This window comes from Myripristis murdjan, chromosome 11 (assembly GCF_902150065.1).
Source record: "Myripristis murdjan chromosome 11, fMyrMur1.1, whole genome shotgun sequence".
NCBI lineage: Eukaryota > Metazoa > Chordata > Actinopteri > Holocentriformes > Holocentridae > Myripristis > Myripristis murdjan.
The window spans coordinates 26,028,183-26,604,898 of NC_043990.1; the positions used below are offsets into that span (position 1 = coordinate 26,028,183).

At 40.9% G+C, this 576,716-nt stretch overlaps 16 protein-coding genes across 25 annotated transcripts; 7 read left to right on the plus strand and 9 right to left on the minus strand.

The window, feature by feature from the left end:
• Nucleotides 1–6,693: 6,693 nt before the first annotated feature.
• Nucleotides 6,694–28,308, plus strand: col9a1c (collagen, type IX, alpha 1c). The gene is made up of 37 exons (XM_030062983.1): nucleotides 6,694–6,817; nucleotides 8,495–8,566; nucleotides 9,857–9,986; nucleotides 11,743–12,139; nucleotides 12,537–12,617; nucleotides 14,046–14,063; nucleotides 15,127–15,216; nucleotides 15,364–15,399; nucleotides 15,945–16,016; nucleotides 16,305–16,349; nucleotides 16,464–16,499; nucleotides 16,788–16,811; nucleotides 16,935–16,988; nucleotides 17,390–17,461; nucleotides 18,266–18,304; nucleotides 18,514–18,570; nucleotides 20,217–20,270; nucleotides 20,526–20,579; nucleotides 20,684–20,737; nucleotides 21,254–21,307; nucleotides 21,477–21,530; nucleotides 21,635–21,688; nucleotides 21,862–21,915; nucleotides 22,429–22,482; nucleotides 23,554–23,598; nucleotides 23,785–23,838; nucleotides 23,958–24,011; nucleotides 24,176–24,229; nucleotides 24,852–24,923; nucleotides 25,034–25,069; nucleotides 25,159–25,203; nucleotides 25,328–25,360; nucleotides 25,895–26,041; nucleotides 26,428–26,482; nucleotides 27,083–27,277; nucleotides 27,837–27,923; nucleotides 28,109–28,308. Exons 1-37 carry the CDS (start codon nucleotides 6,694–6,696, stop codon nucleotides 28,306–28,308), a joined length of 2,856 nt encoding a protein of 951 aa, XP_029918843.1.
• A 4,920-nt stretch (nucleotides 28,309–33,228) lies between these two features.
• Nucleotides 33,229–78,519, minus strand: col22a1 (collagen, type XXII, alpha 1). Its single transcript, XM_030063941.1, has 64 exons — nucleotides 78,429–78,519; nucleotides 77,751–78,317; nucleotides 73,836–73,916; nucleotides 69,940–70,051; nucleotides 67,433–67,556; nucleotides 66,772–67,047; nucleotides 66,511–66,591; nucleotides 65,735–65,851; nucleotides 65,551–65,595; nucleotides 65,369–65,431; nucleotides 65,055–65,093; nucleotides 61,765–61,818; nucleotides 61,601–61,654; nucleotides 61,459–61,512; nucleotides 59,471–59,524; nucleotides 59,339–59,383; nucleotides 57,594–57,647; nucleotides 57,424–57,477; nucleotides 56,826–56,861; nucleotides 56,325–56,354; nucleotides 56,147–56,200; nucleotides 55,868–55,921; nucleotides 53,960–54,013; nucleotides 52,815–52,868; nucleotides 52,635–52,688; nucleotides 52,454–52,507; nucleotides 51,744–51,797; nucleotides 51,583–51,627; nucleotides 51,426–51,488; nucleotides 50,651–50,704; nucleotides 50,403–50,444; nucleotides 50,222–50,254; nucleotides 49,754–49,807; nucleotides 48,780–48,833; nucleotides 48,592–48,645; nucleotides 48,444–48,497; nucleotides 48,175–48,228; nucleotides 47,427–47,531; nucleotides 46,578–46,622; nucleotides 45,914–45,991; nucleotides 45,795–45,830; nucleotides 45,634–45,687; nucleotides 45,482–45,526; nucleotides 44,539–44,574; nucleotides 44,328–44,441; nucleotides 43,962–44,015; nucleotides 43,075–43,128; nucleotides 42,835–42,888; nucleotides 42,638–42,691; nucleotides 42,404–42,457; nucleotides 42,207–42,260; nucleotides 41,993–42,046; nucleotides 41,858–41,902; nucleotides 40,066–40,119; nucleotides 39,920–39,973; nucleotides 39,642–39,695; nucleotides 36,852–36,923; nucleotides 36,688–36,723; nucleotides 36,551–36,595; nucleotides 36,255–36,434; nucleotides 36,056–36,122; nucleotides 35,752–35,934; nucleotides 33,627–33,704; nucleotides 33,229–33,524 (listed from the first exon to the last, which is right to left on the minus strand). The coding sequence occupies exons 1-64, from the start codon at nucleotides 78,517–78,519 to the stop codon at nucleotides 33,331–33,333; spliced, it is 4,869 nt and encodes a 1,622-aa protein (XP_029919801.1). The 3' UTR covers nucleotides 33,229–33,330.
• Nucleotides 78,520–86,491: 7,972 nt separating this feature from the next.
• On the minus strand, nucleotides 86,492–88,749 carry LOC115368285 (uncharacterized). Of its 2 annotated transcripts, none has more exons than XM_030064341.1 (2): nucleotides 88,643–88,739; nucleotides 86,492–87,907 (listed from the first exon to the last, which is right to left on the minus strand). In XM_030064341.1, exons 1-2 carry the CDS (start codon nucleotides 88,655–88,657, stop codon nucleotides 86,933–86,935), a joined length of 990 nt encoding a protein of 329 aa, XP_029920201.1. In that variant the 5' UTR covers nucleotides 88,658–88,739; the 3' UTR covers nucleotides 86,492–86,932. The 2 variants fall into 2 exon arrangements, with proteins under 2 accessions (XP_029920201.1, XP_029920200.1); XM_030064340.1 differs by having other exon boundaries at nucleotides 86,498–87,910; nucleotides 88,643–88,749.
• An 8,539-nt stretch (nucleotides 88,750–97,288) lies between these two features.
• Nucleotides 97,289–127,928, minus strand: kcnk9 (potassium channel, subfamily K, member 9). Its single transcript, XM_030063143.1, has 2 exons — nucleotides 127,316–127,928; nucleotides 97,289–98,187 (listed from the first exon to the last, which is right to left on the minus strand). Exons 1-2 carry the CDS (start codon nucleotides 127,926–127,928, stop codon nucleotides 97,289–97,291), a joined length of 1,512 nt encoding a protein of 503 aa, XP_029919003.1.
• Nucleotides 125,397–355,160, minus strand: trappc9 (trafficking protein particle complex subunit 9). 5 transcript variants are annotated; one of them, XR_003928912.1, is made up of 26 exons: nucleotides 355,095–355,160; nucleotides 353,032–353,627; nucleotides 352,678–352,707; nucleotides 350,272–350,417; nucleotides 349,711–349,836; nucleotides 348,299–348,325; nucleotides 346,494–346,615; nucleotides 344,294–344,419; nucleotides 343,405–343,621; nucleotides 337,725–337,868; nucleotides 328,535–328,661; nucleotides 326,454–326,599; nucleotides 310,000–310,085; nucleotides 304,886–305,012; nucleotides 302,654–302,786; nucleotides 295,853–296,016; nucleotides 280,027–280,179; nucleotides 267,117–267,235; nucleotides 231,609–231,751; nucleotides 222,189–222,299; nucleotides 205,141–205,294; nucleotides 199,000–199,090; nucleotides 138,494–138,717; nucleotides 137,041–137,461; nucleotides 130,394–130,396; nucleotides 125,397–125,407 (listed from the first exon to the last, which is right to left on the minus strand). XR_003928912.1 is itself a non-coding variant. In XM_030063142.1 (24 exons), exons 2-24 carry the CDS (start codon nucleotides 353,613–353,615, stop codon nucleotides 137,282–137,284), a joined length of 3,480 nt encoding a protein of 1,159 aa, XP_029919002.1. In that variant the 5' UTR covers nucleotides 353,616–353,627; nucleotides 355,095–355,160; the 3' UTR covers nucleotides 136,755–137,281. The 5 variants fall into 5 exon arrangements, 1 of the variants encoding a protein (XP_029919002.1); XR_003928914.1 differs by lacking the exon at nucleotides 352,678–352,707; XR_003928913.1 differs by lacking the exon at nucleotides 348,299–348,325.
• Nucleotides 355,161–363,643: 8,483 nt separating this feature from the next.
• sh3bgrl3 (SH3 domain binding glutamate-rich protein like 3) lies at nucleotides 363,644–368,730 on the minus strand. The gene is made up of 3 exons (XM_030064011.1): nucleotides 368,599–368,730; nucleotides 366,178–366,345; nucleotides 363,644–366,036 (listed from the first exon to the last, which is right to left on the minus strand). The coding sequence occupies exons 1-3, from the start codon at nucleotides 368,641–368,643 to the stop codon at nucleotides 365,971–365,973; spliced, it is 279 nt and encodes a 92-aa protein (XP_029919871.1). The 5' UTR covers nucleotides 368,644–368,730; the 3' UTR covers nucleotides 363,644–365,970.
• Nucleotides 368,731–373,735: 5,005 nt separating this feature from the next.
• Nucleotides 373,736–385,958, minus strand: paqr7a (progestin and adipoQ receptor family member VII, a). 3 transcript variants are annotated; one of them, XM_030063473.1, is made up of 2 exons: nucleotides 385,933–385,958; nucleotides 373,736–378,171 (listed from the first exon to the last, which is right to left on the minus strand). In XM_030063473.1, exon 2 carries the CDS (start codon nucleotides 378,118–378,120, stop codon nucleotides 377,062–377,064), a length of 1,059 nt encoding a protein of 352 aa, XP_029919333.1. In that variant the 5' UTR covers nucleotides 378,121–378,171; nucleotides 385,933–385,958; the 3' UTR covers nucleotides 373,736–377,061. The 3 variants fall into 3 exon arrangements, with proteins under 3 accessions (XP_029919333.1, XP_029919332.1, XP_029919334.1); XM_030063472.1 differs by lacking the exon at nucleotides 385,933–385,958 and adding an exon at nucleotides 381,251–381,320; XM_030063474.1 differs by lacking the exon at nucleotides 385,933–385,958 and adding an exon at nucleotides 381,251–381,306 and having other exon boundaries at nucleotides 373,736–378,151.
• A 2,850-nt stretch (nucleotides 385,959–388,808) lies between these two features.
• tmem222b (transmembrane protein 222b) lies at nucleotides 388,809–399,406 on the plus strand. The gene is made up of 6 exons (XM_030063475.1): nucleotides 388,809–388,974; nucleotides 390,442–390,526; nucleotides 392,637–392,668; nucleotides 392,851–392,947; nucleotides 393,038–393,168; nucleotides 396,483–399,406. Exons 1-6 carry the CDS (start codon nucleotides 388,856–388,858, stop codon nucleotides 396,568–396,570), a joined length of 552 nt encoding a protein of 183 aa, XP_029919335.1. The 5' UTR covers nucleotides 388,809–388,855; the 3' UTR covers nucleotides 396,571–399,406.
• A 3,215-nt stretch (nucleotides 399,407–402,621) lies between these two features.
• tpbg1b (trophoblast glycoprotein 1b) lies at nucleotides 402,622–406,065 on the plus strand. The gene is made up of 2 exons (XM_030063916.1): nucleotides 402,622–403,163; nucleotides 403,875–406,065. Exons 1-2 carry the CDS (start codon nucleotides 402,910–402,912, stop codon nucleotides 404,722–404,724), a joined length of 1,104 nt encoding a protein of 367 aa, XP_029919776.1. The 5' UTR covers nucleotides 402,622–402,909; the 3' UTR covers nucleotides 404,725–406,065.
• Nucleotides 406,066–414,971: 8,906 nt separating this feature from the next.
• LOC115367258 (probable serine/threonine-protein kinase dyrk2) lies at nucleotides 414,972–417,007 on the plus strand. Of its 2 annotated transcripts, none has more exons than XM_030062929.1 (4): nucleotides 414,972–415,129; nucleotides 415,237–415,295; nucleotides 415,398–416,873; nucleotides 416,951–417,007. In XM_030062929.1, exons 1-3 carry the CDS (start codon nucleotides 415,002–415,004, stop codon nucleotides 416,870–416,872), a joined length of 1,662 nt encoding a protein of 553 aa, XP_029918789.1. In that variant the 5' UTR covers nucleotides 414,972–415,001; the 3' UTR covers nucleotide 416,873; nucleotides 416,951–417,007. The 2 variants fall into 2 exon arrangements, with proteins under 2 accessions (XP_029918789.1, XP_029918790.1); XM_030062930.1 differs by having other exon boundaries at nucleotides 415,457–416,873.
• A 17,622-nt stretch (nucleotides 417,008–434,629) lies between these two features.
• arid1ab (AT-rich interactive domain 1Ab) lies at nucleotides 434,630–489,696 on the minus strand. Of its 2 annotated transcripts, none has more exons than XM_030063190.1 (20): nucleotides 488,405–489,696; nucleotides 467,233–467,454; nucleotides 464,930–465,586; nucleotides 464,167–464,283; nucleotides 449,520–449,760; nucleotides 448,585–448,674; nucleotides 447,236–447,406; nucleotides 446,304–446,604; nucleotides 445,426–445,571; nucleotides 445,194–445,297; nucleotides 444,044–444,253; nucleotides 443,670–443,874; nucleotides 440,814–440,946; nucleotides 439,728–439,903; nucleotides 439,491–439,626; nucleotides 439,134–439,253; nucleotides 438,883–438,979; nucleotides 437,867–438,686; nucleotides 437,078–437,208; nucleotides 434,630–436,930 (listed from the first exon to the last, which is right to left on the minus strand). In XM_030063190.1, exons 1-20 carry the CDS (start codon nucleotides 489,317–489,319, stop codon nucleotides 434,996–434,998), a joined length of 6,927 nt encoding a protein of 2,308 aa, XP_029919050.1. In that variant the 5' UTR covers nucleotides 489,320–489,696; the 3' UTR covers nucleotides 434,630–434,995. The 2 variants fall into 2 exon arrangements, with proteins under 2 accessions (XP_029919050.1, XP_029919049.1); XM_030063189.1 differs by having other exon boundaries at nucleotides 445,188–445,297.
• Nucleotides 489,697–524,088: 34,392 nt separating this feature from the next.
• On the plus strand, nucleotides 524,089–527,320 carry tbxta (T-box transcription factor Ta). The gene is made up of 8 exons (XM_030063987.1): nucleotides 524,089–524,273; nucleotides 524,500–524,764; nucleotides 525,249–525,383; nucleotides 525,491–525,552; nucleotides 525,653–525,714; nucleotides 526,159–526,332; nucleotides 526,461–526,584; nucleotides 527,062–527,320. Exons 1-8 carry the CDS (start codon nucleotides 524,089–524,091, stop codon nucleotides 527,318–527,320), a joined length of 1,266 nt encoding a protein of 421 aa, XP_029919847.1.
• Nucleotides 527,321–536,241: 8,921 nt separating this feature from the next.
• Nucleotides 536,242–542,269, minus strand: nudc (nudC nuclear distribution protein). The gene is made up of 9 exons (XM_030064399.1): nucleotides 542,071–542,269; nucleotides 540,795–540,872; nucleotides 540,492–540,695; nucleotides 540,322–540,399; nucleotides 540,118–540,231; nucleotides 538,946–539,140; nucleotides 538,765–538,848; nucleotides 538,504–538,622; nucleotides 536,242–536,638 (listed from the first exon to the last, which is right to left on the minus strand). The coding sequence occupies exons 1-9, from the start codon at nucleotides 542,143–542,145 to the stop codon at nucleotides 536,587–536,589; spliced, it is 999 nt and encodes a 332-aa protein (XP_029920259.1). The 5' UTR covers nucleotides 542,146–542,269; the 3' UTR covers nucleotides 536,242–536,586.
• A 3,546-nt stretch (nucleotides 542,270–545,815) lies between these two features.
• On the plus strand, nucleotides 545,816–546,854 carry nr0b2b (nuclear receptor subfamily 0, group B, member 2b). Its single transcript, XM_030063964.1, has 2 exons — nucleotides 545,816–546,396; nucleotides 546,539–546,854. Exons 1-2 carry the CDS (start codon nucleotides 545,835–545,837, stop codon nucleotides 546,790–546,792), a joined length of 816 nt encoding a protein of 271 aa, XP_029919824.1. The 5' UTR covers nucleotides 545,816–545,834; the 3' UTR covers nucleotides 546,793–546,854.
• A 265-nt stretch (nucleotides 546,855–547,119) lies between these two features.
• Nucleotides 547,120–555,427, minus strand: kdf1b (keratinocyte differentiation factor 1b). Its single transcript, XM_030063507.1, has 4 exons — nucleotides 555,256–555,427; nucleotides 553,172–554,112; nucleotides 552,514–552,600; nucleotides 547,120–549,468 (listed from the first exon to the last, which is right to left on the minus strand). Exons 2-4 carry the CDS (start codon nucleotides 554,091–554,093, stop codon nucleotides 549,380–549,382), a joined length of 1,098 nt encoding a protein of 365 aa, XP_029919367.1. The 5' UTR covers nucleotides 554,094–554,112; nucleotides 555,256–555,427; the 3' UTR covers nucleotides 547,120–549,379.
• A 1,712-nt stretch (nucleotides 555,428–557,139) lies between these two features.
• On the plus strand, nucleotides 557,140–572,646 carry zdhhc18b (zDHHC palmitoyltransferase 18b). The gene is made up of 9 exons (XM_030063506.1): nucleotides 557,140–558,007; nucleotides 559,207–559,367; nucleotides 561,648–561,797; nucleotides 563,362–563,499; nucleotides 563,604–563,655; nucleotides 563,795–563,897; nucleotides 564,228–564,340; nucleotides 565,099–565,201; nucleotides 570,271–572,646. The coding sequence occupies exons 1-9, from the start codon at nucleotides 557,748–557,750 to the stop codon at nucleotides 570,625–570,627; spliced, it is 1,437 nt and encodes a 478-aa protein (XP_029919366.1). The 5' UTR covers nucleotides 557,140–557,747; the 3' UTR covers nucleotides 570,628–572,646.
• The last annotated feature ends 4,070 nt before the right edge of the window (nucleotides 572,647–576,716 follow it).

Genomic DNA, 576,716 nt, shown 5'->3' on the forward strand with positions numbered 1-576,716 from the left:
GGTGTTGCCAATTACATTAATTCAGGTTTTGTTCCATTAAAGTGTAGTAGAGTATCTTCAGTGAGTCAGCATGAACAACAGCAGGACCTTGGCTCTGACAGACATAAATTGAACAGATCCTGCATTGATGGCATTAGTAATACCTGTGTCTTCCCTGCTATTTCATTTCAAAATGTCTGCTGTGCAAAACGTTCTATTGGGAAACAAGTGACTGACATTCTGCACAGCCAATGACAACAACAGTGCAGGAGCGTCACAGTCAACCAAGAAGCTTATTATTATTAGCGGTTGGCAAAATGAGTTCCTTTGCAAAAAACAACCCTTTGGCCATAGTTTAGCTAGCTAACACCCTGTTCAAGATAACTGAGCTGCCTTTTCTCAAGACAAGACATTAGTCTTTGCAGTCTGGTTATTATATTTAGATATTTTTTGCATACAGCAAATTCTCCTCTGGAAGTCCATGTACCAGCCATGGTTTCTAGGAGATTTTGACACTTCCATGCTGCTGTTACAATTACCACAACCTGCCAGAGTCTAGCCTAAACTTCACAGACCTGAAATTCAGTTGAACCACAGCCTGATATTGTGGCTGTTAGAGTATAATATTCCTGTTTTTACTTCTTCACAAGTCAGGGGCCGTGGTGTGTGTGTGACTCTAGGTCACAAGTGTTCCAGTCATGGGGCCTGCCTTGTGGATGAATAATCACAAATTGTTTTCTCTTTCCCCTCTCTGCACAGTCTGGCCCTACGCTCTCATTGAAAGCATGAGATCTCAGTTACCTCGGCCCGACACATGATCTCTCGCCCTGATCCCTGAGAGGACCCACTCACTGTACTGTGTTCCCCTTACAGCTGAGCATTGTTGTGTAGCTACAAAAGCCCAATCGATCGATGTAAAATGATACACACGCAAATATCTTATCCTTGACCTTTACATTATTGGTTGTAGTAAACTGCAGAGTATCAGGTGGCAGTGAGGTTACTGAGCCCTAGTTGCAGCTGATTGTGTTTTATTTGATATGATGCAGTAGGGACAGCTAGACTTCTCAGCACCTACCAGGATCAATAACACCACACACACACACACACACACACACACACACACACACACACACATAAACACACACAGAGTCTTATGAATGCACATGCTGAAATAATACTATAAAGATCTATAGGGTATTGTAAAAGCAGTCACTATGCTTCTGAGTGGTATCACTTTTTTTAGATCATAACTGTTTTTTGTTTAACGCTGTGCGGTGCAGAGATTGTACATTTATTCAGTTGTTCTTTAACAAGTACAAGACATAAATGACATTTGCACAGTGCTTCACACAGAACTGCCCCCACGGGCATAGTAGTTCTTGACTTCAAAATGCCAGTGTGTACTATAGAACCTAGCTAATCTTTTAGGGCATGAGTAAGTAGGAGGCTACACGGAAGAAATTGTCTGTCAGTGTGCCTGTGTAGTCTTGCAAGCATAAAATCTGGACAATGAAAAATTTTGAAGCACATGCTACACATATTGCTGTGTAAAAAACAATCAATACAGCTGAATATTATTATCTTTCACAATACTGTATCGGCCCCTATGAGATACACACACACACACACACACACACACACACACACACACACACACACACACACACACACACACACACACACACACAGATAGATCGATATAGATCTAGATATATATAGATATATAGATATATAGTTTATACTCTTTATTTTCATGTGATGTTATTACATCTACAATTTTGTGTATTTTGCATTGTGCTACTTCTGTGTTAATCATTTGGAATGGTAATTTTGAATTAAACTGTTTTGTCACCTGATTTATCCTTTAATATGTTATATATTTGATTAGTCTGGGTCAGCTCCCTAGTTTTGCAATGAACTGTGATACAAATCACATTGTGGCCCATGTATTGTGACACATGCTGTAACGTGAAACCCATGTTAATGCACAGCCTTAAAATTAAATTGGTTTTCCCAAATGTAATCAGCCTCTCATAGTGTATTTTAGCTGCAGACATCTGATTTTCTAATATGCACCACAAATCTACACTGGCTCCGCTTCAAGAGGAGTTGATTCAGCAGATCAAAAGTCACATCCATCATGCAGTGACATAACGTGCGGGATAAGTAAACAGCATGCCTGCCTGAGGATGTTGAGGTAATAACAAGGCTTTCCTCATGTCAACACTACAGTCTGACACATTCTTCAGTTACAGTGATGCATACACATGATTATGAAATCCACATTTCATCACTCTCCGGCTAGTCCTTCCCTATCCTGACGATAATTATTAAGGGAATTACACACAGCCAACACATGTCATTAGGGGGCACCGTAAAGAAGCGGTAGGAGGGGAAAAGGGGGGTACACATGGAAGGCCCAGAGGCCTCTACATTTTTTTTAAGTGCTGGTAATAAAATTTAGTCACCACCTCCTGAAGAACATCTGGCCAATAGGAGCCCAATGAACAAACTTTTATGTGTCTTCAGAAAAAGTTTGAGCATCCCCTGCACTGCCTCTCCCAGTCAGTCCTCAACATGCACAGGTAGGACTGACATCAAGGGGGAATTTCATGTCTGTGGCTCCTTCTGCTCCTCTCTCTCACCGTTGTGCGTCATTGCCGAGCCCGTCTGCCACCCATCACGGCGCGGAGTGAAACATGGCCTTCCACTGCTCTAGTCTGTCGAGGTAAATTTCTCATGCTGAATAATTTTATCCTCTCATCATTGTCTCCCTCCTTTGTCTCTGAGTCTGTTTTTCTAACACAGAGACCCATTTCCCTACAGGGGGTTCACTGATAATTTCTGTTCAATCTTCTTTGGCTTACACTGCAGATTTATTTTTTTTTATCTTAATTTAGAAAGAGGAAACATCTGCTTATTTGCAGTGTGTAACCCTCTGATGAGTCAGTGATACTGTGTGTGTAATAAGATATTCAGCCCCGCGCAGATTAAAGATGCTGGCCATTTTCCAAGGTTGTGATAAAAGTGCATCCTAATCTGGCCCACTCACACGCATCCACACAGCCAATAAACCTCTTCTGCTGGGCGTTTCAAAAAGCGAGGGAAAAAATACTCTTAAGCTGTGAATTTCATGCTTTCGTTATTTAGCCCTTTGGTGCTTAATTGTGTTTCCGTTAAGTGTGCGTGGACTGACCTCTGGAAATATCCTGTGTGCATTTGTGTCTATTTGAGTGCGCCTAAGGCCTTGCAGCACCAGCACTGATCTTTTGAAGCATGACAAGCGGCGCAAAAACACACACATGTATGCACATCTAAATCCAGAGCTTTTCTGAGATGACGCACTTACAACTTACTGATTACAGCGACTGAAGAGCTTCATTTGTAAGGCTGAGTGTGTTATGTCAAGCAGCTATCCGGTTTGGCTAATTAATAAGAGCACAGAAGTCATGCCAATAGTGCCGGCTCACTCGGGCACTCTGAGGACACCCTAAGGGCCGTCATCATATGGGTGACATTGGGACAAAACCTGCTTTCCTACGTGATCTGGATCACAACAGAGGGTCTTGTCACAGGCATAAAATGTTGATGAATGACAAGGACTGAGGTGGACGACATGTCATTGCCTTGACTTGACTGATTGATTACATGAGTGGAAATGTAAGATTTAATATTAGTTTAGATTTTTTTTTTTTTTTTTTTTTTGTGCCACAGCCTTCATCCACCTTGAGCAAACTGTGATGACAATATACGGATATTGTGCGCCAGGCAACTTGATGTTTTATTGAGAAGACATTGGTAACCAGCTCCTACTTAGCATTGTGGCACAGTTCCATTGATTCCAACAGGACAGACAGTACACTCATTTGCATTTGGATGTTACATATATGCATAGTTTGACAGCAGTGCATGCCAATGTGGAGGCTAGCTTTCTACAAAAATATAACAAGCGTGTCGGCAGCTCAGCAGCTGATGTTAAGACAGCTGTCAAGCTTTCCAGATCCATCCGTCTTTCGATGGTTTTGATGCCATTACTCACAGTGACAATTGACCCCTGTGGATTTCTTTGTCTACTGTGCAAAGGCATTCATGTGGCAATTTTTTCCCCTGGCTTGTAGCTGCATCAGCCTGAATCTGAGCAAAAATGCAGATCGAAAAAGCTGCACAGTAATTTTACTGCCAAAGGAACATAGAAGGCCATTGTTGTTTTTCGATCCCTTTGTTCACCTCCACCCCTCCCTATTCAAATTTTACACACACAACAAGAACAGCGGTTATATAAAGTGAGAAATGCAAGACAAGGTCATTGTACAGTATGAGCTGGAGAATAGCGGAGCGTGAACCCAGCCAAATTCAGTTTACTCATCTTTTTTTATTTATGGCATAGAGTCCTAAGCCTTGTATGGCTGTCTTCATACAGCAGTAGTGCCCCTCATTGGTCACAGTGATCACAGTGATGAAGTTATTTGAAGATAGGGTCTTTAAAAGGACCATACCAGTGATTTTGGATGATAAGTGATATCTTCAAAATGTATATAATCTCTGCTAATCTTTTCCAAAAGTAAGCAGTTGTCTTCTAGAATTCCAATATCATTTTTCCTATATTTTATCCAGCCATTAGTTTCCATTTGTTCCAACTGAACTTTCAGAGACTTCAAACTTTTTTCACAGCAATATTCCATCACCATAATGAAGTCGTCCACATTAGTTTTCCTAAAGCAGCAGCACCGTTGTGTTTTTATGACTTGAAATTGGCCGGAATGATGCGGCCTCCCCACCGGAAAATAGTCCGCAGGGAAACGTTTCCTTCACACAGCCAGTCATCAGTTCAGTGGTTTCTGAATGTTGACGACTTTGTTAGCCACAGAATTGATTTGATTATATGTTGTGAAATCCTTAGTACCCCTGTATGATTCGCAAAATTATTCGTCGACATGGATAATGTGGGTAAACTGTTGTAAAAGGGCAAATATTCAAAATCATTGGTATGGTTCTTAAATGAACAAACCCATAAAATCATGCTTTTGTGAAAACTGCTGGTTGTTCGCCTAAAAGTTATTATTTACAACAGCATCAGTGAATATAAGCACCTGGCTTAAATGACTGTGACGTAGATTTGAGGGATTCAGCAGTGAAAGCTTCCCTGAACATCCTTCATGTCCCACTGGATCCCTGCAGTACTGAGGCATCAGGCTGGGCTGTAGATGGATTGGCATGGAAAATGGACAGCCAGCCTCTGGGGCTCTGGGGATGCTCCTTTAACGTGAAGGGCATAATGTTAGTGCCCGTTGCTTCCTCTGAAGGGACCTTGCTGAGTAAGCCATTAGTCATTCCTCTGACAGCACCACGCACACACCCAACTTTGCAAGCCATGCGAATATGAAATACAAGCTCATGCAAAAGAGATGTTAAGCACTTTTCTCCGCCATGCTACCTAATTTGCCCCAAAAATCCCAGATTTCCGCAATCTTTGCCTTTCCAAATGAGTCTTCCCTATCACCCTATCATCTCAGCCAGTAATCATGTTGATGATGCTTCTAATGGGAACACTGTGGAGAGCAGGCATCACTCAGTGGAGCTAGTCGAGGGAAGTATGTAAGGTACAGCTGTTTTGGCATATGTACTAGTGTGTAATATCACCTGGAGATAACTGCATGGCTATTGCTATTATTTATGTTCTACCAGCTCTCATATTTAAAAGTAAACTTACAGAGACTACTTGTGCAGAGCGGAGAGCCCAGCTTGCATTAGGTTATAGTAATAAAAGGCCTGTGGTGATTTCCATCCTCAAAAGAGCCACATGATGGCCAATTGCAATTCCACATCTTCATACATTTGACCACGGCAGATCTTTTCTTGAAGCAGAAATTATTTTATTGGTTCATAGGTTGAATGTCAATGGGCAGAGTCAAAGAACTACAATTTCTCTGGCTATGTCAACATTTCTTCCATTTTTCCGTGGGTGTTTGCCCAATATGAGGGTTAAGTCGGGGGTGTCATCCTGTTTAGTCTGTTGTAAAGCCCTTTGAGACTGTAAGCAGTGATTTTGGGCTCTAAGTACTTGAAACTTGAAATTCAATATTAGACTGACATCCAATGAAAAAGGCTAAGCAGTGGATAGCTAATAAAGCCTAGTGCTGGCTAATCTTGTTGACCTTCCAAATAGCCTTACCTATATAGCTTAGATCTTGCCTATATAGATAAGCTGAGATCATTTCTGCCTCTAGAATAAACTTGTGTCTATAGAATGAAGGTGAAACTAAACTCCTGTTTGTTCCAGGATGTGTGTGATCTGCACTGATGTCTATCATAAACCCATAAATATGCTTTGGTGCAGAGGCACAGTAACGTTCAAACTTTGCCTGGCCTTTGAGATGCACAAGTTTTTCTTTCCTTATCGCAGTAATAGTTTGCGTGGGTTATTATCGTTCATTTTCATTTGTCAAAGGGATCATTCCACCTCCCTCTGATGCCATAGCTGTGTCTACTCACTTGGCATTTAGTATCCCCGTGATTTGTAATCCTCTTTATCTTCATTGGGGGCAGGGTGGGAATGCAGGGCAACTGCATTTTGAAAGAGTGACTTGCACTTGTTTTCTCATCCCTTGTTCTGAAGATGACCGTAGAAATCAATTGAAAAGTGTCTCCATGATGGCGCTGTCATGTGTTATTGATGCAGACGTAAAGAAACTGTGAAAGTGATTTAGATGTATGACTGAATGCCGACCTTCTCCATCCCTCCTGAGCAGAAAGCAGCCATGGCGTCTACCAGTGTCAACGTACGCTTCTGTCTGCATGGCTGTACTGTCCCTCCTCCTCGCTCCAGCACTTGGACGTAAGTTACCCATAGTGCAATGCACAAGCATTGACACACAATTCTGTGTACCATGTACATGTATGCATTCCACCATTGCTGCAAAGCTGTTTGCTGTAAAAACACTGTCAAACGGAACAACCCACATGTTGACCGCTGCTGTGAGGTCATCCTCTTTATCAAAACTCACAGAGCAAAAGCCAAAAATAGCCGGTGTACTGTGCTGATCTGCTTTGTAAGATTAAATCAGATTAAATCTCCCCTCTGATAATCACAACAAGCCTGTTCTCTACATTCGCTACAATATCAAATCTAAAGTATGACCATTCAGTACAATGCATGCAGAGAAAACGTGAGATGCTTGTACGTGCAAGAGTAAACAAACTATAAACTCTGCGTTCAGTGTTTTAAGAGCCGCATAGGTTCACTGCTTTTTGTGTCACTCTGCACATGCAGCTACATGTGACGTCTTAATTGTGGTTCATCTCTCACTCATTGCACTAATGACTGGCTTTTTGAGCCTATTGCCGCGGCAGGCAGTAACTTTAACAACTTGAAGCCCATATGCGCAGTCAGATAAGTGTTTATTGGTAGTAAATACCGTCTCACTACTGTATCTCATTTCTCAGCAGTTATGTGGGATCAGAGAAAGGCTTCCAGATGTGCTGCGTTCACACTGCTCACTCTAAATGAGCTGACTCAGGTTATTGACTGGGGAGCCCCTCCAGCTGTCCTTTCATGACTTCCAGATCCTCATTTGATGGAGTTTGCTTTGCCCCTTCACAATGGAGAAAAAGAAAGGTTGCAGTGTAGCGGCAGCATAAGGACAGCGCCCTCTTCTGACATACCCCGGCATCGCTCTCTTCCACTGCCACACACTCCTAAATCACTGTGGAGCCTAAGAGCTTTATTTCTGAATTTCTTGGAAACCGTTTGGTGCATGCATAACATACAGCAGCATCTCTCATTGAAGCACTGAGTGATTACTTGTTCTGTCAAGGGTAAACTTTTGTGAATTCACACATAAATTATATTAACCGAATTCCTTAATGGCACCGAAAAACTAGGGCAGCCTTTTTATCTTGTAAATTTACACGACAAAAAACACCAAAACAGCTAAATTGCTCATTCAGCTGAGAATTATGGATGATGAAAGCTGAAACAAAATGGCGCTGTGATGTATTGCGGGTCGCTGCTTCCACCAAAGGAAACTTCCATCTTGATAAATCACTCACGTATAAATAAAAAGGAGAGCAGCTCACCTGCCAGATGGACTCTAAAATCTTTCTGAAGACGTTAGAAATATGGCCTCGACTTTGTGACTCCGCAGTCACGCAACAGTAGCCGCCACATTCATCAACATTATATTCCATCTCTTATGACATATTTGGATCACAGGGGCGCGTCTGAAAGTTCTGCATCGTAAATCCTAAACACTGTGTTGATATTAGCCCATGTTTGTACTTTTGAAACATGTGACATATTAGTGTAGATGTGAGAGAAACGGACATTAAATATGCAGTAATGTGCATTGTGATGTTAAGCAGCTGTGGCATTCAAGGCCTCACTTTTTTCCCCCTTGTATTTGACCTCCATATGAATGGCACTGGATGGTAATTTAATACATGTATCAACTTCTGCAAGAAACACGTGTAACATGATTATTTTTTTTTTGTGCTTGTAATTGTGTTCCATCAGAACTGGATCTCAACAGATTGGATGGTGATACTGTCTGCCCACCAATGAGAAATGGACAAGACGACCTACCAGGTGAGATGGTCCTCAGCAATTTTCTTGCCCTGGGGAATAATGATGTGCTTTTGCGTGTACCCTAACAAAACTAAAAACAGCAGCTGGAGCAGTTGTAAAACCACCAGCCTCAGTTCTGAAAATCCCTTAAAAGAGAAAATAGACTATCCAAAGGAAGGTGGTTACTTTAATTAGTTGAGCAGGGTGGGCTGTGTAATGCCTCAAGACACCTTTAGGTTTCAAATGAGGCAAATAAAATGTTCCACTTGAGGCTGACAGAATTTCAGTCGGGACAATTCAAACTCAGCAAGAATGTAATTGCTCGCCGCTGCTCTTTTTGAAACAATTCACTCCCTCAAAACATCTGCACATGCTCTACTCTGTGGTTTTGAGATCTAATGCATGTTTCAGAAGAAAACTACTATGTCTGTATATTTCTTTCATTGTAATAGCTTGTGTGCTGCCAATATTTACACTGAAGCACACCATCCTTCTTCTGAAAAGGTGGGGGAAAAAAGTTAAAAGTTGCCCCAGCCAACAGTAACAACAAAATAATCCTTGTTATGTGTTATCATTGCTGCAAATTCTTATAATTATGTTAATAATAATGGTAATAATAATAACAACAACAACAACAACAACAACAACAATAATAATAATAATAATAATAATAACAATGTCAGTGTTAAATGTCAGTGCTAATGATGTTAATTGGAGTAGTAGTAGTAATTATAATTCTAACATTATTATTATTATTATCATTATGATTATGATTATTATTATATTAGTGTTAATAGTAGTAGTATAGATGTTGCATTTTATTCTTTTTTCTTGCAATTTTTTTAATACTTAAAGGTTGAAGGTCTGCTATGCAAAATTGAGGACTGTTGAGCTGTAGAGTCAACTAACAAAAAATCTGGAATATGCATGTAATTTATGTTTGAATCAAGCAAATTATGAGGACCATGTACACTCAAGCATCAAATTTAATGCTCTCTCTCTCTGTCCATATATCTATATCTATATATATCTATATGTATAGATAGATAGATAGATAGATAGATAGATAGATACACATACATAAATGCATACATATAGATATATATATATATATATATATATATATATATATATATATATAAAGAGAGAGAGAGAGATAAATGTGTGTGTGTGTGTGTGTGTGTGTGTGTGTGTATGTTTTTGTCAGTTGAATCTAAAGGGTCCCCATCAGTCTAGTGATGAGAATAACGTAGACTAGTTGTAATAACCGTTTGTCACTGACACCCTGTTCGTTTTCTCCTCCCTGATCAGGTTTTGATCTGATCACCCAGTTCCAGCTCGACGTGATCCCTCTGAAAGGTGTGAGGAAGGTGGAGGGCTCCACTTCCCTCCAGGTGGCATACCGGCTCGACAGGGAGGCCAACTTCCAAATTCCAACCAGGTATGTGCTGCGCGATAAAAAGGGGGGAAAAGACACACAAACCGAGAGGAATGGTCTCTTGATGCAGGTGTTGCATTATTACAGGTCCCACAGGTGTTATTCCACAGCAGAAAGCATGTTATTGGTGGAGAAAAACATGCCTGAACCTATTTGGTATCTCGCAGAGACAAGGGTGGGAGTAAGGGGATCGTGTGTGTGTGTGTATGTGTGTGTGTGTGTGTGTGTGTGTGAGGAGGGGCAGGTAGCTTTGGGGAGGTGGGTACCATGTAGACCCCACTTGAAGCCACTTCCAGGCTTTAGGAACGCAGGAAATACTCCAGCCTGTGCTCTCTGTTGATGATGATTTATAATCTAGTATGGACTCATTAAAAGGATTCGAATAAAAAAGACAGGTGCTAACAACTTCAATAGCTTCCTGTAAGGAGTTACCTTTCCTTAAAAAAAAAAAAAAAAAAAAATAGACCTAGTGACTCACATAGTGTGCAGCACATAAAAATGAACCACTTTTAGCTTGGCTCTTTGCACTGTATTTACCATGAGTGCAAGGCTGCTGATTTCAAACAATTGGTTGCAGGAGGGAGTGTGCAGGTTATTAATGGCATTACCTCTTTATATAACTGAAGACACCTCATGGTGTTTCCCAGTGGGCCTGCTCTGGTCTGTTGTGTCTAATCTTTTCCAGCAGGCCAGTTTTCTCAGAAGCTGTTATGTAACTCGCTGGCACCCTGCATTGTGCCACTTGGGCCTGTCACACTGAATGTAAATACATGTTTAATTCCCCAGGAGTCCAGTGGCACAAACTGTGCTTTGAAGTCTGTCATCGGCAGAAAGCTTAAGCCACAGCCCCTCGTTTTTTTCTGCAGGGCAACACTGGTACACACTTAAAAAGCTTGCATAGGAGAGTTTCTCACCCGAGGCAGCATTAGAGAGTGGTTTTTGGTTGTTTTATTGCGTTACAGGAAACTCTTCTTTTATTGCCCCACCTTGATCATTTACAAGATGGTAAAAAAAAAAAAAAAGGCCGGCTGCAGCGCCCATCTATGAACGCACCACCTATGGAGAATCTGGCTCGTTAAAAACACAGGGAGCCCTAGACTGCGGGCAAGCCTGCGTTAACCTGGGCTGCACTGGAGCAGCGTCTTTCGTAGCATCTGATTTGTAACATAAGAGCATCTTTTAAAAGTCCTCTTTGTTCCTTTGAAGTACTTAACCGTGTTTTATTTGGATTCAAATCTAAAGGAAAGTGATAGGGAGGCTTTGGCCATCAAAAGCATTGTTTTTCATTCACGTCTCAGATCAGAGCTGTGGAGAGCCGTGTTTAGGGTGTGATCGTGTATTAGCTTTGACATAAACTGAATTTTCAGAATAGAATCAGACTAGGTTACAGCTGTGTTTGAGCTATTCCTTTTACTGTCATTTGAGACGTATTCAACTATTTTTCTCTTTGAACACACAACAGTCATACATAAGTATGGTCTTAGCCTCGTTTGAAACGTTGCATTAATTAGATAGTTATGGTTCTATTATTTGCCGCTTGATTACCATGTCCATGTCCTACTAAAGATTGTTTATCAAAAATCTCGTGTTTAACAAATTAAGTGTACCAATGGTCATCCTTACAGTATCATCACAATGTTGATATTGAGGTATTTGGTCGATATTTGTTTTTATCCATATACCTCAGCCCTACCCTTGCCTCTCCACCTAATTTTAATCTTTCCCAACCCTTTTCTTCCGTCATCAACTCCCCACTCAGGCTGAATTTTCCCCGTGGCTTCCCTGATGAATACTCCTTCATGGTGACCTTCCGCATGATCAAGAACACAGTCAACAAGGTGTGGAATGTCTGGCAAATCGTGGACGAAGACGGTCGCAAACAAGCCGGTCTGAGGCTGAACGGAGACCAGCAGGCCCTGGAATACTTCCTGATGGGCGCTGACGGCAACCTGCAGACCGTCACCTTCCCTGGTCTGTCCGTGCTCTTCAACACCAAGTGGCACAAGGTGATGATCGGCGTGGAGCGCGACCAGGTCACTCTGTCCGTGGACTGCCAGCCTGTGGATCAGAAACCCATCAAGGGCAAAGGCCCCATCACCACAGAGGGAGACACGCTGATCGGTCGACTGGATGCAGATGCTGATGCCTCAGTAGTGGTGAGTGGCGATGAAAAATTTCCTGTTATATTCAATCATGTTCCCAAACTCTGCTTACAAGCTATGTCATTGAAGTGGTGCTCTCTGCGAACAAACAGTGTTCAGTTTATATGTGTGCTGAGCTCTGCTATAATTCTCAAGTGCTGCTGCCACAGCAAAGCTGCTCAGTTGGGTTCCACTGGAATAAAAGAAAACCTTAATCCCTGCAGAAAATTGCAGCGGTGGAAAATCAAGCTTTTACGCATACAGCCCATAGAGGGCATTGATTTAAAACAATAAAAAATGACTGCACCATGACCGAGCGCTTGCAGATTCTAGCTCAAATGTTACAAATCCAAAATGAAAATGAATTCCATTGTGTTGCTGAATGTGCAGTAACATTAATGTCTCTTTTCAGTTTGAGCTCCAGTGGATGTTGATTCACTGCGACCCAAAGAGAGCCCAGAGAGAGAGCTGCAATGAGCTGCCTGCCACTGAGGTATAGTAATGAGGACTTGGATCTGTTCAGCATCCCATTTGGTTTGGCTGTGTGGTTTTATTCAGGTTGATAGGCCTTCCAGCGAGTGTCTGCACATCTGCATCTGCTGAAAGGGAAGTGCAGAAATGCTAAAATGGAGATGCATAAATGTAAGAAGTAATCTGCCAAGCAATTTCTTTGAGTACACACAAACTGTAGCATGCAGAGGCTGACGTTCATCCAAAACAAATTTGGCAGCTTGTCCCATTTTAAAGACATTTACCGTCAGACTGCAGACTAGAGCTACATTAAAATAAGCAATCCTTGAGGAAATAACACCATTGGTTGGGTTTAACCTCAGTGGGTGGAGCCAAATACCCACAGGTGTTTTGAGGGCAAGTTAGTTAACCAACAGCACAAATAGCAAAGAAGGAACAATGGTCAAATTATGAATATAAAAATAGAAATGGCAGTGACTTCTATTTTTTTCATGATTCATCACCACGATGTCCTCAGCAAGTTAAGTGCCTCCCATAGTGGACCTCTGTACCATGCTAATGTTAGCTATTCATATTGTGGACAACTTAACTCTGGTATTTTACATAAATTCAGTAAGCTGAATTGTTATATGCATGCCATGCATTATTATTAAAAGTAAATCCATCTCTTTTTATAAATGACACAGACAATAATTTTGCACCAAAGCTTGGCCATTAAAACATCGTAAGTCTATGTCATGAAACTGGGCCCAGAAAAGTTTTTTTTTTTAAATGATCTGCAGATTGACGAGTTAAACATGACACAACATCTCTGAGATCCGATATATTTCAAAAGTAGCGCCCTGAAAAATAAGTCTCTTGTCCTTTCACTGGTTGAAGAAAAAATATGTCAATTACGTTTCAGCACAAGGCGTCTTTATACATTTCAGAAATGCTGATGGAAGTAGCCTGTGAGTCGACCAACTTGCTTCCTGTCCGTCTCTACTAACATCATGAGCCAGAAGGTTCTTCTGAGGTTTAACTCAACCAATGAGGTTATTTCTACTCCAGCGTAGCTCAGCCTCAAAGACTAAATCTCCATCCTGCTGTCTGACATCTCACTCTATGTAAAGTCGGTCATGTCATAAACTGAAGAGACAGTGTTTTTATCTGATCACTGTGGTAATGTTGTAAATGTTTCTGTCCACTTAAGAAAGGAGTATTTCCTGGCCTGGTGCGCTTGATTAGATTTAAGGCTAACATTTCTGCTTCAAGCTGTATCTTTTCAGGCCTCCCAGCACTGAGAGGATACATGGGGTTTGTTGGTTCTTTGGGCTCTGTATTGAAATGACAGCATGACTTGCTCACTACTGTGATTTTGAACAGGTGCACTTCTGCTGACACTTTGGATGAGGGTGGTGTTACTATTTTCACTAACTCTCCATTTATCTTATTTCCCTTGCTTCTTCAGATGTATGCCAATGCTGAGGTATTTATTTTTCTTCTCCTTTCTTTTTTTGTTTGTGTCTTTGAGCCAGTAATCTACTTCAGTGCTTTGTTCTCTAATTATCTCACTGCTTTGTTCTGTATCTCATGTACTGTACAGTACGGAGGGGTTTCCATGTGTTTATTTGTTCACTCTCTCAGGGCTGAATGGGTAAATCATTCACAAGTTTCCACAGCAATTAACTGTGCAACCACAGATAATCTGAGAGCATAAATCATATTGATGTTGAGAAACAGAGAATCTAAGTGAAATGGCCCAAATTAGCAGCAGACATGCCTGCCGGCTGTAAAAGGGGAGACCTGCCTACACTGATACAGCTAGATAACATTAGAATTCAGTTCAGATGTTTGCACCAAGCTATCGCCCAGTTGGAGGTCATGACCACACATATTTTCTGTCCTGCTGTTTTCACAGCGCAATCTAAGAAGTGGCCAGACTACTTTTTTTTTTTTTTTTACTAGATAAGAAACATGTAATGATTCCAGCTAAATGGGATGAGGCAAAGTGTCACTGACATGTAAATCTACAAGCCTTTATAAATGTAACCAGAATCACAATTGTCTTTTATATCACTTCTTAAAACCCACTTTATAGAGCTGCTTCTACTGTATGTGATGTCCTGTGTCTGTTTACTTTTAATGTTAATTATTTTTTTTATTTTCTACAGTCTTGTCCTTCTGTGGTGCCTCCTTGTTTGTACTTGTATTAATTTATTCTATGAGTATGATGTTTGCTATTATTTGACTGCTTCGATGAAACTGAAAAATGTTTGTTGTAATAATAACCCTTATATCAGTGTGGTTTTTATTCTATGTACCATTCTGTGTTTTTACTGGGATTCATTACTCTGATGGTCAACAGTTTGTAAATTCAGTTAGGCCAACTAGCTGACGTAAATAACTTAGTTTGGTCAGACTGTTTCTTTTTTTTTTTGTTGTTGTTTTGTTTTGTTTTGTTTTTTCAGTTAATAACAAGTGCACAAGGCTTCATAATATAAGCTTCCACCTCTTTTACCTCTGTGCTGATTAGCTATCTCCCCTCTCAGCCAGAGAAACCAATCCAAGGCCCACCAGGTGCCCCTGGCCCAGAGGGCCCCCGAGGGCCACAGGGAGAGGATGGCAGGGATGGGAGAGATGTGAGTATTTTATATCTGTAATCGACGGAATACTTTTCTACTAATTTCTTCTGTGTTTTGATCATCTGAATAATCATTTCTACATGCAAGAAGTGTACTGCACTCCTCATTTCTATCTTCTCTGACTTGGTTTGTTCTCACCTCCAGGGTCTACCCGGATCACCTGGCAGTCCAGGTGCTCCCGTAAGTATAAACTGCTGAATCGCAACTGGAAAATGCTCATGCACTTTGTTTTCATCATGGTCTATGCATCATTCTCTGCCCGTCTGTACATTCAGTCGTCTGCCCATTTGTCATTCGATACCTCAAGCACTACTGATTGAATTTTGATTAATTCAAGGGGAATTATGCGCCTCATCACTGCGTTTGAGCATTTTAAAAATTTCAAAACTGAATGGCCCAAGGGGAACGCAACAATTCCTGATTTTTCTTTAAACCTATTATCACCCATATGTCCCACTCAGCAAGTGTGAATGTTGATTCCACATGTTGATACGACATGTTCAGTGCCACCTTCTTTATTCACGGTAGCTGTTGCCTTGTTTGACCCATTTGTTATTTAGCCCCGCACGAGAATGGGTTGTTGTTGATCTAAATAACTATGAGAAAGGTCCACCTTTTCATTGATTAAATGTTGACTGTCACTGCCTCGGTGTATCTTAGCAACAGTGTTGGGTGATGCAGGAAGAAGATAAAGCTGTTTTCCTCTTGTTGTGTCTGTTTCCTAGGGCAGCAAAGGGGATCAGGGGGAGATCGGTCTTCCTGGACAGAGAGGTCTGCCCGGCCTTCCAGGACCTGCTGTAGGGATCATCACCTTTTCTACTACTTGACATACACAATTTATAATCTGTGCCTGCAGTGTGTGTGTGTGTGTGTGTGTGTGTGTGTGCGTGCGTTTGTTTGTGTTCTTCTACCTTATGAGGTTCTAATGTCCTCACAAGGATAGATAGATGAAGAAATTCCCCAAAGTGAGGATATTTGGCCATTTTTCTGTTCCTCAAGAGGTTAATTTAAGATTAGGATTTGAGTTTAGGGCTAAAATGGGCAAAAGGTTGCAATATTTGTTTGATTTGGCGTTTTTTCTACAGGGATCTCCTGGCCCAATGGGTCCTAGAGGGCCTGTAGGGGAAAGAGTGAGTAGCCATTGAAACCATTTCAGATTCTTCCTATTTAACAACTGCCATGTGTGCCATGTCTTGCTAGAGGCCATTTGCTGATTTTTTTTTTTTTTTTTAATCTGATCACAGGGACTTCCTGGCTTTCCTGGACCAGCAGGTCCTCCTGTAAGTAACAGATTACTTGTATATTAGGGGCATGGATGTATACACAGTCTATTTCCCAGTGCTAATGGATTCATGGCATGTGTTTATTTTTACACTATGAGAACAAAATTAAGACTTATGATTTTGCTGTGAAAATGACTGAGTAATGGCAAACAAATGATTACGCGTAGTTTTTGGCTGTAGTCTGTATTCATTGAAAATATGACTTCTTCAGATTTACATCTTTATCTCTCTCTCTCTCTCTCTCTCTCTCTCTCTCTCTCTCTCTCTCTCTCTCTCACTTCACAGGGCCCAGCGTCTGAAGGACCCGCTGTATGTGTTTGCTACCGCTGCACTGTCCTGTTCTGTTCTTTTCTGCAAACTGCTTCAAATGAGCTTAGAGATGGATTATCAGTGAATGTGCTGTTCCAGCTGATGTATATCTGTGTCTGACAGGGACCACCAGGGAAACCAGGAATCCCAGGAGATGAGGGAAACATTGGGCCTGAGGTCAGAGTTCAAAGTATATAATACAAAGTGTATAAAATACAAATACAAAAATACAAAAAATCTCTTCTTTTTTTATTCAGTTACATGTAGATATAACAGTTTGTGCAGATGCTGAAAATTCATCTACACAAATAGCACCAGAATTAAAGTTTAGACACCCCTAGACATTGGAAGCTGCTTCCTGAATTCATGATTGACTTCAGAATCTCAATATCATAATATCCTGTTGTGAAAATGTTGCCTCGTCTTGTATATTGCCATTCATCAAATGCTTGCTTGTTTTTTTTTTTGTTTGTTTGTTTGTTTTGTTTTTTTTTGTTACCATGAAATCATATTGTCAAAGTTTTTTCAAAGGACACACCATGTTTTTGATAATATCTCCATCTTTGTGATCCTGACAGGGCCCTCCAGGTCCCAGAGGAGGAATTGGCCTCCCAGGCCCTCCTGGCCCTGCTGGACCACCTGGGCCTGCAGTAAGAATTGGAACTACCCTTCTTTGTTATCATTTAGCAGTTTAGCATTCATATTGTTTATACTAGGGTTTGACCAACATGGAGATTTGAAAGCTGATACGGTTACCGATATTTTCCAGTTCAAACTGCTGCACTGAATTTGCCGATTTCACAGACTTTACAGATTTTTCAGATTTTGTTCTAATATTCTGTTTTTTTTCTGTGTTTTTAATGTGAAGTTTTCCTTCAAAACATGAAATAAGAAATATTCAGTGTTATCAGAATTTAATTAGTGGTGCTGCAAAAAGCCTCCCAACCAGCATCAAAACAGATTTTTTTTTTTTTTTTTTTTTTTTTTTTTCAGATCAGAGGACACTGAAAGTTTTTGTAAATGTTGTTAATTATCTGTTAAGATAATAACATCTTCCCATTCACAACCAGTGTAAACTTGATAAATTGTGCAACAGATGTTTAGTCAATCAAACAAATGCCATTAAAGGTCAGAGGTGAACAACACTGATTGGTCAATGTTGGGCTATTAATAAAAGCATGTATTAGCAAACTGCTGTGTTGGTCTAACCCTAGTTTGTACTGTCATGCAGCCTCCATACTCTATGTTGTGTATGATGTCACTTTGCTACTCTGACACCTTGATGTCTCTGCACGTCAGATCTCTTTTAGAAATTATGAGTGACTGTGTTGCATGCTGTAGTATGTTTTTTATATTTTGCGTTGCCTATCACCCTGGGAATCTCTGCTATAGTGGGATGATGAAGACATCTAAACCCCCGCAGCTGTTTTAGATGTCACTCTGCTGTGTTTTAGGGACCGCCTGGTGCCAACACAGAGGGAAGTGGGGAAGCTGTGAGTGTCTTTTACTGTCTTTTACAGTGCCAAATGTTTCCTGAATGCATGACAGTCGGATTGGCGGCAGCGAATTGCTCCTCAAAACGAGACTCTGAAGTTTTGAGGCTTCACAACAGCCATGCTTTGTTGAAGATGTGACTGACTGTCTGTCTGCCTTGTTTACTCCATCATTCACCCCGATTCCATCTGTCTGTATATGTTTACAGTGTCCTGCCGCCTGCCCTGCTGGGCCACAGGGAAACCATGGGCTGCCAGGAATGAAGGTGAGGAATTTGAATGAACAAGAGCACAGTAAATAAAGTTGGATTGGACTGATATGGAATTTTGAAAGGCCATCCCACTACCAATTATAGACCAAAGCAGTCAAAGCAGTTGCCCATTTAACCATTTTCATCAGTTACAAATTACCTTTGTATTTCCCTTAGAAATTTATTCTTGTCAGACTGAAAAAGCCTTTGAAACAGCATTTAGGCTGTCATGGGCCTTGTTGGTTAACTGACACCACTAAGGGGACTACAGCCATAGACTACAGTGTTAAAAGTTCCCTATAAAAATGCTATTCCAAGAGTAGGATTAATCACATTCACAGCTGGAAATCATCTCAGTGGCTACAATAAATTAGGGTGACCGGACGTCCCCGTTTTCAGGGGACAGTCCCCTAATTCGATGCTATGTCCCTGGTTGGATCTGGGCCTGGAAATGTCCTCAGATTCTCCCTTCTCCAGAGGACACTGGTATTACCAGGGGACGTCTTATGATTTGTAATTATTCTCTCAAGACCACTATAATTCTATCCTGCTGGTAAATGAGGGCATGTTGCTTAAGGAGATTGTGTTATAGGAAAAAGTTCTCCTTTTTGTTTGTTACTGGCTACAGCAAAAGTGGAAGACTCCTCAAATCCTCAATTTGCAGACTTTGAACAAGTTACACATTAGATCAGTGACGCTGCAATTTCACTTGATTTTATTCTAAAACACGGGGGAAAAGGTGGTTAACAAATGAGCAAAAACTTTCCAGGAAAATGAGCAAAAAAATCAGCAAAAATAAAAAGATGATAACCAGAAAAAATTAACAAAAAATCCTGAAAATGAGCATAAAATATTTGAAAAAAATGACAAGAAAACTATTTTTATAATTATGAAAATGATATATTTAAACATCAGGTCGGTGATGCTGATCCACCTCAGAATTTTTGTGTTTGAATGCTTTTGAAAGGCTTTGACAAGCATTTAAGGGGGCGTATAATTTCTTGTCAGTTTCTGAAATATGTCTATTGTGTTAAATATTTGTCAGCATTGTGCCCGCATTCGCTCAAAAACAAATCATACAATAAAACATTTCCCATGGCTAAGTTATGTTTTCTTACCATTGTTTTTTTGCCTTAGAATGAATGAAAGTTGATAAGCGGAGCAGCCTCTTACCTTCATTAGTTTTATATCATGAAAATAACGGTTAAACACTTTGAAGGCTTTGATTTGGGGCTTTGAAATTATGATTTCAGATTTCAGTCAGTGCTACTCTTGAGATAGTATTTATTATTATTATAATTATTGTTTTAACACTGGAGTCTATGTCACTTCCACATCTAATCCACCCAATGACATTTGACATGACATGCTGAATAAGTAGAATTGGCTATGAAAACATGTCTGTGAAATATAAAGGTATCAGGGAAGAACCTCCATTATGTCAGGGTTGGACAACACTGAGTGAGTGATATCCAATATTTAATTTTAAAAAAGCCCAATATATTGGCAAACAAATACATGTGACTAACCCTACCTAGTGACTACCAGCATCAGCGTCTGCAGCATCTTTGTTGTGCACCTCAAGCTGTGATAATTAGTGCCTAGTGCCCATGTCAGCACCTTAAAATAAATGTGTAAGTCAATTGTTTCTCTGCCCTCAGGGACACAAAGGCATGCCTGGTGAACCCGGAAAAGATGGAGAAGCCGGAGAGAAGGTGTGTAAGATGTTTAAACACTGGAAAAATACCCCCCATATCACCCAATGGAAATATGATCTGTTCTTCCTTTGCAGATCATGGACCAAATGAGGTTTCCCTACACCAGCACACTTTCCTGATTTAACGCAAAATTGACTGACACCGAGATCAGCTTGCATGCTGCTGTTTTTTTGTTGCAGCATGTTAACAGCTTAATGTGATTATCCCTGTCTTTGTAACTTAATTAATTTGTTCCTGTTGGTTTATGCGCAGGGGGAAACTGGACCCAAAGGTGCTCAGGGTCCTCCAGGACGCATGGGTGACGATGTAATGGATCCTCTTTTTCCACATTCATAGTCATTATATGCACTTACCATTCTGTATGTGTCTTTGACAGGATGTGATACCAAAACCTTATCATTTCATTTCAGGGGCAAAGAGGGCCCATTGGATTCCCTGGGCCTACAGGAGAGAAAGGAGACAGAGTAAGTTCAACCAAAGCTCCAACACATTTTAAATCAGTTGTATGCACAGTGCATGCAGTATGTAAAATGAACTTTTTGGCTTGTTACACTAAAAAAAAAAAAAAAAAAAAACTCACAAGAATGATTTTTACCAGTCAAAATTATTAATGAATCTGAAAATGATTACAGACACATTTGTCATGCAAATATAACAGCCTACCCATTTTCGGTGGTATTTCATATATTGTGGAATCATGTGTATTCATTTATTCTTTGCTCGCTCACTGCTCATACAAGGAAAAATTCATCATGAAGCGCATTTATAACCACCAGCAACACTAAATCCATTTAACTGATGCATTCAAATGTTTTTGTCCTCAAAGTTACCCTTATTGATTTATCTTATCCAGTAAAGACAAAATTTGCTGACATTTTTTGCTTGGCAATTTCATATGAAACACGTCTTCATAATAACAATGATAAAGACAGACTGACCGTGATTATAAATAAATTTCACTAACCGTCTTGTGTTGCTAGGGTCCTCCTGGTTTCAATGGCATCCCTGGACCCACCGGCCCACCTGGAGCTCCTGTAAGCAATCTTAATTTGATCGGCTCAATATCCTCTGCCCTTTGCAATTTACTCTCAGAGGAGGAGTGGAGGATGTTATTGATAGCTAATTCTCCTCGGCGGAGGGTTGTTGTTCCATAACTGCCAGGCCCATGATGCAATTTTGATGTGCTGTGATTTCTTCTGTCAGGGTGTGGAGGGCATCCGAGGACGCCAAGGTTTGGAGGGGCCTAAGGGTGACGAGGTGATTTCTATGCTTTCAATCAGATGTTCCACGGGAATATAATGCAAAATATGATCCCTTCAGAATCAGTGGTTTGATGTGCACCTTCCCATTGCTTTTGTTAGGGAGCTATGGGACCTCAGGGAGTGCAGGGTCCTCAAGGAGATAAAGGAGAGACTGTAAGTAAACCAATAGGATTGATTGAGTTGATTGATTCAGCGTCACTGTAAATTCTTCTGCAGCTTCTTCAGGCTCCAGTAATCTTCGATTCAAACGTTCCTGTAAGTGCTGTTAAGATCACAGGATTGGTTACCATGCAGCTCCATTATAATTGTGTGGTCTGGCCTTACAGGGAGAGCCTGGCAAAGATGGCCTGGATGGACTTCCCGGGGTTGATGGTGCCAAGGTGAGTTCATGCTTCAACCTCATCAACACATACACACACACACACACACACAGCAGCCAGTGAGACGTATCACTGTCAAGAAAACCTGGCTGCAGGTCTGCATGTGTGTCTGTCCGCTGGTAATGACTACAAGCCAAGATTTGATATGAAATTAACAGCTTGTTGTTACTTGTCCAGCTGACATTCTGTGCCTAACACCATGCATGCCACAGGCCACAGGGACACTCATTATTCTTCATGAAGGCCTGACTAATGGGTTTTTGAAAGCTAGTACAATACAGTATTTTCATGGAACAGCTGTCAATAGTCACTATTTTGTACCAATATTAATTTGCCTATTTTTATGCCAAAATATTCCCTGTATTTAGTGACCTGTCATTAAGACCACCATGTGGATAAAACTCTCCACTGAAACTCAAACAAATGAAATTCTTCCTAGGTTAGATCTAACCATATGCATCAGTATAAATGGTGTTATGCTGCATAATCTCCTAATGTGCATCCTCTCAACAGGGAGAGCCTGGCGTTCCTGGCACCGTGGGCGTCAGGGGGATCGTGGGTATTCCAGTGAGTCCAACTTTATTTTTAGCCATTAACCTTTATGCTTTTGACTTTGAACTTGTGTTTAGCTCCTTGCATGTAGTCAGTAAATTCATTGTGATGCTATAAGAATGGCATAAAATGTACAGTTTGCTACTGACTGGAATTGTATGCCATGACATTAATTATGACTTTAGACTTTGAATTTTTACTGCAAAGCATGCAAAAGCAAGCCACCCAGCAGTTCAAATTAATGAAACATTTAAAGGCAAACAATCAACAAGGAGGAAAATCCAATACCAAAACCACAGCTGCCTTTGCTTGCAAGGTTATGCAGGGTAGAGGCTACGAGTTAGGCCTGAGGCATAGAAAAGATGGAAAGGAAGGCACTATACTTTTTCTTCTTATAACACAGTTTCCACTGAGAAAGGAAATAGTCTGAAGAAAGTAGTCTGACTCATTTTTCCTGGAGAGATATTTTTTGATGAAAATATTGTGGACCATCCTAAACCTGCCATGGTTGACATAACCTGCACAGGTTATGAAGACTCCTCTCAAAGAAATAGGAGAACGATGAAGTATTGTTGCACAAAGTTGGAAAGATGCTATGTTTTCACCCATTTATTTGTTTGGTAGCAAGACATCTCAAAGAAAGAGTGTTTGCATGAAATTTGGTGGACAGATAGCCCTTGGACCAAAGATTTGGTTGACTTTGGTGATGATCCAGAGCTGGGTATTCTGCCAGGAGACGACTGTTGTTTCTCAAAACCTTGAAAACAGAGAACAAGCAAGAATAAACTGTTAGAGAGGCTGCAGCTTTGCAAGTTGGAGAAATGTTCAGAATTGGCACAAGTTTAGTGCTCTACAAAGGGTCTGCAGTTATTCGTGCGGCTGTTTATTTCTTACAGGTATTGGAAATGAACATATGTCTAATGCTGCCTCATTGACCTGTTTTCTTTTTGAATTAAGAATTGGCCCACTGTGCACTAAAAATAAGCAATACTATCCAAGAATGAGGGGTGTAGTGTGGAGGAGTAATACATTAATTGATTTTCTGTTTTCTTTTCGCATGATGCATTGTGTTGTTGTCTCTTCTAGGGGCTGCCAGGGAAGCAGGGATTAGTTGGACCTGCTGGTCCAAAGGTAATTGGAATTGTCCTCAGTTTAATGATGCATGTCCACACTGTATTGCCAGGATTTTATTGCTGCTCAATACTCAACTTCATTAGGTTTCATTCTTGGCAGGTAGACAGTGTTTGAGCATAAAGAAGTGAGCATAGAATTTTAAATGAAGGAAGTGACTCACTGATCCTGCAACTGTGACTTTAGGGTGACGTTGGTGCTGAAGGACCCATCGGGCCTGTTGGACTCCCTGGAAAAACTGTGAGAATTCCCAGCTACAATATTTATTATGTTCTTCTCATATTTATTTGAAAGACCAGTATATTATTTTAATGCATGTGTTGCAAGCCATATCCTCAGAATCTCCTCTTTTTGTGTAGGGTGAGCCTGGAGCAGACGGGGAAGATGGGAAACCAGGAGACAAGGGAGCCACTGTGAGTTTGTCTTTACTGTACTTTCAGTAAAAGTTTTTTTTTATTATTTATTTATTTTTTATTTGTGTTGTCAAATTGATATATCATTACTTTTAGCTACAAAGGGTTAAGCTATATCTGTGCTAATAAGTTAATGTGTACAAAATATTTTCCATAACTTTCAGGGTGAAACAGGGAAGCAGGGACCAGTGGGGCCTGCAGGTCCACCAGGAATCGAGGTAAAAGAAAGAAGAAAACCAACTTCATAAAGGGAGCAAAAGAAGTTACAAAAAAATAAATTTAATAAATGAATAAATGAATAAATAAATGAATATCACTTAATGAAAGACTGAATGCTGAAAACGGTTCTAAATGCATTGAAAATGGTATATAAAAAAAAAAAAACTGTAAATGCAATACATTTGTATGTGGTTGTATGGTTACAGCATCACATTATGACATTAACTTGCAATTATGACATTTAAGAGGTGTGGCATATTTTTACTTGTGTAATTAATTAATTATTTAATAGCTAATTATTAATTAATTATTACATCATCAGTTAAAATATATTATATCCTTTATGAAGTAATACTAATTATAATATTATGAAGCAAGTTAGATAACTAGTGCATATATAATATCATATATTAATATAATATAATATAATATAATATAATATAATATAATATAATATAATCTGTATGTAATAATTTAATTTCTCTTAATCAGGTTTTATTACATTGTTAATCTAATGGGGGTGTTTTGCAGTGTATTGTGATGTTATTGTGTTATCATTTGCCACATGCTGTATCTAATACAGAGCAGGCATGACAGCGTGGGCTTTTGTTGTATTTACAGGGTGAGAAAGGAGACAAAGGAACCACTGGCGCCAAAGGAATGAAAGGTCATACTGGACACAAAGGCGATCAGGTGAAACAAAAAAAAAAAAACAAAAAAAAAAAAATTGACTTTTATCGTGTTGTATGGCTTTGAGGAGATGTAATAAGGTACATGGCGTGTTTTCTTCTGTGTCTGTATAGGGGCCGATGGGGCCAATGGGACCAAAGGGAAGTGAGGTGAGGAACCATTATCATCTGCCAAATTGCCTTTTATAGCCATTTCAATAGTCCTCCTACACACTCAACTATCTTACCTCTGTGAACAGGGAAACCCAGGACTGACAGGAGATCCCGGGGTTAAGGGAGACCAGGTATGAGTTTTGTCCTCAGGGCTTGATTATGTTATTGCACACTACATTTACTGTTCAAATCACACTTCTCTCATGGCAGATTTGAAAGAAGTCAACTCATCTTTGCTCTGTCTGTGTCTTTCAGGGCCCTCCCGGTATTCCTGGAATCAAAGGAGAGGTACAGGGAAAACACTGGCTTCAAACTATATCTCTGTTCTGTTTCAGCATGTAGGATGCCAGAACTCTGCTTCTTGCACTCTAAAATTCACTATTTCCTGTGACTTGCATCATACATGAACAACTTTTGCTACATGCCAAGCAAGATGCGGGCAAGACACTGTAACCAGCTTGGCACATTTTGCATAACATGTTGTGATGAAACCCTCACACTGTCAATAGAAGCAAGTGACATGACTGGCCAGGAAGGGAAAGAAAACTGACTCAAAATGATAGTAATAGTGTCAATTTTCTAAATGACAAATCGTCTCAAGTTGTACGAACTTGGTAGAAGCATTGCATAGCAAGTGTGTTTGAAAATGCAGTCCAGATAAGCCGTCTACAAGCACTGGATTTTTCTATTTTAAAAGTTATATTGGATGATAAAATAATGAGTGAGGAACATCTCGTTCCTGGCTTTTTTTGTGCAGAGCAAGTTCACAACAAACTGCGCCCCATCTGAAAGGTACACAATGTTTTCTTCTCTCACCTGCAGGCTGGAGAGAAAGGCCAGAGAGGCGCCACAGGGGCTGACGGCAGACCAGGCCAGCCGGGCCACGAGGGTTTGTCTGGTCCGATGGGAGCTCGTGGCCTGGAGGGAGAGAGGGGTGTTCCTGGAGCACCAGGCCCCAGAGGTTTACCTGTAAGTTTTACCATCACCAGTGGATATCTACAGGTGTAGTTTTACTTTCTACCATGTAGTTATCCACAAGAGATAGATTAAGCCAGGATACTTCACCATCTTTTTTATGATGACTACATATAACTAGTATTTTAGAATAAAGCACGTTGTTGTATAATCACTTTCTTTTTATGTAATGTGATGTTAGCCATGCTAAATAATGTTCAGTGGCTAGCACAAGACACCAAGCCATGCAGTGTCATTACATGTAGTGTCACTTGAAAAAAAACCCCAAAATCAAGCAGTATTAAGTGCCATTAGGAGTTATTCTTCTAATGAAGGTGGATAGATGATGGATATGTCTTAGAATCAGTTGGCATTATTAATGTTTATTAATAATTTCTTAGGGTCCCAAAGTGTCGGATGCCCAACTTCGAGAAATGTGCTCAGCCATTGTTGAAGGTAGAAAATCTTTACTTTTAATTTCACTTGATCTTTGCTCCTTACTTTAGATAGTGTTGTAATAGTAGTCAATGACTTACAAGGTATTAATAAATATTTAAAAGGCTATCACTCCTACACTTACAAATGTTTATAAACTAGTTACAAATATATTAATAAGATTATAACTATTATAACTTTTTTTTATAAATAAATTAAAAATATATATATGTAAATGATAATTGCTTTGTTTGTAAATTTAAAGTAAAGACAATTTATTGGAATATTTGTACATTTATTAGTTACATTCAAGTGACTATCTCTGTCTCTAACCCTAACCCCTATCTAACCTTGATATATATATATATATATATATATATATATATATATATATATATATATGTATTTTTCTTTTTTTTTTTGTAAATAGTTACATACATTTATAACCACATTTATAACCATCTGTATGTATGTAACAACATGTAACTATTTGTAGGAGTTATAATCTATTAAAGATTTATGGCTACAATATGAACATGATTATAAAGTATCAAAGCAAAACCTTGCTGTGGGTAAAATGATTCTGCTATTTTGTCCTGTGTTCACTCTCTGTCTACCTAGAGCAATTAGCCGAGTTTAAAAAAGAACTTCTCAAGAGGCCAGCACCCATTGGTGCTCCTGGTACCCCTGGACCAGCAGGACCACCTGGCCCCGCTGGACCGGCTGGAGCAGCAGGAGCAGCAGGGGCTCCAGGGCCGATGGGTCTCAAAGGCCACCCAGGCTTCCTTGGACTTCCCGGCATACCGGGCAAGAACGGTCAGATGGGCTTTTCAAATCTATCCTACTCAACACTCACCTCACAAAACATATGCTCAATGCCAGTCCAGTGTTAACCAAAGGTGCAGGGTTCAGCAATCTTTGAGAGCCTTGAATGGGTTTGCAAACAACTTGTGTTTTTAATTTGTGTGGTACATTAAATATACAGGAACGCGATAATAAATAAACTGCAGTGCTGCGATAGCTTTTTGCTTGTCCTTCATTTTTTCTGGAGCGCATCCAAAGCTGATGCCATGAATGCTGTGGCAGCCCACAATTTTTAATAAACCCTTTAGAGAGAACAAGGCTGTCGGCCTGCTGATATGCCTTTGTCTTCACAATGACATAACAACAGAGAAAGAAGTTGTGTAGAGCCTTCTCTGGATGGAAGGGAACCACCCATCCATAACATTATACAATCAATGATTCACGAAACACGGCTGAATCAGAGTGTAGTTGTTGAAAGCTTTCTAATTACATCCCCGTAGCTCTGGAAACAATAGGCCTCTATATCTCCTCTCAGAGTGAATTTGTGGTTATGTGCTGTTCTGTTCTGCAGGTGATGCTGGGCAAAAGGGAGATAAGGGAGACAAAGGAGACGATGGTGTAGGAATCAAGGGAAGCCCAGGCACGCCAGGTGCACCAGGTAACACAAGATTTTCCTCATAGTTGTTTGATGGCCATGGATTTTGTAGGTTTGCCAGTGGGTTATGTGAAGATTTTTGTTCAGTATAGACCAGAACCCCCTCACAGATATGTCTGGGTCATTTGGTGTTATGGGCCAATACAATTCATGCTTATTTACCTTTTAATCTTCTATACCTACCTTAGGTGCACCAGGTCTCCCTGGCATTGGAAAGGATGGCAAAGATGGAGAACGGGGTGAGACAGGAAGTCCCGGTGCACCAGGAGCACCTGGTCCAAGGGGGGCCACAGGGGCCCCAGGCCTTTGTGACCCCTCAACATGTGTAGGCAGAATTCCACCTCTCTATATGGTCAGTGGGAAGAAGTCTGCCAGCTACAAAAACTAATGAGACCAATGAAACTCAGTGACACACTCCAGATCCCAACCTTCAGTGACCTTCAGAAGCTAAAGGGCTTCTCAGGGGTCCAGGCATGGTGATTTTTCAAGAGTTTTCAAAATGTCTCCATTGGACACACAGATCTATGGGAAGCAAAGGGAAACAGAGGCAAGGCACAATTGTAGAATACTGTATAGACATTTTAACTTGTTATGTGATTTTTAGAGAGAGCTTATCTGGTGGTTTGTATTCAAAGATGGCTACTACTGATGCCAAAGCAACTTCTCCTATCTGACAAGAGGCCGCAGGCCCATGACAAACCTAGGTCATTTCAACGGCTAAACCACGGTCTTCCTCCTGAGATTGTAAAGTATTACAAAGGTAAATTGCTCCGACTCCCTTTTGTGCATGTACTTTTTGAATCCTTGAATAAGCTCGCTGAAAACATGATTTCTACTTTTTCCCTTGTAAAGTTGCACAGCAAAACAGCATACTGAGTGTCACTGTGACCTGGCGGCCTCCCTCTATCACCATGAGCAAGCCAGTAACATAATTTGGTAAAATGGGATTCACACTTTCATTCACTTCCTCAGAAATCCAATGTTCACACTGGATCATAATATTTCACTAGCACAGATCTCAGCTGACATCTCCCCCAGTGTGTTTAGAAATTGACTTTCATATGTTTATGTTTTTTTTTGTTTTGTTTTGTTTTTTTTTTGTTGTTTTTTTTGCAAACAGTGTAATAAAGTGATATGTTTTGGAAATGTTGCATGAGTACTTTAAGTTATTGGATATGTGAATACAATCTTGCTGCACTATACTATTGTTCCTGACTTGCAATGAGAAAGTAACATTAAGTAACATTAGAAAGCGACATTTATTCACATCATGCCATTGTATGATATAGAATAGCAGAGTCTAATAGAAGGGTATGCATATGGAGCTGAGACTGATCACAAAATACAAAAGAAATTCTGTAGCCTTTGCAGTAAAATGGCCTTGCAGTGAAAACAGTGTCTCCTGAGTTGCCACCATCAGTTGCCAGTTGTCCAGTCTGTATAGGGATCTTATCTGGGTACAAGAGGGCATTCCACTGTTGCCAGGTTACAAAGGAGAGTCAACATCATCCCTTGCTCTTTCTGCACAGCACAAATACATTCACAGATCAAATATGACCTTTAGCAAGCAGCTGGCTAGACTTAGCATACGCTCCCTCCCAAGGACATCCTTTTGATTTAATAGATCTCATCATGGCCTAGAGCCAAAGGTTTTAAGCTGTTTGCATGAGTGAAATATCCAGCAAGGGGGCGTGAGGTTCATATCAAAATTTGAATCAACACAGACTGATTCACACATTCAGCTCAGATATATAACTAGATGGATTGCACAGAAACCAGGGACCATTCTTCAAATGACCTTAAGTTATTGACATTGTGCCATTATATCATGGAGGTGCTTATTTTCCATCACTACAGTAGATTAATACCTGACATGGATGGTAGAAGGATGTATCTCAAACTCATATGTTGCCAGTGGCACAATGATCACCTGTGAAGTCGCCAGCACACAGAGCTGCTATTACAATTGCAAGTATAGAGAAGAGCTGCCTATTCAAAAAACAAAGAAAAAGCCTGTTCTATAAAATGGATCTGTTCCAGTCTTTATTACAATATACAATACAGTACATGAATCCTTCCAATACTTACAAATAAACTAATTTAGAATATCTTAGCACCAATTCATTCGGAAACGGGGGTTAATTAATACACAACAATAAATGGGTTAAGTACACATCTGTATTGGTTCAAATCGTAAATAATTTAGCACTATAACTTAAAAAAATCAATCAGCAAAATTAGTTTGAATAATGACAGATGTACGGTTCACTACCTGGAAATAATAATAATAAAAAAAAACTAATCAAAGAAATGCGACATGAAATATCATGTTGAGTGGCACGTAGCAGCAAAACATCCCACCTTCTACTGCATGTAGCCTATTGACGAGAGTAAAAGCATTTACAAAATCAAGCAGTTGCAATACTGATATGGTTTGAATGTGCAACAATAAACCAATAACAGCGAAGCAGCTAAAAAGCGTGGTGCTGTGGCTAAAGTGGGTGCAGATTGTAGTTAACTGGAACAGTGACTATCTCCACACATTCTGGACTTTAAATTGGATTATGTGCATAAACTGCACATACATTGCACTTAAAGCTGCTTTGGATCACTCTTGCTTGTATAACCTGAATGAATAATTAGAAAATCTATAACCTTTGCAATCTGGCATTTTAGCTGTGCAACCATTTTTCATAGGCAGAGCTGCTCTAGAGTGAGGCAGCGAGCTAAACATCAGTGGGTGGAGCCAAAGAAAGTTTTTTTTTTGTTTTTTTTTTTCTGTTAAACTGAAATGGAAAAGTGAAAAAGGTAAGAGGTAAGACTGCAGGTGGAAAATTTTATGACACCTAGTGCTCCTGCTACTAACTGAGAAAATACAGTCTTGCCATAGTAAGTTATCTACATCAGCTACTTAGCCTAGCTGTTCCTCTGAGTTCAGATTCGCCACACTTGCTTATAGCTATTGAGGTAAGCTGGTTAGCTAGCCTTTTCAGGATCATGACTCCCATGGTCATGAATGGAAAGGGGTAATTTCCATTTCCATTTTGGCCAGAGTTCCTTCTTCACCATTAAAGGTCAGCAGGTAGTTAACCTGCGCTGCTAAATGCTTTGTTCTTTGGCTCTGCCCAGTGAGGTATAACTCAACCAATGAGATTAGTCCTGCCTGCAGAGTGGCTCTGCCTTTAAGAAGAGTTGATACAGGTAAAACTCCAATCTGCTTTACCTGCTTTCTCAAATCTAAGTTTGTGCAGGAACCACATTTTTTTTTCACATTCATCATGAATGACCTTCAGTTAGGTGACCTGAGTTATAAATGGAAAGCATGTAGTTACTATTTTGTGGTGACTTTTGATCTGCAGATCTTGGCATGCAGAAGCCATGGCAAGCTGAACAAACAAGATCTCATGTTTATGGTAAACCTGCACACCCTAGTGACATTATCAGTTCATGAAAAATGGTCTATCACTTCCCTTGTTGCTCTTTTGGGTATTGATTTGTTTTCTTTACATGCTTTGAAAAGAAGACAAATGCGATACCTTGTGGAGGCTATTTAATAGCCTCTAGATGACTAGCATGTCTGAGTTTTGGGAGAGATGTAATTGGTCCACAAGGGACATAAAGCAAACACCTTTCAAATGGTTAACACAATGGTCTGGTCATCAGAATTCAGGGAAGGAACTCTCCAATTTTAAGCTCCAGGGGGCAAATAAGAAAAGCAATGTCTTTTCAGAGCAGCGCTGGGCTGCCCGGTCCCTGCCACAGGGTAGGTGCTTAATAAGCCGCACAGAGCAGAAAGGAAGTGGCACATTTTGAGAGAGTAGTGTGAAACAAGCAGCTTTTCAAGCAAAGGTGAACAAAGGCTGCAATTATACCGCCTCCTCAAAGCTGTTTACTGCTAAAGTCCATGCGTCGAGGAAAGAGTGACCAGAGCCACTTAATTAAACACCAGAGTACAAATGTAAGAATGACATTTGTTTCTGTCCCGCCTACTTTTATCTTAAAATTACATGCATCTTTGAGACTCAATATCAGGGTAGAATTTGAGTAAAAGACGCACAGCAGGAAAATTTCAACCTTGCACAGATGAATATACACAATGTTATTCGTATTATTCAAAGAAATTGGACAGGTCACTTTAGATTGTGCACACAAACAAATTTAAAGGAGTTGCATTCCATAATAAGTAATCCACCATTAAATGACATCTGCTTTGACCAGAATCATGGCTGACATACAATCAGCCCTCTAAATTGTAGCTGTTTTGTTTGTGTTACCCCCTGATAAAATATTTGTTTATCAAATGCTATACAACATTTATTCCGAAATTGATGTATAGCATTTTGAAATGAAATCCTTTAAATCCCTCCCAAAGCTAGTAATAACATTGCCTCTAATCTTTTGGAAATGGATGAGGGATACTTTATCAAGTCCTGATTCTTTGTTGTCTCAATTTATGCATCTTCACAATCCTACATGAACAGTTCAAAGACAAGAGGAAAAATGTAAGTAAGTTTTGTTATAGCCATTTTTTTTTTTTTCAAATATTCATTTACTAAATGTTACATTATTTGTCCGCCTGTTATAGGCCATTCAGAGCCACACTATCCAAAAGCTGAGCATTCATCTGCAAATGAGACACAAGGCAACATAAGAATACTACTACCATGTTGAAGGCAAGAAACACACAAACATGGCCACTTGGCCCTCTGCATACATACTCATTAACATTCCTGCTACAAAAAATCATTAGTAGTAGTTCAGATTGAGCCTGTTCTCTGTTCTCCCCCTTCCCATCAATGACAATAAAGCAGATAATTCTAATCTTGACTGCTTGATTGCCAGTAGCCTGCAAAGATCCCTAGCAAAAATCAATCCGGTGAGCGGTTACTGATGTACTAAATCCATGGCTAGATTTAGAACACAAGGGTGTGGGCTGTGAGGGGTAACTGATGCAAAACAGTATCAGTTGGCAGGAAAAAAAGACCATGGTGCTGATATATATCCCAGCAAGACAGAAAGGCCTGGCTAGATTTTTGAGATAATTACTCATTAAGTGATACAATATCAAGCTCCCAAATCTCCATTCCCAAGGGGAGAATTAAGAGGGAGTTGTATCACTATTGTTAGTTCCCTACATATTTTACTGGAACCATGCGAGTGAGGAAAAAAATAGGTTAGCTGCCCTCCATACCCCTCAATACGTTTGGGGGAAAAAAATCACCCATTGCTCATTCCCAATCCATCCCAAGCTTCATACCAAAAACAAAACAAAGAAAGAATCTGACCGGCAGCACAAATTGCTTCAGCCCTCCAAATTGAGGTTACTATCATCTTTAAAAAGGAAAAGTTCTTGATTCTGGCGTGTCCAAGTTCATAAATATTGCTGGACTTCAAGCTCTTTGTGTCTGTTTTAAGTCCCCTTGATGTTTTTGGTGTGGGGTCTTTGTGCCAGGCTGGCATAGTAGGCACATTGGGTGGGGTCACACTGGCCAGGAGGTCCTGGAGGTCCGGGTTGACCATGGGGGCCGGGGTTTCCGGGCTCTCCCTGAGCCCCGGCTTGTCCTGGGCTTCCATCTTTTCCATAACCAGGCATACCAGCTGGACCTGTGGGACAAACAGGAACAGTTTAGAAATTCAAGAGGAAGGCACCGCTCTAGAGCTGCTCCAAATGAGGTAAGGACTATAAACACAAAGATTGGACATTACCAATAGGACCAGCAGGGCCTTGCTCTCCTCTTTCACCAATACCAGGATCTCCCTTTTCTCCTTTGGTTCCTTTCTCACCTGGAAGGAACAGAAACCCAATGCATAATTAAGTATTAATCAATATTACTACAGCACATCATTAACCACTCAATCATCTACACTGAACCACCAGGAGCTATATAAGTATGTTACAATTAGTTCATATAAAACATTATAACAGTTATACATTAACAAAAAAAAAAAAAAAAACTGTGATTCATAAGAATTGTACTTTTCTCCATAGGATGTAATGGTAAAAAAGTAACCAAAGCCCAAACCCCAAGCTGAGTAAAGCCTCAGTTCAAATGGTGAAAAGAAGGGTATTGAACTGGCTACCTGCTATTGGCTGATCTTTGGTGCCATGTGATGTCTTTACCTGTTGTTCTCTGTAAAAAGTGATGACATCACCTGGCACCAAAGATCAGCTTGGGTTATGGTTTAGCATCCTCCCCAAAAGACTACATTGTTATCCAGAGGTGGCAAAAGTACTGACATTCTGTACTTAAGTAGAAGTAAAGATACTTGTGTGAGAAAAGACTCTGGTAAAAGTAGAAGTACCACTTCAACTTCTTTACTCAAGTAAAAGTAAGAAAGTAAGGCTCTGAAATGTACTTAAGTACAAAAGTAAAATGATTTTTTTACCATTAATGATACATATACCTTTTCGATAACTTTTTGACGAAAAAAGTTCAGGGCACACAAAACAGGAACTTTTCCTCTTTTATTAACAACCTGCAAAGTGCTGGTACAGTTTTGCTGCAAGCCCACTTTCACACAATAATCAAGACTGAACTGCCCAGAGGTCTTGAATGAGTACCTTGATAATAGCTTTGGTACTCTCAACACTATACCTAACATATATGACTTTTAAGAGATTTTTTCTTGCTTCTCTGACTCTGTTTTGTCGTCGACTAACGTTATCTTCCCTGGCAACTGTCTTCCTTCATGTCTCCAGATTTCTCTTTATGGTTTTCTTTTTCTTAACTGCTCTCACGCCCCGCGCCCTCTCTCCCTTTCCCTCTCTGTGCAGGGTTTCCTCCAGGATTTTTGGAAACTGGGGGGGAGGGCTTCAGCATTAATGTTAATAATTTTTACCACGGATCTTTTGTAGCACAGAGGAGATATGCTGCTCAAACACTCAGTATGTAGTGTTAGTGTATGTTTATGAGTTGTAGAACACAATAAATTATCTTGAAGGAGTAGATGTTTACCAGTAAGCTTGACTCCAATAATTTAACAATATGTTAAATTATTATTTGTTTTAAAAATGTAAATTACTTATCAAACAGACCTAACAATTCAACTACCAGTGAATGAGCAGTAGTATGCATGTGATAACATAGAATGAAAAATAAGCCGAAGTGATAGCTCTTCTATGAATAGACAAGCTAAGCCAGTGTGCTGCTGTTAGCCAGTGAAAATATTTTGGAGTGGCGACTCTTCACTTTGTTACACAATCTATGTCAGTGCGCTGCTGTAGCCTGGAAAGTTTCTCTGCCTTTTGGACTCGTACGGTGCCGGTGCAGTTGTTGTAATGTTTTTCTTGGTGGTAACGAGCCCGCCCGCCCCCACCAAAAAGAGAGAGAGAGGGAGAGAGAAGTAACGAGCCTGTTTTGACAATGTAAGGAGTAAAAAGTACAGATATTTGTGTTCAAATGTAGGGAGTAAAAGTAAAAAGTCGGCAGAAAATTAAATACTCAAGTAAAGTACAGATACCTGAAAAATCTACTTAAGTATGGTAACGAAGTATTTGTACTTCGTTACTTCCCACCTCTGTTGTTATCAGATGCATTACACAAACTGTCAATTGAAATAGATACTTTGTTTGCTCTTCCTTCCTAAATAATATGGGCAAAGAGAAAGTCATGCTGAAATGCTGAGTGAGAAGTGAAAAAAAGTTCTATAAACACAGTGTTGCAAGACATACATTTTAAAAGTTTTAGGAGAAACCAGAAGTTGGTTTGGACTCCACTTTAGGAACTATGACATCTAATACTAATATAGTGACTTCTTAAAGCAAAAGTAACAATCAGTATGGGAACACGGAAAAGGTAGACAAACGTCATAAACAAAAAGACAATTGTACCTTTAGGGCCCATAGGTCCCCTGGCTCCTTCTCCTCCATTCTGTCCAGGCATACCGGGCTCTCCAGGGGGGCCTGGTCGCCCAGGCATGCCATCTTTACCTGGAGGACCAGGAGGTCCTGGACGGCCTGCTGTACTCTTCACATGGGCTGGCTGGATTTGAGCCATGAGGTATGCCATTTTAGCTGGACACACACAAACAGAGAGACTGGCTTAAACTTCAAATAGTTCTATTGTGGTCAATCAGATTAGCCTAGATGAGCTAAACATCTCAATCAGGCCTACAGGCAAGAACTGCAGCCTCACCATCTAATTGTTTTGCCAGCTCCTCCTGGATGAGCCGTCGCATCTGTTCCAGTGATACTGACTCTCCCTGGGGTAATGAAGATAGAGATGTTTAATTCAATTATTAAACACCTAAATCATAATCAACTGTGCATATCAACATTGTTTCAGAATGAAATTAAATGTGATTTTTAGTAATGTTTAGAGAGATATGACCAACCCTTGGGCCTGGCATTCCGGGGTTTCCGGAAGGTCCTTGCGGCCCAGAAGGTCCCATTTCTCCTGGGGGTCCCATCATGCCCATCATCCCTGTGTGGCCCTTCCTGCCTGGGGGTCCAGGGTTTCCTGGCATACCTGGATCTCCCATATGTCCTTTATCTCCCTTCCCACCTGGGTCACCCTTGATTAGATAACAGTGTTTTTAAATTGTGCTTACACCGACAAAATGATTGCAATAGATTTGCTAGTAATGTGTGACGCCATAATAGAAGTACAGTATGTTCTCTATGTATTCACCTTATCTCCTTTGATACCACGATCACCAGCTCTGCCTGGTATCCCCTAGAAAATAAACCAAACACAGGGGGTGTGAACAAGAAATCAGCTTAAATACATTAAAGCTTCACCCATAGATGTTTATATGGAGTGCTTACCTGTTTTCCCTCTGGGCCAATTGGACCAGGTGGACCCTGGATATAGAGATAGAGGTTAACATTTAGGACATTACCTCTAGCTGCTCATATTTTGGAGATGCAGTGCATGTTGGGTACTCTGCTGCTGACATTTTAATCAAAAAGAGGAAAAATCTACCACTTACTGCAGGGCCTTTAGGCCCACTAAAGCCTGGTAATCCTGGGTTGCCGGCCTCTCCTTTGGGTCCCATAAGGCCCTGTATTACACCAGAGACATGGCTGTTTATCACATGGCATGCACGTGGCATACTGTACTTGAATTCTAAAAGCCACACTCATTACTGAGGATTCAGCAAGATTAACATTTAGCCATAGTTCTTATCGACATGCAGCATTGCCCTGGATAAAAAAAAAAAAAAAAAAAAAAAAATCTCATAAAAGAATCTTGCGGTGGGACATACCAGCTGTAACAGATTAATATTCATATTTACAAGGGACATGTGGGATGACAAGTCGGTTATGCCAACCACAAAGTGTAGGAATTTCCAAATGTTCATGGAAATTAAACAATGCTTCAGTGCACTTGCATGACTTAGTTTCAATGTGGGAGTAAATGTTCTCCACGCCCCACAACCCACTTCCACTTACATCTCCCTCCTTAGGATTTTGCCACCTTCCATCTCAAGCTTTTTTAATTTCAAGCCCCTTATTTTAAAAACTTGTTCAGTCCAGCAATGTCTGACAACTTCTTAGGCTCGTTCTCATAATTATCTTCACCCCCTATTCTAATTTCACTCTCCACCTCCTCCTCTAAGCCTTCTTAACATCTCCTGGATATTGTTTCTGCCAGCAAGCCTGTTTCCTGAATACATCCCCTCCTCCCTCCGCCACACTCCCTCCTCCTGGCTGCTGCTGGTGATCTGCTCCCCCTGCTGACTGCTATCATCAGCTCCTCTCTGATATCTCGGTGCATATCATCTGCCCTCAAGTAATATACAGTTACTCCTCTTCCCAAGAAACCAAGCCTCAGACCACAGACTATTAATCGGCTCCTTCTGTTTCCTCCCAAAATACTTGAACATGCTGACTCTAAACAACACACAGATACAGTATAACACAGCTATGGTTCTGGCCCTTGTTGCTGATGATACCAACATGATCATCTCACATAAAACTAATGTTGAATTATATAGTTTCATAGCCAATTATGTAAAGGCACATAAAACGTTTGTAAGATATGGCAATGTTATGGTTTCTTCTGGTTGTTTTCTCCTACCCTACAACCTTGTATCTAGAAAATATTGATATGTAGATATGAAACATCTGTGACATTGACATCACATCCCAATTTATATCACTGCCACTTTTCTACCAGTTTCTACCAAGTCAAATTTTCTTTTCCTTCCTCATACACTCAGTTTGAGTTGCACATCTTGACGTGCCTGGCTGACATCTCCAAGTCAAGCTGAACCTTGACAAGCAGCCTGAGTTGCTCTTTCTCCCTGGCACATCTTGTCCTTTGCACAACCTCTGTCTCCACCATCAACACCACAGTCACTCATTCAGTGGCCATACCACCAAGAATTTCTATGTGGATTCTAGACAGCCGCCAGGAGCGTGAGGCCCACATTGCAGCCATAACCAAATCCTGAATGTTTGCATTCCACAACACCACATGAATCAGACTCCTCCTTGCAAGGGACTGCCCAGGTCTTTGTCCGAGCTTTAGTCATCTCTTGCCTGGACTGTTGCTACTCCCTCCTGGCTGGATGTATGAAGCACACTCCTGTAAACTAAAACTCATCCAGAAACACTGCACACTGTCTCATCCTCAAATTCTACCCAAATGTGCTCACGCTGCCGTCACTGGCTGTTTGTATCAAAGTCAAAAACCTTTCAGGTGGCAGATTTGTCTGCAAATGGAAGTGCACCTCCATACTTCCAGGCCATGGTCCACGCTGCTACTTCTAGACAGTCAGCTTGTCCTTCCCTGCCACAACTTGGCCAACTCTTTCCTATCTTGTCTCAACCCCGGAGGGAAAATGACCCTCCCATCCCAGTTCTGACAGCAGTCATTCTAATCTTCTGCCGTAACCTGAAAGTTAACTCACTTCGTCTAGACAAACTTCACATCCTGCTCTCACCTTGAATCACATCCCCCTCTACCATATCTGCCTGCTCTGCTTGCTCTGAAAGTGCTTGTGCTTTGTTTTTAACCTTCCTGTTATCTTCAAATTTACTTTTTTACTTACATTTATTTTTTATCAGTTGGGGTCAATTTGACCACAGCAATTGAAACCTCCAGAAAATGATTATAATAATAAAAAAAAAAAATTTTACCTAAGTTTGTCTGTCAGGTACTTTATCTTTCCTGTTGACCTAAATGGCCCCTTAAATTAAAAAAGTGTGGTTATGTCTGGTCAGGGCCATACAGCAGAGGGAGATTTTTTGATGATTATAAATGGCATGTTATGGTTTCTCAGTGGCATCCAAAACAACTAAAACAAATGTGTGTAAAATGTTAATATTTGTTATATGTTTTATATGACTAAAACTGCCTGATGTCAAATTGACCCCAATGAAATACCTATGAAATACACTGAAGACATATCATCATGTTTATGTTTACTCCCTTGTCCCCATTAAATTAGGAAAAGTCATTGAGTACAAAGCAATAGTGTATTGTTAATAGAGTATTTAGAGATATAAAACATTGAATGAGGTCAAAGTGAGATAGCTGATAAGATAGATAAGATAATGCCTCTTATTTGTTCATTCATCTTGCATTTTTCTACAAATGTGATAATGCCTAAACAAATATTGGATGTTTATTTTCAGTGAGCTATGGCTGTGACCTTTGTAGACCTTGGTATTGTTTGGTTGCATTGCTGGCGAAGGAGTTTGTTCTGCTGTTGCACTAGCTAAATGGACAAACTGTAAATGTGAATTGCATATGCAGTAAACAGATAACTCACTGGTATTCCAGGGTTGCCTGATTTTCCTGATGGTCCTGGTTCTCCAGGTTTGCCCTGGGAGAGAGAGAGAGAGAGAGAGAGAGAGAGAGAGAGAGAGAGAGAGGGAGTGTCAGAGAGAATGACAAAATAGAAGAAGAAGGATGGAGAGAGAGATTCAATGAGATGTGAGCACCACTTTATGTTCATATCTATCTGCTTGCTTGACATTGTGTTGTGTCTGTCTCCTATTTTGTAATGAGTGTCAGTCCAAGGTCTGCCAGTGATTGGAAATGACTTACCGGCTCTCCTCTTGGACCAATAGGTCCCTCTAGTCCTGGAGATCCCATAGAGCCCTTCAAAAAAATACAACACAGACATTATTATCACATCATTTACATGGCATGCTAAACACTGTGACTTCTGCCTTATTTGTGGTTGATCCTACTTCTTTTCCAGGTTTGCCCTCACGCCCAGGCAACCCAGGCTTTCCATCTTCACCCTGTTTGGTACAAGGGAGGAAAAAAAGGGAGAAACGACTTAAAAAAAGTTTGAGAAAATAATTTTTATCATTGTGGAAATGGCCTCCAGGAACCAAATGATTCCAAGGCAACACGAAGAGAGACTCTTCACTCCTTTGCACATGGGCAAAACAAAACTTAACAACAGTCTAATAAAAAGAATTTTGTACAGTGTGTTTTTTATTCAGCAGTATGTAATTTCTAAAACAAAGTTAAATTTGCACTGTAAAAATGTAGCTTTAACTGTAAACCTCCACCTTAGCTGCTATTTTATTCTCCCACAATCCTCTTCATATGCAATTAGTAGAGATGAGAAGGAGCCAGTGAGTATAGATCGTTTTCAAATAGACTGATAATAGGTCTATATGTCGTTGCTACAGATACACCATGGTAAAGTACAGAATCTGCACTTGTTACTGCATGAATGAAATTGATTTCATGAATAATAGTGAATAGAATTTCAATGTGACTGGCATTCAGTGACACTAATTATAAGCAGAACAGGCTGATTCTGTGTCTGCGGGAGTTTTTTGTGCAGAAACACTGTGCGGTTACTCTAATAAGTTGTCTGCTGTCAGGGTGGCAGAGCAGGCTGCAGGGCTGAGAGGCTGCCTGGCTCATTGTGGCTCAGTCAGAGCTGTCTGTAATGAGCCATGCTATTGGTCACGGCACTGTGGCAGAAACCTTTCCTGGGGGGGTGTGCCGAATGAGAGACAAAGCAGCAGGTGCACGGATTCTCTCGGAGTAGGTGTGTGTAAAAAAGTGCATGTGTCAGGCATTTCATGGTGGGGCAGTTTTCATCTTGACATCGCACTGCGGCATGTCAAATGCTGAGTGTGCCTGTGTGCTATTTCCTGCCCTCATGTATTGAATAATTAGCTCCAGTTGTGGCTGTTAAGGGAAGAGGGGGGCTATCTTAAGACATGCATAATCTAATGTTTTTCATGGGGTTTTCACTCTCATTAGGAGAGCTCCTTGTTTACGTGGCAAAAAGAGAACACTGATTGTTTTGCCAAAGTTAAATTTAGAAATAGCAGGTAATTGTCAAATCCAGGAATGCCGATATTTGCGTCCGTCCAGGGAACGTTTTAACTCCCTCTACTATAGACTGTCGTGCCATTTGGATCTGATGTGTCGTTCTTGCAATGAATCGTGAAGCTCCTTATTCCTTTTGATCAGCCAAGTCGACATCTTCCAACATCTTTCAACACTTCCAGGGTTTTTATCCGTCCTCTGTCCTCAGCATTCTTTGCTTTTGGAATTGTACTTCAGCCCTCTGATGTTAAAGTGACGAAGGATTGTGAGACAAAATGTCTGCTCGGAAATAGTCCTGCACAGTTTTGTCCTTGTAGAGAAAGCTGACTTTACTGGAAACAACCAATCACTTTATTTTTCAGGCAGGAGGAGGTGGAGGTGGAGCGCTTAGTGCTGCCAACCAATCAGAGCAGTGGCTCTTTCTGGCTGCTACAAATGCCCCAAAAAAGGCCTGTTGCTCTTTAGGTATGAGAGGGGCACTACAAAATTACTAAAAAAAAAACCACGCCTATACATAATATAATGGGTAGCACAAGTGTTTTAGGGATAACAGCAGGTGTGCAAGATAGCAACTTTTGCGGGGGAATGCCTCTTACGCAATGCTAAATCCCCAAATAACGGGTTTAGGGACTCTGATGCAAGATAGGGCCCAAAGTATTGATACAAAATTAGAAAAACACTGACCTTAGATCCCGGGACTCCAGGTTCTCCTCTGTGGCCCTTAAAGCCCTATACAGAAAAATATAAAGCAGTGAAAAAAACCCAAACATTTGCACTGGCAACTGTTTCTCTCAAATCAGTTTAGTTGCGGTTACTTACAGGGAGTCCTCTGAGCCCAGGATTGCCTGGTGGTCCAGGTTCTCCCTGCTTGCCCTGAAATCACGACAGAGACAGGAATTCTGTGTATCATATCAAAACACGTTACTGTGCTTTTTTAAAAAAAAAAAAAAAAAAAAAAAAAACCTTGACTGTGTTCAAGCTTTATGAATGCTCTTTGTATCGCTGACAAGGCAAGACATCAGCATCTACTCACAGGTTCTCCTTGTTCACCTGGTCTCCCGTCTTTTCCCATTTTTCCAGGCTGACCCTGAAGGACAATGAAATTCATCATTTAACATCTGCAGTAGGATGGAACTACAGTATTCTTTTTCCACTGAGTCAAGTCAAAATGTCTATATATGGTTTTACAGAAGCCATATGTAATTTCATAACAATCTTTTTTGTTCTTACAATCAAACCAGGAAGACCTGGTGGTCCCTGGATTCCTTTGAGACCCTCTTTGCCCTAGTAAAAACAGACAAACAAACACAAACAGGTCACCATCAGCAGAGAAAAAGAAATGATTAATGGCCACTATTACCACCCAGGCTGGTTGACCTACATGCTATAGGGAGGAGGTTTGTACAATAATGACACATGGGTAATGAGTTCTCTAAGGGTAAAGTACATGAAGTGTAGCCTGACCTTTTCTCCTGGGGCTCCTGGGGGACCGATGGGGCCAGGCTGTCCATCGTTACCCTGAAGAGGGAAAAAAATTTGGTGGGAAATGACAGAGATAGCAAATCTGATCATGAAACATAATCCAAACAGTTGCATTTAAAACTGTAACAGTATTCCTTTCAGCTGCATATACTGTAAAGAATAGAGAAACTGTATCTTACAGGTGTACCCATAATGCCGGCAGGTCCTGGATGGCCAGGGGGTCCTGGGTGTCCCTGTTAATACACCAAAAAAGAGATGAAATTATGACACTATGATTCAGTATTAGCATGCACTCACAGCACTGATATGAACTAAATTGTTAAAAGAGTTCCTTTGGAGGGAGAATAAAGGGAGTTGAAAGAAAAAGGAGGAAAAAGCCGAAGCAAAGAATGAGACTTTTGAATCATAAACATTCATACCTTGTCTCCTTTGTCTCCTGGTGCTCCAGCGGGCCCTCGGTCGCCTTTTATACCCTGTGATAGAAAAAAGCGAAAGAAAGAAAGACTTGTTAAAAAAGTTTCATTCCAAGATGGAAACTTGAGACTCTAAGAGACAGGGCAGAATACCTTTTATATACATTAAATCGAAGCAAGGGATTGTGTGCTAGATGGAGTGTGACATCTCTGCAGTGAGTCAATGATGTGAAACAATTCCCATGCCAGTATTAATGTCCTACAAGTATAAATTGTAGAATTAACAAATGTTTAAATTGAATATTGAATTATTTTGTTGAAAAAAGGTAAGACTATATTAAATTATATGATTATATAATATTGTTTTTCATACTTATCATTAATTGTATATCTATTTTTAAGCTCTTAAAGACTTATTACTTATATGTAAATATCACCTTAAGTTTCATTTCATTGCAGCTACAGCACATTTATATTGATGTAGCTGAGTGAAATATTCAAAGCCAAGGTGCTGCTGTTTTATGGCTGCAGCATTACATCACATAGAAATCTGAATCTGAATGTCTTTTGCATCGTTTCATACACATTTCCTCGTAATTCAGCAGCATATATTTGGGATCTTTAGAAACTTTGGGATTTCCACTAGAATTCCCAACAATATTGTGCAGATTTGAACAAAGCTCAGGCATGCAGCAATGATGAACCCACCAATGGGACTGGTGGAATTGAGGAGGTCGAAGACCCAGTGTTTTGGTGGGTATGGACGCTTTGTGTTTTAACAGCAAACTTCTAAATTCTGAGACTGTTCTTATCCTTGTACATACAATGCAGTTAAGTACCCTTCCATACATATTAAGCTAACGCAAAAGGATTTGGATAAACAGGGGACTTGCCTTGCTTCCTTCAGTTCCGGGAGGCCCCGGAGGTCCGGCTGGACCTGGCTGGCCCTGTAATGACACAGCAGCCCATCAGTCTCTGTCCACACACACAATCAACAGCACTGTCACCGGGTCCTAATCGTTCATGCTGCCCCCAGAGGAGGCCGACCTAATGATGCAGACAGAGCCTCTCCATCCGTCACATCAAGCGTGATCGATGGTAACAGCACTGTAGCTAGTAGCTCATGCCTCACTTAGGACTAATATTTGAGACATATACTTTAGACTGCTACTTAAAAGAGGAGCAAAGTTATCACAGGGGACTTCACATTGCGGAAGCTTTGATGCTATGATGATGGAAGAGCAATGCTCATATCCTACTTGGTAACCATCTTGACCGTTTTTCCCTGGTGGTCCAGGGTGTCCTTTGTCTCCTGGAGTTCCCGGAAGGCCGGGTGGTCCAACTGGGCCGGGCGGACAGTCAGAGCACATATCCTAGAAGACAACAGCGACATGTTCATGATGCAGTCATCATGATCTCAGTGTCATTTGTTGTTTTCCACTGAAGAGGAAGGCAGAAAGAGCTCCTTACCTTCAGATTCAGTTCAGAGAGGTCTGCGGCCTTTCCCTGAGAAACAATGAATGAATGCATGAATGAATTAATAAGAGAGAAAGAGATTAGCGGTTGCTTTTACAGTGGTTCAGAGGGTAGTATATAACACTACCACTTGCAGGGTTAGGACATGCTAAAAATGCACCGTATGTTCTCACTTCAAGTGTAAGGCACTTTTTACTTTTCTTTTTGTATTTCACCTTTGCTTACCCAGGCAAGTCTTTTAAGGACAAATTCTTATTTACAAAGGCAAAAGTTCTCTTGAAGGGAAATTGAGAAGAAAGCAACAAAAAAAACTCCCTTCCCAAACCGAGAGAAAAGACAAAAGGACGAGCAGCCAGCAGAAGGTAACAGAAAACTCAATAAAAATGGTAACTTTGAGAAAGATAGTGAAGTAGCATGGGACTTGGAGATAGCAGGCAGCATAAAAAGAAACGCACTAGCGAAAAGACAGCAGTGCTACAAACGTTAGTGTAGAGATGGAAATAGACATTCTAAGTCTATTTACATGTGCAGCACTCAGTGCATGTATTTCTGTAGTGTAAAGCACTTTGTGATGTATTTCTTGTATGAAAGGTGCTATAAGTTCATTATTATTATTATTATTATTATTATTATTATTGAGTCATACTCAGAGATTGTGAGACAGGCAGTCAGGAGTAATTTGTTTACTGACATGTCCTAGCATCAGTTACAGTAAAACAAATGAGCTTTCTGATTCTCAAGTTCATGTGGTCTTGAGATGATGGTCACATTTATGTCATCTTTACATTATCTTTATATCTCGCTTTGCATTCAAATTACATGGTTAAAAGAACTTCAAGATAAAAAGGAGAATGAAGAGAATTTCCATCATGCTTCAGCAGAACCTGCATTTCACCGTGCAGCAGCACAGAACTAATGACTGGTTGTCACTACTTACAGGCTCTCCAGGTGAACCTTTCTCGCCTGGCCTTCCTGGCAATCCCTGTATTTGGTGCAAGTGCAAAATGTAGATAAAGTTTCTGTATTTAGAGAACATTTTGTTTTTGCAATATATAGCAAAAGGCACAAAAACTTTTTTTTTGAACTCACATTGTGTCCAGGAGGCCCCTGAGGACCAGCAATACCAGGTGGACCCCTCATGCCCTAGCCCAGATATTAAAGTAAAGACATATTAAAAAATATATATGACAGGCATAGTGGTATAAAAGTTTCTTTTTCTTACCAAAAAAAAAAAATTAAAAAATAGTTACCGCAGGCCCAGGTTCTCCATTATTCCCTGGAGGTCCCTGTTAAAAACAAACATTGTTAATTTAGACACATGGATGGAAATGTATTGGAGGAAGATAATTTAAAATGTTAATGTTCATACCATCAGTCCCACTTTGCCTTCTCCTGGGGGACCCCGGTCTCCTGGCAACCCAGGTTGCCCTTGTGTTCCTGGTTGCCCCTAGCAGGAAATTTAAAAAAAAAAAAAAAAAAAGGTTTACCTCACCATCCTGAGCATTGGATAATGTCAGTTCAGTCAAAAACTGTTTGGTTAAGAGTCTTGCTTGGCATTGCTGTTACTGTCACATTCAGCGGTGGCTGCTGATCCCAGAAATACCACTCTGTTTTTAATCTGTAATGAAAAAAATCCAATCTGCCGCTGACATTTTGGTACTCAGAAGAGAAAACGTAAAGGTGATGAGGGTGAGTGATTTAACACCATAAATCCAGCAAATGCCCCTGTCCAGCCTCTCCCATCTTATGCCCTCAATATCAAGCTCCTCACTGCAAAGAGCTGGTTATAATCAGTGCCATGGTCACAGTGCGGTGGACATAGAAATTGCTTTTGCTGCTTTCAACAAAAATGAATTGTTTTCTTCATCCGTGCCAGAAAAAAAGTGTTTTTTTCTCACCAACAAAAGAGCACCTGTGCATGATAAAAAAAAAAGAAAAAAAAAGAAAAAAAGCTCACCTTTGGCAACCTACAAAGCTTAAACACATACACACCCACAGACATACTTTCTTGCAAACTTCAAAAATTATATCACCTTTATCCCTGGAGGTCCTTGAATTCCCTGTGGTCCAGGTTCTCCCTGTAATATTAAAGATGGCATCAATCAAATCACTTGGCATTCAAACACTGGAATTAAGCCTCTTTGGAATTAAAATCAATTAGACTTGAAAGTTTGTAGGAGTTGCGATTCTTTGTGCACATAACCATAGCAATGCCCCAGGGCTGCACCTGGCAGCAGTAAAAAAAAACAACTGCTGTGAGTCAAATCTGTTCTGCTCCTGCATTAGTTTAATGTGATATGTCTTAATAATGTTTTTCCTGTTTGCTCCTGCCTTGTCAGCAGGTTGACCACATGTCTGGGGTGAAAAATGATCAAGACGTGTTGAGCTGAAGCGCCAAAATGTGCCTACTCAGGTAAAATCCTTGGCATGGGCCGCACTCTGGCTTGTATTGTTCCCATGGTGCTAGTCATATGGTGATGCAGCTCAGCATGCATTACAAGGAGCATGATGTATAGAGACAATGCACATGCAGGGTAACAAAAGATGCCTCAGAGACACACTATAGACTGAGGAATCTATTTCTTTAAGAGAATAATTAGAAGTGTGCCAGTAAACACAGGATCCACAGCTTAATTTTAAATCCTTTGATGTATGTGACAAGGAACACAATAACCAGCATTAACAGAAATAAATTATATTTCTGCGTATTGTTCCTTTAAAAAGTTATTTTTTTATTCAGGTTATCGGCTTGACACCGCGTACTATCACTAACATTATGGATTTGGGTCAGAGACATTTATGCAAGCCTTAAAAATTTGGTATGATCTACTCTGCCAGTCAACAATATAACAGCATGAAACCATGATAGAAAATAAATCTACTTTTTCTCCATCTTTCCCCTTTCCTGGTGGTCCAGTTGGTCCAGGCAAACCAGGCTCTCCAGGAGGGCCTGAGGGTCCAGTTTGGCCATCTTTACCTGTATCACCCTAAAACAGACAGCAGTACAAAGTGAAAATGTTACAACAGGTACATCTGCAGGTGCCTGAGGAACTCTTTGATGCGAGCCTTTGCTGATCAGAATTATAAATAGTGTGCAGGTTCCACGGTGCATGCTAATTCTTAGGCTAGTCACTTCATCATATGCTATCTTTAGTAACTGTGTACATGTGATTGGAGCATCTGACTTGAAAAACCTAGCGAGACACCGGCACTGGATAGTTACATTAAGACCTCTTGTCAGTTAAGATCATGTAAAGTAATGAGATATTGGAGGATGAGCCAGGAACAGACCTGATTGTGTAGTAGTATAAGAAGTAAAGAAAGAAAGAAAGAAAGAAAGAAAGAAAGAAAGAAAGAAAACTCAAAAAGGGATGAGATAGAATACAGCAGCACATGTTTTGAAATGTTATTTTGAAGTTCTTACCCATTGCCATGGGACTGAAATGATATCAAAGACGTTCTCTGCTGAAACAATCATGGAGGACATACAAGGTCGCTCACCTCACCTCGCTGCAGTCTTGCTTTGTTTCTCACGCAGCATTTCCCAAAACTATACTGAGTCTGAAACTACTCTTCAGTACCCATTTAACCAAACACACTCATACAGTAAGTTTCAAAAAATTAACTGACCTTCTCTCCTCTCTGTCCAGCTGGACCAGGAGGCCCAATGGTTCCAGGGATGCCCTATATAAGACAAGGAGACTTTAGATCCCAAATGAGTTGCAATAATATTGGACACATAATGAAATTATAGCTAAAGGTATTCCATAGAAATCATGCTTGTCCACTGGACAGTCACATGATATATATGCAGCCGTCCATGAGCTGCACCTTACATGGTTTTCACAAGGTTGCAAGCCAAACTGTTCATTTGATGATCTTTCGTGCAGAACACCTACCACATTTCCTGGTAATCCACGAGGACCTTGAGGACCAGCTATTCCAGGTGGGCCCTGGGACAAACACATCAATCATTATTTTGAGTACAGCACAATACCCTGTGCCATTCAGCACTGAAAGAAAACCAAATCAAATCTGACAACTCACAGGGTCTCCAACACGTCCCATCTCTCCTGTAAGTCCAGTTTCACCTTTTGGACCCTGGTGTAAAAATTGTGCAAATCGAAACACTTAGAAAAAAAAAAACATTTAGAATTGCTGTTATGTTAATAAACGTGTGGTATTGTGACTGATCCAAATGTTGACTGATAAAAGAAGGATTACTAGTGTCTTACCAGTGGTCCAGGCAGTCCCTTAAAGCCTTGTTCACCTGGTAATCCTCTTGGACCCTTCGGAGAAGATGCACAATTTGTTATAACTTGCATAATAATGCAAGTAAGTTAATATTGAAGTGTAGGCCTATATGTCAAAATATGTGAGATCTATTCTTGATATATTCTTGTCAAAGTTATTTCATTATTCTGCTCTCACAGTTCTGTCAGTATTAGTAAGTACTAATGCGAAATTAGTTGTTTTTTTCCCTCCAACTAATATTGGTAATTAGATGGTGAGATTATTGCAGATGATTGAATGAAGGCTGCACATAATAACAATATCAGTGTATGAATAATTAATGTCATGGTGTATGACAAAATAATTAACAGAGCGCCCATTATCCCCATAGTGTGCTGTTACACAGGCAGAAGCAGAGAATGAAATTGTAAAGGAAAGTGACAGAGGCATTTCCAGGTGTGTCTGTGTGTATGCACCCATTTGTGTGCGTATATGTAATGTAATGATAGCTAATTAAATAAAGGACTAAATAAAGGACTTTATTTTGATACATAATTTCTGCTCTAACCTCTGCAATTAACTTCTATAAACTGTAGTGAATAGGGAATCAGGTTATTCACACTGAGTGAACGTCCTCTGAGCTGCCATATGGTTATGTCAAGATAGTAACCATTGATTTGCAAAACTGGGATGTATTCTTTTTTCAGCACTGTAGCGCTTGACTCAGCCCTAACCTTAACCTTAACCCTACCTGCACTCACAAGAGTTTCAACCTAGATTTCCAATCTAGGGCTACAACCTAGACAGAATCCTGCCATATTGTAGCCCATGTGAAGTGCTTGTTTGGCTATTGCTATACTGAATCTCTACTGACATCTAGTGGATTCCTCTGCACATCACCAAATGCAGTCTTAATATTTTAAAGTGAGGCTAAACATACAAGACAGCAACAACAACAACAGCAAGAAATAGTCACCATCTCTCCTGGATTCCCTTGGTCTCCCTTCTCTCCTTTTTCCCCAGGTCCTCCCTGTAGGGGAAAATAAAAATAATGTGATTGCACAATTATGAAAAATAATAGATAATAGGACTGTATGTTTCAAAAGTAGGCACACAATGCTACTAGTAATAACTATGAAAAACATACAAAATAATTCATCATTCAAAAGCACTCAAAAACAGGTATACAGGTTAAAGGCATAATATTTCATAATCTAATGACTGTCAACAATGTCTTTTAAGGACATCGGTCCCTACTTGTCCAAGTGTTTGTAAGGTATAAGTCACTGATGTATCTCACTGACTAATTAACATATGTAAGTATGATGTTTCAAGGTCAATCCACTGACATGAGTAAAAGGTAATTTAATAGCAAGTATTCTCTTCCATTTTATTCATCTTGTTATGAGTTTGGCCTGCTGACTAAAAGAAGGCGACTACTTACAGGTTCACCAGGCTCAGGGATAACACTGGCCACCTATGAGGAAAAACAAACAGTACAGTGGATAATCATTTATCATGTCTACACAGATATTATCTGGAGGATGTTGCCATGCAAAGAGGGTAAAGTGAGCCATATTGTATTATTGGCGTAATATTGCACCACAGAAAAAGGCTTTGCTCACATTTCCTGGAACACCAGGCGGTCCCCGGGCTCCCACTTCACCCTGAAGCAAGAGACAGCGCAAGCTCATTGTTTGTATACTAATTCCCTTGTTACAGCCATCACTGCAGGGTGACCAGCACAACTATCCAACAGTTCTTTTAGCATATGCTTAGAAATTAGTCTTCCATTAAAATGTTGGAAAACCTAATAAAAGGAAGAGTTTTTGACAGGGTTTTTCCAAGGAGTGACAATATTGTTTTTTCTTACCTTGTCGCCCTTTTCACCTTTTGGCCCAATTGGTCCATCTTGTCCTCTTTCTCCCTAGGGAGGCACATCCAAAATTAAAATGAAAACATTTTGCTACACATATATTAGCATATTCTGACATTAACAAGGCTGGAGAGGGAACTATTTTACATGAAAGTGCTTCCTTCGCCACAGCCATGGTCCACAAAGGACCCATGAAGGTCCCAAAACCCTTTGGGACCTTCATGGGTCCTTGAGGGAAATCAAAGGAGATTCTGCAGCAAAATGAGGAGTAGTTAGCTTTACAACAATATATTTTACAAGGAATTTTCCCAATTAAACAATTTGTAAGAATCAGGTTTCTACTGTTACACAATCTCATACCAAATCAACAACAACAAAAACATCTCCATATGGGTCCCTGGCAAACTGTGGCCTTAATTTAGAAGTTAGGTCCAGAGTGGCATATGTCAAAATGTAGCGGGTGGATCACCACAAAATTTGGTGATTTCATGACTTGATGTTCGCTAAAGGATGAAACCTGCCAATTTGGATGACCCCATGGCCTTCGGTCTAGTGCCACCAGCAGGCCTATAAGGACATCTGTGTTCAAAATAACACGCTTGTTTACCAGTCACTTGTGAATAGGAATAGCATAGCATGACCTCAAATACAATAATCTAGATACTGAGGAGTTTTTAACTCATTTTAAACTCCAGACTTCCTCTTAAACTGAAACAGCCTGAAAGTTATTCTGAAAGTTGCAAGGCAAAAAGTTTTACATAACCAAACCCACCGGAACGCCTCTGTCTCCTCTTGGTCCATCAGTGCCTGGTTGTCCAGGTAAACCAGCTTCTCCCTGTCACCAGTAAACATATGATATGATGAAATATGAGATTCTTTATCTCAAGAAACACACAAAACCAAACAAACTGCAGCAGCTGTGAACTCACTCTCTCTCCTGGTGGTCCTCTTGGTCCAGGAGGTCCATCCTCACCCTGGGGACATCGGCATTAAAATGTCAATTTTGCATTAGGAAGATACATGGACTATCTCACATGTTGCATATACAGTGGTGTCCAGTGTGATTCAGGATGAGATTAAATCACAGCACCTTAGGTCCAGGCTTGCCAGGAAACCCATCTGCTCCACGCTCTCCAGGACGCCCCTTCAGAGAGACAAGATTTCTATAAGACGTCATACTCTCTAAATCTATAATTACCAGCTAAGATGAGCCAAAACACATTCTGTCCTAGTAATGGTTCCCTTGGGAAATTCATAGGGGCAGGGAGGGTTATATGCAGATGCACGTGGATATAGAGGAAGATGAACACATCAACACTTTGTCCAACCTTTTTACTACTATAACCATTTTTTAGGGCTCATATGAATCTTTACTGTGTAAATTAAAGTACATCATTGTAAATAGTGTCAAGCTGACTTTAAGCTATATTAAGGTAGCAATTTGTGATCATAGATAATTCATGCTTTTCTGAAAATATTCTTCATTTTCTATTATGTAGGTGGTTGTTTTCCTTATGATGGAGTTTACCTACTCTTTTATTTACCACTACATCACAGCATATACAGTCACACATGTTACAATAGAATTAATGTTTTTAGACATTATACATTATATTTCTGAAGGAGATGTTGGCCATTGTTTTTCCACTCTTCTTTCTCAACGTATTTAATACATTTTAGAAGTTTGCAAAGTGATTGTCCATTGGCAGGCATAGAGATAGAGACTTTAGAGATTCAAAGACAGTCATTCCAAGTCGCCTTTAACAGTATCAGGATACTTATTGTACAGGCCATACTGACCATAGTGCCATCATTTCCAGGAAGACCATCCAGGCCATCTTTACCAGGTAGACCCTTTGAAGAGCAGTGACAGGTGGTTAACATGGTGAAATGACCAGAGAAATGACGGCGAATACTGAAATTCTATGACTGTGACAGTAAAAGGAAATTACATCAAATGGTCTGAGAAGAAAATACTCACAGGTTTTCCAGGCTCTCCAGGTTTGCCTGAAAATCCAATTTCCCCAGGTAGACCCTTTGTAAGGAAACAAAACAAGGTAGGTTTAAACGTTCCTTGTTTGGAAAAGACATTTATGTGTTGTAAAGCTATGAATCAGATATTTGTTTCACTGTTCTATTCTGATTTCTGTTTCTTTCTTACAGGAGGTCCTGTGTGTCCAGGGTTTCCTGCTGGTCCAGCTGGACCTTGAGGACCCTGCGAAAATACAAAATAACACCGGTGAAAATGTGTATGATTCATTTATTAACTCATATTTGAGAAATACATGTGATCATGTATCCATGATTCAGTTGACTTGGGTTTTCTTTAAAAAAAAAAAAAAAAAACAGAAAGAAAGAAAGAAAGAAAGAAAGAAAAAGGAAAAAACATTTTTAATTACACACATTACATACAATTACAAATACTAACTCTTACTTTTAGTAGGGTATCAAAATCTTGGGATGAATAAATTAAATTAGTTAATAAATAATATAGACTGTATATATCCATTATATATGTTGGATGACCCTGATCTGTCAGTATAATAATAATAATAATAATAATAATAATAATAATAATAACAATAAACAATATCAGGGAAGTATTTAAACAAAATGATGTACGTAAACACTGTGAAAACCAAGAGTGGACCTGATGCATATATCTGGCAGTGTCATGGAGATTTGGTACTTGCTTCTCAGGGCAAAGCTGGCAAATCAACCTACATCATATCTGCCCTTGCCAGATCAATTCAGCATCCACTCCATTCTGCTATAATGTGAGTGTAGCTCTGTCTGTTGATGTATATGGAAGGGACCGAATGATGTCATGCCCAGAGGCAGCCATCTATGTGGTCCATTGAGATCAGTCTAGCTCAGCATATGAGCCAGTACAAGCTTCTCACCACTAGGGGAGGATATTGTAAAACTGTTTAGAGCTCAAACAGCTTTATCTTGAAGACAGATGTATTGTTTTTTTTTGTTTGTTTGTTTGTTTTCATAACTTCTCAGTTCAGATCCAGCCAGTTCACATTTCCTCTGAGAAAATACATGATGTGATGGTGTGATGCCTTTTTGAGAGCCGTAATGCTTTGATATGTTTCAAAATAAATATTGAGCATACAATTAAAATGTAAAACCAATTAAAATAGAGACATTTTTAGTTTCAAAGTCAGCTACTTTCCCTTCAAAAGGTCATGGAAATATCAAATGAGGTGCAAAAAAGAATATGGTCACATTGCCAAGACAAGACATTGCATCAAATGTGTGTGTGCATTTTAAATATTCTAAAATTCAAATTGTTCTCACAGGGGGTCCAGGAAGGCCATCCACTCCAGGCAATCCACTTTCACCTTTCTTTCCCTAAAAGACAACAAATATAAATAAAAAGTTATTTCATAGCATTAGGTGACCATGCACATATCTCCATAATACGGCTATTACTTTCGACCTTTTTCTTCCATATCCCTTTTTTTCCTTTCTGGGTAATCTGCTGGAGTCCTCTGCAGCACTTTAGGAACATCCACATTTCAACTCAGAGTGCCCTTAGCTGTCATATCAGGGTAAAGGTGAATAGACAGGCCTCAGCACCGGCACAAATGACTAATGAGAGTCCTGCTGCAGCGGAGGTGAGAGTAGCTCAATCTACAGCAATTCAGCCATACAGCCGGCTCTATCAGTGCTGGCAGCAGAGGAGACCATCCTATTACCAAAGCTTTCAACCTGCCTTTACCCCCCACACACGCACCTTGTTCATCTTCCAGCAAACCCGAAACCTAGAAAAAAATAGGTCAGGCTCTCCTCCCTCTGTGTGTTTTTACTCCTCAACAGACCATGAATCCACTTGGAGAGCCCCATGGGCCTGTAAAATGCTTCACTGTGACCTCCAATGAAATTATAAAATAAAAGAGTGGCTATGTAATGACACTTTTTTCTGTTCTAGGCAATGCCAATGCAATTGCTTTATTTGTGTTTTTAAAAAAACTGTAAAACCCTAAAACCCCAGGGCACATGTCCTGGCTGCTGAGGACAAAGTGTAGCCAGCATGGAGCTACCCAAGGAAAGAATATAAAACAGGCAAGGTGGAACTGAGCTACATAATATTACAAAGAATGGCATATCAGCATTTCATGAACATGAAAAAAATGAAAAATTAATTCTAATTGATCCATTACAAAAAGCTAATAACAGTCATTAAAGTAGCGAATAAGCTTTATTATACCAATTACTGCAGATTGGACTTCTATAACATGTCCTGGAGGCAAAGTGGCTGTGGAGTCGGAAATAATCTCATTGGTTACATTAAATTTCAGTGGGTGGGCTAGAAGTTTGTAAAGTCCGACCAAATTCAGTGTATTCACATGAAACCACGGTCAGCCCTCTCAAATTAGTCACCTCTGATTGTGTCTGCTAATGGTAGCAAGTAGGAGACAATTAAATTTATCTGACCCAAATACACTGATCAAGGAATATCCTTCTGAGAAAAGAATGAGAACGAGACACTTTAACAGCACACAGTGATTACCATGTGCCTCTCAAGCTATCCCATCAACCTTTGCACAATCAACGCCGCTATCACGAAATCTTATCTCCCTTACCTAGTTAGCCTGGCCTACTTACCAAGTTCAAACTAGCCTATACCTTTCTATGTAAACTAGTAGTGCTGACATTCCAACATTGTGAGTGCCATGGGCATTAAAGTCATTAAATCACTTAAATCATTTAAGTTTACCTGATAGCTGCTTTACATGTTAGTTAGCTGCTTTAGGTGTTAATTAGCTGCCTTACCAATTAGATAGATGATTTACATTTTAGTTAGAAGCTTAGCATATTAGCACTGTGCCAAAATAAATAAATAAATAAAACTGCTCTTTGGCTCTTTCTATTTAGGTGGAAGTCAAAGAGATTGTTTCTGCCCCTAGAAGGTCTCTATCTTTGATCAGTGTTTGTAAAATTAGAACTAAAACTCTATTCTTTTTAATACTGCATTGTGTACACTCAGACATCTGTGAGTGGGTTGCTTCAAACACAGCAGTAAGACTTAAGGGCACTTTACTACAGATGTGCATTAAAACTGAGATAGGTCAATTAATACTGTATGCTTTTTTTTTTTTTTTTTTTTTTTTTTTTTTTTTGCTTTGCAGTGACTTAACTGTACAGTGCAGTCATATTTAGAGAAAACATGAAACAATATTTCACAAAAAAGGAGACTCTTACCCTCTGGCCAAACTCTCCAGGCTCACCAGGTAAACCCTGTGGACCAGGGGGGCCCTGGGGAGAGAAATGGTATAATCAACTATAGTTCTCAGGACACATGACTGGGGTTTTCAACAACACATACCTGCTCAGGTCTACATTCATATGAGCAGGTGGCTTTTCAGCAAATCTATAAAACAAAACATCTTTTCTTCTTTTCCCTTACATTTTTTCCCTCTTTTTTCAAGTCACATGCATGCAAAAGGCAGTATGGAGGAAACAATAAATCCTGATCCTTACAGGGGGTCCTGGCAGCCCGTCGGCCCCTGGAGGCCCTGGAGGTCCAGCAGCTCCCTGAAATAGGTTAAATATATAAGCCTTGTACATACACATGCATTATTCATATGTTTTATAAGCAGGCCTAGAAACTTGTTTTAATGAGACATACTACATAGACTATTATTGAAAAGTTTCTTACCGTTTCTCCCTTCAAGCCCTCTTGCTGAAACTAAAATAAAAAGAGAAAATTAATGTATGTTCACACATGTTGCTTTTTTACACATCAATATGCCATTGTCAGACTCACTATGAATAAATATATCATACTCAACATCATTGGTGTTAGTGTTTAATAAAATTAACAGCACATTTCAAGTAATTACTGGAATAACAGTACCCTCCTACAGTTTTGTGCCATAAAGCTATTCAGCAGATTTCCGGTCAAATCCACCTTGGCAGTGAATGACATAAAATAGCGTGTAGAGGCTGGCAGTCTGTGTCATTATTTGTTATTGTCTCAAAATGAATGTGATTTATTGATGTTAGAATTCTACACAGGCCACCTTTATTACACACTCATTTTTAAACAAAAATGTGATATAAACCACAGTTTCTTGCACCCCTACAGCAGATTGTTTATCAGCAACCATACTTGCCAGTGGATTTCATAAAACCTTTCGATTCTATTTTTAGTACTTACCACATCCCCAGGTAATCCAGCAGGGCCGCTCTCCCCCTGTGAGACAGTTCACACAAGAGATCAAAACCTCTCCATTAGAATCAACACACTATGACAGTAAAGCCCCTTGAGCAAAACCTATGATAATGACATGGCAGAGACCATAGTTTCTCTGATGAAAGTGTGTTAAATATGTCTATATTATAGGCCTAAAGGAAAGCATGGAAACAAAAGTATAGCATTAAGGCAGAGTCTGTGTATGAACATGCACATATGTGCGTGTGTGTGCCTTTGTGTGTTTGTGTGCATGTTTGTATATGCACATGGGTGGGGTACATGCATGTCTACACCACTGAAACAATCAAGTCAGTAACAATCAAGTTACTGCAAGTCAGTAATTACAGACAGAGAAATGAATTCTGTAAAAATGTATTTTCACACAAAATGAATGCGCTGAATTTTATTGTAGATGGAGTAGTCTGGGAAATGATGGTATGTCACTCAAATGATTTATACCATTCCAGGTTAATATCAATATGCTTAAGGTAATATCCTCTTTGAATTGCTTCTAATCAAGAGCAGCGGGTGCTTTGCATGCAGCACAGAAGGGAAGTCATACCTTTTCGCCTTTAAATCCTGGGGCACCAGGTGCGCCAGCCAGTCCTGTCAAACCCTAATCAATATCATACAAATTTGCATTCGTAAAAATGCGATAACCGAAATCTGCCACAGATTAATATTTTAGGTCTATTTGAATCTACAAGACCTTGGCAGAGATTCAAAACTTACATCTATCCCAGGAGTACCAGGTTTTCCAGGCAACCCATCTAAGCCTGCAGCTCCCTAAAATTGGAAAGAAGTGTTCAGTAAAGCAGGTATCAATTATTGCAAACTCCAAAGCACAAAGTATGATTCAAAAGCATGCATGGCTTTTTGTTCTATAAATATTATAAATATTAGTCCCTTTTCCTGTGTGCTATTGCTGATGGGAATAATACAATACTGATTCAATTCATAGCCTGTGCATGAACACTTTAACATTTGCTTTTCTGAAAACTCAATGTCTCTAAGGGGAAAAATTTTTTACATTTGTAGTTTGTTTGGAAAGTCTAGTTAACATGAAAAGTGATAGCCACCATGGCTGAGCAGACAAAGAAAACAGTGCCACCTAGAGAAACTCAAGCAACAGTAAGAGCAAATCCAGGGGAAAAAGCATTACACCGAGCATCACACCCACATCATCTCTGGGAACTGCAGTGTGGAAATACCACAGTAATGAACACTTAGCACTGATGATGGGTACAAAAACAACACAAGAAATGTGTGGCCTGCCCCTTAAAACCAATGAATAACTCAAGAGAGTGTGTCATCCAAATCCCATCCATGATGTTTAGAACATAGTCAAATGGTGAATGTCTGGCACATCTGTCCATAATGTCTTCCGGCTTTTCAGTCAGCTAACTTTGCCCTGACCCTAACCCCCAGATGCCTTTTCTAAACCACCACTTCCCTTCATAACTTAAAGTCAGGCAAGTTCTTTCTCAGACATCATCTACAGGAAATTGTGGACTGACTGACAGACTGACAGCTCTAAAACTGAAAGCAGCAGCATCAGCAGGTTTGACCTGAACTTCACTGTTATGCTTAAAGAACGTGCTACACAACTTAGACTCAGCGGTGAAGAGGCACCATATGGCAAATAAATCTATGGACTGTATTTATTGCTTAGTACATTTTGCTCACAGCCTGTGAAGGTCATTTACAATCATTTTGACATTTCTCCAAGATAGATTTCTGGTTCCACTGATTCTTTTATCTGTACCTGGCCATTTACTTGAGCGCATGATAGAAATCATGATCAGAAGAACCTTTTGACACGCAGTAAGATGCATCAACAAATCAAATATTGCCTTTGTTGGAAAGTGCCAGTGTTGCCAGGAGATAAACTTTCACTGATGTATTACTCTGATACCACAGTGCACTTTGAAATGTGTTGTGTTATCATTGAGATGGCGAAGGGAGGAAGCTGTTAGCAACTCAGAGGAAACTTAAGACATCAACAAGGCTTCAGCAACCTTGAATGAGCTGCATTATGGCCAAACGCCCCCGCAGGTTCCCAGACAGGAAGTTTGCAGAGTGAATCAAGGAGGGCACATCTGTTTGCGCGATTAGACCTTTCAGTTCTCTGTTCCTCTGAGATGTGCGGCCTCTCTCAATGAATGAGTTAACCCCATCTTAAGGTTTTGTGAACACTATTCTGTGTCGATTCAGTTCAACATGGCTGTCAGTTCAAATTCCTGAGCCAACTGTGAAAACATGGGTAGGGAAAGTGAATGAGTGACATTCTACCATCCAAACAACTACTATTGAGCAAGGCATTGAACCCCAAGCTGCTCCAGTGGAGCTGGTCACTGGTCACCAATAGCAGACTGTGGTTGTAATAGAAAGTTCCCAGCGGTGGGCTGTTCTTAATGTTTTTATTATTCTTCTTATTCAGCTACCACAGCGGAGGAAAGGTACTGAGTATTGCTTACCTTGCTTCCTGGAGTTCCTTGTTCTCCTCTTAAACCTCTTTCACCCTACGATAAAACACAATAACAGCATTACAAAAGTATTCAGATCATTAAGACTGTAATATAGTAGAAACGTATGACAATTGTACTCACAGCAAGACCTGCAAGTCCACGTGCTCCAGGAGCTCCACGATCCCCTTGGACTCCCTGTATGATGAAAAACAAACAGTAACATATGCTGCATTCCAGGCCACCCGTAACTGGTGATCTACTGGTTAAAAGTGGGCCGGGCTATAGCCAAACCTGTGAATTCACACCTGTGAACTCGATTGTGCTCAACGTACTTGTTCAACGTCACGCAGTTTATGTTTTATACACAAGAATTGCAGTCCAACTGGAGACGGTTGTTCTTAAAGTAAATATTGTATTGGGTAGAGATAAAAAGTATTTTTTTACATTGTAAATACTACATATATCATTACCTGTTAAGTGTATGAAATTAAATAACATAAGCACGCCCACAGCACGTTCCGCCATTGCCAGTTGTAATAAGAATGTTTGTCGGTTTGAAGTTATGACTCGTGACTTTGAAGTTGTGATTCACAGGTACAATTCCCCGCTGGAACGCAACAATATATAATATTAGTGGAAGTCAATATATGTCATTATGTCATTAATACCAAGTGTGTTATGTCAAATAGCTTCTGTGAAAAAGGCCAATTATATCTCTTGTGTTATATGTCACTCAAATAGGACCTCAGCAAAGTTGCATCTGTCACCTACTCTGTATCATGGGCTAACTAAGAACTGCAGTGTCAGGGTTAAATCAACTTAACAGTTTTAACTGACCAATAAAGAAACAAGACACTCCAAAAGAGTAACAACAGCTGTCCGTGATGAGACCCCCACGGGAGAAGCTTGACATCCGACCTCTCCTCTCATTCTCATTCTCCCTTCCCGTACAGGAAGAAGAAAGTCCCTTTGATAATTTATTGCAAGAATGTCTGTGGTTTTTCAAAAAAAATCTAATTTAAGCTAGTTTTCCCAAATATGAATCAGTCCAAATGACAAACAGTGTAGTTGCTGCTCTTGGCTACAACATTCAGGTCACATCGGAGTAACCACTGGCACGTCTTGACATTTAAAAAAGCAACAGCTTGGAACTGTTCATGCGTTTGAACCTATTTGAAGCTTCCTGCTTCCTTTGTTACTCCTGATGGTTTTTTTTCCCACAGTAAGCAAACATACACTGTACTAAGTGACGCATTCCAGGTCATGTTTTACAGCAATTCAGACATTGCATTGTCAAGCTCAAACCAGTTGCTGGATGCCATGAAGTAATAATTACATTTTAACAGTTGTTGTCACAAAATGACTTCATGTATGCAAATCATTTATTTTATAATAAATGACTTGATCATTCCTTACACCTGCCTACAGGTGTTTCCTTGCTGATGGCATTAGGAAGTCAGAGAAATTTGTCCATCTCCAAATCCCTCAACTAATGTTCACCAGTTAAAAATTGAGAAAAAATAATTGTCTTTTTATGTAATGCTTACTTAATCGAATTTGTAGTGAATTCAATTTTAATATTTACTGCTGGACAAATGAGGTTAATTTTTTCTCTACTCTTTTCTTTTCCACCTGAAATCTGAGGTGAATGGTAAGGCAGACGCTTGTATCTACCGTCTTTCCCCTATGACTTGAATACAGCATTTCCCTGGTTTGGTATTTCCTGTGTTCAATCAAAAGGGGGCGATCGTTCCTTCCAGTTCGGGGCAGGGCAGCCTGTCACAGCTCATTGGCCAAACCCAAGCCAGCACCTCTCCTCCTCTGTCTCACTGTTTCTCCAGCTGCTGCTCCAGCTCAGAGAAAGTCAACCAAACTGGTCCCCTTTTTCACAGGAAATCGATAACAAGCTGAGAGGTAATTGTCCAGAAAAATGTATGTACGCCCACTTAACAGAACAAGGGCGTCTCTGACAGCAGCGCAGACAAACAGAATATAACAAACCCTGCCTGAAGTTTTTTTTTATTTTATTTTTTCACATCAAAACTATGTTAAAATCCTCCATCAGTGTGCCAAATTCACATGCATTTACCCTTGAATGGATTTAAAAGTAGAATATATAGTTTACCAACCTTTGCTCCAGCTGGGCCTGGCAACCCTACAACACCAGCCACTCCTGGTTCACCCTATTTGAAAAATATATATATATGAGAACATATATTCATATACTAGCAATTTGTCAAGATATTGCTTTATTTTGAAGTTGTTTCTTACTTTTTCTCCTGAATCACCTGGCAAGCCATCAATCCCTGGCACACCACCGTTTCCCTGTCAGATGGTCGGAAACACACAATTAATACAGATATTTTTAAGATTCTTGAAGATCTTCAAAATATAGGAATGAAGTCCCAACAGGTCCGTCTTCTCAAATGTCGCACCTTCTCTCCTTTTTGTCCGTCAGCACCTGTCAACCCTATGCTGCCTCTATCACCCTGTAAACAGAAAGCAAGTATTTAGTTTGGCTGGGCATTAATACATAAGCATGCAGGGATGCCGGTAATGCAGGCAGTGTGGTGATGACGTGCTGTCACAGTATCAACCTGGTAGCATCACAGAACATGGTTTAGTACACAACTGTCAAAGGATTAACATCAAACAAAGTAACACATGTTAGGGTTGGATTAATGGACTTGATGAATTGAACAAAAACACAACACAACATTCTGAAGCCAACTTGGGACAAAGGCAGAAAATCAAAGACAGACAGAACACAAAGAGTTACATATAAAGAGACACAAAAAGACATACACAAACAAAACTTTTGAGCAATGGTTTCGGAGCCAGAATATGCTAACAGCTGTTAAGACGGTTCACCGAGACCCACTATGGTCAGCGCAGACATCCAAGCAAATACTCAAGGAACAATGGCTTTCCATTGTCTTTCAGACGTTGCATTTTTGGTTTCTACACTGATGTCATCCCCAGTGCCAAGGAATCCCTTGGAGTTTGAAAGCTGGACTGGGCGAAAAAGTAATAGCTGTTAAATTACACGGTACCACGATGTCTTGCCCACCGCAAACTTCGCTCTACTTCATAAAGCCCTTTACAAGTCACAGAAGGCTGGCCTTTAATTATTTTTGGAGCTTATATCATTTTAAACGCACGTCACCTCTTTTATCACCAAGATTAGGAAAAGGTCCTTGATCTACTGAGCCCTATAACGAAAACGACATTATCTATAAAAACCATTGCTACATGGGGAATTGCTTGTTCTAGACTCTTAAAGATGCATTTAGAGGCAATCAGCGTGGGATGAATTCACTTTCACCCCATGCAACTCTTTGACCGGCATTGCCATTTTTACCACAGCATAAGGCCAACTTACGTCATTTTTAAAGTTTAAAAACTTAACAACAAAATTGCATACTTCTCTGGTGGGAGGAGAAGACAGATACCCATGCAGAAAGTTGAAGATACAGCAAAAAAGCAACAGGGATATCTTGCATTAAAGTTTATTTTATGCAGTTTTACCAATAAACTTGAATATAAATCTGTACCATGGAGTGAGCATCACTTTACATGACTGCTTTACTAGGTTTAAAACATTCTTCAGGCCATAAATCTATGAGCTACCTACCAATAAATCTCAATGATGACACACAGCTAGGGGCATGCTTATCCACAGTTATCTGGAGTGTATTTCCTGCTTGTAAATGCCACTAAAACAGAGATGTTAAATGTTGAACAAAGACACAAAAGGTCTCATGTTGTGGATGCCACTTCAATTTTTAAGGATTGTCAAACTAACCAAACTACAGTTGAAAATTTTGGTGATATATCAAACTCAAGTGTTCACTGGGAAAAAGACTTTTGACTCCTCTTTCCAGCCAGACCCTGAGGAAGACCCAGCACAGGTCAAAACCGGTCAGCGTTCTCCTTTACTTTGTATGTTTTTAACTGGGATATACCCTAACAAATAAAGGCATTTTAACTTACATCATTGGCTCAGTGTAAGCCTGAAGTAAGCCCATGGGGCTCCTCTTCTCTATCAAACTCAAGTACTGAAAACCTTCAACATGTCAAAAATACTGAGGGTGTGGGAGGATGTGGGTGATATGATCGAAAATTCGATCACATCACCCATATTTTGACCTCCCCCAACTGACCACAATTCAATCCAGACCTGGCTTTAAAATGCTTCTCCTAATGTATAATTTGTTACGCGGGCCTGTGCCAACATCTCTGTCTGATCCCATCATTCCTCATGAGCTCCCTCATGCCCTCTGATCACAGGACATTGGTTACTTTAATGTTCACAGAATCAAGAAGAAATCAGAGGGCTGCAGAGCATTTTCCTAGCAAGCTCCTTATCTCTGGAACCAGTTCCCTCTTGCTGTTATGGAAGTGAATTATTTGGAAATCTTTGGAAATCCAAACTGAAAACCTGTTTTGTCATTGCTATTAATGAAACCTTAACCTATCCTGACCAGGGACAGCACAGCCTTTTCTCTCATTTTATCTAGACAGCATTAACATGGAAACCCAGTCTAGGTCTGGTATATCAGTATTATTTCTCCAACTGTCTGCAATCTGATTAAGTACATGCCTAAGCATGCCTGAGAAACATTGGGTTGGGCCTATTTTCAGAGATACATGGAGATGCAGGTAACAGTTTTAGACACAGCTGAAAATGGCCTGGAAGTGGGACAGTGATTTACACCAGGCCAAGTACCTTACCCTAACCTTAACCCTAAGCAAACCCACGCCTAAACTTAACTATCTCTAACCAGTTTAAGAGTGCTCGTCGTTGGTCTAAAACTGGATCAGGCAGTCTCCTTCACGGCATCACAAAGACATTGGGTTTTCTTGGGAGATTTTCTTCCTTGACTTCACTGAGGGTCTCAAGTTGTTGGTGCTAGGAAGAGTAGGTGAGGTTATGAAGGCCTGTTACATCCTGCAATATGCTATCGTGTCGTGTGATTGTTAACTGGTTAGCTTAAGATTTTTCTGTTCTTTGTAAAGTCCTTTGAAATGCTTTTGTGATGAAAGGCAGAAATAAACCCTCAGCTGAGATGATTTGTGTGTCCACATGGCCATAATTCAAGGGCGTAACTTGATCTCAGTGCGTTAATGTGATATTTTAAAGTAAGAGCTGTTCTGCATGCGTTATGCTTTTCTACATCCCCTGTATCATACAAAATAATGTACAATACAGGTGCATTCTCATTGCCATCAAATACCATAGCAGATAAGATGAAGCAGAGAAGCGAGAAAAGTTAATGTCCCTTCTTCCAGACCACTTGTGGCCATTTTAAGTATCCCTCTCTGGACAGCTTGTATGATACATGCCTAGGATTTTGTCTGAGGAAATAAATTATACTCTGAGGCTCCCAACTGGCACTGCCAAGCAATACCGAGGCTGTGATTTAAACAGACTGGGTGGGCGTCTGCGTAGGCCTGCCCTCTCTGCTACACATCCTCTGTGGTAACCTGTCCTGTAATTCTGAACACAGCTATAAGCATTTTCCTGGCCACTCCTTAGAAAGTACAGTGATGTTTAATACTATTTCATAGGAACTTTGAGGATTTTTTGCCTACATCTTCGTCACTGTACAATATAAGGCATATGTACATGAAATATGCACGAAGACAACCATGCATTGGTGTCAACAAGCTCATGCAGTGTCAGAATGGAAAGGTTCATTAAGCACAGAAAAGGTTTTCTTACCTTCTCCCCTCTGTCGCCTTTGACAGAGACTACTTTGCCCTGCAAATAATTAATCGATAAGGATCAATTATTATCGAGGCAGGAAGAAATGCAGAGGAGAATATAGGAGGATGGCATGCAATCTGAGATGACTGAAAGGCTTTTTTTTATCTAAATCTACCAACAAAGCTTTTCGTATTGCACAGTATCTTTCTGAGACTCTGATAACAGCATTACGCACACTGATTTTTAATTAATCAGCTATTAGCTAATTATTTTTGTTTTCTCACAAAACCCACTGTTATTAAATGAGCACACTTTTAAATTTTTCATACAGTTTCTCCTTTTTGTCCTCTGAGGCCAGGGGGTCCAATGGCGCCCTGAGGGCCAGTGTCACCCTGAAAAGGCAGGCATGTTCACAGAATGAAAAAGTACATCAAACAGCTCTGAAACAACTGGGAAAAAATGAAATATTTTGTTGCACACGAAATATTGGTAAAAAGGAGCGGAAGATGACCTTTTCACCCTTGGGACCTGCAACACCAGGTGCACCGATCTCTCCCTGTAGGAAATGGAAATATGGACATCTTTCGAAAGCCATGAAATAAAATATTCTCACTGATCCATGGGATTGTCAAAGATAGATGAAGTCTGTCATGGTAAAGTAAAATCAAGTGATGGGTGCATTGCAGGGATCTTACCCTCTCTCCAGGGGGGCAGGAACAGTTGGCTTCAGGGCCTCTTTTCTGCTCCCCAACTGTGGGTGTCGGGGTGGGGATCTCCAGAGGGGGTGCCTCTGTCACAACTTTCTTGGGGCACTGAAATCATGGAAATTAATGTAAATAATGGTAATCAAATCCCAAAAAAACATTCGCATGGCAGTGTGATTGAGCTGTTTTGGAGCTTCTCAGCTATTGGGAAACTATGGCTGTGAACACCAAAATGTGTTAAAAAATACAGTTTGGCTGATAAATTTCTCTGCTGTTTTTGACTGGTGACTTGGTCATTTTTCCACTGATACATTTGACTGATTTTGTGAATAGACGTGCGCTTGTTAGCTATGCAACCACAGTATCTAGTCAGCTAACAATCACTGTGGTTAGAAAGCATTGTGGTTAGTTGTGGATATAAGTTGCAAGCTATCCTATAACACATATGATATATCAATAACCTCAGTTACTGTATCACAGTAGTCTATATTTGTAAACAAATCTACTTAATCAGACTATTCACTTTTGCATTACTAAACTGATTCATATGTACAATGCAACTTTATTCATACCTCTTTTTCTAGCCCAGTTAGGCTTCTATACATTTAGACATTATTAATTTCCAGCCAGTTCTCCAGTATGTGTCAATAATGGTGCCAGAGGTAATTGATATAAAATTTGTGACATTGTAAAGCCTCTGTTGTCATCTTAAACTTGGTAGGCCTATATACTTGACCAAAAAGTTGCGGAACACGTATAATACTCACTGGCCCATTAGGTAGATCACAGCAGGTTTCCAGCTCTGCATGCTTGGAATCACAGTAAATCATCATCCTCTGGAGGTCAAACTGCATGGACAGAGTTATACAGACACTTAACTGATGAACAGATCAAACACACAAGAATAACCTTGGCTTACATTACAGCGTCTCTAGAGCTAAGTATGTGGAGCAATCCAAAATAAGTCACTAATAACTCATGATGGCCACCGAAGTTACTACACATGAGGGATGAGGGTAAAGACTCACATCAATCGGTACACTGTCATAAAGCCTCTTTCCAATCACTGTTTTGCCTTGGATGTCGATGTCCTCCCTGTCTTCAATGGGCAGAGTCTGGATGTGTTTGCAGTCCAGGTACAGAGATACAGACTTGGCCTCCACACTGAGAGCAATCTTGTGCCAGTTACGGTCAAACAGGTTGTCGACTTCAGGGTTCTTGAAGACTGCTCTGACGGCGTCTTTGGTCAGTCCAACAGCATTGTACTCCACTGCCTTGTTCTCACCGTCCAGGCGGATAGACACCTGGTAAGTCAAAGGCAGGATAATGTTGATGATAATGTTGATAATGTTCAGCAGTTTGAAAAATAGCATTGTTAATTCTGGATTCATTCATTAAATTTCCATTATTTAAATGAGATGCAATGTTAGAAAATACTTACAGCGAGGTGCAGTGACTCAGGATTCAGGTCTTGTTTTTAAATTTATGACCAGAAGTCTTACTAATTAATGTAATAGTTCATTCTGGCAGACTTGACATTGGTATATAATTCCACATTTTGCACCCATTAATTTAAAGAGGAGCCTCATAGTCAGTGAGCTGACCGTAGAATTTACTTCACCCTGTAATTGGCCAAATCTGGATACATAAATAGTTGAATTTACTCCTATTTACATTTGGCCTACCCACCTGTGGGATTCCATATTTGTCGAAAACCTGCCAGAGGTACCAATCCTCACGTCGTGAGGTTTTCCTGAATTTGAATGTTGTCACAAAGGCATATTCATCTGGTAAACCTTGAGGGAACACATCTCTGTGGAACAAAAGCATATGTTCATTGGTAACATAAACTATGCTATTTTACTACTTTGTAAAACAAATAGTTACAATGGACATTTTCCCAGTAGCTATGTTTTCATTTTTACAGGAAATAGCAGGTAAACACAGATGTTACCAATAACATTAATTGAGGCTCCCACAGTGGAGCACGGAGGTCAGCTCAGCACCAGCTATTTTATCTTACATGGAGTCATCTTCCTGCTTAAAGAAGGAAGAGACCAACATGTTGTCTGTGGAGTCAAGCCATTGGCTAAGTGTTGCTTGCTGCTAGCATACAGTTTGACGTCTGCCTCCCATCCGTGCAAAATGCCAAATTCTCTCCTGGAGACTTTGCCAAACGTTTTGTTTGGATATCGTAAAACAGCAATAATCCGTGGGTATTTCCCTCCCCATTCCTCCTTGCACCTGATGTAACATTTTTTGTTTTTTGGCTGGATGCTCACCAGGTCCCAGGACACAGGTGATGAATCTCTTCTGCCAGTCACGATACTGTAACCCTAGTTCCTTAAGCACAGACAGAGCCCTCTACCTATGAACCCCGCTGCTCCTACACCGCTCACTGAAGAGGGCTACTAATGCTGGATGGTGATACTGTTGATGATATACTGACTTGCACTGTAATGCACTGTAATGCACTACAGTTGGATTAGACTGGCAAACTAAAAAATGCAAGTTCTTAGTGAGCTCGTCTGCACCTACGATTGGAGAGCCATTACTCAAAGAGTCCAGTAGAAGGCTCCATCTGTGTCTGTAAACCTTGGGCTACAATATTGTAATGTTCATTCCAATTGGCTGTGATGCATTCAAAGCTGTTCTGATAATGCACCAAATCAAAATCATTTACTTTCTTTCTCTTTTGATTATAAAGATGATGATATGACACCACATTTTTTTTTAAAAGCAGCAAGCCACTGGAGGCAGTGATTTACAGTGATTTATTCCTAGGCCCATGCCATAAAGGCATGAGGGCCTGCCCACTATAAAAAGAACAGAATCTATTTTGACAAGACCCATTAATTTTGGAAGTACATAAAACTGACTGTTGAAAAACTGTGCCACATAAAAAGAAATGTTTCAGATGCACATATGCTTCTGTTTACAGGATAGCCACTGGAATAGGCTGCTGCACCTGTACAAAAAGCACAGACTTAAATCTTCCAAACTACATGTTTCAAATTTCAACATTAGTTTCAAAATGTACCAAAACAAATAAAAAAATGTATTGGTACATCAAGGTGACCTTCAGTTGAAATTGTCAACAGCCTATTGGAAATATATATATATATATATTTCCAGCCCCCAACATTAATTTCAACAGAATAAACTCACACTGGCAGGGTTTTTGTTTGTTTGTTTGTTTGTTTGTTTGTTTGTTTTGTTAATTTTGACCTATGCTTTCTGAAGAACATGTTAAATGTACTTTTTGCAGTATTATTCTCATGTGGTGTGCATTTTTATTTAGGTCTAAAGGATAGGATCAGTATTTTTCAACCTAGCTTGTATTAAAATGTTGATACACATAATTTATGTTTGTGTACAGCACAATCTCATTGCTAAGTTAGCTGCTGCTGCAACTCAGTCCAATTGCCATGCACTTTCAGCCTCAAAAACCATCATGAACATGCTTTATGAAAATGGGAAACTCACAACAGAGCCAAATACATCTTAAAATTGCCCATCTAAAATGGAATGGAATTGAAATGGTGCTTTCTAGCATGTTTTTTTAAGCATTCCACACAATTCTGCTACTGAATTGGCAAATGTGTTCACTTGACCTCCGAGCTTAGAGCCTCTGTCTTGTAACTTTGGACAACACACAGGGTATCATAGAATCAAATGGATGTTCTTTTGCTTGGTATTCCCTTTGGTATTTATTTTTCTTCTTCCTCTTTTCATTCATTAACCTGAGTTGATACCATGAATGCCATGTTATCACAGGACAATTTACAAGATGGATGTCCTTAGGTCAGAGTCTCCATCACTGCAACATTAACCACAGCAGAATGATGTGGATGTATAAAAGGCGACGCATTATCGATAATGGCTAAATAAAACTTGTTAGAAAGCACTGTTTGCAGCCATTTTTCAAGTGGGCAATTTCAACGTTTCACATTTTCAAAAAGGGTAGGATCTTATCACAAGCAGTGAGGCTGTGCTATATGTTTATCAATCAATATTTTAATATTGCCTGGGTTATATAAAGCACCATAGAAATAAAGAAAGAAATACAGCCTTGGTTGACAAATAGCAAATCTATCCATTCAGTGTCAGTGTCCAACACTATTCAGTGTGTTGCACATGTTAGTTCATGATATTCAGTTATATATATGCTCAGGGGCGATGGGGTGGTCACTTACTCTGTCTGCTGGACAATTGGCATCGTCCCAAGGCGAACATAAGAACTTTGGCCTTCATCAACTCTGGTTCCCAAAATATCTCTCACATTAAAGTACTCCATCAGGTCAAACCCTGCAGCAACAGGGAAGAATAGCCCTAGTCAGACTCCAGACTCTGTTTCTCTCTCTCTCTCTCTCTCTCTCACACACACACACACACACACATGCAGGTACACACACACATACAGTATAAGGAGTATACAGTCATATGAAACTCAGTTGTGGTTTTGCCAGATTTCAAGGGGATGCTGTTTAATTGGGTCAGTCCCACCACACCCTTCAGCCATTGTGTTTATGGCTTTTTGGATAAAGCTTAAACTCATGTTATTACTAAATAAATGGAAAAGAGACACATTTATTTACCACTCAAATATTTCTTAGATATGCTGCCAGAAAGGCAAAAACTAGTTACCATATGCAACTACGGCAAGCTCTCGTGAGTGTGTGTTTGTGTGTCTGCGTGTGTGTGTGTGTGTGTGTGTGTGTGTGTGTGTACTGTGCTACAGCATCTGATGTGAAGTGGCAAAACCACAGACCATATTTAGGTGGTTTAGAAAGGACACTCCCTTGTACAACAAACAACTGCTGTAGCTATGGCAATGCCAGCAGGATCTTTAATGCCGCCACTTTATCCATTTGATCTCAGTGAAAGCCAGTGATTATGTTGTGTGGATTGAGCTGAACTGAAGGCATACTGTGCTGTTAATGCCATAGTGGGTCAAGTAGATGATGTCAGCTTTCTTAAATGGCTTTTGTAATGCAGGAAAATCTTGAAGATGGAGGGTTTCCAGTGGGAATAGGAACACCACTCGTGCGCTACTTAACATTGTTTGCACTGTCAACTGAGGAAACCTATGCATTATAAAAGCAGTAACATGAGAGTCCAGCAAAAGCCAGCTTGATGTCTTTGGAAATAGCCTAGAAACCGTAGCTGGAAACAGGTGGCAATGCACACGGGCTGCCCCTGTGCCATTAGCAACAGAGTAAAAAATAACATTTAAAACAAGAGCCTCATAACAGAACTGAATAGCTGTGGGGATCAGCAGTCTGCCACAGCCACTTTGTCTGTCAGGAAGGGCCACCACATGACTCGAATGCAGGGTTAATAGTAACATGTTACAGTACTTTTTGTCCTAGCAATCTGTGCAAATGAGATCAGCTTTCTGCTTTAAAAACAGCAACAGCCTTGTGCTGCATTTTAAAACAATGGCCAACAACACACGTGGCAGCAAGACAGTATTGCCACAGCATGTTCAGCAAGAGTAACTTTGTAACTTAACCCAGCGACAGAAGGCAATGAAGTAGAATAACTGACCCCAGCACTGGGTGCAGATGATGCTATTAGATCCAGAACGCAATCAACTATTTTATACTAGAGTTGGTGAAATGTTGGTCGATAAGCCATACAGCTGTAGGGTTTCCTGGCCCTGTGTCCGCTCCGTCACCGTGCTTGCACCATGCACATTCGCTCTCCGTGCTGTTTCCGTGGCTGTTTGCGACGATCTCAGTGCAGACCTGTAATTTGGACTGGCAACGGATAATGTATAATCAACCCAAAAAGTTATTTTGGACAGCCAAGAACGACCAATGGGGTGATGTGCGGGAAAAGCCAGATGAGTTCACTGACTGGGAGAGGCAAGTGCATGCACACTGGATTCTTTTGATCAGGGCAGATGGCAACGTGCGTGCAGGAGACGGCAGGGACTGAGCCGCAAAGGCACTCTGGTCTCTTGTGTGTGTTCAGCACCTCTGATGGGTCAGACCAGACAACACATGGTGCACACAAGTCTGACTCAGCCCCACTGTTATCTCTTGGCAATCAGTTGCGAGTAATCTTGACATTTATTACATAGAATTACAAACACTGTGCATATACAGCGCTAAATACTGTTTGCATAGTGCTCGGCTGTATGGAGAGAACATCTCTAAGCACTTAGCCACAAATTGCTAATCCTAATCTGTTCCTCATGTCTTTGATTTGCTTTAGCCAAATGTACTTGACTTTGTATTCCTTTGGGTTAGCCCACAGTTACAGATGTACAAGAGCCTGACAAACCCAGGACAACATGTTCAGACCGACGCCTGTATAGCAGAGGTTCCAAAACATTTCATGTCAAGTTTGATATGTTTTACACAATGATGTAACAGTTGGGGGATAATGAAGCCTACAATCCAAATAACCAACCTTATACATTGTCTCGTTGCCCTACTGGACCTTGTTTAGCCCCCTCACGGTCCCATGGTGGTTGTCTTACTTTGGGAATAGTACATGTAAACTTACATTATGAAAATAACCGAGGCTTAAAATTGCTTAAAACCACTCATTTCTTTTTGCAAAGAGCATTTATTTTATGCTGCTGGTTCAAGGTAAATAACATGCAAATCAGTGTAGAGTATATTTATGTTGTCCTCCTTGATTACCTAGCTTTCATTTCAACGCTCTGGTGAGGACAGACTTGGATATCGGATCCGACTCGGAAAGAAAAGCAAAGCAAAACCCTCCCCAGCAGATTTATTCCAATTACAGTAGTCTTGCTTACAGCATAACTCAGCTAAGTTCCATGACTGCTTAAAACAACATCGGTAGGTTTCAGTGATTTATCTGCATTTGTCTTTATTCATTTGCCGTTCACAGGGAAAGCATAACCACATAATTTGCACTGGCCCTGTGGAGAGGATGTGACATTGTGTCTCGACAGTGGGAAGTGATGCTGTCGTCTCTAATCTCTGTATCTCCAAATCACCCTTGAAAGGCAAGACCTTGATCGGGCCTGAACATTTACCCTAAAGTAATTTCGAGATGTAGCAATCAATTTGGGATGTGAGAAATGTCACGATGATTATATACAATCAAAAGCCTCATTCAGAGTTTTAATGTCCCCTTATGATCAAAATGTGTTTTAAGGGACTTTTCCATCCTGATGTAAATAAAAATTCTTGGTGGCAGCACTTGAATCGTTGGAATTTTCTGGCTCGAATCTCGACAAAATTTAAAGACACTGAATGCTGGCTCAAAATATCACCTCTCACCATCTTTGATACTGAAATATTGGCATCAGTGTTGGTCTTTGAAACCTCATACCAGTCAAACCTTTCTCCTGACACATCTGTTGTCCCTGCGGCAGAAAAATGCACCTCCAATACTGCACAGACATCTCTCCTTCTATGAGCTTCTACATAGAAGAAGTCAAACAAGTCATGCCTGTGTGTCTGTTTTTTCTCTTAGCGTGATGGATGTGGGTGGGAGACAGACAGGAACTCAGATCCCCAAAAGACACTCTCATAACAACATTTGACCTACCTGGATAAGCACTATTCAAGATTTCTGAGAAACCTTTAACACACAGCAGCTTGAAAGGACAAATAATGACTAGTAATACATTTTAGTTTCGACAAAACAGTTTAACTGCAGACTGCAAAGCCGAAAACAGCAGCTGCACTTCATTGTCCTCCTTCTTAAAGCGATGTCTGTGAAAGCATTTTGCTTTGAACTCATGTTGCACACAAGAGCAGTTCAGCATTTTTTTTTTCTGATCTCACTGCGTGTGTAAAACAAGATTTAGAAAATGAACGCGCCTTAAATCCTTTCCTTAAGGTCAGAGAAGTAGCGTTAATGCATTTTTTCCAAGTCATGAATAAAACCAATTCATTTAACCATCTGGACAGAAACAGAGAAAAAAACGTTTCTGTGATGCAAATTAAGCAGGTTTATATAGCCTAAATCCGTTCATTGAGGATTTCTTTCTATTGTCTTTCTTCATGAGAAAAAAAACGTAAATGTAAGAATGTGAGAAATGTAAATAGCTGACTTCCCAACTCTAAATGCTACTGTTTGAAAAGCAGTCCTCTGTCCTTACCTGGAACCTTTTCAAGACCATAACTGGTGCTGTTGGGCTTGAACCGATCAGGTTGTACCTTCATGTTTGGACACAGCACATCTGAGGGAAAAAGGATGATAGTTTGTTTTGTTAGACAAGCTCTAAGTGAGAATATCCACACAGGAAAAAAAGACACGGAGGATTGTCACATATGATCTTCAGAGACTTTTATCTTGTTTTTTTTAGAAATCTAACAATAACCAGTTTTACAATAACCAATCTTTTGGAAACTTTATGAGGACTTTGATTGATTGGGTGCTATGTGATGGGTTGTTTTAGGAAGTGGGGATCTAACTTGAACACAGCCTTTGGACTGATATGTGATCTGAAGGGCTGTGCCGCACACACACTGCCCCCCCAGCATCTGGGTGCATCGGGGTTGGCAGTGAGAGGATAGATGGTTCCAGCAGACCAACAGGACACATCCTCAGGCCCAAGACGAGGAGTCAGTTTTAGATTTCCTCACACACATATTTCAAACGCTCAGCATATCCAAGCAATGCCAGTGGTGACAGTAAGCAAGACTAAACCATCTGGATAGGTTTACACTGGTAGGAGTTTTGTGTGTGTGCGTGTGTGTGTGTATTATCAGATGAAATCACAAAGTGGGGCTGCATCAGAGAGGAACCACCCCCACTAACTGAAACACAGGAGATTCTCCACATCTGCCAAAATCAAACAGCAGTGTCTGTATGACAACCATGGCAAAATAAGTCCTGGAGAGGCCTTGGATAGTTATTATCATTAGTATTATTAGTATTATTTAAATTTGTGCACACATTGCTCTAAATTGTTCTCACAAAACACTAAACCAAAGTCCAAAAGTCTTAATTCATGCATACAATGTACTTTTTTCCTGCTCACAATTAGACCTTTCAAGCTCTTCAATTCATACGATTTCACCTATTTGGGGGCTCAAGATAACAAATAAAAAATGTAAATTGTGCACACCTTTTAGGATTTTGTGACTTCAATTTAGTATCTTATGGGCATGATTTAGTACATTGTGTGCACAAAATTAAAATAGAATAAAAAAAATGCCTAAAAAAATGTGCCTCTGTGACGTCTCCAGGGCTCCATAGTCCCAATGTTTTTCCTCTTTTGTGTCTTTGGTATCCTTTGGTAGAGAATAACATACCTGTCAGGATGATCACCACACAGGATTTGGGGGATTTGAGATGTTATCAGTTATCTCTTGCTGCCATTTGTAGCTACCATTAGGCAGAGTTACCTAGTGCAGCTTTGGTTTTGCCATTGTGTAGCTTCAAATTATGATTTCAGCCTCACTGAACTGAAAACTTCAGATTCTCATTTATTTATTTATTTTACTATGAAAACTTCTCGAGACACAATGCGCAAGGTGAATATTGATGAAAATCCCCTGGCTTTTCCCACAGTACAGGGTGCATTTTGACACTGTGAAATTAAAGCAAGCCAGGATACTGCTATCATTATGTACCTAGTTTGTTTACAGCATCATCTTCTCGTTGAATTCAAGTCCAACAATGTGTCTGGGACTTGGCTGTCTTTGTGAAATACTATCTGTTGCTGAAATACCATAAAATAGTCAGACATCCAAAGTGCGCTAGTAGATCATCTAACAAACATGTACTATCAAACCCTGTAATTTTCTTAAATCACGGCTATAAAAAATTGTCAAGTCGAAGAGGCTTTTAACCTTTGCAGCATCTATTATGAGGATAGCTCTGTTGACATGGCTTGTTTTTCTGTTCCATGCAGAGCCTGCTGCGTGCATAATGGGAAAATCCAGACAGCTAATTTAAGTGTGACTGTAATAACTGCCAGTTTTCACAAGCTTTTTGATAATTCCACAAAGGGCCTTATCTATGTTTCACATGGTTTATTTCTGACTCCTGTTGTATATTTTGTCCTTGCTTGTGTCTGCACGATGGGTTGGCTTGTTCAGAAGTAAAACTGAAAGAGTCTTTTTTCCTGTCTTAAAGTCTTTTTAAAGTGATAATGGAAGGTCTTCTGATCCCCGTGGGCATACACAGTTTGTTTATAAATATTATATTGTTTATAAAGCAAGTAAGTTTAGCAAAAGTTACAATTCTGTGAATGAATGGAAGTGCGTCATTCATTTTAAAGATGGTGCTGTAGCTGAACCTTGAAACTTAGCATGCTAAAACAGCCGAGCTACTCCCTGCACTTGTGGCCCTAAAGCTATAATTTAGGGAGCTGCCTGAAAGTTTAAATGGAAGCAATGTAAAGCCTGGCCTTCAAGACTGCATATCTCGAACAGGCCAATGGTATCACCAGAAACCCAATCATTACATACCTAACAGCCACCACAATGAAGCTTTTTGCAGTTTTTGCTTCTAGAGTGACCTTAAATGTTAATTCCTACAATTACCTGTAACTGACATTACACATTTGATTTTTAAAACACCAGTCTTACACAACAACTTCTAGTGTGCCATGTCATTGGCAACAATTAAGGGTCATGTGAGGTCAAATGGGTGGAACTATGACCTAATTTACTTTAGCAAGGCCAACTCACACTCTTCTACTCAGTCAATGTAAGGGAGAATAAATAAAGCCTACATTTTTAAACATATAGATTAAAAGGTGAAACCATTGAACATAGATGTCGAATTGGCTGTACTGGCCCCACTTGAAACATTAGAGCTATAATTTTCTGGGCAAAAATAACTTGCATTGCTCAGTGAGCCAGTTGTGCTGACCACTGATATACTTAGAGACGCGCTCATGGTCATTTTAGAGATTACAGAAAGAAAACACTGGATAACCATGAAACTTTTCTTTTTTTTCCGGTACAAAATTAGCCAATGGACAGCTCTGCTCAGCATTTTCCTCTATAAATTGCTGTATGGTATTAAGAGTAAATAACCTGCTTTACTGACTCCTTGGTGGGAAGATTGGAATCTGTAGGGTCAAAGAGGAAGGTCAGAGGTTAAGGGCTTTAAAATGAATCTGCAAGCTGCCTTTGGAGCTCAAGTGGTTCAGGATCAGGCAAGAAGTCGATCTGTCCTCAAATAAGACTAAAGGCAGTGGGAATCCACTCCTCCTTCAGGGGAATGAAGTCTTTTGCCATGTCAAACTTGACACTAAAGCCAGATTGAAGTGAGAGTTTTGAGTTTGTCAATGCTTATCTATGCACCAAACCATGTAATCATGTCATTTCCGCTTCTGTATTTACTGTTTGTGGCAAAGACTAAAGGCATCCTTTCTTTCCTGTCCGGCTAATTTTAGGTAAGAATTCAAACGCTGGAGTGCAAAGCATCCATCTTCTCTATGAAAACACTCATACACACATACACAGATTCCTTTCCACTTCCCCACACAGCTACTGAGGAACATGAAACTAATTTCTTTTTCTTTTTCTTTTTCTTTCATGACATATTTCAGACAATTTATGACAACTAAATAAAAACAATGTTGGATTATTCTCAGAATCTGCTGCCTTTGTTGAAAGATTTTCTTGGTGCTCTATGGAAAAACCATTGAGGTTAGGATAACACAGGCTTTCCAGTGCTACACACCTCCACACCAGAGCAGCAGTCAAAAAGGCGGCTATATACCACAGAAATGTCCTGGTTAGAAAATTGTCATTTATGAGCCAATTTCTGCACCATCCACCTCACACAATATATTTTCAGCCAGCAGCATGAAAGTAAGTAAAAAGTCAAGAAGAAGCCAGGTGATAACACAGTAAGCATGTGCACCAGGTCTTTTAGGCTGGGTGGGGTTTTGTGGTTAAGGTCTTTCCCTGGTCTGTGGTTAAGTGTTAAAATAAGAGTCAGGATTGATTAAAAGCATGTTCACAGTGGGGCAGACTCTACCACTTTAAAAAGCTCCGTGTGGTATGCAAAGTGAGTGATGTGTTGGCTTGGAGTCTGACTGGTGACTTACTCTCACAGAGCCTCCTCCGCAGCCTGCCCCTGATCTTGTCAATGGCATTGAAGTCCGTCACGTGGAAGACATGGGCATTCTTGGGCTCAGCTGCAATCTCCTCCAGCTCTACTTTCAGCGCCTCCCCAATGCCCACAGCAAACATCCTGATCCCTGCTTTGGCGGCTGCCTTGGAGGGCTCCAGAACATAATCCTGGCTTCTGCCATCCGTTAGGAGGATAGCCACCCTCTGAATGCCTCTGGCCATGGGCCTCGCCCCGTTCCGCTCTGTGAAGATGTTCTCGGTGGTGTAGCTGATAGCATCCCCGGTCATTGTATTTCCCCCCAGGTAGCGTATATTACGGGCAGCTCGCTTCACATCCTCCAGGGTCTTATGTCTCCCCAGGTTGAATTCAATGGTAGGCCTGTCACTATACCGAACCACAGCCACTCTTGTCTTGTCAGGTCCTATGTCAAAAGACTCCACCAGGTTGGCCACCCACTGCCTGATCTTCTCAAAGTTCTCTTTTCCCACACTGGAGGAGGTATCCAGGATGAATGCCAAGTCATAGTGGACATTTTTACATCCTGTTGTGGGTAGACAGGTTTTAAGAAAATTACACATCATGAAGTTTCCTATACACAGTAAGCTATAAAAAGGGGTGTTGTCTCTTTATGTTCAGCCTAGATCATCCTTACCTGCCCTTTGTGCTTCCACTCTCTCTCCTGAGAAAGTTAAGACCAGGGTGACCAAGACCAGGGTAATCCTAAATCCCAATCGTATTTCCATCTTGAAGTTGATTCGGCTCCTTTTTGTTTAAGTTATTACCACCATCAAGTTTTCCAATCTGTGGAGAGGTCAATGAAAATATCAACAATTCAAGTCATCACTGTAGTCATCCATTGTTAATCTATCTATCCTGCATCTGTTCTGCATTTGGACTGCTGTGACCACACCAGAGAAGCTAAACTGTACAGGTGTTTTGTAATCTAGTGTCTTTCTCATGGCTGGTTGCTAGACTATTCCCTGCACCTCTCCAGCTCTGAAAGATAAACAGAATTTCTGTTACCGACAATTTCTCCCAAACGCGGAAGCCAAAGTGCATAAAGCACTTCCTGTTGCTCAAGATGCTAGTAGCTAAATTGGACTACAGTGGCTACATCTGTTTGACTTTTTCATTTGCAAGGTACTGGTGAAATTTTCATTTGAAGCTGCACAAGGAAAGATTTTATGTCATGATACACCCTTCTTATTAAGGTTCGAACAGTTCCTCTTCTTCACAATTTGGTTTGTGCCTCAGGTTTTCAGCCATGGTTCGATTTATAGCTTGGTTTAGCTTAAAGATTCTACCAATAATTCAAAACAAAGAGTTGACCAGGGTTTTAACCAGTGTTTTAGAAAGGTTGCTCAACATAGCAACAGGGTGCTTTTGTATACACCTTGTGGTACATTATCATTAATCAGAAGCACTGATTAATAATTAAGGTGTTTGATGCAATATGCAAGAAGTCATGATTCACCAAACACATGTGGTTTGGTGGATTGAGGACAGCTGAATCCTGTTTTTTTCTGCCTTGGCACAAAACTCTGACAAACCCACTGCTTATTAGACTATATCACAAATTGGCACTGCAACAAGGAAGGACATCCCAAATTTCTTTCTAGTATAAAGTAAGGGCATTGGCAATAAATCTTAGCCGCCCACAGGAATAAACAAATCGAAACTTGAGTGTGAAATACAAACTTTCTCCAGAGGGAAATGAATGCTCTGTCCTGGGACAGCTGGACTCACCAGCAGTGGTTAAACTTGCTGCCAAAACTTTTCACCACCACCACCCATACCAGCCAGTATGCTGCAGAAAGTTCGTGAGGAGTGTGCAGTTTGCTGAAATGGCATTACATGATTTCTGAGAAACTAAGGCGTTCAAAATGAAATCAATTCAGTGATCTCTGGCTTCCACTTGGGGTCACCAAAGAGCAAAATTACTTAGCGCAGCTTTAATGTTGTAACGGTCTGGCAGAAGTTCTTTGTTTGATTCATGAGGCTGTTGTGGCTATGTGGCATTGGCAGAAATGTTGCCATGTAAACACAAAACTATTCTTACACTTTCTGAACACCGGTGACTGTGATGCCTACCATGTGTCATTGACCATAGTCATAACACGAACTCATCCTAACTGGAGGTCTGTGTCTTTGCTGGGGTCAGTGGGGGAGGTTTGGGAAAGTCTGAGTTCTGCACAACTTGGAACACTATAAAACGAGCCCCTGATGTCCTGAAAAGCTCTTTACCATCCTTCAGATTCTTTTTTGCTGTCTGATATTTCCATTGATTTATTGAGATATTTCTTTTCCAAAAGTTAACGCTAAGAATTGGGATTTAGATTTACAGTCTACTGTCAGGAATGTTCTCAGTGGGATGTTTAAGGACATGTGAACTAAGAGAGGAGATTATCAGGTCAGTTCAGTGACTGTGTTGCACCGTATAGCTGACATACTTTCAAGTTCTTTTGCAATATATGTTCTATATTTTGGACCATTTTAGAGCTATAAAGGTCAATGGAACTAGAGATCTAGGAGGAAGCCAACAAGCCATCCACTCAATGAAATAACTACAATTGTTGCTGGTATTTCCTTGCATTATTTTGAACAGATAACCCGTTTGCACACAAAGTGGGTTTATGAAATTATATTCTCAAATCCAAGATATTTCATTTGTCAAAATTACTGGACTTCAACTTGACTGATCTGGTATTAAAGCCTTTAAAATGGACAAAGAGCATTATTGTAGGTAATGGAATTTGGATTCCAGATGCAAGTGGCCTTATCTGATCCAACACTGGGTTATTTCTGCCACTTGGTTTCAGTGGTGCTATTAATAAACAGAATAAGGCTACTTGCTGAATCACTGTAATTGCCACAATTAGTGTGCATTTAGAATGTGGGAAATTCAGCTCAGCCCAGATTCAATGGAAGAAAAAAAAAAAATCCTCATCTGCCCTCTGAAAGCAGTGAAACAAGATTTGGGTTCATGCTTATAATCCTGCTTTACTCATCTGAGATTAACATATTCTAATTTGTCTCCCTTTCATCTCTGATTATATTTAAATGTACACTTGTCCCAGTGCTGTGTTACATTAATTCACAAAGTTTTACAAGTTGATAAAGCATTTTACAAGCGGTTACAGCATCACTAAGTTTTCCAAGCGAATGACTAAACGCGAGCTGGTTTGTCTCTGTCAGCATCTACGCCTGAGGCCAGGTTCTACTCCTTTACAAACGGTGGGTCTGTGTCATCAGGCCTGTTTCCACTTCCTCTCTCAATGGTAGACCTGGGATTACAACGCAGATCTCTATAACAGAAGCCCCCCATTCATCACTCCCAAAATGTGAAAAACAGAAACAGTTTTTCCATGTGCAAAAAAAAAAAAGGTCAGTGCATCCAAAAGCTCTTTCTCTGATAGTGCATCTAAACAGCATGTGGCTACAAGAGCATTTCTCATTAACAGTTCAAAACTGCAACACAATCCTCCCCAAAAAAACAATTCAGAGACCCACTTTTCAAAAGGAGAATGGCAGTGACAGATAAATGATCACATCATTCATCACATTTCCGTCATTCTTACCTGGCTAATCTGTCAGGGTTACTGGAGGTGGCTGCCTGCCTCCAGCACTCTCACCTTAAATCAGCACTGGGGCAGCAGCATCCTCCCGTGATAATAATCCAAAATATCCTCCTTTACAGGTTAGCCAGAAATGAGGCTTAGATCTGTAGATAATCCAGGGTGACAATCCAGTGTACAGTGTTGTTAAAAAGTGAGGTGAGCTTCAGCAACCTTGCAGATGGGTGGATTGGGTGGGAGGAACTTGGAGGGTGAAAGTGTAGGGTTTCACTAGGGGACGAGGTGGCTTCAGCTCAGCTTGACTGGGCTGTGCTCACACATAAAAAACGGCTGAGAGGCCCAGCCAATTATAGACCCAACTTTCTGGGTATTTTTGTCCCTTTTTTTTCCTTTATGGCTGCGCCCATCTGAAGTGTTGCCCTCAAAGTAAGGCATGGCTTCTTGGCAACCTCCTCAACTGTCCGGCCTTTGCCACTGTGACAGCCACAACGGAGCCGCCCTGGAGCTGGTGGTGGGCCGGGCCAGCCTCGGCCTCAACCAGCCGCACACTTGTGGAGAAGGGCTGTATTTAAGTTGGGAAATGATTACAGAACACTTGTGCTTGGTGCTTTGTGTTAAATATTTGTTCTTGTGCGGATTCACAGTGAAGCTTTGTGCTTTTTATTACGTATGTCATACTTTTATAGTCTCTCACTCATCTTATTCTGCATGTCATGTTCAAGTGCTGTCATTTGTGCTATAATCACTATCTTTTTTCATTCCTGCATTGCTACTCAACATGTTTGGTGATGAAAAAGTCACCACTGTTTAAATATCCCATCCCCACCCCTTCATTTGCTATATTCCTAAGTAAATTCCATGTTTCTTTTCTGAGTCCTCTTAGCACTTGCCCTTTCCCCCTCAGGATTATCAAAATTATATCTTTTATATTAGCTGGTAGCATTAATTCATTATACAAAACTCATCATATTATATGTTGCAAATCTGTCTTTAAATGCCCATATTGCCCATAATACTATTTTTTCCCTGTGCAAAATGTATGCATTTCCAACCTCTGCTTGGTGATAAACTGGTTTTGTACTCTGTTTTGCAAACATGTACATCCACATGCATTTTAATTTGATATACAAACCTAGGAAATCCATGTAAATCACATTTCATCGCACACTGATGTCCTTATCATATGGTATCGTGTTCCCTGTGGGAGGAGAGGAAGCAGTAGTGAAACTTACAGCTCTCTCTTTGTCAGTCTGTCAGTTTGACAAAACTACCAGAGGACATGACATGTCCTGTCTGGGAGGCACATCTCTCCCCTAAACCTCCTCTGCATCTTAACTCTCAAGTTGGTAGTTCTTGTTTGAAGTTTACTTTTTAAAGTGCTGCTATGAACTCCCTTCATCCTTTGGCTGCAGTAGAAATCCATCAAAATCTGCATTGAAATTGATGCTGCTTGATGCACCAGTGTTCTCTAAAACAGGGGTTTTAAAGCTTTTTCAAGTTCTGGACCCCCAAGTTGACTTTCATTACACTACAGACCCCCATTTGAAGTCATTTTGTCCTATCCAGCCAGCATTTCAATGTTTATTCACAGGTGAATCAGCATCATGGGTCCAGGTTAACCTTGCTTTTCAGTCTACACTGAACCTAGCATCCAAAATAATAATAACAATGACAATAATAATAATAATAATCCAGAAGACAGAACTTTACATTTTATCTGTGGTCGAACACATCATGTAGATTCAATGTGCAGATCTTGCTAACATTTCAGTGTTGATTTATAAGTATTTTGTTAACATTTTTACAACCATTTAGCATTAAACTTTTGTTTTTTTAATACTTAAACAACAGCTGGTATTACTTCAACCACATTTCTGTGTTAAAGGTCAGTCACATGCCAGCTGGGTGACCGTAAAATGAGAAAAAAGGCACTTTGCTTATTGTGTTAAATTGTTTAGCCCTTTGAAATCTGAGCAAAGTCATTTGATTTCTTTCAAGAACATGGGAAATACAGCAATTACCAGAATTACTGGAACATTAAAAAATGACTGGAACTTTGCAAAGAAAATTAGAAGAAACTCATGTGAGAATTATCAGAAAATTTTGCAAAAAAAAATATTTACAAGAAAACTATATTTATAATATAATATAATATAATATATCATAATATTACATTTATATGATTACCATGTGATTAAATGTTTAAATGCTTGTGAGAGTTGTCTGAGCACAGACTTTCACAAGCATTTACACTATTTGGACCCTGGAAGACCCTTAAGGACCCCACTTTCAAAAGCTGTGCTCCAGAATCCAGCTTCAATTTCAACTTTGAACGGTATGGAGACAAAACAAGCGAGCCATTACATTCAGACCTATTTGCAGTGCCTTTGTAGTCAAGGCAAGTGACCACAGGCCGGGCTATGTATAGGCTCAGGGTGAAGCGGATGGGAAGCGTGCTGATGACTCTGGGCAGATGCATGTTATGAGTGATGGTGTCAGTCTGAGGGACCATCTGCAGCCCTATGTGAGGGGCCTGAGGAGGTGATCAGCATGGCGGGTGACTGAGGTGCTGCAAGGCAAGCAGCATGTAGGACAAAACCTCCTGTCATCTGAATGACAGCAGTGAGAACCTCCCACATCTTAGCAGAGATGCTTGTCGGCTTTCAAAATGTTTGAACTATGGACTCACACATTCATTCTGGCTTTATAAAATTTATACTTTTAGTATTTAGCATCAATAAATCATTATTTTTGGGATATTTCCCATGGACCAGCATTAACAATGGCAGAGCCGTGGCTCTGTTAGACCTGAACAGAACAGAACCTTTGATTAATGTCATTAGTGACATCTATTTACCTGATACTTCATGTCAAAATGACTGCAGTGAAAAACTATTGAGGCCATCACCAGCATGACTGCATGTCTGCACACTGCACCGTGAGCCACTGGGTCGGATATGGTAACAAACCTGTTGTCTTGCTTTACCAGACAAAACAGCAAGAGGGCGCTGTTCTTCCAGTGCAAAAAGAGCTACAGGTTTTCAGAGTCTTTAGCAGCAGCAGGTGGCGGAAGAAGTGAAAGGCTGTTGGAAAAAGGCCCTTCCATAAAACAAATAAATGATACATTTATGAGAGGAAACAAAGATTCTCCTTGCTAACACTAACAGGGTTTGAAATTTATTCTGAGTTTTGAGAAACATTTTGCACAATCATTTCCAACTATGGCCTCATTTGTTTAAAGGCAGACTGTGTAGTTTCTAAGGGGAGGAAGGACCACTTTGTCTGATATGGTAAAAGATGATGAATTAATTCACAGAGAGAATTTAACTTATACAAGCCTCATGACTTTAGCTTTTCAATCCAATTACAACCCCAAAATAAGGGCATTTTGCTTCCTTTTTAGTGTTTTTATGGACATGTGATATAAAAACATTGGGATTCAAGAGATATTTAAAAATGTTGCATTAATGCCATTGGCTATCAGAGCTCAGACTGTGCACATGAGGGGTTTTATCATTCCTCAAGTGTAACTTTTACATCAGTAAACAAAGTGGTGCGCCCTCCCTTCTGACACTGCATAGTGTGTCTGTAAGATAATTATAGCGGAGTGTAATAATTAAATTGACTATGATGTACGGGTGATTAAAATGCTACACACAGCATCTCTGACACACATAAAATGGAAAAAGATATTCAAACAAGAAAGCTCTGCTGGTAAACCCACATACCCACCCTCATATTTGTCAGATGATGTGAATCTTTATTATCATAACATACTTTTTGATGGAAAACAAAATATTTTCAATAAGATAAAAATATATATTAGTCGTTTAAGTTCTATTTATCGACACTGTGCTGTTTCCTGATTGTAGGTCATAGTTTACCTTTTCAACTACTAATGAGTTGGTCTTTTTTTATGAATTTCTGAGTAGTTTTGGCTTCACCATAGCAGGATACCTCTCTTTGTGTTGAGTCAAAAGTCTTGCTTTGTCCTCTACCTCCTTCACCTTTTGTGTACACTGATCTAGGGCGTAGCTTTTGGAATAAATAGAACAATCCATAACTTAGATGAACGCTGGCATATCTTTTTAGGAAACACCGCTGCTTTTATTTATTTCTTTTCTATTTTTGGAGCACAAGGGATGTGTGCCAAATCATTAATGAACTTGAGACTGGTCTGCTGCCAACCCAACGTTAGTGAAATATAGAGAACCGCTGCTTTCTTCAGAGACCGCATGACAAAGCACTGTGAGGTTCATTTAGTTTATTAGAAGTCGTCATACAGCATGAAGGAAAGAACAGGTGCATGGAAGGTGCCTCTCTAGTTTTCAGGGTGAGCTCATTTAGACAATGCTTACAAGAAGAGGTTTATTGAATTATTTGCTCATACACATCGGCTTGCCTTTGCTGCAGTTATGTCGAGTAATGTCAGTGTTTCAGATGTGAGAGGTGGCAGTTACCAAAGGCTCATCGGGAAGCCCAAAACTTAAAAGCAGGTTAGATTGGCACAGCTTTCTAGTTTTCTGCCTTCTAGATATTCGTTTTCATTTGCTGAAGCAATATAGCATAATTTAGTCCATGCATACTTCATACCGCTGTTTATTCAACTGTTGATTGAGCCCAAACTGAGGTCTCCACATAACACAAATGCCAGCATCATCACGTCAGCCTGGCTGTCCATGCAGAAGACAAAAGTTCATAAATGCAAAGCTGCAAAAGTAAAAGACCGTCCTGTCCTGTGTACATTATTAGCCTAAATTATGGTTAAATATGGCAGAGGACTTGCTGAGGGGACTGCACTGCTATACTTTGTAATCACCTGTTCCTCTTTACCCACAAGCTAATGGGCAGGCTTCTTAAGAAAAAAAAAGAAGTTTTATTTAGCTGTCTGAACAGAATTCCCTATATTTCTTAAAATATTGCTACTTCAGCTTATGAAGATGTAATTATTGTGTTTATAAGTGTAAAAACTCATAATTTACACTTATAAACTCTATAAGTCTAAAAACACAATCCTAACTTGAATCCTATGAAAATAAAAAAATAAAAAAATAAAAATTAAAAAAGAGACAGCAAATAGTTATGCAAAAGTCAAACAAAATGTGGTTATTGAATTTTATATATTTAAGGTTTTTTTTCTTTTTTTTTTAGGTTGGAATCTAAAAAATCATAACCGTAATCTTAAAAAAATAAATAAAAAAGGAAAAATAATTATAAAAAATAATGATTAAAAAATTTTTCACAGAAAAACAGAAGTAAAAAAAGTAATGGAAGAGTGGTTATTTAAAGTTAATTTTATGTATTTTTTATTTTTTTTTGTGTTTGTTTTTGTTTTTGTTTTTTAGATGAGACTATGCACATTCCAAAAAACAAAAAAAATAAATAAATATTTGCCGAAATAACAGTTTTTAAAAATCTATTTTTGAAAGAGGTAAAGGAATTTTGCTCAGGGGACTAAATAAAAGCCAGCCCACAGCTCATGAGTTTTGTGGGGTTAATGTCCAATTAGAGGCATCAGTCAAGACATGGGTTAACCCCATCACGTGCATTTTCACTGTATGTACGTTGAGCTGCCGCAGGCTCACAGCACTGCCTCCTGCAGGTCGCTGACTGCCACCCGCCTCATGGCTCTCCCTGACACCGCCATGTTCTCGGGGTGCTGCTGTGCCAGGTTCCTTTTTGATGCCTTTTCCAGCATGCGGCTGGCCTCTCTCAGAGCCCTCTCCGCACGTTGCCCTTTGCCTTGGAAACCCTGAGCCAGCTTGCCTTCATCTCCAGATAATCCCCCTGTTGACGTGTTTGATTTGCCCTGATCCTCTTCTAGGCGCTGCGTTCTCCTCAGCCTCAGCCGCCTCCTCCCAGTCTGCTGCTGGAGCATGCCGGGGCTCTGGCTTGCCACCTCTCCGCTGCGTGTGGCCTGAGCTTTAACACCCGGAGAAACAGAGGGAGGGGTGGGTTTGCTGCACAAAAGGGCTGGGGTGCCACGACACACCACCTCCTCTAGATGCCTCTCGCTGTTCTGCTCTATGGGACTGGAGCGTATCAGCTTGGCCCTTGGAGCTCTGTGCTGCTGTTGGGTTTTAACTGGCTCAGACAAAGCAGAGGGGCGCCCAGGACTTTTCACCTGCCTGTGTCTGACACAAGCTTTGACTTTCCGGGGCCCGTTCACTGCCATGTCCAGCTTATCAGAAACATCTTTGGCTTCCTGCTCGATGAACTTGATTTTTTGCTTCTGAGCTTCCTTCACCTCTTCCGGCAGCTGCAGAGGGGCAAGCTTCATAGGGCGCCGGGCAGGCTGATTCTCGGCTTCCTTTTCCTTTTCTAAGTCAGGCCTTGGCGACTTGAGCAGCAGCGAATCCAACTGTGCCACACCCTCCTGGGTCAGCGAGGAGGCCGTAAGCTGACCCACTGCCTCCTTTCCATGTGTTGCTGACAGATGGAGGCCAGGTGTTTTTGAATTGGGGCCATTTTTAGCTGCCAGTCTGAGGTTTTGACCATTCAGATGCATCATGGTATTTTTACCCTGGGAGGTCAAGATTTCCTCTCGCTGGGGAGCCTCCTGAACAAAAGAGACATCACTGACTCATATGAATAATAGCACAGAAATAAAAATATGGCTTAAAATACTTTTAGCCACCTTTAGAATTCATTTTCACCCAGATATACCCCAGTAATGATAGTTATAAAATATAGTGCCAAATGCAGTACATTTGCATTTGTGGTGACATTTACACAGGCACTTTGATTTCCCTAGTTACCTCCTGCCAAACTTTGAAGATTCTTCAATATTTCACATTGAAAACTGAAGCAGCTATTTTAGCAATAAAGTAAGTTGAAATTAGATTTTAAATATATCTGCCTTCTAAAGGTTTTTTTTTTTTTTTTCTTGGTGTGTTAATTCTGCTCTACTACTTTTCTGAAGAGCCAAAGTGACTTTCAGCAACCATAAAATCAGTCACGTTGAATGAAATGTGTAATTATCCTGTGGTCTGAGTTGGCACTCTGTTTAGTGATTTATTATGATAATTTTACAGGGGAAAAAATTAGATGATTAAAATGTCATTTATGAACTTCCTTATCTAAACTCACAACCTACTGCTTTCCCCTTACATTTGTATGTCTCAAGCCTGGCTTGATTCATTTGGCAACTGTACGCTCAGCATGACAAGCCAGTTTCCTCACTTTCACTTCAAATTTAAAGTAAGCTTGTCTAGTGCTACTGATTGAAAGTTGAAAAGCTGGATAAATGACCAACAGGTTGGCCATAAGATGGTAGAAAATGTATACTCACCGGTTTGGCAGACATCCCTTGCTTAAATTTTTGTTGAATAATTTCTCACGGTGCAGAACGATCTTGTTATTGTCCCTGTCAGTGCTGCTTGACCAAAGGCAATGACATTGCAGTTAGGATAGGTTTTAGCAGCTTTAATATCATTAGGGAGATTAAGGTCACCATGCAGCAGGTGATCTCTAATGATCTCCAGCTTAGTGACAGCTACTACTGTAGGCATGCACGCATGGCAGCACCTGGTGGACAAGTTTGTTTTCATCCTAAATGCATGTTTAATGCCATAAAATGAATTCCCTGTTACGCTGCTCAAATGATGATGTGGGCCTGTGGGGGGATTTGTTGTTGCTTCTTGGCCACTAGATGGTGCAAGAGACCTCCCTGGTGCATTTGCCACAAGTTAACGGCCTCATCATCATTATATGCAGACCACAGCCAGTTGTCGAGGCGCTGGAGGAGAAGGGAGCAGTGACAACGGAGCTTCATGTTGAAATCCCGTGAATATTACGTTATATAGGGCAGACATGTCTAGAATTGTAAGCCTGATCCATCATTTGCATTATTTTTAGATTACGCCAGTGAGCTATATATGTGTGCCTATAGATGTATGTAACATACAATACACAAAGCTATCTCTATCGTCCTCCAGTGTGTCTGGAGTCAGCAGTCAGCCTTTGCATTCACATCAAGAGTCGGATAAAATATTGTAAAATATTCAGCGCCTCTCAGCTCTCACTGAGAAATATGCTAAGTAACCTGTGGATGAAAACATTCAACATAATGTGAGTTTCTGCAGCAGCTGAGGTGCCACTCTGGAGTGATTTCAAATATACTACACAGTAGTGACACACAGCCACAGAGATGGCAGTATATACAGTCTGACTGCATAAAATATTAGGGACGCTCACTCTTGTCATGAAGTGCACTAAAAGGGTGAATTGAGGTAAAAGCCATTATCCCTGACTGTTTTCCCTAATTAAATCTATACTAATCACAAAGGAGGAGATGTAGATAAAGAGAAGTAGAAGTGTTAGAGGAGGACTATGAAGCTTTGAGACTATGAAGATGTGAATTGTACACAGGGGGCTGCATTATTAGAAAGATGAACCTGGTATTATCTACATTAGTCACAGTATAGACTCATTTCATAACACAAATTCAACAGTTTTACACTTTTAATGTGATCAAATTCTCATCTGACCTGATGTGCTGTTTTTCACTGTAAATATCTTCAGAGTGGCAGACAAGACAATAATGTGACGCATATTGCTTGAATATCTGCAGCTCTTAATCCCTCAAACAGCAGTTTATTTAAAATTTTACCTTCTCTGCAGCCATACATCACATTTAGAGCCCTACTGCTCCAGATTGGATGGTGCTTTTGTTAAAATGTAGTTTTGCCTCTGAGAGCAGATCCATTTTTCATCAGACAGCCAGACTCAATCATGATTCAAAATCTCCTGTTCTCAGTTGTTTCAGTCTCGCCTCAGGCCCCCCACCAAAAAAAAAAAAAAAAAAAAAAAAAATAGAACACATCAACACCTGCTTATTGCAAAGCTTCATCATATCATTGGTATGGTGGTGATGGTCCCGCTGCAGAACATCTTGGCTCTGCTTACATGATCATTTAACATGTGAAATTACAGGCTTGGCACCGAGAGAGGGCCCACACGCCCCTCCGCCACTGTTCTTATTGTGTCGCCCTCTGCGATCCCTGACGTCCGTGGTTGACAGTATAATTATTGAGGTGTGGGAAGGGATAAAGAGGGATGTTGCCTGCTCATTCTCCCACCTACTGAACACCCAGCTGCACTGCTCGGGCCACTCAGAGAGAGGCAGGCAACTGGGCTGCACAGCTCATTTTTCTGTCAAATTCTTGCTTGCTCACACCCACGACATATGTAGCATATTACACACATTTGTATCAATTAGGGTTTGAGACATATAGAGTTTTCAAGGCCGATACCAATACTGGTATTTTTGGACTAAAGTGACATAAAGGGGGTATTTTGCACTAAAATTCACTACTTTTAAATCTGATCCTTTTCTTATTTTTGTGAAGATCTTTTTTCTTCTCGAGGTGGAAAAGCCTCTGAAACAGTATTTAGACCATCATGGAACACTAAAACTCTCTGTTGTAACCCAGACCCATGAAATTAGTTTGGGTTTAAGAGCTCTGCAAAGCAAGGTGAGCCACTATACCTATTTTGGTGGTACATTACTACATTTTTACATAAGCAATTGACTCCAAAAATACAGAAAGCTATTATGGCCAGTGCCATTGGTGGCTTGCTCATTACAAATGCATGCTGCGTGGCTGGGCTTTGATCAAACTCACAGAACTTTAGTTTACATTCTGGTGGAGATCCCTAGTATGTCTCGCTGAATTACAGGGAAATGTGTTGCGATGCACAAGACGTAGATATTTTCTATTTGATGTAATGCTGCAGCCAGAAAACAATGGCATCTCGGCTTTGAATAGTTCACTTAATAATATATAAATGTGGTGTAGCCTCAATACAGCTGCGTCCAGCAGATGCGCAATATAGATGTGAAATTGTCCTACATATGGAAAAAAATATATATTTTCTAACTTTGAAGCTACTTAAGGGGGAAATTAAGCTCCAGGGGAACAACTGAGTAAATGAACTGAATGTAAAAAGAAAGTATCATGTCTGGTTTTCCAGATTGTTTTGTAGCTGTGATCAGAGAGGAGCCTCTATCATAACAGCAGTGGACAACATATGACATCTGATTTTTAATAAAAAGTCAACATATCCTGATATGTTGGCAAAGCAATTCACCCACACATACACACACACACATTACTGCATCATACGTGTTGTATGAATATACCTCAAGTGTTCATTTCATAGGTTGTTAACACAGAGACAGTTGGAAGAGGTAGCCACTGGATTTACCTCAGATTACAGCCTGCCTTTTTCTGTCTTATCTAAGATTTGATCCACTCTGGTCTGATCGATGCCTCAAGGTCTGAATTTTGTAGAATAAGGCTATGTTCAATTTAGCTGGCGATGTCGCTTGTATATTAATCAGCGGCGAGTCATGGAGGTCAAGCTCCTCTGGCTTGAAATGTTCTCCTTCCACACTTCTTTTTCTTTTTTTTTAAGATGTAGTGTCTGGGGGTCTTGAACAAAAAATTAGCTTTCGTCTTGTAAATGAGAGATTCTCGGGGGTGATTTTAATGAATACTATACTATCAAATAGGTTAAAAGTTGATCCAGATTCTGTTCAATTTCAGGAATTGGCCTCAAGTGCATTAAAAGAAAACTGTTGATTTAATGAATATGTAATGATATAGCTCCAGGCATGCATCCCACTGTAATCTGCTTTAACCATGAAAGAGTCATCCCTTGAATCTGTGACGTGAAGTCAAACTGAACTTAAAGGACCAGACCAGTGATTTTGAATGTTTCACTGCCATTTCCCCACATTTTACATTGCAAGAAACCATTTTGCAAATCATGCCGGGGTAAAAAAGATTTGAAATCTGACTTTCTGGTTGAAACACCCACCTTATAATGTTTTGCTTCTGAAGCTAACAACATCATCAACATTCATAAACCACAGAACTGATGATTGACTGTGTCAAGAAAACAATAGTCCTTTGGGACTATTTTGCCTTGAGGAAGGAGCGTTTCACTGATTTCAAGTCATCAAAACACAGCAGTGCTGCTGCTTTTAGGAAAACTAATGTGGACGACTTATGGTGATGGAATACTGGAGTGAAGAAAGTTTGAAGTCTGTGAAGGTTCATTTTCATATCACAGTGGAATGAATGGAAACCAATGGCTGGATAAAAGGGAGGAAAATGATGTCAGAGTTCTAAAATACAGCCGCTTGCTTTGGGGAAAAGTTTAGCAGAAAGATTATACATTTTGTAGATGTAACGCTAAAAATGCTGAAACACTGGTGATATTGTAACCCCGTAGTTAAGTATGTGGAGGTGATAGGTAGTCAGAAGGAGAAGACAGATTGTTTTTTTTTTTTGTTTTTTTTTTCAGAAGGAGGCTCATTGTTTTTATTCAAGTGTGTTATGGCTTCACCCAGGTCACGTAACCCAGTGAGTCATCCACACCAAATCATGCACACACAAACAAAAAGAACAAACAAAATAACAAAAAACAAACAAACCAACAAAAAAAAAAAAAAAAAAAAAAAAAAAATACAAATGTGAAATGGTCATTTCATTCTACACAGTTCTCTACAATCTCTTCTCGGTGTGTTGAAACCAGGGGACTCGACCTGGACTGCTGCATGTGCTGCATTAGACATCAGGAGTCGTTTTCTGAAAGTGTGACAGAAACCATCGGCCGGTTCAAGGCGACCGCCGAACCACATGGATGCATACGAGATGGGACACTTATTTAATCTCCTCTAAGAAATATGGTACATGGTTTTTGTTCATCCGACCTAAAGAAGAACCTATTGCAAAAGAATTTTTTTTCAGTAATAGAAGATATGAAACATGAAAATGAAATCATAACCCAACAGCCTTTCTAGAATATTGTATTACACAGATAGTAGTGCAATTTGTGTCTCTTTGTTCCTGTCATAGGGAAACATGGCACTGCTGACAGAGAAATGGACAGCACATGGAAATGTCTGCCATGTACAGTATTCTATGCCTGGAGGCTGAGCACGACTTAATAAGAAAAGCAGAAACACAAGCGACTGCCAATAACCATCTGCATTCAAATCCAGTCCACCTATGTATTGTTTAATGCTGCGCGGCGGGAAATCACAAAGAGAAATAAAATGTCACACTGTCTGACGGCTGTGCTTGATGGGGTGTGTGTGTGTCTTGCTCCTCTGTGCCATCTGTTCTATAGAGAAACACTCAATCAAGGGCCATCAATATGACATGTTTCGCTATGGCAAACAAATCTGCCCTCCTGATTTCTGTGTGTGTGTGTGTGTGTGTGTGTGTGTGTGTGTGTGTGTGTGTTTGGGGAGGGCTTGAAAAATGATTTGACTTGCAGCTCGTGAAGAGCAAACGAGTTCATTTGTTTGCTGCTTCCTTTCAAAAATCCATTATGACGAATACATTCCACAAAATGTCACTTGGAAATTTGTGACGGCGAACCTGACGGGAAGCAGACACCAGTGTTCGCCATCGGTGTCACTGTACTGTAGGTAGATACCGCGGCGGCGCAATCTTCCATTCATATGGAAATTACAAAAGCAAGCAAGCTGACACGAGTTTAACAACACAACATGAACGCTCCGCCCTATCATGAAGTGCAAACAGAGTTGGGAAATTATACTAACATATGCAGTTCAGCAGGTACGGGACGTCTGTGGAGGGATCTAAGTGTTCATCACAACATATGAATAAATCTGCTTTGGCTCTGGATGTGTACTTGAATCTACAGATGGTTATCGACGGCAGGTAAAAGATCAGGTATTGATTTTTTCTTCATATCCCCACATGAACTTGCCTGTCTGGACCTCGATCTGTCTATACAATAACCACATTTGCGCTATTTTGCAGCCTTAAAGCCAGACATCAATAGCCATCAAATGGATTTTCTAAAGCACAAACAGATCCGCAGTCGCAATAAAGAAATGTGCCCACTCGTATAGAAACGCTGAATGCCGTTTCTTCAAGGCACATATGCTAAAATGTGTAAAAATACATAAGCATCTCAGCTAGGAAAAGGCCTTTTTTTCATTCCAAAGGATGTTATGAACATATTGTACAGTAGATTTCGATAAGCTAGAACAGTTCCAATAATGAAACAATGCTATTACGGCTTATCTCCAACTCCAAGCCTTGTTATTTTTGTCAAGACAGAATGGGATCCATGGCATTTCACCATTTGCCTGAATAGACTGGAATTCACCTTGTGAGGCATGCTCAGGTAGCCAGTTATCGTTTATCCAAGGATACTAACAAATTGTAGCTGTTTAAAGTCCCAATCCAAGAATATTTGAGTTCATGATTTGTGGGTAAATGATTGATTTGGAAGAATAGAGCTTGCTACTGGAGAACTGTCGCTTTGCAAATGTGAAAGCCCACTGTAACTCAAGAGTCAGCTCCATTTTGCTCCAGTCTTTACAAACAATACATATCTAAATACACAGTTACAGCTTCAAAATGCATTTCAGATCCTGTCAGTCCTGACATCAAGAGCTCAGTGACAAAGTGTCCTGAAAGCCAGAGGTGAGCCAGCTGCGGCATTAGATGTGGCAAGATACTCTTATTCCGGATTGGGCTTTAAAACAGGCCTGTCACCACCATTAGCATCCAGAATTGCTCAAATATGAGTTGGCCCCTTGCTCTCATAAACGATGCCTATAATGCCAGGTGACACCTGTAGTACATATCTGCACAGGCCACAGCGAGATGATGCATCTCAATTACCTTTCTCTGGAAAATTCCTAATGTTTGGAAATGAGGACTTGATATGTACATTATTTTGTCGGGCAGATGCACTTGCACCTCTGGGATTTTTGTTTGTTTTAGGAGCAAACCGAAAAAGGTGATTCATTCAAACCTGAGAACAAACATTATTGTACAATTTGTATGAATGAAATAAAGGAAAGCAAGTAAACAACATTTATCCTGTGCAGAACTGCCGGCGTTTGACAAAATAAACAGCTTATGTCCAAAATCATTCTTAAGACTATTTGCCATTAAGTTACTCAATTCATTTTTAAAGTTATTATGATCTTTTCCCCATTCATTATACAAATTACATGCACTTATCAGCTCTTTCAAAAAAAAAAAAAAACTCTTTCCCATCCCTTTTCTTCTCATATTTTACATATACTGAAAGGATCATACTGATGCTATTGAGTTGTTTCTTATCTCTGATGCTCAGCTGTCCCAACACATTAACTCAGTACTTCAGCTCATTTCCAAGTCAGTGTTTTTATCAGGTTGTGTTACCCTAATGGCTCCAAAGTGCATCTAAACCCAAAGAGCCTTCGCTTTGTATCTGCATGCATTTCCATCACTGTAAACAGTTTTGTTATCAGTGCTGCATGGCAGGATCGTCGCAGATGGGGAGGGTTTACCAGCACACTTATGCGTGACTAAGGATCAGCTTCCACATGCATGCATCACATAGGCAGAAACTGGCCTCTCATCAGCATTCTGGGGCATTGCCACGCATGTCAAATGATTAAAATTGTACATTCCTCAAAATGATATGAAATTAAAAGAGTTATTTAAATGCACTTTGGAGGACGTGGTAGCCATAGAGTAAAGTAAATATGCCCCCTCACAGATTCTTACACTGTGAGACAGCATCAACCTGTGCTCTTCTGTTATTTTAGTTTTGTGGTTGACTTTTTCTGTTGCATCCGCTTTTCCTCAACATGCCTTATCTACCTCTACTTCAATGATTTCCCACATTTCCCAGAATGCCAATATCCAGAGACATGTGAAGTTGTAGCTTTCAATCAAAGGTGAGATAATGGGTATGCAAATATCGCGAGTTACAGCTTAATCAAAACACAACATGTCTCCTGGCTGTGTTGCATTCTGGTTTACTGAGGCTACTGACAGTGTAGAGACTGGTATGTCTGCCTCTTCTACAATGGATTTCCTCATGTATCATTGATGAACACTAGTGCAAGATGATGAATCTAGAAGTAAACTGGCTTTTCACTCTGAGGAACTGACACCAAAACCTGACATTTACCACTGATGCTTTAGATACCTGAATATTTTTTCTCCGATTAAATTCCATTGTTGCTGCTGGGAATCTCGCAGTGTGACATCATGGTATTTGCCTGGCCAGTTATACACTGGAGGAAGAAAAGCACCAAACCACAAAATGAGCCCCAAAAATGCTACATCACCAGTTAAGTGTATAAGAGAGGATTCTTTTCACATGAGTTCATTTTATCTCAATATCTGCGGATGACACCGAAGCTTTTGTTGCTAGATGTGATGTATGAGCTTTGGAGATGAGGGGGGAAAACCCCAATAACAATAGTATGATCCTTAAAATCCAAGACAAGTAAGACCTAGAGACATGTTCTTCATACAAAAGTGGCTGTTTTAAAAAAGAAACGAATGTCACAAAACCATGGCACACTCATTAAATGACATCTAATGCACATGCTAATATTGGCAACAATATTTTGGCATGATGATGTGAGACAAAACCATTGAAATATTTGCCTAAGTATGATTGCTTATAGAAAACAATACCTGATGCTTTAAGTCTTTTTAAATTCTCTGTCTGCAGTGAGGCAATGGAATAGTACATAATGGTAACAGTTTCTTCAAGTTAAGGTGAAACAGGCATACTCCCTTTGAAAAATAGCATCTCCCCAAAATGCAAAGTGTGCATTATTTGGTATGTAACCAAAGTTAATATATCAATTGTGTAAATCTGCAATTAGGAAGGTCTTGTAGTTTATGTACTGTTAAATGGGCCACTTTGTTGAAAAAATAGACATCCATGCTTCATGCTTTTTGTCCCTTTGTGTCCACGCTTGCTGTTCCGCGTAGCATTCCTCATCTGTTCCCGTGAATACTTTTTATATTACATCAACCAAAAAGGGAAAAAAGTGCTGAAATAAGATTTGGTAAGGAGCAGCATTGGAGATGTTTGACCTAGTGTATAAAACATGGAAAGCTAAACGTCCTCTGTGTGTGTGAGTGGAGACTTAGATGGATTTCCTTCTCTTCATGAGCCGGTGATTGTCTGTGAAGCTGTGAAGGCCCGGCGACACTGAGCTGATGGGCGAAGGGAAGAAGCTGTTCTTCAAGGTGCTGGGCGAGATCTCCTCGATCCTGTAGGAAACTGAGTGAAAGTACTGATTGGGGTTCAGCTGCGAGCTGAACGAGTTCTGATGGGAGAAGGCACAGCCCAGGCCTCCCATCCCTCCCCCGCCCCCGGAGCTGCCGAACTCATGCGAGTGGTAGTGCATACAGGAGCAGACCGACTGCAGATCAGTCACTTCCGCCCGGTAATGCTGCTGCTGCTCACGCCGCCGCCGGCCTCGCTGCAACGACTCGTCCTGGATGTGGATGATCATGCTGTTGCGGTTCCCGGCCAGCGAGGCTCGCTCCTCAGCATCCCGCCGCTCATCCTCGCTGTTCATAGTCAGGAAGCGGAGCACCACCAGGTTGAGGAAGGCCCCGATCACCGTCAGGCCCACCAGGATGTACATGAAACTAAAGGCCACATACAGAGGCTTCCTCTGGAGGGCCCGGTTCTTTTGGAGGGCCACGAAGTCCCCAAAGCCTATAGTAGTTAATGTGATGAAGCAGTAATAGTAGGACTGGAAGAAACTCCAGTCCTCGTAATGGGAGAAGGCAGCGGCCCCGATGCAAAGGGTCCCGATGCAGGAGAAGAAGCCCACGGTCACCATGTTCTCCATGGACACGTCAGTGATGCTCATACCGCAGCACTTCTTAATGCGCTTCAGGAGGTACTTGACAAAAGTGTTCATCCTCTCGCCCAGACTCTGGAACATGACAAGAGTCAAGGGGATTCCCAGGACGGCATAAAACATGCAAAAGGCCTTTCCTGCATCTGTACCTGGAGCTGCATGTCCATAACCTGGAGAAAGAGGAGATAGCAAAAGTTAGAGATGTGGAAACATTTTGTCAGAGCAAGTGCTCGCACTGGTCAGGGCTCAGCCACATTATGTTTGATTCTTTCCAAAATCAGTTTGTTCACCTCAACAAATATTGGCGTAGTGTTGTACGGAAGCGATTGATAGAAAATGGCTAAAATTAAAGTTTCCGCCATGTTTGATTTTCAGTGTAGGGGTTTCCTGGGTTGAAGACTTCTATTGATCAAGCATGCAAATTCACAGGTCGATTACTTTGTCACGGCTTTGCATGCTTTTGAAGTTGAATTAATGGAACACAGGAAGTCAAGTGTAACCGCCCCTTAAGAGGTTAAATCTTGTTACCTGCCCCACCCACCGCGCAAAAAGTCCCAGGTCAGCTTGTGTTTACAAACATGACCAAGCAAGAAATTTCCCTAAGAGTCCACAAGCGCTGCCAAAATGGGTATTGAATAGAAGCATGCCACAGAAATGTGTCGGCTCGTTAATCTTATTTGGGCTCAAAGATTATGGTGGGAGGGGAGTCCAATTAGTCAGAAGTTTTCTCTGTGGTGGAAGAGTTTGGGAATGAAAGGAGGAGGGATTGGATGAGAAAGGAGTCATGGAGCAGCCAGTGAAGCTTTTAGCTTAATTAGACTTTATCTTTAGGCCGCAAGCTGCTGACTCACACACAAGCAGACTTTTCAAAAACCAACCAGTGGGGCTAACAATAGGAGTTTTATCTATTAGACTTATATATATTTTTTTTTTCAAATATGACATGAATGATTGTTTAAAAAAACTGTACTTAACAGTATATTTGCAAAAATGAAAGCTGAATATGCACTACTTTAGATAAACAGTATATGAATGAAGCTGTTGAATGTACAAGGATAAAAAAAAAAAAAAAAAAAAAAAAAAGAGAGAGTCCGTCCCATTGATTATGTCTCCTCTACCTCTGACGGTACTACTATAGCCCACTACTTTGCGTATTAACCACTAAAACTACAGCCAAGAAACACCCACCATCAGTTGGCATGTGCATCACCTCAACAACTGCCTTCCAAACAGAGACGTAACATTTTGGTAGTGCAGCAAAAGCTTTTTTTTCATAGATATAACCTGATCAGTTCTGTGTTTTGCACCCTACAGTATTGATTCTGTGTTTTCCCATGTGGCTTTCCACCCACTCAAGCTCGTGTTTGGTTATGTATGAGTTCTTTTTCTAAACTCAGCTCTGTCAATCTGATTTGCAGCAAGCAACCAAAACAGTTTTATGTGAATGCACAATGTGATCCGTTGACCTGAGGCGTTAATCAGCAGAATTTCAAGTTAGAGACCTCTGCAGGAAGCTCAAAGATCAACCGCAGGTCAGAAAAAGCCGCCTGTGAAGCTGCTGTGTGTGCTGACTATAATGAGCTGATTGAATACTTTGAGCAATGAGAAGCAACACACACACACTGTAGGCCCCACATACACACACAGACAGAGACAGCAGTTTCCACCAACAAGTGATGAATGAATGTTATTAAAGATAGCTGAAACACAAATTTTCATTGCTTCAGAGATATTAATGGCAATGGGCTGGGTGGAAGTGAAATGATCTAGCCAAATAAGATGCAAATCTGTAACTAGTGGGATTATGATGATAGCGGGGAATGTGAAATTCATAGAAATTACCTCCTCCACAGCAGAGCTGTGTTCACATGCAGTGTGAATCATAATACATGCAGTAGAAGACATTTCAGGAACATTAGCAAAGTCAAAGGTGATCATGATCAATTTTGGGTTCAGGCAAATGTGTGTGAGATGCTGCAAACATGTTTGCAGCATCACTGTCATCTATATTAACATCTCAGGACACATTGGTATTCTCCCCAACCATCTGTCTTCTGCCGTCCCTGTTGAAAATTAGCAAATTAATTGATATTGATTCTTATAGCTTAAATTATTCTCGCAGACTAATTAGGGTATAATGAATAACACTGGCAGCTGTGAAGAAATGACGAATATCATTGGTTCATGGTACGTCGTGACTGAGTCGATTAGCACAACTCGACTCTTTTCTATAAGTAACCCTACATTTACCACCATTACACAAACTAACAAACTCTTTTTATCTGGATTTACAGGTCATTTGAGGTTTGTATGCAACTACTTCCCTCAAAGGCCTCCTGCTAGCTGCAATCAGACTTGAGTGTATTAGATATTGATTCAATATTCATTCCCCGCTCAGAAACCAGCAACAGCAGGCTGACCACACTTAAATACACTCGTATTTCCTATTAGATTTGATATCTGATTTTTAAGTTTAAAATACGGCAGACTGAAGCCTAAATATCCATGCGATGGTGGCGGCATGCATATCAGCGTGGCGTCGACAGTTTATATCTCCAACTGATAACTCCTACCCCAGAAGTAATGAAATCAATTTATTAAAGTAATAGAGAAGAAAGTAATGAAATCACGTCCTAGTGCAGTGTCCACAGTGATGCAAAATTCAGGTGGAGCTCTAGCTTTTCTTAGACTGTGTTGAGCTTGTAACATGCACTGGTTGGCAAACATTTCCAAGACAATAAATATTGAAAGATCTTAAGGGATTTCATAGGTAAAATATCTTTATGGAAAAAACAGCCATGCTGCAGAAGTTTTTAAAGTACACAAATCATCTACAGGCCAGAAAAGTACATAAGGGATTTAGCAGGGATCAGTGAGAAGACTGGCATAAAGACATTTAAGAGTAAAGCAGCACTCTTAAAGAGCAGCACTTTATTAAATAAGTAGTAAAAACTATAATGTATGAATTTATCATATGAATAAATCTGATAAAAGTGATAAAAGCTTTTACATTTGCTGTTCTAAACATTGTGTCTGGTAGCTTTTTTCCCAGGAAAAATCCTCTAGCACACAGGAAGTGATGCATTTTATATTTCTGTGTTGTTTCTATAACAACAAGATGAAAAATCAGGTAGTTAGCATGACCACCGTGCCAGGGCAAAGAAAACAACCACAGCCTACAGAAACTCATCAATACAAAAACCAAAGAAAAAAGACATCACAGTCCCGCCCACACTGTTTGATTGACAGATGATCTGGGAATTGCGGTGCAGAAACACAACAGTGATGAATGCTCGGCACCAAATGTTAAACGTAACTTTCCTTTTTTGAGCCAATTTCTTAAAATGGCTACTTCTTGTTGCTGATGGGATGTTTGGTTTTCTGTGGCAGTGCTGGACTGTGTAATCTGTTTGTCCTGTTATAATGACTCTATTATCGCCTGTTGTCTAGGGAACAGACATATTTGCTCTGCTGAACGGAGACCTGTCATGCACAGGTGCTTTTGTGCTTGTGTGTGCACAGGTGAATGTGCGTTTGGTGTGTATAGTGTGCTGGTACAGCAGAGAGAAAGTCATACCATTTAAAAAATGATGAAAGCATGAGAACAACCTGGTCATTCACATATTACATAATTACATTTTAAAAACAAATTGTTCTTGATATTGCTTTGGCTTATATGGAGACTGTGACACATTTCTGATATTTTAACATCGACTCTGATAGCATAATATTCCTTCTGTGGAATATATAGCAGCTACACTGTGCTGGCACTGTAAAGCTATAGCGGCATGCAGACTAAGATGCTTAAATTGGCTTTGAGAAGAAGACATTTAGTTTAGCACCATCCTGTTACATGATTTCTGGGTAATCAAGTCTAGCATGTATCCAGTAATTTGGCAAATGAGTAAAATACTGTTGTCTGTTAAAGCCACCATTTCTTTACAATTTCATTACTACATTTTTAATGTTTCACATCAGGTAAGTGGATTATAATGGCTTATGTATGTTTGATTGCTTAATGCATATTTTACAGGTGCTGTGATACACAGCACAGTTACACTGTGTGCATAAACCTGATAATTAGAGGATAAGAAGACAAAAGGAACATCTGTTGGTCATCTGCAACCTCTAAAGTTAAAAGTGAATGTATGTAGTAAATACAGTATAAGCAAAAAAAGACATGGAAATCATTATTTTCACTTGATGCAGATTGGAAAAGCTGTAATAAGATGAAAAGTCATGTTCCTGTCCAACATCAAACGAATGGGAAATGTAGTATCTGGGAGAAAATAACCTTTACAGCTCATGAATCGAGACTTAAAAAGCAGAACAGCTCCTTTCAGAGGATATTTAAAGCCGAACACGACTTTTCCTATCACGGCACATCTGTTGAGCCGCTCTTTAAACGCTTGAACAAAACAGATCTGAGTGGGAAGTGTGACAGCACATTTACTGTACACAAAGGGCTCTCTTAGAAATATTTTTACTATCATTTAGAAAAAAATAAAAACGGTAGCTCAAAACACCTTCACTTTCCTAGAATCTTAGTTATTACATAAAACCCTTGAGCAACCCAGGAATAATGTTTATGACGCAGATGATTGTTGTTTAAGACTGCCGATAAAGAGCTAAGGTGAACAGCTCATATTTCTATTATAAATCTAGACACAGATAATACATCAAGACACATATTACTGTATCACAACCATGGACACATACTGGAAAACACAATCCTATTAAATCAAATTGACAGATGTCTTCTTAATATATCACAAGATTGAAAATATAGTTGAATAAATGTATCACATGCCCTCTGGCTGTCCACTGTGATATCCAGAGCGCTTCTAATGTGTTTCTAATTATGAATATACCAAGACTGTTCTCAGATGACTCAGTCTGGCCCCAGTCCAGTTCACTATTACTTGTTTTGCATGTCTGCCTGCACCCACAACATGAGCTCCACGGGACCATCTCTAACTGTTGTTGTGTGTGTGCGTGTGTGTGTGTGTGTGTGTGTGTGTGTGTGTGTGAGAGAGAGAGAGAGAGAGAGAGAGAGAGAGAGAGAGAGAGAGAGAGAGAAAGAGAGAGAGAGACTCATTGTTACTCAAAATGTAATTTGGCACAGCTGGCAGCCTAAATCTGATAGTATTGTATCACTCACTGTATGATTTGAATATTTGATTTTTCTTTGCAGCAATCAATGACGAGGCATGAAGGCAGAGGATCGGCTCGATTTTTATCCATTATCTCTGACCTGTGCACTTGTGGCTTGAGCAAGAGCAAGCTGTCATCAGAAATTTAAAAAAAAGAAAGAATAGAAAATCAGCATCATAATGTAAATGAGAATATCATCACTTTATTACCACATTGGACTGAGGGCAGTAATCAATGTTTAAAGAAACTCACTGCAAAACATATATATCCAATTTTAGCAGGGAAATAATTTTCTGAGCAAAACTAACAGGTAATAATACTAGTAAAAGAAGAAGAAGAAGAAGAAGAAGAAGAATACAGTGTGAATTATATTTTTTAGTGAGTAACAATATGCTTTAATGCCAACCTGCACATTTTTAAAATAGCGGCTCTTTAACTTCAAAACAATTGATTTTTACTTGGTGCAAATTATACAGCCTCTGTCCTCCATTATTCATAACAATATCAGGGTGGTCCCTGATTGGCATGCACACGCACTCTGGGTAGTTACTCTTACAAGTGTTGAGCAGTTGCTTAAACCAACACCTTTTGCTCATTTGATCTGCAGGTTAATCCACCTCATATTATTTCAGCTGCCCCAGTGGCATTAATTGCGGCAGGCCATGGCATTTTAATGAAGGGCAAGAAGACCAGGGAGCAAAGAGGTGAGAACACCTTGTTCTGCTCTCTGTCTCAGTCTCCAGCACGTCACCGACAAGAGCTTAATGTGTCTGGGAAGTGGGAACACCATGGTTACCTACTCCGGGTGGGGAACCTCTCCCCGTCAGAGCTCTTTCAAACACTGAAGTCTGTCTAGAATTCCACTTTATTGTGATACTGGACAGCTTATAGTCTTTCAGCCAGTAAGTTCTTCTTAACTCTAATATTAAAAAGAATACTAAAATATTAACTGCTAAGGGGAAAATGTCAAACACAAAATTTTACACTGAGGAAGAGGCAAGTCCTATGAATTCAGATCAGCCTCTCAGCACCTTAGCAAGATTACGTTTGCCTTTTACGCATTTATCTGATGCTAACATGAATCATACAGACAACAAGCACATTCAGGTTAAAGCAATGATCCACAGCATGATCATGTAAAGGAATATATGTTTTGCTGCTCTTCGTCATCAACTGACATAACACAATAGTGATTTGCCCAATATCCAGTTGACTGAAGCTTTTACATTTACTGTTAGAAACACTTGAGGTCTTCTAGTTCTTTAGGGCTAGGGTTATGGTTAGGCCCAAACTCTCTGTCACACAGCAAGTGATGCATTTTTCCATTTTTGAAGAACTGGGTACAAAGCATGAGCACTGACTGTCACCATGGCTGAAAAGGCAAAGAAAAGAGGGCCACAGACAGAAACTCAAACCCAGCAACAATGGAAAATCCAAGGGAAAAGACATCAAAGTCTCAGACAAACTGTTTGATTGACAGATGATCTCTGGGAAGTGCAGTGCAGAAACACCGCAGCGATGAGCGCTTAGCAACAAAAATGGAGACAAGATAAAAAAAAAAAAAAGAGAGAGAGATGAGGATCTTGCAGATGGCCACTTTAAGACCTCTGATACACTTCAAGAAACGATTCTGCTTCTCATGTTTGTTCCTACAATGCTGCTTTAAGCCACTTTTCATCACTAGCTTCAAGTTCTCACAGCCATCCTGCTGGAGATCTTCCCTGCCACATCAGAGACGTTTTGGGTACACAAGACGGACATCTCTAACCAGGCACAGCCAGCTGATCTCACGAGTTCATTTTCTTTGACACACAAAACCATCTGTCTATGCTCCATTGAAAGCTACCAAACAGCCGGACCAATCACTGTCCTTTGAGGAACTACAAGCGTGGCTATTGTGGCGATGGTGGCAAGAAGCTAGAGTCAAAGATACCCCAGCAAAGGGCCACTTGTGAAACATCTCACTGGAAAGGGGAATCACACTCCGGTCTTGTACATGAACGTCCTGTGGCTTACATGCCCACCTCCCACCCTGATAACCTCTCTTCGGGGACTTTCTTGCTTTTGCGTCAGAATCCGAAGGGTGCCTTTGGTGTCAATATCAGACACAAAAGGGGTGTGACTGAGCTGTGGTATGTGACACCCTGGGAATGAGCATGGGCTGGAAGATGATGTATTACCATTGGCGCCTGTGGCATGATAATGGAATACACATCCTGTCTCCTAAGTGGGCACTGACAGCTATTTTCTGAATTGCAATGTCTCCGTAGCAGGGAGCGCCAACAAACGACGGTTAGCTGAAACAAAGCAGGGTTTTGACAAACTGATTTTTCAAGTTTCTAAATGACTTTTCTAGTGATGTGTTCATCTTAAAAATACATTAAATATATTGTTTTGTGAAAACACTTCAGTGGCATGGAACATAAACATCAGTCAAAACTTGTACTCATTCTTCTTCCATTGGTTACTGTACTAAAGACCTGTTGCTTGTCTCCTAAGCACAATCCACAATGCAGGAAATGAATCAGAATTGTGCCATCTGCCTTCTGAACCATCTCTGCTACAATGCACTGACTTAGAAAACAGAAACGACAGGACATCAACGTAGATTTTCCTTGCAAAAACAGCAAAAATTATGTACCAACATCCGAACAAGCTGACAATATGGTTAGAAATATGGTTATGCTTTCTCACTTTCACCATCACAGTTGCTGCTGTTTGTGTACCTTTTCATGTGATATCAAATGGCTTGTTTGCCTGATTAGAGAAGTTAGCTAAGACAGATGGTTGGTGGTTGCCCAGCCTTTGTTTCATTAAGTGAATAACAGAAAAGCAATCAGTACATACCAGGATAGGACTTTAGCTGATTGAGACAATACCTTCAGAGAGGTTAATGTTACTCTGTAAGCTGTGGTGTCTTCAGCTCGAGCTGCTGCCCTAAGTGATGTGGCCAGTGTTGGTGTATGAGACATTTGTTAAGGGGAGTTAAAGGGAATAATTTGCTCACTTGTTAGGAAATGGCTCGGAGCCGAAAACTGTCTTATATTTCTGTGTAGCCTAACAGAGGAATTCAGATGCTCAAAACAGACTGGATTTGATGTTTATGAAGTTGAAAGGGTCATCAGTAAGTAGTAGAGTAACACCTGTTCTAGCAGCTGAGAGGAAATGGATCTGCAAAGAAGCAGTTTACCAATCACAATCAGCACTTAGATTCAGGGATATTATAGGGTAAATGCAACAGGGGCATGAGAGCCTTTGACTTGCCACAAGCACACTATGGAGAAAAGCAAGAGGGATAGAAAAGTGACATAAAAGTGCCAAAAGAGGGGGAAGCAAACTGGAAATTACTTTGAAATATGTAGGACTGGATTCATTATTGGACAAGTCTATGTTACACTGAACATTTCTGAACATTTAATGAACATTTCCGAGTCATATCCTTAGAGGATGTTCTGATGGTCCTATGTTCCCAGGGTTGTAAATTAACAAATGTTCCCAATTCTGTTAACACACATTAACCACCCTAACCCCCAAATGCAGAGCTGGTGAACACGGGACCCCGGGAATGTAGGGTCCCGTTATGTGTTCTAAAAATCTGGAAATATAAGACCATGGGAACATAGGAATGACTGAAAGTAAATCAAAAGAACTGTTGTTTTTTTCCTTTTAGTTTTACTCTTTAGGTTTTGAAACCCCCTGCACCAATTTGGTTTTTGTGTGTGAGGGAGAACAAGTCACGAAAGAATCTTTTCATGAGGAGGCACGAGTCAGGCCAGCTAGGAATTTGGAAATGCAAACAGACAACTGGCAGAAACTTAGAATCCTTACACCGACAGTACAGCCTGACCCAGTATTGTGTTTCAACACTTGGCCTGTTTGCTCTGTAGAGCTCACTCTGCCATGGGAGGGAAAGGTGGATGAGGCATATAAAAGGCAAAGGCTTAGATACACTGAGCAACTGAGGCTGAGCGGGGAAGCTGCTCAGCCTCAGAACTCCCTGAGGAAGTTGGGTGCTGTTGCTCCTCTGAGGGTTTGGGATCCTTTATTCTTTGCATCTTTCTTTTTTTAGCAATGAAAGCCATTTCATGACTAAGAGAGTTTATCTGCATATGTTAGAATAGAAGTAGGTTGTCAAAGGGACAACAATAAAAGTAACACAGTTGTTGTTTCATACTTAAAGGACCACACCAGTGATTTTGAATGTGTGCTGAATTTACAACAATTTCCTTTCCGTTGTGGCTAACAAAGTCATCACCATTCATAATCACTTCACTTTTCACTCTGCCCAATTTGAGGTCATCAAAACCCAACAGTGCTGCTGCTTTTAGGAAAACTAATGTGGCCGACTTTATTACGGTGATGGAATACTGGTGCGAAGAAAGTTTAAAGTCTTTGAAAGTTCATTTTTATATCCTAGAGGAATGAATGGAAACCAAAGGCTGGATAAACGGTAAGAAAAAGGTTATTGGAGTGCTCGCTTTGGGGAAAGATTGGTAGAAAAAAATCATACATTTTGCAGTTATTATGCTAAACATGCAGAATAACCAGCATGGTCCTTCAAGTGTATTGTTTGTTTGCTGAGCTGGCTGTTTCAAGCTAGCAGGGTCAGCTGTCTTTTTATCCTGCAAGTACTGATGCAATATGAGCTCCAAACTGCACAATGGACCATTTCAGGCCACAAACGTCACCTTTTCCTTTAGCTTATGATTACTGGTACACTGTGGGCTAGTCAGCGTTGTCAGCCACCTCATTAGCCCCCTGTGGATGAGATTGAAAGTGAAGTTGGGAATCACAAGGTGAGGTGTTGCTGTCAAATTATAGGTGCCATATCAGTCTTGTGCAGGTTAATTATAGCTGACTATTGGTCTAATCAGTGTTGAGAGCGGCTGTGGGCAAGGCCAGAATTTACTGTGAAGTGTTATGGAGTTATTGTGCATCTAATATAACCACACGTGTGATGAAAAGCCCAACAATAAAAGCTCTCACCTTCCCCCGTCTTCTCATAGCCCAACCAGATGAAGAAGGAAATGAAGAGGAAAACAAACCTCATTTATTGGCACTTAAAAGTCTATAGACCTGCAGCATTAAAGGCTGAGACTACAGATTCCAGCCAGGCAACACACACTCCACTGCTTGTTGGTGGTTGTTGAAAGATCCTCCAGACATTTAAGGGGACATTTTTTGTTTTTAAATCATGTTGTTATAAGTTCTACTCAGACAATAGATTAAGATGAACTGATCAATCTGGCTGCAAATTAAATCCCAACCAGATTCTCAATAGACACACTCCTGCATTACATTCATGCACAAATTTTATCGCACTTTTTTGCTGTCAATACCAGTTCTCAATACTATACACAGTCCCCAAATAAAAGTTTTAAAGTTTTAAATAAAAGTTTTAAATAGAAGTAATTTTATTCAATCTTCCTAACTGATAACCATTGGTTGCCACTTTTGGATGACCTCCCCCCATATCATGTCCACTCCAATATCCTATTTCAACAGGAAATCTATCAAATTAATCTATCAGAAATTGTGATCTCAAAATGTCATTTCATGGGGATTTTAAGTGTCAGTCTGGATGGACAGATGATTAACCTGAACAGTGCAAACGATACTACATTTTTTTTTTTTTTTTTTTTGGATGACTTTTTATATCCTCTTTGGGATGTAACCTGTATCTCATACCAATATGAACTGAGCAAAAAAGACACCCATGCACAGAGCAACAATAACAAAAGTCATCATGGAGTTTAGCTGTGGCATGCGCCCTCAGGGTTCGACTGAACCGCGGCGTGTCCTCAAATATCACCTCAGCTATTTCACTTTCTTTGCCTTGTTGTGTCTCATTACACTTCATGCCAACGCTGGCTCAGGGAAACTGCTGTATGTGGCACCAAAATTATGACAACTGCCTCAGGTGGATAGTGTAATATTTAATTGTTGTCGTGGCAACGCTGTCAAATCCCACTGTAAGTGTTCAAAAATGCAAGTCGCGTGTAGCCGCTGTAAGTGGTCCGCCTTGGGTTTACATTTTGTGGCACACACACGCATGGTCTGGATGGGGGCTGGAAAACTGCAGGCGTTTTGTTGCTCCCACTTATCGGATCACTGGACAAAAGTGACTGAAATATAATCATTAGTGCACCATTACAGAGATTGATCTGGATGCTTGGTATCAGACTGTGGAAATGCTGCTTGTATTGATAACCAATATTGATACCTAACAGTGCCTTCGAGCTAAATCACAATGGTTTAACAATCACATTGATGCTGCCTACTCAGATTCACACCCACAATTGTCCATCTATCTTTCTAACATCTTCTCACACACATACACAAAAAGACACTTTCACACACAGCGGTCACCAGTCAGAGGCCTACCTACTGCCTGAAAATGACTGATCAACAGTGAGTCATCCAGCACCTTATCAGATAGTCATTGCAGCACGGCTCTACAATCTAGTATTCCTCACTTCTGCTCCGAGCACAACATTGCCTGGGAGGGAATTCAGTGATAAAATGCCACAGGGGAGATGAGTATTAGCAAAGGTGACTCATGCCTCTGCAACCCTCCAGGGAAAACATAATTCCATATTTCATTTGAAAGGATGTTTCACTAATTTTCTCCCTTTTAAATGCACGCCGAGAGCCGTCTTTGAAGTCTCCCCTCTCTGAAGACGGTTTCTGTCTCTCCTCTTTGCTCGCAGTCTCAAACTGTGCGCCAGCCACGACAGCGGCTTCACTGAGAACCATGACCAGAGGAGTTTACTCGGAGATGTTGAGCTGTCAGCGGCGTGCTGCAGCGATCATGTGAGTTTCGCAGCGGGGACGCAAACGCGAAAGGGCAGGTTAGAGAGATCGCACGCACTGAAAGGTTGTTTTGATATTTGGATTAGTGAATGAAACCTTTATTAACGCTTTGAAGCCTGGATCGACGTCAGGTTTCTTGTGCCTAAATGCTCGCGAAAGGCGCATGAATGTGAATGCAGCTCCGATGTCTCTCATAAGCATTTAATTCTTTGAAACCTGAGCAAATAAGCCATGCAATCATGAGCAACTTAATAACAAATGACCCCAAAATCAGTGAGAAACTAGTAAAAAGTTCCAAGAGAATGACCTGAAAATTAGGAGAGAGAGAGAGAGAGAGAGAGAGAGAGAGAGAGAGAGAGAGAGAGAGAGGTGAAAAAAAAAGCAAATTACAAAGACCTGAAGGTAAGCACCCAAAAAAGTCATGTAAATTAAAATAAATAAATAAAACAATTTTAAAAAATTAAGGAAATGAACTGAAAATTAGCTAATAAAAGAAAATATTTTTCTTATAATATAACATTATAATAATTATGAATATAGTTTTCTGGACATTTGTTTTCTGTCTCTCTCTCTCTCTCTCTCTCTCTCTCTCTCTCTCTCTCTCTCAATTCAATTCAATTCAATTCAGTTCAATAAGCTTTATTGGCATGACTGTAGTACATACAATATTGCCAAAGCATTTTTGGACAGACGTGTAACAGACACGTCTCTCTCTCTCTCTCTCTCTCTCCCTCTCTCTCTCTCCTAATTTTCAGGTCATTTTCTTGTAGCTTTTTATGAATTTCTTGCTAATTTTCTTGTAATAAAATTCTCATTTCTTGGTAAGTTGCTTGATGCCTTTTTATCCATTTTTTTTTTTTTAACAAAATCAAGTCATTTTGCCCAGCTTTCAAAGGGTTAAATGCATGCGAAAGGCGTCTGGATGCAACTTTTCACAAAACATTTAAATGCATGAAATCTGACCCATCCATCCAGGTTTCAGAAGGTCGAGGCTCAGGGAGTTGGACTCGCACAAGGCACATGGTGCGGCTCTTTCAGATGTATTTTTGTTTTTGTTGATATTCTGCAATATCTTACTCCCTGTGATTACTTAGAGAGGACTGCACCAACTCCTCTAATGGAGATACTTCAGATCCACCGTGTTTGCCAAAATGAAATTCCTCTATATAACAGGGTCACCGTTGGGGAATCACCTTTGCCCACAGGAGCCAACGGATCAAAGATTAAGGCCAACAGACAAACGTGTTCTCTGAACAGCAGTGAGCTGAGCTCTGTGGAGAGCAGGCGGGACCTGCCACTGTTAGATCTTTTGCCTCTCTTATCTTTTTGGTATACAGCATCACAAGCTGGCTGCATTTTTCAGTAGTTACCTTTCACTGCCTTTTGTAGTGAAAGTCATTTTCTTCTGCCTTATCCCATATTCCTTGTTTCAACATATTTATACAAGTTCCAAGAAGAAACTATGTGAATGTATTGGTAGCAACTGGGGTTATCTCATCCCACTGGTGGATTTTTCACCTTGTTTCAAGAAAACTAAATTTTTCAGATTGAATATGAGACGAAGACTTTTTAAGAGTGTATTTCCTCTGTTTCTTGCCTTATAAGATATATATTAAGACGCTACTAAAATAGGTGAAAATATGCTAGACTGAGCCTTCGTGCAGTGAGCTTTAGCGCTTTGACTGTCCTACTGTGATACCAGCCCCCTTCTTCATTCTTCCACTGAATGCTGAATGACATTTACCGGAGAGATATGTGCCAGATTATGTGGACAGAGCAAAGGATAAGATATTTCCAGGAACAGCTACTCAAACAGTAGAGAGCTCACCGATACACAGTCAAAAAATATCAATGGACTGTCAGTAATGTAAAGGTCAGCAATTAGTGCTGCGCAACAAGGCTTATTTGTTTGCTGTTGCTCATGTTCATTTTGGAGGAGGACGTTTCGACGCTATGGATCACACCATTGATTTTGTTCAGCTCTCAACTCCACCTACAGTGATGTCATGTTTCCATATGGTATGACAATTCCACATAGGCACTGCGTCTCTGCTGGCTGCAGCTTCACTGAATCTACATCACACTTATATCGATATCGAGTGAAATATTAAAACTCCGGATGCCACTGTTTTATGGCTGCAGCATCACATCACACAGAAAAGATGTGGATGTCTTGTGCATTTTAGACATCTTTCCCTGTAATTCAGCAGGACATGTTTGGGATCTTTGGAAACCTTGAGCTCTCCACTAGAATTTAAAATAAAGCTCTGTGCATGGACACACACACACACACACACACACACACACACATAGTAAACTGCATCCTTGGAGGCATTGTACCCCAATTTGGTTGTCAGAAGATATCCAGTCGGTGAAGATCAAACCAAACTCTCATTAACAAGACAGTAAACAACCAGTGTGTTTCAATTTGTTCAAATTTTCAAATTTATGCAGCCCATGCATTTCCAAGCTCCTCCTGGCTTCAGTCTGCCCCCAGCAGGGCCCCTGGCTATCTCAGGTGACACTCCATGCCCCCTGTCAGGCTTCACTTAATGAATCTCATTGCCCGGCATTGGGATATACGGTCATTGAGTGCTGCTAAGCAATAGCCGTTTGCACTGCGCTCACTAAAACCAGCTCCTGGACAAGCTGACAGCATTCGGCCTGACGTTCCCTGCCACCTGATTTGTAACAAGGACATATTTTGCTTTAAGGTCATCTCAAACTTATGTGTTGGCTGTTTTCTCGCAAAGATAGAGACACGCTCCCCAGCAGTGTTGTTCCCAGCAGGTCCATGCTTATGTTTAAACATTGCAGGCAGACAGGCTTCACTAATGGCTGGCTGGTCCCCTCTTGGCTCTGCCTTCCCTGCTTGTTTGTCTTTACGTAGCCTTCCAAGGCTGCAGACGATCAACAGCCAAAATACTCAATGGACTGCAAGCTGGCTGCCGCTCCTGTTTTTCACTTCACTTAGGTTCAGCTCAGCTCACGAAGCTCCTCTGGCACTCGCTGGCAATTAATTCTGCAATAGATCACCACTCACAACATACACGCAATGACACCAAGTTAATCAAATGATCTGTTTACTTAAAGCAACATGTGAATAAATGAATGAATGGATATACCATGATTAAAATGTACATATTGAACACCTGCATTCATAACATTGCAGCCATTATGCAACACTGTCGTCTGCATTTTCCAACATGTTGTAAAAGCACAAGTGGCATATTATGCTTCATACCGGTTCATAATTAATACATAACCTTAGTTTTTAAGATTAAGGCACCAGATGTATTAATGCTTTCATTGCACAGTTTATTATTAATTAGCCAATTATAGACATTAAGCCGCATAAAGCCACACGCACATGTATCAGTGCCGTTTTATGATGCAAACTGCAGGTGGTGCATCATGCTCTTTTTGCCGGAGGGTGCGTTTGTTTTTGCAACCTATGTAATGCTGCTGCCGTTCTGCTATCACTTTGTATTAGTTTTACACCCTCCAGGGGCACAGCATTTAGCACCAGAGAGACAACTCATGTATCAAAAATGCTGGCGGACCACACACACTGCACACCAAGCCACCAACGCTGATTTCATGCTGCTGTTCTGTGGCAATAACTCATACCGGAGACCACACGCTCCCACTATTTCTACAGATGGAATAAAGTGGTTGCGATAAGACCGTGTGGGAGTGCATTACAGTGCACAGTACAGCGAATTGTCCAACAAAAGAGAATTTTCTGCAGGTAGTAGCAATGGAGCAGCGTTGGTCACCTGCACTCTCCACTACTGGCTGATTATGTAAACCCCCCCTGATGTTTTAAGCTTTCAAGTATCAGATGTTCAGGGGGAAGGAAAGCAGCGGAATGTGACTCCAGCGATACAACACATGAACGTAAACCGAAGATGAGATGCAAAATCAAACGAGCGGGGAGGGTCGGTGCCAGAGCTACACAGTGGAACTCCCAGACATCCGGCAGCGATGTGGCGTGCCATGCTGACTCACGGCCTTGGTGGGCATAGTGGGAAGAAATTAACTGTACCGATCAATACTCGACCAGCAGCCAAAGGAGGAAGTGGGCTAAATGTCAGAACTCATGTTGCAGTGCCCACTTGCTACCCTCACAAAGCTGGGAAATGTGTGTTAGACTCAGAAGATGAAGTTCAAAGCTCCGTAACTACGATAGTGATTGACAACACTGAGACAAAGACAGAAGCTTGTTGAAGTTTCTCCAGACTGCCAGCCATTTCAGGCCTTTTTTTGTACATATTTAAGCACTATTTAGCAGACAAATTCACAGTCATGTTAACACAGTGATGCTGCTGCAGTGTCTATGATTTAAAGTTAAAAAAAAAAAAAAAAATCATGTCTTTGATTAGTTTTTGACCAGCTTTCCCCTCAGAGAATGTATCTCAGCCAGGGCTTTATAAGATGCTGCAATATTCAAAGATCTTATATTAATATTTCAAAGAAATAACTGCATTAGGTTTTATGTATAATTAATAAGAGAGCCCCTTTAGCAGCTGTGATCTTGAGCCTTTTATTTGCATTTTCATGAAAAGGGAATGAGTCGTCCTTGACATGAAACTGTCATGTAATAAGTTTATGGTTTGAGAGCCGTGTTTCAAGTCAAGGTTGCTAAGAGGAAAGCGCTGCACTGCAGTAGTCAAGGTACCAACTTTTGTCTTCGTTGACCACCTTGTGTGCATCAAACAGTGTGTTGATATTGGCATTCAGTGTTGGCACTCTGTGCCAGGCTAGTGGTAAAAGGTATGCTTATTTTATGAACCCCTGCAGAGTTCATCAGCAGTAAGCAGGACATAAAGGTAAGCACAGAGAAGTTTTGCATATCAAACACACATTTGAGAGGCAGAAATGTGTAAGACGTTCTTAACTGAAATTAAAGCCGAGTGGAAATTTCAGCTCGGAATCTGTGATTCTAGCAATCCAGATGAGGATATTTTCAGTATCATGTATTGTAGCTCATGTCTTCAGTAATATTGGTGTGCTGTTATGTGACTTCTTTAGCGATGGCATAATAATGCTGTGGAATAGTGCTGGGCACACTTGTCTGCTTATTAGAGGGTTTGCCTGCCATTTGGAGCTCTACAGTGCACTTTTGTTGCTGGTCTGTTCAGAGATAGTTCATCAAATCATTTAGTTTCATATTCAGCCTTAAAATCTGCCTTTTAGAAGCAGTTAAAAAAATCTGCCAGTGGGATGAGATAACTGCACTTGTTTCTGATGCACGTTCAGTTTTTTAGGAGGAAGTAAATATGTTGAAACAAGGCAGAATACAGGATCAAGGCAATGACACTCGATTCGAGAAATTTCTGGAATCAGTTTGATTAGCCTGGAAAACAAGTGGGATTATCTCATCACACTGGTGGATTTCTTTCACTCAGCTGATGAAAAACTAAATTTTTAAGACTGAATATGAGACCAAATGATTTGTTGCAAAATCTTGGAGAATTTTGCTGTGAAGAATTTAAGTAACCTATAATTATTGATGTTGGTATTATTATGGGTATTGGTAACAATATTCCTATTAACCTCTTCGAGATATATTATGGTGTTTCATATATCACATTTTGCGCAGTAAAATCAGACACAGGGAGAACAAGGGAAACCAATCAACCACTGCACCAACATGCTGGTGCTTTAAAATATATCACAACAAATATTGTGTGCTTAAAGGACTATTAGCTCTATTTTCCCTGTCCTTCAAACAGCTAGCTCCATTTTCTCCCTCAGAGTTTGGCCAGTGCTTCTCCCCTCTGCCAGATGCTTAAAAAGGACACCACTTGGACCTGAGCCCCAAATACCAGGAGGCAGTACACACCATCAAGCAGCAGCTCACCTCTCCACCCACACTAGCCTATACCTCAGCATGGAAGTAGTCACTGTGCTTGACAGTCCTTAGTCTCCTCAGTCTGTGCTGGAGTGGAACATCCAGTCACCAGCTCTTGAATCCTTTAAGAAACTCTTAGGGTGAGAGGAAGGCTCTCGCTTGTCTGTGGCCATGTGAACACATTTATCTCCATGCATGGCAGGGCCTTCACTCTGCACACAAATGAGCAGACACTCACAACACGAGCCGCTGACACTGTTGTCATGGGCTGAATAAAGACAACTTCAAACTCAAACACAACAATGAAGCGGTGCATTGTGTGTTAAAGCTGCAATTGTGTGCAAAATGTACCCAATAATATTGGGCACATTTTGAATCACAGACTATTCCCTGTTGGTGTGGTTGAATTATAGTTGTCAAGGTGACGCTTGACAGACAGACTGACTGACTGACAGACAGACAGACAGACAGACAGAAAGCACAGTGAAGTTACAGACAACAGACAAGGCTGTTCAAAACATGGCAAATATCAGTGCTGCTTTTTCTTCGTATCAGATTGGCTGTATTTGCTGTCTGCTTCCTCTGTGGAGGCTTTACAGATGCCTCAGTCTTGTTGCTGTTTCAAGGTAGACAGCTTGTCAAGTTGAGTGACAAGTGTGGAGGTGGCAGCTGACCAACTGAGAGGGAGGAGGGTGGGGCTAACATTACACTGTTAGTCTCAAGGGAAAAAGTTGCACATTGTAGCTTTAAGGGCAATGTCTTTAATAAAAAATGTGTGATATGGACAAAAACTGCTACACAACTGTGCAGCTGTGCTGCAATGACTGTGCTGACAGCACAAGACAACCAGTGTCAGGGTTGGCCAAGCATATCATACCAGCAGCCACAGCCAGACTACAATGTCTAAGGCGAATAGACAACCATTTTGACATGAAATAGCATTTAAAAGAATGTGTTTTTAGTCACATTAATTGAGGTTCTGTTCCACAAAGTCTTTCCAGCAAGCAAACATGAATACCAGGACCCTGGCTCTGTTGTAACTAAATGGAACAGAGTATTAATTAATGTCATTAGTAAGACACGTTTACCTGCTATTTCATGTCAAAATGGCTGCTGTGAAAAGGCTCTATTGTGATGGTGGAGAGGAATTTCTATAGTATGTAAAGACTGCATCATAAAAATACGAAAAGTGAACATGTATAAAGGCCACAGACCACAAATCCTATCTGAGCTGGATACTGACAAGATGAAGGTAGAGCTCTTGGGACACAGTGCAGTGACTGAGCGAGGCGGTGAGGGAGATTGTGAGAAAGAGCATGGTTTACCCTCTCAGCAGGAAAACAGAGCAGCCGGCTACAGAGCCAGTGACTCCCGCAGAGAGGCCATCAGCTCCCTGTGAACACATTCACATCGACCTGTGTGGAGACCTCCACTGATCTCCCACTAGGACCGTCTAACAAAATGAAAATAATCAACTGATTATAATGTGCAACTAGCGTGAGCACCTGAAATCATTTTTCAGTAAACACCAGTCGAAAATTAACAACTTCTCTATTCACAGCCTACAACAAAATGTGCCCAAAATTACAGGGATGTGGATTTGCATGAGGCCTGTCTCTTTGCTAAAAAGCAAGTGGCCATTTGCTCTAGAATTACTGACAACCTCAGCAATCGTCTATTAATCATTAATAGAACTTGCTGGGTGCTCCTGGTAATATAACACTAGCCCCATAGGGATCACAACAGAGGAATCTTCTTTACTTTGGCCAGTTTTGTCGAATTAACCAATATTCCTCCATTGAAATACAGATTGAAATAGCTGGAAAGCCCTCAAAATATTACAAATCTGGATACAGATACTAATGTACCAAAATAATATCTCCAAGAAAGCCTGGTATCCTCTTTCTTTGCTTCTAAAGCATTGGGATTTGTATTAAATAAAGGGTAATGGGTTAAAAGTTAAGTGTTTGGATACTATGCATACCCACAGCTGCTTAAATCCTGCACACCCTGTCTTAGATTATGCCTAAAGGTCTCAGACATTCCAAGAGAAAAGATAAATTGTAATACTATTTAACACTTTTGTAGGAGTTCATGAACTCGGGTGAAATCTCATTACTTGTGATGATATGGAAGAGAAACTTGTAATATCACATACACAGATGAGAACACTTGTAGAAACGCCTGACTATGCACTCAGTAAGAGAATATTCATTTGGGAAACCTCTAATAACAATCTGTGGTCCAGGGTGGTTGTCTTCATTTTTGTGACTGGCTTTGGAATTAATTTACCAAATTAGGCTGCAGTGTACCAATGTGTGCTCGGAAACCAAAAAAGCTCTTTCTTTTTTGGTTACATGATAATGAAGAACATGGAGGTGGATTTCTCTGGGGAGCCTTCGTATGCCAGCAGGGTTTGTTTAGGGGTATGTTTTCACAGCCAAACTGCAATGTGATGTGAAGTTCTGCCATGTCAGCATTTGAGCTGGGTACCTCGGAGAACAGTGCATGACAAAGCAATTAAATCAATCAATTAATCAATCGATTGGTAAGATGAAGCAGCGTTTTGAGGAAGAAAATCACTTGGAAATGTGTAAGCTCTGAGAAGCACTTCCATGACGTGTAAAAAGTGCTCTTTAATTTTTTATTTTTCATCTTGCCATGATTACATAAACACAATGTAAAAGATGGAGTGAGCAATGAATCACTATTGATGAATTTCCTGATATGGAACTCATGTTCATGCATTGTGAATGAGCTAATTACAACTGTTCAAGCAAAATACTGTAAGCTCAGGCACTTTCATTGATTTTTTTTTTTTTTTTGAATAAATCAATAATGAAATTATGGACACTAGATGTATTAAAGATGTGCACAATCCAGACAACGCAATGAATAACACAAAATTGCAGCTGATATGCCATCAAGAGCATGGTACTGACTCATGGATATGCTGTTTCATACTAAATGACACTTTTTTAGAACATGGACAAGGAATTCAAAGGTTGCTAGGCCCCATCATTTAATCGTTCATTATTATTCATTATCATCATTCTTATAGTTTTCTGTTGGCAGGGGAAGTGCAGGAGAAAATTCTAGTCCTTGATTGTGGCGATAATGTATGGCCTGCGCTTCAATTAGTCACTGTCAAGATGCAGCGTATGTACACAATCTGTCTGTGCCTCTTACCCCACCCATCCACCCACCCTGCAGCCCACATACAAACACACACACACCAAACAATCCCTGTCAAGATTATCGTGTGTAGTTTGTGTGAGAGGATGACAGCCGCAGAGAGGCAGAGTGCAGCTTTTAAGAGACTCTGGCCTGCGATGCGTGTCAGTCAGATCACAGCGCACATCCACACTACGCAAACGGGCTCTCGAGATCGCTTTTTGTTTACTTTATGTTAAAATTATTTACTTGAGTCAAAACATGTTTTTCTTAACTGCTCCCCTTGTCGGTCTCACTTAAATCACATGTGAAATGCTTTCAAGAATTGTGGAACCAGGGAAATCAAGGACATTGGCTAAACTCCCCTAAATACAACTTTTAATATGTAGAACACACATTACTACCTTTTAAAGCTGACAAAAACAATAATGAAGTTAATTAATCATATTCAACATAATATGTCAGTGATTTAAGTGGTGCGAGGATAGGGTGTTTCAATGATAAGCATTTTCTGTAAGCATAACTGTTTTTTTTAATTTAAAATTTTTGTAATCATTTGGTATATCTGTAACATGTCCATAAATGTTTCTTACTCAGGTTAATCAAAGGCATATTTAATTAACACTTTTGAGTGGGTTTGATTCCTCTCCTCAAGAGGACTTTTAGTACTGACACCTAATTTGGATGTGAGCAAAGCACAAAATCCTGCACCAAGTTGTAAATGGCAGCTGCTACCCAGCGTAATGGAAACTGTGACCGGTACAGTAGGTCTAACAAAGATACAACATGTGACTCATCTTGACAGTGCGGCTTCATTATAAAGGGTGGACGATGAATTTATCTGTGAGGGGCTGCACCCACTTGTGTAACAGTCCAGTAAAGAGCATTCAACTCCACAATGATGTGATTAAGTACAATTTTTATCCTGTTGACTCACGTAAAATCAAAGTTAACTTGACATTTTGAATATGTGTCTATGCTGCTGTCGCATTGCTACAACAATGATGAGCATGCCAGTGCGCAAGCATGGCCCCACCTGCCTTTGGGAGTCCTACCAACCAGAAAAGTTAGCTGTCAAAAATTATGGAACAAAGCCAAAAGAAAAGAGATAAACAGTGCACCATTAAGAAATAGAGCTACATTTAATTGGTGATTGGTGCAGCTAAAAACATTTTTTTTGTACAGTATATAAGGCCATATGACCCTCATGGGTCAAAACATCAATGGAGGGCTTTTAATCACACTGAATTAGTACACTAAATACATGTGTATCGTGAACAGAGTGATACGCCTTCAATAAATCTGATGGAGCAGATCAAGCCCACACAGCAGACCAACGCAGCAGACCAATCACAGGACCCGTCAAACTGTCAGCCATCATGAAACAATTCATGGCAATCAAACAGCATGATGTGGAATGGCACCACAGCACCACACGTCTGGTGCCGAGAATAGAGACAAATGAAGAGAAACAAGGAGGCAGGCACAAACTAAAGGTGGGTTAAGTTGCTGGCGAGGAGTACTATGTATGGAAAAAGTTAGGCTTCTTACATTGTGACTATAAAACACAAAGGTTTAATAGCTTTGCTGCAACTACAGACGTGCAACATCACCGTGTGGCAGTTATGACGCCTTAAAGAGCTGCAAGCCTGTTAAAATGTCAGTCTGGCTTTTAATGGAAAGTTTTTGTGTCACATGATGGTCTGAATGCTGTTTCCGAGGCCTTTCCACACTGACAAATATAAAATTTAAGGGGAAACACCAAATACTTATAATGTTTTGGCATGAAAATGTTCTGATTCAAAGGTATTCAATATTGTCTCAAAATATACAGCTAGTGGGAGCTTCAGTATTGGTTTCAGCTTTCAAATATCCATATAAACCAAATCCTAACTGACATGTGCATGTTGATATCTCCGTACATTTGACTAAGATGACTGTCACTTTTTGGAACACTCCATTGTTCCACTAACAAGCGTAAGCAACTCCACTCTGTGAGAAAAGTAGGCAGACACATTCTACAGCATCCCATGGTCTATTTTCTCCACGAGCAGAGAACACCTTGAGCTCACCACATGCTGTCATCACTCAGTGCCACATTCAGCACAATTAGTCACGGAAATAAATAGAGTCAACTTGCGGGGCAACCTGGACAGAAGGGGGGGTGTGTGTGAGGTGTGGAGGGGGTTGGGGGTGATGGGTCTCATCATGGCAGCTGAGGATGGCCCCCTCATGACAGCTGGTCTGACATGTGCTAACAGTATCCCAGTGGTTGTTCCCTTTCAGACCTCTGGCCATTTTTCTTCCTCTTCTTACTCTGTTTTTGCAGGAGATAATGGCGACAAGAATCTCTGCACTGGTTTCTGATTATTATTAGCATTAAACCATGGTAATGTCTGGCCTGGAGCTGCAATATACTGCACACCCCACTATGATGTTCCTACTAGCATCACTGCTACAACTACTGCTGCTGCTTCTTCAACTTCAACTTCCACTGGTCAAGTCAAATCATCTTTGTTTACACGACACTTTAAACAGTCCAAACCCAGCATGAACCAAGGCGGAGGGTTACAAAACAGGAAAACAGGGAGAAAATAAAAAGCTTAAATGAAATAATAGCATGGTTAAAAGCACAAAACTAAAAGGAGCGGAGCATACACAAACATATTAGACACAGTGAACAGCCAATGACTGAAAATAGCTTCTAAGATGAGTTTTAGTGTTTTAAGGCTGATCTGATGCTTTGAGGAAAGCATTTCTGTAATCTTGGTCCAGCCATCAGTTTTAAAAAGGACCTTGGGACCTATAAATGCTTCTGTTCAAATACAAACACAAGTATTTTGGAGTCAATCCTGTATCAGGCAGCGAGCCAGTGTAAAAATGCCAGAGCAGGAGTTGTATGGTCCCTTTTTTTTAGTTTTAGATAAGACCCTGCTGCAGAGTTTTGGACAAGCCGGAGAAGAGAGATAGATGCCTGAATAATGCAAGAATACAATGACTTACAACAATCCAGATGGGAAGACACAACGGCATGAATAAATTTCTCCTGGTCAGAGAAAGAAAGAAAAGGCCAGTTTTGGAAACTAACTATCAACTGACACAAGTTGGATTTCATAGCTGTTTATCTCTGATTTGTCTCCTTTTAATTAGAGAAAGCCACCTGCTTCGACAGTTACCACACCACTGAATGGACATTATCAGTCGTAATCACCCCCACAAAGCATGGGTTAGTGGATCCCCACCGTACCTTCTAGTACATTAGAAGGCAGTTATCATCGATCAGATGTTAGCTTTAGACACTTTCATTAGCTTGGCTTTCATAAGCTACTTGGTTAAGGTTAGGAAATGGTCATGTTTAAAGGCTCGAACAGGATTTTCCTAAAAACAACAACAACAACAACAACATAAAGACTCAAAAAGAATCCCTGTCAATCATCACTTATGACCCTAAGGAAGTGTGTGTATCTGCAGAGATCCTGCCCTCTGCCTGAATTTTCTTGTTTTGCTGAGCTTGGGACTCTTCTGGGTGTCAGCCTTTGGGCAGTGGGTGTGTTGCTATGAAAATCCCAGACACAGACCGCAGAAAAAGGAAACGCCAAGTGGATGAAGCTTGCTACAGAGTGAAGATGAAGAGTGATGTGGTGTCAGCCTGTTTTCTGTTTAACAGGTAGGTGCTGGTGAGCCAAATTGGACAAAATGTCGATGCTGGTGGTTAGCCTAACCAGGAAGCAGGGGCCAGCTTTGAATCTTATGTTTAGAAACCGCAACTGATAAATCCTACTCATTCTGCCTTTAACATTAGGAAAGTTGTCATGGTTATTGTTAGAAAAAGTTCATGAAAGCTAAAAATAAACATGGCTTTTGCTTGATGGGACTCAATCTCAGGTCTCTCAGGCCTCAGTGAAGGTCCAGGTGACTGGCCTGTCCACCATCCCAAAAACCTTCTTACACAACTGACTTCACTGGTGTTTTTACTACATCACGGACAATCGGGTCCCATTCAACTGGTTAAGACAGATTAACACAACAAGGTACGGTAGAGACCTACTAACTCATACCTGCGGGGGAGATTACAACTGTTAATGTCCATTCACTGGTATGACAGTGGTCGAATTGGATGAGAAAGCTCTGAGCCATCCAACATGAAATGTCGTGACACTTTGGCTGTGATGAGAATTGTCTGATTGTTGCATTTTAGCACGTGATAAAGCTATGTGTCATCTGCGTAGTGGTGGAAGTAGATGTGGTATAATTTGAATGATTTGACCAGGAGCAACATAAATATAGAAAACAGTAGTGGGCCCAGGGTAGAGCCTTGAGGAATACCACAGGAAATAAGTAGAGGGAAAGAGGATAAGGCTCATGTTGAGGTTGAAAAAATTCAGGGTGTGAGAATGAAAGCAGCCCACTACCACCGCCATCACCACGACTGCTCCTACAAATGCTGCTAATGTTTCAACTGAAGTTGATTGGGCTGATGGATCTATTGCCTTGGGATTAGACTAACAAAATGCCTTTCATCTTTTAAATCACATCTTAAATTAAATTTATTTGGGTATCATTTTTACCCCCATTCCCATTTTAATGTGCGGCTCTCTCTTATTTTTACTGATCTTAATTAAATTTTATTATTAGAAAAGGACAAGGATAATAAGGGTGAGAAATACAGTGGTGAGAGACAGGAGCAGTGAGAGGGACAGTGAGAGAGAGCAGGTGACTGATTTGAAGCCAGCACATTTGCAGATACAAAATACGTGTTCTCTTACTCAATCTGGGCATCCTGTAAAACAGCAGTGAATGCTATGATGGTTGGGGGTTGTTGTTGGAAAATTTAATCTAAAGTGTAAATCGAAGACAGCTCCTCTAGTTTCTCATGAACAGATGCTGTGTGTCTAGGATGCAGGACATTTCTATGGAGATTGTAATGGTGACTTTTACTGCACTGTATTATACTATTACATTTCTCATGGGGGATTTGGCCCATCCTTTTGGTTTAGTCTGTTGTAATTCAACAATATGAGGATTGTTGTGCATGCACCGCATATCTTAGGCACCTTCATAACTCTTAGATGACACTAAATTTAATTAGTTTCCACAAAAAGGTCATAGTTCATGAGCTACAAGTACTATTCTTATCTTTGCAGTTTCATTTTGCATAAAGCTAGTTTCACTTGGGTGACTTTTAGTGGTCAAATGATAATCTGAAAATCATTCTTTGTAGCTGAATTATATCAAGTTTCATTTTTTTTTTAGAGGAAACATTGCTTCTGAGGCATTAACATTTGGGAGCACAGCTGGGTGACTAATCTCATACTATCAGCTGAAAGGTATTTTCAAGTGTACCGTAGTCTTTCTATTGTCTTGTGAAAATCAAATCAAACCTGCACTGCCTACAGACATGGATGGCTGGATCAAAAAGCACTTGCAAATAATTCCGAGCATTTGTTTTAACATTCTTGGAGTATCAGATGGGTTATATCTGCTCTAGAAGGATTGTCTACCACATATAGGTAAGTGGTAAATCACAGAAAAGTATCTACAATTTCCAACACGTCTCTCTGATTGTCTGAACTTCCTGTCCTTTATTGTATTGTATATGTGACAATCCCCTTAGGAAAGGCTATTTGGCCCAAATCTAACGTGGTTGAAAGTACCAAATATAACATGCCCATAATATATATGACCATATAACTGTCTGGTGTTTCATCAAACAACAGTTAGCAGCTTTGTCCACATTGTCCTTTCTGCTAGCTTCTCTGTTGTTTAACAGTGTACCTTAAGGTGCACTGCTGGGCTTTGTTACAATATTTGTTGTTCACTATACAGTAGGCTTCAGCTTCCTTTTTCAAAATCTCTTTCAGCCATGCTATAATATCTCATCAGTATTCTTCATGGTGTGTTTGCATATGTGAAGGGAGTGTAATTGGGTCCCACAGGTAATTAAATATTTTCCTGCAATTAAGAGGGCATGCCACTTCACATGCCAATATTGTTTCTGATAGATTTTCTATGTTGCTGTATACTACAGCCAAGTAGATGCATTCATTGTTGTAACAAAATAGTTCCTCTGTCCTGTTCAACTGTTAACAGGTATGCGTTAATTGGAACATCTTCTGGGGGTCTTATCTGCTCATTCATGAATGTTAATACACAGTACTTCAAGAAACACGGGATGAAATATGGATCATCCCTGTAATTTTACCAGGAGAAGCTACATATCCTCTGAACTGTTACTGCTACTCTAAAGAATTGGATAGTGGATAAAAAGGGCCTGTTTTCTCCAGAGGAGACACAACATGCTGCAGTAAATCTAACCACTTCAGAGAACATGAATATTACAATGGCTCTTGTTGCTGTAGCTTAGAAACAACACTGGATCCAGCTTCACTGGTCTGTGCAGTCGTCCCTTTTAAGTGTTGCCTAGCAAACCTGAGGACAAGCCCGGTGCATTAGTTTCCTTCCAGCTAAAAGTACTCATCTTGAATAATAGTAGCTGACTTCCATAATGGAGAAAGCACATCTCTGTGACCTCTGAAAAGGCAAGTTAATATTAAATGTCGTACCTTACCATATAATTTCAGCCCATTTGACCTAAAGGTATAATTTTCACCTGTTTTCAGTAATATGATGGCATATACTTGAATTAAGCAAACTCACTCCCACATAGAGCCTTAATGCATCATGATTATTCTACTTAAAATGGAGTTTGATAATCAACAGCGCTGCGCCCCACTGGCCTAATATTGACCACGTTATTCACGTGGAGCCAGGAATTTACACTGCTGCAGGGTAAACCCAACAAAACTCAATTTAGCCACCTTTTCAGCTTGACATGAATCTGTTTGATGTAAATCCATAGTATAAATTGTAGTATGAAACTGACATCAGTTACACAAGGGTATGGTCTTTTAAAGGGGACAGAAATCAATTAATGCTTTTCTGAAAATGTGATTTGTGTTTATATTAATTTTCCTTGGTTGCCTCCATTTTCTGATTATCATCAGCTGTTACAGTTTATCTTTTACCTAACTACATCACTGGATGTGGCCTCACACTCTAATCACACAGTACTTTCTGTAGTACATTCAGATCCCTGAGGAAAAGGGAAGAGTAGGACATCCATAGTAGATGTAAGGAATATTTCAACTGGCAGGTATGGTGAAGGTACTGTAAGTACTGTAGATGCGGAGTGAGGCTCCAGCTGTTGATCCAAACTCTGGTCCTGCCTGCACTGAACTCGGAGGAACTGTCCTTTCAGCACCACATCACTGAAGCTCATGGGCCTCAAATGCCTTCCTGTTATGCTTGTTATTAATAAATCCTATTAATAGAACTTCCCAATCTTCGTAGAGCGCTCTACATCTTAGTTACGCATCATATTAAAAATAAATTATCGGATGTGGCCCTTTAAAACATTGCACTGATGTGTTGTATTGTGTCATTCGTTCTGCTCCAGCTTGGTGACGCACTGTCAAAGTACAAGTTGAATGACAGTACTGTAGGTGCACCAAAGGAAATGCTATAAACAACCATTTACATGCAGCCAGAGGTATTACTCATGTGCAGTCAAGCAGTCACGACAATTTTCAGTTGTGTGGGCACCACAGAAATTGTTAGATTTAACAATACGAGATCAAGCTTTATGTGCTGTTTGAAACATCTGTTGGAAACAGCAAATACACATAGACAAGACGTGAAGCCAGATCCAACACTCCACTTTGACCACTGTAAGCATTACCAGTGAGCAGGGATTGCAACATGTTGCTGGACAACTTTATCTGACTCTGTACAGTAAATAGGCCTATTTCTGATCGGGTTGATTGTGAGTGGTCTGAACATTAGCCCTTTATCACAGAAAATTGCATGTGCTTTCACGCAATTACTGCACACAGATATGGTGTTATTGCCTTGAAAATGTCATTGTCCTGATAAAAAGCCATGCGTAATCCCGTTGCGCAATTCCAGTTGCAGTAAGACTTGCCTGTAGCAGTACTAGAAACTGAGACTCACCTATAGTGATTATAGATGCTGAGACCCAAATATAGTACCTGTGGATACTAAGATTACTATGAAACTGAGCGACACTATAGTGTTTGAACTGTCCAAGACTCACTTATACTGATTATACAAACTGAGCCTCACCTGCTGTGATTATAGATTATTATTGATTAACTGAGCAGACTGAGACTCACTTACTCCGATTACAGTGACCGAGAGTCACCTATAGTGACCGCAGAGACTCACCTATCGTGATTTTATAGACTGATTCACCCAACGTGGTTATAGAGACTCGGACTCACCTATAGTGGTTATAACTGTGATGGCAAAGTAAAAGGACCCTGCAAATTTCCACTGCACCCCGGCTCTGTGGGGCTCTGCCTCCATGATGATGGTCTCCAGTTTGCGGTAATCATCCTCGCTGATGTTATATTTCCCCTGGAGACGCTTCTCCTCGGCTTCCAGCTGTTCTTTCTCCCGCATCTCGAATTCGGACTCCAGGGCGTCGAAAACGGCAGCCCCGACGAGCAGGTAGGTAAACGTGCAGATGATCAAGGACAGGGTCCGCACGTTTTGCCGCTTCATGGCCACCAGGAATCTGCGACCGAGGGGCTCATGTCCCCTCGGATCCCCCGGGAAGGCGCAGCAAGCGTCAGGAAAGCCGTCTGGACAGCGTCTGGAGGCGGAGGCGCAGACCGGTGCGCGTCGGTGATGGTGGCCGAGGTCGACGGCGGAGCCGGAGCAGCGGTGGAGGTCCCCTCCCCTGCGGTGATCCCGGTAACAGACCCCCAGATCCTGCTCCTGGTTCGCGGAGAGACACAAGAGACTGCTTGATCGCCTGGACCAGGAGCCTTGCAGCCGAGAGACCCTGCGCAAGACCTGTCCAAACCAAGTCCTCCCGGTGCGCAGTGCCATCAACAAGCAGCTTCCAAGATCGCCTGTTGGTTTCTATTCTCTTCAAGTGAACTGTACTGACCCGATTAAAGAATTATAGCCAAATCAATTATCGTTATGAAATTCTTTTGCCCCCCTCCCCCCTATTTGATGCTTTGCTCTCAGTTTGTTTGAGATGTGGCGAGAGAGGGATTAAAAGATCCTAAAAGCACAGCGCGGACTGAGCATCTTTCCGCATGTCTCTAAGTTTCAGCTAAACACCAACCTGTTCTTTGTAGCCTCCTCAGCATTCAGGCTATATTTAGCAGCCATTCCCCCATGTGCACAAAATCAATTTTCTGTCCGTGAAATCCCTAAATCTTCATTGCAAACAACAGGCATCCTCGTCAGAAAATTGCTGAGTCGCCGATAAGACGGGAGGGTCAATGAGTAACGCAGAGGGACATCTAGGTGGGGACTGTTACTCACACGATTTTTGGCTCTTCATATTCATTTCATTTTTTCACAACTTTATTTCCCACCTCAATCGCTCCATTCTTAGATCAACTCACCATTCGTCAACAGAATCAAAGAATATTCCCAAAACGTCTGCAAATCATTACCGACAACAGGTTCCATGGCAAAGACTTTCTCCCATTTCAATATTTTAAGGACGAGTCCAAGTTGAAGGAGAGGAGGAAGATGACAGACTTTAGGAGTTGAGAAAACAAATCAGAACATTTATCAGAGAGCCCCATGCGCTCGCTCCTTGCCCGCATTGGCACTCATGCTCCGTTGCGCACATCCAAGCGCACTCCAAACTGCTTCCCCTGCCGTCTGTCCATCAGTTTGAGCTGGTTTTGAAAATAAAGAAAAAAACGTCTGTTTTTCCACGTCGTGCGGGGGCCCTGGTATTAACCCTGCGTGTCATAAACTGGTGATATTTTGAAGGCTCCACATTTGTTGTCTCCGTACACTCCGGACTCTAATTGGTGGGCGTTGCTCCTCCTGCTTCTCCTGTGCATCTTTTCCTCTTTACCAAGTGTCACGATTCATCCTCGCACAGTTTTTCGGCGTCTTTTTTCTGTGCTTTGCCTATTCTTGGAAACACTCACAGATCGGATCATCTCCTGGCATATCTGACTGCATGCCCCCCTCTCTCCCCCTCCAACGGTGACCACTCCTACTCATTATCAATAGGTGGTGGTGGTGGGAGTTTACTTGGAGTCACATGATCACATTAGTGCCGTTTGCAATCCAATGGCAAGGATAAATCAACACTCCAGTCCCGACTCAGCTCCACAAGTTGGTCTGCCTGCGCTGTCCAAGGTGCTGAAGGCTGACTACAACTCTGCACTGCTGCAGAGGAAAGTAACCCGGTTCACCTCACCGTAAATATACTGTTAAGAGAGACCTGTGTACCTGTAGTAACTGAACCTGACCTTTGACCTCTGAGTAAAGGAGAAATTCCCCACAGGGATCAAAGGAGAATCATCATCATTTTTCAGTCAGGATTTGAGAAAGCATCAGTCTGCCCCCCAACCTCCCCCTCTCCTCTCCCTCCTGTGTGTTGGCCAATGCTAAGGCCAACACACAGGTGACATTTTCGGGCACATCCGGTTTTAACACCCATAACAATAATCATATTATTTTCAATATCCCTCCAGTTTGTTAAAGGTCACAGTTGATCCACAATGATTTCATATTACGCACTGGCTAAATGTCCTTCCCTCTAATTGCAGTTTGTGCTTACTGTACAAACACTGCCCGAAGGTGTTAGTTGCGAGGCACAGCTGTTCAAATCCACATAACTGCAAGAGGGTAAGAAAATTTGGAGATCCGTCACTGACACACACTTGGAAATTTTGGAGTCATGAAGTAACTGTTAGCGCCTTAACACACCCAAAAGAGATTTAAAAAAAAGAAAGAAAGTTTAATCTGCAAACATCTTTAAAAAAGAATTACATCACAAATCAGAGTCTGACAGGCAACAGTTGAATTCAGTGTCTAAGGAGTCGCCAGCCAATATGAAATTGATTGCAATTCCCCGCTGTTCTGCTCATTTGCACTGGAAGATAATAAATGCATAAAACAATATGCTGGACTTTCCTCTTCTTCCTGTAGCCTGCACAGCCTCTTTGTCAAAACCTTAACTAGCAACCATTTATATATATGCATGAGTAATACCTTCCTACCAGTGATTACATGTCTGCAAAGGGACTGGGAGGGAGTTGAAGGTGTGACTTCTGCTGAAATGTCACCAGATTTCACAAATAAAAACTGGAAATATACACTGGACTGTTTGTGATTTCATTTTCAGTTTTGTATTGTTAATTAAAGGCTTAATCAGGCCACTGTTTGAGTTAACTGACTGAGCTCTTTGACAGAAGATGGCAGCTAAACATAAGATATAAAATGTATTATGTAATATGTAATGTAAACATCTATTTTAAGGCAATTCCTGTTTGACATGTAACACAAATGTTCTATGTGGGCATTGTTTTAACGGACTGCTGCAAAATGGACCTGGCGGTCATAATGTATTTTTAGTTGCGGTGGGATCTACATGAGGTCAGTCAGTCCTACCCTTTGGTCCTTTTTTTTTTTCCATCCCTCCTAAACGGCACATGGTGCATGGGTACATAATTTATTCTCACTGCCATGTTTATGTAACATAGAATTAAAGGAGCACTAGATTAAGGGCTTTAAAGTGAATCTAGGAGTTCCCTTTGAGGTGTTTAGGTAAAAGAGTTCAGTTTCACCCAACAAGTCAATCTGCAATGAAGAAAACAGACTAAAAACTTATTGCTGGGTGAATCAGCGCCTTCCACATCCCAGCTGACACCTCTGCTATGTTTGTGTGAATGTTGACGTGGCAATCTGTAAGATGCTTTGTTGACACCGGTTAAGCAGTTACTGTTGTGTTGTTATTTTTTCTTCGGTGACATCTTTGGTGCTGAGTGCTCATTGTTGTGCTGTTAGTGTTTTTGCACTGCACTTCACAGAAATCACCTGTCAATCAAACAATGTGGGAGGCACTGGGACAACTTGCTCCTTAGATTCTATTCCACATGTAAGTTTTTTTTTGTTTGTTTTGTTTTTGTGGTAGGAATGACCTTCCCAAGACCAGAATTATGTAACAAGGGTTACACTTTATTTTGTGGCATTTATTTAGGTGAAAATGCTGCAGATTAATACGCTTATTTATCAGTGTATTTTGTACTAAACCATGTGCCTTTTCTACTATTTATGACAAGAACTTTGAGCATGCTTTTCTTTTATCTTTTCTTTTCTAACCAACTGATTTCATAACTTAGAAATTCAAAAACACGAGCAGCCTTGTTTCAGTAAGCTGAGTGCACACTGTAGCCCACATTTCATCCAGCGTTTCATAAATGCAGCCATTTAAGAGTCTAAACAGCTCCACTAATCAACAGCGTCTGGTTCTGCAGCCTGTCTATATTTAGCTCCCCTTTCTCACATCTCAAGTCCCTGCTCAACCCACCTACAGAGCTCGCAGTGCATTTCTGGAGAAGCTCAGAGAGAAAGTTTAATAATGGCAACTACTTGGATTAGTCTCCATGGTAATGACACCGAACACGCAGGAAGATCATTATGATCATGGTGCAGGCTTGCAGACAAACACAAAGACAAGCTTTGAACTGAAACTTGTTTTAAGGAGGCTTCGCAAACACGGAGCTCCACTTTACATTAACTGAGCTGATGGCAGTGATGCCACACACAGGCGATTAGGTGTGCAGACGGAGAGAAGTTGAGGATTGAGCATAGAGTGATTTTGTTAGAGTTGCCCCACACTGAAAAATGCTAGTCATGGTGTGGAGGCAAATAAAACGTCCTTGATGAGATTGTTTTGTTATCGCCACCTTTAGGCTAGGGCTGTGGGAGTGATGTGTGAGATAATGCCACATGAGAAACAATACAAATCAACACCATCAAAACATAATGATTTGATTTTTAGTGTTTCTAATAAACACTGAATTATCTGACACCTCTAATTACCAATCAAATCATCTATAATGTTATGTTTCCCTCACTGATCCTTCAGGAATATTCAAGTCTCTGAACGATGACATTACTGATGGGACTGATATTTTAACCAGTGTCTCTCTCTCTCTCTCTCTCTCTTACTATTACTCTGTCATTTTTCTCTCGTCCCTGTTCATTTCTACAGCAGTTACAACCAGAAATCCTGTTACAGCCGTGTTGATCAGACTGATTAACTTTCAGGAGGAATTCTGCAATCAGTGGTGGGGCCCACAGAATGCAGCTATCTCGAATCAGTCAAATGATTAAACCAGTAATTGGCCAGATTCATGCTAGAAGCAGCCAAGCCGTATCACTCACGCTTGTCGCCTTACCTGAGGCGACACTAATGGTTCCCAAAAGGACTGAACCTCTGCTCTGCAGATGTTGAGGCGTTTTCGCTGTTTACTCTCACTGTTATCTCGTCGCTTCCTGAGGGGAAAATGATACATATTCAATTAGAGGGAAAATTATTGCACAAATAATGAGTGTTAAAATCAGATGGGACACGTTGTTGTTTTATTGCTTTTTTTTGTCGTGTTGTTTTAAATAGGTACCATCCCCTGGACCAGGTCACTTCAGCAATGAATTTGTTGGAGCCCAATGGCATGCAGATTAGTTTGCTTTGGAGGCAAAAAAAAAAAAAAAAAAAAAACTTGTTTAAGCTAAAACCCAATACTCTATAAAATATCCTTGTCTTTTCATATACATATATTCATTATTAAAAATGCAAACAAAAGTGTGAGCTGTCAAAGGGGAAACTGTTAATAATATATATATAACCAGTTATATAATAATTATAACTGGTGTTCTTTGCTCTTACCACTTCCCTGTGTTACTAGCCTTCAGTCTAACATTACTTACCTCAACAAACTGATTCTTAGGCTCCACCCATTTAAATTCAACTCCACCAATGGGGTTGTTTCTGCCTCCAGAGCGGCTCAGCCTCCAGCGGTTTGTATAAATCCTGTGAGATGTAAACTTACAAGACATATTTTGACATAAGCTGCATTTTCAGTTAGATTTGAGAGTTCAGCTGAGGTTTTACTTCATACCAGTTTGTGTGCCACACCAGACACAGTGGCTTATTAATTGTTTTAAGTCACAGTGGATGAGTGAAAATGCAGCGGAAGAGGATTTCTGCACATTTCTGTGGCGTTTTTGTCTGAAGTGCTAGAAGCAGAAGAGTGAAAGAGCGGTGCAGGTGTAAAATTGCTGGTATTTTTTTTTTCACCTGATACCCTAATCCTCCCCTCCCCTCAACACTGGGAGATCATTTACATATCAAGGTTGCAGAAATATATGAATGGACGTGACTTACCTCTCAATACTGAGAGAGAGGAGATAGGAATTTAATTGAACTCTGGCTTCTTGGAGATTCATTTGCATGAGTGTTGTCATGCCTCTCCCAGCACCGTTTTAACGCTGCACCCCTCCCCCACCCCCCCACCCCCTTTTTTTTCCCCACACACACACAATTAATGGCTCACTTTTTTTTTTTTTCAAACAACAAATAATTTCCCCCACTGTTGTAACTGCCTGAGACAAGGGAACGACGACTGCTTGCAGGAAATAGATTAGCACATACTGGTAGATGGTTGTTAGGCTGATTATAACCAGAATTACAGGTACACTGCAAGGTAATGAAGGGTGCTGGGTAATAATACTGTGTTGACTTTCCTGCCGTGAAACCTCAGTTGAACTTCAGCTCGCGGGGCTGAAAGTACAAACAAAATGTATTCACTTCCATTCTCTTCTGGATGATATTCTTAGTCATTTAAAGGTCAAACTGTTGTTTGGGGAAGGGAACGATGTGGTGATGTAACTTAAGAAACTATAATGAAATGATAAGTGTGGATTCTGTGTTGAATTTCCCCTCATGAGCCTCGCCCTGCAGTTAAACCTTGAGACTATAACATCTTAGAAGCTCAGACAATCCATGCTGGTCGACCCAAATTCTCACCAAGGAAACCTGTAAGGCAACAATATGCTGCACATAGCACACTCATATTAGTCTGACTTGAATTCCAGTTTTGATAACTTGTGACTGGACTCTGATTGAGTATTGCTGAATATTGCTGAGTAAGACTTGTATTTACTGAGGACTTGAATTTTGAAGTGAAGACTTGATCACCTTAGATGTCAGTTGCACCTCTTTTCAACGTTACTACAAGTTTTTTGGTTCATTATCTGCTTGGTTAACAATGCAGGCCTACATGTAGACATACTCTATATGAAAATGTATCTTTCAGCATAACAACAGGTAGAAAGATTTCAGTGTCTGATGCATCAATAATAAAGTGACGGGTGAAGATCTTCGCTGAAGTGATCTTCACTGACGTGCATTTTTGCATTTACAAGCATGAATGTTCATTGAGGAGTGTTTCCATATGAATTACATTAACTCAAAGTGGTTCAAATCTAATTTCAACTTGGTCTTGAGTGATGAGTGCATGTGTTGTCCCCACTAATGGTGCATCCAAGGGTGAATTTGACAGAAATCTGAGTATCTGTTTGCAACTTGCCCCTTCTGGCCAAAGGACATGAAAGGTTAGGTACATCCCTCTTGGCCCATGAGCAACCTTCCCACCAAATGGAGGTAGCCCGACTAGGATTCAAACACTGCGAACTTGGGACTCACCTTGGACTCAAGGTTTGCTAACTCAACTACAACACTGGGGCCCCACAGTGCCATGTAGGCTGATAGGACGGGTGTATTTTTACATAAATTGGTAGGCCCTCTGCCACTGTCGGAATGCAAGTGGTGGAAGAACGTAGTTTCTTCATTTTGGCCTGAGGTGTGCTGCAAAAGGAAACGTCATGAGGTCACCAGAGTTGACAGGGTTCATCTTCTAAGGACGCATGAATAGGTTTTCCAAATTTCATGGCAATCAGCCCAATACATTTTAAGATATTAAACTTGGCATTTCAGTCTAAGGGTGATGTTAGAGGAAAGGTAATGGGGGTCATCAAAATTAAGAGGAATCTTCCTTTGGGGAGCATGAATGCAGTCACCAAACATCATGGCAATTTGCACCTAGATCTGGTGATGTCTCATGTGCAAAGCTGACATTTTGGCCTGTGGGTGGTGCTAGAGGAAAAGTCATAAGGTTCCCAAAATTGAGAAGGTTCATCCTTCCAGAAGCATGAATTTGCTCACTGAATTTCGTGCCAATCTGCCCAATAGATGTTGAGATATGTTGCCTTGGAGTAAAAAATTGAACACATGGATAGACAGACATGGCCATCTTTAGGCTCCGCCTGCCAGCAGAAAAATCTTGCCTAGTGCAGCTTTGAGGTTCTGAAAACAAAGAGAGACAAAACGATTTGCATTTGAAAAAAGAGTAAGATTACAGGAGCTGATAGAAGCACAAGGAGGGCATTTTAGGTTTTTAAAGCACAATCTTTTAGAAGGAAGGTTTGGTCTTATCAGGCTCTCCAGGCTGAGGCTGCATCCTGACCTTATTCTTCTCCCTGCCCATACTGTCAATAAGCTGAGGTCCACAGTCACACAACAAAACACAATCCAGTGTTACCACAGCATGCACAAGCACACCCACTTAGAGACATAGTTAATCTTTAAAGAAATTAGCCTTTTTTTCCAAACCAGTGAACTCTGGTTCAGTGAAGTCTATTCTCACTATACTTGCCATTTTACCTTACTTAGTCTGGTTCTCTTGTGATTGTTCTAAAAAAAAAAAAATCTCAAAAACAAACATAAAAAAAACATACCCAATAAAAGAAGTATGACTTCCTGGAATAGTTTGTACGCATTGCTAATGAACTCTCTGTTTATTTACCAATGTATTATTCACATAACATATAAACTAACAAATTCACTACAAGTGGAAAGCTGTTTGTGCTGAGATTCAAAAATCACTATATTTAGTAGTGGAGGAAAAAAAAAGATGCTTGTTTCTCATGTAACCACAGAGATTCAAGATGCATCACGTCTTACATCATAATATCATGGAGAACAGAGATAATGACACACAAAATATACAAGCAAACAATATCCTTCCAGTGCCTCTCCATGTTTGCCCAGCAAGTGTGAGTAAGAGGCACACCGTCTACCAGGGAAGCTCCCATTTCACACAAAAAGCTCAACATAATGGCTGGGCAGGAGGAGGGACACAGGGTGGTCTCACTGAAGAGGCTCCTACTGTACCACTGCTAGACTGCACAATGGTGAGTGTGTTTTCTCTCACAGATAAGCAGCCCCATTCAAAGAAACCCATAAGAGGCAAACCTCTGAGCACAAGTTCGTCTCTCACCTTCATCCCGATGGTCCGGTTCACTTCTGTTTCCTCTGGAGAGATTCCTATGTTAGCACCTGCTGGAGCTCCTCCAAGTGCCTCAGCGATGAGGTCAGAGAGGTAGGGCAGTTTCCATGGTTCCAACTGCAAACGAACATATTCATCTATACTTGAAATAGTGCAGTCTTTGCACCGCATAAAATGGCCATCCAAGTCATTTAGTCTCACATTCAGTCTTAAAATTTTGCTCACCTTAAAACAAGCCAAAAAAATAAATAAAAAATCTGCCAGTGGGAAGTTCCTAGTGCAGTTTCACACACAGGATTTTTCCAGTGAACAAGTATAAATATGTTGAAACAAAGCAGATTAGCCAACTAGGATCAAGAAAATGACACTTTAAGAGAATTATGGAAATAAGTTGATAAGCACTGGAAACAAGCAGGACAACCTCATCCCACTGGTGTCTTTTTTTAATACCTTGTTTTAAGAGGATTTTAACACTGAATATGAGACCAAATGATTCCTAAAGATTTTTTGCGCTGTAGTGATAAAGTAATGACGAACTGAACACAGGTTGATTTGTATCATTTATTTACACAAGTTATATGACATACATAATGATAACGTCAGACCAAGACAGTCAACTTCAGGAGGCCTTCGTTGGCTGTGCAGACTGTTTTTGATACATTTTTTCTTTGTTTCTGTTTTACACAGTTATTTGACATACACAGTAACAGAACAGAACAATGGCACTGTTTTTCAAAAATCAAGAACAGCTATTTACCAAAAAAAAAAAAAAAAAAAAAATGAATTGGTGCTACACTGGTACACCTGCAACAAACACTATAATACACCTGCAACAAAGCATGCAGATGTATTATAAAGAAGGTTCTCCTTATGCTCTACTGTACACACTATACTTCAACATTCAAATTACATAAATAACATTAAACAAAGTGATAGGCAATATTTACATGTGATTCAATTCAAAAGGCTAACGTATTTACACAGACTAAAGACCAAGAAATAACCTCAATGCTTCATCCAGATCCAATTTGTTTGTGCCGGGAGGCCCCGGAGGGCCCCTGGAGGGCCCTAGGCCCCGGCCTGCAGCGGTGTGTCCTGGGCTTTGATGTGGACACTGGGCAGGGCAAACCAGGCTAAGGGCAGCTCCCTTCCAGCACTGTCATCCTGAAACTTGATGTTAAGGTAGAAATCTCCAGTGTAGAGGAAGAGCAGGGCCCCGACACAGACGGAGTTTTCTTTGGGTTTAACCTAAAAAAGAAAACAGAACATTTAGGGTTGTTAGACTTTGCCTTTGAAATGTTTCATAATGAGCCAGGCACGCTGTCAGCCGGTGTGACGCCAGCTGCCAGAAAATCGGGAGCAAATTTGATGCTGAGGCTTTGATGGTGTGGCAAAGAGAGTGGTGCAGTGTTACTTCCTTCAGTTAAGAACAATTTCTAAAATTAAGCCATTTTTTTTTTCAGCGTTTAGGAATGCAGAGGAAGTCATCTGTGCTTTTATCTCCTCATGTTTACGATACTGAAACTCTCTTTATTCTGGCATCAAGTTAAAGTCTCTTTCATGCCTCAAGCTTGTTCAAAATGCAGCAGCTAGGATTTTAACACATCATTCCAGTGAGGTATCTCATCTCTGGTTACCTGTTGAGGATTCATTTGAAGATTTTACCAAAAGCATTGTTATGTGTGACTCCAAGCTATTACAGAGTTTACCTCCATGAACAACAAGCAGAGCCCCTGTGACTTTCATAGTCTAGGATTAAGACTAAAAGTGAGCAAAGTGACCACTACTACAACTACTGCTGTCACTCCTGCTGTGCTACTACTAATGCTGCTACTGTTTGTTTTCATGTGATGTGTCTTGTTTTTGAAATTATCCGTAGCATTAACCCTTTGAAACCAGAGCAATTGCTTTCTGTCAAAAACATGGCAAAAAGATAATGGGCAAATTAGCAAATGAGCAAATGAGCAAATAAACAAATAAATAAATAGGCAAAATCATTACAAGAAAATTACCAGAAAAGTAAAGAAAGAAAAGAAAAAAATCTGAAAAAAATTACTTGAAAATTTGCAAATGATTCTTCTTTTTACTGTAATTATCAGTGTGTGCCCTGCAACTTGTGCCACCAGGCTTGTCCTCAGCTGCCAAAACACATCATGAACTGACAAAATCTCACTGAAGGAACTCAGATTTTTGTGTCTATATCCCCATGACATCATGGAGCCTCCCCTGCCATCTAGAGGAAAGCAGCACTAATGTGGCACTCAAGAAGCCCCTGCTGACCGCGTCAATGTAGAACGTATTCGACCCGATGAAGGTGACGCCGTCCTGCAGGTCGTAGTTCTGGACTCCGTTCTGGTAGTCCTGGTAGGGCACCACGGTCAGGGCGAAGGGACCCACGGCGTTCTTGCTCAGATTGGTCAACTTGATTTCCAGGGTCACTGCGTCGCCCACTTTGCAGTCAGCGATAACGTCGCAGTCGCATGGCTTCCCGTTCACCACCACGTCTAGAGAGAGAGAGAGAGGGGGGAATAAAAGAGAAGCGAGGGATTAGCTGTGCTGGAGCAAAGTCAGCAGAGGCGGCAGGGTGGGTTCGTTTTCCTTACAGCGTGTATGTAAATGGAATGTCAAGTCATTTAGGGAAACACGATACGACGTGTTTAAAGCTGACGCGCAGTGTTCAGCTCTCCTATACAGTCATTCACAGGCTTGCCATTCAATCTCCACTTCATTTGAATTCATCAAAACACAGCCTGAACATGACTGGCCGACCATATTGTTTTGCGTGTGATCAATAGTCTTGTTTGCCCTAAAATACGTTTTATTGACTTTACCAGGAGAGTCGGGAGCTGTGGGTATTAAATGGATTCCAAAGGCATCCTGTCAATCTCATGCATGACTTATTTCTGTCAAGAAGGGACGAATGAGATTGTTGATCCCCCTCCCCGCCAGCTCGCCCTTTTCCCATGGCTCTCACACAGCTACACACACAGCTTTCTCTCCTCTGTACCTCCTAGTAAGACACATTGAGTGAGTTAAATTCAATTCTGCTAATGTGTGGCTAGTCACTCCTGACGTGGCCCCATTTGGCTAAGGTGGAGCGGGAGACACAGTGATTTGTTTTGAACAATGAGCTCAGTGAACTTCCTTATGCTCCTGGCGGGCTGAGAATAAGCCCAACTGAAAACACGGGAGATTCAGAGGCCACCGAAGACATCACCCACGTAATGACTCCTCTGAGAATAACCCTGTCACATGCACATTTGTGTATGCATGCACACACACAGGCGTGCAACATGCGCACACACAAATGGGCCTTTCTAGTGTCACGCCTGTGGCTGTGATAAACTCTGCCAGTCAGAGCTGCTGCGCCCGCGTGACAGGCTGATCAAAGAGCCGGGATGCGTTCAGCGCTGCTGGTGTGCCGATCTGTTGCGTACGATGAAGCGAGGGGGAGAGAGGGATTGGGGGTTGGGGATGCGAGGACAGACAGACCGTCTAACCGGAGGGGGGAGAGCCAGGGTGGGTGTGGGTGGCCGGGGCCTGCTGTCACAGTCGGTGAGAGAGCCCCAGGGAGGCTGGAGCTACAGGAGGGTGACATTCAGCTCCATGTCTGCATTAGCGAGACACTTCACTCACATTCAGACGACTGCAAACACACACAGACGCTCTTCAGAGATTCCATTATAACTTTACTAATTTATTATGACTTTTTGTTATTGCGTATGCTGTGCTATCTGTTGCTATGTCACAGATTTCTAGGGTCACACAAATATTTCAGTTTGCTGATGCTGCTTTTAAATTTTGGATACGACGCATCAGTGGCAGCAACCTCTAATCTGACAGATGTGATGTACTTTGACTGATTAAATATTTAGTGTAGAATTGATCAAAGTCTCTGAACTGATTCAGACATTTGGATGAAACATCTGAATTAGAGTTACATTGTGCCATGATGTTTTAAATGCTGGTTCAGGTTTTCCACCCTGATAACTGTGTTGGGAAAACACTGTCGTTCTTTTTATTCCTCAGATTTTACCTGTGCTAAACTCTATTTTATCCTTTATCTGGTTCTATTGTCAAAACCTACATTTGTTATGCAAATATGTTCACCCTTATTTGAATATATGAGCATGTGCACAAGCATTTATTTTATTCTCTTTAATAATTTATTTTTTATTTTACTTTGTATGTACATTATCATTTGCAATAGTCCTTTTTTCTTTTCACTGCTTATCATTTTTGCTTTTTTTTGTTGCATTTTGGTGCAAAACCTGTTTTGCTTAAAGTGCTATATAAATGAAATAAACTTGAATTATTGGAATATTTCAGCCATGAAAACAGACACTTGGTGTTGTATATCAGGTTGAAAAAAAAAAAAAAAAAAACTTGGCAGGTTCGATCTAAAAATATCAGTATTGGCACTGCGCTTCAAAAACACATTTTGGTCACACCTACTCAATGCCAGTAGTACTGCTGTACTGCACAGCTTTATGTTGAGGCTGTGGGGGAGAATCACCAGAGTTCATGATATTTTTCCCTCAGTGAGCCACAAGCTGATAATACTGCAACCGTACAAAAGTACTATGATTCAAAGCAGGGATATATTGACATTCATCACTTTTTAATTCATTTGACTGCAGTGACAAGTGGAAATAATATCACTGAGAGCAGAGGAACTCTCAAAATTATTTGTTGCCAAAAGTGGATCACGTATTACGCGGTGGATGATATTTCATTAAAAGACCTGAAATATGAATAGAATATCACAGTAGTGTGCTCCAATATATTGATGTATTATCACTGGACAAAGTAGTGCCACATTATTCTTAATTGATGCCCAATATTTATGAACTTCCCCTGTTGTGGAATGTTTCATTTGCATTTTTGAGTTCTACACAGACTACACTTGGAGTTCTTTTATGCAAATAAAGTCACATAATCAATGCTGGGCTATCCGGTGTTTTTTTTTTTTTTTTTTTAAACATTGTGTGGAGCCAATTTTAATAATTTGGCTCATGTTACACTGTGGTTCACTGACCTGTACTAATCTACATTAATTGGAAGACCTCTGGGATGTGCATTTAGACCACTCCACACCAACACACACAAACACACACACACACACACACACACACACACACAATGCGTTCATAGCCAGTGGGTCTGAGTGTGACACCTTACCAAGTAGTTATATTTAGTTTGTTCAAAGTCCTGTTGCTAGGAGATGTGCAAATTATAGGTAGAGCCTACATTGCTTCTATAATAGGAAGATAAATTCTTTCACATTAAAAATGAACAAAAGAGGAAAGTGAGTGGATTGAGCCAGTAACCCCCCTCCCATACACACATACACCTCTCAGTCACACACCCACAGCCAAATTTTACCACAGTGTGTCCCTCCTCTTCTCTACCATCCCTAACAGTGCATCAGCGCAGAGGCAAGCACTCATTAAGCCGACATCCAGGCAAAACTCGCAGGGGGAGGAACAGGCAGTGGGAAGAGAAGTCAGCCTGCTCCAGTGAAGCAAAGTTTCACTCATGTTAAAAATACATGTAATACTTTGTAATTATGCAAATTAGCCTGCACAAAACTTGTTTTGTCAGTGGAATGGTGTCTCAGTTGCGGGAGCATGCACAGAAGAGGCTGCCGGCTCGAGATTTCCGTTGTGTTTCGATGCCCAAATCATTATGACTGTGGCGAAAACAGTTCAAGACGTCATAATTCATTTCACCCATCTGCACGCAGAAATTAGAAGCATACCTATCATTCACAACAACAAGGGGCCGTGTGGGATAAAATTCAGATGCCTCCACTAACACAACAAACACTCCATAAACTTTGAATAAATAATGGACACTGATTTGTGGCTCTCATAACAAATAAACCAAGCAGGAGTGGAGAGAGCAAGATTTCTGATTGGTCTTGCCTCTCTTGGGTCCTTCAGCAAGCATCTCTGAATCTCCCAAGAGAGGACTTAAAAGGACATGACAAATTGGTGCCTCCTAAAAGCATCTGCTGTGCAGAGTCAAAGCAGAGTGTTGTAGTATCACGACAACAGTGCCATGCTCCCTACTTCATCCCCGTGTTCCTCTGTTAACTAGGTGTGTCAAGAAATGCAGTGTGCCCAGCGGCTGTGTAAATGTATGTACCATCCCTCAGGCTTATGGGGTAGAGAGAGAGCAATCGGACAGACTTAATGGGCCACGTTACTCAAAAGGGTCACCGTTTTCACACACAGAGACGCTTTAACATGGAACGGAAAACCAGGAGAACAAACGTCCACACCCCTTCTTCTTTTCAGCCTCATGTATTAGCTGGAGAGAGGCAGAGAGGGATGCACAGAGTTGGAGAGGAGAGCAGAAAATGAATGGATTAGTGAGCTGCAGAAGAGCAGGGTTGCCTGTTAGAGGAATTGTACTAATAAAACAGGCCACAAAACACTGAGTAGGTAAATGTCAGCAGGCTGCTTTGCAAGGGGGAAGAGGATTTGGAGGAAGAAATATCACTGCGACAAAACGGTGCAACAACTGCTCCGCTCACTGCTCTAACAAGTGCTCTGCTGCTGCATGAGCAACAGGTACATTACAGAGCATCAGGGACAGACGGCTGCTTGTTAACAATTCAGTTTACAGGTGTACCTGAACTCCTGAAGGCACGCAAATTACACGCAGTGTCACTCCTGAACTGGCCAGTGAAGATCCATACTTTATTTATGCATCCGTTTGATGTGTTGTGTTCCAGCTTGACGTATCGGATTCATTCCTTGCCTGTATTGGCATGTGCATGTATGGATGACATCTTATGCAACATATTTAGCACGGTTGGCTTTGGCTTTAATGTTAGCTCTACCCAGATGCTGCTGGTAGAGCCATACTCTGCAGAGGCAAAGTGCTGCGGCAGGCGTCGCCACAGCAACCGGAGAGAGAGTGAGAGAGAGAGAGAGAGAGAGAGAGAGAGAGAGAGAGAGACAGACAGAGCTCAACACACACCTCCCTCCTGCATGAGTGTGAAAGCCACAGATCAAACTACAACTCTCAGATTAAACAAGCCTCTCCACCCCTCACTGTATCTCTGTCACCCGTGAAGTGCAGGAGAAGGTAAAGATAAAGATGACGACCAGGGCTTGGCGATGTGCCAACACTTACAAGATTAGGCGGTGCGTCATGCCAGCGTCGATTCAGCTCCTTAATGTTCAGTCACAATTATTGTCTAGCAGGAAGGTAAGCGGACAAATCGTGTTGAAACAACCCCCTGCACTCATGACACGCTCGTCACACCTTCAGCTTGTAGTATTCCAAAAATAACATTACCTGGTTATGAGAACAATTTTAATGTTCAGTGATAACATTTAGCTCGGAGGCGATCATTCAGCAAAGGCAGTTTACTCGTCAACTACAGCATAACATATGATTCACATTTATGAAGCTATTTCGGGAGGTGGTTTGTGTGTTGAAGGAACTGCAATACTACAGAGAAACATGGAAAGAGGAAGAAGAAGCTTCTTATCAAGGCCTTGAACAAGCATATTCTTTATCTACAAATGTGAGTGTGCCAGAAATACTATGCATATCTTGAATGACACTGAATGAGTATGATAACAGGATAATCATCTGTATGAATATGTTGCATTGAGGGAATTAAAGAAAAAAAAAAAATCAGTAAAACTAGTCGTTAAGCTCAATCCAGACGGAGCGGGTGGTCCTCCAGGATAAACATTAATAGTAAGGTGTGCTCAGGCTCAGATGACCAAGTGACTGGGGTTTAACAGCTCATGCTGGCTGGGGAGCACTCTAGCTAGGGAGGGTCACTGATGAATGCTCTGATGGAGCCAGAGGATGTGCTTTAAAAGGTTGAGGTGTGTCGCAGTGAGACTAAAAATAACCTGCCAGCCTCTGATATCCCCCAAAGCCATCTGCCCCTTTTATAATTATCCCCATAACAACCACTCACTCTATTTCTGTTGTCTTTTCCTTCCATGAACAATTGCTGTTAAAGATTCCATCTGCTCTGCCAAAGAGAGGCCAGGAGAATTCCAGCTTTTGTTTGTCTCTGACTCATTTATGCTTGAGGTGCACATTAAACATTTGCACATTTATCAGTTTGGACCCGGAGGCCGATACTTGTTGAGCTTTGGAGCTCTTTGGACAGCTATGTAGCAGAATATGCAATGTAATAGATGAAGGCAATATAAACTAACCATAAATTGGCAGATTAAACTTCTCCCATTACAGCATCTTCACAAAAGGTCTGAGTAATCACTGTCCATCTGTGCCTCCTTTTCAAATCCACTGCCAACGGTGTGTAATTTCACTGTTAGAGGGATATATTTAAGAAGCTTCACCTTGGGTACTGTGATTTTAAGCGCTGATCACGATAGCAGCTGCCTGTGGTAGAAACATTGTGGGTGTCATGGTTTGTCTTCAGATGTTTTGCAGCTACAGTTTATAAGCTCTCTAGACTAATGTCGGCCAGTCACACACCTCACTTTTAACTAACCACCTCTCACCGAGGGACAAAGGCATCACTCTTCCAAAACACCAAACAGCACTTCATTCCCTGCTGGTGGGGACAACATGACCTATGTTTGTTTAAATAATAGTGAGTTGCGGTGGATTGTTTGTCTCATTTTTCCTTCCATTCTATCTCTCTCTCTTTTGTTCCTCAGCAGAGGAGTGCACTCTGCAGCCTTAGTGTCTGCATGGTAACATTCAAGGTCAGCACTGTTTAGCATCCTTATTGCTCACTTAGAGCCCCACTCAACTAGGCTCTTTAAGCCAGTGGAGTACTGTGGGGATATACTAGTAAAGATGCTCACACGAGACCTTTAACAATTCAACTTATTGTGATACATCAGACCACAAAAAGTGGCCATAAGAGTGTGCTCTTGTCAGACTCGAGGAGGAAATAACAAGTGACCTGAAAAAACTCCACTACAAGGGGGAGTACGAGAATAATTAATGAATGAATACAACTAAAGGCCTGCTGATGTTAGCCGATTCTGCGGAAATCAATGGGTCTGGCTGTCAAAATCCTCCCCGATTTAACGAGATGAGGAATCTAATTTTACCTATTACCATGTCGTAGAGCACTGTCGACACCAAAGTGTTGTTGGGAGATGAGCTCGCAGGCTGGCAACTGCAGAGGATGTTTTTCTCCATTCTTACTAATAAATTCACGTTAATATATTTTCACTACATTTCCTGCTATTGAAAAGGCAGCATGCAGTGTGTCTTGGATGTTGAAATTTTATCTGCATACAGCGAGACCACAGAAAATCAAGTATTTTCAAATGAATGTCAAGCTTCTTGGCTTATTTTCTGGGTTATTTCTTCAGCATTTTTGCCTTTATTTGACAGTCCAAAAGTCAGGAAGACAGTGAGAACTGGGAAAGAAAGAAAGAGGATGACATCCCAACTGACTCACCCAGCAACCACCCCAAGCATTGTTTTTTTTTTTTTTTTTTTTCGCCCAAAGTTTCTATTGAATTGTGTGAAAACAGTAGAACAGGATAAAATAATGAGTCTAGTATCTTTGCTATATAGCAACCTTCCTGAACAGAACAAATCAATACTGTAGGGGAGTTCAAGAGCGGTGGCTAGATGCCATTACAGTTTAATGGCCCCATAGTGAGATGGCAATCTTGGCTTGGGGCTTCCTGCTGTGTAGCCATTTAATTCTTCGGGATGATTCTTTTTCCAAGTTTGCAACCCATTTAATATCCTAAATTCAGACTATTCTGTTCATATTTCTGAGACAATGGCATTGTCTCCCATAAAGCCTGACTTGTCATCACACATTTGAGTTAAGAATTAATTTGATTGCGAATAGTATGGTAGCATTTCAATCAAGGACTCAAACTCTATATTACTTGAAGGGTGGTTAATTCTGACTTGGACTCAGCAGCAGATGACTGGGTCCTGGGACTTCAAATGTTGATGACACCGTCTGATGCATTTGTGAACTGAACATAAAGTTTTATGTCACTGTAATTTCAAGTCTTCTACCCACCTCAAACCTAAACTCAGTTAAACCACTGTGACTTTGCTAGATGCTTCTCACCTTTTGCAAAACTCTCACCAAGTTCTTGATCTTTCAGATGTGTTTCAACTGTGACTGAGTAAACTTCAAGGGAACAACTACTCAGCTGCATGACCTTATCATATCAAGAGACTCAGCAGAAACAGAAAATACACCTGCACTTTAAATGAACTCTGATACACCTGGGGTGTTTGGGTGGGAACTATATGACTCCTGCTCAGTTCACAGCTGACTTCTATTACAGACAGCTCTACAGTTGCTTCAGATGGAATCAACCAATAGAGTTTCAGCCCTACACTTGATCAGAGTCAGCTTTTTCTTGTGGTTTTACTGGTCCTCCGCATGAGTCAAATACCTGGTGACCTCAAACTCTCTGCCTTTTTTGCAGCAACCTGCAGCAGCCATCAGCAGCACCATGTAAGTCTAACCCTAACCCTATCCTATATTGAAGGATCATATATCATTTTTAATAATGATAATACTGATAATAATATTGCAACATAAATGGAATGATTTTTAACCTTACTTCAAGTGTTACTTCAACAAAATAAATCAACATACAATTTCAGCATTTCTTAATACTACAAATTCTACCTCTGTCTCAAAAAAGACACACAAAAACAAACATGCTTTTGAAAGATATGTACCTTTTGTGAAGCCATGCCTGCTGTACACCCCTCTTTCACTCATCAGTGTCAATCAGTTCCTCTTTGCCACAAGACAAACTTTCCACAAAATTTCATGATGCATGAATCTGTCAAAAGTTACAGCATTTTTATGAGAAACTACACCCACTGCCACACTGCACTTTGGTCAATTGGCGTGAAAAGTTTGTCTGTACTTATTTGTCCCATGACTGATCTTTATGCAAAATTTCATTCAAATCCATTGACAGCTTTTGAAGATATCCTGCAAACAAACAAACAACTAGACAAACTCAATGGAACGAAAAACATAATCCCTGTCCAACTCTGTTGGCAGACATAAAGTTTAAATTATGTTCCGCAAAAGAGTCTATGTGACAATAGTGTTGTAATGCACCAACATAAGTGCATAGTGTCGTCACAAGGAGTTTTCCAGCCACCTCCTCTTCAGACAGTCCCTAGCAGCACTTTTAAATTGCTCTTATTTTAATACACAACACATATGAGTAATGGAAAAATTGGCAGCAGAGACTGCAGGGTGAATACAGGCTATTGAGTCTAATACTGTAACTACGTCACTCTGAAATTAGGCTTGAGAGACATGCAGAGTGGGATGTTAAGCATCCTTAAAGACAAAACAGCATATGGAAAGAACTTAAGTAATACCTACAATATTACATATTATTTTTCTAAGTGTCTTCAAAGACATATTCACAGCACTGTCATCTTAGTGCTGATGCAAATGTATGAGAAACATAAATGTTTGCCAGACAGGTCAGAAATAGAGATTAGTTTATGAATTGGCTCTGTCACAAAAGTGCTGGGGTAAAAGAAACCACAATTCTTTAATTCTGTGGTACTTCCTAAGCCCTAAACATAAAATCAATGTCTATTCTATCAAAAGGAGAAGAATTAGATTTAAAACATGATGGCCATTATGATGGGATCTCAAAAAAGACCTGCCACAAAATGATGCCTGGGCTTATAGCATTTACTCAGACTTGCAATGTGGGAAGCCCACTGTCCAAAGCAGTATCAGAAGGACTAAAATAATTGTGTAATCAAGGGTTATTAGAGACTGAAAGGACAAGGTAAAGTACCTTTATCTTTCACCTACTGAAAAATCACTTTAAGTTTTACACCTCTGGTTATTCTAAAGATAATCTTGCTATTGTGCATACAAATCATACAAAGTGCTTGCATTCATAGACATGCATAAAAACACACAAGGAAATCAGGTAAATTAATTTTATCCACGCATGTGAGTTTTTTTGCCAGTGATACTAAAGGTGCAACACCAAACATTGGTGCTGCCCTGAAGCATACTTCATCCATTCATTTTACATACTCGCTTATTCCTAATCAGGGTCATGGGATGGATGGAGCTTATCCCAGCATGTAATGGGCAGAGGACACGGAAACACCCTAGACAGTCCCTAGTCAATGACAAGGTAAAGCCCATGAGTCATTAAGTCCTCAGTTCACCTGACCTGCATGTCTTTGCACTGTGGAAGGACACTGGAGCACCTGGGGAAAAAAACCCCATGCAAACATGGGGAGACATGGGGAGACATGCAAACTCCACAAAAACAAGGATCGGGGCCAGGATTTGAACTCAGGACCTTCTTGCTGTGATGTGACAGTGAGGCAGTGTGCCATGCCCTGAAAGATAATATGACTTAGAAATATGTGCAGGGGTTTCTCATTGTTAGTAAGTACAACAAAGCAAACAACTCACAGTGCCCCCACTGGATAATCTTACTTGACTAGTTAGCCTTCTTGCCAAGCAATAGCAGTAATAAGTGGCTCATAAGTAAGACATTACAGCATATGTTAGCTAACACTGATAAAACCACTTCATGGGTTTCTAATTCATTATTTTATTATTGATCTCAATGTTAGCCTTTCCAACGGCTTTTGCTTCCGCATAGCTTGTGAAGAGAACATAAGGCCAAATCCATTCAAAAATCTGCCAATGGTTTCTGTCTTGCACATTGGCAAACAAGATTAGGTCAAAACCTCGTATATGCCTAGAAGGCGACTACATTTACAAAGCGGCTGTTTTTGTGCGACTACTGACTGACCTTAGTTTTGTTAACAGTGGCTGTACTGGAAAGCCCTGGTTATGGTAGTTAATTGCTGACATGTCTGCATACAGTTAATTACTGCAGTAGCAGCGTGACAACATTTAAAAAGCAGCTGTTTTGAAGCTTCAAAGCATGTGTTGAGTAACCCAGGAAATATCTGAGGCGCATATCGAGGCTTATATACATAAAATATACCTTAAAAATTTTTAATTGATACTTTTTTACTAACTGGAAGAGTATTCTGGTAAATTTGGCATGTGCGCCACACAAAAAAAACATGCTTGTATTTTAGTTATTCCAAATTGCATCTCAAATAGCAATGAGATTTGCAGCTGCAATTCGTATCTGACACTAATAAAGACGTGTGTATTTTGACAAAAAGGGTTCAAAGAGTGTAATTTTGCTTTTTGAATCCTAACTCTATTATTACACATAAGCAGAACTTGACAGTGGGGAAAAAAAAGGTCTGTGGAGAAGGCACTCATCTCAGCCTGCACCACTCTATTCTTCAATTCCCCCATGCAACCAAACAGCTTTACACCTGTAATTATTTAATTTGTCCATGTTCTGCGTATAATTTACTGACACTTGCCCTCAATTAAACAAAGACTCCAACTGTGGGCCAGAATTTAGGATTAATGCCAGAAAGCTCAGAATTAATTGAGATTAATGAATGTACACAACTGATATAGCTTAGTCTGTATGAGGTGAAGGGGGAAAAATATATGACAACAGCCTGAGAAGACACTTACAGTGGAGTTTTCCAATTAGTCCTACAAGACAAAAGGACACTACAGTAACTCCAGGGTACTTTGACCTTTACTATAATAACAGGCCTAATTTTACACAATATCTCACAAAGCGTATAATGAAAGATGGAAAGTTGCTGATGAAAAGTTACTACTCAAATGCTGTTAGCATAACAGACTTTAAGTAATTTCATAATCCCATGGAAGCTTGAAGCACAGTCAACCAAGAATCCAACCCTGGAGGCCAAAGAGCGAGTCTGAAACTACTGGGCCATGTCTGAACCAACTGGTTAGAAGACGAGGGTTCAAAAGGGTCCTCTCATCTTGCACAACATAATGAGCCTTTAAAGGCAAATCTCTGCTAATCACACATAGATGGAAAATAATTAGGACTATCTTCCTGCGGCATATTTCAACAGCCAGACTGTTTAGGGAGGACAAAAAGAAAAACAAACAAACAAACACACACACACACACACACACACACACACACACACACACACAAATAACAGCCTCCTCTGCATTAAGGCTAATCTGATAATCCAACAGTGTGCTGATTTAAAAAGAGTCAGAATGCTTATTCTCATGGCCGGTGGCCGCTTGGTAAAACAGTATTTTCACGGCTCAGGGAGATTATTTTTATTTATGAAGTATTATTCAGTGCAAAAGCAAGGACATTCCCCTCTACCCTGGACAGTGTGGTTTTACTTATGTGATTGATTGCCTTCTTTGAACTACTGGGGGAAAACAAACTGTATCCAAGGTGATTTTCTAAAAATAAGCACTCCTTTTCAATTTTGAAACTGTTTACCCTGCACTATGAAATCAAGCTTATTGAGTGTGGAACCACAAACAAAACTTTAATTACAAAATGTGCGTATATTGAATCTGGCACAGAGTCCATAAACCCACTCACCCATTCATAGTCAATAAAGAAACTCCAGAAAGTGTGTGTTGATAACACTGTAAGTTAGATTACTGGTTCTCTTGATATAAATTTGTGTAGACTGTTGTCACTGTTCCGCAAATACTGATAGAACTGCAATAGCAAATGCAAATTTCACTTTAAGTGAAAATTTCCCTTTACACACATAGTCCACGATGATCTTTCCTGGTACATATTAAGCTCACAGTCAATGATAAAGCTGTGCTACCCCCTGGGATAACCTACCCTTCACTATGTTATCTGGCACCTTCGCCAACTCTGCTGGAAGAGACATGTCTCCCCAGAGAGGATCCAAAGACTTTGATGATCACTTTTTTCTCTCATTTGTCAAGCAACTCCTCCAACAGTGCTGAACATCAAACTCTTTGACAGAATGTGGTTCTGAGTCATTTCTGTAATTACATCTTTGTGCAGATCACATCTGATTTAATCTGGTTTCTTTTTTTTCTTGACTCTCCAGCCTGAATGGCAAAGAGATGTATCATTATAATTAATTGGATCCTACCTTGCTCAAGTAGGAATATACTGCAAGACATTCCTCGGGTGTACTGTAGCTCATTTGGTTTGATAAAGATTACATCACTACAGCTTGTTATATGTAAGAGAAGGCTTCACTCAGAAAATTAGTCCAAAAAGATTTCTATAAAACATAGCTCTGTATTAGCCAAAAAAAAAAACAAAAAAAAAAAACATGAGTGCTTTTGCTGGGGCATGCGAGAGAGTCGATGATAGAGGACCTGGGTTCCTGTGTCATACAAAACAAACATATGGCATCAGCCAGTCATGGGAAGATGATAGCTTTGGCAAAGCAAGCACAATATCTACTATGTGAGGGCTTTAGCCTGAAAAAAAAAAAAAAAAAAAAAAAAAGCAATGAGAAGTACAAAAACAAACTAAAGTGCTGCACACATGTGGGAGAAGCACATATCTCCTAGGCCTGTGAATGGTTCCAATGGAATACAAAGCCTCTATCATCATCAAATATTTGCTCAACAGGACAGTACGGCACATGACTGAGCAGGGGACACGCTGAGCAGCCATCTCTTTGTCTTTGACATAATCTCAAAGAATGGAAAACTAAACAGGTCATGGGGACAATGGCCTGTCATCTCAATTCTACGTAGAACACTGGAACAACAGCAGGAAGTGGAGGTGCTTGTTTGAGGAGGACGGTTTTAGGGGGGAGGAACAACCACTGACTGTTTTGACTCATCTCCAGGAAAATCAAACTCATTAGCAGGCCTCCCCTGAGGGATTCACTACGGTGTAGTCTAAACATGGCTGCTGTCAAATGCTGCACCACACACTTACTTCCATTTCCCTGCTTCATTACTTTGCTCCGCCTCCCTTGCTCCTCTCTTAATATGCTCCAGTTCTAATTATGCAAATGAATCCACTTTACCTCCAACATGATGGCACTAATATGTGAAGGTAGATACCTTAAGGCACAGTAATGGGATCCATGTCCAAGTCTTAACCTTAAGCCAATTGAAGCCAATTGAGAAAACTAACTGCTGTTGGTGTTTTGCTGATATCTGCATTGAGCTGTGCTTCATCGGGCAGAACTTCAACTGGAGTGCTTAACCTTTATGAGATGGATTTTCTCCAATGAATGGTTATGCATAAGCTATGTATTTGTAAAATGATTTAACAGACACCTGTTTTTTGAGGATACACTGTAATGGGGAAGCATATGCAGAACTTAAACATTCCATTTACCTTGAAATGTAAAGAGAATCTGCAATGACTTTAAGAATAAAGCCTGTATTGTTCTGCACCTTTTTTTTTTTTTTTTACAAAATAGAAAGCACATAGTTTTTGCATGACAATTCCCGCAGAAGGCTCCTGTTCTGACCATGTGCACAGGCAACCATTTCAACTCTGACTCGCTTAGCAATGAAATTTCATGTACACAGTGACTACCACTATGACAGGCGTGTGAGCAAGCATCCACCTGCTACTGCAGAGAGATTCCCTACTTGCCGGCCTCTCTCTCACTGAAAATGAACACCAAAGCAGCTGAAAGTTGTGGTGCATCAGCTGCAAGAGCCAACATGAGCCTGTATGAGTGGATGTCTTAAACTATGCAGTCTAATAGTTTTTTCTTTTTAGGACAAGATGGCAAACTGTAAATGGAGGAACGCTCTGATTACTAGATGCCTGTTTTGCCTCCTGAGATGGCCATTACACAACTCCTTTGACTTGATCACAGACTTGAAATAGTTCCCTGCCATTTTTGGGTATAAAGCCCTGTGGCTGTTTGTAAGGTTTGTGATGGTCAATGAACACTGACTGCAGTCCTCTTTCTTTGTGGCCCCTGTGGTTAGTGCCTTGTTGCACACTCTGAGCACAATCTAATCTGAGATACTTGAAAAAGGGCTGACCGCACAACAAAGTTCAAGCCCCTAAAGAACAGAGTCATTTTGAATTGCAATGGTGGGAGCGCACCCAACTGTGTCTACAACTCCAAAAATCAATCATGCAAACTGCTTTCAGAAGGCAGGCGGGTGCACCTCTGTTTCTCACTCTGCCTCCTCTTCCTGCATCGTGCTTGCCGCCATGTGGGAGGCTGAAAGCTGTAACAACTGCTCCTGATGACGCAGATGCAGCAATGACTGCCAGAGGATTTCCCAGGCAGGAACCAGAGGGGTATAGTCAAAAATGAATGTCATTTCTTATGTGAAAAAGAGATCTTGCCTACTCACCCACACAGAATCCACACAGAGTGCCACCATATATTTGTTGCTGTTCTAAGTTCTTGGGCAGCTAAAAAAGGTGCGAATCGAATGCTGTGGTTTACGGCTGTGGAACAAAGAAATGGAGATTGACTGACAAAGAGAGAGCAGGGGAGGAGAAGCGACTTGTTATAATTGTAATTGCCAGAATTTCAAACAAAATTTAGTATTTATGAATGGGGAGTATGCCATCAATCAAAAGAGGTGGTTCACATTATTCTTTATACTGTATCTATATTTGAAGAATAGCAATAAAAAATAAATAAATAAAATCTTTAGCTGTCTGTACTGACTCAAAACAAACACTCATTATCTTAGGTCCTAATTAGTCAATGCAAGCAAGATTTTTCCCTTCAAAGACATGCATGGCTTTTCTGGGTAAATTACGAGTGTGAAGCAGGTACACTAAAGGTAATGAGCTGTCAGCAGTGGACTTAGGGGCGAGTCGCTATAGTCACGAAAGCTACGGGCAAGGTTATTACTTCCTCAGGGGAACGAACAGCAATCAGTGTTAAGTTCAGACGAGCCATGGTCAATGAGAAAAGTTTTTTTCAGTCACCTAAACGTGAATGTCGGATTATGTAGGAGTCATTTAGCTATAGTGCTGCTAGAATAAATCCTCCTAATTACAAACATGCTCCACCTTCTCCATTGCTTATATAAACTCAGTTCCACTGAGATGCTTTACTGGAAAAAAGATGCACCTTTATTTAGGGATGAATGGGCTTAAAGTGAGTCTGACAAGGTTGTAAATGGCATCCAAAGGTTTGCAATAAAGGTGTAATTCATTATTTATGTGTGTGCATGTGTGTGTTAAGTGTCATCCTTTGTAAGACCCAAAGGTAAAATCAAAAGACGAGGTTCAGCCAACATTATCGTCTCTGTTCTGAGGTTTTTGAAATGCCTCACTGGAGTTCTAGTAATTACTGCAGTGTTATATTTTAAACATTTTAATTACCTACCTCCTCACCACACTGGAGATGAATGTGCTTAATTTCAGATGCAAGAGCGCAAGGCAGTATACTAACAATGCTGATGAGCATCATGCATGACTAAAGCTGTAGCGTATAAGCACAGTTTTTCTTTTATAAAGGCCTGTAAGGTGAATTGTTTGTACCTGACAAGTTTCGGCTAGCCGAAACTTGTCAGGTACAAACAATTCACCTTACAGGCCTTTATAAAAGAAAAACTGTGGTTAACATTAATTTGTAGGCCAAATGAACCTTTTTAATATATGTAGCGTATAAGATTGTATAACAGAATACCTGTTGTAGGCGTTCTTGCTTAGTCTCATGTGTTGTGTTCAAAAGTAACTTTTTGTCTCGACTGCTATAGGGGATGTTTCACTCATTTTTCCCCTAAGTTAAGAATGGTGCAAGAATCATTTAGAGAATCGAGTGCTGTGTAAAATATCCAATAAAAAGACAAGAGCAGATTTAGAGCTTTAATTTAAAACTTGCTCACTCTCTAATACTATCTATTTTTTTATCGTGGTCTTCAATTTTTGTCTTTGGCGGCCTTACATGGAATTGGAGAGACAGAGGAAAATGTTTAGGGCCAGTGTAGCAGGTGGCAAATCAAGTGTGGTAAGTGTACAGTGTCCAGCGGGGACAAGATTTTTTGAACAGGCTAAGACCAAAGAAAGTATTTAACTGAGATGTTCAAATAATCAGGTCAATCCACTGACACACACTGCCATAGATGTAAAGCCCCACTCTTTATTTGCACTCATGTTCTATAGCCCACACATTGTGTTTCGCAAACACCATATGTGTCCTAATTTATTTGCTGGCAAGCAAAGGTTGGATTGTAAGCTGCTATGGTTGAACACTGCTTTTTGAAAAGAAACTGTAATAGCCTCGGTTGAAAATTCAGTGACCATCAGGCAGCAAAGTGAGCAGACCTTCAAATGAGTGAAACTGTCAGGTAGACTGGGTTGGTATAGAAAACAATTACTATTACAATTTAATTACGGAGAGGCAAACATTCACCTGAACAGACTAGCGATGCTGGCGTCTGCGGGGATACGAGGACTGGATGCAGACTAACAAACATTAAGTTTCACTGGAAGGTCCAGTGTGTATTTTGTAGGAAACCAATCTGAAACCCATAATAAAATGCTGCCTGTCTGATCACCTGTGGAAAATTATCATAGAATAAGAAATAAGTAATAAGTTTGAGAGTCAAGACACAGCTCCAGAACAGCGAGAAGTGACTTGATGCTGTTCTTTGCCCAGATTTGCACACTTGGAGGTGGACTGAAAAACACAATTCACGTAACAGCCAGCAGCCTACAGCTCCGCCCACACTGCTTTTAAATGCTTCACTCCGCCGTCACTGCTGTGTAACATGCTTCAAGCCAACATGTCCAAATGGAATGCACCTATAGCTAACTGTGATCCTGTGAATGAGTGCGTTTCACCTATAGCTCATTAAGAGGCCTTGCCATTTAAACAGAAAAAAAGCTCAGGATACACTAAGTCGAGAGGTAACATAGCAGTCAATATTTTTTGATTTTGCTCACAGTAATTGTTATGATTACCCAGTGAGCAGGGATCATTATTATTGTCAACATTACCACTGGATGGAACGACAGCTCTCATATCAGCAGAGTCAACTCAATCAGGATGATGTGAGTTTACTCAACATGATTAATGGAGAAATAATGTGAAATCTCTTCAACAGTCTGGCGAAGGTCAAACAGAATTAGCTTATGCTAAGCAATCCAGGTTCCTAGCCTCAAATTAAATCAAGCTGAACTGCAGTACAGCTCTAACCTCTTCCCCATCAATCACCCTACTAAAGCAGGTAGCCAAACACTGTCTTCATCAGTCGAGGCTGCTCTATTCATCTTCATGTTTCTTCTCTTCCTCCTCTCCTTTCAGTCACCAGATCACTCACTGTCCATGAAAACTCGGTGCATCCTCCATATCTGCCCACCAGTCAGACTCTATCCTCTCCATTTCTCACTCTGTCACTTCTCAAGTCTACCATCACCACCGCTCAACAGATGAACTGGGACTAGCTGGCTTGCTGCATGTATTTTCATGAATCAAAGGTAATGTCTCTTTCCTGCTCTTTCCTGCCCATCCCTATCGCAGATCTCCTCACCTACCCAATTCCCTGTCTCCCTCCATATACTCCTTTCTTATTAGTTTTCCTTGGTTAACACTTTCGGCTCAATCACTCAATCAAATCTGTCTTTTCACTGATGACATCTCCTATTCTAGATGTGATCTTCATCTTGCTGCACTAAAACAGGAGATGTTCTGAGGTGAATTATGATAGATCCAATACCTGATGAGATTGTGCTTCTGTCACTTAGTGAAAACAAGGTTGCATGTCATCCCCCATGAATAATGCAAGCTCTGTCAAGGCAAGTAAGGAAAAATGTCTCCTTGTTTTGACCTCCTAACTTTTGTCGCAATCTGGCCAATGTTGTCTGAGTTTTGCTGGACACATAGACAAACAAGTAAACAAATGCTGACTGCCCCCCTGTGCAATTTTAAACATGTAAGAAATGCACGAGACCCATCATGACCTTAAAGAGTGACTAAACCCAAGTCTATATGAAGTCTGACTTCTAATGGTGAAAAGTAGGGTATCTGGTCTTTTGTGGCAGGTGATGTCACCACCCATAAAAAACAACAGGTGGTGACATGTCATGATATGAAGTCAGGCTTCATAGAGATTTGTGTTTGGGGTTTAGTTACTATTTAGGTTTCATGAAAATCTGATCAGGGACATCAGTCAAGTAAATCTTAGGTGCTATTAGCACAGGTCCTCTGCAGTAGAGCTTTTTCCAGTGTAGCAACCATCCTGTTAAGAAGTGATGTGCAAATGATAAACTTACAAATAGAGTTAAAACAGCTCTTTATAAAACAACAGAGATTAAAGACCAGACTACTGTCTTTTCAACTAAAAGGGGGTAAATATATGGCATCTTACCATGGTGTTAACTTCTGCTTTTATTTACCTTTACAGCCATTAAAATGTTGAGCTTATATTAAACAGGACCTTTACCATCCAGCTTTCAGGGAGGAGTAATGGCAAACTCTCAAGCAAATCTTTTTCATTGGTAAGTAAAAGACACGAGTGGCAGAGCTGTTACTGACTCCAAAATGTAAGCAATTATCTTGTTCCCTCGGCACATAATCTAAATATATCTTGTGAGAAAAGTAACAATGCAAGTGTGACTGTAAATCTAATGAAGACTATACAAAGAGTACAGAGACAGTTATCATGTTACAGTGAATTCACATTAAATCAATTTCTAAGTAACTGAGCAGCCAAATGACCATCCCAGACCAATTTTCAACTATATCAGATTTCTTGCTTAGTTAATTCAGCTATATGCTGTGGGCAAACTGGGGCTGGATCTGATCAGAAATCCCTAAAAATCCCATAGTGTGTGCTGCCCTTGGTCAGATGATGAATGAATTATGATGAATGAATAAATTCCAAGGTTAAATTCAACATTTATTATATAATAGCACTGCTGCTGACTCTCATGCCCTTGATGTGACACTCCCTCAATAAATCTCTCTCCAACTACCAAGTCTTGGATAAAATCAAAATGAACACTTAAAAAATGTGCTCTCCAAGGTCTCAGGATATTTGGGTGCATTCACAAAACAGCAAGTAACTGCAAAATGTTACTCTGTCAAGTAGGCCATAGGGATAACCAGAACTCCTGATGGCCTGTCTACTTGGTCTGCAGTCACTGGCCTCTGATCACGTTGACGACCACCGGTCTGAAGCTTTTCTGTCACTGCCTGCGGAAATCATATCTACGATTATTAGGCTCACCCTGGATGTAGACATGTCAGTGACTGGCAGTCTCAACAGAGTGTCATTCATGTTTAGAGAACTAACCAGACCACATCTTCCCTGGATCTATATCAGGCATCGCTTGTCTGAAAACTTTGAGATAGACAGCAATCATGACACAGTCATCAGTGTTAAACTGCACAAAGCAGCTGGTAGGAACTGTTCCGGCACAATGAATGAGAGAACTCCTTTCCAGACAACACTGGGTGGATGAGAGCCTGAATGATCCTGAAACATTTGACACATGGCCGTTATCCAGTCAAAGGCTTTTTTTGGAAACAGGTTAATTAATCTGTGATGAGAAGTCTGTTATTTTTGTTGTTTAGTCTTTTAATATTTTAATGATCTTTTATTATTTCAAATGAAAGTAAAGCAGTGCTCTAAAGATATACTTTGTTTTGCTTTTGTTTTCTCTTCAATATATATAATTTAACCATTGCACAGTCATACTTATCAGTTTGATCACGTTTAATATCCAGATAGTACAGATTTACATTACATTTAGACTAAACTACAAAAGCAGTCCCATCAGAGTGATCACACCTAAGGTGATGATCAAGGGCCTCTTAGTTATCAGTTTATAGATACTACAGTTTTGAAAACTGGAATTTCATCCCTCATGATAATGTCACTCATCCCATTAATGTTCTAATTTTATGATTAAAAAAAAAAGCTTTTTCTTTTCTTGAATGGAAGCCAGTGCTCAAAAGAAAAAAGAATTTTTTTTTCAATTATTAAAAAAATATGGCACAGTCATACTTATCAGTTTAATTATCATTAATAGCATACAGATATTACATGCTTAGATTATGTATTTGAGTTTCCAACCTTTAAAGAATATGCCTAAAGAGACTATATATATTCGTTCACACTGAATAAATGTTAGTTTTCTTTAAAAAGCCTATTAAGAATAACTGAGTATAAAGATTAAGCATTTCCTATTCACACTTTAAAACCTTTCCAATGACCATCAAACACCTTTCATGCAAATCTGTGATTTGGTGAATGTTACATATTGAATTTAGACTGTTATTACATTATCAGTTTCAGTTATTACATTTTTGAAAACTGAAATTCTCAAGCTTCCTGAAAATGTAATAACTTCCATTAATGTAATAATTACTATGTTAACGGGAAAGAATATATTACATTAATGGTAGGTGCATTTTATTAAGTTTGTAGGAAATGTATTATGATAACTGGATTATTACACCATACAGTGCAAACTGTTATTCCATTAATGGTTTATTATGTTGGTGGGAAGTTATTACTCTGACTGCTATAACACACGTCATCATGTGAATGGAGGCTAAAGTGTGAGAAGGCAGATGACTGCCAGCTCCTGTAAGTCCCTGAGCGGTCCACTAGCAGCAGCCTAAGGATCAGCTCTGAGGAAATGGCAGATATAATGCACACTGTATGTTAGATAATGTGAGGGAAATCATTCTGTGCATTTTGTGCTGTGATAAAAGGGTGAAAACACCGCAATTCCCAGACTTGTGCTTTTTGCTTAATGGACTGCTATTGTGACTGGCGAGCCTATTTGTGAGATGCAGTAATGCTATCACTACTGGGTTTCTAATGACTGAAGCTGTGACCTATGTGGAATGCGATGCCATCTCTTTAGATTTCCATTTCCATGTATTGCTGTAATTGCAGTTCTTTTGCCATTTGTTGTATGCATTCTTCTCAATGGACAATAAGAATTCAAGATCAGTTTAACATCACACTACTTAAGTTTACATAGGACACAGCCGGACACTGACTATACAGTACCACGAGTCAATGTCAACCTCAGTGACAGCCGGTTATCTACACCAGCAAATGAGAGAGATTCATTAGAAAATTAGAATATTTAGAAAGAAAGACATGCATGCATGTGTAGTGATGATACAAAACCACAATCAAACCAGTCGATACTGCGTGGCTATGCTCCCTGAGATGGTGTCCCAAAAGGCATCAACAAAAAACTAACACTAAAAAAAAACTAAAACAGATGGTATCTATTTATTTTAGTGCTTTTTGGTGTTAGTTTTTTCTCTATTTAAGTACTGATTATTATTCGAGCCATGAGTAAGGATTACTGGAGCTTTGAGCACTTTTATCATGTCATGATGTAAGCCTTGTCTTCTTACTGCAAACCAAATCGACCTATGGGTACAAATAAAGTAATCTGACCTGACCTGATAATAACTATGTTGGAACATTTCCATAACCTACTTGAAAATGTTACTCCTTCCTGGTTTGTTAATGTAGTTTTTGTAAAGACCTAACAGTGCAGTTTGTTTGAAAGCTACAATCTAAATTCAGTGAATGCATGAAACAAGTTGTAAAATCTATTCTGGTATATTCCTCTAAAGTGACCCATTTATTAAAACAAAGGAAGCCCAATTCTGTGATATTCCAGAGATGTACAACCTGTTAGAACAACTAAAATGACAAAACAGTAATTCAGAGATGACTCAAGTCTGTTCCCCACTATTTAGAAATCTTGATTCTGAGACTGGATTAGGTCTGCCTGTGAGAACGCTGGTTGATTTCACCAAATGTAGCACAACATCTAAGAAATATAATCCGTCCATGACTGTGGTGCTTTGATAGAAGTGGCAGTGACAGGCTGACCTTGATTAGACCTGTTTAAATGAAAGAAATCAAACCATTACAATGCTCCTTTTTCCATGAACTGATCAAAGGAAGAGTGACTGGTGAATTCTATTACTGACATCTATAGTACTCTAATAGAATCACTTACTCTGGCAAACATCAGGCCAGAGGACATAAAAAAAAAAAAAAAAATTAAAAAATTAAAAATGGCCCGTGACACCTGTTTTCTTTGATCATGTCTGCTACATGCATGCAACAAGCTTGTGATGACAGGGCATGGCCTCAAATTACGGCAGCCATGCCTTAGCTCTACAGTACAGGAGGTTGAACAGGTTGGTTGTCTATACTGTCTTTCATACATGTTTTTATTTGTCTAAACAGCAACAAAAAGGTTATCACAATCTTGTTAAGCCATGACTATCAGCTGCAATAAAAAAGGAGGCATGAAGAAGACCTCTGCACCTCTCAGTCAATGTCTCATTACAGAGACTAGGCTTGCCTGTGTTTGATATAATTAAGAGGTGGAGAGAAGCTCTGATAAGGACCAGTAACAGAGCATGACCTGTGGGGGAACTACCATCATCACCAAAACACTTCACAATTTAATTTATGATAATTTGATGCAGACACTGATTTCTCCAAATAATATGGTGTGTATGCAGATGCTAGCTCATCTGATGAGTAAGCCTAAACCTGATTGCTTTAGCATTTGAGGTTTGTGTATTTCCAACACGTTATTGTCCCTGCTTTACAGTTTATTTAACATAACACAGGTTTAATTTATGCTAATTAAATGAGACTAATAGACAAAGTAATTCAACTGTGATAAAAAAGGCTACTAGCATTCTTAATTAGTGTGAGTACATTATGTCCACGTCAAAGTGGAATATGAAGCAAGTCCAAAATGCCAGACAATGAAATTCACACGACAAGCTGTGGAATTTAGGTGAAAGACAGAGAGATGGACAAAGACAATATCATGGTGAGAGGTTATTTATTCAATCTACTTCCTTTACTTTGCTCATCCTCTTCCTTGAATTATTCTATCTTACAAGCTGTGTGAGTGCATGCTCTGAAATCGCTCACACTTCTAAAAACAGAGTATGAGGGCACCAAGTTACCAAAACCCACTAAATGATTCATGGATTTCTGTAGTAATAAATGGAGACTGATGTATTATGGAGGGCTTTTAGGATGGAGACACAGTAACACAGCTCTTAAAGTGGCCCAGACAGAGGTTTTCCGGGAGATAGTCAAAAGAGCAGACGAAACATAACCTCAAAGAGTCAGTGCTGTGCTAAACACAAACAACTGTTGAAATGGGCTCAGATAAACAACAAAAGATTCAGGTTGATTCAGGTAAATACAACCTGCACTCCAATGCATCGCATTACTTTGCCGGGCAACTTTTCCATTAGTTTGTCTGTCTGCCGTAGCTATGGCTGTGGCTCTTCATGTTTCGTTACAACTTTGATGCATGGTAATTAGGAATCCAGCTTAAAGAGCATTGACACAGGCTACTGGGCTTTGGCTTAAGCACTGGCAGCTGAACATGCAGGGCACACTGCAAAACCACCAAGAGCAGAGGCAGCTTTCTCATTCTCATTATTGCAAATTGTACTCGCTCACCGATGGGGGTTTTAATTAGTCAGAATAATAACAATGGGTAGATGATCTTTATGCACATATGTCAGCTCTACTGCTCTACAAGCAAATGCTCAGCGCATCAACATGCTGTCAGGAAAACCAAAGCTCCTGTGCTTCTTGGTGAGAAGGCAGGAAGCCTCCAAATGGGTTCCTGCTGTGTTGTTCTCAGCTCTGACCAGGTATAATTATCTTTGACTGCACAGGGAGGAAAAGGCTGATTGTACAGTGTATGTGTTATATCTCAGCAAATGAGAGCAGCATGGCACACTGTTCACTGGATATTCTCCCACAGAGCAAAGGGCCAGCTGGGAGAGACCAATCACAGGGCAGAGGGAAGACAAGCCCTCTCTGATGCCATGCCACTGCCGCAGTAACTTAACGACTATAATGGTCCACTAATGCCAGTAGACAATTACTTTAATTCGAGAAGTCAAGCTTTGCATAGTTGAAAAACATCATGAGGAAATGAGAAAAGCAAAAGCAAATAGACCATAACAAAATGTGGCATGGGAAAACCACAAAACTGTTGGAGGTGAGGAGAAATATGGGAGAGCAACACATCAGAGAGAAATAATCACATCAATTAGAGCATGCATTGTCCATTCTCATCAAGTCCTTCTTAACAGACAGCCCAGGCATCAGGTGGTCCCCATTTCTGCATGTCAATCAAATGACATGGCAACAGGCAGAAATGCTGGGAGCGGTGGCTCACTTGCTGCATATCTCTTGCATGGTTTGGCCTTGCTTTGTATTTTTCCATCATCCAGTCCGCTCCTCTCACTCCAGTGTTGTGCGAGAGAAGTCAGACTGGCAACACACATTAGGGTCCGCATGGATGCTCCCGCCCATACAGCGTACACCAAGGCATGTGGACAAGCAAGACAGACAAGCATAGAAGGAAGACAACTCTCTCTGACAGCATGTCAGCTAAGTCTACTGAGAGTTGACAGAAGACCCCAGATCTCATTTGTCAATGTGGCCTGAAGGATCGCTTAAGTTGTATTCTTTAGCGTTATTTCCCTCAGCACAGCTTGGCAAATTATCTTTAACCCTGCTCATACATACAGAGATTATACTCACTTCTACTGTGATGTCATCTTTTCTGTGATGTGAGGACTGGAAAGCCCTTCTAGTACTCATGGTACTAGTGCGCATGATACTGTATAATCATGGTTTTTGAAGCTTGAAGCAAACGGCAGCTCCTCAAAAATAGTAGTGCCCCTTGAAGTACCAGAGGCCTGGATTTCAAACTGCATCACTGTTAAAAATGCACACAAGTAGGCCAACCCAGTCTTTTTAATGTATGAATCTATTTTCCTTTGTATTCCCGGAGTGGCATTGTGCTGTGACCGACACATCAGATTTTATAGTACGTGCAATTTGTTACAGTCACTTCAAATACAGTTAGGGATAAAAGTAATATATGCCTTCAAGAACTTTGTCTGCACACTGAAATATGCTATGCCTGTCAGAATCAATGGTAAAAAAAAATAAGCTGGTGTAGAGTAGGAAAACAAATACAAAGTTTCCACATAACTGATTTCACGGTGCATTTCATTCAGTAAATCAGAAATTCTATCCATAAGGAATCTTTGGTTTGCAAATCGATAACTGGGTAGAATATGGGCCTATTCAATAAGACCAGACTGGGAAAAATGCACAACAGAAAATGCCTGATGTGAAGATGACTTTCACAGGATTATAATGTTCTTGAGATAATGGACCAGAATTGATGCATTGATGCTGTTGACAGAAGGTAATGAAGTTCAAAATGAAAACCTTGGCAAAAAAAACAAAAAGACAAAAGATTATTGGTTTCGTGTTCATTGGATGATCATGAACACAATCAAGTGTACATCAAAAGGAGACACTGTCCTAATACTGCTATTACCAACAGCATAAAAGCAATCCAGTAAAAGGAAGGTTCCAGGATGCGACAACATAAAAAGATAGACAAGATTGATGGGCCTGGCAGCAAATGTGTGAGCTACTCTTTTCTTCATCATTAGCATGATCTCTGTTCAACCACAGGATTGGGAGAGAGACAGCGACGCAGAGTCAGAGTGAGGCAGGCAACAGGCCCTGTGTGATGAATGAGTGAGACAGGGATGAGATTAGGAGTAGCCCGCTGAATGAATGAACAGATTAATGAGGTGAGAAAAAAGAACAGGCGGTTCTGCGCTGCCAGCGACGACACGTTCTGCTCCTTCTAAATAAAAAGTGCTGCTTCTAAGAATAGTAGCACTAGCCTCTGGTTATGGGCCGCTATTGCCATCATCATTAGCACCCTTGTGGTGTGATTCTCAAGATAGCAGAAGTTGCAATATGACTGTGGGAGATGTTACATATGATGATATGCCGCTAAGTAGCTGTGTATTCTTCCCAAGATGTCAAGATCCCTTCCGTGGGGGTATTTGTCATGGCTGAACTTCAGTTCGGTGCTTGGAGCAATATTAAAATTATCTAGTGAGGGGGCAAAACATGGACCCCTTTTCTGCCTGGCATTTATGTTTGTTGGATGACTGGATTGTGTTGAGATAGTGCAAAAATGCACAAACTCATGTACCTCAGATCCATACTCCTGGGTGGTCAAAGACATATTTCCAGAAAGTATAAATGTAATGTTTCTTCAATCCACATATAGCAACTACAGACAGGCCTAGACACATCAATAAAATGTAAATGAGATGTGACTCCAGTCAATATAGAGCAACCAAGGCAAAGAAAATACAAATGAGTCCCATGATTCTCAATGACGGACCATAACTGCTCCATGCAGTGCCGACTGCCAGGCCACTGAGATATTACATGAGTGATCAGCTCACCAGACAGAGACCCATGAACAAAGGAGTGGATCAGAAACCCATTCCCTTATGCTATCAAAGATTTTTTTCAATCAGGGATAACAAAATGTTAACTGACATTAGGAATGAATGGGCATTTAACGCACATTTATGTCAGCAGTGTTCCCTCCGTTTTAGTTTATTTTTTTAAGCATCAAACCTGCCTTACTACCATTTCTGATCGGATCCAATCAAATACCTCAGTGAGGCTGAGCTGAGCTGTTTCTTTGCTGTGTCAACCACAAAGACAAAATTAAGCTCATACTAAACTGGAAGAAACACTCCGTCTTTGCCTTGGATCATTCCACAGTACGACAGATTAGTTACAAAGACACAAGCCCAAATTTCTCACTAAATGAAGACTTTATTTTTTGTCTCTTTCTTCTTCTTTCTCTTTTGTATTTAGTATTAAAAGACTATGACCATACCCTAATTAGGTTAGTGTCTCTCTCTCTCTCCTCCGTGCCATGTTGCTACCTCTGGTGCTGACATGTTCATCATGACAGCTGTATAACCTCACAAAACATTGAGTCGACCAACTTAACTGAATTAACTTATTTTTTCAACTGTATTTAGCATTTGTTGAGCATTTTTAAAGTTACTGTCCATGTTCACACATTCATCCCCTTGTGTTTTGCTATGTAAATAATTACCATTGTTCAAAAGACTGAAATTGTTTTAATATGCAGACTTGTTTCAATTTAAAATTAAGAAAACATACAGTAAGTTACTGAACAGTAGTTGTTTAATACAGGCCAACCTAGAATAAGCGACTAGCCCCCAACCGCATTCCAGTCCACAAGACTGGGTTGGACGTGTTTGTTGGTCTCTACAGCCAAAAGGTTGAGGATTGCTGCTTTCATCTACAATCCCAACATAAAGCCTACACAAATCAAACTGGCAGAAGTCAGTTTGTTTAGCAGCATATTAAACAGCATACAAAACTGATTGTAGGGATACTTGTTGATAAGGATCAAGTAAGACAGGCTGCTTACTGGGAGTTTTAAAGGACAGAATTACTGAGAAAAGAGGCAAAGCGCACAGAAAATCCTCATTTGACGAGGTGAAGAGATACATGGCTTTAATGCGCAGAGATGATATTCATGTACTGTAAACAACTAGCCATTGCTTCCGAGTTCTTTCTGACAGCTGAGAGCATTGCAACACAGTCCACGGTCGAGATGCATGTTAATGCCAGGTGGAACGGGGGACATGGAGTGGCTCTTTGTCTCTCATCAACAGAGGAGGAGAAGGTCACATAGTGAGTCATCTACTCCCAGGCCAATGTTTGTCACGCATACACTGCTCACTCACTGCGATGACAGCTGGTAAGACCAGAGTACCACTTGGCTACTGCTTCTACTATATGTAGTAGGACATGTGAGTCAGAATCGGTTTTGTTTAATAGAGTTATTTGACAATCATAAATTATGTATGATACTGCTTCACCTGAAGATAGCTATCACATACACTTACAAACTACCACAGCAACTTCAGGCGTAAGAGTGGTATTTTCTCTGTTCCAAGTAATAATTCACCCTGCTTAAACCCTCTAAATGTCTAAGACTTTATCATTGCAGTGGCTGGTATCATTTAAAAAGCTACTTTTAGTTGTCATACAAGACTGATATGTTTACTGCTCAGCAAGGTCCCAAAAGGCAAAACTGTTTTATGTCAGATCAGTCTATCAGCTGCACACATTCTGCTAGTAGCATTTTCAGTTCTCATTTTAAAACCTTCAGCATCTCCCAAACACTGACACTGATCCAGGTGCCATAGCCACAGCATCCTTGGCTTCCTTGATTCACAAACTCGCCCCACTGATTACTGAATGGGAGAGTTCATGTCTTAAACTAAGAAAGGTGATCCACCTTATGGTTAAAACTTCTCCTCCAGCCACTTCCTCACTCTTGTCCCCTAGTGGGCCAGATGGATAATTGTGAACTCTTGGTTCTGTGGCTTTCGTACTAAAATGCTGTGTCCAAATTAGTGTCCTCTTCTAAATCTTTAGAATCACGGATGGATCTAGGAATCAACTAAATCTACAACAAAACTATTAAAGAACTTCCAAGTGAGAACATCTGGGTGATAAAATGATCTGGCCACTCTTTACAGAATTATATGACTGATTTCACAGAGGTGTCTAACCTCCGTGAAAATGGGAAGGATCTGTTCTTTCAGTATTTAACAGTTGTGTCAATGAAAATGAAAAGTATCAATAGTCACGCCACACATTGTGTGTGAGTTGATGCCTGAGATGCCACACTTGGACAATCCTTTTAGCTCAAAGTGATAGTGGAAATAGGGCTTTTTAATGAGGGTGCTCCGATCGGGAATTCTGGGGCAAACAGAGAGACTCTCTCCGAGTGACGCAACTTAAACCATAGCACCCTATACCCTAATGTTAGAAAATAAAAATCAGAATCACAGCTGTGCACAACACACCAAATTAGAACAATAAATTATATAAACGGAGGCAACAAAAATCAATTCCAATAGACAGAGCAAAACACAAGGCCTTTATCAATTTACTCTAACAAACTGCAATCAAAAAAGGCTATAGCCAAAATATTGTTTCATGTCAGCCAGTGCTCAATTTTTCTCTGCATTTAGTAGATAACGGGCCATGGGAAATAAAGTGCACAGCAAGAAACAAGAAAAAAACAAAACAAAACAAAACCTTGTACCTCTATATCTGTACCTTTATCTCATTTGTCAGGGCAGGTCTAACAAGCCAAGCCCGTTACAAGTTGTAGCTTTGCCACTTGTCCGTTATCATGTTGTAGGGCTATGTGTGAGTGTCTCTCCATCCATCTATGTTATGCTCATATCTCTGGGGATGTCAAGAAAAGCACGCTGATGCTCTAATAACAGGACCACAGCTTTACTATGTGTGTGTGTGTGTGTGTGTGTGTGTGTGTGTGTGTGTGTGTGTGTGTGTGTGTGTGTGTGTGTGTGTGTGTGTGTGTGTGTGTGTGAGATATAAACACACAGACACACAAACACTGCCCTCTGCCTATCCCTTGACATGACTAACCTTCAAATGTCTGATGAGGTTTGTGGTGTTGAAATTTTTTAGTTCCTCCATAAGAACTCCTTGGAAAACACCTTGCAAATTGCAAATTCATTGTCTTTTTCAAACACCTAGTAGAACTGCCAGACCAGTGAAGCCATTTTAGCAGTGTGTTGAGAAATCGTCTTCTGTGTTTTGCATAATGTGATCAGCGTTTAAAGAGACCACCAATCAAACTATTTAGAATGAATATCATCCAATGATGGTTGGTGGCCAATTGATTGGAGTACCCTTACATTTTAATTACACCCACAAACACACAAAAGAAAAGTCACACACATCAATACAACATCACAGTAATGTGTTGCTAAGTAATTAAAGTATACCTCTCACCATGCAACTCCGGTGTGAATGAGTAGTTATTTGCATTAAATCCAAGAGGGAACTAACATCTTGGCAATGCCACTGGTTCTGAGAGCTATTCTCTGCAGAACTCAGTCGCTCAGGCCTCACACTGAAGCAGTGCCAGACACATTATGAATCAGTTGAGTAGACTGTGAATAACTTTTATGGTAGTTGGAATAATGGAATAATTTTAATTAATTCTGGAATTCTGTATGCTGATGTAGACAGATGTATTCAATCAGCTGCATGGTACTTTTCCACCATGAGACCACAGGTCTTTCTCAGTTTGGCCTGTTTGATCTAATATGTAATGACTCAGGTATAGGATTCCGAAGCAAATAATGCTGAGGTCATGAAACAATGGAAAGCATGCTGCCTCAGACTCAAGATTTCTTCTGTGTTCTTGCGGTCTTGACAAGTTTGTTCTCAAAAAGACAACATGAGAAGAACATTCTCTGCAGGGACCCAGTTACTGATTTGGCATTCCTGAACTTGATAACCACATCAAGGCATGTCTTAACATGCTATTCCAGAAAACTATGCAATATACAGTGGTCCCTCGTTAATCGCGGGAGTTACGTTCTAAAAATAACCCGCAATAGGCGAAATCCGCGAAGTAGTCAGCTTTATTTTTTACATTATAGATGTTTGAAGGCTGTAAAATCCCTCACTACACACTTTATACACTTTTCTCTCTTGTTTAAACACTCTCAAAGTTCAAACCTTCGTAGAAAAATAAGGACGCAGAACACAATGCGCTGTAAAAAAAAAAAAAAAAAAGCATGCAAAATTGCACTAAAAAAAATCCGCGAAACTGCGAGGCTGCGAAAGGTGAACCGCGTTATAGCAAGGGACAACTGTATCACAAACACACTTGATGAAGACTAATTTGGCTGAGAAGTTGTTTGTCACATTAGATGTTTTTTTGTGGAGTGAGACTGCATAGCTGAAGTTTAATCATTGTCCAAAAGCGATGAAAAAGAGTAAAAGAGTAATGTTGGTATCACTGTGTATATTCATGTCTTCTTGTAAAAGCCGTTTTGCTGCTGCCTTCTGTCTTCAGTACAGAGAGAGCGTAGTGTGGTATCCCAGCATGCAAACGGGACAGAAGGGAGCAAAATAGCAAAATAGCTTGTTGCAGTGAAGCACAGCAACCGCCCTTTACCCTGCCACAGTCTGTTTATCTCCTTGCTTGAGGTACTGCATGAATGGCAAAGGGCCTAATTAGCAACAAGACGGGGCGCCTCCCAGTGTTGGCAAACTGCCTGCTCATTTCACGTGCACAGAGGCAGAAAACAGTCTTTATGGCTGGCAGCCACAAGTCACTCTGTTAGCGCTGGGTGTTTCTGCAGAGCTCATTACTGCTTGTTTACATGACGTCACTGCAATGTCTGTTGTAGGAGAAGGTCTCTCCCTCCTTCCTATGGAGCAGCAGGGGTTGGGGTGGGGTGAAGGTAACTCATCAGCCCAGCAGCAGGTGGTAGTGGGTCACATTCTGAGCACAGCTGAGGTTGCACCTCTTAACTTAGGCTGGAGACATACAGGGTATCACACACTTAGAGCTACACTGGATAAAACGTATACGTAGAAACACACGTATTATCAGCAGAAAACAGTAAGCTTAATTCTTGCAGGTGTGTACACTTCTCCTCCCAATAGAAGGGGCAAAACAAATGCTAAAGTTACATAAATTAACATTACATACAATTTTGCAGTAAAATGACCCTTCACAGCTTTCTAAATTTCTGTATCGACCCCAAAATAAGTTACTCTATCCTCTGCTTCACCCCCTCATCACTTCAACTTCATTCAAAGCTTCTCTGAACACATGTTCTGCGACACATCAGTCATGTGAGTGCCTCTGTTGCAGCTCTCAACACCCTCCAGTGGTCAGAAATGTTTTAATGCAACTTTAAGATCAAAATATAAATCTGTTCAACAACAGAGAGTGGGCACTCTGTCCAGAGAAAGCTGGACTCACCCATGCTAGATATTCTGTCCCCCCTTTCTCTTTGGTATTCTTTGGTATCGAGTGATCAGAGAATGGCTGGTTTAATAAACATGTATGTTTTTACCAAACCATGTCCAATTTATTGACGTCACATCACATAGTAACAGGTATTAAATTTTTGTCAGAGGTCACAATCGCCAATATCAGGAATTCACGCAATCTAACATAACATGAAAAACAACAATGTACACAGGCAACGAAGACTCTACTTACTCCACCTCAATGGACACTCAGTTGTCATTGGCAAATGGTGATCTCCAGTCTTACAGTCCATTCTAGTCTTTGTTAGCTCCAAAACTTGGTCATGGTTAGGAAAAGGTCATGGTTAAGCTTAGGAAAGGGTTCGATGTCATGGTTAAGGTAGGACAAAGGATATGATTAATGTTAGCTAAAGTTTGTTAATACTAGCTAGCTAACCTTAGCTAGCTAAAAATGAAGAGGGCTCTCAATTGACAGGAATTGAAGCCCAGTTTGTGGAGGGAAAGTCCCGCTGACTGAGCCACCTACCACCCTACCCGGCACCTAAAGCAACGTTTTTCTACTCACTTTATACTACGTCAGCAACTTGAAAATGCAGACATTTTAACATATCCTTCGTTTCCAGAAACATAAAATTCCAACATTTTTTTCCTGAGCTGCTTATTCAGAACCTGTCAAGGCGTCAAGTAGGAAATATCAAACATGTTTGATATTATCAAGGAAGCTCAGGTCTGAGTCAGTGGCCACAGGTAAGACTGAAACTGTAAACTCTCAATATAACATGATAATCTTTGCTGACTACTGGTCTAGACAGTGTGTCTGTTTAGAATTTCCCCATCAGGTATCAGAACTGAAAAATGTGATGTAAATCTCAATAAATCCTAATGCGTGGTGTGGCCTCCAACTGCTGCGAGGAAGCTGAAGAGAGGGGAGGATAACACCAGGTTCAACCCCTGCTCCCTGCTTCTATGGTCCATACTAAGTCGAGCCTATGTCATGACTTGAATTAGAACTAGGACTTTGAGCACACACCTGAAGGAAACCTAACTCTCGTTAACTTTCACTCTTTCCTTCACCGCCTCACCTCTTTCCCCTAAGATGACTCAGTAAGCACAATCTCCCCAAAAATCTCATTAAGGCCCACCACAACCACTGAGTGCTGTTGCATTATTCATGTGTTTTTCCCAGGCACTCTACAGAAATGGGAGAATAATTCCATCAGATATTTAAAAATGCACAGAGAGAAAATCAGCTAGGTTACCACTAGGCTTACCTTTAACGTAACCAAACATTGTGACGAGGCGCCAAGGAACTCACAAAGAAATGAGACATAAGTTCAATCAAACTGCACAAAGTCAGATGAAATGTATAATATCTGTAAATTATTAAATAAGCCTCTTTGATAAGATAAAATATAGCATTAGACATATTGGGCTCCATTAAAGTTACTTACAGATCATCAGTTTGAGAGCACGTATGACTCATCTTAGGACTAATGTGAGATATTTCAGAGGGACTCATTAGCTACCAAACATTAGCATTTTATTTATGCATGACATGCTAATCCATCTAATACTGCATATGTTCTTGGCACTCCCTTCAGGCCATTCACTGTAGCCATCAAGCCAGCAAAGGAGTTCTGCCTAATTCTTAAACTTAGAGGACCTTTCAAACTTCATAAACATAGAGGACTTACACTCACACAATGTATGTATGCAAAGACAGGCTTCTGTGTGTGTGTGTGTGTGTGTGTGTGTGTGTGTGTGTGTGGCTGGAGGCCTGCATTATGTGACTGAGGCAGCTAGTGGAGCAATACCTGCTAATGCCAGCTCCTATGCACATGACCAAAGCCAAATGAACAGAAAGCACCAACACTGCCTGACATTTACAAAGCTAATGGACAACAGCACACAGCCCCTCTTTAAAGCTAAATACACAGATCTTCCTTTATAGAACTCAAAGGCGCAACCATTGTGGTGTGCAGTTTGATAATAAAGAGAGCACAATACTACAACATGTACTGTACATGTAAATAAATACTGCATTCAGAACATTCCTTACTGTGTAAAAGGAAAAAGTAGCTGTTTTCTTTGTTTTTCTTTCTTTTTTTTTTTTTTATTTACATCATGCTCATTGCAGACAGAAACTGTCTGCCATCCTGCCATCAGATTTTGATGGACAAATCAAAGAAGGTCTGATACAGATCCCAGAAACAAATAAATACTTGCAAAATAAGATTTTTGAAGGCGGCAAAATAAGACAAAGTGACTGCATCCTCAGTAACTTTGCTGAATGCAAAATAATTGAGGATGCACTAGTTTCCTTTATTATGATTCAGTAATGTTTCTATGCAATGAGAAAAATATGCTTGAATTCTTTTTAGAGAGGAAGAAGCACTTGATTTCAATACCAATTCTTTGTGTCACAAGATTTTAATTTTAATTTCTTTTCATAGAAGAGGCATGTTCAAGCTTGTGACATCTGCCGGTGAGCTCTGCATCACCTAGAGGGTGCATACTGTAATTCCTCTGAGCACTGCATGCTGTGAAAAGCATTACATACAAATGTGCTAACAAGAAAAAGAACAAACAGAGCCGCTCCACTTGGGCATCTAAAAACTGCAAGATCAAATTTGGATGCTGAGGGATGGCAGGTGCTGCACCTTGTCATACCCAATTTAAGTCCAAGGTAAGTCTGTCAGTGTTTTCTTCTTCTTAAACAAATTACTAGGTTAGTCTATTTTTTTTTTTTTTTTTTTTTTAACACTAAAGCTGCTGATGACTTTTATCAATAATCTCTGGTGTCACATAGGCATAATCAACCACTATGTAGCTCTAGCCATCCAATAATTTGAGCACTGACTGAGGAATTAAACCCCACTTTGATCTCAGAGATTAAGATCTTCTAGACAGCTGATGTAACACGCTGGTATGGCACTGACAAAACCAATGTGGACATACGTTTATAAATCTTTCTACACTAATTACAGTGATGCAGTGTTTCCTCCTGATCCTCACTGGGAGCTACAGCTATGGTACTACCAAAGACACCACGAGTAATAACATGCTTCTTTCTACTGTTACATTTCAATGCATGACACAGCATCTTGTGTGAGTAATGAGGTTGCAATACTATTTAATGACTCTTTTTTTTTTTTAAATCAACAGATGAGACATATGCTGCTGGCTAGCCCCAAGGAGGATGGGAGATTCCACAGCTGTTGCTGTTAAAATATGCAAATTGGTCAAATATAGTTCTACCTAAATATAAACTATCATTAAAATTTTAGCGTTGCATTAAACAGGGGTATAATGCAATCACATCCCCACTGAGTCACACCCTTGAGATGATTTAACCAACCTGTGAACATGTCAGCTGAGGAGGCAATTCAAATGCAGAGAGGACAGAAATATATAGACAAATGTGCGTTCATTAATCCAGCGCTGCTGTCATAGCAGGGTTAAAGTTTCATGGCTTGTGTCAGAGCGTTCCCTTGTGTTAATACAGCAACATAAAATGTTCATCAGGGTAGACTGCACTAAGAAGCCTGCTGCAGTATTTGGTTGGGAACATGAAATACACGTTGGCTTGATTTCACTGTTCAAATGGAACTTAAATTTACCTGTAAAAAGCAGCAGCGTGCACACACAAACACATACATTTTCTACAGTGTGTTTTCAAAGTTGATGTCACTTTAGTAGCATAAGGCTAATTCCACCTGAGTCCCTCTCATCATGTAAAGTTGGAGAGGAGACTGACTCAGAATGGCAGATGGGTAGAGGGCATCCAGTAAACAGCCACATTGGTCAGGGTGACTTTAAAGTGTCTTTCCCTGGCCAGCTTGCTAAGAGGGGGAGTCCTCACGCACAAGCGGTAGGGTTAGAAGCTCTTGCAGTACCTCTTGGCTCATTCAGATACTTCCCAAACACACACACAGCTGCTGCCTCCATGTGCACACAAACACACACACCGGTAATGATGGTCTTTTCTGGGCTTCATGCCAGTCACTGTGTGTTCATGGGCTTTGACTCTGCTGATTGTTACACAGAAAGCAGATTTCCTCTGATAGTTACAAAGTAACTACTGACACTTCAAGACACTTTTTAGTATCAAACTTGTCAGTTTCTCAGACTTTGTTTTTGCTTAGTTTGTGCTTTCTTACTTTTATTAAGTTGCCCTTCAATGTAAACCAGTATATTAATTACTTCTCCTTTGTTTATATATAGTAATACTTATATACTGTGCAACAATAATCAGAATTAAATGACAACAAATATCTAAATGCCTTTTCTGTTGTAAGGTTCATCCCTTTGAGTTGTAAGCACAATTTCTCTCTCTTTCTCTGTCTCTCTCTCACTCACACACACACACACACACACACACACACACACACACACACACACACACACACACACACACACACACACACACACAGAGTCAGTGAGTTGGTGGACCCATTTGGCAGCATTCAGAGGATGCTCTGCATGCTGTCACAGGCACGTTCACACTGACCACCGACCAGTGAAACACACAGCAGGCCAGGACATCCTGCCGGCTGCTGACCACAGATCAGCCAACTGGCTGTGATGCAGAAACACAGTTTATAAGAGAAGGACCCTCTTTTACTCCAGCACCCAAGGCAACCAGCACGTACACAAGGTTCAAGCAAATATGGCTTTCTAATGGCTGATATGGGTAATCACACCGATACCAAACTGCCACTGCCACTGCCGTCTATCTAAGTGTTAAAAAATAATCTGATGACCGAACAAGTTTGCAAAAGTCTGTGTTGAATTTTAGGGTTTGATGAACATGGGTTTTTGAAACCTGATACTGATTTTTTTGAGACTAAAGCAGTCATTAACTGCTGTGCTGACATTTAATATCTATAAATTTAAATTGACCATTTTCAACTGAATCAAATCCAAAAAAGTACAAGCATACATATAGCCTATACATACAGCGTTTCAAAGAATTTAAACAATGGGACAGTCAAACTCCCACTGAAACGCACAATACTACTAACAATAGCAACACTGGTACATACTGGTGCGGAATTTGAAATGTCTTGAAAGGTCTTTGACAGCCCAAAGACAATCAGTGTGGTATTAATCCATTCAACAATAAAAACATAAACAAACAAATGCAATTCATAAGAGTATGACAAGACTAATCACTATCAATACTTTTAACCAGAAAATCAATTCAGTAAAGTTCAGACATCATCCAAGGAGGTAGATTTGGTATTTATCTTCTGTTTCATTACTTTATATTCATGAGATAAGTATACAAATGTCAATTAGATTGTCATCTGCTAGAGAGATTAAAAAAACAGATGTAATAATCATCCACTTTTGGAGTAATTAATTAGGCCTGGATGGACGTGATCGCTTTCAGAAGTTTCCACTGTAGTATTTTAGAACAGCAAGATTTTAATATTTTAACATATCACTTCTGCATCTAATCCGCACATGATGTCAGTTAACCAAACATGGCACCCAGGTGAAGGAGGTGAATTGCAACACGGTCATTGTCATGTTTCTGATTTTTTTTTTTTTTTTTTTTTTTTTGTATCTTTTTTTATCCTCCTTGGCTCCGGATCAACCTTTCTACAAAGTTTCATATAAATCTGTTTGTAACTTTTTGACATATCTTGCTCACAGATAGACCGACAGAGAGAGTGACAGACAGTGCAATTGCTTAACCTCTGCCAGGTAATAAGAGCTCAATACAGGCCCAATATTTTGACGAACCAATACATGGTCTGCACGCGTGGCATCAAGGTGTCAAGAAGTTGCGTCAGGGTATCAAGGAGTAAATTCATCCATTTCCACTTTAAACAGAGCTTTTCTTCATATCACTCTGTCAAAATACATGATGGTGATGTCTGCTTTGACCCTGCGTTGATGGACAGCAGTGCGAGACCATTCGTCATTTGTGAGCAGCATGGACACCTGGACTTGACACAAGCTCTTTGAACAGGGTGTAAGGCCGGCTTTACACATTGCAATGATCATGCAATCAGGTTGCAAATGAAACTTTTATTGCCCCTTTTTTTTTGCCTCGAAACTCATCACTAAAACTCCATAGGATGAGCAAAAAGGCCTGGCTTTGTTGGTCTTTGGATGCTGGCCATCTGACCATGGTCAACAGTTAATTTATTGGAACAAAATTTTTGTTTACTGTGCTACTTATCTTTGGAACACTCTTCTTTTTTCCATTATCATGGCAGACTCAGACTGCACATTTAAATTATAGTGTCCGGCTTTTTAGAAATACTAATATCACTGTCTAACAAGTTTATCTTTTAATTGTTTGTCTTGCTCCATATTTGACGATTTCTATGTCTAGCTAGTGCTAAGTGCTGAAACCTACAGAGCCCACAAAAGATTTTTTTTTTTTTATCATAATTTGTGCACACTACTTATGTGTTCAATTTTCCTAGTTTGTGTTCTTTTCCTCCTCCTCCCACAATGCCAGAGACTAGAGCCCTACTGCTGCGTTTTAGGTTGCCCTTAAATTCACACATAAATATTAGACATATATAATTTAATATAAATTTGAATAATACAGAATCATTTCAGAACAAAGAATCAGAACACATTTAAAATTCAGATTCCCTCTCAGAAACTGTGTGTACATCTATCTATAGTCGTGCAATCTCCTGTTACTTGGCAGTTTGTTTACACTGAATTCAACAACGGTCCAAATCAGCGTACTGATGTCAGTACAGTTTATGCATCCTTAGGATCCTCCTGCTTGCTACATTGCCAAGAGAAGTACAGGTGCTCAACATGTCTCTGCTGTAACACATCCCTATATCATAATACACCTCAATCGATGAACCTCAATCAGATAACTGCTGGCAGCTTGTCCATTAAATCGTGACCACCTTCTCTTTAAAAAAGGGTACAATGTAACTAAAATGTGGGCACAATTTTATGAATGTAAGAGCTTGAAATGTCAAATTGAGAACATAAAAAAAGTAAATGGTGTGCTGAAAATCCTAATTTGTGTGCACAATTTCCTTTTTTTAAATAAGAAATTTTCCAAAATTTTCCATGGCCTCAGGGTCTTTGTAGGAACGCTACTTTATTTGTTAGGACATGTTTTTCTTCTTTGCCTTACAAGTATCTTGATCTGAGCAGCTGTAAGAGCTCCAGCGGCTAAACTTGGATAGTAGTTTTAAAATGCCACCCACGACTCAGGCAAAAATTATGATTGGCTGGATAGTGGTGGTATAATAATGCATTTTTTGTTTTTGTCTATAATTTTTTAATTGTAAGTTGTTGGGAACACAATTTTTGTGTGTGTCCAAACACATCTATCCATGTAAGCTTAGCTCATCTGTCCAACTAGATTTTGTGGTACGTACAAATACATTTATTGTAAACTGAATTTAGTTCTTCTTCTTGTCATTCTTCCTCTTATCTTCAAAAAGCAATATTTGGCAGTACTTGCCCAAGTGCTTGGCTATATTTTTGTTTGTTTGTTACCATTACTATTATTGCTACTGTTAATTTATTTCATTGATTTGTTTTGTCACTTTTTTAATGTTTTCAGTTTGTTTTATGTTAAATTGTGTTAAGACAAGTGCTAGTGGAAAAGCATTCGTGGTTTTCAATGGATGCTCTATGGAAGTCCAGCATCACGACATTGCATGGAAGTTAAGTTGAATTCAAGTTGCACCATGTAAATCCAGCCTCCAGCAGAGTCACTGACTCTAATATGTTGGAATATGCTGGACTCACAGATTGAGAGTATGTTGGTGTGTCTGTGCGTGTGTGCGTATCTCCACCTGTTATACGGCCATGTCTTGCTCACGCCAGGCTGTCTGAATCACGCTCGGGCAAGAAGGCAGAACTAAGGCCCTTCTGCTTTCATTTATAATTCAGAGGAGCACCACATGCCATTTGTCTCCTGCGGAATTACAATTTCATATCTGTAGTTTCTGGGGAATTGCTGTTGGTGGCAGAGAAAAGAAAGTGTATACCTATTCAAGGTTTCAGGCGCTCTCTCGTAAGGGCTCTTGAGGGAATAAAACAATGTCACGTTAGGAAATGTATAAGGGTATAAGATACTGTAGGGAAAGCCGTGCAAGATATTTCTTCACCAAAACTTCACAGGGGTGCATGCATCCATCACTTATGAGAAAATCAACATATCTCCTCTGCTTTTGCTGCATCACATTTCGTTTCTAAGATCCTCTCAGCGTAAGACTGATGCCCCTATAATGAATATTGTATCTCTCTATATGCGAGTATGTGCTGTTGAGTTTGTACTGGACTTATTACAGTGCAGATAGAAAGGAATTTACAGCACCACATATTCTCTGGGAAGCAGATATCCACAACAGACTTTTATTTCAGTTCTTGATGTGGTTACGTACTCAAGAAACTCATTGCATCACATGTACTGCCAATCAAAAGGAACAAAAGGTTAAATCCATTTCTTTCCAAGTTTTTTTTTTATTTTTAACAACCTTTTTCAGAGGTTCATATATGCCTCTTTGAGAGACATGCTTTTATTCTCAAAAATCCAGCTGGAAATTTACCACAGGGAATGATAAGGGCTTAGCCTGTGATCAAGGTGACAGGCCTCTAAAATCATCAACTTTTGATGAGCCTACTTCATCAGAATACTTAAGATACATCTTCTCAATGTGAAATAATATTTTTACTTGTTAATTCTGTGATTTTTTTTTTCTTTTTTAATCTCAGGTATACAGGACAGGTGATGTATTTTCAGCAGCACTACGCCCCACATAGAAAACATAGATAATATCACAAATTTAAAATTTAGCCATTAATCTTTACAGTTAACTGCTTCAAATGGATTCTTTCATTGCCTTTAAATTACTTTTTTTTTGCTATTGCTTTTATGTTTTTAACAGTTGTTTTTTTTTTTTTTTTATTTAACTCTTTATCTCCTTAAGACATTTAGTGTTTACTGCACAACTCTTTTTTTTTTGCTATTAAATTTTAAGATTTTTCCTCTAGGCAAATACGCAATGCAAAATCTAACATCAACATTGAGCATATGGCATGGCTGCTTTAAAAAGTCAGGTTTTAAGCAAACAAATAGAGGGATTTTGACATAACACCAATTGACAGCATTTTGTTCAATGTCCTTGAATTCAGAAACATTACATGCATCGCAATAGATATAATTTTATCTACTATGTGTCTTTAGAATATGGCTGCAAAACTGTGGCACCACATTTTGATACATAAGTTAAGATGGAAAAGCGTTTTTGTTACCTATCAGTCACATGCCAGTACATATGTATCATCTATTTGACATTTATTTATCATATAAATGCCAAATTTCATATAAATATACAAACACTACATGTAAAACTCATAGTATGTATATTAAAGATTGTATGTATGTGTGTGCATGTGTATATACAGTGCATTCAGAAAGCATTCAGTCCCCCTTCACTTTTTTTCACTTTTGTTATTTTGTAGCCTGATGCTACAATTGTTTAATTCATTTTTTTCTCTCATTAATCTACACTCAGAACCCTATAATGACAAAGTGAAAACAGAAATTTAGAAATTTTTGTAAATTTATTAAAAAGAAAAAAACCTGAAATATCACATTGACAGAAGTATTCAGAGCCTTTACTCAGTACTTAGTTGAAGCACCTTTGGCAGCAATCACAGCCTCGAGTCTTTTTGGGTATGACGCAACAAGCTTTGCACACCTGGATTGGGGAATTTTCAGCCATTTTTCTATGCAAATCCTCTCAAGCTCGGTCAGGTTGGATGGGGACAGTCAGTGGACAGCCGTTTTCAGGTCTCTGCAGAGATGCTGGATAGGGTTCAAGTCAGAGCTCTGGCTGGGCCTCTCTAGGAATTAACAGAGTTGTCCCTAAGCCACTCCTGTGTTGTCTTGGCTGTGTGCTTAGGGTCACTGTCATGTTGGAAGGTGAACCTTCGGCCTAGTCTGAGGTCCTGAGCGCTGTGGAACAGGTTTTCATTGAGGATATTTCCGTACTTTGTTCCATTCAGCTTTCCCTCAACCAGGACCAGTCTCCCTGTCCCTGCTGCTGAAAAACAGCCCCATAGCCTGATGCTGCCACCACCATGCTTCACTGTTGGGATGGTATTGGGCAGGTGATGAGCAGTGCCTGGTTTCCTCCAGACAAAACATTTGGAATTGAGGCCAAACAGTTCAATCTTGGTTTCATCAGACCAGAGAATCTTGTTTCTCACAGTCTGAGAGTTGTTCAGGTGCTTTTTTGCAAACTCCAAGCGGGCTTTCATGTGTTTTGCACGTCTCGCCACTCTGCCATAAAGCCCAGATCAGTGGAGGCCACAGTGATGGCTGTCCTTCTGGATCTTTGTCCCATCTCCACACAGGATCTCTGGAGCTCAGTCAGAGTGACCATCGGGTTCTTGGTAACCTTTCTTACTAAGGCCCTTCTCCCATGATGGCTCAGTTTGGCTGGGCAACCAGGTCTTGGAAGAGTCCTGGTGGTGCCAAACTTCTTTCATTTGAGAATTATGGAGGCCGCTGTGCTCTTGGGAACCTTCAGTGCAGCAGAAATGTTTTTGTAGCCCTCCCCAGATCTGTGCCTTGCAACAATCCTGTCTCTGGTTTTTGCTCTGATATGCATTTTCATCTGTGAAGCCTTCTATAGAGAGGTGTGTGCCTTTCCAAACCATGTCCAATCAATTTAATTTACCACAGGTGGACTCTAATTAAGGAGTAGAAACACCTCAGCAATGATCAAGAGAAATGGGAGGCACCTGAGCTAAATTTCAAGTGTTAAATTCATGTTAAATTTCAATGTGATATTTCAGTTTTTCCTTTTTAATAAATGTGCAAGTATGTATGTATAGATAGATAGATAGATAGATAGATAGATAGATAGATAGATAGATAGATAGATAGATAGACAGACAGACAGACAGATAGTTTTGTTTGTTTTTGCCTTGTTGACAAATGAGGTCTAAAGATGGCTGTATCAGTTGGTTGGTTCATCTGTCTGTTCAACATTCAACTTTTAACAACAATTAACAGTGCATATTGACAGAAACACATCTGCATACCTCTAGGCCTCACCACCCTAACATATAAACAGCATATTATAGAAGCACCCTCAGTTAAAAAACAGAACTTCCTTCACCTTTTCTTTCCTGGAAAAAACAAACAAAAAAAAACAACTTCTGCTCAGTAAATATACTTAAGGGCACCACACACTGATAAGCTGATTATGAAGCAGTCTGCCACCAAATACAGTCCTCACTGGAAATGAAATGCAAACAGCATCAGTGAGATAACAAAGGGGTGAGTCCATCACTGATATTCTACAAAATCAATGCCTCTGTGCCCGAAAAGACACATGAAAGATTTACAGTTTACAGAAGCTGTGCACAAAAGTCCAATAATGTCCAGTGAGCTGCGAGAATGACAGCGCGTGTGTAAAGTTGTCTCATCTGCTGCTCAGAGCCGTGTGGCAGCCCAGCTGCGACTCATTGGTCAACCTGTCATCACTGGTTCTGACTCACCGCTTAACCTTTGTGAGCGTGAACACTGTTATTTAGTACAACGCTGGCCCCTTGGAGAGAGACTGATGGATAAATGGTTGGGACTTTAGCTTGGTAGCTAACACCACACATGCATGCACATTGTACATGCATGCAAATGCATGCACATATGCACACATGTACACACGCACACACACATACATCTTACTTACTGCACGGAGCTGCTCCTTTTACAGTGGAGGCAGATCCATTCAGACTTAGTTCAGAAATCAGAAATACTTGATTGATCCCTGAGGGGAAATTTGGGCCATAAAGTCCTCCATAAAATCCCCAATTCCACTCCAGCAGCAACGCAATGGAGACTGTGCACAAAAGACGGCTCTCCATGCTTTGTACTACTCCATTGCTTATTTGGTTGTTACTGCAAAACATCACCTCAGTGAGTCCGTGACTTGCTGCCAGCCAGTTTATATGGAAGTTATCCTGCCACAGCAGTCAGTTTTTTCCAATGGCTCTGATTCAAATAAAAATGGCTGCCACTCTCTCTATCCCGCTATGTTGATTTGAATGGGAATATCGGTTTTACTCCCAGTCAGTTTCTATGGTAACAATGGAAGCATGGTTAATGCTCAAAAATCAGCAGCCATTTGGTGAGCTGGGTTTATGCAATATTGATTTATTGATGTTATTAATGATTTCAAAAGATTATGCTGTAAAGAGTAAATACCACTTGGCAAATGTTAGTGAGACATAAGGCTAATGGAAATAACCTCGCATTTTTCTCCTTTTCTTCACACCAGAAATAGTAGCCCAAGAACTATTAGTGATAATATACTATCAACAATGAAACAGACACAGGTATGAGTTTGACAGCGAAGGAAAACGAACTGTATTGACGATTTTGGAAGACCCAGCAATTTACAGAAAATGCTGATGTCCACAGTTTACCACAAACATTTATATATATATATATATATATATATATATATATATATATAAGTGCATATGAGTTTATGTGTTGAGGCAAGAAGTCCCTGCTAAGAGAGGAAAGGACCAGTGCATTTGAAGATTAAATGAAGTGAAGCTGCCAATACATTGGAGGGGATATGGCACCAGCACCACATGCCCTCTAGGAAGGATGCCATTGGCAAGGACTGCTTCTCAGCTCGCCCAACTCTGCCTAGTATTTCAGCTTGTAGCCACTAAGGTGAGTAGGGGCTAAACTCACTGGAGTTACCATCTCAGGTATTTTATGATTGGGAAAGTGGCCCAAAAGGCCCTGAGGGATTGGCAGCAACACTAACAGCTAAAGTGGTTCTGTGTGATTCAATACAACCTGGCTGTCTAATCTTCATAACATTAAAAGAACAGACATCTGCTTTGAGTTGCTGTTACTTCCCCTTCTGCGCACTGCATTTGAGAAATAGAATGTGGTATCATGTTTGCAGACAAAGCCAGCTTTGAAAATAGACCAGGGAGTGGGATCCCGACAGCTAATTAGTAGCTGTGCAATGATTGCCTTTAAATACCAGGCAGTCAGAACAATTGCAGGTCCACATAGAGGAAGAAAACAAAAGTCCTTATGTGTCAAAAGACGACAGAGTGAGAATACCTCTAAAGAAATGTCATGATTTGGTGTGTGTGTGTGTGTGTGTGTGCATGTGTGTATATCTGCGTGTGTGTGTGTGAGAGAGAGACTGATGAACACAGACTGATCCATCTTATGTACTGAGCCACTTGTGAAAAGGTCTATATCTGAAGAGATAGAGTTAATCTAAAAGCACTTGTCTTTGAGCCTGCAACAGCTCGTAACAATAATGAGACAGAAAACCATCTGTGTTCGAGGCCTCACTTCAGTGCCCTTCTTCCGCCTTTGTTTTTGTGGCCCGGTGTGTTGGTGGCAGCAATAGGAGAAAATTTGCACAAGGCTGTCAATACACAGCATCGTTCATTTCAACTCCCACTTCATAATGGGCTGGAAGGGGAATAGATGGTCCCCCGTGTGGCTTTGGCTGTAGCGGGAGGTAGATATGAGTCCTCCAGATCGATGCATCTGGGCCTACAAACCAATTATTCCTCCTAGCCCTGTGACTGCCCAGCAGAGAGGATGCATATTGTCTGTATTTGTGTGGGGGGTTTGAGGGTAGTAAAGCTTCTCCCTCTGGCAGAAACTTTATTTTAATTACCCTTCCAGTCAATATTCTGTCATATTCAGGGTAAGCACATATGATGAATCAATGGACACTGCTTTGATTCAGATAGTGTGCTCCATTCAGATGGGGTTTTATCACACCATGCTGGTGTAATAAAGGCCAGCTCATGGGTTACCGCTGATTGGCTGGCAGACAACTCTAGTATTGCCATCAAGTACATCAAGATTCATTTATGAAATACATGTCTGACCAAATTTACTGTGAGGTCTAATGACTTTTCCTGCCAAACCAGATAAAAATATATATGGGAAAAAAGTGCTTGAATTAAAAAGTCTATTTCTTCAAACCTCCTGTTTTGTTTTTTCTTGACCTTATTCTTTAAAGCGGACTTTTTGGTTGGGTGTGGCCTACTCTCACCTGGAGTGCGGATGAATATAGTCTGTTAGCACACACTCATTCAATACCTAATCTGATTAGCACCTGACTGAGGAATTACATGAGCTAATGTTCTCACTCTCAGATGAATTAAGAGTTACCCTGGCTCTGTCAATCATGAATTTTCAATCAGACTGAAAATGAGATAATCGGGTTAACCCAACTTAGTTACTTCATGAGGTCAGCTCAGTCTGAATAAACATCAATTTGTTTAACTGGCTGTATCAGTTTGGCTGTGTAGTTTACTATCAGGTCATTTGCACTGTATCAGTATTCCATTGCAAAATATCTGGTGACATGTGTCATTGCTGACAGCTCTGAAAGCTGCTAATGACTGACAATTAGGCCAATAGCTAATGATAGCAGTTAGTGTTATGAAGAAAGTTGACATCCAAGACAATTGTTTAGATTGATTAATGCAGCTGCTGTCTTCCCACCACCCTGTGTTTATACTGATCTGTTCTGCGCTTGTGCTTGCAAGCATACATTACCCAAACCGACTACATTACTACCTCTACCAGGCATGTGTGTGTGGGGGGTGGGGGGGTGGGGGGCAGAGAGAGAGAGAGAGAGAGAGAGAGAGAGAGAGAGAGAGAGAGACCAAGTACCATACCTACTCCCTTCCCATCAGTTTCCCAAAATACATCTCTCAAGCTTTTCAGGGTTTTCAGGATGCTGAAATGCTGCTCCATGGCCCCTCATTGTATCAGGGTCCTGTCTCCTCGTAATACGCTGTCACCAAGTCACATATTATCCTTGCAAGCCCTATATATACATGCCGCTTACTCTCCCTCTCTCTCTCCGTCTCACCCTCTCTCCTTCTCTCCATGGTATACTCACTTTTCCTGGGCAGAGGGGAATGACAGAGTAATAGGGCATGCTCAGTGGTTCTCAGTGGGTGTCCTGCTGTAGCGATGCCAGGTATATGTCAGGGCCAGAAGCCTGTCACTAGTGTCAGCACTGTGTCTTGAATACTAAGAAGTGTCAGTTACCAAGAGGGCTCATGCGGGCCTGTCGGCAGGCTGCTGTTTCTGAGGATTCCTAGCTGGCCAATGTGTGAGACCACAACATAGCCAAATGTGATGGATCACCTGCTAGATCTCCTCATCAGCTGAGTGGAAAAAGACAGATAGCATGTCAGAAAAGTATAGGCCAGCAATGATAGGTCTTCACAATTACTTAGTGATGACAGCCACAGCAAATCCAATCTGAGTAATAATTCCATCTGAGAATAATTGACTAATTAGATAGAAACAGGAAGACAACAGTAAACATATCACCCCCCTGTGATAGATACAGTCCCATCTGGGCAAGTCAGTATCAAATACAGATTGTCCCCTTGTTTTGACCTGCAATCACAGTGCCCTCAACTGGTTCATCACTGCAGTTTCGAAAATGCTGTAACGTAGGGATGCCTCATTCTCGCACGTTTAGTTGCAATCCAATGTGCGGTATACTGCGTGCGACAGAGGGCTGAATGAACAAGGGAAAAAAAAGGAGGCCAATCCGTGCTACAGTCTACATGCAATACAAGGCCTGCTCCACTTGTGTGAGAGGAGATTTGATTATGAATCTGTGGCACCAAAGTATCATTGAGGTGGATCAGTTGAGACAGCTGAGTGCAACACAGAAACTTTTCCCCCTGAGAGGCTGTGTCATGTCCCACCATCATCAAACTGACCAGCAGGCTCCTCAGTTGCACAGAAATTATGACTCAAACCTGGAGCAAGTGCTTGTGGGATGGCTCCCACCCTAACTGGCAAGAATGAGTCCTAGGCCCTAGATGAGGGCCTATGTCCCTTAGGCCGCGACTAGATGTCAAGGATGTTCCTGCTCTGAGTAGAGCTGCAAGGATTGTCATTACATGACATGAAACAAGAACTGACTGGAGGCAAGTGCATTAAATCTATCCTTGGTCCATTAAAGTTTGAGATGAATAGTTATGCTTCTCATAAAGGCAGTTATCAACATGTGCTAATCTCAGAAAAAAAACTGTAGGATTTGTATTAGGTAATGGCCAGAAAGTTACTGCTTCTGATACCTCTTGTTGTCCTTGTAACTGCTCTAGAAGTTTGACTTCCACTCCACATTACTTCACAATTCAAAATATTTGTGGAAACATTTTGTACAAAGTGAAACTGAGACATCCACTCCAACTCATTCAAAACGAAGCATCCCACTTCCTTGACACCTAATCAGGAACCTTCTTAATGGACTACCTTGTCTGACTGTCATTAGAAGAGGCAAAAATTCTTTGAGGCAGGCAGCCTTCCTCTGCCTGTTAATGTTACATCTGATGAGACAAAAACAACATGAAAAATTGGATTTCTACCTAGAAATGTTACTAACTAGAAAGCTTCCCTGGGTTTGAGATAGAGCCAGTGATTGCTCTTGCTCAACAATCAGTCAAGAGCTGTGTCCAAAAGGCATAGAACATACTACATACTACTTGATCAGCTGTGATGTAACAATAATCTGTACCAAGAGTAATCTGTACCAACTTTTTACACACTATATGCACTTTTATGTTATGATGTAATATGCAAAAAGAATCCTTGATCAATACACTGATGATTTGGTGTACTTGTTATAAAGGCTGATCTGGTTTTTAGAATGTAACACAAAAGTAAAGTAATCAGTAACCTTATTACTTTTTTGAGAGAGTAGGCTAATAAGTAAAGCACTGTGATTATAATTTACACAAAGTAACGAGTAACTTGACGCTGATGAAAACGCTACACACTGAAAAGTTAGAAATGTGGTATGCTTTTGGACACAGCTAAGTCATGTCGTCAGCCATGTTGAATGATCACAGAAGTGTGACTAATACACACTTTTTTGTCAAAACAACTGTATTTTAGTGGCTTAAGTTAAAGATTAATGCTAATCACAGATCTAATTGAGAAATACTGCCACTTGAAGTATTCATATATTCCCCTGAGTACACTGCACTTCCAATTTAATTATGAGACAATCCCTTCCCTGTCATTTAATTAACTCAAAAAAATACAATAAGCATTTGTTTTTCTTTTTCAAGTGCACTAACACCAAGCAAATAAATAATAGTATCTACAGAGAAAGGATACAATGGATGTACTTATTTGAGAAAGCCAAAAGTGCTTCCTGCAGAGGAAGCTGAGTGTGTTGGAAGTGTTTCAGTGTGGCAGAAGATCACAAACCTAACTGAAACACAAGGACCTGTGAGCACACTTCAACTACTAATATGTTTGTGTTTAGCACGCTACAGGATTGATGGTGCAGGGCTAGGGGTAATAACAAGCAAAAATCATTTCTCTATTCCCGCAGGTGAAACGGCTGTGTCACATTATTCCCTCTTTTAGTTGCACTTGAAATGGTGAGGCCAAGCATCTGGACATTTTCACACCAAAACCAGAGGCTGGACTTGGCTAAATTTGGAAATGTCAGGTAATCTGTCTTTCAGGGATGAAAAGGCAGCCGTTGGGGATACTCTTGTTTCCTCTAAAGAAATCAATGAAGGAGGTGCTTTTATTTGATAGAAAGAAGAGAAGGGGAAACGGGTTTAAGAGCAAAATAGGTTTAGAAAACAGTGAGAAAAAGGATTAGCTCAGAGAAAGAACAAGGGAAATTAATGTTTCAGCCTTTACAACATATTAGATAGAAAAGTAAAATAAAACAGCGCAAAATGAAAAGACTGAAAAATATATAGAGCGAGACATAGTGTAATATTAAATCCTAAAATGCAGGAATATTTGCTACCAGTGAATCGGGCCACACAGAAGCACACCCTAAATATACATTTATAAGAATGAGTCCTGGTGAGCACTGTCACATACAACGAGGCCAAAAGCTTTCATTGTCTGTCAGCGGTACCACAGCACAGATAGATGATCAATCTCCACAGCACAAAAGCAAGTTTTACTTCAAGAAGAAAAACTTTCTTTCCTTGCATTTAACTTCTCTTTCAAGGCATCCAGCTGTCCTAACTTGGTTTCCCTTTCCTCTCCTCCTCCTCCAATCCCACCAGTCTAAATGAGCGTGCAATCGTGTTGGTGTGCTATCTGTGGCAGGCTGGAGGAGTTATGATTTATTTCCACAGCTCACCCAAACTGACGCACTGACAGGCCGGATTGTTCTGTAGTCATGATAAATGCCCCATAAACAGACGCTCCCAGCCTGTTAAATGTGCTAACTCTTGATCCACACCGGGACGCAGACAAAAGCTGAATGGGCAATCAGAGAGTAGGCCGCTTTACTCTTGGCTCTCATTTCCACATTAAAGCTAGCGTAGTGATAGAATCAGACAGATGATCCCAGCCAAAGTAAAACAAATGATCCTTTCATGTTTGTTGCCTTGAGTTGAGGGGAAAAAAAATGTTTGGACAAAGCTTTTGTAAATAGCATGATGTTGTTTCACAGGGTCATGACAGATGTGATAATCCTGCACAGCATGGTGTGTTGGAGTCAGGGATTATACATATTCATAACAGGTTAATTATCTAGTCAAATAATAATAGATGACAGCTCCTTGCTGGCCAGTAAGCAGAAGTTAATGAGGATAGACGCAACCTTCTCCCGAGATAACCCGACAAGGAGAATCATGCCTGGGATTGTAGGCGTTGTGGGCCAGGCTACCTCATCATTATGTGCTTATCACACGTTTGAGCATCTTCGTCTCCATCCACCCACCCAGCCCTGCCCAACTGAGTCAGCACCACGTCTCTAAATCACAAGTGCCGGCCCAGGAGACAGAGAGAGCCTCCAGAAATAGGTGCAAGTCGCCCTCCCAGATCTCTCTCCCTTTCTCCCTCCCTCTCTTAACTGCTTCGGCCAGGAGACTTTTAGGAGGGCTGACTGACAGTGCCTGGGCGACAGAACTGAAAAACAAGCAGATAAATCAACCTCTGCTTACCCAACGCTCCTCCTTGCACCCATCATTCAGCCAAATGGGCAGCACCTGACACCCGTCTAGCACCACCTCTGATTTAAACCTAGCTGCACTCCCATAGGTGGGGGAGTAGTTGGTGAGGGAGGAGGTGAGAGGCTGGGTGGGGGGTGGGGGGCGCAGACAAACCTTTAGGCCTAATTTTTATCAACACCCCACAGTTTTACTCCTCCCTATGGAGGAGACTATAAGCCCTATGGTGAGGCACCACATACAAAACCATACTGTGTCTTGGTATTCAACAAGACATAACAAGTTACTCAAAGTTCCTCCCCTGCAAAGGTCCAAGCCATCATATCTAATTTTGTGATTTGCAGACCTACATGGATGTAGCTGTGAGGGTCTGTATGTGTGTAGATGGGTGCATGTATGATGAAATAAAGTACAATTCAAAAATAGGTAGGTGACTGTTTCCAGCCATTCTCACATTAGACACAACGTACAAGCAAGAAAAAATAAATAAACAGGCCCACTCACAAATAATAGCATCAAAAATGAGTTTCCCTTAAAAAAAAGAAATGAAAATAAAATACTGCTCACTTCAGTCCTCATCTGAAAAAGACTGGCTCTTTATCCTGAGCATTTATCAGTAATCTATCAGTAACATAAAGTACCTGTTGGAAAACTGAGGTAACAAGAGGCATAACAAAAACACAGCAGTTTCACTGGATAAAAAAAACATGAGTGATTATTTTGAACAAATATCAATTTATCTTTAAACATTATTGAAAATTCTCTTTTTCTCCAACATTTGCTTCTCTCTCTCACTGAATACAAGCCCTTCCTGCTGTATGATCAGTTTTATTGGCCAAGATGGTTGAGTGATTCAAAAAACACAAAGGACTGAGTATGATACGGAGATATAGGAGCCACAACAAACCACAACAAAGTTTGTGAACTTGGTGATATATACAAAGTATCACAAGGTAACTACTGATGTTTTGTTCTGTAATTCTTTAATGTTATTTGATGTAATCTTGGATTTCTACAACCGCTGATGATAACAGTGACCATACAGTCCGGCCCTCTCCTCTGTGCTCCGGCTGTGGTGAATGTGATGGTGAGACAGCACTGCTGAAATATTGAGCGGAATTTGATTTGAGATTTGAGTTGGTTTACATCTTTACATCTGAAATGTGCTTATGGGAAAGTTACGGCTCACTAGCACAAGCACAAATGATGTTTATAATGTTGAATGTTTATAATAAAATGTATTTTTGAGTAATGTGTGATATGAATGAGAGGAATCAATATGTATAATGATTCCTCTCACACATTTAATTTCGACAGTCCGACTTCAGTTCACTGCCTCACCATGTGCATCACCAATTTCCGCAGTCTCCAAAATGTTCTTGGCGTACGCCACTCTCAGGCCTTGTTTTGTGCGTACGCAGCAGGCCGCCCCTGGATCAGAGTTCACTAACTGGTGACGCCTGGCTTAAACTGTCTTAGAACCTGAATAACTTGGCAATAAAAATAAAAGTTATGTAACTGGCAAAGAAAGCAATCTGAGTGCCTAACTGACTACTATTGTTGCATAAACAATAACTTACTGTGCTGGCAATAAAAAACAGATCAAACTGTTGACAGGCGTTGCAAAGAAGACTGTCCCAGTTAATTCTGTTGGCCCCCTGGGCCAGATTTGGTCTTCCATAAAACCTCTGAAAATATTACATTTAGCTGTTCTGCAATTTAATTAGAATGCAGAGGTGAATTACATCAAGAATGACGAATATCATCATGCTAATTGATAATTGCATGATGCATTGCATCATAATAATTCCTACTTGCTTAAGGTTGCTTGAGGTTACTTTTCAGCTCTTGGCCTTTCATGTCAGAAGGACAACTACTCACCAACTCAGTCAACTGACATCTCAGTATATGACAGTCAATCATTTCTCTTTTGCCCAAACATAAAAGTCATCTTAAAGCTACTCTGGTTTCTTGTGTTGCTGCAATGAAGCTTTCCCAAATTTGTCCAATGCTCAGGATGAATGCAAACAGGAACCAAATGTGTTATGCAAGTTTTAAAAGTAAAGTGATCATTTTGACAGTGCTGTGTTTACATGTTAAAAACACTACCTCTGGTTATACAAGTGCTACCGTTATCTATACACTTTACTCACAGAGGAAATTTCAATGTAATTAGCATGCTGCGATTAACAGTCTTTAAATATGGTGGTGCATGAAAAGCCTACAGACAAGTTGGCCTGAGCCAGAGCTTAGCCTGAGTCAGCAGTAGTGGATATGGCCTGAGAAGGGGAGGGTTCTCCAGGGAGGATCATGGTGGCTGGCTGGGCTGATGCCATCCTGAGCGGGGCTTTAGGAAGGCTTACTGCCCTATCCCCTCTCCCACAGGCCCTATCACTGCTCTGCTGATGACTGCAGGAGAGCCTGGAGTTAATGTATGCTCACAGATGCAACATAATACCAGCTACAGGTGCAGTCAAAGTAATTCTCTTTCATTTCAGTGATTCATATATTCATTCCCACTCTGCCTCTCTCAGGTCAGTGCCTCTCATCATCACCAGGAGAGGACTATAGCGTCGGGAGGGTCGGGGCTGTTTGGCAGCACCATTTGTCAACCCCTTCCACCACTACGGCAGCGCTCATGGCAATTGGGCAACTGACAAAAGCTTAAAGGTACATTATTCCATGAGGTGTCCCCTGTGTGTGCTGAGAAGCCACCGCCTGTGACCACTCCAAATGGCCATCTGTCTGTGCAGAGTAGGAGGGGAGAAATTTGATGGTGTGAGCCTGTTCAAAAGAACTGTCTTATTAAATTATCTCTTGCCTTTTACAGCAGGGCCCCCACCGTTCTCTTTCCATCTCTCGCCTAGGCTAAACATTTGTCTTTCCATTCATGGGTGAATTTGTATTCCAATGAGATGGGTTCCCGGTGGCAGGCTGATGGCTGAGAGGGGGTTGGCAGGTTGTGGGTGCAAAGTCCGCATTCAGCCTCGCTCTGTTTTCCATCTCACTGCTTGGTTACAGCACTCAACATGGGGATGAGACTGAAAATAAAAGCCTCTTCGCTATTGCTATTCTACACATTCTAAAATATTGTAGATCATTATGGCTATTTTATTGAAAACTTCACATACATTTAAAAATCTTCGTCATTGGCAAACCATGTTTTCATTTCATAGTACAAACATTTATGATTGGTATCATTTCATATAATACAGTATTTTTTTTTTTTTTACTTTTCACATTATACTGCTGTTATGTCAGTTGCTGTTTAAATATCCAATCATTTGCTTTATTCATATTTATAGCCCATTTTATTGCTGTATCCTTTTACTGTTTGCTGCTGCAATCATCCAGTGTTCCCATCAGTAAGTTTAATCTTATTAAACCTTATCTTTAAAACGTCAATACAGGCATATAAGCTTTTCTGTTGGAAGTAAACCTGAGCCAAGGTCGTTACTTTGACACCTGCTAACCTCTACCACAGCACTATAAGCTGCTATGCTGGTGTCAGTCCCACAGAGAGCCAGGTCTGATTGGCTAGGTGACTGTTTACTCTGGTAAGTTGACATGGAGACTCTTAACACAAGGTGTGCCGCTTTGCCTTAAATCAAATTATCAGCCGAGGTGTTGTAATAAATTGGGCTGTTTCTGTAATGCGAGCATGCAAAAAACAAACGCACCTCTTCTGGCATTACAGCCCATGCGGAGGTAAGCAGGAACCCCCAACACCATTGACTTCTTTAAAGATCTGATAGTGTTTCAAACTGAAGCTGCGAGCAACCAAAATTTTGTGCCAAAACTCAGCACCTTTAAATTTGGACATGTGCTGCCAAGAAATACCCCTAAAGTGATTCACCCAGTTACTAGACAATTATAAAACACAGAAACACTCCACTGAAACCGAGACTTAAAAAATGGGTTGGGGGAATTAGCAGCTCCTTAACCTCTTTTTGCCCCAAATTGCATGGGATAAGTATGTGGCTTCAGACCTGTGAATTACACATTCATTTCAAAAACTGAGAGTAACAAGCTGAGAGGTCAGTCTTGATATTGGGCAATGGGATTTGCATGCGCTGGGCATGTCTGCAAAGGAGAGACGTGTGGGTACCCACAAAACCCATTTTCATTCAGAAATCTTGAGGTGAGAAATCAAAATTTTGTCTGCCTTTGTAGGCAAAATTTAACCAAATTGCAGACCCTTGTTACCAATGGATTCCATCATGTTTAAAACACAGTCTCTGAAAGACAGTATGTTGGTGGAGGCCAAAATTGAACTCTTTAGAGTGTTAAATTGTATAGTTCCCTGGCTGAGATATGAATCCACATGGTGGTGAAATATCGTCATCAGTTGCTCTGTGCTTCCCTAGGCTGCTAATCCAGAGTACTGTATTTACAGTATTTCTTTCAATTCACTTCCATAGAGTGGCATAACAGGTCCCTATTTTATACATTTTTTTTTTTTTTTATGGTTGTGCCTTTATTGGATAGTGATAGTAGGCAGAGACAGGCAAGGCAGGGGAGAGAGAGGGAACGATATGCTGCAGTGGAATTAAACCTGGGCCACTAAGGTAAGGGCTTAGCCTTGATATGTGGTATGCGCTCTATCAGGTAAGCCAGCAGGGTGCCCCAAGTAACACTTTTGGCAGTTAAATAAACGTGAACGAAGCAGATAATTAGGGCTGTCAAGTGATTAATTTGTTTTAATCGCCTTAATCACAAGGTAGTCATGGATTAATGATGATTAATCACTTATATAAAATGTATAAAACTACTTGCTTGCTTACCCTTTCACTGTTATAGGCAATAGTTTATTTAGGAAACAACTGTTGCACTACAAGGTGGTTTATATCGTGGATTCCCCAATGTAATCTAATGTTTTTCAGCCCACTGTCTTGAACAACACTGATAGGCCGGCAGCTCATGGAGATCCATTTAGCAACTGCATTACTCAGTTTTATTGTGTTGTAACATTTGCCCCTTACACAGACCACAGCACCACTGCTAGTAGTAAGTAGAAGTATGAAATTTCAGTGTTGCAGTGTGCCCATATGACTTTATTTCTGTCCAGAGGTCCACTAAGAAGTTTTTTGAAATAAAACTTGCCATTCAGTGGGCCACAGGTTGTCCTGTCACTCATTTTGTCTGTTACTGGTATTCAGCTTGGTGGGTAATGGCAGCATACACTGCATCATGTGTAATGTTGTATGGGGTTAAGGGTCAAAAGTGGGTCAAAGTTCAACACTACGTTAATTTTAAATCACACATTAAGTCCTCAAATCAATTACCTGCCTTAACTTTGACAGCCCTACAAATACAGTTAGGTCCGTAAGTATTTGGACATTGACACAATATTCATAATTTTGCCCTTGTACACCACCACAGTGGATTTGAAATGGAGTAATCAATCAATATTGTAGACTAGCAACCCAGGGGAGCATGGAACAATTAAAGAAGCTATTTCATCACCAGGTGACCTCATATCACATCCACATCCATTTTTCAGCAAAGGCTTCTATCAATACTAGTAACAGTGCTAGTTTGGTAGTTTTAGTCATTCAAGTTCATTTGCCACGTTTTGTTCTTTTCTAGATTGGACTGTCCACTTTTGTCACAGCAAATTCAGTTACTTTCTTGTCTTATTTCTACATGGCAGTGTCTGCATTAGCAGCTACATAACAATAGAAGTTTCCAAACATTTTTATGAGGTGAGGGTAGTGGAAACATATGATTTGATAACAGTTGGGTATTATTCAATTTCTTCTCAACTGCAGGGGAGGATATCGCTATCCCACTTTAGAGCACTCCATTCCGCACTCCCGCTCCAAACTTACTTACAACCTTAATCTACCAAAGGCTTCCAAACACTTTAATGGGTTGGGACTGAGGAGGGCACAAGAGACACAAAGTTGGAAAATATGTTCTTCTCCTTTCTCGTATGGTAGGGGGATCAAATGTGATAGAAATAAACATTATATTCCCTGAAAAATTTTACCCCCATCTATTTTGCCCTGTCATTGTTTTATGAAGACAGTATCATTTAATTTTTCTTAACTTTTGAACTCAACATTATCTAGTTTCTCCCATCTCCCTAATGTTAAGAAAAAGAAGGGTTTGCTCATTTTTTTCTGCATCTTTCATTGACAGCTTAGCAGTTTCCTGAATTCATGACGCCAGTAGTGACACAGCTATGGCATTTCAGTGTTTATGCCAGTGTCAGTGTTTGATTACAACTTGGCGCTGGAAAACTGTTTAAATAGCAGTTGGTTACAGTTCAATTTCTCACTTGTAAACTGTCAGAAATGGTATCGGTATCCCAATTTAGTATTTTCCATCCTCCTCTCACCTTCTTCTCGTCTGACTGCACTGTTTTTGAAAACGACAAGTAACCCTGAAGGCTTTTGGGAGTGCAATAATACTTTGTCACAGATAATTAAACCAGTCAGCCAGTAACCTTCTGAAAAACAATAGGAGAGGGTGCAGCAGCTCCACACCAAGCCTGCTCTGTTGACATTTAAACATTTTGTAAAACTGTCTATCCTTTTTCTGCAGCCCTATAAAGTTCACGGTCAGTGTGTACAATTTAGCCAACTTATTTTTCAAAATCTGTAACAATGACAGATTGGCCTCCAGATGGACTGATATTTCTGAAGCAGAAATTCAACTTGACGATGCAGCACTCTGAAATACAACAGAAGCCTTCTGAGAAATCCAGTCGCAGTATAATAATGTCACAGAAGTATTTTTCAGCAAAATTCTGATTCAAATGTTGATAAATAAATTTGTTTGCCTGTAAAGAAAAGTGGCAAATGCTGTCTAGTCCCAATTCTGTGCTTACTTTGTTGGCTGATCATGTTGATATTATTTTCTTTGCAAACAAGCATAACAGCAGGCTTTCTGAAGCAGTGCTGCTTCTCTGAAAAACAAACCGACACAGGCAGGTAGAAAACAATGTCATTGATGTCCACATCTTTAAGAGGAGAAGGAACTACTAGAAAAGAAATACAATACACCATAGACCATACAAATAAGACACCTCTCTCAAGCAGCTGATTTTTTTTAACAGTAGAATTTGTTTACAACTGCTTTCTCATACAAACTTACACAAAGCCATAAAAGCAATCCACTTTATTTCCTGGCCCACTCAATGGAATACAACCCTCCTTCGCACCTAAAATTGAAATTCACCACTAATATAAGGATGTGTCACTTATTTTGAAAAAAGCCTGCACTATTTATCTGTAATTAGGTAATATCATCCTATCTGATTCTACATTATAATAGCTCCACTGATATGGTGGCAAGGGTGCTTCTGCCCAAAGTAGAATCATTTACTAATAGTCCTGGTTCACTTGCTCCTCAATCAATAATAATAAACTCGTAAATAAACACAGAGCCATTAAACGGTTTCTGGCACTTTCCATGTTTTCCATTTATTGGAACCTGCATGATCAAATATTAATAGGTTGCTATGGTAGCAAAGCATGTGGAAGTATCAGGTCTCTCATGCCAGACACCAGGCTGAGGGCAGACAGAGACATCTCCTCATTTAGCAAAGAACCAAGCACAAACTATATATACACAAGACAAACTATTAAAAAAAAACGGACTTTCTTGTGTTACTGAGCAACAGGTGCTACTGTTGTAACTTGAACAAAACCAAGAAATACTCAGTTAAAGCACTTTTTCCCTTGTTAGAAGAAAGGTGGTGTGCTGAGAACTGAGAACAGACCTTTTACGGTGCTACGATGAAACCCAGCTGTTGAGAAAAGGTGGAGAGGGCCATGAAAAGTCAGCCGTATTTCTGCCTCAGAGCTTAACATTAGAGCTTACCAGACTGAGACATATATTACTCTAAGATGCAGAGTTTCCAATGCAAACACTATGCCATAATAACCACTACACGAGTAAATCTCCCTTTATCACAGCTGTTGACAGGTATAATACCACACCACTGTCAAATCCCCTACATGAAGAGAAAAAAATGGCCCTTGCCCTTGCTACTGTTCGATTTTAAACAATAGCCACAGGAAGATGACAAACAGCCTTGGCCTTTACAGTGTCACTACAATTAAAGCTCAATGCAAAGGAATTTTTGAAGAGCAAGCGCCTTGCTAACAGAGCTGCAAAGGCATTAAAAGCATCCGGCTGGGCTAATGATTTTAGCCGCAGGGGAAATGTTTGGAGTACACCCATAATTGAGCCTGTGATAGTCTTGGCAACCTTGATAAAGGCATCCTAACGGGTTCAGGCAAATTAACTGCCTCACAATCAGCAAGGCTTTCACAGGCCTAGGCCAGAACTGCATGACTACTTTTATACAAACAAAGAAATATAGATAGATAGATAGATAGATTTACTGTATTGATCCCAAACTGGGAAATTCCCATATATCCCTGATGTATGTGGTCTCAGTGGACACCATACTGGAAATTTGTGCAGTGAAGTTGCACACAGTATGTAAAAGGTATACTACCAGTTATTTTAGTTGGCACAATGATTTCACTATTTAGGGAAAACTGGTGCTGAGACCACAGATCTCACAAATCCTTTTGACAGCCTCAATCTTGAGAAGGTTTCTTCACTGCAGGTGGCACACGTCAAATGCCAAGATGTATGGAGATCAGTGAATCCGGTAAAGTGTTTACTTTGATCCTCCCATTTCTGTCTCAATAGATGCTTGTATTTCCACACTTGATCCACTGTGTCACTTCATCTCACAGATTGCCTTCTCCTCACAAAAGCAAGAGAGCCCCAGTTGACTAATCAAAACGCTGGCTGGCCCCGGATAGAAGCCAGGGACTTCAGAAAATAAACACCCTGAGTAAATCAAAAATGATTTCAGAGGATGATCACAGATGGTAAGACTGAAGAGAGCTCCTACAAATTCTGCGTCCCCAAATAATTCACACATTTCCCAGGCTGCTGTCTACACTTTACCAAAATAGCCCATAGCCCATTATGAATGCAAATAAAAAACATGGCTTGAGACCAGTTCTGGAGGTTTATGCTCTAACTGACAGGTACAGTGCTGTCTATGTTAGCAACCAGAAAACTGTGATTGACACACAAAATCCAAACGATCAATCCCAGCAGCCCAGTCGGATACTGGAATATATTTGCCACGCCTTTTCCACAGTTGTTACTTTATTAATAGGACCCATAACAGAAAGGCTCATTAAAAAGAAAAGATGGAGGGTGAAACAAAATCTACATCACACAGAGAGACATACATGAGTGCACAACATTCATACTCTCAAACACACACACTCACCCCACTGCAGAGGAGCCAGCTGTAGGTGCTCAAGAACCAGCTGGTTGAGGACTCCTTCCACACTGGCCTCCCCATGGCGCCGCAGAGAAGGGTGGGAGTGGTTAAGGATGATAGCTTTCAAGGATTGACCAACATGGCGAAACACTATTGTAAGGTAGCAGAACAAATAATATAACTACAACACAATGAGTTAGAGGTGAAAAAGAGACATCACACTCCCAGGAAAAGGCAGAGGTTCAGCACAAGTTTACAAGTTTACTAGATACAAAGGTTGGTTTAGATTTTCCAGTTTAGCTTGGACTTACTCACTTACTCACTATTATTTCCTTCTTTATGTACAAAGTTTTTTGGTAAATATGTAGAAATGATTTTACTGTTCTCTACTTTGTCAGATACAGTAATTGCATATTTTTATGGTATATTTACTTTTTCATTCAATTTCAGTTTATTTTACTACAGTACAGATATTATAAAATGCCTACATGTATTTAGATTGTGTGATTATAGTACATATGTATTTTAAGGCCTTGAATACAAAGAAGATATTTAAGGACTTTCTGACACCCTGTCAGATAATGGATAACAATTGCTCACTATAGGTAAATGTTTTCATTTAGTCTGAGATTTCATTTGATGGAATAGTGGAGGCCTGAGGCTTAAAGTAAGATTCTTGGCACTGATGTGATAGCTGGCAAAATTTCAAATTTCCATTCCCATCAGCTCAAGCTGCTTTTATTAAAAACCGTGTGTGCATACATACATCACACACACACACACACACACACACACACACACACACACACACACACACACATACATATATATACATAAATAAATATATATATAATACATGACTGAATGAAAACTGACAACTGAAACAGTGTTACCTATACACTAATCAGAGGACATTTTATTATCCATTATTGTGTGTAATTGTCATTATGATACTGTAATAGGTAGGGGAATGAACAACTTGTCTCACATATTGGAAAAGCAACAACCTATAATGTTTTCAGCAGTGAAAATTCCCTGTTCAATTCAGCCTTAATGTGGTCATTAGCACTACACCATGGATACTCTGAATACACCAATAGTCATATTTTGTACTGTGTGTGTGTGTGTGTGTGTGTGTGTGTGTGTGTGTGCACATGCGCATGTAGTTTTCAGACAACAGATTTTGATGATGTACTGTTTACAGACATGCCATGGGGACAACTACAGTAATTTCTGTTTTGAATGAATCAATACGCCTTATTAATGAATACATTTATAATGAAACTCTAGTAAATCATCCAACACCAGCTCAAAGGAAACACGTTTTTGTTTTCTTCTACTTTCTTCTAGCCAAGTCAATTAAGTCAGCTCCTCGCATCACAGTGCACAGTTTCTTAGCTTAGCTCCTACTTAAATTCACACAACTGCTTACGCCGCTCTGCTAAGAATTTAAAGAATCCTGACTCTGTGAAAGGAGAGAGACTAACATGTCTTTACTGTTTAAGGTGTGAAAGTTGTCATATCTGTGTTCCACCTCTCTAAGCACTACAAAATGTATTGTTTTTAAAACGGTGTTTATTTATTTATTTAAATTTGGCTTAGTTGAACAATTGGCAGTACAGACTGACAGGAAGGATGGGAAAAGAAAGGGATGACAGGCTACTCATCTTTTTCAGGGCCAGCCAGAATACTGAATGTCCCTGAAAGACTGAGTTACTGACAGATCTCCACTAATCATAAGCAATGAGCTTGACCTGCATTTAAGTTGTAGTTTCATGTAGTTTATCAGTTGGTGTGCGGGTTTGCTTGTATGCACAGATGTGTGGGGATGTATTCGGGTATTATGGAAGACAGAATTTATTCTTTGCTCAGTAGTACTTATTTACCATATTACGGTTTACTACATTAAGGTAGTAGATTTTTTTTTTCTTTTTTGGTAGAAGCCTAGCTAGTTAGCTAATTAGAGAGGTGCTGAGGAACGAGCCAAGCCAAGAACTTAGTAGAGCAGGTCCATTTGGACACAATCCAAATTTGCATCAAACATGCTTGGCTGTTCGCTGCACTCTGAAGAGCAGTGGAGAGCAGCTGTCCAAGGGTCAAAATCAGATTTTATTCCCTTATACAATAATAATGATTTTTTTTTTTTTTTTTTTTTTTTTTAATGAGGCCCACACACATTGACTGCACCATGTTCATTGTGTTGTGTACTCATTTCACAAGTCAAGGGTGCATGGAGGGCATGTTGCCATAACCTCACGACAGCGATAGCATTCAAGTGATCACAGGGTAGGCTATGGATGTTTGAATGTAGCATCAAAACAAATATGGCTGTCGCAGGGCAATTAGCCTGATAATATGTTATGATAAGGACACCGCTGATCACTTACACAGCTGACATTTGGAATAATGGGTGAAATGAGCAGTGTCCGGAACGCCAAACTGGTGTCTATTAACCTTTGAAGGAGATTACGCATGCAGAGAGAGAGAGAGAGAGAGAGAGAGAGAGAGAGAGAGAGAGAGAGAGAGAGAGAGAGAGAGAGAGAGAGAGAGAGAGAGAGAGAGAGAGAGAGAGAGAGAGAGAGAGAGAGAGAGAGAGAGAGACAGACATTTTCAAAAATAGAACTGTTTTTGTCTGCTGCTGCAAACACTGACAGATTTCCTCATATGACTGTGATGGAAGGGAGGGATGATGCAAACCATGATTTGTAGCTGTCACTCCCTCATCATGGCTTCTGCAAGACATGCACAAGCCCAGGGCTGCAACAAATGATTATTTTAGAAATTGGCTAATTTGGTTTATTTATACATCTATATCTATATCTATCTATCTAGACAAATAGCTATTACTTGATTAATCTAACAATTTATTTGTTAGTTTCATGTTAAAAAAGAAAACTTGTCATTTACCAGAATATTGATTATATTATATTATATTATGTTATCATAGAATAGTATTGCCTTATGTCTGTTTTTCTGTTTATTGACATTTGTGAGATAACTGAGATTAATTTGTGTTAGACTGTGGTAAATGCCACTATACAGTTACAGTTTTGTTTGCTACTCAGGTTTGCCCAGGTCACAGCATGGCTACAATGCATAAGAGCTGGTTTCAGTATGTTCTTTTGAGCTAGCAGTGTAATCAAATCTGTTAAACTTTTTGCTTGAAGAGTTCATTAGAAGTTTTTTTGTTTGTGTTTTTTTTTTTTTTTTACTGAAAGTAACACCATACAAACAGCACTTGCAACAAATGTCTCCATAAACACAAACCCAACAGAAGCACTCTGTATACTTTTCCTCTTTGAACTTGTGTTTTTTGAAGTGGTCCGAGGGAAGATGCAAATGATGCATCCCTGCTGTGAGCAACTGGGCCGAGAAAAGTTGGCCAAACTTTGCATGACTATTGGCTCAGATTTTGGTGCTTTCTTGTTTCATTGCCGCTGTGATTGTGTTTGATGACTAACAGTTCTGCCTGACGAGTGTAAAATGTAGAAGCTGATTACAGTCAAAGACTTCCAGGTCTCTAAAAAAAAATGTAAAAAAAAAAAAAAAAAAGCAAATGAATAAATAAAAAGAAATAAGTAAGTAAGCTATTAAGTAAGTAAAAAAATGCTTACAGAACATTTGCATCCACTACTGCAACTGATAGTAAGCTATCAGGTAATTTGTAGTAATTTTCTAGTATTTTCTGGTAAAGGAATACTATATAATTGTATGACGTTTTAGCACAAGCTAATAGCTACTGCTGTCTACATATGAATACAGACTAAATTACAAGCTTAATAGTATTTAATTTAACACAGTTAGAGGCTGTATTTTTATACCACAACACAACTTACGTTAACACAAAGTTAGAAACGTTTAAAAGAGCTTCAAGAAGCATCAGGTGTAGCTACATCCATAGGAAACAAGAAAAACACAGGCCTACATTTTAGGCTACATACTGTATAGGCAGCAAGTCAGAAACGTCACGTAGGTTGAAAGTGAAATCAAAAGCAGTAGCAGTGTCTTCCTAATTTCTAAGAGTAATTCAGCAACACATACTAGCACATGTTGCTTACCTGAACAACAAATGTAAAATCATATCATTAGTTTCATGGATGCAGTTCACTGTGATATCATCGTTCCAAACTGAATGAACAAGTCTGCGCATTCAACAACTAGAAATATGTGTGTTCGACTGCTAACAGGCTGACTGTAATTTATTCACCAAAAAACAACAAATAAAATGCACAAGAAACAAATTTTCAATAGATATCAAGATAAAATCATTATCATGAATTCTTTTGGCTATGATAATTGTGTAGTGAAAATCTGATATAGTGAAAGCCCTGACATGGATATACTCTGCTAGATAAGACAGCTGAAGAAGCAGCTTAAGTATTCAAGACATGGAAAAATTAAAGCATTGACTGGTTTACATGACAAAACTACTTTTGGAAAGTGTCCTGAGTCATGCTTATCTTTTTCTGACTCCAAAGAAACTCTGCTGCTCTTGGTCAAATGGTCAGATGGTTTAACTTCAGGGGGGCTTAGAGGGCAAAACAAGTTTCACCTCCACACTGTATAGTCACAGGTGATACGATACATCTCCTCCCCTAGGGGACTCCATAACCATTTCCTCCTTCTATCCCCTTCGCCTCAATGCCTGTATGGCGACATCCTTCTCAGTGAGTAGATTACTTATAGATGAATCCTGTCATCAAAGAAAGAAATGGTACTGTGGGCAGCTCTTCGATCACAAATTAAGGTGTGTGCTGTTTTGCTCTCAAGGCCAAATGTATTGAGTGCCTCAGAGAGTGGCATGCAGTGAAATCAAATCCTGCTTTATTTTTCTGTTTCCTTTGGTTTCTCAACTTGTGGGCAATCCAGATATTAGAAACACTTGCCATGAAAAGTGATGCTTGACCTGCATGTTTGGCCTCCAGCAGTCTAAGGATCTGTGCTTAAGTGTTTGGTTTGAGCAACGCTGTGATATTTCCAAAAAAGGCACAGTATTTCAGTGAATAGGTGTATTAGCTGGATCAAAAGCCATAAAATCTTTTTTTTTTTTTTTTTTTTTTTTTTAATATAACTTCTTCAGGGATGAGCTGGCCACAAAATGGTCAGCTGCACCATAATCTAGTTATCGTATATCGTACACCACATAGCCTAGATTGACTGATTTTAGCTACAGGACGTGAAACACTGAGATTTACCACTGGGATCACAATTGCAATGTCATTTTCTGCCTCTATTTCAGCCTCAATTCTGCCAACTCACACAGAGAAAACAAATGCATATAAGGACTAGACTGTTTATGCATTAATAAAAATGAAAATATGGTGGCAAATTCAATAGCTCAAAAACTGGATTAATGATTAATTGCACACCTTTCTCACCACCAAGTTGACAGAGTCTCTGCATTTGTAATTGCCACTTCATTACTTAAGAGCTAGGATGGGGCACTCACTGCATGCTGACTAGGAGGCTTTTCATTGACGTCAGAGTTATATCTGTCCTCACTACCAACTTTCAATCCAAATCACTTCAGCCACTTCCCTAGCAACAGGAACAAAAGCAAATGAACGAATGAATAAATAAGTAAAAAGAAGGAAAGCAACACAAACCACCAAGAGTAATTAGGCACAAAAATAGGATATGATGACATCTCCCTGTGGGTTAGAAATACACTGCCAAAAGGTATAAAAGGTGGATGGACAAATGCGACACATCCTGTCCACAGTCAAACCTCAATTGGCAAATGTTGGACTCATGCAGCTGGAAGTGTGTGGTACAATTAATGTACTCACATACAGACAAATATACACGCACACAAATGACACTTCGCTGTGTCAGAGTGGTGAGTGCTCCGCCATACGCTGTCCCATCTGTCACTGAAGTGGAACAAGTTTCCTGCTAGCCGGAGGGCTTCCAGATGTAGGATCCAGATGCCCTGTATCACTGATCTGACTGTCAACAGCAACACTCAGCAGACAGAGCACTGACTGCATCTGATTGACCGCTTAAAACTACTGTAATTAATCATGTATAATTGGTTAAGTAAAATTAAGCACACTAAATTATGAATGTAAAGTTCTATCTACTGTAGCAACACTCAGCTCAAGCTGGTTTCTTCCTCTACTATGCATGTTGCTAGTGGAAGGATATGATGCTCCAGCAGATGCCCAGCTTGCTGTTGATCTGGCAGCCCTGGGCGTGCTGTCGCTCCTCCTCCAGCTGCTTGGGATTGGCGAAGCGGACTGTTTCCTGGTCTGGCGGGGGCAGGCTCTCAAAGTCAAATTTATCCACCTGGATCGCCATCCTGCCACAGGAGAAGGGAAACTCAGTCACAGGGACAAGAACACAAAACATCCACTTAAGGTGCATTTCCACATATTTTTCCTTTTTTGTGTGTTTTAACTGGTTAGAAACCTCTCATGGAAACTGACTAGGGCAGAATATAAAAAGTTTTTTTTTTTTTTTTTTTTTTTTTTTTTTGCCTTCATAACTTCTTAAAATACATATAATAATAAATTGTTAGAATTTTGTGAACCTTGGGGTATGACAGTAGCATAAATCTATATAAATCATCTTATATAAAAGATTGAGTTAAAAGGGTTCAACTCAGGTTTGACTGATATGGGTTTTTGAAGATACTGATCTTTTCTGCATGAAACGCTTCCAGTTTGTATTTTTTGGCCAATATTTACTACACTTAAATTTGTTGACATTCATGCCAAGAAGATGTTTTTTTTTTCCCCACTGGTCACTGTTTCCCACATAATTTTATTATTGGCAGAGTAGAAAAGTCTCTGAAACAGCATTTAGAATATTGGATATTAAAATTCCATATAGAAAACTAGGGCAATAATAGTCGAAGCACAGTTGTGTGCAATCCAATTTTGCTTTGGAATCAGTTCAGGTTTCCCACAGAAATCCAGTGTGAGGTTGACCAAGTATTCAATAAATACGTAATCAGGCCATCAGTATCATATCCATTGTACTGGTGGTGGATGACATCACTCTCATACTAATCACAAAAAACATCAGATGCTACTCAAAGAGGACGGTGGAAAAACTATATGTGGCTGTTATGCTGTTTCGTCAACAACCTGGATTCCTGTGTATTCGTAATAAAACCTCAGCTTATAAATGATTTAACTGGGCAGAAAAAAACCTGCCAACCCTACTTGTCCAAGTAATCTGAGTTAACAGTGAGCTTCCAGAAAGAGCATGTGAAGACATTACAGTGAAAACACTAGTTAAAGAGACCAGAAACATATTTTTTGATGTCTTAACTCCTGTCTAGATGTTGCTTAACATCAAAGACAATAATACTAAGTGTTACCTCCAAATAAAAGAGCATATGTTAAACTGCTGATGTTTTAAGTGCTAAAATCTCTCTCCCTCTCCCTCTCCCTCTCTCTCTCTCTCTCTCGCTCTCTTTTTTTTCTGGGTCTAAAAAATCATAAGTTTAATATCATTCAATTTCACCCTTCCCACTGCTGCTTTTTACAAGAAATGCATTATAGTTTTCAAACTAGTGGGATTCATAGACTGGAACAAAAAAACTGGGTCTAACTAAGTTTGTGGTTATGGAAACACTCACCCTCTATCCTATCATGTAGCATTTTTATTTATTTTAGCTATTTATTAACAAGAGTTAGTGAGAGTTTATTTCCTGAGGTTACACTGTCACAACCAGGATTCAAAGTATGGATGTACCCATCCAAACAGAAACCAGGCACTCACTAACAAAAATTACTCCATAGTCCTTCTGTAATTAACCCAGGCAACATTCATGACCTTCATTCCAAGATGAAAGCATCCATTGGATGCAGCATTTCACTGACTAGGCAAGTCTCTGTATAGTTCAGAGCTCATGGGCTCTATTTTAATGATCTAAGCCCACGGTATGAGGAGCATGGTGGAATTAGGGTGTGTCCACTTTTGCTATTTTACTAGTGGAAAAAAAAGGGTTGTTGTTGGTTCAAAAGGCTTGTACTTAGCGTCTAAATTAATCAAGGGTGTGTTTTGGGCGCAACATGCGTAACCAATCAGAGTGCCAACTCAAATTCCTTTTAAAAGCCAGGTGTGCTTGCACATTGGCAAATTGCTTTTATAATGGCACATCTGTCAGGTAAGGTGGAAGGCTTTGCTGCAGAGGCAACGGATCTGCTCGTGTATAAAGTGTACTAGTAGATCATCTATGGCAAAGGCAGGATTCCATCAAAGCTGCCTGGGGTGAAGCAGGTCTCCCTGAGTCCGTAACAAAGTATCCCTGTGTGAGTAACAAGCAGAGTGTATCTGTGTTGGCATCCACTTATGTAAGCCCACATCACTATCTTCATAATGGCCTCTTAAAATAACAGTGAAATCTGCACCACTGACTTTAGACCTGGTTGTTATTGGTTAATCGTGCAATCACTTTCAACTACCCCAAGATAACAATTGAGTTGTGCTTGGCACCACTTTATGCCAGTTGTATGACAGGGCCCTATATCTGTTTGAGTTTGGAAAGTGGGTGGGTGGAAATAGTGGGAGGAGGAAGAGAAGGTCAAAGAGGAAGTCAAAGAGAAAATATGAGAGGGTGAGGTTGCTGCTACCAATGTCTCCCACATGAAACAGTGATGTGACCCACAAGCTCCTCACCGCTCTCACTCCATAAGGCTGGAATGTTCCAAGCACAGTGAATCTGGCCTTATAAACATCTCTAAGATGTGTCTGACTCTAGTGGCCACACAGCAGCTTTTTCTTGCTATGAAAGCCTTTAAGAAATCTGGGCTTGCACTGCTGTGAAGAATGAGGTTTGTGTGATCCGTTCAACTAGATCAGTCACACTGTAATACAAACTAAATCCTTCACATGTAACCTGTATTCTTCTGCCTTTCAAACTTTTGACCATGGTATTGTTATAGCTATGCTGATTTTGTAGCTATACCTTTATTCATTACATCTATTTTACTAAATTCACAATTTTTTTTTTTTTTACAAAAGGTAAAACCCACAATTAGTGGAACTGTGCAGCCACTGACACCAAATTGCCTCACTTCCGTGCTTGTTTTTAGGGCTTGGACAATTTATTGATAGTTATAGATAAATTGGTGATGGGTGGATTATCAAGTAAAATATTTTGTTTTTTTAATGGATAAATAGATCTTCACGCAAACAATGCCATCTGGCCATCTTTAACTTGTACCGGGAAAACTTTCTAGAAAAAAGTTTATCTGTGTGCAAGACAAATAATTTGGTGCCTCCCTGAGGCAAAAATGAAACCTATCATTGAAGTTGAACACTGGTTGGAGCCAGCTGAACTTGTGGCAACTGTGCTGTAAAAATAAAAATTTTGATAATTATTCAATTTTGTCCCAATATATCGATTTTTTGAAGCTGCTAATCGAAACCAGCCCTCCTGTTCTATAAATATTTTGTCGGATAGATTATGAGGGGCTAAGTGCTGCAGCGCTGCCTTCCTTCTCAAAAGGTAACATCAGTGGTAATGATGTGTAAGGGCCCATTTATAGTAGTGAGTCAAAGTGCCACTGTAGCTATACCGTAGGTGTCTCTGGTGCCACCGTAACTTATGTGCACCTCTCCAACATTGTAAATGCAGGTGAGGCACCATAAGATCACTGTCACACCCCTCTTTTAGCAAATCCACACAATTAGCTCTTCCTTGCCCCAGAACCAAGCTTTCCACAAAGTTTTGCCATGTTATGTGAATCTGTTAGGAATTTATATGCCTTTTTGTGATCAGCAATGCCCATTGCCGCTCTCCCTTTTGACCAACCAGCATGAAAAGTTAATCAGCTCTTTCTTGGTCCATGACTAACCTTTCCTCAAAGTTTTGTGCAAAGCCATTCATAACTTTTTAGATATCGTGTTAACAAACAGGCAGAACAGGGAGAAAACATAACCCCTGTCCAACTCCATTGGTGGAAGAAATAAAAAGGATCTTAAGACATATGGTAGACCAATAAATGTTACTATATCAAACTTTATTGAGGCCTAACAAAGTAATATGGTGTGCTGAAAAGATTAAGTCTCCAAAGAAAATGTCACCAAAAATCCTCTGACATTATCCTCCTTCTTTAGCCATATCACTCTGAGCTCAGCTGACTCGTAAACGTCTATTTACACAAAGCATACACATGGCATAGCATGTTGTTTTTATGAATACTAGCTTCTGTAAGGGAAGTGAGGCAAGCATTATTTTGGTTAATACACATAATATCTGTCCCCTGGATGTGGTTTCCTATAGACAATGCTCAAATTGCAAGGATGTTACTGTAAGCCCAAAGGCTGAGATTTTATCTGTCTCTGTGTCTTAACAACAATATGGCAACATGTGTATGGCCATGAGCATTCAAGTAGAAATAAGCACAAGCATGTTATTTAAAGCCACGCCCACTACCACACCCCACTTTGACTAATCAGTGTGAAACATTATTCAGTTCTTCCATGGCTCATGATCAACCTTTTACAAATCCATCCATAACTTTTTTGAGATATCCTTGCTAACAAACAGACAGACAAACAGATGAAACAACCAGTCCAACTCTGCTGGCGGAGGTAATTACATGAGCATTACTCTCCTTCTGTATTGTATGGAAAGCACAGGCCTCATCTTGAGAAGAACAGAGTACTCTGCAACAGAGAAGAAATGGCTCAGTCTTCTTACGAGTGTCAGGAAGAGTGATAGGCTTAGCTTCAAGTGTTTAACAAAGAGAGCCAGACACCATCACAATCTTTTTTCACACATGGGGAAAAAAACAGTCTACCTTGCAGTCCACTTTACAACGCCCTGAGTGTTCCCGACTAAGAGAAATAACACAATGTGACTTTGAGGTGGTCAGCTAACTGCAAATTACTTGGGCATCCATCTCCACAGGAGGGGAACTTGCAGTAAGAGGTTTCTGTAAAAGCAGAATCTCACGTCACTGCCTGTCCGGTTATTAAAGCCTGGCTGAATCACTGCTCTGATGGGAACCCACATTTACCAACACAAATGGTTTCTTGGTGGATGTATGCAAAAGTCTGGGCCAGTGTGCCCAGCTATTTCCATTTTATTTGATAGGCAAGACACAGTGGATCGATGCATCGATCAGTGTGGGTTCATCTCCGGATTTGAGTTTAGAAGCCACGGTGGCTCCCTAAGGAGACATTTTCTGATGCTTTGAGAGAAGGAGGGAGTTTGTGATGCCAGACTAGCTGCTTCAGCTGGGGCTTTGATGTGTGTTCTTTCAATAGCTGTCATGATTCAACATTCCGTGAAGAATTACAATACAAATTCTGAGATTATATGAACACAAAATATTGACGAAGTAAAGAGAAAAATCAGACTTTAGAAAGGAGTAAGTAAATGAAGAATTGGGGAGACAATTCAATTGTGGCACATCTCTATAGCCTGGAGGTACAACATTCTGTTAGTGTATAAGTTATACAAGCAAATGGGCAATATGGGTAAAATAATTTGCTATTTTACCTGTCATATATTGTGAGTAATTAATGAAATGAGACTAGGAGCAAAAAATCTGTTTGTGTGGCTGCACAGTTTATTTGAGTCCAGAGACATACACACATCAAAGAAAGTTTGAGGGAAGAAGGCAATGCAATTATCATTTAACAGCCTTCCACAAGAAAGCAGAACACAAATTAAATAACAATTAAGAGCTTAGAACAAAGACAAAAGGGAAGCTTCTGCTTTTGCTGCACCACACTCAAACACATCCGCCTTTGAAGATTAGTGGCACTAGGCTTATGTCATTGACTTAAGTCCCATCTTCATGGGTGCTGCTTTTCATTCCTAGTCATCTTCAAAAGCACACATTACATACTGAACCTAAAAATATCTTGTTTTAGTGATGCAAATGCATCCAAAATAGAAGATGTCATTGACAAGACCTGGAGCTGGTTTTCTTTGGACAGGTCATTACTAAAGCCAGGAGGTTGTGAGAACCACACAGCCACAGGCAGACTGACACCTCAAACAAAAAAACAATTTTGAACAGAATGCCTTTTGAGAGACAACAGCAAAGGGACATTCTACATTACCAAGTTCTACTGTACTGATGAGGTCATGGAAAAGCGGCTACATCAAAAATAGTTAATACCTAGTTATTAACAATCATACATTCTGACGGTACATTCTAATGCATGCAAAAATATTTTCACTTGGGGTGATTTTATAAGGTCCCTGGTTTAATCTGCTGCTAAGGAAACTACTTTAATAATTTCTAACAGACTTCTATGATAAACATCTAAAGCAGGAAAATCATGAGATCTGCCAACAGACAGAGGGTAATAGAAGCAAAAGCAAGAGCAAAACAGCTTCTCTACAGTGCTGATACTGGTATCAATTTTCATTTGCCAAAGATATATTAAAATGTGCTCACTACAAATGTAAATTTCCTATTAATGCATAGTGAACCATGGACTGTTATCCCATTAATCTATCAATATAAAGAAACCCATACAAAACCCATACAACAACAGTTATGACCACAACAAGGACCTCATGCTACCCCAAAATTGTTTTACTAGGACAGTGAAGGATTAACACAGCCCAAACTCTACCATCACCACTACCACTGTCTTCTTCTCCCATTGATTTGATTAGGGACTCTTGCAGGGATTAGGCCATATCAGGAGACTAATCTAGCCCATTACTAGGCTTTTAATAACCGAATGTGTGCTGAGCTAGGTCTGTTGTGGACCATCTCCAGGCCTAATCCTTAGTCCATTTCACCTCCTTGCCTCCATCCAGCCCTGAGCTGATAACAGCCAGCTTGGCTTCTGTTTCCCTCACCGAGGAGAGTGTGAAAGGTAGAAGGGAGACAGGATGGATGGACAGACAGATTTCGGCTGAATCTATGTCAGCCTAGTGTGAGAATGGTAATTCACATAACAACATGGTGCTGCATCTTTTTTACTGACTCTATGTGGCTTGCTTTTGGACCCAGTGTATATTAAGACTTTCCTGGGTCGTCTAATACATTTTTTCAGTGAGTCCACTTGACGTTTATCTACATCCTCAGTACAGAATGGAAAATTCTTCTTCTTCAAGGAGAGCAATCATGAGCTTTTCTTCTCCATTTATTTTCAGCATGATCACTGTATACTTATATCAAGTACAAGTTGTTTGTAAAAATTGTGTTGCATTAGAATAAGATGGATATGACACTTCTGCTCCAGCTCTCTGTCACTACAGACCTCCAGCAATGTTTATTGTTCAAAATTGTTTTTGGTGTCATTTCATGAATGTCACTATTTTGAAGCAATTGACAATATAACTGAAAGCTAAATGATTCAATACTTCAGTACTGTAATTCCACCAGAGCAGATAAGAACAGATTAAACATTTGAGCAAGTTTCAGCCTCATTCCTAGTTGAACACGATATTGAGAAATGCAATGTTTGCAGTTAGCTTTGAAATGTATAACAAAACACTGAGTTCCAACTGAATTAAACAACAAAACTGCTGGGTTAAGCTTTTCTTTATGCATTATTTATGTATTTGTGTGTTGAAATAGAGGTGACTATGAGGTCGCAAATTATTATGGTTATTTTTCTGGCAAAAAATTATCTAAACCCAACTTTGACTGATATTGCTAAATATTACCTTGTACTAAGTGGGGGAAAAATAGCGGTTGCAAAAGTTTCTGACACATATTTATTGCTAATTACTACTGGCCTGCAGTCAGTTGTAGTAGTGAAGCCTGTTTAAATGCAGTAATAATATCCCCCTGAGATGATCTGGTCACAGGGAAATGACCCTTCCCTAATTAAATGCTGTGTTGCCTTAGACCAAAGGTACATGATAACCACATTAGACTGGACAGAGTCCCTTTCATCCAACCACTAAAATGGCATGAATCATCTTGACTGTGAAGCCTCCGACCTCAGCTACAGACAGCAAAATGAAAGCCAATTAACACACTAAGGTTGTGCAGGTAGCTGCAGATATTTCATTCTGCAAAATCGCACAACACTTGCTATTGATACAAAAAGACTAGTAATGGCTAAATCAATATTATTTAATTTTCTAAATCAGAAATAAGAAAACTTAATGGAAACATGCATAGGCACTCGTGACATGGGAATGAGACAGAGAGGAATACTAAATCATTCGCAAAGAGCTTTTCATCAAAGCCTATTATTCTTCTCCTTCAACAACCAATGACTATGTTATTTCACAGGGGCGAAGCAGAGAGGGAAGAACATGCTGTGTGTGTGAATGTGTGTTTCTTTTCACGAATAGGGCTATTTTTAGCTCACGTGCCAGAGCTTATGGGCAGAGATCCATAGTGGCTTGTGCAGAGGCAGGGAAGAGCAACAGTCTATTTTTAGACCGCAACTGACTCCTGACTACCAGTGGCTGCGACAGCAGCGCTCCATCAATACTTGTCTCGCTCAGTGAGATGAGCTGCAGTAAAAGCAAATCTTAACAGCCAATTACTGCAGGGCTATACAGCAGGTATTGAAAAATATGTCTGTGCAGAAAATCTACTAATGTATTAGTTGTCATTTAAAAGGAGGCTTTGCAGACTTATAATGATGGTTCATACAGAGAGCTATTTTGGTCTCTGCTGTTACAAGCCTGAAGCTTTATGAATAGTATACTGCATTACTGATTTGTTTAGTGAGCTGGATAATCCAATGATGGCACAGGGCATTATCTGATCTGGGTGAACTATAACTATAAGGTCAATGAACTTACAGTACATCATTAGAGGAAATGACTGTGTATGGCCCCGAGCCTTCAAAATCTACTATATGAGTGCATGGTTCTGAGAAAATAAAGTCAGTATTATCAATAATAATGACTGTGTAAGAATATATTATGTCATTGTCAAATTACTTCTTTGGGTTACATTAAGGTGGCAGCTCCTTCAATGTGGTATCATTTTAGACTGGATGTAGGCAATACCTCTATAAATAAGTAGGAGCAATAAAGAAGACAGGTGACCTTAACTCATCTGTCAAAAAATTCCAGCAACAAATATGTCCCCAGACTATTTGTTTTACGTTACGTTATGTTTTTTTTTTTTGGAAAAAGTGAGAAAAACATGGTGGGGGGAAAAAAAAAAGCAGACCAGCAGCAGCAGCTGCATATATCAGCAGTCAGCTCTCATCTCTGTCAGAAAACTTCTTCCTCTTCTTCCTCTGTCAGAAAAATTCCTACCCATGGACACTGCGTTTGCATGTTTTCATTAGACCTGATATTGTTCGTTTCATGCTTAGAGCAGATACAGCAAATAGGTGGCAAATGGAGTGAGAAAAGGCCGTATCATTCACATGCATTAGTCCTGGGGTCTAACAAAAAAAAAAAAAAAAAAAAAAAAAAACTAATGGTGAGGCTAGGTTGGGACTACTGAAACGATGGGATTACTAACTGCAGATACATTATGTGCTCTGCAGCCATAAAAAGGTAGCGTAGGAAGGGGAAAGGTGGTCACCATGGAAACAAGCTTTGTTTGAAAAGCTCATGTAATGAGGGGTGTCTGCCCTTGTGTGCACCAATCCAACAGAGCCAAAAGGCATAGTAAATGGAGAACAAACACGGCTAGAAATGAGGAACTGCTGCAGTGAGCACCACCTCCCTGGTCTACTAGAGGGGCTAACTTGAAGCTGGCTCCACAAATATGATGATGGGTGCCGCTGGGGACTATTCAGTGCCCAGGAGATGATGCTATTATGATGTAAACCCCCAAAGCCTTACTCGAAGACAAAACTGTGGTGTTGATGCCAAGTGGAAGGGCTTAGAGGCAGGTGAAGACGTTGCCACAAGACCTTGCTGGGCAACCTTAATGTCAAAGAGTATCCAGGCAACTAGATGCTATAATAATTAACACGGGAATCAGGAATTCTCGGCATTCATGGATAACGGAAAGCTGTAAGAATTCCACTACACTGTGTGTGTAGAATTCATAAAAAACGAGAAAAATATTTCACATCTCTTTGTTACCATTGCTCAATAGCAGTTCCCTGTTTGAATAGGTATGCATTCAAAAGCAGCAATGCATTTTTTTAAAAAATATAAAACAGGAGCTGCATAGCAGGGCCACTTGAGCAAAGAGAGCTGAAAGGACCACTCAAGATAAAAACGTGCGATTCAGAGTCTCCATGAAATTCATGAACGGTATTGTGGAATGAATCGACAAAAAAAAAAAAAAATGAAAAACCTGTGAGGAAATACTAAGGCTGAACTGAAAGAGATCCCAATTCAAGGAAGTAAACAAGGACATTCACTCAAGTGATCATATTTATACAACTGACAGCTATAGAGGAGTGCCTCAGGGACTCTGCTCTTCAACTCTGACAATACGATGTTCAAACACTTCAGAGGCTATTCAGCAGAATAGCCAACTAAATGACATGGCTGACTTGCATTCAAAACCATGTACTTGAGATGACTGAGAACTGTTTTGTCTAAAAATAACCTGTATGCTTAACATCTTGTGCAACATAAAAAGAGAGACTTTAATTTGTTCAGGCTCATTATGATTTGCTCATTAGATAATATCAGATTCAGCACTGGGAAGGTACCGACTTGTCCAACAACACAAAGGATAACTAAATCTTTCTCAGCATGATTCCAGATGAAAGATGAAGCAGAGTGAAATTTGAGAGACCAACACTGATTTGCATGTTGTTTATGTAGCTATAGCTGCATGAGCCTGACCAATTTTCAATACTCAAGCTGATTGCAAAAAGTAAAATCAAACAGTAAGAAATAGCTATAAATGAGTCATTCCACTGAAACTTGGGTTTCTGGGCTCGATAAAGCATACTGGTGCATAAAGTGAGAATTTTCCAGTGCTGCTCACAAATGTGTAAAGCTTCCATAGGAAATCAAAGCCTGAACATAAAACTGTTGCTTTTTCATTTGCATTGACATGTTTTGTTTTGGATTCTCTTTCCTTTTCTTCTCATTTCACCAACCTGTTACTGAAGTCTAGACAGTAATAGTTCTATGAAATTTTGAAATCCCATGTTGAGAATAATGTTATACCAGGCACACCTACTATTTAAGAAGAAATCAGATGCATGCACAAAAAAAGAAAAAAAAAATCTGCATTCTCTCTGCTCACTGTTTTATACTGTTCAAACATAATATGGAAATAAAGAACTTTGAGCAGCATCACTGCAGAGCATGATACTGGTCTCTGGGAGACTTCAGAGGGGCCAATCTCATTCTGATGTGCTTCACTTTTTTCTTGCACCAGTAATGAACACCAACAAGAGAGTAAAGACCTTGCAAAAGACATTTCTTGAATGATATGAGAAGATCAAAGCAGCGAAATACGACTGGGGAGCTCTCACATTTTCTCTGTCCATGTCTCCCTCATTGGGAAACTAGTTACAGTCCAGACACACATGATGACACTACAAACTTAACCAGTAAAGTCTGGGTTTTACGGTACCAGCATTTACTGAATTGGAGGTTCTCACTTGCTCCTACTTATAACAAGTTAGGGGTGCCAACACTATATTTTATGCTATATTTCTTCCATTATACAGGTTTTTCCCTTCTTTTTCTTTTCGTGCAGCCTTTAAAAAGCTCCTTGAAATCAACTAAAAATATTTTCTTGTTAAGAAGGGGAGCACACTGACAGACAGAGTCATTTATGCGATCTTGGTATTGAAGCCTTAGCTTCACAAGTCCTGGCTGAAGAATCCAGACTGCATCTTGCACCTGACACCTCATTCATCATAGAACGCAGGAAATATATGAAATGACAGGGCCATCTGATGTTGAGAGAGGATGAGCTGGAGAGACAAGCACAATATGGTTCAGCAGAAGGAGAGCTGCAAGTGCATGGCCTTGTTCCTCTCTGTATGCAAAATCCTACCCCGCTCTGAATAATCTGTGTGTGCTTATGAGTGCACGTGAAAGGAAATGACCAGAAACTTGCCAAGTCTGAGGTGAGGATCAGCGAGGCTGCATCAACTGCTCTGCACAGTGTAGACCATCTATTAAAAAAATATATCCTGTCAAAGGAATCTATATACTGCAATCTAAGCTAATCTGATGATAATCACTTTATGTGCCTGTCAAGCTTCAAGGCAAATCTCTAAAGGAGTGAAACGCAACTGCTGCTTTACCAGGGAAAGAAATGTCAATAACACTGGGGAAAAGACACTGCAAATAGCAAATGCAACTTTCTTAGTCCAGTACATCAACAACTACATTAATATATCTGAATCTGCAGGGTATATACTGGACAAAGAAACTGTAGCACCTTTCCTCTTCATAATCAGTTTTAATGTTGCTTGGAGTTGTATACACAACTGTCAAAGTATTGTGCACACCAATGGATTTTTTTCTCTTTCTAAAATTTTTACTATAATGCATTTTAGCATTTTACACAGAAGCTGCATGTCTTAAGATAAAAATCCAAAGAACAGGTGTCTTGTGCATTTTGTAAGAAACGACAGTTTCCAACTGGAAAAAAATCAAAATTATATTGAAATCAATGACAGATGCATAACATGAATCTTGGAACTTTGGGGAATTATATAACACTGACAGATGGGATTACTTGAAAGAATGTACTATAAGAAAGACTGACAACAGAAAATAAAACAACTTTTTTTCTGAGAATTGTGCTTTGCACTGGCAGCCATTCATTCAATATCTGGGTTGCCTGTATCTTCATCCAATAAAGGAAAACAAATACCTACAAATATACAACAACTCATGAATGGAATTCATCTTCTTATTCATATCTTGAAGTAACATGGTAAACATTATATAGGGCTGTTTTTTAATGTCTTGAAGCTAAAGCAGAGATGACCAGGCTTTGTTGTAATTAAGCCTTTCTCAATGCAAAGAAATGCAAAGAAAGCTTTTTCAAGTGGCATCAGTATGTTTTATTTCCCATACCTAATAATCACACAGGGTAGGAGCTGCATGTGGTGAAAAAGTATCCAGATACACTACCCCCTTTTTCAAAATTTTCTCTGTTTCACGTTTTTCCCAGAGACAATATATCCTGCCTGCATGTGCATCATCCATGTCCTCCAGAATCACCCCCTTATTCCTCCCATATATAATAACATTCCTCCACTGTGGAGCTTGGTCTATGAGTCACCAACGGTGTACCCCCACTCACACCAAAGGATGCTCTGGAGAGACAGCACTGACAGGAATCATAATTCGTTACTTTCCACTGGAACAACAAGCTGACCAAGGCTGAGGCAAACTACAGAAACAGCGCCTGACCATGATGCTGATGATTATGATGATAATGATGATAAGGATGAGGATGCGTGTGTGTGTGAAGCTGAAGCTGTCAATAGTTTATATTTTGTATATTAAATTCATTGTATTTTAATACACTGAATGCTTAAATGATAGATTTGACAATTTTCATGCAAAAAACCTACAAACAAACAAACAACGAAAACAAAATAAAAACATTCAAAAACAGTGATTCAGATTTACACTGTGGTTACACTGAACACGTAATGTATGCGGACTGCTTGCAGAGCAGATGCTGCAGCATTGTGCCTCCACTATAATCATTGAAAAGTGGCATACAACAGGCATGAGAGCAGTACGTAAGTGGTGCATATGTGCACGCTCTACAAGTGTAAAAATAGAGCTTTCCTCTATTTCTATTTTTTATGCAAGGTGTGCACATCGCTTTAACACAGAAATGGGTCCTATTGTGTGTATATATCTATGTGTGTGTGTGTGTGTGTGTGTGTGCCAGTATGCATGAAACGATTCTAGCTTTAATCACTGTGTCGGCATTTATTTTGCTAGTACCAGCTGGCAGTCACTTGGTAACTTTATCCGTTATACAGCCTACTGTAATCTGCAGATGTTATCTTACCCATTTCACGCAATGTGAGAAACTTGCAGAACGCTGTGCTGGGTCCAAAAACTGAGGAGACAATCCCACACAATCCCGAAACAAGTGCTCAGTGTCTTGCTTTGCCTATGACTTATCACACAACCCTACACATTAATGCACTGCAGGTGTAGCCAGGAGAAAGACACATTCAATGACATATCTGCTCCACAAACGGTCCACATGAGCCGTATAGCCAGGGTGTAAGACTGCTTTTACTGTCATTTCCGCACATGCACATCTCAAAAATACAGGGAAATGAGGTTGCACTTCACAAGGGCCACAGTGCCACATAAAACAATGCATAGTGGATATTGAAAACAAAGCAGTAGTTAAAGAAATATTTTGTGACTGTACAATATATAAAAAACCTTGTATGATATATATCCTGAGTAGTAGAAATATCCTAAGTAGTATATTGGGACTGTACAATATACAAAAATCCTGTACATAAACAATTTACAACAAATGCTACTGTACAAATTAAACATTATTTTTACAAACCTAAATGTAACAAGCACACCTGACACGGACGGTGTAGAGCAGTTTATTGTACCAAAGGAAGAGGGACAAAAGTCATCTGTTTGGAAGGAATCCGTTTGGAACCTCACAATCTGAGAAGTGAAGTAGTTGCATAGCATGCATGCCTTCCAGTTGCAACGTGCATTGTAGAGGCCTGGATGGAGAGAAGCTCGTATGATCTTTCCAGCTGTGTTCATTATTGTGGTTGCAGGCCTTGCAGTTCCCATGCCAGACAGTGATAGAGCTGGTTATAATGCTTTCTATGGTGAGTCTGCAGAATGTGGTGAGGATGGGTGGGGGGAGACTCGTGTTCTTCAGGCGCTATAAAAATTGGAGATGCTTTTGGGCCTTTTTTGGAAAGCGCAGTGACCAGCGGGGAACAGGAGAGGTCCTCTGTGATGTGATGTGAACTCCCAGAAACTTGGCACTGTTGACTATCCATATCCGTACCATTGATGGTCAGAGGGGTATGGGAGACACTGGTCTATCTGAAGTAACTGATGACCTCCTCAGCTTTGCCTATGTTTAGGGAGAGCTTGCTGGTTTTGCTTTGCACCACCAGTTGGTCCATCTCAACTCTGTATGGTGATTTGTTATTGTTGCTGATGAGGTCTGCACTGCTATCAGCAAACTTTATGATGAGGTTGGAGGTGGATGATACCGTCACAGCAGAGTGAACAGGAGTGGACTGAGCACACCACTGTGGAGCACCGGTGTTCAGTGTGATGGTCCTGGAGGTGATACTGCTGATTTGGACTGACTGTGGCCTCCCGTGATGAAGTCAAGATTCAGCGTTTCAGTTTTTACCAGATCGCCCGAGCGGGACCAGCCAAGGATGCTGAATGTCCCAAACTGACTAGCAACTGTATTTGAATTGCTAACTGGACACAAAGGATGCGTGTTGAGTTATGAATGACACGATTTACAGCTTATCCAGCAACGGTACTCACTGCCAGAATTTTATGGTTTACCATCTTGAGTTATCATTGTTTATTTATACTTAGGCTACCTACTCTGCTATATACTACTGCAGTGCAAATTCAAAAGCTCCTAAAAGGTCCGGGAGCCAGTAGAAGGCAGAATGGTTACTGCTGATGGGCTCTTCTTTCTTTGCGGGAGGTTGATGATCAGCAAACAGACTTAGTGGGCTAAAGTTATATGCCTATCAGATGGGAGGCAATGTCACCTCCGCCCATGTTCAAAACTGCAGAATTTTGTGCTCGTGGATGTATACATGAAAACACGCACTAAGAACATGAAATAGCAGAGTAGCAATTGTTCAGTTTCAGAGACTCAAACTGCTGTGGTCGTCCAGTTTCAGCTAAGCCTAACCTTAGTTAAACTTAAGCTACGTTTTGTATTTTTCGTGAAAAAAAAAAAAAAAAAAAAAAAAAAAAAATATATATATATATATATATATATATATATATATATATATATATAAAATGGCATTAAGACAATCATGAGAGACTAAACTGCTCCACTGAAATTCTTTTTAGATGGGTTAGCAGTTCCTTCCACAAGGGTGAAGCTGGTTTCACTGCAGATTTTACAGACTGACACCCTTGAAGCTTTGTGAGTGAAAAATAAGAAGAACCTCCAGATCCTCTATATCAAAGCTTGGTGGCACTGACAGACCAGTGACTTTTTTTCCCCTGCAAACACACTGGCGAAGTCTGACTCACAACATATCAAATTCTCCAAGGCATACTAGTTTGAATGTAAACAACATTCTGTCATGTTTCCATCCACTCATACTGAGAGTAATTCTTGTGATACACCACCAGTTCAGTTCTTCCACTTCAAGGCTAGAATGTTCCTCTCTGCAAGAGGGTCATTAGTAGAAAGACACAGACAACATCTGTCTCATCATCTGCCCCATAACAAGCAAATTTTGGAGGCAACACTCAGAGTGAATCCTTCATCTGTGTCTTCATGGGTTGTCTTGATTAGTCAGGCTTTCTTTTCTGTGCTTTTTTTTTTTCATTGTCCCACTTCAATTCTGTGTTTCCCATGCACTGTTTATATTCACGTGCCCACCTGAGTACATTTACATTCATTCCCATATAGTTTGGGCATTTGAGTTGTGTTAAGCGTCTGCTCTGAAGCAAATTGATTAGAAAGCCCAAATGTAGCCTACACAAGATGCCAAGGAGGTAACCCATTTGTAGTTATCTGTAATTAAACATGGTGATGCTGTGGTGCTGCTGCTTCACTGGTGCAGTGTGGATGATGTGTGTGTTCTGAGCGTCCAGTTACAAAACTCACTACCATTTGTTGTTTTCTTCTGTCTTTTCTTTTATCTTGTTTTCATTCAGCATATGCTTTATCTTGTTTGGATTAATTTAAGTGTGGTATTTCTACATTTCTGTATTTGTTTTACATGTAGGATTTTTTTTAACCAAAATAAATCATTATCACACAGTAATTTTGAGACATTAGGATAATTGCCATGAGCAAACAGGATTATTGCACAGATGGGAGCAAGGATACTGCTGGTCACGCCAGGGAAAGAGGGGAACATGAAGCAAAATCCTCTCTGCAGCACGAGGCAACAGGGTTTATGGCAAATGTCTTAATTTTGAGGAAGACAAAATGCTGCATGTGGCACTACTACACTTTAATAGCATTAGAGATTTTAGTGCCTGAATATAGATGAAATGCTATGGTTACTAAAAGAGATGTAAATAAAAATACAGTGAGACACAATTTTTATTCTGCAAATAAAATAAATTAAATTGAGATCTGGGAGATTTTTTACTGTAAATCATTACTATTGGACCTAGATGGACTATATCTGCCTGTATGTAAACTGGCAAGCTTTCTACTCACCTCTGGCACTCGCTGGCGTGCAGCACCAGGTCCTGGTTGTTCTTGGCATTGACCGTGAGCTCATGCTCCGTGGAGTTGAAGATGTCCAGCAGTAGATGACACTGGCGTGTGCTGTGGAAGAACAGAGGCACCACAACTAAGCAGGATTTCCATTATATTTCTGTTGAGTCAGAAACTCACAAATTTATACTGAGGCAAATACAAGGTCCTGCGTATTTGTTTGCACCAGATTATGACTCCCAATTCACAAGCTGACAACCTTTTACTGATAGCAAAGTCTTAGTATATTACACGTAAATACATAAAAAAGAGCCTATATATATGCATTATTGCTCATGTTTATGTATGTATGTTCATGTGTGTGTGAAATTAAAATTCCACTTTAAAAGTAAGCACACACACACACACACACACACACACGTACACACATACATGCACGCGCACACATACACATACTAATTCCCAAAGACTAACCACTAAAATCTTCTAAAATCTTTACTTAATGCCTTACATTTTAAAGATACATGATCCTCAATCCAAACTTATCCCTAAACAAATCCCTTCAAGAATTAAGGAGAGGCCAGTTTATTTTGTATTTTTCAAAGGTACAGAAGTACAAGAACACATATAAGTAAACAGACATCGGCACATACACACACAAACACACCAAAATGCATGAGATCAAGAGAGGACATGGTGTGAAGTACTCATCAGTCCTTGTCATAACATCAAAGGTGGCGGTGCTTTCATCAGGCCCAGAGGCCTGGCTGCAGCAAGCCATCTCCACATCATCATGGGCCTGCTTTTCTCATGCAGATCCTAAGAGGGCCAATTTGTGATTTAGATCAAGCCAGGAGAAATGATGATGCCTTTCAAACAGTTAATTTTACCCCCAAGTATCTGCTTTTTCTCCCGGTAATGATACATGAAAGGAATGGACATCTCAAAACAGAGACAGAAAAACAGACCAAGTGTGATAGTGTATGAATAATACATCCTATAGATGCATTAGAATATTTACGTGAATGGTTCATAGTTAACAAAAACAGGCAAACCTAAAATATCTTATAATAATATATTAAAGGCAATGACATTTAAATGTAATGCAAATGTAAAAAGGGTAAAATATTTAAAGGATCAAATTCACTAAAGTCAGGAGATATCACTTATATCCAGCCCATGCAAAAACTCAGTCAAAGTCAATCTATTAAAGAGTAAAATAAATAAACAAACTAACAAATAAATAAACCCACTAAATCAGGACATGGCAAAGGCATTTTCAAGGCCGTACTGCATCGACAGGTGGTGCCATTCACCACTGGTACACTTGAAACAACTATCTACTTTTACAACTTTCTACTTTTATCAAAATTAGTAAAAAAAAAAAAAAAAAAAAACTATGATACATTTTATATCTACAGAGCCTTTTGCTTCTTTCATGCCTTGACTTTGAATACCATCCCCTTCCTCCCCCTACCTACCCTGAGATTAAAAAAGGACGTACAGATAGCATGCTGCAGAGTAATCACAAAACGTAGAGTAATGCCAGAGATGGGAAAAAAAAAAAAGATGGAATAGATCAACTCAACCTTTGGTCACAGGACCAAGTAAATTTATTGCACCCTGTCAATCCACTTTTCCCTGAGATCACACCATTTTCGAAGGTACTCCCCTATCAGGCAGTCCCCTCCCTCTTAAAGCCCAGGGTTAATGGAGGCTTAAGTTGAGCTTGCCCAGGTCCTAATAAACTGCCATGGCAATTAAAGGAACATATTTTTTAAAGGCCTACCCATGTTTCTTTAATTGTCTTTTCGTCTTTGTTTGCGGCCATGATTAACGGGCTGAGTGGGGCGAGGTACTAATTTATAGGCCAGGGCGTTTAGCTAAGGTGATCAATCAGACCACCCAACCACAAGAGTCAAGTTAGGAAACACAGGCACATTGCTCATGCTCTAAGTACCCAAGATAAACTGAAAGGATAAAGCCAAGGATCAAGGTGGACATTATGTGTTTGTGCTTCAATAAAATGGCAGTTTAAAGACCCCAGCACTATTTTGAGTTAATGGCATTAAACAGTTGTAGACTTCTTCATTTGGGAACTCATGCAGCACAGAATTTCTGTAGACTCAAGCCAAAGATAATGCTTTGGCACCAGAGGGAACAAGATCATAACACTATAATTTTGATAAGTATTCAGCTGTGCTACTGCAAAGGGCACTGAGATCTTAGCTAAATAAATAATTCAAAACCGCCAATAGGGTTTGAAACTATTTGTCTCCGTTTTAGTGTGTGATTTTTAAACTCCTCTCTAAGAGCAGACTGATGAGGATATGGCTCAAAGTTATCTTTGGTGTTTCAAAGTGAGCACAAAACCTACACACTAATTTCCTCATACCATAGTCCATAATTTATTCCTCAATGGAATATCAATACTTCAATCTTGTGTACATTTGAGAAAACACTAAATGGGTTTGGGTGTGTGCACTGATTGTGCATACATAGGTGCCACTGGAAAAGTGTGTATATTTTTGGGTGGTGGGGATTACTACCATACTCTCAACACCTATAAGTGAACATGGTTGTATGGGTGAAAAATAATTGTAAAAGAGACAAAACCCACAAAAGGCCACTAGAAAGGAGACCTTTACCCTTCTCCATTATAGGTAAAGCTAGCAGTGTGGTAGAAAAACATGGCAGCAAGATAATGAATGCCAACCTCTACTTCTGAGGAGAACTCTGTCACACTGACAAATGAGCTATGACATCAGGCTTTCACCGTTATTGATTGGAGAAGGATTCCTGTTGCAGTAGAAATACTCTCCAAACTTGGAGCCACACAGTTTTATGCCAAGACCACCAAAATGCATGCTGAAATGGATACACCAACTACTACAAAAGTTATGAAAGGCTACAGGCTGGTCATCACTTTGTTTTAATAGAAACAACAACAGTCAAATCACAAACCTGCCTTTTGGCACTGACTGGGTATTAGCAGGGACTAGGGACATTGTTATTGTGGCATGGTGGGTTATAAAAATGGCACACACCACGGGAGAAGGCAAAAAGGCAAAGAAGATCAATGGAGCAAGGCCTATGAGCCAGTCAATCCTGCAATTCTATGATCAATAAGTGCAAATTTTGCAGCTCCACTCTCACAAATATGTGACATATTCCCCCCACACAAAATGTAATGGCCTTAATTAGCTTGGTTGGATTTAGAGTACTGTCAATGATGGGCTAATTTTAGATGTGTGAGCCAGTAGGGGACAGTTAACTTTTATGGCCGCATTTAAAGATGCAGCTACTAAGAATGTATAATAACAAGTGAAAACTAGCCTAGCATTAGTGCTATGCATGCCAGCTGTGAGTGCCTTCACAAATTATGCAATAAAACCATATCACCAACCATATGTGTTGTGTGTGTGTGTGTGTGTGTGTGTGTGTGTGTGTGTGTGTATACATATAAATAAACAGACAGACAAACAGACAGACAGACAGACAGACAGACAGAACCTCTAATAAAGGAACAGCATATTGCCAGAACAACTCACATAATGTGTCTCATAGTAGCATTGGAGAAGTCATCAGTAAAAACACACTGGCAGATCAGTTAATTTCCCCCGGTAGAGAAGTGCATTTTTACAGGGTAAGGCAACACTGAATGGGCCTTTTACAGGTTCGTGTAAAGTATGAATCACTGAGGAATTCACACATACCTTGGGCCTCTGTCACTTTCTTTCACAGATCTGTCACCTCATATAGGGACTAACCCCTAGAGTGGGTTTTCTCAGTGTCAATGGAAGCTGGCTGCTACTCTTTGGACTGCTTTAGCAAACCATCAAAGAAAAAGGTCAAAGGGGAAGCTATTAATAGCTAGAGCAGAGAAAAAGATTCAAGGGCAATTCAGCTGGGTTTTGCTGTATACTGTGGGAAATGGTATTGAACTGTTATATACCGTGGGTTTGTTTCCATGTTTTAGAACAAAAGATCCAGAATAACACTTTCAGATGCAGTGAATCCCAAGCGCAAAGTAAAGTAAGCATGTGTGCCAGAGAGCAAGAAAAGAGAGAAAGATAAAGTACTAGAGGGAGAGGGAGATAGAAGTAACAGATAAGAAATAAGGGGATGAAGAGTTGAAGGAAGACATACCAAGAGAGAGAGTGGGAGATGTACCAAGGGAGAAAGGAGGTAAAGTGAAAGAGAGATAAAGGCACAGTGGTGGAGAGAAACTGGAGCTGAGCAAGAAAGAGAGGGAGGAAAGAAGATAGAGATATATAGAGAGAGGGACCAAGGTGAGAGAAATAGCAAGAGATACTAAACGGGGAGAAGCAAAAGGAGACAGAGAGAGAGGTAAAGAGTGATGCAGAGATAGTGGAAGAGTGTGAGAAATAGAGAAAAAAGAATGGTAGAGAGATGAAGGTAGAAACAAAGAGAGAGATAAAGGTAAATGGTAAAGAGTGGCAAAGAAAGAAACAGAGTGGTAAAGATAATGTGAGGTAGAGGGAAAATAGGAAAATATAGAGAACAAGGCAGAAAAAGCTGGAGAGAAATGTAAAGATAGTGGTAGAGAGAGAAACAAAAAGAGGCAGAGAATGAAAGAAAGCCAAGGGCTAGAGGTGGGGGTGGGGTGGGGTGGGTGGTGTTATTGCAAGGTCTGCCTGATGGTAGCACTACTGAACCTGACCAAATGTGGCATGTCACACTTGGGGGAAATATGACTGCTTTTGCAGCAAACATTTAGTAGTTATGCTTCACTTCCTGTTTGCATGCCTCTGATGTCAACTTTATTTCACAGCAAAATGGTAGGAAGTATCAAAATGCAGTAGAATTGACTTAATATAGGATCACAATCAGAGTCACAATCAGACATACTTTATTGATCCCCAGGGGAAATTGGAATATGCACTACAGCTGAACAATTAATCAAAATATTTTCAAAATTGCAACATGGCCAAGTGCAATATCTAAATCGCAGGCGCTGCAATTTTTTGATGAAGGTAAAATGTGAGACAAAACATTGTTGCAAATAAAGTATTGTGGTGCTACAGAGATGCCATGGCCTACAAAAAATATTTTCTAGATGCAAGACATGATACAAAAATTATCATTTCTTTCATTCCTATTAAAATTGTGAATCATATTGCAATCGCAATATCCGTAAAATTAATTCTGATTTTTTTTTTTTTTTTTTTTTTTTTACCATATAATTCAATCCTAATATCCACATATGCTGTGTGTAAAATTTCAGATATTGGATCATCTTTACATAAGAAATACACTATATTACCAAAAGTATTCGCTCACCTGCCTTTACTCATACTATGAACTGAAGTGCCATCCCATTCCTAACCCATAGAGTTCAATATGATGTTGGTCCACCTTTTGCAGCTATTACAGCTTCAACTCTTCTGGGAAGACTGTCCACAAGGTTGAGGAGAGTGTTTATAGGAATTTTTGACCATTCTTCCAAAAGCGCATTGGTGAGGTCACACACTGATGTTGGTCGAGAAGGCCTGGCTCTCAGTCTCCGCTCTAATTCATCCCAAAGGTGTTCTATCGGGTTCAGGTCAGGACTCTGTGCAGGCCAGTCAAGTTCATCCACACCAGACTCTGTCATCCATGTCTTTATGGACCTTGCTTTGTGCACTGGTGCACAGTCATGTTGGAAGAGGAAGGGGCCCTGCTCCAAACTGTTCCCACAAGGTTGGGAGCATGGAATTGTCCAAAATGTTTTGGTATCCTGAAGCATTCAAAGTTCCTTTCACTGGAACTAAGGGGCCAAGCCCAGCTCCTGAAAAACAACCCACACCATAATTCCTCCTCCACCAAATTTCACAGTCGGCACAATGCAGTCTGAAATGTACCGTTCTCCTGGCAACCTCCAAACCCAGACTCGTCCATCAGATTGCCAGATGGAAAAGCGTGATTCATCACTCCAGAGAACACGTCTCCATTGCTCTAGAGGCCAGTGGCGGCGTGCTTTACACCATTGCATCCGACGCTTTGCATTGCACTTGGTGATGTGTGGCTTGGCTGCAGCTGCTCGGCCATGGAAACCCATTCCATGAAGCTCTCTGCGTACTGTACTTGGGCTAATCTGAAGGTCACATGAAGTTTGTAGCTCTGTAGCAATTGACTGTGCAGAAAGTCGGCGACCTCTTTGCACTATGCGCTTCAGCATCCGCTGACCCCTCTCCGTCACTTTACGTGGCCTACCACTTCGTGGCTGAGTTGCTGTTGTTCCCAAACGCTTCCATTTTGTTATAATAGAGCTGACAGTTGACTGTGGAATATTTAGGAGCGAGGAAATTTCACGACTGGATTTGTTGCACAGGTGGCATCCTATGACAGTTCCACGCTGGAATTCACTGAGCTCCTGAGAGCGGCCCATTCTTTCACAAATGTCTTGTTTCACAGTCTGCATGCCTGAGTGCTTGATTTTATACACCTGTGGCCAGGCCAAGTGATTAGGACACCTGATTCTGATCATTTGAATGGGTGAGCGAATACTTTTGGTAATATAGTGTACCTAAGAAAGGGTTTAGCAGAAAATGTAATTGGCATAAAACTGTCAAGATTGAAAAGAAAACAAATTGATCTACTGGATTTGCAATGAGATATGGAATAGCTGCACCCTTGTTAACCTGTCCCTAAAGCAAACACATTGGCCAACACAGGACATGACTGTACTTGATACACACAAAAAAAATCCTGTGTATATCAAACCATTGCCAAGACACATATTGTTTATTTATATATGTAGTCCTTTATCACAACCATGTCTCAAAGGCTTTTACATACTGTTATATATAGCATACTGTATTGCTATTTCCTACACCATATCCATACATCATCAACGCTCATCATCATACATACACTATGCTGAAACAAAATCTCTGTGGAGCCAGACCTCTATTGAGAAAAGTAGGGTTCCTACTTTTTGGTGGCAGGTGATGCAATATAAAATAAAAGCAAAATTTACTCAATTTCAAGAGGATATACTCGACACAGAGGTCAAGTGCCTAATTGAAACTGATGACATGCTCTTTTCTTCCTTTTAAGAGGGTCTTCAACAGAGCTTGGATAACCATTACAAATGTAGCAAGACATGGGCACTCACAGTAAGATCAAAATCAGAACCTTCCAAAAAAAAAAAAAAAATACACAGGTTACAAAGAGAAAAGGAAGAATGGGTTTTACTTTGTGAAAAGTAAATAGCACTTGTGATTTCAAGTAAGACCTCAAAATTCTAAACTGTATCATTAAACCAGTGGTGTGACTGAAGTGCTGGATCCACTAACTAACCAACTAACCCTTTCACAGAAACACAGCCAGCAATACATGCAGGCCTGCAAGGGCCATTACCAAAATACTGTATACTACAATGTAAGAAGCAAGCAATGAACCTTTACAAACATTTAAAGCTCACAGAGCTTCAGGGCAGCTCAGCCCTAATCTGGCCTGGATTGGATTCAGTCATATTTTTCCCTCATTTTTTTTTTTTTTTTTTTTTTTTTTTTTTTGTACATTTCTTTATTTATGATGTGTTCTTTCTTGCTTTCTATGACAGACTGATACATTTTGTGGTAAATCTTTATTGTGTATTCATACTTCAGCTGTGCTTTACTTTTTTGTAGTATATTACCTTCTGGTCCATATGACATTAAATCTGTCAAAATCCGTACCACACTCACATTTCACTCTCCCCCTTCTTTCATTGGAATTGCAGCTTTTTTACTGTTTGCAGAGTCTGAAGAAGACCCCCCCATGGTTGAGAAATGTCATGTGATTTATTTGTATCTTGAGTCATCTAAAGATTTACTTTCTTATAAAAACATCTGTCATCGTGTATATGATTACCTTGGCAAAACCCTGTTTGCAACTTTATATCTGGACACTCTCATTTTTGTATAGCAGAGTCTTGAAAAAGTCAGCAGACAGCATATTTAAGGCTGCCAAAGGCCTTGGATTTCAATAACTCAGATGTTTTGCAATTTGGTTGAGAGGTAGTAGTTGCTTTGGTGTGATAAGAGTGTACTGTGGAGGTGGTGAATTGAGGTGAGGTTAAAAGGAAGAAGAGGATCGTGGTGACAGGATGATGGTGGCGATACAGCAGTCGGAGCGACAGATCTATCAGCACCAAGCCAAGATGGATGGCTTAAACTGCAGATATTATTACAGCTAATGATTCACCTCAAGTGGCCATTACTGTGCTACGATCTGTCTCCCTCGCTTGGGGTTTTTTTTTCCACAAGAGTTGGGCAGCTGACAACTGGAGTGAAGCGAGAGACAGGGAGTGTGTGCATGTATGGGTGTGTGTGTGAAAAAGAGAGAAAGACAGAGTGATACATGGAGAGACAGTATCCATTCAGTATCCATTCATGTCTGCCACTGTGTGCCTGTGCCCTCTGTGTGGAAATACCATCTCTAAGTCTTCTGATTTTGATAGCAATAATGTCACAGTGAGCGGCCTGCTCCACAGGTTAAGAGACAGTCGATACAGTGACATCTTTTCACCAAACCAAGGAGAAAAATACAATAAAACGCTATGCTCTGTTACTGCCACACTATATATGAACTAAAATGAGGCTGCATAATTGAAGTTTATCACCAATTAACTGGATTGTAAGAGTACCACTGAAGTGGATTTTTTTTCAACCTCTGAGACACTATAATGAAGAGTGGGATACTATTACTTCATTTGACTGTTACATTAGCTGGGTGTACATGGAACCAAATATTTAATTAATCATCAGAATAAAGCCCAATCAGGATGAAAAAATGCTTCATGTAACCACCTGAAAAGGAAATAGAATTACACATTCTAAATGAGATCTTGTTCAATCTGAACAGGTGTACCAAACATTATTAACCCACTGAATAGAACAATATTAGGATCTATTTGCCATTTAAATGCTTAAAGTGACTATTTTCTTTGACTGCAGTGCAGGATATTCTTTATGTGTTTGTTTGTTAAGGTAAAACAGCAGGATCAAAACAGAACTTGTCCACAGGCATACACTTTTTCTTATTGGAAACTGTGAAATACTTAAGAATCATTGAGCACCTTGATGGCTGAAAGACCGAAAATAAGAGCTATGTTTGCATGTTTTTTTTCTCTCTTTCTTTCTTTCTGACTTTCTTTTCTTTTTTTTTCTTTTTTTTTGTAGGCAGTTGACTCCTGAGTCTGCTACTTAATCCAACAGAAATACAAACATAGTCCACAGTATGCAACATATTTTGTAATGGTAGAATACAGGAGGCATAAACAACTTTTTTTTTCAGTTGGAAGGAATTCTTTCTGGCAAATAAAGTATCCTGCATGTGACCACAGCTGTCGAGGGCCTTTAACAAACAAACAGCACAAACAGACATGACTACTGCTTACAAATGGAGCAAATACAGCTTCATTCAGTGTACCTGGTTGCAGGGAGGGTGCTGACCCTGGTGAAGAACACAGAGGGTTCCACGTCAACATGGACTCCCAGAGAAAGATCCCTATAGTAGCCCTCGACTTTGCCTGCTCCACCGGAGTACTTGAAGTTTAGCACTGCTTCCAAAGTCTGCAAAAGGACAAGGGAGGAATACAACTTTAGATCAAACAGATTTCACAATACACTACATTTACTGTCAACAACAAATTTAGCTGTTATGCCATCCGCCATCAGTGTTTCGAAGGAATCTCTATATGGAAGAGTGAGCAAGTGTGATTGGGGTTGGAGGTGACAGCTAGCGCGTTGTCTTCTGCCATCCCATCAGCAGAACTGTGCTGTTTTTGAGATCGATGCATCAAAAAGTCATTATGGTAAAATAATGAATGCACCGCAGCACAGCTATTGTGCTGTATAATGAAATGGAAGTGCAATGGTGAGAAAGGCTGAGGGAGGGGGGTGACAAGGTCGGCGGCTCCAAACAGGTGATCCAGTAATAACATGGCACCTCCATAATAATATACGAGGAAAAGGACAGTGGTGGACTGTGCTGGCCATGTTCCACAAGGTGGGAGAAGGTGGGCGTACAGTACCACTCGGAGTCAGAAATACACAGTGGAGAAGGGGCACAGGACAAGCAGCCAAGTGGGCGACGGATAGCGAAGGGAAATTAAAAGTGACAGTTAATGGGGAGGGAGCAGTAGCTGACTCAGAAAATGGGCTGAGGCGGGGCGAAGGGAGCATTCGAGGTCCTACTTCTCTTCCTATATGGCGTATATCATCTCTCTGCGTATTGCTGATGGAGGCACTTGCTGTGCCTTTCCGGAACAAATTTTGCCAATTCCTTGATTATTTTCGCTCTCTATCTCCCTCTTTTTGGGTGAGGCGAGCCAAAGCAAAATGATTCAGTCTGCTGGCTAGATGTCTAGCCTATTACAACCTAATGACGGTATCATAGCAGGCTCTGAGGAGGGGAAAGGAGGAAGGAGGAGAAGATTATCATTATTCTAGACCAGGCTCTTTAAGTTCAAGTTTTCACTCATCTCAAACAGAATATATCGCACATCTATGGTATATTTTCATTTTCTAGTGTGGTACATTCATTATTTTCATGGTATTATATTTTGCACAAACATAATGCTGTATTGTTTTTGTTCATATTTTCCACACATTTTCAACATTTTGTTCCCTCACCATCTTTTGGTACAGGTATATTCCTATTTAAACTGTAATTTGTGTGCTGTATCTTTAACTGTTTGCCAGTGGAAGATTCCAGTTTCTCTGTGGGGATTATTAAAGTTTCATGTCATCTTCAGATATATAAGTGATGACCGATGTGCTACCTAATGTAATAACCCAATTGAAGTGATGTGATGCTGTAAACACAACTTGAAGCCTGTAAAATCCATAATAGTTCCATTTTTAAAGGAAGAGACTGCCCTAAAGACAGGCTGATGCATGCTCGATGCGGAGATTGCGTATGAAAAATCCTGATATGCCTTCAGAACACCATTTTCACCGTCTTCACTATTTGCTTTCCCTGGAAGGGAGGCAGGGGAGCCATTTTGCTTTGGAGGTGGAGTAAGAGCAGTAGCCCTCACATGTCAGCAGGAGACAGACATACACATTGCTCTGGCAATAAAATGAAAGGTACACCACATTGATATGAATCTGAAATTAACTGACTGAACACCTTGCGCACAGAAGGACTGCGGCTACAAGCGATTTCCACTCTGAGCTCAACTTTGCCGTTGGGACACTGATATAAAAAGATATTTTGGTTTGGTTAATTAGGAAATTGTCCACGTTTGCATATATTGTACATAATGTTAAAATACTGACTTATACATAGTTTTGTGTCTTAGCAGTAAATTAGAAAAAATTTCCTTCAAAAACATGGGAAAAAAATGCAATACCATGTTAGCAAAAAATTACTGACACAGTTTAAAAAATAGTAACAAAAAAGAAAATTAACAGAAAACGTAAAACATAATAAAAAATATTTCAAGAAATTCCAAGGAAACTATAGTCATAATTATTAATGTGTTTAAATGTCAGATTAGTAATGCTGGATGGATGTCAAGATTTCTTGTGTTTAAATGCTTGTCCCTCGACCCAAATTTGAAACCAGTGCACTAGACTACGACATACAAATCCTTTGTCTTTTGCCATGCAAATATTGTGCCATTCAATCATAATACAAAGACATCAACTGTATGAGACATAGGAAGAACAAGCTAATACTTCACAAGTAGCTGACAATCTACTGAAATAAAAAAAAAAAAAAAAAAAAAAAAGAATACTTCAAATGAGAAAGCATGTGCAATAACGCTGGAATGATGTTCTGGCCAATTCATTTTATCCTAAAGATGAAGAGCACAATAACTATCACACCCAGTGTCTCAGCAAAATCCATCTAGCCAGAGCTTTAGAGTGAAATGAACTAGTTTGAGCATTTTCCAGCATTACTGTGAACTGTGTTCCCCTCTGAGAGTATCTGCTTGAAATGTTGATTTGCACTGCAACCAAATACTACTGACAATTTATTATTGATGGCAAAGAACTATTACAAGACAATATTTTAAAATGATGTCAATTCATTTTCTTTTTGAATAATGCTCTCTCTAACTGGAGTCCCTGTGTTAAATTCAGCTCTGGGGTTTAGTGGCTGGCTGTGTTGCACTAATGGCCTAAATATGATCCTCTTGAGGGACAATGCTTGTCTCAGAGACACCGGCAAACAGAGAGCACGCTCCCTGATTCCCTTCCAGACTGGGGCCAACCCCAGAGTCACTCCTCTTTTCAAGCCTCTCACTGCCCTCGGCTCCCACGGGACTCTATTTCAATCACACTGGGCTAAAAATAGGCGCCGTCGTAATGAGGCGAGCGTGACAGGAATAGGGAAGCAGCAGCATGCAGCCTAAGGATACCTGACAACTCTGCACATTGAGTGGGCTTGCAGAGGCACTAGATTCTCACACACACACTGACTCATACACATAGAGAATAAGAAACGCCTCTCATAACACTGTTAAAATGATAATACCCACTGTCCTTCCTTTCTCTGGGTCCAGAGCCCTGAGATAACAATGCAGCACTGTGTGAAAATATTGTAGCCATTTAAACCCCATTTTAGCCTTGCGGTAACAAATATGTCTTTATCTGCTTTCCTTTAAACATAAAGATCCTTGTCATGAACAGAACAGGGTGATGACAGAAGCAAAAATAAGAAATGTATTTTCTGTGATGTATACAGGTAAATTGGTTGCTGATTGTCTATTTTAGCACTCCTGCTGCCAAAAAATGTGATAACAGTATGTAATTTTAACAGGAAAATCCAGCAAAAATATTCTAATGCCAGTGGCAGAGTCTCCTACTTTGATAGTTAATCTGATGCCACTAAAATAACGTCTTCTACAAGACTATATGTAGGTTAAAAGACAGATTTTGATTTTCTTTAAATATTCAAGGTAATGTAATTATTTTCAGTGTTGTGTATTTAACAGTTTGAGTTCATTCTCTTGTTTCTGCAACTATTTGATTTAATATTATGATATTGATCTTTGAGTAGACTTAACACAGGATTAAAAAAAAAAAAAAAAAAAAAAAAAAAACTGCAGTCCAAATAAACCTATGCATCAGAGCTACAAGTGTGCATTGACTTTTCTTTGAATATAGTCAGCCTCACAGACTCTTGATGAGATCATTGAGGACTTGCTGAATGTGTATGTGAGCTTTTACAACACCAAAGATTTTGTTTCACATTAATGCAATTAGTCCTTTACCAAAAAAAAAAAAAAAAAAAAAACGTATCCCTTGACAAAGCATCCACAAAGCTGTTTCATTCCATTTCCCATGAAACAGCTCCAAAAATTGCCATAGCTCAGTGTCTTCCTTGTCCTTTATTTAGCTTTAAAAAAAAAAAAAAAAAAAAAACGTATTCAATCTGAGCTTATCTGTCCAATATCACTGGAATGACATATGGATGGTGGAGTCAGACTTAGGGTGGCTTTTACCTTTAACGGCATCACTCCGTTCTCCCCTGCTGTGTCACAACAAAACACCCAGAGGACTATCCATCACATCCGTCCATACAAACACAGCATTTGACAGACAATGACAGTGAATTCTAAAGTGACACATATTCTCACTCATGCACATGACAAGTGAACAAAAGAAAGAAGAGGAAAGCTGATGGCTTTGTGAATGTACTGGCACTGAGATAAAGATCCTGACACACCTTGCCAAGGAGATTATGGCATGGACACATGCCTCCTGACAGCAAATGCAAGATAAAGTCTATCACAGTGACATGTAGGCAGGGGAAAAGGGCCCTCAAAATTGCACAGTTTCACATGATTTAGAAAGTGATCCCCCAATGTTGGCACCACTGACTTCTCAGATACGCTAAACAGTTGTTGAGCCAACCAATGAGTTGAAACAAAGTTGTGAATGCGTGCTAATACTTTATATACAAATATACCACCATTTTTTGGACAAAACATATTTAAAGAAATACTTTCTTTTGCTTTTTTCCACATCAGTTCCTATAATATCCCAGATAACACCAAAACTCATTTATTGACCCTGTTCTTAGCACCATCCCCCAAAATCACAGCTTCCATGTGTTGAGACTAATGAAACAGCTGCTCTGGATGTCCCTTATTTCCCCTCACACACTGTAAAACCGGCTGTCTGAGCCCCTCTGATGTGACACATTTGGCCTATTCCTAATCAGGGCTGATCACATGTTTGTAAAACTGGCAACAGCGTGCATGTGTGTGTTTGTGTGTTTGGGGAAGGTGATTAAAGTTGATGAAGGAAAGAAAAGCCTCCTAAAACATAAAACATCATACCAGTGGAGCCACTATTGGTGTGTGTGTTTGGTGTCTGAACATACTGAAGGAGATGTCCACTCTGGGGATCCAGTAGGTGTTGAACGGAATATCCTACATGACATTTTCCATCTGACAAAAGCGTAAGTGCTAAAGACAAGAGTAACTGTATTCTAAAGTTGCATTCAATGGTTCCATGTACTAAATAACAGAAATGTTGACATTATATACTCTTCGGTAAACTGCTCACAGCACGCTCCTGATTATCAACCCATTAAGTCTGTGCAGAGACTTAGCAGAGACAGGCAAAAGATCCTGTTTTCTCTGGATCAAGCACTCGCTCGTAGGACAGTTTATATTTGCTTTTCCACTACAGTTTCTCAGTTTTTTGTGGGTGGAGAAGAGTCCATATGTAACACTTGAACTCCATTTGGTAGATCTGTGGGCTCTCAGTTAGGTGGAACTGGATGCTCTTGATACAGCCTCACTATGTGATTTGGACTAAAACGATGTGTCTATTTTTTATCTACAAATCTTGTCTACTGTAGCTAGTCATTGACAGACTTATGAATGCAAAGCCAAATAAATTCTTCAAAATAGCGTAAACATAGCTGTAATTACAAGGTGTATGCAAATATTACTACTACTACTACCACTTTCCAATCTCTGTCCCGCTTATCATTTTGCAGTAATATGGTTGAAAACTGGCAAAGTACTACATGATGAGCTAACCTACCATAGATGGAGAGGCTATTGAGCCTTGAGTTCTTATTGTGCTTAGATGATGGTAATAACTGCAAATGACAAATCAAATTTCATTGCATGATTTTCATAATCTCTACAAAAGTCACGGTAAAAGGAATTGGTGTGAAATGTCATTATCTTCCTGCAGAAAACCAAATTGAAAAGGACATAAAGCGCCCAATGAAGACAGATTCATTCAAAACATCCATTTCTGTCCACTTGAAAACACTTATTTTTCCACCCTCAATAAAAAATGTCAAAGTAACAAAATCGAATTCTATTGAATAAGACATTCAACGCACTTCACATTCCCCATCTCTCTCTTTCTCTGTCTCCTATCTATTCATGGATCCTGGATGGTTAGTTTCAAAAGAGGTTCTTCCTCACAAGTGGGACAGGTGGTTGAGTGGCAAGTAGAGAGAGGGTCACACTGTACTTTGATGATGCAGAAATGGAAGTCTGTGTGCCTAATTGTCCTTAAAATGAGCCTTGACCCCTGCTTGTGCTGCATCTGCTTTATGCCAGTGAAGTAAGCTGCCAGCCAGGAAAGCCATTTAGTTGCCTGGTGGCCCCAGCTTCTCTAAAGCCAAATGAAACCGAGAAAGACAACTCCAGGGCATTCAGATGCAGCATGTCCATTTGAAGCGGTGCTGGGAGTATGTCTTATGCGTATAGCTGGCTGTCAATCACTCACCCAATCAATGAAGGGCCCTGGGGTTCTAATTTGCCTTCATGGCCAACTAGGAGGAGAGATGCTGAGGAGTCAAACAGACAGCATCCTGGAGATAGCCTCAGAAAAGTGGTGATGGCCCCAGCTAGGAATTGGAATGCAAATCAAGTTTTCAGCAGGAATAAGTTACCTGCTGTCTCCTTAGATAATGGGAGAAAATAGCAGCACAGTACAATATATTTTTGCGTTCCTGCTTGTTACTGGAGTCTTTGCATTGTGTTGGTCCCAAAAAGACAGACGTGACACAGTATGCTACCAAGGATATGAGCAAATGAGGTCTGTTGGCCTTTCATACGTAGCCCATCAATCTGTGAAGTCAACCTTCTCTGATTCTGTGTCCATCTGCATTTTTGACTCTGAGAGCCACTTTTGTACACTGGTGACAGCTTGACATTATCACATTTCTGCTGTGCTTGTTAGCAATTGATGATTCACAGGAGGGAGGGTTGAGAGAGGATTGAAGACTGAAAAGTTTCTACATCAAACTGTTCTACAGTGAAATTACTTAGCAATAATCTTCAAATGATGAGGAGTGAGGATGTCTTGAGCAAGTCCCTGTTGATTTGACAGCTGATGAGGGATACAGCATCTATCTAAAACTGCTTAGCAACAACCTGGCTGCAAGCAGACCGAAATAGCTGACACCACTGACAGTGGAGAGGATTTTTTTTTTTTTTTTTTTTTTTTTTGGAGGTAAGGGGCCCAGTGAAGTATAGAACTTCTCATTGCATGATATAATCACTCCACCCTTTCCTTCCATCCCAAAGCACCCCAAAACCAAAACCTTATCTGGCACAGGCCCAACTCCATTTAATGATGGTCCTGACATTTCTGCCCACGGAGTTTATAATGTCACGCTCGGCACCCCCTCACAGTTAGGGTCTGCCTCTGATGTGGCAATTAGAATAGGAGACCTTTTAAGGAATGGGCGAGCAACCTGCCCAGCTATGAGGGTGTGTGACGAAAGAGGTTATGGGGTGTCAAGCCCAAGTTATTATAGCAACTAGAGGGCAATAAAAATATTGACCAAGTGTGAAGTAGTTCGCCTTACCACAAGTCTCCAAATTCCCACCAGCTGCTGTAGCTAGCAAGCATTAGTCAGGTAATCTGACTGGAACCATGAAATACACCGGGAGGCAGACATGAACCTGTCTTGCTATTTCAGGAGCTGGTGATGCTAATGTCACTTCTTTCTCGACAAATCACAAGCACCCTTCCATAAATAGTTTACCCCAACAATGACTTCATGCTTTTATTTACTTTTAATCATTCTTTGTTTTGTCATGCACACAGCATGCCAAGCCTCAGATGTCACAGTGTTTACATTATATGCCATTTTGTAGTAGTACCCTGTTGTTATAACATTTTATTGCCATGCAGAATGAGGAAAGGTAGTGTCAGAGTTTGATAGCTAGCAAGTATGATCAAGTACTCACTATTATTAAAGTGCAATAATGTTCCAGCAAACATTATCCAGCTAGCTACATTAGTAGCATTAGCAATTTCCCCCCAGGTATCAATATTTTTTTTTCCTGATTTGGATTCAGATTCTGAATCTCAGAATTTAAAAATGGCAATGCAACATACTGTCATAAAAAAAAAAAAAAAAACTTCTAACAATGTAAATCTCTGCTATGAAAATGTTCCTGATTGTGTTTTCAGATGAGTTTGTTAAATTAGTTCTCAAAGAGGTAGAAAAAGACGCCAAGTGATGAAGAAGATAATTTCAGTCAGGTAATTTCACAGTGTCTGGGTTGCCAACAGATTATAACATAAAGGAGCAGGGTGGGCCTCTCTTAATAGCCCAACATTTTGATGGGAAACAAATGCCTTCCAGCATTAAAATGTTGTTTATGGGTTTTGTGATCAAATAATACTATTTGTGATGTGAGAGAATTATGCTAATGATACTTGTTCTCAAATGCATCCATATTACACAGACAGACAGGGGTAATGGAGCAGGAGGGACTGGACAAGGAAAGGAGAGTGGTGCAGGAGAGGAGATGGTGGAAAGCAAGGTGAGTTGAGGAAAGAGAATTTTCTTTTTTTAGTAAGAACGCTACAAATGCCTGTGAAGCTTGACACTATCATCCAACCATGCATCCATATCAATTTCTTACAGGGATAAATAAATAAATAAATAAATAAATAAATAAATAAATGAATGAATGAATGAATGAATGAATGAATGAATGAATGAATGAATGAATGAATGAACAAACGCCAAAAAAAAAATTCTACCAACTTATTTCTGTTGTCATCCTCTACTGGCCAGAAAGGTGTTCAAGACCCCAGTGTATGAACAATGTCAATGTAATTCCACTTCACATGTTCCTAACCTGGTGTTGTAGTCAAACGATATTTTAGTTTAATATGACAACAATCCTCTTGAACTACAGGACTTGTCTTTGGTGCTCATGGATCAAAGAAAGGAATGAGGAAATAATAATCTGCTCAGGCCAAATCGCAGAAAGTTCCACTACATAACGTGGCAGATCCTAAATTGAACCATTTGTTTGAAGCCCCACTGAGTCCTCTATTCAACAGTTTGCAGTGGAAACAAGCAGGTTCTAACAATGATAAATGTTTGCAATTTTTATGGTGTTCAACACAAGAATGTACAAGCCCATATGCTTGCTGAGGAAAACTGACATTTTAAATTAAAGCAAGACAGAAGACCTTAAAAGATAGAAGTTACCCTCCCCCCAAACAGGCAATTACACTTTACTGCTTGGCTAGCTTGGGAGGAAAAAAGGGATGGAAGTCAATCTGGCTGGATCATGGCTTTGACAAAGGCTTCTGAGGCAGCCACTACTCAATGTACCATGATGGCCATGGTCAGCACTTGAATGGAAAGCTTCATGTTGCATATTCTGTGACCCAAGCAAAACATAATGCTACAGCCTTGAACCTCCATTTCCAGCATGATTAATAAACATCAAGCTCTCGCTATATATATATATATATATATGTATATTTTTGTACCAGTGGTCTCACAGGCTTAGGTCACTGTATCTATTCAGACTGATCTTTTATTCCAAATGTAATTACAATTTTAAATTTAAGTAATACACTGATATCTGTTTTTACTTTTGCATTTATTTATTAAATCATGCTTTATGCTTTTGTGTGTTTCATTGTAGGCTTCTGCCTTATGTGTGGTGTTATGTACGGAGTGGCAAACCCATGTGAGCCGAAGACAGTTCACTTTCTGGGTACATGCCCCCTCAAGTTATTTTATTTATTTATTTTATCAAAAACAATAAAATGACTGAGATATTTCAATTTGAATCACAGCCTTGACAAGTTATTTTCTCTAAAACGTGGCTGAACCAATGCAGAATTCAGTTGGGCATAGGAGCGATTGTTGGACAGGAGTATTTTTCCATAAAAATCTTTCCTGGCACAGCTTTAACAATCAAAAATGTAAAAAGATATAAAATAAAAATCATAAAAATGTCTAGATTATTGACAGCTCAGGTAGATAGATAGATAGATAGATAGATATACTTTATTGGTCCCAACCAGGGAAATTCTGGTACTCTTAATAAAGGAATAAGCTCAATAGTGTGCTCTTGAGGACTCCTATGCCGTCCTGCACTATAACCAACTTCTTGCTTGCCACATCAATTTGTCATTTATGCCAGTCATTCCCTTCTCTCTGCTAACTTCTCCCTCTTTCTTAGAAGTCGTGCCAGTTCATTTGGTGTCCACAACGTTACAAATCTCAACCATCTGGCCCATCGGCCACCCAGCCAACTACCACCGATACCTCTGCTTCTGGATAAACAGTTTGTCCTTTTCCCCTTGTCAGACTCGATTCCGACAACATTAAAAATAAGTCAGTAATAAGTGTTTCAAAGGTCATGTCAGTGCCTTCCTTATTACTCGCTGGAATTTACAATTTGTTACACTAGTGTCTTTGTTACCTTTGTTAACCAAATTGGTTATCACATTCCCTCTTACCTTTTTGTAACTATTTTGCTGAATAATATCAAGAATAATATCAAAGCAGTGGGAAGACTTCCAATGACAGAAAGAGAACTTTTCAAAAATTTATCAACTAAGCTTGCTCAGTGTGAGAGGTCAACTACTTCTGACCAAAACAAATTAGGAGGATGAGGTGGGGATACAGGTTTTGGATAATTCAACTTTTCCCTCTGATATGCAGATTGGACTGATAACAAAAGAGATAAGTAATGTTATTGCAGAAACTGAAATAGCAATTAGCGGTCCAAACACCACTGGTGTTGGAGCTCTTTTGTATTTGATGGAATTTTTGCTTTGTATCTGCAGCTCAGAGAGTCCTAGAGTAAGCCTAGAGTAGAAACATGTTCACGTATGTTTTGGGAATTTAAGTTTTTAATTTTCATTTCAGAATAAGCAAATAAATCTGCAATAATAAAAGTTTTTAAAATAATGTAATAGCATGTAAAAGCAAAAGAGTAAACAAAAATCAAATGTTTGCATTTATGAAAATGCAAACACCTATATTATTATTATTTTTTTTAATTTCTGATTTTTTATTTTGATTAATGGAGAGATGAGGTGAATGACAGTTAACCGAAACAAATTATCATAATACCAGCAGTATCAATATTTTTCCATTGGTTCTTTTCTGCTCGGAAAATCAGAAAATGGTGTTTGGCTTAATAGTTCAAGTTTCTGTCTCTGAAGCTGAAGATTGAGGATTTGAATCAAGGTTTGTCTTTCTGAAGTCATAAACTGCCAAGAAACACAGGAATATTTTCCAACAGAAGATTTAGCTGTTGAGAATATCCTGAAAATTAAATACATCAAACCTCATTAAAAAGGCCAGCATCCCCACAACCTCATACGTAGCACAATCCCTTCACATTTTATATCCTGTTTGCTAGCTATACCTGTCCAGTAGCAGTTAAAATCCAGTTAATATGGTTTGTCCACTGGACTTCATGCATTAGCGACAACAACATTCAAGTTGTTATACTCCACATCAAATGCCACATATGCCAACTACATTTTATCTTCTGCTTGCCATTTGCATTTGAACTGTACCATCATGATTTGCAGTTATACTATCTATTTGAATTGGATTAAGTCATTTGTCAAGTCAACTGACATTCTCTCTAGCCTTGCTCTCTGACCCAAACACTGGGTTCACTTGCTGTTGTGTTAAAATATATTCATTATTATTTACTTATTCACCCTCTTTTGAAATTGTGACTGGACAGCTCAATTGCTGCCTGCAGTGATTTTTTTCTAAGTAGTAATCTTGTTACAAGGAAAATATTACTGGTATTACATGATTACTGAATAATATGCCCCCATGGGTTCCTGCTGTCACTGTCTCATAGGTCTGGATGCAGCTAATGTGTCTGTTGTCATTTGAGATCCTGACTCTAATCCTGATGTAACTAAAAGCCTTATGCATATTTTGAAGCTTAAAAAGGTCCAAATCCTGAATAATATTTCTTTTTCTTTTTCAAATGCTAACCTGAGCTGATTTTTCATGTCTAATGACATTTTTATGTAGATCACATATGTAGCCAACACTAACATATATGCAGGGAGTTGATAGGGTCACACACAGGGCTTCACAGCATGAAAGTATGAGGTCAGAAAGTCAGCCCTGGTCCTTGCTGTAAAGGGTTTGCATGGCCTCCTCATGTTTGCATGGATTTCCTCCCACAGCAACACAAATTACTTTTTTTGCATTAACAAGTAACTTAATTAGTTCAGTTAGTTTTTGTAATTTACTAGTCAACTGATTATTATTTTTGAAAATGTTAGTTTTGTTACCTTTTTGTTAAAATTCATGCCATTAAAAAAGAAAATTTCATATGGCAGCCGTATGACATGTTGGCACTGAATTGGCAGGTTGATGACTTGTTGGTTTATCTTGCTAATGCTGAAGCATATGTTGTCAGTAAGCCAGGTGGCCAGCAAAATACAAGACCATGTTACATGTTAGCAGGAAAATCAGCCATGCTGCTATATTATTTTTGATGTACTTGCTGCATGGTGGAACAGAAAATGTGCACCTTGTAGCCTGAGTTTGGTGTCTTTTTCGAAAAATGGAGAATAAATTGATTCAAAGCACATTATCTGGATTCAGGCAGATTTTCTGTTACTTGTCACTTGTGCATTTGCTGTCAACAAGCACTGATAGTCAATCACTGAGGCTTTCTTTCTCAACAGCAGTGATGATATTACCAAAATGCAGATTTAAAAAGCCCTGGGTAACTTAAAAGTACTCTAATGAGTTACATGTAATAAAGAGCAACAAAGTAAAGTAACTAGGTACTTTTTATGATAGCAACTTATTAAAGTAACTAATTACTCTCAAAAGTAATGCAACTCTGCTTACAACTGAGAAAAATATCTTTCTAGAACACCTGTAATGTAATAACGAGAAACTGTACTAATTCGATTAATATTGGGCTGGTGGTCAGGTCGACAAAACATAAAGCAAAAACCCAGGAGTGTGAGCCCCCAATATAAGTACTTCCTCTGAATTCTCACAATAAAAGAACCTTTTCATCAAAAGTAATTTGATTTCTTTTGTGAGTGTTGATTAATTCACTTACTTAGGGTGTAATGTGATTATATACTGACAAGATCCAGTGCCGCAGTGCTGCTTCCACCCACCCAAATTGCAAACGAGTGGCATCTGTCCCTTAAAAAGTGGAGGACAGCCTGCCTCCCACCCATCAAAATACACACACAGACACACAGACAGACACACACAGAGACGCGCACACACACACACACACACACTCAAACATACACAGAGAGTTCTCTTTGTTCATGTGTGACCAGAGGGACAGGGAGCCTATAGGTGCTTCAGACACAAGACAGCTGCTCTTACATGTAACCCTGTGGCCCTGGGTGGGTGACACACCATTTTCCACCTCGGGCAACAACAGGAGGAAGGCTCGCAGCACCCCTGGCCTCCCCTGCTGTCCTTATAAAAACAGCTAGTCAACCATGGAGATGTGGAGCCAACTTAAAAAATGGGGCAAACAGAGCTGAAAGCCAGAGGCTCCAAAGGCTGAAAAATGATAAATTGTACGGCAGTGCATGAGCAGACATCACACACACACATTTATGGCTGCTCACTGACAGTGAAAAATACACTATATAGACAGACACACACACAAAAACTAAATATTGCCAACCAAACAAAAGGGCAGGTGTGCAGGATACTAGAGCCGGGCCAGTGAATAAACATTGATGTTCCGGGGCTGCTATGTATGAGCATGGTTGAAGTGCATCTGATCGATGCCTGTTTCAGTTTCTTAGCATGGAGGCATATGGAGCCACGCTCAGCCTGGCTCACTGGATTACACACATGGATTGAAGTCCGGTAAGCATGATGAAATGCTTGATTCTCTACCAATTTCACCCGCTGGGCTTGCACAAACATGCATGCACCAGCAACTCCAGAAACACACAGAAACCAATAAACACAACTTCATCATGACCCTCATGAGAGAGAGACTATTAATATTAGACTAAGGCTAAATAAACACTTTCTTCTCCACCATGGTATTTCTTCTGTTCTTGTATACCAGTGTATTTTCATGAGGAATGAACAAACACAAAAAAGTGTATGCACATGCAAACACACACAAAAACACATAGAAAAACAAACACACATATACACACTCAACAGAGCCAGCAGTGCTGCCAGGCATGCTGGTGAAGAGTAGAGGGGTTAATGTTTTTTTTTTATATATATTTTGCAGGTGTATGTTTTTAGGCATGGCCACCTGCTCACTGGTCTAGCTCCAAATACAAGTGCAGTCATGTGTGCTGGCACATGTACTAACACAAACAAGTCAATTTTCACTTATGATCTCACCTTCATATTAGGGATGTTACAAGAACCAATACTTCACTCGTCCAAAAATACGACCGTCCCTGATTTTCTATGGCACCGTAGGTACTGGATTCACCCTCTTTAGACTGTATTTAATTAGATTTAGCCCTCGGTGGGCAGTAACTTTTTCTTCCAGAACTGACAGGGGCAGTGTACATACAATTTACTCTTGTTCAGGTGTGCGCCAAAGAAGAAACAGAGGACGGAGCAGCAGCTCCACCTTGGCTTGTCCAGAAGAAACACAGCAAAAAACATGTATGCAAGGATTTTGCGTTCAAGGCGGATGCTAATGGGTAACAATAATAAATTCACAAAACAAAATAGGCAAACGGTGCCAGTGAAGTTTCCATACGAAAGGAGGAAACACCTTCAACTTGGCAAAGCACCTAAAGACAGGTATGTGATGTTAAATTGATGTTTCTTTTTCTAATATGTGTAAGTGTACTAAGTATTTCCATATTTTTCTCATGTCTCTGCTGGATACTGCAATTGAAATTCTGTGCAGTTTAAAAGGTGTTATTTAGGCACAGTTGTTTCAGATACTTGAGGCTTGAATACTTGAATGTTCAACAGATTTTAATAAAGAAGTGTATGTTGAAGTAAATGGGATTTTTTCTTTTCTTTTTTTCCCATGGTACAGAAATGAGTATCGAGAATCTTGGAAATTCACTGGTACTGGTATTGACAACTGCATTTCTGGTGTCATGACAACCATACTTTGTCTTTGTCTGTTAAAAAATAATATTCATTTTTATTGTGGTCCTAAATCTTATGGAAATTTATAATTAAATGACAGCAGAATGAAAAAGAGCCTAACTAATGACACTGAAAATTACAGAAAACATATAACTAAATAAATAAATAAATAAATAAACCGTCCAACTACTACTATTTATGCCATATCCTAAAATCAAGCTGACATTAAGTATTATCATTTGTGTATTTGGCTAGCTGGCTAACTGCAACAGCACATTAAGTTCATAAAGAAATCAGGGCACTCCGGTGGCTCAACTGTTTGTTTCTTAATTTTGTGAAAACGTTAAAGCCCCAATTTGCAGTATGTTGCCTTATGCTGTGAAACAAATCTGTTTTACTACTTCAAATGCACCACTTGCTTTGCATGATTATTAGTGTCAAAACCACTAGGCCTTTTTCACAGCAGCCATTTTCACATGAAAAAGCAGGGAAAACGCAAGTGCTGCTAATGACATTATTTAAGATTCCATTCCACTGAAGTTTAGCAGAGCCTTTCCAATGAACCAGAATACACAATAATAGGGCCCTGGTTCTTAGTGATATGCTGACCAATGCCCCACAGCTTTATCATCAATTTGTGATTGTGGATTTAATCAATTCATGTGTTTTAGAGTATTGAAGTTTCACCCACATGTTTCACCCACATGTTCGATAAATATGATCACCATAAGACAGGTACATCAAACCTGAGTGGGTACTCATGTCATGAACCCGCTGCCTCACAGCCTAGCAAACCCACTCAATGATGTCAGCATGAAAAACAAGGTGCCACTTGCAGCGAAATCGAACCTCATGGACGATTTTGTGAGGTTCTGCTGCTGCGACCTGCGCCCAGTCAATACCATGTCTGGTAAGCGGTGTATTAAACAGCCTAGACTCAGACGCTGTTAGGCTAAGATACAATAAGCTATACCTTGCAATCTGTATATAATGCTGGGCATACAGCCCAAAAACAAAATAGCACAACACTGCTCACTTTGCTGTCGCTTAGGATAAATTTGGAGAGTTGTGGGTCGGGTGTGATTAAAGCATATTTTAGCAGGTCAGGTGGTGAAGATTGGCTCTGATAATGGGTCGGGTGGGTATGGGTATTAAAAAACCCTGACCTGTACATTACTACTGGCTCTGTTAGTCCTAAATGGAACAGAACCTTAATTAATGTCATTAATAACACCTGTGTTTACCCTGATACTTCATGTCAAAATGGCTGCTGTGAAAATTGTGAAGGTATATTTGAACAACTGTTTTTTGCATATGTTGTCAGCAACCTATTTATTCTCCTGTGATAATCCAAATATGCTCAAGTTGCTAAAGCACTGAAAGTTATTTGGGATCAGCTGGTCGGATCCACTGGCCCACACAGACCTCAGACCTGAGCCAGAAAAAACAATGTATGCATACTGAGCTTCTCTTCCACTTCACATTTTAACATTTTCAAAATATGAGATGCGAAATATATACAAACGACACAGTTCATATTTCAGTACCCATCTAAAAATGGACAACCCTCCAAAGAAATCTCACTGTATTCTAAACTGCTGCAAGGCAAACAGACTACAAACTCTTTCCATCTCCCAATATGTCTGTCTCACCAAAGCTCATAAAAAGCTACCCGGGAGCGCAAAGAAAGTCTGCATTTTGCATGAACGGTGATTAGGAAGAAGAATACAAAGCTTGGTTGGGCCCGGGGTTAGACTCTTAATGGCCAAGATCATTTGTGGCCAGTGGTAACAGATAGCAAGCCTGCAGTGGCACACAAGCAAGCTAGCACTGACAGAGCAGCGACAGGTCATCAGGGACATGATGTATGGCGCTTCTTCTCCCGCTCTGTCTCTTGTATAAGCAGATGCAGGAGGCAGCGGCTCGGTGCTTAGAGAGAGGAATCATGAGGTTGTTTTCAGGATGACGTCGGCCCCTCCCAACCTTCGCTACAGCCTTCACGGGAACCCAGACAAATTTCACTCACGCACCAAGGCTTTCACCGCAGGTGTTTGGGGAGTCTGCGTGTGGTATGTATATGTCTGCCTGTGTGCTTGTGTTCGTGTGTGTACATTCACACTGCACATAACATAATCAAACTGTTGCTATAAAGCCTTGTGCTGACTATCTTCCTCCCCACCGTGCTGCTGCCTGGCAGGCTGCTGGTTTGCTTGCTCTCAAAGGAAATCAAGCACTCCCATTCACAATTTGCTCTAATATTTACAAGCCTCATGCAATAAAAGCTTTATTTCATGAATGATGTACACCCGGCAGCCAGCTCCTAGAAATAATAATTACAATGCAAATGATCAAACAAAAAAATATAAGACATTGTGCCGTATCACTTTGACCAATTGCAGTGCTTTTGCTGAAAGAAGTGAACTGCACACTATGCCAGTACTGCTTTTTTTTTTTTTTTTAAAGAAGTACATTCTTGCATTTGGCTTCTAAAACTTATAGCATGCATTTCTGTACAAGAGTGATAAATGTAGGACAGGATGTGGAAGAACATCAGTGTCAACAGAGAAAACAGCATCTGTGCAATGTGATTCCTACACAATGGGCAAAACACTAAGCTATCCCCAAATCGCTGTGGGGTTTCATACCATAACCAGCACTACTACTCCATGACACAGCCTCCACCCCCAACTCCATCCATCCTGCTGTTTCTCCTCACCCATTCTCTCTCCCTTCAGCTCTCACTGAGACACAATGGATGTGCTTTATGTGCTGCAACCTTGCCCGGATTACCAAGACTAAAGAAAACAGACTATTGCATTAAAATGAAAGGTGGTGGGGGAAGGGGAAGACACCAAAATCACTGAGACTTCTCAATACAGCTGAGTGTCACAGCAAGTCAGCTAAACTTTCCTCTACAGGGTGGAGCACTAACACACAATCATTGGGAACTGCATATGGCTGGCAGCCCTTAGATGGGAAGGATACAGCTAAGGTGAACAGATTAAACAGATTAGAGGAATAAACTTATTGGCAAACAGCCGGCGACCATGGTAGAGGGGGAGTGTGATGGATTAGGAGCATATGTGTGTGTATGTGAGAGTGTAAGTGTAGATGAATATGACTTTAGATTATATCTAGTCTTAATTACCTCAGATTGCCAGTCTCTCCTCTTACAGCTGCCTCCATGCTAAGGCAAATTGGGAGCTAGAAAACTTTCCGAGAACAGACAAAAAGTTAAATATAGACACACTCAGATTGACGGATAGTTACACACTACACAAAGCGCCTCAGCCCAAGAGGATGGATAGGATGTTTAGTCCATTTGTCCCCATGATGAGCCAGCGGAGACAGTTATGTTAAATAAGGCCAACTCATTCAACTGCCAAGTGCACTGGGAGCTGCTTGTCAAAATCTCCCCGGGGAGGAGGTTTGAAACAGGATAGAAGAAACTCTCAGGAAAGTCCAAACTGTACTGAGCTGACCCCAATGAGACTTTGCAACTTTTGGAAAGGTTTTTCTTTCTTGAGCTAACGTGTGGGGGTAGTATTCAGTAGCTAGTGGAAAGTCATACTTTCTACCACCGTATCTCTCTCAAAAAGGTATTTTCATCAAGGTGGAATCATCGGGTATCAGCCTGTTTGCAAAGGTTATCAGACTGTTCCCAAGAAAGACACTGAGAGAACAGACTATAATGGTACGAGTACAAATAATACCAGAGCTTCAATCAAACATACTCACAAAAACCAGAGCCATCTAAATCCAGACTTTAAAAGAACTGGCTTTCCAAATGTATGTGACACCCACATATACTAGGGTCTCCCCTCCACCATCTGCAGACGTTGCTCACCAGCTTAGCAAAAGAAAAAGAAGCAAAAGACCACCTCCAGCAGTCAAGTCCTGCTCCTCTCGTCACAGGCTGCTTAAAGAGTAGGTCTAGTTTTGGAGGTCTCATTCATCCAGAGACATCAGTGATCCCCTCTGCAAAGCACCACCCTCCTCACGCTGTTGCAGCCCCTGACTATGACTCATCTGGCTACCAGCTGCCTGACTGGGACGAGCCCCAGCTCATCTGCTACTGAAAACCCAGTCACTGGCCCCTCTGCAGCTTGCGACCCAGTCCTTGGCCCAAGGCATCAGGGTAAGTGTCGCTCTCAATCACTGCTCTCACAACCCTAATTCTGGGTTCATCGATGGACAAGCTTGCTAGGAAACCTACATCAATGGCAACATCCTGTTATCCTAGTGACCAAGTGATGCATGCCACTGCTAAAATTCCAACACTCCTGGAGGAGCATGTTGGATTTAATGATATTAAATTCCAGCAGGATTATGGGCATTTTTATATCGCTTGTTGACACTCTCCAGGATTTGGGGATCCCGTGTGTCGCTTGTGGGCTTCCTCATTCATCCCAACTGGGTGTCATCAGATTTAGCCACATGCAACAGCTTCAAGGGGTACTGTCAATCTCGAGGCATCTTGTTTTTTTGACAACTTTGCTGCTTTCCTGTACCTTCAAGGGCTCTTTAAAAAACAGACTTCATGCAATCATGCTAGGAGCTCAACTCTGGTGAGTCCAAACCATTTTTATGGCACTCCCCTTGTTATAAATATTTCAATTGTGATATGTGATAGCTGGCCTAACTATCACTGGACTACTCATAAAAGTGTTGATTTACATAACTCGTGGTTTGGACTGTTCCCTTGCCACAAAAGCAAGTTTCAAAACATATCTTGTTACCATTTTCTTTGCTTTTCAATAGCTTCCCTTGTCACTCTGGCAGTCGTGGTGTAAATCCATAGGGAATTCAGTGTGCCAATTTAACTATGCAAAGCTTGCACTACAAGGACTTCGGAATTAGTCACATGAATCTGTGTAGCCTTATTTCTAAAATCAATTCCATTAAAGAATGGATTCAACAGACTGACCCTGAACCTTCACTCTGCCATGGCAACAGCTGTAAATGTTCAACTGATGTCACAGCGTCAGCAGAGGAGTTTATTTACGTTGGGAGAACTGATGCAAAGCACACTGAAAATAAAATAAAAACAAAACAAAAACAAAGTTAAAAAAAATAACAATAAGAGCACACATTTGGGCTTTTATTTTATTGCTTTTATTATTTAGATTTTTTATATTGTATTTATATTTTAGAAATTGTTTTGTAACAGTGTGCTTTTCTTGCTTTATATTCATTGTTTTTTTTATGATAATTTTTACATACTGTTGTCAGGGCATCCTTAAAAAAGACAGCATGCTCTTAATGGCCTTTCCCAATGTAAATAAAGGGAATGAATGAATGAATGAATGAATGAATGAATGAATGAATGAATGAATGAATGAACATCTCTGGGACAGGGAAAACTACAGAGGATTTTGCCTTCAGGGACTGATACTGCCCATCATAACAAAAAGTAACAATGGTAAAAAAATATATATATATATGTTTGTACACACGCTAAGCCTAATCATAGATTGACTGAATCATAGATTTTTCTCTCTCTCTCTCTCTGGAGTCCAAGTTGAATAAACACCAATAAAACATTATTGACCTGTTTACAGCCAGAGTGAGGTCTGGCATCAACAGCCAGCCTAACAAGCTACGCCCACCATGCAGGGATGTCTAACAAGGAGGGGTTTGATCCATATTTTCACCAATAATATCTGGTCTAGGATGGAGACTAGACCAGATATCATTTGGTCTAATTTGTTGGTAAGTGATTACAGTAGGAACTCAAATGGCAGTGGCTCTTGTCCATTCTTCTCAGAGGCACAAGGAGCACAATATCACCAGTGTCAGCAAAATGATACTGAAATGGCTGCTTCAATCGCAGACACAAAAATTTGTGCACACACACACACACACACACTCACAAATAAGAAGAAAAAAGATGTCCGCAGCATCAAAACAGCTCTAGAGCCCCCATCATTAGAAACCATCAAATCTGACCAAGTTAATTAACTGCAAAAGTAAAAGTCCCTGTTTAAGACATAAAAGAGACATCTACTGTTAACTTCATGCAGCAGACTGACAGACTAACACAGGGGTGGGCAATCACGTGCCATGGAGGGCCGAGAGGCTGCAGGTTTTCTTTCCAACCAAAAACTCCACCAGGTGATTTCACTGATTACCTCACCTTCAAGCAGAGGGCAGGGACTAATCAGTGACATCAGCTGGTGTGGTTTTTGGTTGAAAAGAAAACCTGCAGCCTCTCGGCCCTCCATGGCACATGATTGCCCACCCCTGGTCTAACAGCATGATTTGGAAATCCCATCTAACATTATAAGTCTGTTCCCCACCAACTTATCCACTTTGCGCTCGACTTCTTCCATATTCCATCACACATTCAGAGCCTAGTAGCAAGGTACTTTGACAACTTCCACATCTGCTACATAACCCAGGAGATCTCAACCGGCTGGTATCGTCTGGAGAAAGGGATAGCAATGGGTTGTTCCATCTCCCCTATCCTTTTCACCGCAGCATTTGAGATCATCTTGATCGGTGGAAGACAAATGGTCAGAGGCATCAGATCCAAGTCAGGCCAACGTCTCCCAGCCCTTCGGAGCTACATGGATGACGTTACCACACTCCTCCAGACAGCTGCGTGCACAGCCAGACTCCTGAAAAGGCTCGAAGAGCTGCTAACATGGGCCCGGATGAGGATAAAGCCAGCCAAGTCCCGCAGTCTCTCCATCAGAAAAGGCGTCCGGAACGACAACATCTCCTTCTCAGTTGATGGTGAAAATATCCCGCTGCTAGTGGACCAACCGGTACGGAGCCTCGGAAGGCTTTACACATCCGACCTATCTGACAAACACATGGCTGCCTCTGTTGGTTCCCAGCTCCTGGACGGCTTAGGCAAGATCGACCAGAGCCTTCTGCCAGGAAAATTCAAGGTCTGGTGCTATCAATTCACCCTGTACCAGCGCCTGATGTGGCCTCTCAAGCTCTGTGACATCAGCCTTTCCACTGCCCAGAAGCTGGACTCCAAAGCCAACAGTTACATCCGGAAGTGGCTGGGTCTTCCCCGATGCCTTTCCACCACAGCGCTATTTGGGAGAACTACATTGAAGCTCCCCCTGAAATCTATTAGCTTGGGCTACAGACAGGAGAAAGTGAGGCTTCTTTTCGAGCTCAGAGAATCACCTGACCCATCTGTCCGAAACGCCAAGGCCCAAGTTCGCACCGGACGCAAGTGGGATGCTGCAAAGGCTGTCGATCAGGCCATCACCCGCCTGAAACACCTGGAAGTCGTTGGGTTGCAGCAGCAAGGCAAGGCTGGCTTCGGTTGGGGACCAACACCCAAGATGTGGTCCAAAGCATCAAGGAAGGAAAGGAAAGACCTTGTGATCTCTGAAGTCGTCAAGATTGAGGAGGAGAGCTACAAAATCAAAGCCGTCAGCCAGCAGCAACAAGGGAAGTGGATGACGTGGGAGGCTGTCGTTGACAGAACCATCACATGGGCCGATATGTGGAGGATGCCCCAGGCAAGGCTAAGCTTCATGATTAGGGCCACGTACGACACTCTTCCCAGTCCTCGGAACCTGCACCTGTGGTTCAACACAGAGGAGATATGCCAACTCTGCAGCTCCAGCAACCCAAGTCTGCAGCATATCCTCTCTGGGTGCAAGGTGGCGCTGACGCAAGGCCGGTACAGATGGCGCCACGACAGAGTGCTACGCAAGTTAGCCGAAATCCTGGAGACACGCAGGCTGGAAGCTAATGCCAGCCCACAAACATCACAGCGGCGGATCCAGTTCATCCGGCAAGGGAGCGGAAGCCGTAGCACCTGCACAAAGCAGCGGTCCCTTCTTTCCCCCGGAGGCGGATGGAGCATGAGAGCTGACCTTGATCAGCAGCTGAAGTTCCCCCAGGACATAACATCTACCACCCTCCGGCCTGACATTGTCCTCTGGTCTGTCCCCACGAGGACAGTCATCATGGCAGAGTTGACGGTCCCTTGGGAAGACGGGATGGATACCGCCTTCGAGAGAAAGAAGGAGAGATACACCGACCTGGCAGACGCTTGTTCTCAAGCAGGGTGGAAGGCAGCCGTTTTCCCAGTAGAAATCGGGTGCCGAGGCTTTGCCGGAACCTCCACCCAGCGGCTCATGGTGTCCCTTGGAGTGACGGGATCCAAATTGAGGAAGGCGCTCAAGGACCTGGCGGAGGAGGCAGAACAGGGCAGCTTCTGGCTCTGGCTCCGCAGAAAAGATAGAGCATGGGGGAAGCAAGGAGCTTAGAACTCCCAAGGCAGCTTGGTATGCGGTCACTCTTGACTCAGGGAATGGACGCCCCTGCCATGCATAGTCCCTTGGGGCCCATTCCACATCCACAAGTACAATAGACATGGACAGAGAGTGGGAGAAGGATCCATAAGCCAGCTGCAGGGAGTGGCAGGGAGACGTCCCTGGCACTGCCCCACCACCCCGAGATGTTCCGGGATTAAAGGGGCGAAACATCAGTGAGGGGTGGCTCCCGGCTGACGACCCTGCAGCAGGCCCACTGGCACCGTCGGAGGTGCGACAGGCAGCAATGCCCAGCAGGAAAACCAACCTGTGCTTACATCTAGACAATCTGGCTTGCCAGTGACGACTGAGAATAGAGCAGTTGGCATCCAGGAAAGACTGGAGGGCTGCCAGGGAAGTCTGGCTGGCAGCAGGAAAGACTGCACCGGGGGTTGAGGGGGCTAGTTACCCTTTCCACACGTCCCCGTACCGACCACGGGGACTCCCCGAACTAACTACGAGCACTTTAAGGAAAAGACAACCCGGCGGTCCACCGAGAGGCGGGATGGAAGATGGACCAATCAGGACGGATGACATGGCAACGACCGGAACGGAAACGACTAAGGAACAAAGGATCCTGAGAGAATGCAGCTGTGGTTGGTCCAAGACAACTACCTACCAGGGCCTGCGGATCCATCAGGGGAGGATGAAGTGCGGCGGTGGCAGCCAGATGCAAACTTGCACTGCACAAGCAGGTCAGACAAGGAGGAGTCAGAGCCAGGTTGAGCACCACAGTGCTACTGATGCCGTCATTGCATCCGGCGAGAGTGATCAAGTTCACCCTTCCCAGCAGGATTCGCAGCAGCCGCAACCTATCCCACAAGAGGTGCATCAGATCCGAACACCAACCAGGGAGCCCTCCATTGGAAGTACGGAGAAGCCAGCCCGGAAACCAAGGATCAAATGGCCAAAAGCCGGAGACAAAGACGGATGGAGCAGCTTTGACGAGACCCTGCACACAATCCTCCAGGGCACCCTAAAGGGCAGCGCAACATCCAAGCTGAACATCTTCGGCCATATCATCTATGAGGAAGGCAGGGAAAGATTTGGAGAGATGCCTCAGAAAAATATCTCCCCAAGGGGGATGGGGAGACGCGAGAGAGAGATCCTGCAGCTGGTAAGGGAGCGACGTCTTCTGCGAAAGGCGTGGAGGAGAGCGGAGGAGGAGGAGAAGGATGGCCTCCAGAACCTATGGAGCCAAATCAGATGCAGACTAGTCCACCTGAGGCGAGCCGAACGGATCAGGAAACGCAGAAGCCGCAAGGAGAAAGCGAGGGCGAGCTTCTTCCGAGATCCTTTCAAGTACGCCCGAGGCCTGCTGGAGGAAAAGAAATCGGGAACGCTGCAGACTTCTGAGCAGGAGCTGGAAGAACATATCAAAGACCAGGTAAGTGACAGTCTAAAGGAGAGCCCTCTCGGACCACCAGGGCACATACCTCGCCCACCAGAACCCACCTCTCCATTTGACGTCTCTCCTCCCAAATGGTTTGAAGTCAAGCAAGTGGTAGAGCGAGCGAGAGCTGCTTCCGCACCGGGACCAAATGGCGTACCATATAGCGTCTATAAAAACTGCCCCAGGACCCTGAAGCTTTTGTGGAGACTAATGTGCACCGCCTGGAGAACCCTGTCCATCCCTCCAGTGTGGAGCAGAGCAGTCACTACCTTCATCCCGAAAGAGAAAGACTCCTGCAACATCACCCAATTCAGAGGCATAGCCCTATTGAATGTGGAAGGGAAGATCTTCTTTTCGGTGATGGCAAAGCGCATGACCAGCTACCTTCTGGCAAACAACTACATAGACACCAGTTGCCAGAAGGCAGGTGTCCCTGGCTTTCCTGGCTGCGTGGAGCACTCAGCTATGATCTGGGAACAGATACAGTCGGCAAGGCAGAACAAATCAGACCTGCATGTGGTCTGGCTAGACCTTGCTAATGCCTATGGGTCTGTTCCCCACCAACTTATCCACTTTGCGCTCGACTTCTTCCATATTCCATCACACATTCAGAGCCTAGTAGCAAGGTACTTTGACAACTTCCACATCTGCTACATAACCCAGGAGATCTCAACCGGCTGGTATCGTCTGGAGAAAGGGATAGCAATGGGTTGTTCCATCTCCCCTATCCTTTTCACCGCAGCATTTGAGATCATCTTGATCGGTGGAAGACAAATGGTCAGAGGCATCAGATCCAAGTCAGGCCAACGTCTCCCAGCCCTTCGGAGCTACATGGATGACGTTACCACACTCCTCCAGACAGCTGCGTGCACAGCCAGACTCCTGAAAAGGCTCGAAGAGCTGCTAACATGGGCCCGGATGAGGATAAAGCCAGCCAAGTCCCGCAGTCTCTCCATCAGAAAAGGCGTCCGGAACGACAACATCTCCTTCTCAGTTGATGGTGAAAATATCCCGCTGCTAGTGGACCAACCGGTACGGAGCCTCGGAAGGCTTTACACATCCGACCTATCTGACAAACACATGGCTGCCTCTGTTGGTTCCCAGCTCCTGGACGGCTTAGGCAAGATCGACCAGAGCCTTCTGCCAGGAAAATTCAAGGTCTGGTGCTATCAATTCACCCTGTACCAGCGCCTGATGTGGCCTCTCAAGCTCTGTGACATCAGCCTTTCCACTGCCCAGAAGCTGGACTCCAAAGCCAACAGTTACATCCGGAAGTGGCTGGGTCTTCCCCGATGCCTTTCCACCACAGCGCTATTTGGGAGAACTACATTGAAGCTCCCCCTGAAATCTATTAGCTTGGGCTACAGACAGGAGAAAGTGAGGCTTCTTTTCGAGCTCAGAGAATCACCTGACCCATCTGTCCGAAACGCCAAGGCCCAAGTTCGCACCGGACGCAAGTGGGATGCTGCAAAGGCTGTCGATCAGGCCATCACCCGCCTGAAACACCTGGAAGTCGTTGGGTTGCAGCAGCAAGGCAAGGCTGGCTTCGGTTGGGGACCAACACCCAAGATGTGGTCCAAAGCATCAAGGAAGGAAAGGAAAGACCTTGTGATCTCTGAAGTCGTCAAGATTGAGGAGGAGAGCTACAAAATCAAAGCCGTCAGCCAGCAGCAACAAGGGAAGTGGATGACGTGGGAGGCTGTCGTTGACAGAACCATCACATGGGCCGATATGTGGAGGATGCCCCAGGCAAGGCTAAGCTTCATGATTAGGGCCACGTACGACACTCTTCCCAGTCCTCGGAACCTGCACCTGTGGTTCAACACAGAGGAGATATGCCAACTCTGCAGCTCCAGCAACCCAAGTCTGCAGCATATCCTCTCTGGGTGCAAGGTGGCGCTGACGCAAGGCCGGTACAGATGGCGCCACGACAGAGTGCTACGCAAGTTAGCCGAAATCCTGGAGACACGCAGGCTGGAAGCTAATGCCAGCCCACAAACATCACAGCGGCGGATCCAGTTCATCCGGCAAGGGAGCGGAAGCCGTAGCACCTGCACAAAGCAGCGGTCCCTTCTTTCCCCCGGAGGCGGATGGAGCATGAGAGCTGACCTTGATCAGCAGCTGAAGTTCCCCCAGGACATAACATCTACCACCCTCCGGCCTGACATTGTCCTCTGGTCTGTCCCCACGAGGACAGTCATCATGGCAGAGTTGACGGTCCCTTGGGAAGACGGGATGGATACCGCCTTCGAGAGAAAGAAGGAGAGATACACCGACCTGGCAGACGCTTGTTCTCAAGCAGGGTGGAAGGCAGCCGTTTTCCCAGTAGAAATCGGGTGCCGAGGCTTTGCCGGAACCTCCACCCAGCGGCTCATGGTGTCCCTTGGAGTGACGGGATCCAAATTGAGGAAGGCGCTCAAGGACCTGGCGGAGGAGGCAGAACAGGGCAGCTTCTGGCTCTGGCTCCGCAGAAAAGATAGAGCATGGGGGAAGCAAGGAGCTTAGAACTCCCAAGGCAGCTTGGTATGCGGTCACTCTTGACTCAGGGAATGGACGCCCCTGCCATGCATAGTCCCTTGGGGCCCATTCCACATCCACAAGTACAATAGACATGGACAGAGAGTGGGAGAAGGATCCATAAGCCAGCTGCAGGGAGTGGCAGGGAGACGTCCCTGGCACTGCCCCACCACCCCGAGATGTTCCGGGATTAAAGGGGCGAAACATCAGTGAGGGGTGGCTCCCGGCTGACGACCCTGCAGCAGGCCCACTGGCACCGTCGGAGGTGCGACAGGCAGCAATGCCCAGCAGGAAAACCAACCTGTGCTTACATATAAGCAAAATGGCAGACATGCAAACAAATACAAACATACAGCATGTCTTGCTAGCTATGGAATTAACTCACTGACCTCCAGTTAAAGCCCCTTTGGCTCTCTAAGAAACACACAATATCTAAAAACAATCCCAGTTAGCCATGCAATGTTTGCAGTATGGCATGGGATCAAGAAATAGATAAACAGGGATGGACTATTTTGGAAATGTGTCCAGCCCAGAGAAATTTTAAAAAAGGCAATGCCACAAAACAGTATGCGGTACATCTAATTTAGTTGATCCATAGATGAATATAGCTCAGTTCAGGACTTGTTATACAAACACTGCTGTCCCAGGAGTAGGGGCAGCAATTTCGTAGTGCTGGTGGCCCAGGCCAGCTAACTGGCTGGAGAGGCTCAGGCTAACAGCAACTGGTAATGAATGTGATGATACTCCACTGTCACGCTCACAGAGCTTGACAATATATGCTGCAACACAGTGTTGCAGCAAGCACTGGTTGATATAGACAAAATCAAATACTACTCTATCTTTGGATGAACACCTTGATATCAATATTGTGCCAATATTGTAGGGGTGGCTGTTTCATAAGATATTTACATACAAGAGATTTTTGATAAGCAGTCATTAGTAATGTGGATATGATGACCAAGCACGTAGAGACAAATAACAAAACAACTACAAAAGTCTCTTAAGTTCAGAAAATGACATCCTTTTACTGTAATTTAGCCTTTAAAACCAGGAAAAATTAATGCCATATTATGATATCTAGAATCCCAGACAATATCCAGTCTCATATTACAATGTGGATATAATACAGGTATATCAACCAATCCAACTGCAGCAAATGAAACAATTTTTCACTGAATCATTGCTGACACTGAGTAGGACTCGTGTGGACTGGACTGATGTGTTATGAACATCAAAGTTTCAATGCACACATGTACTGTTGATCCTTAGAGACATTTATCTGTACAAGCAGCAGGATTAAGTGGTAAAACCAGCATGGACATTGTTATTATCTGGTGCATGGACCGTGAATGTTGTGTGTAATATCTAGGTCTCCTACCTACTATTACTAGGCTAGTCCAGTGAGGTTAGCTAGCTTACTGTGCCAAGAAAACAATGTTTTTCTGTCCTCTCCTGTCTCAGGTGTCCACTCTCACTCCGTCTCTGTTGTTGTCTGCTGCACCTACATGATACCATTGGTGTGAGGACTATGTTCCTTGTGCTCAGTGTGGTGGAAAACCTGCTGGAAAACTGCAGTCTTGTACAAAAAGAATGTTCCCAGTTCATTTTCACTCGTGCAGACTACCTCTCCCTTGGCTAAGTACAGTCATGCACCATGCTGACTTTCAAAAACCAACCACCTTTTTTTGGAAATCTTATAATACTCATGTAGAGGGTTGATAAATATTTGTGTTGTTGAACATCAGCACCACATGACAACACCAGAGCACTCTGAGGTTACCGTTCAGACACATATATTGATTAGAAAGATCATAAATGACGAGTAATGTAGAATACTTTCAAAACAAATTAAAAATTACTTGCTAATACACTATGCTTGTGTCATCATCCTTGATGATATCAAGCTTTGTTAAACACTAAGCATGTTGGTATCAACCAAGGATACTAAGGATAATAATCCACAACCATAAATCTTACTGATCTTACTGATAATTCACTAACGTATTCTAAATCAATGCGACTCCATCAGGAATCTGTTGAATAATGAAAGTTTTCAGTAGTAGGGTTTAAGATGGAATAAGATGAATAATGTCATACAAGAGAATATCAAAACTGTGACAATGACTTTTTAGTATTAGTAGTATTTTAGTGTCCAGCAATAACCAGTTTTTCATTTCTCTGTTCATAGCAAAAAAAGACACCAAAGGTGAGTTTAATCCAATCTGGTAAAGACAACTTTCAAATTGGCATAGTCCCAATTTACAAAGGCCTCATTCTTAACATTCTAATGATGTGCAAACCTATCTTACTAAACATGCCTAATATCTGGGACATGTGTACAGCAAGCAAAGTCCAGCAATCTGTCATAGTGCACTCAAAAAATGATATAAAAACTATTAAAACTCAAAATGTTGGAAGATGAAAGTTGGAAGTATGGACTGGAATGACTTTGGAAAAATATGTGTGCTCCTATTTCTGATATACGTTGACGTATGTCCCCACTGGTTCTTACTACTGTTGAGAAACACCAAGCAAACATCAGCAGATACATACATACATCAACAGAGATGGTCATATCGTTGTGTTGCTTCATGTCTCTTGCTAAAGTTTGCATACAAATACAATGCCATACAGCACGTCCTGCGCCTATGTGACAGGAAGTAACTCTCCAAACCAGGAAGGGGGACAAAAATGGTTATCAGCAACTTTAATCCAAAAAATATCATTATCACCCTCAGTAATCCATATCGAACCCTAAAATACAACACAGACTTTTGCAGACTTAGGCTTGTTTCATATAAAAAGTTAATGGTGAACAAGCCAAAAGATGTGGGGGGAAAAAATGACAGAATGAAGAGAACCTTTTTTCCCAGCCAAGAAACAGAAAATCATTTGGTTGTTCAGCAGGAGTTTCACACTTGGGCAGACAGCAGTGGCAGCTATAAATATCTCTATCTGGAGCTGGGATCTGTATGTGTGAGCAGAGCTGAGCTGCCGTCGGCAGGGTTGGGGATCTAAAAATAGCAGGCAGGCAGGCAGCCGACGCTGCCTCTGTCTCCACTGGATTTGATTAGCCCTGAAGAGGCTCTGTCCCTTTTATTCCCTTCTCTCTCTTTGTGGCAGCTTGCCTAGTCTGGAGGCCTGGCTCTTTCTCACTGCACACAGCCACCCGAGAGCCACTCTTTATCATTAAAAACTGCTTACATAGGATTTTTTTGGGGTGTATGCGTGTGTATATGTAGGGTTGGGGTGGATGGTGATGAATGTGTGAAGAAGAATCACTCAATTAATTGAGAGGCGTTAGCCCCCCTCCCTGCCCCTTAATTAGTATCTACTAAAACTGCTACTAAAAGTATCTTTTGTTCATCGTCTTTTGCCAACGCATAAAACTTTCTCAAAGATATGACTGCAACTGTTGTCTTATCTAAGACAAACAGAAGCAAACAGGCATAAAATTTGCTTACATTTTTCTTAGACAGACCAAAACAAAATTGTCCTCTGTTGACAGATTTTCAAAGAACAGTTATGACAGCTAATTAAGGTTATCAGCGCAGTGCCAAAAACCAATAATTTTAAGTAGGGATGTGTCTGATAATTAATCAGTAAATGAATGGAGTGGTGTGTTAGAAAATTGGAGAGATAATAATGGTGAGAGTGAAATCTATAATTAGAAATAATTGGGATCATTTCCAGCAAATGAAATTACAGTGGAATGAAACTATTCCTCAGTTTACTGGGGACACCCTGAAACCTCTTAAAGGACCTCAGGAAGTCCCTGAACCTCACTTTGAGAGCCACTCAGTTACTCTTACAAAATGGGCCTACTTTATTCTATATTTGGCTCGATTAAATATTCAAAATTAGTGAGATGCAGGCCATGCAGGATTTGTGCACTCCAGTGCTCCTGCTTCTGGCATTAAGACCACATAGCCTTGTCTCTCTCAGAGTCATTACTGCACCCGTCTATATACTAACAGCGACCTAAACATTGTAATAACAGCATTATAGAGAGCAAAGTAAAAATAGAATTGGTTGCAGTCCTTCAACAGTCCTGACATTTGGGGGTTTGAAGATGTGTGGGTGTGTCTGAGGGGCTTCACTCTTTCAGTATCACAGCTTTCCTTGAAAGGCCCCCGATGCCATCTGTCCAGCAGAGATAGGTTTACAGGAAAGCTAAGTGAATGGGCTAAGTGAATGAGTAGGACTGTACGCTGGCCAGCATTACAGTGAGTCATACGCAATCACAAAGGTGGGATTATCTCTTTTTCTCTCCAACTCCCAACCTGTCACTCAAGTCCCTCCTCACCTAAATCCCTCGCAGATGGAATTGGGGGTCTGTATCCTCATAAAACTCTCCTGCTGCTGCTGTTTGAGTCACACCAAGACAGGTACTCCACTGGGGATGTTCACAGCAATTCTCTGTGCTGTGTAAATGCAGTAAAGCCACAGTACTCACAGCAGAAACACACCTATGCACACAAAACACAAACAATCCAACCAAAAGAGGCCGTAAAAGGGTCCCTCGCTGAAGAAAGGCAGAGGTCGTGGTGATGGGGTGAGAAAGATAACTGACAATGTCAGAGAAACCAAGTCCAGCAAGTGCCTTCAGTCTCCTGTGGATGAGTCACTGAAAATGTGCAAATAATCAGCAAAACTGACACATTTGAAAAGGCAGACCTCCTTCACCTGTGGTGAAGCCATCCCCCTTGACAGCACAGCCATTTTTCAAGCCCACAGGCACCTGCAATTTGTTGGAAGGGAGGTGGGTGTTAAAAAAAAAAAAAAAAAAAAGAATAGGCACTAAGAGTGAACGATGAAAGGTCAATCAGATAAACACATTGACACCTGCACTGATTACAGATCAGTGGTGACTTATTGCACTCTACCTCCCTATAGTCTGCAATAACTGCCCTCTGAGTCAAAATAGGCATGTATAGCACATATAACACCCATTAGAACATACACACAAGGCGCACATACAAAATGTTCAAAAAAATCAACAAAATACCATATACACACTGATTCCTGCCTCTCATCCTAGATATAATACTAATCAAAGATAATCAACTTGCTACTTAATTCCTTTTGCGGTACAGAACTGCATCAATCCCTATAGCCATCAGAAAACTGAGATAAAACTGTCATTATCCAAGTCTGATGAGTTTCAGATTTGAGATTAAATCCAAACATAGATGTACTCTGTATGCTCTACGGTGGTCCTCTATTCTTTATTGCCAGTCTGTATGCCCAGGAGGCTTTCAATTTCCCATGCATTCATCCTTTTTACTGGCCAAAAAATCAGCTATTAGAAGCTAACAAATTCTCTCTCATTTTTTTCACACATACACACACACAAAGATATCGAGACCCACATGGTGCTGGCATTTCCGACATGCAGTATGCATATCCAATAAGTGTTCTAACACATGCAGAGCCACAGATGAAAAATGCAGTAATGAGCGAAATAGGAAAGTTCACTTGGCGTCTGAAATCGGCACTTCCGATTACAAGCCTAGTCAGGAAGATCAGCTTGGCCCAAAATTCTGCAAGAATGGAAGCAGTCTTAGGAACACAGCCAAGTAAACTGAAACAATATATTTTGCAGAAATATGAAAGGCTGTTTCTGTAAACTCAGGCCAACCACGTAGTACCAACAAAGTGAGGTGAACTGTCCTCTGCAGCACAATATTAGCAACGTCTAATAATTCATCAATCATAGGAGCAAATTATGATTCATATCTCTACTCATAACATCTAGCCTGTGTCAAGGCTGTTCTTTAATAAACGTACACTGAATAGCTGTTGATCTAATGGCCTGCAACAATGTTCAAAACAACACTAAACATAATGCCAAAATGCTGGACTCACTGCAGTATCTACAGTATATACTACAGTTGTCCATGGCTGCAATGTGCATCATTTTATGCACACTGGATCTAAATGTCTTCTGGATCTAAATGTCTTCCTGATGTCTGTTCAAAACACTTTCCAAAATTATTTTAATGCTCAGGTCACCATATTGTATCATATTATGAAAACTGTATGCATGCCACTATCTCTAAAATGTTTGCCAGGTAGTGAGGGTGTGAGTTACACACATGAAAACAATATAAATAATACTTTTGTATATATATATATATAGTATATTTACAATGGTATACAGGGTACTCTGTACAGGACAGAACTTTGTCGAGCACACAGAAAAGGATCATCCTGGTGTATATGATTTCACTGCTAGCTCTATGAAATTAAAGCAGAGAAAGCACAAATCCTTATAACCTGGTTTGTGGTGGACTTCTGACAAGAAAGGAATCCATATGTAATTGGCCCGCGCTGGGATTACTTTAGCCAAGGTTTCAACACTATAATCTGCTATGAAACTCGGAGCTGCCAGTCAAACTCCTAACAAGCACAACCACTGATTAAAATGCCCAGCTTGCCGTTCACTACGGCAGAAAGCAGTAGTACAGGGAATACAGAAAATGCATTCCTTCCTATATAGGTTCTGGATATCTACCAGGTTATGCAATACATCCAGAAGGGAGATGAGCACCATGTTAACAGCTGCTGAAAGTAAGTAGCGTGGAGGAAAATGCTGATGTTGGTAGCTGGTAGTGCAGAGTCTTACACTACATTTACATGTCACCATAACAAAGTGAGCAAGGTTCTGCCTCTCATTCATTTTCAACAGCAACAGACAACAATCCCACACATGGAATTCTGGGATTGGGAGTAAAGCAATATGGGCATTGAGAACATTTGAGGCTTTCTACTCATTTCCAAAAAGTCCAAAATGAACTTTAATGAAATGGAAAATGAATTTCCAGGCAGCAGCCAGTCTGACTGGGTAGTCTGGCGATCAAACAGAAAGAAAATGAAGCAAGAATCAGCAACTCAAATATATTCAGAATGCAATTATGATGGAGTGTTTTTATGTGAAAGAAGATGTTGTTTGAGGCAGGTCTGTCATGTTTGTTCATGTTTTTGCATGTGAATAAACACTGATTGGCCAATCAGAGAATTGAATGTGATGCAACAACCTTTTCACATATGACACATTGCAGGCTGTGCAGCCACATCATGAGAAATGATGGAGAAAATTATCATTATTGTGACTGCTCACCCGGAGTTATATGATACATCCCTGTATTCATACAGAAACATATCACAACATCTCCTCTAACGGATTTTTTTTTTTTTTTTGTACTTATTTGCGACCTGCCCACTGTCAACCAAATTCTGTCAAAGGAAGTAATGCCTTTCCTTAACATGTAAGCATATTGTTATGGTTACAGTAAGGCTTTGGTCTTTAAAACCACAAAGGATCTCAATCCATTGTTTACCGTTTACTATACAGTGCCAGTAGCCACTATCAGAAAAGTTGATTTAATGGAAGGATTTCACAACTATCATTTCAGGACAACTAGAACAATGAACATCAATGGTCTTTGGTTTACTGGAGTCCTGTTTTGTGAAGGTAAAATGACACACTGTTGTTGGGTGCAACATAAAAACAATGTAATAGGTGGTGCAACAAATCACTATGACATAAGGAATACTATCACTTTGAAATAAGTAATGAATAACAAGCCAAAAAATTGTACTGTATGAGTAGACACATTCTAATATATATCAAGTATGTTCGTTGAGCTAATTGTATCCCACTGATTGAAAATGTGAGCCCGAACAGCACAATCACCATGGTATCACTGCTTCTTCTTCTGCTGCTACAGATGAGTCACAGCGGGTAGATGCAGTGAACCTTCTCATTCAAACTCTCGGATATCTGCAACACAACTTGCTCCCCCACTGATCAGCTCCATCTTACAACAGTGCATTCTCATTCTGTCTTTTCCATCTCACCTCTTTTTTTTCTCCCGTCTCTCTCCCTGTAATTTAATTTCACTGCTTTGCTTTCTTTCCAGTTTCTCACAAAAACATGTATGCAGGGTCTTCTATTTTCTATGCTCGTGTTGTAGCACTGAGCTCCAATTCAAAGAGCAGGGCTCATCTGCAGCCAAGTGGGGACACTGGCCACATTAAGTGAGTGTTGCTACCACAGCCTGTAGTTTGGTGTTAAATAATGCTGTAGCATTGGCTCCATTTCTGCAAAGGCACAAGAACACACACACTCTCGCACTGGTAGGAAGAGAGTAGTTACATCAACCTGAGGGGTTAATTACTGTGTCCATCTGAGGCATCAAAATAAAAGAGTGGTGAAACTGCATCAGGATGGGAAAACATCTCTAAAACACCTCTAAAACTATGAGCTACAGTCCACGAAAAAAAATTTGCAGAGCTGGAAACAAAAAGAGGAAGCGCAGGAAAACAACACATTTGTTCAGGGTTGTAAAAATCAACAGGGCTGTGTCTTGTGTATTAAGTGATTTCAGAGATGTTATTTATTTATTTATTTATTTATTTATTTACCTTGATGTGGTTGTACTCTGCCTTGCCGGACTCACTGCTGACAGGCTTGGTCTCAGCCCGGGGTTTGAGGACTTGGCGCAGTGGACTGGAGATCGGCAAGCCTGTCACACTGATCCCATCTGAAATTGCAATAATAAGGCATCACCAGAGTCAGCACAGAGAAACATATAGAAAGACCACAGCTGCACAATGCTTAGCAGAGCATCAAAGACAATTGCCATTGGATAGTTGTCCACTACGAGTGGTAATCACTGGGTAACTCCAGATACAATACTTCTACAATATTTTACATACAATAATAATTGTATAATGATTCAGGCAACTCTGCAATATGCAATATATTGCGATATTTTTCAGTGGTTCAATCTGCACAGCAACTGCAACATGAACATGAGAGAACAGTTCCAGTCAAAATACCTGCAGGCAGGGAACAAACGCCCCACAGGAACTCCAATGTGCTATCTGTTAAAATTAAGCTGAAAACTCAAATACCCACACTTGGTGAATGTTGATGATATCTCACAATGTTACATTATTGGTCTAGTGTTTCACCCTTTGTTCCACTGTTAGACGTCATTTTGTGAGGCTCAGATCATTGCAGTAGTTAATTTGCAAGTTTTCTTCAATCAAATTCCATTGTACCAGTGTTGGAAATATCTTAACATGACATGATATTATCTGTGTATGGTTGGCCTGTTATTGACAGACATAAGAAAAGTAGCACTAACTCATGATGTCAAAGTGTGTGATGAAGTGCTTCAGGGTGGATTTTTCTAAACCCATAGCTTACCACCTATATTTGAAACCAACTACAACATCAGGTTAGCCTGTAACTGACACAAACAACAATGTTACAGCTACCTAATCACTACAGCTATCCAACAACAACACTTTGCCACAGGGTAAAAAAAAAATCACAGTGCAAACTTGCTTCTTGTTGTCATCATAGAGAAATGCATGGAGAAAAGGTGGGGTGGGGAGACTGAGGGCCCTATCTTGTGCCACCCGCTACCCGCTGCCACTACCCGCTACCCGCAAATTGCGGATTTAGGAACTTCCGCTATCCCTAAACGGTATCTTGCGCCACCCGCTACCCGCTATCCGTTATGCCGACTCCGTCATTTGCGCCTGGAGGTGTGTCCGTGGGCGTGTTTCATGCGCTATCCCTAAAATTGCTATCTTGCGCACACACTTTAGGGATAGCGGATAGCGGGTGGTCCTGACCACCTATCCTAACCTATCCGCTATCCGCTTGGGCTGTTACAAGAGCGCGTCCAGGCGGCTTCAATGCACGCCCCGACGGAGCCTCGCCACGCACACGGTCGGACTGATACCGGGACGCCGCCGGAATGGACTGAGTATATTACTCATATAGACTGTTTAGAGGAAAGACTGTTTTAATCGGACACTTACACCAGCACGTTTTATTGTTTTATCATAAGCCAGCAGCTGTGCTATATTTTTATTTTTAATATTTTATTTGCCCAATCTACCTTGTCAATAAATTAGTTTACACATAGTTCCACCTCTGCCTCTTGTGTGTGTGTGGTGTGACCCGGGGATTTAACTCAATCAGTACAACCTTGTGACACGTCCACTTGGACACATGTGGCTCCACCTCCCGAATTAACTCGCCTATGATATAATATATATAAAGCCAACTTGCTTTAGCCTCAGTAGAACCCCTGAGAAAATCCACCTCCCTCTCTCCATCGCGGGTTTAGGATTTAGGATTTAGGATAGCGCAGCCTGCCCTTAAAGGCAATGGCACCTGGCACACTGATTGGTTTAACTGGCGTAATGCCCAAAACACGCCTATGCATAATATAGCGGGTAGCGCAGGTGTTTTGCGGATAGCGGGAGGTGCACAAGATAGCAACTTTTACGGGGGAATGCCTCTTCCTCAATCCTAAATCCGCAAATAGCGGGTTTAGGGAGTCTGGCGCAAGATAGGGCCCTGAAAGTCTAAAATAGCCAGAAAGACAGAAATTTCAGCACCAGGCACTAATCATTAGCAGTCATTGTCACTGATCAACAACACTATCACTCCTGAGCTATAAGCTGGTCATTTAGTGTTTGGAGCAGGAAATCTCACTTATTCTCTCTTTAAGGTAAGTGATAGTACAATATTTGTGTACACAGTTTTAGGTTTGTATTTTTCATGATGAAACATCAGAGCTCATGTTGTTCTTGGTTGTTTATCTAAACACATGTAAGAAAAATAAATGAAGCATTTCTTTCAATTTAGACCCTGAGAGAAGCACAGCAGACACAGCATCAGCTGCATTATCAGCAGCTGCATTCGGCACCACCACAGGGGCTGCTTCTTTCAGCCCACTCAGACAATCCTCAAAAATGACGCCAGTGCCCACTCTCTGACGTCAGTAGAATTATATCTGTCTCTCCAAAAGGAAATTGCTGGGCTTTGGAGCAGCTCCAGCACTTGCACACACACACACACACACACACACACACACACACACCTCGGCAGATGCACGGATGCAATTAAACTCCCAAAAAAACAAAACAACAACATGAAACTGTTCATTCATATAAATAAAACAGCATGCATACACTCCTATCGCTTTGTCATCTATCAATATTGCCTTCCCTTGGTAGTGTTAATGCTCACTGGCTTTCATCTTGAAAATAAGTGTCACATCTCTTACACACAAGGGGCTCTATTCTCTGTCACATTTTTCAAAGTAATTTTACTTTGCTTTTAATTTTATTAATTGAGAGGGATGGGAAAAGCCTGACAGCCATAATGAATGCAAGGCTGAGGGACTAATGTCAGAGGATTAAACCGAAGTTGAAGGTTTTCTCCTCCACCAAGCTAGACTGTGAAAATCACGGTGCCCTAGCAGCTGTCATTTGCTAATGTTGATGATTAAACTGCAGCACAGACAGTTTTTCAGATAAGTTTGTAAAACATGTCAAAGCTCAGTGGATGGAAGAGCTGGCCAATATATTGTAGTTATGCCTGTGCAAAAAGTTGATTTGTTTCTGAAAACACAAACACGTAATGTATTAGTCATATTGTCATAATATTTACATGAGTTAGAAGTATCTCTATCTGGAGAGTCATAAGCAAAGATATGATGACAGTATTGGTAGTCTAATCATAATGGTGTATATGGTCTACAGTGAAATTAGCTTAAGTTTCATGAAAGTGAAATAGCAGAAGGCGCAAGGCTCATACCCTTCTTTATTCCCAGGACTCTGCACACTATTTTATTATCACACAGCTGTTTGGGTCCTCTCACAGCCACAGAGTCTATTTCTCTCAGTTGCTACAGGAAGACCAAGTTGCAGGATCAACAAGAGCTTCAGGTAACTGGGCTAATATGGAGGCAAATCCAGGTTATGCATCTTCATACTCCTGTCTGTACAGCAGGCTTTCCACACCGCAACCACATGCACATGGAATAGTTGTGTGAGCGCTAAGCTGTGTAACCTGCACCCAACCACATTTAATTCTCTAAACCGCAACCACCCATCTGTGGAGGATGAAGGGAAAATCCCAACTGATATCCACCCCTAACCCACAATGAAAGAAGATTTTGAAGACTTGCTCTCTCTCTGTACCTGCACAGGACTATTCACTGTGTAGGCTACCTACATTCTCCTCTATTTGTGGCTTACCATAGGCAATTCTAAAAATACTGTCTGGTTGGAAACTGGTTTAGAAAACTCATCTCGACTTTTATTCACTTTAACTCCAAGTCTGCGATAGAGCTGAATGATAGCTTAATCATAGCAATCAGTCATATAGAACGCTTCTCAATGACTGTTAGTACACATGTAATTTGAAAATCAGCAAGATGTGGAAGAGCCCATTCTGCAGCTATTGGCTGTGGCATAAATTTATTCAAACTGATGACTAAATAGTATGAGCCCAATATTTTCATATAGTGGCATAAACAGCAACTCCAAACACACTATAGAAGATGCAAACAATGAGAGGTAGGAAGATGGTAATACCGGTTGGTATCAGGCATTTCTAAAAGATCTGGCTAGTGCCACAATACCATTCTTCTCAGATGCTTTGAAAACGCCAAGGCTTTGATTATTTTTTTGTGTTTTATTTGTTTAAGAAGCTGTATATTGTGTATAAACCAACTACTGTTAATCTGGCTTTGCTGAACGGACAGAAAACTGTGGCTGGTGTCCAGTGCTGCATTTGTTACTTCAGCAAGAAATGAGTTTTGAATTTAATTGGTAACTGCATTCTTACTTACTCTTAAAAGTCAGGATAACTTAATTTCCTCTCCTGTTAATTTCAAAGAAATCAAAGAAAGATTACATCTCTGTCATTTGTCTCTCAGATAGGTCAGAGTGGGACAACAACAACTATTTATGAGGAAAATAAGTTGAGGGATTGAGAGAAAGTTTGGGATAATTCAGCTTCATAAATGATGGCTTCTGACACTGGAGTTCTGCATTTTGAATAAACGTGATTGGCCAACCACTGCACCACCAACAGGCCAATAAGTCCTTAAGCTCCAAGCAGCAATGCCAGGGAAACAAGCACCAATCATGTGGGAAGTAATGGTCACTGCTGACTTGTTTATTTTTTTGATTGTTGATATTAAAGTCGTCATGCATGCAGAATATTTTTCTCTGCATACCAAGTATAGCGTAATGGCTGTTAAAAAAAAAAAAAAAACAAGACAATCACTTTGAAAATGGTTTTATTCTATGTGTTGCTCTAAATGTGCCTATTCTATTTGTCCCTGGATATGATTTCCTGCAAGCAAAACAAGTGGAGGACTGCCTCATTCCCCTTCTTCTAATGGGAACAGTGACATAGACAAGTCCAGATGCTCTCCAGTCCCATGCTGCCCAGCTAAAAGGACTACATCAGTCTATTTAAATTACTGCAGTCATGGAGTCATCAGCATAACCAGGGATTCAAGAGGAACTAATTCACTCCACTATATTTTTACACTCTATTAGGCCTATCTGTATTCAGTTTTTTTTTTTTTTTATTAATATTTATTTATTTACTTACTTATTTATTTAGCAAAAATCTTTTGTTAGCTAGCTTAGACTAGTCATACTGTTATAAAAATCTCTGCAAGGATTTTTTTTTTTTTTTAATTGCCATAACCAGATTAGTCACTACATGTGCAAAGATTACTGAGACGGCAACACCAGGTAAGCAAGCACCCCAAGTTCTCAAATTCTGCTGGAACATCATTACTGTAACACTACTGCAGAACTCACAGCACAGATAACACTGCTCATTACTCACAAAATTAAAATAACTTCTGCAACATATTAGAATCAGGCATTACCACTCAACACTCACAGTGTCAGGGGAAAAAACAGAATAATATAAGCTAATTCATACTTTTTAAAGCATTTTCTCTCCATTTAGTGTCTACAAGCCAAATGCTACAGAGTAGGGAGACCCGAAAACCATACGGCCTACAGATGTAACCACAAATCAAGGCACACAGTCAACCTGCCAATTAACTGTGTGGAACTTGTCCTTAGCGGCAATCATAGTCTATGATCAGCTCAGCCCCTGTGGTGAGAACAATGTCTTTTTGCTGTTGCCTCATCCTCCATATCCTATTTTTGAATAAAGATTAGATATGCATCATGGCATGGACTGGGGGTGGCGGAGAGGGAGAGAACCAGACACACAGATAACGCTATCTTTATGGACTGCAGCCTCTATTACGGTGTGCAGCCTGTTTGCAAGAGGTACACATAAGTCTTCATGTCCTGTGGCAGAGAGAGTGTGTGAGTAACGGGTGGTGAGATTAACGATGGCATCACTCACAATCACCCCCCGCCCTCCTTCACATCAGCATCCGTCTAGCTCTCCGTCTACCTGCCTTGGGGCGAATCAGTTAAACTCAGCATATAAATCATTGCCTACCATGCTGATAGTACTTAAGCACAATGGTCCAGATTGTGAGTGACAAACTTGAAATCGCCACAACATTAATAGCAATGCGGGTCAATGAGGTACTATGGATAACTGCATCATCACCTAATCCATACAATTAGGTCCTCTTACCTGGAATGGCTACATTTATTACATATGGAAGATATAATATGCATTAAAAATTAAAAAGGCTTCTTCAATATCCCATTTAGGCAGAAGGACCATAGGGATAGGAAACACAAGTCAAACCAAATACTGCTTGACCAGAGGCCCATTTAACATGTGTTGTTTCATAAAGACAAGCTAATGTATTAATATATGATGGACAACCCAATTTCCCCTTGCTGTTGGCAAAACCACTCTGACACATAGCTTTGTATCAATTCTGGAAGTGTGACTTCAAATATGTCATTCTTCCAGTTCAAAATTGCAAAAACAAGACTTGTAAATTACAGTGGCGCTTTCAAAGCCACACTCTCTGACAGTGTTATTCTGAGCCGACATGCAACACTGAAACTGTAAGAGCGTCAGCAGAAAGAAACAGAAAGACGACAAGAGAGACAGAGTTAGAAAGAGAGAGAGAGAAATGGGGCTGGACTAAGAGGAGAATTTGTGAGGTAATGTTCAAGGAGGGATCTGAACCAATTATTACCATCATTATATGAAACCATTCTAGCAGGTCTGGACACTTCATTATAGGCAGAGGGAAATCATCTACAAACAGCTGCTTTGTTTTACTATCCATACTAAATGTCTGGTGCTGTGACTCTCAAGGCATTACAGAGCAGCCCTAAAATGGGGTCATTTATTCCCTGTGAACAACAGGCGCTCCATAAGCACAAAATGAAGCATGTCCATTAATCTGGCATCAGAGCTAGCATATTTACTTTCACTAATGAGTTTCTAAAGTATTTCACCAGCAATGTACTATTCGATGTTTAGTCCACATACTGCCATTACTTTCACACAGTAGCTGAGGTCAAAATGTTGACACCTTTCAGACAATTTCCAAATATATATGGCAGTAAACGTGGTCATCCAAAAGATTTGTTTGACTGACAAACAGCCTCCAGTGATGTTACATCTCTATCCTTGGATTCTCCATCAATTAAGTTTTAACTTCTGTAGGTGGCGCTCTTTTCTTTGCCTGTTCAGCCATGGTGGTTATCACTACACATGCTAAATACCCAGTTTTTAAACTTAATCCAAACAAAAGTGCTACCTCAACATAAGACATACCAGTTCCAGCAGTGCACCTGAGCATTTTTTCAGGAAAACATTTATCAGATACCGGTTGTTTACAACAGCAAATATAAAAGCACTCAGGAAATGTGGATGGGTTGAACCACCGATGTGTTATATCATTCAAACAACAGTAGTAAAATGTAAATGTATTTATATGAAAATGTCATGGATTATGACTTCAAAAAATAACCCTCTTAGATGCTGAGCCTGTGGATAGAAGTAAAAACATTAGTGAGGTAAAATAACCTCAAAAGACAAATACAACACTAGCGCCGCAGTCTATTCTCCGACTGATGTCACCTGAACACAAACCATTGCAGAAATGTAAGAGCGCATGTGGTGGACAAGGGTGGAAGGTGTGTGTGTGTGTGTGTGTGTGTGTGTGTGTGTGTGTGTGATGCATGTGGACCCAGATGACTAGGAGGCGGGCACAGCATTAATGCAGGCAGTACCACTGTCATTAGGTATGACGCTCACACCATCTAACACAATAAATACTGCTGTAAGTCAAGGCCCATTAGCCCTGAGTGATGACATCACTCCCATCAGACCATGAGTTATGCCACTGTGGTCTCAAGCTGGTCTCAAAGAGAGGGATAAACTCGTCTGAAGATAAATCAGTAAGGTTGTGCCTATTCTGAATGTACCCTATGCACTGTTTTCTATGGCCTTGTCTGCTTTGCCCCCTCTGTCTCTCCACTAAAAGGCAAAGGACATCTTGTGCAGTACGACCAGTCAACATCCTAATTAAGGCTGATGGATAGACTTTGTCAAGCATGTTTGAACAGAAGCTGACCCTTAAATAGTATACATGAGACAAGTTTCAATGCCACTAAGTATCTTTAATATTCTTCTCAACAGTTTCACAGTCACAGGTCTCTCTGAAGACCCATCAATCTTATTCATCTTGGCTCAAGGCTGCACATGATTGCTACCTCCAAGACACTATGACATGCACCTTAGTTCACATCACCCCACCTGTTTGAACTTAGTGTTAAATTTAATATAGAGAAGTGCTGATGTTAACAAAATGCACCAGCAGTGCACACATCAGAAAGGCTCTGATGCACTACACAAGCTTTGAGTGACCATTTATCCTCAGGCTGGGGTGCTGGAGAGAGAGTCAGAGAGGGTGTGTGTGGGTTAGCTCTTATCACATGAGCCAAGTGGACGAGTCAGGAGGTGGAGAAATCCATTCCTATTTAATGTACTCGATGCAAACGCCTAGGCAAATACAAGGATACAGTAAACACGAACAGGATGTATGACCAGAATGCAACACAATTTTTCAGTGCAACAGTATTCATTAAAAAAACAAAAGCAAAGAAATGTGTTAAAGAAATGTGTTTAATGTGATATGGTACAGTAGGAATCAGATTTTTAGTGCTTCAGTGGGGGCAGTTCATGCTACACTCACAAGTTTTAGCTGTATTAACAGGAGCATACTGCTCCCTATCTGCTACAACCAAAGACAAGGTCTACTGAAAATAAAGATGTTCATTAAGCAAGCACAGAACTGTGCAGATCCATGGCGCGTCCTGCACGTGTCCTACTAAACGTCCTTCATAAAACATCCCTGAGTGAGTGAGCGACCACAATTTGACACACATTGCCCACGGCTGCAGTACTACAAGCAATGGGTCAAAACCTCATAGGTGCTACATGCATTAGTTTTAAATATCAGTGTACGACCGTAAAATATAATATGATAACTTGCGGTGCTTTCACACCTGCCTTGCTTTGTCCGACTGAATTGACCTTTGGTGCGTTTACCCCTTTGGTGTGGTTTGTTTGGCAGGTGTGAACCAACAGTCACACTCAGGTGCAGACCAAAACAATAGGACCAAGACCCTGTTGAGAAGGTGGTCTCTCTCAGCACAGTTTACGAATTCCAAATAAACTCTGGGGTGGTTCATTTGCGATCAAATTCAACTATATGAAGCAGCCTACATTTTGGACTGAAGCAGCTGCGCATTATGGGCTTGTAAATAAACAACAGAAAGGAGCAACTTACAGTAGCAGCATTAGCAATGAGGAGTTAGAAACACAGGAACAAAATGAATCACGGGATAGCATGGAGCAACAAGGAAATGCATTGCCTTCTTGGTATACAGACATCGAAATAATGAAAACATGCCAAAATGCCAAAGCTGCTGATGCTGCTGTACGCCCATGTTGGATAATGGCAAAGGATGGTTGTAAAATCAAGTGAGAGAGGAAGAGGGGCAACGTGGAAGAAAACATTTCCTTTCTCCATCTTTCAACATTGTAATATTTGTCTGGCCTTCCCAAGAAGTGGGCTGACAGCTCCCATATGGCTTTTGTTGATATATTTTGGTTTGTTTAAATGTTTTGCTGTGTGAAACTAAAGCACATTAACAATGCAACAAAGTATCAACTGTTCCACCGATTCCAACCACAGCAAATGGACTACTGGTGTAAAAATTAGGTTAGCATAATTACTGTGAACTAAGGCTGAAAAAAAAGCTTTAAAACTTCAGTCCTTGCCATGGAAATCAGCGGCAAAATCAGTTGTTTTTTTTGTTTTGTTTTGTTTTGTTTTTTTTTCCTTTTCATATGACCAAAAATAGGAATTAGGCCAGTAAATAAGAATTATTAGAAAAAGAATTTCTCAAATTTGGCATGAAGGAAAAATGTGTGTGTGTGTGTGTGTGTGTGTGTGTGTGTGTGTGTGTGTGTGTGTGTGTGTGTGTGTGATGGAATGTGTTTGTGTACATAAAAATTGACTAAAAAAGGGTGTGTTAATAGGACGGTTTGCTCCACCCCCTGTACTTTAGCCATGCCGCTTAAAACTCATAAACCATTTGTGGTAGACTCTTGTGGGAGGCATCATTGGAGTGGATCTGCAGTGCCAGTTAGCTTTGCCACCTCATTTTGTTTTCATTTCATCAGTCCACAAAAATCTATCCATTCAGTGGTCCACAATTGTACCCACCCTATAGCAACCTCAGCTTTCTACCAATGAGGCTGAAATTTGCCATGGAGGTCAAGTGTTTGTGAGTTTGCATGTGTGAATGCACACGCATGTGGATGCAGGCACGTACGAGGTCGCAGCTATTGTGAATTGTGTTTGTTTAGGTTTATTAATGTCTCAAATTTGGTAATGTTTTATTGAAGATAACATGCTACATGTTGCACTATTTAAATTAGTGGTGTGACTATAAGGATGCAGCAGCTAGCTAAAAACTACAAAAGGGCAGTACAACAGTTAAATAGCTGTTGAATACACCAGCATGTGTCTCAGATTATCGACAGTTCAAATTTTAATTATGGCAGAACTTGGCAATATCCCAGGACAAAGGACCACAGACTTAAAACTGAGTTAAACAATAAGTCTTATACAAATAAGTTCACCAGTATATTAACACAAAATTATTAATGTAATTACACTAATGTATTAGACTGCCAGATAGCATCAAATGTGTTTAGCAAACACTGCAGCCCAGGATGTCACAATAATAGCAGTATTCAGAGCTGTTGTTTAGAGGCAACCATGTCTTATCTCCTTAATTCAGGGCCATGATTATTGCTTGGCTAATTAAAACATTGCAACAGTATCGCTTAAATGACCTCGTGAGGAGAGTGGCACTGGGGCGAGTTAAATATGCAGCTTCCATTTGTTTACTTTTACAATCATCTGGGTCCACATGTATCACACATAAGCACAAAGAAGCACACACAGACATACATACACACACACACACACACACACACACGCAGAGTAAACTTTCTCAGATGCAGAAGCAGGTCCATATTGATCCCTCATTAATATTTACCAACCCACAGTGTCTGTGTTGAGGAAGTCTGAGGAAAAAGGCAGAAAGGGCGGCAACAGGGCAGGCAAGAAAGGAGACTGAGTATAAACTGTGAGAACGACCAGGGAGAGTACACAATGAATGAGCTTTGAGGAAAGGAAAGGTAGGCCATTTTTTTAAACCATGAATAAGAATTACAAGAGAGGAACTACAAAAGCAGAAGTGAGGAAGCCAGAAGCTATGAGAGAAATGGAGGCGTTGACACTCCAAGTCTCCGCTACTTTTGTTGAACCTTAAATGAGTTGGCCAGACTCTCAGCCAACTCTGCAACACAGAGCTCTGTTTCTACCAGCAAATGGACCCCAACTTCTGCAGCTCTTTTTTCTTGATGATGATTACTGGTTACTAATATTAGTAGTATTAGTATTTAGTAGTTGTTGTTAGTAGTAGTAGTATTAGTATTAATAATAATGTCGTTGCTGTTGTTGGTATTACATGCAAGGTTACATGAGGCTGTAGTAAACCACACAAAATGTCTTATTAAAAGAGCAAAAATGTAGGGAAAAAAAATTGAACTTAAATGTATTCTAAAGCAATTTATTTGAACAGAAAGTTTGAATATGACTGCAGTGCCGACATGCTCCACTATGACACTGTATCGTAATCAGCACAATGCATCCGGAAAGGCACTGTTAAAGAAGAAGAAAACCACTGTGTTCACTAGCTACTGCCAGGCTACCAGACTGTGCTGGAGGCAGTAGCAGTAGATTAACTGATGAAATATTATAAAGATACTGAAGGTGGCATTGTGTCTGCATGTATATCGCATGGATCAGTAACATCAGCCAGATATCCGATACATGAATTACATCTGGATTGGGTGTTGGTGCATCCTTAGTTTCAGTAATGGACTTTTTGGGCCCTATTTTGCATCAGAGTCCCTAAACCCGCTATTTGGGGATTTAGCATTGCGTAAGAGGCATTCCCCCGCAAAAGTTGCTATCTTGCACACCTGCCGTTATCCCTAAAACACTTGTGCTACCCATTATATTATGCATAGGCGTGGTTTGGTTGTTACACCAGTTAAACCAATGAGTGTGCCAGGTGCAGTTGCCTTTAAGAGCAGGCTGCGCTATCACAAATCCGCAAACCGAAACCCGTGATAGAGAGAGGAAGGTTGCGATTTAGTACTATCTCTGCCATTTTCTCAGGGGTTCAACTGAGGCTAAAGCAAGGTGGCTTTTTATAGGCGAGTTAATTTGGGAGGTGGAGCCGCATGTGCACGTCCACATGTGTCCAAGTGGACGTGCATTGAAGCCGCCTGAGCGTGCTCTTGTAAAAGCCCAAATGGGATAGCGGGTGGTCCTGAGGACCCGCTATCCGCTTTCCCTAACGTGTGTGGTCAAGATAGCAATTGTAGGGAAAGTGCATAAACATGCCCACGGGCACACCTCCAGGCGCAAATAACGGCATAATGTATAGCGGGTAGGGTGGCCGCAAGATACCGTTTAGGGATAGTGGAAGCTGCTAAATCCGTAATTCATGGGTAGCGGGTAGTGGCAACGGGTAGCGCCGTGTGAAAGATAGAGCCCTTAGTGTCCCATGGTCTAAGTGTTGTTTCAGAGCCAAAAAAACAACTAAATATCACAATAAAATATTGGCTTCCAGGGGCTTAAGTCCGTAAGTCCATAGTACAGTACATAACTACAAAACAAAGACTGAGACACTGAATAAATGGCTACATAGTAAAATCCTTATTACACAGCCATTTACTTTTTTGTTTTTACATTATCTTTTTACATTATAAACCACACAAAAATCATGAATGAAATAGTTTTTGATTAAAAAAAACACACCTCAAAACAATTTCTTATAACAGAGTTCATTAAATTGTGGGTACATTTTGAGGAAATTACTACATTATCAGATGCTAGAGGCCTTTCATTTTCACTGAGGCTGTGTTGTGAGATGTTTTGTGGCTACTCACCATCGTTGAGGTCCTGGAGCAGGTTCTCCTGTCCAGAGAAGTCCAGTTTGACTTTGATGTTAACAGTGAGTGTCACAGACTGGCCAGGCTTCAGAGGCAGGTGAGACAACGCCTCCTCCAGCTCCCAGCTCAGAAACTCCCCAAACACTTTCTCTACAAAGACAAAAGTAAGACAAAAGCACATAAAAAAGGCTGAGCAAAAAGAGAGACGCAAAGAGACAGAGAGAAGTAATGAAGTATCATAGTCACATCCCAAGGGCAGCTTCTCCAGAGAAAATTTTGACACATCCTGTTTGAAGAAAAAACACTAAAAGTGTTGTGAAAGAAGGTGCAAACACTTATTCAACAAATAGATAAACAGACAGACAGACAGACAGACAGACAGACAGACAGACAGACAGATAGATAGATAGATAGATAGATAGATAGATAGATAGATAGATAGATAGATAGATAGATAGATAGATAGATAGATAGATAGATGGATGGATGGATGGATAGATGGATAGATGGATAGATGGATAGATAGATAGATAGATAGATAGATAGATAGATTTTTTTTCAAATAAAAAACAATGGTTTCTTGAGGAATTGTAGAAGTCATCAAATGAAACCTGCCAAGGTAAAGGCAGTAGGGAAGCTCTTGATTTCTGAATTTTCAAATAGTCACAAAATTGTAAGAAATTGATTTTTTTTTTTATGTGACAGTCATCTTCTCTTAAAAGAAAATCTTTTTACCGGTGCCTGGTGGTAACACAAGAGGTTATGTTCTCTTGTGAGTTTGCCACATTCAATTCAGCTCAATTCCACACAAGAACAGACAAGAGCACTTGCTACGGTGCAGTAACATGAGCTAGATAGTTGTTACTGTACAAATGGGAGAAGCATGCAAAGACTACTACAACAGTGAAAAAGCTGAGTGAGGAACCTTTGAGATGATCAACAAATTGTTGAATAGTTCTGATATTATCAAATAGTATTTTTTCTGAAATGCTCATCCCTAAAAGCTAAGAAGGTTTGCTGACTGGATACTTTAAATGGGGACATGATGAGGGCTGATGAAAACAAAATAGACAAGCAGACAGCACAAATATTTTTGGAACAAGAAACCAGGATGACATTTCCGTGCTTGTAGCCACCCAAATGCAATTTGCTCTGCATATGTAAGCATTCTGCTGACAGATTCATTTAGACTTGCTGGTCATTGTCAGAGATATTTGCTACATGGGAAGGAAGGGAGAGGAGCATGTCGCTTAACTGCAGCAGGCTGCACATCACAGAATCAACCTGGGTTAATATGATGTTTATCCACCTTTTGCAATTAGCCTCCCAGGTCTGGGTAAATTGCTGGCACTAAGCTGTTGATGGGTCACCTACCTATGAGTGCTTTTGGTGCCCAAGACTTGACAGTCTAATTGGTGCCTACAATCCCTACCACCTGAGACGGATGACTCAGCTGCATCCACTTCAGCCAGGAACATCAAATGAATGATACATCAACTGAATAAACCATGTGTTCTTGCCTACGCAGGTGTGCAACCCCTGCTTTTAGGCATTGTGAGAACAGCAACAAGCCGGTAATAATAGCAGATGCACAAGTGGGTTTGCCTGCCCATTGTACAATGGTTTCCACATACATGCTTCACCAAAAACTTTGAAATCACCCCAAAAAGCTGTGGACGCAGATTGCATTAAATAAAGATTTTGTGATTAACACAGCACTTTAAATATTCATGAACATAGACCTCCTTCAAGTGAATTAATGGAGAGTGAGGGCAGAGAGGGAGGCACCAATAGTACTGTGGGGAAATTAATAAAAACTGAAAAGGGGAAAGGAGAAAAAAAAAAAAAAAAAAACGAGCCATTCACTTTGACATGCAGCATAAAGCCCACTTATTCAACAGGTAGACAACTAGAATTGCAGATGATAGCCCCCGCATTATGATCACAACACTAAGCTGTGACTCGCAGGGAAATGGCAGCGACAATGGCTGTCAAGAAATGTCCCCAGTCTTATTTGAGGTATTAACCAGAGACATTTGAATATACTGTATGGACATCACGTCAGCACACCTTTAGAGCAGACATGAAACAACCTCCATTTCAATAGCTGGCCAAAACACTGAGGCGAGGTTTTCATCTCCTCAGATTCTGACTCATCCCCTTTTCTGTCAACCTCAATAGTCTACCTGTTGGGGAAAAAAAACGCAAAGGGACAGTGCAAAGGAAATATGAGGTACGTATAACAGGTAGCAATCAGGAAAAATGAACAAAGACTGAACAAACATAATGGCAATCAACTTGCAAATGAAAGGGAAAAGAAATTGCATGAGGTACTGTGTAACTGTTAATGACCACAATTCCACAAATAAAGCATGGATTAAAAATTCAGGAGGCTCACACATTCCATTTCAGACCCAGTCAAAAAGTAATTAGGGAACAAAAGCCTCTGGGTGTAGCCAATTGAAACAATCAATACAGTGTCAGCAATAGATTTGGATTAGCATAAAGTTAGATTCAGCACCACACAGGAATATCTGGGACTCTGTCCTCTATCCTGTGTTGCTCTTACAGCACATAGAGCTCGCACTAAATAAATAAATGGATAAAATAGAAAACGTTCAAAGGACAATCAGATTTACCAGTTATGCACCACTAATCACGATAGCTATATCTTCCACAGCACTGAACTTCCAAATATTTGCATTACTTCAAGCAAACACCTGTTCAAACTTCTCTTACAGAATAACCTTTGACATTCCTTTCAAAAGGAAAGATATATGAATTGGTCACAGAGTTTATTTTCATACCTGATGAACTGGTTTACTAAATCTGCCTTCCTTCAATCACTCATTCCGGTAAGTCTACAGTAGCTGCCCTGTCTCATGTACTTCAGAGTCAGACAGGTTCCTGATCATTCTCTGGAAGGGAGAAAACAAGCTTTGATGAGACAAAACCTGTCAGTCTTTTAGAATGAAGAAATACCCACCTGACTCTATCCCATTCAGTGCAGCTTAGATTTGAACTTTGTATCCCAAAAGGAGAGACATTAACACCCTAGAGGACCTAAGAAGCAGTAATGCACGTATGTACACTTTAACCGTATACAAATATTTATCCTTTTTTTCAGTGGAAGATCCACAACAATATGGATTCCAAGGCTCCATAGTCAAACCTTATTTCTCCAAATCATATCCTCACTGATTCTTGGGAATTTGGATAAAACAAGTTTTAATTTTGAAAAAAAAAAAAAAAAAAAAAAAAAAAAAAGTGAGTTAAATTATAAAATCTGAAGGTATATCATTATAGGCCAGGGTCTTGGCTGTTCAGCAATGTACCGGTGCAACCTCCTCATTTTGCATTTTTTTCATAAAATAAAATCATAAAATTCCAGTTATTAGGCTACTTTGCTTTTGTCAACCCCATCACCGTAATGTTTTTTTTGTTTCATTTGAAAAACATATTTTTGCATTAAAAGAGACTATTACTTTAATAACTCACCAGCACCAAAGAAACATATTGTAAGCATATTCATTTAAAACAAATATAACTGCCTCTGACGGTGGTGACAGTGGCCTCATTACAACATACATTTCCAAAATTTATACCACTCAAGTCAATGGCTTCTTGCTTAACAACTTTATTTAACTATTTGGTACAAAAAATAACAATCCTGAGCACTGTTATAAGCATTTTTCAGACTTCAGTCATCACCGTTAGACAGAAAACCTGACGGTGGTGACGTCTGACGGTGGTGACAAAAACCTACTCTTTCACATGATAAGCATGAATTGTTCACATTAGCCAGCTTGTTTCCCTTCTGTTGCTACCTACATCAGACCTCTTCTTAAAAAGTATACATTTATGCCGTAATCTAATCTAATATTTTTTATACAAAAGTGACAGTGTTGACATGTTATGGTTGTGACAGTAGCAGTGTCCAAAAATATGAAGAGATTTAAGAGAAAATAGCAAACTTACAGGAGCCTGCGTGGTCTTGAAGCATGCAGTAGAGCTGAAGGTTTGAAAAGGGCTCCTCAGGAATGTAATTGACCTTGTATATGTAGAGTTTTTTGTTTTTTTTTTTTTTTTTTTTTTTATAAATATCTAACGGTGGTGACGAACATGTGGGACATATTTTGAGCAACCACAAAATATTAGTAAATATTGTTCAAAACTCATCGTTTGTAGTTTTTAATACATATTATGATGTACCCTTTCATGTGGTAAATATATTATTCAGTGAAATTATTACTTTTTGTTGTTTTAATCAAGTTGAAATGATTATCTCCTATCCGCGGACAACTAGTTTTGCAGGCCATGGGCCAACATCTAATCATTAAATTAATAAAAATCAAAAAATAAACCTATAAAAGAACCTTACAAATGTGGAAAAGTCCCCCTGATTATGCCCTTGATTCTTTTTATTCATTAAAATATTGTAAATTTCCAACAGAAATAACAGAAATTTCTTAGTGGGACATGATTTATCCAAATTCCCAAGAATCAGTGTCCTGTCATTCACTACTCATTCACAAATTAACTTAGCTATAGACTACATAGAACAACTAATTCTTAATAAATGGCACAGTCCTGTTCATATAATTTCTCCTGCCCTCTGTTGACTACAGGTGAAAATATGACTTCTAAATGTGTTAAAAACAAACTTTGTCCTCAAACTATGTACCTTTCTCATATGTCAAGTTGTCTGTGGCTGTGAGTAATGCTATTTGCATTTGCAGATGTCTCCTTTATTATGATGCTCCATCTTTCATTCATTGCCTGGAGAGGGTGTTGCGCGCATTGCTTCCTATAGAGGCTCAGAAAGGCCACAGTTGAGATGGTAAACATCAGCCATATATGATGAACTTAATATGATTAATATGATGAGCATTGATGCTAACCGTTCTTTTAAGAAGCTCTGTGACCACAGGGGGCTCTATGGGGAAGCTATGGCCTCTACTGCTATTGTTTCTACAGTCTGCTGCTTGGGGATCAGGCACTAGAAGCTTCATTATAAAACACCAGGAGAAATGGGAATGCACTTAAAAATACATTGATCAAAATATTACAATTTTTTTTTAATATTTAAGGACTAGACTTATTCAGTGCACCGCACTTGCATTAAAATGCTGTGATACCAAAACTAATGGGAACAAAATAGATGAGGCTGCCACCCACTGTATGCAGACTTCTCATGCAGGGTTTTTGTTATATGATCAACTGCACTGTAATGAAATTAGAAGGACACTGACTATCATGTAGCCCACCATGTTGTGTCCTTCATCTGAGGCAATGTGTGCGGTTTTAACTTGACAGTCATGTGCTGACAATTAAAAGCATTTTCAAACAGCTCATCAAGTAACAGAGGGACACTTTAAGACCTTGTCGTTCTATATAAGGAAAAGCAAGAACACAGACAGCAACCTTTTCTGCTGCCAAACAGAGACAAGAAAAGCGCAAGCTGCTTTATGTCGGCAGAGCAGAAAGAAGTACATACCAATTTGTACTAATTATCAGCCTCTCAAACAGACTGAGAACAATCGGCTACAAAGAGGGGTTATTTCAAAGACGGCTCAACTGCCAGCAGCTGTCCAGCGGTCACTATTACTAGCCTAAAACAAGCAGATGCTCTGCTATAGAGCCTGCTGTCATACTGAGCACAAGGTGAATAAAACAAAACACTGAGTCTACAACAGATCTGCTTATGCTTATTTAGACTATATGAGAGACAGCAGAACTATCAACAGCCTGGTTTGGGACAGGTGGCCAGACATTGATAAGAACATTTTATTCTTTGAGTAGCACAGCGTCCCTCCTGGATTCCTGATCAGACTACATGCAGTAACTCTGACATACAGACTTGACACTCCGAGCTGACGACTGGCTTGTACAGCTCACATGGGGCAGCAAAAGAACAGCCCTGACTGAGGCTGCAAGATAAGAACAATCCCCTCGTCCTCTTCTGCATCCTCCTCCTCCTCACCCTCCACACCCACATCTAGTGGTATGTAGTAGTATGCAATCAGGCTGTTCATGCAAGCTCTTCCAGGGTCACTCATATGAGTCTAACAACGTACAGCCTCTCTCCACCATACTCACCGTCCCTACAGTGCATCTTGCCTTTAAGCTGGTACTCAGTAGACAAGTGGCCTCTTCACCTCTCTTTACTCTTTAGTGTAGCCTACCCATTTGCTGATACATCTTTGATGCCCTAAATGCCATTATTTCCACTGAGCCATGTCACAGAGCTGCCAGGCCTGGGAAAATATTTTGAGTGCAACAATCATGCAACACCTGGTGTGCACAATTTCACCCCATTGAGCTTTGCATGCAGTCATTTCCTTGCTCACCACTATATCTACAGAATCAACAGGTTATGTTATCTTTAGTATCACAATCAACAATATGTTTATTATATGTATGTTACCTCCTGAGAAATAAACAGTATCATCATGTTAATCATATACTTTTGAGCAGACCTTCTTTTAGAAAATAGCCCACTTAAAATTTTTATGGAACAAAGGGCTGTAGCTATAATTATTTTAGTAATAAATCATTCTACCGCTTATCCCAGCAATAAATTGAGTAGTCAGATAAGACATGCTTTTGTGTTTTCTTAAAGAACAACAGTAAATATACAAAAGGAAAAAAGAGGTAGGCCAGGTTTCTTAAAATGCTTTCTTACTTTCTCTCCTTTTAGAAAATCAACCCTTTTTGTTTTATTGCATAGTTTAACGATACAAAAACATTATTTTTCCAAACAAAACCAATTTAATGCCTGAAAGTATCATATTACATACATGTGTTATAATCTATTGGTTAAAATTTGTGTTAGGAAGCTAAACAGGTTATAATTCCCTCTCTAATATCTCTCTAATATCTATTTTATATTGCTGTGAAAAAAAAAAACTTTCTCCTTCAACCAGCGCTATTTATTCAAGTTTCTTGCCAAAAACTAAATTTTACAAGATTTCATTTCGACACATCATGCTAACTTACCTTTGCCCAATGCTTATTTTTACTGAACAGAGCTTGAACACAGCATAACATAACTCAGTGACACCTCTAATGATAACAAGGAGCCAAGAGCACCTCAGTGAAACCCCGGTCTCGGGAAATTGTGACCCTGTTACAACTCACAGCCGGTTATGATCCTCATCCCTTGTCAGTCCTGACTAGTGTTGCAAAATTCCCGGAATTTTCAAAGTTGGAAAATTTCCATGGGAATTTTCGGAAATTAATGGGAATTAACGGGAATAAACGGGAATTTTGGGGGAATTTTCAGGAATTTATATTAACTGCATTCACCCGGTCATATACATATATACATAATAAACATTTTGGTTTGTTATAAGCAGATATGCATGCAAACATGTTACATTTTAATGAATTTCCAGGGAATTTTCCCTCGCTGAGTCAAACTGTCGTGAATATTGGCATAACCAGTGTACGAAATAAGGGGGAGCAAAGGGGAGCACAGCTCCCCTGGTGGTGACATGAGCTCCCCTGGCTGGAAACATTGTGAAATTTTGGGGGAGCGGTGCCTGCTCGGTGCCGGACAGCACCACACGGTGTGCGTGGCCACCCGGTCAGGTCTGCCGGATCTGGTTGATTATTATTATCAGTTGATTATTGGCTGTGCAATGCAACAATTCGCAGTTAATCCACATATATCCACGTTCGCGTGCTGCATGCGTGACAGTGTATGTGCTCGTGCATGAGTGCCCTACTGGAGCTCACCCCCTCCAACCAGAGTAATTTTAAGTTGATTTAATTAAACAGTCAAATGTTACTTTGGTGGTCCGTGGATTAATTTTTATCATGTGGATTGAAGTTTGCATAGCCCATATAAATGCTCAGGAAATCTGTTGTTCAAATGAAATTAACCTGATCCATCGGGGCGTTTTATGTAAATATCCTACATTAAGATATTAATGGTATCACCCGTGTGCAACGACCAGCAGTTATACAGCGTTAGTAAGAGGTGTAGGCTATTAATTCAGGTATAGGACTGTGTGCAGTACTATTGTTAAGGTGTGCATATGAAGTGGTTCAAACTACCCATTAAAATGCATAGAAATGCAGGAAATTGAATCGTGATGCTGATGTGATGATCGTCTGTCTCAGTGGAAGTGCTGTAGCCTAGTGGAGTATAGGCTACTGATTGATGATGATCAAATGTGCTCGAAATTATTTGCATATGTGAATCATGTTGGACAATTGAATTTGCATTGAATCATGCAACATAATTTTTTCCACCAAAATGCAAAGTTGACTGTTTATATTCAAGTTTTATTTCACACACTTGGGTAGGGGGATGATGATTTTACAGTGTGCTGGCAGTGTGGCCTTTGGGTTAGAAGTGAGTCCTGAGTTCAGGATATTAGGGTTTCCATTTCCAAAATGGTGATATTGATGTTGACATTTGTTTTATTGATTATTGTTTATTTTTGCCTCATTCACCTTAAGTTAACAACAAAAACGAAATTTCTTAATGTCTTAATTTCTTAAAAGCTTAAATTTCCATGGAAACTTTTTAAAAACCTCATTCAAATTGATGACAAGAAAAAAAAAAAATCCCCAAATTCCCGATCTGAATTTTCCTGGGAATTTTCGGAAAAATTGAAAAAAAAGTGACAGCAAAAATCTTCTGAAAATTTCCAATATTCCAGAGAGAAAATTCCCACGGGAATTTTCGGAAACTTTCTGGGAAATTTACCGGAAACTTTCCACCCCTTTGCAACACTAAGTCCTGACACAGTGCTTGTAGGCCAAATCAGGTAAGATGCAGTTCTCTTGTGTTCGAGTTTGTGCGTCATCTGTGACAGTGCCTCTGTTTACTCTCGTGAGATAGAACCACATGCTTGGCTCACTTCAGCAGGGAAATGTCTGGTACCACTGGATTATTTCACAATCATATTTTTCACTGGTCTCGCACCTCAGTCAATTTAAACAGAGAACAGCCAGAGATTACCAACAGTAACGAGAAGAGAAGAGACACTCAGTTGGAGTCAGTGTCCAGTAGTGGAAAACTCTGGTTGAACCGCAATAGGTCACATAGTTTACATGTCGTCTGCCATGTTCTAGACAAGCTTGCCTCTCCTTGCTCTTTGCTTACTCAGTCAAATCACATTTTTGTATCATTGTGTCAACTGTGGTCCTTGCAAACACAGCCCGCTGTATAGAGTTCTAAAGATGAAACAAAGCCTCGAGGCAGAGAATTTGCATCAACAATTTTTAGTATTTGAATTATTCAAGATCCTCGAAGCATCGTTTCAGCCGTAATTCAGACTATAAAAAACTGCTTATGTTAAGCTTGTTTGTTTTGAAAGGTAATTTAGACTATAAAATATGGTGCATATAGTTTTTGTAACTTAGACTATCAAAAAAATTCTTCTATAGTTTTGTATAGAGAGCAGTTTCTAATATCATGCTGTAACTGCGATTTGCACATGCACATTAGCGTGGGTTAGACCACACAACAGGTGGGATGAAACTATGGAACACTGGGCATTATGACTAGATTTTAAAGTCAGACTTCTGACAAGTCGTGCAAGTAAAAATCTGAATATTACCAGTTAAACGAAATCTAGAGTGTGCTATTCAAAGCTACGCCTGGTTGAGTTCAGAACTATTAACTTCTGCTTACTTCCTCAGTTAATCAATCCAGATGATAGCCTCATCGCTTAATATTAAGAGAAGTCTTTTAATGAGGCTAATTACACAGCTACAGCTACAAAAAGCTCAAAGATTCATGCAATATAACAGTCATATTTTTAATATTTTCATGCTTGATTGTTATACACCCCCCTTTCCATTTCTCCTCAGCAATGCAGCATTGTGTTTGAATAGATAGTCTATCATGTCTATCATGTATTTGACAAACTAAAAATGCTGCACACAAATGTGCATACAATACAATATAATTAGTCTGGATATTGCAATAAAGTGAGATGACTTATTTCCATTGCGGTCCTTGACATTCATGGCTAGGAGGCAGGAAATAATTGGAAATCGCAAGAATCTGCGACAGGTAACTCATACAGATGCAACTTGAGAATAAAGACTCAGTTTGACATCAGTGATAATGTCATATCAATGAACTTTCATGGTGAGCAACATGCATACAGGTTGGCATGTGAACATGTCAGACAAGCACATCAACATGAAACTGTGTGCTTGCTGTAAGACAAGAATTCACTAAGAGCCACAAGAGACCGACATAGAGAATGTGATAACAGGTAGAGAGAGAGGGAAACACAAGAGAGCCGGTACACAACCAGCTGCAGATGCCATAAAAACATAAACAATAGGTGTTCTCTTCCAGTTTCACCTACTGTGAAAGCTTTGGAGGAAAAGTTTGGTTTGGAAAGTCAAATTCATAGTCACACTCTATCTAACTATCTGTCTATCTGTCTATCTATCTATCTATCCAGACAGACAGACAGACAGACAGACAGACAGGCTCCCAGCTCCACCATCTTTGCTGACTTGTTGTGTTAGTACACTCCAGATGAGAGCGGGGAGGGGGCAACAAAACAAAACTTGCATCTCTTTGGTTTGTCCTTGATCTATTGCATTGCCCTGGTTTCAAATGAGCCAGACAGAGATGATTTTCAGTCAGCATCTTATTAGGTGTGCTCTATGAATAGCAGTTCAAGATGTTTCATTACTGAGTTTCCGAGTGCATGAAAAAGTGGGTGGGATCGCACACAGCAAAGTACTGCACTGAAAATACAGCTTCTTCATCTAGCGACTGCTGGTGTAAACAAAGAATAGGGAAACAAAAAGACAAAGAAGAGACTAAAAAAGCAATGTTTTCTGTGTCAAGATAACTGGTAGCAATGTTTGGAGGGGTATGATGTTCCTCTTTGTTACTCCTGTACGCATCCTTATACATATATAGAGAAAACAACAAATCTGAAAACAAGAATACTTTTACAGTACCACAGTAAACTGGAATCTCTAAAAGCATTCTTGTTCAGTAGAGAAATCATCTGTCTCAAATCCTCGAAAACTACTTGTACTCATTTTCCAAGAGTTGTGAGGTGTGGGCTAAGATCTACGTAATGTGATAGATTTATTCCATGCTTTTTGGAATGTTTCGCACAGAAACAACAACAGCGAGCCATAAACACATGTCACAAAGCAATTAGTACATCGGTAATCATTCTCATCCCTCTGCCTCGTTTTGTTTTTTGAATTAAACCGTCAGATCTCCCAAGATGCAAACTCAAGGTGATGCCGTGGACTAAAAGGCTACTTTACTTTCAGTAAGTTGAAAATACTTAATACTTAATCATAATTATGCTATAATTTGTCTTTTCTGCCCCCAGTCCAATGTTAATTATGAAAAAAATCAATTAAAACTATGTTAATGTCCAAAGCACTTCCCTTGAGGAAAAAAGACATCCACCAGAGAACGTTTGATTGCCTAATTAGGCTGTGAATAAACTATACCTGTAGAATGATGACCACGAGGACAAGGAACAGGCTACACCTCAGCTCAGACAGTTGTTTGATAAAATGAGTGGTGGATGACAGGCAAACTGCTCTCAACCTCTCAGGCAAAAAGGAGGAGATTCACACCATCATTAACACGGTTGCACTAAACAAAAGCATTTTATGCTTGGATTATTTGATAAATATTCAATGGGCCTCTGCAAGGAGAAAATTGAAGATGATGTAAATGTAAATGTTGTAAATGGTATAGCTGGCAATCGAAAACTGTGGATTAATATGAACAAATATGGATGGACTTTCCAAGCCATGTGAATGTCAGCTACATTACACTTCTTTTCTCACAGGGCTGATGAACTGAATGTTGGACAAAGCTCAAAAGAACACACTGACATAGGCACTGATGTCCCACCAAGCAACAGGGCAGGTCCTGTAGTACATCAAAGACGCAGAAGAGTTGCCAATGCTGACCTTTAAACAGTGGAAAAGGCCACACAAAGCATGGAGACAGAAGGTAGCGATAAAAAAGGACTGGCTTGTGGAAATCAGTATTTGCAATGCGTTGAGCTGTCGTCACTTTGCTGAGGCAGAGCCTGGATCCAGAGGCTTTGCTTATTTCATCAGAGCAGGAGAATCTTTTTTACCCTCCAAAGAAACTAAGATTTTTTTTTTTCTTATATTTCACAGTATGGTTTGTTATTTCTAATTCAATTAATCTCTTCTTTTACTAGAATGCTTGTTCAGTGACTGCCTGGTGAGGAAAACACCTGTTCCTAGTTGTTTTATGGCTTCATGATTTGCTCAATCTTGTCCCTCCTCTCCTTCTTCCACTCATTCCTCTGTGTATCATCCCCCTGGTCCTCTCTGTTGGGCACCGCGATTGATCTCTATACACAGCACCAAGTCGGAAAAGATAATAACAACTGCAAACTCAGAGCTGTACAGAAGACATCCTCCAAACTTGTCAAGGAAGGGAAACCGTGATTTAAGTACCCCAAGGAGCCTCTCCACAACCACCTGGCCACATTTGTGTGCAACACTGTAGCCCTCCCCAGCTCTACTTGGTAGGCTGACCATGAGAATCACTAGCTAAGGTTGCAAGGTGAAACAAGGTCTAGGTACGCTTCTCTGCAGTGAGTGGTTAAGAGAAACTTCAGGCTAGTATGGAGGGAAATGAAGCAAGGCAACATGACAGTACAGATTGCAAAACTCAAGACTGATTGTCCATAATAACTCAAAGTTTTATGCTGAGAAAGAATGACAGAGAGAAAAGGCTCATAAACAGCTAATAAAAGATAATGGCTTTTGAACAGTACTGTACTTCAATCAACACACACACACATGCGCGCGCGCGCACACACACACACACACACACACAAACTCATGTGCCCGACAGAAGTGACTATACATCATCTAACTCAGAAGCAGTCATCTATCTAGTCATAGCTTTTTTTTTTTTTCCCCTAAAAACAACTCTATCGTTACTCTCCATTCATGCACTGGAGACAAGATGTTGCATATCCCGTTAAGTAAGCATGAAAAAAGACTTTGGATCAAACTGTTGGACTACAAAGTTCTTCAGAGATCATATTGTGTTCTTGTTTCTGCTCATTAAAAGATTCATTGTGCTGCTAACACCCAGCCTCACAACGCTGTGGACATGTTTTCTAATCTGGAAAGTAAACGATTATTAACTTATTAACTGCATCTGTAATAAATATGTCAAAGATCAATTTCCTCCCATAAAAGCATGCCACTAGACATTCACACAAACTGTCTAAACACAATTAATTAAGGAACTGCCTCTGCTGCCATTTTTCAACAACTGTGGGTGGAGAAGCTTTGAAGTGTTTTTAGATTTTGTTACTTAGAGGTCATGCTGCAAACATAATACCAAATTTGGCAATGACAGTGACAAGCTTACTGATCCAATCAGGGTTTGACCTAAAATCTCTGCAGACACAGTTGCATAAGTGCAATATTTCATGCCGTGGCAATCTCACAGTATACAGTATTTATCTGAAGGTGTGTCTATCAATGAATGAAAGTGTTTTTAATAATAGTAATAGTAAGAGGCTTTATATATAGAGTGCCTTTCATACAAAGGATATGGCTAAAAGCACTTCACAAAAAAAATTAAGAAATAAAGAGCTTAATATTACAATAAAAAGAAGCCAGACAAATTAAAACATATGAAAAAGTGAAAAGGTGTTACTTACTGTAGGTTTTCTGCAGTTGTTTAAAAATGTCTTCTGAACCCACAACTCTTATGACATCAATATGATATTTAATCATTTTAGAGTATTGTTTAAAAAAAAAATGCTGTGCCGCCTATTTCTTTTGTGTAGGATTGCTTTTATTTAAAAAAAAAAAAAACAGCAGCAGAGGATCTAAGAGCTTGTGAAGGATTATAAAACAACAGAGTCTGCAATGTGGGCTGGTCCCAAACCATTAAGAGCTTTATAAACAACTAAAAGGACCTTAAAATTGATTCTAAAAGAAACTGGGAGACAAAGGCTAAAACAAGGATGATGTGCTCTTTCTTCTTTGTTTTGGTTAAATGTCTTACAGCAGAGTTCTGAATAAGTTGTGATTTCTCATTAGATTGTTTTGGAAGACCAGTAAAAAAAAAATAAATAAATAAAAAGTTACAGTAGTCTAATGTATTCAAAATAAAAGCAGGAATGCTTTTGCAGCTCCTTTTTGGTGAGGGCGATTATATTTTGGTAATATTTCTTAAATGATAAAATGCTATCCCAGGACAGAAGACTGCAGCAGAGACTTAGTAAACCAGTACAAGAAGGAGGCTATTTTCCCATGAGTCTCTGTGTTACCAACTCTGTAGTGAACAATGATGAGGGTTGGGGGAAGTGTGGTGGTAGGACAGCGGTGGAACTGGAGCCTTAACCAATTACCAAATGGACACTTCTGCCTTCAAACAACAATGTGTGATGTCTTCCCAATAAGATAACAATAAACAGGGTTTTTATATATTATCTTTCTTTGTCTATGATCCTGTGTGCACATTGCCCCCTAGCCTCCTAAAATTTGACTTTCAGTGATGTCAGGGATGTGTTGTAGTGGGTGTGTTGTGTGTGTGTGTGCTGAGATGAGACTGGTGGTGCAAGGAAGCAGCAACAACAACCGCACAAAGCAGCAAGAAAAGAGCACAGTGAGGCTAAATGTGCAGCAGACCAGACCTGCTCAAAAATGTGTGAACATCAGCATTTTGTTTTATTGCAGACTGGCTAGCGTTCACCGTCTTCAACATCTGTGGACACTTTACTGATGCCAGCTACCTCAGCCTCAGGCTAGATGCTGCTTCTAGGTAGACAGCCCATCATGATGAGTGACAAATGTTGAGGCGGGAATGTGTCCAACTGTGGGGGAGGAGGGTGGGGCTAATATTACACTTCACTGCCCACAATATGAAAAGTTGCATTTTTAGCTGTAGCTTTAGCTTAGGCACAGGAAGTTTACTTTTCAGCATTGCAGTCTCGGTGAAATAGAGAGCTACGTGACTCAACTGTTGATCGGAAACTTATTGTCAGGAACATATTGCTGCTGTCAGTCTGGGAAATTAGGAGTGGCGAAGAATAGAAGGTGGGAAAGGATGGGGTGCTAGAGAGAGAGAGAGAGAGAGAGAGAGAGAGAGAAACACTGCAGATCTGAGGACCAGAGCAGGTGTTGAACAAAGAGATGTAACACAAAGTGAAAAGCCATGGGTGCATGAAAGATGCAGAACCAAAGACAATGGGCAGTGACCTCCCTGGCACCACGGACAGAGGAACTGCAAAGGACCAAACAAGAAACTCATTGGGGAAGCGAGGAAGTACAGAGGTTGCTCTGACAAAAAAAAAAAAAACTAAAAAAAACTAAATTTTTAGATCTTTAAGAAATGCTCATGTGAAAATGAAATTTTTATGAATATAAGGAGTTCACAAATTGCTGTCCCATCATGTATTTCATTCATATTATTAATACGTGTTTGCTCCTAAAACACAATGTGAATTGTTTTGGTATTCATAAAAAATAAAACAAACAAACAAACAAACAAATAAATAAATAAAAGTAATATTGATAATCATTTGACTGTGTTGGTTTTTGATTAAAAATAAAACAAAGGAATTATTGGTACCAGAGTCAGACTTTTGGACCCCACTGTATTTATATCCTCATTTGTTTTGGATCCATTATTGCTTTGCAGTCGTGTATCCTATTGTTTGTTGCTACAATGACCAGACTTCCCCATGAATATCAATAAAGGTTCATCTCATCTAACTGCTGACAACCTGAGGATGGAGCAGTGACAGATAAGACCTGAGACAGTTTTAGCTGTACGACTGTAGACAGGGGTACCAACCTTTGGTGGTGACGGTCTTGGAGGTAAGCTCCAGAGTTTCTATGTCCTCTGTGCCTATGTTCTCCAAAGTGATGGTCAGCTGCTGGGTTTCTCCATTAAAAAGCTGGACAGACACAGTGCTGGACAGCTCCTCTTTGGACATGGGCTGAGGGGTGTGGGCTGACCTGTAAAAGCCACAGTAGATGGTAGGATATGCAGGGTTTCCTCCAGGATTTTTTGAAACTGTGGGGGAGGGCTTCAGCGTCAGCGTCCACCCCCCTCCACGCTCTATTTAACAATATGTTAAATTATTATTTGTTTTAAAAATATAAATTACTTATCAAACAGACCTAACAATTCAACTACCAATGAAAGAGCAGTAGTATGCATAGATAACACAGATTGACAAAATAAGCCAAAGTGATACCGCTTCTCAAGACAAGCTAAGCCAGTGTGCTGCTGTTAGCCAGTGAAAATAGAGCGGAGTGGCAACTCTTCGCTTTGTTACACAATCCATGTCAGTACACTGCTGTAGCCTGGAAAGTTTCTTTGCCTTTTGGACTCGCCGGTGCAGTTGTTGTATTTTTTTTCTCGGTGGTGCAGGTGCAGGTGAAAAGACTGGAGGGGTTACGCCACCTAGATTTGCTTCTCTCTGTGTAATTTCCCCCAGACATACGTTCATATTCCACACAAAAACAGCATTTCATTCAAATTATGTCAAATTCCGCGATATTCTGTGTTAAAAATAGATTCCGTTTTATTTAGCTAATTCCGCGATTCCATGAAATTATAGGGCCCTACAATGTTAACATTAACGATAACATTAGGGTCGTTTTCACAGGCTTGAACAAAAAAAATGGATTAAATATAATCTTGCCTAGGTACCTTTCTCTTGCCCTTTTCTCTCCCTCTGCGAGCGCACAGCAGTAGAATCAAACAGGCGGGTGATGACTCCGGTGTTGATTTTTCAAAATAAAGTTAATTGCAGTGTAGTGTAACATTTCATGGTATTTAAATTATCATTATAGTAAGCATATGTGCGCAAAATATAGGCTATAGGCTATATATATGTGTATGTACAGTACAGGCCAAAAGTTTGGACACACCTTCTCATTCAATGCGTTTTCTTTATTTTCATGACTATTTACATTGTAGATTCTCACTGAAGGAATCAAAACTATGAATGAACACATGTGGAGTTATGTACTTAACAAAAAAAGGTGAAATAACTGAAAACATGTTTTATATTCTAGTTTCTTCAAAATAGCCACCCTTTGCTCTGATTACTGCTTTGCACACTCTTGGCATTCTCTCGAAGAGCTTCAAGAGGTAGTCACCTGAAATGGTTTTCACTTCACAGGTGTGCCTTATCAGGGTTAATTAGTGGAATTTCTTGCTTTATCAATGGGGTTGGGACCATCAGTTGTGTTGTGCAGAAGTCAGGTTACTACACAGCCGACAGCCCTATTGGACAACTGTTAAAATTCATATTATGGCAAGAACCAATCAGCTAACTAAAGAAAAACGAGTGGCCATCATTACTTTAAGAAATGAAGGTCAGTCAGTCCGGAAAATTGCAATAACTTTAAATGTGTCCCCAAGTGGAGTTGTAAAAACCATCAATTGCTACAACGAAACTGGCACACATGAGGACCGACCCAGGAAAGGAAGACCAAGAGTCACCTCTGCTTCTGAGGACAAGTTCATCCGAGTCACCAGCCTCTGAAATCGCAAGTTAACAGCAGCTCAGATCAGAGACCAGATAAATGCCACACAGAGTTCTAGCAGCAGATCCATCTCTAGAACAACTGTTAAGAGGAGACTGCGCGAATCAGGCCTTCATGGTCAAATAGCTGCTAGGAAACCACTGCTAAGGAGAGGCAACAAGCAGAAGAGATTTGTTTGGGCCAAGAAACACAAGGAATGGACATTAGACCAGTGGAAATCTGTGCTTTGGTCTGATGAGGCCAAATTTGAGATCTTTGGTTCCAACCCCCGTGTTTTTGTGAGACGCAGAAAAGGTGAACGGATGGATTCCACATGCCTGGTTCCCACTGTGAAGCATGGAGGAGGAGGTGTGATGGTGTGGGGGTGTTTTGCTGGTGACACTGTTGGGGATTTATTCAAAATTGAAGGCACACTGAACCAGCATGGCTACCACAGCATCCTGCAGCGACATGCCATCCCATCCGGTTTGCGTTTAGTTGGACGATCATTTATTTTTCAACAGGACAATGAGCCCAAACACACCTCCAGGCTGTGTAAGGGCTATTTGACCAAGAAGGAGAGTGATGGAGTGCTGCGGCAGATGACCTGGCCTCCACAGTCACCGGACCTGAACCCAATCGAGATGGTTTGGGGTGAGCTGGACCGCAGAGTGAAGGCAAAGGGGCCAACAAGTGCTAAACACTTCTGGGAACTCCTTCAAGACTGTTGGAAAACCATTTCAGGTGACTACCTCTTGAAGCTCATCAAGAGAATGCCAAGAGTGTGCAAAGCAGTAATCAGAGCAAAGGGTGGCTATTTTGAAGAAACTAGAATATAAAACATGTTTTCAGTTATTTCACCTTTTTTTGTTAAGTACATAACTCCACATGTGTTCATTCATAGTTTTGATTCCTTCAGTTAGAATCTACAATGTAAATAGTCATGAAAATAAAGAAAATGCATTGAATGAGAAGGTGTGTCCAAACTTTTGGCCTGTACTGTATATCCATTCATACAATATACTTTAAATTGCTTTAACATCTGAAAAAAAAAAAAAGAAGTCATCATTCTGAAGGCGTGGCAGCTTTTATTTTGCCGTGGCGGTGCGCCACGATCAATTACATGTACGGGACACCCTGGGATATGTAGTGGTGAAAGATGTCAGCATGGGCTCAGCTTTACCAGTCACTGATTTATGGTACTATTTGTTGTTGTTGTTGTTGTTGTTTTGACCAGTCCTCTATCAATACTTATTTATTGCACCACAACACAAAATGATCATAATTGGGGGTGTTGATCAATACCAGCAACTTAAAATTCACTTGGCCAGTTGATGAGACTTACGGCTTTTAAACTCACTTTCCAGTCAAAACATTGCTTTGGAACAAAATTAGTGTAACACTTCTGTAGGAGAAGATCAGTTCTCTCAATGTTGTCAATTTCCACTGGTCATCGATATAGGTCATGAATTACTTAACACTGTAATTTACTTAACACTACCCATTTTTTCTGTAACAGTATACACTGTTTAAAGAGTGAATCACCACCAGCAGAAAACGTCTGCTACAATGCCTTCTAGGGGCTGAAACCTTCAGGCATGTTGTACTTGTGGCCAAACCCAATCAGGTGGCAGGAGGTGCTCTGCCACTGAAACTGCTAAAAATACCTGCTACCATATTATTGATTGGGTGTGGCCAGAAGTGCAACATGCATGAAAGTTTCAACTCCTAGGGGGCAGTGGAGCAGACGGTTCCCTACCTCATGTGATTTATACCTCATACACACTTTTTAGTGTGTATAAGGAAATTGAGCAATTTAGTCACACAACAGCTCGGAGAACTAGTTAGTTAATGACATAAACTAGCTGCTGAGTTGCTATGTATGCTATCCATCTCACTCAGTGAACACAAAATGTGTTGAGGCTGTGCTGGTGCACAACCAATAGGACCCAGCCCCAGAGGTGGGATGGAGTGTGGCCATGACTCATCTCAGGCTGAGGTTGGGGTTGCGACATCAGTTTGACCTGATTTTACTACAACCTTAGACCTACTTGTAAAGAAAATGTCTATTAAATGTGTGTTCAGGAATGAAAAAAAAAAAAAAATCAACCTGCGCTGGCACGATGTACCATAACCCCGGTGCTGAAAACTACTGGCTACACAAGTAATGGAACTGTGCAGGTGGGAGCACATGCTGGCACAAGATAATATAAACATGTATGTATAAGGCCTTAGTGTTGACTCACTCTTTTAAGCTTGATTAATGGATGTATTTGGTTTGACATAATGCAACAAAACAATGCAGGTTTAATCCCTACAACAACCAGCGTGTTCATCATCAGCTGTGTCCAGTTGAGTAAGACACCAAATTCCTGCCTATTCGTTAGTATGTGATTTTGAACTTGAGTGCCAGATAAATACCTAACTTGTAAGATGAAATTTTGCCAGAGCTAATTTCTCAAAGAAATCTCTATCTCATAAATTAGCTAAAGCTGTGTTTGTTTTGTGCAGATTTACTGACTTTATCTGACTTTTCCATTTACATGCCAAGAATAAATGAACTGAATGAAAAATTAAACAAAAAATTTATGTATCACGGATATGGTAAGTTTCAGCAACAATTTATGGCTTACTGTAGGAGTTTATGGAGTGTGGATATAGTCATTTATATTCACACAAACTTGCTGCTCTTTGTAATTTATGATTTTTTTTTTTTTTTTTTTTTTTTAAAAATAATGGTGGGGCATACAGAATTTAACAAATCTAAAAATAAATTTGGGTATACATGTTTCTTCCTGTTTGAACATTTTTAAGTATGAATCTACACAGAGGAAGAAGAAGAAGAAGAAGAAGAAGAAGAAGAAGAAGAAGAAGAAGAAGAAGAAGAAGAAGAAGAAGAAGATAACATCCATATTTAAAACAGTTTTGATAATTTGTGTGAGAACTTAAAGCACTTGAGTTTATGATTTACGTGTGCTTATTTATTTTAAAATATACACCACCATTCTCAGCATGACAAACATTTACTGATGGCCAAGGAAGAGGGAAAGGGATATCCAAGGTTAAGGAAGGAAAAACAGTCTCTTTGCTGCTTGCCTGATTTTTATTTTTTTTTTTTTAAATACTATTAATAGTCTGGGAGTTAGGTGAACAGAACAACATCAATGTTAACCGAACACAGACATTAAAAATGAGATTGAGATTAAAAATAACAGAGATCGTCATCTATCACAAGAGGCCCTATGTATAATTTCGCAGTTTAGTCTGAATATTCATGACTATCCAGCCAAAAGGCCCTTGTGTGTATAAACATCAATCTTGCATGAAGCTTGCAGGTCTAGATGTTTCAGGGGCTGCAGGCCTCTTTTTTCACAAAATAGAATCTTAGTAATGCATATACTGGTGCGAAAGAGAGTGGGCAAGAGCATGAGAGATCAACATGTGCTCTCAACAGCTTAATCATACTGCATTACACCACAAACTGGATGTCAACAAAAATTCTGCCTGAGGCTAGAATTACAATGTCTAGTCATGACCGGCTCTTCATAGACATTCTGGGGTTTGAGAGCAGATACATGCAAAGTAAACTCAAAATGTCACTGATGATCCAATATTATCTTAGGTCATCTCATAAAGTACTGATGAATGATCTTGAAATCTTAAGTTTTTCAAACAATATCATTTACATTTCTGCAGATGTCGTTCCTATCCTTGACACGCCAACAATGAAATCATATTCTTGTGCCTGAAGGGACAGATCTAGAGCCTATGTTCTGAGCATTCAATTACACTATGAATAATACAAACTAATGTTTAACACTGGTGTTTGTGATGTAGAGAAGTCATAAGGACTGCAGCGTGCTGCTGGAGTCAATGTGATGTGAGGACTCAGGGAAGTCAATGAGGCACTCCACAGACTAGGGCAGAAGCGTAGGGTCCACATTTGGACCCAGCAAAGAGGCCCAAGAGACCTTGCACTACATTTTTATTCTATTTGCTTCATATTTCTTCTGTGGTACTCTTCCAGCACAAAGGAATAGAAAGATTTTCCACATCAAAAGCTGCTCAAACACTGAATTCTGAGGCCTGGCCTACATGGTGAATGTTGCTGTAGCTCCACTGTCAGATTTACAGCTCTCCAGTGTAGTCAAGGGAGCAAAAGAATGCCACATAATTATAGCTGTATCCATGCATGGATAAGGGACTTTGTGAAAAGGAATCCTCTTTACTTTAAGATCATAAGGAGCCACACATTTCGCCTACAGCTTTGTCAGCCTCATGAGCCTGGAGTGATTTGTCCTCGGCCTATTGCAGCCCCAACCTTTACTGGGTCAAATGAATCACTTCCTCTGACGGTATATATCTGTAAACAATTATACATACAGGAGAAATCATTCGTAAATATTCAAAAGATTCATGTCTGTGATAAAATCCTTTCGAGAAGAAGCACCTCCTGCTTTCCTAATGAAGCTTTCAGGAAAACACACAGGTCATTATAATCTTAAAATCAAAGGGATTTCTGTGCATCAATTCAGTAGTCTCCTGAGTTCAGTTAAATCTAGAAATGTTTTTTTTTTTTTTTTTTTTTAAAGACTATTATTTTGGTATTTTGGTATTTCTGCTTTATTTGAAAATTCCCCACCACACTGTCTCTTAAAGAGTAACTAAACTTCAAACCCAAATCTGTGTGAGGCCTGACGTCTAATTTTGAATGGAGATGTCACTCCCCCTAGAGAACAACAGGTGGTGACATCACTTGCCACCAGAGACCAGGCACCCTGCTTTTCAACATTAGAGGTCAAGCTTCACAAAAACTTTGATGTGGAGTTCGGCATACGGTTTAGCTTTTTTTGATAAACGATAGTGTTTATGGTATTTTCAGACTCAAGAACATCATAATGCTTTGTTGTGATATTCGATAAATATCAGTATTTCCCATTAGCATTTACAGCCTGCATCGTGACACGTAGAGGGACTTGCATGACATTAGGAAGTTACCTTGTGACACAAAAAATAAGGGTAAAGTCAAGGGCTAATGTTTCAGTGATATTAAGAAAATTATAACTTGGTGATGTGAGATGAGGCTACAGGCTGTTGGGCACAGAGAGGTCCTGACCTTGGTAGTGAGGTGCTGAGCTGCAGACGAGGTAGGGAGGGAATGACCTCCACCAAACAGCCACCGGTCTTCACACCAGGCAGGCTCTCCAGCAGACAGTCACTGGTCACACCAAATACTGAAGTGTGGTAACCTGAAGAAGATACAAAAAGAAAAACAAGAATCATAAAATATTTCAAGTCCTCAGTTCTCAATGGATCAATGGAGTACAGTTCAAATCTCACTTCTACTGGTGCTTATTCATTTCTTAGTAACATTGTTAGGGACTACAGGATATTGATTAGCTGAAGATAACATTTAAGCCACTTGAGACCATAGTAACATCTGTTAGTTCTTCCAAAATCACTGCAAACCACATCCTGAAGTGGCTGATTATTTAACTACAGGACAGGCAAAGTAAACTAGCTAAAATGGCCTACACTTTATTGAGGGAGAATAGGAGATCCCAAGGTCCAAAGATATTGCTGTTCCCACACAAACGAATGCTTTAACAATCCATGGACTGAATAAAATGCTCAAAAGGTTATATTGAGTTTTGTAATGTTTTGTGTAATCACAGGATCAATACAGAGCCATTGTATGCTCTACTTGAAACTTCACATGGGAGAATAGGAAATTGTTTTATGTTTCTTTCATCATTATTTAAAAAAAAGCCCAGTCCAAATAATTAAGCTATATTTCAGCTATATTTCCCTAACAACTGCATAAGCAATTATTTTCAAGTGGCATCATTAATTATTTAAAAAGTAAATCTCATAGGCTAATCTATGTACAACAATAACAAAACAATTTATGTATTTATTTAATTATTCATTCATTCAGCAAGTTGCATACCAACACCTGCACCTATGGCAAAATGATCTCAGAATATCAAGCCTCAATAACAACTTTTTTTAAAATTCAGTTCCTCTTTTTAAATATTTTAGCCATATTTAAAATTGTATTGTTTTGACTGAGACCCTTCAGGTAAGGTTGACTTCTTCTCCTGGCTTCGGCTGGAAACTCCTTTTACTTACAGTGCACCCAAAACCCTGGCTCCTACTAGAGACTGAGTTACTGACTGAGAACTGTTTTTATTGGAGATTTTACAGTATACTTCTCATGTACTATTGCAAAAACTACATTAACAAACACACATTCTAAAGACACTGTCAAACCCATTAATATATTACATAAAGCTCAGTAAACAATCATATTGTGACAAGATTGGAATTAGCTCCATTAACATCTGATTTACACATAAATGGAATCAAATACATGGATGTCAATAAGCCTCCTCTACTTCCAGTGTATCAATTAACTCACACAGACAGCAGAATGTGCACTCAATTTTCAAAAGTCTCACTATGGAATGTTAATCAATTGTTCAAGCTTGAAGCTCACAATGATAGCACAGGCCTATAGAGTATATGAATTGTAAAATATATGTATTTCAAGCTGCATTTACTCCCATTAAGCGTCCGCTTCTCAAACTGAAGGTCATGTCCTAAAATCCAGGCCTATTCAGGTGCAATGCTGATAAAAGCTCTATTTTCTATTTACAAATTGAAAGTTCTGCTAATGTTAATCATTTGAAAATGGTTTTTAAACATTTACATTGTTTATATGCTGTATTATTTATCTTTTTACTAATTCTAATCTTACTAATTCTGTATTTATTTTACGGTTTTATCTTTCTAAAGCCCTTTGAGGTTTTATAAAGGCTGTGTGGGCTAAAAATAAATTTGACTTTACTTGATTAAACACATTTTAAGGGCCAGCCTTCTCACATCAGTAGTTGCTGACCATACAACAGGTTTTGTTTTGTTTGTTTTGTTGTGTTTTTTGTTTCTCCTTTGTATTTCGGGAGTTTCACCTGTTTCTAGAACTCTCCGTAATCAAATGACAATGTGCTGAAACATAGATCATGGCAGCAGTATCAAGATAATGTCACTTTATTGAAGAAGAAAAAAAGCTGATTGAGATTGACTGAGTTCATTTTAAGACTCAATGCCTGATTGGACTGCTTGTTGAAACTAGTATTTTGCAGTGTTGAATTCATTAGCACACCAACCCCCTTTCTAAAATGCAAGTCAAAATGGAACTACTTTTTCCACCAATATCATAAAGTATTGTATTTTACAGATAACATAGTGCATGGTTTAAACAAGGAGTGTGTCCAGAAAGTTGTCTGAAATTTTGACCAGCTTTATATCAGTGTTTAAGTTATGATAGTTAAGAGAATAGCCTCACCATTGACAGTGATGTTGCCTGCTGTGCGTGGGACACCCACCAGGGTGACCGGGTACAGACCAGACTCTGCAGGCAGGGACAAGGCAGCAGGCAGGGATTCAAACTCCACACCAGAGGTCAGCAAACCCTGGACCGAGGATAAATATACAGTAGATGTGTCATGATCTACATATTTCACTAATACATAAATGCAAAAGCAAAATCTTTATTTCAAACAGAAACAGGCATCAGTAAACATACTGTCTCTTACAAATAGTCTCATCCCGGGTGCTGTGCCTGAAGCACACATCAGTGAACGTTTGAAAAAGCCAAAACAAAGAGAGGGGAGAAGCATTTGCCTATGTTTTGTCAAAGTCCAATTAGTGGTGATATCGTGCATTACACATGGAAGAATGAAAGAACAATGTAGTGCCACCCTTTAGGAAATCAGTGTCATTTAGAAAACGCTTCAACACATTAATGAGATGCATCGTTTCAACAAGTTCCAACAAAGTCTCAAAGATCAGCAGTGTCTGAGATATCACACCAACAGATGGATGGACAAACAAAGTTCATAGCAGAGCGAGACAAACGGGAGAAATAAAACAAAAAGCAAATGCATTCATTGAGACTGACTGACAAAGTTCTTGGCATCTAAACTGAGTACTTGAGCTTGCTGAGTTGATGAAAGGATTCAATCAAAATATATCTGAAGTTGTAAAATGTCTGCGTCCATCTGTTGTCTCTGTAAACAAACAAACAGAAAAAGTGATAAAAGAAGGGGCCGTGAGCAAAACTCAGGACAGACTCAGCAGCCAGGCATTTCTCCATTCTCTGTTTAGCAACAGCTGAGATTGTCACTAAAATGAGAATAGCTGGTCCATCTTAAAGGCCAGCCCATTAGGTGAGCCCAGTCAGGTTAGGCTAACCCACTGTAACTTACTTTGGGTGGTTAGTGACGCAACCTACACACTGAACTGTCTTTAATGCTCAATACTTGATACTTGTGACCAGCCCAATATGACAATACCAACCAATGTGTAAATGCTCGATTGTCATTTTAGTGCAAGCAGATCACACCTGAGTACATGTGTTACACAAGAAAGTTTAACAAACAGGAAACAAAAGACAAAATGGCAGAATGTGCTCGACTGGAGTCAACTTTACTTCTAATCAAAATTAACCCTCCATAATTAATCAAAGTTCTCAATTTGAATTTGTCACTTTGTGGAGCCCATGCTGTGCTTTCTTGTTGGAGAAGCACAGTGATGAACAGCTGTCTGTCTCTCGAGTCATAGTTCAGTGTGAAGTAGCTCTCTAGCCGTGCCATGTGATCCATCATCTTAATCCACCCATGATGTCCTGCAGATGAAATCTCTCTCAGGGTGTTATAGTCATTTCCCATGGAGAAAATTGCTCTTGTTCACACCGTGAGTGGAAAAAGAAAACAGTGCTACTGGAAGCGAGTCCACTGGGGAAGAAATGCAAAAGGAGCCATTCAAATTTCCACCGGGAATAGCACAGACTGGAATGTCCCGCAGGATTATATAGTTAAATTTGAATGTAGAATCTCCAAAGAATTGTATTCACATATGCAGCTCACTACAGCTGGTGGCATGAGGTAGACTAAAGTGACGTAATGGACTGCATCAATCCCCAACTGCAGACGCTACCTCACTGGAGGGACGGTTGCAGTCAAGCTGAGCCTCAGAGGTGCCATGATTTTGATTTATACTGTGTCGTTGGCATTACTTGGGGAGATTATATCCCTTTATTGGATAGCTGAAATATCAGTGTCAACCTATTGGAAATAATTCATTTGCATTCAGCCTTGAAAAGGTTAATTAGCCTGTTTCACTTACAATAACGATTAGACCATGTGCAAAGCCAATTGTATTGTTTGAGCCGGTGTGCACTGACTTCATTCTGAGGCAGTGCGAGTTTGCATTTAACCTTTTGTTTTGCTTTGAATCACAATGCTGGAATTAATAGACGACTGCTTGGCACCGACACGTAACTGATACATACATCTGAGAACATTAAAAGATTGATACAGAGAAAAGTAGACAAATATAGGGAGCAATTCCACTTGGAATTAATTTACCTTAAAATGTCAACACTAAGCCTGAAATAAGAAATTAAAGGTATAGGCAGAAGTCTGTGCTTGATTTGTAATATTTTCTTATTTCATTAAGTGAATGGTGAACCTGTTTTAATTGTAAATCATTCAGAGGGCTAAAGCTGACTAAATTATTAGAGTCAGTTTAAAAATTCCATTCAGATTTCATTGTTTTGAGAAAAGCAAATAAATACAGATCCCCACAAGGTGAGATCTCTGTTTGTTTGGAGAACGACAAGGGGATCTGATGGTGACCCCTGTGAAAATGAAAGGGGGAGTAAGTGCACCGCTTGAATAGAAAATCAATAAAGCACAAAGCAAAGCTGGGTATTATTGCTGAAGTCGTGTGGCGACTGAGAAGGAGGGCTTGCCGAACCACAGGGTCACCTTGGCGATGGGGAGATGGAAAAGTGCCCTTGTGTGTGTGTTTGCGTCCCTGTGTTTGACTGAGTGCTTCTGTTTGTGTGTTGAAGTTGTCTGGAGTTGGTTTACGTGAAGTGGATAGATGGTAGTTTCAGTCCAGCGGCAGTCACTCTGTCTGGGGTAGAGACAGGTTCTTGGCAGCTAGTGAAGAGTCACCCTGTATCTATCTACCTGAATGACACTACAACACCACCTGAGGGTGCCAGCTGCCATAGACCAGCGAGGTGCCTCAGACTCCATCTGTGACCTGATCAATTCACTTGTGGGTGGGAAGGAGTTAATGATATTGTGTGTCTATGTGTGTGTGTGTGTGTGTGTGTGTGTGTGTGTGTGTGTGAGTGAGTGTGTGTGTGGTCGTGCATGCATGCTCATGTGTACAGTTGCCAGTCATGACCTTAGCTTTCCTCAATAGCATCAACATCATCATTTCTCACTGCTATTTGACCTTCTCTTCGTTGTTGTTGTTTCAGAGCTATATTTTCGAAAACTCTGCTAGTTGGCAGCTCCAAGTGGCAGTGAGAGGAAACTCTCTGAAAACTATTGGGATCTCAATACCCACAAATCAAAACATGTAACTACTGTAGTGGTGTGATGTTCACCCTTTACAAGTTTGATTTTGTAACTTCATTTTTAGGCCACAGCTTTGTTTGAACACACAGAAACCAAGTTTTTTCCTTTTATTTTTTTCCATTCTTTGTATTTTTTCTTTATCATTTTCTGGTCATTTTGCAGTATCTATTTATAATTTTTTCTGTGATTTTGTGCCATTTTTACGGTAATGTTCTTGTATTTTTTGACATTTTTGTGGAGATTTTTTGAAAGATATCAAGTGAATTTCTCCAGGTTTCAATGGCTTAAACATTTGCAAGCACATCAAAACATAAAGTTGCACAAAGCTTTTACCAACATTGTGTAACATAGAATACCAACTGAAGAAAGTCAGTAATTAGGACTGCTATTTCTATAAATCAACAGCATTGTTTAATGTCCTGTGCCCAACCAAAACCAAACCAAACTTTATCTATATAGCACATTTTGTGCTATATAAAAAATGTTACAACACATGCAATTTCAGCAAATTCAGGATGATGGTTTCTAGTTCTGATACAGAGTTATAACACCCGTAGTGCAATGTCAGTAACCTGAACACTACAGATCTGTGATTTTTACGCCAAAATGGATGCCAAAATGACAAGAGATGACCATAGCAGACACAAAAATATTATTTGAGCAAAAAGGGCAAATGTACGGCATCTAAATTTGGAGCAACAGGATTTTGTGCTTAAGTAAAGACTGCATTTTCATATAGAAATCCTCCTGACACACACACACACACACACACACAGAGAGAGAGAGAGAGACAACTGTCTGATTATAACTCTTCCCATATAAACATTTCCCAGATGTTCCTCACTGGGTGTTGTATCTGTTACCTGCGAATATAACAGCATGTGCTGTTATCAGACAATGCAGGGCAGCTAAATCACCCAGCCAGGCCTGTCTAACTCCATTTGGGTGCAGCTTGGAGACAACCACCACTATTAAGGGCTCCTGTCCTTGTTCACAGTCTGCCACAAAACTTTAACAGCAATTTGTTCTCGAGATTCCAAATTATTTAAAGCAACATCAGTTTTGTCAGGTAGTACACTGTGAGTGGCACTTTGTGCCACCGCTGTACAGCACAAGAATGTACGCTTCCGCCCGCAGCCCAACTATTGAGTGTGATGAGTGCTAAGCATTTCAGTGTTGTCTCATATCACTGTATTCATAAACAGACACAACAATAAGCAAAAGGGAAAGCAGTTTTATTCGGCAATCATTTGCATCTGTGAACCTGAAAAAGTGTCTGGAATAGTGTCTGTGTGTGTGAGTGTGTGTGTGTGAGAAAGAGAGAGAGAGAGAGAGAGCAATAGAAAAAGAAAGGCTGGGTGAGTGACAAAGTGCATAAATATGAGATGGATGGTGCAAGCCAGCGCTACAGTTGGGTGGCCTTTAATAGGGAAATGCTCCTGACTTAAAAGGCTGCTGTCACTAAGCAGCTAGTAAACAATATGGTTAAACTGGATTCCCTGGAGTCTGATGAGCTCTTTTCAAACTTGATTTTACACTGAAAAAGAAGAGAAAGTGGTCTCTCACTTACCTTAATGAAGAAGTTATCAGGTCTGACAAGATGGTGTGTGAAATCATGAAAAGTAATGGCACCAGAGGGGGCTGACTCTCTATTGTGCTATTTTCTTAGTGTTAGGAGCGAGACTTTGTTCTACCCATCCCAGGCAACCATTACAGTAGTAATGGTTTACTGTCAGTAAAAAAAGCTTTTAAGGGGCTTTAATTAGGCTATTAAGGATAACTACAAAGCATTATCAGCTGTCCTGTTGTAGTCCTTGTTTACGTGCAGAGAGAATGTTAATATTACCAAAGAGACAACTGTAGGACCTTCGTATTTTTTTCAGAATGCTCAAATGCTTCAAAGAGCAAAGCAATAACAGATTAGCTGAAAATTCAAATCAGTGGCTCTCTGTCGGCCACACTGGCATTATTACAGCACACTTTTTCAGGCATAAAAGAATTTCTTTGAAAGCATTTCACTGACCATGTTCTCCACGCGGAGTTCATAAGGCATGGGGTTGTAGACCATGAGCTGCACCTCACAAACATCTCCTTGAACCCACTGGAAGTCTAGGAAGAGATAGGCACACCAACACATTAGCTCTCAATGTTACATTCAATTTGCAATTAATGAGGTGAAGAAAACAAACCATTACATCAGACTTGCTGATGAGAATCCTAAAAGGGAACTTTCCACGGTGATGGAAACATGTAAATAAAAAGATTCTTCCAGATTAATTTTGCAGGTGCATCATTTGGAACCAAACCATTTAGGCTGAGTTGAAATAATTACTGTGTGCCTCAAGTTCATGTGGTTTATGATGTGCAACTAAGCAAATAAAACATTCAGTTTTGAATTGCACCAAGCTTCTGTAAATATATACGTCTTGTATGTTGAGAAAATGCGTTAGGCAATGTGGATTACTCCAGGCAATTACACAAAAATTCATCTGACTTGGCAGTGAAGCTGCTCAACATGTAACAGAGCTTTTTCAGCGGCTCACCATTCACAGAATGAAATTTATTGGGTTGTTGTGACAAGTACATAGCAGGGACAATGAGATCTTATGGTCTATCAACTTATCTTGGGCCCCAGTTAAATGAACTGCAGACTAAGTTCTGTTGTAAAAGGCAGGGTAACACTGCATGATGGGTACTGTGTTGAACAAGGCTCTCTCAAGTATTCACTGCAGATCAAGGTGCCTGTCTTGATCTGCAGTGAATAAAATTGACACCTTAAAATAAAAAGCCTCAGCCTACTTCTAAAAACTTTGAAATGGCTATAGCTCTCCACTCTGCAGTTGGCAGTGTGGTGGATTGGTGACTTGTGAATGGGATGTTGAAAAGATCTGCCTGAGAGTGAAAAGCTATTCGATTTCCATTGCGGCATACCTATCACCATTTTGAAATGCAACTTATTCTAATCCATTTAGACAGTCTATTGCTGTGAACGTTCCTGCAAGAAGAGGGTCTTGAAATCTGAGTTCAGAACCTGGCAGGCAAAAGGATTTATGAAGAGCAAACTCCAGCCATGCACCTTGGGAAATTAAAAGTCAGTCAGAAGAAGGGTATTGATATAATATGAATGTCTGGAAAGCTCCTCAAACCCTCAGGTCTGGCTCACGGCAATGCTCTCACAGCCAGCCAATTACATGTGAAATACGCCTCACAAAGAAGAAACAACAGCCTGAACTGTTGCCATCTCATTTGTGTTGCCCTCAGCCAAAACTCCTCAGGTAGTTATTGAGATTCTGCGCAGATCCCCAAAGGCTTCAGCACAACTGAAGCCTCAATGTACACAGCAATAATGAGAGCTTTGAGTTAAAGCACAGTCACATGGTCAGTTAAACATTGTCTGTGTTCAAATTCAGTTTCTTTAAAGCAAATTATTGTGTCAAAATGTCTCATGTGCACTGCACATCATCTTTTTCTGACAAGAAAAAGCTGAAGATGTTTACTGGTGTTACTGAGGCCTACAGAGAAATATGCTGTAAAACTTTCAGCAACAGTAATCTCCTATACTGAATAATGCATACACACCATGCTTGGGCACTGGAGCATAAACCATGCATGTGAAATGAAGGAACCCCAGAGCAGCAGGGAATGTGCTCTAACATAACCAAAGCCCAGTTCTAAAACTCATCTGGAATTACAAGTAATTTGCAGCTCGCATTGAGACATTTCTGAAAGAAATTTATTAAGTAGACTGAAGAAATTAAGATAAAATAAACCTAAAAAAAAAAAAAACACAACTCATTATTTGCTCATTAATCCATTTTATCATTAAAAAAAAGAATTGTACAATAAGTGCAATGGATCTATGTCATTCAGTGACCAAGATTCTCCAATTCACATCATTTCAAAATGAGCTTGCCAATAAGTACTAACCACTGGGAGCCGAGATGCTGTATGCTATCATCAGACAGGTGGCCTCTCTACTCACAAGGGCATGTGCGCACACAAACCATGCACACACAAAGATGAGGCCATTCACATATCCTTATTTCTCTCAGAAAGGTGGAAATTGAATGAAGCACCACTCCATTTCATGCAGTGATGCACAAAGTGATACACTGGTGACCCTGTCAAAAAAGCCTCGACAGAGCAGGAATAAATTTCAGCATGCTTCATTTCCACATCCTCTTATCACCAATTGCAAAGCATATCCTCTTTCTACTAAACAAGCACATAATTTGTGATAAGCGGCGACCAGTTTGGCACTTAGAGAAGGACAAGGCCAGTCAGTGTGCTTGGCTGCATAAAGCCCCATCACTGGTATACACTTTTGCGAATTAGGGCTACAGCAGTGTGGAAGAGCACAGGTCCTCCAGGTTTTGAGGGAAGCCAGTCTGCACAAATGAATGGTAGTGCTAAACTGACTCACTCAGGATTGGAGTTCAGAATGTCTGGCAAGCAAACCTTTGCTTTTCTAACCAAGCAAAACTGAAAATGATGCTGCAAGCAGCCACAAAGTCTTTTTAGCTATATCTGCAATGCCACAAGCAGATTTATGCTACCTGCTGGTCACAGCTAAAACACTAAGTACTAGCTTTGTCCATATTTGAAGTTCAAAAAGGCGATGCAACAGCAGACTGAATGCTATACTGCACTTGTTCATTACAATGGCATCTCTATCTATCTATAAACCCATGCATCAGCTTTATTTTGCAGAGAGGAACTTCTAAGACAAGACAGGATTTTGCTGTAAGATGAGTAGGTTGGAGCAGAGTGGAGTCAAGATGGTTTTTGATGGCTTCTCTCTATAGAAAGTAAAGCATCAGGAGACACACCACCCAAATAAGCAACATTCTGAGATGTTGGAGATGAGTAAATCTAGTAATGACAAGGACCAACCAAAGTTTTTTTTTTTGTTTTTTTTTTGTTTTTTTTTATTATTATTATTATAGTGTCCTGTTTTAAGACAGTATTATCCATATACATTTGGAAATGTTACCCGTGTATCAAATGTTTACAGGTTCTCTTTATTTTGCCAATATCTTTGGGTGTAAGCACCCACCTCTGTGGTGTTCCTGCACTGCACTGCACTACCCAGAAATCACCTGTCAATCAAACAGCGTGTTCAGTACAGTAACATTTTCCTTGGGTTCATGACGTTTACGTCCATATAGCTGGCGCTCTTTTGGTTTTCAGTCATGGTGGCTAACACTGCTCATGCTAGCTACCCAGTTCCTCTTCTGTTCACTCCAAACAAACCAAAGACGTAAAATGCATATGCCCATGAAAAAGGTTAAAATTCAAACCCACCTTAAAGAAAAAAAGACAATTATTTGGTTAAAAAAACATGTGTTCTGGGCGTTCATCAAGGTTACACAGAGGTTTTACTAAGAGCAGATTAAAAAGAAACCTCAGAGTGTTGGCTGTACAGTTTCCTGTACAGTTTCCTTAGCATTATATGTGTCCCTATGGTAGTGAAATATCCTCATTAGTTCCTTCATGTTCCCCTGGGCTGCTAATCAGGAATACAGTGGTCCCTTGTTTATCGCGGGAGTTACGTTCTAAAAATAACCCGCAATAGGCGAAATCCGCAAAGTAGTCAGCTTTATTTTTTACAATTATTATAGATGTTTTAAGGCTGTAAAACCCCTCACTACACACTTTATACACTTTTCTCAGACAGGCATTAACATTTTCTCACTTTTCTCTCTTGTTTAAACACTCTCAAAGTTCAAACCTTCATAGAAAAATACCGTATTGACCCGAATAAAAGACGACCCTGATTTTAAGACGACCCCTCTTTTTCAAGACCCTTTTTTGGAAAAATACTTTTTATATGGACATTCTGCCAGGAGCGGACTTACCATTAGGCAAAACTAGGCGGTTGCCTAGGGCCCCAAGTTCCTGAGGGCCCCATAAAACTCCTCATACACTTATGGTTAATACAGTTATTACTTATTTGCGCACATTAATTATGTTTTTGATTAAAATACTTTTGCTAAAATGCCAGCAGAATGCTTATCGTATTATGTGTGTCTCAGGGCCCCTGTTTTGTGTGTTGTCCTCTCATCTCAGAGGGCCCCATGCCTGCCTTTGCCTTGGGCCCCAAATTTCTTAAATCCGCCACTGCATTCTGCAACACCAGCCCATGCTAGCTTTGAACTCAGTGTGGGGTATGTTGAGCTCTGTGGCAACTTCAAGTGCTTTTTGCTGCATCACAGCCCTCGTAATGGGCAGTCCTTCACTACGTTTCTCATTCACAAAATCGTACAGCCTCCTGTCAGTCTCGTTGAATCGACCAGTTTGTGGACCACGAAAAGCCCTTCTCTGGCTGTGGGCATTTTTTAGCTCTTCTTTCTGAGACCGCCACCGTCTCACATTGCACTCATGGCCAGGGTTAAGGAGTTAAGGGATGTTTATTTACCTCGACAGTTTCGGAGGTAACTTTAGAAAGCGTCCAACTGACAGCCGGAGCGGCATGTCAGCTGGCTTCTACATTCAACAGGGTGGCGGCGCACACCGGCCGGCCCACCTGATGCCGCCCGGTGCCTCAGTCGGCACCACACTCCCCTGGTCAGGTCTGCCGGATCTGACAGGTGCGCGGCGCACACAGACTGCCATATACACATTTCATCATAAATCAACTTTTGTTTATACGCGGTTGCAGCAGCACAATGGACAGCGACACAGACAACATGTTTGATTATTGATTGCGCGACGCGGCCATTCGCCGGTAATCGCGCCGCGCATTAACCGATTTTGCGGAGGCAGGAGGAAAGTTACATGATTTACGTTGTATCCACATTCGCCCGCTGCGTGCGTGACCGTGCATGTGCTCGTGCATGAACGCCCGTACCGTGCTGGAGCACACCCCTTCCAACCGCGCCAGAGCGGGGGAAGTGTGCTGTATTCAAGCACGGAACATATGCAAGTACAATACATGTGTATTTGCTTAGACCCCAATATAAGACGAGGGCGTTTTTTCAGGGTATTTTCAATGGAAAAAATATCGTCTTATATTCAGATCAATACGGTAAGTCCAGTATTATAGAATGAACGCATTCTGTACTGTACAGGAGACAGATTGATTGACAATGGTCTACAGTCCCTTAGCCAATCAGGACGCAGAACACAATGCGCTGTAAAAAAAAAAAAAAAAAAAAAAAAAACATGCAAAATTGCACTACAAAAAATCTGCGAAACTGCGAGGCCGTGAAAGGTGAATCGCGTTATAGCGGGGGACCACTGTACTCTATTTCTTTCTCTCCATTCACTTACACAGCACAGCAGAAGGCCCCAAAATAACACTCAGCACACAAACAAACGCAAACAAAACAGATAATGCCAGGCTAAAAAACACTGTAAACGAATGGACAGAGACAAATTCTTTATTATGGATTAAAGGCCCAGGTGAGCACAGAGAAACTAATGAAGATATTTAACCACCATGTAGACTCATGTCCAGGTAACTATACAACCCAACACTATGCCAAAGTTCAATTCTGCTTTAACAGAGAATGGCAAGAAAATATACTATAGAAATAGAAATGTTATGATTAGATTGGGCCTAGAAACGGGGTTAATTTCTCCTTACTTTTTGACTGAGCTCCCATGTTCAGCTATGCAGTCTTTCAGAAAGGTTTTAATAAATAAATTTCTTTTAGTGTGGGTGGAATTTTCAAGTGTTCCTGGTTATTTCTTGCTTTTTGGGTGAAGTTGTACTAGATCATCTGTTGTGAAAGGATTTATCCCAGCTAAGTGAAACCTGATAATGGGTGTTTAGAACAGCAAATGTAAAAACTTTCATGAAGATGAAAGGTCAAATCACTGCAATGAATTGGCAATATGGAGTGAAAAAAGCAAACATTTATTGATATGGAAATGTCGTGAATTATTAGTTGCTCAGAAGCAAGTCAGAGCTCAGTGGGTGGGTACTGGTTGATCATCTGGTCCATAGCACATTTTAAAGAGCACACTACCAGGAAGAAATACATTCTTCTAATGCACTGTTTAGGCCACACTGAGCACTAAGAGCTCTGCATAAGGGAAATTAAGTGTGCTCTTGTACACCTAGCAGTACAGCCACACAGGCATCAGCTAGTTTGAAGTTGGGACACTATACATCCACATATCGGGAAGTAGCTTGTTGATATTTTAACTGTAGTGGAAAACTCAAAACATTTGACTCAAGTAGTTCTGTAACATTATTATGTAATTAATATATTGTTCAGCAAATTCTCTTGGGGGTCTTTCACACCTGCCTCGTTTGGGCCGGACTTATGTATTTTTAGTTTGATCCAAACCACTGTGAAATTGCAGATTACAGCTGTGAAACCTCCCACAGACCACACTCAAACCAAACGTGAAAACCTTAATCCAACAGAAAGAGGTGGTGTCGTCCCGATGTAACTAAACCATGGTTTGGTTCATTTCTAGTGTGAAAACATATTTTGGATGGTTTGGACTTTCAGATCAATCACAGAAAGTCCAGCAGAAGGGGGAGGAGGGCAACCAGGTTTTTACTTATTTTCCAGTTCAACACTGTAGCAGTCAAGGCTACTCTTGCATTTTCAGCATTTCCTGTACCTTTCAAATTAAAACCCCTCTAGCATTTCAATGAACAGAATCCATTAATTTTCCTACAAAGCTTTTATTGTGAAACATTTTCAGTAAAGTGACTTCCATGGTAACAGTGATAGAAAGCTAGCCTCCAAACTGACAGCATGACATCAGACACACACCTCTCAACAAACCACTCAGTGTCTAGTATAGAAAGTGGCAGCCCACATAGGTGATGACAACAGGACATAGGTATGTCATGTAAAGCTCTTTGGTGTGCTTGCTTGATAATTGCAATCTGAAACCAAAACTAACCAGATCAAATGTATATAATGTAACAGAAACATGAGGCTTGTTTCAAACCTTGGCTCAGACTTTCAAGTATGAAAAGGCCCTTAGTTACAAAATGATGGTGTTAAGGAGCATTTTTAATCATCTGCTCTCCCTAATCCACCAAACCAGCGAGAAAGCCTTAAAAACAGGTGTGGTCAATGATGGTCTCCAACAAAAAGTCATCTGGCTCATCACTGCTCTCAGAGCATGCAACTCATCAAAATGCTAATCGAAATTATTTCCCAAAAGGGAAATAATTGTGAGTTCCCTGCTGGGAAATTATTTCCCAGTAGGGAAATAATTACTTTAAATGTCAGGAGACCAGTGGTTGTATCTCTGTTGTTCTCTGTCTTCCTCTTTATTGTCTCTTTAACTTCATGATGTTTACCCAGCATGGTTTAAGTAGACCTGTTGGTGTTACTGCCTCACATCTGCAGGAGCAGAAGCCAACTTTAGTGCTCTCCCGTGAGGAAGGCAACACACTTCTGTAAAACAGGGCCATCTGCTAGCTAATGATAGCAACGTTTATAGGATTTGTCTCAATCACAGCCGACTAAGAGCATCCACTTGGCTGAGTAAAATGCCATAAGCAGTTTTGACAAGTGCGCAAACAGTAACTATGAACTATTCAAGATTTATAGATTGAGGAATGCTATACATGACTAGTTTTAGCCTGAATAAATGAGAGAGAAGAAAATTTAATACAGTCTTCCTCTGTGAGAGGTCCTGCCAGACGGATGTTTAGTAAATGTGAGAGGATATTGCTTAAACTGGCAATGTCTGAGCACCATTGGCTGCTTAATTGAACAGGTAACATACTGTGTACTGGCTGTTTGCTTAAGTTATTTCTCTGACACTCCTTCCAAGTTCCCCTCCAATCCCCATAAGCACTGCTGAGCAGAGTTTTATTGAGCATATTCTGAATATATAACCAGTTCTGCATTTAAAAAAAAAAAATCTAACAATTATGTTCCATCTCACATCTACCAATCACAATATCTAAATCTCTTTTCTTTGTATGCTAGTGATGCAGCATCTAAGACTCAGAGATTAAGACCATTCAGGGTCTCTTTCTGATGTGGTTTTACTAAAATTCTTAGGATGGGACAAATGTGTCACATATGTCTCAAAAAAAGTTACTGGCAATCACGGCTTTACAGTATAAAATGTCATAGGTATTTAAGAAATTATTACGGCTACCAAATAAAACCACTACACAGTGTCTTGTTGGTGTCTGATGGTGGATTCGACTGATCTCGTAGGAGGCAGTCCATCTGTCTACTTGAAAAACATCACAGAGTCACTGCTCGCCTGTCCAAATTGAAGTCTGTCACAGTCTGGCCAATCTGACACAGATAGACGCTGGGCCATTTGCCTAAGAGACCCTTAAATACTAAATAAAGAATCAGACAGAATCTTTTATGAAGCATTTATGTTGAAGGCGCCTCCATCATAACTTTCACCGCTAACTTAGTTTAGAAAGTGATCTCCCGTAACGGTTGGTGTGCTGACATTAGCAATGGCATTGAGTAGAGTCAGCATGGGCCTTTGCTTCATGGCAGGTCAGTGTATTTCTGGATGGTTCCCCGTGCTCACAGTTGTACGCATGCAATGATGTCACCAAGTTATCACAAGAGTTTGTTCATGTAGATGAGCAAACTCGCAGGAGATCCAAGCTGAGCTAGGCCCCGTTTACACAACAGTTCTGATGAAAACGGAAAACTCATTCCTTTGCGTTTTTAAAAAGTTCCATGTTTATACGATAACGCTGTGAGAACGATGCTCGTTGACACGGATCCGCAAAAACAACTGGTGGCGGTGAACTTTGCAATGTAACACCACAGAGTAGCACCGCGCGCCTGCGCACAAACAGTTCAATAGTCCACCATTGTTGTTGTTTTCCTGTTCGCGCATGGCTGAAAATGTCATAGTCACGCGAGAAGTGGGGCCGTGTTGTCATCGTTTTCACAAGAATATTGCCAGTTTACACGAGCAGCGTTATCAAAAAATTCCACTCTGGAACCCGGTTTCAAAAGTTTGCATTTTCAAGCACCTAAAACACCGTTGTCGTGTAAATGGAAGGCCAAACGGCAACAAAAGTTTACCATTTTTGTGAAAATCGTTGTCGTGTAAACGGCCCCCTAGTCTGATGCACAACAAAAAGAAAACATGCTCTTGTTGTCACAGCACTTCAAGAATTTGAAAATAGCCTTAAGTCTCTTGGATTCTTATCCAGTGATTCAATGAATGTGATTTTGGGAGTTGAACCTTCTCTGGTAGGCTGGTGAACAAATTTGTTTGTTATCTAACAAATATGTTCACCATGAATCAGCTCATTATAACTCCAGTAAACAGAAAATCTAGCACATTTGCATGTTTTAGCCTTATTGTTATTATAAGGCTGTGCATGCATCCAGAAACACATTGCACAGGTACAAGACCAGTATAAATACATAAAAAACTACACATAGAACTATGATACAATATTTATGAGGATATTGCCAGTTCTGCCACAATTCTATTTATTTTTTTACTTTTCCTATTTTAAAATATTTTTCAGTGTGATCAGACTGATTATAATTTAGAGTATTTTTGTTACTGCTCTATACCTTCTACACAGAGACTTTCATAATGTTCCTCAGTATTTGCTGTTTTGTGCATTACTTAAGATGCCTGTGACTAAAACATGGCCCACAAAAGATTTTAAAAATATTTGTTTATTGGGAGCTATAGACAAAGTACAGATTCTATTTCTTCTATTTTACCCTTAACATTACCTTGCTGAGCTAGCATGGGAGATACTGGTGTATTTCTGCTGCTGACAGGATCCCAGAAGTACCAGCTATAGTCTTACAACATTGGCAGTATGGTGCCGACACTGACAATGTAGGCAAACGTTTAGCAAAAGCTTATGAAAAGAATTACAGCATTGGAAAAACGACCAACATAGGTTTTTGGCACACTGTTCCTTAGCTTTCCCATCCTTTTTCCTTCGCCTTTAGCCCAAGGTATTTTCTTCCCTCAGTAAAGCCTGTCAGGCAGCAGCATCATACAAGGCGGCAATTTACAAGCATGCTTACTTCTGCAATGAGAATATTGTCCCATTATCGTCAGTATAGAAGTTCCACTTATCTATGTGATTTTCTCTTACTGTTGTAACTATGGTGATTATACATGAAAACATATATGTCAATGTTATTCTGTCACTGCTACAATATTACAAAGCCGATATTATTCTTTTGGAGGTTCTTCCTTAGCTTTAGTGTGTTATATGGCTGGAGGTGCATGTAAAACATCTGCAAAGTTACAAAGCCTGAAGTCCATGTCAGAGCTATTCTCACCGAAAGAAAACATTGCTCCCAAACTGCCCGAAACACATCGTTTGTAGTCCAGGCTTTTTCCTCCGTTACCTATCTACATCACTATGTAAAACACATAGGCCTTAAAGACACTGCAGCCAAAACAGCCCATTTCAGGCTGAGTGAGCCTGATGTACAAACACAGCCTGTATAGTATCTAGGTACTGATTGACCATAAGAACATGCAAATGTTTGTAAATAGACCACAAAAATGAAAACATTAAACTGGGAAATGGGAATACTATGGGCTCTTTAACAATTAATAATCTAAAGAGTGGCCAGCAGGGGCAGTATGTCAAGCAGATATAAATGTAGCCTCATTCTTTTTTTTCTTCATTCATTTCAGTGCAGTAAAAAAAAAAAATCATACAAAACATTTGACAAATGTGGAAAGCCAAGGGTAATTTGGCAGTTATCTCTGTAAAAACATTATAAAACCTGCTATCTACCAAGTAGGAAAGGCTGCTTTTCTGATTTACTGATAGCACATGAATGCACCTCAAGCAAATATTCCCTGAAAAATGATTGCTTTACCAATTCCATTCAAATATCCTTGACTTTTACACCTGGACATGAATGTTAGCCACCACAGCAGAGAGGTTTAAGGTAGATTTATCACCTGAATTTTCAAAAAAAAAAAAAAAAAAAAAAAAAAAATAGGGACTCAGAGTTCATTGGGTTCAAACATCTAAAATAGGCATGGTATGCAGTCTGTCATAATGTAAATGTAAGATATGGCTGCAGCGTATTAAATGGGCTAAAACATGTAAAAATACTGATATGGTCGTTCAAGCAGCCAATCTCATTGCTTATTGCATGGTAGGTTGTATTCACATCAAGTTAAAAATATGTGAAAAGGGGCGTTCTGGTGGCTTAGTTACTGGGTTGCATGCCATGTGGCTGTGTCATCCTGGATTCAGGTCCAGCTCAGAGCCTTTGTCACATGTCTTACCTCTCTCTCTACCCCATCCATCCTGTCTGTCTTCACTATTCAACTGCAAAAGCAAACCACCCAAAAAATAATCTTTAAAAAAAATAAAATTTGAGAAAATTAGGGAGACAGACAGAAACAGAGCGAGAAAGAGAGAGAGAGAGAGAGAGACACAGCATGTGTCTCAAACAATCAATCAATCTTTATTTTTAGAGCACTTTTCATACATAAAATGTAGCACAAAGTGCTTTACATGTACTTTACATGTGTCTGTGTGTGTTTTGTATGTGTCCGTGTGTGTTTTGTGTGTGGGGGCAGGGTGTCTTGAAATTCCAATGGATGAGAGGTTTTTACTCCAAGTTTAGAAGAAAAAACAATATACACAGTCATTGTGGTGCTTTGTGGTGCTGAGAGTAAACTGGCCCCGTAGCTGACACTGTCAGAAAAAAACAAACTTACTCTTGAAAACACACTGTTACAAACTCTGGTTTATTCCATCAGTGTTTCAGTCCTCCGACCTTGGTAAAACACCTTGACAAAGGTTTGTAACTAGGTTTTTTTTCTGTCTGACAGAGTTCTGTATTTTAGATTTGTTTTTTTTTTTCTGAGTATGGGCCAAAAAGTGAGCCAGAAATCTAAGCACTCTGCAAAGCAATCGTTCAACATTGGTACTTTTCAACAACTTGCCGACAGATTATGGTAATTTTGCGCTATAGGGCACAAAAACCTTACTTTTTCCAGTTTAAGTGATCTGTGCCAAAATTAGAAAAACACAAATACCTGCAAGGCTTAGAATACATCTCCTCCTTACTCTTGGAAATGTCTGCGGAATTCACCTATTTAAAATAAATGTTCAGATTTCAGCAGAAAGCAAGCAAGACAAAACTGATGATGAAACCACTTCAGCATGTCAAATACAAAACCAGTACTGTAATTTATGCTGTAATTTTCGAGCCTGTGCAGACCTCCTTACCTCCATCTACAGGGCTATTTGCCCTGGGAGGACTAAAACTCACCTCCCTGTATGCCCATATAGCACTGTAACAGATAGCCTATCACTCACATCAGAGGGCATGGACAGAAGTAGACCTGGCAGTTCCTAAAACTGAGTCTCACAGCAATTATAGGGAAAACAATCTCCCATTAGAGGATCCCTTGTTTTATGGCAGAACATCAATCTAATTCATAGCATGTGACTCAAAGAGCAGCAAAACACACACTCGTATATTCTCAGTGTCCACACAACTCGAATTTCACAGCCGACCACAGAATGATAATAACTGAGTCTGCAAAATGAGCGAGGGGAAGCAAGGGTTTGCTCTGAAGCTTGAAGGGTTTACAGTTGTGGCAATTGCAAGGAGACTGTGACTGCCAATTTCAACCTATCAGAGTTGTAATGAAGCTCACAGAAACATTCCCTTAGTGCAAATTTCACTGATCACAAAGCAGGCGCACAGCCCCACATCAACTGTCACTTCTGAAAATGCTGGACATGGAAGGGAACTACATAAGAGAATTTACAATGTGGATGATCAAACATACTCCACCTAAAAATGTCAGTTTTAGGCATACAGTAACTGTCCACCACAGTATAGTATAAATCTAATTACTAATTCTGGAAATCTAAGCACACTCAACATATATGGTGATTTAACCCAACAAAGTACACAAAGACTTCTGAAAAAAGTTTATTTCATTACAGAGCCATGCAATAAAATCAATACTGTCTATGCACTTCATTTTCATATGATTCATATGATGTACTGTGCAAAGTTTGTTTCAGTATAACGGGATGGAAAATCTGTTATTAAATTGTTTTGAGTCAGTTTGTCACCACATTTATGTGCAAAGGGTGTTTTCCCTGCAGGAAAATATTTGATGGTTTGCTTGAAATGTGAAAATAAGCATAAAATATGCATTTGGATGCTACTATTCATCGGGACAGAGCGAGGTCACTGCAGCAATGCTGGGTGATTGACTTGAGTGGTGCTCTCCTATTTGCAACTGTCTGTAGAGGCAGCAGTAATACACATTTCTGCATGGAGGGACATGCCTACTTGTGGCCACTGTGTGATGAATGCATGTTCACATTTACATGTCATCCAAAGACAGGCTTTCTATGGTTCCTGCGTGCTGGAGGATGTCTACACGGAGTTAGACGGAGCTGTAATTTCATTAGCTAGCAGCCAGCTCTCCAGAGGTGAAGGGACTGACATAGAAATGCATGTTTGATTTAATCTCTGAGGCCTCACAACGCCATACTGCACCAAAGGAAAATCTGACTTTCAGCATCTGAAACTTGATCAAACTACTCGAGAAAGTGCAGGCTACAGTTCATATGGTGCTGATACTGGTCAGTAATTTTACCAAAAAAAAAAGAGTGATATATGTGTGATGTATTTAATATTTATTGTAGAACTGACCACACTACTTGTAAAACCATGAACATGAATTGATTTTAATGTGATATTTTGGAGAAACTGTAGCCAGGTATGCATGAATATGTTAAAAAAAAAAAAAAAAAAAAGTTTGCTTCCTAAATATTTCTAAATGGTTGAAATACCTTTCCATTTGTAAATGGACAATTAACATATGATATGTTACGTTACCTTCCATCACTATACAATATGATACAATACAATATATTATACCATATACTATATTATATTATTATATATGATACAGTACAACTTTATCAAATCATACCAAATCAAATCAATGCATGGAAAATCCCACTATAAACCACTAGGCTATACCTCTGCCATTTGAACTCAGGACAGGACAGAAATTCAACTAGTATATGACAAAACACATTTTACATAATGCAGACTGTTGATGCTGGTTTTTTTGGGGGGTTTTTTTTGTCCACTGTGCGCACTACTTGTCCTTACATTATATTACAATCACAATGTGACATGATGTAATGTTTTAGGATAGATTTTAGGAAGTGCTACAAAAATACACGATAAGGGGTTGGTTGCACATTGCTGCCCTACACTTTCAGCATCATGATTGTGTCAGTACAGACAGGGTTATACTTTGATATAAATGTGCTCTGACACAAAAGATGTAAGCTCGAGCTTCAAAGGGTCTGAGATGAAGGGTGAGCTGTTTGATATCCCTGACTCAGCATTGGCAACATGTCGCTGTTGATGCACCCTATACCCAAAGACCAAGACAGGCTTAAAACAAACAGCCGTGCCGCACCACACGGGCGGCTACACTCAGCTTCTCATTGCCACTCAAATACAGAGCTAAATTTGACTTTGTTTGATGACTTTGCATCTCACTCTCTCGCATAAAACACTAAAATGAAGGCGCTCCAGACACAACACGAACAAGCTGTAGTTTTTCATATGCCAGAAAGTGCAGTGATTCACTATTGCATAGACTTGAGCCTGTTGCTGCTCCTTGCATCCTGAGTGACGAATATCTCTTTCTGAGGCAGTTAGGGAATTAAGGGAATTTATGAAAGAGAGGCATTAATTCAAAATTGGGCCAGTTAAGATGATAAGGCCTCGTTTACAAGGACACTATGACAGGAATGCAGGCGGGGCGACCACAAGGAAATAAAAACAATGAATAATAGATCACGCTGAGAGCAGTCTCCCAGTGAAAGAGTTAATCTAATTTATTTTTTGCCTTTTTCTTCCCTTGACATTGTTTGTCCATAGACAAAGACACTACTGTCTATCTATAACACCGGGGGATGAGAAATTACAGAAATTAATCAGATGGAGGCGGCATTACCAAATTCACCCTGATGTTTACACAAACAATTCTGGCAAAGGTTCATTACACAGCATGCATGATAATTAAAGACAAAAAGAAAGAGAGATTAACATTTTTTTTGGGACTTGAACTCCAGTCAGTATGTTCACTGACAAAGCGAATGATAAATTAAACTGATTTGAGAGAACAATAGAACGATCCGAGCCAAATGAAAAAGTAATGTCTTGTAACAGTAGAAATAGGCTTTTAACAGCATTTAGACCATCATGGGATTCTAAAACTCACTAATGAAACACACTGATGAAATACATTTATGTGGGTTGTTAACACTTCACCTATTCAATAGTAGGGGAAACTCTGGGAAACCGTATGCCTTTAAGTGAATGATTCATTGACAGACATTTTGAACAATATAAGAAATGAATGAAATAGCAAACAAAATAACTGCAGAGGCATTATTTTGTGTAGCTGCAGTTATGATATCTGAGGTAAATGTCAATACAGCAGTCAAACTACATCTGTAAATTCATCTGATTTGACAGCACAGCAGAGATAGGCTTGAAGTGAAGAGATCACATTCTCCCATGCTGTGTAGTTGACTGATATGAAAAGCCAGTCCAAAGTCATGCCCCAAAGCCATCTGTCATGTCTCTGCCATGACTGAACATTATCAAGATCACTGACAAGGGAGCGAAGATTGCCCTAAGAACAAAGAGTCTAATGCCAGTAATGACGCAAGTAAAAAATAAAATAAGACAAAAATTTCTTTTAGCACACCAGCATCAGGAAAGACGAAAGGAGTCCGAGTAGAGGGTACAAATAAAGTGTGTTGTTTTATCATTTATCATTACTCTCAGACGCATAAATCAAGTTCATTTATTTATGCTGCCCTTCATCAGAAGCACGTCTCAAAGAACGCTGCAGAAAATGAGCCTACATAGATCTAGCTTATCAACAATCAATTATAGAACAAAATGATGTAATATTTTTTGCAACAAACAAGGACAGAAAACAGAAGAAACAAAATATCATGTTGGTGAGACAAAACAAGACTACCTGACAAACCCAGTCTAGCAAGCGCCACCAACCTGAGATCCTCAGGGAAGATGAGGCAAAAAAAAAAAAAAAAAAAAAAAAAAAAAAAAAAAACTCTCAACTAAACTTTAATGGATGGCTAAGCATGCACCAGGTGCCAGGACAAAACAGTAATGAACAGTAATAATCCAATTGATTGAAATATGCTCATATGTTGAACCAAAACTAATTAACTACATGTAATAGAACCTGAAATGTTTTAGATCGAAAATTATTTCCATATAAATCTACCAGCATAACACAATAAACTTGGCCCATTAGTCATGTGTTTGTGTGTCTGTGTGTGCCTACAACTCTGCTCATATATTCAAAGCTGAATCAGTCAGGGCTAAATATTATTTTCACTACATCCTACGCAAAAACACACACACACACACACACACACACACACACACACACACACACACACTTAAGTGAGGGCTGTTCAGTTGTGTGTGTGGACATTGGATCCATCAAAGATAGCGTTGTGCTTACCTATCTTCTTGCAGCGCTCCTCTCCTCTGTTGTGCATGATGATGGGCGAGTAGATGAAGGGGCTGGCGGTGGACATATTTTGTCCCAGCAGGCCTTTCACTTTGTGGGGGCGCAGACTGACAGGCAGATTGAGGAGCTTCACTGATCTATTTTGGTGTGAAGACAGGAAAGGCAGGGCATTGGAGGAGAAGCACAAGAATGGCATGAGTTAATTTTATATTCCTGTATCCTTCAAGGCCCTGAGCAGTAGAGGCAGGCGGCAGGTATGGACTCAGCACATCAGAGGGCAAAGCATGTGGATTCCCAAGATGCTACTGAATCTAACTGTTGCAATTTTACTCTAAAGAGAAACTGGATCAAGTGGATCATTTTATTTGATGTCTCACGAACACTTTGCATCTATCGCAGGTCACGGACAGGCTCATCAGTGGCAAGCAGGTCAGTATTTTGACCATTTCTATACTCTTCCACTGTTATATTACATCAATGTGCAAGATTCAATGTATTCCAGGAGTTATTTTATGACAAAATGTTACAATTTATTTTTTTGTACCAACTGTTCCAAAAACTACAGTACCTTCTCTTCAACTTAGTCATTTCCTACATTTCCCAAAATTACTTTCTACAACTCCCAGAGAAGGTGCATGAACTTGTATTCAGCTGTGAGTTTTATGTGCTGGAGAAGAGAATGATAGTGGTAGGAACAGTAAGTGCAAGAGAACAAGTCCTTCCAGTTGAGAAAAAGTGAGACACGTGCCCCTTTCTCCAAACACAACCTGCATTGTGGCACACTAAACTCTCTTCTATAGAGGCTACTGTTACAGGAGAAGATCTGCGATCTTCTACATTGGATTTCTCCCTGTACGACTGTTAAATGTCAAACACCATTTAATTAATTCTTTAATTTTTAGAAACGAAAACCATTTTTGTTTTTGACAGCTGGATTTTTTCTACTATTAAACTCCATTGTTGCTATGCTGGGAATATCTCTGTGAGACATTACGCCATCTTGCTTCAGCCAGTTATCTACAGGTATAAAAAAACATGAACAACAAAATGCGAGACACATCGCTGATAGCTGTTTTAGTAGAGTTTAAGAGGTTTAGGATGGGTTTTTTTTCCCTTTAGGGGGTTTCACAGACAATCATAACAATATAGAATGATGCAGAATGTAATATTGACAAATTCTGTAATATGTAATCAAAGTGTAATATCAAGTTATATGCATTATATCAAAAGCTCAATACCCAATTTTGATTAAAATGTCATTTTTGACTACATTGGTAAATTCAGAACACTTCTAAAGCCTATAAATTAATCTAAAAATAACAAACTATCTGCTATCTCAATTAACATGTTGAACACACTGGCCAAGATTTTATTCCTTGTGAAAAAAAAAAAAAAAAAAAAAAAAAAAAACATTTTCCTGATTTTTTTTACATTGTCAAGAGGACACGTCTTCCAAATCGGACACTCCATGAAATTCAAGAATTTCACGTGATCCGTGGAAATCGTGATACTTGGCGAGCCCTGCTTCATTTTTTCACTGAAGGAAACCACCTTTTTTCTATAATCACGTAGCAACAACTGCTAACTTTTTGCCAGCGAAGAAATTATTTGATATTGTTAAAACATGATACATTACCTTGCGATATGATACGATTAGACCCTTTCCATAGCAGCAACTTTAACATTAAGCGGCAGGGTAATAACAGGTGTTACTAATGACATTAATGAAGGTTCTGTTCCATTCAGGTCCAATAGAGCCAGGATCCTGATGTTGTTCATGCTGGTTCACTGGAAAGACTCTGCTTAACTTAAACGGAACACAACCTTAATTAGTGTCATTAGTAACACCTGTGATAGCCTGCTACTCCATGTCAAACTGCCTACTATGAGGAAGGTGTATTGTCTGAATTGCTGACAAATGCATTTTGGGTCGTTAGAGTGCCATAGTATTGCAGTTGAAAGGAGATGCATGACTTTTGTCGTAATGGTAAATGTCGGGATTAGGTTGAGCTGCTATGGTTGACATGAAACACAAAGACAGCAAGAGACGGTCACACGTGGTCCAGGCCTACCGGACAATAGGGAGCTTTGTGAATGGCACCGGAGGAAGCTTCAGCCCATCAGGAAGAGTGATGACCTCCATTCCACCTGGACACTTAGAGGTGTAGTTTTCCAGACTCTGGGTCACTTCTTTCTTCTCTGTGAACCATACAAATACAAAAATGTAGTGTCAGGAAAGTATATGAGCATATGGCCACAATGCATAAGCAAACCTTAACACATCGCACTTCAAAGACCACATAACGAGAATTATCACATAACACAACTCCTTGTAAACTTCTCCACATCCAGATAATACGAGTACCATCTCCATCATAAAGGTTTAATCTTGGTGTGTGAAATAAATTAACCAGACATTAATGATCTCCTACTTGTAGATCAGTGAGGTGTTTCTCCCTCGGCCACAACGGCCCCATTCACACGCTTCAAGTAAAACTGTAAATTTTATTGCACAATCAATAAAAAAATGTTTACAGCAGTGCTGTGCCATCACTCTGAGCCCCACTGCTTTTCTTGCATCCACGTGTCTCTTTGAATTATCCCTGGGACAATCAAATCTGAGGGGTTAACCTAGGAAAAAAACAAACTCTTTGGCTCATTTCTCCCCTGCTTTCCCTGCCCAGGCAACTGCAATATTAGTCTGACAGACACAACACACAGTCCAAGCAAGCTGAGAAATATTTTTTCACTCTTACGGAAAGGAAGAAGAAAAAAAATTAAGTTGCAACTGTAAACATTTCACAGGATTTTCCAAGGGGAAGGATAACATTTCATCTGACAGGGCAGCTCAAGAGTCAGGAAACAGATCCACGATAAAAGCACAAAAACAGCCAAATGTGAAGTTTGTTCAAAACCCCTTGAACTGAAAAATGGAGTCTACATCAAGTTGCATTAAAGCAAGACTTTGTAGCACCACCATAATTTTGCAATTTGCATCCGTTATGTCTGCCATGCTCTAGCATGCTAGTTTGTAGTCTCTCTTCCTTTAGCAATCACCTTAAAAACACTGCACTTTAAACAGCCAGAGGTGACCTAGCATCCAGTTCTGAATACACAGTGAAAAGGCTGTTTGTAGCATACAAATTAGTGTGACAATAATGAGGGAGCTCAGGTATTTTGACAGCACCGTTTGTACTGCGCTATTTTAATGGTTCCCAATTCGTCAGGATGGATCTAACATAATTCCCAAGGCAGAAAGGGTAAATTCAGTTGATTGTGTGAGACTGCTTTGCATGCTTAAGCACTGTAAACAGGTATATAATATGTGGTGGGCTGAAGGACAATCTGTAAAGGGCAAATTTGTATTAGATTCATTTTCAGATGATGTACAATAGCCTCAGTCTTGTTATAATGCACACAATGTTTTATTTGCCTTCAAACCTTCGTCCCTTCTTTTCTACCTCATACCATCCCTCTCATCCAGCCTTCCTTCCTTATCTACTCTCTGCCATTTCCCCAAATCTTTTTGGAAGCTTATGTTCCACTTCCTGAGAATCGTCACACACTTTTCCTGTTGGGGGACCTCAATTGAAGGCTAAGCAATGAAATGTCACCGAAAATGCCACTCAACAAGGCACCAGGATGTTGACAACTAAATTTTAGTAGTTTGAAAGTGTGAGAGTGGTGGTCAAAATTTAAAAGGGCAAAACTAACTGTACTCCAAGAAAACAATGCTAAATAGCAGAAAAGTCTGTTTTTTTTTTTTTTTTTTTTTTTTTTTTGGCTTGCCATTATGCAGCGGAAGAATCACTTAAGGTTACAGCCTACGGCATCTTCAAGCATTTTCATGCAAATAAAAAAATAAATAAATATAATGTTAAGTGTCACACAGATTGAAAAAGACTCGATTCGACTCAACTCAGGCCTATAGGGGACTATCGTAGGCAGAATGCAATGTCTAACAAAAAGAGACTGATCTTTACTATAATGCTGCACTTAAAAAAAGAAGATCTCTCATACAAAACACAGATAATCATTTACCGAGAAAGAAAGAAAACTTCTATTATTAACAAATTCAAACACAATCATTCTTATATAACAAGTTCATAGCTGTAAACTTCAAGCAGAGTCATTATCATTATCCAGCTCCATTTCATTTTAGTGTTGTGTGTTGGCCCTTGGGATTTTAAGACTGTTTTTTTTTTTTTTTTTTTTTTTTTAACATGTCTGCCTTATCTGATAGTGGCATTAGAGAGAGACGGGAAAAGGCGGAGGAGAGAGAAGGAAGGACATGCAAGGGTCTGGGCCACACCTGGCAAGGACTCAGCATTGATATGTAGCACAAGCTATACCAGGTGGGCCACCAGGGCACCCCCTAAGGCCCTTGCGATTTCTACCATTCTCTCTGCTTGGTGATTTAATGTTCTTTCACACCTCTTCATAGAAACACTTTTGGGAAGAGGCGAGACATGAGCTTCAAATACTTTTTTGACAGTCAGCAGACACTGTTGAACATTTCGCGAGGTGGAAAAGTACTAAATCATACTCTGATATGAAAGCTTGTGATAGAGCACAAACAGACATGTTGTCAAACATTTTATGAATAATTTACATTTTGCCAGTTGCCGTTTCCAACAAGAAGTCAGCGGTAAGGAAATCACATACTGTAGGTCAAACATAATCCAACACAATGTTGAGTGCAATACTACAGTTAAAAAAAAAAGTTCTTGTAATATGGAGACTCAACAACTGGGAATAGACTTCAAAATGCTGAGATTTAGGTTTTGGTGAAGATGCATTTACTGTAGAAACATCTTGAAATACATGAATCTTCTGCCCCCAAATAGTCTGGGTGATCCATGTTGAGCCATCTTGTGCTTGTGTGGCATCTCAGTTATTGCATCAGTGAAAGCCATTCAGCTGGTGTCTTAACAGTGGCTGAATTCAAACCAATTTTTCAGGGTGATATACATCGTTATGCCATGAAATTCACAGTGTACATCACAGCAAAAGCAAGCAAGTAGTAAGTAGAATCAAACTGATCAAAGTTATTTGGGCATGGGATGTTTAAAGGTACAATATTTAATAAATTGCCTGTTCAAATGTGCAAATGACTACTACACAGCACCATGGGGTCACCAGTGTTGCTTCAATAACAGAAATCAATTGTCAAGGTACCCAAACACACACGTAGCCAGGCTGATGTCAGCAGTGTAGGGCAGCACTGTCAGGGCACTCTGTAGAGTCTGGGGTTAGCAGGTTAACACAAACATTTTAAGCTGGTGAATGCCCAGAATTGCTCCTTAATTTCAGAAAAGCGTTATCATAGTGCACTAAAAGCATGCATGAACTAGGCTTTTACACTTGTTGTTCAGGTAAGCCACATTTGCTGTGTAGCTAAGTCAGCCTCAGCAATTAGCAAGACACTGCTACTGCTTTCTCTTTCACTCTAAACCTATGTGCTGCTGGTATCAGCATAGCCTTATTACATGTTTCATATACAGTAGCCTTAAATTTATTTTTGCCATTTTGCTGCAAAACAAATCTACCTACGGGTACAAATAAAGTCACCTGAACCTTCATTTGGCTGTTGCTTGACTTGATACTTCTTATAGTTCTTAGAAATTTCTAACTTAACGTGCAAAAATAAGCTGTGCTTTCTAAAAATGCTGCCTTTAACCAAAATACTGTAAAGCCTGCGACACACAATTTCAGAACCTATTACCAATCTTGAATCTAACCTTTGCATTTCACCTATTTTCTCTCTTTGTTGTCAAATTCCTGACAAGGGAATAACGCTTTGCCCACTCAGTATAAAACCGGCACTCGGTCCCTCCAAATTTACCCCTCGTCTTTTTCTTTTAAACGTATCCAAATTTCAGATTAGTGGCATGAGTGCCTCTGCTGCTGCAATCAGCACTGCAGCAATGGAAAAAGTTCATTCAAAGAAGTTGTTCTCCTTGTCGCTAAAATTCTGCAGCTTTACCATATTTTTGGAATATTCAAAGTGGAGGTCAGAGACAAAATAATTCAGGTAATACAGCAAAAGCCTTGTGAGAGTGAAATTTATCCCTCATTTCCACTCAAAAAAACGTTTTTTTCACCTTAACTTTCGAATTTGTTCAACCAAGCTTCCATGAATCTAGAATCTGGACTGACTCTATGTGTTTACAAACGAGCATTTGAGCTCTCAACACCCTCTAGTGGTCACAAAAATACTTACTGCAGATTTAAGCTGACCTCTTACGTCTGACAACAATAACCATTACATGGTACTAGTGTTGCAAAATTCCCGGAATTTTCAAAGTTGGAAAATTTCCATGGGAATTTTTGGAAATTAACGGGAATTAACAGGAATAAACGGGAATTTTAGGGGAATTTTTGGGAATTTATATTCACTGCATTCACCCGGTCATATACATGTATACATAATAAACATTTTGGTTTGTTATAAGCAGATATGCATGCAAACATGTTACATTATAATGAATTTCTAGGGAATTTTCGGGAACTTTCCCTTGCTGAGTCAAATTGTGTTAATTCAGGCATAGGACTGTGTGCAGTACTATTGTTAAGGTGTGCATATGAAGTGGTTCAACTACCCATTAAAATGCATAGAAATGCAGGAAATTGAATCGTGATGCTGATGTGATGATCGTCTGTCTCAGTGGAAGTGCTGCAGCCTAGTGGAGTATAGGCTACTGATTGATGATGATCACATGTGCTCGAAATTATTTGCATATGTGAATCATAGTGGACAGTTGAATTTGCATTGAATCAAGCGACATATTTGTTTCCACCAAAATGCAAAGTCGACTGTTTATATTCAAGTTTTATTTCACACACTTGGGTAGGGGGATGATGATTTTACAGTATGCTGGCATTGTGGCCTTTGGGTTAGAAGTGAGTCCTGAGTTCAGGAGATTAGGGTTTCCATTTCCAAAATGGTGATATTGATGTTGACATTCATTTTATTGATTACTGTTTATTTTTTGCCCCATTCACCTTAAGTTAACAACAACAAAAACTAAAATTTCCAAAATTCCCAAGCTTAAATTTACATGGAAACTTTTTAAAAACCTCATTCAAATTGATGACAAGAAAAACAAAAATTCCCAAAATTCCTGAGCCGAATTTTCCCGGGAATTTTCAGAAAAATTGAAAAAAAAAAGTGACAGCAAAAATCTTCTGAAAATTTCCAATATTCCAGAGAGAAAATTCCCACAGGAATCTTCGGAAACTTTCTGGGAAATTTACCGGAAACTTTCCACCCCTTTGCAACACTACATGGTACTCAAACATCACAAAATTAAAATGTAATCCTTTGAGGAATAAAGGATAAATCATTGTTTCTCTGTAGATATTATGGATTTTTGTTCATATTGGTGGTTGTCTGCCCCATGATGATGAACTGGCAAATAACACTACATCACCACCAATGATACAAGGGGATGTAATTTGGCATAATCTGGGGCAACTTTGGCCAGCACTAGATCATGACTAAGTATAGTGCACATGGCAATGACCCTGGTTGTCAAATTCACCCAACATGTTTTCTTATGTATCAGCTCCTTACTGTTTACTTCCCTGGGTGCTACACAGGGCAGAAACGCTATGAAACAGCCTAGCACCATAAACCTCCAAAGACAGCAAACAATCACAAAGCAATTATCACTCTGTTTGAAACCTAGCAGTCAGCTGGGAAAATCTTTGACTTTCTGGTATCTAACATGTAAAAAAAGCACAGCAGAAGGAGTGAGTATCCAAATTTGAACTTGTGAGGGAAGAGAAAAATAAGCTCAGCGGTCACAGGGGGCCAGGATGAAGGCTCTGTAAACTCAGGTTACTGATTTTACAGAAAATCTTTTGCTTCTAAAATCAGCACTCTGACTAAAGTTATGTATGCCTAATTGTTTTCATATTACATAGTGTAAGACCATGATTCAGAGCCAAGGGGGTGTTGATGTAACGTAAATTGCACTGGCTGCCAGACAGCAGAAAAAATACCATATAACTTGCACATTTTAGCAATATTTTGAGTGAAACAACCCTAATTTCAATGAAACCAAGACTAAGATTAAAAAAAAAAAAAAATTGAATAATGGAACGTCAAGGGAAAACCTCATTAACATTAAAGGAAACACAGAAAAAGTCTTGACCTGTTGATAAAAGCTGTGTGGTAGTGGTGATGTTACACTGTAATAATGTTACACTGTAATAATTATGATAATTATAAGTATAACCATAGAAATACACATATAATGACACTGACAGACATTTATACAAAAAAGTACTCATGTAGAGCCTATATTTTAACCACGTTATGGTTCACAGTCTATAGAGTATAGACTGAACTCATCAATTCCCAGTTTCTTTCCTTTTTACCTCACTGATGTTGTTTTTTTTTCTCTCTTGACCTTATTCTAGCTCCATCACAGATTCCTTTCATTTCGGCAGTCCTAGGATCAGCTATAATTAGCCTTACGTGGTCACCTTGTCGTGACCTGGGGGAAGAGCAGTTGAGTGCTATCTTCCATCCCAGCACTGCTAAAAAGGTAAAGGCTTCAATAAAACATTTGAGCAGGGCTTTTTTAATGATATTGGCCATGACTTTAAAAGGTACAACGCACCTCATAGAGGACTTTGAAAGAACCTACCCTCCAAATCAAACATGTGGCTTCTGTAGGCTTCTGCAAAGACAGCGCTCTGCTATGATAAAGGATGACAGAGCAGGATATGGGGGATAGGTGACCTGATGATCTGGCATCTCTCAACCTCAAGCTGCACTAAATATTGCTGACTAGCAGCACCCCGGCAGCCGCAAGAGTGGTGGAGTCGGTCAGGTGGGGAATATGAGGTGGTTAGTATTTATGGTTTTAATGTTCAAAACATCACAGAATTGAAACTGACTTCATTGGAAAAAAATTAAGATCATTTCTACTGTATTTAATTTCAGTTGTTAGGTGTTGTTAGCTATTTTGTGGTTGTTGCTCAGACATGTTGTTTCATTAAACAGCTATTAAAATTCCTTCCGAAAGCAAATTAAAACATCTGGTCCTTTTTAAAGAACCAAAGTGACAGTAACGGCTTAGTTAACAAGAATGTTCTGTAATGAATCCACACATTAATGTTTGACATTAGTGGGAAAAATATTTACTATTTAATGCAATCTCTCCCCTTTTCCATTAGAGGGTCAAGAGCAAAGTTATTGCTGAATAAGACATGGGCATTAGTTATAAGATAAATTAGCCATAGCTTGTCCAACTGATTTGTTTCTGACTGTCAGGCGTTATTTTATTCTGAAAATCCTGTTAGCAGCAGTTTGTGCAGTCGAGACACAAAGACAGGTGAGCTGCAGCCTCTCAGGTGAGCTCTGATGTCTAAGTGAACAATCTAACCATACGTTGAAGAGCTGAATGAAAAATAATACAGTTTCTGATTTAAAAATGGGTTTGAGTGTCACTGTGGCTCTGTCATGAAACTCTTGAGTTGTGTCGCCCAAATCCACAAACTGACAGGAGGACAGAATCTAATGGTGAGGTGTGAAAACCTTCCAGCAGCCATTTACAGAGCAGCACATTACCTGCAGGTTTCTATACATTTATTTTATTGTAACATTTATTTTGAAAGTCTATGGTGTGTTATTTTTAAATATTAATTTTGGTCTGAGATTTATAGTTAGATAGTCTATCAATAAAATAAAGTGTACAAATCAGAGAAAAAATAATTAGACAAGTCCAGTTTCAGGCAAGTCTGCAAATGCATATTCAGTAAACATTTTGCAGTCACACTCTTTATGTGTGTACTGGTGTGCACACATGTGCCTATAAAAGAGAGAAGAGTGATAGAGAGCAAACATACACAGTTAACTTTGTCAGATGACCAAAAGGTTATCCGACAAATAAGGTTAAAACTAATTGGAAGTGACCACTGACCGGATCATTTTGTTTAACAGAGGCATGCTGTGTGCACCTGGCATTACATTACAGGGTTTCTAAATAGTATTTTTCACCAATCACTAATATTTGGTAGTGCCAATACGTGATGCTGTCTCTTGTAGCTTTAAAACATTTTTTTCAGCAGTCTGTAGAATGTCTGGAAATGTTTGGCACGTGTTCAGTATGATGAACGCTGACAGTGGCTGTACAATATGACTATCACTTATACCACAAGCAGTCCATAGCTGCAGGTTATGCCATAGAACAAACATCACAAACTGCAAAAGGATAGTCAACAACATTGTTGTAATGTGGCTACAAATATGCATCATTTTCCACTGATCAAATGCATTTCCATACTTTTCCAGGTCCTCCGGATGTGCACAGGATCCCTGATTGGAGGGGAAGTCTGCTTCTAGTTGTGGCAGGGCTCTTGTACTGCCCTTCTGCCTCACTTGTATATAAACATTACCTATACAAATGCACATCAAAACTGAGCTAAGGCGTCTTCCTCTGCTAGCGCAACCTACACAACCCTCTCCAATGTTTGTGAAATCACATTGCAGCTGGGAGTGGAGGCAATCAAAAAGGGGCATCCAAACTGCAGTACAAGAGGGAGAGCTTTGTGTATGGACCATTACACAGAGTAAATACAAAAGTTTTTTTTTTTTTTTTTTTTAGTAATAAAACAGACTGCTCTAGCATTCAGCTCCGCTTCATAAGGACAGCTTTGTCGTTCAAACACTTTACATCTACAGGAGTTAAACAGCCATTCTTCAATCACTTGGTAGCACTGCTACCCCTTGATGTATGTGGTGGATAGGCAGGCTGTAGCTGCTCATGTTATTCCAGCAGGACTGGCTCTGAGGAGGCTGGTAATGGGAGCACGCCCTGAACGTCGCTGCAGCAGACCCTTTGCTGACGGTGTTGAATATTTCATACTGTTAGCTCTCTCCACCCTGTTCTCACCCCCCTCTCAGTCTCCCTCTCTCTCTCTGTTTTGTGCTCTCTAGCCAACCAAGGATTACACTGGCCTCTATTGTGTGGCCAGTGGACCGTCTGGCACACACCTTAGGTACAAACCTATCTCCTTGGTACACAGGATTTCTGGTCAGAGCACAATGTCGCACTCTCGCCAAGAAAAGGCTGTCTTTGTTGTGTGTTGCACACTATTAAACACAAGGAATGGTGCTGAATTTACCAAAGGTGATGGTGGCTGTTTGCAGATTTTTAAGCTTGGGTATGAGGTTGAAAGCACGCGCAGGGTCTGACTTTTACACCATGTCGAAAGCTTTTTCTCTCTGAACATTTGTCATTGGCTGACCTTGATCAGACAGGAAGTCCAGCATGGTCTGCAGCAGGAAAGACAGGTGGCGTACAGACAGGCCAGGGTTGCCCATGCGACGGGAGGCGTACACCAGCTCGTGTAGGAGACGCATCTGTACAGCAGCCCAGCCTCGGTGTGTGCCTGAGAGAGAGAAAGAGATGAAGAGAGAAAGACAAAATTCACATTTAAAATCACATGTCTCATGACTGACATCTACTGTTGCAGAGAAATGATGTGAAATTAGCAGAGGTGTATCTGTAGTATCCAGATCAGCACCTATTCAGCTCTGCTTTCACTCTGATGTCATTCTGTTTAATTTGACCTAACTTACCACACAGTTCTTGATCTTTTAAACTATTCTGAGCAAATTGATTCCACCTGCTAACCTATTTCTAAATAAGCAGTTTTTTCTCTGATAAAATATATACTGGGCAAGTTGTTTTTATCTGTTATTCTACACTAAATGTATTGTTTGTTCAGTTAGACTTTTCTGAAAATGCTGTTTTCATTTATAAACACATTCTGAAAAAAAAACTATTTTCTTGTTAACCTACCCTGATCTAAACTACCAACTATTTTATGTTAATCTATTCTGAATTAACTTCTTATCTGTTAACCTATTTTCAACAAGCATTCATTTATCTGTTAAACCATTCGGACTAAACCTTTTGTTAACTACTTCTGAACAGGCTGTTTTTGTGTGTTACCGAAATTAACTGTTTTTTGAGAGTCTGTCAATAAACTGTTTTGACCTTAAAAACAGAGAACCTATATCATCTGGCCAATGTCTATTTTGTAGTTTATTACTATTATTTCTTTTTCTTTTTCTGTCTGAAAGAGAATTGGTTTACAATGGCCAGTGACTATTTGATAAAAATGATATACCATGAAAACAGATGCACTTGCTCCTGCTAATGCAAGGCATTAATGAAAAGAGAAATCATCTCGGATCTAAAAATTGGTTTTGGGGTGCCTTTAAATATTAAGATATGATGAGAAGTTCTTCACACAATGGTAAACTTTAAGTAACTGTATGACACTTAGAGTTACATGATAATGGGCCTCAAGGATAGTCATTGTGTAATATGAACCCTTGAGACAGTCAAGCAATTGAAACATGGTGACACGTTAGCATATTCTATTTTGGCATGAGTTGAACCCTTTACAAAGAAAAGGTACACTTTTTCTTAGATGTAGGCCACGTTGCACTCCTTTTATTGGACCCGTCCTCTAAAATACAAACATCCTCCTTGCGAAACGTCACACAAGCTCCAGTGTGGGGCAAACTTAGCCTGTGTTATTTGCTCTGCAGAGATCCACGAGACATCTTAATAGCATTCTAGCCTGACACCAGCTGTTACATAAGACCCTCAGCCCCCTACAGATCCCCAGTTCCACTCCCAACTGTCAAGTGTTGACTCACTGAGTGGGAAAGAAAACAAAAGGGAAAGATGGATTGGGGGTGGGGTGTGTGTTGGGAAGGGGGAATTTAGTGCATACTCTCTACTGTTCCGTCTGCTACATACTGACTCCAATAATGCTTTTCAGTTATCAGCATTTCTCTACCATGGTTATTATTCGTTCTTAGTGAGTTCCTCTGCCATATGAAAAAAATGTTAATGCAAATCCTTCATAAGCTATTTTTTCCGTTGTGAAAGTGCACCCACTAAGCAGTCTAAAAATAGCTGAGTTCCACCTGTCTGCCAAAATCATTGCTTATCTGGGGGCCAGTAATCCAAAGGACACTTTGGCTTTTTTCTGTGGATGTCGCTCTCGCTCGTACAGGAAAAATGACTTCATCTGTGGTATATTCAAGCCAGAACTGGAGGTGTCTGGCAATCCAATTAGCACACCACCAAGATAATGACAGCGGTGCCACCGCCGAGAAATCGCCCTGTCACGCAAAACCTGACTCAAAAGGCACTGTACCTTCTGGCCTGCTCTGATGAAACTGGGGAATTTGCTACTTTCCAGGGAGATGAAATGTCACATGCTCCTTTCCTCTGCTCAATCATAAAGAGGTAAAATACTACAAGGCAAGAGACTTCTCACATTTGGGGAATGGCATGAAAACAAAACAGTCAGAGAACATCATATAGCGGGTCTACAGAAGCATGTCTAGGTGAAGAAAGAAAATGACAAGCAGTGCTCCCATCTCTGGTAATTGAAGGGAGCAGAGAAACGGGGCTTCTGAGCCACTTAAAAAGCCATTTGCACCACTGTATCTCAAGCCACAGCATCCTTATTGGAATGCACCATTGGGCCCCATTTTCCTTCTCACTTGAACTTGCCTCTCCAACTCCCAGCTGATGTCTTCCGTCATAAGACTTACTGTCATTACACCCCGCTTTCCCATCAGCCCACTGAGCACTCACATGGGACACCCAGCATCCACGGGGACCTGGATGTAACAACTGATGCTTCGCTATGGAGATTATGTTTTCTGAGAAAACCACTTTGCTTCAGGTTTAATATCTTGTCTTAGCTACAAAGAAGAAAGCAGCCTCTTAACCCACTTACCATACAGTGGCTCAAAAGCAATCCTTCTCTCTGACCTTTAACTGCAAACGCTACTTCAAAAATGTACTTTCTTATGATTTTAGTCAACCATTTCTAAAAAAAAAAAAAAAAAAAAAGAATATCTATACAAAGACAATGTATGAGTAGTGTTTAATTAACTCTTTGAAAGCCATGATCCTGTGGCTTATATTTTAAGAGATGGCTTTATTTTTACATTTTATTCATTCATTTGTTCATTCATTCATTTTTGAGAACATGGGGTAATTTCTGGTAAGTGTCTTAATTTTGCTGCAACTGCTTTACTAACTTTTGGCTAGTTTTCTGGCCATTTTTGCCAAATTTTATGTTGGTGTTTTTTTGTTTTTGTTTTGGGTTTTTTTGCTACTTTCTGGTCATTTTTTTCTTATTCTGGTTGTTTTTAGTAATTTTTATGTAATATTTGTTCTCAATTTTTTCTAATCATTTTGCTAATTTTCTGGTCTTTTTTGATCTTGTGTTTTTGTTTTTTCTATATCTATATCTATATCTAGATATATAGATATAGATATAGATATATAAACACACACACACACACACACACACACACATATATATATATATATAAAGAAAAATATATGTAAAAATATATGTGTGTGTGTGTGTGTGTGTGTGTGTGTGTGTGTGTATATATATATATATATATACACACATATATATATACACATATATACATATATATATATATATATATATATATATATATTTTTTTTTTTTTTTTTTTTTTTTTTTTTTTTCTCTTTCTTTAAAGCATGTAATGCAGCCTTCCAAACCAGGAAAAGAGTCAATACTTTTTTTGTAACTTTAGAAAAAGAGAGCTACAGAAAAAGAGTTAAAATTTAGAAATCAATGAGAAATCATATTATCTAGTCCCTTACTCAAAGCCCAAACATTTACTGAAGATGAGAAACGCTGTGGATATACACTTCTCTGACAACACTTATTTTATTTGACTTGAAAAAACAGAATTTGGAAAAATTAATCAATGCATATTCATTTGTTAACAAAGAGCACTGATGGGTATGAGTGCTGTGGGTGTCAAGTATCTGGAAATACCATTCTGAACAACCTTTCACAATTTAATTGCAGTGCAAACATTTGAACTGTACCAGCCTGGAACTTTTCTCCACACGCAGTTCATGAGGAAAAAGGGGGCAAAGATCAACAACTGAGAAAAATCCTCTCCAATGTCCTCTAAACAACAACCGTAAGAGAAATGTGGACGACGCCGTGCCTTTACATTCACTGAGAGAGCTGCATGTTGTGTTTCTAACACTTGCCATGGAGTGGGTGCACTGGGTGAGGGTTGAGAGTCTGCAGAACGAAGAGGCTTTTCATGAGGACCTTGCCAAAGAGTCTGCAAAAGCCCAGGTCAGGTCTCAGTTTTTGAGAAAAGTGATGGCCTGAATACATAATACCTCCAAGGAGTACTCTTGAAAAGACAGCAAAGCTTGAGCTGGAGCAAAGCAACACTATTCATTTCCTTTGTGTATAGGCCTTACATCTGCACTCTATTACTCTCCATGTCTGTATACACAGTGGTGTAGTTCTTTCAGTATTTGTAAATAAATAAATAAATAAATAAAACTATTCATTACTCCTGTTTATAGATATAAAGTAAAGTGAGTAGTACTTGACTCATTACACAAAAAGAAGTTTAACTCAATGAGGATTAGACCAAACCAAGAGTCTGATGACACTTCAAAATGACTGATAGGTGTTAATTCTGGATGTTTGTTTTCATGTTATGGGCATAACAGTTTTCTGTGGGCATGTGTTGGCTGTGACTAGCTCTAAGCTGGGCAGCAGCCATGGCACAAGGAAATCACAGCAACAACAGCAGTGGACAAAAGCAAAGTGAGAAACAAATAACAGCAGTGCTAAATATGCAGCAGAGAACACCTGTTCAAAAACACAAGTGAGCATCTCCGTTGTGATCCATATGGATACCAGTTGCCGCAGCCTCAGGCTACATGCCATTACAAGGTAGATGACACTTCAAGATGATTGACTGTGGAAAGAGGACAGGACAAGGATACACTTTGATGCCTCAAGGCAAAAAGTTATATGTTGTAGCTTTAGGACTGATCAGATCCAGACTGCATCAAGTTCAAATGCAAAGAGAAGCTGTGAGCATAACTAATGACAGAGAGCAAGAGCTCAGAAAGTGAAAGGAGCTTCCTGTCATTCTGACTGCTATGTATTGCAAATTTTATCAGCTTGCTAGCTGTCTAAATAGTAGGGCAGTAAGTAATGACTACTTTCATTGTGAGTTAATGAAATGATCTTGTTAATTATTCGACTGATCATTTAGTTTAGAAAGCGTCAAAAATAAAATAAGAATTACAGAACTAATGACAAATGCTCATGGTTAGCAGACTTAGCAGAGCCTAATGTGTTAATTTCATAATGATATCAACAAAGATAAGTAAGACAGTCTTAGAATCTTGGTAATTTTTGTGAAGCTGAAATAAGAAATTGTTTGAAATTTTTACCTGATAAATGACTACCATAATCAGTTGATAATCTAAATTATAGCTGTTTATTTTTGTTGATCCATTAATTGATTAAATGACTAACTGTTCAGGCACAAACAACTCCATTTTTAAGTTGGCTTTTAATTTAAATATATTTATTCTTTTTATTCATTCTGGCTGGTTTTACCCTTTGGTCTTTCCTTTTATATTTTGGATTCATTGATTGACTGACTGACTAATAGTGTCAGCCTGCTAACCTGAAGTAACACAAGGTTTAACTTGTCGAAAATAAAAACGACAAGACAAAGTTCTAAAGCACAGAATCTGCAAACATCGTATGATGTTAAAGAGAACAAAGCACAGAATTTTAACATCTTGTCCAGAAGCTCTGTCTAGATAATGCTCATTTCAAAGGCTATTTTCGTGTTGACATAATGAAGCTGAGGCATGTTCAACTTCCACTGCCCAGCGGAGCACCCCAAAATGCAGCAAAACCAATACAAAACTGCATATGTTCCCAAATGAGTGTGGTTATAATGTTTTTAAATGTGACTCCATAACCACAGGAGCCTGAAAAAACATTTTGAGGGTGAAAACAATTAAATTATTTGTAGGTTTTCAGAAAGTACCAAATATCCACCAACCTTTGTTGAAGTCCTTGGGATCAAGAGAGAGACTGTACCCAGGCAGAGTTTCCAGCAGTAGCTTGTAACAAGCCCTCCAGCCGGGCTCAGGGATGGTGGGTGCGACACACTGCATGGCCGCAACGCGCTTGAAGAAGGCCGACTTGCGGTGGAAACCAATCAAGTCATATAGCTCCGACAGGATGCTGTAGCGCTGAATCTTCTCCTCCTCTGACAGCTGAGGTTACAGAAATGATGGCAGAGAGAGAGAGATTTGAAATCAACTTTGTCATGGTGCTTGTTACCATACCATGGGGTGACAAATACGATTAAGGTACCAAGTGCCCAAATGTAATTATCTGTTCTTACATGGTGCTGGTACCGTTTGTACATTACAAATTAGAGGAAATCTTTACACTACATAGCTTTGTATTTGCAATACTTTTACACTGGTCAATAAACAGGTCAGTACACTGGAGTAAAGCCGTTGCTGATTAATTACAGAAACATAACTGCTGGCATTTTCAGTATTTTGATAATCACAGAAAAAGAGGCTGCATTACTACACTCAAAGGTTAAGCCTCAAGAGATTCTTGGGCTGCATTGCTCAGTAAAAACAATACATTGTGGAAAAACCTGCACTCCATTATTTAAAGGTGAAAGCCTCATGAAAAAGAACAAAAATATACTGATTTACTGAAAAGTGGCAAAACAAAAATATGCTAACTGAAGTGTCAAGGGTCAGAGAAATGTCAACTGGCATAATGTCAATTCTATTTTGTGCAAGAATTTCACTTCAGGCAGCTCATCCGTAAGACCTCACCAGAGTCCCATATTAAAAATCCAGTGAAGCTGGAAGAGCTGGGGAAGTTAATTGGAAAAGTGGATATTTCCCAGTCGGCTCAGGTACCTGTCCCAGGTTGATATAGACGGCGTTCTGAAGGAACTCAGAGGCCTCCATGGCTCTCTTCTGAATGGCCAGCACCCTGACTGCCTTCACGCAGGCCTCCAGCTCTATCACACCTGCATTCTTATACTATAGGAGATAAGAGGAGGAACGGTCAGGCTCGGAGTTAATGAAAAATGAATAGTCAATGAGGGTTGCCTTGACTTCTACACCCAACCTGATAAACAGAGCTAATGTTATTTCATTAGCACACGACCACCCTCATCAGTCACTGCAGATGTGGGATGACTGACAACCGTGATAATTTGTATCCCATGTTGCTCATTTTTCCGGAATCCCCAGCCTCCGCTGGAGAGGAAACCTGAGCTGTTGCTACAGAGGCTTCATGCCTTGTGCAAGTGTGTGCATTTTTTATCAGGCCCTCCTCCAACTTCCCTCCACCTCCACCCTCATTGTCTCCTTATTAAAATTCAATTAATATCTGAATGGCTATGTGTTGAGATGTAATTTAATTTTAAATGAACTAGTCACAGGTAAAAGGCCAAGGGAGGTCAGTGCAAAAAGCCAATTATAATAATGGAGATAAAGCATAGCATTGCATATGAATGGTTAGGTGAGTAATGAGCCTGTTTTGTTTTCCAAAAGCATTATGGATGCCGTTCTTAGCATCTTTGGCAAAGAACAGCTGTCAAAAGATTAGCAATGACACACTATGCACATACTAAACCAGGAACAGCTACAAAATGTTCCTTATCTGTCTGATACTGCTACATAGTGGTTATTATTCTATGATTTGCCATTGATGACAGTTTTCCAAATATATTAAAAGGACTTTGTCTCTTGTTTTAAAGTCTTGACACCATGTAGCATTAAATAATAGATAGCTGCTGTGTGTATGTAGTGGTGTGCTACAACTGAGGTACAGTGCCATGGTTAGCCGCAAACTCCATAAAACCAAGTGAAATACTGCCCCCTAGTGAGTGGGCTGATTAATAATGACGGGAGAGTGAGTTATTGCCTCCAGGCCTGTTACCTGGACCATGTGTGACCACTAATCTAATACAAGCATTATCACACACTCTGCCTTTAGTAAGTGCTAGGAAAGACCACACAATAGTTCTTCAAACATGGAAGGACACTAATAACTGAGCACGGTATTGTATTGGCAAGACTCAGGTTAAGTCAAGACTCAATATCTAATAAGGATAAATCTGGTATTTTTCAACCTGGGCCCTATATTTACACCTTCAGGGGTCCAAATGACTGATGGGGGCAAAAATCTTTGGAACTCATCCAGTACTTCAGCCAGCAGCCGCCAAACAGTCTCCAATGTAATCACACGGGGCAAGTTTACCCATCAAATTACGTCCACTAAAAGTGCTTGTTTTGGTAATGACCAGTTCAGATTGTTATTATAAGTGTCTGACAACATTATGGAAGAGATTCCTACAGACACAGATGTGTGTACCACCTAAAAAGAAGTCTAGCTCAAGAAGAAGTCTCACTCTGAAATCTCACATGAAGTGAGTACCAGCTAGGAGACAACAGTGGAAACAATGAGAGTTGGAGAAAGGAGTCACTTAGCCAAGTTTGTTGTTTTGGAGTACAGGAAGTGTAGCTTAGTGTTATCTAAAAGTTAAAAAAGACATATTAGACATAAAGAAAAATGTCTAGCTCTGTAGGAGTCCTTTCCATAATGTTGTCAGACACGTACAACAATCTGAGCCTGTCTGTGGCAAAAACAAGCACTTTTAGTGGGCATCACTTGACAGGCGAACTTGCCCTGTGTGCTTACATTGCAGCCCATTTTGCGGCTGTCGGCTGCTCAATAATGGACCAATTTCCCAATTTTTGACTCTATCAGTTATTTGGACCCCAAAAGGTAGAAAACTAGGGCCCAAGTTGAAAACCAGAATTATCTTTTAAAAATATATCTGCTAATCCATATCACCCACCTTTACATGATGGATATAACTGTTTGATCACAAAGTTATTGTAGAACAGCACAATGATAGTGGGTGTCAGTAAAGAGTTTTAGTGTCCCATGATCTAAACGCTGTTTCAAGAGATGCTTTTCCAGTAATTTTGGGAAAAGCACTTTTTGATATTTTGTTCCGACATTGCCAATTCCAGCTATCAGCAGCCTAAGTGCAAAACCATCAGTGAACATAGCCGGTACAGTTCTGCAGTTTTTGTTCAATACCTTGCCATAGTATGAGATGGCCTCTTTGTATTTCTCTATAATGTCCTCAGGACTCAGGCAGTTCTTGGCTCGTCCAATCTCCGTGCTGGTGTCTGCACTAATACCATTGGATGTGAGGGCACCTAGACTCAAAAACAACAGGTTATGATGAGTTTAAGAAAACCCTCAGGGAAGAGTATCCACCAGTCTGTTCTGCCACTGATAAAACAAAAAGAAAAGGAAAGTATATAAGTTACAACAGAAAGAAGGATGATGTCAGACTTAACTAACTTCCCGCTCCTCCACTTTGTAAATAGTTTTGCGGTAGCTGCCACCACCACACATACATATCGCTACACACAGTATATCAAGGATGATACAGAGAGACAGGGTTTACATTTCATTATAGATCAAAGGATCCAAGGAGACAACATCAATTACAATAAAACAAAAAAAAATCCAAACATGCTGCATGTCATAAAATGATAGGGACTGTGCAATGGACTCAAACCCACCATGAGAGGTTGGCTGTTTTCTTGATGAATGTTCACTCATTCTTAATGGTGACACGTCAGTCTGACAAAATTGATTTTTGTGGGCGAGAGCACATAAAACAGTCCGTAGGGCACTGTGTGGGCTATGGCTCCATTTCCAGCTGTGGAATTTTCTGGACCATCATGCTCTTAGTGTTTAACACTCACCTTTTCTTCACTCAATAAAATGAAAAAACACAGGGAAGACTGACTTCCCTACCCCCCTTAAGCACACAAAAACTGATTTGATGAATATTCTGTGGCCTCTGGAGTTTGTGATATGTGATCAAAATGATGCTCAGATCGAACTTCCTTGCCTGAACTTGAGGTATAATTGAAATATTTTGAAAGAAATTGCGAGGCACATCTCTCAGCCAAATCTGATTCGAATACAAATTTCAGTTTAGAGTGCATTGCTTAGCAACGGAACTGGGCCCATAGCAACATCGTGGCCGTTGTGACTATGACAAGCGTGTGAAGGAGATGCTGCATCGGACACTTCCTTGGCCAAATGGTACAAGCAAGTTGTTAGACAAAATAAAGCTTATAGAGCTTATATACAGAGCTTAACAAAGTACATTTTCTCAGAAAGTAAAACATCACAGACTGCATTATACTATTTGATTTATTTTCTCTCTAAGCCATGCTGAGAGGTTGGTCAAGATAATGCTGTACAGTTCCACATTAAGCATACAACAAGCAGAGTCAATTAAAGTACGCTCCAGCAGTGTTGGATTGCCACCTGGTGGTGTTTTATATGAGTTCCCATTAGGTGTGCAACCTTTTACTCAAAGCGGTGAATATTCTACAGTCTCATTATTTGCAATTAGTTTTGATAAGGTTGAGTGATTTTCTTGCATCACAGAAGGCGACTAAAACGCCTCCCTTTTGTGTGATAATCATAAGTAAGATGTGAGTTGTTAGAATAATGGGAACCTCCATAAAAAAGGTGCAACAGATTGTAACAACTGAGAGTGGTTGATAAAAGTCATGGTCTTTAATCATGTATTAATATGAAACTAATCACCAAAAGTGTGGCTGTGAGAAAGAGCGGGTTCATTTCAACAAACATAAGATGATGGTAAAACAACACAGAAGAACATAACCTGTCACAGAAGGGAAAAAGGCATCAATTTTGATTTTCAAATGGAAAAATAACCTGGAATCAGGGTGCTGATGATGCAGGATGAAACATGAAATCAAAAGCACACACAGGGGAAACTGGCCACAAGCAAACAGGCAGGAATATGTCTAAAAGAGCTACACTGGTTAGTGTTCTGAGACATACCATACCTGGGTCAATGAGAACCTCCTGAGCCCCTACAGACAGAGAGAAAGAATGCAGATTCACTCCATGACACAAGGCGCAATGTTAGCAATGTTAGTTCCAACACCCACTTCAGAGCTGCTGCTACCGCTGCTGCTCTCCTGAATCTAAAACCGTCCCAAAATCTGTATCCAGCCATCCAGCTTTTCACATGCAAATGAATGATTGCACCTTAACTAAGCTAACGAATGTATGTTTGCCACGCTGGCTTTTGGAAATAAGATACTTTTCCAGCCAATCCCGTGCAGTTATCTAGATATCTAAATATTATCTAAATATTCTCCTTTTATTTCTTCAGTTTCATTTTTTCACTATTTGTGACAAAATGGCATAGCGAGACGCTATGCCAATTAGCCATTTAAATTTGTACTGAAGATTTATTACTTTCATGGATGATTAATTTGTTGACAATGTTTTCAATTAAATAATAAATAATTTCATCTATAAAATGTCAAAACTAATAACAAATACCTATCACATCCAAAGCAATGTCTCAAGTCAGACAACTTGGCAAAAAAGGACCCAATTTTTAAATTTTGTAACAATATGTAGAAAGGAGGTAGTCCTGCATGCTGCTCTAATTTATAAAACTTACTGATTTTATTCAGCAGAGACCTTCAACAGACAAAAATGAAACAGGACTGACACAATAATACATAAAACATGACACAGCCAACTGAAACACATCAACATCATTTACTGCACAAAACTGTGCTGAATGTTAAGCAGCTGATGTCTGAACAGCTGATGGTAAATCATGCTAAATCTCATGTTGCATGTTCCAGCAGTGTGCTGCACTATCTTCTGTCGATATTCGGCCTGGGTTTTTTTCCCCCACATACCTGCATAATTTAAGATGACTCAGGTGTGGAGAAGTTGTTCATTTACATTTTATACTAATATGAAACTGAGAAAAGCATTTCATTCTGTACATTTGAGAACCTATAACCAGCAAATTATGTTATTATTTTTTGGGGTACTTGCTAAATATTATCAATATGATAATCAATAAATTTTCTGTAACTGGACCAATCCATTAATTGCTTCAGCTCTACACCATATTAATAGCATGTTCATAGCTGAGAAAAGCCATATTAGTGATGTAAGTGAGGTTAAAAACAAATAAATTAGGCAAGCTGTCAGAGCAAACAAGCAAACTTTAATAGTTCAGGTGGATGTCATCTAATGCACTGCACATAAAAGCAGCAGCTGAGCAAAGCGCAGCAATGCTTGACTTGCAAGTCAGCGGTGACATTCTCTCACACTTCAGATGCGTCTGTCATGACTCACTCACACCGGGCCATCTACGCTTAATTTGTCCAGACAAAATCTGCAGACTTTTGTGTCTGTCAGTCTGCTCATGGAGAAATGTGCTTACCTGGTCTGTGGCGTTTCCCTGCGTCTGCTGGCTGAGAGATGTTTGGTTTGCGTCCTGCTGTCTTCCCTGCTGTGCCTCCAGGGTAGTGGAAAATGACGGAGGCTGAACACAAACCCTCTAAAGCAGCTGGAGAGAGAAAACACAGTGATCTTTTTTTAAAGCCTCTATCTTATTCTGTTTCTTGTCATATCACTCACTCCTACAAGATCCCTATGTGGTCACATCACAGGATTATTGAAAGGTAAAAAAAAAAAAAAAAAACTTGACTTTGGACTCCTGACTCCTGCCAGTCACTCACAGCATACACAGTATATACAAAATGAAGAATACAAAACACAGATCAGATGATTATAGCTACACAGTCAATGACACATAACAGTATAATGCAAAATGATATAACTACCATTTGATGCCATTTGTCTGATAAAACATATTAAACGTTTTACATAAACCACAAACCACCAAAAGGCAAATGCTAGTCTTGTACAGTGTTTTCCAGCAACTAAGCAAATCCTGGCTTATAGTGGTAAGCCCACATCAGCCTCTCTCCTCCAAACTTACCACCCAGCCAAAGGAAGTCATTAACCCCCCTCAGCAGCTCCACGGCCATGTGGTAGTGGACCAGGGCGTCCTGCAGCATGCCTGCCTGGAGACACAAGTCTCCAACATGCTTTCTCATCCGTCCCTGGCAACGCTTCTTATAATGCCTGAGGAGAAGCAGGAGGAAGAGGGAGGGGGAAAAAGTTTTCTTAGACAAACAACAGCAGACTGACAAAAGAGGCACAAATTATTTCCATTCCCTTCAATCATGATGTTTGCTGAAGATCTGAAATGATTTTGGTGATTCAGGACTTTTCGTATGGTTAAGTTTTCATTTTCTGGCTGCTTTTTTTTTTTTTAAAACACAAAACAGCACTGCCTGTCTGCCATTGTCATTTCTTATCTTACCAGGGTGCCAGGAGAGGAGGCTCACTGTCGAGTGAATCTTATCAGTTAGCTACAGGGGGGATGTATGGGAAGGGAGAGCACAAGCAAAGGACAGCAACAGAACAATCAAGGACAGAATATGAGCTGACCCACTACCCTGAAATCTTGCACAATAACAGAGGGAGTCAGGAAACTGCACCAGAATGAATGGGAACTGAAACCGTTTATAAGAAAAATATGTATCCCGTTGTGCAAGACCTTTAAGCATCCTACAAGGGTCAGAAAGACTGGGAAGGTCAAATGGAGACGATAAATTGGCTCAGCAGGTGATCTTTCAAACGAGGAATGAAGGTGAAATGGAGAAATGGACAAAGTTTTTTCAAAGCTGTAAGCTATATGCTAAAGGCCAAGATATCACAATCTATGTCAGGAGCTGAAAAATAGCACATATATGGCAAATTAAAAATTCATACCATTGCTACTAAAACCAATACTAAAAAGCTGCTCATGAAGGGAGTTTGTCCTTTGATAAGATGAACACTGAACTGTTATGGAAAAAATAACCACAGCATTTAAACCGGGTCATTGGACATGGATGCCATCATCAAATTCATGTTTTCATGAGTTGGGGGCAAAGCTGTGCCAAGCTGAAAGGTAATGCATGTTCTCATGAATGAAGATATGAGATCCATGTAGCCAGTGTGTTTCTCCTTCTGCTGCTGCCAGACAAACTCCCAGTCAGACTAAACCTTCCCAATCCAAATCCCTGGGTTTCTTTAGAGCCGGGACAAACCTCGACAGTGTGTATTGTGCCATGTGTTCAGTGAGTCCAAACTATCAGCTCCTCCTTTCATTGCCCTCTGAATTAGCATCACAAATAGTACAAGCACAGATAGTCTATATAGAGAGATATGCAAAGAATAAGTATAGAATAAGAACAAGAATGTGCTTCCACCTCCAGGGGGCGAGGTAGAGCGCCAAGAAATGGTCTAAACAGAGTCAAATGTACAGTGGTCAATGGGACTTTTCCAGAAAATCAGCTTTTTGTTTGTTTGTTTGTTTGTTTATCATTATCAAACGGACACACATCTCTATGTGCTTAGATAAATGAAATCTTGAATTAATTAGGATTTGTTTTCTTCTAGTTATGCACCATTCAAAACTAAATAGCCGCAATTCTAGCGGAAATCCTCTGAAATTGTAATAATTTCACAACCACCGACTTCATATCAGCTTATATTACGTCCTTGTTGTAAATATTGGGCTATGACACAATGACAGTAATTGGCAGAATAATATTAGGAATGATATTAATATTAGGAATAAAATGTAGTGATCATTTTATAGCACTTAGCCCCGTTGACCACCATATCCTCTACTCTGATCAGCAAGTGCTCAGCACTGCCCCCACTGGCCAAAAGACTGTACTGCATTCTTTCTGTCTCACAGCAGTCAATGGCAGTGGTTTGGCTTTTGACCAAGAATCCTCTAATAATTAATACTAGGTTTTGGATGTTAACTAAATGATATGTGACACTGCAATTATCTACACCATAACAGCAAATCAAAATACACTGAGTGGGATAGTTTACATGCTGTAAAGTCAAACACAGCATTACTGTGGAGAGCTAGAGTGTAGTAACACATACAGGTTAAAGCAAGTCAGTCTGTTGTATGAAATGACAGTTAAGCTAAAATATGTTGTTCTTAAGTAAAGTTTGAAAAACCTGCATTAACCTGCATGTGCTCCTTTTGGTCCTACTTCAACAGCCACGGGGAATGACTAATCTACATTACTATACATTCACACTACTGTTGGTGCTAAAGCACAAGTGCTATTTTTGGCTGAAAATGAGGCAGTTCCCCCAGGTCTTTCTAATTTAGTTTGGGAATCTGAAAGCAAGGGAGGAGTGATCAGTTTGTGCTGGAATCATGAACCCATGCACAAGAGCATGGAGGTTGGGGCTGCTTCCTTTAGGGCAGGGCTAAAGCTGATGGGACTGGTATGACTTAACTAAAGTGATGTGTCTAACAGCTCACCTTTTCACACCCAACAATAAACTCACAGGACAGTATGAAAGAAAAAAAGAAGAAAGACAAATAAACCAAGGTATACAAACAAAAACAAAGAGGAGCAAAAATCAAAAGACAGATTTTTGAAAGGAGGATTTTTTTGAGCAGGCAAGGCTGACCTTGGCAACATTTATGTAATGAGCACCTTGACACACAAATAACAAAAACAAAGGAATACCACCTTGTATATATCGCAATATATCACATTTACAGGCTACAATGAAATTAACATTCAAGCACTCCCTCATCAGTTGGGATCTCCTCTAACTGTTCAAATGCTTTTGCAAAAACGGTAAGTGTGCTCCGAAGAAAGCGACTCACCTGCTGTCAGTGTCCAGACCCACAAAGTCCTTCTTCTCAAAAGGCACACAGAGCAGTGGGATCTTGTCACCAGACTTGTCTGTGGCCCGGTCCAGCCGCTTGGACTCCAGAACAATAAATATGGACTCCACAAAGTCCTCCACCCTTTTCTCCACATCAGGGCACTCGTCAAAGTTGAGGTAAAAGGCCACATCTGTGCGCTGCTGCTCCGCGATCTCTCCCTGGAGGCCGAACACCAGCAGACGGGAGTCATAGAGTGTAGAGCCGTACACCTCCTTCTGGCCGTGGAAGCGCTCAGAAGTCTGGGGCCATTCCTTGGACGAGCCACAGGTTGTGACCGCGATGAGGCCAACTACCTTGCGATGCGTCTGGAAGTCGCCCCACTCGTTGTTTTCAGGCAGGTAGTGGTGGCGGTAGCGGATATAGAGGAGGCGCTGCGAGTCCCTGATGCTCACCTGGCTCACGCTGGCAATGCGCTTGTAAATCTTGAAGAACTGGTCCTCTGGGACGATCCCGACCGGCTGGACCACCACCAGCACTGTTTGGTGGTCCTCAGCACATTGCATGTAGTCTGGGACACTCATCTCCTCATGTGGCTTCCCAAGACAGAGACAGAACAATGTTTAATAGACCAGTTGAATCAATTTTATTATTCCATCAACAGTTCTAAACTATAGGAGCAATGGCTTCCAAGCATCTGCAACGTTGCAAACATCTCCTCTTATCAAGTACTTCAACAAAGAGGCTGCTACACTCAATGTTAAAGCAATAGCAGTGGCTTAGGTGCATAAGTCAACTGGAAGCAAACACATGGAAGAGATGAGACTCACAAACCAGTATTTCGGAGTACGAATCTGACGCAGTGATCAAGAAAACTGTGCAAGTTTAATAATAACAAAAAATCTGCTGAGTACATTGAAAATATTTACAAAAGAACAGATGTCTTCCAATCACATATTATCTTCATCAGAGTCAAAATGCAGTGCGAGCCACCAAACATTTTTTAAATAATCTAATCTGCACTTCAGCCAGTGTTGCAGTTCATTGATTTTGATGCATTCAGGTACACGTTCATCATTTTAAGCTCAATAATAAGTGAAAATCTGTCAACAGCTATTTTAACTAGCTATCTGACAAGGTTAAAAGAAATATGACAAGGGCTAGCTACCTACTGAATGCTGCATAAACGCAAACATCACTGCACTGTAAGGCCTGCGACAACAGCAAACGTCAACTGTGTCTGTACACGAGCAGCGTGACGTGTACTCCATTCATAACAATGCGCACGCCAAACTCCGTTCACAATTTCTCACAATTAATGTGTTTTGTCTTGAGTGAGTTCTAGCGGTATACAACAACAGTTACACCCTTTTGCGAATCACCAGCAGGCACCAAAATGTTCGGCATAATTTGTTTCGCCATGCAGCTCCATATTTCAATAAAGTATCACATTTTCTAACGACTGTAACCTGCTGGCTAACGTTGCATACGGTATCGTTTGAATGAAAGAAGAGCTGTTTGGCGTTTTGGATGGACGCTGGAGTGAAGACTGGAACCTAACGACATCCAAATGCTCCTAAGTCATGGTCTACGCGGTTTTTATCCATGCTGATAAACACCACAACGTTAAATCACCAACAAATATCTGCGTGGCTTAACGTTACAGTTGTTTACATACGTGAACAGTGGACGTATCTAAACTAAACAAAACCCCCAGCTAATGTTACACAAACAAGAAGTGGCTGCAGAACTAACAAAAAACATTGCATGGTACAGCCTTGGTCTCCCACTTTAATATGGCATGTACGCTTTTGGATAACCAAACAAGTAGCTTATGTTAGCTCGTGTGCTACACATTACTCTTAGCTAGCTTAGCTTAGCTAGCTTGACAGCTAGCTACCATATGAACTGGCTGCCCACATTCTCTGATAAACAAAACTGACAGGGCGGCACAGGTCAGCTGTGTTACGCAAACAACTGCACAGCAAGCTGTTTTATTTGTTTATCACACAACTGTCATTACTGTGCAAGTTTTAAAAAGTCACGTTCATAACTCGCATTACCTTAGCTATGTGCTGTCAAATTTCAGAGCTTCCTTCTTCTTGAGACAACTGTCAAGTTAGCCAGAGTCAAAAACACAACTTCTGGTCACATTTTCAAAATAAAACCCGCATTGAACTCTCCATAGAGTGTCGTTTACACTATCTGGTTACTGTATATTCCCTATGCACTGCAGAGCGGTGAAAATTAGTCGGTTTTGCAATGCAAGGAATATTTGGGTAATTCTTCAGTTTTGGGAAATTTTGTCCTCTTAAAATGTAAGAAATTATTACCTCCAGAAACCCCTTTGTATATGTCTGAATGCTGCTTTTATTTTCTCAGGAATCCATTCCTGTGTATGGATGTGACCGTTCATTTCGGGAATTGTATGATAGGCTATTTATTGTTTTTTCCCAGATGTCAGCGCAAAACTAATTACCGTCAGGTCAGTTTCTCCTTTAAACAACATGGAAACATGCTGTTTTAAAACATTTATGCAAGAATGAGTTTTAACCAAGAATGATTTTGATTAATTTCAAACATATTTATATGAGTTGTTTTAATATTTCAGTATTTTCTTAGATTCTACTCTGACATCTAAAATTATGCTTTTAGTACATTAGAAATTTATACTTTTTAGAGAAAAAAAAAAACATAAATACTTAAAAAATACTAAGTACTCAAAACTTAAATTTTCACAAATATAAAAAAAAAAAGTTGTATAGAAATGATAAATTAATCTTACTCTTCTCAAGCTGTGGTGGTAGTGATAACTCATGAAATCCCACTGTGAATTCTCTGCACAAAACCACTGCTCAGGTTGAAGGTAGCATCCACAATATCCTCAGCTGGCAGACCATTAGCCACAACAACAGCCTCAAACACTACCACAAACTTTGCTTCCGACGGTGTCTATCTGTCTTCAGTGGTGAGGCTTTTGCCTCAAAGTTAATTCCTGCAGCAGATCCAGACTGTAGCTTTAAAATACTGGCTTTTGTTTTTTACATAACAGTTATCATTAAGAGAATTTTGCATAGAGAGGCAGAAGCAGAGATTAAACATCTGGAACATAAACAGACTTGTGAATATGCACTGAGCTACCTTTAAGAACAATAATGTAACCATGTTGTCTCTCTCATGTGTCCTGGATGTGCACCTGGTGTCAGAACCTGGGCCGTATTCTCCCTTCACTGCTTCCAGACTGAGGCATCCAGCATCATGTGGCCCTTTGTGGCTGGTTGGGGCTCAGGGACAAGCCTTAGCACATCCACTCCCATCCCAACTTATTGTTTTGACAAGAGCACAGCGGTCTGCATGCACGGAATGAAAACCCAGCAGAAGACATGTTTGATTTGCTGATACAGTGGAACATAATTAACCCTCCTGTAATGCTCAAATTTACAAGCATCTTTTATGTTTGGAGTCAATTTGACACCAGCAGTTTAAACGGCTCAGCTGGTGCGACATCTGGCAAATGGAGGGAGCGCGGCTGAGTTTTACCATCAGAGCCACATATGACCTGCTACCTTCCCCTGAGAACCTGAAACTGTGGTACGGAGAAGATCCCGCCTGTTCCCTGTGTCGAGCATCTGCATCCCTTAAGCACATTCTGTCAGGGTGCACTACAAGTCCAAGGGCGCTATACTTGGTGGCATAACCAAGTACTCAGAGAGCTGGCATCAACACTGGAACAGAGACGAACCACCACAAATAACCTCCCACAAACATCAGCAGGAAAGGTCCACTTCCTACAGTTTGTACCAGCAGGCCAACCTCAAGAGCACCACACAACACCAAAGGATGCAAGCATCCTGCAGTCTGCTCGAGATTGGAAATTGGAAGTGGACATTGACAAAAAGCTTGTGTTTCCCTCAGAAATAGTGGCTACAACACTTCGGCCAGACATGGTCCTGTGGTCTCCAACAGCAAAGCTGGCTTATGTCGTGGAGCTGACAGTACCATGGGAAGATGGGGTTGAAGAGGCTTACGAGAGGAAGAAAAACAAATATTCTGACCTGGCAGCAGAAGCATCCCAGAACGGCTGGAAAACCATCATCTTCCCAGTAGAAGTGGGATGCAGGGGATCTGTTGCAACATCTACCACCAGTCTGCTGAGGAAAATGGGGGTGAGGGGCCGCTCCCTCCAACAGGCTATCAAAACCGTGTCAAGAGCTGCCGAAAGAAGCAGCAACTGGCTCTGGATCAAGCGAAACAATAACAACTGGGCACCAAGATAGAGACAGATGGTATGCGGCCAAGCGTACACCTGGCCCAGTCAGAAGGACGCCCCTGCCATGCAGAGTCCATCGAGGGTCATGGAGGGTATGGTATGGAGGGGGGTGTACCTGGGATGCTGGGTACACCGTTGAGCCCTCTGGAGACGTCGCGGGTTTCAATCAACGAAATGTCGATGAAGCAGGGTGCCCACCTGATGACCCCAATGATATACATACCCACCCTTTCACCACTTCACACCGACTGCAATATTCAAGAGTTACCTACTTACCAAAGGGATTGAAACATCTAGTCCTATTAGCTTTACTACACAAAATTATTATAACTAAAATTGCTACCAAAGTTTATATGTCAGGTACTTTATGTTTCTTTGTTGACTACCTAAATAGCCCTTTAAATAAAACATAACACATGGCCATTCAGTGGTTTGGCCATTCAGTGGTTTGGACATGGCCAAACCACTGAAAACAGGATGTAAAACACAATTTTAATATTTTGTTTTTCATGAGTATGTTACAATTAAATGCTGACTTTTTTCTTTGAGCCTTTTATGATGAAAGAAAAAATGTGTGGAAAAAGTTTGAAGTTTGAAAGTTTGAAAGTCTGAAAGTTCATTTTCATATTATAGTGGAATGAATAGAAATCAATGGCGAGATAAAAGGGAAGAAACATGACATAGGGTTTCTAAAATATAACTGCTCGCTTTGGGAGAAGACTGGCAGAAACATGAAGTATGGTCCCTTAAAGGCATTATTATTAACTGAAATTTCTCATGTTACTCCCACAATTAAAGCTATTTTTCAGAATAATTTTATACAAATTAATGTTGCTATGTTGTTATGTCCAGTTTAATGGCAAACAACTTCACACAACAATGGTTAAGCCTCTTACCCACTAATAAAACTTGCATTTTGGATTATTGCAGACATTGCAAAACTGGTGTCTGTGGTGATATTACCATATTGGAGCCCACTTAACATTTCCTTGAGTTGTGTGACTGAAATTACAGCATGGCAAAGTCCCTCATCTGTCAGTTCTATAACGTTCTTACAGGGCTTTTCACAGTCAGTAAAGCATGAGAGGCATTGCCCTTTAAGATAAAAAAAAGAACATGCAAAGTAGAAAAAAAATCAAGTCAATCAGAAGTAATAAAAACACTAAGTGATAAAAATAGGGGGAAAACACACACACAGCTGCAGGTTTCTGTCAGGATGAGATGATTTTAATTGATCTCTGTGGGGAAATTAGGTTGTTGCAACAGGGGAGAAAAGGACTAGCGGCAATAAAAAAATAAATAAAGTAAACAACAGTAACTGTAAAAAAAAAAAACATTGCAAAAGAATAAATTCTAAGCAATCATTTGTGTCTGTTAACAAAGAGCTGACAATTTCAGCACAGTATGGACTATGGATAACTTATGAAATAAAGGAGTCATAACTGGAGCTGACATTGACAGTGACACTGAACGTCCACACTGCTGGCCTCTAAAAATCAACACACTGACACACATCTCTGCACGGCTCTGCTTTGACGTAGCATCCACCATCACTAGTCTGCCTGTCATACCGACAGCTACGTCAGCCATTCTGAGGCCCGCAAACCTGAAATAGAAACCAGGGAACGAAGCCACAACAATTCTTGGCATGGCGTCCTGGCCTCGTCGTGGAACATCATTCATTAGAGGACGCTCCAGACAGGAAGACTTTAACAAGCTGGCAGCTGAAGACACAAGATCCACACCAACAATGTTATCTAATCTTTATTTAACCAGCTAAAGTTCTCTTTGAGACTTTCACCCTGCCAGGTTACCATGCAGGAGAAAACAAGAATGCATCAAAAACAATAACAGGTCCCAGTTTCACAGTTTGTAGAAACGAAAAGGAAAATATGTCTAATTTCTCTTCCTGATAATCTGCCAGCCTCTGTCACTGCAGCGTCCTCAGCAGTGCATTGATCCTACCCACAGCCCTTTACAACATCAAGACAAGCAGGCAAGAGTGATTTTGTTCATCTATAACGCCATTTTTATCAGAGCAGTAACTGTAACATGTTTCAAATTAAAATGTCTCACTAAAAAAAAAAAAAAAAATCTCACTACAGCACTAGTGTTTGCTCCAAATGTTAACCATTAGCAGCCACTGATGTGGTTGCTAATGGTTAACATAATCTGATCTGGAAGAAAGATGATACTATAAATCATATGAAACTACATGACCTAAGGCATAAATTGGTGCCAGGTAACTCATGCTAAGCTGTTAGTAAGGGGACTAAATATTGCTCTAAAGTTTGGCAAAAGGAAAAAATGCAACTGCACTGCTCCTTGAGCTTTGATGAACAAATAGGGTTTGAGCCACCTAAAACATTATTCTGACCAGAAAGAACCAGTCTTGAAAGTTGACAAAAAAATAAAGAAAATAAAGAAAATCAATCAATCAGTTTAAAAACAAAATAAAAACAACAACAACAACAAAATTATTTAGTAATGAAAAGACCAGATTGAGAGTATTGATAAAGAACCAAACCAATAAGCAGCATCACTAACAGTAGAATCTATAAAATAGCCATCCCTATCCTATCACTCCCATTTTTTTAGGAATTAAAATAAATTGGCTTAACACTTACCCTTTACTATATCTTTACATTATAAATAATTTCAGTAATTTAAATGTAATTACTCATGTCTATACAATAAGCAGTGAACAACGGCAGATGTGACTTGACTGTATTTAATGTTTTACTGCTTGTTGCCTCACAGTGTTGCATGGAGTGTTAGTCGAGGCAGTGGAAGCCACAGGGCATCAGGTGTGAGTTTGGCTTCCTGGAGAGGCAGGGGGCTGAGAGGGAGGCCTTGTCTGACAGGATATGCAGGATATGCAGCCTAAGGGAGGCCCGCGTAAAGGCTGCACTGGAGAGGATGGGATGCTCCCCACAGCAGCACAACGTCCCCTCACCTCGACCCCCAGCATCTCCCAGAATCAGTCCTCAACCTTCTCGACTGAGGCGCTTCAAAAAAGAAGTTGCTGGATGAGCAAATGGTCCTCTCCTATCCAGAGAGTCCGGCTTGGAGGGCACGTCAAGATGCCACATCCCCTCTGTTTGTCTCACTGGCTTCATGATGGGCAACCAAAAGTCCTGTAAGGGAGGATGGGGGTGACTTCTGGGCCATTATGGAAGATGGGGCTGTGCACGCTCACCTGAAGGAGCAAGAATGGAAGGTGGCTGGGCTGATAGGCACAGCCCGGAGGAACAGCCCTGACATGTCCAGCAGCTCTCCGGACAGTTTACACTGTGAAACAGAGACTCCAAGAGAAGTGCAGGCATGCTGACAAGTTGGAAGCCCCAGTCTTGCCTGCCTCGCTCTGTGAGGCTGCCATAGGCTGCCAGTGAAGCAGATCAGTTCAACCTCTGTTTTAAGCCTTTTAAGACTTTGTTACACATTGGTATAGTCCAAATGTTATGAAGGTTAAAAAGAAATACCTGAAGGACCTGACGAAAAGGAAATTCTCACTCACACTACGTCTGAACTTGAGTTTAACTGTCAGGTTTTAAAGGACATTTATGCTGTTCTTGAAGTCCAAGCTTTGAAGGCCACAAGGTCTGTCTGGCCGTAACTGAGGTGGTAGGGTTTTTCATTTCCATCTCTGCCTTTGCTTGTACGTGATGTCCATATGTCTATGGATATTCTCATTTATCCAGGTCATCAGACTAGAAAGACCAATGCGCATGAACTGATGAAGCCCCTTGGATAAGAGGCGAAACATCTTATACAAGTCCAGTTGCCTACGATTCAATTTGCCCAAAGTGATGTCCATATGTTTGTGCACCTGCTCCAACCTGGCCTCTGCAGTGGCCTGTGCAGCTCTAACTACACTCAGAGATGAGCAGCTTCAATTACAAAGAAAAGGCCTGTGATCACTAAGATCTACTCTGTAAAATACCATTTAGTTGTAATAAACTACCTCTGAGCTTTGTGAAAACAGAGAAAAGGGCACTTGCACAGTTTTTCCCCCTTAAAAAACACATAAAAGCAGCTCTGGATCAAAAATGCCTTTATTGGGCTGGTTGGCCCTGGACCACATAATTTTAGAGAGCTCAAAGGTTGCTTCGACTGATTTTTCCGCTTTGTGAAAAGAGAGAAAAGGAAAATTTCTCTGATCTCTCTAATTTCTCTCCCCTGACAATCCGCCAAGCTCTCTTCAGCAGTGTATTGATCCAACCCACAGCACTTGACAACATCAAGATAAGCAGGCAAGAGTGATTTCGTTTACTTATAACACCATTTTTTATCAGAGCAGTAACTGTAACGTGATTACTGAAAATTAAAACATGATTCTATACGTAACACTTTACTGTGTTACTTGGAAATGTAACTAATTACAGCACTAGTGTTAGCCTCCTGCCATTGAAGTGGACTTCCTCCCAGCTAACATTCTTTAAAATAAATGACTTTAGCTGCCACCTCAATAGCAGGAGGCTCACTGTTAGCATTTGGAGCATCCAGTCAGTATCCAGCACTCAGTAACAATGACACAAATAGAGAACCACTACTGTGCTACAGTACAGCCATAAAAAAGGGAAATTTGAAATTTTCAAATTTGAAATGTGAAAATGTGAAAAAAAAATATAAACATTCATTACAATGAGTTCATCAACAGAAATAGAACTGAATTCAATTTTGATTCAAATCCATTTCACATATTAACCATGACACTCATTATGATGTGTGTAACATCTGTAAATCATCAGTAATATTTGATTACCATTTGTAAAATAAATTTGAATTGGCCAACTAGGAGACAGTTTAGTTTTTACAAGTTTAACATGTATGATAGAGTCGTGTAATTAAAATAAAATTGTGCAGACAGAATGCATTGTAGCTTCATGGAGGAAGTGTGTGGCACCCCACATTGTACTTTATGGTGTAATTTCAATGAAATTTCTGACAGTAATTGAAGGCAGCAGCCACTCTCCCTCTGCTCTTGTCCCCTCAGCAGCGACCTCCACAGGGCAGAATGAGGTACTGCAAGCTGAACAATCCTCTGCTACTCTCTATTAAATGTGTATTGTAATCCCATTTATATTATGAAACTGGTTTGCATATGCATATTTTATTTACTTTATTGATATTATCTGTGTTCATATTCACAGTAAATTTTAATCAATAAACAATCTCATCACTATGTTTGTAAGCAGTATAAATACATCATTCCAAGTCATATCATTTTTGAGCAAGACAAAAGCCTATTCAGCAGTTACACATTTGTGAAAACATCATCTTAATTGTTCAACCATTAATGATCAATATTTTTGTACAGATGCCAAAATAAATGTACAATTACCCTTGCGTGTAAACATACAACCAACTGTTATGTTAAATTATACTAAGTTATATACAGTATACATATACATTTGAGTTCAGACTGAAACCTTAGCTCAGCCATTTGGCTGAGCTGAATACATACTTGGATGGTAATATTAGTGTATGGCAGTAACTTAATTTCCACTACAAAAGTGTATGTTTTTATGAGTTATGCTTGTCTCTGCATACTGTCCCAACCCATTTCATCTACTGTGACACAAGTAAAGGCTACTGCATAAGCTGTCCTGATGCAGGTATTAAGTTTGTCTCATAAAATCATTCACAATCAATTATGCAAATATATACTTATCTTTTAGATCAGACAGATTTAGCAGGACTGCGACACATCTTTCAGTCAAACTGTCTTGTAGAATTCAATCTTCATTGTGCTCCACAGAAATCACCAAGCAAGAGAAAGTAGAGCAGAAGTGGGTATTCTTCAATTATTAATCGCTTTTGCCTGCTCGTGTGTCACTGCTGCACATCCAGAGGGCTCCCTCTGTGCATCATAGAAATATTGACAAGGCCCTGCCATGATGATTCAATCCAACTGTTTACACAGTCATACAAAATGCTACTATTATTATTACTGCTACCTACTCTGGTAGTGCAGAACCAAAGCATGTAATACTACATGCAATGAGGCTGTGTTGCCTATCAAAACCTTCCAGTGACTTGCAAATTAGAAACAAAGTCCTTGGAGTGCGCAGCCAGTCCCACCCTGGCCTGTAAAATTCCTCATTAAAATGTGGACTGAATTCTATAAATACAAAATGACACATTTTACTTGAATTTATTACACTAAGGCAGGAATGGGGTTTCAACAAGCCAAAGAATTAAAAAAAAAATCTTTTACAAAAAATATTAATTGAAAGTATGAGATGCCAGAGTTTGCAGGGAAAACACATTCTCTTTGTAGCCAAGACTAATAAAATAAAATTAAATTAAAAAAAAAAAAAAAAAAAAAAAAAACACACGTTGGTAGACTCAATTCCATTTTATTTTTTTTTTAACCCATAAATCACTTTTCACAATCTTCTTGGAAGACAAAGGCATCGTATTCCCTATTTTCTTCTTTTCTTTTTGGCCAAGGGGAATTGGTCCAAAAGCAAAGCAGGAGCTCAGAAAGAGACGTGGAATGTCTAAAACATGGTTTATAGTGAATACATGTCAACAAGAGCAAAACACATGTACTACCATCGACTTACAGAACAGTGCACATACATTGTGTGTGAACGCTGTCGTTGCTAGGGATCCCAGACCAAAAGAGTATGTAACATCACAAATATGGAAGCAGAGCGTTCTGATGTGTGATGGGAAGATGAGGAAGCCACGTTGTCCTCGACTTAACCCCACCCCCCAACAAAAACAAAATACAGGAAGGTCAATACATAAAACAGCACATTATATTCCAGTTGGGATCAATCAACTGGAGGATTGCAAACACACACAAAAAGCACTGAAATAAGTGAAGCCTTCGTCTTTCCCATGTAGTGAGTGTTACCTAAGGCTAAGACTGAGCGAGATCAATCTAGAGAGACAAAATACCGGGTCTTGGTGGTGTGATGTTCGGAATGAGGCAGGGTTTCAGTGCATAGTCACATTACTGCATCTTCATGCCCGGGACCATCAGTGGAAATGTAACAGAGTAAACAGGAGCGGGATAAGCTACGAGGTTGGATGCTGGAAGATTCTCATTGTTTCGGTCCAATCCCTTGCAGTCCACTTTTTGACAGTTTTTGGCGTCTTTCTGCCCAGTCGGGGCACAATATTGAGCGCCACACGGTGCCAGGAATGAAACTTTAATCCAAGTCATACAGTATGAAAAATGTTGAAGACAGCAAGTGAGCAACGCTTTTAGCTAATACTACAGTTAATATCCATCTGTAAAAATGCATCACAGATATGTGTTGGCACCAAGTTATTAAGAAAAGCTTTCGTTTTCTGCTGGATGCTAAAATTAGCCTGCCATCTGCTAAAATGTTCAACTGCAGTTGGGTTGTTTTTAAAGGACTGCATTGACTCTTGAGGGATTCGGCCTGTTGGTCCCCCGACCCAGTATGTAACAAGATTGGCACCACATCATCTCTGCATGCTAATGCTTTGGCATTCAGTATGTAAAGCAATCTGACACAATCAGCACTATGAAAAATGCTACTAAAAATCTTTTAGTAATCCAAAGTTGATTTTGATTTTAACACTACGACTTGGAGAGTCAGAACTTAAGTAAAATCTCTACCATTATCATTAGTGAAGTCCATGCCAAGTCAACAGTGCCAAAACTTTAGCTGTCTGGCTAACTTTGTCCACTTCCTCAAAGTTACACTCAAAGTCTGATGGGAAGAGAGAATTTCTGCCACTGAATGACTTTCTTTTTGTTGAATTTAATGTGAATTTTACCAATTTCCTAAACACGACTGACAGGTTTGGACATGTCATTAAAGTTAACCAACCATCCAGTCTTTGATCTGCTACAACTCCTTATTCTCTCTCTTTTAGGATGAAGCTTATCACCTGCTAATATCCTAACATGCTGTATGTTAAAGCATTAGCATGTCCACCAGACATGATATATACTACACTGAGAGATGTTTCGGTTCAAGTCCTCTTGTTAGATATTGGGTACCAGTGAGACAAAGCCCCCAAAAGTCAGAGCAGACCTTTAAATGTGAACTTCACATCATTAATCAGGTTTAAGACTTAATACCCTTTGCTTCTTCTATATGCGTTTGCACTTACGTGAAGTACAAATACTGTGCCGTTATGAACAACATGGGAATCTGAAGGCCAGGAAAAGACAATTAGGTAGTTAAGACTGAAAGATGACCAAGCATTTGGTCTGTGTTTGGTCTGCAGAGGATCAGGAAGGTTCTAGGTTGAATGTTTTACCCAGTGGATTAGTTTAATCTCCAGCGATCATGTGGCTACAGCCAAGATTAGTTGACCTAATTACCACACATCTAGACACCCCATTGATTCCTGCTGGCCAAAGAGGAATAAGTAACAGTGTGTCAAACAGGGAAAGAGTCTAGTGGCAAGAACAGGAAGAAAAGAGGATATTAGCACATTAAGAAAACAGATTAACAGTGGTTTAGAGTCTAATGGTGCAGTTTGGGAATGTGGGTCTTCTGATTTAGCTGTAGTAGGTATGACAGTAGATTGATAGTAGATATTTGGCATTATTTATCATGGCGTTGAGGGGGGGTGGGCACTGCCAGCGGGGCAGAGGGAGGGGTTACGGACCTCCGTTAGGGTACAGGGTGGTTGGGGTTGGGGTTAAGGTGGAGAAAGACACTTGCCCCGCCTCATGCCAGTTTCAGAAACTGTTCCACTGTATCTGCCTCCACTGCCTCGGAAAACATTTCGTAGTTCTGTGGAGAAGAAAATGCCAAATGTGTCAACCATGCCAAATGCAACCAGCACAAAAACAACAAGCAGGGGAAAAATTGCCCCTGGAATGAACCTTATTGTTATTTGGGACACTGGTCCTGAATTCAGAAACGCCTGCTCACCCCACAGTACTGGTCCTCGTTGAAGAGCTGGGGGGGCACGGCTGAGGGATTCCCCGCCTTGGTCCTCATTTCATTGCGGACTTCTCCGCCCACAGAGATATCAATCAGCTCATACTGGATGCTTTTACTGTCAAGGATTCGAATCACTTGTGCCTGTTGAGCCTTGACCTGGAAAAAAAAAGCTTTGGTTAGAACTATGAACAACTCAGATAAACAAGCAGCAGCCACAGACGACAAAAAGCTAAACCACAAGCTGCAGAACCTTTAACAGCAGCCAGTTTCACACAAAATAGCAACAACAGTAAATAGCTGTTACTGATGACATTAATTTAGGTTCATGTGTGTCTCTGTTAGACCTCCTAAATGTAATGAAATAGTCATTTTTAACCCCTGTGTTTACCTTGCTATTTCATGTAAAAATGCTGCTGTAATATTGCCGTCCATCAAACTTCAAAACCCACTTAAGTTTCAGGGGATGAAGTGTAGCAAAGACCGATGACTGACAAGATATAATTATTATTTGATTGATGCTGTAAATTAGACTCATCAAACTGTCATCTTGCAGGGAACTGAATGTTTCCAAATAGATTTGTGGCAAGGTGTTCCTGTAATATGTTGACTGGTGAATGCCTGGGCCTTTAAAAAAAAAAAAAACAATGGCCTTCTGACTTGTAGTAGATGATTAATAGACCTCGTGGATATTATGCTATCTCTGCATGGTGGAATGAGGAAGCAGGGAGGGGGTGTTTGTAAAAGAACCACGCCTAGGCTGGGGACCAACTGGCAACTCAGCAGCTGGACTGGCATGTATTTGGCAGTGCACCTATGCTATAAGGCCAACGACAGGGCTTTAACCCTAATGAAGGAATCACATTTGCTTGTTTTTCAAAGTGCAGCCACAACACTTGGAGGCTCATTTGAATCATTTTAGCTTGTGCTCTCAGCAAGGCTATTATAGTCGACAGGAACTGAAAGTAATGTTTAAACTTAAGTTTTTTTGTTTTGTTTTGTTTTGTTTTGTTTTGTTTTGTTTTTTAAATCTACTTTCATATTAAGCATTTAGGTGAAAGCTAAATTAAAAGTGGCCCACTGGGAAAAACTATCTAGATATTGGTAAAAAACGCTTTACAATGGTATGCACTATGAAACTTTTACCACTGGAAATATGAAAAGGAACTTAGTATTTATTTCCCTTTTTCATGACAGGCAAAATGCTCAAACCTAATCTCAAAAACAGAGTAAAAATGTCTGCAGATCACCAAACTACCGCACTGGCTGAATTCCACACACGCTCCTAATTCATACCAGATGTCTGACCGCAGTGCACTTCTGTGGTAGGCTATTGTTTTCATTATGTGCGGCCAAAATTAATCTAACTAGGGATTTTCCATTGTACTGTCAATGCACTGATGTCGCCTGATAATCAATCTTCCGCTTTAGCGGTTCCTGAGGCTTGGTGTAGTTCTGCTGCTAGTCGCGATTCACGCCGTTAACCTGCATTAATATATCCCCCGCCAAACTCTATTTAAAAACCTGACGATTTAAAATTTCCCTGCTTATAGACACGAGTACACATATCATAAAACAAAACTGAAGCCATTTTCTGAATCTGCGGGACTTACTGCATAATTCGCCATACATATTACTTACCCAGCTGTTGTTATTTTAGCAAAACTTCAACTTTTTAGTGTTTGCTAGCTGCTCGCTACCGCCCACTATGGAGTATTTTGGCGCAAGATGACTGTGAGAAATACAGGTGAACCGGTTGCTAAAGTTCAACTCTACCTCTGCTTCGTCTGTCAGATGAATGCCGACTGGAAGAGTGGCTCTGAATAATCAGCAAAATGAATGAAAGCAGGTTGTACGGGGCGTGTGCTCTTATCGATAACCAAAGGCAGCCATTAACTGGCACAATTCTGAATGAAGTTTGGCGTGTAATTTTCTGCACTTGCCCAGAGCAGGCGAATAGCGCTATATTAATATCATAGTGTTAAGAATAGCATGATATGAAATTTCGCTAAATGGACTTCATTTCTGGAAAATTAGCGAATCAGAGTTGACGAAAATATTCTCTCACTAGCTACGATAAAGTAAATAAAGCAAAAATACGGAAAATGCACACTTCCGTGCTCTGTGGTGCGAGTGTGCATGTCCTTTGCGTTTTGTCGGCTGGGCAGACGGTAACTCTTCCATTAAACAACCTTATATGCAGCCTTCAGTCTCGTCTGCAACCTCATAAGACGATAATTTTGATACGTATTGAACCCGAGTTGTACAGGCCCGCTGTACCACATTCAAGAGGAACCTATTGACAGGACATTGGGTGTGTCTGTTAGACAGAGCACCGTTAGCTAGGGTCACCAGACACAGAAAAGAGAAATGTATCATCTCTCGTAGTAAATAATGCCCCCCTGGACTCACCTCTCTTGAGGCCGTTACAGTGGTGTAGTACAGTTTTACTCCCATGCTTGCAGATCTTTCCAGTCCCTTTGTGTCTCTGGTGGCGACCAGTTCTCTCCCTCTCTTGGCTGCGTCAAGTCAAACACAGTTACTCCACGACCAAACCGGAAGTGTCTTTATTTTACCTTCAAAAAACAAGGGCGAAAAAATTTCTCACTGATCCAGAAATGAAGCACTTTATAATGCTCTTAACATTTCTCATCTAATATTTGCTTTATGAATGTCCACACCTTAATTTGATGTAAATAAACGATATATGTAATCTAATCCAGTAATATCCTACACCGTTAACCGGAAGTGCTTCCTTTTATTCTGGCAAGCTAAAATCGCCATTCGCTACGAGGTTTAAAGAGACAGTGCACCACTTAGTCATTCATTTGAAAATGAGGTTCTTATTCATTTCATTGGGTAAGAGTGCATTTCCTTCTGTGCACAACTAAATTTATCCAGACTTAGCAGTGTCTGCATTCACATCTGTAGGAATTATATAGGAGGTGAACTAATCATTGGTGGAATGCAAACAGAGCTAAATTTTAGCATTTCTAGTAAAATACTTCCAGCATGTTTATTCTCTTCTCTAAGGCCAAGAAGAAGGGGGACATCTTCTTTCACAACAGGAAGCAATGGGGTTTATGAGAAACGTGCTCTTGATTTTGAGCGACACAAGCACAGTTACAGGTAGGGAAAATCGTCATGGCACCCCCTGTTATTTCCTCTCAAAAATAGCAATCAAAATAAAGTGGACAGCTGGCAGATTTCATATTATATAATACAAGGTGTGATTACACCTCTATTTTTGTGTTATCTTGGTGTTTCAAATGATGTGGTGGCATTAAAATGCAGGACCATGGTTATGACTGAGATTCCTCTATAGTGGGCCACAGCACCTGTCACACCAGTGATGCTGCCGCAGTCCTCAGAGACATATGACACATGGAAGTTCAAGCTTTTGCTCATTTCGCATGCTCCTTTAGGCAAACTGCTGTCCTCCCTACAGTCCCACAGGTTTGAGATGGAGGCTCATCCATGGCCTCACGGGTTTACAGTAAAAAAGCCATAGTATCACAGTTAATTTAACAATGCTGTAATGATACAGTAATTTGACAATGCTGTATTGATGCAAAATCTGCTACACATATGCTGGCACATTAGAAGTGTTGCGAGGCTGGAAAATGCAGTTAACTTTGCAGGCTTATAGTATTTAACTACATAAAAAATATAACTACATACTGAGAAATCTGAACAGTCCGTCCGTACACACTTGGCATTAACATGCGTCTCCAAATGCGTCCCACCTGCCCACTTGTGATCGGATCCCACTTTCCCGCCTTATATGCAAATAAACACGCTTTCCCACTCTATATGCAAATAAACGCACTTTTCGCTCTATATGCAAACAAACGTATCGTTTCAGAGAGACATCCTTGCTCTCGCCTCATTTTAATGCGGCTGTCAATCACTGAATACATATTTCACATCTGTTACAGCTCCACCCGATCACGTTCAGGCTCAGATTATTGAATTATTCCAGCAGCTCTGACAGGGTTCTCCACTTAGGTGGATAAATCAGCCTGTGATATTTCTGTGGTATTCCTGCTGTAAGTGCAACGCGCAGATTCACACAGCCACCTATAGCTTAATAGTTGAGTGGTATTCCTATAATTGTTACAATTGGCCTTAAAGTTCGATGTCTCTTGTATTATCCAATGTATCTCAAAGTTCAATGCTTCTTGTACTATCCAATGTATTATATAGTTCAGGACAGCTTGACCGCCAGCAGAAGACATAAACCAGGAACCAGATGTACTTTCTCTATCTTGTTAGTTAGGTCTGTTGAATTAGATACATGCCCCGTCAACACACACACACACACACACTAGCGTCACACATTCCAGGAACAACGCACGGACAGTGGTTGGCCTGTCCATGTCCGGGTAACTGGCCAATTATACTCGGTTGCGTCTAAGTCCAACCTCTGTACGGGGCAGGCCCAGCCCAAGAAGATAAATGTGCATCATTTCCTAATATCGGGGCTCATTCTGACTGAGATCCTGCGAGAGCTCTGTCACTCTGAGACCAGCTCTGCCTGACTTTATGTGACCATAATAAATATTTCATCTGAAAATTGAAGATCGACTCCCGGGCTTTCAACAAAAGAATCAGGTGCTAACATAATAATATATAGGGTTAGGGTTAGGGTGTTCTTGCCAGCTTGTTGCCACACATACCTTATTGGAGCATTAAAATTATACCAGCTGATATGTTTTTTGTGTTTTTGTTTGCTTGGCTAAACATTTTTTCCAAAGTCATGGGAAGCTGCCCAGCTCAAGTTCCATGAAGGCAGGTTAGTTTTGGATTTAATTTTATTTGCAAACTCTTCACACCACACAATGACTTTAAATTCCATTTCTCTCCACTTCCATTTTTCCCCAAGACCAAGTCCTAGACCTTCAACCCGAATCTGTAGAAGTTCTTTAAAACTGCAAAATTACGCTCAATGAAGGTCTATACTGTTCACAGCACTGAACAGCTCATCAGTCAAATCACATCATGTTCTGAAATATTGTATTGATTTTCCAAGAATGTGTGCTATCTTCCCGCCCTGGGATGGACTGGCGACCTGTCCAGGGTGTTTCTCCTCCCACCACCCAATGAGCACTGGGATAGGCTCCAGCACACTTTCTAAGTGGCTTAGAAAATGAATGAATGAATAAATGAATTTGTTTATGTTGACAGAAACATAGAAATAAAGAATTCATCAAGAAATCAAGAATGTCCTTAATTGTACTTTATAAATATTATGCATCAAATTCATTAGTCTTAAATTTGAATGTATGAGGTCATAATTTTAACATAATAATTTCAGCATGTCTGATGTTACAAACTCTAAATCTACTTATACTGTCTGTTAGGACCCTGGGTCATAATTTGTATTTGAATGTTTTTGTTTAGTTGTTGTTCATGCTCCCTGCCTATAGGTGGGGTTGTTCACCCTTGTTGTGAGTTTTCTCTACTGCATTTGAGTTGCAGGTGGTGGCTAGGCACTCTAGTGGTGGCTGGTGATGGGATGGGAGACTGAAGGCGCCTACTTTAAAAGACCATCTGTCTGACACCGGCTCATTCCTCCTTCCTGGCTCCCAACACGGCCCTGCAGCTGCACCGTGCTGCCAGCTGATTGCCAATTTAGTGTTGTTCATGTTGATCATTGTTGTACACATGTAAACATCTTAAAGAGCAATCCAAGTAGCCTGGTTGTAGGGGCGAGAAGCTTCTTCTTTTGTTCATCCTTTTCTCTTGCTTAAGCCAGGGAGACAGGTAAGATGCCTGTATCTTATTTGGTTGGCAAAGTACCAGAGATACTTGAAACACAAGAAAAAAAGGCACACTTAAAAGGAGTCAAGGAGGCTCCTTGTCCAAATATGCATCAGTCACTTGTGGAGAGCCATGGATTCTAAGTAGTATATAAACTCTTAAAAGCATTGGTTCACCTTGAATTTTACTCGATGATCTTTGCCCTGAGAGCATACAGTGTTGATTCTGAAGCTAAAATGTCAAAATTTCAGGCCTGATCTGAGTTCAGTGTTAATGGATTTGCCCTGCAAACCAGGGGTCACCCCACACACTGCAAGTGTACATCCTTTGCCCTCACAGATTCAATATCAGAGTATTTGGCTGTGACAAAGAAGAGGAAAAGGGACACCCTGCAAATTTCATGGCATCATTCTCCAAGGAGGTATTTAAAGATAAAAATCTTCCTTGCAAACCAAAAGTGGAAATTGTGCACAGTAGAGCCTGCAACAAAAGCTGCTTCCAGATCGATAATTGTGCTGAATTTCAGGGCGGTGAAAATTTTCTCAGATTTAACAATGGAGACAGCCAAAAGAAGAGTACAGTTCAAAGATTTCAGAATGAATGTCTGATCCGTCCAGCAACACCCATCATAACTTTTAATGGTAGGACAAAATATTTCCAGGATCACAGAACTGTGGAAACCTTCGATGAAGTCATTGGACCAACACTGTCACTTGGACTAACAGATGTGAAAATGATATCGAACATCTTGTCTCAGTCTGAATAAGTCGAAAAAAGAGTATTTTGCCCAAAACACTGGAGTATTTCTTTAAATAATCATTTCTGCATATTGTTGTTATTGAAAATAAGTCCTTTCTTGAAGTCCTGTGCTGGTTTAAGTTACAGTAGGGCTGGGAAATATGGAAATATAAAATATTATATGTTTGACTGAATACCTGCATATTGATATTGTGGTGACATTTAAGGGATGACTTGGTGTTTTTACAAAACATTTACACAGTAAGATTTTTGATAAACAATAATTACCAATGTTGACTTGATGACTGAGCAGGTAGGAGGTAAATAATAGAACACGCAGAGCAGCAAGTTCAGACAACTGCATCCCTTCATGGTAACACAGCCTTTGAAACCAGGAAAACCATCCTCACCCTCCTCACAGAGACTCAGTCACAGCCCACCTACATGTTGCCCACTTCACCCAGTCATGCACAGACTATGCCTCACCCCTCTTCCCTCTGGCTGCACATACAGACAGCCAGTCTGCAAAAAAAGCTTTTGGAGGTGTTTTGTGCCCTTAGCTATGACTGCTTTAAACAGCCTGGGCATGCTCTAATAGACTTGTGTTGTAATGTTCTTGTTTATACCTTGTTTTCAATATTATTTTTGTGTGCAGACTATGTAAACAAATTTCCTCTATAGAGAATATAGAATGAATCTGAAAAGACATCCCTTATGCTGTATCACAATATTACAATATGCAAAACCTCTGATGATATCTAGTCTTTATAATATTTATATACTCGTCATATTCGTCTACAATTGTCAAATTATATCACCATACTGTGAACTTTGCGTTTAGACATGCGATTTTTATTCTGAAGAGGAGCTCCCCTTGCCCTTCACTGGATTTCTGGTGTTTCTGGTCTAGACATCCAGTTTTTCCAGCCAGTAACATGCATGCAGATTTACTGTGTGCTATTTTGGTCTTTCAAATGAATAAAGAAAACGCACAGAATAGCATTACAAAATGCAGTTATATTTATATGTAGAGAGGAGCTGATAGCCCTTTTCTCCTCACACCTTTATTAAATCCCACTGTCAGGAACAATGTTTAATTAGAGATCACCATGGAGACCTCCAAGCAAGAGCCAATCACAGTTTTGTCTCTAGTCTAGTTTTGCGTCAGAGCATTGTGAAAAACAGACAAAGAAGAGGAAGGAGGATGAAGAAACAAAACCCAGGGCTGCCAGCAATAAACTTGGTTAAGTAAGCAGAGTGTTTTGCTGTCATTCTTCCATAAAAAATACAATGTTTACACAAACATTCCTCTACAAATTAAAAACAAACAGTTGCAACACATTGTTTCTTTTAAACTATTATGTGCAGGATTTTCCTCAATATTGTTCAGTATATTAATAATATATCTGTAATATTTGCAATATTTTGAGGACAAAATCTAATGGTGGTAAATTAAGTAGCAAATAAAATATTTTTAAACCTTTTTTCATGCTTTGATGTCTTCCAATTACTTAGTTTTTGGACTTCAGGAAAAAAAAAAAAAAAACATTCTGGTGAATAGCAAAAGCATACCCATCAAATTAACCATCTAGTGTCATCAGCTGGTGCATTTGGTGGTTACAAGGTTACAGAAAAGCTTACATAAAAGTTTAAAATGTTAACAGAGAGAGAGTAAAGATAAAAAAAAAATATATACAGAAAACAGTTAAATTACATGACAAACAAAATAAAACAAACAAAAAAGCATAATGAACTGCGGTCAGTTTCTTCAGTTAAACATTTCTTGGAGGCGATGCAGTTCTGGAGGCAGAAATAACCTTGCAGGCTTAGTTAAACCTCAGCTGGCGAAAAGACACAGTTTTCTGGCTAAGTAATATCGACTCAGCCCCAGTGAAAAGTGTTCAGAGAGGATCTTCAAAAATGCATTCTAGCGATAACTTATCTATGTTAGCAAGTTAGTCTAGACTTTTTTTTTTGTATTTTAATATAAATCCTTCTTTGCCATTCAGGTTGTTGTTCCACCACTGAGGTTTAACTCAACCAGAGTTTCAGTCTCTGCTTTGAAAACATGTTTGTAACTCTTATCTGCTCAATTCCCACTCTCTTAAGGCTTTGTTCAGTACTAGGCACTGTCATATCCCAAATATTTATTATTATAACCTGTCTTCCCCATCTCACTTGTGCAAAACTCCCACTCACTAAATAATACAGTGACTCCTGACTACCTAACGTGCTTCATTCAGAACAATCTTGAACTGAGTGTACTCAGTAGAGTGCAGGTCTCTGCCAGGCGTGTCTGAGGGGCATGTGGGTGGCAAAAAGGAAGGGCAGGGCAGCTGTGTGTCCAGTGTGTGTGCAAGAGTTGTGGAATAAAGGGTAAACAATACGCAAAGTTATCAAGGTGTAACCAGAGTAGACAGGCAAATCATCTGACACGATGTCTATACCGCTGCTGTCGACCAAAACATTTTATCTCCATATCAACTTAAAGAATGTAAAAGAAAACATTCTTGTGGCTTGGTTGGTGACTGTACATTTTTCAGTTTATATATTCATTTCTGTAAAGGTTTCATAACCACAAGCGTTGAAGATCTTTCTAAACACATACAAGATCATGTAAAAACTCAAATGAGTTAAAACATGAAAATCAACAAAATTGGAGAACAAGGTTTTCACACAACAGCAGCAATATGTACAAAAGAAAAACAAAAAAGATTCCAACCTGAAGTAGTTGTTGATCACTTGCAGCCCCTACTGGCCAGATAAGAGGAGAGAGGAGTTGGTTAGTACTCCACTGCAGTATAAAACTGGTGTTTCAAAGGTTTTGAATCACCTGAGCCATGAGAGCCTTGATCATACAGTTATAACTGTATACAAAGATATATCAGGCTGAGAGGCCAAGTAGTATGTGAGCTTAGCTGCAGACAGATACACACACAAACAGATACACACAGCTAAACGCATGATGCCCTGAAGGCTGCCGCCTGGCAGAGATTGACATACATGTGTAGAGTAGCAAATATTCATGACTTGGTTTTTACAATCCATTATTGGCAAATCCCTCATAGAAATAACCAGCTTTGTTAGATACAGTTTCAAAGCACTATTACAGTAATATAAACTTACTGTCAGAGGTTACTTATGCTAAAGAACAAGTGCAATGTGAGGATAAATTTGAAACAGACAATGATGGTTTTGTAAAAATGTGTCTTAAAAGATGTCAAACCTATGAAAAACCAGAACATTTCATGAACATGTCGTTGCAGCCAGTAAGGCTGATGTGTCTCTGGGATGTTGCTCACTGTGCCATCATTATCCAAGAGGCATAACTAAATTGACCAAGGCACTTAAAACAAACATTGCAACTTTTGCAATTGGGGTAAAAAGTACATTTTCCCATATATTTCCAGCATAAGGCCTTCATGGTGCTAACTTGATGCCAAATATCTAAACAATGGAAAACATAACAAGCAAGCTATCAAGGCAACAGTGGTATTCCCTGTCGGAGGACAGACTTGAATGTTGCGTTACAGTGCTTGTAGTGCTATGAATAGATGGATTATGCCTCTCTTAGGGGCAATGTTGGCAGTTGGGCTTGGACAATCTCAACGATCTCCTGTTTTTTTTAAATCATGCCCTCAGTTTGGCTACAAAACATCAGTCTGAATAACAGTTTCAGCTGGACTGCAGGCAGGTTTTCTAGGTGCATCATTTTAGACCCTTTAAAATGTTTAAATGCAGAATCTCCAAACTCAACATACAGTAAGTGCAAAACTAGCCTCATATATTTTCAAAATATACTAGACACTTAGTGCCTCGCTGATAATTCCTTAGAAACATTTGCAAATTAGATCTCAGATGTTATTCCATATGGTATTGTATGATGCATGGGAATAATCCTACCCATATTACTAATCCATACTAATTAGCAAATCCAATAGCATGGCATCTGTCTTCATGGGTAAAAGCAGCACTATTGTAATAAAAGGTCTTAAAACAGACAGCTCAGTTTATGATGATTTCATTTTTCTGGTAAAAGCAACAGCTTCTGGTACATGGCAAGATTTACTAATCCCACTAAATTCCAATTGGAATTATCAAAATATGAACATTTCCTATTATTGTTCATCTCTCTTGTTATCTGATATTCACTGCTACAGAAAAAATACACTTTAAGTAACTATTAAAATTTCAGTGCCTACATAATATAAGACAACATAAAAAGTAAGTGAGTCCCTCACCGCCAAAGGTACAGTTTTTACAGAGAATGAATGCAATGGTCATCTGTCAACAAGATGTACTGGCAAGCAAGGCGGTGCTTGCAGATCAAGGCCACAAATACTTTGGCACCAAACTGTTCCAATATCTTATCCATTATTTAGATTTGGAGGCAAGTAGTTGCTTAACTTTGCTGACCATGAAGGTTGCAATGAATGCACATATGACCATAGTGACGAAATACATTCCCAAAAAGAGAGCAGCCTCGTCACTCCTGTGCAGACTCGAGTACAACATCCTGCGGCCCAAGTAGTCGAGGTAGGAGGCCTGGATCTGACTCAGGGTGCAGAGAACCAGAAGAACATGGAACAGCTGATGGCCCTGACCCACAAAATCACAGTGTCCAGGGAACCAGCGCTCTGGAAGGGGATGGGTGAAGAAGAAGGCACTGGAGAGGAAGAAGGCAACCTGGCCAAAGTGGAAAGTAAGGGCTGGGTCATTGCTGGCTGTAGACCAGGAGAGCAGTCTCTGGAACACGGGGCTGGTGTCCCATACATAGGCGATGGCTGAGGGCACCACCTGGCCCACCTTCCGTACCCAGGCTGGCAGGCAGTGGTTGCAGTATTTCCCATAGCAGCAGCCCAGGCATGACAGACAGCAAAACACAGAGGCAATGGGCATGAAGATTCCCTGCACATACCAGTGCCAGTTCTCCTCCACAGCATAATAAAAGTGAACTACAGCACTGCCATACTGGTACTGTGCTACCCCAACATAGTCGAGGTAGTAGAAGACATAGTGACAGAGCTCAGACTTGTTACCCAGTAGGTGGGCTATTGTGCTGAATGTCAGGTAGATCATGGAGGACAGGAGAAGGATGAGCAGGGGCCATGAGTGAGGATCCCTGACAAAGTGCACAGTCTCAGCAAGCTGGAAGAATTTAACCAGGATCACTAGGAACCCCAGCAAGTGAGTCCAGATGTTGATGGTCTCGTTGTGGCGCTGGAACAGGGACAGGAAGTAGTAGCGCCAGTTTTGGTGGAGCGGTCGGTAGCCAGAGTGGATGTAGCGCTCTCTGAAGTAGTAGGGGACCTCGCTGTCTCTCAAGGTGCCAGGCATGGAGGGCGCTGCCTCAGTCAGCATCCGGGGAACTTGCCTGACCTGCTGCAGGTTGATGAACAGCCGTCCAATTCTCTCCATCACAATCGTGGCCATGATTGTCTAGAGGTGACGAACTGTGTGGTTTCTGCAGAGAGAATTTTGGTGCTTCAGCACCACAGACAAACAATGAATACATTAACACTTGCAAAATATACAACATAAACAAAAATAGAACATAAACCATCCCCAAAAAATCTGTAAATATTGCTTTGTAAACTTAATACTTAAGTGAAACTTAAACAACATTAAAATAAATGGAGCTTTGCTAGACCATAGAAATAGACCTAGAAATATTTGTGGATTGTAAAATATTTACTTTCCATTTGTTTAATATTTGTTCCTTTTGCTTCACATTCAGTGATGCTTACATGATACACAAACACAAATACCTTGGTTCTCAGAAACTAAGTAATCACCTTCATTTTATGAGAAAACATTCAAGATTTGGACTGTCTGTTTCTTTAGTTAGTGACATTAACTCACCATTTAGAATGGCCTTCTGTAAACTGATATCCCAATCCACCATAATATCTACTTACTTCTGAACTCAGGAACTTGCCCATAGTTTCTTTTGAAACTTTTTTTGTTTTGTTTTGTTTTGTTTCTTTTCTTTTCTTTTTTTTTACACAGATATGTAAGAAAGCACAAAACATCAATCGTGTAATATTAAGTCTTCCTGATGGTGGCACTACTGCATTGCCAAGTTTTGGTCTTCAAAAATTCTGACAACACAAGCAAACAGATAAAAGGCAAAACTTACAAGACAGACAAGCATGCTAGAAGTCCAAATGACACCACACTAGCCTCCAAGTAATCTGCAGATAGTCAACCTTTCACTCACACAGACATGTCTGAATGTAAACTGTACCATACACACACAGTTTTTTGCTCAAAACCTGACTACAAATTAATTTAGACAAATAAATAAATAAAAACTCCTATGCTTTTTTTTCTGATGATTTTATGTGCCAAACTGACATTTTGGGATACTCTCAAAGTTTTCCTTACATTTGATAACATTGGAATAAACTGCATAACAAGGCTCTTGTAGAGCTGAGCACATCTTATCAGTCCATGCCAATATTTGATGTAGACAGCGTCTCTATCAATTCATCATTCAAAGGTGAAAAAGAATGAAAAACAAGAGTTATGGCATAGAATGGCTCAGGTGGATATGGTTTTGTGAACTGTAGCAATACAAATTTCTACATCTGTGAAAGATACAGTATGTGCCAATGAGTGAGCAGAGAACTGTATGTTTTTTCACAGATTCTTTTGTTCGAGTTAAAATGGTTTTTGTGTCATATTAAACACATGAGGGATCTGCACAAGCTTCTTGAAACTCTGTTTTCATAAGGTCATACTGTGTGGAAAAAAAACACAGATGGAATCATTTCACTGCTGACTCAGCAAATTTGTGACCTGCCTGAAGTGCAAAAGGTTGTGAGTCCATGGTGGTGCAGCTAATATGACACTAATGCAGCTAAGCTGACTGCTTTATGTAAAGTTCTACTTAAGGTCAAAAGGCTTTATTTGAGCCTGACAGATCTCATTTTCTCCTCTTTATTCCCATTTATCCCGCACTTGGCCCACCAGTTCCCTTCCCAGCCACCATACTGCTACTGCTATTTGTGAGAAGCCATAGCATGAAGTGTGGCTGTGAGTCGTCAGTGTTGGTGATGTAATACATGCAATGTGTCACAGAACTGATATTAACTTGAATTTTGAATATTTATGCAAAATTTGATGCTAATTTGTAAAACTGTCAAAGCTGGGTTGCATAATACTTTTGAATAATGAGGCAAATGCAGTAAAAATACACTTTTTTTTCAAGAATTTAGATGACATTTTTTACATTCATTTTCTCAACCTGCCTTTCATTCTGCTCAGAGTCTGATGAAAACATAGCCTAATGACATCATTTTGAAGACAAGCACCAGAAGACATGAGGTTCTGTTCAGCTCGGGTCTGCTTTTCTTCATGCTGGCTCACTGGAAACCCCCAGCGACAATTACATGGAACTGAACCTTAATCAATGTCATTAGTAACTCCTGTGTTCACCTGCTATTTCATGTTCAAATGGCTGCTGTGAAAAAGGTCTATTGTTAAGTCAAGTCTATTCATACAACAAAGCAGGCCTAGACAAGGCAGGCCTAGACTCAGGCTTAGACTGCGTTTTTGTAAGAGCCTTGCTCAGCCAGTTCAGGAAAAATGTGATGACAGTTGACAGAGCTATGAAGTCTAGCCTGACCACCCTGTCAGTCACACAAATACAGGTTATTAACCTACTCAACATATGCCTCATTAATTAATAGATATAACCTGCACTGTACAGATCCCAGCGGTTTTAAAAAAAAAAAGTTGGTGTAATACCAGACGCATTGTTTCACAAAAAAAGAAATGCTTGCAGCAAGATCCTGTGTAGCCAGAGCGATAATGGAGCAATTTATCTGGATAAAAGAAAAAACAAAAAAAGGAGAAAAAAAGGAACATTAAGTACACTACAGTCATTTTGTAGCAGTAAAGCAAGCACATGGCATATGCTGACAGCAGGTGTGATGCTGAGAGCCTCTCTGACATGAGACCATGTGGGACTTTGCCACTCATCTGCTGATTAGACAAGAGGCACTCAAAGAGCACTAATACAAACTAAAATCATTTGTTGACCTATTTTCCAAAAAGCACCAACTTCAGCCGAAATTTTGCCTTCAAACAAGAGAGAAAATACGTCAGTGCGAGTTACATAATTCCACAAATGTCTCCAGGATGAGGTAGAGCCTCTGTGTCAGTATACTGAAACGACGTATAACGTTATCTCGCGGACCATATTAACGATATCTGCGCGTGCAGGCGAAAAAAAAAGAGATTTTTTTCGACCAAAAAAAGATTTTTTTTTTCGACAGCAAAGTCCGATTTTAAACCGTACACTCGATAAGGGCACTCTAAATTAACTTTATGAAGCTTTCTCTTTGCTTAAAAAGTAGGCAAACAGAGTTATGTGGGTTAAACCTTCATTACGTCCCTTAAATCAAAGTTTGAGACTCAAACCGACTCGGTGGTTTTAGAAAAGTTTTCCCCACACTTTAAGGAAAGGCCTATATGAATTAACGCCGCGTACAATAATTTAGTAACTATACACTGTCTCTATTTACTGTATATTGAGGGAATGGCATCAATGTCTCACCTTACGACAAACGCCTGCTCCTGTCTGTGTCCCCCTTCTGCAACGACCAGGTTCCTCCTCCAGCACCGGCCTCTCGGCTGCGCGGTTATATAAGCTGCGTCAAGGTGTGACAGAGGCGGCAAGCTCGCGAGAGTTAGCCTCGTACCACCGGAACTTCAGTCATTTTACTTTCAAAATAAAACTTAACATCTGTCAGGTTTGGAATCCAAATGAGTTTTCACACCTGTAGCCTGTTTGCTGTGGGTCGAATCAGTGGATAGTTGATAGGTCCTACTTTGTTGCATTTGGTCCAGTTTAACCCTCCTGTCTTTGGGGTCAGTTGACCACATTCAATCTTTAATGTCTCTAAATACATAAGTAACATCATTTTGACTCCACATTTCAAGGCTTTTTTTTTCTAATTTAATGGGAACACGGGGGTAAACATAGAATTCACATCATGTTTTCAATGTCCTGTACACTTTTTGTATGTATAAGTGCTTCTGGGATCTATATGACCTGAGGCTGTTTTAGCTGTATCAAACATTTAAGACACATCAATATTTTCCAAACATTTGTTTTGATTGTTTTGGACGACAATGAGGAAGTATAACATGACATTTCATTCATTCATTCATTCATTCATTCATTCATCTTCTAAACTACTTATCCTCACAAGGGTCGCGGGGGGTTGCTGGAGCCTATCCCAGCACACATAGGGCGGAAGGCAGTGAACATGACATTTATAATCTTCAAAACCTTCCCTCTGGTTTAGGGCCCTCATCTAACATAACCACATCTGAAGTAACATAAATATAAAAGTAGTTAACATGACCAAACCAGTAGAAACATAACCACACCTGTAGAAACATAATCAACCCTGTAGTAACATAACCATATCTGCAGAAACAGAACCACACCACTGATAGTTAATGTGACTTTTAGGAGGGAAAAAGCCTGATTCAGAGTTTGAGTCAGCTTAATGAAACAAGGCAAGTGTGAAAATGATGAAACCTGAAAAATGAAATATAAATGAGTATTGACAAAATATTATGTAGCAAAATATGAGTAGAAAAAATGAGGAGTAGGAGCATGACAGTCTGCAATGTAACAGCACAAGCACAGGCCGGGGTGGCAAACCGGTGTCATGGAGGGCCGAGAGGCTGCAGGTGTTCATTCCAACCAGAAACTCCACCAGGTGAGCTCACTGATCAGCCCCTCTGCTTGAAGGCGAGGTGATCAGTGAACTCACCTGGTGGAGTTTCTGGTTGGAATGAACACCTGCAGCCTCTCGGCCTTCTGTGTGTGTGTGTGTGTGTGTGTGTGTGTGTGTGTGTGTGTGTGTGTGTGTGTGTCTAAAATAGTAGTGCATTATGCACGCTATTTCAGTACGTTTCAATTGGGGTTTTATTTTGAATCACATCCGGAAGTTCCATTCATTCTGCCTCCTATCTAGACAGTAACAGAGGGAAGAGGAGCGTGTCTCTTCTAGTGTGTAAAAAAAGTTCTTATCGGGATGCTTGATCTTAATGGAGAAAAACTCAGTGTAACTCGGTGTAAACTTCTGTTTGAAGTCTAGTAACAAGTTGTAGCACAATCGTACTTTTTGCTAAAACACACTTATACGACAGGATAGCGATTGGTAAATTAGGGATTTAGTTTATGACGGTGTTCCCCCAGCATGTAGAGATGTTCGCACAAAAAAATGACTAGTATGACGCCCTGTTTGTCGCCAGTGTAAACACCTGCTAGAGTGTAACTCAACAAGTTCTACGAATTGAAGTAGTCTTTTGTTCAATTCGGCATATGGACTGTCCACGTGTCTGCACCCCATTCAGACAAAAATGTCAGCTATGTGAATTGATGTACACGCTTCGCCACCACGCCCAGTGTGCGTTGTGCAGGGGATCGGAGCGCAAAGAAGTTTGTGATTTTACTGAAATCAGCGCTGCTCGGCAGGTTGCATGTACGCCGGATTTAAGAGTGACTCACATTTTACAAACATACAAAGTTACACCGTGTATTACCTCGACCAATAAGGAAGCTACCAGCAAAGTACATGTTTTTTGAATGACTCCTTGTCTCCGTGACTAAGATTTGGAAATGTGGGGATGTAATCTCCTGGAACATTCTTTCAGTGCTGTGTTTATACAGGAGTCCCTCATGCACTCAGCCAGTGGGCAGGGAAGCACCATGACCAGCAGCTATGATTTGAATTTAATTTGAATCAAATGGGAAAGGAAAACACATTTGAGATGTTTATCACATTTTACATATGTTGTGGATGGTAAAACCACTTAAAGTCAGTTTGCTCACTTTTTAGGACGATGAAGATCCTAATTGTCTGAATTCCTGAAATACAGTTAGGTCCATCAGTATTGGGAGAGTGACACAATATTCATAGTTTTGCCCTTGTTCACCACCACAGTGGATTTGAAATGGAGTAATCAAGACGTGACTGAAGTGCAGACTTTCAGCTTTAATTAAGGGGTTGAACAAAAATATGGCATTAACCTTTGCGGAATTACATCCAGTTTTAAACATTGTCACACCATTTTCAAAGGCTCAAAAGTAAGTGGACACTTGACTAAAAAGACATTTCATGGCCAGGTGTGGCTTTTTTCCTTGTTATTCCATGACAAATAAAGAAAATAAAAGGTAAGGAATTCATTCAAAGTGTTTGCATTGCATTTGGCAGTTGTTTATCAGAACCCTCAACATTTGATCCAAAGAGGTGTGTACCATGGTCAAGTCCACTGGGGTGGTGCAAAATACTGTGTCACTCTCCAAATACTTATGGACCTAATTGTACATAAGTTGCACTAGAACACACTTATGGAGCCTACGTAAAACAAGGGCATGCCAAAAATCAGGAAATACATTAGATTTGTACTTATATTGGTAATTGTATCAGTCGTGTGTGAGACACGACTGTGGTTTGTGATGTTTTAGAAAAGATTGTTTTAGGAAGGTCAGAATCATTCAGAATTAACAACAGCCTGTCTATTATATTCGATGGCACATTGCCAATTCTTTCTGTAGCCGTGTAAGTTATCAAATCCAATTTGAATAAAGCCAGATTGCTGACAAAGGCCTCCTTGTTGTTTGGATCCAAGACAACAGGACTTGTTACATAATTATTTGGGCTGGAGTGAGGGCCAGATTTGGCCTTGCGGGTTTGAGCCATTCTGAATGGCACTTATCACAAAGGCCTGTTCCATAATATTTCATAACACAATTTTGTATTTTTGCAGTGTCAGAGTTCCTACGAGTTACTTAATGTCATCCACAGTACAGGTATAGATGTTAAGACTACCTGAAGCCCTGTATGCTGTGTATAATATGCACACATTCGTTTGTGTTTTTGTTAGTGTGTGTGTGTATAAGGCCATGAAGGCCAAGTTTCATCTGTAGTCCCACATCAGGAATTTTAAAAAGCACCTAAAGAGTCTTGCCAATGGAGAAAAGCATTTTCTAGAATCAACAGTTCTTTCCAGCTCTGAGGGAAAGTAGTTCACAGTGTACCAGGCACCAGAAACTGTGGTCCACTTCCATTTGAAACCTGGTCACATCGTTTTGTTTTGTTTTTTTTACTCTGCAAGTCAAATTTTGGAGGGAGAACTTTTCTGCAGGCTTAAGTTTGCATCATGTCTGGAAAAACTGGCCCTATGTAAATAAATCTGATGATGAGGGCAAAAATGTGATCTTTCACTTCTCCTGAGCTATTGAGGACAGTAATGGTGCTGTTGCTTTTCAAAACTGAAATGCACATGACTACCAAGTGCACATGAATGATAATCATCTCCAATTGTCGTTTCTATCTTTATTTTTTCCTGTTACCAAGATTGATAAAGATCCAGTAACTTCTGCGCTTCCTGTATCACTCACCACAGAGACGCAAGTAGATTGCTCATGTTTGCTGTCATTTGTTTTCTTCATTGAAGACATATATGCATATTGGAGGATACAAATGATCGTGACAATTTCTCCTGAGTGCTAGAAGATAGCTTACACAGAACATTGTAGATAGCTTCCTGTTTTCCACCACTCCCCTCTGTTGCACACATTTCATGTTTTGAAAATGTGTGGGTGTAAATTCTGGGAACATAATTTGTCAGTGATGTGTTTGTATAGGAGTCCCTCATGCACATAGGCGATGTACGCATGTTAGAGGACTAAAATAATCCCCTCTATCACACTGCAACCCAGGAGCAGTATGGAGAGCTGAGACCACACAAGAAAGTAATTCTACCAATGAGACAATTTTTTCTTGAAAATGGACACCTGTATTTTTTTTTAAATGCCTTTTCAGGGTGTAAAAATCCTGCTACACATCATCAAACTTGGAAGTCCACCTCAATGGCAGGAGGCTAACAGTTAGCATTTGGAGCATCCAGCCAGTATAACTAGCCCTAACCAAAAAAAAAAAAAAAAAAAAAAAAAGAACAACTAATTTATTTCCACACTGTGCCAAGCCAAGTTCAGTTACTTCATATTTGCCTGCAACCTGGTAATTTGAATGAGTGGAATGTTTGCATTATTTAAATCAGAATAAAACTCCCAAACCTTTACTCTACAGTAGAAGCTCCAGCATGGTAGGATTATCTATAATGACGATTCACCTCTGCTCTATCATCAGCTACATCTTCTCTCCCCAGTATGATTCATATTCAAAGAAAATGTTCAACAAAATACATACTTACATTACCAGGCGCTTCAATAGCTGCCTCCCTCTCAGATACTGACACTCAGTTCTGTATAGTAGCAGCCAAAGACACACAATTTCTGTCCCTCTATCTCTTTTTCACACATGCACACGTCCTTCACACTTCACACACACTTACTACACACTCACTTCCTCAATAAGTTCATTTCCTGCACCACGGCTATTTAAAGTTTGTTTTTTTTCCCCCTATCATTTCATGCATATTATTGCTCTGCCATTTTCCATCATGATCTCCGTCTGTCATGTCAACTTTGTAATCACTGTATTTGTTTAATGTGGGATCTGCACAAACAGTAATTAATCACTTCAGTGCTGTGTCAAACTCATTGTGGAAAATCAAAGAAAACTTAAACAGATGCCATTTGCAGCAAATATGAAATTCATCTGGACTGATTTTCATTTTCAGCACATATATACTGTGAAAACCATAGATTAGTAACTGATATGTGCAGTTGACCACTTGTAAGAGCGTCTGCACGTTTTTGCCATCACTGCAGGGCTGATTACCTGGCCCAGCCGGTTTCAGTGAGGTGCATGTGTGTTTGTGTACGTCCTTCATGCAGGAGAGTTTGTTTGCAGCTCACTGTGGTTACAACTGTTCAGCACTGATATCAGGTTTCCAGCTCAGCTATCACTTGACTTATCCACCAAGGGGCGCTGTTTCCTTTTGTAACTTTGTTGGTCATACCACTTCATTCACACCAAAAAATGCCACTTGGCTGGTGTGTCTATTACATCAGTATGCTGAATTCCTTCACTCGCTGTGATGAGACAAATTTGCTAATTATAAGGTAAAGGCAAATTTCCTAAACAAAGGCTGCCATTCTTAGTTTCTGACTCCAATTGTCCTTTTTAGAGAGCATTTTAGTCCACCATAGCGCTTATAGAAAGTAAAAGGTGCAAGTGTAGTAAACATATTTAGGATTTTCTGTGGATAATAACTTCACACTTTTCCTCAAAGGTCAAAAGGTTGAGGCTTGCCTTGCTGGAGGACAGCAAATCAATGGTACAATTTAAACAAATTACATGGAATCGACTGATAAAGCCTTGTGTTTTTTCATTATGGGGTGTTTCACGAGGTTTCATTAGTTTTTAATGAGAAGGGCGTCATCTCATGGGGCCTTTTAAGTGACATATTTCTTCAGAAAATGCTAAGTAGCTTTGAAATTAGTCTTGAACACTGGTGTCTTTGGTTATTCTGTAATCAGTGCTTTTTTAAATTTGAAAAACATAACTTTGTCCTTCTTCTACTCTACTTTCTTAACTCTGCATAACCTTGCTGAGAATTTCACTTTCTCAAATGTGTGTGGAAAGCCACAGAATCAGAGCCTCCTCTCATTTCCCAGCTGGATAATCACAGTCCAGGGAGCCGAGTTATAGAAACTGGTGGACACTTGACATTTTCCATTTCAAACCTTTGACTGAAAAGGATAACATGTCACTGAGTTGCTCTCCCTAAAGCAGCACATCCTCTGGCCTAATTGGGTTGGATGGCTCGGCCAGATATTGAGGTGGCATTTTGCAGGAGAATTCCCTCAGCCCCCCGATGATGAGCCCACTGTGTCTTCGTTTATCAACGTCTCCCTGCTTTTGCTGAGTAGTTTGTTTTTGCCCTTCGCACAATATATCACCTGTCACTTCTAATGGGAGCTGGTATGGAGTACACAGAGCCCCAGCAGATCCCTTGGGTTTATCTTTGTTTCCATTTCCACCATTGCCACAGATAACTCCTTCAATAGCTGCAGCCCTACTGTACAGGAATGCACAAGAGCTCTTTTTGTGCTGGCATGAACCCAAAGTGAGCCTCGTTTTTGCAGTAAACCAGGTAGAGGTCCTATTAAACACCCAGGAATATCAGGCCTTTGCAACTAAACATGGAGTCCAAACTGAATGTTCATTTTTCACAATTTTTATAATTACTTTATTTCATTGTGTGGCAAATTCAAAGGATTTGATGGTACTCATAAAAATAGAAAATAGATATGGCCCTATATTGATTCTGCACCCTGACTTCTTGAACCAAAGATGACATGCATTACATCAACAAAAAAATTCCTGGTGACTGAGGATAGTTGCTCAAAGTCAGCTATTGTAATAGCTGTTGGTGTTGACTTGTTGCAATATGAATCATTTCTCTGATCTGCTGGAATTTGCCTTTTCTGTTGCATTGGCATGTCTGCCAGGCCTGAAAACAGGTTATGTGTACAGCCAGTAAACCTGGAAGACAAGACGTGTTTCATGCTTGCTATATGATACAAAATGCATTTATTTATATGTTTAACTGGTACAAATCTGAGGATGCTGGGGTGACTTCAGTAGGAATGCATGAACACTTTAATCCTGCTCCAGCTGGATGAAATGTAAAAGAGACAGTCTGAAGTTTTATGTGGTTTCGCTATGAGAGGGAACTGTTGAATGAAACAGTTTGCTTGTTTGGTTAAAATGATCCTCCACTGTTTCCTCCCCAAAGCAGTTAATCTCCCACCAGTGGCTCTTCTTTGGCTGGTACAGACCCCGGAAGCCTAGACAGCTGCTGTCAAAGGACAATAGCATCAAGTGAAGTTAGCTGAAATGCAAGACAGGATGTTCTGTTATCAAAACCAAAATAAAACGTTAACGGAGCTTTTAAATATTCTAATAGAAAATAAAGCAGTAGCGTATATTTTTCAGCTGTAGTTAATCTTCATATACAATATAATATTTTTACTGAATATACTGTAGTGAGTTGTGATACTGTGCACATCCCAGAACGTGCTTAAATATTTATTCTAATAAAATAACAAATTGTGTGCATTTATTTTGAAGTGAAAACGGCTGCTTTTCCGGTCTGGTTCTGGCCATCAGGCTGGCTTGACGCAGCTGGAAGTGGGACGAATGAAGTTCATTTTCCACAGCTGGTGATGGCGGATGTTGTTGAAACAGACACCATGAAGAATTACCACATAGCGTTTGAGAAAATTGACCCCGACACCAGTCGCTATCCTTACTGTATCGTTTGGACACCCATCCCCGTCTTATCGTGAGTTACTGCGGCCAGTGTGCATGTCTTCATGTCCCCTAGACGTCGGGACATAATGGGACGAAGTGACAGCTTTGCTAGCTAGCTAACCCGGATACGTGCTGTCTTGTAGCCAAACTCCTTTCCAAAAATCTGACAGTGTGGTGTGGCCTAGTTTATAGACATACACACCAGATATAACGCGATTTATCACCTTGTGCAAAGCAGTTAGAACCAGTCTTCCATTCGGCATGCATCTAGTCCACCAACTAGACAACATTTGAGTAAAATATCAGGTGTAACAATAGGTTCGCTTCTTCAGCCAAGCAGTCGCTGTCACCAAAATACACTATGGGTCGTAGCAAAGAGTGTGAACTTTGGGCCAGTTCAGAAAGTTGTGATTTGATGAAGTACGTTGCTGCTGATAAATACTGAAGTTATCACATGACCTAAACAATGCCTAACAGGCCTGTGATGTAGTGTGTGTACCTTCCACATTATTTGAACGATCCCATATATGTCAGGCCAGAAAAACACATTTTGGGCAGATTTTTCAAGAGATGAGCACAGCCAAGAGTCTGACACCTACTTAATAATGAAGCTTATCTTTTGGCAGTACAGTACAGCGAAAACATAAACAGCTGTTAGGGTGATTGGTATCTAACGTCTTGTTCCTTGTGTCCACACACACACACACACACACACAGCCACACACCAGCCAGCTTGAGTTGCTTATAGGATCATAGTGTGAAATTTAAGGACGGTTTTCTCATGCCACACAACTTTAAACAAGTTCAAATTTCAGGGCGAGACACCCTCTTTAATTGAAAATGATTATGTGCACAAACAAAGCCAATTCGCACAAGGCTCTGGGAGTCTGTCTGGCCTGATCTATGTCCATTTGGGGGTTCGGAACAAAGTATTTGAGAAGCCCTGATCTAGGGGTCAGAGAAGTGGGCCTGACAGCAGCAGGTTGCTAGTTTGAATTCCTTAATCAATTAGGAAGTTATGTTTTTTCCTACAGCATTACTGTTGAGGTGCCCCTTAACAAGGCACCAAGCTCTATGGAGCTGCTTAGTGGTTGACAGTAGAAGACTGGTTGTACTTTCCATGGATAATTTATTTTATGGTGAGAGGATACACACTGACTAATTGTTATTCCTCACTAGGCTGAAGCATTCATAGTTGTATTTCATGTTTGTTGTAATAGTCAGTGTCCACATCTTTAACGGTGCCTTTTGAATATTAAGATGTATTTGAGTTGTGGTGAAGCAAAGCAGACTTGCATTATGATAGTGGCTTTTCTTCTGCACTGTTTTACTTTGTGCCACTAAAACTCCGATAACACTGTACTGATTTAGAGACATGGACTTAGCTAAAAAAGAGGTTGTATGGCTACAAAGACTTAGGCGTGTGTTAATTTTCTGTGGTTTATCATAGGACTACCTCTTATTTGTTGTGATATTAACTAGCATGTTATTGACTCAGATGGCTGCTTCCATTCATTGGACACATGGGAATCTGCACTTCCACTGGTGTCATCCGGGATTTTGCTGGACCTTACTTTGTCTCAGTAAGTACTGACTATATTCCTCTTTCTAAGGCTTACCCATTCATTTTGGGGATCTTGCTCAAGACACTAACGACCTACCATTACATTTCACAGCAGCCCAGTGTAAGATGATGTGTACTGTAGGCACACTTCTTGTATTTTACATTGCCTTTCTTGGGAATACTTTTCTGGGACAATTAAGTAGGTTTTTACTTTTAGCTGTGCAAATGCACTTTCTGCTATCAGCTAACTTTTGACACATGAGCTGAAAGCATGCAAGCATTGTGGCAAACTTAAAGTGAGCTGTAAAGATGCAAATGTACACCAGTTTGCACTTAGTGGTCTCAGTTTTTATTTTACAGCGCTGTCATTAATTTCAGTTTTACTAGTTTTATGTAAAAGTAGAGTTAAGAGGTCTTTGTTTTTTCGGACACCTTACTTCAGTTTCCCCCTGGGTACACATGTCAAAAGGTTGATAGGCCACATCAGGCCATCAGCCCAAGGTGCAGATACTACAAAACCCAACATCCATTGCAGCGTCCTGCACTATCAACTTCACAAAACACCTGCGTCCCCCTCATTCCCCTCTCCTGAGGAGCTCATCAGCAACTCAGCAGATCACTTGCATAAAGACAGTTATTAGCTGGGTAGCAAGGCAGCCAAACGTCACCGCTTATAGTTTGATGTTTGACCTCTACAGTACTTTGGTATTTTGACCAAATTACTTACATGATTTAACATGAAAATATTAGTTTTATCTCTTGATTGTATATTTGTGTTCCAATGATGTGCCAATATGTGTAAAAACATGTATGACTGTTGATTTCTCTTAAGCAAAATATCAGTCATCTGGTTATTTTTTATTCCATGTGATGTTTCAGGGTAGGCTTGCAGATACAATATGAAGAATGAATGATGCAGTGGGCTTTTCTCATATAATGTTCCACTCCAGTGAATTTGGTTATAGATACCCTTGTTTAGTTTTATAGAAAGACATTTTTGGGCAGGAATGTTCCTTGTAAAATTCTTACTTTTGTATGAGTCATTATTCTTTCACAGGACATATTTTGATCAGAAGAATGACCGCTTTGCGTCAAAAGCATTCAATAAATGTTGGGCCTGTTCGGCCCTTGAATTGGTTGTGAATTCTTACTACAGCCCTTGTAGTGACTGAGTTTGACATACCTGCCCTCAGGGCTCAAAGAAAGGCTTCGATTTTGTCCAACTTCCTTGACGTTGTCTGACGCAAGCAATGCCATCCCAGCAAAAAAGTTTAGTCTTAGGAATTATGAAAAGAATTGCCTGGCATGAAGGCTACCTTGACTTGTCACATTAAAAAATAAGACAGCTTCTGTTGCCATCTCAGTTGGTACTAGATCTGTGTTACTGTCTGCTATGTTATTATTTATTATAATTACTATAAACTCATTTGTGGTTTGGCCATAAATCTGTCTGCTGTGTTATTATTTATCATAATTACTATAGACTCATTTGTGGTTTGACCATAAATGTGTTTTACCTTTGAGACTCTGAAGTCTACAGAAAATTGGATAACCTCAGGTGAATCAGGCCAGGAAAACATGAATAACTGGACATGTGCTGTTGGCGTCAGTGAATACATCACCGAAACAACTTGAATCTTCAATGACATCTTGTGACTATGTCCCTGCACAGCACATTTTAAAAGATTTGAATTTAAAACTATTGGAGTTACTATAAATTGAAAGTTTGGCCTGATGGTGGTGCTAGGGGAAAGGTGGTCACTAAAATCAATAGGATTAATCTTCTAGGGGTCATGAATCTGCACAGAAACTTTGAATGATTTGAACGAACGGTCTTCAAGGTATCACTTACATAGCCAGAATCTGTGGCAATAGGTGCAGCAGCAGTCAGTGCACACCCACAGTATGCCCAAACTGGGATACAATAATGATATTTTGTTTGATGTACTGTGGTCAAACCCACTTTTGCACACTCCTCAATGCTCACTTAGCACCAATCTGTGGTACATGCTGGTGTTAAACTCTAATGAAATTTTTAACATAATGTTTATTACATTATCAATGTTTCCTGTGTTCATTTGTTCTGAAATAATAAAAAATCAATGCGGAATGTTTTCTCTTTTTTGCAGGAAGATAACATGGCTTTTGGGAGACCAACTAAGTAAGTAAAGCAGTGTTTTTCTAAAATTTTTTCTAAAATGTCATTTTTGCTGCTGATGTGCCAATATTCAGAATCCAGCCTGTTTCTGTACAATACAAGTTCTGCATCCTCTTGTGATTTCAGTTCTGAGAACATATGCCGGTTCATTGAATGGCACATGTATACTCTCTGTTCATTTGCAGGTACTGGATGCTTGATGTTAGCAAAGTGTATGCTAGTGGCTCCAACGCCTGGGACACAGCAGTGCACGATGCCTCAGAGGAGTACAAACATAGGATGGTAAAGAAGAATTTTTTTAGACATGCACTGTATTGCTTTCTGTGTAGCAGAACACATTGATGTTAATATGTAGTGTTCTTTTCTTCAAAGCACAACCTGTGCTGTGACAACTGTCACTCACATGTTGCCATGGCTCTGAATCTGATGCGTTATGAAAACAGCACCTCATGGAACATGGTCAACCTTTGCCTCCTCGCTCTCATCCATGGCAAACATGTCAGGTAAGTTTGGGTGAGGGGCACAGTCGAAATGTCGAAAAGTAGAAATGCAATCTACTAGTGTTAGGCTGACATACGGGCAGATATCAGTCTTTTGAGTAAAATGGTATGGCCTTGTCAATATTTGCCACTTTTTACCAATTTTCTACAGTAAGAATGGTCCTTGGAACACAGGAACCCTTTGGAAGAATTGGGAACCACTTTTCCCCCAAAACTTTCTGGGGTCAAAGTTCCTTTCTCTTCAAAGAGGGTTCTGTGGGCAATGTAAGCATCTTAAGCTCTTGTGTGTTTGCATTTCCACTGCACCTCGACAACAGCGAACTTTATTCAAATAAGAAGGAGGAGTCTAGTCATTCTGTGTCTGACTGACAACAACAAATCAGCAGACAAATCAGCAACAAATCATCAGAGGATGTCAAAGCCACCATTGTGTTCATAGTTATTTACTGCTGTGCAGTGATGATGTTGCATTCCGTTTTTGAGAAGAGATGTGTCAAGATTGAAAATGAGATTGAGGATATTACAAAAGAGACTGTTTCCTCCAGAGCAAACGGGGGTTTTTGATGAAACAATGGCCTCAACATCGTTCATGGTTACTATTTTGACCAAGGTCTTGTCAAGGTTTTGAATCAAGGTCATTCTTCTGAGGTTTGGTGGAAACAAATATTCAAGAGCGTGGAGTACTTGCTGGCAAGGACCTGGGAATTTTGGTCCTAGATCTTTTTTGGTGGAAAAGTGGCATTTGAAATGATTGAAAGATGCACCCTTGTTGGACTGCATATTTACTGTAGAAATAATCAACATTACTAGTATACAAGAATTACCTTGTTGGCTCACCTGTTAAAGGCTGGTAAACTAAGTGTTAGATTTACACCAAGCAAGCAGATTTTACACAGGTTATTTTTACCCAGGGTGACCCACTAAAAAAAAAACAGGTGACACCATTTTACATACAGCAGACATCCCGGACTGCGTATTACACCCCCAGGTTGACTGGGGTCACAGTCTTCAAACCTGACTGAAATGCAGCATTTTCTCTTTTGTTCTGACCTAGCGGTCTCCCATCACAGCTACAAAAACATTGCCTGTCTAAAATGTAGAGCACATCCGGTATCGTCTCACTTATATGCTTGTCACAAATAGGCAGGTGCCCTGTGCACACCTCTGCTATTCAGAGCTGAAAATGATGAAAATGCTACACTAAGAGCTCATGTTCTGGATGGTAGTGCGATTTTAGGTCTGTGTTAAAGTGGTATACACTCATTTTCCTTCAAAGAAAGAATATTTTTTCCCAGACAAAGTAATGAATATATACTGTAATTTTCATCAAATGTATCAGCCTTCCTATATTTATTGCTATCTTGTATATAGTTTAAGTAAAGGATTCCGTGAAGAGAACAGAGCAGGCTTATAATTTGAATTTAAAACTTGTTCACTTACAATGGGTCACCACATGACACTCACATTAAGTTTCTCCTAAAGGTGCGTGCAAACCTGAATAGCTCGAGCGGCGCAATTACATACAAATTGAATGCAAAGACGAGACGGCACGTGGCCGGGCGCAGTGTGGCCGGGCGCAGTGTGGCCGGGCGCAGTGTGGCCGGGCGCGGTGCAAATGATCCGAATGGGGCAGTGTGAACGACACGAACGGTCGCTTCGGTATCTTCAATATCTTCGCCCCAGTAGAAAAAATCCAACTGGGGCGACCATCGCTTCCCCCTGACTCCACCCATTGCGTCCTGACAGCCAATCAGCATTGATGTTGTCTGGAAACCAGGAAATGCGTTTGGGGAAACTTTTTTCTCGGGGCTTGTTTTTCCCAGGGTTTCTCATTTTCCCGGGGTCGAGTCGCGATAAAGCGACTGAAGTGTTTTTTTAACCAACGCGGACCTGCACGACCAAAGTGAAGCGATAGACGCGTCTAGAGAAAAAGAAATAGCTTCAGGTTTGCACGCACCATAAGGCTTGTTTACCATCTTCACAGCAGACAAACAGAAGTTTAGATGGCACTGTGCATTGTGTAGAGTAATCTGGCAAAGGCCAATCCCATCTTTTTCTCACCACTAGTGAAACAATGACTGTGAAGTTCCCGTTCTGGTGTTATCAGTCGTGAGGAGATTAGGTCACCATGTCTCTATCCAATTACAGGATCTATAGCCTGTCTTATATGCTTGATTCTGATTGGGCGACCATTTCCTCCTTCCTCTGCCATGTTTGTTTGAAATGGTTGGTTATATTTAACATGACCTCTCACTTTCATATGAAACCCTGGTAGAAATTGTTTATAGAGCAAAATAACAGGCTGCAATCGGGAGCCCGTTTGATGCAGTGCAGTTGTGTGTTTTGAATAGCTCATGGTCACAGAATGTAAGGTGGTCAGCAAGGATAAAGTTGGAGAAGAGGCAAATAAGAGGGATGTGTAAAAATCTTTTTTTCAATGGTAACTTGGCAGTGGGTGGTCTTAATGACAAATGGACTTAAAAGTGGATCCAAAAACACTAAAATTATGATCTTATTAGAATATGATCAAAATAAAAACGTAACTGTAAACTGTTGTCATGCAACCCATGAAAAGTTGTAGCTTTAGCATACTAACAAGAAAAAAAAATGAGTGAAACACTGAATTCTTCAATTTTTGTAATATCTTGGCTTGCAAATGGCCAAATTTTAAAACACTGAATATTGACTGGAAATATCAGCTACCAGCAGCTTCAGTCTAAAGCTATAAACCCATATGCAAACCATACTATCTATAGCTGTTCTGCTCTGTTCTGGCCATGAGAAGTAGGGCTAGAGAGCAAGCTTGTAAGAAGCTTTTTGTTGAGGTCCCAGGGGCTCGGGCATGATTTCACAGGCTATGCCTTGAACCTGTTGTGTCTCAGAACATGAGAGAGGGAGAGAGAGAGAGAGTCCTGGTTCTTGGGATGTATCACAGTCTATATAGGACATGACTCAGGTAGGCCTGTGCTGTTTATTATTGAAAGAATGGGACTGAGCATCCTGATAGCCCTCCAGTGAGGTTTGGGAATGATGGCGTGGGTTGGACAAGACAACCCTGCAATGAGTAGACTGCATAGTTGTTGGGGCATTGACTGTGGTCGCCATGGTTACACCGAGTGCAGCATAATTAATGACGTATGCGTTGTCTCAAGAGCTCACTGTCAGGACAGTGAGTGGGGGAAAGTACACAAGACTTTGACGAGCACTCTGCACTGATGATGGCTTGCATGTCTACTAAGCCCACCTTGCTGTTTCTCAAACCCATCTTTCCTCATCCCTGTTGACCCTTACCTCTTGTGTTTCTGTGTGGGGTCCAGCTGTGCAGGCTTCCTGAAGACCTGGCTGCCTTTCCTGATGCTGATGGGCATCATCCTCACAGTGGCCCTGACCCTTAACCTCCGGTGACCTGTGAAGGCGGGTTAAGGACAGCGGGAATCCCCTCCAGGTCTGTTGTAGGTTTGACCTTGCCAACGACTAAGGAGGTATCACTCTGTGTTCAGCGCATTGTAGCAGAAACAAGGACTACTCACCCTCAAGAGAAGGATGTTGAGGAGAAAGGCTGACATCTTCCAAGTCTATACCAACGTCTGCTTGGTTTCTAGGGAGCAGACGACAATGGCGTCACTCTCGCAGTGAAGCTGGAATACTTAATGGAAGGGAATTGATTTCAGTTTTTTATTTTTAGGAATTTGTGAGAAGTGAGTTCAGTGGCGCTAAACTCCCCCTACCACCACAACCACCAGGACCACATACGTACATATACACATACACACATATGGATTATCAATAATGGGTCTCATTCATTAAATGTGAGTGGAATTAATTTGTGCATAAAAAAAACTGCATATTTGGGTTTTCATCTTTAAGTAGCTCTCATATATTCATTTATTTTGTTATTTTTTGCATCTGAATGAAATTTGGAAAAGATACAGAGTAAGTGTGAAGAGTTTAGTAAAACCTACCAATCCAAAACAGAGCCACATCTCATCATCATTTCCCTTCCTGGAGTGTTTTTCATCATGGAAAGGCAATATGGATGCTCTCTCTGGTTTTTGCTTGGGAACACTTGATTCTCATTGCAACTGCAATATTCACTCTGGTTTCGGTTCAGAGATGGTCATTTTATTTAAGCATGTGTGCCTTCCTCTAATTATTATTATAATTATTATTATTTTTTTTTTTTTTTCGCTTCAGAATTCCACACAAATTGGTGTTGCTGCTGCAGGAAACCTAAAACACATCACTTTTGTGTGAAAGAGTAGTCTTCCCAGGAATGTCCTACCATACATGGGGTGTTTAGAAACCACAAAAAGAAAGCCCTCATACATTTCTACTGTTTATCCAGTGACTGGGAGAATTCAAATGAACATCAATTTATGAGGTGTGGTTTACTACCTCAGTTAATTGGATATTAAATAATCTCCTTTGAACAGGCACCTACTTTTTTCACATTACTGCATTATGTAAAGAGATCGATCTTAAAAAGAAGCGGACAGTTTGTTCTGCTGAGCTCCTCAGCTGGTGAATAGTTTCAGTGCTGGCCGTGATGTCACTGTCCCCATCTGGGTTGGTGCCAGAGACAGACACATCCATGGCACCGATACGCTCATTGGTTTGGCAGAGCGCAGCAGCAGTTCTCTGGCCTCCCCTTGTGGCTTTGATGTTCCTTTGGTTGGTTGTGAGTCACCTTTAAGTGAATAGTTTATAATCAAACCTGTTTTGCCCAGTTTTTCATCTGCTCTGTAATTTTCTTTGTAATTTCTTTTGCATATTTCATATTTTTTGTCAGGCTGTGTTCCCACTGCCTCTGCTGCAAAATAATAAGCTGTTTTTTGTTTGTTCGTTTGTTTGTTTGTTTTCCAATGACAATAAGTATTACCTCAGTTTCTGTATTGCTGAAGTTCCTCTTTTTCACATTCTTCAGTGTCATTTTAGTGTAGAGGATTTTGAATGTCCTTTGCCTAATATGGAGTTGTGAAGTGGTGCCATTATATTAATTCATGATCATTAATGCTCCATGAGCACACATCCCATGTATGAGTGATTGGGATTCATCAACATATACATGTGAATACAGAATACAGGTGCTTCCAGATGTTTGATGAATCTGACTTTTTGGACTTTTTTTTCAATAATGTGCAAAAAAACTTAAGCATTTCATGAGTGAGACCCATTAAAAAGCCTGACGGGGGTTTTAAGCCATTGGTACCTAGAAAGCAAATGACAAGCAAGCAACAGGAATTTTTCACAAGGCAAATTCTTGAATTCATTGGAGGGGAAACATCCATGCCTTTCTTTCATATTTTTATTATCATACTTTGTAACGGATAGGGATTATAATCCCTTGATTCAGTGCTTCCTGAATGTCATTTTTATATTGGGGAGCAGAAACATGTTAAATCAATTATATGCCTTTCTAGGAATTTATTGCATTTCATGCTTGATTTGATACAGCTCTTATACTTCAATTTAACTCTTAAGATGCCAGAGTAGTTTGTATTTTTGTGCATTTTCTTACAGCATTAGATTATATCCAATAGAACTCCATAGGGTAACAGAAAAACTGCATCTTCTAAAAATATATATTTTTCTCTGAAATGTTTGCATTGTGTATTTTGAGATGTATCACCTCATAGTACTACTTTAATAGGTTTATGGAAAATTATTTCATATCATTAACTTTGGTTATTAGTGCAATGATTGTAGCAACTTTAGTGAATGTGGCTGTGGAGAACACCCACAGAAACCAACAGAATTTTGGGGAATCCTTTTGGTTTTCTATATTGTGCCAAATATAGGAAGATTGGAGACCAAGTCAAACTGTGTCCTTGAAGGCATACGTTGCTCTTTTGTGAAACAGCTCGTTGATTTCATTTTGAGCTAGAAAGTCCCTGAATGAATAGCCCTTTGACCTCATTTGAAACAGTGAAATCCTGGTCTGTATTTTGACACATTTTTCAACCAGAGACCAGTTTTGTTGTTGACCATTTCCGCTTTTGCCTCTTACATTGAGAAAAAAAAAAGTCGGTGCCTAAAAAAAATGACCTCTTTCTTACATCTTGTATATACTCTTTAAGGCTAACTTTGTAATCAGCATTTATGTATCAACACTATCTATATTGTTTTGTTTTTTTATGTTATCAAACGTTAATCCTAGATGATGGTTGGCAGTCAAAATCTGTTGCCATGGCGTTAGTGAGTAGAATCAAATCCCTTCATTGTTTGCAGTGAGACAGAAAAAGTGTTGAGCCCTCTCTTTATCCACGGTGCTGCCAAAAGCAGCAGGTAGCCAGGATCCTCAGGTTTTTCACGCTCACCAACCCCTGCTGAATATCCAGAGTTTCCTCCAGCGCCTGACAAGCGTCACTCCTGCTGTTTTCCAGCTCTGCAGATCAGATTAGAAGGTCATTGTGAAATGTCAAAGGTGATTCACAAAGCTTTCATACACTTGCCAATGTACTGCGAGTGGCAGTCATATATATCCTCATAAATTTCAGTCTGTTTTGGTTTCCCCTTTCAACACAATGGGTAGGACTTGAAGGGATACACAATGCCAGTTATGCCAGTTTTCTCGGGTCTGGCTCTGCTTTTAGAGTTTATGTTCAAAGCATATATTCTGTGGCCTCTTTACCCATGCTGCCTGTAAATATTTGAGCAGACACCAGGTGCTCTCTATATATATAGTTTGCAGATTTGATCTCTCATTCTACAGGTGTATCTTTTGAATAATTTATCCTTTATTTTCTTCTCATTATTCCAGCTCTACCTGCAGTTCATATGTCATCGCTGTTCTGCAGTAAAGCAGATTGGTGCCTGAATGAGTGTGTGAACAAGTGAGTGCGAGTGTCTGTTTAGGCTGGAGTGAGCATGTGACTGCATGCCCGCATGTATATACTGCATGCATGCAAGAATGAGAGTGAGGTTGGACGTATGTACGTTTTCAGAGTTGATGCTCAATTCATATACTGTGGCTTATTGAGATGAATTATATGCTGCATATCATTGCAGCCAACTGCCTAATGATTAATTTATACATATTACTCAGAATTTTTCTCTTAAGTTTTATGTGATTACTGATACGTTTGAAACTGTAGCAATTATATAATAAAATAGACTATTATAGGCCTGCTTAAGTTGCTGATGTTGACTTGATGCCACAGCCTGCATTCGAGTATGAATTATTGTCCCCCTCTTGATAACGCCAGTGACTATGAAAACAGGCCAAGAATGATCTGAGCTTCAAGGAAGTCACTCATCGCAAAGTATTAAAACGAGGGAACAGATTTTTATTTGGTACATTTGGCCTCTTAATGGTACCACTTATGAACAAAGATTGGATTGTCATTGTTCATTAACATTCTGGAGGAGGGAGAAATGGCGAATCTGGACCCAATTTGCAGGGTGAAATCTTTCCCTCATAAAACGTCTTGCTTTTTGAATAGGTTACAACCATAACCCCTTTAATTTTAACACAACATTGCTGCCTTTCTGCTTCTTTTCCATGTTTAAATACGGAAGACGGAGGCAGTATTGTTTCCTCAAGCAGTTGCCCCAAACAGTTGCAAAACTGATATCTTGTGCCTCCTTAGAAAATGGTTTGGATTTGGGCATGTGTTATATTAGTGTCACAAAAGGTAAATGTAGCTTCACATCATATAATCTCAAGGAGGCATTGCCAAATTTTATGGGAAAATACTAAAAGGTGTATAGCCTATGTAACAAAAAAGGGGTAAATCTGAACATTTTTGCTCACTATGGCTGAAGTAGCATGGCATTTCTGTATCCAAGCTGAAAAGAAAGATGAAGAGAAATGAGTAGTAGCATCACTGTAAAATTCGTTCACAATTTGTGTAGACATTGCAAAAATGTTTCATTTGATTAAAGATATTGTCTTTACAGTGTTGAAAGAAAAGGATATCACATTCATTTTTTTTATTTTACTTATTTTATGTATTTTGAACTTAAAAAGGCACTGAAAAGCCCCACCCTGTGACATCAGTAACCTTTGTTCAATTTATTTATACCACCAACGCTTGTAAAATGAGAAGAAATCATAGAAGTATGTAGGAAGAGAAATAGAAAAAGAGATGATAAATATTATACCAACCCTTTATTAGAGTGCATGTGCAAGAATGCAATATTCTCTGGAGACCCTTTGAATGGATTTTAGATGTTGCCTGCTGCGGTGCCTTGTTGTATCCAAGAGCCAGGTCCTGGAATGTGGAGACCTGTGGTTCCACCAATTCAGTCAGTTGACAAAGGACAGTCGGGATGCTATTATTAGGGCACTATCCATATATACTTATACCACTCGGCTACACCAAACCCCTCTTTTGTTCTATAATCCCTAAAATATCCTTTATGCTGCAGTTCATAGCCTATAGCCTATAGGGAATTTTAAGAAGTGACTGTGTGAACTATGAATGTATTTATGACTTACAACTATAATACCAATAAAGATGTCTATTATTGTAGAAATTGCATTGTGGGAGTGTTTTCATGGATTTGCATCATTTCACTATGACAGCTGCACTTCACCAAGCCTGTCAAAGGGAAGGCTGATCTTAGGGGTGCAAGGTTTCCAGGGGAATCAAAGGCAAAACATCACTCTAAATAAAGTCTTCATATAAAACACAATATATTCCAACCCAGAGGATAATTATTGTGTGATTTTTAAATAATTTAACTTGCCAGGAACACACGCTGAGGGAGAGATGCCATCACTGATTTAGAATATGCATCACAGCTTTGTTACTTGGCTATCAAGTGGCTAATCTGCCATTCAAAGGCAAAAGCCATTATCCTGCAAACCATCACAGTGCTCAGGAAAGGGGGGATCAAAGGCCCTGCAGTCTGACCCCCAGACACCCCACCCCCACCTGGTAAAACACCACCTGGGCAGGCGGGAATGTTCAGGGCCATCAAATTCACTCAACTCCAGGCTATACGGTTTGTCTCCCAAACCTCCAGGTTTGGGAGACAAGGTTCCCCTTTAATGATCAAACTAAGTGGAGAAATGGTGACTGCCTAGATGCTGTTATTTGGTCATTGTGATAAATTATTAAAAGTCGCCTATGAGCAGAACTCCCTTGATATGGTTTTTTATTGTACATGGCAAATCAACTTCCACTTTTGCCCGGCATTAAAATAACATAAACCGCTAAATCAAACTTGCACTCCATAGGCTCAGGTGTGAAGCCAAATCCAGCTGAAGCCCTGTGATCACATTGCACCATGTGGTGAAAAATCTGACCCTAAAAACTGAAGATAAAAAAGAGTTACGCCTATAACCCACCTCCACCTCCTCCTCCACCTCCTCCCCCTGCTGCTGCTGCTTCAGTCCTAATGCCAGCAGCCTATTAGAGTCTGGGGGGAGATCTAGTGGATCCGGACAGGGTGCGGGGAGGAGAAAAGCCCCTCCCCACAGATCACTGCACTAGGCGATAGTCCTTTTAACTTCATTGTTGGAGAAGAAGTGACGCCCCGCTTCTCCACGGCAAAGGATCAAAAACCCCCTCGGACCAGCAAGACCCCCAGTTCCTTTTTTTCTCATGGAAATCAGACCCTGCCTCCCGGTCACACTGCTTCTGCAGCGATGCAAAGTTGAAGAGCATTCCCAGGCGGGACAGCAGATTATGATGATGTTGATGATGATGTCTTGGACGAGCTGATCGTCACGTTCTCATTTTTCGGTGAACGCCGGTGTTGCTTGCAGCTCTTGAGTCGCGTAACTGTATTCTCAACATGCTACGTTTGGCGCAACCCGTGGTTTTCTGTGCGCTCCTGTGCTCCGTCTGCGCGTCCTGTCCTCCACGTTGCGAGTGTTCAGAAGCGGCACATACCGTCAAGTGCGTCTCCAAAGATCTGCGGAGTATCCCGTCCGGGATCCCCGGATACACCAGGAATCTCTTCATAACAGGGAATCAAATAAGTCGAATCGGACCGGAGTGTTTCAAAGGACTGGATAATGTCACCACCCTGTCTCTGAGTAATAACAGGTAAAACACAACTGTACCATCACGGTTAATTCAGTCGGATAGAAAAGCTGTGGACAGAGTGGGCACTTCACTTAGAGCATGATGAGTGAGGTAAAATGTGATCTTGTAGTTCCGTTTGTTGTTAATTATTATGATGGAAATAAAAGATCACAATTCGCATGAATTTATTCTGAAGTTAGATTTTAAAAAAAAAAAAAAGTCACATCATGCAGCTGACCTGATACTTTTTTTTTTTTTTTTTATAAATCAGGTTTCCTCACCAGGTTGTGCTCCACTTTGTCCACACTAGATAGATGAGCAGGTGGCAAAAGAGAAAAAAAATATGACATTATGCAGAGAAGAGTCATAGTTTAGGGTGTCAGTGCCCTGTTCTGTCTGATTTCAGGTTTGTTCTGGTCTAAGCCCGCTTATGTCTGCCTTCAGCGTTGTAGTGATCGTTGATGAGCTCAGTATACTGCGAAATAGAAAGGTAGACAGCACAGGGAGAAGTGGGTATATTCTCCTAAATATTTCAGTGGCTATTAGGTTGATAGGTGGGTATACTCTAAATTCCCAGAGAAAATTGTGGGTGTACTCTGCACTTGTCTTGCATGTCAAACCATAGAAAATCTGACAGGAGACTGTTCTTTTTTTGCATTTCCCTCGCTGTGTATTTCTGTTGTGATGGTTAGTGTGAATGAAATCTGAATTTTTTGTCCTATGTGTATCCAGGATTTCAGATGTGGAGTCCCATACCTTCACCAGTCTACGCAGCCTCCGCTCTCTGGATCTGAGCAACAACCAGCTGGCTGTCATTCACCCGGAGGCCTTCACCATCCAGAACCAGTCTCTGCGGGAGCTCAACCTGAGCCGAGCCCTGTACAACCACTCCTCGGTGATGGACCTGGCCACCTCTCTCCGCTGGAGCTCCCTCGGGACCCTGCAGGGCCTGGACCTGTCTGGCAACAGCCTTATCTACTTACCTTTGCGCATCTTCTCCCACTTGGCCAGCCTGCGGCGCCTCCAGCTCTCCAACAACTCCCTGGTGTCCATTCACAACTCAACCTTCTCGGGCCTGGAGCGCCTGGAGGAGCTCGACCTCACCTTCAACGCGCTCAAGACGGTGTCCGAGGAGGGTCTGCAAGAGCTGGACTCCCTGCCCAGAACCAGGCTTCTGCTAGGGGAAAACCCGTTCACTTGCACCTGCGGCATCGAACCCTTTGCCCTGTGGCTCAACAGATCACAGAGACGAGTTAGGGATGCTGACAGCCTGGTGTGCGCCTTCCCGGCCGCCATGAGGAACACGTCGCTACTGGCCCTGGGCAAGCTGACTCTAGGATGCCACCAGAGGGCTGCAGGCGCAGACCTTGCCTTGCAAACCTCTTACGTCTTCTTGGGTATAGTCCTTGGCTTTGTGGGTCTCGTCTTCCTCTTTGTGCTTTACCTCAACCGCAAGGGCATCAAGAAGCGAATCTATGACATGCGGGACGCCTGCAGGGAGGTGTGGGAAGGCTACCACTATCGCTACGAGATCGACTCTGACCCCAGGTTATCACAGGTTTCCACAAGCGCCGATGTGTGAGAGGACATCACATCTTCTTTCTTACAAAGACCCTGACTTTTTTTTAAAATCCATTTATCAGTAGAAGAATGTAAAAATTGTACATATTTGTCTGTAAATACATACAGTACTGTTAATAACATTTTGCTGATTAAAGCATGCACTGCCTGACTTTTCCCTGTAGGAACCGGTACGTTCTCAAACACCAACCAACAATGTCCTCTTGAATTTGTCTCTCTCCTCGAGTCAAAGAGACATGAATGTTGGGAGGTGAGTTGTTATGCAGAAGAACGTCCAACCTCATGTGTTTCTATACCTTTCCTCTATTCTTGCCTGTTCTTTTTGTCCAAATTAGAGCAGCAGTAAGTGCCTTTGTTGGTTGGTCACAAAGGAGTGAGGTAGATGTCGGACTATTATATTGTCAGCTCACTGATTACATAATTGTGAATGCCAGAGAAACTTAAAATTGAGTTTAAGTAATGGAACTGAAATGAACACAGCTGACTTTTTACATGACACATTTTCACACCGTTTTTTTTCTCAGTCAGATCTTGAATTCCTGTCAAGCTTGTGTAAAACCACAAAAAGTCCATCAATAAAATACTGATATTATGAAACCAAACCTCTGGGAATTTAAAGCACAATCTCTTATTCATCTGCGAGGCATTTTGAGCAGGACAAGCCCTTTGGACTTCTGTCCTCAGGGTGCCAGAGAGGAATTAAGTCTCCAAAGGGGAGGAAAACTTTTCCCTAAGCCCTCCTAAAATCAGCACTCTGCTCCTCCTTGGCTATGGATTGGAAAGGGACAATTCAGCACAGACCAGCGGAAATCTCTTGGCCCCTTTTTTTTCATGAAATGTTGCTTTGTTTTAACTCCTCGAGTTTTATTGTCAAAATGATGAGAACCAGTCCCGGGCTGAGGCCGCTGAAAGCAATCCCTCCTCCTTGAAGACAACAGCCGCTCTGTAGGCTCTTTGAAGGAAAGCCTGGCTCTCCACATTTTTCTGTTTAGGGGACTTTTCCCAGTGATAAGATACAGATGATTCTCAAACACCAGCTACAAAGTTCCATTTAATGATTCACTTTTACCAATAAAGGAACTATGAAACTTATGAAACACCGTGGAGGAATATGTTTTTACTCTGTCCGGATTAATTTGTTCCTTTTTACAACTGGGCATATGCTAACCGATGTTTTGGTTGGAGTTAATCAGGATTTGTAACTGTCATTTCATTTAAAAAAAAAATCCACTAGAATCTAGAAATGCATGTTTAAATTGAATCTACAACAGCCCTCTGACTGAACTGTAAAAGATCACAAGGTGACAGAATGTAAAGCTTTATAAAGGTGCCGTCCCCTTGAACACAGTAACATATCAGTCATTTGCCCTGCCAGACAAAAGCGACTCCTGTGATCCTTTTTGATTTCATGAAAGTGAGAGAAAGGCAGACAGGGGAGGAGGGAGCGGGGTGGCAAAATGCCATTCCTAAAAATCTCGTTGCTTTATCGCTGTTATTGCCCAAATCGCTGGCTATCCGGCTACTTTGGAGGAGGGAAAGCGGGACACGGGCTGAGTTGGACACAGTGTCCTATTGTTCGAAGCCAAAGAAGTGTTGTCATCCTATCAAGATGTCCTCCAAACTCCTCCGCTAATGATCCAGAAATGTTTATAGAGTGTGGATCCATTTTACTGCATGTACAACAACAAAATAAAGCTTTAGAAATGTCGGTCTCATGATGTCTGTATACTCATTTAGCTCTGCCTCCTGAAATAATATGGGTTACAAAACAGCAGAAATTCCAATATACACAGTTGTTATACTAAATTATAGGTACATAATTTGATGTTGCAAGTATATTACATATCATTTCACCAAGCTGCAGAACCACATCAAGCCGAGCATTTACTCACTGAAGAGAAAACAATTGAGGCTGGAGCGGCGACACAAAGGCCAGCTCCAATGGCAAGATGTGTGAGATGAGCTTTGTTTTCCAATGCAAAGATGCCTTGTGATACTCATTCTGTCTCTTGTTTTCACAGAGGGTCATTATGCCGCCGCGTAATAGGATTCACTCATGATGACAAACTCGAGCGCTCTGATCCGGCCATTGTTAGAGAAGCGTCATCATTCTTAATAATTGCCTGTGAGAGGAAATCCCGAGAGGAGTTTTCATTTGCCATTACGCAGCGTGTCAGAGCCGGGGCATTAAGTTAGCCATGGGTTATTGGTGTCAATTGCCAGAGCAGCAAGAAAGACAGATTTTTCAACGCTCGCCTTCACTTCCCTTTTCGGTCATTAAAGAGTGTCTTTTCACATTGTTATGGGTCTAGCTGCAGCTGTTAGCTTGAAAAATCCAGAGTCTGTTTGCTATAGGCTATGCAAGATTGTCTCAGCGGGGAGGCAATGAGCAGAGGAGAAGCGCACGGAGAGATGCAGCCATTCTCCATTAGTCCCTGTGCGCAAAAGGAAAGCTTGTTAAGAGCTAGACGGATTCGACCAATTACCTCTCTGGTTTTACAGACTGAATATTGCACATCTCTGATTGAACGACCGTGTTCTCATCCCGATACAAAACAGTTCCTGTCCCCCTGTTTTTGTTTGACTCAGAAAACATTTCAGGTAATAATTTGCCTACCCTGTCCTGTATTCCCAGACCACCAAGGGTTTTTCTTTTCTTTTCTTTTCTTTTCTTTTTTTTTTTTTTTTTGGAGAAAGTACTTTTGAAAAACTTTAATGGCTGCATATTTCAGCTGTGCTCCTATCTGTGCAGTGTGTGGTGTGGTGCTATGGAAAATTACAATACTGGCCTATATATATTTTATAGTTTGGGTTTTGTTTCCTCTGGAGCAAGTAGGCTTTTTTTTTATATGATTTCTGTGTCTGGGAACATCTTGGCACCATTAGATGGATTTAATGGCCGTGATAGGGAATATGCCTTAAAAGTGAACAGCACATCTGTGAGGAATTGAACATGTTGAACAGAGACCACAGTCAGCGGCATGACGGCAAAGACAAAGTGGCATCCACACTCATCTGCTGGCATGATGTGACCAACTCTTCCTCTCTCTCTCTCTCTCCTTGCTGGTCTCTGTCCTTTTTGCTCTCTGTGTCATCTCTGGCATCGGCCATCACAGAATAATGTGCCGCAGTCTGATTGGCTCTGCTCTGTATTTGCTCGCTTGCTGAGCATTTACAGTTAAACCATGCACATCACAATGAAACAAAGAGAGTCCCATCTCCTCTTGCTTCCCTTTCCTTCTTTTAACAATGCTCCCTGACTTCTTATTTGCTATCTGAGATCAATGCTCTTATTTGCCCGGGTTCCTGCATGTCTCCCATCCAACATGTCAAACCAGACTGGTCACCAAACTGCACAAGTGGTTCCAAAGGGGTATCGCCCATTGTTCTGCTGCTCACTTGATCAATGTGACTAATTGTGTTTGCCAGAGGATGCAAGAGAAAAGGAGCTGGTACAGCTGGCCCAATACCCATTAAAGCCAACTGCCCTCCCATTTATCACTTTTATAGGGGGTGACACACACACTCACACACACACTCATACACATATGGTACTTGCCAAAACTTTGTATGAAACCATATAGGTGAAATGTGTGAGATATTGCTCGTTCCCTCTGACATAACTATCTGTTTAATATGGCTTGGAATGGATGGATTTAATGTGAGTTTGATTATCATTCCCAGTTGGATAGGGTCAGAGATTGCACAAAATGACAAAACGTATGTGAGCGCATTTCATGATGGGATTTTTTATGTTCATGAAATTTAAACAAAACCTCTTGGTTTGTAAGATTGCCAACCACAATGGATCACTCGACTTGGGGAAAATGAGAAACAAATGCGCCCAAACAAAGTCGCGTCTCATGTGAAAGAAAGGCTCATGTAAAACACCCCGCCACAACAATGCAGCTTCCCTCTGAAGTCCTCATGACTCTGCGTCCCCATTGATCTCTGAACAGACTACAACTGTAAAATGCACCAACAGAATAGGCCTGCCAGGCTCTGTAACCACCCCCCGCTTCCCGGGGCCCCTCTGCTCACAGCGGCCACCATCCTGAAGCCTTGTTGTGGCTGCCGCTGTCCCCCAGCTGGCCGCGGATCAGACCTTCAGCCCATGTGGCTCGTCAGAAGTTTTGTTTGGTTGTTGCTGTGGTTGTTTAGAGGACGATGAGGTTGGGGAGTTTTCAATTAAACAGACATATTTCCCTCTGTGTCCCATGCTCGCTATGGTCCCACCCCAGCCCTCCTCCGTCTGCCTCGCTGTCTCTCTCGCTCTCTTCCAGCTACTATGCATGAGCTCTCCAGGCCAAGTGTTGCTTTACGCTGCAAAACTGAAAGAAAACGTACAACAGACGGCTTTTCAGCTTTGCATTGCACACTTAAAGAGATTCCCAAGGGACAAACGTACAGTATAAAGATGAATTGGTCCAATGGACACCAAATGCAATCAAGGTCTTCAATTGATTGGGCATACCGGAAGAAACCAGAGTATGATTCATTGAAGGACCTTTATGTTGGTTCTCCTCTCAGAGAAATGTATAGGGACTGTGTTCCTGGTTCATTATAAATGGCCTTGACCTGTTTAAAAGAAAGGAGAAGATACTCTAAACTCCCTGTCTACTTTATCATCGGCTTCATGCATCGATGGGATGGCTTTGGATCGAGCAGAGGACCAGGCAGAGACAATAGTCCAGCTGGAAGCAGGAGTCATTTGGAGGCACCTTGAGATCATCCCCCTCCTTTGTTTCTGCAGATAACCCCAGAATGACTCATTTCCAAGTTTTCATATGTTGCTGCCTGTGGTTTCAGCCCACCAGTCATCTATCCAGCACACGTATTTCAGCAGGGCTGTGGCTGTCATTTGAAAACTGAGGGGGATGGAGAAAGAGTTCCTGATTTTTTTTTATTCTTTAGAATAAAAATAATCAGCCTCATGTCACTTTTATTGTTGTATATATAAAGTCACTTGATTTCACAAAAAAAAGACATATTTAAAATCAAATTCTAAGAAAATCACCATAAAATGAACCCAAATTTTGATAACTAGCAAATAAAAAACTACTGATGAAATTGTCACAAAATGACCAAAAAATGTAAGAAAAAACTAAAATGACCAGAAAATTAGAAAAAAACAACATAAAATGAGCAACATAAATGATCAGAAAACCAAATTTATAATGTAATTTATAATTTGCTCAGGTCTGAAATGGCCAAACTTCTTGGAAAAATTAAAATAAAAAGATGCAACAGGGATGAGGCAGCACAGTGGCCGATTCAGTAACTGGACAGACTCTAACAGTTTGTAGGTGGAATAAAGTACAGGGGCCATGCCCCCATGCCCACTGGCCCTGTGTATTTTACAAGTTACAAAAATGTTTTACGGTTTGAAACGTTGAAGTGTGTCTGTAAGTGAGCGTTAGCTGAGGAACAGGGTGGACGAGGTGCAGCCTGTCTCCATGATGATGAATACTTGAGCAGCACATGGGATGTGTTAGGTGTGGACACTCTATAGGTAGCCTGACCTCTGGCTTTCCCAGAGGGAGGAGCCCTAAGCTCATTATTATTACCTTCATTATTTCAAATGGTGGACCAGATGCCAGAACGGGAGGGGGCCCAGCACACCCAACAGGGACCTGAGCTACCTGATTGGTCAGAAAGAGAAGAACGGTCTGGAGGTCAAAGGGTAGATTCTTCCAGAGAAGAGACACCATCTGCTGACTGTCTCCTTTCTCCCATCTCTCTGACTTTGCATCTTCTCCCTGTAACAAAGACTCAGAGAGGACGGTGCACCTCAATGAGGATTTAAACATCCAGCTACAATGAACAGGATTCACTGCTGGTATCATATTAGGTCTAAAATTACACAACAAAAACTGCATTTAAATGCTATGCTGCATTTAGTGTGTATGTGTGAATTTCACTGCTGGGATTCAACCCAATATAACGGGCCAATACTGAATATTTATTTGCAAATATCAGCTCTCAGCCTGTTGTGGTTCATTAATATGATGGAGGTTTCTCTCTGACCACAGCCTGGAAATCATCACACAAAATTCTGTTTTCTATTTTGCACATTCATTTAAAGGCAGCATTTGATACCAGAGTTCCCCTGCTATTGATCAGTACAGGTCTGCAAAGAGTTGATAATCTTAAGGGAAACACAGAATAACCTTTTGAAACCTGAACAAATCTAAAAAAAAAAAAAAAAAAATTCCACCTAAAATTGCCACAAAATCACCAACCCCAAAAACCCAAAACAAAAACAGAAAATTACCAAAAAATTAACTAAAAATTATCTAAAAATGACCACAATATTAGCAATAAAATTGTAAGTATTATTGCTAGCAAAAACTATATTCATAATTATCATAATTATATATTTAAAATGACAGATACACAAAATATGAAAAAATAAAGTTGTTATTTTTTAATATTTTGTGTTTTATTTTGTATTTTAATATTATAAAACACAAGTGTAAACAGCAAACAACAACAAAAAAAAATGCAATAAAAGGAGCAATAATTTAAGTTTGTACAAAAAAAAAAAAAAAAAAAAGACACTGGTGTGGGAACGCCGGTGTGGCTTCACTTGCTGAGAAGCATCTAATCTGCTGGAAATATAAATAGAATACACGCTGAGTCTCGATCTCCAGTGGTGGTGCCCCCATCAGGTTGTCCATCAGACTGTAAAAATGCAACCTGACTGGGTGGTTTGGACTTTTAGCCTTGCAACAGGCAGCCTTCACACTTTTCCAACAGCTTTTTGATTTGCTCGATGGTTCAGTGGATTCTGGCTTTGTTTGTCATTTCAGCAACTCGTGGTTTCCAGCCTCTCCGCCATGGAGGCGTTCAACAATCCTTAGATTTAATGTAAATGCAGCTAGTGATTTCAGTATAAAAACACTGGTGTCAGGGTGGGTCTTTAAATAGCTATACTGGTCACATGATAAGGTGAAAACATTGTTTCTCCAGAGACAAAGAAACAGTCTTGTTTCAGCTTGAGTTGATTAGTAGTTTTGAGATGTTTCATATGTCCGAAGATGGTTCAGTTTTCTCAACCCATAGCTGACCTTCTTATCTTTGAACTGATATTACAACACTGGTGTTGCAATGTTATCAAATGACAGCCATGAATGAAAGAATAACCGGGCCCCTACACTCCCCCAGTGTTACTGGCCCCTCTCACCAGCGTTCCCACGTCCTGCATAGCTCTGCCCATAAATTAGGTGGTGAAGCTGTGTGTTCGCTGTCTCTGTCATCACACCCCATTTGTAATGGAGATCCCAGTGGATCTGAACATATACATGAGAATTTATCTTAGCATGCAGGAAACCCAAAAGCAGCTGAGAGAGTGGAACCTGACAGCAGGCACAGTGTAATGATTATACAGTGATTTCATGACAGCAGTCCGCCAAATGAGCACACTCTCCCATTTTCCACAGGTCAGGAGTGAGCAGCCGAGGAGTGTTTTTCCTTTATTAGCGCAGCAGCTTGCTCTGCGGAGCTCGCACATCCGTGCATCTATGAGGCGTCATCGGAATAGATTCTGAATCAGTAAGAGAGCGTATCCACAAGGACAAAAGAGTCATCTACCTTGATGAATAGATCTCATTTCGAGTTTGATTTATGACACCCTTCCATGCTTTTTGCAAGACTTTTGAAAGCCTGTGCAAATGACTTGTGTCATCAACACTGTTTTCGCTGATGCCGGTGGAGGACTTTCACTTGCTCTTTTACTATGTCATATGACTGTTCACATCACAGGCGTAATGGAAAAAAAATTCAGAAAGGAGGAGGAAGCTGTTCCTGAAAAATCCCCCTCTACTATTTCCTTTGACAGGAAATTGTGTCTTTCATCTAAGCCACCGCACTCGTACGGTCATCGCTTGTGAGGTGTCACTCCTGCCTGTGTTGCAACAGAGGAAATGTGGCTCCGGCTTGTGCGGTGTGCCCAAGAGAAAGTTGAGCACTTCAGCAGCAGTGACCCACCTGAACCATGAAAAATAGATTTTACATGACGCTGGGGTTTAGAAGTGCAGTGATGAAGGCATGTGCCTGGGAAACTAGGACAGAGTGACAGATTTGCTTGTTGTCCAGGCCTGTTAGCAGGCAGAGAGCCACACTCTTTCACTTGCATCATGCTTCCTCTGGCTGCAGGGGACTGTCATTAATGAACACCAGTGACCAAGGACAGATTGAAATAGAGATTCATGCTTGCCAGACTACCGGGGAGTACATACTGTACCTGGCTCAGGGTGCGCTGTGCTGCATGTGTGCGTCTTCTACACTGACAGCAGAAAGGGTCATTTTCGTACAGGGTGTCGCACATGCTGCCAGATTGAGTCATAGATCAGTCAGGCATGCACAAACCATGCAGGAGGCACCGGTTTACCAATGACATCACAGTCGACAAACATGGCCTCATGCATTTTATGTGCACACTGAAATGTATCATGCACTGCAACAGACTAAATAGTTAAAAGACCAGACCAGTGATTTTGAATGTTTGGCCCATTTACTACAGTTTATCCTCATTTTATATTGCAACAAAGCATTCTGCAAGTCATGCTGGGGTACTAAAGATTCCACAACATACAATCAAAATCCCTAAAATTTCAAATTTGAATTTTTGGTTGGAACACCTACTTTATACTGTTCTTCTGTGGCTAATGAAATTGTCACCACTCATAAACCACAGAACTGATAATTGGTTGTGCAAAAGCAAACATTTCCAAGGGACTATTTTCTGGCAGAGAGATCATTTCCCTCTGTCCAATTTCAAGTCACTCAAACCCAACAGTGCTGCTGCTTTTAGGAAAACGAATGTGGACGACTTTATTACGGTGATGGAATACTGGTGTAAAGAACATTTGAAGTCTCTGAAAGTTCATTTTCATATCGTAGTGGAATGAATGGAAACCAATGGATGGATAAAAGGGAGGAGAAATGATATCAGAGTTCTAAAATATGACTGCTCACTTTGGGAAAAGATTAACAGAAACATGAAGCGCATACACTTTAAATATTAGGCTAAACATGCGAAATCACTAGTATGGTCCTGTAAGTAGACACTTTGTGGTATTATACTTCTGTGATTTATATATTCAGAAGGTGGAAACATACTGGCTTTTTTCTTTTTTTTGGTTATTTGACATGGCTAGGTTGACTGCATTATTAATGCAGCATGCTATATGGATCCATTCAGCATTGGGGGGCACAGAAAGGATCATTAATAAAGCTTACAAGGGCATCAAGACTAGCATGATCTGTCTCCGTGTCAGCCTTGACGCAGATATTAGAAGTCCCAGCAACAGAGGGGCTCCAGCAGCTGTTAACTGCTTCTGTACCTGCAAAGAATCTCCAGCTTCAGCCATTTAGCCTTAAAGTTTTGTTTTTCCTCAAACAAGGTAAGAAAAAAAGTCGGATAAGGTAATCCCACTTGTTACCAATGCTGTTTTACATGCTTCAGGATTTTTTTCTGTGAACAAGTGTAAAAATGTTGAGACAAGCCAGAATAAGGCAGTTCAGCCGACGAGGATCTTTCACATTCTATTTTTTTTCCCATTGTGTGTATATTACTTTTCGTAATCTCTATGTATCCATGGGCGTAAAAACACTGCAATTTCCAGGTTTTTATGGATGAAATAAATTGAACACTTGAACCTTGAAAATGACACCTTATTCAGGAAAATTCTAGAAACAAGCTGATTAGCACCAGAAACACGTGGGGTTATATGAATGGAAGAATGAAACATTTGTCTTTTAATAGACAAATAACAAAAACCAACATTAAAATGCTAAAGACACTGTGTAACATAAAGCCACATTAAAACAACATTAAACAATGGACCCACCAGGCCACTGACAGGTCATTATCATCATCCATCATACTTTTTTTAAAAAAAAAAAACATTTTTTACCAAAGAAATAATTGAATACTGAATATGAGACTAAATAAATTTATGTTTTTTAGAGGATATAGTAATCACCTCCTGCAGACATAACAGTTGGATATGCACAGAAGGCTCAAACCCCCTCTCTTTTTAATGCTTGCAAATTGAACATGGTCAAGGGAAAAAGGCTTTGATTCCTGATAGGTTAAGAAGTAAATTTCCAGCAACATTTGCACATGACAGAGGCAGTGAGCTGTGATTTGGTTCAAACCCAGCAGACCTGCAGAGACATTGTAACATCACAACAGCAGGCAGCTGCAGACAATCAATTAATTAAGCCGTGATTGGATGCAGGCTGCCTTTACTGCTATAAGTTTCTGCAAGCATGCAAAGTATGCAGAGCACTCACATACAGAGAAAGAGGCTTCACAGCAGCGGGCCTGTTGTGAGCGGCACACTTTGTCCAGTCTGGATGCTTTGGCACACAGAAATGGCTTCTGGAATTCATTTGGGGTGGGTTTTCTGACACAAATGAGTAGCTTGTTTTGTGCCGTTGCTGATGCTAGCTGTCCCATTTCTTTTGACCTTGATGTCTTCTTTTCCTTTTTTTTTTTGGACAGGATTTTGCTGATTTGCTTAGTGCAAGCAGAGCATGTAAGCTGTTTGTGGGACACACAAGGTGAGCAAAAAAAAAACAAAACAAAAAAAAAAAAAACTGTCACTGTCGTTTCAGCGCTGTGATTGAACAAGCTGTGAATTTATTCTTGGCTTCCTTTTGCAGTCGATGGCTTCAACTCCAAGAGACAAACTGGTAACAAATATGTTGGCTTCTCACAACAGGAAAATGGACTGAGACAACTCAGTGGCAGCTATCCCCAGAATCAATTCAGACCAGCCTCCATAGCTCCAGGATCAACCAACAGCAATAGCATCCACAAAAGGACTGTAGTTAGTGGTGGTTACACTCAGGGGCTTTCCAGCAGGGGATATACTCAAAGTCTTTCGCCGCCAGGTCAAAGTGACAAAACTCCAGTTAGTTTAGTGCATCAAAACAGCTATGGTCGAGTTGTAGTATCCAAACCTAGTTGGCGCACCAGCTCACATCAAGTTGAGAGTCAGAGCCCCCCGAATGAGAAGGGGCCGTTTGGTCTTTCTACCGCTATAGCTAGTGGAAGTTCTGTGACCTCTAAATCTCGGCAACGCCCCAAACTCCAACACCAGAATGACCTTAGTGACGCAAGCAAGCGTGCTTTTAGCATGGGGAAGGGAACATGGCCAGTTCAGAGCAGTACACTGCGTACTGGCCAGTATCTATCAAGCCCTGTTCAGAGTCCTTCTAGGGAAAGTTACTCCTTCACATCAGCCTCCCACCAGCCTGTAGGACAGAGTTCCAGCACTGCTACCAAAACTCCAGCCTACTATGGTCAGAGTTCAGCCATGCTATTCAAGGAGCAAAGCGCAGGCTTCTTTCCCTCTAATGGTGACTCTAGACAACCTCCTCGCCTGTTCACCAGGGGCACGCATGTACCAAAGCAAGACTATTCACAGCTGAAGAGCTCTGCCAGCAGCCCTGCTCGTAGAGTTTCTCTGCGTCGAACCAATTTTGAAGCGCTGAAAGCTGCCCCACGTGCCCCTGACCAAAGTGAGAGCACAGATAGCTACAACCCTAGCTATTCTCAAGGCATCAAAGCTTACCGCAGCCTGCTTTTCTCTGCGAATGGAGGAGGGAATGTCCAAGGAGAGCCCAACTTCATTCCCAGAGCAGTGAAATCAAGTTCCTTCAGCCATGGCCAACCCGCACCAGCCTATAGCCAGAACACTCCCTCCAGCCTCCTGCAGCAACACAGTGTACAGATGCCGATAACTCGGGGACACGTACGTTATCAACCCAGCTACACCTCTACTGCTGAGAAACACATCCCTAACAGTGTTGGTTCTCCCAAGGTCCTCTGGAACACCAGAACCACAACCCAGGAAGCTCACAACCTCCCTGCCTCTGGTTCAGGCCAGACACAATATGGGGGAACGGAAACCTCAGGTCCACGCTTTGCCCCAACTGTTGTTCATAAAATCCCTAAACCCTATGGTGGCTTTCCTATCCGACGGCTTAGAGACCCAGTTGAGAGTATAGCTGATGTAAAGAGGCCACAACCCACCCAGCTGACCTACACAGCGCCGCCACAGCAGAGGGTCTCCTCCACTCAAAAGGCCCAGGACCATAAGAAAAGCAAGTGGACGAAGATTCGACTAGGTTGAGGTGAGCTGAATATTTGTTACTGTCTTCCATGGTGCTGAGACCTGCTTTCAAACATTTGTTCTTTCTTTTCAATGCAGGAAATTTCTTGGAGCTAAAGGCTTTGCAGTGTTTTCAAATAAATTTCTTAATCCAAATTGGTGTCCTTGTGTTTAACTGTCAGTTGAGTAGATGACATGCTCTTCCATACACAAAATGTTGGCTTAAATCTCCAGGCTTGTCTCCTACAATGTAGATTGGGTGCCATCTAGTGTATAGAAGTGTGTCCTACAAGACTGTCTAAGCTTTTTGTCACTGCCCAGTGAAAACCATTCATCTCAGATTTTGTAGTATTTACCTGCTCCCCTGTGGTTCCAAGAGTTCCATCTACTCTTGGTTATATAAAAAACAAAAAGTGGAAATGTGCACAGCTTTCAAGCTATTTATTTATTTATTTTGACACCAAGAGGTGTGGTTCTGATTAGACAGCAGTGTTTAATAAAATTCCCAGTGCTTAACCAGTTTCCTTGAGATCCCATGGTTTTACAAGACTTCTACACCCCCACACAAGCAATGTGTCGAGAGTTTTTATACTTAAAGATGAAACTCTAATGGTGGATGCCATTTAAATGTGAGTTCTGCTTGCAAACAGTAACATGTCCAGCAACTTCCAGTTTAAAATAAAGAAAACAGCTCTGGGATGTGGCAAAAGTGAACATTTTCATATTCAAATGCAGTAAGAATCATCACAAGTTCAACACTGTAAAGAATGTTACTTACCTGGTTGCTAGAGGTAAACATTGCTTCATAGTTAAATGTAAACACATCATGCATGCAATTTTTTGTTTGTTTTTTTTTTTTTTTTGTTTGGTTTTTTTGCAGCCAGTTCTGACTGGACTCCATAGTTTTACAGTTCTTCAACCATCGTGCTAAGAATTAGTTTAGTATGGGCAGATTTCAGTCCTCAGGTGTATGAAGTACAGACAGCATGTTATAAGTGATGTATTTCTTTTGATGGATCAATATGTTTAGTACATAACAAAATTGCCATAAAATAAACTTTTATAATTTAAAGCATTCTGAAAATATAAAATCTTGGAAGTTGCATGTGGATAAATCAATGGTGCAAATGCCAAATACAAAAACTTAAATAACATAACTACATTACACATAGGTACATAGGTATATGGAATAAGATGGAAGTGTAATGCATTGGTAGATTATGGGTCAAATTTAGCCATCCCCTGACAGCATATAACCAATTATGGCCAGTTACATCATACCACAGCTGTTTTTAATGCAGTTCCATAAAAAAAATACTCAAAGTGAACGCATCAGAGGAAATCTGCACATAAAACGCTGGAATAACATTTAGATCAGCTGTAAAACTGATCTTTCTATTTTGTGGAACCTTTCCTAGTTGTGACTTATTTTCTATTGGCGGTGAACGGCTGGAAGCCAGACCAAAGTTTCCTTTTTTCTGAGACAAAAATCTTTTCAGCGGTGGGACTGGTTATCCTCAAAATTTCACAATTCCGTAAAAGTGGGGGCTCCATTTTTGGTAATAGTGTTAGTAATATGCTTTCACATTATGGGATGTGAATGGAGCATACATCTAGATTTATTACCGAAAATACTATTGAGAACAATTCTGTTTTTCTGAGTGGTCTTTGGTAGGACAAGCCAAACAGCAAATTATATGTATTATGAGTTTATATGTTTAACTCAAGGGCAGATAATCCAATTCCAAGAGACGGAAAAAATTCCCTTAAACACCAATGCAAATATATATACACACACACACACATACACACACACATATTGCGTGCAGGTTATTTGCAGTGAGGAAGCAACACCTACTAACTAAACTAAAGCTAATATCTGCCTAAGATACAGTTTTACCAAAGGAGCAGATCCCTAATGTTTTGCTGTCATTCTGTAAAAAACACAGTGAATATATAAGATGTTAACATAATCTTTACAGAATTGTTTTGTCTTATTGCTTTTCTTTCCAAAGTTATGAATAAAATCTCATCATGACAGTTAACAGGTAAGAAAATACAAATGTACTTATAACCTATTTATAACTTATAACCTATTTACATGACAAAAATTAGAGAATTATTACTGCTACCATCTACAAAACAGAGTATGAAAACTAATCTTTGTGATGAAACATATTCATTATCAGAAATAAACCTCTGGCATTTGTAACAAAGCAAACCGCTTGAAAATGGGTGAATAATTACTAAAATTAGCACAAGTGCTTCCAAAATATATTGTATGATTTAGAATTATATAGTTTTGTTTCCAATGATTTTTGGTGGGGAAAACTATTGCTTTTCCCAGGACTGGGACGTCCCCCAGGCCCCCCATCTATGTTCAGAAAACTGTCACTTTTCCATCAAACATATCTGGTCAGTGGTCTATTTTCATACTGTCACTCCCGCTCCACTGACCCTGAACTGGTCCAGTAGTTTCATCATTGTATTGGTCTACACAAGTGCTACATGCATTATTACTGCCTGTTCATTACTATTATAAAATCATGGTTTACTGTCCAAAACAGCTCATCACAACAAATTCCTGGACTTATGGACTTAAAGATAACTTTTCTACACTGCACACACAGAGACTTAGTCCAGCCCTTGACCTTGAACATGTTGAATGTGTGTGTGGTCATCTGGAAACAGAGGCTGGGCTGAAGATAGTATGGAGGAGGGTAATGGGACCATATGGACCCCAGCAGCAGAATAGAGCTGCCTATGTAAAACCACCTTAAAAGAATATATGCTGGGGAATATATACAGTAGTTCTGGGCTGACTGGGCCGTTGGTGAAGGCACTTACTGACTGTGGAGAGAACAAAGACACTACAATCATCCATGTGTCCTCTGGAGATCATTGGCTCCTACATCATGGATATAGTGCGGTTTGTTAGCCTGAACTGATTTGATTCAACATTTTGACCACATTTGACACAAATGTACATGGATGTGTTTTATTATTATTATGAAAACTATCATATGTTTTACGTTCTCTGGATGGTGACAGAGAAATTATTGCCCAGGAGTCCTGTATGCCCTCTGGTTGCTTCAGGATTGTTTGGGGTCAAGGAGAAGGCAGGCCTGCAGCATCTCGAACTCCTTCACTAGGTCTTCCAGCTGGTTTGTCAGCATGGGCACCTCAGCCTCTGGACCAGAGGGGGACCTGGTGGGCTCGAACAGGTCAGACAGCAGCTCCCGCATGGTGGGGTAGTTGGAGCCGCGGGTCCAAATTTGTTTTCTGACCTGTTGAAGTACCAGGTGGTGTGGCAGGCCCAGCTGCATGGCCTGGTCCAGAACTACACACCTCTGAGGGGAGGACTGGCTCCTTGAGGGAAATGGTGGAGAAACTGATGAGGATAGTGCTGATGATGATACATATTCATCACAAATGTTGTGCAGCCAGCCGCTGATGACTAAACCCCATGAGGGTGAGCAGCACCCCGACCTGGAGTGTAGCACTCTTGTATCACTCTGTTCATGCTGACATGGTTTTTCCAGCCTTCAAGACTCCACTAAAATAAATCCATAGAGAGTCCATAGATTCTGTTTTATTTCCATAACAACCACACCTGGATGGCTGGGCACATTAATAACACTAGCACTGTGATAGCCTGCCACAGTGCAGTTGACCTTTTCTTCAGGTTTTATTTTGTTTGGGGTGATAGTTCAGCCAAAAACCATGAATCAAATCAGTTCCATGTTCCACAAATAAATTCACAGTGATATCCAATTTGGCTCAGCAGGTGTCACTGTTCACAACACTGTTCACAATGACAATGAACTGACCGCACTCTGTGAGTGATATATAAAACCTGCTTGAAGTGACAGTTCATAACAGTGGTCATTATTCAAAAATACCAGACGGCACAGTGCTGGGATTGATAATTTAGAATTGATTACTCCACTATATCATGTAATAAATGCAGGCAGCAACCAAAATAAAGGAAATCCCAACAATCCAGACTGTTGAGATCTGCTCGGTCCACCAGAGCAGCTTCAGTGCAATCACAAAAGTGTCTGCAGACTTGGTCCTACCTCTGTCTGCTGTCCAAGGTGAGGTCTTTGAGGGACGAAGCCAACCTCTGGTTAACATCCTATAGGAAGCAAAACAAAAATCAGTGAACCATCACAGTCAGAAAACTACAGGTGCCCCTCCAGACACACTCGCCAGTGGATTCCAAACCACCAGCCATTTTCACTGATGTATCTGACTGTTTTTATGCTTTTGTTTATTGTCAGTCTACTTTATGTTCATTTTATTCTGTTGATGTGAAGCACTTTGGAACTGTTTACCATGCAAAGGGCCAATACATTTTAAAGTTTATTATCTTAACCATGTAGTTTTCATATTTTGGGAATACACCCCTGTTATATGACTAGTTCCCCATTAGAAAGGCAGATAAAATACAATTGGAAAAAAAAAAAAAAAAAAAAAAAAAAAAAAACTCACCTTTACAAATTTGTCATTTCTTTGTATTTTATCCATGTTTTCATCCCTTTAGCTATGTTTTATCACCAAAATTAACTAAATAGAGCACTTCATAGCAGTGACAAGCATTTTCCCTGCAGTGGTTGATGAATTTGATTCAAAGGTGCACAAAAAGAAAAGACCTCAAACAAATTTTGAGCCTCCTTACCGTTGACATGATGCTGTTGGTCGCGGCAGGCGGGTTCATAGCCATTGGCACTGTGGGATCAAACTGCAGAGTCAACATGGAGAAACAGAGTTTAAGAAGACAGGAAAGAAACGTTTTTCCCCACCAATCAAATAAGTCAAAATAAAATAATAGAAATAATAAAGCCAACAAAACAACATGCAGCAGGGCAGAGGAACTATTTTGTCAATATCAAAACTGATCAATACCGTTCAATAAAGAGCTGCGTACCTGGGTTGTGAAGATCCAAAAATGAAGTTTTGCAGACTCGTAGGAACTCGTCTGAACACCAGCAGTGCACAATGCAAAGTGAGAAAAATTCTTTTTCCACTGCGTAAACCACAGTTCCAGAATTCTGTCACTGTTGTCTCTGTGACATCATAAGCAACAAAAACACCCATGCAAAAGCAGACGTGTCCATGCTGTGAGGAAACAGATGCACATCTTCTACTTAAATCCTGTTGTATTTTTTTTCTTTCATAAACCCTAAAGGCAGGGACCTCTGACCATTTTTCATCTGAGAGCAACTTTCAAAAATATATGAAAAAATGTATTGCAAATAATATGTATTATATACATTTATGCACTTATCATGTCAAACCACTCATCAGTGAACTTTAAATCCATACCAGCTAAATACAGCATTTCTTTACATATATCAAATGCTATTTAAAGCCCACATTTTGCATTAAAAACAATGCACATAAAGAAGCATGCAATATGCATTTTCTGAATCCAAGTTAAGTCTATTTTTTAAATGAGATAATTCATTCATTCATTCAAATGGTTCAGATAGACAAAATGATCTGCTCAGTCTTTAGTCTTCAGTAGTATCCAAGAGTGGGTGATACATTTGGAATGAGCGACAGTCAGAGAGTGGAACTGCTGTCAAATTATTTCTTTACTGTTTTATACCTTACTCTTTTAGTGAGTATTGGTTTCCTCATGTGCATGGCCAGCTCTGTGCCTGACTTTTTTGAGGATAACATCAATAATCTGAACACTGCCGATTTTTACTCCCATAGTGGTATTTGTTGGTCAGTGCGAGTGCAATACATCCACCCAGTTTGGTCCTTTAACTCCCTCCCTGTCTCGACAGCCAGATCTTCACCAGGAGTGTGAGTGTGGACGGATCACACTCGCATGGAGCAGCAAATCCCACCACATGGCTCAGAATCCACACTGTCACTTTAAGGGGATCAGGGTGGGAGTCCTGATGGTGTATCTGTGCTCAACCATAAATACAACCACAATGATCCTCCAGTCTGTATACCATGAATGTATACCATGTATACCATGAATTTTGTAGTTCACTCAGGCTGAGTGACTGCTTCTGGCGATGATGTTGCCATGGTTTCAGGAGTCAGATCAAGTGCCTGTGGGTTTTGTGGTGAGTGCTTCTTCAGACAGTCACCTCAAACTGATTTCCGGTTATTACAGTTTTTTTTGATTGCTTGAACTCATTTTGCAGATGCTTTGCTCACTGTGCCAAAACTCTAAACACAACGCAAATAAGACACAACACCTGGAAATAAACCATACACATTTATGGCAAACTGAAACTCTGTCATCAAAACTTAAAAATCCTTTGTCAAAATGCAACTCTGATGACAAAAGGACACACATTTCTATAATATGAACACACTTTCACAGCAGCAAGCAACACAACAATATACTTAACACAAAACACTGCAGTTTTTACTGCTTTTCATTTATTTCTTCAAAAAGAATTCTGCAAAGCTCAAAACAGAAATTAAGCATCTTTTCACAGTAACAGCTGTTTCCAAAATAACCAAAAAAATAAAAATAAATAAGAAAGGTGTAAACTCTGTCAACTGTATACAGTATACAGTATATTGTACTTTACAGTACAGTTTTTTCAATCACTTTTTCCAGTATAATGAAACTGGGATCCACTTTGTCGTCATCTTCACCTCCAAACCACAGCAGAGGTTTTCTTTTGCAAATGTGTTCATACCTTTTCATTGGATTCACACATTTTTCACACTCTTTTGCACCTGCATCTCTATGAAATCACTAGTTCACCTGCATCACTGCCCTTTCCACCAATCACCAATCAGTCAGGATGCACCTACAAAAAAGGGGCCTATAAATTGTATTCTGTATTTTTTTCAACTCCTTTGAGTTTTTCTGTGTAATACTGTATGTGACTTACCGTATTTCAGTTTTTCCATCAATACAGTAAAATTTCACTTCAAAGCCTTTCTGAGTTTGGATGCAATTCTTTACTGTAAGTTCACATTTGAATGTGCAGCACACAGGAGAACCTGGTTCAAACTGACAGCTGTATTTTGTTTTCTGCTGTCAGCTGTGTTACAGTACAGTAAAGCTGATAGAAGGAATCTACTCATTTGGGCAGAAGTTGAGTTGTTTGAGGGAAATATTGACTTTTGCTACTTGCTTTACAATATGTGACGATGTAAATCGTCAAAAAAATATGACTACCATACACGCAGGAAAAAGTAAGGTTGAACCTGCTCAGACTGAAAAGGCTGTGTTGCATTTTGGTGTTGAGTATGAAGTGAGTGAGTGAGTGGATTAGTTGTATTGGGCGGTGACAAAATGTGCTTTTGCTGCATGTTGCTGCATGTTTGCTGCAGTTGACAAACATAAATAAACATACATACATAGTATGTAAAGAAAAAATAAAACAGTACAACAAAATCAAACTACGTACAGCTACAAAATCTCATCCACATCGCATACGATGTCTTCCTGTGCCTCTTTCTCTCACCGCTTCCACGCAAAGTACTCAACATGGCTGACCTGGGGTCTGTTTGTAGTGCTTAGGCCCTGAATGATTGGTGTTCAGTTTTCTAAGTAAGTGCTTTCACGTGTGTGTCTTGGGTTTTCTTATAACCTGATGTGTTTTATATTTTGAACATAAGTGTTTTCCCAATTGTAACCACATGCTTTCATTTTTGAGCGAGGTGTCTTCTGTATGAAATAGTGTCTAGTGTTCAGGAGGAAGTGTGTTGTAGAATTGCAAACACAGTTTAAAGCAGCACTTGTGTCTAAGGTATGGCCACGCTGTGTTTAAGGTTTAGTTCCAATGACTTCAAGTTTTGTCACATTGGTTTAAGAGTATGTTCTTAGTGTGTAAGCAATCGAAAAAAACTGTAAGTTGAATATCTCAGTTACTGTCTCAAGGAGTGAAACATGTAGGTGTCCCAAACTGATTCTCAGTTGTTGGGGATTTCAACTTGACTTGGGCACTTCAAAATGAACATTCTGATTCTCAACTAGTAGCATTTTGCATATAGATAGATAGATAGGTAGATAGATTTTTATTGTCATTGCACAATCATATACGTATAATAATGCAACGAAATTAGGGCTCAGTCCTTTCGGTGCAGGGGAGAATAGAAAGCATCGTGCATCTTGCTAGTTGAATAGCCAAGTCCAGTAATAGATGGCTGCAGCCATGTCTCTGATATCAGAAAAAATCAATGTGCCATCAGCATGGTGCATATATATTGTTGTACTACCCGTATTGTTGTACTATTGTTGTACTACCCATTGAAAACCTAGTTTTCAATAAAACCGCATCATTAACTTTGTGGATGACACCACTGTTGTCTGTCTTATTACCAACAATGATGCACCACCGCTGTTGTCATGAAGACCAAACAGCACCTTCACTTCCTCTGCAGGCTGAAGAAGGTGGAGGTCCCTGTTCTTCCTGGTTTGGTAACAGGACTAGTTGGCTGATAAACAGCTTCTTTCCCACAGCAGTCAGACTGCTAAACCAGAGAATGTGAACAACACAAACAGACAGTCTGTCTATCTAACCTTGATTGACGGTCTTCAAGTTATTACTTACAGAGCTTGAGTCTGTGGCAGAGTCTACAGTTGCCTACTCCTAAATGCTGTGTCAGATGTTTTTCCTCCCCGTCCAAAAAATTCATTTTGTAGATTTGGGGATTTTATTTTTTATTTTTGATGTTAGTATTTTTGGTTTTTGGCTTTATTACTTTTATTTGTTCCTGTAGGTGTGGCATATCTGGCATATCGGCAACAGCCTGTCTTAGTGGAGTAATTCATGTCATTTTCACACAGGGGGAGACAGCCGAGCACTGGACTTCTCTTAGCTCTGCTTGGAATTCCCTCAGAGAGTTTGAATATGCCACATGCTCCGCATTTCACTGTGAACATAAAGTTTAAAAGGCCATTAAATTATAAGAGCAATTATTAAAATTAATCCTGTAGAAACCATCAGCTGAGAGTGCAGACTGTCTCTCAGGTGGGAATGTTACATAATACCTGTTGTCATGTACTCACTTATAAAGCCAGAATATGTATAAAATAGCATATGAGGAGTTTACAGAGTTAACATGAATAACACAGTATTCATGTTAGGTAATGCTTGTTGTGACTTGAATGCATGGAAGACCGCTGTATGCTTTAAAGTCCCTTCCACTTATTTACAGTTTTTTTTGATTGCTTTAACTCATTTTACAAATGCTTTGCTCACTTTGCCAAAACTCTAAACACAACGCAAATAAGACACAACACCTGGAAATAAACCATACACATTTATGGCAAACTGAAACTCAGTCATCAAAACTTAAAAATCCTTTGTCAAAATGCAACTCTGATAACAAAAGGATACACATTTCTATAATATGAACACACTTTCACAGCAGCAAGCAACACAATAACATACTTAACACAAAACACTGCAGTTTTTACTGCTTTTCATTTATTTCTTCAAAAAGAATTCTGCAAAGCTCAAAACAGAAATTAAGCATCTTTTCACAGTAACAGCTGTTTCCAAAATAACCAAAAAATAAAAATAAATAAGAAAGGTGTCAACTCTGTCAACTGTATACAGTATACAGTATATTGTACTTTACACTACAGTTTTTTCAATCACTTTTTCCAGTCTAATGAAACTGGGATCCACTTTGTCGTCATCTTCACCTCCAAACCACAGCAGAAGTTTTCTTTTGCAAATGTGTTCATACCTTTTCATTGGATTCACACATTTTTCACACTTTCTGTGTAATACTGTATGTGAATTACAGTATTTCAGTTTTTCCATCAACACAGTAAAATTTCACTTCAAAGTCTTTCTGAGTTTGGATGCAGTTCTTTACTGTAAGTTCACATTTGAATGTGTAGCTCACAGGAGAACCTTGTTCAAACTGATAGCTGTATTTTGTATTCTGCTGTCAGCTGTGTTACAGTACAGTAGAGCTGACTGAAAGAATCTACTCATTTGGGCAGAAGTTGAGTTGTTTGAGGGAAATATTGGCTTTTGCTACTTGCTTTACAATATGTGACGATGTAAATCGTCAAAAAAATATGACTACCGTACACGCAGGAAAAAGTAAGGTTGAACCTGCTCAGACTGAAAAGGGTGTGTTGCATTCTGGTGTTGAGTATGAAGTGAGTGAGTGGCTGGATTAGTTGTATTGGGCGCTGACAAAATGTGCTTTTGCTGCATGTTTGAAATGTTTTGTCATGGTAAGAGCCTTTTGCAAACAAAATGTGTTATTTTGAGAAGAGAGCCTCTCATTAGGCCGATGGATTTACTGTTTTGAAACCAATGTTTGTGAGTTGACAAACATAAATAAACATACATACATAATATGTAAAGCAAAAATAAAACAGTACAACAAAATCAAACTACGTACAGCTACAAAATCTCATCCACATTGCATACGATGTCTTCCTGTGCCTCTTTCTCTCACTGTAATTTATTAAACCCCTACAAAAAATCTCTGTCCATAAATATTATATATTTTGAAGTTTTCCCATGGAAAAACATCTATTTTTGCCTTAAATATAACTAACTCTTGCCCTCATTGAAAATGTGCACATCTATGAATATGCAAATAGTCTTAATGGATAGATACATAGATACATAGATACAGAGACACATAGACACAAAGTGAGGCAAATATTTCATATGAAGATTCTGATTGGATCATGGGAACAGATTGTGGAACTTTTTGGTGACTATGTGTTATCATCAGTATTCTTGTGTGAGAAGATTATCCTCTCTATAGATCACGTCTGTCCTTTTCTATCAGGATGCTGTTGCGTGTTGTGTTATGTAACCCGAAAGAAAAGAACAACTTCATTTTGTTTTTGCAAATTTCGCAAAATGAAAGCATGTTTTGGATGGAAAATGTATTCATATATGCATCTATGCTTGAACAAAACCCAACAAAGACCATTTAACTTTTCTCTGGAGAAAGGCAGCATAAAAATCGGCCTGAAATGGACTCGTACACCCATCTTTTCACCTGTAACCTCATGCACAACGTACCTGACAAACACACACATAGGCAATATTGTACAAGATTAACTTAAACGTCTGTAAATGCGCTCTCCACATTGTGCATGAGGCAGGCGGGAAGCAGTCAAAGAAAGAGCTGTCCGACGTTCATGTGAAATGAACACGCTCCAGGTGGCGGTCCTGTTAAGCTCTGTCAAGAAAATCATACAGCCCCGTGCCTGTTGTGCCCGACGGTGCACCTGCAAGTAGTTTTCATGGTTTGTGTTGAATGTGTTCATGCCATCTGCTTCGTTACCAGTGATGTATTTTTAGTGCCTCGTTGGGGCATTTGATTTGACTACAAACACTCTGCACACTGATGTCCAGGACTTTTTTTTTTTTTTTTGGTTCAGAGGGGTACCTGGTTGCAGGGCATGCAGGTTGATGACATCAGATAATTTTGATATTATATCACTTCGCCCCTCGCTGTTCTGTGGGACACTAGTGGTGCTATCTTCCTCCTCTTACTGAGCGCTCCGAATGCTAACTGTCAGCCTCCTGCCATCTCGAGGCAGTCTCAAAGAGAACTTTAGCTGGTTAAATAAAGATTAGATAACGTTGTTGGTGTGGATCTTGTGTCTTCAGCTGCCAGCTTGTTAAAGTCTTCCTGTCTGGAGCGTCCTCTAATGAATGATGATGGAGTTCCACGACGAGGCCAGGACGCCATGCCAAGAATTGTTGTGGCTCCGTTCCCTGGTTTCTATTTCAGGTTTGCGGGCCTCAGAGCGGCTGACGTAGCTGTCGGTATGACAGGCAGACTGGTGATGGTGGATGCTACGTCAAAGCAGAGCCGTGCAGAGATGTGTGTCAGTGTGTGGATTTTTAGAGGCCGGCAGTGTGGACGTTCAGTGTCACTGTCAATGTCAGCTCCAGTTATGACTCCTTTATTTCATAAGTAACCCATACTTTCCACTTCCTGTGTTGAACCTGCCAGCTCTGTCTTAACAGAAACCAACAATTGCTTATATTCTTTCTGTAATGCTTTTTATGCCACTGGCTATTGTTTACTTTATCTTTATATTCTATTATTTTATTTTATTTTATTTTTTTAGTCTTTTTCTCCCCTGTTGTTTCCTATTAGCTCTGCTGCTGCAACAACCTAATTTCCCCACAGGGATCAATAAAAATCCATCTCCCCTTGGTCGATCCCCACAGCTGTTTTATATTCTTTTTCTATTTTGTGTCGCTTATTGTTTTTATCACTTATTATTGACTTGATTTTTTTTATTTTGCTTGTTCTTGTTTATCTCAAAGGGGAATGCCTTTTAATCTTTACTAAACAGGAGAGAAAAAGCGAGTGGCTTGGAACTGTCAGATTAGGTGCTTAGCCATGCTCTAATTTTAATTATGCAATTAGATATACAACAGAAACTTGGGAAGTGGGGTTGACATAAAACACGTCAGTGAAGGTGTTGTGTGCACCGGTGCAGGAATGTCGCCACAGACACCAGCTTTGCACGGAGACTCAAGTGGGTGTCCAACAGGCGTTTTCACTTCTGATTGGATCTCTACCCAGGACCGTCCCGACTGTGCTTGATTGACAGTTCACTGGGTGTCCTTTGACAGTATGGTGGCACCTGGGTGGGACAGCTTCTCCCCAAGTTCTTGATTAAAAAATAACCCCAGTTTGGACCAACATAGCTCCACCCAACATCAACCTGGGCAGAGGCGTAGTCAGCCAGCACGCCTGAAAAACACCTTCTTCCGTACATGACTAACATTAAAAATGAAGAAATGAAAAGAAGAAATGAAAAAAAAAAAGGAATGTAACATCAGTGCTGGGTGATCTGCAAACATTAGCCAAGAAATAAAAACAGTCATCTTCATCAAGCAGCCAGTCATTTATAGTCCAAGAGAATCTGTGCTCTAGTCTGGTCCAGGCTTTCATACTAATACATTTGTGATTTTTTTTTTTTTTTTTTTTTTTAATGTTCAAACTCCCACAGTTACTTGTAGGAGTTTAATGGAACCAGAGCAGCAAACTGTTATGCTATTAAACAGCAACACTCACATATAAAACCATTTACTTCAACAATGTATTGGAAATGAATGAAAGCACTTAAGCATATTTCTACCTTTGGTAAATATATGAAAGATGTGTGTATGCAAACAGTAATGTGCTTAAATCAGTGGTTTACCTGGTATAATAGGAGGAATGATTAATTACATACCACAAGCTGGAGGGTTTTGTTATGAATCCACCAGAGTTCTGGACCAGTCGCAGTGTTTGTGGGCGTAACTTGCCCAGAATTCTGGTGAGATTCATAATAATGCCGCTGGAGGGGTAATATCTACAAAATGTATTATACTTCACATTTCTGCTAATCTTTTCCCCAAAGCAAGCAGTCGTATTTTAAAACTCCTACATCAAGTTTCCTCCCTTTTCTCCAGCCACTGCTTTCCATTCATCCCACTACGATATGAAAATGACCTTTCGGAGACGTCAAACTTTCTTCACATCAGAATTCCACCTCCTAAAAGCAGCAGCAGCAGCACTGTTGTGGTTTGCTCGCTTGAAATTTGGCGGAGTGATACGGTCCCTGCGCCAGAAAATAGTCCCCAAGGAAACATTTGCTTTCCACAGCCAGTTATCAGTTGTGTGGTTTATGAATGGTGACGACTTTATAAGCTGGCTGTTTCAATCAAAAATTAAAATCTGAAAATTGAGGGGTTTTCATCATATGTTGTGAAATCTTTAGTTCCCTGCATGATTGGCAGAATGGTTTGTTGCCATGTAAAATGTGGGTAAACTGTAGTAAACAGGCCAAACCTTCAAAATCAGTCTGGTCTTATAAGAGACTATTTGACTCATATTTCATATTCTGTCCTGTGTAATGAGACTCTTCTGCTATTGGCTATTCTTCTGTTCTCTGTGAGGCTTCATCTGTGGATATGCCACAAAAGCAAAACAGTGTTTTGATCAAACGCCCCCAGTGTCGCAAGAGTAACCTGCTCAAAGAATCAGGTAGAGATAGAAATTCATTACACTGAGCACTTACAGCTCAATTTAAAAATTCCATTAGCTGGACTAACAGCAGCTTTACAGGATGTTCCTCAAATAAATGTATTCACAACTCATCGGCTGCACTCAAGTACCTTGCTACTTGACACACCAAATAACCCTGGATGACTCTTGATATTTGGTGTAGTGAGCTGATATTGTACGCTGCCACTGAGCAACTTAATGCTGCTGTTGATCTGAATGTGGTGGCTGATGGTGCAATTCTTATTTTCCGGCATATTACAGGCAAATCTTGGGGGTCTGTCATATTCAAATAGTTGTATGTACACAATCCCCGGTAATATCCCACGCCTTTTGTCCGAATACTGTTGCAAGCGCTGCCAAATTGGGGCAGAGTGCTGAGGGATGTGTGTTATAGGTGCTTTGTTGATGCGATTATAACCGCTGGAGAATCTCCTTAGAGACGCAGCAAATCGCTGGCACTGCCTGCTCACCATCTCCTTTCATGGCTGTTGGTCATGGCTCCGCGCAGACGTCTCGAGGCCTCGGTGAGCCGCTCACGTGCCCACATGAATGGAAGTCAAATTAAGCAGAGGCGCTCGCGCTCATCACTGAAACGCTCTCACCGAGGAGGAAGTGGAGTTTTAATGGGTCGTGAAGCTTAGATTTGGAGCGTGCAAGAGCAGGCCACAGGTTTAAAGGGAGAGTTCACCCATTTGGTTACATTATTTCTTTTGTTCTAGCTGTTATGTAGGACAGTAGTAGTGCTATGTTCCTCGCATCATTACCACCAATTTCTAAAATGGGTGGACTATTCCTTTGATGCACCTTTGAGGACAGCACCTAGTTCATGATACTGTGGCCCTCGCACAAACAAACTGCTTACTCAGCAGGAAACCTGAACACCGGACCAGCCTCTGAGGAGTCTGCAGGGGGATTCCATCATCAGTATTTTCCTTTGGTTCATTTTTTTTGGTTTTGTCACTAAATTTCATTGAATGGTTTCATCAGCCTCCCGTCACAACACAAAGCTGTGTGACAATAACACAGCACACACAGTAATATGTAAATTAGCTCTGTTGTCATACTGGGCAAAAATATATCCGGATAATAATCAAGTGAAACGGTATCACATGAGGACACGTGTTTTGGAAATGCCTCATCCGTCACTGGGGATATGGCAAAATGTGCATGAAAGCATAGCAGCATAACTCCGGCGTAGTCTCATGCATCTTAACAATAGTAATTATGTATTTCAATCCATACAGAAATAAAATACGTCAACACACAGTATATACTCCCATACCAGAGAAATGTTGTCATATATGTTACACTGAAGTCACCTGTGAACCAAACATACCCCTGCTCTGGATCTGGTGATATATGTGTTAATCATATGTGCACATATGAAAACAACATATTGTCCTTATATGGTCAAATATGTGCACCCAAATTTGTTCAATAGATGTGGCCATGTATGTTAGACATCCCCATACATGAAACTGTACAAAGTTCAAATATGTCTCATATATGGGTATTTTATAGGTACATTACATATTACTATTGCATCTCAACAACCTGACCTGTTGTGGCATTACCTACAACTGACCTCTAGTGGGCACAATGGGACAGAAAATGAAGACGCTACCATCAACCACTGGCAGAGCAATCAAATCGTAGCACTGACAGATGTGAAAGGAGCCCATGTGCAGACTTTAAACCAACATTTTATAAATTAAAATCTCCAAAATGTAACAAAGGGTGGGAAAATTCATCATTTAAATCTCATGTTTAGCTGAATCACATTATATCATTAGTCCATTAAGTCACCTGTTCTACAGAGAAGCTCTCAGCAGGCGTCAAGAGGTCATACTCTCCAATTGTGAAAAGATGGCCAAATCTTATCAATTGTGTTTAACTTAGCCACATCTAGTCGATTGTTATTCAGTGTTTATTATATGCATGTCAAACTGCAATATGAATATGATTATAATATTGGGGCTTATGTGGCAGAAGCTTCTGTGCCACCTTTTTACAAACACCTCTAAAAAAAAAAAAAAAAAAAAAAAAAAAAAAATTACCTCATCTTTCTTTCCTGCCGGTTTGTTCATAGCGAGTGTAGCTTTGCCAAAAACATCAGAAATGAAATTCACAAGACAATGCTCAGAGGGAAGAATTGTTTTCACCTCTCAGCGCATCTCAGCGAGATATCCAACCTTATCTGTATGCACCGAGCAGACCCTCGTGCCTGTTCCCATTTCCCAAATAATGTAAATATGTATGTAAATATCAGCATGTATGATCCAGGGACAAGGAGAGGCATGCAACATCGGGGTGAGATGTCAATCAATGCAAGGATGGAAAACATGTCTGCGCATTTGATAAGCAGCATCTTCAACAGAGCTCTGAGTGTGTGTATGTGTGTGTGTGTGTGTGTTGTGTCTATCCATGCATGTGTAAATATCAACACCCTCAGCAAAACTCGCTGGATGCTGCTTTAGATGTATCAAATTTTTGCTGAAGTGCAAAACAATTTTTTATTTGCTGTTGCCTCGACCCAAAAAACCGTCATGTATCATGTATGAGGGGAATAATGAATAAATCCACAGCAAACGTCTTACGAAGATTTAATGTACATTTATTCTTAACACGTGGAACATATAGTATAAAGATTTCATACTGAATAAATGATATTCATTAAGCCAAAAAAAGGAAAAAAAGAGGAATTTACATCAAGTTTTTAGCTACATTGTTTGAAATACAAATATGCAGAATCCGCATCACTGGAAAAAAAAAAACAAAAAACAAAAAACAAAAAAACAAAACAAAAAAAAAATAAAATAAAATTCAAATGTTTTTCTTCATCATGGTTGGTTTGTCGTTTCTAAGGAGCTCAAATGGAACCGCAGACATGATTTTATTGTTATATTCTCTACACCTAGACTTGAGACAAACTGAAAGTTGAACTGTTGTGTTGGACAGCAGCTAAACACCCCTGTAGCGTGATAACGAGCAGGGTGAGGCGCCGAAATAACAGGTGGGAGGGGGGGAGGGGGTCAAGTAATCACATGGCAACTTGATGCAGGGAATTTGAACTTGTAATTCATCAAAGATTAAAAATGGTGAAGAGCAACAGAAGGTGAGAAAGAGAGAGAGAGAAAGAGAGAAAGAGAGAGAGAGAGACAGAGAGAGAGAAAGAGAGAAGTGTAATGTACATCATATATACACTGCAGCTTGGACTGCATCTAGAGTTGAGGACCAGTCCTAAAGAGGTGACTTTTTTATATAAGGGTCAAGTCATACAATCAAGGGACAAAGAGAAGAGGTCGGGGTGTTGTAGGTTCACGATACTTTGGGGGGAAAGCCGTTTTTCTCTCTCAACATTAACTAAAATTGTTTTTAAAAACTACAGTTTGCTGCCAAGCCAGCGTATCTCAGTGTGAAACAGTATTATTACAGTATGTTTACAGTTTTTAAGGTGTACAGTACAGAAAAAAGTCCTACAATCTACTGCACAGGCCTCCCATGACAGATGTCTGTTCACAGCCAATAATGTGGTTCCTGTGGGGCTGAGTATATAGTATCCAAGTTACAGCAATTATACCACACCAGAGTTCCATAAGTCTATTTAGCCTCCAAACATGAACCAGAATATTGTTTTGTCCATGCCCTCTTCCCCCTGCCAACCCCCGAGGGGGAAAGCGGGCACAAATCCCCCAAACTCACTGTAAACGAGACAGCAACTTTGGTTACAGTTTTTTGTTTTTCTTTTTTCTGAAGATTTTTCTTTTCATTAAAAAAAACCAAAACAAAACAAAACAAAACAAAAAAAAAAAAAAAAACAAGTCCGTTCCGTAGGCCAGCGCACTCGCTCCAATGCCAGGGTCCCGGTCTGCTCCTCTTGCCAGTATCTTTCTTGTCCCGACGTTTTTAAAATCCACAGCTACTTCATGATATTCCTTACTTTTAGTGAGAAGCGGGGGATAGAAAGACAGTGGAATCCGAGGTGATTTTGCATAAATTAAAAAAAGGACAGTCAGTTTTGCTCTTAGTTCTCTTCACTCACACGCAACAGACACGCACACCAAAAAAAAAAAAAAGAAAGAAAAAAGAAAAAAAAGAAAAAAAGGGGGGAAGGGGAACGGAAAGAGGTGGAGCTGAAATCCCCCACGGCTGTCATGACTGGCCAATCAGAAACAGTACATCACAGATCACATGGGACACCAGAGAGTTCATAAGGGGGGACACTGAGATGTCCAGTAGCCGTGACTCGTACAAAGTGAACTCTGAGTGGTTTTCCTCCACCTTGGCCAGAGCGTGGAGGGCCCGGGCCGCCCGCCGCATCATGTCCACGCTGGTGGGCTCAAAGTGGGGGGCTCCCTGCATGTGGAGCAGGGAGCTCTGGCTTTGCTGGTACTGTGTGGCTGCTAGGCTGTCCTCCAGGAAGCCCAGCAGGTTGCCCACACTACCTTTCTGCACGGCGATGGCCCGAGCTGCCAGACTGTCGCCCTGGGCTAAGTTAGCCAATAGGACGACCGCCATTTCCCGGCAGACGGCCACCTTGCGCTCACCGACCAGGCGCACCAGCGAACCGTAGAGCTTCTCCAGGCGGCTGAAGGGTGGCGTTGCCAAAATGAGGTCGACGTTGTTGTCCTGGATGCTGAGCTTGCTGAGGGTCTCGAGGACCAGTCTCTGGGGGGAAAGTGAGCCGTGGGGCCCCAGTGTGGGGAAGGGGTCCAGAGCCTCTGCTGAGGGGCAAACGGCCCAGTGGAGCAGGCCGTCGAGCAGCGGCAGGCATATACTCTCCGGATAGATGGAAAGGTCCAGCTGGCCTGAGATGTTCGCCAGAGTGACCAGGCAATTCTCCCGTAACATCTCAAGGCAGTCCCACCACCACTCGTCTCTCTCGCAGCTCACACCCTCATCCTCCTCTTCCTCTTTCTCGTAGGTGACGGGCGCCTGTTTGCGCTCAGGGTGCCTGTGGTGCAGCAGCACCAGGCGGCCCAGCAGTAGCAGGAGGCCTGGGTGTTTTGACATCTCCAAGTCGTTCCCGGGGATGAAGGAGAGGCTGCGCACGATGTTGGAGATGCAGATGCAGCGGCGAGCCAGAGAGTCCTGCCAGTCTGATAGAGTGCTGAGTGGCGTCTCGTCCTTGCTATGGGGCTCGTCCTCCAGGATCTTGACGTTGCGACGGCTCTGTAGGTCGGGGTTGATGCTGAAAAGGTACTTGCCGTTCTCCTTTTGCTCCTCTGCCCCACCGCGGACCACTTCCTCAGTAACTGATCCTGGGCGGGCAGACAGCACATCATCGATGGTAGCCGTGACTGGGGCACCAACAGGAAGAGGAGGAGTCGAGGTTTTCTCTGCAGGAGACTTTTGAGGTTCAGAAGACTGTGGCTGTTGTTGGGAAGGCTTATCCTCCCCGTTGACCTTGGCTTTCTCTGTGTTTTCTGTTACCGTCTCAGATGCTTGGACCTTTTTGCGGCTCACGGTGGCAGCTGGCATTCGTTTCCTCTGTTTGAGAAGGTCCATCCGGCTCTCAAAGTGGGTCTGGATGTGTTCAGTAGTGTCGCCACCACCAATACTCCAATGTATCAGGCCGCTATCGAAGCTCTGCCGCTGCCCAAACTTGGAGGAGTGGTTTGCCAGGAATGGATTTTTCTTCCGCACAACCTTAATGGGTAGTTTATCAAACTTGCTGGCCTGCTTGGGTCTCTCCAAGGGGAGGCTGGACTCCTGGGCCGACCCCGAGGTGGTGGCGCTAGGATATTTAGAGGACTCCCCTTCCCTCTCCTCTTCCTCTGAACACTTTTCTTTCTGTGAACTCTCCTCCTCCTGCTTCACCTGGACCAGTGAGGACGGGTCCAGGTTGGCCTTCTCTTCCTCCTCCTCCTGCTCCTGCTCCTCCTCCTCCTCATCTTCCTCTTCATCTGTGTCCATGTCCTCTACTTCAGGCATTGGAATTTCATCATCACAGCTGTCCTCAGCAGCATTGGGGTCGATGAGGGTGCGCTGGCCAGGGTCTCCTACTTCATACTCCTTCAGAATGCCAAAGATCTCAATGAGGCAGCGTCTGAAGTACTCCACCACCAGTTCCAGAAATCCAGGCAGCTGAGAAAACATTTGAAGAAGGTCATTACTAAATCAGTTCCATAAATAAAACCATATGCATGTGTGACATTTCATGACCAGAATTCCTAGATTAATACTTTTATATTTTATATATATTTTTAATGGATAAGAGTTTATGGAAATTACCTGACAAAGGTTAAAAGTAGAAATGCTGTTGTCATCATACAGTAGAATGTTAATGGTGTCCAGGGCCCAAGTGCTTTCAGCTAATAAACCTGACTTTAGGGACATCATCACTCTCCAAGCCTCAGGCGTGCCTGGGAAAAGACAAAAACAGAATGAACATGGATGGCTGAGCTACTTAACCACGGTCAGTTAACTTCTTTGTAAATGACACTTAGAGGTGCACCAATAGAATCTGTAGTAGAGTTTGGGCAGGGACCAACTCCCAAATACTTGTACTTTGGTCAGCAAATGAAGCTGTCTGATATCAATACATCACTGACATGAGATTGGTTCTCCTTGCAGAAACATTGGCAAAGTCTCCTGGCATATGAAAATAATATTTATGAAGATCTTAGGTGGAGCATAACTGTTGAGAGGGGCAACCTCAGCTATTGAGATTAATGTTGTTCTTTTATATCGACCCAACGTGCTACACTGCTTACTGAGTGAGTGGTTATTGAGTCTGACCAGTGTTATCAAGGCTTTTAATATTTCATATTTTTTACTATTTGACTGAAGCTTGTTATACAATGGCCAGTGTACAGTTTGATTAAATTATTAAACACAGATGATACACTTGTAACTGTAAATGTGCTATAATTGGCCAATATCAAGCAGCTTGAATGATTTTAATTGAATAACACTTGGATCCATATTTGTATCAGCCAGCTGATGTTGGTGCTTTTATTGGTTTTGAAGAAACTGGTATCAGTGCACCTCTACTGAAAGGTATTGACAATAGTTCTGTACCAATGTCTTTCATGGTGAGTCGCCTGCGGGGCTTTAAGTGGGGTTGGGAGGCCTCCACAGAGCCGGGTGGGAAGGCTACGTCCCGCCTTATCAGGGGTGGCTGCACAGGGGCCTGGCCAATGTGAGAGGCAGGCACTGGGGGTCCAGCTTTCTGCATCTTGATGCCCGAGTGCATGTAGGGTGACTTGCTAGGCGATGTCCTGCTCTCCATAGGCCGGGGCATGGGAGCTGGGCTTGACACCTGGGGAATGTGGTTCTGGGTTGTCTGGTAGTTGGACGGCAGGGGTCTGGACATTGGTGGTCCAGAGCCACCGGGGCCGTACGGGGGCTGTCGCTGGTTGACATGTCCAGGCCACTGCCCCTCATGATTCATGCGCTGATCCGTTGGCATCATCTCCTCAGAACGGTTCATGCCATGGTAGCCGGGGCCCTGGCCTGGTACTGGAGGTCCCTGTCGGTTGGGATAGTTGGGGTAGCCCATCTCATTGCGGCCCTGCCACATGGGGCCCTGGGGGCCATCGGGACCTGAAGGCATGGGGCTTCCCATCATTTGGGGAGGCATTGGGGACTGGGAATTGGGCCCTGTCGAAGCTGGTCCTCGCTCCCGGCCAAAGGGGAAAGGGAACTGGTTCTGTGGACCAGGTGGTCTGCGGTCGCCTCCAGGGTAAGCGTTATACTGGTTGTACATGTCCTGTTGGCCCTGGGGCCCTGAGGACTGGGGTCCTGGCTGCTGCTGACCGCTGTAGGGGACGTTGTACATTTCTCCCTCATGACGCTTGGCAGGAGGGCCATAGCCACCATCTACAGGCCGTTTGTAGTTCTGCCAGCACATAATAGAGTAGTATCAAAAACAATGAATTACCTTTATACAGCCTATCATAATATCAGGAAGAGTTCAAAGCATGGTTTATAGTAACCAGTAATATCTATGAAATTTATCTTAAGTCAGTGAAACATTTGCATGGGTGATGAAGCTTCAAAGGGAATACAGCAAACAACGAACAAAATGTTCTTACCGGTTGTTGCTGTGGATACATTCCCGGCTGCTGATTTGGGTATGGGCCACCAGGGGGAGCTCCTTGGCCAGGGTACTGATTAGCATAGGATTCATGCCTGCAAACAACAAAAAAGTTTACCCTTACTTTCTTTTTCTTTGAATTACACTTACACTTAAAATGATCATAATGGTATAATGCCTTAAAACAAACATTTTTTTCCTTCAGTCTTAATAAAAGCCAGTCATAGGCTTTAGGAGGATAGTACCAACCGTTGCTGTTGTGGTGGGCGGCTGGGCGAGTACATCCCTGTGTCAGCTCCAGAAGGCATCAGGTTGGGCTGCGGAGCTCCTGGTCCCATGTTGCCATCGGGGCCCATGCCTGGCTCCTGTCTGTAAACACAGCAAACAATCCTGATCAGCTGATTCAGCTTCACTGGCTGCAGTGACGGACACTTGTATACTAAAGAAAGTCTTTTTATGGAAGACAAAGGTGTATGGTATGTTCTTCTGCATCAGCCCTTTGGATTGAAAGTAAAGGCATTTCCCAAGCTGGGGTCAACCCCAAGCAACACTTTGTATTTATTATTTTACTATAATTATCCACACAGCATGGCATAGTGGGCTTACCTGCGGTCATATCCTGGTCCGTAAGGGTACTGCTGCCTCTGGCCCATCTGCATGTTGGCCATAGGGCCTGGTGGGCCTCTGTTATACTGTTCTCCAATGCCACTGTTGGGACCTGGGGTCATGAATTGGTCTCCAGCTATAAAGAAAAAAAAAAATACATGGACACAATATTGTTAGATTCAACTCAAACTTAAGGTGTATTTTCATGGGTGAGCTGGTAGGCCGATTGATGCTCACCTTTCCTCATGCCACCGAAGGGGTCCTTGTTTGGCTCATAGGGACCAATCCGGCCCATCATCTCTGGTCCACCCATCCCAGGCTGGTAGCTCTGAGAGTTGGGAGTCATGGCGTTCCTTCTGGCAAATGCCGGATCTCCACCATCAGCAAAAGGGTCCTGCAGATTCACACTACTCCTACAGGAGGATAGGAGGCACATTAGTAAAATTCATTCACATTCTCATGTTTTCTTATTTGGTATGTACAGGGTCCCTGCACAGTTTCGATTTGAAAATTCCACATTTTACAGAACTTAAGCATTGACATTTATTCTCAACAACCTGCCACTAACATCACTCTACAGAAAAAAAACACTATTCTTCATAGTGATATATACCAAAATGTTATGAGATGACAGGGGTTAAAACCCACAAAAATGTGTAGACATGTATCAAGGCAGTAAACAAAGATTTTCCATACTTAACTTTCATCTGCAATTTCTAAACTTGACACTTAAGTTTTAAGACCTTCCAGATCTGCATGGGAACCTTGTATATTACTTGATTTTTAACTGCACAACTTTGTATTTACCTTCATAATGCATTATTTTTATTCTATGCTCTCTATATATTTTCATATCACAAAAAACATTATATTTTCATAACCTGATGTTCTACTAATAAGTGTCACGGGACCAGTTAATATGTGAAGTCATACCTTGTCTGTCTATATGAGCAAACCTCACCCACACATGAGAGTTTGCCTGACAAAGACCCTATAGGTCAAAATACGGTACTAATATTGTCGGAGTTTTGATTTTCAGTGCGCCTTCTTTATTCATATTTTCATACCATTTGCTTGGTGTCATTAAGTTCTGCTGTTGTTATTTTGCAAACCCTAATAGTGCTGTTACTCATTTAAACTGTCTTGCTATATTTTTCTTTATAGTATTTTTTTTTTTTTTTTTTAATATCATTTGTCTTTATTGTATTCTATTCTATCCTACGTTTGCTGCTACAACAACCTAATATACCTGTGGGAATCATTTACCATTATTAGAGGGAACACAATCATGCACAGTGTGATAGTGTGGCTGCTGACTCGTACCTGACCCCAGGCATTGGGGGCATCTGGCTGTGTGGAGTGGAGGCTGGGGTGGGGGGCTTCAGGTCTCCCCCCTCTGCCATTGAACTAGTGGTGGACTGGGGAGTCTGGGGGCCTTGTAGAGATCCAGAACCCGCTGCAGAATGAGAGCACACAGACACAGTGAATACAGAAACCATGGCTTGAAAACCAAGGGCCAAATCCCTCCAGCTTCTAAGATTCACAGATTCCCAAGAATTCAAAGAATCCAACCCCTGGGGGGACAGGATCCCCCTCCCACCACCCCCACTCCAAGGGATAACGAGTGGAGCTGATAGCTGATACTCAGGCGGGATAGCCCTGTTGAGTTAGATAGGGTGAGCGCTGCTGGGGGGCTCTCTGGAGCACACGCTGCTTTTGGCAATCCTAAATCCCATTAAGAAATTCCTGAGCACTGCGCGGAGGAACGCAGTTTGTGTCAAGCTGACTGGCTTTTGAGTGCACAGCCAGCGAAAGCGCTGAATCCTTTGGCTCATCACAGCATGCCAACCCCAACCCCCAGCACCCCAACCATTACTGCTGGCTCTAGGAGTCACCAGGAAACAACGATCTAAACTCTGACTCTGACAGATTACAGCCAGAGAAAGAGAGAGAGGGAGCTGTGTATGTGTGCCTGAGAGTGACTGATAGCTTGTTTGTGTTGTGTGTGTGTGCAACGTGGTGGCGCTCATCCTTAACCTCAGCTCAGGACTTCTCACTATTAGCACGCCAGTCTGATGACTCACGGGTTCCCATTCATTAAACTGGCACACACAGACAGACACACACACACACACACATACACACACACACCGGGGTCACTGGCAGGTCACATTTATTCACATTTTCTCACATCACACCCTCTCTCACACACACTAAGCAACTCCCCCACCCCCCTCCCTCCCTCTGGGCAGGGATTTCCCTCTACTACAGATGAAGAGAGGAAGGGGGGGGGATCTCGTGAGGGCGGAAAAAAATAGCACGGTAGGGAGGGAGAGAGAGAGACAGAGAAAGAGAGAGAGGGAGAGAGAGAGAGAGAGAGAGAGAGAGAGAGAGAGAGAGAGAGAGAGAGAGAGAGAGAGAGAGAGAGAGAGAGAGAGAGAGCGAGAAGCGTGTGACTTTTACACACACATATACACAAGCCTCACCCCCACCCATTCATCATTTCTGGCTCAGCACTAATCTCCAGGGAGTGTAGCCTTGCCTCTGTAGCCTAGGGCCAGGCACCAGGCAGGGAGGACGAGAGGACTGACGAGGCATCACCATCCCCAGGTCAACACCAACCCCCTCTCATCCTCCCCCCACTCTCTCTCACACACACACACACACACACACACACACACACACACACACACTTCCTTCATACTCGAGGGCTGATGCCAGCTGACAAGCTTCCTGATGTCTCCTGTAACAACCCCCGCCCCACCCCAGGATCACACACACAGCACTGACTCAGTGCCCCATCTCTGACAGCCTGGGTCTCGGCCAGCCAAATCAGCACGTGGCTGGTCCTGGCATGGCCTGGCAGCAATGGATGTGAGAGGAATCCCTCCAAAACAAACAGCTTCAAGTCGACACAATCCCTAGACCCCGCCCTGCCAGCCGCCTCCCGCCCCACCTTCAACTCTGCTAGTGTGCATGCACAGGGTGTCTACAGGTATCAGAGAGTTACATTTTCAAGATCAACCAAAGATCAAACCAAAGTTAACAGATTTTTGAAAAAGAATATTATTATTATTATTATTATATTGAGCATTACCATTATTCAATTGAGCATCACAGGTAAGTGTAAAGGCAAGTTTGATGAAATTGGACTGCTGAGGTCAGTGTTAGGTAGAAATATGGTCGGTTTCTGACTACATGATTCTAACATCCTTTGGCTTAGATAGCAAGCTGCTGCTGGAATAAATCTAACCAAAACTTTTTTTAAACACAGAACCTGTGACAGGCAAATCCAAGGATTTTCAGGGATTTCCCTACAGATGCTACAGTGAATAATCTGTTTTCTTGTGTACGTTAAATGTAGCATATGCAAGTATGAATGATGGCAGTTAATCTACAACAGGCACTTTCCCAAAGGGTTAAATGTAGCATGTCAGTATAAAGAAAATCTTATATTCAGCAGTAGGTTTATAGTTTGTATATCCTTGTACTAATTTTGATGAAAATAAATTTCATCATGGATCAAAGAAATTAGATAAAATGTATGTGGAAGTTAAGAGCTCATAAATTTAAATTTAAAACTATTTAATCCCTCACATTTATAAAATTAAATCCAAGGCATTTTAAGACTTAAAGGACGTGCAGACACCCTGGCACGCGGGACATGACGGCATTTCATGGTTTTGCCCGTGAATCGACAAGTTCATTTTGAAGGATTGGCACGCTGAGGGTGTCAGCGCAAAGACCAACGGGGTGGGGGAGGAGTTGATCGCCGCGCCCTGTGCAAATGCCAAGGAGTATCCTCCCAGAGGTACGCTCGTCAAACTGTCCAGAGGACGCGGCGCACTCCTGTGACTTACAGCTGTGGCGCCACAAGCCAAAACAGCCATGATTTATAGAGGATGGCAGCACATACAGGAGATGACAAACGATGGTGTAAGATTGCCTTTTAACATTGCAATTAATAGGATACAATAAAATACGCCACTTTATAGGCAGATGATGTGAGGCAAAGAGAGCGAGGAGGATGTGATGAATTGCACAGGCGCCACATTGCACCCAAGGGAGAGCGGGGGAAAAAAATATGAAATAAACTTTCATTCAGTGTAATTTGATATGTAAGTAAGTTCTGAGCAGGGTGGGGAATGTGATGAGGAGTAGGGGGACTTTGGCGCTCACCTGGGCTGGGAGGCTGAATCTTAGGCTGGTTCTTTTTGGCGTCCGTGTTGAAAAAGTCTGGGGGCGGGTCCTCGCCGCGTTCGATCTTGCACTCGAAGGCGTACAAACACTGGATGTACTGTTTTTTCAGCGAACTGGCTGCGCTGCTCGACGTGCCCACGTTCAGGTTGGTGGCCAGCTCCCTCCACTTCTTGTTCTTATTCACCTGGTGGGCGGAAAGGAAGGAGGAGGCTCACAGAGCTGAACACAGCAAACTCATAACAATCGCAACAGTATCTGCTCTGATCGGTAATAACACAGAACAACAGGCAGGAAGCCACTGATCATGCACAAATACAGAAAATGAGACAAATTCAGGTGTAATGCAGCAATACCTGCGTAAGGCCACCAATCTCTTTAACGGATACGTAGAGTCTGAAGAGGTCGAGGGGCTTGCGGCCCACAGCGGGCAGGTTATTCATGCCCATGGCTTTCTCCTCAGCGAAGGCCAGGTATCGGTCCACCCAGATCTTCCTTTCTGGCTCCGGGCCAAGTTCGTACAGACGAGTGATTTTCTCGTTGGTGATGGTGGACGAGCTTGACTTCTGTTGGGCAGGAGATGGGAAAAATTTATGAGATGGGGCTGTAAAAACACTGACTTGATGCAGGATGAAATACAAAAATTATAACATTTAAGTGCATGAATGTACATATATATATATATATATATATATATATATATACACAAAAATTTGGAATCACTGAAAAATGTTTATGTTTTTGAAAGAAACATACAATTGAACAACTGAATGACATTGTTACACTACACACAGTAACATTTATAATAAATAATGTTATATTTTTTTATTTGAATTTTATGTATGATTGCTAAGCCTCATTTTCAGCAGACATTATTCTAGTGTACAAACAATAAACATGCTAATATAATACAAGAGAAACTACTCCCATTATGCCAAATGCAAATGAAAACAACTGTGCTGTTTACTGATTTTGGTTTAAAAACTGGCGAAAAAGAAACTGATTATTGTTTTGGAAATGAACACTGCTCCATTTATGAGACTGCCTTGAAACTTAAGATCACTGCTGTCTTGAAAAAAGAGAGCAAACTGCCTCTAACTGGGAGAGAATGACAGACAAGACAAGAACTAGCTGCTGTCTTTCCAGAGAACGTTTCTGTCAGTGTACAACATATTGTAGTAACTGAAAGGAGCGCACGGTGATTGTTTTTAATGCACTTAATATATATATGTGGCGTGTTAGTACACTGGAATAATATCTGCTGAAAATAAGGTTTTGCAATCATTAAATACAAGGATCGAATTCAAACAAGTTATTTCAATCAGTAATAGTACTTTTGTAACATTAGCAATGCCTTGGCTATTGTTTTGGAGCAATTTAATACCACCTTGATGAATTAAAAAAAAAATGTAGATTTTTTTTTTTTCAAAACCATAAAAGGGTGTCTGTGATTCCAAACTTTTGAACTGTGCTGTATATACTTCCTCAGACTGTACGTGCCTTTACCTTTTTCGATTCCTGCTTGGGAGTCCCATCCACTTTGTTGTTCATCTTCTGGGCAGGGTTAATTTTATCCATGCCAAACTCCGGACTGGGAGCCATTCCTGGAACTTAGAAGGTGATAAGATGTAAGTATACAATTATATGACCAATCTATAAAACTATTTTATGAACAAAACTCTAAATCCATGGTAGCACTATAACAGAAAGACTGGGCTGTAATGTAGCAGTGACTCACCAGGGGTGTTGTTGGCCATGTTTGTTCCCATTGGATATGGACCTGGCCCTCCCTGGTTTATCATGCCCTGCATGCTGTTCATGCCAGGGCCATACGGAGAGCCTGTTCCCATCATGCCCTGAGACATGTTAGGGTAGCCGGGCGGCCTGAGGAAGAGAGCGGTTGTTAAATAACACTTGGCAAAAGCGTAAGACACCGCTCGCTGATAGACAGCATGAAAAACTGTGCTTTATGTCATCATATTCACTGTAAAACAAACTAATATGAAATTACAGGGAATGAAAATTGAAGGTCTCTCATCCTTTTCATGCCTTCCTGTTCTTAGAGGTCTTTATAACTGTTACATATCTCTGCTTTTCCCTGCCTTGTGCTCAAAGGGTTGAGTTTATTCTTCAGGAATCAGTTCACCTCATCTGGTTCCAGCGTTTGCCAAGCCCACCCGAGTGTTTCTCTGTAGGCTGAGCTGGCTTCCTGACTGGGGAAGGATGTGATTCACTCATCTCAGAGGCCATCTCTCTCTCTTCATCTCTCTTTTTCTCTCAATTTCTCTCTCTCTTTCTGATATAGGTAACTGCTTGGCCTATTCCCATCTCCTCTGCAGCTTGATCAGGTACCAACATACATCACAGCCTGGCTTGCCCGCAGGGAGAACCAATGATTTTTTTCCATGGTCACATGCTCATACAAGCATGCACACAAACACGCAGACACACAGTCACACACACAGACACACTTGTTATTCCGCAAAAAGATGAAAAGAGAACTCTCCAGGCTCAGGAGAGTCTTAACTCTCGTCTCCATACAACAGTGCTGCTGAATGACCCTTGACAGTCAACTGCTCCCTGGTGTCTCATCGAGGCGCTGTAGCAGCCACCCACCTATTGTGTATAGAGTTGGAGGGTCCATGGTGCATGGGGGGGCCACCCTCTTTCCTGTTCATGCCGGGTGGAGGACACATCCCAGACGCCACCTGAGGAGGCATGCCGGCCATGTTGGGGCCCATCCCTGGACCATAGGGCCGAGCGCCCATCTGCCCCGGGCCCATTCTGCCAGGGGGCATACCTCCATAAGGAGCCCCGCCGCCCTGTCCGGGCATGGGGTTCATGGAGCCGGCCATGCTGGGGCCTCCTGGGTAGTTGGCATTGGGCATCCCGCTGTACCCAGGCTGTCGGGGGTAACCTGGAGGGGTTGGAGACAGAAAACATTTAGAATGTAACTTTCCAAGCACAACAGGCTGCTTTACATAATCATCTGACGCCTTTTCACACCACAGCCTACTGTGCACCTCCAATATCAAGGTGTTTTTATTTATAAAATGTGTTTCAATCTAAAACAGAGAACTCTATGGCGGAACTTCGAGTCATTTCTGACTAGACAAGCGTTCCAGCAGTCCAGCTCTAAATTTACCTCTATGCTGCCTGTTCTGACAAGCAGCCTGATGAAGCGGGTTTTATCTGGCCCTCGCTGTTGGCTGATATGACTAATAGCACAACTTCTTCAAAGCCCACTGAAACCATCTGAGACTTCAAAGTGAAATGAAATTATTTCATAAATCTACATAGCAAGAGGAAACTTCAAAGCCTTCAGATCTAGGCTACCTACAATACTCTGTGATGGTCACAGGATGACAACTGTAAACTTGTTCAAAAACAATATTTTTAGCAATTCACACAATCCAGCGTGATATGAGGAAGCACAATCCACTGTTTTATAAACCAATGATAAAGCGCTGTTACAACATCACCAATTCTCCAGGCACCCTACCAGCTATGAAGCCTTTTTCCATCCTGCCTGTTGCCCTGAACCTCACCTTGTGGGCCATACTGGCCTCCCTGAGGCCCATAATTTCCCATGGAATTGTTCTGAGGATATGGCCCAATCCCAGCATGCATCTGGCCTCCCGAGGACTGGCGTGGAGATAAGGCAGAACCCGGTTGACCAGGAGACCCGTAAGGAGGCATCTGTGGGTTACGCATGTATACTGCAATGCCAGAGAGGATTGGATAGGAGTCAGTAAATATAATCAAGTAAATCTGTCAAGCAACTCATGCGTATCACTTTTCAAAAACCTCCATACCTGCTTAAAGGGATAGCTCACCCATTCTGAAAATGTGATATTACTTCACTTCCCCCTAGCTGTTATGTAGGACAGCAAAGGTGAAGTGGGCTTCCCCCGTCTAACATTCTTAAAAATAACCGCCTTCATCCACTGAAATTGTTAAACAAATAGTTGGATGATGTGTAACAGACTTTTTACAGCCTGAAATGGTGTAAAATGCTGACCGTAAAAACAAAACAAAACAAAACAAACAAAAACAAAACAATTTTTTCCATTTTCTTGTGTGGTCTAACCTCTCTGTGCTGGTTCTCAGTTACAACGGTGGCTGGCAGATGCCTGAAAGGTAGGTGAAACATGTGACAGAGGGGAGTGGAGGAAAAGAAGCAGCTAGCTACAACATTCTATGTATTCTATGGGGGCAACAAAAATAACAGCAAACCTAAGAAATCTACTACTGTCTCTGTGGTGGCTGCTGCTCCTCTGGGGCAGAGTGATACAGAAAATGCAGAAATTACCAGATCTTTCCAGATGCTGATAATAAGAAAAATCCAGTTTTAAACAGTCATTTGAGCAAGACTATTGTCCATATGCACTCGGGTGTGGATCAAGGTCGTTGTTAGCCGGGGGGGAGTCCACCTCAGTGGCAAGAGGCTAATGGTTAGCGTTTGGATCATCTAGCCAGTATCCCACACAACAACTAAGGGGTAAGTGAAATGATATCACATTTTTCATAATGGGTGAACATCCCAAAATGTAACAGTATTGCCAAGTGTGAAGAGATGGCTCTTTACTCCCTCACAAAAACATGGCACTACAGTGTGTCTGTCTTATTTTACCCTCATTTGGCCTGGCAGGCTGCCTAAAAACACATTCTTATTTAAAGCCACAGTGTCGGGGAGTGTTTGCAGGGGAGCGAGGGATGCATACAGACGGATAATCACACCTAGGAGTTGCTGAGTACACAGAAACACTTGTACTGTCGGCCACTCAGCTGCTGCACTGGAGCAGCTGTTTGGGTTAAGCATTTCGCTCAAGTGAGGTGACCATTCCTTGTTCACAAACTGTTGAATCTATACCACCGTGTGCGTCTCAATACTCACCCCTGTCCTGGCCCATGGCCGACTGGTTGATGGAAGAGTGGATGATGCTGTCTGACTGGACGCTGGGTGGCCGGGGAGGCATCTGATTACCTGTAGGACATGAGTGACAACGAGGCTCAGAAACTTAACTTATGTCATATGAGTTGGCATACACAGCAGGTGACATTCTTTCACATATACTAAGACTTCAGAAAGTGCCAAAGAACAAATGGCAGTAAAATTTGTCATGGTTGATAATTCAGTGAGGACAATAGCCTGCAATAATTAGTCTAATTAATTTCCCAATAATTACTCTAAGCAATACATTTTAGTTTATCTGAAACTGGCAGGTGGGCCAAAAGGTCATTTTGGACAGTGTACGATGCAGTTCAGAATATTTTCACATATTTCATTTTTTTGGTGTATCTTTTCTTTGTAACTAAGTTCTAGTGCATTTATTTTTCAAATCCTAATAATACTGTAATGCATGACATTGACCCTCATTTGCTAGATTCTTGTTTACTGTACAGCTTCATTTCATGTGATCACAGAGAATGACTGGAGTAGCAAAGGTTTTGTCTTTGGTAAACCATCTTGTTTCTTTAGACTTCAGACTCCTGGATGCCTTGTGCATTAATCTAAGGCTGTCCTGATTCCCCCACTTTATGTGTAGGTTATACAAAGACTGATTTAAGACCTCTAAAGACATCTTCATGGCTGCTGGCCTAAATGCTGCTTGAATATAAGGGAAATTAAAAGAATATAAAGAACTAAAGAGCACAAGAGCAGCCTAATTCTAATTGAACGCTGTTCTGAGTTAATCTAAACTTGCAATTACATGGGGGAGAGGACATTTTACTATTGCAGACCTTTCTAAAGACCTAAATGTGGATATGTGAAGACTTCTTCAGACGTGATAATGAGCACATACATTGTGCTGTCAGTTCTGTCTTTACCTGGCACAGCAGCTGGGGACAGGGGGCCGGTGCGGGAAGGCGTGACGCTGGCAGGGGAACCCACAGGTGATGGCGAAGGCCCACGTATGCCTGGCAGGTGGGGTGAAGTGTGGGGGGAGAAGGGCGACTGGGCGGGGTTGCTCTGCTCGCCTTGGCTGCTGGACACCCCGGAGGTGCTGACGCCAGGGCTCAAGGCTCCCTCCGTACCGGTTGGCAGGTCATCGATGGACCCGGACAAATCCTGAAATAAGAGGAGCGACGGAGGAGGGTTAGCGATACAGGGAACGATGAAATGCAATGTTTTCATACAAAGACACCTGTTGGATTTTAGTCTGAGTGTACTGCTGTGAATTATGATGCTCTGACTTTGAAAAGATGAATGGAAATGGCAACATTTGATAAAATTTCCTTATTATTTCCCAAAACGTTTTTTTTACGCTGGAAGCAAAAAGTGGAAAGTTTCTGGGTTGATACAGAAATTATGAGATCAACAGCGACGGCACACATTTGTCAAATAAATGGAAGTGTATGCTGTGTCCGGTTTCATTAAACAGCAGTTCAGCAGTGATGTTGGATGTGCTGAAATGTTATCTGGAAAATATCTGCCCACCACAACTTTAGCACCTTGTGATTCCCATGTGTACAGTCTTGTCATGACTGTATGGCAATTACCTATTTCATACATTAACAGGTGCATGTGTTTGTCGCTATCTTTACATAAAACAAGGCCAACATTAGCTCACCTCACACCAAAGACCTCTACTGCATTATAGTGTTCTCTGACATTCTTTTACAGGAACCCAAATTATTCACTTTAATAAAGCTGAGGAAACACCTACTACAAATTTTGTTGTTGGAGACTTTTCAAAAGTTTACATTTCAGTCATTTGACCATTAGACAGGAACATGTTTAGTTTAATGCCACAAAGATTTCATCAATCCTCAATAAGCACTTTGATGCTGGGATTATAAGGAAGTAACATGGAAGCTGTGGAGAAAACTCGTATGTCCAAAGTATAATCTGTGAGTGCTGTCAATGTAAGCAGGGACATAAAAAAGGTATTCTTTGGCGGAGATTTTAAAACATGAAAATGCCAGAAAAACTTTCCCAGCAATCAAGATATTCTTGCATGGGGAGGCTGAAGTAAGCCTGTCAGTGTTACGTGACGTCAAACAAAAGCAAAGTCAGATCAAGTGTAGGGAATTCCAAACGGCCACTGATGCGTTACAGCAGTCTTGGCCTTCAACAGGGCATGGCCCTGTCATTCTCTTCATGTGAGCCCAACCATACTGCACACATTCCTTCAGGTATGGTGCCATCCTTTCTGACTCCAGATACCTTCCATAATTCTGTGTGATCCATTCCGATGAGGAGGATTTGTCGTGAGAAATGGTGGGGAGAAAAAAAAGAATATTTGAAACGAATCATCTGGGGAAGCAGTTGAAATAATTGGTGCTGGGCACAGAGGCATCGGTGCCATGTGGTGTTGTTATTGAGCCTCCCCTGGCCGTGACACAAAGACAGCCAGGCAGACAGGAAGGTAGGAAGGCAGCAGGCGATGATTATGTTTGTGGGAAGGTGAATGTTTACACACTGGCCACTCACGTGGAGCCCATGTGCTGCTCAGAAATGCAAGCTCATCTGCCAGTCACATCGGAGGAGGGAAAAAAATGAGAGGGAGGAGGAGGAGGGAAAAAAAAAACACTCATTGGAAGGTGGCCAACTATTCCCATAGAAATCTCACACTCGCAGGCTGGCTGCAGCCCCGAAGCCGGCGGTTTTGCACTTGAAACGGCGCCCGTTGCTATTTTTGGGACGTGACCTGATGGAGGAACCCCAGAGGGAGCGACAGGAGGAGAACGCTGATTCAGACTCCCTCCCTCCCCCCTCCCCACCAACCCCCCCCCATCTGCCCCCACCCTGCTCCCGCTGCCCTCCCCTCCTCCTCCCCGCATCTCTTCCTCGCTCTCTTGCTCTGTCTGACTGTGCGGAGCACAGCCTATCTGACCTGCACAGGAGAAGTGGCAGCTTCAAAACCATGTGCTGCGTGACCATGTGAAACCAACAGGAGAGGCCTATATACGAGTACTACACACTAGCTGTTGGGCTGTCAATTACCCAATTAATGTTCACAAACGTAAGAAGCAGGTCGACGCAAGATGGAACCACGCTGTACGAGCTGCATGGAAAAAAGAGCCGACATCAAACGGCGTGGCATTCCTTGCTTAAACAACCGTGGCGGGACCCTTTTCCAGCCGCCAGCCCCAGCCAGCTCTGTCAGCTGACCCTCTCTCCCTCCCCGTCCCCCAACCTCCACTCAGACAGACATCACAAGACCAGTCATCTGACAGGGAAGGGGCTGGTCCGACGGCCTTGGGCTGGCTGCCACAATGACCGCCTCACCGGCCTCCATGCTGGAGGCTTTAGAGATCACAGAACACAGCTGATCATTTTCCTTGATCTCACTGATATTTCCAGGGAATCTGATCACTTTTCAAATATTCCATGACTGGAGAATTCATCTGTAAATTTCAAGGTTTTCCAGGATGCAAGGGAACCCAACGATGGCCTCAGACCACAGGGCCAAAGGTCAGGGGTAGGTCCCACGAGTTATGCTTGGGAGTTGCACCTCAACAGGAGGTCAGCAATAACACACACACACACACACACACACACACACACACACACACACACACACACACACACACACACACACACACACACACACACACACACACACTTCCACACACTTCCACACACTTCCACACACAGGTCACAAGATGACAAGTGTGACCAAGGCAGCAATGATTAGGCAGGAATCACAGTGATTCTTAAAGTTTGGGGAACCCTTAAGGTGTCCCAAGCAGAGTGAGGGACAGTTCAATATCATTCTTATATAAATATATCTGAAAATATTTTTAACAGTCAGTATTACAGCTTCACTCTCACCACTGTAATCTATGACTGTATGAGGTAGAAAGTTATAGTTTCATGTTAAATAAACAAAAACATAATGGAACTCCCTGGCACTTCATCTTTCCAAATGGAAGGCTGTGGCCTTAATGCATGTGGACATCCATGACATAAAAAAAAAAAAAAAAAATTCGGACCTCAAGAAGAATAATAATGAAAAAGCTGCACACATGCAAAAGTATTAAGTATTAGTTTTAAATGTTCACATACACGCCTACACTACCTGCACGTATGCAGCATGCGGGTTGGTGCTCTTTAACATTCTGTAAATATCTGACAACTGACAGCTCTGATCCCTCAGCCTAGATAGGCAGAAGCATGTGTATGTACACACACACAGGCACACACAGGCACACACACACACACACTTCAAACACTCCTGCCTACTCCCACTCTGCAGTCATTGATTTTTCCCGGCTCGATACTGCACAGCACCAGCCTGTTCTGCTGACTGCACAAGCCGGACAGTGAGAGGAGAGGGATGGGTGGGGGTGGGGGTGGAGGGGGGGGGTTAATACACAAGCCGCTGTGGCTCTGCTATTCAACACACTAACCACTTATTACAGAAGGCAAATGACAGAGAGGACACAGAGCGGGGAAAGGAGGAGAGTGAGTTGAGGGACAGTGGGGCGGCAGAGCTGGGGTTGGGAGTGTGTGATGAGCCCGGTGGAGGGGGGGGTGGGGAGATTACAGCACTGTCTGTAAGAAATATTAACAGTTGATACCCCGAGTGTGCATGGAAACGCACAGGACGCTCTTTCCCCCCCTCACATGCAAGAGAGAAGCGGGGAAAAGCTGGGGCAAGCTGCATTGTGCAGAGATGAGGAGAGTGCGAGTGCTGCAGCTCTTTTCTGTGGTGCTCCAAGCTTCCCTCCACGGCAGCCATTTTGTGCTTCCTAGCACTGCCTAACATGGAACTTCAGAGCTGAGAAGAAGTGCAGAATAAAAACAGGGTCTGAGGGTGTTCGAGGGGAAGGGAAAGGAAAAAAGCGACACGTTGATGTGGCAAAGAATCGGATATTAAGCGCAAAAAAAAACACAAAACAAAAACAAAGATCTTTATGATGCAATTATGGCTCATGAATGTAGAAAATGACAGGCGAACGCGGCGCAGCCTTGATTGTTCCCACGATTCCCATCGTGTCCCGCTGCTCTTCTGAGTGTGGCTATGCTGTCTCTGAGTCATCTGCTCTCCTCTCTCTCTCTGCCGTCCTAATGTATTCCATTTGCAGATTACTTCACTGAATCAATCAAGCCCGACCAAAGCCATTAGTCTGGCAAGCCGTCCGATTTCCCTCTCCCTCTTTTTTTTTTTTTTTTTTTTTTTCGGTCGTATGAAGCACAAAGTGGAAGAGAGGTAGCATATTTGGCCCTGAGATAATGAAACCTATCTGGAATGCGCGATCCTGGCCAGTAGTGTAACTAGATCTAGTGGTGGTGGTGGCGAGCTGAGGGGGGGTGCAGAGTTCAACCCTCAGTCACACACTCTCCCTGACCCACACACTCTCTCTCTCTCTCTCTCTCGCTGTCATTCTCAGCCTCTCGCCCACCGCCTGCCTGGCAGACTTCCTGTTCTCAGGCCTCGACGCACTAAACAACAATATACAAAACAAGTAATAAAAAAAAAAGAAAGATATAAATATAAAATATATCTCTATGCAAAACTCTCACAGTAGACGTGCATACTTGTGCACAGGCTCGCACATCCTGGGAAGAGAGAGGAAGGAAGAAAGGGGAGATAGAGGAGGAGGATGATAAAAAAAAAAAAAAAAAAAAAAAAGAAGCTGGCTGCATCTCCGGGGCTGCCATGGTTACTGTGATCCACGTGGGTTGACACATTGAAGCCGACACCGTCCCTCCCCCCATCGCCCTCTCTCTCTCTCTCTCTCTCTCTCTCTCTCTCTCTCTCTGCCTCTGGGTCTCTCTCTCTCTCCCCTCCAGCCTCCCTGTGTGCCTGGCAGGGTCATGGTGCAGTCAGCTACTACAAAAGAAGAACCCCGTCATTGTTACAGGAAGCGCAGACACACCAAAAGCCGTGATCCTCCCCCTGCTCTGCCACCACTTTAATTACACACTCAGCCTCCAGGCCCTTGCGCTGAGGAGACCTGGGAGACACACACACTGAACACACACACACACACACACACACACACACACACACAGTGGACAAACATAGACAGCAAAAACCCTGAACTGCTCTGCTACCTTGCCTCTAGTTCCTAGTGTTTATGTTTATATGTTTACGACCTCGTTGGGGAGAATCCTCCGGCGCAGCACGTTTACCTCTCGTTCAGGGCAAAAGTGGGCTTTTGATATTCAAACAAGGTCATGGGAAAAGCCATCACTTCCCTTTTATGCTTGAGATCAAGTGAATTTTCTCCACATATTTTCAAGGGGGCTTTTTTTTCCCTCTCCCCTCCTTGCAGCGCAGCCTTGGAGTGTGCTGACTCGACCTAAAGAGCAGGGGGAGCGTTATTATCTCCTGACCACTATCACAACTGCTGGATCCACTCTCAGATCTCGGAAGAAATAACATTTTGGCTGCCCGGTTTCAATCAGCTGAGCACATGGCACCGTTTCAGATCATTTAGTGCTGCATCACCACAGAATGACAAAAGCGACGTTTGCTATTTGCCTGGTGGCGAGTGTTGGAGTGGGATGTGAAGGGGACAGCCTCACCCACTCAGCCAGGGGTCCAGCCTTTATCCTGGGCCCAGCCTGAGCTACAGGGGGGCTTCTGGGTAGTCCACTAAAGGCCTAGAGACAGGCAGCTCCAGCCCCAGCTCAAGGTTTGCAGGGCTGAGCTCAACCATAAGGGGGCACTCCCATCCCACTATGGAAGAGGAACTGGAGAAAGGAGAAGCAAGGCAGGCCCCTGCCTCATACAGCAGCAGCAGCAGCCATTACAGGGTTTCACACACCGCACTTGGTTGAAGAGAAACTCTCTATACACTGCTACAGCACCCCATAGGTGCGCCGTGCCACCTCCAGCCAATCCACACCACAATATAAATGCGAGCCGTCGATGGCAGGCGGCTCAACAGCCCGTCGGTGGCCGAAGTGAACACGTGGGAGCGCTGTCATTTTGAAGACGAAGGCAGATTCACCACGTAGGATCTGATCTGACAACACCAGAATGAAGACAAAACGCCCTGGGGCCTGGGAGCACCCTACTGGGGTTAAATATCTGAGTGAGAGAAGTATCACCAGCTCCAGAAACAATGTGTGCTCCCTCAACAGGCGAGCTCTCTCCTCACCGGCTCCCCGGAGACCGCCATTACACTGTTACTTTATCACCCGCGGCCACACGGGACAGCTAATAACATGGACAAAAGTAGCACGAGGGAAAGAGTGAAACAGCAAAAAATTAAAACAGAAATGTCTCGAAAAACAGCAACTACAAAAAAAAAAACACATTGCATCTGACACCGAGCAGCGATGGTCAACCTTTACATTCCTGCGTAACGTAGCCTTGATATTGGAAAAAAGGCCAGCGATGAATCCTGATCAATAAGTAGGGATTTCTTTTCTAAACATTCCCCATTTGTCTAATTGAGCCTCTCTGTAGGGGGAAAAAAGAGCGCGCGTGCACACAAACACACACACACACTGCAGCAGTCTGTGTGTAGCTAATACAGAGTAGATAGAGGGAGGCAGGAGGGAGGGAGGGATGGGGGGGGGCCTGATTGCTGTGAATAATGGGGTGATGGTGTGTGTGTGGGGGGCCTTTTGTACCGATCACAATAGTAGCGGGGAGTCCCAGGGCAGCGCACAGATGCCCAAGTGAGGCAGGCAGCTGCCCAGCCCGAGGTGAGGGGTGCTGGGATACGGCCGGCCGAGGGGGCTGGGTGGGGGGCTGGGGAGGCTCCAGACCCCTACAGCCAGTCTGCCTGCTTTCCAGAGCAGCAACGCCCCTCCCCTCCTACTGTCTCTCTCTCTCACTCACACACACACACACACACACTGAAAAAGCCTATCTAGAGGGCGCTGCCAAAGCAACCACCACTCAATTAACTAGGGAGAGAGAGAGAGAGAGAGAGAGAGAGAAACAATAATATAAAAGGTGATTTCATAGAGAGTGAGTTAATTTCACTGTGAGGCTGGTTTCATGCGAGCAGGCTGCTCCGGTGAGAAACAGGAGAAAGCAGAGGACAGACAGTGCTGCAGTCAGCCTCAGTCTTTGTGCTGCAAAACTAGCTCAGCCCAGCAGAAATGGAGGCAGAGGGGAGGGGCATGCCGGAGTGTGTGTGTGTGTGCGAGTGTGTGTGTGAATGTGAAAGAGTGAGCGAGCGCAAAAGGGAGAGGGAGTGTGTATGTGTCTGTGTGCTCACAAGAGCAAAAAAACAGGGCTTGGATTTTTTTTTTTTTTTGCAGCTCTAAAAAAAAAACAACACAATTCACTGAAGCAAACGCAAAACATTACACTTTGTCAGCAGATTGAATTTTCTCAAGTACATTAATTAAAAATCATATAGAGGGAAAAGGGTGAGATAGAGAGAGAGAGAGAGAGAGAGAGAGAGAAGCAGGGGAGAGAGAGGAGGAGGAGGAGGAGGAGGAGGGAGGGTGAGAGTGAGAGAGAGCGAGCAGCGCCCTGGAATCTGAATAAGACACGTCCACACAGGAAGCAAGGGCCCCAGAATAGCAACAGGAAACTGGCCCCGGACTCTGAATACTGCAGCGACAGAAGCCTCGCAAAACAAGGCTGAGCTGCACAGCGTTACGAAAGCTGATTTACTGAGAGAGAGGAGAGAGAGAGAGAGAGAGAGAGCGAGAGAGAGAGAATGAGGGAGGGAAGAGGAGGAGGAGGAGGGGAGGAGGGCACAGGAGAGGGAAAGAGAAAATTCAGATAGAAAAGGAAGACAGCAGAAAGAAAGAGAGTCAAACCAAAAAAGAACTGAGAGCGAGAGGGAGGAAAGCAGTGAAAAAATACAGTGTAATATTGAAAAAGGCATGGAGGAGAGGGGGGTGGGCTGGGTGGGAGAGAAAAAGTGGGCCGGCCTTGTCAGCCTGATTGCTCCAGAGCTATGTCGCAAAAACAAGCTTAGCTGCAGCAGGAGAGTGGAGCTGGGCTGGGCTGGGGCTGGGGCTGGGGCTGGGTGGGTTAGTGGGTGGATTTTGGGGGTGGGGGTGGTTGATCAGCATCAACACTGGAAGATCCCTTTGCACCACATCAGGAGTCTTGGTGCATACATTAAAAAGTCATGGGGGGGGGGGGTCTGTTGTAGGGAAAATGCGGGTGGTCCTACTGGAAAAGACTGCATATATTCGAGAGCAGCCTGTTTTCAGAAAAGCATAGACTTGTGTTTTTTTTTTCTCTTTTAACATCAAAAACCTCCATTTTCATGTAACTTTCATCAGCTTGAGACGACTTGCCATCGAGTACACTCTGAATAAAGCTCCTGAAGATTGATGGGGGGTTCAAGAAAGGTGGACACACTTGGACAAACATCAAGTGGCCAATGTGACACTTTGGCGCTCGTCCATTCTGAATTACACTGCTCCAGAGAGGGGTGACCTGTTGTTCTGACAAATGAGGGGGACAGGGACCGACGCTGGCACTGGCCAGTTGTCGGGAAAAAAAAAACAAGGCTTGCATATGAGACAATGAACATTATGAAAAGAAAAATCGCTAAACGCTTTATCCCTCTGAAACCTAAATTAACTTGATTTCTTTCAAAATGATGGGAAAAAAGTTGAAGAGTAAATAACCGAGAAATGACCCGAACATTAGCAAGAAATTAGTAAAACAGTTCCAAGAAAATGATCAGAATATTAGCAAAATAAATAATTTAATGAATAAATCAAAAACAAAGGAAAAATTAGCAGAAAATTAGCACAAAAAATTACTAGACAATTTACCAAAGATATTTTAAAAAGTGACAAGAAAGTATATTTATGATTATTGAAACTTTTTATATTTATATTATTAAAACTGATTTAAACAGCAGATTACTGACGCTGCACTGACGTCGGATTTCTTGCGTTTAAATGCTTATGAAATTTCACAATCACACAACCACCCCTATCCCACCTGGGAATAGTGATGACGATTCCAGATGAAAACCCTGTTTGGTTGGAAGGGGGAGGAGAGGTGTGGGGGGGGGGGGGACAAGAGGGACTGGAGGACGGAAAAACAAACGAGCGTGCGAGTGTGTGACCAACATGTGACCCTCCTCTTGAGTCCAGAGCACATTCAGACATATCAGAGAGAGAGGAGAGGACCAAAACCAGTAGGCGGGCCTGAGTAGGATTAGCCCCACAGTGGAGAAAGGGGGTACAAAAGACCTGGGAGAGGGCAAGGAGGAGATTAAAAAAAAAAAAAAGCAGGAGGTGGTGGCTGGGAGAGAAAGGGAGGGAGGGAGAGAGGGAAGGTGATGGTGGTCTAAGTCATTCCCATTCTCACAGGCTGACATGGAGAGGAAGTGTCACTTCCAGGGAATATGAAAGCCTGGCAGTGACAACAGCCCCCCCCCTTCTGTTTGAACCACGAGGAGTAGACGCACCGCGCTCTCCCGCCCAGTCAGGAGTCTACAATCACCGAGCAAAATGACAATCATGTGGACTCCCAGATTAACTCCCTTCCAGTTTAGCGATTATTACTGAACTCTGGTCCAATAAGAATGCACCGGAGGAACAAAATGATTGCAATTTTGCATTTTTATTTCATGCTTGAGGCCAAATCAATGATTTATTTATTTATTATTTTTTTTTTTTTTTGCAGTAATGTTGTGTAAGTGTGTAACTTTTTTCTGAAACTGCATGGTGGGGAGGGAGGGGGGTGACAGCTGCCTTTATTAGTGCCTCTGATGCCTTTTTCATAGTACAAGTGGTTGAAAACAAATCTATTTTGGGGTCATGTGCCCAAGGAAACCTGAATAAAGCTGAAATTGACTAATTTATTTGGCCCAAATAAATAAATAAATATATAAATGAATAAATAAATACAGAGCCCTTTTTGCCTGAAGAGTACTTTTTAATGCTGAAATCAAAGTTGAAACCTGAGAGAGAAAGAAAGAAAGAAAGAAAGAAAGAACAGGGGGAAATCTGTTCCACCTTTAGCTTTTATTCCACCTATTTTCCAAACACGGACATGATCAGTCTCTGGTCACAGAATAATTCAAGGCCACCAACATGCTAAGCTTTGCACTTCTAATTTTTGTTGCCTGTGCCATTGAGGATCTGGTGCTTCCACTGTTAGCTGCTCTGAAGAAGAGCAGCAGCTAAATAATCAACATGTAAAATATAAATGTCACAGAGGAAAAATCCCAGTGAAGGCCACGGCAGTTACAGGGAACAGACAGTGCACTGAGCGCTCAGCAGTTAAAGCATGTGTGTGTGTCCTGGAGCCTGGGCAAAAACAAACCAAGAACCAGCTCAACCTGCTCAGCTAGTTCCTCGTCTCGCCGGCTGTTTTTTCACCCCCCCCACACCTCCTCTCTTACCCACAGTCCTTTTCTCAAGCTGACTGTTGCTTTCCTACCTGCTCCTTCCAGCAGGCGCAGAGCCTCCTGTACTCCTGTATTCCCACGTCAACGGCGGGCTAACAGACGCTGGGTTTTTAGCACCTGGCTCAAACAGACCCATCTGTGCTGTGGATGAGGTGATGTCTGGCTGGCTCTCTGTGAATGCTACTAAAGTAGCTAAATGGCACTTACCCTCAACAGCTATCGGGTTGGGATTCAAACCAGTTCTGTGGCAGATTAAAACAAATGCGTCGGTACAAATCGCTTCCACTGCATACAAAACAAACACCTTTTTTTTTTTTTTTTTCCCCGCCGACTCAAACCTCTACCTGTAGATCTGATATTCCATTAGCTAAACTCCACGCATTTTCATCGGGGAAACCAATTTCACTGATACCATGGTGCAGGTTGGGTGAATCCAGGCTACAGAGGTGCACCAATATCAGCTTATCAGAACTGATACGAATAACAATGCAACTGCTACTACTAACTATACTCAATAAACACAGCTACCTTGCACTGGCCGATTATGCGGCAATTAATAAGGCCTCTATCATTTTTATTTATTATTTGTTCAAGCTATACACCGACTCTTTATGTCTGCTCGCTCACTGACAACCTGAAAGCTCCACAATTTGTCAATTTACGACAGGTTGAGTTTCAATATTTAAAGAGAGCAACCAAAGTTGTACTCTGGAATGGATGAGATTTAAAATGTAGCTTTAAAATGTAGCTCAGTACAATAATTAAGTGAAAAGTAAAATTACTAACCTTAAAAAATACTCCAAAAAGTACTCAATTACAATAACATGAGTAACGTGATTAGTTATTGTAACCCCTGCATAAAATGTAAGTGTTTCTTCTCTTTTGCTAGCTTATTATCTCAAAAACATTATTCAGAATAATTAGTCCAATGGAATAGGGTCCCTGTCATATCTGAAACAGCAATGACCTGTGATGAGACTTTGGGGGGATGGCTTTCCATGTGCTTGTTGTATATTCACAAATTACAGCTGAAATTGTTCATCTTGTCCTTCCCATTAATTTCATACCCAAATAATGCTATTCTGAGGCGGGTGAAGTTGTTTAATTTACACTACATCAAGAAAGGTCCGCATGGAAACAGATAAATAGGAATAGATAAACAACATGGTTAAAACTCCTGCAGCCAGGTTTCCTATGAACTTGACAAACAGCAGCATGTCAGCCTTTTCACCTGTCAGGAGACATTCTTGCTCTTTTGCTGGAAAACATTTCAATTGCACCAAAGCGCATGGAGACCTTCACTGGCCAATGTGAGTTAAATAGGTGATGATCCTGCGACTACAAACACGACTGGTGCGCCTGTACTTAGAGCACCTGTAGGAGTAAACTTTTGATGTAACCGGAGCAGCACATGACTGACTGAGGCTGCCAGGGTGATACCACGGCCGCTGTGTGCTGAGGTGCTGTGTGTGTGTAGCAGGAGAGAGAGCGTTTACAGTTGGCATGGTCTAATTTGCACACAATGTCATGTGCGCTCCATGGGGGAGCAGAGGGAAGAAGAGGAGGAGAAGGAGGGGGGGGGAAGGAGGAGGAAGGCTGGCAGGAAGGGAATCAGCTCATCCAGATCTTAGCCAGATTAATGGCTCTCATGGCCAATCGCACAACGCCAACAGGGAATCCCCGAGAAGACGGGGAATAAATAAATAAAAATAGCCCTGGCCTGCCCTCCTCGGCCAATGGCTGAGCCCGCGGAGAGATGTATAAATAAATAAGAGAAATAAATAAAAGAGGAGGGAAACACATCCTGAGGGCATCCCCTACTGGCACAGACAGCTCTGCCTCTCATCCCTCCCTCTCAGCATCTCCCACTCGTACCAATCACTCACACCATTTGAAGTCATTTGCTTGCACTCACCCCCCCCAACACCAACCTCTCTCTCTCTTTCATTCTCTCTCATTAATGATCTCATTTCTCACTCTCCTTCCCTGAGGCCCAAAATGAGGTTAGCTCCGCAGCCTGACCTATAAACACTGCCATGGAAACTGCAACGTGTTACAGCGAGACACCTTTTTAACAGGGAGGATGGAGAGGGAAGTGAAAGGTGGGGGTTCTCTCACCTTTATTTGAGTCAGAGGACTATCAGAGGCCACATGTACTCTGCTCTGGCCTGGCCAGTTCCTGACTGAAATGACCCTGCCCCTCCCAACTCATTTTCTTTTGTCTGATAAAGTGGGATGAACCTGCACCGTTAAAAACACACCTGACTCACTCTTTGCTTTGGCTGAATCTTGTGTGTTGTTGTCAGATATGGTGGAGAAGGGGATGGGAGTCTACCTTCAAAAAGCTGGCCCTTTATACAACAAAGCATTGTCATTAAGGAAAAGAGAGCAAATAATCAAGTAAACATAGGATTTTTGGACCCACAGTGAAATTGTCTGGCTACAAAAAACGTCATTACCATTTCACAGGGTATCTGCAGGCTTAGGCAAGTTGGACTACAGACTTTAAGACTTTTAGTGCCACTCGGACTGAAATTTAAGACTAATATCACAATAACAAAATTTGCAATAAGTATGCAACAACATAAATGAGTTGGGTTTAGGGACAGTTTTGTCCATATGTCTGTTGAAACATAACAGAGACTGAATAAGTTTGATTCCCATCGTGCTGAGCCTGAAAGACTTGCATTTTGCAATGGGCCTTGTATCTGTTGCCTTAAACAGGACTTGAGATTATCCAACCAATATTCATTTCATTTGTACTTCGCCGTGACCATGTTACAAATCAATCAAACTAGAGCTAAGTTATTGGCTAAGAGTAAAAGTAATGGTTGTTAGTGAAGCTAGTTAGCAAGCAAAAGCGTCTCGCTTATTTTTCTGCATCTTCAGCTCTGAATGCTCCCTGGAAACATATCCCCGCGGTAGGTTCCACTCATTCCTGTCTGCAGGACACTATGAAATGGTAAATCCAAAACCCCCCATATCTTCTGAGATTTCACTATTCAACACAAGAAAATAAATTATAAAACGTCCATTTTCCAGGGTTTTGAGGGATGGATTCAAGACAAATGCCAATTAAGGCCTAATTTTTAGATAAACAAATTCAAGACATTTTAACGCTCTGCAGACACCCTGTCTTAGGTTTTGTTGGAGCAGAAAAAAAGATGACCTCATTCATTTGAACTGTTAAGAAGAGGGCTCAGATGGGACTATAGGGGCTCACTGTGTTCAGTGATCTTCATTTTGGTCTAACATGAGGATGACAAAATAACATATCAATTTTCATTTTGGGGTTACCGATTCATTTAATGTCGTAACCGACTCGGAGAATTTGTGGTCAGAAGGAATGGCAAAGAAAACACATTTCAATTATTGTCCATTTGTCATAGTGACTGTTTCACACCGTCACCATTTTGCCCGTCAAATATACAGTATTTTTAGATAGAGCAGGCCCTCTCAGCAATGTCCGCCAACAGTTCTACATTGAATGTGCATTAAATTTCATCTCTGAAGTGTTATTCATGCGCCTTGGGACAGCCTGTTGTCTGACTGGTATACATTCACCATTCTCCGTCTTATAGCTAGACATATGGAAGAGGAGTACACTTCTTCAATGACAGTGTCCTTGATGCCTTGTCTTCTGGTAAATTAAAGAGCAAAGGTAGAATCTGGCTGTGATGATGCCTTGGAGGATTTTCTGGGATAAGTGTACGTTTTCTGGCTCAGGCACCATGCAAAATTGTAACATAGCTCGGCTGTATGTCACAGTTCAGACAAACAAATGGGTCTACAAATTCAGCGTGCGAGGGAGTCTGCCATTCATCGTACTAGCAGGAAGCTACTAGCAGTAAATTGACCAACCTCATTGATTACTCTTGATGCTCTGGTGTCTGCCTGTGGGGGATCATGATTCAAGTCCCCAAACACTGGATTGCCTCTGGCTATTAGAAAACAGGCCTGGAAATGAGCACTAACCGATAGCCAAACACTCTGGAATTTTGGATGTGAATGTTAAGTTTGTCTACTCTGGCTGCCTTTTTGGCAGGTAACCAACCATTGTCTGGAGGTTAAAAAATTCAAATTAGCAGGTCAAATGGTGCGAGTGTCTGGTGACCTTTGGAAAAATGAGCCATGGTAGCCAGTGAATGAAAAAAAAAAAAGCCCTACCCCTGCAAGAATGAGCACGAGTGTGCTGTTACATAAAAAAAAGAGGTGGGGAGCTCACCGGCAGACTGGATGGCCGGGCCTGCATGCTGTCATCTTGGCTGCTCTTGTTGGAAGCCATGGGCTGGTTGGAAGAAGGAGCACTGGACTGGGAACTAAAGGAATCCTGGGAGAGCTCCTGATGGTTGGGAGAGGCAGGAGATTATACAATGTTGAAAATGCCACAATCAAGATTCTGGTAATAGCTGGAATCTTGTTACTTCCAAGGTGTTATCTACCCTAATCTGAAGGTTAATTTATAGTTCAGTCAAAGTATTGCTGTTGTGTGTGACATGTTATAGCTCTAAATAGGAAACTCTGAAACAGTTCACTCTTGGACACATTGGCAGTGACCAAAGCGATGTTGGAGTATTTCTTATTATGAATTTAGTGACATCTTGCCATATGAATAATTTGGGGATGAGTTGGCAACATCAGCACATTTTCTCAAACTTCCTCAGTACTCGGTGGTTGAAGAGGAACGACAACTGGAATAATCTCACTCTCACTGGAAATCAACTCACAAAAAATAGACAAGGTACAAAGTGATGTAGTGAACCAATTACAGACCTTGTGGTCTTGCGTCACCCCATGCACAATTACATTTCTACAGTAGCAGCCTGTGTAGGTTACACAGGAGCCACACACACCTATGGCATTTTGACACAGATGTATAAATTGACCTTTAGCAATGCAATTTCTTGCCAACATCAGGCATGGGAGTCCCCACAACACTCACTGATCCGATGCAAAGTTCTACGTGGTGAGAGCAGTGGTGTTATTACCTGTGGAGGAGGTGGAAACCTCTGAAATGGTGACTGTTGTTGTTGTTGTTGTTGTTGTTGCTGCTGCTGCTGTTGCAAAGGGGGAGTCTGGGAGTACGGTGATGGCTGGCCCTGCTGGCCATGACCTGGAGGTTGCTGGGCCTGAGGAGGGGGCCCTCCTGGTTGCTGCTGCTGTTGTTGCTGCTGTGAGGGCCCTTGCTGCTGCTGCGGGGGCTGCTGCTGCTGCGGGGGCTGCTGTTGTGGTGGCTGTCCCGGCCCTGTGGGTTGTGGGTAGCCAGGCTGGCCCTGGGGGCCTTGCTGGCTCTGAGGCCCAGGACCCTGCTGCTGTTGAGGCTGCTGCTGCTGCTGCTGGGGAGGGACATAGGGTGGTTGGCCTGGCTGGGACTGGCTATGTGGGGGCTGGCTGTAGGGAGGCTGACCCTGAGGAGGACCGTGCGGGCCTTGGGATTGCGGGTAAGGGGGTCCCGGCTGCCCGTGTTGGCTGGGAGGCTGCGAGGGGTGGCCTTGCTGGGTGTACGGAGTCCCAGAGGCGCCCTGGGGCTGGCCGGCGTACGGGGGTTGTTGCTGGCCAGGGTGAGGTGGTGGGCCGTGCTGGCCATAGTAGCCCTGGCTCTGCTGGCCGTAGCCCCCAGGTCCCTGCTGTCCGTAGGCTGACATCTACACATAGAAACAGGATAAAACCTAAAAATCATGTATACAAAATAATTTACCTCTATAACCTTTTCCTCTAACCAAGAACATTCAATCAATACCTGTGAACAGGAGCAGCTTCTTAGCTAAAAACAACAGAACTAAGATTTTATGATAGGTGTGCTATTTGGAGCTGCTCCAGATAGTATTATCAATAGGTGGTTGACCTTATGCACTTTGATATTTTTTTTTTACAGTATACTCTCAATAGATTTTTCAGAACATCTCTTAATCTTACTCACAGGTTAAAGAACAAGTTTTCTCTCTTTCATCTCTTGCAATAAATGAGAACATTGAGCATTCATTATTACTACAAACCTATCTGTCCATTTGCAAGAGAAAACATCTTGCAATCAAGCGGTATAGCCCTTTAAAATTACAGCCATGAAAATAAAAACCAAGCACTGAATTCATCCCCTTGAACTTTCAGTATGAGGCTTTTCATATTCCAGCCGACCCAGCAAACGAAAGCCGTTCTATACAACGTTTTTCGTTTCATTACCCTCAAGGAGCATGAAAGGAGAAGGAGCTGACCTTGTGAGGAAGCACAGTAATAAGAAAAAGAAGAAGAAGAAGAAGAAGGGGCAGGAGAAAAAAAAACAAAAGCCACGTGTTGTTGTGGGAGGGCACACAGCTACTCAAGGATTCAAAGAAAATAAGAGATGGTGCAGAATTGCCACACATTAAAACAACATGAAGTGGCTGTATTGTATCTGTCTGACAAAGGGAGGGAAGCCGTTTCCTTCTCTGCGGGGCACTTATCGAGTCCACAGTCAGACACCAGGCAGGCCGGTATGAGATAATCACACCGCACAATGGGCACGAGACCGCAGACGGCGGGGCCTGGAAGAAAAGGCTTTGCTCTATGGGATTCCCTGCATGCACTTCTCTGTTAAGATGGACTGCCTTGCTTAGAGAGTTCAAGTAGGGTTTAATTCCTAGCTGTGAGCAAGTCGTAAGCAATAACCTGCTGATGGTGATAAAGATATATGCTGGTGGTGTGTGGTAGACGGCAAACTCTGCCTACACTGACAGAAAAGCGCCACCTCCTGCGCCGGAACTTCAGTTTTACCCAACTTTTCGCCTTGTAGCGTAGCACTGAGGACAGGACACTGAGAATATAGCAAAAAAAAAAAAAAATGGATGGAGCCGCATATGTTTGTCCACCTGCTCCTTGTGCCTCCTCTTCCAAGGTAGTGAATGAGTAAGAGCTTTCTTCTTCTGACCAGTTTAGAGAAAAAGATGCCAAGTTTAGGTTTGGCTGGGCAACTCCTGGCTTTTTATCCATTTGCTGAGGAAATCATTCTTATTAATTTATGCAAAATATATCCTGCTAGACATTTTGAGCTAAAATTAAATATTGGAAATTAACAGTGACGCAATGCAATTTTACTCTATTAGTGTGCACAGCATGGTCAAAAATGTATTTAAAAAAAATCATCATAGTAATAACATGCCAGTTTTGCATTACAGCTGACTGAAATCTCACCGCAGTTCATTTTCATGTCGTGGTGGACTGAATGGAAACCAGCAGCTGGAGGTATGTACATTTTGGAGTTATTACACTAGAGGTCGTACAGTGTTGGACATTATAAAAGTCACCAGTTACTGACCTGCTGTCCATACTGCATGCCGCCCATACTACCGGGGGTGCGGCCCTGCATCCCCATGGGGTACCGCTGAGGGCCTGGAGGTCCATAGCTCTGTCCTGGGTACGAGCTTCCTTGCTGGGGTCCAGGCCCTGGGGGAGGCCCTTGCTGCTGCTGGGTGTAGGGGTTGGCGCCTCCGTATGGCTGCCCACGTATCTTCCCTACCTGGTCCATAGGGCTGTGAGGCTGGAGGAGACACAGAGGGTGGTTAGGAAGGATGCTAAATAACCACTGGAAGCATAACTCTCGCCATTTTCAAGCAACGTCCCCGATATTTCTCCTTCCTATCAAAACACTTTCACCAAAATCCCACCAGCTGCTTCTCTGTAAAGGGCAGCTCTCAGATAGTCATATAGGGGCAATGGACACTTCTAAAGTCAAATGAATTTGTCCCTGATATGACAACTTTCACAGACAAGTCAAATCATTTTACAGCAATAGACAAAGCAGCTCCAAAACTCAATATGAAAGGCCTGGGTTGAAACCATTTACATTTATGTCTGTAAACTGACATCTAATTACAGAGTGAGCAATTAGTGTTCAGAGAGGATAAACTTTGGGTGCCTTTGGGGTCGATTCTGGGAGTGTCCATTGGCCCTGTGGGACTTTACTTGAGAGCTGCACAACCAAGCAAGCAAGGCACAAGCAGCTCTCAAGACTTAATTTGAATCAACCGGTATGACAGAGATATCATTATATTAAATATGGCCAAAGTTGTATTTGAGTTGGATGCCTTTCAACTGTTTTTCAATTTCAATTTTCTGGAAGACGAACAATATCAGCTGATATCATACGAATGCAAATAAGGAGTATTCTCAATTGCAAAGTCCATTGTGCAAGCATCGTCTTAACCCAGTCAGAGTATAATCAAGCAAATATAGAACAAAAAGCAGAAGGGGGAGGGAAAAAAACACAGCACTGGATTTACTTTCCCACTAGAAAGGGAAAAAATTGGCCATGAATGAATGAATGAGCCCACTATATCCGCCAGGAGCGTTTTCCCTGCCCAGGAGATCATTGTGCCAGTGGGTGGATACTATTACGCCGGAGACGTCGGGGGAGGGTTTCTATGAAAATAAGCTCAAGGAAGTGGAAGTGTCTGCGGTGGCTGGAGCCGGGCCCGCGCCTCAGCTGGAGCCACGTCAGGGTGGTGGTGGTGGGGGTTTGGGGGGCGTGGAGGGCTGACCTTGGCCGGCTTGGACTCGGGGAGATCCACATGGCCCAGGCAGGCAGCGTCACTCCGCCAGACAGCCTCTCTGGCTGGAGACCCAGGGAGGGAGGAAGGAGAGTGGAGGAGGAGGAGGAGGGGAGGCAAGGTCATAAAGAGTCTGTCACTGTGTTTGTGTGTATGTATCCACGTAAGAGGTGAGGCTCGTGGAATCCCCCCCCAGAAAAAAAACACCTTGCTAGTATTTAAAAAAAAAAAAAAAAAAAAAAATCATTCCACTGAACCATGACCAACACCCCACCCGCCACACAGAGCTGTGATGGGTGTCTGTCTAAGTTCTCATCACACCACTGGCGGCTCATCTGTATTCCCATTGAGCCAATCGCCATCCGAAAGCCACAATGGTGGCTTTGAAGTAGCAACACCTCCTGGCCTGCTGACCTCGGGCAGCAGACACAAAGCTTTCATTGCTTCCCACGGTTATTAATCTGTGTGTGTGTTTTTTTTTCCTCCACCCAAAAAAAAAAAAAAAAAAAACCTCTCTTCCTTGGTTAAGGGAGACAACCGCCGGGGCTATTTATAGCCAGTGAGACGGAGAGGGCAGTCTGCCGAAAATGTAACAGGTCCCAGCTGCACTGCTGTTTGAACCTGGGCCAGGCCTTGCTCTTCCTGGGCTTTAATAAAGCAGCAGGCTTTGGCACTCTATGAATGACAGCGCAGAAATGAGGAGGAGGGGGGTTCGGGGGGCGGGGGCACACCACAGCAGGAGGGTAGTATGTGTGTGTGTCGATTGGGTGGAGCTGTGGGGGTGGAGGGGGGCTGGCTCCACAGGCTGTCGGGGCAGCCGACCGGCGCGTTACACAAGATAACACATTCCATTCCGGGTTTTCCCTCTAGCCTCCCCCAGGCCACACTCTCCTGAGCTCCTCCAGGTTCATGGACAGTATGTGTGTGTTCTGCTGTGCGTTATGTTGCATGTGTTTGTGTGTGTAGGAAAGGAAAGGAGGGGAAGGAAAGGGAGGGGGGGTGTTACTATACTCCCTAGGGTCATTACCGATCACACCGCAGGGGGAAAGAGGTAACAGGGCCTGGCACTCCTGTGACCTCTGATGCACTTTTAACCCCAGACTGCGTGGAAAGAACAAAATAAAAGGATACCTCCACAAGCCACCTGACATCACCCCCCCCCCCACCCCTCCACAACCCACATCACGATGGGCTTCCCAAAAAACACAAGCAAAGCCGTGGAGTTGGTTTTCATCCAATTTTTTAACGTAATAGCGAAGAGGGAAAAAAAGACTTCACATTCCCACAAATTGCTTCGGTTCAGCGGAGGATACGCATCGTTCTGTCGAGGTAAACCGGATGGAAATATGCTATAGCTCTTTCCTAATGAGCTGGTTAAGCAGTTGGACAGGGCCCCCCTGTGTCATCCATAAAGTGTGCCGTGGAGGCCTGAATCACCCACCAGCGTCCTCCAATCCACATGAAAAATGACTATTCTGCTAACAAACTACAAACACAGCCATGCAAACGGTGGAATCTATTTCTCATTAAGACAAAATCTCCCAGCGATGACTGGCCATTAAACAACTGATGTTTTTTCCCCCCGCCGATTTTGGTCGATATTTCGCCAGTGGTAGAAACTTTTCTACACCTGCTATATGTCTACCTTACATTAAGAAGGCTGAGACAGCTTAGGCCCATTCTCAGAGAGAGAGAGAGAGAGAGACAGAGAGGGAGAGAGACAGAGAGAGAGAGCTGGAGGGTACAGCTTGACTACAAATCAGGATTACCAGCTCTTTGCCTCCCTGTGCCACGTGGAGAATCAGCGTTGACACTCCCAAAAACAAGCCCTCCTCTCACTCTGTCAGGACTTTCACTGGTGGGATTTAGGCCATAACAACCATCCTAAAGATAGTCACATCATAACCCTACCAGGTAATCAAAGAGCAGTTACACTAATCCATGTCATCTTACTTCAAACAAATATCCACTAAGTTTGGAAATTGACAATAAATTTCAAAGTATTTCCTTGAATATTTTAACATCACGGGATACTAAAACCAGGGTTTCTCCACTTATTTCCTCTTGAGATTTTCATGTGATTCCCTGTTTTCTTATTTCCTGACTTCTTTTGTTTTATAATTTCTCTCTCCTAATTTCTATGAAGCATACTGTAACCCCTGTTCTGGAGAGCTGCTAGCAAATTAAGTTTAGAATTATTATTTGCCAGTGATATTCCCAAACTTTTCCATGCCTTTTCAATACTACAAACCAAATTTCCATGACTATGCAACATAATGAGTAAAGGAACCTTTACAACTCGGGGGTGGAATTGCTAGACAAATAAAGTACATCTGATAGCAACCATCATGTCTCGACTCTGACAGGCTGCTGGTTTCCTAGAATGATACGAGAGGCAATTTCGAGGAAATGAGAATATCTTAATTGTTCTCCCTTCTCAGGTTCTTGCAGAACTTGTCAATATTACAGTCATTATTAAGAATTCCCATGACTTTATCAAAACTTTAGGGATATTTTGCCATTTTGCACAACATTTCCAGGCCTGGAAAACACTTTTTTCAATTTCCAGGACTTTTCATGACTGTAGAAATCCTGTAAAATTCTTCTCTGGCATTTTGTCAGGTGAGTTAGCAGCTTCTTTAAGGCAGGGAGAGGCAGGTTTCACTGCAAACTGACAACTGTGAAGCTGCTGAGGAAAATCTTCCTGCATAACGCTACAATAATGGGTGGAACCTTGCCCTTTGATGTGCGTAGACATTAACTTACCGATACTGGGGACGCCCCGATGGCTCCAAACTTAAAAACTTGCAGATATCTAGTTTTCTATAAAGGCCGATATGGGCCTGACATATTGATCTAGACCTTGCACAGGTCTTGCTTGATATAATGGCGCACACACAGAATGTGTTTACAGCTTTGAAAATGATGAAACACAAATCTCAGTGAACGCAAAATGTTGGATCAGCTCAAAGGGTCATTTTTTTGGGTCACATTAACACATCTGTGGGCTAAAGGCAGGAAGCTAGCAGTGGTCAGCCCACTGCTCAGGCCTGCTCCATTGATCTGTTTACATACACTTCCTCACATTGCTTGAGTCGTTCACTTCCCTGACACACCATTACATTTCCTCCAAGATCCAAGAAAGCTTTGGCTGAGGTCTCTCTCTCTCTCTCTGTGTGTGTGTGTGTGTGTGTGTGTGTGTGTGTGTGTGTTTCAAACACACAAATCACCCTCTGCTATATCTTGCAAACGGAGTTCAGGGATTGTGACAGAAGGAATTGCTCCTTACCTCAGGTATAGAAAGAGCATCTCTTTCTGAGAAGGACGAAGCCGAGGCCTGAGCACTCTGCTACGGAGCCCTTGGGCATCTCAAGTCCCCGATCAGTCCTAAGATTTTTCTTATCATAAGCAATAAAGCTGCTATTAAATGTAGTAATCGATTAAATTTTGCAGATACGAGGCCAGCATAAAATTGCTGAGAGGAGAAAATCAACACTCCACTTTTTATTTAATTCAAATGGAGAGCATATTATGAATGAAAAACACTGAGAAAAACACAGATACATTCAATACTCAAATTGTAGGGTTTAATTATTGGGGCTGGAATTCAGTGTGGTGGTTCATTCTTCAAGGTCTTGGACAGAAACTGATTTGTCTCTGGTGTATCAAAGGAAAAAAACGGGGGGAGAGCGCTGAGGGGTGTGGATTTGGCCAAATATAGAGCAAGATAGAGACAGTGGAAAGATGATAAGGCATGCAACTCTACTGACTGCTCAGCAGCGCAGTGAGGGGGGCGCGAGTACAAATTCCTGCACTTTACGGCACACTTCAGAAATTAACACCTACAAAGCACCAAATGCCGGGATAAAGTGTTTTTTTTAATCAATAACTGTAACATACCTCACTGAATGACTAGTAACTTTTGAGATGCCATCAAAGATGCCATGTTTTGAATTCTGCTGTGACTCATGAATTAGAAAAAATAACTTTATCTTAAGCCTTCAAGGGTAGAATTAGAGTAAATTTTTGGTCAAATTACATTTCACTATTTTATCATTTTACTGATGAGAGCAAGAATATTTATGGACCTTGAAAACACACAGCTCAGTAGACTGTTGCTTGAATTTGGTTTGCAGAAATTCAAAGACAAACATTTTCTTTTGGAAAAACAAATGGCAGCATTTTAAAATTTAGGTGACTAAAGCTGCCTGTGTGACATTCAGGGAGATTCCTTGCTACGCCCCAAAAGCAGAACAGAAACTTGTCGATGAGTGAGAAACACTAGGGCCTAATCCTTGTAACAAATATGTAATGATGTCTGCAACGTTGCTGTTGTACAACATCCCTACACAAAAATCAATAAACTATAGCCTAGTTGAGTGATTTGCTTTCAGTTGCCTGTTAAAAAAAAAAAAAAAAAAATGAAATTCAGGCCAGTTTTTGGTCCCACCACTACACTTTAACACTAATACCTGGTGAAAAAGCTTGGCATCAACACATTCAGGCTGGTTGTTAAAAATATGACTTGGGTGAAAAGCTTATCTCTGCACTTATGGATCAAGTTTGACCAATATTTCACCAGCACTTTAGGTCTAAAAATGGCAATGGCCAATATTTTGCACTGTATATCTAAATGTGAATATTTTCATGCCAAAAAGAAAGCATTCACTGCTGTTAGTTCCCCAGATTTTTAATCTTGTTAACGTGAAAAAGGCTCTGAAACAATTAGACCACGGGACACTAAAACTCTGCTGACCCCTAAGGAAGTTGTAATGTAAACATAATTATCTATTTTTTTATTTTTTTATTTAGGATGGATCTTGCATGCTAATCAAGATTAGTGTGAATGTGTCTCAGTTAGCCTAAAAAGCTGCACTTGATTCATGTTAAGAGGCAAATAGTGTGATCAGTTATTTAAAACGCATTATATCAGTCATTCAGGCAACAGACTGGACCACATCTGATCTGCTGACTGAACAACTAATATCAGACCAATAGATCACTCTAAGCCTAGTTAATACCACCTAAGGCTCATAAACAAACCTTCAGCATACAGTAACTCAGCCCAAAATGTCTATGCTGGATGGTGACTCAACTCAGTGGTTTTCAAAATGGGGTCCAGGACTCCATGGGGTCTTTGAAAGTCTTCCAGGGCATCCTCAGCCAAACGATGACTTGTTTAATTTCACTGTAATTTAATTCACTAGGAATTGTTAGAATGCAGAGAATACGTGAGGAATCAATTAAGATTTTTTGTCTTTCTGGTTTAATGAAAACATCAGTAAAAGAAAGTATACCTGAAAATTATCAAGTAGCTAAATGACCGGCATATTAATATAAAAAAAAACTTGCAAAAATTTGCCAAAAAAATGACAAGAAAACTACATTAATAATTAATTGATTAAAATCATGTATTTAAACACCAGATCAGTGATGCTGGATCAACATCAAATTTCTTGTGTTAAAGTGCTCGTGAAAACCTTTCCTAAGCATGAACACAAACTAAAATCACTCTTGGCCCCTGTGGAGCAGATTCACTTTAAATGGGGGTCTTTGGCCTGTTCCAAGTCAACTTGTGGGTTCCGGGACATGAAAGTTTGAAAACCCCTGATGCAACCCACAACTCTGTGATGTTGCTCTGTCTTGTTTCCTGCCCAGTCATCTAATCAATTGCTGGAGGAAACTCCTCCCCTGGCCTTTTTTTCCCCTCTTCCCGAAAAAAATAAATAAATAAGTGCAATTAGCACATGGCTAATCTGCATAGAGGAAAGCCAGAGCACTCTTGGCAGAAGAGGTTGCGCTGGGTATATTGTCTCATGACTGGGCTGGTGGGGTGGGGACTGATCCAGGGTAGAGTGTGTATATGTAAGTATTCAAAACAGCAGTGTGTGTGAGACATGGGGATAGGGATAGGGATTGGGGAGGGGGGTGCCTGGAGCATTGCCTGATAGCAGAAATGGAGCCTACTGGGCCGAGCAGAGCAGATGGACGGGGGGACAGACGATAAACAACTGCTGCTAATTTAATCCGCCACACGGCCACACGGCCACATGGCCTCAGCTCGGCACACACACCATTGTTCTGCAGTAAAGCCCTTCAACACGCACATACACACACACATACACAAGCTCTGAGGCCACCCTCACATGCTGCCGGAGCATCACATGGCAAAGCAGGGGAGAAGGAGCATCCTCTGCGCCCAACTTCAGTCCTAAAGAGTTTGGGATGTTTTTAACCTTTATTTATTCAAGGAAAATCAAATGCACATGTGCACTCGTTTCCAGCAACGCGCTGTGTCACACTGACACGGTTACACACATTCACGCCAGAAGCTGCCCACCACAACCACAGCCTTCTGTGCATCTCCACTGCAGAAGGAAAAGGGTTAAAAGCCTTGCTCAAGGGCATTGCAACAGTAGCTATGGAGGGAACAGAGAGAGAGAGTGTCCCATTCACCTTCTTCTCAAGCCATATGGGGATTCGGACCTTCTAGGCACAATTAATGCTTCTCTACCCTGTAGGCTCAAAAAGTAGAAAAACAGCACATGGAGAGCAGAGAGTTTGATAATCTTTGGAGACAGAACTCCAACTGTGTTGGAAATATTAATTAATGACACCTATGAATATTAAAGTTCAGCAGTGATCAGCTACGTTAACCAACTCCTACATAAATAATGACCAAGGCCAGAAAGGGCTGCACTGCTGACCTTTATATGCTCACAATAATGTTAACCGAAATGTAACACACATTTGCCACTGTGCATCTTTATTCAAGCCGCATTTTCACTTCAAACATCTACTTTTTCTTCATTTTTAAAACTTCTTCTGTGCCGGCTGTCACACGGTGCGAGAGTGTTTCCCTTCCTCATAAATAATGACCACACCAAAACACACGAGCCGCAGCAGCAGCACCGAGGTACTGTTACAGTGCAACCACAAGGAATTAAAGCCATTCTGATAGCCCACAAATAGCTGTCTGAATAGGCAAATATTGCAGCCATAATATAATTTAGGTAAAGTGTAGCTAATTGGTGTGAGTGAGGAGTAAGGGAAAGATCCACACCTGAGTAAGTGCTAAAGTAAACAAGAAGCTGGGGGAAAAAAAAAAAAAAAAAACAACAACAGAAAAAGTCCTCAATTAGGCAATTAGTCTGCCTTCCCTCCATATCAGCCTTAGCGGTTCCAACTTAGAGCTGACCGCTGCATGACTCTGGAAAAAAAGCAAGGAGGGAAAAGGGGGTGGGGGGGGGTGGAGGGGCCTGCTGGTGCTATCATCCCGACCAAGGAGAGGCAACAGCACCCTACTCACCCAGATGTTCACCCAGCTGTTCCAAAGAATTCAAAAGATTTAGAGGGAGGAGAGAGAGGGAGAAGGCAACTTGCACGCACAGATGACAAACTCCGCTCTCACATCTGAGAGTACAGGGAAGAACCAAAGCTTTCCAGGCCTGCTCGAGGTTAATACAAACAACAACCAAACAACAACAAAGCAAGATATAAAAAAATGATGCTTTCTGCAGGTGTGAGGCAGGGTTGGTCTGAGCAGAGTAAAAGAGACGCCTGATGAAAACACTCCACACTAAAAACATCTAAAGCGGATGTACCTTGCATTTTCTGGGCCCATTTTCTTGTTTGGTGATGTATTTTTCTTATTCCTGTGGCTAAATGGCCAAACATAGACAACTTGACATCAAGTTGAGAGACTTCCAGCACAGCTACAATGGAGTTTAATAGCAGAAAATGCTACAGTCATCTAAAAAAACAACAATAAACATCAGGCTTCAAAGTACAACGCATTCTTCACTGAGCCATCTTTTTGAAATCCATCGCAGAAGAGGAAAGATACCAATTTCTCCACCAACAGTGGACTCAGTAAACCAAAATGCAATGGAACTAGACATGTTGTTTTATGAGAAAGGGGTGTTTGTCATTTTAGCGACACACAGGAAATCAGTAACTGGAGCAGGAATTGTAAATTATGACACATCATCGCAAAATAACTCATTGAATATCAAAGATTGATGATACATAACAGTCTAATGACCAACAAAGGAAAGGGGATCAAATTGCAACACATGAAAGCTAAATTTAAGACTTCTAACAGCTACCTACAAGTGACTTCAAGACCAATTTAAAAACCAACATAAAGAACTCCGGCTGGCCAGAGCCTTTTTCTAACTGGAAGGAGCTAAAGCAAGTTTTCAAACTATAAATGGACATGAACAAGAAAGGGGACAGCAGGAAATTAATTGTAGAGACTGTAAATGCATGAAGCCCAATTGTGTTTAGTAAAGCAAATAAGCAAACTGCACTGTATTAATCTAAAAGTGGACATGCAGAGCAAAGAAACCTGTCATTACATGGTAAAAACGGCATTTAATACCTGGACATCTAAGTAACAACTTGATTCTAGCTCTTTTAACACTTTTTTAGACTTTGGAAGGACCTGCAGATCCTGTAGTGCAGGACAAGGCCACTAATACTTCTTTTAAAGTCCTGTTGTATTCCAAAAATCAAGTTGGTCGGTAAACTAATGCAGGTTGGTGGTGAATTTTGTGAAGAAGTAGCTACTGAAGATGGTGGACTAAAAAAAAATTTAGCACCTTGACAAGGGACCTCGCTTATTAGTACCAACCTGACACTGGCACACAGCTCACAAGAGTGGCCATTTTGCTGGTGAGCACTGACATAGCTGTGAAATACCTGTTACTACCTGGTTCCCAGCACCCTACTGGTTGGCCTGCTGCTCTCCGCGGTGACAAAAGTCTCCTGTTAGGCAGATCAGAGCAGCTTGCCGAGGCCGTCCAGCCTGCCCGCTGCCTGGGCTGTCAGTGTGATGTTCAGGTCAGAGATACAAGAGACTGAACATTCGCTCTGACTGCTAGCTGTCAACCTGTCAGGACAAACTTATATTTCCAGGTGACAGTCACCGATTCCCGACACTGAGACGAGGCGAGGGATGTTTGGACTGGGAGCTCAGATGGGCTCAGAGCAGGGCCGGTGGGTGAAAGCGTCTCTAGCACTGCATTCAGATTGGGGCGAGATGCAGTAGATGGCAAACCAGATGTTCACCATATTCAACACTACAACAACACAAACATAACAAACAGTGAATTTTCCCAACTATAGCCTTCTATCATGTTGGTCGAGACAATGTCCAAATGTTAAGACGTCTGGCAGAATGGATGAAGCCATACACATTTGTCCTCTGGGTTCTCTATCTCCTGTTTGAACAACAAAAACTTTCCTCTCGTTACTGACCCCTCTGGAGTGCAGAAAAACTTTTCTTGGGAAAAAAAGATGCATCTCCAAATTTTGCTGCTTCCCTGCCAGGTTATTTACCCATTAACAATGACAGCTGAATTTTCATAGTGTGTCAAACCTTGTTTTATTAAAAAGGACCATGCCAGTGACTTTGACTGTTTGGCCTATTTACTACAATTTCCCTATATTTTACACAGCAAGAATGGATTTTGCAAATAATGCAGGGGTTCTTAATATTTCACAACATATAATCGAAAGCCCTCATTTTTCAAATTAGATTTTTTAGTTTAAACTCAACCTTATAATGATCTACTTTTGCAGCTAACAAAGCTGTCACCATTCATAAACCACAGAACTGATGATTGTTTCTGTAAAGCAACCATTTTCCTGTTCACTATTTTCCAGTGGAGAGCCAAAATCACTCTACCCAATTTCAAGCCATCAAAAATACACAATGACATACATAACAGTGCTGTTGCTTTTAAGAAAACTAATGTGGACTACTTTATTACGATGATGGAATATTGGTGTGAAGAAAGTTTTAAGACTCTGAAAGTTTGTTTTCATATCACAGTGGAATGAATGGAAACCAATGGCTGGAGAAAAGGGAGGAAAATGATATTGGAGTTCTGAAATAAAACTGCTTGCTTTGGGGAAAGATCACCAGAAACATTAAGTGTATACATTTTGTAGATATTAGGCTAAACATGCAAAATCACTGGTATGGTCCTTTAAAATCACCTTGTCAACAAGAAGGAAGTTGTTTATTGTTACCAATGGTGTGCCATTATTTTAAGAGAGTGTGAGTGCTGCTTCAGGAGTTAAGTCACATGAGCACTTCACTACAGCCTAGGAAGAAAAGTAGTCTCCTCTCCTGCTCTAAGATAAGCTACTTGATGCGTAATGGGCAGCGACTCCTCCGTCGGCGTCGGAGGCAGAGACAGGTTACATCACGCTGCCGGGGCTCGGCTTGCACCACCAAGGAGGGATGCTTATTCAGGCTGACCATTGGCACCCTGCACGACCCATTACGATAAGTGTGTCACTCACCACCATGCCAAAAATACCCTGGCTACTGAATGAGGCGAAGCCACTTAAGGACCTGGCTGGGTCACTGCCTGCCTCATGGTTACAGTCATGGCTCTGACACTGACGTCACATACACACACACTCCTCTGCACTCACTCGGTCAGGAGGGCAAAAAATGCATGCTCATGAAGTGAACAGCAAACTAAAGACACTGGTTAATTTAAAATGGAATAATGGTGGTAGCCATATGTAAGCGTTGCATTTTTAGGTTTTAGTAAAGGACTGATTCCAACATGTAGACACTGCAAGTCTTAAACAAATGCACAAAGAACTGAATCGGACTGGTGAGACCGTTGGGACTGTTAATTTGCACTCTCTCCATCAGAAAACAGTTGTTCCCGGGCGCGGCCATGCAAATCTTCAGGTCAGTGAGAGGACTATGCCAACAGCAGCTACTGCTTTTTCAACACCCACACAATCACCACACCTACTGTATACAGCCAGGGACACACATTAATAACAGGACAAGCACCAAATACAGGCAAAAATTGTCTTTGTGCATACATTAATCAGTGTCATCTGCCAAATAGGCCAAAAAACTTTTGAAACAATAATGTTTTAACACCTTACTTATAGAAAGTTTTGAAGTATGTGGCCCTTATCTGTTCACTCTGGTCAATCAAATCAAAGCAAAACAGGCAATTTATTGAAAAGGCTGCTGACTGGCTGCTTAATACACTGGTCGTAATCAAAGTAACATGTAAACTTGTTCAAACTTTTGCATCTTCCTGTAGAAAAATGGACAATAACTATTTAAACTGGTTAAGAATCATTACTGGCAAGACATTGTTGTTAAATGACTAGCCACCTTGACAGGTGAAATGAAAATGAAGGACTCTGGTGATATTTTCAAGGCAGCGCCTGTAGATATGCTGCATTGATCAGTGAGTAGTATAGTGTTGAATGTTGCATCATTAATGGAACTTAATATCACGTTATCTGAGGTCACAGCATTCTTCCTCATTCCTAATCTTGTTGTGCTATGTTGTCTGGAATCAAAACCGAGGTTGATATTGAATTTAAGATCTGAGTATTGTTATCACTGGTTTGCAGAGATTAGCCTGCTCAGAATTCCTCGCCCACCCTTTGCTCCCGCTGAATCCACTCCACAACTTTGGATTTATTGGCCTTAAAAGGAGGCTGGAATGATGCCAGAAATGTTAGGCAAAACAGAAAGCAATGATTTCACTAGAGGGCATAATCCACAACAACAGACGTCATGATTGAGCTCTGCTTACAAAGAAAGCCAACTCCTCCTTGTGCTCCTACGTCCGCTTAACCCCCCGCCTCATGTGAACCGTTGCCATTTGTTGCAGAGAGCAAAGGTGAGCACGCTGTCTAAGAAATGGGAGGCAGCATCATTCTCTACCATCCAGTATCAACAACTGCACCCATTTAAAGGTTAACCACTTTTCTCCATAAAACACACACCATACGTCATGTAAATGAAGTCTGTAGTCCCACACAGGCTCAGAGAGGGATATTACTATGCTAATCCTGAGCATTTTAAAAGGTAAATGTCAAAAGAAATGAATTACCCTTACATTCCAGAGTGCTCCAATGCAATAGCCTGGGTTTGACATTTGTCCATGGAGGAATTTGTTTTTTGCAATGTATTTTCAATGTGCAAAAGTGGGCACTTGTGTTTTTACAACAAGTCATATTCAGTAGCAAGAAAGCAAACTAACTTTCTTTGAACAACTATGGAAGGTTCAACCCCAAACTTCAAACGCCAGGTTCCCTACTTAAACTAACAGTTCACATTAGGGCTAGGTGAGAATTGATATTATATTGATATTGTGATATAAGATTAGATATCAGTTTGGATTTTGGATATCATAATGTCATGATACAGCATAAGAGTTGTGTTTTCCTGGATTTTTAAGGCTACATTACAATAAGGAGCAGCTTTCTGCAGTTTTCTGAACTTATTAGGCTGTTCTAGTTGTTTTGTTATTTGCTTCTACCTTCATCATATTCACATTACTAATGATTCTGTGTCAAAAACCTGTGTAAATTAAATATTTTGTCAAAGCACCAACACTCATCCCTACAATATCATCACAATATAGATATTGAGGTGTTTGGCCAAAATACTGTGATATCTGATTTTTGTCCACATTGCCTAGCCCTTATACAAACAGGAGTACAAAACGATAAAAAAATAAAAAAGGATTGACAAACAAACAAACAAATAAATAATATTTACAATATTGATAATAAATGATGGCTCACCTAAGCAGCTGGTGGAGTCAAACTTTACAAGTCATGATCAAAATTTAGCAGCACCTGTATGGTAGCTAATTTCCCCACCTCGCTGTTTAGTAATGTTCAACTGATTGTATCTAAAAGTCTTAGTGAATACAAGAGGTCTTCAGGTCAATGCTGGTGAAAACACAAGTGAACTGTGGAAACGGACCAAGCTGGAAAGTATGACACCGTTTGTGGTTGTCAGCGGGACGAAAAAGGCTGCTGTTACTGAAGAAAGACGGATGGCCAGTGGCACGTGGAGTACAGGCAGGTCAGAGGCTCCTGAGGCAGCCGGCAGGGATACACACACCATACACACACACAAAAACAGACACACACACACACCACACCACACATCTTGCTACCATCAAGTGACTGAGCGGCGCACTTTATGCACAAATACACACAGCTGTCAGGGGCAGACGAAGATCATTCACAAAACACCCACCCCCCTTCCCCTGGGTATCACTGACACAGTTTCTCCCCCATACGCAGAGACCATCCAGTCTCACACACACACACACACACACACACACACACACACACACACACACACACACACACACACACACAAGTAGAGTGCCGGGAGGCAGCATGTTGTCCTGCTGGCCTGTGGAGAATCATTACTCAGCAGTGCAGACGAAAGAGCCATGAGTGAACTTCCTTGTTAAATGCACGGTCCACCTATTCTTCCCGGTACCATCCCCAAAGAATCAGAGTAAAACCACTAGTTGGAGATTATTCTTTGGGATTTGTCTTAGCTTGCTCGGAGCATGGGACAGGTGGCGTTTACAGCATCAGGACAATTCAGATCAGTGTTGAGCAACTCGCAAACTGCAGGATATATATAATAACCAGCTTTTAAAATGATTATTTAAACTTTTTAATACTTAGTGTATGCCCTATGTGGCAAATCCTATCTGTCTCATACTCAAAAAAGGTTCAAACTTGGGTATAATGTGACCAAAGTCTCCAATAACCCATTGTCCACTCACTTCTCTCCCCTTGAAATCATTTCAAACCTCCTGACAGCCCAGAGGTTTGATGATGGAAAATTTTGTAATTCCCATTGCAGCGGCAAAGCCACAGACCCCCTCCCCACGATAAGAATCCCAGTATAATCTCAAACAAATCTGACACACAGTTAGCACAGCTCGAGTGCTCTAAATGGGAGCGCATTGGTCTGTGTAATGCTGTAATTAGTTTTACTTTTGAATCACAAACGCGGCGCCGGGTGAGACGCTTGCTCCACTAAATAGGGAATATATTCCGTCTTCATTACTTGCGAAGAGTTTGTGACACAATAACGCCTTCATGAAACTGTTGATTTGTAAGCTACATTGCAATTTGTGGTGGGGGCTCGCCTTGGATGGCAGCAGCAGAGCTCTGTGTGCATCTATTAGCAACAGTCAATTAAACAAGCAACACCCGAGGTTTGGTGTAATTTTTTTTGCAACTGAAAGGGGAGAAAAAAGTTGTCTTCTGATTATGGTTTCATTCAAGCTCTATCAAGTCAGTGTCCCAAAGCTGAAGGGCTTCCCTGATGGCTCACTCCCCTGTGCTTAGCAGGGGGAAGCACCTGGCTTTATATCATCCAAAACAACCCCACTATAGGCCACTTCATCACAGCGCTTGTTTGCGCATGATGAAATCCCATAATATTAGCAATCAACTGCCATTCAATTAGCACATTAATTCATCTTCAGCTAGCAGGTGACCCAAGTCAGCTGAATGCCTCTATAAAAAAAATCGCCCGGCTAATCGTTAACAGCAATACACGCCAATTAAAAGGCCAAGTGTGCCGCTGTTAATGAACGGAAAAGTTGAAGTGTTTGATAAACTCTGCCAAAATAGCGACCCACAGCACTCGTTGTGGACAGCTCTTATGTGGGGGGAAATAGGCCAAAGCCTGCAAAACAGACACTCTCAAGCTGAACTTTGGTCAACTAGCTGCCACATCAGGCTCAGCAGTGAAACTTCAACACACACACACACAGACACACACAAGCTCTCTCACTAAACAGTGTGTCCGCAGCCTAGAGCAAGCCTAACGTGAAAACTCCATGTGACAATCTGAAACAATTAATGATCTTTTGATATTGGATATTATTCTTCTTTAGCCTTTCCGTTCATTTGTCACTGTTAGTTGGCTGTATGCAACCTGCAGCGATATCACCCAAGAAACACTCCAGTATGTTCAGGAGGAGGGAAAGCCATTCAGATTCTTCCCCAATTCAGTGACACTAATGAGATTTTGAAACGGCCCCTTTTGCCGTCCTTGAAAACACAGTTTCTATCACTTTTAAGTGTGCTCCGCTACCAAAATGTCCAATTAACACAACTTCCCAGACACTCCTCCTCCTCCACTACTTCTACACTGAGACTGAGCCTACAGTGAGACTTAGCAAGGAGCTGCTTATTACCCGGTGAAAGCACATCAATCCATGTGAAAAACCTGCATTGGTGGCAATCTAGTGACAAAAGAGTGCAAGAGTGTTTGGCTACACACTGTTTGGTCTAGAAAATTTAGAGGATATAGCTACGGTTTCAAAGATTAGTTCCAAAACACTCTGATTCAGAGACATTTTTTATTGTAACCTGTGTAATAGTACTATAATGGCAAAACTATGCCATGTAAATAAACTTTGTGATGGCCTAATAGGGCTGGGAAAAAACAAGTGCAAACATTACATGGACCAAAATGAATCGTGCAACTCAAATATTGAAGTGATACTTAATGCAGCCTCTAAATAGCTTATCTGCATATGCAAATACAAGTCTGTCTCTAGCACCAATCACTACAGCGATAACTTTAAGAAGAGTGACCATATATTAACTTGCATACTGTTATCTGAGAAGTCTAGATAGTAAGACAATAACAGTTGTCTTTTTTGTTGAGCTCTCTCCAAGTTCACAACACTAATTTGAGACTAGAGACGCACCGTTCCCCCTTTTTCAGTTCTGATCTAATTCCGATACCTTAGTTTGGATATCTGTCAATACCAGAGCACTTTTTTCTTGAACGTCATCATTACTGTTGTTGTTGTTGGTGATATTATGTGTAAGATTACATGAGATTGGAGTAAACCACACAGCACTTCTTAGCCAAGGCTTTCTAGACAGGTGACGAAAATGACATACGGCTCTGTGCTGCTGCTCTGCTGTACTTAACATGTCCCATGTGAAGGGATAAATTACATTGGGCTGACCTGCGGGTCCACGTATCGTAACCATAACAACCACTGCAGTGCTTCAACAAAAAAGCGAGAGCATATATTGTGAGAAAAGTGTCTAAATGTGTCTAAAATGTGTAACAAACCTACAAATTTGCCTACTAACAAACTGAACTTTGTGGCTGGTTGCAGGCTGTGAGCAGAAGAGCCGTGAAAAGGGACAGGTAGATCCTCGGTTTCGTTTTGTTACTGGAGCAGAAGCAGCAGGACGACATCCTTCCAGACTCGAGTTTGGTGAATTTCATCATTTGACAGTAGACCCTGACAACACAACACAGCTAGCATCCACTGACTGGTCAACTGGGTAAGCAATTTCTGTGTCACAGCGTCAAAAGTTCAGGATGAGTCAAATGTGGATGGGTGTGACTTTTTTATGCAGAAGAGCCAGCATCCGACATCGCTTGCCTTGTGTTGCTCCTCAACTCGCCTCTCATTGAAAATGAATTAAGGCCAAGCGATTTCTTAAGCCCTTTACTAGCTCAATCAGTTGCAGACTGAAGGTCCAGTGCAAGTTTCCCCTCCAAATCTAATTCATAGAATTCTGGGAGACATAAAATATCGGGACTACTGGATATCTTTGTAGAACTGTTTAATTACTAATTATGAGCTACAACATTTTGGTTATGGGCTTACAATTGCATTATTCCAAGTTTATAATTCATCATAATATTAGACTACAAAATGTGCATCAGTGCATGGGTCAGTAACGCTGGTCCCATATCAGATGAGTGAATTATGTCAGTATTGGCACCTGATATCAATATTATATCGAATTGGTCCAAACTCTATTTGAGGCCTGAACAACTAATTTAAAGTTTTGGGTTTTCCCTTGTCCACAATATTACTACAAAAGGACACATATATTATAACTAGACACCGAACATACCACCACATTTTGAGGAACTTGAGATAAGAGATAACACTTATTGACACTAGTCCACATTCACAAGAGCAGCTAAGTTAAGAGAAAAAAGTAATTAATCCAGAAATTGTACATTTAGGCTGATTGTTACATGGCAACAGAAAACAGCCCAAATTTACTGAATGCTCAAAAAAGCTAAATATGTATCGTTTAAAACATACAGTATATATCAATATGTCATTCAACCACCAATAGATGGTGGTCATGTCAGAAATCTGTGTAATAGGCATATCAGAAAACATGACATTGTGGCATGACAGCTAAATAACTACTTCAGTGGTATAAATAATCCTACTCTCCACCAACAAATATACAACCACACAGCTGCACTAGGCAACATTTATTTGTTAAAAAAAGACACTTGTGTTATCAGCCTATATCACAGAGCTGCCATAGAGAAGAGTGTCCCAACACCACTGATTGAGTGGCTTGCCAAGAAAAAAAAATAATAAAAAAAAAATACTGGCTTTGGGTATGGTCATCCCCCTGCAAAAATGATGAGTGGAAAATGAAGAGTGACATGCAAACTGCTGCCTGCAGTGAATGAGAACAAAGTCCAGAGAAAGCTGAACTCATCCCTGATATATCTTTTACCTCATTTGTTCCCGAGTACCCTTTAGTATAAAGCATCACAAATTAGCCAGGGCTATGCACTTTACTGACGTCACCTTACAGGATTTCTGAGCATCATAATTTTCAAACAGTTACTTGTATCTGCCACTTGGAGCCTCCAGTGTGTGAAGTTACCTATAGTGAAGCTTTAATTTCCTACAATTTACCCCACTACCATGAGGCACAGCAGCAAACAAAGTTCCAAAGTTTATCCAAAACTGACTGTGCCTAAGGCACAGGTTGCAGCCATAAAATCTAGTCCCTGTGGGAAAAAAGTAAGAAGCAACAAGTGGCGATAAAGCCACTTGAGGTTAAGAAATTTTCCTGGGAGACCCTTTTGCTGAAAATCGAAGGGTAAAACAAAGCAAGCGATCAGTCCTGTAGGGAGACAAACAACATGTCAACACATACAGCACAACTTCTGTCAAAACACTTTCTCATCTTATATCACACATGCTATGAAGGAAACATAAACCCACATATATCTGATTCATTGAGACTATGCATGTAAACAATGTCTTTAAGAAGAAAAAATAAAGTCAGAGACTTATATCCTCCTCAAGTCAAAGTGGTGTCTTATATTCAAATTCACACTGCCAGAAAAGTCTTGTCAAGATTAACCCAAGCTGGTGAGACCTACGAAAAGACCTAATAAAATGTGTCTTTATGAGGACGCATATACATTCAAGCCATCCTTTACACATTGCATTTTAATTTTCACCATCTAAAATAATTTGTGTTCCCTGCTCAAGTAAAGTCAAAGCCTATAATGAAAGGGCTGACAGACACACTCCACCCATTGTGCACATGGTACATATGACACATCAGTGTAGAGTAAAAACAGACTTTCATGAAACATGTTACTGCTCTGCATGTGACTGTTATCAGTGAGGAGAAGGATGTAGGTTAGCAGTGTCGACATGGTTACACACAACGCATGCGAAAGTAAATTAGGCTATTGTAACCCCCACAGGGAAAAAAGGCAGTGACACTTGGCTGACACCTTGGTTGCTTGTAAACACAACTGCAGCCACTCCGACTCTCTCACGTGGCCCGAGACACTCAGGCACAGAGTATCCCTCAACTCCTGATCTGGAAACAGTGGAAAACACCGTTCTATAATGGGGCCACAAGACCACACCTACTCTATCTGCTGTGCTGGAGTCAGCCATACGAACAAGCCATCCACATAGTGGAACCAAACAGCACAACTTCAGGTACACGCCTGGAGTCAGTTGCTAAAAATTATTAATGAACCTCCACATAAGTAGATTTGGGGTAAAAACAATAACAAACAAACAAACATACACTGATAAATACAGCCATCATGCAAATTACTGCAGTGGGAGGAACAGAACAAAATGTGTTCTCAAAATGTGTTCAATAAATACAGCCAAAGAGTAAGGCTATCATCCCCACATGAATTGTGTGGTTTGTGTTTGATTTTCCTCCATACAAAATCAGACAAGGTGTCAGCAGAGTAATGAATACAAGGAAATAAAAATTCACCATTTTAACACCACAAAAATGCACCAAATTATTTTCAAAACATGCAAAAATACAGGAAAGACACCGGGACTATGTTATCTTGTCACGGTGGAGGAACACATAACTGGGCAGAGGGGGTGTTTTTCTGCAGCCTTCCATTAGATGCAATTATAAATGGCCGAGAGCAGAGGGACGGGGGAGCCAATCAGATCTCGGCTCGCATGTCAACCTAAGACCAACTGTCTCCTGGCTCTGACAGCAGGATTTTACCTCCATAATTCAAATCCCAAAGCAAAGGCAATCTGCACTTTGCCAACTCCAACCAGCGGGCCGTGTTTACAAGGCGGGCACATGGAGGATACACACAAAGAGAAAAACGGAGCCGAACCGAGCCACAATGAATGAACCCTCCGTCACAATGTATCAATCGCAGTCATGATCACACTTTGACACAATGTAACTTGCTTAGCGGATGGAACTGTTGCCATTCACTGGCTTGTTAGCCACATTTACACCTCACTGTACATCGGCTTTTAACGACTTGACGGCTCATATTGTCCTAATGATTATGCAAATGCTATTTAACAGCTCTCGCTATCATTTGCATCGCCTTGACAGCCTTCGACACAACTTTGATAGCGTCGAAAGGGAGCACAACACCAAATAAAGCCGTTTCAACGCGGCTTTCTGCAGAAACACCAGCGGTTACAGCACTTTAAAACTGCCTGGAGGTTGAATTAACACTTAGCTCTGTGAGGAAATATCACCCTTATCTCCTCCAACATACACACACACACAATTTCTCCTGACAAACTAACTCTGCGTCACCCAGGACCAAGCAGAGATTCAAACCCACACCCAGAGCTCAGAAAGTTGTTTCTAACCGAATACACAGCTTCTTTTTTCTGTCTAAACACTATTGCAGGGGGTGGTACTGGGAGAAAGAGAGGCAGCCATTTTAGAGCTCTTGCTACATTAGACAATGGCTGGTCCATTGCAATATACAGCTTCACTGTGCTTTTTCAGAGCTGCTGAGTGACTCGAACTTAGTCAAAGTAGGTCAGTGCTGGAAGTGAAGTTTACCTGATTTCTGTTGAGAGGTTGTCCAGTGTTTCCCGGGCTCATGGGAGGCGGATGGTGGCTCCTTTGTTGCCAACCCGGATGGCCCCCACCATACTGGCTGCTGCCCATATCTGCTGGTCCCTTGCTGGCCCCTTCCTGATTGTTATAGTCTCCTTGGGGGTAATTTTGGTAGCTCCTGGCAGAGCTGGGAGATGTCAGAAGCTGATTTAAAGTTGGCGTAGACGTGGGTTGTTGATTCCCCATGTTATACCTCTGATTATTGTAAGAGGCAGCCATAGCAGTGGTTCCTCCTGCTGGCTGTTGCTTGCCTGGCTGCCCCCCAGCCGCCGGAGGCTGGTTATTACGCGGGGAATTCATGGCCCCGTATCCTTGGCCCTGATAAGAAGTCCTATTCGGGAATGGGCTGTAGTTGTTGTAATGGTTTGGGTAGCCGTGTTCGTGTGAATTAGGGGGGTAAGGGTCCATCATGCTGCCTGGTTGCACTGCCGGCCCCGATGCAGCTGCCATGCCAGGGCTTTGTTGTCCGCCATGTTGATGAAAAGGGGCCCGGCTGTAGTGCTGGTTGTAACCGTAAGGAGGTGGAGGAAAGGGGCCCGTGTGGTGGTGTCCCATCCCGGGATGGTTATTCCCTTCGGGACCGCCTGTATCATTCTGATTGCTGCTATTATTATTTACCCTGGGCAGATTCCCGTTGCCGTTCTTCATGTCAGGATCCCCTCCTCCCCCAGCATTTCCAGCATCGGTCCCGTCCTGCAGCTCCTTTTGGCCAGGAGATCCACCGTCAGATCCCGGTTCCTTATTTTCATGCTGCTTCTCTCCCGGTACCGACTCCTCCTGTGGGTCCCGATCCGGCTTTTTGAGTTCGGATGGCGGGCTAGTGTTGAGAGTGGCGACGCTGGCGACCTGAGCGGCCATGATATCCCTCTCTCTCTCCCCCACTCTTTCTCTACCTCTCTCTCTCAGCACGGCGACTCACTCACAATCAAACTCCGAATAAGCATTTAACATAAATACAATTATATTTATAACAACGTACCCGTTGTCCCGGTTCATTCCCCCGTTTACCCTCCGCCCGGACCGGTATCCGGTAATCCACCGCGACTCCGTTTAAAGTTAAAACCGGGGGGGAAAGTTTTGTGGAAGAAAATATATATAAATACAGAGCCAGGGAATTGAAATTCACCGACACAAGTGTGTGTGTGTTGGAGGGGGGGGGCTTCTGTTACAGAACGAGAGCGCGAGCTAGAAACCAACCAAACCAGCACGAGGCTCCGCGAGACACAGCCATCTTACCGACCTGTCGCGAGAGAAGGCAAACCCGGAGCGGAGCGACACGGCCTGGACCCGGACTGCACTGGCTCTAACTAACAACAACATTGATTACAGCTAACAACAACAGTTGTTTTGGCTCGAGTGACTCTTCTGACACTTAAAAATAACTTCAGTATGATTTTATTTTAAAGAAACTGTGTGTAACTTAAACTGTTGGTCATTGTTAAACTGGTGAAGTGTATAATTTTGGAGACCTACATTACCGTAGGCTAATGTCAATACACAAGTAGGACTTAATAGTGTTCAAAATATGTCTTATAAAAGTTATTCTATTTCATTTAAAGTAGATAAAATACATGTATGCTAATTAAATTACATTTAATAATATCCAAACCCTGTAATAACACATTGTTAGTGCCGCTTCCTTTAGAAAACTATGACAAGACTCATGAACATACACTAATAAAGCTATTTAATGTCTAAAATCTGTCTGATATAACGTTTATCACATTTACACACACACACACACACACACACACACACACACACACACACATTTATATTTCACATTGAACCCAAGGGTCCACTGTGTTCCAGATCTGTCTGATATGCACTAAGTTGTTGTTTTTTTTTTTTTTTTTTTTTTTCATTTTAAATTATGTTTTGTACGAAACACATAGAGTACAAAAACAATTCATAATTTGCTGAAATAGAGCTAGTATATTTAATTTCATTTGGAAGGCTCATACACATTAGGCCTTTACATTCAACAATGGCCATAAATAACCCTTAAAAGCCCCTATTTTGTGTTGTGTACATTAGTTTGAGATTATATATACTGTGATATAAGCTATGAATTTATATGTAAAACCCTATGGCAGCTTTAAAAACTGTATAGACTGAAGTCAAGTGGTTTCAGGATGATAATAAAGGTACACCACAATTCATACAAGCTGAAGTATTCTGCATTTACCGTTGTAATATTTTGTAGTATTAATGCACATATTTAGACATATTGCACACTTTTTTTTAACAACTTTATATATAATGCACATACTTTTTTCCCCCCAAATTTCAACGGCACATATTTTTTATAGTTCTTATTTATTTTTCTAATTCTTGCAACTTAATTCTTCTCTTGAAAATCTTAGCAACTGCAACTGACTCAATTTCTTCTCAGGGATCAATAAAGCATTTCTGAATCTGATTTCTGACATTGCTGATATAATGTAGACTTTACGTCTAGATGAAAATTAGAATAATCCCTCTTCAAACTGCACTAAACTCCTCCTTGAAGCTAATCATAACTATTCTACTATTCTGATTACAAAAATTGCTTCATGCATGAGCTGTGTGTTCCTCTTTGTTACATTCATTCGGGTACTTTATCTTATTAGCTTGTTAAAGGAGTGGAACAAAATAGGCTACAATGTCATCTTGTGTTAAAGAGGTCTAATGGGTGGAAGTGACTGCTTCCATGTGTCGAGAGCAAATGAGAAGAGCAACTGCAGCGGAGGAAAAGTAGAGGAAAGCATGAAATTACAACCTGTGCATGTCTGCGCTGACTGTGTGTATGTGTGTGTGTGTGTGTGTGTGTGTGTGTGTGTGTGAGAGAGAGAGAGAGAGAGAGAGAGAGAGAGAGAGAGAGAGGATAGAATAGGATGAAGGATGGGGGATGGACTGAGCCAGTCAGTCACAGAGCAGGAAGTAGAGACACAAAAAAGAGAAACAGTGGTGGAGGGGGGGGGGGAGAGAAAGTGTGGGCCACTGAAAATCAGCATAAAATGTTCTCTGTAAAAGTGAAATCACATCCCACCACGTACAAGAACAAGAGAGATTTGGAGAAGGCATGAAGTAGCCCCATACAATTAATGGGAACAGACACACACTCCCTCTCTATGAGTGTGTGTGTGTGTGTCTCTCTCTCTCTCTCTCTCTCTCACTCTCTCTCTCTCCCCACCCCCTCTTCTCGTTCTCTCTGCCTGCCTGCCTCGCGCTCTCCTAGCAGCAGCAGCCTTCATGGTGCCTTAAAGTGCTGTCGGAAATAACATTGAACCGTGCACAAACAACCTCCAACATACCAGTAAAGTTCAATTACTGGCTGTGGGAAAAAGTCAGAACATTTCTGCCACAATTTAGATGCCAACATTCGAGGGACGAGTCAAAGAGCATGAAGGGCACATAAAAAAATAACTTCACCACATTAACAACATAACATGAGGTAAAGTAGAATAAGACTCAGTTATTGGACTTTTTTTTGGGAATGTTGGCTGTTGCTGCAGCAAAAAGTAATAGGATACAGAAAAAAGCAATATTGACACAGATGGTCCTATGAAAAAAAAACAAAAACAATTAACATTTACAACATGAAAACATGTTAAATGGAAACATAAGAATGAAAATATGAAAGCAAATGGAATATGGCATCAAGAAGCTGAGGAAAAATATTTTATCAAAATATTATTAAAAATGTTTATGACAACACACAATACTAATACTGCTACTACTAATAATACACAGTATGAAATAATTCCTGGTTATAAATATGCATGCAATCAAATAATCCAAACAGAGTATGAATGGGTAAAAAATGAAATTATAGTATATTTAGCCTAAATGATGTGCAACAATGTTGTGGCTTGAAGTGACAGGTGTACAGAGGGCCAAGGGCCAAATATAAGACATGCCTGATGTGCATTTCCCCCTTTTCAATTCTGTAAAATAGCCGTGAGCTCCTCAATTTCTAAACAGTCAATTGTAAAATTAAACAGCAGCTGCAATAAAATAAAAAGAACCTTTTTTTTTTAGCTTAATGTTTAGTATTTCCAACCAAATTGTGCTTATACTTAGCGGCAATGCAAATTTCCAAGTTTGGGCAGAGCACATGAAGGCAGCATCCCCGCTTGCAAAAGCAGCAGAACTTTGCTATGTGAATGTGGGGGATGGGAAGCAGCAGCACACAGCTCTGCACAGCCCTTTCTCTGTACAATGCAGGGCTTTCTGCTCACATTGCTCACTCTGTCCATGGAAAAGAGATCCTCTTTTAGTCAAACTTTTCTTTGGAAAGCAAAATTAAATATCCACATGTACTTTAAAGCTGCAAAGACAGCTTGTGTATGTTTAATAAAAGAGAGTATGCAGGGTGGAGGGGGTCAGCTCAGCTGCTGCCTGCCTATATAGGCTAAGGGAGGAGTGTGTGTGTGCGAGATAGTGTGTGTGTGTGTGTTAGCAGAAAGCACAGAGACAAGGCAGTGAGAGAGAAGGGGGTAGAGAGCTTTTTTCTTTTTAGCATAAAGTTGTTTTTTATCATCAAGGGGTGCAGTCTCTCCCTTCTCTCTTTCATATATGTATATGTCTATATTTTATATCTCTCCTCCATATGAAAGAATCCCCTTTCAATGCTCTGGTTTTTGGGTCTTATTTGCAAGCAGCATCAAAATATGCTGTATTTTCAGCACTCACCTTGACTTGAAAAATATTTATCAGATCTGTGATTGGTTCAGTTTGTGTATCTCATCATAAATCGTGGGGGGCGAGCAACAATACATTACTAAAGACTTTTCTGTGCCACATTCATTTATCCAATTGTTTTACTGAAACAGTGTTCTCTAGAATGGTGTGTTGCAAAACATCAAGAGTGAGGGCCTCCTTTACCGAGAATAAACAGGGACACCATGACTGTTCAAATGGATGTGACTTGCCTTGCTGAAAATACACCAGTTGAATCAGAAGAGGCCATCTAACCTACTGTTAATAATATACTGACAATATTACAAAAATGCTATTCACATGCAGTCATTGTACTATAAGTGTTACCAACCCACAGAGAATGACTCGACGGAAAATGTTACCAAGAAACCTTGTCATTGTAATTCTCTCTCATAATCCTGTTTGGCTCCTGTAGGATAAGATTCACACTTCCCACACGATCGCGTATTGTGTCCCGTGCCTTTTTTTTTTTTTTTTTCCAAGTCTCAACAATGGTGTTCCAAGCAGGGGATGTATATTTTCAGATTTGTGGCAGCCACTGAAGACACTCCCTACCTGTACCTCACAGTCACGATGCCTGTGTGTATGTGTGAGTGTGTGTGTTGGGGTTGAGGCGGAGGGTGAGGGGATGGTGGGGAGGGGTGTGTGTGTGACACCCCCCATCTGTCCCAGGATGATGATTTAAGAGTGTTTACTTGTACCCCACCGTTGCCTCCCTGTGACGCTGACCATGATGCATCACCTTCGGCCCGATGTCTTGGCTTCCCCCACAGTCACTAAGGCAGCAGCCTGGACTACAGCCAGGCAACTTTTTTTTTTTTTTTTTAATCTTCATCAAACTGATATTAGGGATTGATTACAATAAGGGGAAATAATATGACAGATGAAGCCATGTTGAAAAGCCACATTCAAGTGTAAAGATTCAAGTGCCAAGAGATGGGGGGCAGGTTAATTGGTCCACGTTGACACAACTTCTATGCATGGTAAGATTAAAAAAAAAAAAAAAAAAAAAAAAGATGATATGAATATGAAAAAAAAAAAAAATATATATATATATATATATATATATTAATAAAATACACACACACACACACACACATATATATATATATATATATATATTAAAAAAAATACACACACATTCATATCATCAAAAAAAGAGTGGATGTAAAAGTAAAACACTAAGCTGGGGCCACCATAAATAATAAACTAACATTATTAAGTCCAGTTGCACTTGTTATATAAGGTTATGTAAAGCTTTAATTTTTTTTTTTTTTTTTTTTTAGATATTTTTAATAAGAATATAAGTTTCTTCAATTAATCTCGATCATTCAGAATTTTTTTTTTTTTTTTTTTTTTTTTAATCCTTTGGGATCCAGTCTGGGAATAGAGCCATACAATCACCAAGACAACCCAATAATGTGGAGTGGAATTTCCTAACAAGAGTGGAGTTGAATTTGGACACACACACACACACACACACACACACACACACACACACAGGCACATAAACACAATAGTCAAACAGAGCGCATACCTCACAATAACGTGCACACAGAGAATTTATGGTCGTCCAGATTCAAGAGTCTGTAGCCCTACTCACGCCGAATATCAGTGGCAATCCCACACTGAGACTTGTCATGGTCTCACATACACACATACACACACACAATCAGAACAGTTGGGTCCTGTCCAGATGGTTGCCAGGCAGCAGTTCAACGCATAGTCTGGAGTGTGTAGAGGAAGGAAGTGCCACTTTGCAAAGTCCACTGGGCATCCGGCTCATTCCCAGACACTCTGTGTGCACTGGGACCTGCCGTCCTAACTTACACCTGACAAACACACACGCTCTACACTGTAAATAGTACAGAAACAAGGAATGAGCAAAAGCACTGTTTAAGGTTTTACTAATAGAGAAAGACACATTTTTAAATTAGTTTTAAAAAGAAGCCTTCCCATGAAATGTCTGCAGTCCATCTCTTGGAAGTAAGTAGGTCAGTATATGTTAAATCAAACAGTTGTAACACTAGTAAAGGATATTAAAAAGCACTTGCAAAATTGTTTTGTTGCTTTATAAGGTCATATTTCATTCATTTGAGGTGAAGAAATTAATCTTTTGGCCATTGTTCTTACTTGATTTAATCAAATGGGATCAAACTTTTTTATAGTGGCTGCACCCTGAACTGCTTAGCAGACATTCAATCAGTTGCTCCTCTCTCCTTGAATTATTCTCTACCTAGCGGTGAAATCCTCTCTGTTCCTTAGGTGAAAATAGGCTGGGAGACCTCAATGCCCCACGACAGGCTTTCAAATCAAAGCTGATAGGACATATTCAGGTTACATGGGAGCACTTTTATCTGAGAAGGCCTTTTTTGTGTGGAGTGATAATTTGCTAGGGGGCATTTTCTGAGCATTCTTGAAAATCCCTGAATTCATGAAGTCCACACAGTCACACTGGCACCGGCGCTGAATTCTAAACACTCCATTGCTCACAGTGTGTTCAAGTGATCGGGAAGGACCCCCGATCTCAACAAAGCCAGGCAAGGTTAAGAGCACTCAAAATTACGGTGTCCACCCTGCAAGGACAGAGAAGTGTTCACTTCTTTTCAGCAGGGATGAAAAGAAACCGTGTGGGGAATCATCTCTGTAGTAAGGGAACTCATCACTGCCAGCATAGTGGGAGCTGCTCCATTGTGGGTCACAGAGCCCACTATGTGAGCTTCTCCTCCGCTGACAAACACTCCCATCCCTGAAAATCACACAGAGCATCTTGTCAGCAGTTCAGCAGCGAGGTAGGGCCAAAATAAAGTGGAGAAAAAGACCATACAGTGCCTAGTAAGGGAAAAACGGAACAGGGGCTTCTCACAAAAATAATTGTACTGTTCTGCTTTAATGCTAAAATCCTGGATTTTTTTTTTTTTTTAACATAAACATTTTTCAATATATTCACATTGTTTCTTTAAAAGTTTGGCTTGGAGATGGAGAATCTCTTTTCCCAACTCTGCTCACCCATTTGAACCAAAGAAATGCAGGGCTACTTCATCATAATGTTCAAAACATTACCAGACATTTCACCACTTCGAAATACATTAAAAACTCATTCTAGCTATTGCACACTATTAGTCCTCAGGAATTCAGTCAATCATTTTTCGGCGAGACTGAACGAAAATTAAAAATGTCTAACATGTAATGTTTTGAGGTTTAGTAATGGAATTGCCCTTCTCTTTACGTTTGGATAATGGATCGGGCCTTTAGATTTAGCTCGTGCAATACATTCACAATAGAAAGGTAGACCAGGTTATGAATATTTAAAATTATAATTGAGCCAAATATGCATTTTGAAATGAGTGATTCAGACACCACAGGTTTGCAATCAATGGTGGTGGTCAAGGGACTTGCATTTGTTTTGGCGAGAGTACCTGACTGTGGCGCCCACATCATGAACAGCAGAGTGGGCTGTGAGAGAGATGGACAAAATTGACATGTTGAAGATTGAGTGATTAAGTTACCTGTTATAGAACAGCCCTTGAGCATATATCAATATGAGCCAAGACAGGTCGAGAAGATGAATTGGGCGTGAATGAATAGACATGAAAAAGAGTGGCAAGCAGCCCTATTTATGCAGCACAGAAAATAGTCTGTATAGAAACCAAAGGAGCATTTTATGGAGAAACCATTCTCTGTATGTCTCCATCCACTCCGTGTGTAACATCAATGCCTTGTTATAAGGTTTTATACTAGAAAACAGCTGATGTAATTCACTCCCTGGGCCCTGAGATGCTCAAGAGACCAATCTCCCCATATATTGAAATTGGATGTATTTCAGCTATTACCAACTGAATCATTTTCTTGTCCCACTCTTTCAGCCTGTTATTTACAGATGCGCCTTTTGTTGTGCCTGAACTCTTCTCTCTTATGGGGGTTGGTGTTTGCGCTGTTTCAAGCATGAGTACCTTAACTTACGCAGGGCAACGATGAAGTGAAATTGAAAAGAAAAGAAAAAGAAAAAAAATACCCTGGAATACATTAGCAGAGCAATCTGATCCGAGGTGGGTGACGGCGTTGATGTTGGAACAGAGAAAGACTCGTGTTTGAAGGAGGATAAAAACAAACAGAGACTGTCAGGGAAAGATGGGGAACAAACCTTGGCACTTTGAAAATAATCACTGGAAGGTGACAGCATCGTGATAATATAGGTCTGATGCAGGGCCAGGATGGGACAGCGCGGTCTCCAGGCCGGGACCCCCCCATACACACAGCATCCAGCCCTCCTCAAGCAAAGGCTCTTATGTGAGCTTGTTGACGATACACGGGCACTTCCGTGGGAGAGGGGCAGCTGTTGTTGGACCTGCCCCTGTCTGAGGCAGGCACACTTCAGGAATGACCTCTTGCATCCATGCTGGGGGGTGGGAGGGGTCCTGCACCACCCACCAGTCAACTGTGAAAACAAAACGCTGTCTTGGCTCGGTGGGGAGGCTGCCAGATAGGGGACCATGAGCTTTTTTTTGGAGGGTGGAGACTATTCTCCCAGGCTGATTACTGGCCTGAGGGCTGCTGGACAAGGTGAAGGTGGGGGTTGCACTGAAGGGGGGGGGTTCAAATCTTTACATTGAAATGCTGATGAAAGTCAGACCCTCAGCTGCGATTGCTCCTTTGCTGTAATGCTGGATGACACACCTCCAGCTGAATACCAAGAAAATAGACCATAAACACTGACAATGTTGCAGCTGCCACCTTTTTTTTCCACGGTCGGGGAGGGAGGAGGGAGGAGGGTGCTGAGATTAATGAACAAAATCTAGTGTAATGTGTGACAATAAAGTAAAATGAGGCTATACATATGACTTTCCAGTTTTTCTCCATCTGTTGCCAGTTGAGTTGATAAAACATAATCCATGGTTTCCTCTGAATATGATATGAGAGCTTACAATTTGGAACGCATAATTTGGATCGTTTAGGATTTGGATCAGGTTCACATTTGAAGAGGGTATTTGAACCAGAACCTTGAGAGACACTGCTGGGCATAGCTCTTGCCAAATAGGGCATTTATAAAAGGTTGGCACAGGACCTACAGAGTGAAGGCTGGCAAAGGCATGATGCCCGCATCATAGTGCCAACCAAGGGTTTTGTTTGGCATGTGCCTCCGTAGCATGGCTTGTCTCCTCCAGACAACGGCCCCAAACACAACTTAGCATTAGGTTACAGCAGCATCACAGATTGAAAGCGGCTGATTAAAATGCTTTCAGTCTGCGCATGAGACAAGAGGTGCAACACTGGGAATCAATACATCAACATACGATGAATGTAGAAAATATTGGGGGCATCTCTCTGATATTGAATTGCAGCTCCTTTTTCGCAGTCTCAGTAGTCACAAAGCTTAAAAATCTTCCCATAAACCTTCTCATTTTCTTCTTCTATCTACATCTTCTCCTTTGACTTTGGTATAGATTTAATACAGGAAATCAATAAGACATAATGGCTTTTTACCTGGTTTCACCTCATCAGTGTCCTTCATGAAAAGTGCCCTTGTGTTTTGTAAATTCGGTGTATAATTAATGTTTAATGGAAAAACAGGTGAGCTGGACCGAATTAAAAATACAATATTTCCCCAATTATGGACCCAGTGTGACAGTGCCTTTCCGATGAACCTGCTTACTGGAGGATTTGGCTGAGTGCCTCTCACAAAGATGTTGATATCCCCTTTTTGATAGCAGCAGGCGCCACATACGCAATCCTTCCTGAGACTGTTACAATAAAAAGGGTTCTAGGAACATATTCAGGGACAACAGCAATGTTTAATTTCAGGCACCAAGGAGAGCACTTTCTGTCCTGCGCCTCAGCAAATCAAGACAGTAGGAAAAGAGGGGCAAAATATAGCTTAGTAATTTATTCTGGCTCATTTTAACCTGCCAGAAAAGCCTATTTCAAGAGAAAATGAAAAGAGGGAGGAGGTGGTGAAGACAATGGATTAAAAGGAGACTCTTCCCCCAGCCTGCCTTTATCTGTCAGTCAAAACCAGTAACGTAAACACATATTAAGGGGGGAGAGGCAGGAGGGTTTCCATAGCCACAGTTTTGAGCAGCAGGATCACGCTGCACACTATATTTGGATGCAGTTCCCTTCGCAACATTGTATATTTGCTGTTTTGTTAGAGGAATTCTGGGTGTGCAGAATGAGAGGAGCGCTGATAGGGAGGCAATGGGAGGCTTGGTTTGCGGTATTTCCACTGCAAGAGAAAGAGAGAGAGGGAGAGAGTGTGTGTGAGAGAGAGAGAGAGAGAGAGAGAGAGAGAGAGAGAGAGAGAGAGAGAGAGAGAGAGAGAGAGAGAGAGAGAGAGAGAGAGAAGGCCCAGCAGACTGGGGAAAAAAACAAAAAACATACAAGGCCGGTTATGCAGAAACACAGATTTAATGTAAGGCTTGGCTCTCTGTTATAAGCAGGGGAGAGAGGAAAAAGCTGGTCTGGATTGGCAGGAAGTGGGAGACGGAGAGGAAGAGGATGAGGAAGCAGAGCGTCGGTGTCATCCAGCGGCCCAGGGGGATGCCCGTTAGCCCGCAGACGAACTACTCAGTGGAGCTTTCAAAAGGATTCAGTCCAATCTGAGAAATTGCTGGCCGTGGGCCGACAGGATCATCCTCTGTGAGAGCGACTTCTCGGAGAGGACGGTTCCCCTATTGAGGCTGCTCCTTCCCTCTCCCTGGGTAAACAGTGCTATAATGCATTGAATTAACAACCCAGGCCCTGGGGAAATCAGGTCTCACTGCAATAAATTGACAACCCCCCCACCACCACCACCCACTTTCCTTGATTTTTATGGTTTCAAGCTCAATAACACAGTTATTATTAAACCATGTTTACTGGAATCACGTGCATGTCCTTGCCTTTGCTATATAGCTATTATGTTGTGATTTGAAATGTGCCAGTTTTTTTTTTTATTTTTGTGTGTGTGTGTGTGTGTTGGGGGGTTAGCTTTGGGTGAATTCATTATATTACATGTTATTTCATAAGCACCTATTGATTTCAGCTCTGGGCAAGAAATTTGGTGCAGCCTCTTGGTTTGTCTGTTTTGAACGTGTTTAGAACTATAGTATTTACCATTTTAAACACAGCGTCTTGTTTTCTGGTAGCTTGGAACACGCCTTTTAGAAAAAAAAATCCCATTTGGTTAATGTCATTTGTTCATCTTCAAACGCATCACTCCGGGACGCACAATCCAAGGGCAGCCCCGTGCAGTTCGGCGTCTCCATTGGAGGTCTTTACTTAGGCAATTCATAAAACATCAAGCATGTAAGCACGGAGCACTGTTCACCAGCACAATGCGCGGTGTGAAAAGGGGGGATATGAGTCTCGCCGTGCCACTTTAAAGCGTTCTCCAAACCTCTGATTCTGTTTGCCCTGTCTTCTCTGCTGGAGACCAGGTAGGAACCCCTTAACTGTGGCTTCTCACCCGCCGCTTAATCTTACCCACAATCACATTCAGTGACAGGCGCACAAAGCCATCCGGCGAGCCCAACAAGGCTCTGCTATTATGTAACCACTGACAGCTGGGCTTTCAAGGGAGGGGTGAACCCCCATCCCTGTGGCAGCACTTTGTGTCAACCAGACGTGACAGTCAAGAAGGGGCCTGGGCAGAGAAAGGGTATTATCAGGCCAGGCAGAGGCACACAGTCCCAGTAACAAACACACTGACTGATGGCAATGGAGTCCATATCAAAACAGCAGTGCAGGCATGAACCTTTCCTCCAGATCCTTCATTGAATGTCATGGAAAATGCCCTATCAGCATGACGCTTTATTGCAAGGCCTCTGTCGTCAGCGCAACGTTAATAATACAAACTATAAAATCAAGCAAACCAAAAACATGCATTTCCTTGGCTGGGGTATCACAACGCATCCTTGTCAACAGTAATTATGGCTCTCTCTGTTGTCAAAAAAGGATGAGAGAATTGTTCCATGTGATAGGAGAAGTCTTTGAAGTGCACCCAAAAAATGTTCCTGGTTGCATTTCAACCAAACGGACCTCCCTGCAGACCACCTCCTTTCAAAAAACACAGGAGAGTAGAGGAAAAAAAGTGGGAATGGGCACATGTGCATGGGTTTGGAGTCTCAACTCTCCAAAGGGGGTGATTTTGCTCCATTGTCATCCCTAATATGTCATTTCTTTGAAACGGTGGCACATGACACCGAAACACAGAGGCACCCAAATGTTTGATTAAACTGTGCATCCCCTCCCTTTAGGCTGACATCTCCAACGGGCCTTTGATGCTCTGAACACACATCGGAGCCAAAAGACCCAGAATAGCAGGGGATAACCAACAGAAGGCGTGTTGATTTTGCCACCCTTTCCAAATAATTCCCTGTTGTTCAAGGGAAGAATGGCAGTGGCGGCATTCCAGGGCGGACAGACAGTAGAGATTGTGCAGGATGAGGGCCACCGTCTAGATACTGTAGATCTTAACGTGTCACACAGACCTGGCCTTCAAAGACTCTCAAGTAAGCCACGCTCTGTTTTTCTTACATGCCTGATTTGCCCTGTCAGACTGAACTTAGGAAACAACGCTTCAAAATCGTCAGCTCTTCCCATACAAGCACATGCGTTTTACTGCTCCCTATTTGTCGATACAATCTTTGATGAGATAAGATGAAACTTGTATGAACCCCGTGGGTTGAAATTAGGCCATTGCCACAGCAAATAGGATCTGGCAAAGGAAAACAGATTATAAATACGAATTAAGCCAAGGGGGTTACATAAACATGCGCAACCTGACATCTCGACACTAGAACAAGTTCAGTAGAATGTATGAATGAAAATTAGGGAGAAAAAGTAAAGGTTAAAGTATTGTGAGGGTGTGAATCAGCATAGGGCTTACTGAGAAAAAGCATGAAAAATTCTAAAATACATATATTATATCCAACACATAACAAATGAAGCATAGAAAAATGAAGAAATACACGATGTGAAATCACGCCGTGTATGTGTCCTATCAATATTAACAGGTAAAAAATGGATCTATATGTGTTGTAAATAGGAAATATTCACTTTTTCAATACAGATTCACTTTAGAGATGTACACAATGTGCTAACTCTTTTCTTAAATAAAATACTGTTTTATGTTCAGGGTGGAGGCATGCTAATTTCTCCACATTTGCTTCCACAACGTGTGTCTCAGACTGTGATGGTGGAGTTTCAGTGGTGTTTGAAGGGTAAAATCATACAGGAAAAACCCAACCATGTTTATTCCTTTAGTGGCTAGGTTTTTACTCACCTATGGGCCTACCCTTGGCACACAGGTGTCCCAGTTTACCTGGAGCCTCACCAGTGTAACCAGTCCAACTCCCTGTGCAGCTTGTGTCTGGCTCCCACACAGTTAAGCCACAGATTTTCTTCAAGTCGACATAGAGGTCATAGCACAGCAACCGTTCCCTCATAGCCACAGCCTGCCCACTAGCACAAACACACCAACAGAGGCAAAAACGACCAAAATGTTCAAGGGTTACTACTCACAAAATGTTACAACCCTTTCAAACAGCAAAGTGGAGAATTATACTTTTTTCGTTGGGGTTTTTCCACTTTAAAAATGGGTTTTGATTCAGATTAGAATCAAAGTCCACTCCGGGTTTTGCAGAAGATCCGAGCTTCAATTTACTGTGTGTGCTTTCAGCGCCGGAGCACTCACTGGCAACCTTCAGGATTCCTCCGCGGCTCACTTGTGTGTGCGTGTATGTGACTCTTGTTTTACAGCTCAAAACGAGAAAATGTTGGCCGCTACGTCGTGTAAAATAAACTGCAATAGCTCGTTTTGATCGTTATTTCGCGGGGGTGTGAATTATAACGCCTTTAAACGTACGTGCGTCGGGTTTATTGAACTTATGGCGCACTATTTTGCCCCGGCTGTCTTGTCTTTCTAACGCATACAATACATTCCTGTGTCGCTCCGCGGTGTGATAAGGCCCTGCCTGCCTGCTGTTCCTGTAAACTCCCGCCTTGACTCAATGAGCGAGAGAGGGAGAGACACACACACACACACACACGCATACACACACACACACACATAGAAAGAGAGAGAGAAAGAGAGAGAGAGAGAGAGAGAGAGAGTGGAAAAGCCCTATTTAACACGCAAGCCCACAGCACTTACATTTGAGTTCATAATCTATTACAGAGCACATATCAACTTTGCTGGATTTAATGAACATGCTAATCGCATAATAAAATAATGATGCACACAATATAAGAGTGGTGAAATGTGAATTCAATCAGTGAAATAGGCTAAACCGTCAAATTGTCCTCTCCTCATTGTTCACATGTGCTCAGATTAACAGTGTCAACGCTACTGAAAATTAGTTGCTGGTAGGCCATAGTATACTGATCACTTTGAAAAAAACAAAACCTCTAGTTATACCAATTTCAAGTTGTCTAGGTAACTTTAAACTGCTTTGTAATAGGCAAGAAAAAGAGTTTATGTGCTGTATGTCAAACCTGTCGCTACGTTCCTTCTGTATTCTTATACTGATTAAGTCTTTCACTCCCTGATTTGACTGATTATAGGCACTAAACTGCAGTAGATGCTCTCTTAAATAGACTCTCCAATGAAAAACTTCCCTGAATATTCTTATACAGGGACATAAAATGAGTCTGTGATACTCAGTGGATTCATAATAACTACCAGACGGGTATCTTTTATGCTCTGTGGTATCACAATATGCCTATAACAGTGCGATGTACATTTTTTGCTGTGATATTTGTAAAGTCCCTTTCCAAAATGTTGTTATAGAATTACTATCGCTGTTTTTGCTTGAGGGTTAGCCAAAAGAAGGGACTCCTTATTGGCATGGCATCACAGCCATCAATTACTTTTCAAGGTTCTGAGTAGAGCTGATGTGGTTGAAAGATGACTGATGTTTTCATAGTCAGATTGCGTGCAAAACGAGATTCCACTGCCCCTAAGTGACAGTTTATGGTCTTTGATTTGGTTTGGCCAGGGATTGCCAGGCAACAAAACTACCCTGAGTCCTGAATGAAACAGCCATCTGTTCCATAGCCCGGTAAAACTGAATTAATTTGACATAGGCCCCTAATCCTGGAATTCAGTTGTAGATTGATTTTAGAGTTAAAAAAAAAAAAAAAAAAAAGTAGGTTACATCAAAAAGAGGTGACCAGTGTGAGCCTTTTTCTCCCGCCCTTCAACTTCACATAAAACGGCGCTGACTGCGTTGCTTGATCTAGGGGGTGACATCTTCATTGAGTCCATTTAAAAGAAAAGGAACGAAGGAGGAAAAACCCCAAAACACAGCAACCGGGATGACATGCACGGCACTTGGAGATGGCAATGCTCAAGTGGAAAGAGGACAAATGAAAAACAAAGGAGAGGGGCTATTGTTTGTGTTGACTGTAAAGCAGGTCATAGCATACTAATCCCCTTGTCTGGGCTATTATACACTAAATGCCGGGCCTTCCTTCCTATTCATATAGACCTGGCTATTTGGAACAACGGCCTCTATGTAAAAATGGGATGGATTAGAGCAGGTTAGAAAGCAAATGCACTTTCAAAGAGGTCTCAAGTCAGTAGTAACAGCTGCACATGTGCTCATGCATGTGTACGAATCCATGATGAGTGGGACTGAGGCCCACGCAGGTGAGAAGGAAGCTTTCAGCCCCTCCAGTCTGGATGACGGTGACCTCTTCACCTGCAAATGACCCAACTGCCCTTGACCTGTGTCTGGCTCGGGGCGGAGGCCTTTGGCTTGGACACCAGCTTTTCCTTCCAGTGTCTTCCAACTTTAGCTCTCCTCTTCATGCCTGTTAAACCTATAGGGCTTTTTTTTTGTTTACCCCCCAATCCGTGGAGCAGCACAATGCCCATTGAGAGGGAGAGGTCAGAGGCTCGCCGGGCTTTTGTATGGAGGCGAGCTTGTATCCCATTCTCCACCCTCGCCCGAAATCATGTAGCCGGCCGCAAGACACACTCCCCGGCTCGCACTAAATCAGGTCCATGAAGGGCCGCGACAATGGAGAACGCAGCTAATCATGCGGCTGCTGTTTCCACCTTTGTTTCCCCTCCCACACAGTTGTGGTGTTAACTGCAATGGATCACACTTACAGTGATATTAGCAGGGTAAACCAATGCCAAGGGACCGGAGCTGACGCTGACAAATCTACTAATACAGCAACGGTGTCAGGCACACTTCCAGGCTATCTTCCTGTCACAGGGAGGTGAGGCTGCCTGATAACTTGTATATTAGCCTCCTTCTACAAATGCTGTCTGCTTCTTCTCATGTGAGTCACAAAAGTCCACCAGCAGCCATCCCCATGTCACCATCACCACAGTTTTGATTTACCTGATCAAGCTTGGGATTAATACCATCAAATAAGGTGTTGTGTTGAGCTAATTGAGACTCTTAACATGTTTTATTCAAATGGGCGAGCCGGCAGAGAGGTGTTTGATTTGTGTTGCTTTTCTTTGTTGCAGCCTAATTTCATAATAACACCAGTTTGAAGGAAAGATAATTGGCAAGGAGGGTTAGGAAGAAGGGGCAGGTGCTATTTTCAGCGTCGGGTAACTGCGTGCTCCTTTTTAATTATTTAACCAGCCTATTCTTGATTTGGAAAACACTTTGACAGCAAAACAAGAGCATCTATCTCTAACTGAGCAATGATGATGGTCTATAAAGGCGCTAACAGAACAGCTCCCTCTTTTATGCCAGTAATTAAAGCAGAAGTGGGTGGTAGAGTGTGGGAAACCACAGCTACAGCAGACGACTGGTTCAGGACTGCCACCTAGTGGACCAATGAGGATAGTGCGGGGGAAAAAACAAGACAGTTGCTTTGTTTTTACCTTGTCCTTATTAGCATCCTTTCTATTAAGCAAAACTGTGGCATGGTGTCACCTTTCTATGATGTAAGACATTGTGCATGGTGGTCACTTTGCCAATGAGTCAAATCTTTCACAATAAAAGCTCCTGTCACCTCTGCTGAACACGGCAAAGCTCACTCTCTCTCAATCCGACGAAATGTAGACTGGCGGGATCTGCAGGATCTATCACCTCTTCTGCCACGAACGGCGGGAAAAAAAAAATATAATAATAATAGTTGAATAGGGTGACCCACACTTGGCAGCTGAAGTGGAGGATGGATTCTGATCCCATAATAAGTAGGGCTCAATAAGCGCTGCAGGAAGCCCCAGCTCAGCTACAGCAGAAGAATGACTGGGTCAGATTAAGGTTGAGGAGTTTAATTATGAACAAGGAAATGAAGTTCTCCAAATCTCTGGCTCATGGGATAAATTTAGCCGAGAGACGGCAGCGGGTGTCTTAGTCTGGCTCTCTGTGCTGCTGAAGCATCTTCTAGCACTTCACAGTCAGAAGCCTCCTGTGGGATGGGAGGGTTAGAGTGTGGCGGGGGGCTGGGGGGGGTTTGGGTGGGGTGGTGGGGCTGGGGGGTGGTAGAAGCAGACAGGAATGAAGTGCCACTTAGGATATTGCTTCAAGGACTGCTCTCCTTGTTAAGACTCATTGCTGTGGGCATAAATATAGCCAGGCGTCAGATGATTTATTGACACACGCTCCCTCTCCTCCTTCTTCCTGCTAACAAGCCTGTGGACAAAATGAATTGTCGAACTGGAGGAATTTTTGCCTTGATTTAGAGTCAGTTCCCAGTGGCCGTGGGAAATGGTAGAGGTGTGTGTGAGAGTGTGTGAGTGTGTGAGTGAGTGAGTGTGCGCACGCATTTGTCAGAGAGGAAAAGTGAGAGGAGGTAGTCTACTCGGGATAAGAAAAGAAAGGGAGAGAGAAAATAGAAGTTAGATTTTTCTTGTACACCAGGAGCCAGATTCACAGAACTCTCTTAGGGGGGGAAAATCCTCTGTAAGTGCTATTTGTTTTGTAACTTCACTCTTAAGAAAAAAAGTCAGGAAAAGATGATTTTATCCAGTGTAGTTTGAAGACAGTATTTTCTTTAATGTATTCTTGTTTTGCTTCTTAAGGGGGAAAAATATATATATATATACAGGATTCTTGAAAGCAATATTCTTGAACTTGGAATTCATTTTTTCCTTAGTTCCAATGTAACCTTCCACTTGGCTTAAAATTGTTATGGAAAAAAAGTTTTAAAAAAAGTAAGCCTCTAAATTCAATTATTTAGACAAATTTAGAGGCAATAATCTTTTGTTAGGCTAAACTTAGCTTATCACCTTAGCTTATCATTTTTATCTTTGCTTATTTCGTGAAAATAAATAAGCAAATATTTCTCAAGTTAGTAAGTTCTTTACTACACAAACCGCCAGGATAAACACTGTATATATTCCTCTAAATTGTTTTATAGATGGAAATAGTGGGTTATTAACTAAGGCTAAAACTCCTCCTCTGTGCTAGCTGACATTGTGGCTGCTATTACAAGAGAATTTCAAAGGTAGTTTTAAGAAAAATGGGAAAATGTGCTTACAAACCATTAAAAAAAAAAAAAAAAACCTCTAAAACTTCTTTTTAGGTAATTTGTGGAGTTTCTATCATTTGCAGTACCTGACCTTGAACGTATTTGCGCCGGTTTGCCGCTCACAGGGTTGAAGTTCATTGACATTAATGACCGCAAGAGCAGAGGAAGAGAAGTCTCTTTGTCACAACAATGTGCTTCACCAGTTCAAAATAATAATTACAGCCTACATCTCAGAGGCTGTCAGCCCCACGTGCTTACATGTAATTTCTTTGTCTCTAACTCTCTCTCCCCCCAGTTTTCCCTGATCTTTCCTTCATCGCGGCGTCAAACCTCGACTGTGGGGGTCGGGGGGGTGACACGTCAAGACTGATTCACTCTGACAATGAGCTACTCGCACTAATTTACTCATTTATGTTAATATGATTGACATTTCATTGCGGCGCGCTCCCCTCCTCTGCCGCTGATAGGGTTGGTCGAGGCAGCCAGTAATCACTGACAGGCCCATTAAAGGGAGATTGCATACAATTATCTCGCTAATTCAGAGGGTTCTTTTAATTTGGCAGCATAAAATTGTCAATCTTGGAAGTGTAATAGGCCTCATTCCCATTTGAGCTCCGGCCTAAAAATAAATAAGAGCGGGGTATGTTTCCTTTTCCGCGGTCTAATGACAAAAGAGAAGCATAGACGACCAGTGAAAGGAGAAGGAGCCCTCGTCTGTTGTCTGTTCGCGCTGATGGGATTCAGAACGATGCGTGGAGGTTAGAGTGTCAGGAAATGAATAGTCATGTTTTAACTATCACATCCCTTACGCTGTTGTGAAACGAAATAATAAGGGCTTTCATGTATCTCATTTCGCAGCATATATGTACCATTATAAAGGCTCAATCTGTATGCACTCTCGCCACACTACAACATAACATAAGATTAAACTTTAATGATCCCTGTGGGGGAACGGAGCCACTGCAGCAGGAAATAGTAATAGGATACGGCAAAGATGTAAGGCATATCAACACCAACAACTAACAAGTTCATGAGCGAGAGGAATGAGAAAAACATTTTGTCGATAAACCTTAATGCGGAAAATGAAAACATACAAAAATAGGGAAATATGAAGAAAAACATGAGGTTGCAGCACATATAGAGGAAGTGGAAAAACAGTGACATATTCATAGTGGCAGGTCTACAGAAGGCCATGTTCTTATCAGTACATTGTTTACTGATGCAGATAACATATGACATGTACTTTGAATGTACAAAATACTAGGAGCCCTTACCTACCATGATGTCAAGCAAGCTATTATCATTTATTGTTTTCCCTTATTAAATCTATGACTTTGAAGGCTCAGGCACTACTTCAGTAGGGAGAAATGTCTAAATAAAGAGAAGGGAAGAAGAAGAAACTATATTAAGGACACATTTTGGTCCTAGGACCTTCATCAGGTGAAAGTCTAAGAACCAGATGGTGTGCAGGAATCTTCTCTTCTTTTCCGTATTAAATCTATACCGATCACAAAGCAGGGGGTATACACACAGAGAGGCAGAGGAGTTTTAAGCTTTGAGATTACTGGGATGTGGATTGTGTGAAAGGGGCTGCCACTCACTAGCGGGAAGATGCCCTTAATATTTTCTACCACTTACAGCAACACAGCTAATCTTATTCCACATCTCACACTGTCATTTTTTCCTCTTCCATGATTGTTCTCAGGATTTCCAGATGAAGGAGTGATTGGTCATTTTCCCATAAGTGCGAGGGCGCCGAACGCAGCCCATTCACCAGCCATCAACCGGCTAGGAGAAATGGGAGAGTGGATGGGAAAGGCTGAGAGAAGTGGACTCTACATGAATAAGAGAGCAAACCCTTGGCATTCAGCGCTTGAAAATGGCTTTTCATGCCTCACTCTCAGAGAAGCCAATTGGCTGTAATGCGTAGCACGTCCCCTCTCTCCCTCACTGCAGGCGATTCAATTACCTCCCATGCAAATTGGCCGGGCTTTCATTTGGAGGAGGCAACCCTGGTAACTCATAAGGCATCTCATTGGTAATCTCAGCAATTAGGCTGCTAATGCATCTGTTTGTCATGGTTTGGAGAGAGTGAAAAAGACTGGGAAAAAATGAAAGTGTCCAATTCAAAGAGCGGGGGAAAGACTGAAAGAGGTCTAGCATGAATGCAAACTCGCTTATATAAATTCAATCAAGCCTGATGAGATGTGTTCAGAAATGTGTGTTTTGCTCTGACCTCGGCTCAGTCAAAATCTTCAAAGCTGCAGCCACCTATAGCCGACATCAGAATTCAGGCTGCACCGTTTGGACGGGGGAATTTATATATTTTCAACGGCTACTGGAGAGAATGAGCAATTATACAACTACTTAATGTGTTTGCTATCCTCGGGAATCTATTGTCCTGTGAGCGCTCATGTTTCGGCTGAGAGTTTATTGTTTATCTAGCACTCATGAATAAAACATCATGTAGTCATTTTACCACATGCTGTTGCATTATATCCATCATTCACAAATCCTGTGCCCATAATTTGATTCTCAGTGTAATATTCATGACAACAAAGCAGCCCAGAAAAGTGAAGCTGGAGAGACATATGCATTTTTGTCGCCTCTTAATATGATTTGCGGTTTATTCATCATCAATCTTGCGCAGGCTGCTGGATTTGGAAAAAAAAAGATGTTGCGCATTGTTTAGAGTTCACATTCAGAGCAGATTAAATTATTGCATTGCACATAATGCACAGTATTACGGAAAGTCGATACCTGGGAATGCATGGAAACCCTGCATGGGGCATGGTGGTATAGTATCTGTTCTGGCCACCAGAGGGTGACCACGCATCATTGAAAGACCAGCCAGTGTGGTTAGTTTTCATAGAAAGACAGGACTTTACACAGACAGACCAGCACAGATCCAAATAAGCTTGTATTTCACATTATGCAGCCAACAGGATGTCACTGAGGCAGCATAATATGACATGTACCATCTTTATTTCATGCTCCTTTTATAGATACTACTGAAACTTAAGTGCAGCAATAGCACTTTTGGCTGTTATTTACACTGGCTTTGCACACACACACACACACACACACACACACACCTCAGACAGATGTAGCTGAGCCCTAAGCAGACCCTTCCCATCCTTCCCAGCCTTCATCTCCTCATCCATACAGATGCTCTCCTCCAGGTCCTTTTCTGTCATGAACACCAGGAGGCAGTTTAGACAGGGATCACTAGCAGGATCAATGAAAATGTCACCAAACCTTAAAAGAGTGTCAGCAGCTGTGTCTCCTTAAGGCAGCGGAACAGCGATGTCAGACCTACATCTAAGGCAGGAGAGACCTTGTTCACATTTTACAGGGCCTTGGCAAATCAATATTCATCAGCCGGCTCTTATGAATGACATAATTTTTCTTGGGCTGATGTAAGTATTTGTCATCATGGAGCTTTCCAGCAGGTCTACCCGCTGGGAATTCTGACATCTTCCTTGGTTAAACACAGCTTTTAACCCCACCAAACCACATGTGTGTGCACAGTATGTGATTATATAAATATATATGGAGAATTTCATTCTAAATGGAGGTTTCCTCTATCTGACCGAGTAATTGCTTGCATCAGAAGTCAACTCCATTACTGAATATCATTACATGTTCAGGTATTCAGACAGCTATCAGCAACACTGAGCCCGTTCAGATAAGATAAGATGGGTCTTTGCGGCAGTAAAATAGGATTCACCAAGCAAGAAGACATTTATATTGTAGGCACACAAATGAAAGATAAACTAAGGATAAAAGCATTATAAAAACAAAACAAAGCAATAAAATATATATCATTACAAAGTTACAGATAATATAAATCATTGTGCAAACATATGCTCTTGACAGCTTCTATACATTACATACTGTATACATCAGTAAACATATGGAGAAATTATGGCTTACATCAGTTGCTACAGATGCTCACTTATTTATGGATTACGATACTTAAACTATGGAGAATAATGTAGTTTTAAAAATATTAGTTTTTCCAGGGTATAAAATGCATAAAATAGTGACATTTTGCTGGATTTATTCCTGTAACAAGGAACAATAAGGCAACATTTCCCACCCAAAAAATGCATATGCAGTGTTGTGAGAAGATGAGTGTAGGTCCCGCGGTGGCACAGTTGACAGCAGTTCCTGGTTGACTGGTAGAAATGATTACAGTGCAATACATCATCCTGGGAAGCCGGTACCTTTACTGTCACCTGGGATGAGGCAATCTCCAAAGCAAATAAACAGGAGGCCTGCTGTGGCGACGGGAGCAGGGACTGAACCTCCAGCCCCTGTCCCAGCCCCGGTGGCTCCCCCTGCAACAAAAGAGCAGACGGTGATTCCAACCTGGCTCTTTTGTCGCGGGTCCACATGGGGCCATGATTAAAACAGCTCCACTCACTGAGGGGGTCCGCTTGCCCTCCCCTTCCCTCGACAGGAGCACAACCTCGAGCCTCCCCAGCGCCCCAGGAAACACAGGAGCCGCTGCAGAGGAGGCCTGTGGGTCTGTAATGTTCAGGACGTCCTGTCATGAGAATGAGATAATCTCTGTGGTCTCAGTAAGCTAAAGAAACCTCATCTCCAGTAATTCAGTAGGAAAAAAAAAAAACTTTTTAGGGCTGATGTCAGCATCTTTAAATGTTTCCTTTATCATACAAAAGATTCCAAATATTCAGCGTGTCTTCTTGTTTATTCAGATTTCTATTCTTGTCAGGGAGTTCATTTATGCAAAATAACTGAACAATTAAAGGCAGAGAGGAAACACCACTTTCTTATGATATGGTAAAAGATGATGAATTCCAATTAATTCTCAAAGAATTTAACTTACACATGCCTCCTGAGTTTGGCACACCTAATGCACATCTCCTTTTTTTTTTTTTTTTAAATGTTTTTATGGACCTGTGATATCAAAACACTGGATTCAAGGGACATTTAAAAGAGTGGGATCAATGCTATCAGTTATCAGAGGCCATAATGTGAACCTGAGGGGTTTTATTCTTCCTCAAATTCCTCCTTTACATAGGTAAATAAAGTGGTGTGCCCTGTCCTAAGAAACTGCATCATCCGCCTTTAAACTAATTAATAAAATGTGCAAAGAACTGAATTGTCCAGGATTTTCAGACTGTTTTTCTGTAACTGAGGTCAGAGTGCAGCCCTCATTATGTCAGAGTCCAAAAAATCCATATATCACTCTATCCCACAAACTTGGCGCCTATGATCCTGAGATCTGCAGGAAAGCTGTGTTCTGTGGGTCCCAGGTGTCCCACCAAGCGCGAGCGAGGCAGCATGTTTGCGCTGGGCTGTTTGCATGTGTCCGAGCTGCTCCTGATAGGATTACCGAGACGCCGAGGTTGTTGATCGTTCTCTCCGCATAGATTAATACTGATTTGTCGCTGCATCTCTGTCTTGTCACCTTGGAAGTTCAAAGTGAAACAGGGGAGGGCTGTGTGGTGGGACATGATGGGTGGGTCGGAGCGGGGTGGGGGGTGCCGGGTCCTTCCTCTCTGGCCTTGGTGCTTCACTATGGATGAAATGCAATCTTTTGATGTCCCAGCGTCACATTACACTGCATGTTCTACATGTGTAAACACCCCACAACCCTATATTGTTGTGTTAACATCTTATAATGTGGACAGGATGCACGTATTTGCACATCACATATTTGTCCTTCTCATTAGTTATATATTGCAAATATGTTGATATTTCATACTGAATATTTTCCATATTTTCCTTGTGTTATTTTTACAACCTCATACATTCTAACTTATCTTTTAGTGTTGAAAGTAATGAATGTGTGTCAGTGCTGCACAAATTGTAAAGCAATACAACAAGAAAAAATATGAGTGAATAAAAAAAGAGCAAAAAATGTCTAAAATCAAATTTATAAATGCCAGAATATGATAAATATAATATATGAATGAATAAAATGGGAGAAAATATAAGGATGGGCAAAATAACGGTTTAAAAACACTGTGAGACAAGAAATACATGCAGAATATGTACAATATGAAGACTTGCCAAGAATGCATAATATATCCAGCATAAAATGCAATATTATTCAATATCAATACATTTGCGCTGTCTAACGTTGAGAAAGACATAATAGAAGCATTCAGTGCATTAAATGAATTGATGTTTTTTGGTGTCCCTGCTCTGCATTGATCAGCATGGGTGTCCACACAGAAGAGACACTGTGTCCTTTATCTAAGGTCAGGTCAAAGGTCAGGAGAGTCTCAGCAGCTCCAGTACAGAGAGACACTCTGTTGCTCTGAGACTCTCAGTTTGCATCTTGAGATTATTTCTCAGAGTAGCAGGATACTGAAAATGGTATTCTTGTATATGAACATTCATTCATACTCTTTTCAAAGAATTCAAATTGTTTTGAACTAATGATCAGGTTGGGGTAGAAATTATCCTTGTGTAATAATTCTACACCTTACAAAAAATCAACATGCATCGTGTGCTTGGGATAGTATTAATACAGGAGATGCATGGAGATATGGGAATTCCAAATCCATGAAAAAGCAACATGTTTGAAGCATAGAGCAAAGAAGATAGAGAGAGAGAAGGAACCAGGGAGAGAAGAAGATAGGGGGGTCAAAAAAAAAAAAAAAGAGAGCAGAGGAGAGACGCTCCAAGATGAAGGGACAGCAGAAGAAAAGGGGCAATTACTGTTCCTTTCTTATGGAAATGGTAATGAAGTGGGACATGGGGCCCGGGACAATAGAGGGCCACAGGCAGGTTGAGCGTCACCGTGTAAACTGCTTCCTGTTAGGGAGCCATTTAGCCCTCACTTTTACTGACTAACAAGCCATCTCCACGCTAACTACAAAGAGGCTTTCCCATCAAAGCTGGAGGCTGCTGCTGTCTGCTCAGTCCAGATAGGCCTTTCCCAGGCTGCTCATATCTGACGGGCCAGCACGGGCCTTCAGGGCTGCACATTCAAAACCCTCTTGTTTCTGTTTTTTTTTTTTTTTGCCTTTTTGCAGGGATCAATAATGGCCTCTTCCTATGTTTTTAAATCTTGATGCTGAGCCAGTTGTTCAAGTTTCCAAGACTCCCACTGACTTTGGCTTCATGAGGAGGGATGTAGCCTCAGTTAGCCTCAGCCTTTTGTAGACTAACATGAATCTTCATCATTTTATGCATCATAGTCAGCAGCAGCAAAGTGATGTAGGGTCATTTAAAAATGTCATGCAGCCTCGTATTCAGTCTTTAAATCTTGTTTTTCTGCAAACAGGGTCAAAGTCTGCCAGTGGGATGCCACACAATTTTCTTGAATCACGTGTCATTTTCTTGATCCTAGTGCTCTAATCTGCCTTATTCTGTCTTGTTTCACCATATTTATACTTGTACAAAGAAGAAGTTGTCTCAGAACAAGTGAAACTGATTGGAAAGTAGGGGAAAAAAAAAAACATTTCAAGGCTGAATAGGAGATTAAATGAGTCGCAATGACAGGATTCTTTTTTTTTTTTTTTTTTTTTGAAAATACAAATGTGAAGTTATTTTATCCCTAATTTAATCAGATGATCTTTTAGAGATTCGGAAATCTTTATTAAGAGAGACTCGAAAACATTAAACATTCAGACCACTGACAAAGTGAAATACACAAGTCATTTCTGTCACATGTGCTGCGCAACACACAAGAGCCTGAATTACAAAATGTAGCCACATACAGCTCTGAAAATGAGAGCTGTCATTGCTTTAAAATCAGTGGGGCGGCTGTGACATTCTATTGTAATTCATTTTCCGTCTGTTCCATTTTTAAGACGCACGGGTGCAGAAACGGGTCTTGCCAAGTTGAGAATGTAAAACTAACCAGAGCTGTGATCTAGTGCCATAATTATTGATTTGCAAGTCACATAAATGGCGTCAGGTTGAGGAGCTGAGCTTGGCAGCGAAATTGAATTTTCATGTGTTCCTTTTATGTCTTTCTGCCAAGTTGCTTTCATCAGGGAATCATTTCTTTTTCTGTAATTCATACATGCTAGTCATCAAGGGACTGAGACCTACATGTGGCCCGGTCAGTTTGACTCCTCCGTGCTGCATGAACAGAAGGGGGCAGTCTCCAGGTACCAGGGGGATGGAGTGGAGCTGGGAGGGCTATCTGCTGTGGTAAAAGCCCAGGCAGGATTGGAAGGGGGTGCTGTATCTATTGTCTTTTAATGAGATCCTTTGATGTGGCCCCACTGTTTGCTGTTTGTACACCTGGGTCACTGTGCCTGCATTCAGATTGGCTGTCTGCTGGTGGAGGGGGCGATTCGGCATATTCCAGGTAACACTTTTCAGTCAGCTGCTGCTGCTGCCTGGCGTGGGAAGGCAGTAAAAGCAGCCCGGCCCCCTTTGTTTACCCCCCCCTCCACCCCGGCCCAAGTTTATGGTGCAACACCCCGCCCCCAACCCCTCATTACTCCTGCTTGGGCCCCCAGACTCTTCAGGCAGACGCTGGCTGCAGCTCCAGAGGTAGAGCTGCCTCCCGAGGCTCACAGGCAGCGCTACTTCCTCACAGCAGCAGCAGGAAATGACTGCTGCCTTACAACTGGTGATGAATATAACCAAGACCAGCACACATTAGATGGAGAGAGACATTCAGCATGCATATGGTGCAGCACAAGAGGGTCATCTTCTTGTAAAGAACGGCTAACTGCTCATGAATTTCATTATTATGGGTTCCAATGGAGCGTTTTAGTGTCCCATAATGGTCTAAATACTGTTTCAGGGGCTTTTCCACCCTGACATGAATAGAAATCCTGGGGAAACTGCTTTACAAGTATTAAAGACATATCCAGCCACTGGTTTCCATTCATTCCACTATGACATGAAAATGAACTCTCAGAGACTTCAGACTTTCTTCACACCAGTATTCCATCACCGTAATAAAGTCATTCCCATTAGTTTTCCTAAAAGCAGCAGCGCTGTTTTGTTTTCATGACTTGAAATTGGGCGTAGTGATACGGTCTCTCCACCGGTAAATAGTCCCCGGGGAAACGTTCTGTGGTTCATGAATGGTGACAACTTTGTTAGCCACAGAAGCAGAGCATTATAAACTGGATGTTTCAACCAAGAATTCAAATATAAAAATCAAGGGATTTTGATTACATGCTGTGAAATGTTAAGAACGCCCACATGATCTGAAAAAAAAAGGAGAAGAAGACGAAGAAGCAGAAAATAGGCCAAACATTCAAAATCACTGGTATGATCCTTCAAGGTTTTTGGCAAGTGTTTCATTCTGGCTGCAAGTCAGATTTGTCAGCAAGTGTTTCACAAATTAACACGCTTTCCAGCACTTTCCACACTTTTAAGTGCTAATTTTCAGTGGTTCATAACCGTCATGAATTTGCAGAATTTTGTGCTTTGTTTTCTCTCCATGTGTGATGTTGGAAGGGGGTTTCTGTCACTGCGGATGCTGCTGTCAACAGAATTTCCCTTACCAGGTTGCACAGATAGTCAACACCCTATTATTAGCTATATTTAAGCTGGGCATCCTTAGCAAGGTGATCAAGGCAAAGTGATCAAGTGAGCAAGAAAATCCTAACAGCTCACCGGGCACGCATAAGGAGGCGACACCGGCTTGTGTGAACATCTCATTTTAATTGTGCATTTATAGGGAGAGGAAGTGATGGTGGAGGAAGAGGGTGATGAGCCGGGCTCTGAAGTCACACGTTGCCTGACTCTGGGTAAATAATGTTCCTGGCTGCACCTATCATTCATCCTCTGGCTTTAACACTTACTGTTTGTCAGTGGAAAGCGGCCTCACTCCTTTTGATCTCCCCCCTCGCCCATTCAGCCCTCCCACCCACTCACCCGGCCCAGCCTTGCCATAGCAGAGACCATCCTATAAGCAAAGACAGAGAGGCTTATAAAACGTCTTCCCAAGCAGACAGTTATGACTAGCAAGTCCAAATTAATGATTAATATCTGTTAATATTTGCTAATGCCTTTCACAGCTTCCCAGCACAGCCAAAGTCAATCCTTCTTCGTGTCAAAATGTGATAGAGCCGAGTGTGATCTCACTCCGCGGGGTCTGCTGTTAGTATGTGTGTATGTGTGTGTGTGTGTGTGTGTGTGTGTGTGTGTGTGTGTGTGTGTGTGTATGTGTGTGTGTGTGAGCATGTGCACACAGCTGGGGGCTGGAGCGAGGAGATTTAACTGTGTTTTCTCACACACTAGTGTCTGCTGACCTCAGCTGCTCATATTTACATCAGGCAACACTGATCTGTGTGGAAAGAAAAAAAAAAGTCGGAAACAGGCAAAAACAAACCTGCAAAGAAGACAAAGTGCTCAGGTCATCAGTTTGGAAATAAAGCTTCGCTGGGCCAGGAAATCAGGAGGGTTTATTGTATTGTATTGAAGATACATAAACCACAGCAGCATAAGACACAGCATATCAGACTATTGAAAAGCAGCTAATAAGACAATAAAGAGTGAATCACATTGAGCCAAACTGGCAGTGAAATGCATTGCCGGCACTGATTCTCTCAGTCTAAATTTTTAATCTGTTTGAGTAAAGCATCAGGATAAAGGAGCCTGGTGCCTAAATGAGATGTCATTTATCATCCTCTATTTGAGAGGGACTCTGACAGAGTGACACATGCATTATTGAATATCACTGGAGTCATTAGTTATGTAACGATTTACTCACCGAATTGGAACTTTGAAAGGGGTGTCATTTTATTTTATTTTTAACATGAGTGAATAACCCCCCCCCCCCCCATGAATAAAATTAAATGAAAATAAAAATAAAAATACAAATACATACATACATACATAAAATAAAATAAAATTGACTTTTGATAGCCCTTCATATCACTTATCATATATTGCTAAAAAATTCTGATAAATGGACAGTTTAAGGGAAGATCTGAGCTCAAGCAGGTTGTAACTCAGCTGGGTGTCATCCTGGCTACCTGACCGGCTGCCCCTGGTGCTCTCAGCCTGGAGCAGGACCAGGATCACAGCCACCCATCCCATAATAGAAAGCCATAATTCCTGGGAACCATCTGATTTCAGCACAAACCAAACAGCCCGTCCCTAAAAATAACTCTACATTTCCATCAGAATATATCTGGTATTAAAGTAGCACAGACAGTCATATTGTTCTTGTTATGCTACTTTATTGTAACTTATTTCTTCCTTACTTATCTTCAATCTGCTCAGTATTATGTTATACTATTACTACCATATTATACTTTTATTCTTTTCTATAGCCTTGTCTCCGCTGCTGCAAAAATGTTATTTTCCCCACGGGGATCAGTTACATTTCATCTCATCTAATCTGATCTAATCTAATCTAATCTGACCTAAATCCAACCGACTTGCCTACTTTCTCTTTAGCTGGATGAAGGGGAACAAGAGGAGTATGCAGACAGAGAAAATGATTGTAATAGTGAATAATAATAATAATAATAATAATAACAATAAAACACCACAGCTCTTTCAAACAGAGGCCTGACACTGACAGCATCATCTGATTAAGTGTTGTGTGTGTCTCCAAAGTTTTGAGAAATTTAGTCTTGTGATCTTAAATTTCACATTTTTACTGATTGATTTGAGTTTTTAAAATCGGTCCTGCAATCCTGCAACTTAAAAAACACCCAGCTGCAATGTTTTCGTCCTTTATTTACCCAGATGAATTTGTGTTCATGTCAGTATTGCCCTGCATTACATCCACAGTTGCACACACTGAGCTCTGATTTTCCTTTAAATGCTCTGATTTTCCCTTAAAAAGCTCCCCTTAATGGCTATATATTTTGATTTGTCTTTTTTTTGTCTTGCCTAACACTATCGCATCCATATTGTGTCTCTGCTGGTTGCAGCTTCATTAAAGCTCCGTCACACTGATACTGAGTGAAACATTCAAAGCCAAGACGCTGTTGTTTCATGGCTGCAGCCTCACATCAAATAGAGAAGATCTCCACATCTTGTGCATCATTTTAGACACATTTCCCTGGAACTCGACAGCACATGATTAAAACTTGTGGATCTCCACAAGAATAAAAATCATGGCTACATTTCCAAGCTTTTTTTTTTTTTAGTTTTGGTTTTTGTAGCAACTTTTCTCCAGTAAAGTGATATGTAATGATAGCAATATAACAAACGGTAGTCTGCACTGCAGCTCTCCCTCTCCAGAATTAGGCCGATCTGTCCCCTAGTGTCAAAGCAGAGCCTCCTATCATTAGCATGCCAAAGGTCCCAAGGTCCACTGTAGGGCATCTAGATGAGGGCGGGGGGTGAAGGGGGGTGGGGGGTGCGGCAGGGGGCAATTACTGTCCCCACTAATTCTTTTTATCCCTTTCAAAGGGCTGGGTGATTAGAAGAGGAAAGTTTAGATTTCCTGAACTTGAAGTGGAAACGCAAAAGTGACAGACGAAGCTCAGGGCTCAATCCACATCAGAGCAGGCTGGGTCTGTGTGTGTGTGTGTGTGTGTGTGTGTGTGTGGGAGGAGGGGGGTGTCTTTACTGGTAGGGTTACTATGGGATGTGGGGAAGTGATGACTAATGGTGGTTTCACTTGTTGGCCGGGCTGTGTTTCTGCGTGACACCTCTCCATGCACACAGTTGCAATCATACAGGAAGATTAAAATACAATATGGAGAGCGACTGCAGCTCTGTGGATTCTGTTTACAGCCAGACTCCAACACCATGAAGACACCGAGAGGGGAGCTGCACTCAGCGTGGCACTGAGGCGTTTAGCTGAGGATCTGATCAGAACTGCTTACAGTGAATGAGCGTCATCCCTCCTTCATCAGCAAATAACAGAAGCTACACTTATGACATTAGATATGACAAATCCATCAACCTGTTATAGTTCATCCTATCACTGTTCATCAACAACAACCATATCCTTCCACATCACACACAATGTAACATTTCACTGACCAGTTAGGATCTAAACTAGTACTTAAAATGCACCATCTTCTTCTTATTATTTTTATTTATTTATTATTATTATTATTATTATTATTATTTTTTTTTTTTTTTGCAAAACATGCTCTCTTATATATAAGAGTAAATAGTTACTATTTTGTGTTTTATTTTATTTTATTTACATGTTTATTCTAGAGTACATGGTAGTACATTTTATTCAGAGTACATAGTTAAACATTTCATTCAGAGTACAAAGCTCCTATTTTGTGCTTTAAATTCATTTTATCTTAAATAATTTATCTTCTTTCACATTTTTACTCTATAGTACATAGTGGTACATTTTGTTCAGAGTACAGTTTCTATTTTATGCTATATTTTTATTTTTATTTTATTTTACTGTAAATAATTTGCCATTTATGTATTTCTTTATTCTACAGAAAATATAAGTACACTTTATTCAGAGTGCATATTTTCTGCTGTATTTTTTATTTTACTTTTTCTATTTTAAGTAATTCATTGTGTTTCTATCATAGTGGTGCATTGCTTCATTTTGTGCTCTAATTTATTTTTATTTGACTTTATTTCAATAATTTACCTTATTTCTATTTTTATTCTATTAAGGTGCTCTTGGCATTTACCTGCAACTTTCTTACTGCCTTATTTTACTGTAATATTTGAGCAAACTTTGGTACAAGAATTTCTTTCGGCATTAGTCAAGTTTTATCTTATCTTATGTTATCTTATCTGGTCTTATCTTATATTATCTTGTCGTTCATGAACGAACAGTGTAAGGAGATGAGATGAGAGAAAAGGAGAGCTTAAGGGAGGCATATTAAATAGAAGCTGACGGTTTGCAGAAGTTTTTCTGACATTTTCATAATAGCATAAAACTTTTCCACATATATACAGTATATATATGTAAATATAATCATACAGAGGCCAAGCCTTCTCAACACAGTCTCAGCATATCTCATACATCAGATCATCTCTCATAATCACACTGCACACAGAGTCTATAGCTACTGCTAATTTCCAGCACTTGTCTCTGGTCAAACTTTCACATGTACGGCTGTATTAAAAGTTACAAGACATTGCTCATATGAAATAGATTCAAATGCACATTGCAAACACACTAGTGCGCTGAATTACTGTGTTGTTTTGTCAGGTAACCAACTCAGGTCATAAGTCCCAAACAAATGAATTGTCAAGCTTTCTGTGTGTGTGTTGGACTGTTTTTTCTTCCCAGGGCTGACTCATCCGCCTCCCTGTGTTTACTTATTTAGGCCAGCGAAGTCCTCTGGAAAATATGCATCGTTATAACTGCCCCTTTGTGAAGCACCAGCCCTCTGTAATATTTGTCACCTAGGTGAGTGTGTGCTGATGCCAGAGGAGGCCTGCATCGGTTAACCCTCACCTCACTGGGCGGCGACGTGGGTGAGTGTGTGTGTGTACGTGTGCGTGTGTGTGTGCGCAGTACAGCGGGAAACCTCCAGTGGGTTTTTCAAGCAAACTTCATCTTTCGGAGCAGACGTTCCCTCACAGTGTGGAACCGGGCTGGGCCTCCCCCCACCTTCCTCTGTGTTCAATTCATCCACAAGTCAAACAAGCTGAGGATGCTGTGTGTTGTTTTGAGCTTTAATTGGTTCTCATAAGGCCTGGCAACCACGACGCACTGCTGAGTTTGAGCCAAGAAACTGGTTTGTTATTGCAGCTACAGACTCTTCAGCCCCAACTTAACAAAGACACACCATTACTGAGCTAAATCTTAGTTTCGGAGGTTCAAATCAGCTCGGTGTGTGTGTGTGGATCTGTAGGGGGGTTAGAAGCAGATACTGGGCCTGGCTGGAAGGGGGTATGTCCTGTATATAGTCATTTTAACACTCTCTCTCTCTTTCTCAGGCTCCAAAATAAAAAAAAAGGGGGGAAAGGAAGAGGCCGCTGAATGATATGGGATGGAAAGGTGTGAGAGAACCCCTTTACATTTATGGCCTCTGTAGAAACTGGAGGAAGTGGTGTAGTAAAGTGGAGTCGCGCTCCAAAGCCCTCACTCAATTCCAAGTACATCACAGACACTGGAATCAGAGCCGACGGGAAAAAACAACAACAAAAAAACAGAGGGCTCAGATGTAAAAACACAAAACCCTCTCAGGATCAATGGAGCCGATTTAACTGCACCAATACTGTAAAACCACGGTGAGATCTGATGTCAGCTGAATATGGATGAGTAAGAGTTTCAGTAAGAGAAATTATAGTCAGTATATAGGCCTACGTGTTGGGTGTTACTTTGCCGCTTTTTAGCCTGAGTGAGTCCAAATTTAATCCTGTAATTTTTATCATTATTCTGGAGGACAATAAAATTAGACAGAAAAAAAATCACATGTAGGAGCAATCAGGAGCAAAGTTCCCTCTAAATTAATAGCTTGGTAACCAATGTTTAATAATTCATCACCAAATAATAATATCTTGTCAGCCACTAGTTGTTAGTCTACTTTATCTATAGATACTGCACAGAAGGAAGAAAGCAGGTTTGGAAGCATATAGGCCTGTGTGTTGTTATTATGTTAATTTGCTGCATTTTATCCTAAGCAAGTCCACATTTGATCCTGTAATTTTTATCATTATGCTGGAGAGTAAAGACCTAGAAAATTAGATGAAAAAAAAAATCATCACATCTAGGATCATTTAGTTCCAAAGTTCCCTCTAAATTGAGAGTTTGGTCTAATAATATATCAGCAAATAATAATATCTTGTCCATCAAATGAATTGGGCCTGGAAGTTTGGTGGTAAAAGATATTATATGCAAAATCTCTGCCGCGGCTTCAGGTTTAGTGAATGGATGGTCCTATTTTTAACGGTGGAAATATGCAGAGCGCTGAAATATTTAATATCAGTTCTTGCAGGGGGAGGCATGCAGGCCCCATTACGCAAATCCAGGCATCGCTTGTGGGCCGTCCACACTTTGACACAACAGGAACACAGAGTCCTTCCTAATGGCCCATCCCCAGTAAACACCAGGCCTCTCCCATGTGGATTTGAGACAACAAAAGATTAGCATTATTTGCAAATACACAGCTGAGTTCAAAGGCGCTCGTCTCTTTCCTCTCTTCCTTCCTTTGTTTTAAAGCTTTGAATGTATAAGTCACTTTGCAGAGGCCGTAGAACTGTAATATTTTTTTTACCCATCAAACATTTTAAACTCCACATTTCCCCTCCATGCTTTACATTATACCCCCCTTCTCAAATTAATTAATTGGTGAGCCTATGAGAAACCTTCACTGGTTTTGAACAAAGACTCTTCCCTCCCCAACTTATATTTGTAAATGCATAAAAACTTTTGGAAGATATGTTAAAGTGGAGAAAGAAGGCTAGCCTGGTGAGGTCAGTGGAGATTGGAGAGGCGCACGTCGAAGAGGCGTGGCCTGCGCGCACAAGCCACGCCCCCTAGCCCCATGAGGTCCCTTGGGGCCCTTAAATTACAAGGCCTCGGAGTTTGGAGGACGGTATCATTTGGGCCTTATCTCGCTGTCAGTGCTGTCTCAGAGTTGGTGACCCCGCACTATAACGCGTAATTGGAAGGGATCTGGATCTCTACTCTGCTTGGAAATATGACTTCATCCAACCCTGACCAGCGCCTGGAGCATCTCCTCAGCGCCGTGGAGAGCGAGTTCCAGAAGGGCAGCGAGAAGGGAGACGCTTCCGAGAGGGATATTAAACTGGCACTAGAAGATGCTGACCTATGGACCAAGTTCAAAGAGTTAACCAACGAGATGATTGTCACCAAAACGGGAAGGTAGGTCTGATAGGGTGTGGAGGCCGCGGCGGTGGCCTTAATTTACCCACGGGCCAGCCGCCACTTTGGTCCCAATTTTTACGCACTAGTTTTTCCAGAGGCACAAGTGTGGTTAGTTAAATTGTTTTACATCTACTTCTAAGGTAGAATCTGATGGGACACAAGAGTAGCTTTTGCGCCAATAAGGCCTTTACGGGTCTACAATCACTGTTCTTACCTTTTCCAGGAGGATGTTTCCAGTGCTCAGGGCCAGTGTCACCGGGTTAGACCCCAACGCCATGTACTCGGTGCTGTTGGATTTCGTGGCGGCGGACAACAACCGGTGGAAATATGTGAACGGGGAGTGGGTTCCCGGAGGCAAGCCGGAGCCCCAGAGCCCCAGCTGCGTCTACATCCACCCGGACTCCCCCAACTTCGGAGCGCACTGGATGAAAGCGCCCGTTTCCTTCAGCAAAGTCAAACTGTCCAACAAACTGAACGGGGGCGGACAGGTGAGGAGCGCTCATATCTTCTTGCAAATGAAATAAGCAAAAGAATATCAGTAATCATGGGAATGAAAGTGGGTGACTTTCAGCTTTGCTGCATTACAATATTCTATAATTTAAATGCATTTGAATGCAACGGAATATTATCTTATCAAGTCATCTACTGTCATATTCCCTGTAAAAAGGTTTATTTTTCTAACAATAAAAAGCGCTAATGTTACAGCGCATTTCCAATTATTTCATTTTATGGTAACTCATTATTTTGAAGAAAAAACAAAACAAGGTTACACTAGCGTCCAGAAAATGTCAGTTGGTTCAAATTACAAAAATCCTATTTGGAATGGTGGCAGATGTTTTAGCTTGTTTTGAGAAAAAAAAAAAATAGTTTATAAGACTCCATGTTAAATGGTCTGATTTAAATACTAAACTGTTGCTGTTTGTTATAATCCATGCTGATACACATTGTGCTTGAATTGTAATTTCTTCATAGATCATGCTGAACTCCTTGCACAAATATGAGCCGAGGATACACATCGTGAAGGTTGGAGGGATTCAGAAAATGATCAGCAGCCAGTCCTTCCCTGAGACACAGTTCATTGCTGTCACAGCTTACCAGAATGAAGAGGTCAGTTGTACTACATGAAGCATATCCTCCAAAATAAAACCCTCAAAACAACACTGGCTCTGCATCAGATGATGTTAACAGTAGCCGTGTCCTCCTCTTTTTTACAGATTACTGCTCTGAAGATTAAGCACAATCCCTTCGCCAAAGCGTTCCTAGACGCCAAGGAAAGGTAAGGGCTTTAATCCCAAACTGCGCTGGCACTATGTGTATACAAAGTTCCTGCATTTGGAAGGCATGTTGGATCTGATGCGAACTGTTCTATCTTGCAGGAGCGACCATAAAGATGTGCCTGATCACAGTGCAGAAAGTCAACAGTCTGGCTATTCTCAACGTGAGTGCCTTTCAACTATTTGAAACTTGAACATATTCAACTGATTTCTTACAAAAAACATGGGGGGAAAAAGGTGATGAGCCACCATCGGAGAAAAAGTTAAAATGACTTAAAAAAAATTAGTTAAAAAAAAAAAAACAAGAATTAAAAACATGATTATAAACACATTTAAAGTTACCACAAAATTCCCTTGAAAAATTACAAAGAACAAATTGGCTTAGATGTTAAAGTAGAAATTTAGAAATCCTTTTAAATTTCTTGACCACTGCCAAAGACATATTATGACATATTAAAAGCAACTTCCAGTGGTTTCTGCCCATGTTGTGGCCTTCAAGTATGCATGAAGAGTTGCAGTTCAAAACAAACACTTGCAGTCATGCTTTAGTGCCATGTTGAGAACAGTGCCATTCAGTATTCCTAAACTGGCTTCATTTATTTCAACAGTTGGAGGTTGGTTCCTCCCAGGCCAGAGTCCCATCTGCCCCAGCAGCAGCCCCCCACAGTTCAGTGGGACTGCAGGCCATTCCTCTGGCTCCTACTGCGACCGATACTCGAGCCTGAGAAGCCACAGAGCGGCCCCGTACCCCAGCCACTACCCCCACCGCAGCTCCAGCACAAGTAAGGACCCACGAATACCTTGTACATAACAAGTTGTTTACAATCCCGTAAAGCCAAACCCATTGGGCACTGATGGAAGAATCATCTCGATTGATTGCTCTGTATGTTTTTTTTTTTAAAATTTTCAGACAACTACATGGACAACACTTCAGGCACTCTGCCTACTCATGACAGCTGGTCCGCTCTTCAGATTCCCAACTCAACAGGCATGGGCACTCTGTCCCACACCACCAACTCCACGTCCAACTCAAGGTGAGTCCCTAAAGCCTGTAGTTTGACCACACATCTGCAATTCTGGTGTGTAACGGAGGAAGAAGTTCAAAGCACATGCACTTTTTCTTGCTCCACCATGTCGTTAGTCTTTGGTGAAGCATGAATATTGTGAAGCACATCTCAAAGTGGTGGTTTGTACTTCACCCCGGAAATAAAGGATCCTCCTGGGTTGATGTCATTACTTTTTTTCATACACGGCTCTCCCACACTGCAAAGCGTCCAAACGTCAACATCTTCTCTTCCCAGTGTGGACAGAGAGGACGAGGCGGAGCATTGCTGGGTACGCATTGCACTGTGGGATGGGCTGGCGGGACCGAGTGACATCGATCCAGGAGGTCTTCAGCTTTGTGCACTCAGTTTTTAAGCAGACAGCATCGAATACAATTGTATGACCTGCCAGTTGGAGCTGGATAATGTCTGAGTGCTAAAACCTCCATTTGTCTTTCTCATCTACAGCCAGTACCCCAGCCTATGGTCAGTAGCAGGGACAACCCTCACCCCTTCAGGCTCGGCCTCAGGCTCCATCGCCGGGGGTTTGACCTCGCAGTTCCTGAGGGGCTCCTCCTACACAGGCCTGACCTCCTCGCTGCCCGTCTCCTCACCATCCTCCATGTACGACCCCAGCCTGACTGAAGTCGGGGTTGGGGAAGCCCAGTTTGAGAGCTCCATTGCCAGGCTGACAGCATCCTGGGCGCCAGTGGCCCAAAGCTACTGAGCAGCTTCCAAGCCCCATCCTTCCTCTGAACCTCCTCCTCCTCCTCTTCCTCTTGTGGCCCGGCAGTGATCTCTGAATCCCGGAGGCGCTGGAAGCAGGAACCCAACAAAACACATGCATTGACAGCCAGGGGATGACGTGGAAATGCCACAAGACTTGCGAGGATCCCCTTTGGCTTTTGTGCATGAACAAGCTTAGATTATCCATTCCAGACTGTCTAAATCCAAAGTCCAAGTAAAGTTAGACTGGAGTCATATATGAAATATACTTTACTGAAAGAAGTTGATATCAATGTGCAAAAAGCGTGAAAGACAATCCAGAGGCCTTACTGTTTCAGCATCAATATTGCTGGTGTCTTTCTATAATGAACTATATTATATTGGCTTAATCAACCTTAGAAGAGTTGGATGATCCACTGGTCCCTAGATAGTAGGGTCACCCTCACACACTTTGCTCTGAGTAATTGCCCAACCCATATGGATACCTGTTTTTACCATTCTTCATAGCACATTTATTACATGATTTTATCCATATGGCGCTACACAACCAAACTGAAGCAAAGAATCACAATGTTTGACTTATTTTTTTTGTTATTCTAAAATATATATGAAGAAATAATTGGTTGTGCTAACATATAAATGTATATGTGTATATATAGAATAAATTAACGTCCATGTTCATTGTTTTCCATGTAAAAGTGCCTTTTTTGATTGCAATATGAATGTGCGCCTTCCACGATCGGGATTGAAAGACCCAAGTGCCTTTTGCGTCCTTGCAGGGTTATCAGGCATGAAGACTCCCTCGCAAAAACACCTGTACATAACTATCTATTTGTATTTGGACTCTCTGTGAGTTTTATTTATGTCATTTAATAATAAATTAAAAATTTCCTTGTTTTTTTTGCTGAAATTTTGTTTTGTTTTCTTTGTCACATTCACGCTTATTTCAACTTCAGCTTTATGAGATGCAAAATTTTCCCCAAAACATACACTAGTTTGTTCACTGGATGACATTGAAAAGTAACATATTTAAGGATAAAATACTATATACTTTTATAATGAAACCCTTATAGGCTAAGACATGAAGGGGTGAGGAATTTACTGACACACTGTCACTGGTTTAATTGCCAAGGAAAATGTCCAACATGAAGAGGAGTTCTGCAACAGACACTTGCAAGTCATATTTCAGGCGGTTTCATTTTGAAAGCCCTAAATTTGGTCTCTAGCTGCAGCTGTCACGTTGCCATTATGCACCAAACCTCAACCAACTTTTGCCCCTGGCTTATGAACTTTCTTAAAATAACAGCATCAGCACACCTATGCTAAGTGAATCTGGGTTCTTTGACATGCAATCGAAACGACGAGTTGATGGAGAAGCAGCCAGTTTTAGGAATCCATCTGAGTTCCTTCCATCTCTGCCACCCTTTTGTCACAATCTGCATTATGGTGCGACGTGCGGCTAACAAATTCAGCACTCCTTGGAATGAAATTCAAAAATATATAGCCCCAAAATGTGGCCAACATTGGGAACTGAATTAAAATAACTATGGCTTCTAGCAGCATATTCACTATTCACTTTGCTGTTTGCTTTATGTGCATAATTAGCAGCAGTGGAGCGCAAACCACACCTCAGATCAGTTTATCGAGCTTTATATTTGTTGAAAAGAATTTAACAGTATCAAACTAATGCAAGGAAAAGGAAAGAGGTGTATTCTCACTCCTCTGAAAATAAAATTTATTTTTGTTCATAAAGGTGGGTGGTTGTTGAAGATTACCAGCTTGACAACAGCATTCAGCCACCTTTACCATTGTTTTGAAGATCATTTTTCCTGACAAAGCTGTATTGTTTTCTGAAAATTATTCTGGTGGAATTGATTTCTGAAAAGTTTTCAGAATAAAAGTTTTTTTTACAGAACTTAACTTGCAAATGTATTTTTTAAGTCACTGAACAAGAAAAAACAGCACAACAGCAACACTGAACAGCACTGAACAAGAAAAAAGGCAAAAAAAAAAAAAAAAGGTCAAAAACAGATACAAAAGCGGCAAGGCAAGTTTATTTGTACAGCACATTTCAACAACAATGCAATTCAATGTGCTTTACGTTAAATATGAAATCATCTCTGGCATTAAAAATACAATTAAGAAGACATTTAAATACAATTAAAAAGATATTAAATAGCAATTGCCATATAAAGCAACACAGGGCGAGAGGAAAAAGAGCACACAGATAAATCTAAATTCATCCTGCAGTGAGCCTGCTCCTTGGCTGTGTGCTCATGATGTCAGTGGTGTGATGTGTGTGAGCACTGGTCCCCGACCAGTGATGGACTGGTCCACACCAAGGTGCAAATGAAGGCTGGAGGGTCACGGGGCCACAGGCAAACAGTAATGAAGCAGCAATGTGACCTGCAGCTGGCAGGGCCGATGGCAGCGGAGCAAAGGTTCCCTCATGAAACGCTCCCATCTCAGAGAACCTCCAGTTTAACTGCCTCTCCAAATTTAGGAATTTATCCCTGTGAGCCTGAGCTAAATACAGTAGCTGCCTTTGTTCAGACTGTCAGGAGCGATGCCTTCACAGTGGTTCACCATGCAGCAGCTGAACTGTCTTTGTCATGCACAGTTTCACTTGGAATCGTGGAGTTATTCAGACAAACAAATGAGCACAGAGTGTATCGTTTCCTCAGACACACTGATGTGGCCACAGTCTCGGACATAACAGGCCAACAGGGCAAAGCTCTTTTAATGGCAACACTTTACAATAACAGTACATGAATTAAGCATATGTAAATACATATCATGATGCTTCAATCAATGATCAAGCATCACGCTCCTACTTCAGATTACTATTAATATTCTTTGATGTACTATTTTCTTATGAACTAATTAATACCATGAAATGACTGATTAATTCGCATTTAAGGTCCTTTAAGGTTGTGTTATATATGTTCACAAATCACTGGCTATGTAAAATAATTATGTATTAACTCAGGTAAGGACATGCTGAATTCTTTATCAATCAGTCATTAGTGTAAGCCTCAATTCATCCTAATTCATATGTAGTTCAAGTATTAACATATGCTGATACATGTACCATTAGTGCATAAGTATTAGCCTAATTAGAATTAGAGTTTGAGCTTTAATTTACTGCTAATCGTATGTTATACACAGAACTTGGATGAAGTAGCCAGTCCTTCCCAGTCAAATCAACACACAGTCCATATGGGACTTCTGGCGAGGCGCTGACTCTCAGAGGCGAGAGGTTTTGCAGCAACGACCCAATTAGTGGAAAGACATCTTGAGTTTGAGCCGGTGTCTGTAAGCCATTTCGAGTTGGGAAACACTTTTATACCTCGACGCTAAATTCAGATTTCAGTTCTGACAGTTGTCTGAGCACTTGTGGAACACAGCAGGAAACACAGATTCACAGTTCTTCTGGTAATTTCTGGTTTTAGGCGACACACGCACAACATATCTGAACAGTTCTCAAGCCTGTCTGACTTGTCACCATAGGAAAGAATTATATTCACCATTTATTTCTGTGCCAAATGGCCACGGCAAACAGCACACTGACTTTCTACGCAGTTCCAGTTCTGTGATATTGTAGAGCAGCAGAGCAGAGTGGGTGAGGTTGGCATACGTTACCATGGTTATGCACCATCACCCGACAAGAGCCTTACAGGAAGAGACATGGGTAATAATGACAGTCAGTACATACTGTTAGTGATGTTTTTTTCCTAGGAAGGTGAAGACATGATCTACTTGACTGACATTCATTCTCTACACGCTCTCTACAATCTTAGCTATAACCAGCTCAGGCCTAACCTTAACCTTAACCAATGAGCCAAAGTGACCGCTCAAATTGTAATAAATGACTTTGCCATTCGTGGAAAAAAAAAATGCATAGCCCATAGTGTGACAGACACACACACAGGCAGGAGCAAGCAGTGTGTGAGTTCTGGTGTCAGTGATCAGTTGTATGTGCTTGTTATCACTGCAGCATGCACACACACACACACACACACACACACACACACACACACACACACACACACGCTCTCGACAGTCTTTGGTGCTGCAGCACTCTCTCCGCTCTGGCCGCTCTGTTACTGAATCTGTGAATCACAGTTTGTTAAAAACACATGAAAACAGCTCGAGTTCCACAAAGACTGGTTTAATTCTGCTACACCAGCTACAAAACTTTTCATTTTGGTCTAAATGTGCAAGGCCCTACTGTCAGTGAAAGGCAACTGAGTGGGAGATTGAGTGCCACCCTGTGGTCAGCACACACACTGCAGCTTACAGGCTGTCAGACTGCAGTCAAGCCTCAGTGTGCTGTCAGAAGTTCATCCATTTCAGTGAGATGCTCTGTTACCACCACATCCCTGAGTTGGATTTCTTCTCTTGTGACTCCACACTGTAATAATGCTGTTTTAAACTGGCTGCCGAGTTTTGTGCCAGGCTCTGTTCACAGGAATCTGCTCAGCCAGCTCATAGTTTACCATCTTACAGCATTAGTTTTCACTGCTAAAATGTTTTTACCTTTAAAAACTTAAAAGAAAGCCAGTAAAGAATAATTTAAAGGATACATTTTCAGATGCAGCACTGTTATACAGTGGTCATATGTTGTTTCATTTGAATTAGGCCGTGTGATTTCTTTTAAAGGGATGCTAAAAAAAAAAAAAAAAAAAAAAGATATTCCACTCCACCCCAGTTGTTCTGTAGTAGTGGTGCTCTCTTCCTCTCATTGTTACTGAGTGCTGGATAGTGGCTGGATGCTCCAAATGCTGTTAGTCTCCTGCCATTGATTCTTAAAAAAGAAAGAAAGAAAGAAAGAAAGAAAGAAAGAAAGAAAGAAAGAAAGAAAGAAAGAAAGAAAAAAAGAAAAAGGTTTCCACTGTATGCAGTTGCTGAGTTATACACAGTTGGAGTGGACAGAGTTTTATTGACTGCCATGTATTTCATGGTTCAACTATATATGTTACCATTATAAGAGCGTGAACATTTGATCAGTGTGTCGTACTGAGCATTTTGAAAACTGAAGTTACATGTGTGAAAAAAACATACAGAATAATAACAGTAGCAATCTAATCAGAGCTAAAGAGAGTAAGAAATATTTAGTTTTACCTCAAGCCAAGTGCATTAAAGAGGATGACATGGCACATTTACATATAGGTTTTACACATATAATGTATGTATCTGTAAATATAATCATCATATTTAGATCACATTAGGTGTCTTAGGCGACTGATCCAATTGGGTTTAACAAATATGCATAGCATTTCTGATAAATCATATATATATATTCTGATTCTGATATGCAGTATAAGAAACGCTATGCATTTCTTATATATCAGTTTTCTGATATCTGATTCATCACCTTCACTGTTACTGTGTAGTTTTGTTCAGTAACTACATTAGGTCAAAAATCCTTAAAATTGAATTAAGCTCTTTGCTCCCTTGAAATGCTCTCTCTTGCTATGTGTGTGTGCGTGTGTGCATGTGTGTGTGTGTGTGTGATTGCCTGTTTATGGGCACTTATTCCGACTCGGAGGAGAGGATGTTTGCAGATGGACTTTGCTCAGTCTGGAGCAGTAAACAGGTCCTGCTGGGTCGGGGGCCTTTCTGCCCGGTCAGGTATGGGACGTGTGTGTGGATCTGAGGACACTGAACTGACTGAAGCCTTTGTCTTCCAAGATGGCTCATCTGCTCTGTACACCCTGGCCTGCAGCCTCTATTGGCCCTCACTTCACTGACAATTGGAAGCTAGCTTTGCACACAAGCCCCTTCTCCGCCCCTGAAAGTGTGTGTTTGTGTGTATGAGTGTGTGTATGTGTTCCAAATACGCTTTACAGAGTGTGCCCAGGACCCAAGAGGACACCCTGGACAAACAGCAGATGCAGAGGATGTTTTCTTAGATGATTGTTTTGTGGGTACTATAAATCTGATTCCATTGTTTTTCTATCATATTATTAGTTTCAGTAGTAGCAGGGATGTAGTGGTTGATAAACACATCTAAAGTGATTTTTTTTTTTCCAAAATAAAAATTCATCCACCTTTGTTAGGTGATAATTCAAGGTATCAAATTTAGTGAGAGAATTAAACTAATAATGTCCTTGCCTGTCACCAAGGGGGTACCACAAGGCTCCGTCCTTGGCCCTACACTGTTCTCCATCTGCATCAGTGAGTTTGCATGTGTAATTGAAGACACATAAATCCAACATCACATAGCCTTTCTTTTTTAAATACATACAAGGCCAATTGATTGGAAAAAACCTTGTGGTTTGCTTTATGGTGACCCCTGACTAGAGGTTATAGTTTACTATCTTTTTTTATTTCTAACTACATCACTGGGTGTACTTCAAGTGTATGATTAGGTGCTTTTTGACAAAGTAATGTGTGCTGACAGGACATGAGATGGACCGTCTGTCACTTCATTCAATCAGACACCATGGATGTCTAAATCTGAGAAATCGAAGAGAAGCCACCCCGCCGCCCATCTGTGTGTGGTTGTCCCTTAACGTATCCCTCCTCTTCCAGGAATATGTTACCAAGCGGCCTTATGGGAGAAGAGAAAGAGGGGCAGGCTCTGCAAACACCAGGATTATGATGGTGAGTCAAAGCACAGGGCCTTCTGGATGATCTACGAGGGGCCGCTGCCAAAAAACAAGTCGTCAAGTCTGGAACAGCAAGTCAGCGCAGCGGTGGGGCCGGTGTGTTTGCAGACCACCCCCTCGTCCGCCCAAAACCCCAAAGCCCATCCTCTGATGTCTGTGTGTCTTCGTTAATGAAGAAATTCTGGTACCTGGGTGAGACATTGCTCTCAGCTGAGCAGACGCTGCCTCTTCCTTGCCCTCAACCTCTGCAGAGTCATCCAGCTGCCCCACCCCAATCCCACTCACCCCCATCCCATCAGGAACTTTGGCTTAACCTCTCCTCCCTTGTTTCAGCAGTTAATGAAAACACTGGAACATCTATGTTGGGCTGCTGCTGGGGTGACAAAGTGCTAAACCCTAAGCTATGCCTATGCTTTATATTTACTGTTCTTTAAACCAAAAACTCAATTTACTACAGAAATTCCAGAGGACTGAGAAAATATCATTTAGCCAGTGTGGAAGTAGGTCACTAAGCTACAATTAGAGAGAACCTTGGTCCTTAATGCTCCCATGATTTGTCTTCAAAATCAATTTTGAGTTTTGTTTGCACTTTTCTCTCCATTACAAACGTACGATTTAATTTGAACTCACTCTGAACTCACTCAGGCTGTTATTTGCTGGACCCAGTTGACCTCAGTGGCCTGTTAAATCAAGTATTGAACAGTGTGGTCCAATGCTCTTCTTTTCCCATTCCTAAAATGTAAATCAAGCTGTGCCTGCCCTAGGTGTTCACTAGAACAATTCACAGTCATCAGAGAACCCTTCTTTATCAAACTAATGTCCATGGGACACAATAAATAAAAGTTCAACTTGTTTATTGAAGGAATATGCCCCATAGTGTGGTCAATACTACACGGCCTAAAAATCAATGGTTAAAAATGTCAACCTGCACTGTGAAATCAATTTATGGAAAACAACCACAGCCCAGATGACGCAGACGTCGGCAGTGTTTTTGAACTACACGAGCAATTTCACACATTAGGAGGACTTGCTGGCCAGCATAAGCTAATGTATGTCGCCTACAGCCGCCACCATGATGGCGACATCCTCTCACCATCCTGACAGGCCAGTCCAGTTAGCTGTGGAGAGTCACACAAGCAGGAAAGGCTTGTAAGCAAACTGGTCCTCACTGCAGTAACATTTAGCAGAGATGCATGATATCCACTGTGGTCTGAGTGAGAAACCGTGTCTTTCACTCATTTGTAAAAGCACGCTGATTATCCCCAGTGTTCAGAATGACATGCCAGTCCCCGCACTCACGTGAGGAGAAAACTTGACTCTTAATACCTGCATAAGTGTTGATAAAGGTGAACTGACAGCTTATGTTGGGGTAACTTTACAAATATGGACACGCAACCACTAAAAAATGAACTAGGCACACTCACAGGCTGAATCCTGAGTTATCACTCATTGATAGGTATCACATAAATGTACTTTTAAGCAGTGGTCACAGTATTTTTCTCCTAAAAGCTACACAGTATGGGTATTAATTGCATAAGTCTTACTAGATGCATTACTGCCCAAAACCACACCCAGCTGCCCACACTGGAAGTAAAACACTGCTCCCTTGTGGTTCAAAATCAAAAACCACTTCGACCCAAATGTTTTTAAAATTCTGAAGTTGGATCTTGTGAACTGGAGTGTTTCAGAGTGCAGCGTTCAGCCAATTGTCGTGTATGCACTGGAGTGTGTGAGTCAGCATTCATGATAAATGGGTTCAAAATCTGGTCTAACCACTGAAAATATATTAAAAATAATTCATGCTCTGAACAGTAAGTCAGGCGTGTGAACAGACACTTTACCTTTAGGTTTAACCTGAATGTACTGGCTGCCCTCAAACAGCCAGTGTTGTAAAGGCAGGTCTCACACATTAATGAAGTTAGAGGGATTATGACAGTTCATCTGACCAATAATATGGTCAGTGCAAATAAAAAAAATAATAAAAGTAATCAACATTCTAAGGCCATATTATGCAATTAACCTTGGTGAGTGACATCAGGAAAAACACGTTGTCGGTGGCTCTTGGATGTCGTCCAAACACAAAACATGCCCAAGGTTATTGACTCTGAGGGCTGGTAAAAAGGCTAATCTTGAACTTTTACTCTTAAATTCATAGCCAATAAAAATATAAAAGCAGGCAGGTAAAAGCTTTGAATTGACACTTTACCCCTCACAGCCTTGAAGTGTTTCGTTTTGAAGGTTTTGGTTTTTTTTTTCCTTTCCACTGGATGACTTCTTCTAAAGGATTTGGAGTCATGATTCACATCACTGGCTTTCACTCTGAGTTTATTAAAAAAATCCAGACATCATCTTCAAATATTCAGAACACATGCAAAGGGAAATATGGACATTACAGTCATCAAGCTCATCATGTGTTAAAAAAAAAAAAAAAAAAAACAAGAACAAAACAAAACAAAAAAATGACATGAACTATATCAACTCAATACATGAAGTCCACAAATACATTTTCTAGACGAAGAGGGGTGTGGGGGGGGTTTGCAGGAGGTTGGGGTGGTTTAGCAGCAAGCTCAGCGCCTGATGCTGGTTCTGATGGGGATTCTCATGAATCACAGGCATCATGGATTTAGTTACTATAGGATGACCGCAGCGACTCTCAGCTGAACTTGGCCTTGGAGAAATCCATTTCTGGGTGCTGAGCCATGAACCTGCAGACACAAGAGACGTCACAGTCAGAAACAAGGCAACAGTAAACATCTTCCACCATGCGTGACGCAGTCTTTTTTTTTTAGGCAAGTTGTTTCAGATTACAATGATGGAACCTGAGGAGGAGACATTGTGCCTGTGTGTTTCTACTATTGTTTAACCCTAATAAAAAGTATACAAGATCTTTATACGCTGCTTTAATGAGCTGAGAAAGGAAGTGGAGGTCAAAATAATAGCAGACACATGCTGTAAGGCCAGGCTGAACAGGAGTAACCTGCCTTTGGCCTCCATTGTGACCAACAGAAGGGGAAAGAGGGGTTGTTAACCACTGACAGTGATAAGAGACTGTCCTCCACATCCGTCTGTGACAGCTCCAACGTTACCGCACACGTAGCTCTTATCTGAGAGCGACTGCTCCCTGTAATTCCTGGTGATAAGTCATGAGGACCACTGACTCACAGGAGGGAAAGGCCCACTGTTCCTACAATGACTGATTTCACAAACTGAATGTTAGGACTCTCCTATGTCCCACCATAATCACAATGACACATTTCAACAGCTTTAATCAGGTAATTTAAGTAATTCACTGGCTTACTAGCACATATTTCTATTTTAGTGTACTTTTATTCACATAACAAGAAATGCTTATGACCTTTAAATCGTAGTGCATTAAAGTTATCGTGGTTTCAAAGAAATCAGTGTCTGCAATATGCCAATTTAAAAAGGTCCATACCAGTGATTGCATGTTTAGTGCAATATCTACAAACTTTACAGCTTCTGCTAATCGTTTCCCAAAGCAAGCAGTCGTATCTTACAACTCTGATATCATTTTTCCTCATTTTTTTCAAGCCATTGGTTTCCGTTCATTTCAGCACGATATGGAAATGAACTTTCAGAGACTTCAAACTTTCTTCATCACCATAATAAAGTCATCCACATCAGTTTTCCTAAAAAGCAGCAGCACTGTTGGGTTTCGATTACTTGAGATTTAATTTCCGCACCCAATTATCAATTCTGTCGTTTATGAAAGGTGATGACTTTGTTAGCTGCTGAGGCAGAACATCGTAAGGATGATATTTCAAACAAAAATTCATATCTGAAAATATTATATGTTGTGAAACCCTTTAGTACACACCCATGATTTGCAACATGGTTTGTTGTAATGTACAATGTGGATAAACTGCAGTAAATGGGCCAAACATTCAAAATCACTGGTACAGTATAGTGCTTCAAGCAGCAACATGTTCTAAAATCTGATCAAATAGCTACTCTATAAGGGGCCTATGTCCTGCATACCACGTACCAAGAAAATTGAATAGAAATAAAAGATAAAATAGCAGAATAAAGCAATGTTAACTGTGTAAACTCAAGAATTGTGGATAGTAACAAAATGTCACTGAGGAGACGTGAGGATTGAGTAGACCCAATTTCTAATCAGATCCAAGAGTAATGTGTCTGGATGAGGTCACTGCTGGTGCTTGGGAGAAGCTGGTACAGACGCCTTCACTATCTTTTATTACCCTGATTACAGCTAGTAGCCTGGCCTTGAGTGGAAAATAGGCGACGCTGAAGGTGAACTAGACAGTCAGCTTTCAATTTCACCATTCTTATAAAACTTTTACACACCATAAAGCCTCAGTTAAACTAACACCAATATACAGTAGCTCCTGTGTTGAGTTAGCCAATAAAAAAAAAGGCAGAAGACGCTAGCTGACACACTGACGATTGATTATAAGAAGACCTTGTAAAAGTCAAGGTGAGCAAAATGCACTGGCCTTCTCCTAAAAATACAGCTAACCTAAAAATATATCACAGCAAGTTCTTCGGTGATGTTCCATGATGAGGGAATAAAGCATTGTGTGCCTACTTTTTGAGAATGTCTTGTTTCTTCTGTTCTTCAGAGGTCGGCAGGCCCATTGATTTCTGCCTTTGATCGTACATCATCTTCTCTACCATGCCACGCGTCTCGCCATCCAGGTCCGAGAGCTGCTCGGCATCAGAGAGACAGACAAAATATATTTTTCATAACCTTTTTAACCTCTAAAGCTTCAAGTACAACTGCAGTTACAAAAAAAGAACACACAAAAAAAGAAAAGGAACATGCCCAAAGATTTTTTACACCATTTACCTTTGAGTTCTCGGGGCAGATTTTCTTGGTGTTGATTTCCGGGTCTGTGGCAACAATCTTGTTCCACCACTCCATTTTGTTAATCTGAAGTAAAAGTATATTATCAGAGCACTGCGCAGTATTATTGTGATAGAGTTGCAGGACTATGAGTCCAAAGCACAAAAGACAAATCTTCCTGTACCTTTTCCAAGTGGACGGTGACAGTCTTTCCATCCTCGATGAGCCAGGAGCTCTCCTCTACTTTCACTTCGTTGTAGAGCTGGCCTTCGACAACGGGAGGATGTCCCTTCAGGCCGACCTTCAGGGTGCGCCGCTGGATGTCCACCACCACATCTTTACCTTTGATGCGGAACTTCACATCAAAAGGCACCACCAGCTGTGGAAAGATTTGGTGTTAATATTACATTTTTGCAAACTCCTGCAAACTTCTACTTTCTGGCCATCTCAACACTGACAAAGGACAAAGCAAGACTTGGCAGGCAGTGTCACTGGAAGTTGCTGGTTGGCGGTCATGTTGACAAAACCCTATTTGCAAGGGTTTAGTTTTACAGGCGGGCGTGTTCAGAGCATTGACTCACAAGAAGCTTTTTACTGGACTGAGTTTTGACAACTTGTCATCACTCCAGATGAGACATTTTAACTACACCGGGGGGGTGATGTGAGGTTGCAACATTAACAAAATAATTTTTAACACATTTCAAACATAGAAACATTTGCTCAAACAACAAAGTGATTTATTATAAAATGCTAGAGTATGTGTTGTGTGATGATAAAGAAATGATTTATATACCTCCCTTCATCATTGTGTGACAGCACTTCAGGTAAACTAATAATGTGACGAAACCAAACCATTGTTCTTCTATCATGTAACACTGCTTAAATTTATTTGCAAACAAAAGCTTATAACTTGTAAAACTGGGCGCAGCTTAATTGTGAGGATTTTTAAGTAAAACTAAATTCACAATAAGGCAATAATTAAGATCCTGCTCAATTAAGAGCAGGAAAGAAATGGTGAGAAAATTATTTTACCACAGCCTGATGTTTGACAGTATAAAGATGAAAAGAAAAAAATTAGCTGCTCCATTTACAGACTTTATTTTTCACCCTCCATGTTTAGTTAATTGCTGTTAATATGGGAAAAAAGGGAAAAAATAGAACAGAAGGTACACGTGTGAGGCCTGACTGGTTTGATAACTACGCAAAACCACAAGGACGTGTAACATTACTGTCCACGAGAGCTGTCTTATGGTGCAAAGGTGAAGGAACTAGGTAAACACAGGTCCAGCATGCCAAAGCAACATTCACAAATTACATATCGAAGCTTTATTGAGGCCAAAAGGCAAAGGCACTTACATCAACTTCAGAAAGCGTCTGTGTCCACTTGTAGTTGGGCAGGTCGGCCCCGTTGCCTGCATTGGGCTTCAGCTTATCTTTGTCCTTCTCATCCTCCTCTCCCTCTGAGTCCGACTGAGGAAACATTTCAGCAATTAACTCAACTAACACATTCTAGTTTGGTAAATACTTCACATTTTACTTCAGAATCAGTCAAATTCTCACCCCCTTCTCTTTGTCTGCCTTGTCAGTGGTGTGTTCTGCATTTGTCACCGTAGCCTCATTTTTCTCTTGCTTCTTTTTCTGAAAGCATGGCACACACAAATATGAATATATGTAACCCATCAATGCCAGTGTGTCAAATGTGGCAGAGCATCAAAGCATCCAGGCCTCACCTGGTCAAGTTCAGTCTGAAGCTTTTCTGCCTCCTCATCGGTCAGTTCCCGAATTTTAGGCTCATCTTTCTTCTTCCTCTCCTCCTCTGCCAGTTTGGCTGCTCTTTCTGCCTTCTCTTTCTTTTCCTTCTCCTGTCTGTTCTGTTTTTCTCTGTGGGCCTTCAGTGCGAGCTGACTGTGGTGGGCAAAGCACTCCTTCACTAGCTGAAAGAAATGATGTGAACAGGAGGGGGGGTTAGATGGTGTGCAGAGTATCAAATATCACTGAAGCTGCAGGTAGCACTGCTGGTCTGTACCGCTCACCTTCTCTGGGGCACCTGCTTCTCCACCAGTGAAGAAATCAGTCTTGCGGCGAAGGAAGCTGAAAAATGTGTTCACTAACTGTCAAGAGGAGAAAATAGATCAAACATTCAGAAGCAACGGTTATGACTGACTTGCATTTGAGCAATGTTGGTATGATCATATATGATTAAGAATATAAAAGGCCGTTATGTCAATAGCCCTGAGATTCACTCTTTCTTGTAAAGTTGGGAAACAAAATAATTTCAGAATCAATCAAGTAAAAGGTGATGTATGATGATGTTAGCTCCCACAGTAGCCTCATCAAAGCCTCATGAAACTTTACATCCACAAATTGGAGGATAATTCAAAAAACAAAAACTGCAAAAAATCTAATACTTGTAGAATCTTAATACATATCCAGTTGGCACCCAAGTATCTTGATAGTATTGGATCAGGAGATAAACAGCCCTACTTTCTCTCACATCCATCCCTGTAAATGCCAATGTCTAGCCTCCTCCCTGTCTACCTTAAGGCTAGTTTACTCCACAACACAACCACAATCTTATGGTTTTCTCTTAAACCATCTCTACTGTTGATTACGCATCTTGCCATCCAACTTACATCCGGTATGTGCGTTCCCTCTCCTATGACTATACAGATGTCATTGAGAAATTTATCAAGTTTCACGTTTCCTTGGTTACTGAAGTAGGGACATACAATTTAGGAGGCACCTGACATTTTCACGAATATGTAAGGGGGCCACTGTTTGATTCGGCTTGTGTCCGGTAACCTAAGCAGCAGTGTTCCCACCTAATTTCACCTGGTTCGCTTGTCATTCACACCATCTTGCTGCAAGAGCGAGCAGGGTGGAGGCATATTTCAACCCAGATTTTACTAAAAATCAGGCGCTACTTAATGGACAAACCGGGTGCCGAATTTAGCACAGCAAGCCCATCATTATTAAAAAGTCCTGGGTTACGTTCTCCCCTGTAAGTTCATTAGCCGACAGTAAAAAGCAACATTAAACACACAGACTTTTGGATGAACATGCTAGCTGTCTCCCCACACAGGAGAGAGCGACACCAGTAAGGACCAGGTCGCTCCCAGACATTGCTACTACAAGTGTGGAATGCTTGTATGTGTTAATGTGGATACTATAACAACAATATATATTATTATAACTTGTTTTTGGATGCGAGTGCTGCCTGGCAAGGTATGCCCAGGTGCTAACAGGCTAACTCCATTAGCTTCAGCGTTAGCACGGAAGCGACAGTAAGCTAGCCACAGCACTGTTTACCTCCTGTACCCCTCCTTCGTGTTGCTGTGCCATAACGAGCAACATCCCGTCATACTTTTCCTCATCGTCGCCCATTCTGGTAGACTGACCAGCAAGTGAACAATATGACAAATGTAAAAATGACAGCTGGAAACTTGAAGATAGCAACAACGTGAAGCCAAGTCACGCCGCTCACTCTTCCGGGAAACAAGCACCGCCCATACTTATTTCGCCCAATCAGCGGAATAGATTTTGAGTGATGGCCGAAAAACGCCAATAATGCTTAAGGATTGGCTTTGAGGCTAAGGGCCAAGAGTTCAGAAGACACTGGCAGTAGAAATTTCTAGAGAATTAATATTTAAAATAATTAACAAGGAACATTGCTTTTTTTGTTGCCTCCTTTTTTTTTTTTTTTTTTTTTTTACCCCATCATAATATGTCAACTAGGATAGACAATTTATTTTATTTTTAAGTTATCATTTATTTTTTATTCATTTATTTTTTCCTGTATTTTATTTAATTTTTAATTTTATTGCAAATAGTATTGTAATATATAGAAGACCATTATTTGTATGTGTGTGTTTGTTAGTTACTGAAACTGGAAATGTCAATACATTTAACTTCAGTTCGGCAACATTATGTGTAGGAGAGTGTGTTTCTAAATAGTTGTTAAAAACATTCAATGACAGAAAATATTTATTGTAATGTATTGTAATCTAAATGAGCAGCCATGTAAGTCCTGATTTGACATACTGACTGAATGAAATATTTATAATAATGTCGTCTGTTGGGTTGATCAGTGTAATCTGTGAATGTGGTGCAGCGTTCTTCCCTTTTTGGAAAAACCCAAAAAACAAACATTCAAGGCGAGCATTTCCCTCTATACCACTCAGTGCAGTTTTGAAATGATGGCACGAAGCAGTGACACACATCATTCCCTGCAGTTTCATCCAAGTGTGATCAGTGACATGTGAGGTATTATGGGATGTGTGGATGGATGGATGACTTGGGGCCGATCTATAATCCCCAACAAACATGCGGTGGCCTTCATTTGTCCTGTAATTGTAGCTCACCTTTGGATCAATTAGTGTTATCATGGAAATACTGGAACACCCTGGTCCCTCCAGTTTAATCAGTCTCATCAGCAATGACTGAGAGATTGATGGACAGATTAACAGATGGAGACCAATTCATAGTCCCTTCCCAATTTCATGATCAGAGAGAAAACATTCACGATTGCTAATTTGTCTGGCACACTTAAAGGAATACTCCAACATTTTGAGAAAAATACCCTTTTTCTGACTTACCCAGACTGAGACAAGATGTTGGACACCATTTCCACTTCTGTGCGTCTATTGGTTCGGCTCCTTTGGGTAGCATTTCATGTTAGCTTAGCATAAAGACTTGAAGCCTATGGGAGTCATTAGCCTAGCTCCATCAAAGTGGAAAAAATATACCTTACAGCAACTCTGAAGCTGTTGTATTTACACAGTGTATCGTGGATTTCACATACATGAAGTAAGCAGTGTTGATATGAGTGAGAAAAATGTTCTTTCTTTTAATCACAGCAAAATTATCTCACCCGCTCCTTACAATAGCACAATATTTTGTATTCTAGCTTTTTCAGAGGTACTTTTCAAACCCAAAAAAATGCATATTTTTGGCAATCAGATTAAATGCTGCATTATAACCAGTTTTTACTACACATTTTTATGTTATCCATTTTGCACCACAAGGGAGCGCCTCAATAAGTTAAAACTTACCTTTGTACTGTTTCTTTTCATTTATGAGTTTATTAGTCAGTTTGTTAGCATAGTTAGAACACTGGTCTCCACATTTACTCACATTAAGTTTACAGCAAAAAATTGTTTTGTCCAGTTTAAATGACAAGCGATGGAGTTGCACAAATTCTTTAACACGCTGTCTGCATTTGCAAGCAGTGAGTGCTAAAGACTTATATCTACAATAAAACAACTAATGTGGGAGACAGTCAGATTGATAGACTGCTTGATCATAAAATGAAATAAGCACAACTGTACAGAATATCAGAACTACTTCCGGGTGAAATCTATGATCCGATGAAAATTATTTGATATTTTAATGTTTCTGCTTCTTTCTTTCTTTCTTTTTTTAAAGAACACTCAGAATGTGGAAGATCGATGTACAGTATTTCAAAACCACGCTTTGTTCATTCTGTTGTCAACACCAATTAGATAAAAATGCTGACAGTTTGAATTATTTTTATAGCTCATAGAGCATGCACACAATTTTGATGGCCTGGTATTTCCAAAATAATGACACTCTAAAAACTCTGAAATGCTGCTTTCCTGCTTGTTTTAAAGTAGGCTAGTCAAAATGACAGGCCTGACTGTCCCAGTTTCCTGTTGTCCCACTTTAGCACAACTCAACCTGAACTAAAACTGACAAGCAAATATTCACCTGACAGCCTTCAGAGGATGGAAAGTAAACATACCAGCTTTAAAATATTTCCAAACACCAGGAATAACGGCTCACACCTTAATTGATCACCTATGGAAGTAAGAGGTTAAAAGGTACAGAAGTGAGGGAAATAATTTCAGCATCAATGAATTTCCCTCAAGAGTTTCCTCCTATATTTTAAACTAAGGTAAACTAAGCAACCACAAAGGCAACAGATACCCTTATAAACTCAATTTTCAAATATCAACTCAGTTATTAAAAAAAATAACTTTTAGAAGCCTTACTTCCTCTTGTCTAGTTTAACAGTCAAGCATTGAGAAAATAAGAATAAGTTTTTGTCATGCAGTGCCTTCCAGCATTCATAACTATGTTGCATATTAAGATACTAAGATTTTCTTTCCTTTGTTTTTTTTGGGACCAGTGTCCAATTTATTTAGTGCCACATCAAACCTCCTATTGTCACACTGATATGATTAGCCAGTGATAACCATGATCACTGCCAATGACCGAGAGCACGTAGCTCTCTCTGTGGCCCAGATAACATATCTGTCCAAGCTTAATTGAACTGGAAAAGGAGTTACTGTTACTAGCCTTCTATGCTGGATTATTATATTCACATTTCCATTTCATTTTCAGGGGTCATTTCCTGCCCATTTCCTCATCTATTTGTGTTGGTGTGTACTGAAGTCTTTAATTACCACTTGTACCAAATCAACCCATCCTTAATCCTAATTCATTTTTCTGACTGGAAATGTTTGAAACAAAGCGCTAAGGACTGATTTTACACGCAAACTGTGATTATTACAGTCAGGTAATCCTGATGAAGAAAGCAAATTAAGCAATCCTCAAGCCAGTTTTGTGCTGCAGGTGTAATCTTCAGTACACATGCAAAATGAAAATCCTGACTTTAAATGTCAAACTAAACTGGCACATGAGGTGCAAGTGGAAGAGAGGTCAGTTGGCAGCCTGTGCGTTGACCCTGTCAAGTCCTTGGTAGACTGGTACAGGTTGAGTTAATGACTGAGACAAACATGATAAATGTCATTCACCCTGCCAGCTCCCGTATTTCCCTTCCCAGCGCAACTGTTGAGTTTAATTTGCCTTATCGCCTCCACGTGGAGGGAACCTCGCTGTGTCTGCATGAGCGGTCCAGGGTCACTGTGTTTTTCTGAATGTGGGAGGCTCAAGCTGGAGAGGGAGGGTCAAGGCTGACTTGTCACAGGTGATATCCTGTATAAATAGTGGAAGGCTGCTGGGCTTGAGCGTAGAGAGTGACAGACGCCTGTTGATCCACTGACTGAGTTTTTCTTTGTAAAAACAGTCTGACTGAGGACACGTCGCCCACGATGTTTCCTCTGGAGGAGAAGACCGCTCACTGCACTTGCCCAGGCTACAGAGAGCAGCGTCCTCACACCATCCTCTACAACATCTTGAGCTGGAGGGACAGCAGCCGCCTCAACGACAACAAACTCAACCATAATGCCACAGTGCACAGCTGTAACTGCGAGCAGAGGAGGGCTGCATGCCTGAAGAACCCTAAAGCCTCCTGTCAGATTGCATCCAGCGTGCTGGTCAAAACCGTCTGCTTTATGAGAAGCTTACCGTCTTTCAGTCACCTTCCGTCTGGAGATCAGGTGGCCTTGCTAAGAGACTGCTGGGTTCCCCTCTTTGTTCTGGGGCTTGCTCAAGAAAAGATAGAGTTTGAAGTGACGGATGCACCAGATTCAAGTATGCTGCGACAGATCCTGCTCGGACAGGGACAGACGGAGAAGGAGGCGGAAGAGAGAAGACCACAGCCGACTCTTGCTCAGGTTCACAAACTCAAAAGTTGCTTGCACCGACTCTGGAACCTGGATCTCAGCCCGAAGGAATACGCATACCTGAAGGGTGCTATATTGTTCAACCCAGGTAAATACATAGCACAAAGCAGCCAACTAAGTTAACTGGTAGTGGCTACCTCAAAAGCAATGTTACTCATTCTGCAATGTACTCTTGCAACCTGTCATGACTGGATACAAACAATAACAAAAAGTTCTCTTCCTCTGTGCAGATGTTCAAGCGTTGAGAGCTTTGCCATTCATTGAAGGCCTTCAGTGGGAGGCTCAGCGAGCTCTCCAAGGAGTCGTCCTGCTTCTGCACCCGGAGGACACCGGCCGCTTCAGCCGCATCCTTCTAGCAGCCTCTGCCATTCAAACTGTCAGCCACAACTTGGTCACAGAGCTGTTTTTCAAGCCGCTGATCGGCAACGCTGACCTATTTGATTTGTTAAGAGAGATGTTGTTTGTCCAGCATGATAACAGATGAAACTGTGAAACTGTGACTGTATGAGTGAGTGTTTTGTATGGTCTTATGGAATTTTATATTGTGAAAAATACATTCACGTTATTTTTTCCTGCTTGAACAAGTTTGTTTGGTTTGAGGAGTTATTTGAGCTCCGTGAAAACATAAAAATTATACTCTTGTAAAAAAAAAAAAAAAGGCGCTGTTCTAGTATGTCAAGGGGAGGTAAATGTGAGAGAACAATTCTATCTGAGCTCCATCTCTTGCATGCTGACTCCCTCATGTGGTAGGATATGGCAAACAACCAGCAATTACTTGGATCTTTTTTTTTTTTTTTTTTTTTTTTAAACTTTATTGTTTTTTATAAAGGACTAAGACAAAAGTTGCTAACAGATAGGGTACTGTTATGTGCGTTTTTCTAGATAAGCATCTGCCAAAACATCTATGCTCAACATGCCATAAGTACCATAGTATCATAATCTACCCTTGGAGAAAGGCCCAGGCATGATACTTTGGTTTAGCTGAGAAAATATAGCAAAAGAAAGAGAATGCCTCTGCTTTGCAAGCAATTCAACTGGCTCAATGCAAAGGGAAGTATCACATTAGATATAGTTCTTGTTTGCCTATTCAATCACACAAACATTATCCAACTTCCTATACAACTAGGTGCAACAGATTCCATTTTCAACTCTTTGGTCATAATCAGATTATCAAATTTCACACCATGATGTTATAACCTCCCAGGTGCTATAAACAAATTTCTGACACACGAAAAGGGCAGCTAAATCATTGGTGTGTTGAGACAGTTTAAGTACATTGGATACTTTTATCTCAAGACAAACAAGTAGCTCCTTCTTAGTCAGGATTCTGCAGTTTGAATTACTGTCGCAAAATCCTGGAGGTGGAGCACAAGACACACACATCTTAGAGACAAGAAGCTGAAATGAGTGTCCTTGGCACAGAGAAAACTGCATGTATTAGTAGCCCACTAACTGAAGTCATTAGCATGGGTCCATGACCAACAGTAACCATAAGCTCATGCTGATAAGGAAGGAACAGAGCAGAATGAATTCCACTGACTCAGCTGGCAAAATCCCCAACGAGGCCAGGAGCAAACATAACAAACATGTTGGGATAAAAACAGACATTCACTATGCCAGTCAGCTCAGGATATTGTCACATATTGGTAGATTCAATACAGTATTCAGTAATCTTATATCATAGTACACTACTACAATGGATGTCACTGCTAGCAAAGATCAAGCCACTCCAGAGTGCAGAAATGAAATTCCACAGTTTTTTTTTTCCCAATGTGACCCTTCCTCAGACTACTACCTAAGTCTGAAAGGTCTAGCTGCATCTGAACTTCTGCAGTTACAGCGGCCAAATCTGAGACTGAATTATAGACTGAATGACAAATGGCCACATATAGCATTAGAAACTCATAAACACCTGTTTGGCTTACGTTCAAATGCCCTTGCATATCACATGTAGGTACTTCACAACACATAGCAAAAATTGTGAACAATTTTGTTTTCCTTGCACTTTCATATTACCACCCATTGCTGTTTTTCCATTGTTAAATAGTGCATTTCTAGTGGTTGCTTCATTGTGTACCAGTGGAGAACACAAAAATTCTAGCCAACAGCACTATCACTGGTTTTTTGACTATAATCCAGCATCTGTCCTGTTATAAAACTGCCTTTCTTTCACCAATGAATACTGCTATCCAGTTAGTTTACACTGTCAGCCACAACAACCCCTCCTGATGTTATGTTCTTCCCCAAAGTCCTGTTTCAAAAGGACATACCCCAAATTATGGAAGATGCTCTCAAAATTCCATTTCATAGCAACTTCAAATACACTATCAGTGAGGTATATGCAGGTCATGATCATTACATTAAAATGACCTTTCCAAGGGCAGAACATGTAGTCATTTAAAAATGGAATATATAAAGATTGTCCATTGACGGGTTCACAGAATCTTTCAGAAAACAGAACAGTTTTGGCTCACTAAGAGATAAATAATGGCGGATGTACAATGTTACATCGAAGACCAATCTACAATCACATCAAATTATTCATGATCAAAGATATATAATTGTTTGTTGCTGATTTGTGCCAATCATTACAGCCTTCTGTATTTTAACAGCACATTCCAGAACCAAACCCAGAGGTCCTTTACATAACGAAGCACAAAAATCTGACTGATAAAGAAGTACTTCAGCATAAGTCAGGGAGTCAGGTTTCATGAGCATAACTGAGCTCTCCTTCAAGGACAAAGGGACGGTTAATCGTGACACACTATTAATTGTCATCAAGGGCTGAGAAGCTGCTGGTGATTTCTGCCTGTCTGGCAAGCTCTAAGTCAGGCAATCCTTCAAACACAGACATAATATTTATCACCATAAATAAATACACACAGAGCCCTGAGTACACTTAAGTCCTTCAAATTCAGACAATGTGACTTGTCACATTTTTTTTTCCAAAGCAAAGCCATGGCCTCCATTAAGAGCTTGGCTACGCCAGAGACTCCTGTGCAATTTGTATATCCTTTCAACATCCCATATGTGACGGTAATCAAGCGTGGATCACCAGTGTTGAGGAGTAATCATGTTCTCACGGAAGTGCGAATAAGTGGAACACCTGAAGAATTGGTCTCAGTGGGCGAATAGGCTGTTGGAGAACCTGAGGTATGACCTGTAGGAACAAAAAACACAGATAATCAGTTCCTGTGATTTGATGCTTTCCCTATCCATAGTGCTTTATGGCTACAAATCATTTCAGTGCTATGTTTTGGTTGGCAAACCAAACGGCAAATGACAATAAGTTGAGAGATGACAGAGAGGTGAAGAATAATTTTAAACAGCACCTCAACTGCCAAATTTATGCTTGTTCAACCAATTTTTGAGCATAATATATTCAAAAACCAATCTGACTCCAGTCCTTGAAAGTTAAGATAAGCATTACTGACTCGCTTCTGTAGTTTACCATGTGTGGTCATCGTAACAGGTAAGAACAATGACTATATAAGTATCTGTCCAGACTGCAGTTTGACCTTTGTTCATTTTGTTATGCAAGGCTCTCCAAGCATGAGGAAATGCTGGTCAACGTCTCGTACGTCTCTTACCCCTAAAACCTTGTGTTTTTGGGTTGTTTCCTATGGTTGATATGGATGAACTTCCTATTCAGTGCAGTTACCTTGGAAGAGGAAAGAAACTTGTATTTTTAGTTGTCTAAATGTGGTTCAAATGATCTCACCTGGCCAAATGATCAAATGATCTCACCTGGCCAAATGAACTGGACTAAATGCACAAATGCGTCGCTCAGAGTGAATGCCACATTAGTTTCTTCAGAATTAAAGTACATTATCTTGTACTTAAACTTTTCATTATTTTGTCCAATGTCTATAGCAGTATGGTTAGAAAATTGTATGTAGTATAAATTGTGGTTTGTGTGTAGTTTTCCCTCACACAAATGAGCAAATTTTCATTGATAGCTATTTTTGAGCAAAGTGGAAAAATGGTCATACAATTAAAACTGGTTGTCTTGAATACTCCCCCTGTCAATAATCAGCTGAACTAATGCCATAGAAATGGTGCCTTTGGCTTGGTTTTTGTGTGTACCTCAAAACAAAACCATTTTACTGCCTCAAGCCTTTTTTAAAACATTGGATTCAATTACCACGCCTTTTATCTGGGAGGATAAAACACATCATATAGGTTAAAAAAAAAATCTTTGCAAATCAAAGGATTTAGGAGGACTGGCTCTACCTGTGCTACAATGCTATTACTGGGCGACTAATGCCTGAGCCTTTATTTACCGGCAGGAGGCATACCCGAAGAGCTTAACAACACTACCCCATCATGGGTGGCTGTACAGGACAGTAATGCCACATCTTCCTTCCTGCACTTAAGTGAAAAGTTACCAAATACTCCCATTCCCTTCACAACTAGATGCTATTTTTTTAAGGAAAGGTCTTGTTACTATTAATGACGTGTAGTCTGGTAATGTACATCATTTGCTCAGCTTACATCAAAATTTACACTGCAGTCATCCCATTTTTTCAGGCATTTACAAATCAGGAACTATGTCAGAGGAAACATTTCAGCTTTTGAAAATTATAATTCTCCTGATGAACTTCAGTCCCTCTTGACAACGGAACCTGATACCAAAAAACTGGTCTCTATGTTTGTGATTGCATGTGCGTGTCAGACTGCTCCACCTACACAAGACCTGAAGGCATTGTGGGCGAGTGAAAGAGAAGTACAAATTTCAGAGGACACATGGACTAAATGTCTTCGCAGCATACACCATAGCAGACTCTACAAGTTTTGTTCAGAAGTTTTTCACAGCTATTCAGATATTTACGGACATGATCGCCCTCCCCATCCAGAAACGGCCATTCTTGGCTGATCACAACAGCTAGAAACTTTAAACTTTGTCGGTACAGTACAGAATGATCATCGCAAAGAAAATCATTCTTACGTCTAGAACAAAGAGATACAGAGGAAAAAAATGGTTGTCTCTCTGAAAAATTGACTTTGCTTGAACATCTGGATAAACAACGGATGTTATTGTCAGCCAAAATCCAGACTAACTGTTTAGCCACAAATTATATTATGTTAAAGAGAGTAGGCAAAATGGGGATTTTCCTATTTAGTATTAGTCTTCGATAATGTCTTTATCAACCAACAGAGATTTTTTTAATTTAAATAAACGACCAAAATTTGTGAGCTCCCAAAAGTCCATAACTGTAATAAAGAGTTTTAGGGGATGCACTTTGTTGTAAGGTTGGGCTTTAGTTGTACTTGTACTTTCCTGAATTTCCCTCGGGATCAATAAAGTATCTATCATCTATCGTCTTGTAGGGTACCAAGGCTGTTGCAATTCATCTGTCCAGCAAAGTGAGAATATCCTGTTTGTTGGAACTGAAATAGCTCCAGCTCTTTGTAGCACTGCGACAATATGTTAGGAAATACTTTCATAGCTAACACTGTTGTGGAGCTCACTTGCTAAAACCTTGGAGGCTTGTAGTGGTAGAGTGGATGTGATAGTCCACGTGTGATGCCATCCCTAGGCTTTATTAGATGAAAGCGCTTTGCTAAACCTCAAATCTTCTGGCATAAGATCGGTAGATTGGTAAAACAATTTTTGGCCAACAAGCGAACAGTTATGTCATGTTCTGATTGGACTGCTCCACTCTTACATGGGAAAGTAGCTTTTTATCCCCAGTAAAATCTCTGGGATGACTCAGCAGAAATCAGCAGACTTGTGAGCCTCCCTCACACAAGTCTGCAGTCACTTTGGCGAGTACGCACACACTGTAGGCATGTCCTCAAAGGCCAGCTACGTGCACATGAACTTTGAGTGAATAAATCTGTACGTGTTATTGGAGAGGAGCTACTGCCCAGTTAGAGGTGAAGCCTGTGTGAGACAGAACTTGTCAGAGAGTAAAACATCTGATGACAACAAAGCCTGGTATTTACTGTCAGTGCTATGTGGGCTGGAGGCAGTGATATCAGTTTACCATGTCATACTTTCCCTGAGATGACACATGTCTCACCCAAAATAAATTCTATTATGGAAAACAGAGGACTAGCTATCCACTGGAAGAAGAAAAAACTAAATGATTGACAGAGTATTCAAGTTGAGGTTTTACATGTTCATGTCAATAGAAAACTGAACCAACAATGCACTGTTCATTCAGTAACGTACACATGTGGACTTGGCAAGATTTCTTACCTCCGTTGTTCCTCCACATTTCCCGGGCGTACTTGTCAGAAGGGGTCAATTCTGATATTTGGATGTTTGGATTGGATTTGTAGTCATCTTGAGGAACCAAACAAACAAAAGAGAGCAACAGTCAGTTGTTGACAGAAAAGTAATAAATAATCTGTTTAGGTTAAGAGCCTCCAATAGACAACCAGTATAGTATAAATTAGTAACAGATTTAGAGAAACTGTTTCATATCCATAATTTTGTAAGTTGATGACTGGCTGGTCGATAGAGCTGCAACTAACAATTATTTTCATTATCAATTAATCTGATTATTTTTACCATTAACGGAATAGTTGTTTGGTCAGCAAAATGCCAGGAAATGGTGAAAAATGTTGATGACAACTTCCCACAGCCCAAGGTCATGTCCTCAAATGTCTACACAAGTTTACCTGACAATCCACAACCCACAGATATTTAGTTTACGGTTGTATTCACATTTGAGAAGCTGGAATCAGAGAATTGGAAATTGTCCTCTTAAAAATGACTAAAAACTTGTTGCCCATTAAATTAATAGTTTGCAATAAATCAATTATTTGACTAATTGTTGCAGCTCTACTGGTCAATATCTGATTTTTAACAAATGGCCGATGTATGTCTGACGCATGTGTGATGTCAAACTTACTGTTGTTGCTGACGGAGAAGGAGTCACTGTCCCTCATGGTGTCATTGCCACTGTCAGACAGCGTCCTTTCAGTCCTTGTGTTGGGAACCCTCCTCTTGGTACTCCTTCGTGTGCTGATGCGGATGATGCCGCGCACCAGCCGGCACTCGGCTTCCTGCTCGTCCAGCTTGTGCTCTTCTGCCAGTGAATTGATGAGCTGGTTGATCTCCTTGCTCTTCTTTAGAAACACAGAGTCTGAGGTGCACCTGGCCAGCTCTTCGATCTGGTACTCAGAGTACAGCTCCAGCAGCTTCTTAGTGATCAGCGAGTCCACGTCCTCATTGCCGTCTTCCCAGTCATCGAACCCAATGGAGTCATGAAAAGACAGCTGTTTCTGACCTTCAGATGGAGCGACGTAAGAGGGAGCGCTGGTTACCACATTCAGATACTCTCTCTGACTGTCCACTCTCACTCCACCGATGCGGACGTCCTCTAGCCAGTCTGCGCCATCCTCTTCCTTGTTGTCTCCTGCCTTCACGGCGCGGAGGCTCACTTTCTCCGGCTCATCCGGGGAGCTCTCGCTGGGCGCCAGGCATGGGGCAAGGATGGTATGGTGGCAGACCCTGTACAGGCCGCAGGTCAGAATGCTGCACATGAAGGTCCTGCAGCTGCCTGGAGATGCACAGGGACCACAGGTTTGTGCACCAGAGGCAGTGTCAGCTGAGCCAGGAATAAAGCCAATTGTCTCTGACTCCTTCCCTTTAGCATCTTTTAGATGGGCTTTGTGGACAGACTTTGTCTCTTTGCTTGGGATCCATTCTTCCACTGGGTCAACACAGCGCTCCTCATACGAAGACTTCTGGCTGCTGGTCCTCCGGGGTCCATGACTATAGTCGGCGGGTCCTGAGCTGTGCTTTGGACTCCCGGTGCCACTGGCAGACATGGCTTACTGGCTCCGAGGTCTGGATAGGAAGAAATCTATTGAAATGAAACTAATTCACAATGCCAAAAGCAAATACAAAGCAATATGCTTGGGCTATTAATCCATTCTGTCAGACAAACGTAAGAAACACTTGTAACCACCTCAGGCTATCTCTGTGTCAAACTAAAATGAAACTATTATCCCCAGGTGCCAGTCAACCAACCCAACCCAAAGTCACCCAACTGGTTCTCTTTAAGATGCCTCTTCACAGAATCAAAGAGATTTGCGTGTTCAATAAGGCTGGGCCTATCAAAGTCACACTACTGTCACCGAAATTTCACACGTTGAAATTAAATCGTCAATCACATGTATTATACGGTGTCACTGTCTTATGAAGAAAATGCCGTGATGTCGAAAGGTAGAAAATGATCCTATTCGGAAACAGCGACACAGCACACAGCGATCAGCTGCATGCAAACAAGGCCAGGCACTTTGTGTTTACATTGGCTCCGATTATGTGCAACACTGGTATGGCGTTTGCCACACCATACTCCATTTGAAAAAGACATCTTGGAATTTAAGTCACCTTGCTTAACATAATTTCAAAGCTTTTAAACAACATGTAAAATTCATTCTTAAACTCGGCATACACCTGATCAATCAAACAACACTTGCTTTAAATCAAATGGCAACTTGTGGTTCCTCGTTACCATTCATTGCAGTGCACTTGGTGGGACACATTTGTGTGGATAAAATGGCAAACCAGTTTAAAAGATGAAATTATATTTAAATAAGTAAGCCTAGTGCTTGATGCAGACTATTAAATGCATGCCGAAATGAAGAGGAGGTACTATTATCACAGATATCGTGTTAAGTTATTTTTGACCAAGTCCACACACTTGGCAGTTATCAAAACAGCGTTAAATGGAGTTCGTGCCTTAATAGTTGTAATGTACAGGGGCTAGTGTTAACCTTCTGTCATACCGTGTGCACACGCTATGACATAAGGTGTACTGGTCAAAACAAAACTCATAAAAACTGTAGCGTTCGTTTCACTTTAGTTTAGACAATTGCGATTCGCATTATCTTTCGTGCATCAAACTACTTTCACTCTCACGGCGACCTTATAACTTTTTGCTCCACTGGAAAGGGGCCAACGAATTTCTTACTAAACATTACTCACGGCAAGCAGTAGTCCCGCTTCGTCCCCAAACAAGATTCCGTTTTCATATAATATCCCTCAAACAAGAGCAAACATTTCTACTTTGAATTCGCCGTCCAAGTCCAAAGTCTCCACGCCGCTACAAAATGACAAAAAGCTTCTGTCGATTTTTCGCCCAAATCTTGTCTACCTGTCCCCGAGTGTCAAGGTGGAACAGACAACCACATCCTACAGACAGGTAAATAAGAAATATCACTTCCGTTCGTTCCCTTCGAAATAAAACACACACTGACAAACCCGAGTTTTAATATTTCACAACATAATGTACAGTAAATTCGCTACGGATTGGTCTGTAGCCTAGTGAATGCGTGAAAATGCGTAAAGTGTTTTTTTTTTTTTTTTTTTTTTAAACTTTATTTATTTATTTATTTATTTTTTATACATTTATTTTTGTTAAATGTAACATAAGATAGTTACACCAGCCTGGTCAAAGGGTGGCGTTTATAGCTCTTTTAAAACAGTGGAGCAATGGTACTACCACCACCACTAATAATAATAATAATAATAATAATAAAAACAATGTTACTAATCAGAATCAGAAATATTTTATTGATCCCTGAAAGGCAATCAGGTCAGCTGCAGTTGCGTACAATCTCGATAGAAAAGATATATACAAGCATAAGTGTAATTGTAAGAAATGAAAGGAAAAATAAGACGTGAAAAAATGTGCATCAGTAATTTGTAAAAATATAAGCATTATGTAAAAAATGTGTGCATAATCCTACAATATATAGGCTACAGCAGATAAGAAAAATTATAGAATGTAAAAGTATACATATATCTGCCAAATATACACCATATATTGCACCATTAGGTCAGTATTGCACAGTTGAGGATATAAATATAAATGATAAATTCTGAGAATATGATGGTGCTGAAGGGAGTGAAATAAGACCTGCGACAATGACAACAATAATAAAAATAATAACATTGTGATTTTTCTTCTCCTTGTATATTTGATAATACTGAAATGATTTTTATTTATTTTTTGTACACGGCACTACTTTTTGCTATTTTTTAACAGCGAATGAAAGAAGCAGTTTGTTTGCTGTGTGAAATTTAAAGGAACTTATATGTGAAACCATGAATTAATAGTTAAAAACTGAAATTAAACTAGTGGTTCTTCGCTTAATAAGTCTATTATTATTTTATTTAACTGTTTTTGGAGGGGCAAAAGGAGAATATCCTTACTGATATGAACTTGTACTGGGCTGGTATCAGATATTAAGCTGGCAGATAAAAACGAGCAGCAAAATAACGTGCAAACATCATATTTGTTCTGTATCAGGTGTCGTATTGTTTCTACATGGAATAGAAACAGTCCGTCAAAAATGCCCAGGCTTTGTGCAGCGACAAGCCAGGAAGAGACAGCAAGTGCACACCGTTTCAGACCACTGGCGCAGCTTGTAATGAGTCATCTGTCATCTACAGCATCTTTGTACAGACTCCTGGCCATATTGACAACAGACACAACTAATGTGGTACTTCTGTAAGCAGTCTGAAATGTCCTTGCCTATATTATATCATTTAAATCCACTTTCCTGCTTAGATAGCTTTTTTTAAGTGCACTCTGTCTTGGCTGTAAAACTTAAAGGGCCATCAGAAAAGATTTCTAAATATTATAACTCCTCTGCTCATTCAACCGGCTGATCACTAATCAGAACAAGTGGAAAGTAATGGCAAGCACTGTGGTGACACATAATAACCAGCTCCTTGTTCTTGTTATATATTAGTATATTATATTTAGAGTGAAACCAGCTCCAAATTGAAGGGTAAATCAGATTTATTTTGAAAAGCAATGACCGGAAACTCTGAATTTTATTTTCTACAATGGCTGGCCGCTTGCCACTAGTCAGTTGTCTAGAAGGCTCGTTTGTTGGCGTCACAGCTGTAAATACATTGGACATGAATACATTAAAAACACTTTGAATGAGGCGATATGCAATGAAAATTTGAAAGTAACGGCGCTCTTATCGTCCCCGAGACTCCCGCGCTGCTGTTTTTATATCCACGGTTAGCTTAAAATAAGCAAATCGACGAAGCTAACAGGCTAGCGGACGTTAACGTTACTTTGAGGTTAAGTGGTCCCGCAGCTGGCTCATGCTAGCTAATTCAACATGACACAGCTAACTAACGGAAGCTAACGTTGGGCACTAGGTTGTCGCATTTTTGAGACTGTGTTTCTTTTTACGGATAACTACGTAGAAAGGTAACTTTTAGGTGTAACAATGGATAGTCGTGGGAAGTAACGTGGGTCTAACCGCGAGCATGGAGTCCCTCGGTTATTTACAACTGGATTTCCACAGTGCTGTATTAGCTAGCTCGCTCTTGGGAATGACGACATTGGCTCCGTGCAGCTGTGTGAACCAGGGGTGTCGGTGATGCTGTGGGCCGGGGTCCCGGTGCTTTGCTTGTCCAAACTGGGACAGAGCAGTAACTCCGCAGTATAAACCATGAAAAATTGCGAGTATCAGCAAATCGATCCGCAGGCACTTTCGACACCCACGCCGACCCCTCCGCCTCATGCCGCCGCTGCCGAAAGTGGGAATGAGCAGGACAAGAAAGCGAAGAGACCGAGGAGGAAGTGGGAAGTTTTCCCCGGCAAGAATCGCTTCTATTGCGATGGACGGATCATCGTGGCCCGGCAGAGCGGCGTCCTCCCCCTCACCCTGGGCCTCATTCTGGTCACAAGTGGATTATTCTTTATTTTTGAGTGAGTTGATGCTTCGTTTGCTGAGATATGTGCAGCTCTCTCCCGAAACGAGCTAAGATAGTTAGCTAAAGAATGCATTTAAAATACATTAAGTTAGATGATAGAACTGTTACAAACTTTAAGGGGTGGGGGGAAATCACTTCACTTAAGCATCGCAATTATTTTTTATTTTTGTGACTATTTTTCAAATTACTTAATTGATGTAGTATACTAAAGCTGTCGGTATTATAGGTTCTTAGCAAAAGGAATAAATATTGCACCGAAGTTAGGCTAAATTTTGGTAAGGGAAAATCTCGCCATTTTCAAAGGGGTCTCTAGGTCTGACTGGAAAGTTGAGACTCTTGTGGATTCAGCGAGCCCAGTTTTATTCATGTGTGATGATGTTGGCCTCCATAATAGCTCTTTCATTGTAGTGAGACCATTCTTTGAAACCTCATGTCAATTTCTAAATCTATTTTGACATCTAGGAAGCACAGCTTTATGGAATTTGATATCCATTAACTACAGGATAATTCAAAAAACAAAAATCACAATTAATTGTAATATTGAATTGCAGTACTTGTAGAATCGCGATACATACCAAATCAGCACCCAAGTATAGCGATAGCATGGAATCTGGAGATAAACATACTGTCCCAGCCCTACAAACACATTATCATACCTCATAATAATTTGCAGTCTTAACTGATGCTCTGTGAGGCTATACTTGTGCCAATAAGCAAGGTTTTAACAATAACAGATCTCTGAATTTAGATTGGCCAAAAGATGTCTCCTTACAGAACTGATTATGTTGGAGCTATATATCTTGCAACATCTGTGTTGACAATGTGCATTTACAGTAATGCCACCTTAGTGTTTTAAATCATACTGTAATATAGTCAGGAATGTTATTCGAGTGTGGAAGTGGCACTACTCATACAGCTGTATGGTGAAATGTGTGTTCTGTCTCCAGGGATTAAGATGGTGATTAAAAGCATTGAATGTTGATTAAAACCATATTCCTCCCTGGGCATGTGGAAAAAGCAGAATTGGTAGAGTGAGACAGCTTTTGAAGTAAGTGGGGTAAAAACCTAAATGAACACTGCTTTCAAGACTGATGTTCCCCGTCTTTTCCCCTAGCAATTCAGTGGGTTGCAGCTTTTGATGTAGCCAGTATGCTTGTGATTCATTCTCTCCATGTGGTTGCCTCAATATCACAGCTGTCCCTTCCTGGTCAAACACCTGACCGGCTGCATTCCTGTCATTGGAGGAGTCCTCTTTGTATTTGTGGTCATCACCCTGCTTCAGACCAGCTTCACTGACCCGGGCATCCTGCCCAGAGCAACACCGGATGAAGCCGCAGACATCGAAAAGCAAATTGGTGAGGGCCAAGTAGACCATGGGTATGGTCTGACCGATATTGGTTTTGAAGGCCATTACTGACATTTCTTGGGCCTGAAAGCTTTTGATGGCTTATATTTTGTGCAGATGCCCAGTGTCTGAAAATTTTAGACGTTTTCCAGTGTTACTTGTCTTTCCCCCCAGTTTTAGCCTTGCTATGGTGGAAAAGCCTCTGTTCAGAGCATCATGGGACACTCCACCGAGCTTTTATATTGTCAAAAGTGTGATTGTGCCACTGTGCTTAGAGAACAGTGATAGAGGGGGAGGGGTTAGCAGTGATGGCTGTCAGATGAATCTGGTTATGTAGAGGTGAACTAAAGTACAGCAATACAAAACATCCAGTACCTAGTGTGGATTTTAAACACTGGACAGAAAGACAGTTGTTGACTTAGTGCCTAAAACATTCTCAGTTATGCACACCCACAATTATTGTCTTCTGTCTCAAACAACATTTTGACATCAGTAAACACCTCAAAAAATGTCTGTGTTTCCAATATATTTCATAAACCTGAAGGGAAGAGTGTTCTCATTTGGGGACTGTTAAAACTAGACATCATAGTGTGAGAGTTGGTACTGTCTGAGATTTTGGATATTGTATTGTCATTATATGGCATATTTGTTGTCTTTTCCTGGTTTTAAAGGCTGTGATGCAATAACGGGATGCAGTTTCATAAACATATTGCACTGTTCTAGCTGTTCTATTATTGGTATCTGTATCTTAAGAAAGTGCATCAGCATAACTATCTCATTCCTACTCTCACTGTACTGATATTGAGGTACTGGTAAAAAATATCGTGATGTTTGACTTTGGTCCGTACCACCTAGCCCTAGTTAGAACTGATATGACTCAGCTTATAGCCTTGTTAGTCTCTTGTCACTGCCATTCAGTTGTGTCAAAATTAAAGGACATTCTGGCCTAATTATAGTGGATGGCACTGTCATATGAGCTATGATCTAGTTTCTTCACAGTGCAGGCCCTGGATGGTTGAGAGTATTTTGTTCTGCCTGCTGATTCTCTTTCACACCCTGATTCAGAAATGTAAACCAAGCTCTGGGGGAATAGCTGCCAGTCACAGTCTTTTACCCTGAGTTTAATGATCATATGATACACTTTGACTCGTCAGATCTCATAATTAGACAATTTCCCAAGACTCAAACTAATGAATGACAAACTGGCAGGCAGTTTTCTGAATTAAAGGTGCTCTGTTCAGTTTTTAAAGCTGATAGGCTCAAATATTTTGTGGACTGAGGTTTACTATGCTTTTGACAAGGAGCCATGCCAATTATTTTACTCTAATCTGCCTTAAAGGATTATTAATTTTTTCAGCCTGGGCCTTTTCCATAGTGTTTGCCATAATGACAACTGATTGTGTTCAGATTCCATCACTTCACTGTAGAGTTTTCGTACCTCCAGGTCACTGCTAGGGCTTCCATTCAGCACACATACAGGGCCAACGTAATCTCCCAACAGTTCAAAAAGAATTTAAAAGATGTTCTTTAAACACAGCTATTCATGAAACAAAGCCATACAAGATTTGAAGACATAGTGCCCTGTCTTCGAGATGATGCTAAAGGCAGTTTTCTGACTCGGGATCTTGTGATGAGGGACATATTGCAGTTATCAGCTGTGACAGATGGCACATCATGCAAAAGTGGGCAGCAAGTATACACAGTAAAATTTCAGTCTTGTACTGTGTGGCTACATAGCATTGTTGGCCCAAACATGTGGAAATTATATTTTTAACAAAACAGTTCTCACCTTTTGGAGTAGCTTATAATTGATTACAGAGGTTCTCATTCATCTCTTGTTGCTGTTTATGTGGGAAAAAAGTTTATTGAGGCAGCAGAGGCTGTGCCTACAGTGTGATACAGTAAAGTGTAAATCATACTGGATGAAATTCATTGCTCATCAAAAATGAGGATATTGAACTTTGAGTTTTTATTAGCAATTGAAAAGCACAAATAAATATAGCCATCAAAAATTGTGGCAAAATAAAGCATCCAAGTTTGTACCTTTAAATTGGGGGACACAAAGCCATTTGAAGGCGCGTTATGCCAAGTTGGTCTTAGAGAGCACCCTTTGGCTCAATTGACAAAAAAGCTGTAATAAATCAATCAGGAAATATAAACAGTGATTGGCTGATCACTGAGGACTTATTTGTATATTTATCAGCCGATTATGATCTGCAGCTGATTGATCAGTGAATCAAAATCAATTTTTAATGTTTGTTTTCTCTTTACCTTCCACTCTCTTGTGCAGATAACACTGGAAACACCACCTACCGCCCCCCACCCCGCACCAAGGAAGTCCTCATCAACCAGCAGGTAGTGAAGCTCAAGTACTGCTTCACCTGCAAGATGTTCCGGCCTCCGCGAACCTCCCACTGCAGCCTGTGTGACAACTGTGTGGGTAAGCTGTGGACACATGCCAACATACTGACATTTACCTTCTGAATTATGGATGAAGGGCTCTTAGAAATACACAAAGAGCTCACATCAACACTAAGTTCTATAAAGCTTTAGATCTGTGGTGTCAGAGGATGGCTACTTTGAACTACAGAGCTGAAATATCTCAGATTTAGGGGTGTGAGATATATATTGTCAACCGTAGTATACATGTGGCTTTAGTTCACAACAAACTAAGCTATTGTAGCTGCCTGCATGGCTGAAATTAGAAATGAGTGAACAAAGTTAGAAATGAGTGAACAAAAAGACAGATGCTGCACAAAAGACGCCGATCTGCAGACTACGATGGAAAGCAATATCCGTTAAAGACAGCTCCACAACTAACTTGTTTCACTGTCTGTGAATTAACCACCACACCGAATATGAAGAATATGAAAAGCCAATGAGTCAGCGGTCAACCACGACTGACTAGCTATGGCACTGGCAAAACAATAACTCACTCAGCAAAGTTTGGCAGAGTCATTCTGCAAAAGAAGAAGTGCCGTACAACATGAAGGGCAACAGATGGCAAGAAATAATAAATGCCAGTCACCAGTTACCAGTTAGGATCCGGTGCCAGTTCAAACTGCCGAGAGAGACGATTTCAAACGACTTTGACAACTTTGGACACGCTGCCACGCCAGAAACATTTCAGTCATACAGCTCTGCTTAAACTGTATGATTCATGTTGCCAAACTGTGGCGCATAAACTGCAGAAGTTTTCATATTTTGTCACAACAATGGATTTGATAATATCATTAAAAGCATCTAATATAATATTAACAAGAACAAGCTAGTACAAGAGACTTTTACAGACACATTTTTGAGCTATTTATTTTTACACATTTTGGGATGCAAAATATTGTCAAATGTGAAATACCGTCAGTTATCGCTTTCAGCAAAATCCCCAAAAGCATCTGCTTTTTGTTAATATCGCACACCCCTACTCAGATTCTAAATGTCTCTTTAAGTGTTGTTAGATTGTCAAAATCACACAGACTATCGACTTGGAATCAGACTGAGAGCGCTGTTCATGTTTAATATCATGGATATACTGCAATTTGTATGATCATATATTCATCATAAAATTGATCAACGCTAAATTGGATGGACGCCTTTAATATGAACTGATTAAAATGTGGCATTTTTCCAAATTGCACAATGTGCTAAGCAGGGCTTCAGTAGTGTTTAAGTGTCCCATGATGGTCTAAATTCTGTTTCAAGTGCTTCTCCACTTTGAGGAGAGTAACACTCAAGGGGTAACATTGAATAACTTTTATTTATTTAGTTATGAAAGCATAAAACTGGTCAAACTAAAAGATACAAATCCACACATAACGTTGTCTTCACATCAGTCCAATTATCTGGGCGTTGATAAGGGCTGCCACTAAGCTGTACTTTGAGTGTATTCAGACTTTGGGGCTCCCTGCCAGTTACTGTTACATCTGTTGACAGAGTTCATATAAATTGAATTATCAGTTGTCTTACTGTCACAGTTGACTGTGAATTTGTTGTATCTTCTATTTTAGAGCGATTTGACCACCACTGTCCATGGGTGGGGAACTGTGTGGGGAAACGCAACTATCGTTTCTTCTACACTTTCATCGTGTCACTGTCCTTCCTCACAGCTTTCATCTTCGGCTGCGTGACCACACATCTAGCACTGAGTAAGTCCTCTGCCCTGTTCTACATGCTTTGATAAAGCAATAAAAAGGGGTAGGATGTATGTTTTACTCTCTTTGACTTTGTGTTTCTTCTCCCATCTCCTCAGGGGCACAAGGTGGAAAAGGCCTGGTATTCGCTCTCCAGGAGAGTCCAGGCAGATATCCTTTGCTCACAACTATTGTGTCTGTATTATACTCCCCTAAACTCAAAGAATTGTGAAAAGAATGTGTGATGTCTGAGTGTTTTTCTTCTTTTTGCCTCCCCAAAATGCTGCTGCTGTCCTTGACCACCCTGCACTGCAGTGGAACTGGTGATTTGTTTCTTCTCAGTTTGGTCCATCTTGGGCCTCTCAGGCTTCCACACATACCTTGTTGCTTCCAACCTGACCACCAATGAAGATGTGAGTAATGTTGAAGATATCTTCTCAAGATGATATTCATCTTTTGTATATTTGGTGTAAAATCTACAGAAATACTATTTTCTGTTAAAGTTCAATTGAATTCAAGGAATGTAGGCAAAGTTATATATTTTCAGCAGCCTTTGCAACAGCAGCTTCATTCAGTATCCACCAGCAAAGCCATTTAAAAATTTTTGGACTGGATAAATATTTTTTAAAAATGATGGAAAATATGTACTTTGAAGAAATTTGAGCAAAAAATAATTAAAAAATGTATGGTTAAGGTGTGGGATGAATCCTTTTTTACAGTCAGTATATGTCAATCATTTCCAGATCAAAGGCTCCTGGTCAGGGAAGAGTGGGGCAGAAGACACAACCAACCCATACAGTCACAGAAACATCTTCATCAACTGTTGCTCTGTGCTCTGTGGACCCATGCCCCCCAGGTTATTCCCAAACACTATCTAATACATGGATCACACACACAAGCTGAGCCGTCATTAACATGCTTTTTTTTCTTTACATCCCTTGAAATTGACAGTGAATAGCCTGTTCCCTCAACAGCAGCTTGATTATCCACTTCTGACAAGGATGTTTTTAGCTTCCTGACACCTTTTTGGAATTTGCATGTTTTTTTCTGTGTGGGATCTGCATGCAAAAGATAATTTGAATTTTTTAGCGTCGGGTTATGGATTTGGAGATGCATTACACTGACATTTTTGTTTAACCCTTTGAAACCCATAGGCCAGTATTGTTTTTTGCAAGGTTTTATTTAAACCTCTGAACCAAATTCACTTATTTATTTGTATTTTATTTTATTTTAATTTCTGGGCTAGTTTTTGTTTTGGCTAATTGAGTAATTTTCTTTTAATTTTTGACTTTAATTTACTCATATCATACTCACTTTCTTGTTTTTTGTTTCTAATTTATTGCTTATTTTTGGGTCATTTCTTGCGTATTTGCTTAAATCCTGGAATCTGGCTGACTGCAGAGGTGATTTGGCTGAATCTGCATATGCATATTGGGTGCATTTGTGCCTAGACTTGATGTGTAACCCATCCCACCCCCCTACCGCCAATATTAATCTGCGCATTTAATTTGATGCATTTTAATGCCAGGTGGAAAGGCAAACATATGAATTAGGCTTAAACATTATGAATATTATGAATGACTTTGCTCTTTCTGTAATTTTGTCCTATTTCAGTTTGATCGACAGACGAGGCTTCCTGCCCACGGAGGAGTCCGCCCAGACCAGCAGCGCAGAGGTTGAGACACCCAGTCTGGCCGCTAAAAACGAGATAAACGTGGTAGGAGGGTCTTCCCAGCTGGCTTGTGGCTTGCAGGACTCCCCCTCTCCTGTGCCTGCACCCCCCAACTCCCACCAGAACTCTTCCTTCGCCTGACAGAGCCTTGTTGCCTGCTGTACCCCCAGTCCAACCTTTTAACTGCTGCCGCCTGACTGTTGTGTGGTTTAATCCCTCCATAGTTTTACATCACAGCGACAGGTTTACTATTCAGTGTGAGGAGTGTGATGATCAGGGTCTCAGTGCAAAGAGTTTTAAAAATAATGTGGTGAAATGTATGCCATGATGATGTCAATTTATATTTCAGAGGGGTCATCAGTGATGATGTGGGTGATTATTGGCCCTGTTAAACTTTATAGCATCTTATTTATTAGTGGTAGGCTTTGGGGAGCAGAGGCAAAAGTGCTGCTGCCAGTTTATAGCTCTGTTCCCGCCTGGCATTAAAATGCGTCTTTGGAAATCTGAACACACATGGACAACTGTCAGTCTGTCTGTACACACCTGGCATTAACATGTGTCTCCACATGTATCTTGCCTGCTCGCTTGTGTTTGGATCTCACTTTCCTGCTCTCTATGCAAATAAACATATATCATTTTAGAGAAGAGGGGAGAGAGAGATGGCTCACTCCAGCCACATTTTAATGCTCTGTTGATCACTGAAGACACGTTTCACATCTGTTACAGCTCAACCCGATCATGTTCAGACTCAGATTATTGAACTATTCCAGCAGGTCTGAGAGGGTTCTCAGGTGAATAAATCGGCCGGTAATATTTAAGGGTTAGAAATAATATGTTAAATTTCGCCGCAGCATGAACCCTGCATATTGTCAATGCATATTGTAGATACTCCCCAAAATGTTTTGCATAATGTCTTTAGGGGAGCTCATGTCTTACTAAGGAGAGCTGAGCTCCTCCTTGCTCTCCTGTAGTTCCATCCTGCAGGTAGACAGTTTTGCAGGGCTGATGGCACTCCGGTGCCGTGCCCAGATTTATCTAACAGACATTTCTCTGGGTCCAATAGAAGCGCAGCTTTCATTCTCAACCACACTAACAATGGGCCTACTAGCCAATCAGAAGTAAGGCGGGGGCGGGACTTGTGTGTTGACAATCAGGCGCTCCATGTGCTGTCGAAAGTGAGCCCCGTTAGCCTACAGTGATGCACTGCAACCCACAGGATGGACCACAGGTTCATGAAGCCCGGGGAAGACAGCAAAGATGTCGATAAGGGCGTTAATAAATGGCGTTGGGCTTGGATAGAGGAGAATGGGAGCAATGTGGCAATAGATAGTTACAAGATAGTTAATAGGGTTATTTTCAAATAATGTATACATGCTATATGATGAAATTTGCCGCATACATATCACAGGACAGATGTTAATACCAAGGTGGGAACAGGGCCTATGTGTCAGACTTGTGAAAGTTGGTTGTACGCCTCATAAAAATTCTCCGTTCAGGGTTTTACTGCCTTTTTCCTCTGTGGAAAGGGGGAAGAGCAGTAATTCAGTCTATAACGTATAGATATTTTTCATGTCTACTTTTTTATTTTTAGTCACAGTCAGTGCTTTAGTGTTTTGTAACTACTACACACAAGGCTAACTCAGGGTGAGAAATAAGTGTCTACGAGGGAGGAAAGGAGGGGGCGTTTTATTTTAAGTTCCTCCTCCTTGCAAAACTGCACTGTTCGTGTTGTTCCTCACTGCAAGGGATGAAAGGATGCCTGGAGTGTTGTACAGAAACATTTGTTTACAAGAAGTAACTGCGGTTCAGATGGTGTTGCAGTCTGACAGCCATAGTACTCTGGATCCCCACATATCAAGGCTTAGTTCGGCTGCTGCTCACTCTGTAGCAAGCCAACGGCTCTTTTTTTGTTTACACCAAGACTAAATGTTAGAACAAAACAGCCATAAAACTTAAAAGTGCATTTTATAGAAGTGCCTTAATTTTTGGTACAGAATAAACAACCTCAGAGAAGCTGGATGTTTCTGGTTTTAAATTTATTTTATTGTTGCACTGCATTCTGCAAGTATCTGAAAATAGAGCTTTCCTTATTTGGATCGTACACTGGATAAAGTGGCTAGTGAAGTTTTTTTCTCCACTATACTGTAGAGTCAGTTGCTGTTCTATGTTGGTTCACTTTCTCGTGTCTGCAGTGTTACGGGTCATGCCTGTCCGCATCAAAGGACAAGGAGGACAAAGTGCCAAATGTTTTGTTGTGCTTCATGAAACACTGTCAAGCTAGTCAACATCATTCCCACTTATGTTCCCCTTTATGCCTTTATTCCATGTTGTTTTTGTATCATCTGTCATTGATTTGTCATTTTGTCCATCCCATGTTTACACATATTTGTTTTGTCAGTATTTGAAGTGTGAGTATTGAACTTTTTAAAGGACAGTTTTAATAAACATTTTATGTTCATGCAATTCACCATCTGTGTGTACTCATTTTTCTTTTTTGTTTGCTCATCCACTCACAATGTATTCATTTGTCAGCCTTATCCAAGTGACGAGCGGCTCAGAACAAACTGTCCCAGTGTCAATAATTCAGTATGTGTCCATCAGCCCAGTGTTAACCTACTGTATGTGGTCTGTCTCTGTGCCTGTGTCCTACCACTGTCACTAGGGGACTTGCCTGGACTTTGCTCTGTCCTGCACTGGCTGATGTGTCAGTTTTAGTGCAGGAATAAACTGAGATTGGTAAGCCTGTATACGGACAACAGCATAGTGCAGGGGGCCTTCCCCGTCCCTACTGCCACATGTGCATGTACTGCTGACTGGCTGGTTGGCTGCTGTCATCTGGTTTGCTGAGCTTGCATGGCTTCAGTCATGGTGTCAAGGTGAATATATAGTAAAGCACTTCATGAAACATGCTACGGGGTATATAAAAAATCTGCAAATGTGGCTATTTTCATGCCAAAAATGAACACATTTAGTATTTTCTTGAAAATGATGTTCTTATCAGGGTGGATACATCTATGAAACAGTTTAGATTGTCATGAGACATGAAATCCAGAGAGTTCATATAGGAACATATTCTGTCTTCACGAATATCAGGCCACCCTCGGGGGGCAATTTAGAGTGCTAAAACTGGGCCAAATGTAGTAAAATCATATTTTTTCATAAAATCTGGTAATTATATATATAGATGTATTTTAACTGCATTGGTGAAAATGGTCAAACAATGGATAAGAAAATACACATTTCTGTGTGCTTAAATGAGCTGGGGTGGATGCTTTTCCCCCCATTTGTTGTGCACCCAGTCAATAGCACATAGCGTCACAGTTGGTGGAAATTGTCAGAAATTGCCATAATTTCACCACTATCAATTTCATGTCAGCTTATAATTTTGTCTTCATTACAAACACTGGGCTACATCACAGAGACAGTAACAGTCCAGTTACTGGTAAATATTTGGAATCAAATGTAGGGAACATTTTCTATTTAAGCCCCATTGATTGCCATTTATTCTACTCTGTTTAGCAAGAGCTCAGCACTGCCCCTGATGGCCAAAAGACTGTACAGCACTCCTTCCTCCTGTTTCACAGCAGTCAGTGGCTGAAGTTCAGCTCTCTCTCTCTATGGGTTTTGCTGAATATCATCACTAACAGCCAAGCTAATGAAATTCTTGTAGTGCTAGCAACTCTTTCAGGCAGGGTGAGCCAGGTTTTTATTGCAGGTTTTACAGACTTGAGTAAAATCTTCCTGCAGAATACTAGAATAATTGCTCTGTCTTGATATAAAAATAATGATAAAAATATATCCACTATGGGTGGTCAGGAAACTGCTTATATCATATTGAAAGTTAATGACAGTGACCCAGTTTTGAATGATCTGTTTTATGTTGGCTGTGGTGTTGCTCCTTTGCATTTACTGCAGCAGTCGTGACTGTGTCCGTTTGTATATGAACACACTGCTGCTCGTCCTGATAACAGAGGCAAAGAATTTTTGTGCTGCGGCAGGTAAAGCTAACAGGGATTAAGCCCTATCTATAGCTTCTCCTGAAGGGTGGATGCATTCTACATTTTTCAGCTTTAGAGAAAAAAGATTTTAAACCAAACAAATTCCACCTGGAAAGAGTTATGGAAATGTGAGCTGGGAATACATGCTGACAGTTAGGCTGGTTACCAATAATTAAAACACGTTTGCTCTCTGAACTGAGCTGTGATATATATATATATATATATATGTTGACTGGCTTGCTTAGGACCTTGGCTACTGAGAATATTTCAGATTTTGAGGTACAAAAATTAGTCTTTTGCTCTCTGAGCTGTATGCCCTAGAAGTATTGTACATTCTCTGCCAAATTTTGAAACAGTATGGTAGTTTCAGGGCTTAACTTTTTGAGTTTTAATTCAGGTACAAGGACACATTTGCAGCCTAACTTTTTATATATATTATTATTGACATAATTATGTCTTGATGTCTTTGATTCTTTTGGATTGCTCCAGCTTACCCAATAGTTCTCATAGTGAAAAGAGAGGTCAATGACCTTTGGACATTTGGCATTGTGGAAAGGGTAACTACATCCACTCAAGTGAACCTAACCATATATTTTTTTTCATTCTGTTGTGGTGCAGTGGTTTCAAAAATTGTATCCAAGGATTTGTGGGTGGGTACCATAGCGTCCCCAAAGAAATGATGATGGAATTTAGCTTCCCTTTTAAAAAATTATCACAGTGAGTTTAAGGAGTGCTGAAGTATAATGAACCCATGGTTACCTCTCCACCTACAACAGTGTTAAATAATTCTTCATATCTGACTGCAAAATTCTCTTTGATATAGTTCCTTGGGACAAAATCTTAAGTCTAATGTTACACAGTGCTTACAAAGAGTTCCACGGCATGAAAAGCTTTGGGAACCCCTGCTTTATGGCCTATACTTGCACTCACAGCTTGCTTTGGATTCATCTTGCACAGCTTGTTACCATCCACTGGCGTGTTTGAACAGCCAGACTGCTGTTTTTCCTTTCACCCTGCCGTTCTTGCTTCTTCTGATCTCTCCTGCTCACTTTACTTGCTCATCGTTTTACCTTATCCTCGTCTTCATCCCCTTTCCTCTCTGTCACCCCTCCGCAGTGCACACAGGGAACTAAAGGTTTGCTGGAGTCGGCCACTCGATCTCCGCTCCTGTCCAGCTCGTGTCCTCAGGGGAAATCTCACACAGCTCACACCTGCCCAGACAACAGCGTAGTGGTGAACTCTGACCTCTCAGCAGGGCTCTCCACGAGCTGCCGGGCCGACCATACTGCCAGCTCCCCAGGCAATACTTCTCCTCCTCGCCACACCAAGACCCGGTCCAAGCGGAGTAAACGAGTGGCTTTGCATATTCCCAACCCTGCCTTCGATGTCTCCAGCTCCCCTGCCTCTCCAGACCCGGGCCCAAGCTACAAAACAATGGACCACAAAGGTGCCAGCTTTGCCCCATCGCACTGACTGACTTGAAAGCTGGCTTCTTCAAGTAAATATACATAGTCCGAAGCTTGCATGCTGTAATAGAGTCAGATACAACTGGTATCAATTGTAATGGTTTATTTTTATTGTTTGCTGGTTCTCTGAAAGCACTGGGTCCAGGCATAGACAAAGGGGATGACAATCACAAAGACATGGATGAACATCCTTTTGTGCACAAGACAGGCTATACCTGTTGGTAAATGAAAACTGCAGTGAAACTGCGAGTGCTAGAGAAGACTGAATGAGCATGACTTTGAGTGACTGCAACGGACACAACCCATCCTTTGGTGTGGAAAGAGAAGCACATGAAAAGATCAAATCTTTTTGATGAATGAATTGGTGTTCCCATTGAGCCATATATCCCCCTGATGATTCTCATGTAAAACATGAATTACCAGCATGTCTAATCCACCAAATATTGTGAAACAGTAGCTTTGTTGTATTGGGTGGACAAACTCTGGGACCATGCAACCATTAGTAACTTGCCTGAAAACTTTTTTCTTAGAGGGCCAAAGCTCAGAATTTGTATGCATCTGCAAAGCAGAACAGTAACTGTTGAATTTGTGCAAACAACCAAGTTGTTTGAGTGTGTATCAGTGTGTACTGTATGTTCAGCTTTCAGGAGACGCTTTTCACCAGATGACAGCGCTGTAAAAATGACTTCTTTAGAGGAACATTGGCAGAAAACAAAACTGCATGATAATGATAGAAGCTGTATTCTGTGGTGATTTCTTATTTTCACCCATTCAAAACACCACCTTACCTCAGAGGTCCTCTACCCCTTTTCCCTCCAGAGGACTGTTAGTTTTTGTATGCAGCCTCATCGCTGTGTACCTGAGCTGAAGCAGCGTTGCTGTCCCTGACCCTGCCCTTCTATCTGTCTGAGCTCAGAGCGATGTAAAGGTGTGTCCATGGCTTTTCCTGAAAGGACAGCTTTCCTAGCCGTGAATCACTCAATTGCACCAGAGCCAGAGAGACCATAGCATAGTAGCTAATACGGGCTGGTAACACAAGGACATGGATGAAGTTATAGGCACTGTTATCAACATTTTTTAACAAATTAAAACTAAAAACACCCAAAGCAGCCATGGAAACTAATTCTGTTAAACAGAACTGGAATTAGGCAGACTTCACCAAACTGTCCAAATGTTTTCATTGGCTTTTTGGCAATATAGAGCTCTTGCATTTGTTATGAGCCCTTTCACCAACAAATTGACATGGCAGCACAAAGTCTCAACACTGACCAACATTTTTGTAGTTTCGTAAGTTGCTAAGTTAGACTGATTGGCAATAGCAGCCACCGTGCTGACTGAAAAGTACATGGTTAGCTCTGCCTACAGAAATCAGTTAATACAGATTCAATAATGGAGTGAAAATGGAATAGCTTTCCAATATCCAGTTCCTCTTCACATTCAGTTTGTCTCAATGACAGCAATACCAGTTTTCTCCTCTCTCTAACTGTATATATATATATATTTTTTTTTGTGCGATTTGACAAATCCAAGAAGGAGTCTTCTGTAGGGTGAATGGTGAGGATGCTGGTTCGGTCTCAGGTGGAAAGCCACGATACACAGTAGGTGTTAGTATTCAATATGCAAGTTCTATGTGAAATACAGTATACCATGTCTATCCACATTGTAACACGATGGCAATAGCTGCACAAAAATGCAATGATCTGAACAATCATTATCTCCATGCACTAAGAGGTAGGCACGCACACACACACACAATCACTGTTCATTTGTAGTTCACCTAACTAAAGTGTGTTCACCTATGGAGTGTTAACACTGAGTAGAGCAGTCATCACTTCATGTGCAATATTAGCAGTCTTCAAAGTCTTTCATCCAAACTCCTTTGACTAGATGTCAATGACAGCAAAACACCCAATGCATTTCTGAGGATAAATATAATGTATTTGTATGAGATGTAAGGTTATTTTTGCCAATGCTCCTGTCAAATTAAAGGAAAAGGAAAATAAAACTCCGTGAAATAAAAAGGCTGCTGGGCCACAAAACCTGTGTGATTGTTGTCACTGTTGCATGACGTGTTAGTGTTAAAATTGTAATCAGTATGTGTGAATTTTAAATGAACTGATTCACTGAACAATACACAGGCCCAGACTAATGTTCTTTGTGATGTTGGGGGCTCAGGTGCAGTTTGTTTGATTGTGATCCATCTCTTTAAAATTTGTGGCATCTCTCAGTATGTGTGGACCACATCAAGGTACCTTTACTGCATAGTAATAATGGAGAACTTGACATCAAATGGAAAATAATAATAAAAGCAAATATTAAAGAATCACCCTAAATTACTTGGATAAAGCTCAGCAGTAGAATGAGTAATCTAGATTTTTTTCTAAACTCTTCATGCTTTATCCTCAGTGAAGAAGCAACCATTGTATTTATAGTGGAGTGAGAATACTGGAATAAACATAAAGAAAACTATTAGAAAATATAGTAACCGATTAGGAGGAACTTCACAATTTCAGCCAAGAAAATTAAAGAAAAGTCTGCTCTTTTTTGGATGCATAACAGGAATAGAGAACAGAAATAAATGGTGTCCTCACGTTACATTCCTCTAGTGGATGTTTTTTGAGTTACTGACACCAGTTTTGTTTGTGCACATATTCCTAATTTCACTCAGCGTGGTTGTGGTGAGAGGGGCCCACAGGAAACTTGTGCCCCAAGGCGCCGCGGTCCTGTGATGTGGCCCTGAGTGTAGCCCTTGCAGCCCACTGTGGAGGATGGATTTAACAGTGGGCCTTGTGGATGGTGCACTCTCATTTTTCAAGTGCTGCAGTTGGCCACTAGATGACAGTAATATCTTATAAATGTCAGCAGGCATTCAGTCAATTCAGACTCACAGAGAGAGCTGAATGTAGAAAACATTAGGGGGAATCCTCTTGTTTTTTTTTTTATTTTTTTTTTTTTATTCAAAGCCCCTTTAGTGCAGTCTACAGCATAAAAAACCTGCTCGAACTCATCTGCTTCTGTATTTACATCTCCTCCCTTATGCCTGGTGTTGATCTTATGAGGGAAATCAGGGATGGTTCTAACCATCAGCGTACATCATGAAAACATCAACATTACTAAACTCCTTTATCATCATTTGGCTTGAAAAAGATGGCTGCCACAGACTGTTGGGTAATGCTGGAAACAAACAAGTAACTTTGCATAGCAATTGGTGTTTAAAACTCACAAAGCTGAGAGGCGATTCCAACTTTCTGAGTCACGCTCTGCAAAATTACATAAACATGTAGCACTGGCTTGGTACGAATCACAAATGTTTCCGCCAGCAAACAAGTGAAAATATGTTCCAAAACAACTGTGGCAGGAAATTCATGGAGCATTGTCACAACTAATAATGAATTAGCTGCCGGTAAACACAACAGCTGGTCAAAATGTGCTTAAATGTCCCCTTTAATGGGTCAGTAAACACTGTTAATGCGCTCATTTGTTATACGGTGCACATCCTCACACTAAGTTTTCTATATCTTCAGTATAATCTGCACTGACAAAAGAAGACTTAGCGACAGACAGCGGTTCAAAAGACGAGTATTGTGTGTGTGTGTGGCATGTCATCGTACTTCCTTATGAGCCGTTCTGATTTGCACTCCAACACATTGATAAGAACGAGGAACTTGGACCGTCTAAATTCAGTGTGTGGGAATAGGTCTGAAAGTGAGATGCCCTTGGAGGGAAACGGAGACGCCTGGCAGGGAGAAAGATCCACACCAGCATCTGTGGTTGCTTACCTGCACCTGTAACCACTACTGAGTTCAGTTCAGTCTTTTATTTCTCTTCCTTAAATCTAATTTTTGCCCTGGACACCTTGTTTTACAAGATGACATTTGCATGGAAATGCCTTTTTTATATTAGAAAGCTTAAGCTCTGACAAAATATTTATGTATTTTTTTTTATTTTTTTTATGTGAAAACACAAATGTGAAAATATCTTAAATCATCATAAGACTTTTCCACTTTTTTTTCCCAGACAACTGCACCAATGTGACATTATACACTTCTACCCTTTGTTGTAACAAAAGACGGTTAAAATGCTCTTATTAATAAGGTTCTTATTAATTAATGGGTCAAAAATGTAATGACAAATGTGAATGCCCTCATCTGTTTTATTGTTCACATCCTCAGACTTGATTTCCATATTTTACAGTATTGAACAGTGAAAAATGAACAGTGACAGATATTGTATTATGAATTTAATTGCTTGCATTTTTAGATAGTCGTGCTGCCGTGCTCCCGATCAGAAAAGGGATTTTACATCTGTTAAAAGTGTTTGTTTGCTTGACTGTTAGAATTCTCAGCCATAACGCACAAAGGCTGCTTGTGTTGATTTATGACACACTTGCTTCAGTGAGTCTGTTGGAAAAGTGTTGAGATTCCTCCATTCCAACCACGCTGATTTACTGGGGAACCAAAGTGCTATAATAAAAGTGACTCACACATTTTGATAAAACATGTAATCAAATACAGCTTGTTTTCATTCCATTCACTCTAAAATTGTATACCCTTTTATCGGATTGATATGGAATTCCAGATTGTCTGACCTGAAAATGTGACCCGTGTGAATCATGCAGGTCTGAACTAAATTAGCTGCCAGCTAATGACACAGTTGTGCTGCTATAGGGGAAAAAGTATGATCACGTTGTCATTGGCAAACTGCATTTCTATCCACCATTTTAGAGAATGTATAATTTTACTTTCAAGTATTGTTAATGCTGGTGGCTGATGTGAAGATACTTTCTTCTCCCCAAATACGTATCAGTGCTTGCATCCATTGATACAGGGTGCTGTTTGCATTGTTTTGCCATTTGTTATTTGTGTTTGATGGTTTAATAAACCGAGTGTAGCTCTCCACAATGTGCCTCTGACTTCTGAGGATGCACATCGCCACATTTTCTCAACAAGTACTGTGACATGATTTATTGTGACACCCTAGATTTTCTGTGAAAAAGGTGTTCTTACATTTAGTGTCTTCTAATACCATGAGTCTAAAACATATACCTCATCTGACATCATGTTTTAGGATTTTTCCTCTGTCTGAATGGATTATAATTATTTTCACCAGGAGGTAGCCTGGAGGTGATCACGCATTTGGTAGTGTGTATTTGTCTGTGTGTCTGTCCACAGCTAAGCTCTCATACTACTGGACCTATCAGCCTAATATTTTTGTGCATTTGAAACTCTCATGGTGATTCAAAACCAAATGTTTGCTGACACTTCCGCTCCCTCTCTTCATTCACCGTCTAGCTTGATTGACCACCGCTGCTCTCTCCCACCCCCTCTCAACACATACTATTGGGTCTATCAGCTTAATATTTTTGTTATCCGATTATGGCTGTGTTTTCTCTTATTGTGGATTAAAAAAATACAGGATGTGCGTTTCATTTTTTGGGCACTTTTAAGTAACACTGTGTTGACCAAAAAAGTAAACAGAGCACAGAGCAGACACTCAGGAGAAAAACACTGTAAAAAGTGTCAGAGGCTGATGTAAACTGTCAATAAGTGGGGGTTAAAATAAGTTATATAGCCCTGATGCTTCACTGTAAAAAATGACTTGTAACACAGCCGTCGAGCTGTGTGTGTGTGTGTGTGTGTGTGTGTGTGTGTGTGTGTGTGTGTGTGTGTATGTGTGTGTGAGAGAGACAGACCTTTAGTTGTAATTTTGAAATCTGCTCTTTTAATTAGTGCTCATTTTGAAACATGGTTTCTGTTGAAAGCCATATGACTTGGCTGAAATGACTGGTGAGCCACAGGTTCACAACCACGGCTGTAATGGTGTAATAAAGTAAAACATGTACAGAGAAAACAAGAAACAGCTAAACTCGAGAGGCTTTGGGAGTTTTACAGAATCTTTTCTAGACTGTACTGTATTATATTTGAATCATACAGTAATTTAACTACTAATTGGCTGCCGAGTCCAAGTTTTGCTGTGCCCAAAACCCTTAATCTTGAAAAGTGAAGGTATGCCTAGCTGTGCTCTACACTCTGAGTGCATTTTTCTAGTTACAGTAGTATAGATTAACACCAAATCTGGAAACTCTTGTACCAACTA

Bases quoted from the DNA above. Each gene is read 5' to 3' on its own strand.
- kcnk9 (XM_030063143.1), bottom strand. From the start codon at position 127,928: ATGGCACTGCGCACCGGGAGGACTTGGTTTGGACAGGTCTTGCGCAGG. The intron at 98,188-127,315 runs GTGAGTCCGAGT...CTCTTTCTCCAG, and splicing joins CACAGTTATAACCACTATAG to GTTATGGACATGCAGCTCCA.
- arid1ab (XM_030063189.1), bottom strand. From the start codon at position 489,319: ATGGCCGCTCAGGTCGCCAGCGTCGCCACTCTCAACACTAGCCCGCCA. The intron at 465,587-467,232 runs GTCAGTAACTGG...TTCTATGTGTAG, and splicing joins GCATGCAGTATGGACAGCAG to ATGTCAGCCTACGGACAGCA. The intron at 445,298-445,425 runs GTGAGTCACTGC...TCACCTTCTAAG, and splicing joins CATGGCCAACAACACCCCTG to TTCCAGGAATGGCTCCCAGT.
- kdf1b (XM_030063507.1), bottom strand. From the start codon at position 554,093: ATGTCTGCCAGTGGCACCGGGAGTCCAAAGCACAGCTCAGGACCCGCC. The intron at 552,601-553,171 runs GTAAGTTTGACA...TGGTTCCTCAAG, and splicing joins CTTCTCCGTCAGCAACAACA to ATGACTACAAATCCAATCCA. The intron at 549,469-552,513 runs GTAAGAAATCTT...TTGTTCCTACAG, and splicing joins AATGTGGAGGAACAACGGAG to GTCATACCTCAGGTTCTCCA.
- col9a1c (XM_030062983.1), top strand. From the start codon at position 6,694: ATGACTGAATGCCGACCTTCTCCATCCCTCCTGAGCAGAAAGCAGCCA. The intron at 18,305-18,513 runs GTGAGTGTCTTT...ATATGTTTACAG, and splicing joins CAGAGGGAAGTGGGGAAGCT to TGTCCTGCCGCCTGCCCTGC. The intron at 24,012-24,175 runs GTGAGTTTGTCT...CATAACTTTCAG, and splicing joins CAGGAGACAAGGGAGCCACT to GGTGAAACAGGGAAGCAGGG.
- tmem222b (XM_030063475.1), top strand. From the start codon at position 388,856: ATGGCGGATGTTGTTGAAACAGACACCATGAAGAATTACCACATAGCG. The intron at 392,669-392,850 runs GTAAGTAAAGCA...GTTCATTTGCAG, and splicing joins GCTTTTGGGAGACCAACTAA to GTACTGGATGCTTGATGTTA. The intron at 392,948-393,037 runs GTAAAGAAGAAT...TTTTCTTCAAAG, and splicing joins AGGAGTACAAACATAGGATG to CACAACCTGTGCTGTGACAA.
- nr0b2b (XM_030063964.1), top strand. From the start codon at position 545,835: ATGTTTCCTCTGGAGGAGAAGACCGCTCACTGCACTTGCCCAGGCTAC. The intron at 546,397-546,538 runs GTAAATACATAG...TCCTCTGTGCAG, and splicing joins TGCTATATTGTTCAACCCAG to ATGTTCAAGCGTTGAGAGCT.
- trappc9 (XM_030063142.1), bottom strand. From the start codon at position 353,615: ATGAGTGTCCCAGACTACATGCAATGTGCTGAGGACCACCAAACAGTG. The intron at 349,837-350,271 runs GTAAGTTTGGAG...TTCTCTCTCCAG, and splicing joins TGACTTCCTTTGGCTGGGTG to CTGCTTTAGAGGGTTTGTGT. The intron at 346,616-348,298 runs GTATGGTATGTC...TTTTGAGTCTAG, and splicing joins GGAGGTTCTCATTGACCCAG to GTGCCCTCACATCCAATGGT.
- tbxta (XM_030063987.1), top strand. From the start codon at position 524,089: ATGACTTCATCCAACCCTGACCAGCGCCTGGAGCATCTCCTCAGCGCC. The intron at 524,274-524,499 runs GTAGGTCTGATA...TACCTTTTCCAG, and splicing joins ATTGTCACCAAAACGGGAAG to GAGGATGTTTCCAGTGCTCA. The intron at 524,765-525,248 runs GTGAGGAGCGCT...ATTTCTTCATAG, and splicing joins AACTGAACGGGGGCGGACAG to ATCATGCTGAACTCCTTGCA.
- LOC115367258 (XM_030062929.1), top strand. From the start codon at position 415,002: ATGCAAAGTATGCAGAGCACTCACATACAGAGAAAGAGGCTTCACAGC. The intron at 415,130-415,236 runs GTGGGTTTTCTG...TTTTTTGGACAG, and splicing joins GCTTCTGGAATTCATTTGGG to GATTTTGCTGATTTGCTTAG. The intron at 415,296-415,397 runs GTGAGCAAAAAA...TTCCTTTTGCAG, and splicing joins CTGTTTGTGGGACACACAAG to TCGATGGCTTCAACTCCAAG.
- zdhhc18b (XM_030063506.1), top strand. From the start codon at position 557,748: ATGAAAAATTGCGAGTATCAGCAAATCGATCCGCAGGCACTTTCGACA. The intron at 563,500-563,603 runs GTAAGTCCTCTG...CCATCTCCTCAG, and splicing joins GACCACACATCTAGCACTGA to GGGCACAAGGTGGAAAAGGC. The intron at 563,656-563,794 runs ATATCCTTTGCT...ACCACCCTGCAC, and splicing joins CTCCAGGAGAGTCCAGGCAG to TGCAGTGGAACTGGTGATTT.
- nudc (XM_030064399.1), bottom strand. From the start codon at position 542,145: ATGGGCGACGATGAGGAAAAGTATGACGGGATGTTGCTCGTTATGGCA. The intron at 539,141-540,117 runs GTAAGTGCCTTT...ATCTTTCCACAG, and splicing joins AGACGCTTTCTGAAGTTGAT to CTGGTGGTGCCTTTTGATGT. The intron at 538,623-538,764 runs GTAAATGGTGTA...GATGCCGAGCAG, and splicing joins TCTGCCCCGAGAACTCAAAG to CTCTCGGACCTGGATGGCGA.
- sh3bgrl3 (XM_030064011.1), bottom strand. From the start codon at position 368,643: ATGGGAGTAAAACTGTACTACACCACTGTAACGGCCTCAAGAGAG. The intron at 366,346-368,598 runs GTGAGTCCAGGG...TTTTTTTTCCAG, and splicing joins CTGTAACGGCCTCAAGAGAG to GTCAAGGCTCAACAGGCACA. The intron at 366,037-366,177 runs GTGAGCAGGCGT...TCTTCTCCACAG, and splicing joins ACGAGGACCAGTACTGTGGG to AACTACGAAATGTTTTCCGA.
- tpbg1b (XM_030063916.1), top strand. From the start codon at position 402,910: ATGCTACGTTTGGCGCAACCCGTGGTTTTCTGTGCGCTCCTGTGCTCC. The intron at 403,164-403,874 runs GTAAAACACAAC...ATGTGTATCCAG, and splicing joins CTGTCTCTGAGTAATAACAG to GATTTCAGATGTGGAGTCCC.
- paqr7a (XM_030063473.1), bottom strand. From the start codon at position 378,120: ATGGCCACGATTGTGATGGAGAGAATTGGACGGCTGTTCATCAACCTG.
- col22a1 (XM_030063941.1), bottom strand. From the start codon at position 78,519: ATGGAAATACGATTGGGATTTAGGATTACCCTGGTCTTGGTCACCCTG. The intron at 56,355-56,825 runs GTAAGTACTAAA...TTTTTATTTTAG, and splicing joins CTGGATTACCTGGGGATGTG to TTTCAGCAAGAGGGCTTGAA. The intron at 42,889-43,074 runs GTATGAATGTTT...GTGTATTAACAG, and splicing joins CAGGAGACAAAGGAGACAAG to GGACACCCAGGACCCCCTGG.